General features: G+C 38.3%; 22 protein-coding genes and 3 long non-coding RNA genes across 31 annotated transcripts; 13 read left to right on the top strand and 12 right to left on the bottom strand.

Moving 5' to 3' along the window:
* Positions 1-17,883: 17,883 nt before the first annotated feature.
* Positions 17,884-34,453, bottom strand: LOC134672607 (zinc finger CCHC domain-containing protein 24-like). The gene is made up of 4 exons (XM_063530561.1): positions 34,065-34,453; positions 24,271-24,462; positions 20,244-20,408; positions 17,884-18,851 (listed from the first exon to the last, which is right to left on the bottom strand). Exons 1-4 carry the CDS (start codon positions 34,182-34,184, stop codon positions 18,738-18,740), a joined length of 591 nt encoding a protein of 196 aa, XP_063386631.1. The 5' UTR covers positions 34,185-34,453; the 3' UTR covers positions 17,884-18,737.
* Positions 34,454-44,962: 10,509 nt separating this feature from the next.
* On the top strand, positions 44,963-94,877 carry LOC134672589 (cyclin-dependent kinase-like 1). 3 transcript variants are annotated; one of them, XM_063530539.1, is made up of 16 exons: positions 44,963-45,088; positions 74,614-74,722; positions 75,418-75,558; positions 77,001-77,195; positions 81,244-81,413; positions 82,273-82,394; positions 82,990-83,164; positions 84,011-84,083; positions 84,574-84,642; positions 85,592-85,658; positions 86,055-86,125; positions 87,123-87,209; positions 88,525-88,574; positions 91,484-91,590; positions 92,129-92,202; positions 92,682-94,877. In XM_063530539.1, the coding sequence occupies exons 2-16, from the start codon at positions 74,645-74,647 to the stop codon at positions 92,736-92,738; spliced, it is 1,536 nt and encodes a 511-aa protein (XP_063386609.1). In that variant the 5' UTR covers positions 44,963-45,088; positions 74,614-74,644; the 3' UTR covers positions 92,739-94,877. The 3 variants fall into 3 exon arrangements, with proteins under 3 accessions (XP_063386609.1, XP_063386608.1, XP_063386610.1); XM_063530538.1 differs by lacking the exon at positions 44,963-45,088 and adding an exon at positions 55,991-56,106; XM_063530540.1 differs by lacking the exons at positions 44,963-45,088; positions 74,614-74,722 and adding an exon at positions 75,030-75,096.
* A 2,672-nt stretch (positions 94,878-97,549) lies between these two features.
* On the bottom strand, positions 97,550-151,409 carry LOC134672592 (SH2 domain-containing protein 4B-like). Its single transcript, XM_063530545.1, has 11 exons — positions 151,221-151,409; positions 142,346-142,392; positions 112,878-112,992; positions 108,378-108,494; positions 105,386-105,559; positions 104,420-104,638; positions 103,757-103,931; positions 102,556-102,669; positions 102,021-102,128; positions 98,601-98,801; positions 97,550-97,679 (listed from the first exon to the last, which is right to left on the bottom strand). Exons 3-11 carry the CDS (start codon positions 112,980-112,982, stop codon positions 97,570-97,572), a joined length of 1,323 nt encoding a protein of 440 aa, XP_063386615.1. The 5' UTR covers positions 112,983-112,992; positions 142,346-142,392; positions 151,221-151,409; the 3' UTR covers positions 97,550-97,569.
* Positions 151,410-192,870: 41,461 nt separating this feature from the next.
* On the top strand, positions 192,871-195,731 carry LOC134672573 (glyoxylate reductase/hydroxypyruvate reductase). The gene is made up of 3 exons (XM_063530517.1): positions 192,871-193,336; positions 194,376-194,637; positions 194,927-195,731. Exons 1-3 carry the CDS (start codon positions 193,191-193,193, stop codon positions 195,569-195,571), a joined length of 1,053 nt encoding a protein of 350 aa, XP_063386587.1. The 5' UTR covers positions 192,871-193,190; the 3' UTR covers positions 195,572-195,731.
* A 362-nt stretch (positions 195,732-196,093) lies between these two features.
* Positions 196,094-197,343, bottom strand: LOC134672574 (thioredoxin domain-containing protein 15). The gene is made up of 2 exons (XM_063530518.1): positions 197,212-197,343; positions 196,094-197,129 (listed from the first exon to the last, which is right to left on the bottom strand). The coding sequence occupies exons 1-2, from the start codon at positions 197,261-197,263 to the stop codon at positions 196,282-196,284; spliced, it is 900 nt and encodes a 299-aa protein (XP_063386588.1). The 5' UTR covers positions 197,264-197,343; the 3' UTR covers positions 196,094-196,281.
* A 14,280-nt stretch (positions 197,344-211,623) lies between these two features.
* Positions 211,624-230,045, top strand: LOC134672608 (sarcoplasmic calcium-binding protein, alpha chain). Of its 2 annotated transcripts, none has more exons than XM_063530563.1 (4): positions 211,624-211,775; positions 218,301-218,467; positions 221,004-221,237; positions 229,029-230,045. In XM_063530563.1, exons 1-4 carry the CDS (start codon positions 211,724-211,726, stop codon positions 229,149-229,151), a joined length of 576 nt encoding a protein of 191 aa, XP_063386633.1. In that variant the 5' UTR covers positions 211,624-211,723; the 3' UTR covers positions 229,152-230,045. The 2 variants fall into 2 exon arrangements, with proteins under 2 accessions (XP_063386633.1, XP_063386632.1); XM_063530562.1 differs by having other exon boundaries at positions 218,301-218,479.
* Positions 230,046-242,723: 12,678 nt separating this feature from the next.
* Positions 242,724-325,045, bottom strand: LOC134672614 (NPC intracellular cholesterol transporter 1). The gene is made up of 24 exons (XM_063530569.1): positions 324,810-325,045; positions 301,348-301,455; positions 274,951-275,170; positions 273,830-273,909; positions 272,434-272,643; positions 271,718-271,910; positions 268,513-268,578; positions 266,328-266,510; positions 265,795-265,957; positions 263,836-263,954; positions 262,137-262,317; positions 261,455-261,626; positions 260,398-260,659; positions 258,925-259,126; positions 258,355-258,555; positions 257,783-257,951; positions 256,842-257,073; positions 254,099-254,236; positions 253,162-253,655; positions 252,381-252,476; positions 250,669-250,863; positions 249,659-249,746; positions 247,028-247,107; positions 242,724-243,048 (listed from the first exon to the last, which is right to left on the bottom strand). The coding sequence occupies exons 1-24, from the start codon at positions 324,891-324,893 to the stop codon at positions 243,037-243,039; spliced, it is 3,948 nt and encodes a 1,315-aa protein (XP_063386639.1). The 5' UTR covers positions 324,894-325,045; the 3' UTR covers positions 242,724-243,036.
* Positions 275,341-277,393, top strand: LOC134672757 (uncharacterized). The gene is made up of 3 exons (XR_010099384.1): positions 275,341-275,826; positions 276,212-276,339; positions 277,279-277,393. It is a non-coding gene; the product is annotated as an uncharacterized LOC134672757 (long non-coding RNA).
* On the bottom strand, positions 277,208-278,935 carry LOC134672755 (uncharacterized). The gene is made up of 3 exons (XR_010099383.1): positions 278,592-278,935; positions 278,270-278,494; positions 277,208-277,430 (listed from the first exon to the last, which is right to left on the bottom strand). It is a non-coding gene; the product is annotated as an uncharacterized LOC134672755 (long non-coding RNA).
* Positions 325,046-325,482: 437 nt separating the features above from the next.
* Positions 325,483-326,517, top strand: LOC134672605 (uncharacterized). Its single transcript, XM_063530559.1, has 2 exons — positions 325,483-325,850; positions 325,925-326,517. The coding sequence occupies exons 1-2, from the start codon at positions 325,644-325,646 to the stop codon at positions 326,423-326,425; spliced, it is 708 nt and encodes a 235-aa protein (XP_063386629.1). The 5' UTR covers positions 325,483-325,643; the 3' UTR covers positions 326,426-326,517.
* Positions 326,518-327,085: 568 nt separating this feature from the next.
* Positions 327,086-328,236, top strand: LOC134672571 (G patch domain and ankyrin repeat-containing protein 1 homolog). Its single transcript, XM_063530514.1, has one exon. The coding sequence runs from the start codon at positions 327,241-327,243 to the stop codon at positions 328,168-328,170; it is 930 nt and encodes a 309-aa protein (XP_063386584.1). The 5' UTR covers positions 327,086-327,240; the 3' UTR covers positions 328,171-328,236.
* A 3,531-nt stretch (positions 328,237-331,767) lies between these two features.
* Positions 331,768-333,398, bottom strand: LOC134672572 (congested-like trachea protein). Its single transcript, XM_063530515.1, has one exon. It carries the CDS (start codon positions 333,210-333,212, stop codon positions 332,316-332,318), a length of 897 nt encoding a protein of 298 aa, XP_063386585.1. The 5' UTR covers positions 333,213-333,398; the 3' UTR covers positions 331,768-332,315.
* A 170-nt stretch (positions 333,399-333,568) lies between these two features.
* Positions 333,569-382,600, top strand: LOC134672898 (SWI/SNF-related matrix-associated actin-dependent regulator of chromatin subfamily A-like protein 1). Its single transcript, XM_063530848.1, has 22 exons — positions 333,569-334,086; positions 334,711-334,927; positions 336,302-336,436; positions 336,967-337,072; positions 338,581-338,664; positions 342,381-342,561; positions 343,487-343,637; positions 344,088-344,252; positions 345,971-346,124; positions 346,172-346,285; positions 346,333-346,446; positions 348,087-348,233; positions 348,281-348,394; positions 348,442-348,555; positions 348,603-348,716; positions 348,764-348,877; positions 348,925-349,038; positions 349,205-349,360; positions 369,419-369,550; positions 370,905-371,030; positions 380,283-380,342; positions 381,950-382,600. Exons 1-22 carry the CDS (start codon positions 333,732-333,734, stop codon positions 382,295-382,297), a joined length of 3,315 nt encoding a protein of 1,104 aa, XP_063386918.1. The 5' UTR covers positions 333,569-333,731; the 3' UTR covers positions 382,298-382,600.
* A 9,630-nt stretch (positions 382,601-392,230) lies between these two features.
* On the bottom strand, positions 392,231-401,183 carry LOC134672570 (serine protease inhibitor dipetalogastin-like). Its single transcript, XM_063530513.1, has 2 exons — positions 401,105-401,183; positions 392,231-393,875 (listed from the first exon to the last, which is right to left on the bottom strand). The coding sequence occupies exons 1-2, from the start codon at positions 401,115-401,117 to the stop codon at positions 393,223-393,225; spliced, it is 666 nt and encodes a 221-aa protein (XP_063386583.1). The 5' UTR covers positions 401,118-401,183; the 3' UTR covers positions 392,231-393,222.
* Positions 401,184-410,400: 9,217 nt separating this feature from the next.
* On the bottom strand, positions 410,401-413,224 carry LOC134672602 (mitochondrial coenzyme A diphosphatase NUDT8-like). The gene has a single exon (XM_063530555.1). The coding sequence runs from the start codon at positions 413,192-413,194 to the stop codon at positions 412,457-412,459; it is 738 nt and encodes a 245-aa protein (XP_063386625.1). The 5' UTR covers positions 413,195-413,224; the 3' UTR covers positions 410,401-412,456.
* Positions 413,225-413,734: 510 nt separating this feature from the next.
* LOC134672606 (mitochondrial coenzyme A diphosphatase NUDT8) lies at positions 413,735-415,168 on the top strand. The gene has a single exon (XM_063530560.1). It carries the CDS (start codon positions 413,802-413,804, stop codon positions 414,450-414,452), a length of 651 nt encoding a protein of 216 aa, XP_063386630.1. The 5' UTR covers positions 413,735-413,801; the 3' UTR covers positions 414,453-415,168.
* On the bottom strand, positions 414,708-497,572 carry LOC134672599 (chloride intracellular channel Clic). 2 transcript variants are annotated; one of them, XM_063530551.1, is made up of 8 exons: positions 497,408-497,572; positions 423,024-423,125; positions 422,348-422,512; positions 421,838-421,977; positions 420,906-421,008; positions 420,511-420,621; positions 417,627-417,692; positions 414,708-416,297 (listed from the first exon to the last, which is right to left on the bottom strand). In XM_063530551.1, the coding sequence occupies exons 1-8, from the start codon at positions 497,474-497,476 to the stop codon at positions 416,205-416,207; spliced, it is 849 nt and encodes a 282-aa protein (XP_063386621.1). In that variant the 5' UTR covers positions 497,477-497,572; the 3' UTR covers positions 414,708-416,204. The 2 variants fall into 2 exon arrangements, with proteins under 2 accessions (XP_063386621.1, XP_063386622.1); XM_063530552.1 differs by lacking the exon at positions 417,627-417,692 and having other exon boundaries at positions 497,408-497,569.
* On the top strand, positions 474,813-536,210 carry LOC134672622 (uncharacterized). Its single transcript, XR_010099357.1, has 2 exons — positions 474,813-475,009; positions 536,019-536,210. It is a non-coding gene; the product is annotated as an uncharacterized LOC134672622 (long non-coding RNA).
* Positions 497,880-498,935, top strand: LOC134672604 (pre-mRNA-splicing factor Syf2). Its single transcript, XM_063530558.1, has one exon. It carries the CDS (start codon positions 497,972-497,974, stop codon positions 498,680-498,682), a length of 711 nt encoding a protein of 236 aa, XP_063386628.1. The 5' UTR covers positions 497,880-497,971; the 3' UTR covers positions 498,683-498,935.
* Positions 503,993-513,708, bottom strand: LOC134672568 (proteoglycan 4). 3 transcript variants are annotated; one of them, XM_063530512.1, is made up of 5 exons: positions 511,883-513,708; positions 510,630-510,857; positions 509,619-509,762; positions 505,031-505,078; positions 503,993-504,075 (listed from the first exon to the last, which is right to left on the bottom strand). In XM_063530512.1, the coding sequence occupies exons 1-5, from the start codon at positions 513,186-513,188 to the stop codon at positions 504,050-504,052; spliced, it is 1,752 nt and encodes a 583-aa protein (XP_063386582.1). In that variant the 5' UTR covers positions 513,189-513,708; the 3' UTR covers positions 503,993-504,049. The 3 variants fall into 3 exon arrangements, 2 of the variants coding, with proteins under 2 accessions (XP_063386582.1, XP_063386581.1); XR_010099353.1 differs by lacking the exons at positions 503,993-504,075; positions 505,031-505,078 and adding an exon at positions 505,729-507,682 and having other exon boundaries at positions 507,819-509,762; XM_063530511.1 differs by lacking the exons at positions 503,993-504,075; positions 505,031-505,078 and having other exon boundaries at positions 505,729-509,762.
* On the top strand, positions 514,200-515,887 carry LOC134672612 (ragulator complex protein LAMTOR3 homolog). The gene is made up of 3 exons (XM_063530567.1): positions 514,200-514,322; positions 514,402-514,594; positions 515,399-515,887. Exons 1-3 carry the CDS (start codon positions 514,279-514,281, stop codon positions 515,537-515,539), a joined length of 378 nt encoding a protein of 125 aa, XP_063386637.1. The 5' UTR covers positions 514,200-514,278; the 3' UTR covers positions 515,540-515,887.
* Positions 517,070-524,670, bottom strand: LOC134672596 (glyoxylate reductase/hydroxypyruvate reductase-like). Its single transcript, XM_063530547.1, has 8 exons — positions 524,581-524,670; positions 524,234-524,331; positions 523,620-523,768; positions 522,742-522,931; positions 518,824-518,987; positions 518,165-518,329; positions 517,550-517,675; positions 517,070-517,206 (listed from the first exon to the last, which is right to left on the bottom strand). Exons 1-8 carry the CDS (start codon positions 524,653-524,655, stop codon positions 517,085-517,087), a joined length of 1,089 nt encoding a protein of 362 aa, XP_063386617.1. The 5' UTR covers positions 524,656-524,670; the 3' UTR covers positions 517,070-517,084.
* Positions 520,935-522,660, top strand: LOC134672597 (uncharacterized). The gene has a single exon (XM_063530548.1). It carries the CDS (start codon positions 521,157-521,159, stop codon positions 522,207-522,209), a length of 1,053 nt encoding a protein of 350 aa, XP_063386618.1. The 5' UTR covers positions 520,935-521,156; the 3' UTR covers positions 522,210-522,660.
* Positions 531,073-534,774, top strand: LOC134672598 (very long chain fatty acid elongase 7-like). The gene is made up of 5 exons (XM_063530550.1): positions 531,073-531,179; positions 531,752-531,942; positions 532,766-532,840; positions 533,541-533,837; positions 534,478-534,774. The coding sequence occupies exons 1-5, from the start codon at positions 531,158-531,160 to the stop codon at positions 534,745-534,747; spliced, it is 855 nt and encodes a 284-aa protein (XP_063386620.1). The 5' UTR covers positions 531,073-531,157; the 3' UTR covers positions 534,748-534,774.
* Positions 536,033-545,107, bottom strand: LOC134672617 (glyoxylate reductase/hydroxypyruvate reductase-like). The gene is made up of 7 exons (XM_063530572.1): positions 544,783-545,107; positions 543,538-543,680; positions 543,130-543,319; positions 541,648-541,811; positions 540,843-541,007; positions 538,522-538,647; positions 536,033-536,202 (listed from the first exon to the last, which is right to left on the bottom strand). The coding sequence occupies exons 1-7, from the start codon at positions 544,851-544,853 to the stop codon at positions 536,084-536,086; spliced, it is 978 nt and encodes a 325-aa protein (XP_063386642.1). The 5' UTR covers positions 544,854-545,107; the 3' UTR covers positions 536,033-536,083.
* Between the last annotated feature and the right edge of the window lie 1,410 nt (positions 545,108-546,517).

The raw sequence follows: 546,517 nt of genomic DNA, 5'->3' as shown, positions 1-546,517 counted from the left end.
AATCGACGTCAATATCTTAGTACCAAAGAAAAGTAACCAGTACTTATGTTAGACTATCAATCTCATACAAAGTATCGTTCTCTTTTCCTTAGTCATTGTAGAAGTTGGAAACATTACGCGTCTTTTATCGTGGTACCAGATCCATACATTAGACTACAATTTAAGGAATTCTTATTAATATAATACATGGTCTTGTAGCCCGTTTTCCTCAGTCAAAAGTACTACTACTGAGACATTTGTCTACACATACATATAGGTACATTATGTTCCATTATATTAAGATATTCCGTCACTGGGAAAGTAATGTGTCATTCTATGGAACTTTTTAACTATGTAAACAAACTGCCATACTTAAATCATCGTTCAGTGAAAATTTCAATATGGCGGTTTGTAGATAGCAAGTTCTATAGAATGACACTTTAGCTTTGTATGGACATTGACAGTAAATATTATAGAGTTATCTTTGGTATCTATTATTATAGTGTGTCATACGTCAGTGACCTTGGCCTTCTTCAAATGCCACCTTCAAGATTCTCCTTAAATTGTAATAAATTTTGTTCTAAACAAGTTTTAAAAATTTGGGTTTTTAGTGCTTACTCACACTGTATTTGAGCCAGTTTTATACGATTCACAATAAGAACGTCAGGATGGTGGGTCGACCTCAGCAAATTTCAACGAAATATTTAAAAATATTATTGTACTACCTTCTGTGTACCTCAGGGAAAACCAGATATTAAAAAAGGTCTACTCGCCATCCTGACGTCAGTGTCGGGATGGCGGGTGGACCAATTAAATCTTGCATTATACTTACGGCACTGAAAGTATGAAGGTAAGACATTTTTAGGTGTACAGAGACACACCCATATTTTTACACTTTACTGTACCTTCAGTGTATCTCTGGTCACCTTTAACAGAAACTGTACCTATCCTATAATCGGATGGACCTTTTTTTGAATACCTTGTTTTACGGAGGTACAGTGGTTTCTAGTAAAGGTATAATTATGTTTATAAATATTTCTTTAAAATTCGCTGAGATTGACCCGCCATCCTGACGCTCACGTTTCATTAATTGCGTCATATGATATGACTCTTGTTTGTCAGGAAAGTCACACTAGATGACTAGAGCCAATAAAAAGTATAAAAGTAGAAGAGTCATCGTGCATTGAGAAAATGTAAGTTATGGTGGTACCTACCTCATAAGTACTAGCCCGCTTTTTTCGCAAAAATACGGTTTCTACATAAAAATAAAAGTATGTATGAAAGGCTAACAGTTTTTCCTACTGCACCTATTATGATCATACTCGTTATTAATAGTATTTTTGTAGAAAGAATTTGTAAGATGTCGTCAAACCCACTAACCCAAGAGCGTTAATTTTCACATTGTCCGAACCGATATCGATTTTTTAGTAATAATGATGTAAGTATTCAATGCATAAATAAATACAGAGAAACACATATATATATCTCACATTTTACTTCCTTCCGACATCCGGTATTGGATCGGACAATGTGTAAACGCTCTAAAGTTACCTGATTTTACGGTAGTAGATACATTTGGCACGTTGTTTTAGCCACTATTAGTGATGCTGAGTGTACTGTACTTTAAACATATAAATCGTCGGGTGACAAGCAAAAGTCACTAACTAACATCATTGAAATTATTGTACAATAAACCGTGTTACAAAATTAGTGTAATAAAGTGCATTGTTACTTAAATTTTTTGATAGTACTGAGTGAGTTTTGCTTGTCACCCAACGATATTAGGTATTTTACTTAAGTATGTCGTTGCACGTGTTATAAGAGATTTTGCTTTCATTGGAATCATTAAAATCAATTAAATATCTCCTTGGCGTTTAACTCTATATAGTGCAAAACTAAACTCTATGTTAAAGTGTTATGGTTGAAATTGTAACTAACTAGCTCGTACTTTAATGCGATTCACTTATGAATTGTCTCATAATGTCTTTGAAGTTCGTTGTCATTTTGTTGTCATACAAGTTTTACAAGTCTTTGAGATGATAACACATAACACATTACAAATAGTTGAGAGATTTTAATAATAATCGTTAGGCAATATTTAATAGTACTACTTGGTACTGTAGAGACATCCTTCTAATGATTTTATAATTATTTCCAATTAGGTATGACTCATTAACAGTTAAATCATAACGGTATTTTATTTTATAGCAAATACCTATCATATGCCTAATTAACTTTTTAGTACTTATTTAGAATTTTATAAACCTACCTTTTGTAGTATTCGAATCCGGTTAAGGACTAAAACACAAACACGTGACAAATCTACTTTGAACCAAAATGTTGCTAATCGGCACAATAAAAATTTGGAAAGTAAAAGGTCCCAGGGTGGGAAATGCATTACCGTCTACTTATCTGCGAATGAATATTGATCTTTCCAATAGGATAGATGAGAAAAGTTACCTATGTGAAAAATTTGGAGAGCACACACTTTCACACTAATTGTTTTATGATTGTCGCTACATTTAGGCAGGGATTTATTTTCACTATTGACTGTTTCTTCAAATATTTATATTAAATAACAAAAACACATGATAGCACGTTGACACACAACAAAACCGCGGGCGACCCAACCGGTCCCTGTTGAAGATCTGATCGTGTTCCTAATTAAGATGTGATTGAGGACAAAAAGAAACTAGTAACAAGTACTATTAGGCAGTTCTGTAATCGACCAATGTCCAGGGTCGGAGCTATAGAACACTAGCGACCCGCCCCGGATTCGCACGGGTTACACAAAACCGAAACAAATTTTACACCTAAACCGTCCACAAGAATCACCCTATTGATTGGCGAAAACCTGCATTGGCATGAAAATACGTACGAACATATATACACACAAACAGACAGACACGGCGGGGGACTTCCATTTCTAAGGTGTTAGTGATTGTATTTAAATAGGTAGGTATTCCCGTTAAGGTTGTAACTACCCAACATTTATGGGAGAGTGTAAGATCTAATAGGTTACATAAGAATGCTTATAAAAGGCTCGTCAAGTCGTCAGAACAGAGGGGCTACCGCGAAAACCGAAATTCGTAAATTGCGGGGATCTTTCTCTTTTACTCCAATGAAGGCGTAATTAGAGTGACAGAGGAAATTGCCCGCAATTTGCGAACTTCGATTTTCGCGGTTATAGCCCAGGTCACTTTGACGGGGTAGGAGGGGCATCTATGTGTCCTAATGTTGAATACTTCGTTCAAAAACCTAAATCGAGGAACATCCAAAGAGCTTAGAGTTTGAGTAGGTAGGTAAGACTTAATCCGTGACCATCGGAGCATTCCACGTGGTAAGTTGTAAGTAAATCGTCATCTACCTTTTTCTAACTCTCATAATCTCAAAAGGCTTTATTTGGCGTAGAACTAACACTAACTCACAAGTTGAGAGCTGAAAATGAAATAAATTAAAAAATATTTATTCAGTAAAAAGTTATTACATAGTTGATAAACCTTGGTAACCGCACTAGGCACGCCTGTATCGCGGCGACCAATAACGTATTATATTATACCTAAAGTATGTTTCAGTCGGTTGACAGATTTAATCGGTTGGTTTTGCTGTGGGTAATTATAAGATTGTATCCGGTTATTTATTTTATCAATTATTATCCTTGAAACCTAAAAGTACGTACTTACATAACAAAAATTAAAAGATGGTAAATGTATCAGTGGCTAGTTACACTTAGAATACCAATTTTGTGTCAAATAATACCTAATCTCATTATCGTCTGTATACAGGGTGATTCATGAGACGTGAGCAGGACTAATCCTGCACACTCAGTAACTGATAATTGATCGATCACCATCGTATTTAGGTGAAACAACCACACTTTTTCCTATTTTTTAACTTTTTGGTGAGGTCAAATTTAACTCTCTACAATCATGGTCACCCTACAAGGCCTAATGAATAAACTTAAAACCTCTTTAATCGTAATGACAGCATTTTGATTACGAAGAAAATAAACTGTCAAACTTGAGTGAGATACGAGTTTTCAAAAGTAACCAGACCGTGATGACAGTGATGACATTCAATTTGACACAGAATATCGGTAGTTTAGTATTCTGATTCTAGGGTGACCATGCATGTCGTAAATAAATTAATAACTTTTTTTTTTCAACTAGACTATAAAATTTACGTTAACCTCACTGATACTGGTACAAAACAGTTGCTTATAATTTACGAAATGTGCAGTGTTAGTCCTGCTCACGTCTCCTGAATCACCCTGTATAATAGGGTAGGTAGGTACAGTACCTAGACGTCAAAGATATGTTTACATTTTTCGCCTTATTACAAAGGGGTAAGGTGCAAAAGTGGAAACATATTTTTGACGTCGACTGTACCTTGCACTTACCTTTCTCCCAGCTTTACGGCACACAGTTTAGCTAGCTTTAATCTACTTATAACTAAAGTTAGCTTTAAATCAAACTATATTTCCTAATCGTTATATAACTTATATTTTATAAAATAACGACCAGCACAAATTACAAAATATTTCTGCACCTACATATTATAAAGTGCCAAAATGAACCATGAAATAAAGATTTTAATAAAATTAACCCCCGCTATCAAACCTAGCGACTACATGTTGAAACATATACTAGTGAATCGACGGAAAGTACCAACGAGGTGAATCTTATATCTTATCAACAATTTACATCTAATTATATTTGACTAAGAATAGAAAAGTAGGTAAGTACTTGATTATTTCATTATCTGCGAGAATCAGACTAAAGCCTAAAATAAATATAGTCTGTAAAAAATCATCATCATTATCATCATCATCGGTATCGTCTTGGGTCGTCCCATTCGTGTTTCGTCAAGCTCTTAAATTAGTCCTATTCTGCTTTCGTCACCCATTCTACATTGAAAGCCACCGACGATTGTGACAAATGTAGAATGGGTGACGAAAGCAGAATAGGACTAATTTAAGAACATGACGAAAAACGAATGGGACGACCCAAGACGATACCTCATCATCTCAGCCATAAGACGTCCACTGCTGAACATAGGCCTCCCCCTTTGTGTGTTACTTAGCAATGCCGCTAATGCCCTGACCGCTACCATAGCCAGAGCACCGAGGTCGCCGGAACCTCGGGGCCATGGTTTTATTGTGCTCTGCATGATGGGGGGGTGGATGCCATAATCGCCACGCTTGGCAGGCGGGTTGGCAATCGCAGTCGAGTACACCGAATTTGAGGGACGCTGCTGCCCGTTCACTGGTGGTCATGGACGTAGTTTAAGGACATACCCGGGTTCGGGTCCTGTAAAAAATAATATATATAAAACCAATTTCGACCATCGTGCATCTTGTGACTACTACAATTATAGTAGAGGCAAACGTAACTCATGACCGGAGTATTATAAAGTCATATTACTAACTCTCTCACTCTACCTACGAACACGCGAGTGTGACTGAGAAGTTTCACGAACCCGGTAGCCAGTTTTGTTTGCGTCTACTACAGCCCAAAGGGGGCTGAGATATAGTCAGGGCTATAACCGCGAAAATCGAAGTTCGCAAATTGCGGGATCTTTCTCTTTTACTCCAATGAAAGCGTAATTAGAGTGACAGAGAAAAATCTCCGCAATTTGCGAACTTCGATTTTCGCGGTTATAGCCCAGTACGGAAAGAGAAGAGTTGTCAAATGTACGGGATAAAATACATTCTACGACTCTTCTTTTTCCACACAGACTCTACTTCTTTGCATTTATATTTAGGTAAATACATTAACATATACCTAAAGATGGGCCTTAACTGGCACTAAGAATAGTTAGTTAGTAGTTTAGCGTAGTTTCACTATACTATATTGTATACTTTCCCCAAAAATAAAAACCGTCCACTGGGACATATTTCATGGTTATTAAAGCTTGGACGGAAATGGCTTGACAGACTATAGTTAGTGTAGTTACGTGTCAAAGTTAAGAGTATGTATGTATATAACACCTAGTGAAAGAACTAATTAAGGCGGTATCGTCTTGGGTCGTCCCATTCGTTTTTCGTCAAGTTCTTTAATTAGTCCTATTCTGCTTTCGTCACTCATTCTACATTCGTCACAATCGTCGGTGGCTTTCAATGTAGAATGAGTGACGGAAGCAGAATAGGACTAATTTAAGAACTTGACGAAAAACGAATGGGACGACCCAAGACGATACCATTAAGGCAACCCAAACAAAGTTAAATCTTATGTCAACATTACGAAGGCATATGACACCTGTCAATAACAATACTATCTTAATGATGTAGGTAGTTATTAAATCATTAGGTTATTTTATTTTAATGTAATTTTATTATACGTTGCGTTTGTTTATGATTTATGTATGTAATCTAAAACCGTAAAGGACAGTATGCCTATTTTAATATAATTCTTCACTAGTGTAAAGACATAATATTGATTTTCATACTGTCTAAATACACTAATAGATAGCTTATGTTATGTAGTTTTAGGAACTACTTCCTAATAACTCCATAACCGCAAAGTGGGATGTTTTGTTACCCAAATTCACAGCCGTATTCGAACAATAAGATACGTCAAATACTAGATATTGAAAAGATATGGAATAGATATGTCAGTGTCAAACAAGTGTCAAAAGTGACGTTTTTGTTTGAAAAAATGTGACATATCTGTTCCATATCGTTTCAATATCTAGTATTTGATGTATCTCATTGTTCGAATACGTATTGGGATTATATGGGGCATTCCATCGGAGAAGGGTCCTTATGTACCTACATGATGCATCCTTATGCATCATGTAGGTACATAAGGACCCTTCTCCGTTCTAACCCTTCTCTGATGGAAAGCCACATATTACTGATACTGAAATTATGAGTGCAGGCTTTAAATCGTGACCTTACAATTGTTTGTTGCGGCCATGATAATTCTTTGAACAAATTGTTTTATCCATGCGTTGGGAATCAATAATATGTGGGTAAATACTTAGTGGAAATATTTGCGTAAGTGAATATCACAGGTGTAGTTTTCGCATACAATAATTAGATAAGTAATAGTAGATAATATGAATTATTCCACATACGAAAAAAAAGATATAAGATATGTGTATGTTTATAAAAACAGAACTTATATTTATATTATCTATTTATGTATTATATCTTGGAATATATCATATGATATATCCCTATCAAATATGATAACACCCAGGGAATACCCAGATATAATCCCAGACAGTTTGATTGGGTATCTGCCCTATTCATCAGAACAAGTAATTTATATTTTAACACATAACCTAACAGATTTGGCCTATCGACTGTATCATCTGTATCGACTGAAAGGGTCCCTAGCTAGGAAATTAAAACACTGTTTAAATAGGTAATCGAAATAAGGTGTAGGGAAGGCTGAAAATACAATAAATATAAACATATTTATAATGCCTATAGGCAATAGAATATTTATAAAAATAGAAATATTTTTATTCGTGAGCACAAACACAAGAAGGAAAATTATAGAAGCAGAGAAACATAAAAAAAGAGGAGAAAGTGCCACGAAATGATCTCGCCTCAGCATGTTGCTGGCGACTTCCAGCGCTGATCTTCCGATGAGACCATCCGGTGAAACAATCACGACAGGTAACATGAATATAACAACAAAATTAATATATAAATACAAAAGACAAAGATAGACATTATTTAAAAATACATGACAATAAAATATGTATGGTAGTTATTTAGTGTAAGGTTGATACCTACTTGGCCGCATGGCAAGAAAGCCACGCGTTGGGCGGACAGAATAACGCCAGAGACAAACGCCACATTGCAGGCTAGCATGCACTGGACCCGAGACAGAGCGGCTTGGAGAGCACTGGTGAAGAGTGTCCACATTCGTCACGTCCCTCAGCCATGAGGTTACTACAAGAAATACGATACGGACGATACCTACTTACTTTTTAAAAGATCCAAGTACATTATAGTTAAGCAAGAAAACTTCATTAATAGATTATTATCTTCCATGCATGTTTGTTTGTAGACAAAAACAAGTAGGTATGTGATGTGTGAATTTTAAGTTGTTTATGTGGAAATCGCATAATATTTTTGTGTTTTTGCACAGAACTATCGAGGCAAGCTAACATCCTGCATATAAATCATATTAGAGCGTTGTTAATCAAAACATTTCGATCATGTGTCAATTTATGTAACGACTAGAAAAGGAAGTCGGTTATTGAAAACTAAAACAAAACACGGTATAAATAGGAACCTACAACAATACTGAAGACAGAATCTATTTGAATTCAGAAGCGTCAAGACAAAATACAAAATGGCCGTTATTGTGAAACTGACTGTTTTTCTTCTGGTGGTGTTCATCGCGTTAGTAGACCTCGGTGGAGCTCAAGAACCAAATAGGTTGCAGAACCACGATCATGAGAACCCCGCAGATCCCAATGCCCAAGGACTAAAGGCAATACCCCGTCATTTTGTGAAACGCTCAGTTGATCATAATGGCGAGCATCATGAGGCTAACAGCGAGAATTCACAGCCGGCCTATGAAAGCTCTTTGATAGCAGGCAGGATTCGAATGATGCCAGCGCATATTCAAGGAAGGCGATAAATGGTATATAGATCTAAGCTGGTCTAAGAGCACGCATCCGATAAGAGTACGCTACACTAAAATCTTTGAAGCTGTTTAGGATACGTGCTTAAAAAATACGGCATAATTTTGAAGTGAACGGAGGTTAGAAGTGCTGTGCGGAAAATATTAAATAAAATCGATGAAAGTACAAAAGTTATAAGTAAAATCAGTGATTTTAGTGCTCAATCATGATGTGCAAATTGCGGGAGGTTTCCAAAATTTTTTCAAAAATCTAGGCGAATCCATAAAAAAAATAAGGAAGTTTTCTGATTAGAGAGACCTTTTCCTAAGTTTTGTTATGGTAACATCTGCATCATTGACCTATGGTCTGTTAAGTTTTTTGTGATCAGTGAACCTTGGTCAGGTTAAGATTTCTGTAATCAGAATTATCGGTGACATCCAGTCTTACGTAAAGAGCATAAAATAATTCAAAATATTAGTCTATTTCGGGGTTTTTTAAAAATACCGGTTCCGAGCCCTGCACTTAAGAAAAAAAACTTTGTATTGTAATGGTAAATTGACTGTTATGATAAAATCTGTCAAAATTATTTGTTGTTATATATTTTCTCATGTTTCTATTACTTTCGTTTGGTTAAATTTTACTTTTCAATCTTGATTTAAGTTAAGATTAGACATTTGTTTATAACTCTGTATAACTTTATATTCTTGCATGAAATTGTCTTGGTGTATATATGTATATAGGTTGGTGATCCTTAAATAAAATAATAAGATATAAAACTAAGCTTTTTATTTATTTATTATTAGAGTTTATTTTTATACAGTCTAAGTTAGTTAAGTCAGGTCCTGCAAAACGGTTACAGCTTAGATCTCGTGATTATGTAATAAATAATTAAATAGGAGGTCAAAGTCTTGGTACATGAAATTTCATATAACACCTGCTGTTACTTAAACGTACGGCGCGATTCGGGAAATGAATTAGAGATTAACTAGATACGATATAGTAAAGATATGTGACGTCCCACGCAATATTATTGCGGCGCTAGGCAACGTAAGCGCCGGCCGCTATTAGGTACCTTTTTTCGTGGAACGTCATATATCTTTACTATATTTAATATCTAGTGGATCTCTAATTCGTTTCCCGAATCGCGGCGCCAGCCACCATAAGGTACATTTTGTAGTGGAACGTCACATATCTTTACTATTTCATATTAAGTAAGTCTCTAATTCATTTCCCGAATCTAGCCGATTATAAAACAAACCTACAAGAATATAGTTGAATACTTACTTACATAAAATATAAACTAACAAAGTACAGTCAGCTGCATTAATCCCGAATACAATACCGCTCCAAAAGTAGTAGTAGTAGGTATGTAAAGATTTGAAATAGACATAAGACTCTAATTTTATAATAGTTTTGTTGTTTGATACTGAATAAAAAAGTAAGGACGTTAAGCACGAATTACTTCGTACATTGACCCGTCTGTATCTATCTCTATCGCAACGCGTAATTATATTGCTGTCCCACTCGCACAGTGTCACTGACCTAACTGGCGTGACCGCCGGCATCATAGGCGGGGCAGCAATCTAATGATGCGCGTGCGATAGAGATAGAAACATACGGGTATTGCACACAATGTTTCGTGCTTAGCGTCTTTAGTTTAGTAAGAAGGAAGCCACATAGGTTTTCATTTTTTCACACGAGTACATATTACTTTGTAAATTGGAAAATAAGTACGTAATGACTAAGTTGTTTATGGTAACCATGATACTTTTGTTTGCATAGAATTCTCAAGGCAAGCCAACGTCCTTCACAATATCATGAATAAATTAGAGCAATGTTAATAACACAAATCAATATGTTTTGGTAAAATACGATGCAACTCATCATTATGTACGTACCTACCGACTACTTGAGTACTTGCCGGTTATTGAAAACCTCAACAATACACCGTATAAAAGGTGCCCGAGAAAAATATTGAAAACAGAATCGAACTCAATCCAAAAGCGTCAAGAGAAAAATCAAAATGGCCGTTATTACAAAACTGACAAATTTCCTTCTGGTGGTGTTCATCGCTTTAGATCTCGGTGCAGCTCAAGAGCAAAATACGCCGCAGAACCACGATCATGAGAACCCCGCGGGTGATGCGCTTAAACAATGTGCGTACGTAGACCCCAATGACCAAGAACCAGAGGCTTTTGTGATACGCTCGGTTGATCATGAAGATGGCGACAGCAACGAAAATTTAGAGCCGGCAAACGGAGATTCTTTTACATCAGGAAGGATTCGTCTTGTGCCTGGAAGTGGATATATTCATGGAAAGCGTTAAATCATATATTTGTCCAATCCAAATATGCAAGTTGCGGAAAGTTTACAAAAAGCTGGAAAATTCCTAAAAAATTCTCGAATTTTGTCATATTGATCAAACGCCTTCCGACTTTTTGCTTGCACTTGCACATCTGTACCAAAGGCCGATATTCTGTTAAGTTTTTTGTGATCAGTGAACCTAAGTTAAGATTTCTGTGTTATCAGTGAACTTTAGTTAGGAAAGAGTTTTCTTTGTACTGTGTGTTGTATTGTATATTTGTATCAATGCACGTGTTATTATGTATTTTGTTCCAATAAATTTAATTTTATATTACTTATATGTTCTCATGTTTCAATTTATCATCATTATCATATTAGCCAGAGGACGTCCACTGCTATAGTTGAAAGATAGTTGGAATAAACAGAAATTCGCAAATTGCGGGATCTTTCTCTTTTACTCCAACGAAGGCGTAATTAGAGTGACAGAGAAAAATCCCCGCAATTTGCGGACTTCGATTTTCGCGGTTATAGCCCAGCTTCCGATAACTCCTACAGAAACACAGGCAGATTTATTTTTGCGCAGCATTCTGAAGCCCAGATTGAACCTCATCCTAATAAATTAAATTAAATAGAGCGCAGTTAAGTCTGAAAAACAAAAACATCCTTTAAAATGACTCATTGTTTTGACCAAAAAAGTGTCACCTCGTGTACCGATGTCGTTGTAACCATTATTAAAACAAAACACGGTATATAAAGAGCACGAGAAAACAACTGAAGACAGAATCGATTTGAATTCAGAAGAGTTAAGAGAAAAATCAAAATGGCTGTTATTCCAAAAGCGACAGTTATCATTCTTGTGTGCTTCTTGGCGCTGGTGGACTATGGTTCAGCTCAAGGATATTGGCCTCCTTTGTATCGGCCCTGGTATCGTGGATACTCGCGTGATTTTGTGCCTGACTCCGAAAACTATAGAAGAACTAGCAGGATTCGTGTGTTACCGGTATTTCGTGGATAAGGATAATGATTAGAAATGCATACAAACCAAGTGCCAAAAAATACTGGCATAAGTTCTCTGGGATCAGTGAACCTTAATGCTTTAATGATATTTAAGATTTCTGTGATTGGACTTATTAAGTGAACTTTAGTTAGATCTTTAGTTAGACCTTAGTTGTTTAAGATTTTTGTACTAGTTTAGACTTATGCGATGGTTACGCTATTTACTGTATAGTTTATGCCAAATATTATTTAAAAAAAAACGTTTATATCATTTTAATACTTATTTCTTATACTTATCTAGTTTTTGTACAAAAAAAAATTGGTTTAAAATATCTTATAAGGATTACTTAGTGACTATTTCTAGACATAAATAACATTACGAAGCGTGTAAAAATATCTGACAATCTTATTTATGGAGCCATATCTGTATTGTAATTTATTATGGAGGGTTTTGTATTGCAAGACACCAAATTATTGTGGTTGACTGTATCACGAACATTTAAAATAAAATTTTCAATACTTCCAGTTACAAAATGTTTATCTTTCCAATAGCAAAGTGTTAACCGGTGGATAATCCCAGCACAATAAGTAATTGGAAACAAAAACAAAACGACCTATAAATACGTTACAACAAACCATTGACGGCAGAATTGATTTGAATTTAGAATTGAATTTATTTTCAAAATGGCCGTTAGTAAAGTGACAGTTATTTTGTTGGTGGCATTAGCTGTATTTGCTTTCGCGGCAGCGCAAGGACCTCGGGGTGGGTCTAAGTCTAAAGGATCTGGGCATGTAGACTCCCAAGGTCAAGGTATTTTAAATGGGAGCCCAAAGAATCAAGGTCATTCAGATCATGGTCGCGTGAAGCGTTCGATTGGAGGTAAAGACGGCGATGGTAACGCGTTCTTCGAGCCAGCATACGAGAGTGCATTCTCAGGACCTCACAGACTAAGAGTGCCGGGATTCTTACATCAGTAAAAGTGTATGTATCGATTGGCTTCGAGCCGTAATTTTATTGCACATGTTATCTATTTTATGTAACTTGGTTTTGAGGCTTACAATAAAAATATATTCATTAAAGTGTGTTTTTGTCTACCAATGAGACAATCTTAGTTATAAATAACGTTTGTTTGTTTGGTTCTTGACAGTCTTGATTACGTTAAGTCCTTTTTTTTTATTCGGTAGACTAAAATGATATTTTATATTATGAAATGTTATTTTATGTTCATACTATACTTCGTTTTTTTAGCATTAGAAAAAAGGTAAACAATCTTGAGGTGTCTTTTAATTGAAAAACACATTTAAACGTGAAGTGGTATTATGGCCCTGTAGAATAAGGCTTGGACAAACAATACTTCGACCACACACCTCAGAGCCACTTCCTCACGGACAGAGCCTGAACCACTATAATTCGTGTTCGTCTGGGACGAAAGTAATTAATTCTCCACCGGCGTAAGTTACGGCAAATATGTAACAATTATGAATCTAATACGATTATTTATATTCTTCTGCTTTCATAAGTAATTGTTTTTGGTTTTTCGCGTTTTTCAATTAAAAGACATGTCTAGATCGCTTACCTTCTTGCAAGTTCTTTCTAATGCTAAAAAAACGAACTATATTTTCTATTTTTAACCGACTTCAACTTTATAGAAGGAAGAGGTTCTGTATTCGGTTGTGGCTATGTTTTTTTTTTAACTAAGTACATAATATAATCGAATAAATGATTATGATTATGATTATGATTATGATTAATTTATAATTTTATAATTACGCTGAATAATTAAATCAAAGGTTCAAAATTAAACAAAAAAATATTTAAATTCTTTTATTTTAATAGAAAGTAATAAATCATCGTAAAATTATAACTACTTAAGTAACGAGTTACAATAATATGTCCATCAATAATAAGAAATACAATATCGGTAATACTCATAACTGTAACACATTCAGCACCATATAGTTCGAGACAGCAAAAATAGCCAAATACATATATCTTAACACGCCGGCTTACTAACGAATGGGCCAAAAACGTTTCCCAGTGTCACATCCCAAACTATTATACCCAGATTATCATTTCCCAAAAAAATATTTGGCGATCTGCTAAATATTTTCCATTGTTCTTTTTTTTTGTTTCATTAATATGGCTTTCTGCAAAATAACGCCTGGTTCTATTTAGGGGTCCTCCATTAATAACATTTTAATGTTATAAGTACCTACACAAACGTTCAATTTTTTTGACCCCCCCTCCCCGTGGCACACTTTTTCATAGGAAAGAGATAGGTCTTTAAGATATAGTGTCACACTTGCCATGACCCCCCCTGCTGTGACGTAATATTTATGTGGACGAGACCCTTACTGTTATTACCATAGAAATAAAAATATATTTAACCACTTTGCCGTTACTTACGTTTTTTTATGCTGACTGTACTAAGCCTTAATAAAACTTAATCTATTTTTAACATGTAATAATAAGTAATAAACATAGGTCTATCTTCAAGCTTTTAATGTTCCTTGGTACCCTTCAGACCTCAAAATTATCAATAATAACTAATAATAAAGGACGACTTACGAGGACGAGAGGACGAAGGACGCTAGACCGGACCAGGGCCGGGCTGGAGCTTCCAGCGTTTCGTTTTCTATCGAAAGCAGCACGTGACGACCGATCAGACGTCATAGAAAATTACATGTCGGACTCGACCCGGTCAAGCGTGAGTCATCCTTAAAGAGGCCCACTGATCAACAGTCCGCCGGACGGTACCGGCCTGTCAGTTGTTCGGAACTGTCAAAATTTTGTTCTAACTGACAGGCCGATATAGTCGCACCAATAAAAGTCTGCAGCGGATTTGATAGCCCACGCAGTGGAAGTGTTATTTATACGTCATAATTTCATAGAAGTTTGACGTTTAAAATTACACTTGCAATGGGCTATCAAAATCGCTGCAGACTTTTTACGGTCTAACTCTACCGTCCGGCGGACTGTTAATCATCAGTGGGCCCCTTAAGTCGTATAAAACTTTACAATTGTAATAATTTGCAGTAAATTTAGAGACTAAAATATTACATCTATGCTCAACATCTGAAAATGTTAAAAAATATAAGTACTTCGGTACTAAGTTGGTACAGTCATTTTTCTGATAATACCTCCACGAATTCTAAGTTCCAATAATCATTTAGAGAAAATTTGAACATTTCAATTTTTTTTATTACTTCTGCTAAGTTACATTTGCGTGAAACGTCCAGAAATAATCAATGTTACACTAAATATATTCATCTTATTCTAATTTTTACAAGCACCGTTGATTCAGCGATTACTTATAAATATAAATGAATTATATGTATGAATAAACAAAACGGTGCAAATCTCAAAAGTATTAAAACAGTGGAACTCAATACAATAAATCTAGAACTTTACAAAGAGATTGGCAAAAAGAATCTATAAACAAGAAATAGATAAATAAACAAATAAAAAATAGATAAGTAAATAGAGAAATAGATAAGCAAGAAATAGATAAGGTAGTAGAAATAGATAGGTAAGTTTTTATAAATATATAAAAGGAAATTATAATTAGTTATAACTCGCGGAAATTTTACAAGAATAAAAAGCAAATACAAATCTACATTTATATATTTCACAAAACTATTTCTCGTTTTTGTTAGAAATAGTTCTAGGTCTAGTTATGGCACATACTAGCTTATTCTATATATCGCTTTGGTTAAAATCCAATAATTAACATCTATGATATTTTCATATTCAGATAAAAAAGGAGAACTAATGAAACAATAAAATATAATCTGCTTAAAATAAAATTGTACTCCTGATCAAATGAATTCTTAGTATTATTTTGATTTTACATTGGAGTGTTTTTCAATAAATCGTTGTGTTTAAATATGTGTTTCCTGAAAAGTTTATACACACACGTTGTGTTTAAGTTTACAGGGTGAAATCTTGAATCAGAGGGGTCAAAGGTCGAGTCCTAACTAACACTACTGATGACCTATAATCATACGGAACAACTTTTATTATGGGACCAATGTCGAAATCTCGAAAATAAAAATTGTCTGTATCATACATTCCGGCTGATGTGATGCCGCTGCCACAGACAAAACATCCTCCAGACTTAGCATAGTCGCGATACCCCCTCTGCCACGCATACGGTAATTTTACTCCATGTTCGAGTCGAAAGTGACGTCCGTGTCTTTGAACGGACCAATCACGGCATGGGACTTCGCTCACCTCGTCCCGCGCACTCCCGCAATTTTGGCATCGGGTGCATGAAATAATTGCTCTAAACTCGGTCTAGAGGATTCCTAGTCTATGTGCCGCTGCTTTCTATGGGACAGTCAAATTTTTTCTTCGCGATTTCGGTATTTTTCCCGTAATAAAAGTTGTTAGGTATGACCTATAAAGTCCCTACGCAGAGTATGGCTGGTGGTTAAAATTTCACCCCGTATAATATAATGACATTATTAATGACTGCATGTATGCGATTTTCGGCAAGTATAATTTCTTATTTTGTTATAAATATTTACACTCCAGGGTAAAATCGTAAGGTATCATTGTACATAATAATTATTACAGATGTAGTGCATAATTGTTTTCCATCGTATTTTCTCGGAAACGTTCGTATTTGTCATGCTGCTTCAGTCAACCTCAGTACTTTTTGTTCCGAGACTGACTGAAATAGCAAGACACGGTACGTTCGTACGTTCCCGTGAAAATACAATGGAATATAATTATTATGCACTACATATATATTGTGTATTGACAATAGTTTTGAAAAAAAAAAAAACAAATAACTAACCTATATGATCAATGGCACATTTACAACAGACATAATTAAAAGGTAGGTATAATGATAGGTAATTAAACATTTAAATAAATCTAATAGTAATAATGTAATGAAATCTTAACTATAATAAATTTTGGCACGATGAAGAATTCACAGATTCTTTGGAGTTGACTATGACCCGGGACTATTTAAAATATGAATCCCATGAAAATATAAGTATTATAAATTATTCCTTATATGTTCTATACCTATCTATGATTCTCGCAAAAACAATGAAGGCCCAATGTTACACAAAAAATAATAAGGCCATCTCTCTTATAACATCTCTCTTAATTGGTAAAATGAATATATGTATAAACGTCGTACATAATTATGTAAGTCATTTTACATAGGGGTCATCCATTAATCACACCACACAAAATTTCGATTTTTTAGATCCCTCTCCCAACCCCCCTTGTCACACTTTTTCATAGGAAAGCGGTAGGTATTTAATACGTACTGTCACACTTGGCATGACCCCCCCCCCCTCTCCTGGCACTCTAGCATAAGTTGCGTTCTCGTGCGCGAGTCCATACTTGAAGTCGCGCTAGATGTATGGAGTCGCGCGCGAGAACGCAACTCATGGTAGACCGACTGGTGCTGTGAAGTAATATGTGGGTGAACCCATATGACTTTGATGAATGGAGGTAATAGAACGAATTTACTAAGCATATGAGTTATCATTTTCGATTACCTATATCATATAATATAAATGTTACTCGAAATGAAAATGATGATAAAATCGATAAATGAATATAAACTTTATATCATTATATACATAATAGCTGCCTTTATATCAATGATATTAGTAAAACGGTTAAAAATGTACAATCAGATGCAATATTCTCCTTCTGGATGCAAAGTCCAGCTATAGTTTTTGCAGCTGACTGTACGTTTAATTTAAACATTTAACATTTTTTATAACAATTTTAAAACCGTCTAAATATACAAATAAATCCATAAGTAACTGTAATGCCGTTTGGAGAAAACGCTTATCAATTACTTAATTAAAAAGGTCCATTAAAAACAATATTTATGGTATAAAAAAAGCACTCAAATTAAAATGAATAAATCTCAAATGCTCACTGATTTTAATAATACATACCTAGGGAAAAAGCCGGGCACGGTTATTATCATGCCGCGATCAGAAAGGGATTAGAAATAACAGATTTCCATACACTTACGTCAAAATCAATATGAATTGACAGCTATCTCAATCCCTTTCTAATCGCGATTCAGTAATGTTTCATTTAGAAACAAAAGTATTTAATGTCTAACGAATTTTCAAGAATATTTATGATATAAGTAAATTGATAAAATAAATCTTTATCAAAATCTATAAAATAATATTACCATGTAAAATTAAGCTCTAAGCTAGTAATCGTACACCCATAACAAGCAATATACGAAATATACAATTAAATGTTTCAAAACCATTATAAAATATTCCTAAATATAATAACGGTCGATCGTTTCGTTTGGTATCTCATCTGTGCAAATCTATTGGTATTAGGTAAGAACCATAATTCTTTGGAGCAACACAGTCATTGGTTGGTTAAACGATATAACCAAACAAACTTATTAGCCATTAACAGGAGTTTCCCTCTGTTGAAAATAGGCGGCCAATGGTCATACACATTGTATGGACAGACGTTTATCTGATTTAGCTATTTTTACGTTACGTATACATTTGACGTGCCCCTCCCCCGCAAATTTCGGCAGACTATTTTGTAGCGAAAATTACAGACATTGCTTCTCCGTTTGGTGTATATCTTCTAAAGCCGACCACTGACTAACAGTCCACTGGACGATATCGGCCGGTTCGGAACTGTCAAATTTTTGTTCTAACTGACAGGCCGATAATGTCCGGCGCCCTGTTAGTCAGTGGTCAGCTTAAGTTGGTTAAAGTCAAGTTTGTCATAGGTAAGTACAGGCACACCTCGTCAAGCAATTCGTTTAATTATTTATTCTGTGATTTATAGCAAAAATGTAGACGATTTTGTTTTAATATACTCCAGCACATTAGTATGGTGCATCTTCGAATTAATATTCGCGGCGGCAATAGTAACCGAGCGAGCGACATTTTTGGCAGAGATGCTGTGGATGGATCTTGGACTGGTCACTCACGTCCAGACCGTCTGGCTTCTCAAGTGGTCTCTGAAATTAGAAAAAAATATTCATTAGGAAATTCCATAGTCACATAAAGGATGACTCACGCTAGACCGGGCCGTGGCACTGTAACTGTACTAAGATGTACAATTTACCTGGATATGAACCGATCTTTATATCGACCGGGATATGAACCGTGATTACCTTTTGGTACATAATGGTAACATTCCATTTCTATAGTTCGTTTTTTTTAGCATTAGAAAGAACTCCACAGAAGCAAGCGTGCAGTTTTTATCAGGTTCTTTAATTGTTAATAATTATTGATTTATCTAATGTAGCATGGTCAATACATATAATTTACTTCAAATTATTACCGCTAAAAGTGCCGGATTTGGAACCACAAGCTTACTTCTGCGAAGTTCTTTCTAATGCTAAAAAAAACGGACTATAACCGCAGCTGCACTACCGGTACTGAACGCGTCGCTGTCATTGTCAATTTCCATAGTAAAATTGACAGTAGTGCAGCTGTCGTTGGAAATGGAATGTTACCCTTACTGATGATAACTGATGACACAACTTTAACCCACCCGCTGTCATCAGTTACCCGTTAACAAGATGCATATATGTAACTGCGTCGAAATATCGGGAGCTCCAAAACAATACAAAAGGTAATCACGGTTCATATCCCGGTCGATATAAGTCTAGTGTAACTAACCGTGAATCATTCAAAACTGTTACAATTAACCTGCTTATGTGGAAACACGTTGATCCTGCACTTGATGCACTCCTGCCCATTATTGGATCAGGAGTTTCCTGACATCCACTTGCACTTGGGGCACTTGTACTCGCAACAGTACCTGGGACGTTCTTCCATCGTGCTGAAGACCAAAACCTCAACAACACTGCTACTATGTAGCGTTGTGTTACTACTGCTGAGTAAGGTTTTCTAGAGGCCCCAAAGATGTACTGACCTTGGCTGTGAGAGACTTTCATCATGCTTATTCTCCACTGAGTTTCAAGAGACAGCTGGCCAGCCGACATATATATCAGAGAGGTGGTACCATCAGCCGATTCGTACACTTGTTTAACCCCACTTACAAAGAAAAGACATTAACTGAATGTAGATGTAGTGACAAAAATTGAGAAAGGTATGTTGAGATGATTTGGACATGTGGAAAGAATGAGTGAAAGAAGGCTGACAAAGAGAGTGTATGAGGGAGAAGTGGAAGTGGGAGTTGGAAGGGGTAGACCTCGGCGGACTTTCTCTGATCAGATCGGGGAAATCCTGAAGAAAGGCGCAAGAGCACCCTAAACCGGCGAGCGTGTATGAGGAATGTTATGAATGTGAAGGAAGTGAAAGAGGTATGTAGCAAGTGGAAATCTGTGGTCTCTGCCTACCCCTCCGGGAAATAGGCGTGATTATATGTATTATATATTAACCTGCTTATGTGGAAACACGTTGATCCTACACTTGATGCACTCCTGTCCATTATTGGCCCAGGAGTTCCCAGACATCCACTTGCGCTTGCACTTGGGACACTTGTACTCGCCGAAGCACCGTTTCTTGCCCTGATACGGCGTCAGACCCTCGCCTTTGGGACGGGCCTGGAATTGAAAGAAAATATGGATTAGATGGGGCGAATAAAATATATACAGTGTGGAAAGATAAGTCGGGCCCTGGAGGGAAACTACCTTAAATCCTTAAGCTGGCTCATTTTACTTACCTACAGGAGACATTCCTTTATTTTCAAAAAGAAACAAAACTGCATTTAAGGATTTTTATTTATTTCTTCAATTTGGCTTGTTTAAAAAAATCTTGAGTACTAAATATTAGATTTTATGGATATTTTATACGACAGACGAGTGTAAGACCTGGAAATGTTTCTTGGAGAAATGTTATCATTAACATTAACTGTATCGACTAGTAGAATAAAATTGCGAGCATACTAAAAAAAAACATTCAACTTACAACCTATATAATCTTCTATGAAATGGGGTTCAAAATCATGTGTGCATAAGTGTAACAAATAAAAGTCTTTGTTTTTACAATCTGTGGCTCTGCAACTTCACTTACATTGTTTAACTACTCATATATTCAGTCGTTAAAGTGCTTACACCACCGATATAAAGTCGACTATTGCTTGTTCAAAGATCACTTAAGTTGGTAAAAGTATAATTGCAAAGTGTCATAGTGGACCCATTTTAAACGACCTACTTAACCTACTTCAGAATTTTATACATCAAGAGATTCAACAGTATTTTTTTTACTATAGCTCATTAATGGTGGCAAACAAGCACATAAGCAGCTTTATAGACTTCACAAAGCTCATGGCATGACACAAGGAAGGGGCCTATTCAACACGTTACAATAACACTTCATGACCCGACCTCCACACAACTTAAATTATAACATGGTGGCACGTCACGCCCTATCGCTATCACGAGTCGAATAGGACCCCAGCCCTATTCGAGTGGGTAGACGATCGAATTACACCGAATCAGCTAATGCTTGAGAATTGAATGTAGCCTCGTTGACTTTCCTAGAAGGTAAGGCTAGATGGGATGTTATGGTTAAGTGGGGCCTTTAAAGCATAACAAGTGGTGTTTTATATATAAACAGAATGGCCACTATGGTGATATGCTACAAAGTGTAACTGGCATGAGGAAGGTATTTCTTTTATTAGATCTGAGTTGGTAATTGAAACAATTTATACCTTGTATTGTATTGTATTGTAATCTTTGACATCGTTTAGTAAATTGTTAACTAGATTTTAAGATTGACATTGAATGTACCTACCAATAATTTTTACTAGATTAAGTACAAGTAGGTATTTTTAGGAAGGATGGAGTCACGCTCTATATTAAATTTTAATTGAAACTGTAAGATTTATACCTATTGATTTATCTATTAGTTAGTTACGGTCTCCTTACTTGGTAAATAAATAGTGACTGCCTACTAAGCAGGAGGTCCCGGGTTTGAATCCTGGTAATAAAAGCATTTATTTGTGTATTTATCGCAAATTTGTGTTCCTGAATTATGGACGTTATCATTATTTAATTATTATCTATATACTATGTGTACTGTCACATCTCCTACATAGTACTAGCTTTGCTTAGTGTGAGGCTAGGTCGATCTGTGTAAGATTGTCCCAAAATATAAAAAACCGGCGAAGTGCGAGTCAGGCTCGCGCACGAAGGGTTCCATACCATTTCGCAAAAAAGTAATAAAAAAACACTTTTGTTGTATGGGAGTCCCATTTCAATATTTATTTTATTTTGTTTTTAGTAATTTTGTTGTTACTCGTATAGCGGCAACAGAAATATATCATCTGTGAAAATTTCAACTAGACGTTTGCTATCATGGTTCCTGAAAACTGCCTGTTGGGAACAGACAGACGGACGGACAGATGGACAGACGGACAAACGAACAGACGGGACAGACGGAGAGACGGACAGACGGACAGTCGGACAGACGGACAGCGGAGTCTTAGTAATAGCAAAAAGAATAGTTGGTATAGAGGGGTCCTGTCATAGTAAATGTTGTAGTCACTGGAAATTTACTGCCATCTATCGACACACGACTATAACTCGAAATAAACACGTATACAATTAATATATATGGATAAATGATCTTATTATTTTTATATCATTTTGACCCATGTTCATTCACACATGTGTTAAAATTGTTAAATATGAAACGGTGTCGTCACACCATCTACCCGGGCATAGGCTAAAGGTGTGTGCGCCATCTATCCGAGAATGACTTTTTCTTGATTTCCGAGGCACGTTTTTTTCTTAGACTTTATTCATCTTATACGAAGTGACATATGTCTTTGGTAATAGGGTCCCGTTTTTACCCTTTGGGTACGGAACCCTAAAAAGATAACCACGGAGATTGTACGTGGCAGTCACGGGGCCAGAATCGTACCCACTGGCACTACGGCGCACAAAGCAGGCATTGTAACGCGGATACGATGGCACAACGGACACAAACAATCTTTGTTCCTGAACTATGACCTAGGGCTGCCCCGATTTGAGATGCTCTTTCAATATTGTTGACAACTTGGGCCTTGTTCCAAACCTGGCGATTGCTCTGGTAAGGCTTGGAAACTTGAACGATTATTGCAAAAGCTTCGAAGAATATAATTTAAGACACGTCGGCTGAGTCTTGCGACGTGTCCTAATTGCTGCCTTTATATACAAAACATCTAGCTAAATCTTGGAAATGAGTTTCTGTTTTGGTTCGCTTTCGTTTCGTGCCAATCTCCGAATGTCATTTGGGTATAATATCACCTTAATTCGACTATTCGAACGAAACAACTTAATAAATAAGATTATCAAACATTTTAACTCCGTACTCAAAGATTCTGTACTCAAATTAACACTTTTGATGCCAAGCGCCACATTTCCAATACAAAATGAACACACCTGTCATGTTCATGGCAGTGTAATGTGTTAAACAACAAATATTAAAAAGTCAACTCCTTGAGAGCTATCAAAAGACTAAAAATGTCGGAATGTATTTAATTAAAATAATTATAGGCGATATCGCGGCAATGGAAGAAACCATTAACATTATAAACAAACTAGAATCTTACAAATAAGAAAACGTTAAATAAACTTTTAAAACAATTCAGCTCCAAAAGACGCATCTGGGGTCAAAACGCACATGTGCTAGCCCTGTTGTGTCTTAAGATTTAATTTACGGCCCCACGCCAGCTATTTGTCTTAGTTTTTGCTCACTCCGGCTCTAAAATTATGGTTTAAAAGCTTCTTTTGTTTCTGGAGCCACTTACTGGTGAAGTGTGTGAACTGTGATCCCACTTAGCTTTGCTTAAGTTATTTGTGATATGAAAATACTGATAAGCGAAGCACTAAATGTCTGAGAAAATTGGCAACTTTATTCATCAATTTTGCGTCTAAAAATATAGGCAGGTATTAATTACAGTCAACATTAATACAGTAGCAGAGCTTATTACACGTCAGTACTTAATCCAAAGTTTGCTAATACAATAAAATATTGTATTAAGTAATTCCTTATCTTCTACAGCTAAAATGTCAAATAATTGGCACCCCGCCCGCTGGTCAAAGAAGCATTTGTTGACGGATTACAAATTTTGACATTCTGACATCAAGGTCACTCTGATACTACCATACATCTGTTTTTATTTTGCAATAGGTACCTACTTAATGCGTGGTTGGGCATTATTTCAAAAGAAATTGTGAACTCATTCATTCAGTGATTGCTGTTGCATTTTGATTTTTTTATCGCATCCATCGTATCCAGAGCTATGAAAATAAACAATGACTTAAGCACTCAAAATGCTTGTTTTTTTGTGTTCTTAAAAAAAGTTTCTCGATATCGTTGCAGATTTCTCAAATTGTCGAAGTCAAAGTCGCGTCTTAGTTAAGAGAGATTAGGTCTATATCTTATAATATAAATATAATTAATTAAAGTTGGTCTTACCTGAGGACAGTCTCCGATGTAATGTCCCTTATTAAAGCAAAGGTGACACATATAAGCAGGCGGTGGCGGGCGCGGCGGACGCCGTAGCGACAGTGCTGCTAGCTGCTCTGCCAAAGAACTGGTGTCGTCTGAAGGCGCTTGGGTGGACGTCGCCGCAGTGGGTAGAGGGCCCCATACTGAACCCGGGAGCCACTGAAAGGAGAAATATGGTGGGTTAACTTTTGAAATTCTGAGATCAAGAATGTCGTCTAGCACATCAAGCTTTGCTTAGTTTGGGGCTAGGTTGATCGGTGTAAGACATCCCCAAATATTTATTTATTTATTTATTTCGCATGCACCAATCAACGTGAGCCATCTTAAAGGTCGTATCAAAACAAGATCTTTAACAAATTGTTAAATCAAAACAGACAGAAGACATTCGAATTTCGAATAGTGTGGGCCCGATTCGGATTATGAAATATACATTTATTAGACATCTTTTAGACATCACCAAGATACGATAACGATATGTTTAAGATCTGACCTGTCAATTTTGACATTTGCGCGATTCTGGAAATACTCTAGAACGATTTCCACAGGATATGACTTAGAGATCTAATTCACATCTAATAGATATCTTACTCTATCTAACGTAAAAGTGACATTGGTTGCCCGAATTGCGCTGCAAAAGAGAACTAGTTGATATCTAAATTATAACGTATCTAGAATGGATCTAGTACGTGTCGTCTCTTGTAAATATCTTGAAGTTTGAATACGGCAGTACGTCGAGAAACAAATGAAATCGCGGCGTGTGCTCGCATCTGCTACGCGCATTACGGTCCACCGCGCATGCGCGTCATACTCTTCAGACTATTAAGATTAATCATTTCGATTAATATGACTAAGGATTTATTCTCAAATAGATTTAGGTCACTAGTAGCTATCACACAATTATAATCGGTACTCTTCTTGACTTAAATTTTACGTAAAGCAGCCATCTCCAATCAAACCAATCAAGAGTCAAGGGTATTTTAGAACCTAAAAGAAAGGTTTAGATAAAACTTACCTACTTAGGTAATCCATATATACCTAAGATGGACTAATTACCTACCTAACCATTATATTATACCTAAGAACTGATGTAAAAAGTAATGAAATAAATGCATTTGTAGATATTTGTATTTGTAAAAGAACCAAAAAAATATACTTATCGACTAGAGTTAGACCAAGAAAAGTCTGCAGCGATTTTGATAAATGGGCGTTTTCTAAAATAAATATTGAAAACCCGATTCTCACATATCCTGGTGTTTTTGGGTTCTTTCAACTCAGAATCACTAGCATATTCAATCCTGATGATAAAAAAACTTGTCCCAAAAATATGTATGAAAATTGTACATTCCACTATGTCACGTCCATACAAGTGAAAAATTTTGGATGGAGAATGCTGTTGATTCTGAGCAGAATGAGCCCAAGAAATGCCCAAGAATGTCCAGATTTGATAGAATCAGGTTTTCGATATTTATTTTAGAAAACGCCCAAATAGTGTCTCCCGAGCGTCGGCGTCTAGTTAACTCATATGGAAAATGGCGTCACTGCGCAGTCGCCAACTTTGCGTCCAGCAGCAGCCATAGAGTTGTTTAGACGCCGACGCTCATCAGGAGACGCTAGTGTGGGATGGTTTCACTATTAACAATAAATAAATAAATAAAAATAATTTTGCCTAAAATATACGTCTCACTGCTACTCCTCTTAAGAATGAAAGGGTTTGAACTATAGTCACCACGCTGGCCCAATGCGCGTTGGGGACTTCACATACACCTTTGAATTTCTCCGCAGATGTATGCAGGTTTCCGCACGATGTCTTCCTACACCGAAAAGTTAGTGGTAAATATGAAATGATATTCCGTACATAAGCCGAAAAACTCATTGGTATATAATACGAGCCAGGATTTGAGCATTTTGGACGCGACCTCCGGATTGAAAGTCGGACGTCAGTTCTACTTGTCCACCACCGCTTTTAAGACCCCTGGGCCATAACCGCGAACATCGAAGTTCGAAAATTGCGGGCATCTTTCTCTGTCACTCTTATTACGCCTTCATTGGAGTAAAAGAGAAAGATCCCCGCAATTTGCGAATATCGGTTTTTGCGGTAGCCCCTCTGTATACAATGGGCCAGCGCCGGCCAGTCCAAGGGACGCAGCCATGCGGTAGGATGAGATAGCAATGTCATTTGCTCCCTCCAACCACAGAATAAATAATAGTACTGCCGTACAGAAAGGAAACTTCCTACAAAACCGATGTTTGACAGCGGTTTAGGGTCGAATAATGTTATCCCCTTCTAATATATGGCACCATCCCTTTCGGCTACTTAGGGTTGTCAAAATTCAAGTGATTATTTTATCTGTGGTCCTGCATGCAAAAGGGAGTCAAGTGGTGCCAACCCTAATAATTGCTCGGAGCAATGCTGAGCCGAGCGGAGCCGAGTTTAGCCGAAGTCAAGAGTTTCGCACCCCTGCTCCAACGAATAAATGCGTCCCCCAGACTGGCCCACGCTGGCCCATTGTGGGCCCCCTGTATTATACATAATTATTATGACTTTAAAACATACGAAACTACGCACGGAATTCTAATCAAAGCTTAATTAACCAATCATCATCGTTTATGGGTTACGAGTATAAATACCTAGAGTGGTGGTCCCGATATTAATAGAGTACCTACTCGTCGACATTTAACTGATTATCAACTTTATTGCAACAACTTAAGGTCTACAAATGGTTAGTAGTGTGGCTGTTAGTCAGAACTGGTGTCGGAAGCTCTCGAGTGCTGTGATGATTCGTCATCAACTTTTTGGATACTGCAAGGGGTTTATGGAAAGGAGTATGGGCTCGATTCGGATTATGAAGTAAACATCTTTTAGACATATTTTAGACATCACCAAGATACGATAACGATATGTTTAAGATCTAACCTGTCAAATTTGACATTTGCGCGATTCTGGAGATATACTCTTGAACGAATTCCACAGGATATGACTTAGAGATCTAATTCACATCTAATAGATATCTTACTCTATCTAACGTAAAAGTGACATTGATGGTTGCCCGAATTGCGCTGCAAAAGAGAACTAGTTGATATCTAAACTTTAGCGTATCTAGAATGGATCTAGTACATGTCGTCTCTTGTAAATTTCTTGAAGTTCGAATACGGCAGTATTTTTCTGTTCAATCTTCTTCATTATTTTTGGTCAAGGTACTTATTTGGTCACGTAAGGTATATTTAGAGAAATAAATAAAATAAATTCTTAAAATTGTCGGGTAATTTCAAAAAGGGACTCTAATAGGGATGATGACACATGTTGAGTTTTATAACAAAATCTTGTAAATAAAATAGATAGCAAATGATCAATTTATCACAATAATGTGGATACCTATTTAAAGAATGTAGGTATGGCAATAATACAAAATTTAGGTGTTTTTCTTCTTCCTCGCGTTATCCCGGCATTTCGCCACGGCTCTTAAGAGCCTGGGGTCCGCTTGACAACCAATCCCATGATTTGACGTAGGCACTAGTTTTTACAAAAGCGACTGCCATCTGACCTTCCAACCCAGAGGGTAAACTAGGCCTTATTGGGATTAGTCCGGTTTCCTCACGATGTTTTCCTTCACCGAAAAGCGACTGGTAAATATCAAATGATATTTCGTACATAAGTTCCGAAAAACTCATTGGTACGAACCGGGGTTTAAACCCGCGACCTCCAGATTGCAAGACGCACGCTCTCACCGCTAGGCCACCAGCGCTTCTTTAGGTTTTTAGGTTTTTTTTTTAATAAATTCCAAAAAGGAAATAAGTAGGTACTTTTTAAGGATACCATTCCCACACCCCCTTTTTACGACATCCAAGGGGTGGGTCCCCAATTTAACAGCTTTTGTTAGGTGGGTCGGAGCCCAGTCAACTGTGGGAACCACTGTCCTATTTTGTCTACATCTAAACTATAGTTACGTGGCAGCTCTGTGATGTTTACATTGCGAATGAGTGGCAAGTTACCTATGAACGCGTCCGGTCCTTTGACACCTGAGCCTGTCTCATTAGGGACGTTGGCTGTAGGTACCTTTGTCCAACCTGACACTGCCGGATCAAATTTACGACTGTTTGTAGCGGATTTTTGTTAAGGATTACTCACGTTAGAACGGGCCGTGTCCGGGCCGGAGCTTCCGGAGCTTCGGATCGTTTTCTATTTTCTATATCAGCTGTTATAGAAAATTAAGCGCCGGAATCTACGGCCGTACACGGCCCAGTCGGCCCGTGGGCCAAATCCGGCCCGCGACGCGTTCCAAATGTTCCAATCCGGCCCGCCGACACCCAAAGCGAGTGCCCACTGTTCGGCCCGCGGGAACCAGGCTCCAGGGGTTCAGCATTCATTGAGAGTGGAACTGTTCCTAACAGCAGCAACCAGGCTCCTCGGCCCAAAAACGCCCGCGCGAAAGTTTCTAAGGCGGATCATGGCCCTCATGCAAAAAAGTAAAAATCTTTATGGTAAAAATCCTAGTTTGCGAGACCTTCATTCCTGCCTAGTCTGTATCTAGGAATTGAAATTGAAAGTGGTAACCATTGGGATAGTGTCCAGCACTGGAGCATTAACGTTATGCAAATAATTTAAGACTGTATATAGAAGATTGTAAGAATAAATCGTGGCTCTGAGATTGACAGCTTAAGGTATTATACGGCGCTACATTTTTATGGTAACTGGATTGTCAAAATTGTTAAAAGTCAACTTCAGAGTTTAGATGAAAGTTGAGGAACCGCGCGAAATTGCCTTTTCATACAAACATAGTCCTCATTTTCCTCTCTGGATAGTAACATAATTGAAAATATCTTGATACAATTTGTTGTATATCAACCACAGCTATGTTTGATATTTTCGAATGTTTAATTATTATAAATGTTCGCTCCAAATTTTTAGAATACTAAGAAAATCGGATAATGTTAAACGTTTCCGATTTTTTTTTAAATTACGCAAACAGGTCTACAACGATATCATTTCATTGTTTTTACCTTGTATTCCGACGTTTCAACTGGATTGCACCAGCTGTGGTCACCTAAATGAAATTATATCGCGGTAGACCTATTCGTGTAATTAAATATACGTGGTAGGATCAGTTCAGGATTAAACGTAGCATGTATGAAGATACACGTGGCCAGGTAAATACTAATATTAGATCGCTATTTTAATCCCGCGGTCAGCGTTGAGCGTATACCGTTAAACAAATGAGCATCAAAGGAATGGATTAAGTACTTTTGAATCTTTGATTGATATCATACAAATGGGATTTTAATTTAATTGAAGATAAATATTGTAGTATATCAAAGATGTTTTCTCTCAAAGTCACGGAGTGCTTCTAACATAGGAAAAAAAATGCCATTATGTGAATTGGCAGTCGACAATTTCGTAAGTAAAAAAAAATGCCATTAGAAGTTAAGCGCCATTTGCAACATGCCCACTAACTTAACCCAGTGTCAAATTGTACTGGTAACCATGGTAAATCCAGGTTTAACCGGTTAACCCCGGGTTAGTGAATAGTGCAAAAGTACCTAATGAATGGAACGAGTCCTGAATTAATGAAATACCACACCACACACATGGGTAAAACTATACCACTCGCATCGAATGATGGCCATTATGACAGTTCATTTTTATATGAAGCAGCTGTTACTTAAAATGTTTGTTTAAATTTTTGGAAAAGCACACAAAATTTGTATGAAATACTAGGGACACTTTTTTCCTTAGTCTCATTCAATAGTAGGTACTTGTGATTCTGAGTCTAAATAACCCAAAAGTTGACGGTTTTATCGAAAACCCCCATTCTTTAAAACTCATTCAAATGAACACCGTTTATACGGAGCGTGCTATTTAATAAAAGACGATCAATTGATTGATACAGAACTATCTAAACTGTTTAAACGCTATCGCCCCCATCGAGGATCGTTCTGCTTGTTAAGGATCCTCATAAAATTATATCAGGGACTCTATTCGATATGCACTTAAGACATATGATGAATAGGAACATTAGGAACCGATTGTGGTAGACGTTGTTTTAAAAATTGCAGAGCATGTCAATTTGACTAACAATAAGACTATTATAAGTTCAAAGTAAATATGGTAAACTAACCTGGTGGTAATTTTGATGAACCTTTTTGAATATCACGGAATCAATACGGTTGCCATAAATGTAATTAGTAATCTTTGAGGCCTTTCTCTAGGGACTTCAGCGAATCGAATCATCAATTTTTGAAAAATTAGGTCAATAATGCACTTTAAAAAATTATAATAAATTTTGCACAAGCTAAACATGTGAAAATTATTTGTAAAAACTGGACAAGTGCGATCGGATTCGCCCACCGAGGGTTCCGTACTTTTTAGTACATATTTTTTGTTATAGCGGCAACAGAAAGAAATACATCATCTGTGAAAATTTCAACTGTCTAGGTGACACTATTACGGTTCATGAAATACAGCCTGGTGACAGACAGACGGACAGTGGAGTCTTAATAATAGAGTCCCGTTTTAAAAATGAGCAATATTAAGCTTGATTATTTAATTGTTTCTCTTCCTAACGAGATCTAATGCCTGAGACATTGATTTCTGAATGTCTCAAACTCCAGATTTGACCAATAGCAGCACAACAGAGGCCATTGAACCACGGCTGCGTGCGCGCATAAACAGTGGTGGATACACAAACATACCGGCGTCAGCTGGAGGCGAAGGGATGTATTTTTACATGTGCACAGCTAGAGGTACAGTCACCTGCAATAATATACCGGGCGTAGCCTGTAACATGGGCAAATAATTAAAACATAGATTGTATTCCTCAAACGGTGACACTTTTGTTCAACAACTTTTATAAATTATCAAGTATTTAGACTCCCTATTTTTCATAAAAAATAAATATTGTCTTCAATGGACGCCATCGCCACGCCATATCATTGTGATTGACGTTGCTTGTCACGTCTTAAACATAACAAAATTCGCAATACATTGCGTCTTAGAATAAATTTTAACGTGTATTAAAAACCAAACCACAAGTTATTTTTAAAAGTCGCTGAACAAATGTTGGTCAGTATGAAGAGTACAGCCTACACTTAAATTTTTTGCTCATATTACAGGCCACACCCGGTATTACGAGTACTCTTCGGAGGCCGCAAAAATATAACTTATCTAAATTAACGAAAACATTTACTCAAGCCCGTTAATGAATGGGTCACACTGAGCAACTTTGACTATGGCACCAACCCCGAAATAGTGAAAAAAAAAAATTGACTCTCTCCCATAGAAAATTTCAATGCTAGACCAGCAAAATGTATGAAACAACCAAATTTCTTTTCGCGATTTCTGGGTTGGTGCCATAGTAAAAGTTGCTCAATGTGACCTACACATTAACGGGTTTGAGTAGGTAAATGTTTTTCGTTAGTTTACATACTTTATGCGACACGCTCTTATGGCTCTACAAATATCGTGTCAGATATTTTTGCGGCCTTCGTTGCGTAACATATTATTACAGATGAAAGTACAGTCGGCATCAATAGTAACAGATGAAATAATGCGTCAAAAGTCCCTGCTATCCTGGAATTATATTAACACCTTATAAAATTAAGTCCCCGCCGTGTCTGGGCCCGATTCGGATTTTGAAATAGATATCTATTAGATATCTTTTAGACATCACCAGGATACGATAACGATATGTTTAAGATCTAACCTGTCAAATTTGACATTTGCGCGATTCTGGAGATACTCTTGAACGATTTACACAGGATATGACTTAGAGATCCAATTCACTTCTAATAGATATCTTACTCTATCTAACGTAAAAGTGACATTGGTTGCCCGAATTGCGCTGCAAAAGAGAACTAGTTGATATCTAAACTATAACGTATACGTATTCACAAAAGACGACACCTACTAGATCCATGCTAGATGGATCTAGTAGGTGTCGTCTTTTGTGAATATCTTGAAGTTCAAATACGGCAGTCTGTCTGTTTGTATGTTTGTTTGTTCGCGATAAACAAATCTATGTTTTAATTACTTGCCAGTGTAACAGGAAACACCCGGTATACAGGGACTTTTATATTTTTGATAAACTATCAGGGAATAGTAGATCTACAGGCCGTTGCAAATATACACCGTGAAATTTTAGTGGTTGTTTTCCCGCAACGAAATGATTCTGCTATCGATATACAGTCGATGTGTAATCTTTTTTTTAAATAATGTTAAGAAATGCCAGATTTATAAATGTGTCGATCGAAACTCGAAAGTGACCTAACACCAGTAGTAGCACTGCAGTAGTACCTACCTCATTCTTTTGAGTGAATGAAACAAAATAACCTAAAAAGTAGTTCCATTTATTTTTCCTTCACACATTTTACGTGCAGTTAGTTTGCAGATCCTTAAAAGTAAACATAACAAGTTAAGACCAAGCTTTTAATGATCAAAAACTTAAACAAACACTTAAACTTCCCGATACCGCAATAATTATTCGAACTGCAATCCGCCACGTTCAATACACAATCACCTCTGCCCTGTGCATGTGCTGGCGTTTGAAACTGCCCGTGGTTAAGCAGCCGCTGTGTTGCGGCGACAATTGTTCGTCCGTGTGGAACTTGGGGGTTTAAAATCCCCCGAAGACGCAGCGACTGTAAATGGTTCGGTTCCGCGTAAAGTCGCCGGTCGGCGTGGGAGTCGTAGTTAGCCCTAGCGTAATACAGCTGCACCATCGCGACGTACTCTAAATTAGAATATTCGTAATGTCGATCCATTTTACTAGAAATAGCAGTGATGACATTGACAGGATCTGTTATCACATTAGTTTAATAAGCGAAGAGGATGTAATTATTCGATTTACCAAAGTTGACACAACGTAATGGCAATCATCAAACTAATAAAAAGGTTTTATTTCAACTGAGTTAATCGTGAAGGAACAGTCTGAACAGTCTAAGTAAATTTTAATTTCAGTTGTCAAACAGTAAAGCACTCTAGCCTGTTACACAATTTAAAAAAGTAACATGTGCTTGTTTATTTGTTTACAATATCGGGAACTGTCGTCGACTTGCAGTTTTAGTGTGTTACTATTGTTTTTCGCTTGTTCGAGTTTAGGTTATTTTTCTGTAATTTTTTTTTTGGAAAATAGTTAATTTAAAAGTTTGTCTATCATAATTCGAAAGTACTACCGATAGCAAATCGCCCTGCCGCGGGAAAACAACCACTAAAATTTCACGGTGTATAAATACATCGATATCAGAATTATTTCATTCAATTGTCGTGTTGGTAATTTCGTATAAAAAATAGGAATTAAAAATATTTAATTAACAAACGACGGTTTTTAGGAAAAGTTTTAAAGTGGTAAGTACTAAAATTTAGAGAAAACTGAAAACATCGACAATAACGGAAGTGGATCGTGAAATACAGGAAGTTTTAGTTAATGGTGTAGAATTTGTTTGTAACAAACATAATCCCCACAGTAAGTAAAAAGGCCAAAATAATGATTTAACAAACTCACATGCAAACTACAAAATGTTTATTTGAAATGGCAGAATATATGTTGCGGACCTACGGATGTCTCAGTTTATTTTAAAAAGTTCAAAATGTAATTAAATCCGTAATAACAATACTGCTTATCTTGTACTAAAACAGCAGATGAATCCATAATAATCCGTATTTATTCTGACACCATTTACACACGAGCAATAAACGTGAAATTCCCGAACCAAAATACTTTATGGAACACAGTGACGTTGGCATTAAATACGTTCTAAATCCGTCTTACCTGATCATTCTGGTCGTGTGTCAAATACAGCCATCCGAGGAGGGCTTGGGGGCAATTTTCAGCCTTACCACACCACTGGGGCAAATCGGCCCCCAAGGCAGTCGGAGACATGCCCCTCATGAGACCACTGGCACAACACTTTGAAGTTCAAAAAAAGAACTAGTTTTAAATCAGCAAAAGACGAGCGTGATGTTCGAATTTGGAATAAAAACAGTTGGTTGGTCGAATTGTTTTGTTTTTAAAAGGGTTGCGCTCAGGGCACGCCGCGTGTCGGGATGGCCGGGTGGTATTTTTGGATCGTGCGCGAGCGCCGGCCTCGGCTACACTGTGGACGCTCCTTAAGACGGGGCGCGGTGGTGATGTTGGGATTGTCGATTAATTGTGTCGATATGATCGGCGCTTTCAGGGATATAATCAAAATTTCGTGGTAGGCCCTCGTTGTCTACCTGACACCGAATATCAATATTCTTAACAGTCGAAAAGTTCGGAAACAGAAATAACAAATTAGAACTATAATTCTGTTTTTGACCTATTTTATCACTATTTTTTTATTCATTCATAACTCTATCCTTTCCAAACTACCTAACCACCACTAACAATTTTTATCCCAAATTTTCATTAAAATATGCTCAATAATAGTTTTGGAAATAAAAATCCCATTAAAGAAATACATATAGATGTCGCGATTCGGGGAAGGAAAACACCGTGAGGAAACCTGCATACATCCGCTAAGAGATTCAAAATCGAACCATCATTGAGGCTATTGCCCGATTTTTTTCGTGTGTAGGTACCTACATGCAGCAATGAGTCGCATATACTTATGTAGTCTGAATAATCGAGTGATTCTTATTAAGCCCTCATAATTCAACAAACCAAGAGCCGAAGAAACATATATACCCGCGTCCGATCTCTCTTTTTAAAAGCTTGGGAACTTTTAAACTATCGATATATTTATCGACCGATATCATGTGTGTCCCGTCCTTATAGCGAACATGTGGGCGCTCCCGACCGCCGGGGACTCAGAGCAATATTTTTGTTCAGCCCCCGTACCACGACACGGTCGCTTACCTATCGCTATGGTAGAACGGTGTCGTGGTGCAGGGGTTTCTGTTGTTCTATTTAATGGGTTATACGTGCTATATATTATTATACTCTTTATTAGTGTTACATATTTATCTATTATACATTCACTTTTATGATCTGATTATGATTATGTAATTACATGCATTTCTGAATCACTTAAATGTTTTTAAATTATTATTAAAGAGATCATTATTTATTTTCTTCAGCCAAGCTAGAAAACAGAAATATGTAGGACACATTCATTATTTAAATTTTAAATTTTAAAATTTCAGCATTTTCATTTGAACGTTAATTGCTCTAGATGCTGATTCAATAAATTTTCTTTAACGAATTACATAGTATATTTTTCTATTGAAATTCTAGTTTAATAAATAAAATGAAGTAGTTACCTATTTACCCAATAATTTTAAGAACTGTACCCAAAAGTGACTTAGGCCCACTTACACCATTCCACTAACCTGGGGTTAACCGGTTAAACCTGGCGTTACCATGGTTACCAGTACAATTTGACACTAGCTTAACGGTTTAACCGGTTAACCCCGGGTTAGTGGGATGGTGCAAGTGGGCCTTAGTGTTTAAGTGTAGAACGTTTAAAAAGTAAAAAGTTTTAAAGTGGCAACTTAAAAATAATCGATTCTTCAAGTGTAATGTCAAGTATCTAAGTCACCGTATCCAAAAATAGTTAGACCAAGAAAAATCTGCAGCGACTTTGATAGCCCACGCAGTGCGAGTGTTATTTTAAACGTGAAACGTCTATGAAATTATGTCGTATAAGTAACACTTGCATTGCGCGGGCTGTCAAGATCGCTGCAGACTTTTCTTGGTCTAACTCTAGTAACCAAAATACAAAGTTGAATGTAAAGAGAAGTGTAATAAGAACTATTGAGAACAATAGTTCATTGCGTGCACTGGCGCGTCCCATAACTCCCAAACACACGTTGAACTAAAAAACCGGGCAAGTGCGAGTCGGACTCGCGCACGAAGGGTTCCGTACCATAATACAAAAAAAGGAAAAAAAAAGCAAAAAAAAACGGTCACCCATCCAAGTACTGACCACGCCTGACGTTGCTTAACTTTAGTCAAAAATCACGTTTGTTGTATGGGAGCCCCATTTAAATCTTTATTTTATTCTGTTTTTAGTATTTGTTGTTATAGCGGCAACAGAAATACATCTTCTGTGAAAATTTCAACTGTCTAGCTATCACGGTTCGTGAGATACAGCCTGGTGACAGACGGACGGACGGACGGACGGACGGACGGACAGCGAAGTCTAAGTAATAGGGTCCCGTTTTACCCTTTGGGTACGGAACCCTAAAAAGACGTATTGTTGTGTTGAGTTATTGACCACAAAAACAAAGATCTATTGATATGTTAGCTTAAAAGTTAAAGGAACTAATATACAATTACTATTATGAAAGCAGTAGTTTTTAAATTTTGTATTGTACAAAAGCTTGTTTGACAATAAGTAGGTACTACGTTAGTACGTAGTTCACTTATTTATATATCAATGCCAACTGTGGATATTCCTGTAAATTATTAAATAGGTATACAATTTACGTCACAAGCCATAAAATCACTAGAGTTAAACCAAAAAAGTCTGCAGAGATTTTGACAGCACACGCAGTGCCAGTGTTATTTAGTGAGCGTTTTTTTTTACTTTTTGCCATTTTTATATATTGTGACCTTTTTGCCACTTTTGTGTTATTTCTACTCAGAATCACGAGCTCTTTGGATCCTAATGGGATATAAAATGTCCTAGAGTTTTTTCCTATTGTGTTACTATTTCCCCATATACTTTGTATCGCGGTAACAAAAAGGAAAGTTTGAAAAATGTATGGAAATTTTAGGACTCTTTTTTTTCTTCTGACTAGAAATAACACAAAAGTGGCAAAAAAAGGTCACAATATATAAAAATTGCAAAAAAAAAGAAACGCTCTTCTCATAATTTCATAAAAGTTTGACGTTTTAAATAACACCTGCACTACGTGTACTTTCAAAATCTCAAAATAAAAAAGACTTTTCTTGATAACTCTATCTTATAAACCGACCAAATCAAAATATCATGATACATAGAAAGATGTAAGTCATATCAAATCAACAACAGTAAAATGTGGATGCCGTTCCTGCATATTATACCGGGTAGGATAGTGTCCCTCATTGGAGTCAATTAAATGGCATCAGCCAACCAATTGCGTTTATTACGAGTGTGGCAACAATTTATAACGATGACAGGATAAAATGGTTGTACTGATATGAGTGGCTTTTAAAGCCCTTTCTGTTTGGTTTGAAGTGTGAATACTTACACCAGTCAACACTTTTTAAATTGAGCATAATCAAGTAAAAAAAACCGGCTAAGTGCAAGTCGGATTCGCGCACGAAGGGTTCCGTACCAATACGCAAAAAACGGCAAAAAAATTACGTTTGTGTATGGGAGCCCCTATTAAATATAAATTATATCGTATTCTGATTTTAGTACTTATTTTGTTGTTATAGCAGCACTAAAAATATATCTGTGAAAACAATCTGTGAAAATTTCTACTGCCTAGCTATCACGGTTAATGAGATGGTGACAGACAGACAGACGAACGAATAGCGAAGTCTTAGTAATAGGGTTCCGTTTTTACCCTTTGGGTACGGAACCCTAATAAATATATATGTGTCACAGTCATGAGCATTCTCATTCTTGCCAATATGTAGTATTTTATGTACACATAGCTTGGGTACCTACAGTGACAGGCATCATCTTAACTTTTTTTAATTTTAAGGTTACACATTGTATGAAGACCATAGATATTTTTGTAGCTGTCCAAACTATGTATGTGAAAAATACTAAAGTTGTGCCTCAGCACCAGGATGAATTTCTAAGAAAATTAGAATTTTGTAATTCTTTGATTTACGATTTATAACACCCGAATTTCGATTGAAAAAAATCGTTTCATAACACTTTAAAATGCTTGTATAATAGTACATTTCGATGCTAGTGCGGAAGGTATGTCATTACCTCACGAGTACCGAGATATCTCGGGACGAGTGAAGAATGACATTTCCGCACGTGTATCGAACGACGTTTTTTAATACAGTTGCGAAAAAATAAGAAAAACATTGTTAATCGTACACTAAACAAAAGTGGTAACAGTGACAGCTCGGTTAGACGTCGTCTTTAAGTATATTATATCTATGGGCGTTTGGCAGCTATTCCGTTCCATTCAGTCAACTTATTAAGGTGGTTCGCCTAGGTTACTCAAAACTTAACTCTCGCTAGATGGCACCACTTTTGCAAAATTTCAGATTTTATTTTTTTGTGAAATGGTCTTGGTGTTTGTATACTTAAAAGTATGTTTCGCGCACTCTTTAAGTAAATATTGAACTATTCAAATAAACATTGAATACTTCATTGTGCAAAAACCACCTTTTTAATTCGACGGAGTGTTGCTGTCACGCTTTTTCCTACTATTACTCACACATGCAAACAGTGTTTCCGTGATCCTTGTAGTAGACAATTTCACACAACGTAAGTATGTTGCAATAGCGTAACGGTATGTTCGTGGAAATACGTGCAAGAGGATTGGGGTTCAAGACTGGTGCGAGTAGGTAATTTCTTTTTGTTTCTCCTTTGTGTTATCTTACCTTTAAACGAGCAATTATTAGATACATAATTATTTATTTATATATTTGGATGGTATCAGAAACGGCTCTAACGATTTCGATGAAATTTGCTATAAGGGGTTTGATCTCTTAGCTAGGTCTATGAGAAAACGCGCATTTTTGAGTTTTTATGTTTTGTAAGCTTTGGTCGGTCTCCCAGATATTCAATCTCCGCTTGGCGACTAATCACAGAATTGGCATGCGCACTAGTTTTTACGAAAGCGACTGCCCTGACCTTCCAACCCAGAGAGTAAACTTATTTGGATTAGTCCGGTTTCCTCACATTGTTTTCTTTCACCGAAAAATAGGTATCGGTGTATAAATAGGTAGATATCAAATGCTATTTCGTACAAAAGTTCGAAAAATCATTGGTACGAGCCGGGGTTAGAACCCGCGACCTCCGAATTGCTTTCCGCTAGGCCAGCAGCGCTTCCCCCACAACTCAGTGTTATCAGGTTTTTTAAAAATCAAAAACGATTACTTATGAAAGCAGACGAATATAAATGATCGTATTAGATTTATAATTGTTACATATTTGCCGTAACTTATTATTAAAATGTGTTTTTCAATTAAAAGACACGTCAAGATTGTTTACCTTATTTCTAATGCTAAAAAAAACAAACTATAGTAATAATTGTGTTTTTCATTCATAGACAAAATCCATTATTTTTAACCACACGAAAAATTTTATACACTTATTTTTAGGGTTCCGTACCCAAAGGGTAAAACGGGACCCTATTACTAAGACTTCGCTGTCCGTCCGTCCGTCCGTCCGTCTGTCACCAGGCTGTATCTCACGAACCGTAATAGACAGTTGAAATTTTCACAGATGATGTATTTCTGTTGCCGCTATAACAACAAATACTAAAAACAGAATAAAATAAAGATTTGAACGGGGCTCCCATACAACAAACGAGATTTTTGACCAAAGTTAAGCAACGTCGGGAGTGGTCAGTACTTGGATGGGTGACCGTTTTTTTTTTGCTTTTTTTTGTTTTTTTTTTGCATTATGGCACGGAACCCTTCGTGCGCGAGTCCGACTCGCACTTGCCCGGTTTTTATTGCAGTGAGGATGTCCTGATTGTAAAAATCAGAGAGATTAGGAAGAGTATAATTTCTAATTATCTTTGTAAAAATAAAAGAATACGTGTAGCCCATACTTAATAATCGATTTATGATAATAAGAAAAATTAAAGAAAAATAAAAAAACAATACGAAATTTAGGTGTAACAAAAATACAAAAAGTTATGTTCCAGCATACAATGACTGGGGATCGAACCGGGAATCTTCCGTTTGCAAGCAAAAAAGCGACTGTTTGCATAACACGCCATGATAGTTCTTAGCTAAGCTGACGAACTTCTCGCTTAGGTCAATTAACTACCTGTCAAATATCAGTGTCAACAAAATTGCACTAAACATGACGGCACTCCAAATTCGAGCCGTGGTCAGCCCGGCAACGTCGGAAATGGTATGGCAACGTCGCAAATGTATCTGTACACGACATTTGTGACACACACATACGTAAAATTGATGAAAAGTTAACTATGATTTTTGCATGATTTCTGTATGAAACATTGTTTTCCTGTTAATTTCGCGCAAACGAATATTCGAAAGAAGATAAATGCGGAAATATTTATGTACTAATAGTGTGTAGTTACTTAATGAGATTTGATTGAATTTTGTATGAAAAGCGAACCACCTTAAGAACGGAATTTTCAATATTGAATATTAAAAAATAAACGTGTTATAATGATGAAGAGGTAAGTAATTAAATATGAAATATGTAATATTTTTCGTATTCTTACATTAACGGTAGGTTTTTATGATTACGACGTTTAAAGGAAACTAATATTAACACTCATCAATAAGTAGTCGTGAATTGGAACAAGTATAAATTTAAAAAAATTGGAAAAGTAAAAAGCACTAGTTCGAGATAACCAACTTTCCGCACGCTAAACAGCTACGTAAAGTAGCACTTTTTGAGCAACTGTATTAAAAAAATATTTAGATTTCAAGTGAATTTCATGATTCCAAACAACCCCTATGGCTTCCAAATAACTTCGCTCGGCATGAAGTTACCTAAACTATTAATAAAAAAAAAACTCACACACACGAACAACACGTCGTTTTAACATTTTTCCACTAAACGTTCGACATTGTAAATGTCTTTCAACGCCTCTTCAACGCTGATAACGGTATCGATCGACCATAAATTTCCAAAAACAGAAAACCGGAAACGACGCACTACAGAAAAACAATCCATCTTAGCTATTTCCGCTATAGCAGACTTAATTGTTTTTATTAAAGAATAGAACAGATGCGTCAAACAATAAATATTGATGGCACAATTTGCCTTACTTAAAAAAAAAATCGTGTTAAAACATTAGTACTCAAAATGCTTGTTTAAAAAGTACATCACTTATCTAATCATATTAAAATAATAGTAGGCAGAACAAAGTATTAGTTCTAAATTAATACAATATTCATCATGATTTCATGAACAATATTGGGCCCAAAGTAGTATATGAAAGTTAAATTGAAATTAGTTATTTCACGCAAACATAATAAATTTGCTTTAGTTTTGCATTAAGGTGACAGTCCATTTCCAATGACAGCATTGGAAAACCTAACTTTCATATACTACTCGTAGTTACTTTGGGCTCTTCACCCAATATTGTGCACTACTTTTGCGACGTTACTGTCATTAATTGTTCTGTCATTCATTTTACTATGGAAATTGACAATAACATCGACGTGTCGGAGCAGTAGTGCAGCTGCGGTCAGAAATGGAATGTTACCTTTACTTAGTAACAAAGTATATTGCAACTTAACAATGTTGTTAATGTAGCAATGGGACGCTTGCGCAATTCGGTGCTGAAAAGTCACGATGATCTTTATGTTCAATAGAGTTCAAAATTGTACAAAAAATAGTAGAGAATGGGAAGTATAATATGAACAATAGTTCATTGCGTGCGCTGAAGCGTCCCAAACACATGTTGAACTAGAAGAAAGCTATTGTGTTATAATATAAGTATTGTTGTCTTAAGGTCCATTCGAAGAATTTATTACCTAAGTAAGTAGTTATAGATTTATGGGATGAAAGTATTTAGAGTCTGTGCGGAAAGAGAAGAGTCGTGGGATTTGAGGGCGCGCCAGTGCTATTTTATGGTTTTTGCTATGCTGACAACACTGGTCACGTGATTATAGTACGACACTAAAGGTCATGATACTTGTATCCCTTTTGTTCCGGTTTTTTACCACGGCTTACTAAACGGAGCCTGGTGGTGGTGTCGGCTCGTCAACTCAATCCTCTGATTTAGCGCAGGCACTAGTTTTCTTTTTAAAACACACTTGTTTTTATATCTCAGATACTAAAAAACTGCTAAAACTATTTAAGAATCTGCCCAATACAACTGTAATTTTAGTACCAAACAAAATACGAGTCTCATTTATGTACTGCCTAATCTGTGCAGTCCAACAGTTATTAAAACCGGGTAGATCGGGTAGAAATTGGGCAATAGAACTGTAATTTTATCTGGGATATATTTCACCCATTGTAAACTTGACTAGTAATGTATGTGTACATTATTAATAATAAATATGAATATGAATAAAAATAGTGCATAAGTAGGTAGGCCTTATTGGGATATGTCCGGTTCTCTCATCTCACGATATTTTACTTCGCCGAAAAGTCACTGCAAAATATGAAATATAATTTCGTAACTAACAGAACCTACAAATAAAGAAATATTTTATTAGAAAAAGTTTTATTCTTTGTAATGGAAGTCTGAATTAAAATATTCAATGTCACTTATGTTTGAGCTAGCTTCAAAACAACCAGGGACACTCATAGAACTATTTTCATCTGAACTGGATGTGCTTGAATCCGGCACGTACGAGGGTTGCACTGAAAATGTCGGGAATAGAGAAATCTGTCGCATCTAGACAGTCAATCTTTATTTTAATGCATACTTAAACTCAAACTGACCACGCATATAAATTTTCTTTTGAAAGTAATCATTCTGTAATGCACACGGCTCATAATCCCAAAGTCCTTTTTGTATGGCGATTTTGGGGCCTTAGTGGTTTTGTATGAAATTCGTGGAGTAGCCAACGGAATTGAAGTTTTTTTTAAATGTATATATATATAAAAGATTTTTTTACTGTTGTCATATGAATATTTAGGAATGTCGAAATCTGCCGATATGCAACTTTTTTGGCAGTCTTTTTAATTAACAGCACAAATGCGATTTTAATTTTTGACGTCGCTTTGGAATGACATGCTTCTTTAAGATCACCCATGGGATAAAATGAAAGTGACTTTCATATTTATTTTTAACTGCAAACGAGCGTACGATGAACTCTAGTTCATAAAAAAATAACAGAAGCCCATTGTAACTTTTATTTATTCGCTGAGGGTATATTGAAAACCGTTTAAAAATATGATCCGAAAAATCACTTGGCCAAAAATTCAAATAATGTTCGACATACAATTTTCAAATTGCCAGTAATTCTTAAATACAAATGACAACCAAATGGAATATACCTTAAAAGTTTTATAAAGAGTTACATTTTTATAAATTATATGCCTCTTTCTATTATGTTATTTCTAAGTGTCCCATTCCCGAATATTTCAGTGCGACCCTCGTAGATTACGAATTCTTGCATATCACCTACTTAGCGGTCTTTTATTCGAGATACCGTAGGTACTTTTACACAATCCTGAAAAGAAATTACATATTAAATATGCATAAAATGGCAAGTATCAAGACTATTTGTCAGTTATTTTAAAGATCATGAATGACCTGCATATTTATGAAAATTAATATATTTTGAATGAATATACTTACCGATTATGTACCGGAGACAAGTTACTTAGGGGGCTTATTAAATAGGTAATTATTTAATTAAATACAACATCAATACCCGCGAATAGCGGAAACACGTTCCGCGACTTTTTGTAAGTCGATAGTCGGCTTTTAGCCGTTTTCTTCCCGCTGACAAAACCGAACAATGTTAAATAAAATTTTCCTTGTGGTTTTATGTACGGTTTTATCGTGTTTTGAAAAATTTTTATACATAAAATTTGCGGTTTTTGTTAATAAAAATATACATTGACAGAAGTTTGTTTACTTTTTACAAGACAGGTGTCAAAGGTTTGATTGCCATATAAAATTTTAAATGTTAGTTCCTGTTTCTGCCACGACTCTTCTCTTTCCGCACAGACTCTAGAGTTACACCATTAAAAGTCAGCAGCGATTTGGATACCCACGCAGTGCAACTTTAATTTATACGTCATAATTCCATAGACGTTTAACGTTTAAAATAACACTTGCACTGCGTGGGCTATCAAAATCGCTGCAGAATTTTCATGGTCTAACCCTAATTTATCGTAAGTTAAGCGCCATTGAGTCAAGCCGATCTGAACTTTGGATATGAGAAATAGTAGGTACTTAATAGGCTACTTTCCTACTAGTCAAATCAGCTTCTTTTTTAGAACTGTCAAAACGATTTTATATGAAAACTTGTGTAGTGACGTCACAGTCAACTCACCTACTATTTCTACTTCCATCCGATGTATTAAATATAAATTATGTTTAAAAATAACTGCTATCTATGTTTTTCTAATAATTATCTGGTGCTTTATTTCGTGCACGGTGTGAAATAATTTATTTTAAGTACTTATAGGAAAGTACCCAATTGATTACCTAGTTTTATGCGATAACTTATTATTACCTAGTTATATGAGTAGATTTATGGGATGAAAGTGTTTAATTTATCGTAAGTTAAGTTAACCTACGCCAAGGAGTCAAGCCGATCTGAATTTTGGATCTGAAATACTTCATTAGGTACTTATTCAATTTTCGCGCAATAAGTTCCAAATTCGGCTTTTCAATGGCTGTTATGGTGTTAATGGCTTATGGCTGTTATGCATAAGAGTGACATTCCATTTCCAACTGCAGCTGCAATACTGTTCATTTTACTATGGAAATTGACAGTGACAGCGACGCGTTTCCATAGTAAAATGAACAGTATTGCAGCTGCAGTTGGAAATGGAATGTCACTTTAACGGGGCAGAAATATGTACACTTTTCCACCGGTCCTTTTTGGTCGTAAGAAAATAAATAAAAATGACACTTGGCAGCGAACGATCTAAAATTGACAGTTCCCATTGTCACGAGCTCACGTTGAAGTTGTAAAAGTATTTCGCGTGTGAAACGTGAAAGGATCCGTGTTTATATCGAAATTGTGCATCGTGTTTTAGTATTCCTGATTTTCCTGTATTGTGATACTCGGTGAGTAATTTTTGTATGAATTATATAACTTGTCACTGTGCTATGATTTAGTTGGAATGTATTTATAGGCCCTATGAAGATTATGCTCGATGGATTAGTAGAAGTAATTTAAATACCCACTTCTTTCTTTTTGTAATTTTATTATGTTTTAATGTATTTACCTACCTATAATACTAGTACGTATTGCAAGATATCCCAAGTTACAAAAGTGTCATATAAAATGATGATAATATACAAAGCACTAAGCTTCACTAATTATATAATAACATTACTTAAGGCTTAAAATCGGCTTATTGATGTTACTATAAAATGTATTCACTGAGTTCTATACTAGTGTGTTAAGTATAACTTAAAAGATCATAAGATAGACAGTGTGCACGCAGGGTCAGCAACGCGCGCAACCCTTGGACTTGTGTCCTTAGGCGTCCACAGGCTACGATGACAGCTTACCATCAGGCAGGTCGTGTGATTTGCCACAGACGTGGAATTGAAGAAAAATAAATATATAATCTTCTGGTTGATTCTTAAAGGTCTGAGTCGCTGAAAGTCGAAAAGTCGGTTCTCGTTACATTTTAACTTAGTTTATATTTAAAATACTTTGTGAGTAGGTAGCTTATCAATTCCCGGTAGCAGCACAACGAGATGGAGCATGGCTGACCGCGCTTTCGGTGAACTTAATCTGATAAATATTGCTGAGGCGGTTTCATAGTTAGAAATGGCAGAGGACATTGTCCTGTATATTTGTATGTAAAAAATGTATGAATTAAACCGGATAGGTGGGCCTGATGAAGGGTTCCGTACTTTCACAAGATACAAAAAGAGCAACATGCTATATAAAAACTATACGAGCAAACGGGCGTATCGTTACGTAAAGAATTAACTTTTTAACCTTTTAACCTTCGAGCAACACCGGGAAGGGAGACGGCATTCGTACTATTTCCCCTCTGCCGAAGCATAGGTACAACTGTGCCCACAGACAAAACATCCCCCAGACTGACCATAGTCGCGCTACCCCCTCTGCCACGCATACGGTAATTTTACTCCATGTTCGAGTCGAAAGTGTCTTTGTGTGACGTCCGTGTCTTTGAACGGACCAATCACGGCACGGGACTTCGCTCACCTTGTCCCGCGCACCCCCGCATTTTTGGCATCATCGGTTGCATGAAATAATTGTTCTAAACTCGGTCTAGAGGATTCCTAGTCTATGACTGTACCTATGGCGATGTGTGTAGTGACTCATCCGTACACAAAAAGGCGCACACAAAAATGTATGACTGAATGACATCAGTTAGATGTCATTCTGGCATCAGTGTACATTCGAATTGACCTGCTATAAAACAGTTAGTACATATCCATGGGAGTCCGGTACTCGGCCCGTGACCCGGACGTAGGTGACACTTCCTGGCCTCGTCCGGTATTCCACACACGACTTCTGTTTACCCTACATTACGGCATGTGTGGAGGTTTTGTGGGCTTTTGCTAACGTGGGTAAGTAGATACATGGCAAAAGGAATGTTTGCCATGTATCTACTACTACTTACCCGTGTACCTTTAGTAAAGTTTATAGGCATGTCTGGTTCATAACTAACTAACGAAATTTTTTAGTTTGGGACTCCGTCAAATACTTTGCTTTCCAAAAGAGTTCCGTCACCAAAAAAGTTTAAAAAGCACTGAATTATATTTAACCTATTGCCATGAATACATTTAAAATAAAAAACGGATAGATAAACAGACAGAGTGAACCTTAATAATTTAATCAAATACATCCATACAACTTATGTATTAGGTATCCATTTATAAATTAAGCGAGTGACATTGCAATCAATATTATTAGTGTGCATAAAGTCGTTTAGGCTTAGGTGTACAAAACAGCCACAGCAATAGTTGCTAAGCGGGCGACGTGTTCAAAATGATCTTGACGCGACTTTATTGTTGAGAGAATAAGAGCGCGTCACGTCAAGGTAATTTTGAACACCTCGCTCGCTTAGAAACTTCTGCCGCTGACTGTACAGTCGCCATCAGATATATCGGAGCGGCCAAGGCGCTCACAAATATCTGAGCACGCCTCTATTGTCAGATATTGTGAACACCTTGGCCGGTCGGATATATCTGAATGGTGACTGTACATACTAGGTACTTAACTTTAGGGCAGTCGGGTAATGACAAAGTTTTGCAAATGTTAGTGACCCTGTTACACCGTTCGAGGGTAGCGAGTATGATGGAGTGCTGATACCGATCTCGGCGCAACGACCCCTACTGTTACTTATTCTGTACCGCGGCTTAGCCAGACATTAGTCTGGCTAAGCGGTCTACACGCGTATTCGGGAAACGAGATAATCACAAGATCTAGAGACGATATAGGGATCAACTAGATTTACATTAGATATTGACTAGATGTGACTAGGATATCTAAGTCATAACTTGTCGAAATCGTTCAAGAGGACCTCCAGAATCGCGGAAACGTCAAATTTGACATAATAATCTATCTTACAGATATCTTTAAATTATCCATATCGTAACTTGTTGAGGTCTAGTAGAGATCTAATTCATCTCCCGAATCGAGCCGCTAGGCAGTTATTAAACTGCCTAGTTCTCGAAGGTTGTCTGTGTAATAGGTTAGCCGAAGTCACGTGACGTGTCAAAATATTTTCTATAATGTCAATATCGGAGGAAAATGGGGACTAGATTTGTGTTTAGGAGCGGTCACGTGACTTCGTCCACTGTCAGTCTCTGATCTAATACCTTTAAACAAGCAATATTTGTTTATTTATATATTTCAGAGCGGTGGTGGCCGAGTGGATATGACGCTCGACTTTCAATCCGGAGGTCGCGGGTTCAAATCCTGGCTCATACCAATGAGTTTTTCGGAACTTATGTACGAAATATCATTTGATATTTACCACTAGCTTTTCGGTGAAGGAAAACATAGTGAGGAAACCTGCATACATCTGCGAAGAAATTCAAAAGTTGTATGTGAAGTCCCCAATCCGCATTGGGCTAGCGTGGGGACTATAGCCCAAGCCCTCTCGCGCATGAGAGGAGGCCTGTGCCCAGCAGTGTATATAGGCTGAATGGTTATATATTTCGGTTATCTCGGAAACTTCTATTTCGATGAAATTTGGTATAAGGGGGTTTTTGGGGCCGATAAATCGATCTAGCTAGGTCTTATCTTTGGGGAAACGGGCATTTTTGAGTTTTTATAACTTTTCCGAGCTCAGCTCGGTCTCCCAGATATTGGCCTTAAAGCTACTCGTAGCTGTGCGCTCGGTAAGCTTTATTTATAATATAACAGCCGCCATGTCTAGTCACGAAGCTGAAATTGGCTAATTTGTAATAGGATTACTTACAGCTCGTAGCTAATAAGGCTACACGGCTACCACGAGTTGCAATTTGATACGTTAGCGACTGTGTGAACGCGATTGGATTCCCTCTCTATCGCACCTATACATCAGTGCCAGCTAGATGGACCTCAGTATTTGTACCGAATCTGACTGAAATAGCAAGACACGTTCGTACGTTTCTGTGAAATACGATGGAAAATAATTATGCACTACATCTGTACTTTTTTTTTTTATTATGAATGGGCTTACTCATGGCCACAGACTAGCCGAGGCGTAGACGTGGCCTACGATGGAGCGAGCTCGCCCAGAAGGTGCCTGTTCACTCTTGATTTGAAGGTTGCCGGGTTATAAGAACACGGAAATATAGACGCCGGCAAGGAATTCCATTCCTTGGCAGTGCGCATAAGGAAAGTTTCAAGCAAAGCGCTTCGTGCGAATTGATGGAATATCTACCAAGTAAGGATGGAAACCGGCCGTGCGTCTAAAAGTCCGATGGTAGAATGGGGACGGTGGAATAAGCTCGTGTAGCTCTTGGGCACACTCCCCGAAGTGCAACCTGTAGAATACCGACAGGCTGGCGACTTTCCGCCGATGGGCCAAAGACTGAAGCTTAGCCGTTAGTTTCTTGTCGCCAATCATCCTCCTGGCTCTGCGCTCCACTGAGTCCAAAGCGGCGAGTTGGTATTTAGCTGAGCCATCCCACAGGTGGCTGCAATACTCCATACACGACCGGACTTGAGCTTTGTAAAGTGTTAGAAGCTGTCCAGGTGTGAAGTATCGCTTCACCTTATTTAAGACGCCCAGCTTTCTGGCCGCAGTTTGTGCTTTAGACTCAATGAAGCTGCCGAAGCTGAGGACTGAACTCAGCTCCATGCCGAGGAGTTCCAGGCTGTCGGTAATAGGTACAGATGCACCCCGGAAAGAAGGAGTCAGGTCGAATGGACTCCGTTTTGCGGAAAATAGACACGTCTGCGTTTTGGAGGCATTGAACGTTCAATGCCAAGAGATATTTGGCTAGTGCAGGGGACAGCAGGGAGGATATACTTTCACAGAGAGAGGCCAGAATCTGGTCACGTGACCAGATTGTCATCACCCCACTGGGAAACGAGACTAAGGGTCAAGTTCATTCGCTCAACCATGGCCTCTCTCTGTGAAAGTATATCCTCCCTGCTGTCCCCTGCACTAGCCAAATATCTCTCAACAACCGTACTGTCATCTGCATAACCTACAATGCTGGGTTGCAGCATGTCGTTAATGTGGAGCAGGAAAAGGGTTGCGGAGAGAACAGACCCCTGAGGAACACCGGCGTCAATGGCCATGAGGTCCGAAGAGCAGCCATCAATAACTACTCTGATCGACCGTTCACTCAAGAAATCAGATAGCCAGCTACAAAAGTCAGCAGGGATGCCGTATGCAGGAAGCTTGCTAAGGAGACTTGCGTGCCAAACCCTGTCAATCATATTGACGGTCACTGAGCAGATCATTTGCTTCGAGGTATGCCAGCAGCTTGCCGTTAAGTACCCTTTCCATGACTTTACAGAGCATGGAGGTAATGGCGATTGGTCGGTAATTGCAGGGATCAGCACGACTACCCTTCTTGGGTACTGGCTGCACGTTTGCAAGCTTCCAGGATTTCGGCACCGTTTTGTTTGGAGAGAGAGGCGGTACAGGCGTGTCAGTACAGAAGACAACTCAGGCGCACACTGCTTTAGTACACACCTTGTACTTCTTTCTTCTTATAAGACTCTTAGGGCCACTCGCGCCATTCACTAGCCCGGGGTTAGCCGGTTAAACCTGGAGTTACCATGGTTACCAGTACAAGCTGACACTGGGTTAACGGTATAACCGGTTAACCCCGGCTTAGTGGGATGGTGCAAGTCGCGCTTAACTGTGTTATACATACTTATTTATATCATACTCTGCAGGTGGCTTGCCTCCCAAGACTGAAAGGCAGTTATTTAAAGGCTATTTTTAAGGATGACCTCATAAAGATATGACACAGCAAATTAAACATTCAAGCAGCTTTCTGAGCACATGTTGTTTCGGCCTAGTTTGTCCACTCATTTATATTTCATCGTTTTTGCTTTATGCCTTTTGCTTCTTCAGTCAACAGTTGGTGTAATGTTTTAGGCTGTAAAAACGTCTGTTATATTTCAGAAATTTCTATTTTGTAAAAATTAACGTCATGAAAGGGAAAACATGTTCTCCTATTACGCTAGTAAATTATAATTAAAAATTGGTATTGGATGATGATTACTACTTTTACAAGTTTTACAGAATAACACTTAATCGTGATTGATTATGTTCCTTAGGTATAACGATTTTATAGGTACTTTTCAGTATTTTACACTAGTTTATTTTCACTAAAAGTATAATCCAACGAATGTACGTACAGTCACCTGCAATAATATGTTACACAACGAAGGCAGCAAAAATATCTGACACGATTTTATTTGTAGAGCCATAAGAGCGTGTCACATATTTTTGCGGCCTTCGAAGAGTAACATATTATTGCAGGTGACTGTACAAGTACATATTACCACAGACGTGTACCCGTAGGACCCGTAGGTACTACATACCGCATATACCCGTAGGTACATACCAGAAAAACTTATCCTGCTATTTCAAACCTTTCATTTATCTACGTTCTTATAATTCCCGGAAATTCCCCAGAGGCATTAAATGGCATAACACGCATAACAAAGCATAACCGGGAACAGCCTTCAGAGGTCGTTGAACCCTCGCGTGCCGTCGCGGTCAAGGGGTGGTCAGAGCTGACCGCCGAGATCTTGGTAAAGGGAGTAACACACTAGGTAACATTTGTACGATAGAGTTACGGCGCGATCCGGGAAATGATTTAGAGATTCATTAGATATAAAATAGTAACGATATGTGACGTTCCACGGAAAAAGGCACCTTATGGCGGCTGGCGCTTACGCTATTATTAACGCCGCTCCAATATTCAGCCGGGGCAATGGTACCTTTTGCCGTTTTCATATCTAGTGAATCTCTAATTCATTTTCCGAATCGCGCCGTTAGACCTAGCTAACTGCCGTATTCGAACTTTAAGATACGTCAATCAATAGATCTAGAAACGATATGGACTAGATGTGTCAGTGTCAAAAGTGACGTTTTTATTTGAAGAAACGTCACATTTGACACTGACATATCTAATCCATATCGTTTTTAGATCTATTAACTGACGTATCTTAAAGTTCGAATTGGGCCGTAAGTTGTCAGCGATTTTGATAGCACGAACTGCGCAATTATAATTTCTTAAAACTTTGACGTTTAAAATAACATTTGCACAGTCTGGGCTATCAAAATCGTTGCTAACTTAGCTTGGTCGAACTTAAATTTTTTGCAGGCTGGAAAGTTACTTACTGTGATTACTTATTGAATAAGTAATAACATTATTCAGAAATAAGATTATCACTACGCACTCACATAAAACAACTTTAAAACAAACGAAATAGGGAAAAACAGGGGGCCAAATTCGACACGTACAACTGTCAGATTTCGCATCCACGTCAAATCAACAGTTGATTTTATTGCATACTGAGTGTTGATTCCATCAACGGTGGATAATATCATTTGGTACAACCAAAATTCAACTCTAAACTAAGGGTGGTTCGGTTTGGTTTGCTTGTCACCCTAACTGTGGATTGTTAATGTCAAATTTTGACATTGTACGTATTCGAGAACTTATGATTTTTCCCACATCAACGGGAGATCAACACGATACGTCAAACGTCGCTTGTCGAATAGGGGTCCTGGTCTTGTACGGAAAACTTAATCATCTAAGATCTACATACATACATCACTGGCTCAGTGACCCAAAGTGGATCTTGGCCTCTGACACAAGAGAGCGCCATTCTGCCCTATTCTGCGCCACTTCACGCCAGTTGGGTATTCCGAGGGCCGACAGGTCTTTTTGGGCTTCGTCACTCCAGCGGTATCTGGGACGCCCAGACGGACATCTAAGATCTAAGTACATCAAATTGACCGCAAACGACAATTACCTAAAAAAGCATTGTCATCAATTCGTTAGCAATTTGTCCCAGTCGTAACATCGAATTCGCGGTAAATGCAATTGAATTGAATTGTGATTGTGCCACGAGAACTATGAAACTGTCAATTAAGAACATTGCAACCGTTTAAACCTAAAATGGCAGTTAGCAATTAAATGTAGGTAATTACTAGGTACAGTCGCCATCAGATATATCGGAGCGGCCAAGGTGCACACAAATATCTAAACACGCTTCTATTGTCAAGACGTTAGAATTCGTGTTCAGATATAGTGAACACCTTGGCCGCTCCGATATATCTGATGGCGACTGTACTACTTACTAGTTTGGCGCGATGACCCAAAATGAGTCTTGCCCTCCAACACAAGAGCACGCCACTTTACTCGGTCCTGGCCTATAACCGCGAAAATCGAAGTTCGCAAATTGCGGGCATTTTCCTCTGTCACTCTAATTACGCCTTCATTGGAGTAAAAGAGAAAGATCCCCGCAATTTGCGAATTTCGGTTTTGGCGGTAGCCCCTCTGCACGGATTCACGCCAGCTTTCAATGACGCCGAGCTCCCGGAGATCTGCGCTATAACCGCGAAAATCGAAGCTCGCAAATTGCGGGGATTTTTCTCTGTCACTCTAATTACGCCTTCGTTGGAGTAAAAGAGAAAGATCCCCGCAATTTGCGAATTTCGGTTTTCGCGGTAGCCGCTCTGCCTCCACTCTATCCGCCCAACGATACTTAGGATCCGATGACCTACAGGGGAATGTAGGTACATAATTATATAGTAGATAATTCCAACCTTTAGAAAAAAGGTAGAGATCATCAGATTGCGTGTCTATAAAATGTAGATACTTATTATAAGGAAAATATCAGAACTGTCAAGTTACTTCTGAAATTATACGAGGTATTGAGAGGTGATAAATATAAAGTTAGAAAATTTACTTGGGAAAGGGAAAAATTAGGTTGGTTATGTCAAGATACAGTGTTAAACTAAAATTAAATCTCTGCGAGATACGATCTAGTTCAAATGACATATGAAATTGGTTCGAACGTGGTTCAAATGACACATGGCCGGAGGCGGTCGGCACTTGCGGTCGGTGAATAGGCCTGTATCAGGCCTATTCGGATTTCGAGATAATCACAAGATGTAGAGACGATTTAGAGGTCAACTAGATCTACTTTAGATATCGTCTAGATGTGACTTGGATATCTAAGTCATAACTTGTCGAAATCGTTCAAGAAGACCTCCACAAATATCTTTAATCCGTGGAGCGCCCTAGTAAGACACGTGTGATGTTAACTCAATTTGGGTCGTAGCGACTTAGTATCAGACGTGTGTTACTACAGATCAATATGGGTCAAATTGCTTTGCATCCATTTTGTGTATGGTGGACGTTCGACGGGTCAAATTATCCATATCGTAACTTGTTGAACTCTAGTTTTTTTTTTTATGTAATAGTCAGCAAACGAGCAGAAATCTATCTCATTTTCCGAATCGAACCGATAATCGTGTTTTGTAACAATAATATAATTTGGTTGATAACTCAAATAAAATACACGTGAAGAAGTGACCTTCCTCGTGGCACCTTAAAGAGGTTTATGTTTCAGTGATTTACTCTATGTGGTTAATTGGCCCTCAAGTCGTCCGGCATTCGGCAGACATGACCAGCCCAGTCCCATTTTAACTTAGCCGCTTTCCGAGCTACGTCTATTATTTGAGTCTTAGAGCTGTGCTGTTTCTGACTCGATCCTTTAATAACAAGCTTTTATTAGGTCGACCTGTATGTAACTTTGTAATGGAATCTAAGGTAACTACTTTAACCATCTTCCAAGGATCGTAGCGTCATGAAAATTGGCAGCTGTACAATACAATATGGCACTGTCGAACTGATCTGATGATGGTGACAGGTGGCCATAGGAACTCTGTAATGAAACAACGCAACCTAATTGTGTTAGGGGTTTCTAGGATTGTCTCGATGAGTATTAGTTGTCTGTCGTAAGAAAAGTACAGTCAGCGATAAAAGCTTGTACCAAAAATGAAATTTTTGCCAAAAACTTATTTTACACCTAATATGCTGCGCTCCATATTCAACTACGTACTTATTTTTCCAAACTCGTCATTGTTTTGTTTGTGTTTGGTTCGTGGTGCAGTTTTCATTTACCGGCGGTTGATTTATTCGCGACGTCGCCGCGTATTTCTTCCGATGTCGTTGTAACCCTAAACCGTTTGCGTGGCACTAGCGGGCCTTTGACTTTGGTCTGCAACTCTGCATTTATTCTCCATACTTATACACTGAAAAATACAAACTAGCTGGGCAATAATGAAATGAATTTTGATCAATATCCTAATACCAATTTGGTTGATACCAATTGGCCGCCATAACACATGATTCGGAAGTCCCAATTTTTGTTTTCATAGTTTTGCATTTTGCTCTTTCCCACGAGTTATCCACGACGAGGATCGCTAAGAAGGCGATATCACTATGAATGGTGGCTGGGAGCAATCCAAAAGTTCTACCTTTGGATATTTAAAGATGCAATTCTGATCGTGTTCAGGTTTAGAAACTAAATTTCCATTAAATTCACTCTATTCGATTTAAATTTATTTATCACCAGGTACGCATAATTCGATTTCCTTTTTTTTATCCCCTTTCATATAATGCTATCCGAAAGCGACCGTCGTTTGACAATCAAGCCTCGCTACGACAACGCACACCATATTCATACTTGTCGTCAGTGCAGGCTGTCGCGCGCCCGTAGCCGCCCGCCCCCGTAGCACCGTAGCACCGCGACGCGTAGCACCTACGACTACATTCGTAGCCGGCACTTTAGCCTCTGTGGGTTAGGGGATGTTTTTAAGGTGTACTAAATGTATTCATTATTATTCATGAGTCATGACATTACTTACCTTGACAATCACTTAAAAAAATAAAAAAATAAAAATAAATCTTAATTCACTCGTCAAATAAAGAAATCACAATCAGAATTTGGTATGATGTGATTTTAAAATAAGTCGCAGTATCCAAATTTATTTGTAATAAAAAATATTATTTACCTACTTTTCCCCATATATTTAAATTATAAAAGCTGTGTTTTAAAGCTTGCATTTTTTTCTTGAGTGCTACATATTTTTATAAATAATAGTATTCAGTTATTAAACATTTACGCAAGAAGTAAAATTTATTTATTTACTTGATCATCAAACGACTAAGTCATCAAAATTAATTGCGTAAACCCACTGTTTTAAACTACTGCACTAAATTTGTCCCCAATATCACATTATATATCCTGTTTAAAATAATTTTTAACCTCTTGTCTATGCATGATAAGGATTTTGACCATTTTCATCGAGAACGATTTTTTGTGCTGTACAACTCACGATTTTTGACCACGCACACACACACATCTATGAAAGATTAATACGGCCAATGAAATAAATTATTACCTAAAGTGACATTAAAATAAATTATTACCTAAAGTGACATTAAAATAAATTATTACCTAAAGTGACATTAAAATAAATTATTACCTAAAGTGACATTAAAATCACAGTGTAAAGACAGACTGGAATTTACCATATAGCCTGATTGGCTGAAATTTTATTCGTCATTTAAAATGGTGACTGTTACTTTTCGCGTGGGAGTCGCAACAATGTGTGGTGAGTAGTTTTTTTTTCTTGGTTCTGGTAGTCGATCTGACAACGCTAACTTTGCATAAACTTGGCAGTAAGAAGGCATACGTAACTCGCCATACTTGACGAAGCACTTGACAAGAAAACTTAGCATAGTCCGAATCTAAAATTTTTCTGTTTGGTTAGGTACTGCAGATTTACAGAAACCTGTATTTTTAGTTTTGGTTCCATGATTTGACCCACACTAACAAAATAAAAATTGCCACAAATAGGAAATCGGACGGAGGGCAGAAGCCTACCCAAGTAGCACAGATAGCTCTATAACAACTCACTTTTAGTTCTATCTAACGCTCTGTGCGTATTAAGACACTTATAACAGCACACTCGTGGTCCTACAGCTGTATAATAGATTTCAGTGATATTTATATAGCTTAGGGCTGATTAAAAGCTGCATTACGGCTCTGAAAACTACCATTAATACGCAAAGAGTGATATAATGGTATATTTGCTACGAACCTATACAGCTTTAAGGGTTATCAAATGCTTTAACCGTTATAAGGTCTGTTTAGTGGATAAAATTACGCCATGTGCTGTATAAGGAGGTAATTGTGGACTTTTATTACGTTGACTTATTAAGGGAGCACAAGTGAAGTATTATGAAGCTAATAGACGTATAATGGAAAACATGTGGCACATTATACAGCTTTTCGCTTAACATGTTTACCGCTAAGCAGCTTTTATTACGCTGACTTTTAAGGGACCACGAGTGAACTAATATGAAGCCAATAGACGCATAATGGAACACCTGTGGCGCATAATACAGCTTATCGCTGAAGGTGTTTACCGCTAAGCAGCTTTTATTACGCTGACTTTTTAAGGAAGCACGAATGAACTATTATGAAGCCAATAGACGTATAATGGAACATACGTGGCGCATAATACAGCTTATCGCTGAACATGTTTACCGCTAAGCAGCTTTTATTACGCTGACTTTTAAGGGAGCACGAGTGAACTAATATGAAGCCAATAGACCTATAAATGAAACACATGTGGCGCATAATACTGCTTATCACTGAAGATGTTTACCGCTAAAGCAGCTTTTATTTTGCTGACTTATTATAAGGGAGAACGAGTGAACTGTTATGAAACCAATAGACGTATAATCGAACACATGTGGCGCATAATACGGCTTAGCGCTGAACATGTTTACCGCTAAGCAGCCTATTATACTACCATTGAGACTGTGTGTATAGCGGCTATTTAAACGTTCACAAGATACCTTATAACTGTTTAGAGGTTCACTAGTGTATCGAAAGAACGACTTGGACTTTATGTTGGTTCACTTAAGTATCTTAATCAGATATATAACAGTCGTATGCTGCATATTAGAATTTTAACGGTTCACGTTGCTTTTTAACATTGACCGCCATTTTATTGTATATAACCTACAAAATTTAAATTACTTTTCCAACTTTTAAGGGCAACAATAACGTTTTGTGCATGAGTTCTTAACCTAAATCACTAGTTTAGCACTTCCTATAACGTATTATTAACTTTTTATCTCATAATTCCGTCCAAACCACTAAAATAGTTTTTACACAATAGCTTATTTATATCATTAATTTAAATAAATCCTGATTATTCTCGTGGCGCATTGAAATTTTCTTAGATAATGTATATATATAATGTCAATAAACTTGCATTCCCAAACATCTTTCTCACATTAATATATAAAAGATCATGTACTAACATGTAACTAAACACTTTAACAAAATGACTTATGGTGTTGTTGCGCTAAAGGTTTTTGCTTCAATATAAATATATTTTTTAAGGCAGAGGTGTAAAAGTATGTTAATTATTATCTTTTATTCAGCCCAACGTCAATCTTTCCCGGTATTAGGGCGCACATGTGACATATTAACTGAATAAAGGGTAACTGGTGGTCTCTTACCCAGTCAATATACACCTCTTATAACTCCTGTTACCCCTTATAATTCCATTAAATTGCTGCTACAATGCTCTTAAACAGCTATGTGAACTTAAGGCTGCATAATTTGTGCCCATTTAAGAGTTATAATAGCTGAAAAGAGGCTTATACAGCTCTTATGCAGCTTTTTTATTCCAGCTTCAAGCGTATTCGTACTTCATTATGCGGCTGCTATACAGCTAATCTGTGCTACTTGGGTATTTATCGGCCTGTCAGTTAGAACAAAATTTTGACAGTTTCGAACAACTGACAGGCCGATACCGTCCGACGGACTGTTAATCAGTGGGCCCCTTTAGATAACGGCACATCTTTAATGACATTTATTAGGGTTCCGTACCCAAAGGGTAAATACGGGACCCTATTACTAAGGGTTGGTTGCACCAAACTGTTCGTATCGTTAAAGAGTTCGCAAAATTTTATTGTATGGAAACTTTCATAACATACCGCCGGGGCGCGCCGGCTGACGTTGATCAGTCTGTCAAATGTGGTTGGTGCAACTGGCCCTAAGACTCCGCTGTCCGTCTGTCTGTCTGTCACCTGGCTGTATCTCATGAACCGTGATAACTTTAACTAGGCAGTTGAAATTTTCACAGATAAAGTATTTCTGTTGCCGCTATAACAGCAAATACCAAGAATATAATAAATATTTAAGTGGGGCTCCCATACAACAAACGTGATACTTTTGCCGTTTTTAAGGTTCCGTAACTCAAAAGGAAAAAAACAGAACCCTTATAGGATCACTCATGCGTCTGTCTGTCTGTCCGTCTGTCACAGGCTATTTTCTCGGAAACTATTGGACCAATTAAGTTGAAATTTGGCACACATATGTAAATTAGTGACCCAAAGATGGACATGTTTTTCTTATAATTTTAAAATACATAGGTTCTAAGTTATTCGAACTCGCAAAACTCAACAATGCGCTTGGTCATCAGTCTCTAGTTATGTAACTTAATATCTGGGAGACCGAGATTTGCTCGGAAAACATTTAAAAACTAAAAAATACGCATTTTCCTAGAGATATGAAATAGCTAGATCGAATTTTTGCCCCCGAAAACCAAATAAATATAGCAAATTTTATCTAAATCGTAAGAGCTGATGTTCCCCAATTCCCAAAAAAAAAAGTATATAAATAAACAAGAATTTCTCGTTTAAAGGAATTAGATAGATAGATAGATATAGATGGTAGGTACTCATTTTATCACCGTCGTTAGCTTCAACCTTCACATTTTCACATTGAATACAATGTCGTTTCCTCTCATTAGTGGTGCTTGACCTCCTGCACATTTTACGGGTCATAAAACACTGCTTTACATTCAAGGGCTTCGTGCTTATCGCAAAACTGCAGCATGATTCATTATGGCTACTTTATTATATTTCAATTATGTCATGATACAGCGCTCATATCTTAGCTTATACCATTCAGAGCTATTCATACAAATCTGCAATTGCTACTATATAAATATATAGAGGCGTGTTCAGATATTTGTGAGCACCTTGGCTAGTCCGATATACCTATATACTGATGGCGACTTTGCTAATACGAGAAATAATCATGTCTACGTGACAGCGTGATAAAACGTTGCCCGTCACTTTTTATACCGCGGTGTTAAAAAGTGACAGTTATTATTTTATCACGTGGATAAAACTATCCATTATACGCCGGCAGGAGATGCTGGAGACGGTCTGGTGTCCGGCAACGGAAACGACTTTTCATTATCTAGACACGCGGCAGCGTGTCAAGCCAAGTTCAAGCAAAGGAACTGGCTAGCCAGCGCCGAGTGTAATATTACACGAACCACTTGGTGCCACTTTTGACCCTTCTATAACTCAAAACATCTTTGACGTAAACACATAAAACTACGTGTGTTTAATTATATCCATAAGGATATCTAGAAGCCCAAATTTCATGAAGCTAGCTCAAACGGTTATAAAGGTATGAAGGTAAAAATGTCGTAAATTTTAAGACTGACTTATGACTTATAGTACCTAAACCTAACCTACTTCCAGATGACCTAGAAGGATGAAATTTGGAATCCAGCTTGGTTATTGTGTGTAACCGTAGGAAAAAATCTAAAAATAAAATAAAGTTAAAAAATAGGGGGGGTCCCCATACAAAAAAAACACTTTTTATTGGGACTGACATATAAGTACCTAAACCTAACCTACTTCCAGATGACCTAGAAGGATGAAATTTGGAATCCAGCTCGGTTATTGTGTGTAACCGTAGGAAAAAATCTAAAAATAAAATAAAGTTTAAAAATAGGGGGGGTCCCCATACAAAAAAACCCATTTTTTATTGGGACTGACATATAAGTACCTAAACCTAACCTACTTCCAGATGACCTAGAAGGATGAAATTTGGAATCCAGCTCGGTTATTGTGTGTAAGCGTAGGAAAAAATCTAAAAATAAAAAAAGTTAAAAAATAGGGGGGGGGGGGAATACAAAAAAAGAATTTTTTATTGTAGCGTTGGAACCGTTACAAGCAGATATTTGAAACTACCCCAATATATGTATTATTATATTTGCTATATTAAAATAAAGTTTAGTAATAAAATAAGTGGTGTCCCCATACAAAAAACTTGTAATACGCTCTAAACAACCGGCCAACGGTGTGTCGTCGGCGGCGCGCGGCACCACATAATTATACAAAGAACAGAAGTAAAAACCATACAGCGGAAACACAAGAAAAAACATTAAATCTCAATACCTGCCTAGTTTTCTTTACAAAAAGTGTTGATATCCCACCAAAAACATAAATGTAAAAAATGAGAGCCAAGTTCAATACAAAAATTATGCTTGGCTGTGGGGCTCGCCGCAAAAGAATGGAGATCTAAATGAGTGCCACTGCCAAGTTCTATGCAAAATCCAAATATGTATTTATAGGAACAAAATAACATTATAAACAAGTATTAAACTCTATTTCTTTGCTTTATTGGATACCTATAACAATTGCTGTTATTTAAAAAAATGTGAGATCTTAAAGTAGGTTAGATTTGGCTTGGCCAGGTTTTATCAGAATTACAATATATATAAAATGATTGATATAATGAAAACTGGCCAAGTCGAGCCCCACAGCCAAGCATAATTTTTGTATTGAACTTGGCTCTCCTTTTTTACATTTATGTTTTTGGTGGGATATAAGTCACATAAACTACTGTTGTGAAGTCAGTTATATTTTAGTGGAGTTGTGTAGTTTTAATGTACCTACATTATTGATTTGATTATTAATAATTAGGTACCTACATGAAGACAAACTAATGAAACTCAATAAAAGCACATCGTAGGAGAAGCAAAGCCGAGCAGCGAGATCGCGTGTCCCCGCCGATTTGCTGCGACATCACGATCGCTAATCAATAGCGGCCGCGGTCGCTTCCACGATTTTTTCTCTCATAAATCAGTTTTGACATTGCATTGTACTGGTAATTTATAGATTCCAAATTTGGATGACGGATTATCTGTTGTTTACACAAATGATGAAAAATTATGAAAAAAACGCATTTAACCAATTTGCAAGACCAACGTGACCCCATAAGAGCACCGTGAACAAAGTTTTGTACGGTGCTCTAAAAATTAAAATAAAGGCATTCCAAAATTTGTGTTGTGCTTCTAAAGTTTCTCTTAAAAACTTAGTATATTCCCATTGGTCCCCGCCGGGCACAAACGGGAATAGGTGAATATTTCATATGAATCTTTCCCGTCTGTCCCCGCCTCATGTACGGCGGTCACGTGGGCCGGGGACAAATGGGAATACACCGAAAACTTCCCAAAATCGAAAGGTAACTACAATGGACAATCTCTCGATGAAATGCAATAACGACGTTTCCATTGCAAATTTGATTATTAATTCGGTGGCTGCGTTCTAGCAGTCTAATTTGATTCCTAGTGCATTTTATAGAATACAATTAACCTATATTCTTGGCTTCCGAACCCGAATGTCGTGCTAATCCTTTATTACCCTCCAGGCAGGCCTGGGAATGTTTATTAAGCTATTGAAGGTAGGGAATGAGGAAAAATTAATGGCTAAGCGGGAGCAGTATTAGCCTGTTGAAGTTCAGTAGGCAAAAGTTATAATTACCGAAGATTTTTTTTACCATTTCTTCAACCAAAGAACGCCGCTTGACGCATGACACTGACAGATTGGAATCGTACCGCTGTGATTTGTTAGAAACATTTTATGAATCGGGCCGCTATAACCTCTAAAAGTCAGCAAATGACCCATACAACCATTTCCAGTCGCCGTTACGACGCGGTGTAGACACATCTTGTGTCGACACCGTCTGTTTCGGTCACAATTCCAGTCGCAGAGTCGTCGCCGTGTCGACACAGTTACCAGAAATGGGGAAGGGTCGACACATGACACAAAGTGACATAAAGTGTGGTCGCCGTGTGCACACATTGTTTCGGGTTTGCGACTACTTTATGCCAAAATCATTCGTTCATTCGTTCATTTTGTTCCTGTCAAATGGAAACTGTCAGATGGAAAAATAGTTAAATAAAAATAAGTGACATTAATACGCCATCTCTAAAACGGATTACAAGACGTAATTATATATTGTTTGCATTTATATTACAATAGGACTTAAATTATTATGGGGAATTAAACTGCTCGAGTGATTTGATAAACTAAGTGTAATATAATCAACGCGCCACCACATTGTTTTAGTTTAGCCGGAAATGAAATTGTTTACTTCTCAGTGCTTGTGTTCATAAATATATTATTTGATGCATTTTAAGTACTTCGATGAGTATACTATACTTAAATAACAGAAATAACGCTTTACATACTACGAAACTTGTTAATTATGATGTATAAATATAGTTTAAGGCTGAGAAATATTGCAGTCACAAAGTAGTCGCAAATGTTTCGACTTTGTGTCGACTCTGTGTAGACACATGACACGCGCTGTCAAAAGTAATAACAAAGTTACTGGATTTGCAAAATGGCTCCTTGTGTTTATTTGTTTTCAGATATTCTCAAAGTGTAAAAATGACGTGGTCAGAGATGGGACTTAATAGATTAACTGTTTATTCGACTAATTAATGGAATAAAAAAAGTTAATCCTCAAATTTTAATTACGATTAGTTTAGTCGACCTAACATAGATTGAAATTGAATTAATCTGAACATTAATCGAATAAATTATCGATTAAATCTCGGTTGGAAGTTGACAGGGGGCCATTTTTGTACGTAAAAATAATAAAAATGTCTTGCATGCAGATGGTAGCCAAACACTTTGTCATAAAAGTCGTCATGGATGTCGTTTTATACGTTTTAGGGGGCCCCGCTTTCGAAAATGATGACCATTTTGGAATCCAGAATGGCGGCCATGCACTATGTCATGAAAGTTGTCATGGGTGTCGTTTTATAGGTTTTGGGGGGCTCAGATTTCGAAAACGATAACCATTTTCGATTCCAAAATGGCGGCCATGCACTATGTCATAAAAGTCGTCATGGATGTCGTTTTATAGGTTTTAGGGGGCCCCGATTTAGAAAATGATGACCATTTTGAAATCCAAAATGGCGGCCATGCACTGTCATAAAAGTTGTCATGGGTGTCGTTTTATAGGTTTTGGGGGGCGCAGATTTAGAAAATGATGACCATTTTGGATTCCAAGATGGCGGCCATGCACTATGTCATAAACGTCGTCATGGATGTCGTTTTGTAGGTTTTAGGGGACGCAGATTTCGAAAATGATGGCCATTTTGGAATCCAAAATGGCGGCCACGCACTATGTCATAAAAGTTGTCATGGGTGTCGTTTTATAGGTTTTAGGGGGCCCTGATTTCGAAAATGATGACCATTTTGGAATCCAAAATGGCGGCCATGCAGTATGTCATAAAAGTCGTCATGGATGTCGTTTTATAGGTTTTAGGGGGCGCAGATTTCGAAAACGATGACCATTTTGGATTCCAAGATGGCGGCCATGCACTATGTCATAAACGTCGTCATGGATGTCGTTTTGTAGGTTTTAGGGGACGCAGATTTCGAAAATGATGGCCATTTTGGAATCCAAAATGGCGGCCACGCACTATGTCATAAAAGTTGTCATGGGTGTCGTTTTATAGGTTTTAGGGGGCCCTGATTTCGAAAATGATGACCATTTTGGAATCCAAAATGGCGGCCATGCAGTATGTCATTAAAGTCGTCATGGCTGTCGTTTTATAGGTTTTAGGGAGCGCAGATTTCGAAAATAATAACTATTTTGGAATCGAAGATGGCGGCCATGCACTATGTTAAAAGTCGACATGGATGTCGTTTTGTTGGTCATGGTCATCATTTTCGAAATCTGCTCCTCCTAACACCTATAAATCAACATCTATGACAGCTTATATGACAAAGTGCACGGCAGACATCTTGGAATCCAAAATGATCATCATTTTCGAATTCTGCACTCCCTAAAACCTATAAAACGATATCCATGACGACTTTTATGACAAAGTGCACTGCACACATCTTGAATTCCAAACTGGTCATCATTTTCGAAATCGGCACTTCCTAAAACCTATGAAACGATATTCATGACGACTTTTATGACAAAATACGTAGCGGCCATCTTGGATTATAAAATGATCATCGTTTTCGAATTCTGCACTCCCTAAAACCTATAAATCGACATCCGTGACGACGCAAGTTATCTTTATTTTCAGATCTAACAAATTGCTACAGAATACAAAGGACAAAAAAAGAAGCGAGGAGGTAATGAAACAAGCAAAAATACAGATGATTCCTCGACGCAATTGGATGCTTCTTAAATTGTGTCCAGATTTTTTTGTCATAAAAGTTTTTATTTTTCACGTATTACTCTCACAAGTTCCGGAACATTTCGACCTTGTAATTTTTTAAGTAAATGTTTTTGTTTATCTGTGAGGATCTCACTAGAATAATAATCAAGGTATGTTTATATTTGATAATTGAAATAGTAACGCAAAAAAAAATTATATTTGTGTCTTATATTCCTGCCGAAGACTTTTATTTTTCCTTTTCCTTCTACACAAGTTTGGTCAAGTAATAAGAATTTAGGGCTCTCAATTTTATTTTGACTTCTACAACAGTAAAGCTACGAGGCCATGTTTGGTATCGTTTTCGTATAAATTCGCAGTACCAAATTTAGTTATGGTATCACATTGACACCATTCCAAAGTAAAAACATATAAACTTACTTTCTTTTAAACTCCTCTTCACGCTTAAACTACTGAACAGTTTTAATTTAAATTTAGTACACATATATTTTGAGTCCCGAGACAGGACATAATAAGTTATCTCAAAAATCATCCTTCAAAGGTGTGAAATGAGGTGTAGGGGGGAATTCAGAATTGACTTCTTGAAGTTAATACTGTTTAAGTTTAGGTTTGAAGTTGTTTTTTTATCATTTTTAACTAAATCAAAGATGTAGACCATCCCAAATTTAATATAAATCGGTTCAGCGGTTATTGATTTCCCGTACAAATTTCCACGCCACTTTTCACACCTTCAAAAGATGATTTTGGTTATAAGATCTATCCTATGTCCTGTTCCGGGACGCAAACTATTTCTATACCAAATTTCAACGAAATCGGTTCAGCGGTTAAGCGTCAAGAGGAGTTTAAAAAAAACCGACCAAGTGCGAGTCGGACTCGCGTATTAAGGGTTCCGTACATTAAGTCCGACTCGCGCTTAACTGCACATTTCTAATAGGTTTTCCTGTCATCTATAGGTAAAGAACTATTTTGTGTATTCAGACAGACAGACATACAGACGCACGAGTGATCCTATAAGGATTCCGTTTTTTGCTTTTGAGGTACGGAACCCTAAAAAGATTTTTTTAATTTTGTGGAATGGTTTCAATGTGATACCTTAAATGGATTCAGCAACCCAGATTTATACGAAAACGATACCATAACACGGCCCAGCACCTTCACTGATGTAGATATATCAAGATAAAATTGAGAGCCCTAAATAAACTTTCAAGAGCGGATATCTCAAAAACTATTCAACATATCGAAAAAATTGACTGAATAAACTTGTAACAAATTAAATTAACTTTCATTTTGTATGAGTGGCCATGTCGCTAAGATGCATAGTTTCCGAGATATAATCGAAAAACCGGAAAATGGGACATTCAAAGCCCCCTCTCTTCCCCCCGCTCAAGGGCTACGGCCGGGGACTTTTGATATGTTCACCTCCTAACTTGTCCAAACCAAGTTACAGAGTCAAAAATTGTGTTCCGAGCATTTCCCTCTACAACTTTTTTGAGCATTCGTTGGCTGACCTAAGTAGCTTATTGCATTTCTTTAAAAACTTTTCTGTAAAAGGTTGACGGGTGTTGGGTGTTTATATGGTTTTGGTCGATTTTTATCATTCGCATCGCCCATGATGACTTACTAGAATTACTTACGAGCACACGAGACACTAATAGTAGTTTGGCAAACCTTGGTTTTCAAGAGGTATTTTATATTGACATTTGCTGTCACAAATTTGCTGTCAGATTTAGTCGCAAACCGCACGCAAAGTGCACACAAATGTGTCGACACCTTGTTACGGAAAAGTGTACACACGGCGACGACACTTTGTTTCGAAACAATTCTAGACACATTGTGTGGACTCTGTTACGACACATCTGACATTTAGTTACCACTTTGATGATTCTGCGACTGGAATGGTTATATGGGGAGCAAATACTTTTTATTAGCTCTAAATATCCCTAAATTCTTACCTTGACGTCACAGATTTCATTGAGAATTAGATTAGATGGTTGGGTCGCTTCCAACCGGTACGAATGGAGGTCCAAGGGGGAGGCTATGTTCAGCAGTGGACGTCTTATGGCTGAGATGATGATGATAATGAATTAAATGCTTTCATCTTCTTCTTTGTCGTCACACTCTTATCGGAGTGGTCGTGGTCGTCATACCAGAACCGGTTGCAAGCTTCACAATCCCGCGCCATTCTTCCCGTACATTCGTGTACAATAAGGTTATCAAGTAGTAATAAATAAGTAGGTACACCTATATACATAAAAATATATTTGCCAAAAGGTACGTACTCATATACCACTAGCTTGGCTATGCTTTCAATTCTAAAGCCTTGAGGCGACAATTGCAATGGTGTAAACCATGGTATAATAATATACTCCGCCTGGTACTCTCTTCCCGTCTTTTTGTGGTCACGTGACTGACACAAGCCTACGTCATCATGCGACAGCGCTATATGATAATATGCGATAGCGCTATATAAAGTGGCAATGTTATTGTGACGTAGGCTTATGTCACTCTGGGAAGAGAAGACCATGTTTTATTAGACTATGGTGTAAACCATGTATTGCGGAACCCTAGACTGCACAAATTAGGAATACCGTGCTCGTGATGCGTGTCTCCTACCGGCTTTAGCATTATTGGACTGGTTATAACTCCGCAATTTTTAGGGTTCCGTATTTCAAAAGGAAGCAACGGAACCCTTATAGGATCACTCGTGCGTCTCTCTGTCTGTCCGTCTGTCACAGCCTATTTTCTCGGAAACTACTGGACCAATTAAGTTGAAATTTGGTACACATATTATGTAAATTAGTGACCCAAAGATGGATCTTTTTATAATTTTAAAATACATACGTTTGAAGTTATTTAAGAAAATTGCCAAAAAATTACCATTCCCCCTTTATCTCCGAAACTACTGGGTCTAAAATTTTGAAAAAAATACACAAAATAGTTCTCTACCTACAGGTGACAGGAAAACCTATTAGAAATGTGCAGTCAAGCGTGAGTCGGACTTATGTACGGAACCCTAGAAACGCGAGTCCGACCCGCACTTGGCCGGTTTTTATATAAGTACCTACCTACTTCCTTTCCGCTCCTGCGATAAATTACGAATGCAACGGAAAGTTTATATTTTGCTGTGCTTTTGCTATCATTGTTTTGGCAGGCGTTTTTATTGTCGTATTGGGAATGGATTTTCGTTTCACTGTGAAATCTTTACAATAGTAACAAACAAGTAGCTACATATTTTTATGTATGTAATAGGTACTATATTAATATAATCATTTTTTGTCGTTGCTGATCATTTCGATAGGTACAGTCGAAAGTATTAATTTATGACACATTCACCTGCAATAATATGTTACACGATCTTATTTGTACAGCCATAACAGCGTGTCACATATTTTTGCGGCCTCCGCAGAGTAACATATTACTGCAGGTGACTGTACCTTGTCACTGTGACAATCACAATGAAAGTCGCTAGAGATCTCATACTATTGTCACTGTGGCAAGGTACAAAATAAAATAGGTCATGAATTACTTAAAAATTGTACCTACATGGGCTAAGACTGCCCTTATAGTTCGCTTTTTTTAGCATTAGAAAGAACTTGAAAGAAGGTAAGCGATCTTGACATGTCTTATAATTAAAAAACGCTTTTTAAAAATCAGTAACTATTACTTATGAAAGCAGAAGAATATAAATGATCGTATTACCTACATCCATAATTGTTACATATTTGCCGTACCTAACTTATTTTTAAAATGTGTTTTTCAATTTAAAGACACATCACGATTGTTTACCTTGTTTTTAATGCTAAAAAAACGAAATATAGGTAGTTCTACAAATGCTTGAATTATTCAAGCAATTTGACTATCATGTCAAAACGCTTAACTTACAATGACCGTATCAATAAACTATGGCATAACCTATGACATGTCCGTTTGGCATTGACCGTTCCCCATTAGCGTCACGAAACGTGTAAGTAGCTAAAAAATGTACCATTTTGAGCCTAATATCCTCGGCATTAGTTTCAAACCGTGTAGATATTATTGGTCTGTCCAATGTCACGTAAATATAATCGAAGGACAGACCGATTTGGCAATTTGTTATGTATGGAGACATTAAACATTGAGTTTCGCGTGCTGCCCCCGATCGATTTGATTGCTTTGTCAACTTTGAGTAGGTTTCATGTCAAATTGCAAGACCTGACAATTATGACTTGTTTTTAGAGGCACTAGAATAATAATAGACTTTGCATCAATTTAAAGTTAAAGGACTAAGCACTATAAGCGCCACTTGCACCATCCCACTAGCCGGGGTTAACCGGTTAAACCGTTAACCCAGTGTCAAATTGTATTGGCAACCATGGTAACTCCAGATTTAACCGGTTAACCCCGGGTTAGAGGGATAGTGCAAGTGGCCCTAGAGGTGCATTAATTTGTTTTCACCACACCAGCTCGTAATCTCTTTATTGTTTAAAAATTGTTGAGAAAAGTGCATTTTGTCCATAAAAGTGGCAAAGTCATTTGATGATGTTGAGTTGTTTGCTCATGTTGGCTGATAGAATGAACTTTTAAGTGATAATTAAGAATGATAAGTGTTGTTAGTGTTTTCCTCGCGTTGGTTTAACCCTCGTGCCTTGAACACTCGCAACGCTCTAGATTCCACTTTTCGACGTACTCGCTACGCTCGTGGTTCAATTTTGGGATCTATCGCTTGCTCGGGTATCAATATTAGCACGAGGGTGTTATGTGTAAGTTTGTTTTGTGGCTCCTCATTATTTATCTTTTAATTCTTTGCCACGAATAAACTATTTTTTTTCTATCCTAAATAACGCGCGTCCCAATCCGAATAAACCCACTTGACTTGATAAATTACAGCAAATTTTGTTCTTAATTGTTATCTTATTACTTAGGTTCAATCCAACGGCACCAATATTTAGAAAAAAATAATTATCTGTCATATAAATTTTTTCAAACAAACTAATTTAAATTACACCTCTTCAAAGTTCAAATCACAAAGCGTTTCATGCCTGAAATGAAACTAAATGACAGAGTTCTGCCTCTGAATAATTGAGAACTGTGGCAAATGCAGCCTGGATTGCGGGTGTGTAATTACATTTAGTCGATGAATCACAGTGAACAGGGCCCCAGTAAAGGCACAGACCGTTCCATTCACATCAACTGCCATTATTGGCGGATTGGTCTTTGCCGCCCTAGGCTCCAGGCCCTGTAGCCGCCCCTTTCTCAGTACCCATCATATTGACTACATTTTTAGTTATTTCCTATTATCATCAGCGAATTTTTTGCCACAATTTGCCGCCCCCAAAAAACTTGTCGCCCTAGGCCCGGGCCTACTTGGCCTTAGGGTAAAATCCGCCACTGCATCATCAGCCGCCATAATATGTTGTTATCATTATGGCAGTTGGCCGCGTAGCTAACTTGCCAATCGTAGCAAACGAAACGGAACTGTTATTGTTGCACTTATGGAAGAGTGATAGAGACACAAAGCGTAGCGCAAGTAAGGATGCTAAGCACGAAGAGTTTTTTTTCTCTATCGCACAGCTGCATTGACCGCCGGTATGATGGTCAAGACAGCAGTGGAAATACGCGCGTGCAATAGAGATAGGAAATAGCAGGTGAATGTACGACTTTCTTCGCGCCCCACCTTTCCTTTATTTAGCCAAAGATACATTGATTGAGTAAGATGCGTAAAATCTGAGACAAATTCGTGCTTCGAATTTGACAGGTAAACTAAACGAGATGGCGCTGTATAGCTCCATATATTTTGCGGTAACTCTAAAGTACTAAAAGATAACGTTTTGACAGTTCAGTGACCGCAAAACATATGGCGCAGTACTTACAACGCCATCTGTTTTGGATGTCAAACTAAGGGACACGTTTTATTCTTAGACTTTACCCCTCTATTACTATCAATTCTCCTTACTTTAGCCGACCGATCTACTCTACTGCTTCTCGCGTTCTGTGTCAAACTGTCAGCATACCAACCCACCTCGCACCTGCTTCTGCCGCGATTCATCCCACATTAATATTCTATGTAACAGAACGAGTCAGTCCGAGGATATCATGAACGTATACCGTATGACATCGGTTACACGCTAATTCTGGCGTCAGTTCAGTCCATAAATCTGGTCAGAATGACGGGAGAATTATCGTGTAACACGCGGACTGATGGACTGATGGTCTGGACTGAAGAAAAAAATTTTTTTTTGATAATATTCGTCAGTCCGTTTTGAATGACAGGAAACTGATAGGAGACGATCGTGTAACCTCTTTGTGTCATTCTCGCGTCAGTCACCGTCCATGCAACAATGGAATGATGGACTGAACTGACGCCAGAATTAGCGTGTAACCGATGTCTATATTTATTGGGACTGTATATTATATACCCTCAAGTCCCTCAAGTCTCTAGAAAGGTTGTAACTGTTGTAAGACAAAACAAAATGTATTTTTCAGGAATATTCACTGTTATCGTCCACTTTACAATATTTTATACGTAGCAACTTACCTAAAGCCCCTCTTAGTATTATGTAGATATGGAGAACTTACAAAAGGAGCATTCCACGGGCTGTCCCGTACAAACGCATTATATTCCCTGTGTTGCGACTTTTTTCTCGGTATTTAAAGCAGGCGATTATTTTGCTGTGTATTTTTTTTTGACCATTTGTCATAGAAAAGGAAACTCTTATACCTGCAATTCTTCAGAAAATTCGCGTTTGTACGGGACAAACGGTAGACAATTTCATGGAATGCTCCAAAAACGCATTAAATAAATTACCTACTTAGCGTTGACAATTGTTGTTGTTTAATCTTCATCAAAAATAAATTATAAGTTGTCACGCCGATTAAACAAACATACTCGTCGCTCGTCGGGTGACAAGCAAAAGTCACTAAGTACCACCACAAGTTTATAGCCATAGTGAACAATATTAGTACTAAAAGAAGGTCGATTTTTGTTTAAATTTATTTAGTAATTAGTGACTTTTGCTTGTCACCTGACGATCTATTCTTAGCTAAGTAAAAAATGAGTCTACTAAACTTAGAGGTACCTATAGTTGCGACATAAAATAGTAGAAATGAAATGAAATGGAACTAAAAAATTCCCATACTAAATTGTTGCCATGTTTAAGCATTTTACGTCAAAAATGTGACAAATACGTAGGAAGTGGCGCCCTCATTTATTTTCTACAATTTCTTGTTATAGTCTGACAAGTCCTATACCTATGTCCGGTACCTATGTCGTAAGGTACCGTGCCACTGCCAAGAGAGCAAGTTAAGTTCATTTGTTTGCTTAATGTAATGTAGGTACAAACAAAACCATTTGGAGTACCTATCTAGATAGGTACGTTAACTAATATACAAGTCAAAAACTCATTTTCTCACCCAAATAGATCAAATACCCTAACTGTCATAGGCCTTGGTCATCAAGGACAGTTAAACATACCTAGACTTAAACGTGACTGCCGCCTTGATATTGATAAATGGTCGAACTATTTTTATAATCCTTGACGTAAATTAAGGTGTGAATATTTCAAGCACAGTCAACATCATGCTACATATAGCTAGTGACGCCTAAAAAGTTGCCAAGTATATCTTTAAAGCCATAACAGACGGGCCATAGCAGCCATAACAGACATCACACGACTTCGACCATGATACGGGCAAAATATATTTTTCTTGCTCTTACTTACCTATAGCTACAGTAGCGGCAAATAATATGTCACTTTTTTCAGATCCATTTACAGGATATTATTTATTTACAGGAATAAACAAACATAATAAAACTTACAAAACTATTTACATAATTTATTTGATAGTTTCTCAAAAACGGCTGTAGCGATTTCGATGAATTTACAATATAGTGACGTACGAAAACGACAATTCGATCAAACTAGATTCCATTTTACAATATTAGTTCCATTAGTCCATTTTACAATATTAGTAATAGAGCGCTGGTGGCCTAGCGGTAAGAGCGTGCGACTTGCAATCCGGAGGTCGCGGGTTCAAACCCCGGCTCGTACCAATGAGTTTTTCGGAACTTATGTACGAAATATCATTTGATATTTACCAGTCGCTTTTCGGTGAAGGAAAACATCGTGAGGAAACCTGCATACATCTGCGAAGAAATTCAAAGGTGTATGTGAAGTCCCCAATCCGCATTGGGCTAGCGTGGGGACTATAGCCCAAGCCCTCTCGCGCTCGAGAGGAGGCCTGTGCCCAGCAGTGGGACGTATATATGCTGAGATGATGATGATGAATATTAGTTCGGCCGATCCTCAACTTCTTTGGACACGTGTCTCGGTGAGATGAAACATCCATAGAACGCCTAGTTGTGCAAGGAAGAGTGGGAGGAGACAGGGCTAGAGGATGATCGCCAATGAGATGGACTGACCAAATCAAAGCCAGTCGGTCACAGTAAGCGAATGCTCACGGAAAGCAGCTCTACGGGAGGAATAGCGACGTGTCGTTAAACAAGTCGCTCAAAAGTCTACATAATGGCCACGACCACTCTGGGCCCGATTCGGATTTTGAAATAGATATCTATAAGATATCTTTTAGACATCACCAAGATACGATAACGATATGTTTAAGTCTAACCTGTCAAATTTGACATTTGCGCGATTCTGGAGATACTCTTGAACGATTTCCACAGGATATGACTTAGAGATCCAATTCACATCTAATAGATATCTTACTCTATCTAACGTAAAAGTGACATTGGTTGCCCGAATCGCGCTGCAAAAGAGAACTAGTTGATATCTAAACTATAACGTATCTAGAATGGATCTAGTACGTGTCGTCTCTTGTGAATATCTTGAAGTTCGAATAGGTACAGCAGTCTGTCAAGAGTGTAACGAAGAAGAAGTTTGGCCGAGTCTTATAGGTACTTTTACTTTTAAAAAAAATACATACATAGTTATTCAAAGTAGAGATACCAAATGCTATTTACGGGACTCGGAATCAATTACCATTTGCTATCCTTGAGCGACAATGTTGAACAATTGTCGGGTTTCAATGAACGCTTTCAAGAATTGCGGAAAAGTCTCAAGGTTGGGTCGAAATGAATACAAAGAATTTATTTAGAAGGTCGTATATGGGGTCAATGGTCTAGTGACCTACTTCTCTACATTTCTAGAGATTGAGCTGAAAGGATAGCGTTACGCTAAGTGACCTACAATCGAGTTATTTTAATCGTAAAGCTGGATTAAGAAGTAAAAGAAAATCATTAAAATGAAATGGGATCCTATCTCATCGCATAACAATTGACTGTCATAATGTAATGTTACGCATAAATCTCTTTTCGCATATTTTTTCTCCAGCTGAAACAGAAAGTATTTTCGAAAATATTTTGCATAGGTTGTGTAGAATAGGGTTAGGTTTGTGTTATAATTTTTCAGAAATGTTAATATTTCCAGCACAATAACAATTATGCGAAATGAGTTTTATGCGTAACATTACATTAGGACAATCAATTATTATGCGACCCAAATTGACCCAATATGGACCCAAATGAAATATTTATATATCAGTGGCAACCCTAGAAAGTTATTTACCATCATGTCATGTTATTAATAGGATCTTCTTGCTAGGGTTGAAACCATGAAACATACAGATTTTTGCACTAATGTTTAACAAAATGTAGGTATCTCAAAAACGGTTAGAAATATGAACGTGATTAATAAGTGAAAAATAAAGTACATAGCCTAAACAATGCCCCGTTTGCATAAAAGTCCCTCGTTCTGTTCCACCCGATATAAATAAATAGGTAATGATTTTGACAGATAAAACCGTTTTCAGATTCATCAAGTAGCAGCTAAAATGGCCGGCCATGAGGAGCAAGATGCACCGTTTGTCCCCCTCCACCCCTAGCAGCCGGGCCATGGACAAGTATGAGCAGCTAGCTGTCGTGAGTACTATTCGTCAAGTAGCAGCTAAAATAGTCTGCCATGAACAGCATGCGCTGTTGTCTCCCTCCACCCCTAGCAGCCGGGCCATGGGTATGAGCAGCTAGCTGTCGTGAGTACTGGCCGCCTAGCCAAGGTTACAATCGCTATAGCTTCGACAGCGAAAAGCATTATGTATCTCTATCACTCTTTCACATTAGTATGACTGTGATAGTTGCGTTTCGATCGCTACGGAGCGTTAGCGATTGGCATCTTGGCTACGCGGCCTGTTCATCAAGTATAGCAGCTGAAATAGTTGGCCATGAGCAGCATGCGCCATTTGTCTTCCTCCAGCCCTAGCAGCCGGGCCATGGACAAGTATGAGCAGCTAGCTGTCGTGAGTACTAGTAGCAGCTAAAATAGTCGGCCATGAGCACTTGAGCAGCATGCGCTGTTTCTCTCCCTCCACCTCTACCCTCTCTCCCTCTACCTCTGACAAGTATGAGCAGCTAGCAATCGTGAGTAATCAAAAATATCTTGCCACTTACCTTAGACATATATGTATGTACACCCAACCGAAAAAAATGGTTATTTTATGAATAATTCATTTATAATGCAATTTTGCCGCTACTTAAAGAATTTGCTATGCACCTGAGGTGAAATTGTATATCTGCGATACAATACAGCTTAGTACAATTTAAAATCATGTGATCCGCAGGTCGGCGAAGGCTCGTACGGCGTGGTGCTGAAGTGCCGCCGCCGCGACACGGGGCAGCTCGTCGCTATCAAGAAGTTTCTGGAAACGGAGGATGACGCCGCCGTTCGCAAGATGGCGCTGCGAGAGATACGGATGCTCAAGGTGATTACCAAAGTGAAATGTATTGCATAGTGATAAGGGTTATTACGGCGTGCTAAAGTGCCGTCGCCTCGACACAGGACGGCTCGTGGCAAAATACGGATGCACAAGGTAATATTCTGCTTGGAGCGTCTCTCTCTCAAGCTCATTACCGAATGGTCTTGGAGCTAATTCAGGAGCTGGAAAAATTGAAAGACAATTCAAACTTACACTTTGACGTCATTTAGTTATCATCTGCCCGTGCGTCTCTCTCGCACCAATACGTGGTTGCAACGAATAAATGATATGATATCGGATAAATACGAGCAATATGCATGCGCGAATTAAAACTAAATGTCATCATTGAGACATCATAAATGCATGATTGAATTAGCCTCTTATTTATCAGTAGATCAGTACTCAAGGCATTCTCGATTGGGGTAAGTTTCACAAAAAAATCTAATATCCGTAACTTTTACACTAGAAATATTACCGTTTATTAAAAATGGTCCTAAACAATGGAACAAAAATAATAAAATAAAATATCCACGCTAACTTTCTAGTTTCTACTACGATTAGCTCAGAAACAACGAGTCATCGCCTTAGTCCCCATTAGGTTATTACGTCAACCATACTATAAGACCACCTAAGTATATTTTCTAGGGCACAGAAATGAGCAAACTTCAAATAATATCAAACACTAAATTACCCCTGAAAGTAGTATAGTGCCTATGGTTATTTTCGATGCGATTTCGTCGCAAGGCATTGATGTAGGTACTTTAATACAATAGAATGTTCAAGGTTCTAGGTCTTAGAAATGAGTAAAGTTTTCCAATACTAAAGTCATAATATCAGTGACTCAGCAATACGTTCAAAATCACTATAGGTATTCCATTTTGTATTTGTTTGCGAACTTATTTTCCATTGATTGGTGTGTTTTATGTTAAAAGGGAGGGTTGCGTCAGGGGGAAGGGATGGTGTGCGTAAAGCACCATACCCAAAGGTATCATACTACATTCATTTCAAGCACGGAAGAAAGAATGAGCGCGCCGCACTCTGATGTTTATTTCAAGCTTCTATAATTTGTTTTTCAAAAAACACAATTTGAACAAATCATACGTCCAATTGGCGGTCTTTTACGGTAAGACAGGAGCGGAAAAGGGTGAATTAACTTTTTCTTGTCACTAGTTGCCATGGTTACGGTCTCCTGGGTCACTCTTAAAATACTAATTATTTCGTATTTAAATGAACCAAACCTGAATTTTTTGCTAATGGGACATCTACTAAGCACGTTTGTAGAACATGGTACAGCAGCTCTTCTAAGAAAGTATGCTACTAATATTGCCTCCTGGCTGATGGGACAGAATAACAACAAGAAATAGTTGATCGACCCAAAAAACAAGAAATAGTTGATCGACCCAAAAAACTATAATCAGGTGTTCAAACACTGTATTTGTTTATTCCAGAAACTTCGCCACGAGCACCTAGTGAACATGATTGAGGTGTTCCGTCGCAAGCGGCGGTTCTACCTCGTCTTCGAATACCTGGACCACACCCTCCTGGACGAGCTGGAGGCATCCCCTGGAGGCTTAGGAGAAGATACCGCTAAGAGGCACCTCTACCAGTTGTTGAAGGGAATCGACTTTTGCCATCAGAATTCTGTAAGTACTTCTTCTTAGAATAGAATAGAATAGAGAGCGTTTATTCGTGACAAAAAAAACAAATATAACAACTAGTAATTAACACGGTCACGAAATGGTCCCTGTCCCGACTCAGCAGGTGCTAGCCTTCCGTCTAAAAAAGAACACATTATGACTACAATAATGTTATACAATAAAAAATAAAATTAAAGTGAGTGGCGGTTGTGGAAGAGACGAAAGGCAGTAAGTACCTACTTAGGAACGCGTCAGGAGTAGGTACTTAATAGTACATTATTGTCGAGGCTCGGAAGTAGCTACTTGCAGGCTGAGGATTCGTTTTAAACGGACGACCTTGGGAGTCCGTTTAATTGAATCCGAAGCCAGCAAGTAGCCTTCCAGCCGAGTCATATATAGTGCTTTTCTCAAAAATGGTGCAAGAAATATAAATATCATAGAAATATTTTACAAAAGCAACGTTCTTACGTATATATTTTCACAGAAAAAAGCACTTGCCGCCTTTTTATTTTTTTTAATAAAAAAATAGAAGTGTATTTTTCTGCCGAAAATACGCCAACCTATTTGAGACACCTAAATAGTCGCGGTACTAATCATCTGTTTGGCTGTTTAATGGGCCTGTGCCTTCATTTGATATGGCCATTTCAACTTTTAAAAAGTTTGGAACTCGACAAATAATGGAATTTGTATGCAACATTGCAGTCCCAAAATCGAGACTGCAATGTTTTTAACTTTTTAATTTTTGACTGACCATAAACTACGCGCTTCGCGACCTATTTTTTAGACGGCAAGGTCGACTTTGCCGTCCATTTTTGAGAAAATATACTTGTCTTCATCGTTCCCTCATTACTGAGGATCGTGACCAACAACTATGTCCCTCCATTTATCGCGAACAAGGGCTATGTGGGCTGCCCTCAGCATGGAACCACAATGCTTGTCTAATGAAATCCGACCGTCCTGCAGGGGCTCTTCCTCTAGCGCGATTGCCTTCAACTTGCCCCAGTCACAGAATAAATAATAGAACTAGGTACAGAAGACTCACTCTCTAACAAAACGCGTCTGTCACGATCAGCACAGATATGGCCGCTAGGTGGCGACAGCGCCACGCGCGGCTTATGGCAAACCCCAAAATTGGGGTCGAACGGATGTACTTTTAGCTACCTGTAGCAAAGATTTTAGAGCCACGCCTGCCCCAGTATGATGTCACATTCGAGGCTATGGTGTGTCGACCGCTGTAAGTACAGTCAAATGTAAAAATGTGGGTGTATATAACTGACTCAAAAATATGTCCCAAGTTCTTAATTCGCTGACACAAGAGCTATGGGACATGTTTTTGAGTATGATGTGTGCACCAGAGTTGGGCGTAATCAATTCCTTTTGGAATCAAATTACACATTACATTACAGTAATCATGATTCCTTAGTAATCGATTCCTTTGGTAATCGAAATTACTGGAATCAAATCCGCTGATTACTTGCGTAATTGATTCCTTTGGAATTGAATATATCTAAGTACAAGTGTAATCGTGATTCCTTCGTAATCAATTACTCCAGTAATCTGATTACGTAATATTGTTCAGACTAAATTACATTACTCGGTGTCAAAATACCTTTGATCGTTCTTCTCCCAGCCATAAATACACTTTTTGTGTGAAACTGTATCATATATGTTTTCGGGGGAGCAGATTTCGGAACTGATGACAGTTTTGGAATCCTCCGACATGTCTGCCGTGCACTTTGACATAAAAGTCTTCATGGGTGCCGTTTTATAGGTTTCAGGGAGTGCAGAATTCGAAAATGATGTCAGTTATGGAATCCGACATGTCTGCCGTGCACTTTGACATAAAAGTCGTCATGGGTGTCGTTTTATAGGTTTCAGGGAGTGCCGGTTTCGAAAATGATGACAGTTATGGAATCCGACATGTCTGCCATGCACTTTGACATAAAAGTCGTCATGGGTGTCGTTTTATAGGTTTCAGGGAGTGCCGGTTTCGTAAATGATGACAGTTTTGGAATCCGACATGTCTGCCGTGCACTTTGACATAAAAGTCGTCATGGGTGTCGTTTTATAGGTTTCAGGGAGTGCCGGTTTCGTAAATGATGACAGTTTTGGAATCCGACATGTCTGCCGTGCACTTTGACATAAAAGTCGTCATGGGTGTCGTTTTATAGGTTTTAGGGAGTGCAGAATTCGAAAATGATGACAGTTTTGGAATCCGACATGTCTGCCGTGCACTTTGACATAAAAGTCGTCATGGGTGTCGTTTTATAGGTTTCAAGGAGTGCCAAATTGGAAAATGATGTCAGTTATGGAATCTGACATGTCTGCCATGCACTTTGACATAAATGTCGTCATGGGTGTCGTTTTATAGGTTTCAGGGAGTGCCGGTTTCGAAAATGATGACAGTTTTGGAATCCGACATGTCTGCCGTGCACTTTGACATAAAAGTCGTAATGGGTGTCGTTTTATAGGTTTCAGGGAGTGCCGGTTTCGAAAATGATGACAGTTTTGGAATCCGACATGTCTGCCGTGCACTTTGACATAAAAGTCGTCATGGGTGTCGTTTTATAGGTTTCAGGAGTGCCGGTTTCGAAAATGATGACAGTTATGGAATCCGACATGTCTGCCATGCACTTTGACATAAAAGTCGTCATGGGTGTCGTTTTATAGGTTTCAGGTAGTGCAGAATTCGAAAATGATGACAGTTTTGGAATCCGACATGTCTGCCGTGCACTTTGACATAAAAGTCGTCATGGGTGTCGTTTTATAGGTTTCAGGGAGTGCCGGTTTCGTAAATGATGACAGTTTTGGAATCCGACATGTCTGCCATGCACTTTGACATAAAAGTCGTCATGGGTGTCGTTTTATAGGTTTCAGGAAGTGCAGAATTCGAAAATGATGACAGTTTTGGAATCCGACATGTCTGCCGTGCACTTTGACATAAAAGTCGTCATGGGTGTCGTTTTATAGGTTTCAGGGAGTGCCGGTTTCGTAAATGATGACAGTTTTGGAATCCGACATGTCTGCCATGCACTTTGACATAAAAGTCGTCATGGGTGTCGTTTTATAGGTTTCAGGAAGTGCAGAATTCGAAAATGATGACAGTTTTGGAATTTTCCATGTCTGTCGTGCACTTTGACATAAAAGTCGTCATGGGTGTCGTTTTATAGGTTTCAGGGAGTGCAGAATTCGAAAATGATGTCAGTTATGGAATCCGACATGTCTGCCGTGCACTTTGACATAAAAGTCGTCATGGGTGTCGTTTTATAGGTTTCAGGGAGTGCAGAATTCGAAAATGATGACAGTTTTGGAATCCAACATGTCTGCCGTGCACTTTGACATAAAACAGTCGAACGGATGTACTTTTAGCTACCTGTAGCAAAGATTTTAGAGCCACGCCTGCCCCAGTATGATGTCACATTCGAGGCTATGGTGTGTCGACCGCTGTAAGTACAGTCAAATGTAAAAATGTGGGTGTATATAACTGACTCAAAAATATGTCCCAAGTTCTTAATTCGCTGACACAAGAGCTATGGGACATGTTTTTGAGTATGATGTGTGCACCCATATTTTTACACTTGACTGTACCTACTTCTACCATACTCGTAATACGTATATGTTGCTTTTATTAGACAGATACCTACTTTCACTTGTGTTCTTAGTTATACGCTTTGAAATAACGGCCCCTGGGTTTTATTTTCTTGATTGGAAATTAATAAGTATCTACTTCGTAATAAGAAGAAAGACTTCACTTATGAGTTGTAATTTAATTGTGTACTTAACAAAGCGGGTTTTGGCTGCTTCGATCACACGAATCATTCATTATCTCATTAATAGAATTAATCTAGTGACAAACTTTTTGAGTTGGTGGTGGTTCAAGAGGTGAAAATAACTTTTGTACTTGCACATCTAAAATTTCACTTTCCTTTCGAGCTTCTAAGCTTGTAAATGTACAACTACCCTAAAATAAGACATAAGGAAAGGAGAATAGTAATAATTTCCTTTAAAATATTATTCCAAGGTTCTTTTCAAATAAATATTATTCTTATTCTAGATCATCCATCGTGACGTGAAGCCTGAGAACGTCCTAGTGTCCAAAACGGGCATCGTGAAGCTGTGCGATTTGGGCTTCGCCAGGGCTCTAGCGGCGCCTGGCGAGCCCTACACCGAGTACGTGGCCACACGGTGGTATAGGGCGCCGGAGTTACTGGTAGCAGAGCACAGGTAGGTTATATTAGGCCATCCATTGAGACATTATCCACTATCATCATTATCGAAATTCCGCAAGGACAGTCGCCATCAGATATATCGGAGTGGCCAAGGCGCTCACAGATATCTGAACACGCCTCTATTGTCAAGGCTTTAGAGTGCGTGTTCAGATTTTTGAGCACCTTGGCCGCTCCGATATATCTGATGGCAACAGGACTTCAATCCTTGCGATCTGGATCGGTGGAACTTGTTAAGCGACTTCTCTTGCTGAAGATTTTTTCTGAACTTCGTTACAAGCCATCGCGGCCATCGACCACCATGTGTCCCGCCTGACTTCAAGTGATGTAGCTCTTTTGCCAACAATCTTGTTTTTTCTACTCCTCATTCATAACAAAGTAAACACAAAATTTCTGTCTTCAATCATCGTGAAACTGTGCAAATTTGGGTTTCGCCAGGGCTCCGACGGGGGCCAGGCAAGCCCTATACGTGGCGACATGGTAGTATAGGGCGCCGGAGTTACGTGGGCCATACTAAAAGTTTCTGGATTCTGATATATGAGACGACTTATTTCTTCTAAGTGGCCAGTTCCAGGAATTTTCAGTATGCCCTAAGTACCTACTCGTATAACTGTAACAGGTAACAGGACACGGGTGCCCTTACGTCGCTTAGACGCTAACTATTCAAAAGACTCCCGTGAGATATACATATCACTTATAAATAGGTTTAAGGTCTCTCGGGTGTAATAGCTAGGAATACCCAGCTCCAATAGCTAGGAATAGCTAGGACTACCCAGGAGTACCTGGGCCCAGCAGTGGGATGAATGTAGACTAAGGATGAATAGGTATTCGATTTTAATACTGTGCCATGTTGCCAGGTACGGCCCCGAAGTGGATATCTGGGCAATCGGCTGCATGTTTGCTGAAATGTTGACCGGCGATCCGCTGTTCCCTGGCGATTCCGACATCGACCAGCTCGCACTTATCATCAAGACTGTCGGTGAGTTTCAATATTAGGAACCTGCACATCAGCTTTTTTTTCACGTAGGGGTTAATGCATTTTCGCATCTCACCCCCGGGCTGGGGAAGCCCAATGAGGGGTAGTATGTGGGACTCGCTCCTCCCATATCCTCCTCTGCTAGCCAGGAACGCGAAGAGAATACCCACTAACATCCTGCGGCGTCACCCGCTTTGCCGTTAGGGGAGCGTCATGGGATCGCTTGCGGTATTCTATCTGCGACGCCCTCCGAAACCTTCACATCAGCTAGACCAGAAAGTCTGGCTCCGGTATAATCTGCCTAAAGGGAAGTTAATAATTTCAATATTATTATATTTATTTCAGACTGCATAGGTCCATACAATTGTTAGTTCAGAACACATACAACAGAATAATGCAGGTATTAATATAACCGTATTTGAATTAGGTACTTTTGTACGAAAGATTAACAGAGTCCAAACACCACTTTGAGGGATATTTGAACTTAGGACTCCAAGATACGAGCTTGCTGCTTTACCAACATAGCAACGAGTATCTAGTCTGTAGAGAAAGATCATCAAAAATAGCCCAGTAATACTTAACGTCACATTATTTCCAGGCAAGCTACCCCCGCGCCACCAGCAAGTAGTAGCTCGTCTGTCCGGCGGCGCCGCGCTGGCGGCCGGCCCTCGGGGCTCTCTGCCCGGGACTGGGCACGCCAAGGACTTACTAGCGGCCTGTTTGAGGACGGAGCCCCGCGCAAGACCTTCTGCCGGCGCGCTGCTTAGGCATAAGTGAGTCGTCTTGGTGAACTAGGCACCCTGTCCGGGACGGAACACGCCAAACCCTTCTAGTTCTAGCGGCTTGCCTGAGGATGGAGACATGAGCGAGGCACACTACCGGCGCGCTGCTTAGGCATAAGTGAGTCATCTTGGTGAACTAGGCTCTCTGTCCGGGACGGAACACGCCAAACTCGTCTAGTTCTAGCGGCTTGTCTGAGGATGGAGACATGAGCGAGGCACACTACCGGCGCGCTGCTTAGGCATAAGTGAGTCGTCTGGGTGAATTATGTTCTCTGTCCGGGACGGAACATGCCAAGGCCTTCTAGCGGATACGTCTGAGGAGCCATGAGGCCCATGAGTGAGGCCGTCTACCAGCGCGCTTCTTAGGTATAAGTGGAGCTTGTCTGATGCTGCTCTGTGAGGTTCTGATCGAGACCAGGCGTGCCAAGAGTCCTCTAGTAGGTTATTTAACAGAATGAAGTGAGGCCCTCTACCAGCTCGCCGCAGAGGCATAATTGAGTAGCTATTATGTTAATACTGGCCTGTGAGGCTTTATCCGACACGAGGCATGTCAAGGAACTTTAAGCGGCACGTCGAAGACGGATCCACACGCGAGGCCCTCTGCTAGTATTTTGCTGAGACATACTTGAGTTATCTTCTGTGTTAAAGTACATAGTCTAATTAATAGACCCAATGTACGGTTGTTTTATAAGGATAATGGATATAGGCGGGGCTGGGTAACCTCATGATCTACGTTAGACTTAAAATTCTTACCACATTTATACATATAACACCAGTTATAACACTATTCAATTTTGTTTCTAAACATTGTGATTTATTTTATAAGTATCATTTCAGATACTTCACTCATGATGGCTTCGCGGATGTCTTCAACGCAGAACTAAGGAGTAAACTAGGAAAGGAACTACAGGTAATGTGTATATTACATCTGGCTACATAAAATATCGCAGAGTAACGATAATAAGTTATTTATGTAACTTTAAATTTAGTTACCTATTGTAGCCTTGATTTCAATAATCGAAATTGAAATTTATTGATTTAAACCTTCACAATTTGCACACATTATTTGATTTGATTTGATTTGCCGGTTCTGCGGCCGGCTCCCTGACACTGCGGGGTTGCGAACTGCAGCCATAATTTTATTTTTAGTTTTAAGATATATTTTGTAATAATATGTATGCTAGTTTTAAGGTATTTATCTATGGGCCAATAGTTGCCTGAAAGTTAATGTTTTCTTTCATTCATTAGTATTTACTTTAATGGGATTTAATCGCGTATCCCTCGTCATTCTCCGAGATCACGGGGACAATGGCGTCCTCGAAACGTCGGAGTAGGTTAATTTTAAAGATTAAGTGCCGACAAATTGAATAATACAATTGAAATAATTATAATGTCAACAGACACCTTCTCAGCAGAGCACGGCGCGCGTTGGGAAACCGCGACAACAATGGACGCTGAACATAATCCCTGTAAGTTACATACATACTTACGCCTCGAATCTCGATTCGGGAAATGAATTAGAGACACACTAGATATGAAATAGTAAAGATATGTGACGTTCCACTGCAAAAGGTACCTTATGGCGGCTGGCACCGCGATTCGGGAAATGGATTAGAGATTCACTACATATGAAATAGTGTAGATATAGATATGTGACGTTCCACGGAAAAAGGTACCTTATGGCGGCCAGCGCTTACGTTGCATAGCGCCGCAATTATAGCGTAATAATAGCGTAAGCGCCAACCGCTATAAGGTACCTTTATCCGTGGGACGTCACATATCTTTACTATATCGTATCTAGTTAATCTCTAATTCATTTCCCGAATCGCGCCGTTAGAATATTTCCCGGAGGGGTAGGCAGAGACCACGGATTTTCACTTGCTACGATCTTGACATACCTACCTTTTTCGCTTCCTTCACTTTCATAACATTCCTCATATACGCTCGCCGGTTTGGCTAGGGTGCTCTTGACCTGGCTTTTCTTCAGGATTTGGCATTTGGATGGCAAGTTACACTTTACCTCTTTATAACGTTTCAATATAGTAATAATAATGTCAATGATGTAACTAAAAGAAAACCTCTCACTTAGCTAATAATCTATTATAGTGTAGATTAGGTTAAGTCAGTCCATAAATATTGTAAATTTTATTTATAATAAACAGTTTAATTTTTTTTAACTATAGCAAGACAATAAGCCTTTTAAAGATTGCACATAATTCCGGCCGGGTGGCCTAATATGAGCTGGTTCAAACACAGCTTCCGTCCCCGGTTGGCAAAAAAGCCGGGTAAGAAGGCAATGATGACGATATATATTATCATTATTATCATTTCACAAATGCATTTTTACTCGACACGGTACAATATAGTCGTAGAAACATTTTGGTAAATGAGCGAGAACCATTGATTTTTTCATTTTAGGACCACAGCAGGTCTTGTACGGAGAGCGCCGCCGGAGAATCTTTGTTGGACTACAATTACACTCCAGGTGAGTCTGAAGCTTTACAATCATAGCCTCCTTGAACCACTTTGAATAAACTTAAATCCTGTGTGAATACAAGGAATACGTTTGCATACTTTACCTACACAGTTATTTTGGGGTCGGGGAAAAATAAATTCAGCATGTAATCATGAATCGAGTTTGAACTGGCGGCCAGTACCTACCTTTTTTTTAATATTCGTCTAGCCCTGCCTCTAACGTCTGCCAAGAATCAGCCGGCCCGGGTTACAATTGCTATCGCTTCGACAACTAAAAGCATTATGTCTCTCTATCACTCTTCCATATTAGTGTGACAGTGATAGTTGCGTTTCGATCGCTACGGAGTGTAAGCGATTAGTATCTTGGCTACGCGGCCAGCACTCAACTCATCTGTTTCTTTTTCAGAGGCTCAAATGGAGACAGTGGCGGAGAAAAAGGCATCCCACCCCGCAGTGGCTTCTCACGAGGCCGCTGAGGTGATTATCAATAATTTTTAACTCCTGGGGCATTAAAAAGAGAAAGTAACTAATGATACACATATTGCTGATGAGTTTACTTACTACTAAATAGAACTGTCAGCGAAACATTGATAGAAACTTATGAATTTTTCATTCCTTTACCACAAAATTGTAGACACTAATATAAAGCGCCATATACATTCTTATCTAGCGTATATATTGACTATTACTTCGATAGCTTGTACATATTTTGCAGGCAAGATTAAGGGTCAGTACGAAGACACCGCGCTCTAGGCGAGGCAGCGCTAATACCTCAGTGGCCTCAATAGCTAGGCCTATTTTCAAGGGACACGCGCCGCGCGTTGCAAGGAATACAGGCGTTGCTTAGTGTATTGTTTTTGTTTTGCCAACCCTATTTTTATTCAATACTTACTTTTATTCAATATACTATATGATGTATGAATGTACCACTATCTGCGATCTGCTTCTTATACTTACTTAGGTATACTTTATTTCTAAGACACAATAAAGGATCGATGATTCGTAGTTGATCATAAGTAAATAATAAAATGTAACTTTAGCAAGGATGCGGCGATCGTTTGAAAATAGGCCTAACTGAAGAGACGACTAGCAAGAACTGAAATTAATTAATAAACTGGTAGGTAATGATAACATCGCCCTGTAGACCGGGCGGGGCGTAAGAATACGGCTACGGATCCCCTGCCTTCGTAAAAGGCGACTAAAAGGGGTTCTCAGGGTTAGAGACGATCGCAACTAGGGACTGCGGCTGAAAAAAGAGGGGACCCACAAAGGGGCATAGCGCTAGGACGGCACTGGCGCGTTCATTAGAGATCCCAGAGCCGTCCGAAATGCGCCGAGGAGGACAACTGGGAGGTTTTTAGTAGGTGAAAGTCCCACATAACCTCCGCGTTGTCCCTGCGGTGCGGATGTATCTATAACGGATTTTCAAACCAATAAAAAAAAAGTAATGACAACATGTAAACATCGTTTTCAGAACACAGCGCAGTCTCGCAAGGCGTATGTGGCGGCCACGCGCGCGCCGGCCCGCCCGCTTGCCCCCGCCTTGAACGACGCTTTCCAAGTAAATTATTAATAAAATGTAGAATAGAATATACCGAATATAAATAGTTTATGTATAAGCACAAATACAGAAGAGAAATAGTTATTTGTTTTACAAGGGGCAAAGTAGTTGATTGGTCTCTCGTGCTAATATTGATACCCGAGCAAGCGAAAGATTCCGAAATTGAATCTTGGTTCGAAAAAGGAATCTCGAGCGTTGCGAGGGTTTCGAAGCACGAGAGTTAAACAAAAAAAGCCCCCGAGTGAAACACAAAATTTTTCACCACACCAACCCGAAGCAAATATTAAATGTAAAATATCAAACAAAATCAAATCCAAATGAATGTTATTAAATATTTATCATTCAAATGATTCGGTCAAATTGTGTTTTTTGAAAAACTAATTATAGCCAGCATTCTATGAATGTAGTATGATACCTTTGGGTATGGTGCTTTAAGCACACTGGCGTCCCTCCCCCTCCCCCTGACGCAACCCCCCCTTTTAGCTTGAAATATGTCCCGGTTGAGAGTGTTTTTTTGTTTTTTGGGGAAAGTATACAATATAGGAAAAAAGTGTCAATGAAAGAAATGTTCCCTATTAAATTCTTAACAAAAAAGGTTATATTCATTTTTTTGATACGACGCACCATATTGATGTTTTAGCTAGATGAACTTCGACAAAATTTTACCGTTGAAAAACTTGTTGAAGTTCAATATAACATAGTACGTGACAGTACTGAAAGAAATCTTCACGAAGAATAAGCTTGCAAGCTTATTCTCCGTATTGGTTTTATTTCAGTACTATCACGTACTAACTTATATTGAACTTCAACAAGTTAATACATGAATATGGTGAGTCTTACCAAAAAGTTGTATATAACCTTTTTTGTTTAAAATTTATTAAAGATTATTTCTTACCTTGACACTTTTTTCCTAACTCTAATACTTTTCTCAAAAATAAAAAAAAACCGTAAACCGGGACATATTTCAAGCTAAAAGGGGGGGTTGCGTCAGGGGGAGGGGGAGGGACGCGAGTGTGCGTTAAGCACCATACCCAAAGGTATCATACTACATTCATTGATTGCTGGCTATAATTTGTTTTTCTTGCCCATACATTAGAACATAATTTAACCGAATCAAAAATCATCATTTAAAAGTCAATTCTACCAGCAATGTGCCAGCAATTGCATTTTGATTACTTTGCCTCACATGTGAATAAAATGCAACTTCGCTATCAGTTTTTGAAGTGCAAAGTAAGCCTTTTCGAGCTGGTGTGGTGAAAAGTAAATTAAAAAATATCTGTGACCAATTAACAATTTATTGTTACATATTTTCCAGAGCTTCAACGTGCCCGTAAATTCCTACCCACGGACGCCTTACATCAAGAAGTGAGTGAAATTGTAGTACATATAAGCAGTAAAATATTGTTACCTATAGTTCGTTTTTTTTAGCATTAGAAAGAACTTGCAAGAAGGTAAGCGATCTTGACGTCTTTTAATTGAAAAACGATTTTTAAAAATCAAAAACATTACTTATGAAAGCAAAAGAATATAAATGATCGTATTAGATTCATAATTGATACATATTTGCCGTAACTTATTTTTAAAATGTGTTTTTCAATTAAATGACACATCAAGATTGTTTACCTTATTTCTAATGCTTAAAAAACAAACTATAGGTACGTCAATTTAAAAGAAATATATAAAGATCGATAAACCTTTTACGTATAAACGCTTTTGTAGAAAAATCTATTATTTCTAATCCAGTCATGATTTTACATGTATATTAACATTGTAGTTACCTACAGCATTATTTACCTGTAATCCCCTGAAGCAAACTTAGAATCTACTAGCGACCCGCCCCGGCTTGGCACGGGTATTAAACCTTAACAAATTATGCATCTACTAATCCTTCCTCGAGAATCTTCTATTGATTGGTGAAAACCGCTTGAAATTCCGTTTAGTAGTTTTTGAGTTATCGCGAATATACAAAGAGACAGACGCGGCGGGGGACTTTGTTTTATAATATCGTCGCTGTGCCTACAAAAGTCGCTATGTGATTTTTGACGATTTTTAGGTTTTAATGCCATTTTGAACCTTATTTCCATACGCATATGCTCCAAAAACAGCGTTGAGCTTATTTCACTATTTAAGGATTTAACAAATGTAGGTATGTGATGCCCATACAATGAATGCTCTTCCTATAATCGCTAACTGGAATAAATCACATAACTACATTAGCTTACTTCAACAGCAATTACAGACGTGCGCTCGCTATGTCATTCTTGACACATAGCGATATTTTCTACAAGTTTATTGAAAAATGATTAGATGCGCTTGCGCCCGATATGTAGTTCCTTGCACATAGCGATAATTTTTGTACAAGTTGGAGTCGATGCTATGTTCCCAGACCGTGCCTGTTACGACACATGGCGGAATTTTCTTATAACAATCCAGTATCCAGTCTACCGTATGTTATTACGTGTGTGTACAAATAATTGAGTTTTGTGAGTTTTCGTTACAAGTTGTTGGCAGTTTTAAAGGTAACAAGTGAATGAAAAATTACATAAAAAATAGAAATATGTTTTGCCTATTGTATATTTACTTATTTAAGTACTGCGGAATGGAGTATCGAGACAAACCATTCTGGTTTACCGATGCTTTTGGATCAAAAAATTATGTAATTTTGATTTATCTCTGATAAAAAAATTGTAATAAAGTTAGCGCAATGTACTTTATAACATGAACATGTAGTGCATTTATGCATTACTTAAAGAAAAAAAAAATCATGTTATTTTATAGGACATTCTTACACAGATTGACTAAGTCCAACAGTAAGCCCAAGAAGGCTTGTGTTGTGAGTACTCAGACAACGATATTATAATATATAAATATTTACATACATAGAAAACAACCATGACCAAGCCATGACTCAGAAACAAATATTTGTGTCATCACACAAATAAATGCCCTTACTGGGATTCGAACGGGGTCCTAAGGTCTCATCGCATAATAATTGATTGTCATAATGTAATGTTACGCATAAATCTCTTTTCGCATATTTTTTCTCCAACTGAAACAGAAAGTATTTTCGAAAATATTTTGCATTGCAAATGGTTTGTGTTATAATTTTTCAGAAATATTAATATTTCAGCACAATAACAATAATGCGAAATGAGTTTTATGCGTAACATTACATTAGGACAATCAATTATTATGCGACCCAATATGGACCCGATTCGAACCCAGGGCCATCGCCTTCACAGGCAGGGTTAATATCTTAAATACAAATGGTTTATTTTCAACTCAGCTAGGCAATATCGTGTCGTGTTTAATATTGTAACACAAACTTAGATAATAAATGTAAAAAAAGCAGTAAACATCAGACAAATACATAATTAATTATTCATGTCTTTTCAAAGGAAAATAATAAGTACCAGAATATATGTAAAAGAGTCGATTGAATTATTTTTTCGTATGCCGTGTTGGGAGAAAGAAGTTTAAAGAAATATTACAAGACAACAAAATTTCAATTTACAAGCCACGCAAATACCGCAGTGACCCTTGTGTTGCCTACAAACAAGGAAATATTAATATGTAGTAATATCTAGTTATAATAAAAAAGTACGTAGACTATTCAATCATAATTAAATTTCCATTATATCGACTTAAAAGTTTTTTTTTTCTGTTTTATTGAACACCCCCATCATTTTATTTAAATCTACCTATGAACTGGTTAAGACACTTAGCGGTTTTTACGACTAAAACAAAAATCGCTATGTAACATATTTATAAAAAAATATTTTTTTCACACTATTGAAACTAAAATATCATTTCAGGTAATTCCGTAATATATGTTAAAGTGCAAATACTTTTATCATAAAAATTATGATTTGAATATGTTCAATAGTTATCGAAATAAACAGTTTTTTGTGTCTCCTGTAAAGTAGGTTAAAAACACATGGCGACTTTTGTAGGCACAGCGACGATATGTAGTGGAGTACCTACTCCTCTACCTACCTAGTCTACCTACCTACCTAGCTAGTACCTACCTAGGTACATCCAGGCGTGGCTCACTCCGCGATTTCGTCGCTTTGCTACAGGTAGCTAAAAGTACATTCGTTCGACCCCAATTTTGGGGTTTGCCATAAGCCGCGCGTGGCTCTATCGCCACCTAGCGGCCATATCTGTGTTGATAGTGACAGACGCGTTTTGTTAGAGAGTGAGTCTTCTGTACCTAGTAGGTACTATTATTTATTCTGTGGTACATCTCTAATAAGGTGTCTATTTTCGTGCAGGGTGAACCATAAGCTGGTGATGGACGAAGACCTGGTGCGAGGGCGTGCGGCCACTAAGAAAGCCTTCAAGAATCAGCCAGAGTTCTCCCTGCCCTACGTTCCAGGAGGTAACTTCTTCTTCCTCGTTCCCTCAATGCTGAGGATCGCGACCACATGCAACATCTCTCCATTGATTGCGGTCATAAGCCAAGTGGACTCCACGGTGCAGGCTTGCGCCACTCGTCTTCTTCATGGCGTCAGACGATGGTCTGAGCTTCATCTTATGAGCCCCACCTTAGGAGGTAACTTAGTTAGCTTATCATTTTGTAAACCTTTTTGCAAGGAAAAGTTTAATAATGCTGTTTTATTCAGAAAACCCAAAGAGTTCCACGGATGCGATCGAATGTAAACTGAAAATTTCTACCTCTAAGTTCAATGGACGCGATTTTGCACACACGATGTCATACAAAATGTAGGTATGATAATTCTAAAATTTCTAGGACGTGCATTGTCTACATATATGCTTGGGACTCGAGGGGTTAACCACCATCACCCCGCCATCAACCATACTTGATCCTATCTTTGAGTCTGCCACTGATACCAGTCTATTACAGTCTACCTTCATATCATAACAAGTTTCTATAAGTCTAATCTCTGGTTTTTCAGCCAGCAATAGCCCAGTGAAGATAGCAAAGAATCATTTGCCAGTTGGTGCCAACAAATCCTGCGATAATTGGGAGGTAATTTTATTGTGTGTGATTCATCGTCCTATTGTTAGTCCAACCTGACTAAATTGTCCGATCAAATCAGGCAAACGCCAATTTGACTCGTCGAATTCGACCGCTGATTATGACCGATATTAGGTACCCATAAAATAGGGTGCGGACGCAAGAATAGAATATCAATTTGTGACGCTAGTATTCGCGTTTGGGGCATTTTGTTTAATTGAGACCGCTCATAATATATATAACAATAAATGTAAAATTGATAAAAGTGGCCAAATTGACGTTTGCGTCCGCACCACATGATTTGATCAGACAATTTAATCAGATTGGCGAGAAATTGTCCCCGTCTAATTCTAGACGCCTATTCGGGCTACAGACTACGCTGAATATTGGAGATACTGCCAGTCTCCTTATTTTATTTGTCCATGATTAGATACACCTTATTTTAAAGAAAATTTAAGCTAAAGAAAATATAAGACTCCGTTTGATCGCAGCGGAACGCGGAACTGGCGTCCAGCGCGAGAACGCCCACCAACCTGCCGTACATGTGACAACACGGCCACGGGTTGCTCCGGGCCCTCTTCTACTAACCACTTCGATACCACAACGCATTTGTCTTTTATAGTCGTTCGATTTATAGCTGGCCCTGAACGGCTAATCCTTTCTCTATTGTTAAGTAAATTTATTTAGAAATTTAATTCAGGCAACAAGGCCCATATTACGAATACCTTACAGACGTATTTTATAAACTTAAAACTAAATACCATTTATAGTACGGTCATTATATCCAAAAAACCGACCCTACCCGTGAATAATTAGTTCTTGGATTTTTTTTTCGTAGGTCCCTCGGGAGAATCACTGGGAGTGTAAATTCAAAAAGTAGACTGAATCAGGGTCCTGTGTATATTCGAAAAACGGTTTTTCTTGAATAACTCGGTCATTTTTGATTTTACAGTAAAACCGTGAGGACAAAAATTTTAGAAAATATGATTTTCTACAAGTTTAGTCCTCACAATTTTTCTTCTAGGATCGATAGTTTGGAAATAAAATTTAAAAAAAGCGACAAATTCAAAATATTTTCAACATCTCGTTTATTTTCAACTTTACGACATAAATGAAGAGGACTAAACTTGTAGAGAATCAAATTCTGAACAATTTTGGTTCCTACCTTTTTTCCCCCAAAATCGATATTTTAGAAATTAACCCTAAAAAACGCGACAAATTCAAAATATTATCATTATCTCCTATGTTCCACGCTTTACGGCATAAATGAAGGGGAAACAAAGTTGTAGAGAATCAAATTCTGAACAATTTTTGTCCTCACGGTTTTACTGTAAAATCAAAAATGACCGAGTTATTCAAGAAAAACCGTTTCGAATATACACAGGACCCTGATTCAGTCTACTTTTTGAATTTACACTCCCAGTGATTCCCCCGAGGGACGTATTCACGGGAAGGGTCGGTTTTTTGGATATAATGACTGGACTAACTTGTAGAGAATCAAATTTTTTACAATTTTTGTCCTTACGGTTTTACTGTAAAATCAAAAATGGCCGAGTTATTGAAGAAAAACCGTTTTTTTGGAAAAAAACCATTTTTCGAATATACGCAGGAGCCTGATTCAGCCTACTTTTTGAATTTACACTCCCAGTGACCCCCCCGAGGGACCTACGAAAAAAAATCCAAGAACTAATTATTCACGGGTCAAAATCTATAATGACTGTACTATTAGTCGGTAAAACCGCCCGTGCCACTATCTGCAAAAAAGGGTCGTATAATTCTAATTGGCACCTGAGCACGGGCTAGTGCAACGCTCAAAAAACCAGTGTAGCTGCGCTCTCCGATAACGCGCCATCTCGATGACACATTTTAATTTAAACGAGTTCTGTAGCGTTCGACTCTCCGGCACTCAGTAACTGTAGAGAGTGTAGAGGGACCACACAAGAAAAGGCAATTTTTTTTTCCACCAATGTTCATTTTGGATATTATTGCAATTTCCTTAAGAGTTGTAAATCAATTACCGGTTACAATGACCAAATCATTTTTTTATGCAGTAGCACGCTAGCACGTGACTTTTTACTTAGCAATATACAGGATTAGCCGTTCGGGGCCAGCTACAAATCGAACGACTATACTACCAGACCTACAGCATGGGTTGCGTTCTCGCGCGCGACTCACATCTAGCACGCCTTCAAGTATGAGACCGCAACTCATGCTGGTCGATCATATTTACAGGTATCGTCTTGGGTCGTCCCACTCGTCCCATTCGTTTTTCGTCAAGTTCCTAAATTAATCCTAGTCTGCTTTCGTCACCCATTCTACAATCGTCACAATCGTCGGTGGCTTTCAATGTAGAATGTGTGACGAAAGCAGAATAGGACTAATTTAAGAACTTGGCGAAAAACGAATGGGATGACCCAAGACGATACCTATTTACAAAATACCAGATATATTGCCAAATTAAAAATGAAAAATTTCTAAATACAACTGTAGCCTTTCTATAGCTATAACTTTTGCTCCGTAGATACATTTAAAATCTGGTAATTTTGTAAAATATGGTATAGTTGATATTTTATAAATTGACCGTTTAGCACTTGAGAGATTATATAATATTAAAGATCAATGTCATTGTTCACAAGATAAGCTCTGATATGTGATAAGTGATAAACGGTAAATGTATAAAATTTCAACTATAAAAATAGAAATTAAATTTAATGTTCATCCCAACATGAGGTTTTTCCAGGTCTTGTAACATAATTATTTATCTTTCATTTTTCTGAATTTGTATTTAGTGTCTAAACAATAGTCCAGCTGTTGGTAACTAGTTTGTATTGTACTTGATTTACTATTTTTGTATTTTGTATACATTCCTATGTTTATTTTAGACTATAATAATATAAATGCTTAATTTATTTTATGAAAATAACTGCGAAAGTTCTAGATGTATAGAAGACACTGCCAAAAAGTATTTAGAATGTCGAATTTATCTGATATTTGGAAAAGTTTTGTAAACGAAATGCACAACTACTGTATAGTTTTAAAAATCGACTAATGTAATGGATTTTGATGTGAATGGATAAGTTTCGGTATTGCCTACAAGATACAAAGAATTGGCCATTAAATAACTTATTATTATATTACTATTATTTAATATCATTTATGTCTTGTAAAGAAACCAAATTTAAATGGTCCGTAAAAAGGGTGTCTGTAAAATAATGTATAGTGTTACATTTTAATACTTGCTTAGTTAATAAAGTTAAAATACACTTACCAAATAAAGGTATTTTTTTTCTAAATAAAACGACACATTTAATTGACATATTTTTTAATCTAGTTGGCAGTTTAGAGTAGGTACAATATCATAGATCTATGGTCTATCTACAAACGACAATGGCATATAGATCGTTTAAAAATATTTATATAGATCTTATTTCGTAGAAGCTGAGAACTCCGTATCTAATTTGAATTTCACTTTGGCTTGTTAGAATCCGGGTTTCGCTTAGTGAAAGCAATTTAAATAATACTGAAGCAGATGTGGTAATTATCACAATAAATATTACATTAATTCTAACATTTGTTCATTAGCGCGGGAAACTGCTGGCAACATCCAAGCTGTAGCGTATGGAAGTCCGTGCGACAAACACAACTTTTTTATTTCAAAATCATAGAGCTAATGTGCTTATTTATCCAATAGTTTTTTAGCACCATAAGTACGCTATTTTATATTGCAATCAAAGGCCTCTCAACAATGAACATAAAGTAATATAATAAAACAATTCATACAAGTAAATGCTAGGTTGATACCTGAGTATAAACAATATTTATTCGAGACTAACTTCTTATTAGGACTTTTTATGGCTTTCTTCTAACGATTGTTACCAGAAGTTGAAAAGTAGACAATATTTCGTAACTAAAAAAAATACAATTAATATTTTTATTTTTCAAAAATTAAACAAATGAATAGGATACAAAAGCCTTTTCTTCGCTACCTATAGGTATCACGTCCTTAAGAATACATACTTAGCGGTCAAATCTCATAATAATACAGACATAACTTACTTCTAAATATACATGACTCGTAGAAATGGTCCCAGTTTGATCTACAAAATGTGACTCAATATTTGAGATGTCTTTCTAACAGCTTAATCCTTAACTTCTAAATTACATAGAACAGTAACACGAAGTTAGCGCTTTTGAAAAAGACTCCAACATACACAGTATCCAGAAACCATCAGTGAAGAAGACGTTTCTAACGTAAACTGGCGTCACATCTAAAGCATAAATGGTTCAGTTTAAGGGTTCTTTTAATATTTCTGAGAATGCTAGGAAGCCAATTTTAGTGGGTCGCAAACTTAAGTCGAGCCGTGAAATAGGGACCCTACAATAGACCATAAGACCAAAGATTGGTCTTCTAGCTTTACCAGAACTATTGAAAGAGTAGCAACGCTCTAGTCCAATAATAATGGTGTTGACAAAGAATCATACATTTTGGGTGAGATAGTCCGGAACAGATTCTCAAATTTCATAGATTTTTGTGAGGATAATAAAAAGTTATCGTCGAAAAACAGAAAATCGAGGAGTGAACAATCAAACCCGATTAGTCGAGATATTTTTTTATTCAAATAAGAACTCCATGCACGTCACATTATAGGTACAAGAGCTGGTGGCCTAGCGTGCGACTTTCAATCCGGAGGTCGCGAGTTCAAACCCCGGCTCGTACCTACCAATGAGTTTTTCGGAACTTATGTACGAAATATCCTTTGATATTTACCAGTTACTTTTCGGTGAAGGAAAACATCGTGAGGAAACCGTACTAATACCAATAAGGTCTAGTTTCCCCTCTGGGTTGGAAGGTCAGATGGCCGCTTTCGTAAAAACGAATGCCTACATTAGTTCTTGGGATTAGCTCTCAAGCGGACCCCAGGCTCCCATGAGCCGTGGCAAAATGCCGGGATAACGCGAGGAGGAAGATGCACGATTGCACGTCACATTATAGTTGTGAATGAAAAAATATCTCGACTTATTGGGTTTGACCGTCCACCCCTCAAATTTGTCATGTCCAACAAGCAGGGTGTTGATTCACTGTGTTACGCTTGTGACTTGAGTGGTCAAGGGTGGCTAGAGCGCCTCCAGGATGGCGGGAGGCTGCTGGTGGGGACAGACTGTGGTGAGCAGCTCGCCACCGTTGGCCGTGATGGCCACCGTCTTGTGGTGCGCTATGAGAGTTGTGACTTGTGTGGTCAAGGGTGGCTAGAAAGCCTCCAGGATGGCGGGTGGCTGCTGGTGGGGACAAACTGTGGTGAGCAGTTCGCCGCCGTTCTCCGTGATGGCCACCGTCTTGTGGTGCGCTATGAGAGTTATGACTTGTGTGGTCAAGGGTGGCTAGAGCGCCTCCAGGATGGCGGGCGGCTGCTGGTGGGGACAGACTGTGGTGAGCAGTTCGCCGCCGTTCTCCGTGATGGCCACCGTCTTGTGGTGCGCTATGAGATCAGCTGGAACAGAGAGACGAGGAAGGTTATGGTTTTTTTTTAGGTTTTTATACGAGCGATAATTTAGCTAGAAATTAGAGTTAGAAAATACTAGAGTTCTAACTCTAGTTTAGGTAAGTAGTTTTAAAAATCATTTTGACCTAATACGCGTAACTGGCCCCGAATGTGAACGGCCAGTAGCCGCTGGGCACGAACCCGCGGCGTGCGAGAGGGCAACGGCTTCACACACCCGACATGCTCCAGGAAGTACAAGATAATAGTACAATGAACTCTTCTGATCTAAGTTTCCTCCCAACGCACTTAATTGTCCATTTTCTTTCACTTGTCCTAAAGTTAAGGTCAACCGACGGAAGTCAACCGGTCGGTATCGTCTCGGGTCGTCCCATTTGTTTTTCGTCAAGTTCTTAAATTGGTCCTATTCTGCTTTCGCCACGCATTCTACATTGAAAGCCAGCGACGATCGTGACGAATGTAGAATGGGTGACGAAAGCAGAATTGCTAATTTAAGAACTTGACGAAAAACGAACGGGACGACCCAAGACGATACCGACCAGTTGGCTTCCGTCGGTTGTCCTTAGCTTTAGGACAAGAGAAAGAAAATGGACAATTAAGTGGGATACCAACTGGTTTCAGTTGACAAAGAATCATATGAAAATTTTGAGTCCTAAAGTCAACTTATAAACAATATAAATATTTAGGGAAGTGGGACGTCGAATGATCCCTCACGCCCGACCTGGTGCAAAGGTTGTCCATCGCCATTCAACGCGGTAACGCTGCTAGTGTGATGGGTACCTTCGCGCCAGGGGCAACTCGGGGGGGATTGTTTGACTAGACTTAAGCTAGTCTTAAGTTTTTGTTGATTTTTTTTATATATTGTTGTATTGACGTTTATTGAATAATAAATTGAACAACTTATAAACGGACCTAACGTATCGTGCGTGGCCTGGCTGTCCCCCAGCAGCCGGTACCCTTGCGGCACGCGCTCCACCAGGTAGTGCTTGCAGCGCGCGTGGGGCGCGCGGTAGGAGAGCGCGTAGCCCCACACGCGCTCCGACACGCGCACCAGGAACGCGCCCGGCAGGCAGCGCGACAGCAGCTGCTCCGCCTCCGTCCGCGTGATGAGACCTGGGACAGTCATCATCATCAACGAAAATGTTTTCTTCAATATTTGTATTAAGTACCTATATTATTACTAAATGAAATGTAAATATTATAGATACAGAAATTTACAAACTTATAACTACGTAAATATAAAAATTAAGGGTATTAAGTATTGTATGCTATTAGGCCATAGGTACCCGGCTAAATGTACCTAGCACGCTGCTGGCGTTTCCTCTTTGCACGGCTACGGCTTTCTTCAATACAAGGAATATATTTTGCAAGAGTGGGACATATGTACCGATTTTCCCTAATGTAAGTAATTGTTGCTGCGTATTCTTCTGATCCAATCTGGGAGGCTATGACCAAATGGAGACGTCATGTCTCTATTTTTCTATACAAAAGAGTCTACCGATATTTGCGGGGGAAGGGCCCGTCAAATGTATAAGTACGTAACGTATTAGGTAATCACGATCCGTATCCCGGTCCATATCAGGCATATCGTGAAATTCCTAGGCATATCGTGAAACGTGAAAATCTTTGACTCGTTCCCTGAGTCGACGGAGCCCCACTACGCGGGACTCCTATTTCTGGGCAGTTTGCTCTTTGGGCATCTGAAACAACCTAACGAACCTATCTTACCTAAATCTATATATATAAACGTGAAAGACCTGACTGACTGACTGACTGACTGACTGACTTAAATCAACGCACAGCCCAAACCGCTGGGACTAGAAAGTCCAAATTTAGCAACTAAATCTAGTTGCTAAATTTGGACTTTCTAGTCCCCTAGACCTTATAAGGGATTCCTTATAAGGTCTAAGGGGCCACTAAGAAAGGATTTTTCAAAATTCATACCCTAAGGGGGTTAAAAAGGGGATGAAAGTTTGTATGGGGTTAAAGTTTTCTTTTGACCTAGGAATTTGAATCTTCGTAAAAAGATATATTATTAAAATATAAGAAAACTAATTTCAGCGTTTTTGAAAATTCATCCCCTGTGATGGTGAAAAAGGAGTTGAAAGTTTGTACGGATATCATACATTTTTCGAGCGCGGGATTTGAATCTTTGTATTTGGGGATATTATTAGAAAACAATAAAAGTGATTTCAGCGATTTGTAAAATTCATCCCCTAACAGGGTTAAAAAGGGGTTGAAAATTTTAATCCATTACAAATGCTTTGAAACTTCTTAGAAAGGCATAATAGCCGATTACAAAAAAGTGATTGCAACGTTTTTGGAAATTCAACCCCTAAGGGGGTTAAAGAGGGGATGAAAGTTCGTCTTCGGGTGCAAATTTTATTTTAAGCTAGGAACTTGAAACTTTGTAAAACAGTATCAAATTCAAATACAAGAAAACTTATTTCAGCGTTCTGGAAAATTCATCCCCCAAGGTGGTAAAAAAGGGGTTGAAAGTTTGTATGGATATCAAAAATTTTTTCGAGCGCGGGACCTGAATCTTTGTATTTGGGGATATTATTAGAAGACAATAAAAGTAATTTCAGTGTTTTGTAAAATTCATCCCCTAACAGGGTTAAAAAGGGGATGAAAGTTTGTATGTGGTTTAAGTTTTCTTTTGAGCTAGGAATTTGAAACTTCGTTAAAAGATATATCATTAAAATACAAGAAAACTAATTTCAGCGTTTTTGAAAATTCATCCCCAAAGATGGTGAAAAAGGGGTTGAAAATTTGTATGGATATCAAACATTTTTTCGAGTGTGGGACTTGAATCTTTGTATTTAGGGATATTATTAGAAGACAGGAAAAGTAATTTCAGCGTTTTGTAAAATTCATCCCCTAACAAGGTTAAAAAGGGGTTGAAAGTTTGATTCCAATACAAATGGTTTTGAAACTTCTTAGAAAGACATAATAGCCGATTACAAAAAAAAGTAATTGCAACGTTTTTGGAAATTCAACCCCTAAGGGGGTTAAAAAGGGGATGAAAGTTCGTCTCAGGGTGCAAATTTTATTTTAAGCAAGGAACTTGAAACTTTGTAAAAACTTTTTAAATTAAAATACAAGAAAACTAATTTAAGCGTTTTTGAAAATTCATCCCCTACGGTGGTGAAAAAGGGGTTGAAAGTTTGTATAGATATCAAACATTTTTTCGAGCGCGGGACTTGAATCTTTGTATTTGGGGATACAATTAAAAGACAATAAAAGTAATTTAAGCGTTTTGTAAAATTTATCCAACAGGGTTAAAATGGGTTTCAAAATTTGAATCGATTACTAATGCTTTGAAAATTCTTAGAAAGGCATAATAACCGATTACAAAAAAAAAATGCAACGTTCTTGGAAATTCAACCCCTAAGGGGGTTAAAAAGGGGATGAAAGTTCGTCTTCAGGTGCAAATATTATTTGAAGCTAGGAACTTGAAACTTTGTGACAAGGTATTAAATTAAAATACAAGAAAACTAATTTCAGCGTTTTTGAAAATTCATCCCCTATGATGGTGAAAAAGGAGTTGAAAGTTTGTACGGATATCATACATTTTTCGAGCGCGGGATTTGACTCTTTGTATTTGGGGATATTATTAGAAGACAATAAAAGTGATTTCAGCGATTTGTAAAATTCATCCCCTAACAGGGTTAAAATGGGGTTCAAAGTTTGAATCCATTACAAATGCTTTGAAACTTCTTAGAAAGACATAATAGCCGATTACAAAAAAAAATAAGTGCAACGTTTTTGGAAAAGGGGATGAAAGTTCGTCTTGGGGTGTAAATTTAATTTTAAGCTAGGAACTTGAACTATTTGCAAAAAAGGTATTAAATTAAAAAAACATAAAAACTAATTCAAGCATTTTTGAAAATCATCCCCCAAGGTGGTGAGAAAGGGGTTGAAAGTTTGTATGAAGATCAGATATTTTGTGAGTGCGGAACTTGAATCTTTTTATAAGGGCATAGGCACCTATTATGAGAATACAAGAAAAGTAATTTCAGCAACCAACATCAAAATTCACTTGACTTAAAACTTCATACAACTTGCTAAAAAGAAAGTACTTAATTTCAACATTGCTTGGATATGAAAATTATAGTACTAAAGATGTAAAATGTTGAAAATAATATTCCACGCGGACGAGGTCGCGGGTAACAGCTAGTACCTATATATTGGTTTAATGTGACTATCCTCAAAACAATACACAGGAACATTACGATCTGCCTGATCTTACGATCGGCCGCCGACAGATATAAATTATCGAGTTAGGTATTTTGAAAGGAAAGTTAAATGCAAGAATGTCTGAATTCGTACCATGGAACCAGTTGACGGGTTTGTTGTTCTCGTCGAGCCCCACGCCTTGAGGCAGCTCTTGACTGCGGAACCACTCCACCACCGCTTCTCGGCTTGGAGGCTTTCCAGCTGAAAGTAATCAGTAGCAAATTGAGTAGAAATATACAGATAGAAACAAAGCAAAAACATTTTCCTGGAGATTTCTACTTTTTAAGAACAATTAGAATCTTTTTATATAGGATTAGAGGTACATACACAAAATGAATGATATAAGCTCATTTATTACTTTTGAATAAATTATTGACTATACCCATTACAACATTTTGAAACAGCAATTTTACACCATTTCACTTGGTCTTTTTGTTCATAAGTAGGTAGCTACCTATCCTACCACTTCTTCATCGTATGACATACCGAGCTCCTTAGGTGGGGCATAAAAAATTGTAAAATACATAACGAATTAAGATTCATAGATAAACTCCCAAGCGTCCAAGAGTCACATTCGGTTCTTTCTTCAAAACGTGAAAAATGATATAAAACCGGTGTGTAGTATTACCTTGGCTGGGGCAGGGCGGCGGCGGCGGCGCGGGCTCGGCGGAGCGCCGGTGCGCCTCGCGCGCCGCGCGCGCTATCTCCCGCATCGCGGCTTCCGCTTCCTTGGCTTTACGCTCTGTAATAGCAGAGATATATATAACTCCGTATAAGATAAATAAAGTTTAAGAAAAAAACGTGCCTCGGACGGCCAAGGAAAAGTCATTCTCGAATAGATGGCGCCATTACCTTTGGCCTATTCTCGGCTAGATGGCGTTAACGACACCGTTGGGTATTTAACAATTTTAACACATATCAGTGAAAGAACATGGGTCAGTATGGAACAATAAAAATTAAGAATCATTTATCCGTAAACATATTTTGATTATTTTATACATTTTCAATTTTATTTTAAGTTTTAATCGTGTGTCGATAGATGGCAGTAAATGTACCGTGACTACAAAATTGACAATGACAGGACCCCTCTATACTATCTATTCTTTTTGGTAATAGTAAACTCGGTGTGACTCAAACGTTGTTAACCTCTAGCCGCCCAGAGACCTATAAAAAGATCTCCTGTTCCATTCTAATTTGAATTTTGTGTTGACTAAATCAAAGTTTCATTTTGCTTGGCAAGGTTTGACGTATGGGCGGCCTAAGGATACAGAATATGCTTTTTTATTGACACCACCTAAAGTAAGTTGCTCTAAGTTAATGAAGAATTTTTTGGAAGAGATGCAAGGAATAATGTAAAATATTCACACCATTAACAACCGTAATGCATGCTTAGCGAGGTACAAACATGCAACACTCTTAACTGTCCATCGGTGGACCTTATGCCTTTTGTAATAGGGTTTACCAACGGACAGTTAACAGTGTGGACGATGGTACATGAACTCTAGTACCATATACCATCGCATGGATCGTATACCCTACTGGACTTGATGCCACACCATAGTGCACCAGCTCTCGCACCTACCACATGCATGCGTTTCCATACAAGCACTCACTACAAGCCAGTGGAGCGGTTTAAGGGTAGACAACATACCTTGCTCCCGCCAGGCGGCGTCATCCTGCGCATTAAGCGTAGCCTCTCGCATAGAGCATGCTCTTCTAGCTTTGATTCCACGCAGTAATTCACCAGCTCTCGCACCCACCACGTGCATGAATTTCCATACAAGCACTCACTACAAGCCAGTGGGGCTGTTTAAGGGTAGACAACATACCTTGCTCCCGCCAGGCTGCGTCATCCTGCGCATTAAGCGTAGCGTCTCGCATAGAGCGTGCTCTTCTAGCTTTGATTCCACGCAATAATTCACCAGCTCTCGCACCCGCCACGCGCCGCTCCCATGCGAGCACGCGTGAACTGACACCGTCAGTGGCGCTGTTTGGAGACAAGTCCTGAAAACAGCAAGTAAAATGTTATTAAATGTACGCTAACTTACTGTTTCGTGAGAAATGATCAAATGGTTTAGAATCTGACCTGCTAAATAGCGCAATAGGCACTATCCGATTGTAGGCAGAGTCTGTGCGGAAAGAGATGAGTCGTGAAATGTATGGGCTCCCCTACTTTCCACGACTCTTCTCTTTTCGCACAGACTCTACGATCAAGGTACGTCCAACTACAGAAGTGCAAGACATTGCAAAAGGTTGGAAAATTTCTTGGGAATAAAAAAATGCTACAAATAAAGGAGTTTTGACCTGAGCGATACAAAACGATGTTTAGGTTCCGAAAATTTTCCACGTGTTTGTTGAAACTTTTGCAAGCACCTTTTGTAAAGAAGAAGGAAGAGAAGAACGACCTCCAGTAACATTAGAGGTCATCCTTCTCTTTCTTCGTTTCTCTTCCTTCTTCTTTGCAAAAAGCAATAAAAATAGAATTTACTGACCTGTAACCCATCTCTCTTCCCCTCGATAAAGTTGAAATGCAAAGTATTTTTATTAAGGTCCAGCTTCATGTCGTCGCTGTAGTCCTTCTCTTTTCCCCCGGACTTCTCTTTCACCTCGGGCTCCAGCGCTGCGATCCGCTGCCGCAAATCGTCCACTGTGCAGTAGATTTCCAAGGCGTCTTCTATAGATTCGACATTTTTGGGGGATAGGTCGAATTTCTGTAATTTAAAAGGAAGAACCGTTACTCAATTTGACCAACTAGTAGAGTTAGGTAAGAAAGAAATCTTTAAAAACTTGTGGTATGAAGTAAAATCTTAAAGCAAAAGGATATCGGAGATCACAATTGTCGTTATGTCATGTTAGATAATGATGACGAAAGAAACATCATCTTACCTGCTCCAGACTATCCAGAGGCCGGTAGTCGATGAGTTGTGTGAGCTCCTTCTCAACGGACTTGCGTAGCTGGTGCGCTTCCTGCCGCGCCTGCGCGTCTGCCATAATGATCTCTATGGCAATAAGAATAAAGCCGACTTTACCTGCTCCAGACTATCCAGAGGCCGGTAGTCGATGAGTTGTGTGAGCTCCTTCTCAACGGACTTGCGTAGCTGGTGCGCCTCCTGCCGCGCCTGCGCGTCTTCCATAATTATCTCTATGGCAATAAGAATAAGGCCGACTTTACCTGCTCCAGACTATCCAAATGCCGGTAGTCGATGAGTTGTGTGCGCTCCTTCTCAACGGACTTGCGTAGCTGGTGCGCTTCCTGCCGCGCCTGCGCGTTTTCCATAATGATCTCTATGGCAATAAGAATAAAGCTGACTCTACCTGCTCCAGACTATCCAGAGGCCGGTAGTCGATGAGTTGTGTGAGCTCCTTCTCAACGGACTTGCGTAGCTGGTGCGCTTCCTGCCGCGCCTGCGCGTCTGCCATAATGATCTCTATGGCAATAAGAATAAAGCCCACTTTACCTGCTCCAGACTATCCAGAGGCCGGTAGTCAATGAGTTGTGTGAGCTCCTTCTCAACGGACTTGCGTAGCTGATGCGCCTCCTGCCGCGCCTGCGCGAGCGCACGCGCACGTGTCTCTTCTTCCAGGATGCTCTCTATGGACTTGTCGTTGACGTGCTCGCCCATCACCCAGACCTGAAGAAATATTGTGCTTAGAAAATATTCAGCAACTTAGGAAATATTGTACTTCAAAGATATATGGGAAGTCAAAGATGAGAATTATATTAGGTATTACAATGACTGCTACTGGGATACTGTATATTTGGCGCGTTACACATTTTATGGTTCAGTAGCTCTAACAGTTTCCACGCGATACTCTCATAATGAAGCGTTCACATTGATAGTGCCTATTACAAGAAAAAAGTAAGTTTTCTATAGTAGTAACATCCTTCATCCCAATTATTTCATAAATAGTCCAAAACTTTTGGCAACCGCATCCGTGTTCCTAATGGTCGTGAGTTCGAAACTCGATCAAAGCGATAACTTAGGTATTTCACGTTTGCTTTAATTTAATAACTTATAATTTTCCAGTTGTCTCACACAAAATGAACGATATAGAAAGATAACCACCAGGAAATATCCCCACGATTTCACCCTGTATTTAGTTAGGTATCGGTTAAAAGTATTTACATTCCCCATCATTAGTTAAATAATTTAAAAATACCCAGAGTCCAGTCCGGATAACACAATCAGCATTTCCGTTTGCGCATACGCATGAGTTGACTGTCGAGTCACCGCGCACTGCAATTTGAAATGATTGGGCGCTATTTGAGACATTTCAGTTTGTAAACAATTTTGATGATGTCATTGCTAAAAGTTTGGGAACTGTTTGTTACTACTGAATAGCATATTTTTAAGCATGTAAGCCTTTCAATTTTACTTCGTAATTTCATCATCATCATCATCAGTAGGTAACTAGTAAGAACGAGACGCCTAGCTAATCTTCTGGTGACTTCAGTTCTCCGCCAGACATCTGGTGATTTTGATGATTTTGTTCGGCGCTGTCATAATGTAATTGAAAATTCTCATTTACCTATACCAATTGAATTTTCTATAATTCAGCTTAAGTTGGAATGGTAAAAGAATAATTAGGTAGCTGGTGTTTTAATATAGAATTTTACCGTAAACATTAAATCATTGATCAAACACCATATAAATACTAGGTAGCACTGTTAAGGCAGGCAGGCAATAACTAAATCGGTAGGTAGCTACCTACATTTTCTATTTAGAATCATTAAGTCAAAATAAATATTTATGAATCAGATCAGATATATCGGAGCGACTAAGGCGCTCACAAATACATATCTGAACGTATTCAGATGTTGTGAACACCTTGGCCGCTCTGATATATCTGATGGCGACAGTACTTGTTCCGTCTTCCCACTAATAAAATATGAGTAGGATGTATAATACTTGTAAATCCACAACAAAATAAATGTTCAAGCATTAAGTAAACCTCTTTGACATTGAGCTAACAAAAGGACCAGATGTTACCAAAGGCCGCTTGTGTTACGATGGAAGAAGCGACCTTAATCCTATTGAAATAAGTGCTAATGTATCTGATGATAATCATGAAGCCTGGCATTGCCAGATGTTTGGAATTCCAATTTGTACTCATATTTAGGTCAAATGTAAATTGAAAGCATTTGACATACCTAACCAACTAGACATTTACGATATTCTCATGTATTGGTTAAGTTTCCTACATTTTAAGGACCTGTTTCAGGCGCGGCTCACTCGGTGATTTCATCGCGTCGCTATAAGTACAATAAGTACATGCGGCCCGCACCAATTTTGGTGTCTAGCAGTTGTAGTTGCCGCGAACGCTATGGAACGGATGCCTGCTCGCGAGAGAGTGAACCTGTACTTAGTACTATTATTTATTCTGTGCCTGTATACACAATTAGGGTTTAGCTAGAGTTTATACATTTACTTTTAATTTAATTTTAGTTTATAATTGTTTTTTTTTTGTTTATATTACTTGTATTTCTTGTTTGAATAAATAAATACATTTACTACTTACCTTTAATAGCAAATGTATGAACTCACCTTAAGCACTAATCAGTGTAAACAGGGTCTAAATGTGTGAAGAAATCCACCTCCCAATCTATTTAGTTTATTTTCAATTGAAGTAAGTAAGCTATTCTTCGTCATATTCAGTTACACAAACGGGTCTACCGCGATATAATTTCATTGTTTTTACCTTTAATTCCGACGTTTCAGCTGAGTTGCACCAGCTGTGGTCACGGAAAGACTGACGTCCCAACCCCAACAAATGTCAACGGAGATATTAATAAAACAACACTAAACTACCCGAAATTAGCTGGTGCAACTCAGCTGAAACGTCGGAATTAAAGGTAAAAACAATGAAATTATATCGCGGTAGACCCGTTTGTGTAATTGAATATGTCTGTTCTTCGTCGTTAATCAAAGCTTTAACTTTTACATTAGGTAGGTACGCTTTTCGTGGTCACAATGTAATATTTCTCGAGAGAAATATTACAAACTTATCCAGATCGCAAAATGGTTATCTCATCTTTTATGGCATTAAGTATATATTCATAACGTACACTTTCCCTGTGGGAACTTTTATACGATATATAGTAAGACATCATTGTTCTATTCTTCAAGTATAATAGTGTATTTAAATATAAGTTGTATAAACATTTAAAAAGCAAGCCCGATACTACAATCAAGAAAATGTTCTAAAGGTTTCTTGTATAGTGTAGCATGATCCGTGTAGAGTCCGGTCTCCCGATGTTTCCCTTCACCGAAAAGCGACTGGTTAATATCGAATGATATTTCGTACATATTAATAAATTCCGCAAAACTCGTTGGTACGAGCCGCGGTTTGAACCCGCGACCTCCAGATTGAAAGTCGCACGCTCTTACCGCTAGACCACCAGCGCTCTTTCAGCCAAGCTAAGATGCTAAGTTAATATTAACTTCTTACCCATGGTTCTCCATCTTCTCCGTGCAAGAACTTGACCTGCTTCTTCCCATTCTTCTTCGGCCTGTCCGTCGTTTCTTCTTTGCACAGCTTTTGGTCCCAGATCTGCCACCGCCGTACCTGGAATTCGGTTTAAACTCTTTATTATACTTTTGCATGAATTCATGGGTCCATGAAGCGCCACTTGCAACATCCCACTAACACGGGGTTAAGCGGCTAAACCGTTAACCCCCTGTCAAAATGTACTGGTAGCCATAGTAGCTCAAGGTTTAACCGGTTAACCCCGGCGCTAAGAATTTTAATCACTAATCGATAATTAAGTATTTTTAACCGACTTCCAAATCTCAAAGAAGGAGGTTATCAATTCAGTTGTATGTTTTTTTTTATTTTTTTTATTTTTTTTTATGTTTGTTACTCCATAACTCCGTCATTACTGCACCGATTTTGAAAATTCTTTTTTTGATTGAATGTATATGCATACAGTCCAGTGTCCATGAGGAATCGAGGGAACTCCTCAAATCTTAAAGGCATACACATAGTGATTTTTGGTTTTTTATCAACGAATCAAGCATATACATCCAAAAAAGTGACATTTGATGAAGTGGAACTGCTGATGATGATCAGAACGGAACTCTTCAACGACGCATAGTTCACGGTTGGCGATTTGTCCTCGTCGTTATGTTTGTTAAGCAAGTTAAGTTTTTAAGCCACATTTTTGTCAAGCTTGAGTTCTGATGATGGGATCCATGAGGAATCAAGGGAACTCCTCAAATCTTAAAGGCATGCGTATAGAGATTTTTGTATTTACATCAGAAAATCAAGCATTTTCATTAAAAACTGTTGCATTTGATGAAGTGGAACTGCTGATGATGATCAGAACAGAACTCTTAAACGACGCATAGTTCACGTTTGGCGATTTTTCCTTTTCGTTATGTTCGTTAAGCAAGTTAAGTTTTTAAGCCACATTTTTGTCAAGCTCGAGTTCTGATGATGGGATCCATAAGGAATCGAGGGAACTCCTCAAATATTAAAGGCATACGTATAGATTTTTTTGTATTTTCATCATAAAATCAAGCCTTTACATTAAAAACTGTCGCATTTGATGAAGTGGAACTGCTGATGATGACCAGAACAGAACTCTTCAATGGCGCATGGTACACGTTTGGTGATTACGAATTTCGATTTTGACTTGGACTGGGACCCGGACTCGGACTCATACCCGGATCCGGTTCGGACCCGGATTCGGTTCGGACCCGGACCTGGACTCGGATCCGGATTCGGACCCGGACTCGGAACCGGACTCGGACCCGGACTCGGATCCGGACTCGGACCCGGTCTCGGACCCGGACACGGACCCGGACTCGGACCCGGACTCGGACCCGGACTCGGACCCGGACCTTGACCCAGAAAACCACTATGATACCTTAACTAAATAAACAACTATGATTACCTACCATAAAATTAATGTAGGTATAAAGTACGATGATGCCAATCTTACTAGCCCCTCCCGCTTAAACCCCCGTACACCGCACGGCATGCGCCATTAAGTGGGTTAGGTTAGGTTTGAACTGCGATCCTCACAGAACCGATCAAGGATTAGGTTAGGTTAGAACTGCGAGCCTTACAGAAACGAAATGCTACTTGAAAAGTGGGTTTGATTAGGTTCGAACTGCGATCCGCACAGAACTGAACTGCTATCTGAGGAGTGGGTTAGGTTAGGCTAGAACTACGACCCTCATGGCTCCTCTTCACGATGGGCCAACGCCGGCCACTCCAAGGGACGCATTTATGCGTTAGAGGGAGCAAGTGATATTGCTATCTCATTCTACCGCATGGCTGCGTCCCTTGGAGTGGCCGGCGTTGGCCCATCCTGTAGAGAAGCCATTATACAGAAGCGAAATGCTAGTAGAAAAGTGGGTGGTTTTACCTCCTTTTCTACATAGTGTACCATCTATAATAATCTTTCATCGGCCCGCATGGAAGTCGGTTTTTTTTTCTTAAAAATTATTATCTGTAAGTAAATACCTATTTGGTCCGGTTCGAAGGACCAACACAATTCTCTTCATGAGTGAATGAACTCATTTATCACTGACTGACTAATTAAGTAATTAGTATATATATATATATATATATATATATATATATATATATACATAGATGTATGTTATCTATTAAGAAAATATCAATCGAAGACATATAAATGTAATATTTTAACCTTATCACACTCTTCAGACGACCTGTTACAACAATAGTCTATTGTAAGTTCTTCGATACCATTAGCTCGAGGTCAGTGTTGTCACGACCCGCTATCGAATTTGAAAGCAATAATCTACCGATGGATTTATAATTAATACAATTATTTTAATATTGAGTATTACGACACAGTAAATGTTCCGCTCACTTCCAGTTTCTACATATGTTTAGTATTCCAATAAAACATGAAATCTGGATACTTATCATATTACTAAATACTATGGCTGATTCTCTCGCGCATGAGAGGAGACCTGTGCCCAGCAGTGGGACGTATATAGGCTGAAATGATGATGATGATGATGATGGCTGATTTAATAAGTTTATGATTTGTATACCTAGTTAGATGCGTAGGGAGGTTCATGTGATATTCAAACAACCCAAAACTGATCGTATCGTTCTAGTCCTAAAAGAACTTCCCAAGACGGCCTATAAAAATAACCAATGAAATTAATGATTCGTTGGTTTTATTACATATATCGTTGAGTCTATCGGTAAATCTATAGGCATCAACAATTTATTAAGTTATTGAAATACATTTTAAAAGTTTGCCCACAATGAACATGATTCGTCAATAAGAACAAATACCATAATATTGATAAGTAAATTACTCTTTACATTTACAAGCAACCGAACATAAACAATACCTAATTCAAATCAAATTTACATTTACATGTTCAAAATGTTCAATAAACAGTGTTCTGGCGAAATACAAGACCGCATTGTAAGACCACAAACTTTAAGGCTCCTCTTCACGTTGGGCCAACACCAACGCCAACGAGGGACGCATTTATGCGTTAGAGGGAGCAAGTGATATTGCTATCTCATTCTACCGCATGGTTGCGTCCCTCGTTGGCGTTGGCGTTGGCCCAACGTGAAGAGGAGCCTTTAAACCCAATCACGACCTCATCATTGCGTAGGTACCATTTACTTAGGTACTTACTGATCTATTTATTTACTAAGATCAAATCAACAAAGCAATGCAAAGCAATGTAAAGCAATATTAACCTTCTAACATCAATAACATTATTCAAGACAGCAAAAGAAAGAATGTAAGATGTATGCATTTAATTCTTTAGAAACTGTTTTATGATGGTTATTGCAAAGAAAAGGTCAGGCACTGAGAATATATAAAATAGATAGGTATCATTAATACATACTTAATTGGTTAGGTACTACAAGAATTCATACAAAGGCAAACCTCGCAAAGGTTTTGTATATGTTTTATATCGATTTCTAATCGACATTAGATCATTTTATAGATATCAAAGACCTTTACATTTTACAAGCTTCAAATACGAACGTTGCAAATTGATCTATTTTATCGTCCTTGCCATTCAATTACCAGTCATTAGTTTAAAATCAGACTGAGCACTGACCTTGCTGTGTCGAAAGTACAATTTCGTACAAAAAACGGTATCGAATTATGTAAGTAAATCTATTTCGGTTGACCCATAGATTGTCGATGTCCGCTAATTGTCACAACATCCGTTTGGCTTTTTCAATTCGAGGCTTGGCTAATTGAAATGTTTTGAAGGCCAGACCATCTCTGTTTGTTTTTGTAATGAGCCGACTTGCAAAGGGTCTTTTGTAAGATTTTGTTTGGTAGGTAGTTTGAGTAAGTAGCAATTAGGAGCATCGACCGAGGAGAGAAAAAGAGAAGGTTTATGGTTTGTAATGTTTACGTTTTGAGCACTTCTTAGGCAAGCCCTTTAGCCCTTGGTTTTACGCATTTTTTCTGCTCTGATTTGGTAACTCTAGCAATAAGTCAAGGCGGGATTCCATCAGTGTGCGGCACTATGCGGCACCAGCATTGTTGTACTGAATCATCATCATCATTTCAGCCTATTTACGTCCCACTGCTGAGCACAAGCCTCCTCTCATGCGCGAGACTGTACTGAGTATGCTGGTTGAATCCCGTATTTATGCGTCTCAATTATGCAACATTAACTTATCAAATGTGTCGATATTTTAAATCTCTAAACTTCGAATGAGGTATTGTATATCTAATTTCTAAGGAGATTATATGAAGAGATAGCATGAAGCTCTTACAAGTTTAGTTCGCCAAAAAGTTTTACTGTTACCTTCACCGTTACGTGGCTGCGTCCTTGCACCAGCCAGCCTGCTGCAAGGACTGACATGAGTTGGTCACACAAGAGAGTGAGACACACAGACGGTGAAGCTCATTGAGCTTCCTTGCATTGAGCTTAGTTTACCAAAAAGATGTGATTGTGTGTTATCGGGAGTACACACCTGTTCCTCCCGCATCTTGCAGAACAGCGTCTGTTTCTGGGCCTCGTCCAGCTCGGCCAGGATCTCCGGGTCCACCCACATGTCCCGCAGGATCTGTTGCAGCATGGTGCCGGCCCTGGAACAACACAGGACGGGTTTAGAAAAGGTAGTTTTTGAAATAAAAATTATAAACTATAGGCCTCTGAAACCACACCAAAAATTGATCAAATATGTGAAAAGAACCAAAATGTGAAAAGATAAGTAACATGTCATTGGTATGAAATTCTATCGAAATACCTAAATAGAGATTTATTTCAAATTTCAAATAAGGACGTCCCAAGGCTCTCCTTGGGACGTCCTTATTTGAAATTACCGGGACTATAAAGGACTTTTTAGCAGAGTTACCAGGGTCAATATTTCCTAAGCCTATTATCGTTATACATACAAACAGTCTGACACTCTTAACTGACCATCGGTCAGGGTGGACCTTATGCCTTTTGTAATAAGGTTTACGAACTGTCAATTAACAATGTGGATCGTTATGTCGATGTAGTACCGATCGACATAACGAAAAGGAAATCAACATGTGTATGTGCTCTATTACTTGTACACACGCATTAACCTAATGCGTACGAATCAGGTAATTTACTTACTCCAGTTATAATCACGAATATCCAGGAAACAAACCAGTGAAAGTAAATGATGGTCTTGGATAACCTTTGGTCTATTATTAGTGCTTCCTTGTATCTGTGGCCTTTGCGTATCAATGCTCGTTGATTAATGTAGCTTTTAATGGAATATTACGGACGAGTTTTCCTAGTGCCATAAATAGTAAATAGCTTGATATACGTAATTACGCACAAGTGCATTACTTATGTAGTGCGTATGCATATATGTATATTTAAAAGCGTGTGTGTTTACTTTTACCAACTTTTACTAATCTTAAATTTTAGAACAGGTAGGTACAATGGGTTAAAGAATCCCATTAGATTTAAAATACAGTTTTAAAATAGACTGGAAATCTTTTATTTAAATAATTAAATATACAGAGGTACTAGAATACAAATACTGAAATAAATTATTAAGTACCTAGCTTAAATCTAAAATAGGCCCTTGAGGTACCAAGGAAGCAGACGGCACTTTCTCGTTGTATCGCAACGCAATGCTGATACGTTGTTCCTAATTTAATTTATTTTTGAAAGCGGTTTTGTCAGTCCCGTCACATTTCATTATTTTCGAATAAATTACATATATCTTAATATTTATGTAACTTATGGATTATATACTAGTTTAGAACAACATGGTTGCCACCGAGCCACGCTTGCATTTGCATTATTCCGATATGTCATGCACCTTGTCACAGTTGGTCAGTCACGCTCAGCGCTCACATACAGGGCGGTAAATGATACTTCCTCAAAACGGAAAGAAATGATATCTCGGTTGCTATTTCAGCTCCATCCTTTGTAGGTAGCTACGTTATTGCATTCTCTATACAAAATTGAATCTACACTTAAGAGTCAAAAGCAATAAAAACTTTCATATCGTTTTATGTCAATAATTTAAAAAATTGTGAATAAAATATTTATAAACAGTTATTTATATGTATGTATAGGTACTCGTATGTATTGGAGTGAGAGATAGACAATATTTTCTGAGTGTGTGTAGGTAGAGTTACACCAAGATAAGCACATAGCACATAGCACACGCAGTGAAAGTGTTATTAAGTCATAATTTCATAGAAGTTTAAAATAACACTTGCACTGCGTGTGCTATCAAAATCGTTGTAGACTTATCTTGTCAGAGTTGATAGAATTAGACTATCAACTTCTGATTCCTAATATTGAATTTCCAAATAACAGGTTAAAGTTCTAAATGGACGATATTACACTCAACTGTTATATAAATAGATTATGGAATTTAAATTTAGTATCAAATTGAATCTTTTATATTTTATGAATATACTAGTCGCATATGTTATATAATTCTATATTTTAAATACAACAAAATGGAATGTGCAAGTTAAAATGATAATTATGCATGCAAAGGAAATGTAAAAATCTAATTATGGTGGAATAAAGGGTATTTTTATTTTATTTATACTCGTTTCACCCTGTATACGTTCTAGCAGGATGTTTACAATACATCGGTGCTGGCTAATGCTGTGTAATGTTATTGTTTTATCTGTCAGTTTGTTCTTTCGTCGTGACTAAAAGTGTTGATGGTCAGTGCTAAGAATGGTATTTGTAAACTTACCTTAGGTATGCTATAGATATTTAAGATCGGTTCAAAACCAAAACAATCACTAACTGTGTGATTTTCAAACCGAGATTTTCAGGTATTTCAGAATAATAATGGTTAAAATACAGGGTGTATTTCAACCCTTAGGCTAGGTTCACACGGGGTAAATTTTTCCCGTATACCGTATACGGGATTTTATCGAATAGCGTAGTGACAGCAAAATTTGTATAGAGACGTTCAAAATCCTTCAGACGGCTAGACGGCTTTCCCGCATAGACGCCGTGTGAACGACTTTGATCGTTTCCTTACAAATTTGGCTGTCACTACGGTATTCGATAAAATCCCGTATACGGTATACGGGAAAAAATTACGCCGTGTGAATCTAGCCTCAGCCATACAGTGCGATATCGAGAATAAAAAAACTAACAAGAAAAGAATAACTATTTCAGTCGATCTGCAGCGGTATCATGGTCGCATTTTTATCACTTGTCGTGCCATGCGTCACTTTCGCACTTACATATTTGTTCGAGCGTGACAGGCATGGCGACAAATGATAAAGAGCCGACCATATTAGCCCTACAAATCTTATCTATGGGACAGTATTTTTCACATTAATTTTTTTAAGGTATGATAAAGGTCTGTTACGATCAGGACAGATATGGCCGCTAGGTGGCGACAGCGCCACGCGCGGCTTATGGCAAACCCCAAAATTGGGGTCGAGCGGATGTACTTTTAGCTACCTATAGCAAAGCGACAAAATCGCGGAGTGAGACTCGCCTGCCTAGGGTCAGCTATATCTGTAGTTTCGTCTAATTAGCAATATCTCCTTTTCTTACATTTTATATGGTGTTGCAGCATTAAGACTGTAGGACATGTATTTTTATTTCCTAAAATTATCGTTATTTTTGGTATTTCAGCCACAAAAGTGTCTCTTATTGTTAGCCGTACGAAACGGCCTACGCTGTGACCACAGATCGCTTTCCAAACTGCAATTTCAAAGTTTATGCTTGTTGCAAAAGCTCGACTGATAGGTATTGCACGTCCTCAGTCCTATTGTGTGAGATTTGCACAAGTGTCATGTGAAAGAAATGCAGCCTAATGTTCCTATTCATGAGTGACACTTTGTGGGTATCCAATAGGGGTGTTGACACATTAAATATTATAAAAAATCTAGTTAAATAGATGTAATAACAGCAATCTATCATAATATATACTTATCTATGTGCCTTCAGTCCCCAGCAGAAGTTGTTAAGCTCTCAACTATAAAATATAAACAAGTGCGAGACGGACTCCCGCACGAAGCGCAAAAAACGGAAAAAAAATCACGTTTGTTGTATGGGAGCCCCACTTAAATTATTATGTTCTGTTTTTAATATTTGTTGTTATAGCGGCAACAGGAATACATTATCTGTGAAAATTACAACTACCTAGCTATCACGGTTCATGAGATACAGCCTGGTGTTAGACAGACGGACGGACAAACGGACAGACGGACAGCGGAGTCTTAGTAATAATAGGGTCCCGTTTTTACGGGTACAGAACCCTAAAAAGATCTTTCATCAGCAGCGTCAGCCAGTGTTTGACTTGCTTAAGCTACTTTTTCTGTAGAATGTACGTGATAGTTAATGTCATACCTACTTATATTAAAGTCAATATTTAATGCTCACACAATTTGTTTATTTTCCATACCTATTACCTATTTCACTTATGTGTTTCCATTCACTCATCATTAATTCCATTCGCCTCACTCAAAATTGCAAGAACTACATCGTTCAACAATCCTTGCTCAAGTAGGCTTGTACCGAACTGACAAAGCAGTCGTGACTGTGGTTGCGACACAATCAAACCAGTTCTGTGGCGCAGTACAGCCTATACAGCACAGCCCTGGAGCATTCGAACTTTACTGATTGTATTTTGATCTGGTACAAGTACGAGATTGGCAAAAAAATAATTTTTGGTACAAGCTTTACAACTGTACCTTTCTTTCTACAAGCAACTAATACTCATCGAGACAATTCTAAAAACCCCAAACACAATTAGGTTGCGTTATTTTATCACAGAGTTCCTATGGCTACGACTTGTCTGAAGCCGTTATGCCGCTCTTGGTGCAACCCAAAAGTTCCTACGTATTGAAACATTTTGTAACTAAGTCTGGTTCTAATTCGTTGGGACACAATATACTCAGGTCAAACAATCAGGCCAAAGACTGATATTAAAATTTATTGTAGATTGGTATTGTAGGTAATGAGTTAATGCAAATGTATTTCAAAGTAGGTACTTATTGCATTAATAGCATTTACTTAAAGCTGTCATATTAAGTACGTTTCATAGTTCCATATTCATACCTATCAGCCGGTGTATTATGGATGGCTTTATCCATCTTTATCCACGTGATAAAATAACTGTCACTTTTTAATACCGTGGGGTAGAAAGTGACGGACACCGTTTTATCACGCTGTCACGTAGACAAGGACGACCATCATATCCGTACAGAATCCAAATTAAACTGTTTTTATCTCGTAACGACCTAACCACAAAACTTCACAGAAATCCATTTCCAAAAAGACATAATATATGAACCTCCACTTTGAGACACGTACGCCATTTTGAAATTGGCTGGACTGTGGGTGGCAATAGTTTAAAAGTGAAGGTGACTGAAATGTCGTGACTTGAGATCTAGGCGGGTTCACTTCAAGACTTGCCTTGCCTTGATTACCATGGCTGATACTTATGCCAACAAATACAGAAGTTAATATTATGAATTCTTAGAAAGAATAGAAACAAGTAAATTATGCACCAAAGCGGCAATGTTTAATCACTCGTACGCAAGGAGACAAATATTTATAAATATAGGTAGGTGAATGTGGAGCATGTGTTAAGGATGACTCACGTTAGACCGGGCCGTGTCCGGGCCGGAGGTTCCGGAGGATCGTTTTCTATGGAAACCATCACGTGATCACCTGTCATGTCATAGTAAAGTAAGCCCCGGAAGCTCCGGCCCGGACACGGCCCGGTCTATCGTGAGTCATCCTTTATATAGGTGGCATAATGAGAAATATACTTAGATTAGTTAGATTGAAAGTGAAATAGGTGTAGGTATTTTGAGGACTTTTCCAGCGACATCATAGGTACTATTATCTACAAATTGAGTTCTATATAAAGAATTTAGCTAAATTACAAATAACGCTGTAATACTCGTAAACATGAAACCGTCAGCGATATTTCAAATTAAGAATTTCTACCACCTCACTACACTAGGGTTTTACACCTGTGTGAGTGATTTCATTCATTTATCATTCCTCCCAGACGCCTATCTAAATTGCAAGACCTTACCAACATAGGCAACATACAAACGCCATTATCTGCTAAGTACTGAACAATTTGTCAAACTCACGCCTAAACAAATGACTGTCGACCTTTCGCAAAACGAAGCGTACATCATTAAACAAATGCATGACGTGACGTCATCCACTCCCGCGCATTGCATTGTGCAAGCAAGTGTTATTCTGATTGCTTAGACGTTTGGGGATGAACCAGATGCAGATGGTGAACCAGAAATAAAAAGGAGCTGTTAGCCTTTTAGCATCCTCGGTACTATGTAGAAGATCGTCTATATCTGAGTATCGTAAAAGCCGCGAATTTGGATGGTCGAAGTTCCCGGTGGGCCACCATTTTCCCAATCCAGTATTTTTAGGTTTAGTTGTATTTATAGTTAAGGTAACTGCTAGTTTATTTCTTAGTTCATAAGTATTTATTTAGGGATCGAGTCTTAAGTGTTCATTTTCAATTAGTGGTCTAATTCAACACAATAGCAACACATCACATGACAGTTGAAATGGAGTAATTATGGAAGACTTACGCTCCAAAAAGTCTGAAAAGATTCAAACAAGGACACGGTTGACAAGATTCTTATAGCTTTTAAAACGTAGTCTTATAAATATGAGTTTAGTTGACCCAACCTGCCCAAGACCCAAGAAAGTGGAAGAGTACATGTTGGATAAGCTCTAAGCCCCAACGTTACAGAGGGTAGAACATGGAACATAGAACTTTATTGTATGAAATCTCTGAGCAACTATCAGCACTATCTCTGAGCAACAAATTAAGAGTATATTGCTCAATCATCAAACCAATCTGGACATATGGGATCCAGATATGGTCTTCTGCTAGCAAATCAAACATCCTCTGCCTTCAAAGAGCCCAAAATAATATTTTAAGGGTTTTGTGCGCTGCACCTTGGTTCACTCGTAACAGTGAAATCCACGAATACCTAGAAATGCCGACTGTTCTTGAAGAGGCAAAACGCTATAATGATATCTACAAGGATCACCTGATCATGCATCCAAATCCACTGACCATCCCATTACTTAAACCGGACTATGTCAGGCGACTTAAAAGAGCTGATGTGCTGGATATTTAATGGAGGGTAGGGCAATGGCCCTATCATTCTGGAAACGTCATATATATTTCCCTGATCCAATCTGATTATAGTCTTGCGACTGATTGCAGATATTATATAAGAGGAAAAAAAAATGTATGAAATAACCTCCTAAGGCCATACAAATGAAAAACCCATAATTCGCCACAGGAATTTGAACCTTTAGTGCAGGGAATAGAGTTGATTTTGGTTTTGTTTGAGAATTGAATGAAACAAAACAAATGCGACTCTGTTCCAATTGAATATGATTTAAATTTCAGCGAACTGAATAAGTACTTTATGTAGGACCTTGGGCCTTACGAGGATAACGGGAAGAACAGAAAAGCTCTGAATTGGGTGGAGTCTGATTAGTGCTGCGACACCCTGAGCCTAAAGCGACCCTTTTCCATCCCTCTTGATTGAATCTACTTATGCTTCAAAGATCATGCTTAAATGTTTTGCTTGAGACTGCCATTGTGAATAGCAGCGCGTCGAAGAAAGCGTCCGACGCGCAGGCGCAGTCAAGGGCACCTCGCCATTCACTGTCAATCTCCAACGCCGATGCCGAGGCTATGGACTACTGCTTAAAGATTTATTGTAGATTTGTTCTTTAAAAAAGGAGGGTTTCTAAATAGTCTGCAACATACCTACATGGTACATTTGGAGTTTCAAGCGTCTACTTGTTGATATAAAAAAACATCCAAAGACTTGTGCCTGTGCGTATCCTCAGTCCGCGAAAAATATGGCCTGTTTCGTCGAGGAAAATCATCAGGGCCTGATTAGAATAAGCCAGCTAACTCCATGTTTCTCTACACAATGATTTTAATTACTAAAGAATTAGTGGTAAATATCAAAATAAATTCAAATAACAGCTTAGTCACATCTGCTATAAGGTTAAAATACATTGTCATAAAACTATACTTGACTAACTCGCATTAGTGTTTCATAACAATATGTCACCAGCTTATGACACTGCAATATAACCTGTTCATAGCTCCAATTCTTTGTAACAATGAAAGAGGCATATCGTAAAGATGGCAGCGTTTGATTATGAAACCTGTTTGCTTTGTCAACAATGAAAACATTATGATGTCTTTTGATAACGGATAACCGGCCTTTTCATGCAAATATATACCACGTATTAATCCTAATTTCGTAATAATAGCTTTTACAATGACAACACTTCCACCTCACAGAAGACCACATGGACGCCTGTGCAACTCTAAGCGCCATTTGCACCATCCCACTAAACCGGAGTTAACCGGTTAAACCATTAACACTGTGTCAAATTGTACTGGTAACCATGGTAACTCCAGGTTTAACGGGTTAACCCCGGGTTGGTGAATGATGCAAGGTGGCTCCAAGGAGCAATCGCGTTGCCCTGATCGTATCAAAACAAGACGAAACTGAATCCAATTGTGATAACAGAATCGGCCGTGTTTACTGTCTCCAAACACGTCCCATTACATCCTTACTCTGAAATCTCGATTTTATTTTTATTTATAACTTTTTAACTATGCAGACCACGAGCAGATCGAGTTTCCGTTTATATACACTTGATATTCCAACAAGCATAAGTCACGATATACTAAGTACCTTGTCGCATTAAAAGAACGTTATATTATTAAAAAGAAACACACTTAAGTTACATCGACATGGTACTTAATTCAATGCGATCTGATATGGTGATATTCGAAGTCACGCACGACCATGAAGAGTTTTTACATTATTAACTCTATAAATATACCGTGTCTCTCTAAAAAATATTTATGTCCGTGTAATGCTCTTAACTCATCTAAAGTACATCACAAAAAATAAAGGTCAAGCAACCAAAGCATAACCTACTAACAATAAAGTATGCCAATTATCGCTTGGAGGCGCTAAAAACGCCACACGACGCAAAAATGTCGTATGCGTCATAAATTCTTGTACAGTATTGTTTTTTTTTTTCACGGTGAAAAAGTCGGTCACACGGTCTAAAGGTTGGCATACATTATCGCCCAGTCCCGACCGGTTCTCCGGATGCAAAAGTTATGCCGCATATGGGATTAAATTGGATGATTATGGACTGGATGTTGAAATGTCAGCGTATCGATTAGGACTCGCGATGCGAATACAAAAATGTACTTAGTTAGCTCAGTTATTATTTATGTTTTGTGCCCTTGGGCGCCACTTATGAACAGAATGATTATTTTCTGAACATTAAACATTTCTCTATTTGTACCGTTCGTGAGACCTAATGTTCTTTTAAAAGAACAATGTCAGTTTACCACCAGTTTAACCGGCCACCGGCCCTTCTCCAAAAATGTAAGTTACCAAAAATAATTTAAGTAAACAAATTGTTTTGAACTCATTAAAATAAAAATGTTATGTATTAAGAACGGCAGAATTCGGAAATTCTTTTAATATTCTTGCACAAGACGTGGGTCTGCGCGTTACGTTATCTTATGAAACTATGATGTCTATCTAACTTAATAATTATTATAAAAGTAAAATCCCAAACAATAAAATCGCTCCGACAACCATCTTCGTGGACTTAAGGTCGCGCCTTTGTCCCGCAGACCCGCAATTTTAAAAACAAAGAAATGTCACAATGACAGATGTCAGATTGCTGACGCGGGAAACAAAACGTTCGAAAGTGGGTTACACAAACAAATTAGAGGTTACAGATGTTACGAGGTTTGCGGCGAATATTCTATTGTTTTGCGAATTTTACTTTCGAAGGATTCACTTATGTTTTTAACACGTCATTTGTAAGACGGTTTCTTTTCTAAATATAGGTTTTGGGAAAGTGTTTAAATTAGGTGTAAGTACATTGTCTAGTTATGGTAATTTTAAGTGTGTACAGTCGACGTCATAAATATGGATACTTTTTCGAGTTAGGTATTACAATTTACATTGGAATAGGGAACTTACTGTATACTGTATAGTATAGTATAGGCTGGTCACTTGGTCAGTTGTAGGTACGAGTACGTTACGCACATATATTTACCCCCAAGAGCTCTGTGAACCGCGCGGTCTCTTGGTATGAAACTATGAACATTTCCATGAACCTATAATGCCTGATTTTTTTTTAATTTGATTTATATAATTATATTGTATTTTGTGCCTATTAAAAGGCTCCTTTATTTCATTTCATTTCATTAATTTTTGACTTCAATCAATTAGCACTTACAGATAAACCTTACGTGCTAATTGGCATTGCATTACTTAATATCTAACATGCATTAACTGCAATAAATACAATAAAATAAAATTGGACTAAATCAAAACTAAAATTATATGTACCTACAATGCCGAATGATTATGGAATTTATGGAATTAGAAACGTCAATATTTGTCAATGTCACAATTTTCTAAATAAAATCCTAATAAAATTTAAATGAAATCGATTTCTAAAGTCTATTCCAATAGAACTTGCTAACTTTGTAAACAAACAACGTAATTTTGTTTTATCACTGTTTCTCTTTGAATATTCACACCACCTCATCAAATACCATTAAAACCATACACATACACACTATTGAAACAGTCCGTTCCGTAAAATACATAAATATGTAACTGTATCTTGGATATTTCATTAAAAGTTTAAAATGGTTCCATAAGTTAGGTTATTAGGACCTGATGGAATGGCGATTTTGTTTCTTTTTTGTTTCTTTTAAATTCTACAATTGTCTATGATGGGTAGTGTTGTGATTAAAATTTGTAATATAAACCCGCTACACACTACCCAACCCAGGCTCTGTATCTACCGTCACGGTTATAAAATACATCAATACATCATTCTTAAGTACTAATTTGTCTTCTGATCATGATTAAACAAATTAAAAATAAGTAAATACTTGTTTTTTACTTTTGGTATTTTATTATTCGATATGGTTTGACATTAGTAAAGTAGTAAGTAGGAGTCTTGCCCATCACTAGTAAATTGATCATTCAGAGACAATTTCAATATGGCGGTTAGTTTACATAGTTAGCAAGTTCTATTGAAATAGACTTTACAGGCTAAATTAGAATATAAGAGTATTTGTATAAAATGATGAAATAAAATAAATAAATATTACTATTTGCAATTTGAATAACATGTCACATTTATGTTTTTCCGGCAGTTCATCAACATCACAGCATAGGTACTCTAGACTCTAGTGTAAGGCACTGGTCCCACCGCGAGCTAGTAAGCTATCGGCTATAAACACGAACAAAAGATAAGCGACACGGCGATATTTATAGTGAGCTATAAATATCGCCGTGTCTCTTTTATTTACACGGGAGTGCTTATCTTTTGTTCGTGTTTATAGCCGATAATAGCTCATAGCTTACTAGCTCGCGGTGGGACCAGTGCCTAATTATAATTGTATTAATTATCATACAAGTATAGCGGCCATTTTTTAGGGTTCCGTACCCAAAGGGTAAAACGGGACCCTATTACTAAGACTTCGCTGTCCGTCCATCCGTCCGTCTGTCACCAGGCTGTATCTCACGAACCGTGATAGCTAGACAGTTGAAATTTTAACAGATGATGTATTTCTGTTGCCGCTATAACAACAAATACTAAAAACAGAATAAAGTAAAGATTTAAATGGGGCTCCCATACAACAAACGTGATTTTTGACCAAAGTTAAGCAACGTCGGGAGTGGTCAGTACTTGGATGGGTGACCGATTGTTTTTGCTTTTTTTTTGTTTTTTTTTTTTGCATTATGGTACGGAACCCTTCGTGCGCGAGTCCGACTCGCACTTGCCCAGTTTTTAGGGTTCCGTACCCAAAGGGTAAAACGGGACCCTATTACTAAGACTTCGCTGTCCGTCCGTCCGTCCGTCCGTCCGTCCGTCTGTCCGTCTGTCCGTCTGTCACCAGGCTGTATCTCACGAATCACGAACAGTTGAAATTTTCACAGATGATGTATTTCTGTTGCCGCTATAACAACAAATACTAAAAACAGAATAAAATAAAGATTTAAATGGGGCTCCCATACAACAAACGTGATTTTTGACCAAAGTTAAGCAACGTCGGGAGTGGTCAGTACTTGGATGGGTGACCGTTTTTTTTGCTTTTTTTTTGTTTTTTTTTTGCATTATGGTCAGGGTTGGGCAGTATTTCAATTACATGTATTTGAAATACGTATTTGAAATACATTGTAGTATTTTGTATTTGTATTTCAAATACTACCTGGAAAAGTATTTTGTATTTGGTATTTCAAATACTGCACTCACATGTATTTTGTATTTTGTATTTCAAATACTTCAAGCTTCAAAATACATTTCTAGAAAATACATTTTATTAAATACTATGATCCTAAAATGGAACGTTTTTTTTTTAAATATAATGTACGACTTGTACGAGGGCAAATATGTACCATGCGCGAGTTATTCTGCGCGGAACTTTTCGTCAACAGCCGGGGGATAGAGTCATTACAGTAGTTTCCGCCCATGCTCTAGTTTTCGACCACTTGACAGATAGGCAAATAAATATTTCATTTTTAATTTACTATCTGCAGCAATGTAGGTTTATATTCAAATTTCGTCAAGTGGACGAAAACTAGAGCTGGACGAAAACAAGCGCAATGGCCCTATACGTTTTTAGGAAAGGATATTCGTTAAAAAAACTAAACGTATAGACAAAAAAAAAGTATTTTGTATTTTGTATTTGAAATACATTATTTTAAACACTGTAATTTGTATTTTGTATTTCAAATACCAGTCACCAAAGTAGTTTGTATTTGGTATTTCAAATACTTTTAAAAATGTATTTTGTAATTTGTATTTGAAATACGTGGAAGCCAGTATTTTGCCCAACCCTGATTATGGTACGGAACCCTTCGTGCGCGAGTCCGACTCGCACTTGCCCGGTTTTTACTACATACCATCAAACAAAGGATCACGTTACCGGCCAGACACACATATACTTTATGTAGGCATGTACTTGTACTACTTATAATACAGATAAATGTACCCTTAATATTCTCGACGCGTGAAGTCGGCGCAAAAAACAAAACACGTGTGCTACATAAATATCACATGTCGGCTGTTACTATCGCAATATCGCATCTAACTTTATATTATACTTACAAAAAATACTTTAACTCGAGTTACATAGAGTTTAATTTAGCTAACATGTGAATTTGTGATACTGTGTTATGAAAGTGATTCGTACAGCGTAACTTGAGTCAATGAACTTTTGAAATTGTACATGTTCAATTTGCTTACTTGAAATCCATCAATTGGTAACTTATTAGCGGGTGAACTTATAGTTTTTGTGAAACCAGGCCAATGAAAAATCGTTGTTTATGTTATTTCACATTTTTTGTCGCGATCAAAGATTTTGAATGCCATAAAACAGTAAGTATTTATGAGGGATATGCATTTCTTATCAAAACTTGAGTGCAGTATGATTAACTAAATATTTATGCATGACCAATCAAAAACACAATATTTTTAAAGTAATTAAAAAAAAATTATGAAATACCTATGTAGGTGCGACTATTAAATTATTTTTTCACCACACCAGCTCGGAAAGAATTACTATGCACTTCAAAAACGAATAGCAAAGTTGCATTTTATCCACATGTGAGGCAAAGTAATCAAATGCAAATTTTGAGTTGTTTTCTTATGTTTGCTGGTAGAATTGACTTTTAAATGATGATTTTGGATGATAAATATTTAATAACATTCATTTGGATTTGATTTGGTTTGATTTTGTTTGATATTTTACATTTAATATTTGCTTCGGGTTGGTGTGGTGAAAAATTTTGTGTTTCACTCGGGGGCAAATTTTGTTTAACCCTCGTGCTTTGAAACCCCCGCAACGCTCAAGATTCCATTTTTCGAACCACTCGCTACGCTCGTGGTTCAATTTTGGAATCTTTCGCTTGCTCGGGTATCAATATTAGCACGAGCGGTTAATCAACAACTTTGCCCCCTTGTAAAACAAATAACTAGTGATGTACCGACTATTGATTTGGCCGACTAGCCGACTAGCCGACTAATCGGCGCTCGAATGGCCGATTAGTCGGCCGACTAGTCGGCTAGTCGGCCAGATCATTAGTTTCGTATAAGTTCAGCTGAAAAACAATAGTTTTGCTCTTTTGGTTGCGCTATTCATATATTAGCTTGGCTAAAAGGTGTTCTCTACCGGTTCAAAGACCTATCACAAGAATCCTCGTTCAATGTCTGTCTTCCTTTTATTTTGCGATCCTGAGCAGACCGTCAGTAGGTACAACTTGTAGGAGGTATATATCCAAGGCCCTATTTCTCGTGCGTAGTCGCCAGTTAAGAACCTATCCCCTGTGGTCAGCGTCTTTACGAGCAACGTGCCCTGTTGATAAGTCTCTAAATTTGGCAATAACATTAATAGTTCCCCATGGCTCCACCATTAAAAAAATAACAAAAACTGAATTATAATAAAATCCTTTAAGAATAGAACTTTGCCATGAAATTACACGAGAATCAGTTGAGATCGACCTGTAGAGGAAAACACCAGCCCACCACCATACGATAACGATCAAACGGTCAATTATATGAACAAAAGTTTCCAGACCCTGAATAGGTATTTTGGTAAAATAGACATAAAACATATGGTAAATATTGACTGTTGGTTTCTTTTTTTCTGTTTTTCTTTCACTAATACAGTGCCGACTAATCGGCCATTTTTGCCGACTAGTCGCCGACTAATCGCCAACTACAAATGTGGCCGGATAGTCGGCTTTCCCGACTAGTCGGCGACTAGTCGGTACATCCCTACAAATAACTATTGTTCTGTTGACATCGCCACAATTTTAAAACTATCTGTTACTTTTTACCTCTCTTTTCATAGTAGTTTACCCATTTATTTTAATAATCTAGTGACACTCCGTATACGATATAATGACGGCTCAGCACACTAATAATTAAGGATGATGGCTAAGCCCCCGCAAGGCGACACCGATCCACTTTTAAACTAGGCCTAATTATAAACACGTTATTTTCTTCTTCATGTAGGTACAGTCACCTGCAATAATATGTCACACAACGAAGGCCGCAAAAATATCTATATATGTAGGGCCATAAGAGCCTCATATTTTTGCGGCCTTCGAAGAGTAACATATTATTGCAGGTGACTATACAAGGTGCCTACTATAGTGGTAGCTTAGAGCCATAGATGATAAGATGATGGTAGGATGGTAGGATGTAGGATCCTAATGATAGATGTGCTATACGTGAGTTTTCCCACCACCCCTCATGCCTGATCCAGCTAAATAAATATGTACTATATTCATGCTTAGAGCTATGACAGAAATTGCCATTTCTGGCAGCATGTAATCGTTATTTTATTCGTACTTTCAAGAAAAATGTCCATGGAATTCCTACCATTTTCAACCCACTAGGCAGTAGGCACCATAAATACTGGCCCCTTATAAGGTTTAATCCCGCTGTGCCGCACTATGGGAATCGTTGGTTCCCATTGCTTCTGTTGGAAATTGTGAAGAAAAACAGCGATTTTTTTATGCCTTATATGGCCTTATTCGTATATACACGTTGGCGCATGGCAGTTTTCCTACCTTCTCGAGCCACTGAACTGCTATAATTGTGATTTCTGAATGCGTATCCTCGAAAGGAATCTAGATAAATCATATTTGCTGTATTTTGAATATCGGTCGTGTAAGCAACTAAGCATTCTCTTTGGTAATATTGTAAAAGTGCATCCAGATCTGGCGATTGGGCGAATGCACTTTCAGCGCTATTTGTGCAAGACTCGCTAACTGCTCGCTTGCATTTCATAGTAAGGTTGACGAAATATACAGGGGACGATCGCTCGAACATGTTTGAACAAGATCGGCTCACTTTATTATTTATTCAACTTTACCTACAGCGATTTACTTTGCAGTTTCATGCAATGCGTCCAGAAGCGGTATCATGGTCGCATTTTAACACGTGTCATGCCATGCGTCACTTTCGCACTTACATATTTGTTAGAACGTAACAGGTTTGGTGACAAATGATAAAGAGCCGACCATGTTAGCCCTACAGATCTGGCGAACATCATTAGCGCGCCATTCGACAGATATGGACGCACCTTTAGTGCAAGACCGTGTGGGTAACCACACACGACGGGGTTAGGTTACGTTGCGTATAGAATTACTGTCTATTTATGCAGTGCTTTTACGCTTCGTTTGATCCACGTTTAAACCATATTTAGGCTTATTTAAGGCTGCCAAACGTCAGGATTTCACGGGCATGGCAGGATTTTTAGTCTTTTGTCAGGATTGCGGGGGTTATTGACGAGTGTCAATAAAAACCCTTTTTAACGGCCTCAACTATTTTTATTTTGCGTTATGTCTATTTACGTTTTGGAAACTCTAAATTCTATACAAAAAGACACTAATCGAAAACGCGTACGTCACGTCACGCTAACGAATAAAATTTACACTAGGGGTACTGTTCTTTGGCTTAATGATGCAAGTTAAGTTTTCACATAGCCATGTTCTCAAGAAAAAAGGCGAAATCTATTAAGTATCGGTCAATACAACTTCCAAGTTTCTAGTGCCCTCTTTAGCTAGCTAGATTTCTAGGTCTAGAACAGACACGAGAATTCTAAAGACTACAAACGTTCAAGTTGAGAGAGTTATCAGAAACAGTTGGAAATATTCACAAGAAAATTGATGTTTTAATTTTGGAAATGAAAGATTTAATTCTCCATACAAAAATATAAATCGTTCCAACTGGAAAATGCGCAGTTTTGGAAATTGTGCTAGCTATCAGTATTTCTTCTACTTCCTTGCGATATCCCGGTATTTTGCCACGGCTCATGGGAATCTGGGGTCCGCTTGACAACGATACTACTGACGTTACTACTATTTGACAGTAAATATTGATGATATTTTGACTCTCTTAGGGACCTGACTACGAGTATTTAGCGTCGCTTTTTATCTAATTATAGGACTAGTCCTCAGGCCTCAGTGACACTAGGTATCTATGACATGACAAGGATGTGATGAGACCACGATCTACAGAGAACATTGACAGTATTGGCCGTTTACCTGTCTCTAGTCTAGAATGTTGATGGTCCAATTTGCAGTGTACCAATATGTGCCAATACGGGCCAATGGCCAATGTTGCGGCGAATGGCTATCATTAGAGAAAGCCGTAACTGTTCCTGGTACGCAGTAAAAGTGGATTGTTTGCTCCATTATAAATAATAACGTATGTGATGTGTGCAGGTACGGTAGGTACCTACCTACAGTATCTATTTATGTACCTACAAGTATATGATGATACTGATAGACTAAAAAAAATGTGCCTTAGGGCTGATAGACGGCGCGCGAACTCGTATGCGATTTTGGTTATATTGAGGACTATTGGTTACATCCACTTCAGCCGACCAATCAAATACCGCAATGTAATGATACTCGCATGCGAGTTCGCGCACCGTCTGAATGAGCCTTTACCGCCTAACTTTTGAATGATGGGGTCCAAAAAATCATGAAAGTAAAGCTCCTCAGACCTCCAGAGGACTTTTAATGAAAACCCGTTAAATGAAAATCGGTTCAGCCGTTTATCACTTAAGTAATTATAGCAAAAAGTTATCCCTTATTAAAAAGACGTACAAAGTGCTCCTTTTGCTTGTAAATAGTGTACATGATACAGTCGCCACGCCATCAGTTACATCGGACCGGCTAAGGTGCTCACAAATATCTGAACACGCCTCTATTGGCAAGGCGTTAGAGTGCGTGTTCAGTTATTTTAAGGATCTCGGCCGCTCTGATATATCTGATGGCGACTTTACATATCATGTTATTAAAACTATTTCACACACTTTTTGTGTAATATATATTTTCTGTGAACATTTTCCTCACATTCTTATTAAATCAAACCATAATCCAGCAAGCCTATTATGGATCGCTTTATCCACGTGATAAAACAACTGTCACTTTTTAACTCTGCGGGATAGAAAGAAACGGACACCGTTTTATCACGCTGTCACGTAGACAAGAACCACCATCATATCCGTACAGTACCTACACGTTAGGCCAATAAAACGCGAACACTTCCTTCCGCATGCATAATGCCAAAGTCGGAACTAGTTAGAGTTGTTAGCTCCACTGGCATTGAAGCGTTCTATACCTATGATGAACTGTACTATGTTCTGCGACATATACGTGTATAATTAGGGCAAGTTGTTTGTAGCTACTGTTTGTAATTAAAAGATCTAATAAGATCTAAGAACAGAGGAGAAGTACCTCTACAGGTGTAGGTAGGTAGGTAGGGGTAATAGGTAGTGCCCAATAATAAATAATAAATAAATATTATAGGACATTCTTACACAGATTGACTAAGTCCCACAGTAAGCTCATGAAGGCTTGTGTTGTGGGTACTCAGACAACGATATATATAATATACAAATACTTAAATACATAGAAAACACCCATGACTCAGGAACAAATATCTGTATCATCATACAAATAAATGCCCTTACTGGGATTCGAACCCAGGACCATCGGCTTCGCAGGCAGGGTCACTACCCACTAGGCCAGACCGGTCGTCAAATCCCTTGCCATTGTATTCTCTTTGATAAATCAACATTGCATTTATCTTGTCATGCTTTCATTTGTGGGTGATGATCTGATGACTAAATTTAATAACCTATAACTAAGGATTCAGTTCATCATTTTGGCTACGGTAAGCTAAAAACGTGAGACATTATGAATATTATGATACCTAAATTAAACGTACAAGTTAGTTTGGCAGGCGGCGTAATTACGCAACACAATCATTTATGCACTAGCGACGTATTTAGCCTTAACGAATTGCGATCGGCATGATAAGCCAGCCATATATAACTGGTTATGTTGAACTAGTATTGATGCACGATATTATGTAGATATTATTCATTTTGATTGAGACGTGGCATCCTATTTTTAAGTTATAAGCTTTCCCCCTGTGCCGGATTATTGGATTTGGATAGAAATTAAAAGCTATTACTTATATGGAAAATAAATTATACATATCAAATGCAACCGCTCCATAATCTGGCTGCCGGCTGTGTAAACTGCCAGATTATAATATAAAGTCATTTACTGTCCATCGGATGTCAAAAACCTTGAGAAATTGAGGAGAAAACGCCGCCTGCCGCCTGCCTGCAACGGTCCCATCTCAAAATTTATGATATTGGAGATTCAATCTTAATTAAAAATAATAAAGTTAAATTTGCTTTAAAAAATTGTGCCCAAGTGGCCGTATTGCAGACACAAAACGAAAAAGTCGGAAAGGGAACGCTGGGCTAAGATAAGAGAGAAAGTGGTCACGTGGTCCTATTTTAATTGTCTCTGACTGTATCTAATCAAATTAACTGTTAGTAAACCGTTTCTTCATGTATTCCTATTGTTATTGCAAATGTTTTGCACCATTCACAGAACAATGAGAAAACTAATTGTTAATAGAGTAGAGAAACATTACAAAGTGCCGTGCCGTCACTAAATTTAGCAAAACTTCGGAAACATGAATTAAACAAACACTATTGTCTGCATTTCCGTGCTAGATACCCAGATAACGAAATGACACTGAAACTGAAACCAAAATAGAAAATTGTTCGAATGAATGAAAAGTGTGATACCTAGAAACCTACCGGAATAAAATAGGTAGCATGTGTAGTATATGTAGGTAAGGTTAAGGTACTGGTGCACGATGCGGTCCCAGTACATGTCATCTTGAAACTTAAGTCATTATCAATAGAGGTGACAGCGTGTCATCTATTGGGCATTAGCATGTCGAGCACTAGTACCGTAAGACGGGGTGAGTAGGTTTCGCGGAGAGAGTTGGGTTATGAATGGGAGAAGGTTTGAGAGGGGGGTGAGAAGGGATTTTAAGGCTACTGCTACAAAAATAATGTATATCAATTTAAAATGATAATAAAAAAAACTCGATCCAACAATCTTCCAAAATCACCTTTGTATTAAAAACCCTCTCACCCCAAATACGAGGCACTACGGGGGGAGATGGGTTTTCCTCTTTATCGTCAAAGTTATGAAATGGAACTACCCAAAATAAAATACAAACCTCCGAACCACTTATTATATAGGTACATCATTCAGTTTTTACATGTAAAAATAAAATTTTATCGAGGTTTGAAAGTCAAATTTCACCCAACTTACCCCATTTTACGGTACGTCTACCTTACTCCGCCTACCCTTTCAATCAATGAAGTATAACTTCCCCTGTCAATCTGATACCGAAACAAAACAATGTTTTGCAATACTTCGGCGTGGCAGGTGAAAATATTATTATTAAATTAACAAGGTTTGATTTATAGCAAAAACAATTAGTGTTGTGAAAAGGACAGTGGCCGCAGCGAATTTAATACGATTCGCTCCCTACGTGTACTAGGTCAACATTCAACAGTTTTAAATGTAGATGGATCCTGACACTGCTTATATTTTTATTCATATTTTTAGGGTTAGAAAATAGCCGAAAAAATTACCTCGCGCCCCCCCTCCCCCCCTTGTCTCCGAATCTACTGGGTCTAAAATTTTGAACAAAATATACAGAATAGTTCTTTACCTATATAGATGAGTGATTCGGACTATATTTACCAGTTTCGAAATTACCCCGCCTTCGCATTTACCCCAATGCACCCTACATTGTTAAAAATTGGGTAGGTAATGTACGAAACCCTTCGTGCGCGAGTCTGACTCGCACTTGGCCGGTTTTTTTAGGTCGATATTTAATAATTCAAGTTCTCTTCGTACTATTAGCGGAAGCAGTTATAAAGTTGACCCAAATTTTTTTTATTAAGCTATGAGCTTCATCACATATGTTTCTTGAGTAATTCTAAGCATTTCAAGCCTGGGAGGCAATAAGAAATGTGTGTCTACTCGGATTTGTAATGGATTCAAACTTCCAACCCCTTTTTAACCCTGTTAGGGGATGAATTTTACAAAACGCTGAAATTACTTTTCCTGTCTTTTAATAATATCCCCGAATACAAAGATTCAAGTCCCGCGTTCGAAAAATTTTTTGATATCCATACAAACTTTCAACCCCTTTTTCACCACCTTAGGGGATGAATTTTCAAAAACGCTGAAATTAGTTTTCTTGTATTTTAATAATATATCGTTTTACGAAGTTTCAAATTCCTAGCTTAAAATAAAACTTGAACCCCATACAAACTTTCATCCCCTTTTTAACCCCCTTAGGGGTTGAATTTCTCAAAATCGCTTCTTATCTCTTGTACACTTTATAAATGTAATCTAGTGTGCAAATTTCAACTTTCTATCTTTTGTAGTTTCGGCTCCGCGTAGCAAAAGTCTCCAACCAAATTTTTCACCTTTTTACGTTTTTCTTGTAAAATTACTATGAAACTGAAAAAAACAAATATCAGCAATGAATTCTACGTCTTTGGTTTATACGAAAATGATACCAAACTTGCCCTAGTACCCACCAGGATCAGAATAGATTTTTTTTAAAGATGACGGGTGGCGGCCGTCTTTGTACCCCACCCTCCCCCTCACTTCAGGCTAGAAATGCTTAGAATTACTCAAATATCAGATGTGATGAAGCTCATAGCTTAATAAAAAAAATTTGGGTCATGTATGGCAGCGTTACATAACTGATTCCAGTATATGGTGAATTTATGTTTTAGACAATTAAATACTTATTTGACTCAGTGCCACTTGTACGTTCCAGGGTTAGCCAACTAACTCGGAGTTAATCGTTTAACCCTACAGTTACCCGTACAGTTTAACCCTGTTTTAACGGGTTAAATAGTTGGCTAACCCTGGAAGTGCAAGTGGCCCTCTTAATAAGTAATGACTTAAGTCTATTTGCGCTATCCAGGGTTAGCCACTACCTCGGGGTTAGCAGGTTAAATTCGGAGTTACCTGTAAATTTAACCCTGTTAGAACAGTTAACTCCGAGTTAGTGGTCAACCCTGGACACAGCACTACAGGACTGCAGGTGACCCTTACCCAGGTACGTACTTTAATTATAATAGTTTACATCTAACTTGAAAATAAAGCACGGTAATATATAAAACAATTTATCAATGCCAAATGTGATTAAAATTACCATCAGTCAATAATTTAGTCTTCATTGCCAATACTTAATTCCGACATTTCTTCCGACACACTATCGCTAATTCGTCGTGATTTTGTCAATAGCAAATGTCACGTCTACTTATCGATCCGACATGTTGACAGCTTTCTTGACTTCTTGCAAGTCATGTCACTCTCGCTTCTGCTACTACTCGTACTTAGTTTTTCAAGTCACTATTTGTCCAGTGCCTAATATACACACAAAACATTTCTCTTCACATTTTACGAGTATAAGTTGAAAACAATTACCTAATATAAAATTTTGACCGTCTGATTGAAGTTTCAGTTTTGTCATAAAAATCATGTTTCGGCCAAAGGTTCGGTTTCGGCCAAAAAACTGCCAGATCTTTCGGCCGCGCTGAAACTGTAGGTGTTTTCGACAAGTGTCTGACCGAAGTTACGGTTTCGGCATAAAAATAATGTTTCGCCCGAAGATTCGGTTTCGAGGGAATAAAAACAAGGTTTCGGCATAAAGTCGTATTTCGGGGGGAATAATAAACAAAGCTAATAAGGCCAATTCAAATGAAATGAAATGAATGAAATGAAATTTTTTTTTTTTTGTTAGCCTGATTAAGTGTCCCACTGCTGGGCAAAGGCCTCCCCTCGCTTCCTCCACTCAACCCTGTCTTTTGTAGTCTCCCGCCATTCCGGAGAAAATACGTCCAAGTCGTCCCGCCATCTCCTTTTCGGTCTGCCTGCACTCCGGCTAGCACCATCTATGGTGTTCCGTGGGTCCCACTCCGTAACCATTTTGGCCCACCTTTCAGGGTGCATACGACAGACATGTCCAGCCCAATCCCACTTAAGCTTAGCGGTCTTGACACCTACATCTACAACTCTAGTTCTGGAGCGCAGTTCCGTGTTTCTGATTCTATCAGTCCTGCGAACACCCAGTATACTGCGCTCCATCGCTCGCTGGCAAACCTTGAGTTTGGACTTCAAAGCCTCAGTCAATGACCATGTCTGAGCACCATAGGTAAGGATAGGCAGGATACACATGTCGATGAGTTTGCGCTTGAGACACAGGGGAAGGTCACCCTTCAATAGCGCCTTCATGGACCAGAAGCTCTTCCAGGCGTTATCGATACGTCTATTGACTTCTATGGTTTGCCTGTTTTCGAAGGAAGCTATCTGGCCCAAGTAAATGTACTCATCAACATATTGTATATCCTGCCCATCTACCGTGACCCTATGTTTTGCTCTGTTGGTCATCAACTTGGTCTTCGCTCTGTTCATTGTGAGTCCAACTTCAAGGCTCGCAGTGCTCAGGTCTTGTAGCAGGAGTTGCAGTTGAGATGCAGTGTGGGAGAAAAGGACAATGTCGTCGGCAAACCGCAGGTTAGTTAACCGTTTATTACCGACGACAATGCCCAACCCCTCCCACGAGACCGCCAGCTTTTTGAATATCTCCTCTAGGCAACTGGTGAACAGTTTAGGAGACAGCGGATCGCCCTGTTTAACGCCTTTCTCTATTTTGAATACAGGACCAGGTGCGTGTAATTTAATGTTGGCTGTGCTGTTATTATAGATTGTTCCAATGAGTTCAACATACGTCGGATCTATACCTTGGCTTTGCATGGCGGAAAATATAGCGGAGTGTTTAATGCTGTCAAATGCTTTGCTATAGTCTACAAAAGCAAGGTATAGAGGCACGTTGAACTCGTTGGACTTTTCTATCAATTGATTTAAAGTATGAAGGTGGTCTGTTGTGGAGAAACTAGGGCGAAAACCAGCTTGCTCGGGTGGTTGATGTTTATCCAGCAGTGGGGCAATTCTATTATCTATTACCTTTATGAACAATTTGTAAATATGAGAGATTAAACTAATGGACCTGTAATTATTTATATCTGACTTATCGCCTTTTTTGTGCAGAAGTACTATATTTGAGTGGCATAATTTAGGAGGGATTTTACCGCTGTATAAAATTGAATTGAAAAAGTTCGTTAAATATGGTAACAATGTAATCTTTCCTGTTTGAAGTGCTTCGGTTGTGACACCGTCATCCCCAGGGCTTTTCTGGTACTTCATGCTCTTGAGGGCGGCGTTGACTTCACAACCGGTTATAGGAGGGATATTATCTGGACAAGAGTGGCTATTATTGAGTGTCGATTGCAAAGTGTCGGAAGAATAAAGGTTTTTGTAATATTTAGTGCAAAGATCTGTAATTTGGTCCCTACTGCTGCATTTTATCCCGTTTCGAAATGAAATGAATAAAGATTTTCATTTCATTTCATTTCATTCATTTTCAAATGACAGCTAACAGATAATACATATATGATTCCAATATAATTCTAATATCGGTTTGATGATTGATGCACGTTCGAATTAACCTGTTATGTCATTTTAAATGTGAGTAGCCATTAAATACCAGATCAGATCTAATTTGCTTGTTTTGAATGTTGATTGATATGAACTTGATCTGAACTTGAATTCAGTTACTGTTGACGATGTTGACCATTAACCGCAAGCGTGACGCAATGTAGAGATTAGCGATATGGCTACTTGCGTTAAACTTTACCTCATAATTTATTTACATTACACGCCTAAGAATATTATGTCTATTAGATCACTCTTCGCAGTCTTTGCATTCAGTCTTGAGCTAAAAAATCTAAAAATACATATTTTTAACTGAAGATTACAATGTATTTTTTAGACAGGTGCCTAAAGGTTAAAACGTGTCAATGACAAGTACAGTTGACATATGGTATGTACAGCTGGTCATTGTAAAAAACCACCACATTAGAATACCACCTCAATATTTTTCAAGGTATAAAACCACAAACAATATGTGTACAGACAGCCAGACGTCTGGAACTATTTAATTACGCAAGTGATTTTTTACTCCAATGCCCTTACCTATTACTTTAAATTACCAAATTTCTCAGCCTTCACACATTGAATTTTTGCCTTTTCTGAAAATGTAGCGTTCACCCTGTACTTACGCTCTAACCGACTAGCAATAAATAGCACAATTGCACTTGCATTTCACTTGATACGATCATTGAAACGAGATTTAAGCGTACATTTACATCAAGTACGGTGATGTGAAACGCGTACAGGTAAATTAAAGTAAAAGCAGATCTTAAACCAGAGCAATTACAATGAAATGTGCACGTATTTAAAATGCCTGATGCGTACTACGTTTTTAAAAGCAATGTGGTAAGGTGGTGGTACTAGTGCTCGACATGCTAATGCCCAATAGATGACACCCTGCCGTCACCTCTATTGACAATGACTTAAGTTTCAAGATGACATGTATTGAGACCGCGACGAGCACCAGTACCACCACCTTATGAAATGAACTGTAAATACGTTCGCATTTCATGCTTCTCAAATCTCAACCGAGACTGAGAAACCGGTCACTAAATAGATATTTTGAATAATTTCTTCGGAATTACTTGTTAGAGTTAAACCAAGAAAAGTCTGCAGCGATTTTGATAGCCCACGCCGTGCAAGTGTTTTTTTATTATAGGTAGGTACTTCATAATTTCATAAAAGTTTAACGTTTGAAATAACACTTGCACTCTACCGTCGTCGTCCCGTTCCCGTATACTTAAATGTGATGTTCTGCAGAAAGTATTAAGAGTTTTTCTGACAAAAAGAAAAACAGGTCAAAAATAATCATTGACTTATTAATTTCGTAAGACTTTAAGGCAGTTTTTACGCTTCTGAATTTAAACCTTCATTTTATTTATATAAAACTATATTCGAATTGAATTTGTACTTACACAAGTACCTACGCGGGAACTTACGAAGGTTAAACCGATAAAAAAAAATGTAATACACAAATAAAATGCATTCGTGGAATGCTCCTAACAAACGCAGTCGAGTAATAATTGTGAATCTGTCATCTGTGCTTACCATTACTAAGCAACTTTCTATTTTCCCGAGACAAACTATCGACTACCATAAATGCTCTTAGTCTGGCAAACAAATTTTGTCAGTAACAGAAGAATAAAAAAATCTATACACATCTCTCTTTTTGGAGTTATAATTCTAGCATAAGAAAAAGACAATATGATTCTCCCCTGCCTATGTTTCACGAACAAACGAATCTTGTCAAACATTATTTAGGTACAGTCGCCATCAGATATATCGGAGCGGCCAAGGTGCTCACAAATATCTGAACACGCCTCTATTGTCAGGGAGTTAGAGCGCGTGCTCAGATATTGTGAACACCTTGGCCGCTCCGATATATCTGATGGCGAGAGTACCAATTCAAAATAGCGCTTAGTAAGAGTAAAATCTATTGCAAAGCAAAATGTATTAAATATCAGTTTAGGTCCAGAATTATGTGATTTACGTAATAAATACTAAATTAAACTGATTTAAAACTAATTGCGGCTAAACTTTCGTTTTTCGCTCATTACAAAAATCATTACTTTTACGTTCAGCTACGAGCGTACATTAATTATAGTTGAAAATTAATTTTAATTAAATGTGATGTAATTAAATGTAATATGTTGCATCGAAATTGGTAATTAGTGAATTTTGTGGATTATTTTAATGCTCTCTTGAGTTTAATGCCGTTATTATCATATGCTTGTAATAATTAGATTAATTAATAGGATTACCAACAAAATTAACGTATTGTCTGTCATTAAGTAACTTAAGTAATGTAGCTATGTACATAATTTGTAAAGTGACTACGCTGATGGCTACCTTCAGTTTCCATCATATCATATCGAAACTAGATCTTATTATAACATTGCATTGTCACCAGTTTTATATTAGAATGCCCAATTTGAGCTCAATCGAAACTGAAGAAACGTTTCTAATTCAACTTCCAGGAGTTTACCAACACGACAAAGCTTCTGGGCTAAGTCGTCATATATATGTTTTTTTTTAATTAATAGTGGGTCTTCCATACATTCACGGTACAGAGTTAGCTTAGACTTTCTCTAGGTACCTTGGAAAAAGATCTCCAATGCTGAACATAGGTACCTGAAATATTTTTCTCCTTCTAAATGGCAACCTTCTTGTTCCTACCCTTATCCCACGGTTGGCATCGGCACAACATGTTTTTCTCTTCCATTCTCCTCTATCTTTCGTCACCTCAGCACTCACTCTTTTCTTTCTCATATCCTCTTTCACACAATCCGTCCATCGTTTTTTGGGTCTACCATCCGCTCTTCGTCCATCAAATTCATCCCTAACATTCTTTTACCTACATGGCATTTATCCCTCCTCATTACATGCCCATACGACGCTTCTTCTAAATGGCAACCCTTGACGTAAAATCCAATAATGTAGATATCAACCGGCTTACTACTTAGCGCACTTGAAAGGCTTTGTTGCACTCGCACGTGCCGTGTTGCAATATTTCTTTGTCCGTCATATGCTGTAATGGATCTTCGTAACACTGGCACTGTGACTAATGTCTATGGGTACGTCAAGTCAACAAAGGAAGTCAAAGATGAAATAAGTAAGCATACAGATATAGTGCTTAATTATTTTCCATCGTATTTTGACGGAAACGTACGAACAAGTCTTGCTATTTCAGTCAGTCTCGGTACAAAAAGTATTGAGGTTGACTGAAGTAGCATGACAAATACGAACGTTTCCGAGAAAATACGATGGAAAACAAATATGCACTACATCTGTACGAATTTTGAAGCTGAAGTGCGAAGGCCGTTAGCGGTGTCATAAAACAGTTATAGCACTGTTATGCGGCTTATGCGGATACAATTTTTGCACTACTTTACGGGTTTTAATATCACTTTATCTATCCTCAAACCAAAACAACAAACTCATTATAGACACAAACTTACTTTAATTTCAACAATTGTAGAATATTGTTCACAATTTTAGGGTCCTAGCTTCAAAGATTTAGGGTGTTTGTAGGGTTTTGTAGTGTTTCTGTTTTCTTTTGTACCTGTTGTTTTCTTTTATTGAGGTCTGCAATAACGAGTATTTGTATTGTATTGTGTTTGCTGTTTGTCAGTATTTTTATAACGGAACTTTTTATACATTTCTTTAGATGACCTCGGTTTTTAAACCTCTACTTAATGTCCGGTTAGTATTTCGCCAACATTCCGAAAAGCATCACAATATTCGTAATTTTTTGCGTCCATTATAATCGCATCTAGCTTATGGATGTAACCGAGCTAACATTCGATGGCTATGTTTAAAGTCAAATAGGAACACTACTGGCCCCAAAACGTTACCTAGATCAGCCGAAACTAGTTTAGAAGGCTTATTTTGCATATTATAAAACTATTACTCAACATAAACAGCATTGTGTAATAATATCGTGCTAACTGAACATTATAGGCTTTACCAATAAATATACCGTTATTTCATGATGTACATGAATTTTTTGTAAATTGACGGTTTTCACGCTAAAGCGATATTACAGTTAACGCAAAAATTGTAAATTAATTATCTAAGATAATTAAATAAGAGAAATGGATGAAATATTTCTTGCTATAGTTCTGTCAAGTCAGCCAGGATACAATGGTAGGTAAAATTATTAACATTACTACAAAGAAACGAAAAGTAAAAAAGTAGGTACCTTATTATATATTTTTTACAATTAATTAGTGTCAGTTGTTCAAAAGAAAGCGTTTATGCAAAAATAAAAGGACTTGACCCTATAGTGTATTTCCTAGCAGCTGTTTTTCTCCAAATTCCATCCGACCTCCGACATCGGATCGGACCATATCGGACAGTGTGAAAACGCTCGTATTATAATTGTTTTTCGAATTCATTCGATTGGACGACTTTCAACCAAACATGGGCTTCAGTTTCATAAAAACAAATAACTGTAAACCGAAACCATAAAGCTCCTACGTGACACTGGGCCGTTTCCTCTGCTCCAGTTGCCATATACAATGGCTTATCACCCGTTCCGAGCGTCGCCTACAATAATACTAAAGGTGACATTCGGATGGCGACTGCGGACAGCACGCAGCGCTGCTTCGGCACTGACGCGGTTAACGCCATTTTCAATTTCCTTGATAAATTGCGTTGATGTCGTTGCGGTATTACTCAAATAGAACGTTCAGTTCAGTTTATCACAATACTGAGGCCTAGTCCTTCATTGGGGAAGTGGGCAGGAGTCTGAGAGAGGGTAGTCTCGACCTTCGCTCCGGGTCATTCCTTATGCAAAGGTTGGCCATCGCAGGCGTGATGAGCTCCTTTTGTCTGGAGGGGCGCGGGGCGAATTTTGTTAGTTTAGGTTAAATAATTGTAATTTTGTAAGTAGATTGTAAGATTTTTTAAATGTATAAGCAAAAAAAAAAATTACAGATCTAGAATGTTAAGCGTAAGAGTCATTTTAGATCAATGTATTTCATTGATCAATTTAACAATAAAATCGACAGTGACATTGCCCGTATCAACACTTCAGCATTTACGCAGCAATTTTTTTTTCCCTAATTCAGTCTGCACCAGCATTACTGCAGCAGTATTGCAACGCGACATTACTACCGACTGCATTGGCGCAACAAATGTCAAAAATCTGAGCAGCAACATCGATCGTGCTGTAGTCTGAATCCGAACGGTACCTTAATGGCCATTATTATACTAAAACATGCACAACCAGGTCATGGAGTATTAATTGTGACTTCTTATTTTATTGTGCGAAATATGAATGAGATGTCAAGGAAGAATTATGAGAGTGAGCCATCATGATGAAACTATATATGCCAGCAAAGGAAGAAAAAATGCAATTATAAGGGAAGGAGGAAATTACAATTATAGTAGTTGTTTTTTAAAGGAATTTTTGACTATTATTTATTAATTTCCAACTTGGATTTAAACTGAGACTCACCTTTGTCAGTCACCGGGCTATAACTGAACGTGGAAACTCATTCAAACCTGAAACAAACAAGTTTGATTAATCCAAAAATGAATTAATATTGAATCGAGATCTATCAGAAAGAGTCGAATGAATGATTAAATGTCTTGCTGATTGCATATCGAAATGAAAATACGAGATTTAATTTTTTTTTTACAGTACATATGGTCCTATTTTCCCGCACTAGTGCGTAAAATTGCACTTTTCGCGCGATGTCAAAAGTTTAAAGGGCTATAAAACGCTGTACGATACACGTGCCAATAGGTAATTCGCAACTCGTGTCGATTTAAAACACTCCTTTCGGTCGTGTTTTCATTTATCGGCACTCGTTTCGAATTTCCTCTTTTCCGCACTTGTATCTTAAATAACTATTATGTATACCTACGATAGTGTCTCTGCTCTGCAAACGTGTAATTTCCTAATTTCTAATTCCTACTTCCATTTATCAAAAGTCAAAGCAAAATTAATGATTTACAAAGCATTTTCATTCGACGCAGCGGCACGCATGTGCGTCAGTTTACTAACAGCACAGAATAAATAATAGTACTCGGTACAGAAGACTCACTCTCACAAAACGCGTCTGTTACGATCAGCACAGATATGGCCGCTAGGTGGCGACAGCGCCACACGCGGCTTATGGCTTTCCCCAGAATTGGGGCGGGAAATCTGTAGCAAAGCGACGCGACGAAATCGCGGAGTGAGCCACGCCTGCTAACAGAGACAATAGAGCATTTTACATTCACCAAAAATAAAAACCACTCCGCGATTTCGTCGCTTTGCTACAGGTAGCTACAATGGCTACAAGTACATCCGTTCCACACCAATTTTGGTGACTAGCCATAAGCCGCGCGTGGCGCTGTCGCCACCTAGCGGCAGACGCGTTTTGTTCGAGAGTGAGTCTTTTGTACCTAGTACTATTATTTATTCTGTGTTCTCGCTTACAACTGAAAGTTACGAAACGCGAAATGTGAAAACGTTTTCCTTGTGCCTAATACATGAAAGGATTAGCAAATGGGCATATATTACTAAAAACCGCCACTAATTAGTCATTTGTACTGCGTTAGGCAATCCTATTATTTAGGAAACTCACTCGTTGCATAAAAGCCTAAGTTTTTCCTTCCCTCACTTACCCATTTAGGTTAAAATATAAAAATGCAATGTGACATTTACCTATATTGTATAATTTGATTTAAGTTTTAGGAGTACCTACCGATTCATTGGGTTGAAATTCTATTGTCTTGAAATCGAATGAAAAGAAATGATGTTTAAAATACAGAAGTAAAATAGTAGATAGTAATAGAAGTAAAATTAGTACTATGGAAAGGACCATGGAACTTACCGTCGACGATTAAAACAACTTCAAGGTGAGAACAAAGAAAATATCTTAAGTTAAGCAATCAAATTTAGACAGGGTAAATAAAGAGAGAGTACCTAATACGTGCTAATACTTTGAAACGATAAATTACGGCTTCTATTAGGGCGTTAACCAGAAAAGGTTAGTTTAGAGAACACAATAATACAAAAGTTAGAGGACAATCAAGTACCCACTTAAGTGTAAAGGCTTGATTCCACCAGTGTGTGGCACTATGCGGCACAAGCATTTTCAGTACAAAAATGTTTTCACCACACCAGCTCGGAAAGGCTTATTTTGCACTTCATAAACGAATAGCAAAGTTGCATTTTATTCACATGTGAGGCAAAGTAATCAAATGCAATTTTTGAGTTGTTTTCTTAAGTGTGCTGGTAGAATTGACTTTTAAATGGTGAATTTGGATGATAAATATTTAATAACATTCATTTGTATTTGATTTGGTTTGATTTTGTTTGATATTTTACATTTAATATTTGCTTCGGTTGGTGTGGTGAAAAATTTTGTGTTTCACTCGGGGGCAAATTTTGTTTAACCCTCGTGCTTTGAAACCCTCACAATGCTCAAGATTCCATTATTAGAACCACTCGCTACGCTCGTGGTTCAATTTTGGAATCTTTCGCTTGCTCGGGTATCAATATTAGCACGAGTGGTTAAACAACATCTTTGCCCCCTTGTAAAACAAATAACTATTGTATGGTGCCACACTGGGGAATTCTGCCTTAACCCTCGAAGCTGGCCCCCATTTTGTTACAGTTGATTCGCCAAAAGCGGATGTCAGTGTTGCATCATAACGGCCAGGAACTTGACAAGATAAGAAATTACCCTCATAGTATACACATGAATGGTTTTGTACGGGTGATTCGAATGTTAATGCCATCTCGGTTGCATAAGAGATGTCGTAACGTATTTAGGATCGTATACATACAATACACAATTTAGAGATGCATACCTACATACACAAAAAAAAAATTGTTCATTCAGCACATTTATTGCCAATCCTTCAATTTTATTACTAGTTTCGATTTTTATGACTCTTAAGAAGGAAGTATAGCACGTGATCGTCCATACAAAAAGAGAAAACGTTTTCCACTTCTAAATATTTTCCATTTTCCATGATTTTTAGTATGCTACTGACACAATGAAAAACTAGGTTTATAGGTTTTCCTAACTTCACAATTTGCAATACAAAAAAATTTAAGCTATTCCTATAAACCTAGAATAGCATTAATATCTGAAACGATCGACATCTAAATCAAAGTGGCATATATGTTAAGATTTAGTTAGTGGAAGACATTTTCTCCCGTAATGGAACTTGTATGACAAAAGTACCTTTTGTCAGTAGCAATAGATAGGTACCTCGCTCTTAAATTAAAATAGACGCCAATGAGTGACGTAAATGTTAAATGAGAATGTTTCCAGAAACTTTAAAAAATTGTGTGGCTTATGCTGAAGGCTTATTTAGAAGGGTAGGTATGTATTTTGACTAACATCCGTTATCGACCTAGGTTTGGTATTTTCAGCAATAGGCAGGACAAGTTAGAAGCTAAATCTGTGTTTATTATGATTGCATCCACGATTGCATCAGATCGCTAAGGTCGATTATTTAGAGACTTATTTTCGGCCGTGACATTTTGTGCGTCGTGTTTTCGGAAGTAGAAATTCTTCCGTTCGAATTAACACTCACAAATCAATTCTACGTATCATTCTATGTAGGCCATTTTATAAAATGAAAAGCATTTTGTTTTATTTTATTATATGACTATTTATTCTTAGCTAAGTGCCTATAATCCTAACATACTCGTAGGTAGGAATATTAAATTTAATATGTATATGATCGTTTATTTCATAACTAAAAACTAAAATCTCCTATATCCCAGAGTCATTTTTGCAGTTTTATTTTCGAAACCATGTTTTATTCCATTAACTACATAAAATATAAAAAATATAATTCTAATTAAATTTGTCCTTTTAAAAGTACATCGGGACTTACGAAAGTATTATTACATTGTATACCCCAGAAGTGTCCCATATTGTCACTTCACATGCCATTATTATAATAGGGGTTTGTTTTTGTCCCTAATCTTATTTTAGAACAGTACCTCGAATGATGCGGGTGGCTCATGTTTGGAGAGAGTTAAAATAAAAATACGTTTACTACGGTTACATCTTCTTCTCCAGATGTACCTACGAGTAAGTTATACTTATACATATTACAAAAATTAAGGATTATAGTATTTTAATCATGTCATCATGAGGACAAACTATCTGGTAAGTACGAGTACATTATGCGTTATAAATAACGATGAAAATGTCCAAGAAGCTTGGTTATTAATTATTTCAACATTGTACCCCATATAGCTTCCTTGAGGTTTCAAACATTTCTTGAACATAGCTAGGTACAACAGTAGGACTTCAATAATTGCATATCACTATGCTTCGCCATATAGCATCCTACACATAATTACCTAGTTACAGAAAAACTGTGGAAATGGCATTTTTAGAAAATAATGTTGCTTTAAACATTTACTTTCATATGTAGATCATGAATCTAGGCTACAACAAATGAAGTTGAGCCAGCAGTTAAACTAGAAACCGCGATCATTGGTAAAATATCGCCGTTTACCCACTAACGTTTATTCAGCACAACGGTAACAGACATTAAAATAACTGACGACGCACAAAGACAGTTACTACTTACCCATTTTACAAGTAAGCATGCTGTAGTTACAAAAACGAGTAATAGATACTGTTAATCTTTAAATACACGTGAGTTATTTAGGTTTCAGACAGAAATAAAAAGCAACGCCGTCAAATGAGGTATATCTTAAATAGATTGACTGCAGAAGTGCAGAATAGGACTACAAAAAGGCCTACAAGCAGATGAGACCACACGGAGAAAAAAATAGACTCTCGGCTCGATTCGGGAAATGAATAAGAGATGCACTAGATATGAAATAGTAAAGATATGTGACGTTCCACGGCAAAAGGTACCTTATGGCGGCTGGCGCTGCGATTCGGGAAATTAATTCTTAGAGATTCACTAGATATGAAATAGTAAAGTTATGTAACGTTCCACGACAAAAGGTACCTTATGGCGGCTGGCGCTTACGTCGCATAGCGCCGCAATAATATTGGAGCGACGTTAATAATCGTAAGCGCCAACCGCCATAAGGTACCTTTATCCGTGGGACGTCACATATCTTTACTATATCGTATCTAGTTAATCTCTAATTCACTTTCCGAATCGTGCCGTCTGGTAAATCAATGATATCTGGCCCGTTGGAGATTTGTAAACAGGTAATAAATACAATTATCGATATAATGCCGCACTTAAAGAACAATAGCGATATTATCGACGTTTATATCCAACGTAATGATTTATTATTCCATAACTATTTAACCTAAAAGGAAACGATGTTAATAGGTAACATGTCTGGCAAAACAAAGACTTGTTGTTGTTATTATTTATACCTTTATCTATTTAGACTTAATCTAATTGTGTCAAGAGATTAATGAATAATTGCACCTTATCAATGTTTTATTATCATAATCTTTTATGAAACAATGCAATGTGTAATATTTTGACTGACAACCATTTTCTAAAATTGCATAACCGCGCGTCCTTCTTAAAGAACAAACTGGTGATATAACTATCAAGTTAAAAAAAAAGATGTAACGTTCTAAAACTTCTAAAGTATTCAGGGTGCGTTCGAATCCAGAGACCGTTGGTTCGTTGTTACATAAATGGAATTTTAATTTACTATTAGAATTCAACGTCTTTGGTGCCAAAAGAACTTCGTGCAAATACATACATAGTTTGACTAGCAAATGATAAAGAAAAGGTATACACAGACAAATTTATAGTTTTGAGGCCAATACAACCTTTATTTGTTATACCTATTTTATTCCCACAGTTAGTGACACCAATGGCGAACCCGATTATGTTTGCTTAATACTTTTAATCGTCTTTAAAGAAAAGAAGTTTTTTGATTTCATTATCAGTATTAGTATCGCCATACAGCGGGGAAACATGGCCACCTTGCCCGTTGACGGCGATCTGGGCCAAATATTTATCTGTAGGTTATTTAAAAAAAAGTTTTATGATGGTAATTTGGTTCTTTTTTGTTTTTATCAATATATAATTTAAACAAAATTAAACTATGTAATTATAATTGGATCAAGTAATATCATACAACTAATGGACTGTTATATGATGTACATTATCGTTCAACAAAGTCGGGTCACTTTTTAAATAGAGTGTCGCGTTTTCATTGCTCTTAAGAAATTTCTACTACGTACCTTACCATTTATTCAATAAGGAAAGGAACTACGACGTTTCCGTCGAGTATCGCTAAAAGTTTGTAAAATATGTAATAATTTATTTTCTCGGTATCGCGCAAAAATACCTTTAGCAATAATTTGAATTAATTTAACTCTAACTTTACAATTAGTCAAATGTTGCAAAGCCGTGATTCACTGTTGTTGTGAAATTTAATTAGAGCCTAAACTTGGTTAGCTGAGCTATAATTATCCTTGAACCCAAAAGAGTGGAAAATTAACTAAAATGAAAGTAAATAAACATCTGCCTTTATTTAAACAACGATATTGTTATCGTTACCACAGTGCGGAAACATATGTAGTGAATAAGATAGCTTATTCGAATACGATTTTTTTCAGTATTTAGTCATTTTAGTGAATACTTTTTTTCTGTTTTTAGATAGGTATATTTTCCACTAATTAATAATGCATGTATATTGTACAGTCGCGACGCGAGACTGTTATGCCATTTAGGGTTTTTGTTCATTGGAAATTCTATAGCGTAAGTTATTAAAACAACCCATTTAGCTAGGACCCTAAATCGCGCAACAATCGCTGAACGTGATCGTACATCGTTTAATCTACCGATAGTCTTGTAAGTACAATTAAAACCTAATTGGTATACTGAGTTATTACTGATGAATATGATTGTTTTAATGCATTTAGGGCGGTATAGTATATAAAACCGCGTTTAGAATTAGGAGATAAAGATTTCTAAAAGTATACATACATACATACATCACTGGCTCAGTGACCCAAAGAGGATTTTGGCCTCTGACACAAGAGAGCGCCATTCTGCCCTATTCTGCGCCACTTCACACCAGTCGGGTATTCCGAGGGCGGACAGGTCTAAAAGTATATATGTGTTTTTATGAATAACTCAATATAACTCAATATTAAACACATCCATACTCGGCCCTTTCCTTTCTCTCTTATCTCATCTTGTTTACTCTGATAGGCTATCTTGAACTTTATCAAATGCTCACTTTGTTTGTTCCTCGAATTTCGTATGAATGTATTAAGGAATTATGCGTCTTAAAATTTTAAGTCAAGTGTTTTCGACCATGGCATACTTGATGTCACTATAAAAGCATATAGCATGCTGTTTATAAATATGTACGCAATTTAGAACTAGATATTCTTTTTTTGTATTGTTTGCTTATACAGCGCCTCTTGCAGCACAGATAAAATATTAAAAGGTATGGTACGAGTATAGTATAGTACACAACCTTTATCTTGTATTTTTAAACATTCATATTAACGAAGTCGTGCGAGAAAAGATTTATTATTATGATGATTAAATTAACAATAACAGTCATGTATTCATTCCTCACAAAATCGCTATATTAAATTTTTTATTGTTTGATCGGCACTAATAATAGTAATTATTAAGTAAACAAACATCAACCTTGATTCACGAACAAGGTGACCCAATAAGTATTCAGTATTCACACATTCTTCGAATACACAAAGGTACAAAACAGACAAAGATCCTCAGTTGCCTAAAGCCCTACCCTGGACCTTGAAACTCCGTTATCCATGACTCACTCATCAGCAAATTGTCGATTCTCACTGACCGATTCTAAACCTTATTTCAAAGAAATAAGGCCTAAAGTTTGTCAGTTTAGTTGCTGTTAGTAAATACAAAGAGGCCATTGGAGCCGATAGTTACATTCCATACATGTCGGTGTTTTAAATGGAAGTGTTTTCGAAAGAGGTATTCAATCTCGCTGAGTAAATTGAAAGTGTCAAGTTTACTTAAATATGTGAAATGCATTGGGCTTCTGAAGTTCCGTAGAAAAGGTTTTTGGATTTATTTTGTAATATATTATCGTTAGAAAATTTATGGCGTAACAGGTTTTGTTTACTTCATATTTATACGTATGTGACTTGTTTAAATGCTCAAAATAATATCAACTTTCTACTTATACCACTTGCCACTTGCTATAGTCCGTTTTTTTAGCATTAGAAAGAACTTCGCAGAAGTTCGCTTGTGGTTCTAAATCTGGCACTTTTAGCGGTAACAATTTGAAGTAAATTATATGTATTGAGCATGCTACATTAGATAATTCAATAATTATTAACAATTAACGAGCCTGATAGAAACTGCACGCTTGCTTCTGCGGAGTTCTTTCTAATGCTAAAAAAAACGAACTATAGTAAGCCCTTAGTGAGTGCTGTTGCAAACTTTGAGTATTTAGTAACTGGAGACGCCATGGCTGTCATTTTCTGTACAAAACTGTCTACCGATTTTAGCGGGGTAGGGGCACGTCAAATGTATGTACCTACGTGACGTACAAATAGCTATGTCAGATAAACGTCAGCCCATATAGAAGTTTGCAGAGTTGAGCAAGGTTTTCGGAAGAGGGGTAAGTTCTTAAAGGCAACTCCGGTTATTAAATGCTCTAAGATTGCAACATACCAATCAAATTAAGTATGGTACTCCAATACTGACGTCAGTCATAAAAAACAAGCGTCAAAAACCATCAAGTTAGTCATACTGCCCATTGTCACCCATTGTCCTATATACAGTACGTTACTTTTGAGAAGATACATTTCGTCATAAAACAATATACATATAAGAAACGTTAATAGTATTATGAAACTTATAATATGATTTAATTTCTTCTATGTAGGTATACATCACGTTATTAAAAGTTAATTAAGATTATGAAATACATGATATTCGAGTGATTTAATTTAGAATGGTGTGTTGTATAATTAAAATTGCTGACTTGCGTAAAACACGAATACGAGTTCACTCGTTAACTAAGCTAATGTAGTAATTAGTTAAGTACTAGGGCATTACGTAGGTATTATGGAATCAAAATTAGAGAACACTTTAAAAACTTCGTATGACCTAAATAATTGTTGTAAGAAAATGGTTGGATAGAAAAAAATCAAAATAAATAAATTATTATAACACATACATAGAACTCTATTACAATTGAAAATAATTAATGACCTTAATATTTTTTATAAATATGTACATACATATATTATTAATACATATAAATAATAAAAATGTTACTCAACAACTGTTATGTTATACATATGTATAGGTATATAATACATAATTATAAAATGTGTACAACAAACTCAAGTTGCTCTACATATTTCCTTAATTAACAGTAGTTATTATTCCATTACTTACGAGACGAAACAGGAAAAAAAACCGTCCTGTAAGTATAGCTTTTCACAAACCACGAAAACACAACACTAGATCCACAGAACAAACTCAAAGTAAGAAACTTTTTAATTTATCAGCGGGAACTTTTTTTAAATTCGGAACGCGCGCGCGTCTGTCCTCGAAGCGCGCTCTGGGCCGACTGGTGCGTTCAGAAACAAGAGAATGTGGCTTTACAAACGGTATGCTGCCGGTACCATTCTGCACCCAATGCACTTTATTTTCTCTTTATAGATAGTAAGATAGGTATTTATTATGTCTTCTCTTTATAGATAGGAATTTATTATGTCTTTAAATGTTTATGTATTTTACTACACGCACAGCAAATAAAATAAATGTAACAAATTACATTTGCATAGGTATTTGAAGAAGAAAGTCTTATTACTATTAGCTTTTAATTTCACCACCAAGCACGATTTTGAAATTAAAAGCTAATATGAGTTTCTTTTTCAGCAAAAACGTTACTAATTTATGATATTGTTTTTATAAAATTAAAAATATTATCATATACCTACCTAAATAAAAAAAAACATAATGAAATAATTTAGGCATGCTTTTTTAACCAATCCAAGAATGTAACGTCATGCCCTGAAATTTCGACTCTTATACTGATTAATTATAATAGAAACATTTTGCAAAACAATAATAATTACCTAAATTATTAACCTACGAATATATACGATAATATAAATTTCAGGATAGTATAAATTTGTTACTCATAAACTAAAATTACAACTCCAACCAATAACTTTCAGAATGCCCCATCAAATTTCGCTCGGCGGCCTATCACGAACTGTTTATCACAACACGACACGCTGTTCGGCGCAGGCGCAGCCGGAAACACCGGCAAGGGTTTTGTTCTACACAAACTACATATTACTTAATAGCTTGTAGTTTTAAGTGTATATTACTTAATCTTAAACGGTAGCAATGAAGAGGTGAACCGTTATGTTCTTGGTTAGAAATATTCTTACAGAAAATCGGACAGAATACTGTTCGAGAAGAGAGAGAGAGAGACAATGTTTGACTGTGCTTAATATGTTTGACTGTGCTTAATATATTTTTGAGGTCTAGGGGGGAGGCCTTTGCCCAGCAGTGGGACACCTTATAAGTTATAGACTTTATAAAAAAATAAAAAAATAAATTAAAGACAACTTCTATTATTGTCTTTAAAATATATTAAGCACACTCTCTAATATTGTAATATAAAAAATTTGAAGTAATTTCATGTCATACTTTTTGTGTTCCACTTCCAAGGTTTTTTCTCCATTAAAATTACTTAACCTTATTTAATCGAGGTGAACTCTACTACAGTGTGCCGACAGTATTAGATAAGCTGACAATGTTTACTAGGTATATCATTAACTATGCACTTTCTCCACAGTTCGAAGTATGTACTTGTAACGTCGACTCGTGTTATGAACTTTGACACAGTTGCTATAGATGCCTCTATTTGCGGCTCGTCTAAATCATATGTCATGCATGCAACGTTTTAGCGCCCTATTTTATCTCTATCTCTATACATATTTATAGTTAGAGACAGATAAAAAAAAATCTGCAGCGATTTTGATAGCCCACGCAGTGCAAGTGTCATTTTCAACGTCAAATTTCTATGAAATTATATCGTGTAAATAACACTTGCACTGCGTAGGGTATCAAAATCGCTGCAGACTTTTCTTGGTATAACTATAGTACCAAGATTGGTGTCTAATATTAATATAGTATGCGCAAATATTATTATAACGTGCATGGATACCGAAGTGTACCTGGTTGAAAATTCTTCCAAAATTATTTTAAATTCATTCATTAAAAAAAATAAAAATTGCCAAAAGTATCAAAACATAAAAATGATTGACTAGTGCAATCAAGTGAATTAACCATACATACCAAAATGTCATATTACACACCCACCCATTCAAATATATCCATTACAGATTGGAACAGCTGATAGACAATATCATTAAATAAACACTTTCTCTATGAACTATGACACACTATCGGTGTGAGATACTCCATAGTATTATGGCATCAGGCCCTAAAACAAGCGTATTGAGTGCAAAGATTAACGTTTCCCTCTTGATATTGCCTCCCTCATTGCCTAGTCAGTATTTTAGGTGTGACCTATTTATTATACAACTGTTGACAACAAATTATGAGCCTTGTAGCTTGAAATATATATATTTTTTTCCAAAAAACCATAATGTAAAACCGATCTATTATATATACGAATTTAATTATGCTGAGGTTACAAAAGCCACAGCGCCCGAATTAAAGACTAGTGTTATTTGTAACATAATTACGTTTCTAATGAATACGAAGCTAACTGAACATTTTTTACCCACTTTTTACCTCAATGATACTCTGTCTGCGTGCAATTTAACAACTGTTAGGTTTAAGATATCGGGTAGATGAGATTTTCACGCCAGCCGGTTGCACCCGGCAACAGCCTTGTCAGTGGGAATATAGCTATACGATAAACGGCCGTGTCTCATTTCTTGGCACCCTTTTCCCTCCAAAATAACAGTGGCGACGACTTAACGGACTTTACGCGTGTGTTGGTTTTATTCGGTGTAATCATGGCTAAAATGTCAGTTGGATTTTTGAGTGTGTTCAATCACGAAGAACAGGAGTGGTTATTATATAAGGGCCGCCTTGAACAATGGTTTATAGCAAATGACATTAGTGAGGACACGGACAAATCGGGCGCAAAACGTCGGGCTATTTTATTAAGTAGCTTAGCAGAGCCGACGTACCGACTCGTAAAAAATCTCGCGCTCCCTGCCGAGGTGGGATCGCTCGAGTTAGTAAAGTTAACGGGACTTCTCGACGGCCATTTTAAAACTGGAAAGTGCGGGTTCGCGGAACGTTTCAAATTTTATAGTGCCGTGCAATCATCGGGCGAGTCGTTAGCGGATTGGGCGGCGCGAGTTCGTGGTTTATCATTGCATTGCAATTTCGTGGCGGTGAGTTTAGAAGACACGCTGCGAGATCGGTTCGTGCTGGGCATGACTGGAGGCCCGGAGCGGGACCGGCTATTCAGAGAACCTCTGGAAGACTTCACACTAGCGAAGGCACTGCAGTTAGCGGAGAGCATCCGCTGCGCGAGAGAAGGTGCGCAGCAGGCGAAGGTGCGCGACACAGCGGACGTGCACAAGGTGACAGCGCGGGCGGCCGGCCCGCAGCAGCAAGCCAACGCGACTCGGCAGAACGGGGTTCCGCAGGCGAGCACCTCGCGGGATCAAAAGGGTTCTGTACAGTGTTCAGTGTGTGGATACTTTAACCATGAGGGCAAGAAGTGTAGATTTAGGAATGCGTCGTGCAAGTTGTGCGGTGTTAAAGGGCATTTAATGCGCGTTTGTAACGCGAAGAATGTTCCATCTAATCACCATTTCCTGCAATGTTGCACGGATGAAGCCGATGAGGGTGAGCATTTAATTTATAATATTCGTACTAATCGAGGAGAACCAATGTTGGTGTCGGTAACGGTGGATAATGTTCAGTTAACATTTGAATTAGACACTGGGTCTGCAGTGACAGCAGTTAATGAATCCGTGTATTTTAAACATTTTTCGAATCATCCTTTACGTAAAAGTCATAAAATACTTCGTAGTTATAATGACGGTATTATCGGGTTGGCTGGAGTGATAACGCTGTCTTTTGTTTACAATAATCAAACCGAGTTTTTAGAAGTCCATGTAGTAACAGATGGCGGACCTCCGTTGCTAGGGAGGGACTTCATCTCAAAGTTCCACTTAGAGGTAACTTCGAGGGTAAATGCGTGTAACTGGGATGAGTGTGATAAAATTTTGACAAATTATTCGCATTTATTTTCCGAAAAATTAGGTTGCTGCAAAGACGTGGAAGTAAAATTACATTTAAAACCGGATGCGATTCCGGTTTTTAAAAAGGCTAGATCGGTGCCGTTTGCAATTCGACCAAAACTCGAGCTAGAATTAAATCGCTTATTGGAGTTAGGTATAATTGAACCCGCCACCTCTTCAGATTTCGCGAGCCCCATTGTCCCCGTGTTAAAACAGGACGGTAGCATTCGGTTGTGTGCGGATTACTCTGCTACTCTTAACAAACAGCTGATTATAGAAAAATATCCCTTGCCACGTATTGACGAGTTATTTTCGAAACTTCACGGCGGACTGCAATTCACAAAGTTAGATTTATCGGGAGCGTATAACCAGATTAAATTGCACCCCGACTCACAACCTCTGACCTGCATCAATACACACAAAGGCTTATACATGTATAAGCGATTAATTTTTGGATTAGCCAGTGCTCCGTCTATTTTTCAGCGCACCTTAGAGAAAATTCTATCGGGAATAGATGGTGTACTCCAATTTCTGGACGATATTCTGATTACGGGAAAAACTAAGGATGAGCACATTGCTAGACTACGGGAAGTATTTAAGCGACTTGAGAACGCGGGATTAGTTCTTAAAAAGGAAAAATGTAGTTTCTTTCAAGATTCCGTATCTTACTTAGGTTATATAATCGACAGGCACGGATTACATAAGTCACCTGAAAAAGTAAAAGCAATCTTAAATGCGAAACAACCAAGAAATGTTACTGAATTGAAATCATTTTTAGGGTTGGTGAACTACTATAGGGGATTCATAAAAAACGCATCTACTATCTTATATCCGTTACATGAACTGCTACAAAAAAATGTTAAATGGCAGTGGCTTCAGGAGCAGGAGGACGCGTTTGTTGCTATAAAAAATGCACTGGCAGCTGATAACACGCTTGCGCATTTTAACCCGGAGGCACGAATAATTTTGACAGTGGATGCGTCACCCTTTGGTCTTGGGTCCATCTTATCGCAAGTGGGGGATGATGGAGTTGAGCAACCCATATCCTTCATGTCTAGAAGTTTAAATGCTGCGGAAAAACGTTATAGTCAAATTGAAAAAGAGGCAACGGCAATCGTTTTCGGTATCACGAAATACCACCAGTACTTATATGGCAGAGCAACACCATTTATTTTACGAACGGACCATAAGCCCCTTTTATCAATTTTTAATCCCGAAAAAGGGATACCGGAAGTGACCGCAAATAGACTTCAGCGGTATGCCCTATTTTTGGCCGCATATAATTACACTATCGAGTACGTTAGCAGTGCGCACAACACGGCAGATTTTCTTAGTCGCTCCATGGCGGTGACGTCATCATTGCAATCTGAGCGAAGCGGCGAGGCGGTCGCGCCAGCGGCGGCCGAAACTGATCGCGCATCCTATATTCATTTCGTAGCAGGAACCGGTTCGCCGCCCGCTTCCGTTTGTGACGTACGCCGCGCTACAGAAACAGACTCGGTTTTATCACGAGTAGTAGGTTATGTTTTAAACGGATGGCCAAATAAAATAACAGATAAAGCGATTAAACCATATTTTGACTGTAGGATCGAACTCTCAGTGGAAAACGGTTGTGTAATGAGGGGTGCTAGATTAATAGTTCCACAATCCCTAAGAACCCAAGTTATAACGGAATTGCATCGAGGCCATTTAGGTGTCGCTAAAATGAAGGCAGCAGCGCGTGATCGGTTCTGGTGGCCCGGGCAGAGCGCGTGCATAGAACGCGCGGCCGCCGCGTGCGCAGTATGCACCCAGCTACGCCCCGCACCCAGCCGCGCCCCGCTTACGCCCTGGGAGTTTCCACCTGATTTTTTTTTTAGAGTACACCTCGATTTTGCAGGCCCTATTAATAATAATATGTTTTTGATAGCTGTCGATGCTTATTCAAAATGGGTTGAGGTTTTCGATGTTAGCAACGGGTTCGGTTCGGGAGTTGTCATAAATTGTTTATGTGAATTGATGTCTAGGTTCGGGTTAATAAACACAATTTGTACAGATAACGGCACATCGTTCACGTCAACAGAATTCGCAGCGTTTTGTAATACGAATGGTATTTCTCATGTCACAATTCCTCCATACAACCCGGCAAGTAACGGTCAGGCGGAAAGTTATGTGAAGATTTTTAAAAAAGCTTTGAAAGCCATTCTTCTGAGCGGTGTTCAAAAAAAGGAATTAAAAATGAAAATACACGAATTTTTGTTTCAGTATCGAAATTCCAAACATTCATCCACTAACCGATCACCGGCGGAGGTTCTGTTCGGTAGGAACCTACGATGTAGATTGGACTTAATGAATCCAGTACCGCGGGTTTCATCCGATGCAGCATTGTATGAAACCGTTCGGAAAAATCAGTGTTCTCAGATGCAGCAGTACCGTGGCAGTAGGAACATTAATTTTAAGCCGAATGACGTTGTTATAGTGAAAGTGTACCAGGGACAAAGAGCGTTTTGGTCTAAAGCGTTGGTGAAGAAACAATTAGGGAGATCGACGTATTTAGTTCAATGTGAACAATCGGACCGCTTAATAAAAAGACATAAAAATCAAATGTACAAGTATATGGGGAAGGAAGATGCCATAGGGCAATCTGAACCGGAAAACCAAGATGTTGCCCGCCCGGGGCAAAAACACTTCGTCCCCGATAACATGCCAGCTATAGTTATAGACGCTGCTCCATCACATACTCCTCAAGTGACAGCGGTACCATCAGATGTGGCGGCCCCAACGGCGCTCGGTAACCTGCCCGCTCCAGCTGCGACACCATCAGCGTCATCGACCACGACAGAGTTAGAGGAATGGACCGATTGTCCAGAACAACAGGAACCTTGTATAAGCGATTCTGTCAAGGTCCCAACGCCGCCACTACCGGCATCGGAGACGGCGCTTGATGAATCCGCGGGACAAAACGTGGCCGCAGGAAAGACCAAACGCGCACGGAACCTGGTGGATTATAGACAATTTTTCTAATTTAAGTTCTTTTGGTTGTAAAAACTATTGGTGGAGGGATGTTAGGTTTAAGATATCGGGTAGATGAGATTTTCACGCCAGCCGGTTGCACCCGGCAACAGCCTTGTCAGTGGGAATATAGCTATACGATAAACGGCCGTGTCTCATTTCTTGGCACCCTTTTCCCTCCAAAATAACAACAACCTAGTGCATTAAATGACAGTTTGATGAATTTAAGGTCACACGTCATATTTAATAGGTTATCATTATCAGTGATGGATGACGCTGACGGTGTGGCCTCAAACCATAATAATACGTCTCACAGCGAAAACAAAAGTGTAATACTTTCATTGAAAGCTCATTCCATAGTCAACTCTATCTTGTACATAATAAAGAACAAATTAAAAATGGCAAATTGTGTTACTTATTCCTTTTTTGTTTAAAAACATACGATCGATGCGCAGGGGCAACGATCGCGGTAACTTTCTGTAATAAGATTATTATAATTCTAGTATAAAGCAAAAAAATATTATGTAACGTTATCTTTTTTGCAAAGTCGCTGACACCTGTAGAGCAATACGAGTAAATAGAGAGATTATATTCTGCGATGAAACCAGTGTGTGCGTAGTTTAGGAAAAGTTACTATTTTCAAAATATTCTTAAATACATAGGTATATTGTATATCTAATATCTGTTACAAATTATTTGGTATTTCATAATTTCATTAACATTATTTACTTAATCACTTCCTACCATTTATCAATATCATTAAAATTAAACTGGTTTTTAAAGAACTTTAAAGTTTAAATGTCCTTTAAAAAAGGACAACTGGCATTTTTCATAATTTTGTACAATTTATCTAACAAGACAAAATTCGTGAAGTCAATCCGCTATTTGGCTTGATTTTTATTTTGCTGTCAATTTTTTTTTTCGAAAGAGTTAAATAAAAGTTTGTTAATTTTGAAATTTGAATAGTTCTTCACTCTGGGCGAAATAAACACGAAATCCCAATTTGGGACATACAAAATGTATGTAAATTTCCAGTGATTTATGAAGATTCCATACGTTTTTGTAACTCAGGGGTAGATTATTTACAACATTCGGTGAAATTGCGCTTATATTGTACAGAACATGGAATTTTTATCTATTCACCAAATTTATCGAAAACGAACGGAAAAAAAAACGACAACTGAATAAAAATCGGCCCTATGTTTTTAATTGCATGTGCCTGATGTGCCTAATGTCGTAAAAACCGTAAGTGCCGTGTTTTATTAGAGCATTTCAACTAATTACAGTAATTACTATAGTCGTAATCTTAATGTCGTTGTTAAATACACGTAGGTAGGTAAGTGCATTCACTTTGAGACACTAAACTTTTTTTTAATTGCAAGTCAAGTAAACCAGTTCACTTTTGAAATTTAGTATCTATAACGTATAGAAAAACGACTCATTTTGGACATTTATCGGCATTAGTTGCAGATTGTAGAGAAAACGGAATAATAAATTGAGACTATTATAAAGGTATATAATGGTAAATATATTGTGTAAACTCTATATAACGACACTGAAGGGACTGCGCATTTTTCTACGTTATAGAGAGTGGTTGTTAAATGGAGGGAAATATAAAGGACATCTTACTATTCTAAATATTCTAATATATCTGTTTATAATATACTTAGGACACATTTTGCACAAGAAGAACATTCATTTCATACTTGTCAAAAGTTTAGTGACCGAGGTAAACATGTGCAATTGTGCAAGTTGATCATACAAAACAAAAGAAAAATTTTCTTAGAATCTCCGGTACGTCAGTCGAAGTAAACACGTGCTAGATAATAAAACAACAAAACAGCAAACAAAAAAACGTACACAGCTGCAGTTTTTATCAATTTCGGCAACTTAGAAAGTACTTCTTAATGATGTATTATGCCGTATTGTTGTCGTTAAATTGAGTGAGGTTGACGCTATATAGAGTGTATTACTGTATAGAAATCAAGGTAAACCAACCAAAGTCAAGCAAATTCGTCGTTTTAAGGAGTTTGTCGTTAAATCGAGAGACGTTATAAAGAGTTTACACTGTACTTGGATTTTTTATTGAAACTGCCGTAATAAAAATAAAAATTTCAATTGTCCAGAAGAAAAAACTTTGAGTCGTCCGTGCGTTTAAGTTTAAAACCATGTAAATGAAATAAACTGTTGTTTAAAATATTTTTTCATTTTTTCAACCCAAAATATATATTGAAAATACTACTTCAAAACTTAATTTAAATTTTTACCTTTATTTATGTATGTAAGTACGTAAGCATCGAGATAATTTTTTTCTTAAATGTTTCACCGCGAATGTCCCCGATAGTAGTACACATAGCTACGCTAATGCTACCAACAATTCAGGATAGCGACACAATATATAGGTACTTACGCATATATTGTGACGCACGCTAAATAAGACTTCTCTAAGTAAATGTAACCAGACAGCAAAGAATCTGTAACAATTGGCCATTTCCGACGTTTCCGTTGAAGCAATTGGCACTACACTCTGCTTGGTGAACCTATTAAGCCCCCTCCAGACTATGCGCGTGAATCGCGGGCGAAGCCGCGAACGCGAGTGTGGAATCGATCTCGCTGTCTGCGAAAATCGACGCCACACTCGCGTTCGCGGCTTCGCGCCGCGATTCGCGCACGAGTGTGGAGGAGGCTTTACGTTAAGGCCGTAATATGTTATAATTTACGGATGTTTACAAAGCCCTTCATGTTTTCCACGTAACTTTATTTTTGAATTTTATTTTTGTCGGCTTAATTTAAAAAATAATTATAGTGTTATGCCAAGTTTGCATGCTTTAAAAATAATAATACAAACTATCTATAAATAAAGTTAAAATAAGGCACTGGTCCCACCGCGAGCTAGTAAGCTATGAGCTATCGGCTATAAACACGAACAAAAGATAAGCACTCCCGTGTAAATAAAAGAGACACGGCGATATTTATAGCTCACCGCTGGGCGAGTAACTATAAATATCGCCGTGTCTCTTTTATTTACACGGGAGTGCTTATCTTTTGTCCGTGTTTATAGCCGATAGCTCATAGCTTACTAGCTCGCGGTGGGACCAGTGCCTAAAGGCCCTATAAATTTGAATTATTTGTGTACATTTTGTAGCAGTGGCTTGAACTCTTGATTATTTTTATTTGCCAAGAAAATACGTACTCGTAAGTCGTAATTACCTACCTACCTACTATATAGTTAATCAATAACAACAAGTCAAGCGCGTGTAGGTATGACTCACAACTAGAAATGTACTTCGTCACATCATCGTCGTTTGGGTGTGTGTACCCATGTGGTGCGTAGCAGGCCCTACTACCTACACCCATGAGGGCCATAAGTCACGTTGTAAAATAAGTCATTTAAAATGTCTAAGTGCCACTTGTACCATTCTACTAAGCTGGGGTTAACCGGTTAAACCTGCAGTTATTATGGTTACCAGTACAATTGAAATCAAGGGGAGAGGCCTTTGCCCAGCCGTGGGACACTATAACGGGCTAATTAAATATTATAAATAAATATATCCACACTCGTACATGGCATACATATCATGACCTCAGCCCGATTTGACTCAACGAATCAAATAGACTCAATTGAGACAAAGGCGACAAAACATGTTGTTTAGTTCACGGATTTTATTGATACTAGGATGATGATATGAATTATGATGTTGATGTGATGAGGCGTCTTCCTCATACGCAATACAGGACAGGTCAGGTAATTGAATCAATGAATGGAGTAGGAAGGGATTGGTCGTATTATTGCCTGCTATTATATATGTCGGCGGCTGATCGTAAGATCAGGCATATCGTGAAATTCCTAGGCATATCGTGAAACGTGAAAATGTTTGACTCGTTCCCTGAGTCGACGGAGCCCCGCTACGCGGGGCTCCTATTTCTGGGCAGTTTATCCTTCGGGCATCTGAAGCAACCTAATGAACCTATCCTACCTATATATTGGTTTAGTGTGACTATGGTCAAAAGTCAAAACATTACACAGGAACATTACGATCTGCCTGATCTTACGATCGGCCGCCGACATATACATATACTGATTACACTGTTTACATAGTGTATTGAAATTTATATTTCGAGCCAGGAAAATATGCTAGACTTCGCAATGTTGCACTTTCAACTTGTTTTTTTTTTCTTTTTTTTTCTTGATGAACGAAAGAAGAAATTGTCATGTTACTCGTGTTCCACCTGTTATTGTAAACTTTTTTCATAATCCACATTTTGTCGCATAGATAAACCGTTTTGATTAGTTTTAAACCCTATAGTGATCAGATTTTTTAAGTACCTAAAGTAAAGTGAAAACGCTGTCAAAAAAATTGTTTTGTACAGAAATTGGTTCGAGACTGGTATTGGAGACCTCAGTAACTTTTTTTTTTTTAATTATGAATGGGCTTACTCATGGCCACAGACTAGCCGAGGCGAAGACGTGGCCTACGATGGAGCGAGCTCGCCCAGAAGGTGCCTGTTCACTCTTGATTTGAAGGTTGCCGGGTTATAAGAACACGGAAGTAAAGACGCCGGCACGGAATTCCATTCCTTGGCAGTGCGCATAAGGAAAGTAGAACTTTGTCTATATATCTAGTTTCAGTCATGCTTATTGCTGACCTAAGACTGTCAATCTGTCTCTGTGCAGTATATGCGTTAAATTAAAATACAAACAGTCTCCGTCGTTCAATAAGCATTCAATTGTTTTCCATGACAATGGTCACAATCGAATGCAAGGTACAAAATAACAAACAATAATCAAACACTCTCGATGCATACTAAGCGTATACGTCCGCTAACAAAATTAGAAAATAATAAGTAAAAAGGAATGGGTGAAGAGATTCAAACTCAGTCGTGACCTTAGAGCATTTAATAACCGGACCTCTGCCGAAAACCTTGCATAATGTGCAAACTTTTGTATGGACGGACGTTTATCTGACATGGCTATTTGTACGTTACATACATTTGACGTGCCCCTCCCCCGCATAAATCGGCAAATTGCTTTGTAGAGAAAATGAGAACTAAATGCTCTAAGTTCGTGACCGTCTGGAAGTCGGTTCCACTAAGTGTTGTCAGTTCTGTTGTCCAGCTATCTATCCTTGGTGGATCTTATTCCCAACATCAAGTAATACAGAACTCTCAAGCTAGGAGTACCTAAAAGAAAGAATCAGTCTATAGATGCGATTTATTAAGGAACTACAATCTACAATACATTTCCTAAAAAAATGTAACTTTACTTACAACAATGTATCTATTCCGTACCAAGATTGATCATAATTATAGGTCTCAACTCACTTCACTACTAAAACGCTATAACTCAACTAATGCCCTTTTTGCGTGATAAGGTAGACGTTGAAAGGAATTCCTATAAAACCTGATGTAATTAATTGACAATTCATAATTGCATCGTTTGTATGGGTGTGTGGGCGCAAAGTGCTTCCTAACGTTGGTATTGTATGCAGATATCCTGCAGCGATTTAAATACTAGCTAATTTGAACCTTAACTAGCTAATCCTACAGCAAGATTTCGTATGACACGTTGGAATCCTTTGATTTGACAAAGTATTGCGAAAGATATTAATAAACAATAAGTTAGATCAAACGTTCAATAACCATAGTACAGAACTTTAGTTTGTGATTTAACGCAAAAACATTAAAAATCATCTTTTTTTTTTTTTTTTTAATTATGCATGGGTTTACTCATGGCCACAGACTAGCCGAGGCGTAGACGTGGCCTACGATGGAGCGAGCTCGCCCAGAAGGTGCCTGTTCACTCTTGATTTGAAGGTTGCCGGGTTATAAGAGCACGGAAATATAGACGCCGGCAAGGAATTCCACTCCTTGGCAGTGCGCATAAGGAAAGTAGAGGCAAAGCGCTTCGTGCGAATTGGCGGAATATCTACCAAGTAAGGATGGAAACCGGCCGTGCGTCTAAAAGTCCGATGGTAAAATGGGGACGGTGGAATGAGCTCGTGTAGCTCTTGGGCACACTCCCCGAAGTGCAACCTGTAGAATACCGACAGGCTGGCGACTTTCCGCCGATGGGCCAAAGTCTGAAGCTTAGCCGTTAGCTTCTTGTCGCCAATCATCCTCCTGGCTCTGCGCTCCACTGAGTCCAAAGCGGCGAGTTGGTATTTAGCTGAGCCATCCCACAGGTGGCTGCAATACTCCATACACGACCGGACTTGAGCTTTGTAAAGTGTTAGAAGCTGTCCAGGTGTGAAGTATCGCTTCACCTTATTTAGGACGCCCAGCTTTCTGGCCGCAGTTTGTGCTTTAGACTCAATGAAGCTGCCGAAGCCGAGGACTGAACTCAGCTCCATGCCGAGGAGTTCCAGGCTGTCGGTAATAGGTACAGATGCACCCCGGAAAGAAGGAGTCAGGTCGAATGGACTCCGTTTTGCGGAAAATAGACACGCCTGCGTTTTGGAGGCATTGAACGTGACCAGATTGTCATCACCCCACTGGGAAACGAGACTAAGGGTCAAGTTCATTCGCTCAACCATGGCCTCTCTCTGTGAACGTATATCCTCCCTGCTGTCCCCTGCACTAGCCAAATATCTCTCAACAACCGTACTGTCATTTGCATAACCTACAATGCTGGGTTGCAGCATGTCGTTAATGTGGAGCAGGAAAAGGGTTGCGGAGAGAACAGACCCCTGAGGAACACCGGCGTCAATGGCCATGAGGTCCGAAGAGCAGCCATCAATAACTACTCTGATCGACCGTTCACTCAAGAAATCAGATAGCCAGCTACAAAAATCAGCAGGGATGCCGTAAGCAGGAAGCTTGCTAAGGAGACTTGCGTGCCAAACCCTGTCAAAGGCCTTCGAGATGTCCAGTGAAACAGCAAGCGCTTCACCGTTCCTCTCGATGGCCTCGCCGCAGCAGTGCGTGACATACGCTAAAAGATCCCCAGTAGACCGACCTCGGCGAAAGCCATATTGACGGTCACTGAGCAGATCATTTGCTTCGAGGTATGCCAGCAGTTTGCCGTTAAGTACCCTTTCCATGACTTTACAGAGCATGGAGGTAATGGCGATTGGTCGGTAATTGCAGGGATCAGCACGACTACCCTTCTTGGGTACTGGCTGCACGTTTGCAAGCTTCCAGGATTTCGGCACCGTTCTTGTTTGGAGAGAGAGGCGGTACAGGCGTGTCAGTACAGGAGACAACTCAGGCGCACACTGCTTTAGTACACGTGCAGGTATACCGTCTGGTCCATTGGCCTTATTCACGTCAAGATTCAGCAGAGCTCTGCGTACCTCTTTTTGATGTATAGCAATTCTCTGCATAGAGGAACTGCAATGAGGTAGCGTAGGTGGAAGTTTTGAGCCTGCATCTAGACGTGAATTGCTCGCAAACAGAGAAGCAAACAAGTTAGCTTTCTCTGTCGCGGAGTGGGCCAGTGTCCCATCAGGTTTCTGCAGAGGTGGCAATGTGGGTCGGCAGAAGTTGGATTCGACCGCTTTCGACAGGGACCAGAACCGCTTGCTACCAGGAGGGTAGGAGGCGAGTTTGGCCCCTATTCGACTGACGTGGTCGAATCGAGCCTTTCGAAGCACCCGTTTGCAGGACTTGGCAGCTGAGTTAAAGGCTTTTTTCTTCGCGCGAACCCTCTGTGCTCCAGCTTTGGTATCGCGGGCTAGTACCCAAGCCTGGTATGCAGACTGCTTAAGAGCCTCGGCTCGAGCACAGTCCGAATTGTACCATGCTCGGGTCTTGTGATCGAGCGATAGGTCGGAGAACGGAATGAAATATTCCATTCCCTGCCGAATCACATCCGCAACAGCCTCAGCAGAACAGGAGGGGTCACCCGAAGAAAAACAGACCTGCTGCCAGGGGAAAGACGCAAAGAAATGCCGCATCTCATCCCAGTCCGCTGACTCGTATCGCCATACTCTCCTCGTGCCCCTAGGGCAGAGATCAGGAGGAGAGTGGATCGACACGGATTTCACCAGACAGTGATCGGACGATCCTAGCGGAGCTGAGACCGAAACCGAGTGCCTGTCTGGATCAGTTGTCAGCAGAAGGTCAAGGCAATTGGGTGTATGGTCAGTAACATCCGGTATCCGCGTCGCAACATTTACCAGCTGGGTAAGGTTTAGGGATACAGCAAATTTGCGCGCTTCCCTCCCAGCGTGGCAAGTATTCTTGTACGGGAACAGCCACTCCTCGTGGTGGGCGTTAAAGTCCCCAAGGAATACGAGTTGAGCCGCGGGGTACCGCTGTTGGGCTTTATCTGCCATCTCAGTAAGGTGGTCAAAGAGCCTAGTTGTCTCCTGGTTTCCGCTGTGCGATCGGTAGACACAGGCATACAGAGTTTTCTCTGAGCCCGAGTCGACCATAATCCACAAAGTGGAAAACCCGGCAGCCTCAAAGCAACGGAGACGCTTGCAGCAAATGTCGTCGCGGACGTACACACAGACCCCAGCACGTGCTCTGAACTTATGTTCCAGTGAGTAGCCTGGGTAGTTGAGGTACGATGCGTCCGCTGGGGTTTTGATTTGCGTCTCCGTCAAAAAGAATAGGTGCGGTTTTTCGGTTTCAAGATGGTGGTGGACCGGATCGATATTTGAGTGCAACCCCCTGATGTTGGTGAGGTGCACTTTCAATGGGAGGAAGTGCAGCCGGTGTTTAACCCTATTCTTTTTTCTTTTTGTTTTCATATTTGTGGAGTGTGGGATGGGTGAAAAAATGCCTGTCGAGGTGTTGCGTTTACCAATTGGATCACTTGAGCTAATCCGGACAATGAGGAGCTCACTTGGAGACTGCGGGGACGCCCGAGCCCCCCTGAAATAACCCACCGGGTCCTCCCGTCCAGTCGCCAACTGGCACGGTGGAGCTATTCCAGGATTTTTCGCTAGGTGGCGGGGCAGCCTCTCGCACGTGGCTGTCGTACAATTGGGCCCCCAACTTCCTGCGGTCGGCCACCGGCAAGACCGTGCCTCGGATCCCGCTACCCTCCAGCGAGAGCTGCTCGGCCCGACGTCACTCAAGGATCCAAAAACCGGCATTATGCAACACAACTGACAGCAAATCATCCCCCAAAGGCACTGGTACTCCCGCTCATAGACGAAACGCAGCAAGGCTGCTTGGCGCCTGACTCCGGCGGGAGGGTGGTAGCAAACCAGGCGGCCCCTTGCGGGACCTACCACCGCTGGTTTGGACGTAGTTTAAGGACATACCCGGGTCCAATCTTATTGAAGAAATCTCTATTTATCTTGCCACCTAGTGATCCAGAAGACTCGAGCCCTGTTAGCTCTTTTTAGGGTTCCGTACCCAAAAGGTAAAACGGGATCCTATTACTATGACTTCGCTGTCCGTCCGTCCGTCTGTCTGTCACCAGCCTGTATCTCACGAACCGTGATAGCTAGACAGTTGAAATTTCCACAGATGATGTATTTCTGTTGCCGCTATAACAACAAATAATAAAAACAGAATAAAATAAAGATTTGAATGGGGCTCCCATACAACAAACGTGGCAACGTCGGGCGTGGTCAGTACTTGGATGGGTGACCGTTTTTTTTTGCATTTTTTTCCGTTTTTTTTTTCATTATGGTACGGAACCCTTCATGCGCGAGTCCGACCTGCACTTGCCCGGTTTTTTTAGGGCTCACCTCATCTCTTGACGCCTAAACCGCTAGAAGACTTTTCTGTTTAATTAGTAAAATAGGCTTCTATTAGCCTTTTAGGCGTCAAGAGATGAGGTGAGCCATAAAAAAAGAGCTAACAGGGCTCCAGTCTTTTGGATCACTATAATGCCATCACTTTATCACTCAGAGATTTGACATTTCTCGACATACAAAAAAAAATTATTTTCGATATTTTAACGCTTACCTAGTTCTTATTGGTTCCAGGGCCAGTGTCCAGTACCCTCTTTACCATAAGGGCACACGGGGCCCGTGCAAGGGCCCCCATCCTCAGGGAGCCCCGAAGAACAGACAGTAACAATATATTTGACTACCCATAATAAATAGAAGATCATAGTAGAAAAATGATAGTTTAATTCGCTTTCTTTACTTTCCATAAGGACCCCAAATTCTTATGTGCCCAAGGGCCCCAGCATCCATACAAATCTGCCCATCCTCCTTTACTTTAACCACCAGCTTTCAGGCCTATACTTTTATTTAATGTTTTCCCTCTCTTCCTATTCTATTCGCATATAAAACCATAATCAAAACCTTGCATTGTCAAAATCCGGGTCATCCGGAAGAACGGCAAAACCACGACAACAATGCAGACACCATGAGCCTTATTGTGTTCACGGAGAGTGTATTATTGTTTGACCCAATGGGATGTAAACGGTATACTCTGTAACATAATGGTCGACCAATTAGAGTGGTGCATGGCTGACTGCGTGTGCAATTAATTATAGGGTTACCAAAAACATTTCCATTATTTCGTGTTTGAAGCCAGAGGGCCCACCGCGAACCACGTTCGACATGTTGCCTCTCTGTCGCACTTGTAAATTAGTACGTAAGTGTGATAGGGATAAAATGTGGCAATGTCATCATTAATGTCAAATTTCCAAGAAATATGACATTTATAATGACACTCCCTCACTTTAATCTACGGACTAGCGAAAACACCCCAGTAATCGACATGTTACGACCCAATATTCGACACGTTGCTGTCAACTTTATTGCTATGGCATTATGATCGAAAATGTCGATTATTGGAGCTGTGTCGGGCACTGGAGCCTCTAGTTAGAGTTGGACCGTAAAAAGTCTGCAGCGATTTTGATAGCCCACGCCACGCAGTGCAAGTGTCATTTTAAACGTCAAATTTCTATGAAATTATGACGTATAAATAACACTTGGGCTATCAAATCCGCTGCAGACTTTTATTGGTGCGACTATTAGCAATATAGATTTCGAAACGTGTCAAAATTTATTTGATACTGACATTGACGACTAATAACCCTTTATTAATAAAATCGGTACAGTAATTGCATGTGCTGTTAACATTTGGGCAACCCTGCAGAGCTGCAGATGGTCGTGATCTGCGATTCATGACCACGTTACATCATGGTCGCTCCACATCCGACATTAGCGGGTCGCCACTCGCCAGTACAGCGGGATATGTGTTAAAATTATAATCATATTCAGCCTAGCGCTGGGTTTTAAGGTCAGACCCATTGAAGAAAAACTCGCTGAAACCCGTCTTAGGTGGTATGGACACGTAATGAGGAGGCCCGAGGATCACATGACCAAAAAAGTTCTCAATATAAACACCGGTTCGAGGAAACGCGGAAGACCCCTACAAACTTGGATGTCCGTCATCATCAATGACCTAAAGAAAGCCCAAATTAATGACACGACGACCCAGAACCGAAGATTATGGCGAAGATTGACGAGGAGAGCCGACCCCAAATGAAATGGGATGTGGTTAGGCAAAGAGAGACTCAGCCTAGCGCTGGGCACAGAGGGCACCGAAATTCTCAAATTGCTCCAATGATGGCGTAATTAAGTATTCACTAATATGGCTATAAACTTGTGGCGGTAATTAGTGAGTTCTGGTTGTCACCTGACGAAATAGGAATCAGGCACAGCCCGCAATTAGGCAGGTTAGATCACAATCCACACCGTAATGATTAAGGGTACCATCTGATCTAAAAACCATTGTAACGGATAAGAAATACAATGTCATGGTAGTTACATCATGTGAACGAGCATGCGATAGCTCCGATCAAATGATAGTGTTTTTAGTTTTCACTCGATTACGTTAGATTATTTTAGGTTAGTTGTAAAAGAATATTCGACCCGATTCGAACTTTAAGTTACGTCAAATATTACGGCTAGATACGATATGGATTAGATATGTCAGCGTCAAAAGTGACGTTTTTGTTTTCTGAAGAAAAGTACACATACCGAATCCACATACATACATACCGAATCCATATCATATCTAGCCGTATTATTTGACGTATATTAAAGTTCGTATCGAACAGATTATGTTCATTTAAGTTTGGGGCTGAAGATGAAGTCATAAGAATATCTAGTATATTTACAAATTACACCCTTATATTTATTTAGTTATATGTTAGTTTTAGTTTAATTTTAACCATATTAAAGTCAGACAAAATTATTAGGTACCTACCTAATACTGAGGAATCTTTTAAGTCACCTTGTTTGTAGAGTCTGCGCGGAAAAAGAAGAGTCGTGAAATGTATGGGGCTCATACATTCCACGACTCCTCTCTTACAGCAACTCTAAGTATATTAGTTATCATGATTTAAAATTAAACTAAACTCTTTTAAAGCAAATTTAAAAGGTGTGTTAAGTAAAAAAATGTGATTATCGTTAGCGAACGTTTTTGCTAAGTAAATAATCATTTTATGATTATAACTGGGAAAAGAAACTATGTATTACGAGTAGGAAGAACATAAACAACCTTCAACCACGATGTTTATCCGGAAACCTTTAGTAGTACAGTAAGCAACAAATCTGCCATCCTGGAATACCTACTCTTCCAAATAGAGATATTTTCCTACAGTTCGTGTTAAAAAGTATCTTCATAAGTTTTATTGTTATGCATATAGAGATTTACCTGGTTTTATAATGCTATTCTGGACCAACTGGACGCCACTGTCCTGTTGGTCATCCTAAATATCCCTGAGCAGAGAGTGGCGGCAGATCTCCGTGAGCTCGGTGTTGGCGAAAGCTAGCGGGATACCGCTCTGGACTTAATCTAGATCTATTAACTGACGTATCTTTTTTTATCTACATATTTAAAAGGAGCCTTATCAATGAGACATGTTAGCTCCTTTGGGCGTCTACATTACTCACGTAAATTATAATTAAAGTTCAAATCGGGTCGCAAGACTCATATTGGGTCATCGCGCCAGCCAAGTAGACCAGTAAGATACTTTGGATGCGTACCCTTACTTATGATGCTGAGTGTACCTAATACTTAAGCAGGATAATTTAAGCATAATGCATATGGAAATAATTATGAATATACATGAACGGGGTCGTTTCTCTCCTTGATCAACATTTCAAGATCGTATAATCTTATCGGTCGTGTCAGCTTCTATTGAGATTCATGTTGGCATATCTAATATGATCAGTCGATGAACTGATAATATCTTAATGTAGGTATATACTACTTTGCAATATGTGTGCAAGATTTAATTAGTGGTTAAGATTATGAAAACATATTGATTATTATTGATTATTAAAAGTATTGATGCTCTGAGATATTTAAGTTTTTTGAAAAAATCAAAAAAAACCGTTTGTCTGCAAACGATTTTAGGGTTCGGTACCCTATTATTATATATATGGTATTACTAAGACTTCTCTGTCCGTCTGTCTGTCTGTCCGTCTCTCTGTCACTAGGCTGTATCTGAACCGTGATAGTTAGACAGTTGAAATTTTCACAGATGATGTACCTATTTCTGTTACCGCTATAACAAATACTAAAAACAGAATACTTAATATAAATATTTAATTGGGGCACCCATACAACAAACGAGATTTTTTTTGCTGTTTTTTGCGTAATTAGACCTTTCGTGCGCGAGTCCGACTCGCACTTGGCCGGTTTTTTTCAAGAATACAGATGGAGTAAGCTTAGTAAGTTATTATATCATGGAAATAAATGTTTAAATCTCACTATTTGGAGAATTTAAACAAAATTGGCAAAGGGGTAGGACACATTTGGCATAGCGTGCTAAAACAACCTTGCTACAACCTTCCTATTGAAGGATATACGCATGGGTGCGCTGCACGTCCACATACAATATGATCTTTTTGCTATGGAGATAACAGCGGAATTTCCGTATATTTGCCCTTGTTGACGTCTAACACATCCACTTACAATATCGACTTTGTGTGATGGACATAAGATCGGAATTACCGTTATCGTTAGATTTATATCCGATCAGCTTGAAAGTCGCTGAACACGTCAGTTTACAAGAAATAGGGTTTGTCAACATTTTTTTAGTCAATTGTTATTTTCTTTTGTATCTTTTTACTGAGGTATGCCAACAAAGAGTATTCTATCATCTGTTCTTTTTATCTATACTATGTATGCATGAAATAGAGCGAGACGGAATCCCGGCGGGTTCCTCGTGATAGTTCCAGGTGGGTGCGCGCGCGCCGCTCGTCACTGTCAAGCGGGATCTCACTTTTTACGTCGATAACCGGCGCGATTCGGGAAATGAATTAGAGATTAACTAGATACGATATAGTTAAGATATATTATCTTTACTAGAGTCAGACCATGAATAGTATATACGTATAAATGCCACTTGCACTGCGTGGGCTATCAAATCCGCTGCAGACTTTTTTTGGACCAACTATATTTCATATCTAGTGAATCGCTAATTCATTTCCCGAATCTCGGCGCCAGCCGCCATAGGGTACCTTTTGCCGTGGAACGTCACATATATTTACTATATCGTATCTAGTTAATCTCTAATTCATTTCCCGAATCGAGCCGAACGTGAGCTGTCAATGTGGATTCTTTCTGTCGCTGAGCGTCGTTTTCTAATAATTATTTCGATGAATTGTGTAAAATAACGTGGCTTGGTAGACTGAGAAACAATTCCGTTATGGACGAATAACAGTTTACAGTGAAAAGACAATTAATTTTCTTTAGTTTATATTTTGTGAGTTTTCATGTCTATAAACAGCATAAATAAAACATAAAAAATTAAAAGGTAGATAGGGATACATTACGTTATGCGACAATAAATTATCTTACACAGATCGACCTACTCCTACAATAGGTAAGTACAAATAAATATTTCTTTGTGTAATATTTGTTACGTCTTATTATAATAAATTCTCCCCTCCTCTTCTATCTAATCTCCCCTTTTTCATAATATTTTTTCAAGCCTCAATTAGTTATGTTTAATCCCTTTCTTACGAATAAATATGTACCTAATTCAAAATTACAGATTAAGACCAACGATAATTATATTCATATTCATTTATTCATAAAATTACAAACTTTACATGTCAAAAGGGTTATTCATTCATTAGGTCCATTTCAGTTAAATTACAATTCATTAAAATAAAATAAAACAATATAAAAATAATCAATACAATTCAAATACATAAAATATTAAATTAAGTTACGATTAAATCATAATTATTACCTATGAGATAATTGAGGCTTATTGTAGCGCGTTTATGAATAACGCCAATAGAAAATTACCATACATCACAAACAAATATTCGATTATACATTCGCGTTTCGCTTTTACTCAGACAATTACATAACCAAAAAAGGAGGCCATATATTGTTGACATGATTTTCCTACGGTTATTCTTGGTTCCTTCCTTCTTCCTTCTTCCTGGCGTTATCCCGGCATTTTGCCACGGCTCATGGGAGCCTGGGGCTCGCTTGACAACTAATCCCATGATTTGACGTAGGCACTAGTTTTTACGAAAGCGACTGCCATCTGACCTTCCAACCCAGAGGGAAAACTAGGCCTTATTGGGATTAGTCCGGTTTTCTCACGATGTTTTCCTTCACCGAAAAGCGACCGGCAATTATCAAATGATATGTCGTACATAAGTTCAGAAAAACTCATTGGTACGAGCCGGGGTTTGAACTCGCGACCTCCGGATTGAAAGTCGCACGCTCTTACCGCTAGGCCACCAGCGCTTTTTTTACGGTTATTCTTGGTTATTAGGTAAATATAATATGGTTCCACAGACTGGTCGCAAGTGCTTGTAAATTAGTTTCGCCTGAACAAGCATCTATGTTGCAGAACTCGGAACCTAGACCTTTATGTAACGGGTACTTGCACAGTTACGACTGAATATAAATTCAAGGAAAACGCTTAATCTTTCTTAGTGTTGGGGAACAAAAATCGTGTGATCAAAAAAAATTGTTTTTCAAAAATACAAATAGTTGACTAAAAATAAAAATTCGGTCAAAATTCTCATTATACAATTATACATAGACGAGTCACGAGAGGTTAAAAAAATCTTATACCTACATCGTACTGCCGGCGTATTATGGATGGTTGTATCCATCTTTATCCACGTGATAAAACAACTGTCACTTTTTAACACCGTGGGTTAGAAAGTGACGGACACCGTTTTATCACGCTGTCACGTAGACAAGAATGACCATCATATCCGTACAGGTCAGCACTAATAGGCATATCATCCAACTAAACAAAAACCGATTAGAGAAAACAAAAGATTAGAGATGCAACGGATAGTTGTTTGGCCGATGGTCAGGCCGAATATCCGGTACACGGCCGCCGAATATTCAGCGGAACTATATAATACCTAATACATTTCGGTTTTACAGTTGCGCATTCTGCAGGTTTGACCTGTTTCCTAGTGAACGTTCGCGCAGACACATTTCTAAGTTCGAAATGAGTGCGCGTGAAAGTCAGTGGAATGATTAAATTGCTTTAAAATTGATGCTTCTCTACCTACTATAAAAACAAACCACTGTGCCTTCCCTTCCGCTAGATATTTAAGAATTAATTAGTTAATATAAAACACAGTCAATTAAACAGTCACGTTATGAAATTCTACAAGTGTACACTTAACATGCACTATTTTATTTTAATGACCTATACTCTTCAAATGTTGTAGAGCTCCACCTACATAAGATTTTTGAAATTCCATCATTAACCCTTATCTTGGCAAGGCTCAAAATATCTTAAATATAAACATTTTTTTAGTTTTTTGTCACCTATTGAGCATACTAGACTATTAAAAAATAAGAAAAAAAATCCAGGATTTTCCAGTTTCGGAAAATCATATGTATCATATTTGATACAGTGCCAATAACTCGACAAAATAGTTACCTACTTTTTAAAAGAAAAATGTAGATTTTAATAAAAATAAAACATGTAATGCAACAGAAATTAGCATTTACTGCTAATTAAACGCAATCTAAAGCATCAGATGACTATTAAACCTGTAAATATAAAATATATCTACGAATACCTGATCACATGGGCGGAAAATTTGATCCCGTAAAGTTTCAAAAAAGTCGTCAGCAAAAAGTTGAGTAAAATATGAAAAGTAAACAAATAATTAAAAGTAAAAAAAAATTTTTTTTTTTACTTTGGGGCCATTTTTTGCCATACACATATTTTTCCGTGCTACGGGCTACGGCGTAGCAATAGTGCTACAGCATACGAATATATAGTTAAATAACATCTAGTTCTTAAAAAAATCAAAGTTAAATAACTAAATAATACGACAACTAATATTCTATAATTGAAGCATGTTTTGTAACCCCACAAAAATAAAAAAATTAAAAAATCATATAAATCTATTTTGACGATAACTTGGCAATGTATTAAATGTAATACAATCCTTACGATATGTACATTTCTGAGTTCTTGGCACTGTATCAAATATAATACATAACAGTTTCATGTAAGGTTCTATGTATTAAATGTTTTTAAATTCAAAGGCATTGTAAATATGTATGCATTAAGAGCCAGTAAAGACATCAAAATGTAGATTATGGAAAAATATATACTAACATAAGAAATAAATGCAAAACTTCCTGTACGAACCGAAATCTATTGTTTCCGCGGCGCCATGTTGATTATTACTAATTAATTTACAATGACACTCGTGCCCATTATTTTTTTCTATAAGTAAGGAGGGTAGCTCGACATATTGATGGTAGAATTATTTTGTTAGGTAATAAAGTGAACTTGCTAGATTTTTTTAAGTTCCATGTATCACGGGTGTTACGATGCCAAGATAAGGGTTAAGGAATTGAAAATAGGTTGAAGGTTTTTTTTTAATTTTGTGTGGACTCTGTCGCAGATAGGTACAATCGACGTCAAAGATATGTTTACACTTTTCCACCACTCCTTTGTAATAAGGCGACAAATTTAAACATATCTTTGACGTCGACTGTACTTGTATGTATAATAAGTAAGTATTATAGGCAAAGTACCGACCCATTTGAGTACGCAGTTCAGCCTCTAAAGTAATGGAAAGCCCGTTTACATACATGTTAAAGTCCATACATGTACTGCACTGCCAGAGAAAACCACAATTCACTTTCATACCGAGAAACTGCATATATTATTGTTTTTGTCCCAGGTGAGTGCATACGCCATAAACCTATAAATAAGAAGAGAAACGTCAAAGGAAACTGCACTTGGCTGAATGGCCAACGGATCTTTGCCCTGTTGGAAAAAGTCACGTACCCATAGACAATCAAATCGGATATGAGATGCGCGCATTTACTATTATTTATTTATTATTTATTTTTAGCATTTGCTTTTAATTTTCCATGTGTGCCAAACTTATGTAAACTGAGATTTGTGACAAAATTGAAATGTAAGTAATTCGCGTTATCAACAAAAACGTGTTTTAGAATCACTGGCCAGTTTTTAATAAGTTAAACTATTTTTTAGTTAGTTAAGGTATTTTTAAACAAAAGTTCTATTTAATAGATCGGATAGAAATATAAAAAATAGGTGAGTTGACCGTGACGTCACGATGTAATGTATCATATATAAATTCCATATTAGCAATCGTTTTGACAGTTCTAAAAAACTGATCTGCCGGCCTAGCCAAGCTTACAATCGCTATCGCTTCGACATCGAAAAGCATTATGTCTCTCTATCACTCTTCCATATTAGCGCGACAGTGACAGTTGCGCTTCGATCGCTACGGAGCGTAAGCGATTGGCATCTTGGCTACGCGGCCTGACTAGTAGGAAAATACCCTATTGTCCATCTCTGCGTCGCTAAGTACAGCCTGACAAAAAAGAAATGAGTAGAAATTAAAAATGTGGCAATACTGTAGTGTCGTCTCCTTCTCTATTGATTTGAATGGGCCGACACTACAGTGTTGCCACTTTTTAATTTCTACTCTTTTTTGCCAGGCTGTAAAGCAATGTACGGCAATCATCGTTGTAAAACAACGACCGGCTGTCAACACCCGCTGTCATGGCTGATGGCCACGGGCATCCATTACGATATGAACAAACAACACGACAAGAATGCCTACCTGTTAGATATCAAAATGCAAAGAAAAGATTTCGCTTTACAAACTACCTAGTTAGCGCAAATAAAGATAGCCTGTTTTAATAAGCAAGCCTTTAATTCTGCGATATAATAACAGTCTAAACCAATATAAGCCAGACCTCCAATAACCCGAACATCTTACGTATCTCTAGGTCTCTTTACACTAGTTTAGTAACTGGACTAGCCTGGTCAACCACTGGAACAGTACAGTACTGGCTACAAAGTAACCTAAAGAAATACTTGTCGGACCGTTAGCGATCATTCGATCAAACGGAACTGTAATCGGTACGTGGGAAACGGATGGATTTACATAGAACTGTACGGTTTAGATTTAAAGTTTCTGCAGTACCTTTCTTTATTTCAAAAGAGGATTAGTAAAAGGATGGACTTACCAACAATCTGTTGATTTTCTTGGTTTTTACGTATATCAGATATAGGGGTGGCCGATTTGCCTAAAAATATCTGAACGCGAACTCTAACGCCTCGACAAATTAGAGGCACCATGGCCGCTTCGATTATGATGGCGACTGTACATACGAAAGAGTTCTCGAAGACAATTTTTGTAGGTGCCGAGGTGCCGGGGTCGAAATGACACAATCTTGTATTCAGGGTATGAACATTATTTAAGCAGTCAAAACCTTTTCAAAATTACCTACTTACTTTTACAATCTCAAGTATAGATGGTGAAACAAATCTTGTCAGTAGAAAAAGGCGCGAAATTCTAATTTTCTATGAGATAATATCCCTTCACGCCTACATTTTTCAAATTTGCCGCCTTTTTCTACTGACAAGATCTGCTCGACCAAGTATAGACAAGCATTTCCCAATATAAATAATTTGAGTGAAAAAACAAAACTTGTCTTCTCACGTGTACAATGATGCTTCAAATATTAAAGTAAGTACTTTATATAATAACCATTACTTTCCCACATTTATTTAAAAACTATTGGCCGACATAAATATTAATTATACAAGAATGTAGTCATCCCAGTTTTGATCTAACATCATGTTTAACAATGCATAACAAAACCTATCAGAACCAGTTTACAAAGCACCCAGAAAACATCAAAGAGACGTCCTTGTAAAAAAAACTTTATATTTATTATAATCACAAGTTATGTAAAAAGTAAAAAAATTAATAACGATTATAAATTTTGTTATTAACACGAACAGCGACAGGGGGGAAGGAAATGAAATTATATTTATTAGATAACATCATTTTAATTACGATACAACTTTCGTTGAAGCTTGGCCAAATATAAACCTGTTATTTTAGTGAACATTTACATAGATATGATAACCTCCTTAAAGCCCAGCCATACAAATGAAAAATGCAAAATCTGCCACAGAAATTTGAACCTACAATGTAGGTGGGAAATAGAGTTCATTTTGCGTTGTTCAATAACTGAACGAAACAAAGCAAAATCAACTCTGTTCCAATCGAATATGATTTAAATTTCATTGAACTGAATAAGTACTATACGTAGGATCTTGGGCCTTAGGAGGATAAGCTATATACGAGCATTACGTATTACAACAGGTCAATGTAATCTTATACTTGTATCATCCGTAGTGGTAGAGTCTCTAAAGTAGTTCCAAAACAATCAAAAACACTTTTCATGTTATAGTACATTGTGAAATGAGGTGGGTAAGAGAAATATTGCAAACGAGAATCTATAGATTCACGACAGCCTCAGGCTTGAAGACTCGAGTTTGCAATATTCTTACTCCCGGAGTTACACACATTTTTTTTTCAACACACTTGCGAAGAAAAACTAAATTAGCGTAATAATTCTTAAATACATTTCAGACATTGGTTTGCCATATATATTGTATTTTTACAGGTTAGACATCGACAGAGGCAAATGGGTCTGTGCCAGCATTTATCCATGTTTGAAAATTGTGTAAAAATAATTTAAAAAATAAATTTAAGCAATTTATACCATCACTTTCAACATCATCATCATTAACTTAAGAGTTATTCTCTTGTCGGTGGAGTATCTTTTCCAGCTTTCCATATCTTGCGCCACGCCAGCTCTTTGACTTTTTGATACGACACTTTCAACCATAGACCTTGGATTCGCTCGCGCTCATATAATTCTTTGCTTTCAACAAGTCCTACTATTTTAAAATTGACAGTGTGGGTGTCCAATAACTTTACGTGTCGATAATTTCACGTCGTCTGGGACTTATGTGAGAGTGACACCTTCAAGGCGGTTAACTTTCTTTGAAAGCTTGAAACGAGTAATCATCCCGAGTTACGGTTTTACTATTTATGACAGTAACGACATCTTGTGGCGGTAGAAAATGTGAAAAGGGAAAACTAGAATTGGAAAAGTTAAATAAGATTTCAGATAAACAGGCCAAGGTTTGAGACCTTAGTTTAGATTAAAAAGCCAAAAAGGCATATGAAGATCAAATAGATACGAGAAACTGGAGAAAAGCCGTGAAATTATCATCAGAACTACCATCTCTATTCTAAGGTTACTTAAATTCTTTGTTCATAACCTCGAACACTGATATTCCCAAGTGACAGAAATCGACTTGAAAAAGATTGTTAAGTACTAACTTGTTTCTGTCTCTACACATATTTCTCAGGAAAAAACATGATCGGATTGCATGCTCACTTAAATATTTATAAACACGAATCAATTCTAAGGAACGTATGAAATAGGAAGCTCTTGCAAGTAGCAACAATGTACGGAATGTGACAACAAAGCAACGACTCTGACTGGTTTGAGCGAACGAAGGATTTGGTTACGTTAAGTATTTATAACACAATGGAATCCTATCAGTCCATGGCGCGATTCGGGAAATGAATTAGAGATGAACTAGATATCAAATAGTAAAGATTTGTGACGTTCCAAAAGGTACCTTATGGCGGCTGGCGCTTACGCTATTATTAACGCCGCTTCAATATTCAGCCGGGGCAATGGTACCTTTTGTCGTGGAACGTCACATATCTTTACTATTTCATATCCAGTGACTGTCTAATTCATTATCCGAATTGCGCCGCATTAAATGTGTAGTTTTGAAGCAAAAGATGTCAGTTGTATTGTATGTAAAGATGATGCAAAAGGCACAGAATAAATAATCGTACTACACACTTTCCTCCGGAAGACGCTGGATGCGGGTGGCTTCCAACCGGTACGAATGGAGGTCCAAGGGGGAGGCCTATGTTCAGCAGTGGACGTCTTATGGCTGAGATGATGATGATGATGACACACTTTCTGTACGGTAGTACTATTATTTATTCTGTGCCTTATACGCGCAAGCTTATACACACACACCGAGTAGAGCCATCAGGAGCTTGCGTTCGACTTAAAATAAATACGTGAGTGACCAGGACCCCTATTCGACAAGCGACGTTTGACGTATCGTGTTGATCTCCCGTTGATGTGGGAAAAATCATAAGTTCTCGAATACGTACAATGTCAAAATTTGACATTAACAATCCACAGTTAGGGTGACAAGCAAACCAAACCGAACCACCCTTAGTTTAGAGTTGAGTTTTGGTTGTACCAAATGATATTATCCACCGTTGATGGAATCAACACTCAGTATGCAATAAAATCAACTGTTGATTTGACGTGGATGCGAAATCTGACACTTGTACGTGTCGAATTTGGCCCCAGTTCTTCATATATTTAATGTTTGTGTCTCACGGAAGATTTGTTATTAAAACTGGAATGTCGTTGTGGGTTAAAGCCGTTGTGGGTGTGTAAACATACGTAGTATGCTACTACGAGGCTTGGCGGTTTGGCAGACATGATCGTTAAAGAAACCGGTTAGATTAGAAGAATTTACGTTAACGTATCACTAGTTTGGATGTAGTCAACGCCAAAATTAGATTTCTATAGCTTCTAGAGGAGTTATTTTATTAGAACTTTAAACTGGTATTCGACAGGCGTATAATTCACGATGACATGGAAGCGAACCAAGCGTCATCAGAGCGACATCTGAGGGCCTACAGCGAAGCACGTTTGACGTGTTGCCTCTCTGTCGCACTTATAAATTCGTACGTTAGTGTGACATGAGGCAGCACGTCGAACGTGGTTCGCGGAACGTCCTCTGAGGGCCTACCGCGACCCACGTTCGACGACGTGTTGCCCCTCTGTCGCACTTGTAAAAGTTGTAAAATTGTACGTTAGTGTGACAGGGAGGCAACACGTCGAACGTGGTTCGCGGTACGCCCCTGTTCGCCGCGGGCACATTACACCAGCACGTATTGGCTTACACAGCCATGAAAAACGTTGTCTCCCTACTTGACACTGTTTCTATAGTCTGTAATAGACTTTAAGGCCAATGATGATGAATCCTGTGGGAACCCGAGACGATCATTCTCGTTTGACAATCGCGATTGACCGTTTACGACCCCGATTGAAACGATTGACAGATAAATGAGTTTGAGATTACGTTGGCTTCTTGTGTCGTATGAAATTAGTTTTGAAAAAAAAGGTCCATCCATTGTCGGCTGAAGATGCAACAGGTAACAAGATGAAGATAGAAGCATATACCAGTGGATAGAACCTTTACCAGTGGGGAGACACTCCTGACTTCGGGCAAACTCGCCTCGCCCGAGCAATTATTAGGGTTGGCACCACTTGACGTTCTTTTGCTTGCACGACCACAGATAAGAATAGTTATAATCACTTGAATTTTGACAACCTATAGCAGTGTACTATACTTATTCTGTGACAGTGTGGGCGATACCTAACGACGGCACTACAACGCACACGAGCATTTTATCGTCCAGTGCCTGCAGCCACACCCACATTTTTGCGGATAGACGTTGGCTGAAGAATGCTCTTTGCCTTGCGTGTACGATTAACTCATTTGGCCGTGCTCGCGCAAATATGTTTTTTTTTATAATGAAATAGTAATATTATTAGTAGATATAAATATGTAATCATGTGAGTTACCGGCCTATAGCCGTGGGTGGGGTTAAAGAGTAGGCCAGGGCAAAGAAGAAATCATTATTTACATTGGTTTACTTACACTAATACACAGGCACGGAAAATAACTCCACTCCATTTAATTAACTAACTAGTGCATGGTAGGGGGTTTTCCTGCGAAATCGACTTAGAAATAGTTAGAAATAAGGAGATTCGGAACAGAACCAAGGTTGTCGACATAGCTAAGAAAGCTGCCAGGCTTAAGTGGCAGTAAGGTATGGTATATTGCTCGAAAATCCTGATTAGCTAGTACCTATTGGTGGTCCATGGTTTTTCAATAAAGAGCATGCTTGAACTGTATTTGTCGATGTATGATTGTCAACTTGGCTAAGCCCCTAGTGGTTATAAGGATTCTTGTTTTAACTACATACTTGTTAATGATACCTAAATACGATAAGAGGGTCAATGACCTGCGCAAGTTACCGAAACGGGTTTAAATTATCCGGACGCAAAAAACGTTTCGAATTACATTGCATGAGTAATGGACTGGTTAACGTTAAATTCCACGCTAACAACTAATAGTGCTAAGGGAAACGAAAAATTCTCACAGTTTACATACGTAATTAATGATAGACAATTTAATAACTAAATAATCAGCTGTTATATAACTGTTTAATGATGATGGAATGAATATAAATTTGGATATGTATTGTCCATTCATTTCTCGTTACGTACGTCCTTTAGTAGATTGTTAACCAAGGGTGGAAAGTGAACCATTTCACCCGAGATATTTTGGCGCTCGAACGAAGAGAGAGCGCCAATAGTTCGAGGGTGAGATGGTTATATACTTTTACCCGAGTAAAACATTCTACTTTTCATTTCGACTATGAGGAACGTCAAACACTTGAAATGTAGGTTTATTATTGGTAAGTGTATTTCTTTAGAACAAATTATTAACAGATACATAGGTAAACCACATAACTATAAGTCACTCGAATCACTTGAAAATGTAACCGGCGCCAATTTCAGTCATGCGGAAGCTAATATGAGATTGAGAGCTTTTAACTGAATAATATGGCATATATGACTGTAAGTCGATGCTCGAAAAAAATTAAAAAAAAAAATTACTTTCCACCCTAGGGTGGGAAATGCAATTTTCCACCCGGTTATCAGCCTATGAAAGGTGAACTTTCCGAACAGGAGAGATGAAAATATATGTACCTACCTATCCCCCTATTCCTCCCTATAACTAAGTATATATATACACCTTTCATATTCATACCAAGGAATGACAATTTTAGTCATAGGGACCATTCTTGGTAGGAAAAACGTCCCATATTGCTCGAACTTTGAATGGATATTTTAGCATGTAGGTATACCTATTCCTCTGCGCGTGACTCACCAAGAAAGATGGATAAAATGAAACGTTCAATTCAACACCAGAAAATCTCCACCACACACTGGCAGTTTAGGTTCGCGTTCGAAAAAAAAGAAAATTAAAAAAAAACGCGTTCCGTTTGGCAAGACGGACATTAATCGCGCATTTTCCCGCTGCTTCTAAATAACTTGCTGCACTTTCGTGTGCGAATCTTCTAATTACTCGGTAGAAAGTCATTGGCAACGTTTTTTCATCAAACGCTTCCGAGCAGCGTTGATTTTTGTACGTTACTTTTATATTTTAGTTGTTTAGTCTGTGCTAACAAGATGAAAGTTAACCAACGAGTTCCGTACATACCGATGCGGGTTTGCTGAAAGTGTATATATTTCAGAACGGTAGATTTCGTGCCTAGATTTTTGTGCGCTAATTAGGTAATAACTTTTTGTTGTCATAACCGCGCGTTGCAACAGAGGAAAGTATCATAACTCTGCAAATTGCTTGACGTGCAACACTCACTCGTCTTCGCGCTTTTCTCAAGGAAATCTGAGCTTGCATTCCGTACATACTTAAAACATTTCGATGCCAAACGCCAAATCTAACAAGTACATTAAAGGCGAATGATTGTATACATACATGCACATATATGCATACATACCTACATAAAATGAGGGCTGAAAATGTGAGCGCAGATATTATGTCCTTTTTTTAGGCAGCAGAGGAGGCGCCTGATTGGAAGCGGTCACCGTCATCCATAGACAAAGGAACCACTGAACCACTTATGCGATGTGAGTTTGAGAGTTGGACGACTTTTACGATATGGACTCTTCCAAGCAGTGGCGGATTTGCCCTAAGGCACAGTAGGCCCGGGCCTAGGGCGGCAAGCTATTTAGGGGCGGCAAATTGTGAAAAAAAAAATTCGCTGATGGTAACAAGAAATAACTCGAAATGTAGTCAATATTATGGGTGCCTTGAAAGGGGCGGCTACAGGGCCTGGGGCCTAGGGCGGCAAAGACTGCATATCCGCCACTGCTTCCAAGGCTACTTGCTATAAAACAGTGGTTCTCAACCGATAGTCCACTGACTACAGTGAGAAGCACCTGAACTGGTACGCGAGTGGAAATTTGAATACTTATAAACCTTGCTGTCCTTTCCATCCTTCTTGCGAACATTTGGTATGATGTATGGTGGGCCCTCACCCTGGTTTAACCTCTGGGATAATACTATTACTTATTTTGTGCTCTGGCTCCCACACCTCAAAACTTGCCATGATGAATGAAATTTTGATTTGTCAATTAAAATTCAAAATCGAATATAATTTGAGACCTTTTTATAGGTCACTGGGCAGGAAGAGAATAAAGTATTAGCTGCAGATCGACCTAATATTTTTAACCAATTTATTATCCTTTGAAGTTTGTTGAATTAAACGAGCTATGCGTCATATAATGCCTTGTTATTACAATAGGTTATACCTAATTGCCAGAATTAATTGCGTATTATGTATATAGTTCTAAATGTTCTAATTAAGTTTCATAACTCGGCCTTGGCAGTCGGGCCATCAAAACGGCGACCGTTACTTTCACTGTGGAAACCTGTGTGCGCTGAAATCGTTCAGTTGCTTTCAGAATGCATTTCTGCAATTCAAGGAGTAATAGAGACTGAACTCGGACTGAACAGAGTAAAAACCTGGTGTAAATTGTAAACACAGAACTGCCTAACCAAGATGACAGAATTGTTTGCAGAAAACGTAGCCATGTCTTTAATCTATTCTATTTAATATATGTATCTATTCGGGGAGTCAATTTCTACACAGTAAAGCAGCAGAAGAGCTAACCTCCGGGCGTAATGATCGCAAGTGTGGATCTAATTGGCACTTTAAAGCAATGTCAAAATTCTGTAAAAATCCACATTTGTTTTTAGTGAAAGAGAATAATTTAAAGTGAGACAGAAAATTTTAAGTTCGACGAAATAAGCAACACACTACTAGACAAGTCCTTTAACATCAACATCGGCCCCAAAAGATCGGGGGCAGAGGTTGACCCCCTACGACCGGAACCCAAGTAGATGTCTCGACGACCCAGAACCCCTGGCGAAGAATGACGAGGAGAGCCGACCCCAAAATGATAGAGGAAAAGGCTAGGCGAAGACTACTGTGGATTATGCGGGCTGAAACAATGCCATTAACAGGAGCACACGCTCACATGCTACTAGCTAATACATGGTTCAGCATTCGCTAATTTATAATATTTATAATAATAATAAAAAAAAATCATACGTCGGAAAGGGACAAACGATTATTTTATATCGGCTTGTCAACTTTAGCAGACGTTTATGAATAAGGGGGTAATATGTTATCATTGGTCTCCAAGACGCGTGTTCATTTAATTATCACTATTATCAGTTACAAGAACCGAAATGAATCCAAAATAATGTCTATAAGTATAGTTCGTTTTTTTAGCATTAGAAAGAACTTGCAAGAAGGTAACCCAACAAACAATTAGGCGACACTTAGCACTTATTTTATCACCTAAAGACATATAACGGCTGTAGAATAGCTATATACTCTAAGCTTACAGGCTCTGGTGACATCAAGGTCTTTAAGAGGTCCATGTATAGCTTTAAGATCCACAGTAGCCGTTTTGGCCGCTATAATGGATCTTAAGCAGCTAGTGTTATAGCTCAAAGTGAATTCTACCACCTTAACATCTATATGAGTAATAAGCAGCTGCAATTTTCACTTAAGGTTCTAAACAGGCGATAAAAACTCTTTTATAGCTCCGTTACTCGCAATCGCTTCTTAACTCTCTTGTCTCACTTACAGTCGAAAAGAGAAGTTATGAGTCACTTTTATAGATCATGTAGTCGCAGACCGGCGTTATTCAATACCTTAGTACATCTTATAGTGTTATTAGAGTCTTACTTACAACCTAAGCCTATAGCGCCATGTTAATATGACCGATGAATCAATAAGCAAAACAAAAACTGTTAATTAGAACGTAAATACTTAATAAAAATCGATACTTTTACTCAATATAGACATAATGTTAGTATTGTTGTATTTAAAACCGGACTTCACGTATATTGTGTAATTTTGCGAAAATTAAATAAGGTGGACCACAATTTAAAAAATATTATATTCACATAAATATGCATAGGATCAGAGGCCCTTTAAAATTTTGTTAGTAATACATATAGTTATTGACAGTGTAATTAATTTCGCCATCATAAATCCGCAGATAACACCGGCATCGGTGAACTAAAATAATTATTTGCTTTTATTTATCCGCCATTACATTTCACTTCAAGCTGTCACAGTGCAAGTTTACAAATAATAATACAAAATGGAAACATCTGCAACCAAAGCAGGCAGGGCTAAGGAAAAAATGTGCAATTACCTTCTTGAATGTTACAAATATTGACTTTAAATGCTAATATACCATCTAAAGCTGAAAGTATCATCTATATAGCTCTACACTACTACTCAAACAGTTAGTAGTCGCTTATTTGGCACCCTTTTAAATCCTAAGTTGTTAATCAACGCTATTACAGCACTACTTTAGCGCTCTTCTACTACAACAGTTTGTAGTCACCTATATGCAACCCATATAGCTCCTAAAGAATTAATTAACACTATTGTAGCTCCACTATACCGCTCTTATGTCTCTTTTTTTATCCGCTAACCCTACTGTAGCACTGTTATCTAGACACGCGGCAGCGTGTCAAGCCAAGTTCAAGCAAAGGAACTGGCTAGCCAGCGCCAAGTGTAATATTACACGAACCACTTGGTGCCACTTTTGACCCTTCTATAACTCAAAACATCTTTAACGTAAACACATAAAACTACGTGTGTTTAATTATACCCATAAGGACATCTAGAAGCCCAAATTTCATGAAGCTAGCTCAAACGGTTATAAAGATATGAAGGTCAAAAAGTCGTAAATTTTAAGACTGACTGACAGACTTATAGTACCTAAACCTAACCTACTTCCAGATGACCTAGAAGGATGAAATTTGGAATCCAGCTCAGTTGTTGTGTGAAAGCGTAGGAAAAAATCTAAAAATAAAAAAAAGTTATAAAATAGGGGGGGTCCCCATACAAAAAAACCATTTTTTATTTTGACTGACATATAAGTACCTAAACCTAACCTACTTCCAGATGACCTAGAAGGATGAAATTTGGAATCCAGCTCGGTTATTGTGTGTAAGCGTAGGAAAAAATCTAAAAACAAAAAAAAGTTAATAAATAGGGGGGGTCCCCATACAAATTTCTTTTTTATTGTGACCGACATATAGTACCTAAACCTAACCTACTTCCAGATGACCTAGAAGGATGAAATTTGGAATCCAGCTCGGTAATTGTGTGTAAGCGTAGGAAAAAATCTAAAAATAAAAAAAGTTAAAAAATAGGGGGGGTCCCCATACAAAAAACCTGTAATACGCGCTAAACAACCGGCCAACGGTGTGTCGTTGGCGGCGCGCGGCACCACATAATTAATACAAAGAACAGAAGTAAAAAACATGCAGCGGAAACACAAGAAAAAACATTAAATCTCAATACCTGCCTAGTTTTCTTTACAAAAAGTATTGATATCCCATCAAAAACATAAATGTAAAAAAGGAGAGCCAAGTTCAATACAAAAATTATGCTTGGCTGTGGGGTTCGCCGCAAAAAGAATGGAGATCTAAATGAGTGCCAAGTTCTATGCAAAATCCAAATATGTACATATTTATAGGAACAAAATAACATTATAAACAAGTATTAAACTCTATTTCTTTGCTTTATTGGATACCTATAACAATTGCTGTTATTTAAAAAAAATGTGAGATCTTAAAGTAGGTTAGATTTGGCTTGGCCAGTTTTTATCAGAATTACAAAATATATATGTTGAATAACTTTATAAAATGACTGATGTAATAAAAACTGGCCAAGTCAAATCTAACCTGCTTTAAGATCTCGCATTTTTTTTAAATAACAGCAATTGTTATAGGTATCCAATAAAGCAAAGAAATAGAGTTTAATACTTGTTTATAATGTTATTTTGTTCCTATAAATATGTACATATTTGGATTTTGCATAGAACTTGGCACTCATTTAGATCTCCATTCTTTTTGCGGCGAACCCCACAGCCAAGCATAATTTTTGTATTGAACTTGGCTCTCCTTTTTTACATTTATGTTTTTGATGGGATAAATCTTACGGTGATAAAATTTGTGCCCAATCCGGGGTTAAAACGGGGTTATAGCCGGCTATAACTCCTATTTTTAGAGTACTAACAACACCTTAAGAGTAAATAGGCGCTTATATAAATCTCTTGTAACCCTTAAATTTAGCGCCTAATGTTAGTTGGGAAGCGATCTTGACATGTCTTTTAATTGAAAAACGCTTTATAAAAATATAAAACTATTACTTATGAAAGCAGAAGGATATAAATGATCGTATTAGATTCATAATTGTTACATATTTGCCGTAACTTATTTTTAAAATGTGTTTTTCAATTAAAAGATACATCAAGATTGTTTACCTAATTTCTAATGCTAAAAAAAACGAAGTATATATAGGTACTTACCTATTCTGTAATCAATATCTATGTGCAGGGTAGTAGAATTTTATTTTTAGCAATTTATGTATCACTTTACGCCATGTCGAGTTTAATCTAAGGAATGCGATAGGGCGAGCCCTTTAGAGCGGGTAAGTTATTTATTACTACAATACCCACTACAACCTTCTAACTACGATATACTTTCTATAAAGATATACATATGTAGGAAGAACCGGTACCTACCTATCTTTGCTATAAGTTTGCAACTTTTTGTGTTCCGTAAGTAGGTAGCTATATTTTACATTACTATGTTGTAGCTAGCAAATAATGCTGCTGTTAGAATATACCCTTACACCTAAATAGATTTTCTCGGAATATTTCAGCTCTAACTTACTGAAATTTCACCAATGCCGTAAGTATTCACTAATTATTTCTGAAGAGCGAACGAATTATCTAATTAGCAAAATACTGTATAAAGTGCTTTCTAACTTTATAACTTACCTAACGACACTGCATCCGAATCTTAAGCATTCAAAAACATGAAAAAAAAATCACTAAATCCTTTTTTTTTTTTCGAATCGTTCAAAAGTTGAACGTGTTCGCGCGTTCTGAGCGGCAGCGGCCTGCCGACTGACTTTATATTAAATTGACGAGCGCGTTTGGACGTGAAAGAGCAAAAAGTTTCACTATTGCGGTTTGTTTACAGCTGAGAGCATTAAACACAGTTTTACTTGTTTTGTGGCGGGCTGTTGAGACTGTTGAGAGTTTATGGTCAATGCGGCACTTTGAAGTCGTCGATAAACAGGGCAAGTACGGTTTTAGTCGGATTAGGTATTCATTAGTCATTACTGAACTGATAGATCGTGCAAACAAAAAGAAAGATTGCTTTCGCATATTTAGCTGTTAGTTGAATTACTGTTTTAGCAAGGACCGGAAAAAAACCTTTATATAGGTACTAGTTATATTCAGCTATGATGGTATATTTATATTATCACATACCATCCTATATACTACCATATTAATATTTTGTCTCATCTCGTCCACCGAACGTAGAACCCAAAACAGTTTTCCATCTTGGTGGCACTGCATGACCAACCACAATCACGGTTAAAATTCGGATGACGACTAATTTCGATAGCCTCCCGTACTTTTCACTAAATCAGAAACTTTTAACCGTGAACCTCGTGCACGGGCGCGGAAGACTGCGGCCCGCAGTATGCGCCGGTCCGTAATCGTCAACGCAAGCTCTTGCAACGCTCGACATGTTTCAACATGTCGAGCGTTTTTCGACTTAAAATATACATGAGTGACCCGTTCTTAATATTATACCTAGGGGTCATCCATTAATTACGTCACACGTTTAGGGGGAGGGAGGGGGTCAAGAAAATGTGACATATTGTGACATGGGGGAGGGGGGAGACACAAACTTTGTGACGTCACTTTAACTTCATCAGTAACCGAATTTTTTTTTTAATTATTTTATTCGCTGTACATTTAAATAACAAGTTTTTAAAACTATAATCGTTTTTATTCTTTTAATTTTCTTTCCTAAGCAGTTTTGGGTTATAATATTACTAATATTTATATCGTCAAAAATATTTTGATAAAATATTAATAATACTTAGGTACTTACTTAATTCGATTTGGCGATTTCGTAGAAAAAATGTGACGTCACACTAGGGGGGAGGGGTTTGCCAAATGTGACCAAATGTGACAAGGGGGGAGGGAGGGGTCAAAAAACCTAGAAATTCGTGTGACGTAATTAATGGATGACCCCCTATTTCCATAGAAGGTAGGATCCTATAATAGAAGTGGTATACGCGACGCGTGCCTCCGTGAGGGACAAAACATACGCAATGCGACACTATGATTGGTCGAATTTATTTGTTGCGCACCATAACCAGAGATGCGAAAAATACTTTATAAAAAGTATTTAAATACAAAATACAAATATTTCCTTGATATAACTATTTCAAATGCAAAATACAAAATAGTTTTTGAAAATGTATTTAAATACAAAATACTAAATAGGTATTTTCAAAATACTTTTTAAAAATACAAATACTTTGCGATAAAAAGTACTCTGAGTAGTGAATACCTAGTCTGAATTAAAAAGTATTACTCGGAATTTCCGAGTTGAAAAGACTCTCTTTATTCTTTGAAAGCAATCCTTGTATCTTAAGTGCAAATTTCTAGTTGTTTTCTCATATGAACCAGTAGGATGTATGGATGATGGTTTTTAACGGCCAACTTTTAAAGCATTAATTTGTAATGTTTTACAGCTAGTATAATAGCGATGTGACGAGTCCACTTTTTTTCGATTCGAATCATTCGAATCGATTCGGCCACTGATCCGAGTTGAAATTCGAACTGACTCGACTCGACGGTTTGCGTGGTTCGCGACAAGGTCACGGGCCGCGGAGCCGCAAACGAGTCAAGCGGCAGTTGTTGTAAACAGAACCTTCAGGACACCGAATTAAGGTTTATTTTTCAATGGCCATACTACCAGTGAACTCGGCTCGGGATGGCGAATCAAGTGGCAGTTGTTGTAAAAAGAACCTTCGGGCTACGGAATTAAGGTTTATTTTTGAATGGTCTTAGCGTAGCGTTGACTCGGCTCGGAGTTGGTGAATTGGCGATTCATTCGCCGAGTCAGCGGATCGGATACCAAGTTACCAGTCAGTTTAGTAGGCGAGTTGATTCGGATTGCCAATAGTCTTGATTCGAATCAACTCATCTGTAGGTTGATTCGGATTATTCGAATCAGATAACTCGACTCGCCCATCGCTATAGTATAATGCCCCTCGTTAGTGTGATGAAGATGTCTCGTTTGAGCTTCACCAGGGCAGAAAAGTTTGTTCTCCTCTTATGCCTTGAAACCCTCACAACACTCAAGATTCCACTTTTTTAACCACTTGCTACGCTTGTGGTCATGTGCGACGTTACTAAACAGATTCATTCAACAGTTCCATGTTAAAAGAATGAGAGAGTTGCCAGGATTGTAACATCAGAAGAGATTGTAACTCCTACCTACATTACCTACTAACTATAAAGTATTTTGTATTTTGAAAATAGAAAATAGGTCCCAAAAACTATTTCAAATAAAATACAAAATAGTTTTCTTCAAAAGGTATTTAAATACAAAATACAAAATAGGTATTTTGCATTTTGTATTTGCATTTTAAATACAAGTATTTCAAATAAGTCACATCTCTGACCATAACCCATACTAATTTAAGGTGTGGAATAAAAAAAAATTGAGAGTGACAAGGACAAACAATACTTAATAGCGCTTTCGCTGCTACTCATGCTGAAAGATACATAGACTATCCCGTTCGCTCATTTCCTCCACCCATCATGCCTTATCCAATTAAAATACTACATTCATGTATATTTCACATTCTACTGTGAATATACAGGTACGGTAGGTAGTGTAGGTACCTACCCTACCTACCGATAAAATCACCTCTTTTAGAATAGAATAGAATGTTTTTGTTTCGAAACATCCACCAATCATATTTATAGCTGGTCAAGCAAATCTTGTCAGTATAGAAAAAGTATTTCTATGGGACGATAACCCTACGCGCCTACATTTTTTTAAATTTGCCGCCTTTTTCTACTGACCCGGGCCGTACTTAATAAGCATCCGAGGGCAGTCACAATTCAGAAACGGAATACTTCTGACACTCATTGGTATAGTCTGTCATAAAAAATGGCAGTAGATAAAGGCGCGAAATTACAATTTTATATGGGACGATAGCCCTTCGCGCCTACATTTTTATATTTTACCGCTTTTTTCTACTAACGCAAATGGCTTGACAGACTACAATCTGAAAAATGATTTTATGAACCGGGTACTTATTATTGCTCGCCTTCAAAAAATTCATTCACTCATCGTTCACTTTCTGAACGAAAACAAAACGTCACTGTCAAGTGTCAAAGTCACATTTATATTTTTTGACGTTTTCCTTATGATTTTGCTCAAGGTCATAAAACTAAGCACTTAGAAGGACTGTTTTATTTAAGTTTTATCGTTTATCATATTCTTTTATGTAAACATAAATTATCTATAAATTAAGAACAGTAACTGATCATGAGCGCTTTGTCATTCATAAAGTCGACCAAGGGCAAAGTGATACTAGCGACCATCGTTGCTCTGCACATTACAGTTTACGTGGCGAAACCTTCGTTTTTCAAGAGCGAAACCGAGAAAAAAACAATTGCCGAACCGCCCAAGTACTTGCCGGGACAGTGAGTGGCCTTGAGGCTGTTTAACACAAAGCCTAAACGCGGAAATTAATCCGAAACCAATCGTAAATGTTTTGTAACAAATTGTCTGTCGTTAGTAGTTTAGTTCGGCACAGCGTTGTGATAACTACTAGAAACATGAGCACCGGCAGGCCCCTCGTGTATGTGACGCGGTCGGATATGCCGCAAGGCGGCTTGGATCTGCTGAGAAAAGAGTAAGCATTTTTTAATATTTCAAATTAATTTTATTTTCTAATTTGTTGCCAAATATTTCAATGTTTAGGCTGTTACAAATTTAGGTTATTTTTCGATATCCTATAATATTAATGCTTTTAGGAACACGCTTTAAAGGTACTATAATTTTATTTAACATAAATGTGTTCACTCAATTACCCCCCATAGGTATTTACTTTTAAGAAATACCAGCTTCTATTATTTCTACTTTTATTTACAAGACAGCGTATGATGTTACACCACAGGAATTTGATTTATCAACAATATCAGAATCTGTGTTTATATTCTTTATTTTTTGTTAGTTTTAAAAATAATAACAACCACTCACATGCTTAATGTAAATAAATAATGCAGAAAGTACATAAATAATAATAATAAAATGCCTTATAATTATTATTTATTCATTGTTGAATTCTTGTTTTGGTTCTGCCATCATATAGTTTTAGCTTTAGTCTTTTACCAGGCCTCACTGAAAATCAGCGTCACATTGTGTGTCCTAGGATACACAACTTGACAAGAAGCTGAGTGTCCCCACTTTTGGCACAAATATTTTTGTAATTTATTTTTAGTTTGTTGTCATTTTTAGTTTTGTGTTATTAGTTATTATTTCTGCTAATAAACATTTCTTATTCTTAATATTCAGCCTATATAGATCATACTGCTGGACACAGGCCTCCTCTCATGAGCGAGAGGGCTTGAGCTATAGTCCCCATGCTGGCCCAATGCATATAAGAATAATACAGAAATTAACACATTCAGTGCCAATGCGAGCTACGCGCGTAGCAGATTACATGGGAGAAACCGTATGTAGCGGAAAGCGCCTACGAATAGAGAACCCACCTAGCTAATCACTGACAGTGAATGTGTTAAATAGGTTGTCTCATGAGGAAATTGCAGCAGATCTGTCTGTGTAGATGAGCCTCGGCCACATTGTCTCATACACAAATTATATAATAAATAAAAGCTTGTGAAAGGAATATAAATTTAATTCTAATCTGATGCTTTACTGAACTATTTCAGGTGTGATGTAAGGATTTGGGAGAAGCCTTCACAAGTCCCCCGCAATGAGCTATTAAAAGGAGTTGTCGGTGCAAATGGCATCTTCTGTGCCCTCACCGAGAAGATTGATAAGGAGCTGCTGGATGCAGCCGGGCCTCAGCTGAAGGTGGTGGGCACCATATCGGTGGGGCATGACCACATAGACCTGGCTGAGTGCAGGAAAAGGAGCATCAGGATTGGGTATACTCCGGATGTGCTCACTGATGCCACAGCAGAATTAACTGTAAGTATCCATTGATTTTATGCACCAATGTTCTCTAAACAAGAAATTAATGGAGTTTTTAGTATAAAAAAATGAGCATATTATTTAAAAAAAATTGTTAAGCTGTTGTTTTGTCTCTGAAAAACGCATGTTAGAATAATTATTAGAACCAGCAGATTTTTCCATAATCAGGCCTAAAATAGACAGTTTAAAAACTAGGAAACTGGGCGCCCAGGCCGGTTTTTTTTTAAGAATTTTAGCCTTAGGTAGCCTTTCGCGCAAATGATAACACTTAATTATAATTTTACAGCTTGCACTACTGTTGGCAACGTCACGTCGCATCCCCGAAGCGATCCACGAGGCCCGCACCGGCGGCTGGGCGGCTTCGGGCGCGTGGGCCCCCGTGTGGCTCACGGGCCCCGGCCTCGCCAACTCCACGGTCGGCATTGTGGGCTTCGGCCGCATCGGACAGGCCGTCGCCCGCCGCGTCAAGGCCTTCGGCACCGCGCAGATACTCTATACCAGCCGCGCTGACAACCCTCAAGCGAAAGAAATCGGCGCTATAAGAGCAGATTTCGACGACATTTTAAAGAAAAGCGACTTTATTATTTGCTGTACCGCTTTAGTCCCCGAAACTAAGGAAATGTTTAACAAGGCTGCTTTTGAGAAAATGAAGCGGACTGCTGTTTTTGTAAACACAAGCAGAGGTGGCACTGTAGACCAAAATGCATTGATTGAAGCATTGCAAAACAACACTATCTGGGGAGCGGGGCTAGATGTGACGACACCAGAACCCCTCCCATTAGACAGTCTGCTGTTCAAGCTGAAGAACTGTGTGGTTTTACCGCATATTGGCAGTGCTACTATTGAGACTAGGAATGTAATGAGTGAGTTGACTGCAAGGAATATTCTAGCAGCTTTAGCGGGGGGTGAGATGCCCGCAGAAATAAAGTAATACTTGTAAAGTATTGATTATAGTGCAATTTTACTGCTTTTTGCAAGCCCAACTGCTTTTTATTTAATTTATCACACAACATGCTTTTCTGTCTTTGCAAAAGCTACATACGCTCTCATACTATAAATATGTACAGAATACAATAAAAATTGTTATTTTATGTTATTAGTTTTATTTTCATGGCCCTATCGATGCACGAAAATCGTACCATTATTGTACCAGAAAAACCACTATCTAACATAACCCATGTGTAGGTAAGTGTTTCCCATCTGGATGAGTCTAGCAAAAATGTTGAATTGGTTATTGGGTGTTTTGGTTTTGTTAGTTATTGTTACTAGTTATAGATTTAATTGATGTTTTGTTTGATGAGGTAGCAACATTTTAATATTAAAATATTGCTAAGTAGCAATAAACTTCAACTGTTGTAACTCTGCTGAATTCTTCTCTTTTTCATCACCCTCATTTTTTATATCAAGGTATTCAGTAATTTAATTGTTAACTAATTTAAATGATACAACACAATAACATAAAAAAACCAACATTTATTCCACTTAACACTTTCGCAACCGGGCAAAAAACGGCGCACTACCCCAGAAACCGGTCGTCTATATCTGCGTACAAAACAACCCGCTGGGCGGGTTGTCCGGCATCTGAGCAAACATTACGAGTGCCTACCAGGCGGGTTCTCGGTAGTCAAAGTGTTAAACAAACTAATCATTATGCTCATGTTGAGCCTCTGATTCCCGCCAATTATTTTGCACCATCTCCACAATCATGCGCCACCATTTTGACTGCATGAAGTAATACACTGAACATATTATGATAAACAACCATGATAGGACTAAGAAGTAATCAGTCTCCTTCTCAACTACACTTGAAACAGGCCCTTGGAAGTCTTTAGACGTGACCAACAGGACTTGCGGATGCTGCCCCGTTATTGCATGAACAAATTTACTGAAAGAATGAATGTTATACTCGGTCCCGTTGAATTTTCCAACTGGTCGGCCATTGTGGAACATTTTTAAAGTAGGAACACCAACAATACCATATTGCGCATTGATTCCATGATATCTTAACGCATCTAAAGCTACCATTTTCACATTAGGATATGACCGAGCTAACGCATTGAAATGTGGTGCGGCATGAGCACTAAACGGGCAAGCTCTAGCATAGAATAAGACTAGAACGCAATCCGCTTCAATATCGCGACTGGTAATATCAGGTTTGACTTGCAAAAGCTTGGATAAACTGCTGCCATTTATAATTTCAACTATTGGCTCAATTTCTGGGTTTTGCTCATCATATGTTATATCTTTGCACTTCACAAGCTTCCTCGTCTCGTTGGCTACCTGTGTTTTGTTCTCTGCGGTCACATTAGCGGATGTAACATGGTTGTAAATGTTGATTAAAGTTTTGTCCACATCAGAGACCACGTTCGACAAAAGTGATTCGGATTCGTCGACGTTCGGTACGTCTGGTTCAAATTCTTCGAAATCTGGATCTTTAGTTACCTCCGCCTCTTCCTCCACGTCAATTTGCGTTGAATAAGCCACTGAACCTGTTAAATTTAACAAAAGTTAAGTTTGTTGGCTACCGGATCCTAGATTCGATAATTAGAATTCATGCGGCGAAACACTTACCTAATATAATTAATACTGTAAAATACAGTGTCCTTTTTCTATAAAATATCATTGTTAACCAAATATTTTTTCTAATAACTGTGGAGAAAAATGATAATCATGTATTGATGTTTACCTATTACTTGACTGACATTGACAACTAGCCTAAAGCCTAAATGACATAGTTGTCATACAGCGTTTCGTTGCTGCTGGGATTATAAGATTCAAAATTTTGAAGTAATAAATAAAAAAATAAAATAAAATAAATTGTTTTAAAAATCAATTCACCTTAAACTCAATAAAAGAACTCACGATGAAATAAGAAATATAATTGGCTTCATGCATGAAGTTTAAATTTCATTCAAATATTTTTTATTCGGATGATTGTTACTATTATATCATGTTACAAATGCATTTCCATTATTAAATTATCATTGAATTGTTTAAAATAATAAATAAAAAGTACAAAAATTTGCCCGCGAAAAGCTAGTGAACGAAACGCAACGCCATTGGTCGAAACGTCACGTGACGTCACTCGTTGAGTTTAGTGTCATTTTATTTACGCATTAAGCATGTGACCCCATATCGTCGGGGATAGTGCAATACCGCGTAACTAACAAATGGAGTAAGGTCCAATTTCTTTGTTACATTGTTTGAATTTAGAACTCTATTGACTTTGTTAGTTACGCGGTATTGCACTATCCCCGTCGATATTAGCCCCTCAGCTGTGGGAGATGAATATGGCCGCTCCCCCTCATCTGTGGCAGCCTAAGGGGTCTGCTCCACAGACAGGGTTTCTAGGTCCACGTGCAAGTGGAAAATTGCGATTTATTCCATTTTTTACAATGATACAGTCTATAGTTTGTATTTTTTCTGCTCTTTATTTAATTATCTAACTGCTACTTAAAATTACGACCATTAAACTAACATAAAATAACTGTACAGTCGAATTCAAATTATAGGTACCTAAAAGTAATTTTCATTTTCTATTGTAATAAAAAAATAAACAGTTTTTAGGCGTATCTGTTACTCTAATTATGTACATAATGTAATCATACACATCAAAAAGATCAACAACAAGATTACTTCTGCTTTCTCTCAGCACATTGCCCCTAGCCAACACGGTTTTTGTCAAGGTCGTAGCGTGGATACAAATCTCCTGACCTTTACCGATTTTATTATCAATAGGATATCTTCTGGCTGTCAGGTGGACGTCGTGTATACCGATTTTTCGAAATGTTTTGACAAAATTAACCATAATAATTTAATCAAGAAACTCTTTGAGCTCGGTATACACGGCGACCTCCTTAGATGGATAAAGTCTTACCTGTCAAATCGCAGTCAGGCGGTTGCCTTGAAGGGTTATACTTCTTGCTTTCTTCCTATACCTTCCGGAGTACCCCAAGGATCACATCTTGGTCCCTTACTATTTATCTTATATGTCAATGACATGGCAACCTGTTTTCGAAACTCTGAGCACCTCGTCTATGCAGATGACACTAAAATCTACAAAGCTGTGTCATCGGAAGCAGATTGTCGTGCATTACAGCATGATTTGGATAACTTTTCCCTCTATTGTTCAGATAATCATCTTTTCTTGAATAATGAAAAATGTTTCATAATCAGCTTTAATCGTAAAAATGATCCGTTAATTTTCAATTACACCTTAGCTGGGAAAAATATAGCCCGGGTATCTTCCATTAGGGACTTAGGTGTTACTTTAGACTCACAATTAAATTTTAGTTTACATATTGATAATATATGTAAGCGGGCTTATAAGAAGTTAGGGATGATTCTCAGGATCGGACAGCCTTTTAGGCGCCCTAATACTTATAAACTATTATTCTACTCCTTTGTTAGGAGTATACTTGAATTTGGTTGTGTTGTGTGGACACCTCAGTATCAAGTTCATATTGATCGCCTGGAAAGGATCCAAAATATTTTTCTAAAATCTCTCTGTTACAGAACGGGCAATTATTTCGAACGTACTTCGTTAGCAGCGAGGCATTTTTGTGTTCCATCCCTTTATAAACGAAGACACTATTTAGATGTAATGTTCTTATTTAAAATTCTTAATGGAATAATAAAATGTCCGAATCTCTTAGAATTAGTCACTTTTAGTTGTCCGCACCTCCCCCTACGTTCCAGATCTCTATTTCATATCAGCTTTGCTCGTAAGAATTACTCTCGGCACACTTTTTTCAGACGAGTCCCTAGTTATGTTAATAGGCACTTACATGACATTGATCCTTTTCACTCTTCCTTGTCTAGTCTCAAAATTGAACTTAAGCGTAAATTGTTTTAGTTTTAAGTATTAAAAATCGTTTTAAATGACAAAATGTATAAATGTAACTTTCAGATTGTCCTACCTACCAACTAGTAAAATAAATTGATGACAACTTATCCGATAATACTAAAATAGATATTGATCTTGAACTTATTTACCAATTTTCTACTTACCTACCCTACTATAATCTAAAACAATATTGATTTTGTTTGGAAGACTGGTAAATACAGTTTAAGTAGATATGGCTCATAATTACAATTTTATTTTTTCTTTCTGCGGTTATTATGTATGTTAACATTATATACCTACTCATTAATGAACCTCCAGGTCTGTTTCTTAAGTATGTTACGTACACTACATTGTACTAAAAATCCATTTGTATTATGTGACTGTTTGTGTTCTAAAAAAAAAAAAAAAAACATATAATGTCAGGCTTATCAATTAAATACATGATATATATACTGGGTCAAGCAAATCTTGTCAGTAGCAAACGGCGGCAAATTTGAAAAATCGCGGGTTAGCAACACTGTGTTCTAATAATTCGAAAATCGCGTGTCATCTGTGCTTTATCTGTGGAATGTGGACCGCGAATGACAGCCATCATCTTGTTTGTTTACAAATGGTTTACAATGTTTACATTCTGAATCGATTCTATTTCAAGAGATATTTCTGCTGTGTCACCATTAAATACCAATATATTAAATAAATTAAATAAGACTGTGCTTAATTAAAGCTAAGGTGCCTACAATGCCTACAGTGCCAACTGAGAAATTGTTAGAATGGTCAAAAGAGGTTTGGCGCCAGAGTACTGGCCGCATTTGGTATTCTATAATTTCATATCAAATGAAAATTGTGTTTGAAAATTAGATTCTGTCAAGTGTCATGCTGTGTAACTGTCTGTGTTTGTTTTGCTTAATAAATTAAAACTAATTTATTATTTAATATCTTATTTATTCACAAGGGACTCTGCGTTACAAGTAGTGATAATATTATGTGTAATAATATCAGGTTATGGGCCGTCGCGCAACCATAACTGCGTTATGCCCATAGTGTGAATAATTTAGAAGATAGTGTTGGCAAAATGAGTGAAAATGCAACTTCGAGTTGTAGCAACAGTGGAAATGCAACTTCGAGTAGTAGCATCAGTGGTTTGCCATCTATAGAAAAACTGGATGGTAATTCCAATTACGCAACATGGAAGTTTATGATGGAACTGTATTTGGTCCACGAGGATTTGTGGGAATACACGAGTGCTACTCCTGCAGCCACCGACGTTTCAGGTACGAAACGGGACCAAAGAGCGCGTGCAAAGATTTGTCTTATGGTCCGACCCCATTGTCTAGTGCATGTCCGTAAAGCAAAATCAGCTAAGGAAGCTTGGGAAGCATTAAAGAATGCATTTGAAGACAAAGGTCTGAACAATCGCTGCCGCCTATTGTCAAAGCTAGTGAGCTTGAGGCTGGAACAATTCTCGTCGGTTCGAGATTATGTGACATCTGTCATGGCGACGTCACAAGAGCTGTTAGATTTAGGAAAGGAGATTGATGATGAGCTACTAGCAGCTTTACTTCTTCAAGGCCTTACCCCAGAGTTTCAACCGATGAGGTTGGCCATAGAGAACAGCAATATTAGTTTAACAACCGATTATGTGAAAACCAAGCTGTTTCAAATGGAAGATACCTTCGCAGCAGGCTCCAGCGAGAAGCAACCAACATCTGCGCTGCTAACAAAGAAGCATAAGGGCAAGAGTGCACCTAAATGGAAGACCAAAGGAAAGGTCAAATGCTTCATTTGTGAAGGACCTCATAAGGCACAGGAATGTCCAGAGAATCCGAAAACGAGGAAGGAGGCACTGCAAGCCTATGCGTTTGGTACAGCGATGAATCCACACGCAGATGACTGGATCATAGACTCGGGAGCGTCTTCAAATATGACTCATCGGAAATCTTGGTTCAAAAACTTAAAAGACTCTAAGAAACCCTTGAGAGTGACATGTGCAAATGGTAATGAGGTACTTGGCGAAAGTGAAGGTACGGTAGTTTGTGAATCTATAGATTTGACTATAAGCAATGTAACTTATGTCCCTGAATTAGCCTCTAATTTATTGAGTGTGAATGCTATCGCGAAAAAGGGACACGTGGTGGTATTTACTGAAAAAGGGTGTGACATCTTTAAGAGTGATGAATGCGAGATTAGAGGTAAGGCTGTAGTGAAAGGTGTGGAAGAACGAGGCATTTATAAAATAAAGTGCTGTTCACAGGGTTCTGCGCTTTCATCTGCAACTGCAAGTGACCAGCTGATGCAGTGGCATCGGAGGATGGGGCATCTTGGTATGAAAAACCTCAAATTACTCAGAGATAAGATGGCAACAGGGGTAAGTTTTCCTAACACTTTATCTAAACTTGAGTGTATACCCTGCATCATGGGAAAACAGACAAAACAACCCTTTATAAAAAAAAATAAAGCGACGCGAAGCACTGAGGTGCTAGGTCTGGTACATTCAGACGTCTGCGGACCTATGGAGGTTCCTTCAGTCAGTAAGGCCCGATATTTTTTAACGTTTATTGATGATTTCACTCGAAAAACTTTTGTATATTTTCTAAAACAAAAAAGTGAAGTGTTTGAAAAATTTATGGAGTTTAAAGAGTTTGCTGAGAATCAAAGTGGGAAGAAACTGAAGATCCTTCGCACAGATAACGGCACAGAGTTTGTCAATAAACAGATGGACAACTACTTGAAAAAGTTCGGGATACAGCATCAACTGACAGTTGACTACACGCCAGAACAAAATGGCGTCGCCGAGCGGGCAAACAGGACGATATGCGAAAAAGCAAGAAGCATGCTGCATGACTCCGGTTTGGCTAAATGTTTTTGGGCAGAAGCAGTCCGTCATGCCGTTTTTTTAAAAAACAGGTCACCAACGCTAGCGGTGAAGAATATGACACCTGAAGAAAAGTGGTCACGGCGGAAATGTGACCTCAGCAATGTGAAAATCTTCGGGTGTAAAGCATTTATGCATATCCCTAAACAAAAAAGGAGAAAGTGGGATCCCAAAAGTAAAGAATTGATCTATATAGGCTTCTGTGACAACTCCAAAGCTTATAGATTAGTGAACCCCACTACAGGCGAACTGCATAAGGCAAGAGATGTGATATTCTTAGAAAGTGAAATACATCATCAGCATTTGGAAACAGATCCAGAGGAGATACTTAATATGTCTGAAGAAAACGTCAAGGCGACACCTCATCAGAACATTTGTGATGACTGTGATGAAATAGAAATTCCACTGGCAGTGGAAAATGAGGTTCCTAGAGAAGAAGTCGTAATTCCTAGAGTGGAAGACGTCCTTCCTAGAGAGGAAAGACCGGAAAGTGGTATCAACAGTCCTAGAGTCGACCATGAGCCAAACATAGAATCTGATCTGGCCGAGTCGGACTGTGGATCATTTTTAAGTATCGATGAAGAACCTGAGGAGGAACAGGAACGGAGGTACCCCCTTCGAACAAGGAAACCAACTCAGTTTCCGGATCATGTACTGTATCAAGCCATAGAATCGGAACAGAAACCCAGAACGATTCGTGAAGCACTGTCAAGAGATGACAGCAAAGAGTGGAAAGTCGCCATTCAGGAGGAGTTGAATGCGATAAAGAAAAATAAGACATGGGTCTTAGTCAAACGACCAGAGCGATGCAACGTCGTTGATTCAAAGTGGATCTTTAAAATCAAAGACGAGGGGGAGGGAAGAAAAAGGTACAAGGCTCGGCTCGTGGCTCGCGGTTTCAGCCAGAGATATGGCATTGATTATGACGAAACCTTCTCCCCGGTCGTTAGACACAGCTCGCTAAGGACACTTTTAGCATTGGCAGCTGATTATCGCCTTCACATTGACCAGATGGATGTCAAAACGGCATTCCTAAATGGAGACTTATCTGAAACTGTGTACATGAAGCAACCAGAAGGTTTTGAAGAAGGGAGTTCGGACTACGTATGCTTACTCAAACGTTCCCTGTACGGGTTAAAACAAGCCCCTAGAGCATGGAACACGAAACTGAATAATGAGTTGCTACAATTAGGTTTTACGAGGTCTAAGAACGAACCATGCGTTTATATTAAATCTAGCAACAAAAAGATTACTATACTCGCAGTGTACGTGGATGACATCCTTATCTTGTGGAATGATAAAAAGGAGCTGAACTCTGTCAAAACCGATCTCATGAAAAAGTTTGAGATGAAGGATCTTGGTCGTGCGAAATTTATCTTGGGAATTCGGATTACTCAAACTGATACTTCGATCAAAATCGACCAAGAGAGCTATGTAGATAAAATATTGAAAACCTTTGGTATGGTTGACTGCAAGGTCGCATCAACGCCTGCAGTGCCTGGACAAAAGCTTGAGAAGCCAGGAGAAACACACAAAACTGATGAGGGCATACCATATCAGAATCTCATAGGGTCACTTATGTATCTGGCGGTCTGCACGAGGCCGGACATAGCACATACTGTGACTTATCTAAGCCAATTTAACACGTGCTATACTGACGAGCACTGGATCGCAGCGAAGCGAGTGCTTAGATACCTAAAGGGTACAAAGAGTCAAGGACTCAAGTACAAAAAGTCGGACAAGATGAAAGGACTAGTCGGTTATGCGGATGCTAGCCATGCTACATCCTACGATAGGAAATCGTTTACTGGTTTGGTCTTCCTATGGAAAGGAGGAGCTGTTTGCTGGGAGAGCAAAAAACAGAAAACGATTGCCCTTTCAACTGCGGAAGCCGAGTATGTTGCCATCTCAGAAGCAGCCAGAGAGGCAATATTTTTAAAACGATTTGTTGCTGAGATCACTGGAGAACGAGAAAAGCAGTTAACTATCTTCAGTGATAGCCAGTCAGCAGTTGCCATCGCGCAGAATCCTGTGCACCATCAACGCACAAAGCACATTGATGTGCGCCACCACTATGTGAGAGAAGCGGTTGAGAATGGGCATATCCAGTTAGTGTACTTGGAGACAGAACGAATGGTGGCGGACGTACTTACGAAAGCCTTATTGAAGGGTAAGTTTGTGTTGTGTGCAAGAGGCATGGGTCTAGACCTCTAGAGGTATGAAATTAAGGAGGAGTGTTAGAATGGTCAAAAGAGGTTTGGCGCCAGAGTACTGGCCGCATTTGGTATTCTATAATTTCATATCAAATCGTGTTTGAAAATTAGATTCTGTCAAGTGTCATGCTGTGTAACTGTCTGTGTTTGTTTTGCTTAATAAATTAAAACTAATTTATTATTTAATATCTTATTTATTCACAAGGGACTCTGCGTTACAAGTAGTGATAATATTATGTGTAATAATATCAGAAATCTAATAAAATATGAAAATCCAGTATGACATCTACCTGCTGAAGCAATGATTTTATTCATACATTCTTATTTAACGGCATAGTCCACTTACAATTTTATTTTGAGATCTTCAAATTAGTTAATCATTATTTTCAACATCACACACTGCTTTTAAATCGTCCGTCCATACGTATTAATAACAATTTCAAACATTTTCAATAGAGAATCCGCGAGTGACAATTTGAATTGACGTACGTGACAAGGCGCACTCAGCGAAAAAAAAAGTTTTGTTTTGATGTACATTGTACATTGCTGCTTTTCTTAGCGCAATACTACTCTTTGAGTGTTGCCCTACTTTAGTTTGCTTTACATTGCTACTGACAAGATTTGCTTGACGCACTATACCATTTGAAAACTTTATTGAAATTATGTCTGCCCTAGAAATGGCGCACGTAAATAAGTTTCTAATTACATGCATTGTGGAGTCCTACCACACCCTATGTAATAATTTTATACATAAATAAGAAATTTAAGTTGTAAACTATCTGTGGCCAAAGTAATAGTAATGCAGGTGCAGTAGTTATATGGTAAGAAATGTTTAAAAAATGCTTTTATTTATTCATGCACCATTGATAGCCCACAAAATGTTGAAAAATCACAGCAACCAGCAGCCTTAATCCAAAGAAATTCCGTTTCTCAGGGTATTAATGAAACAATATTTAATAATAAATAATCGGACTTGTTCTTATTAAACAAAAAATATCTAAAAACTTGATCTGAAAACAAGACAAATATAGACCAAATCACATCTATATGGTTTGATTAATATGGACATACCTAGACCGTAAGAGCAATAAAGGGATATTTCAGAATGTGTGAAGAGTAACACCTAAAATCTTAGTAGCAAACCCCACCAGCATCATTATTATTATCATCATCATCATCACTGTCGCCTAGTACCCATATTAAAACCCTTGCATAATTAATTTATATTATTTTTTTTATACTCGTCAATCTCAGTATAAAGACTTCATGGACCAAACTATAATCTTACAAATTAAATGTCCAGCCCTTGCTCTCACTCATTACAGTTGCGCTGAGCTGTGTTATTAATAGCCTATGTGGAAAGAGAAGTATCGTAGAATCTATATGAACTACGACATATTATGATTGTTTTGAGACATAGTAAAACTTATACAAATAATAAGAAACCGAGTAAGAAAATATCGGCTATGACTTGGCATGTCATTTCTTCACACCTTTAGCACTTATATTATTCTAAAAACACACCCAAACATAATATTAACAAAAGTTTACTGACATTTCCTCAGCTTTTTAACGGTTTCACCATAAAAATCCGCAATTTTACTATAAAAACACGTAACATCCTACTCGTCACAGTGGCTGTTTTTGACTGACGAAAGTTAACGACTTTTTCAACCGTTGAACATTCAAATGTTCGTTTGCTAGCTATCTTGCTTCATTCACTCCACGATTAAATATGTCAGAGCGAGTTAAACATATGTTTCACTGATATTTTACCTTAAGTTTAGGCGCAAATTATGCGAACCTGGCAGGTTGAGCCACAGATAAACCGCCAATTTTATGACCGCCTGAAAGGCGCTCCCACAGTTGAGGGGTTAGATCCAATACACTGCATGTGATATTTCTGAAAACATGAATAATAAAGATATCTTTTATTTATAATTTTTATAACCATGAAACTTTGTAAGTATCTGAACGGTTAGTGCTGTCATCTAATTTGTCATTGTCATGCGCACGGGATACTCAAAGCGCGCTATTTCAATTTTATCAATGCAAAATATCCAAACAACAAAGCGGTGGAAATTGTGAGAAAGTGAAATAGAAAATATAAGTATTTATCAAATAAAACGACGCCACCGAGACGATGACGGACAGCGGGTTTGTCAAAGCGCAATCGGACAATCTACAACACATATGTAGATGCTTTCATGATGTCTGCATATTTCGCCAACAATAAAAATTTCGTTTCCGCTGAGATGAAAGGAAAGAAAGCTGAAAGGTAAATATAATAATATAATGAATTTTACTATGTGTGTGTGTAAAGCTCAAAGTGATAGCAAATGTATAGTTACCATAATAAATAACCTATAAACTGTGTATGTATATTATACTTTGAAAACGCAAAGGACGAGTAACGTTTTATGCCCATGTATGTATCAACATTGTTGTAATTTTACAACAATGAAAAGTAGTTTTGGGGTTTAGTTTTCCTCTTTACATAAGTTTACTTTACTTAAACATGTCGTTTGCGTACTTTCGCATCTCTTGGCACGTCAAAAAATGTTTTCTCGGGTGCATTCATGGTAGTGTTTCTAGACATTGGTACTAAACAATACCTATTAGAAGTATAAAATGTTTTTTTAGGTTTTTCCATGTTATTAACAACAATACAACGAATAAACACAGAAAGAGCGGAGGTGCTTGCATAAGTTTCATAGAAGAGTAAATAATAACAAACGTCAGTTAGTTCACGATCCAACGCGTGACGTCATCGCGTCATCAAGAATTCGCGCCAAAAATTATGAGCGTTTCAACCGCTCAAAATTTTTCAACATTTTAAATATTTTTTAATAGAATAATGGGAAACTTTATAAAGTAATTTTTATATTTTCCGGTGTTCAAACGATGTAAATAATGATTTGAAAAATTAAAATAAAATCACGCATGGGGCTAATTATTTTGTTATGAAATTATCAAACACTAAACTTTTTTTAAACCACTTGGTAACTACTTGGTCCAAAACAACCCTAAAGATTTTTTTTGTATAGATTAATTGGTAGAGAAAAACGATAACATGCCGTGATGGGTCACGACTTGGTCACGACCTCCCAACCTCTACCATTGGATAACAAAAGGAGAAGGAGAAGCTTGAAATGTTCGCTTGGAACCCGGCTTCGCACGGGCTAACAAATTATAAGCCCCCGCCACACTCGTGGCGTGAAGCCGCGATTCGCGCACGGGTGTGGAGGGGGCTATACACCTAAACCTCAAGAATCACTCTATTGGTAGGTGAAAACCGCATAAAAATCTGTTCAATAGTTTTCGAGTTTATCGCCAACATACAAACACACAAACAGACAGACGCGGCGGAGGGCTTTGTTTTATAAGGTGTATAGTGATTTAAAAACCGCACGGACTCCTAAACTTTAAAACACTTTGTGTAAGTCTAAAAGTTTATGTATACTCTTGACATTTTGCAATTGGGTTTCTAGTTATTTGACTCATTTGTTCTTAGTTAATCTGCCATGCAAGTGAATCAGTGTTATTTGTAAGATATGACGACGCAATCGGAGCTTTGTATTAGCAAATGCATTACGGCCTCGCGACCAGCGAAGCGATCACGCCAGGAGTCTTATTCTGAATGACTATTGACGAGATAGACTGGCCTATAACCGCGAACATCGAAGTTCGCAAATTGCGGGCATTTTTCTCTGTCACTCTAAGTACGCCTTCATTGGAGTAAAAGAGAAAGATCCCCGCAATTTGCGAATTTCGGTTTTCGCGGTAACCCCTCTGTACCTCCACATGTCCTTACGCTACTTAATTACCTACGTTAACAATGCTAACGTAAAACACGTAAACATGTAAACGTACGCGAATATGTATGGCCATACATTTTGATGATATTTTACCTTGCTGCTATCAGGGGGTCGATTTTTTAGTTTCGATCGCTCGATTTCGCGTTCTCCCTTTAATACTATCTTCACCACTATAGGAATTTTAATTAGTGATTGCAATCCGGATTATTCGAAGTTCAAAAATCCGGATTTCGGAGCGTTTAAAAATCCGTTTTAAAATCCGGATTTTGAAAAGAAAAAACCGGTTTTTCGGATTTTTTCCCACCAGTACTAATTTGCTCAAAATTAATGCTAATGCGAAATAAAAAGCGGTGCACATGAAGCGGTAACGCGGGAGAGCAATTGCCAGACGGGCATTGCGCGTCGCGCACTCGCTCGCACCTGTATGCTTGCCCCGCGTCCGCCGCCCCTGCCGCCCGCTACCCGCCAAGTCACCGTCATCTGCACCATGGCCGCGACATCGACTCCGACTTCTCCTCTTTCCTCGGTGGCTTCCACGAGTGCAATGACAACTGTTAATGGTAAACTACAGAGACAAGACCAACGAGAGCTAAGTTTTAAAGAGCAATTAAATCAGCAGCTGTCTTTGCTCGACCAAAATAATACAGGAGTTGCCCAGATTGCCTCACCAGATGCCCCGGATTAGCTACTCTAATCCACATAGAGCACGAAGGCGATTCCATTGCAAAGAGGCGTAAGGCAGGGAGACATTATCTCTCCGAAACTGTTTACTGCCGTAATGGAAGACGCCTTCAAGCTCCTGGAATGGCAAGGACTTGGCATCAACATCAACGGCGAATACATCACTCACGTTCGGTTTGCCGACGATATAGTAGACATGGCAAAGTCGATGGAGGAACTCAGCATGATGCTCGATGACCTCAACCGAGTTTCACAACGGGTGGGCTTGAAAATGAACATGGACAAGACGAAACTTATGTCAAATGCCAATGTTATGCCCATCCCACTTTCTGTTGGGAACTCGGTACTCGAAGTTGTTGACTCGTACATCTACCTAGGACAAGTAGTCCAATTAGGTAGGTCCAACTTCGAGAAGGAGGTCAACCGCCGAATCCAATTCGGTTGGGCAGCGTTCGGGAAACTACGCAATGTCTTTTCGTCCGACATACCTCAGTGCCTCAAGAGGAAAGTCTTTAATCAATGTGTGTTACCAGTGATGACTTACGGCTCCGAAACGTGGTCTTTCACTATCAGCCTCATCTCAAAATTCAAAGTCGCTCAACGAGCTATGGAGAGGGCTATGCTATATAGTTTCTCTGCGTGATCGAATCAGAAATGAGGAGATCCGTAGACGAACTAAAGTCACCGACATAGCCTACCGGACAAGCTGAAGTGGCAATGGGCAGGCCACATTGCGCGCAGAGAAGATGGCCGATGGGGTCGAAAAGTGCTCGAGTGGAGACCACGGACTAGCAAGCGGAGCGTAGGACGTCCACCCACAAGATGGACGGACGACCTTGTTAAGGCCGCCGGAAGACGCTGGATGCGGGTCGCTTACAACCGGTACGAATGGAGGTCCAAGGGCCTATGTTCAGCAGTGGACGTCTTATGGTTGAGATGATGATGATGAATCCACATAGAAATGGCCGTCCACGAGGGCGGAGGAAAAATCGGTAGCATTTTATCCTCCGTATACAACCAGCTATTATCAATACCACCAACAAGTGTGGAGTCGGAAAGAGAATTTCGGCAGCAGGAGTGTTCTGTAACCGTATGAGGACGAGGTTAAGTGACGAATCTCTTGATGCGATGATGTTTCTTTATTGGCGTAGCAGTGTACGCATTCTGTTTTTGTTATTTTTAATAAAAACAACTTAATTTGATTGTTTGTTTCACTTTGCTTTTATGCCAAATATTCCTTTCTCAAAATCCGGATTGAATCCGAACTTCGGATTTCGGTCAAACCAAAATCCGAAAATCCGGATTTGAAAAAATGTTCACGGATTTGCAATCGCTAATTTTAATCCTTCAAAAAAATGTGTATAATGAGCAACCATATAATAAAAATACATTTTATTGTAAATCTGACCCTCTCGTCTAAAATTCCTTCAAGTTTTGGCCGCTCACGAGGAAAGTTTGCCCACCACTGATCTACGTAGTGGAGGTATTCGCCCGTAGCATCGCTACTTTCTAATAACTGGCCTATAACCGCGAAAATTGCGGGCATTTTTCTCTGTCACTCTAATTACGCTTTCATTGGAGTAAAAGAGAAAGATCCCCGCTATTTGCGAATTTCGGTTTTCGCGATAGCCCCTCTGAAACGTGCACAGAAAAATACAGTTACACTTTTCAAAGTTGTAGGAGGCACTAGGCAAGTAGGCAGTGGCGGATTTACCCTAAGGCCCAGTAGGCCTGGGCCTAGGGCGGCAAATTGTGACAAAAAATTCGCTAATGGTAACAAAACAAGAAATAACTTAAAATGTAGACAATATAAGTATTGGGTGCTGCGAAAGGGGCGGCTGGGGCCTAGGGCGGCAACTCAGAGTGGGCGGCAAAGACTGCAAATCCGCCACTGGCACTAGGGAACCCAGTCTTCATCAGAATAAACCCTCGGGTCAAGCGCACTGCCAAACGAAAGCTTTAGCCCATCGATACGTGAATATATTTTGAAATGCATGACGCGGCGATGAGATTCGCGTCGCCTCTAATTTTGGCTGGACCGGTATCGGCGTGTCTTCAAGATTCGTAAAGGGCTATATTTCAGATCCTATACAATTAGTAGCTTAATGATCAGGAAGAAAAAATCCACATAACAAACATACTGACAAAATTTCATAAAATACGAGCTGTAGAGAAGAATAGGCAAACAGCTGGAAAGACATGAAAGCATTTTTGGCCAAACTGAACCGAAGACACTCCGCTCGAGCTTTGCGCTTGCTCTGTCAATAATAACATGAGGCACAGAATTTTATTGTACTCAGAGACAGGCGTGGCTCATTCCGCGATTTCGTCGCTTTGCAACGGGTAGCTACAAGTACATCCGTTCCACACCAATTTTGGTGGCTAGCCATAAGCAGCGCGTGGCGCTGTCGCCACCTAGCGGCCATCTGTCCTGATCTTAACAGACGCTTTTTTTAAAGTGTCTTCTGTACCTAGTACTATTTTATTCTGTGTCAGAGATCACTGTTTATACTGGCAGGTCAGAGCCGCCCAGTATGGTATAAGCGATGGGAAGAACAGCCCAGCATTGGTAGTCGGTTGGTAAACGCGCAGTGCAGCGGCGCGGCCAGTTGCCTCGCGACCGCCGCGCCCGCCGCCCGTCTGTGTTGCCACAATGGCGTACTCGTGGGACAACCGGGTTACGTTTGTGGTTCGATTTCTTTATGGTGAGTGTAAAATAGATTTTTTTTTAATTCGATGTTTTGGTGTCTTAAGAAGTGATAAAAAAAGTTCGAGTTAGTTTTTGTTTTTAATTTTTTTTACTGTTTTAGTTATAGCTTGTGTAAACGGAGTCTGTTTGGACAGTAAAAAAATATACAAAATGTTATTTTTATATGTTACTTTAAGTTTTCATACTGGCAACATACAACTTGCGGGGTTAAGTTATAACCATATGCCGTTAAGTTTAAAACAATCGAGTGCGAGTAACAAAGTTGATATTAAGTATAACAATAAGATGACGTCTACTATCTTTAGTTACCTAAACAAATCTATGATTAGTGGCGGATTTGCAGTCTTTGCCGCCCTAGGCCCCAAGCCCTGCAGCTGCCCCTTTTTCAGCACCCATCATATTGATTACATTTTGAGTTATTTCTCGTTATCATCAGCTAATTTTATGTCACAATTTGCCACCCCTAAATATCTTGCCGCCCTAGGCCCGGGCCTACTGGGCCTTAGAGCAAATCCACCACTGTCTATGATCCTAACTATCATCATACAAATTTCTTAATCCTCTTTCAAATACTCCTCAAATTTAATTCTCCACACACATTGTTGCACTATTTACTTACTCAAAATTAGCTTACTTAATAGCTGTGGATGCAGCTGTAGTTGATAACCTAGTGCATTTTCATGTTCAGATATTTCAATGATACTTATCTCGTACAGACCTGGTGGTGATTGGTGAAGTTCAAAGCCAGAGCTTTGTTCCTTCCATATTTTTATTGGATGTGACCTATTTCTGAAACTCTTAGTCGGTTTCTTGCCAGCTAAGAGCTCCTTAATTTGGCCAAATACCTCCAAGAAGTTGCTTTTGCTGAAGTTGACCAGATATTTTAAAAGAGGCGATGCCTGTCGAATTGCTGCAGCCAAGACCTTGATCCCAGATACTTCAAACATCATCACTCCAAATATTAATACATTGTTACTTGTACCTATTCCCGGTACTCAAATGCCATTGTGTTTGATTGATTATCGAATTAGATGGACCATTAAGGGAATAATTGGCAGTTGTGGCTTCGTACAATGTTTACTAGCTACACGTTTGCTGCCAGGTCAGGTGACCCTGGCCTAGCGGCCAATTGTAATGTGATAGTTGACATAGTTCCTATTAAATGTTGCGAATGTGCGGGGCTTGGATGCCTTTGAAGAATTTGGTAAAAAAAACATTAGGAACAGGTAGGCTTGTCCAACTGTCTAGTGCGTCGAATAAGTCATTAATTCAAGCATAAAGTTACCCACTGTAACCTTTCCACTTAAAGAAAGGCACTCATGTGAAAGAGAACAAAGAAAGGCCTATGGTCAGCAGTGGACGACTGAAGGCTAGAATGATGATGATGATGATGACTCATGTGAAAAAGGTTTACGATTATCGATTCAGAATACCCAGTTACCCAATACCCAATAGAGCCAAGTATATATTGTCTTCATAAAATCTTGGATCAGTTCTGGAAGCGATAGCAATAGACCATATCACCCAGGAACAACATCTTATACCTACATCGACCCCACTAGATCAGGGGCCTCCAAACTCTTTGATCCACAAGCCAAGCTCAACACAACCCAAGTCAAGCATGAGCTTCCGTTTCGCGGGCTGAATCCCACCCCGCGGGCTGAGGTTTTATGACTCCTCTTGCGCTAGAGGGCAACGACCGCCTTTGAGATAAAAGTGATGCATCAGAAAGCACATATAGATAAGTCTGCACAACACAGGCGGGATCTATGAACATAGTTGTACCGGTGTCCTTGAACTGCCAGCGTATTTTTGTATTACAATACGATATATCTGTCGACGGGTGTTGGGAAGTGTTACGAAAGTAGCTCACTCCAATAATATCTAGCTCTATATCTATCTATCGATACCCTGCACTCATTGTGGTGCCAATGGACCGTAGCATCGGAGTAGTAGAGGCTATTTTTGAATGAAGATTTTGGGAACTTCGATAGTTGTTTTGATTAATTATCCTAGAATAGTTAACATGTTGAACAGACGACTGGAATTCATTAAATTTCAGCTGTTCTTTGGAATGGAGGTTTTCAATTTGTGGAAATAAGTATACCTACCTAATGTATTATTTTGTGATATATTGACCACTTAGTTAGATTATGCTTTCATGTTTCAAAATTAGGAGTTAACAGGGTAATGTCTTGTCATGTATCTCAAATTAACAAATTTCTCAAAAGTTTTTTTACACTTTCATTAACAGTTTTCATATTTTTTATACCTACTCATAAATTACTAAGTAGCAAACTATTGAGGTAGGTAGATAGTGTAGGTACATTTACTTTATTACTGGTTCTAACCTCTTTCAAAGTTCCAAACAACCCAAAATAACAAGCAATTAAAACTAGATTAAACTCAGCCAGTGGACTTCACAAATTGCTAGAAATATTATTTTAGAACGTTATTTACACGAATAGGATCAGGAATCATCCGCGATAGAATGAATACAGACTGACATAGCTTGCCAACACGTCTAGATTATTTACAGTCAGTCAGACTGCCACTTGTTAGATTATTGAACTAGGTAATGGATGACGCTGATCTACAATATGGAAAAGAAGTTCATGACTTGTGGTGTTGGACTGTTGAGGACTCCATGGACAATGAAATAACTATATCCTGGTGGACACATCATCAAGCAGCTTAACTTAACTTAAGGGACCGTCAAGAAAGAGGAACTTACATAGTGGAGTTCCTTAGCTACAGGTGCAAAGATTTGCCAGAGAATGGTTTTGGATTTGAATAAATTAAAAGGACTTGGAGTTCGACTACAATCTCCCATTTACAAGGACCATGGTTACTTTCATCCACCGCTTCATTCACCGTCTTCTAAGCAATCATCCACCTTGCTTGGAGCGTAAATAAATGCTGTGGAGTTTCAGCGAAATTTCATTCCTCCAACGCTCCGTTTCTAGGATTTTTGAAGAATACAGTATGGTATTCAAATAGTCTAAACTTCACGCATGTTGTTCCGCAGGTACAGTCAGCTGCAGAGAGAGGTGACACCTCCTGCAAACAAATTTCTATGCAGGGGGGACACCTCTCTTTGCAGCTGACTTTAGGTACATCTGTCATCTGGTACATGGTATAAGGTTCCGAGAAACTGATTGGATGAAGCCAGGATCTTGATTATCACAGTAACAGTGCAGTTGGTTGCAAGTTGCAACATATTTGCGTTAGTAGGTTACATATGTTTGTAGCTGTCTTTATCATATATTAAAAAAATGCGCTCGACCAAATCTATGAACGGCCTTGATTACATCTAGCCTGTGGCCTATCTATAGTTCGTTTTTTTTAGCATTAGAAAGAACTTGCAAGAAGGTAAGCGATCTTGACATGTCTTTTAATTGAAAAACGCTTTATAAAAATATAAAACTATTACTTATGAAAGCAGAAGAATATAAATGACCGTATTAGATTCATAATTGTTACATATTTGCAGTAACTTATTTTTAAAATGTGTTTTTCAATTAAAAGACACATCAAGATTGTTTACCTAATTTCTAATGCTAAAAAAACGAAGCATAGGCATAGATTAGGCGGAAGGACCTACAATTTAAGATTGGTTGAACCTTACATAGAGACACAGGTTGTTAATATTTACAGTTTACTTTTGTTAATACATTTTCGTGCTCTACGTTAATTTTCAGGAAATTGCAATACAGCCAAATGTAAATATCATTACGAGTAGAACAGCAATAAAATTAGTGGTAATAAATTCACTTTATGACTCTGAAATGTTAGTGGGAATTTTTATATCCGCCATGAACCTAATATCGGGCTAGCCTCAACTTCACGTGTTGAAATGCGATCTCGTTTGATGGGCTCATCAAATTTTATTGCGTTTTCTTAGACATTACTTACATATTTCTAATTGGGTGTCTAAATATAGCAACTGCGAAATTGATTATGTATAGATATTCACATAGATTGGCATCACACAACACCCCGTTTAAGTACTACCTAATTATATACCTACTATTTAAGCACAACCGTCTTCTGGGCGATTTTTTTTTAAATTAAAAGCTACTTAATTGAAAAGATACCTAATAAAGGTAAAAATGCTTCAATTTACTGTAAATGGTACAACCAACACCAACCAAGGATCAAAAACCTTTGTACCTATCTACTTTATTAGAGTAGGTACCAAGCATACCTATACAAACAAAGCAACTTTGATTTTACGTTAAATCACTTCCCTCCCTTTGTTATTGACTTAGCTTTAATTAACAACCAATTCGGTAATTATTTTGTAATATTTTGTATCAAACATTTTAAGTTTACTTAGTCGCAGTATGGTCCAGATATTGAAGCTATTTCTGATAAAATATTCATACAATAACAAATTATTTGTCCTTTCATGTTCAAAGAAATTCATGTCAAATAAAGCTCAATAGAAATTAAATACGAGTAAGTACATTAACTTTATAGGAAATAGTCCCTTGATGTTTCGTAGCATCTGACATCCTAAAGCAGGCCACTGACGAGCCTTCCAAATGGATGCCGTTACAATGGATTCATCCAAATGGAAGGCATCCTAATATTAAACATTGTACGTTTTTGACATTCACGGACCGATTTTGGATTGCAGCCACGCTATTTGGACTGTTGGAAGGCTCGTCAGTGGCCACCTTAATACATTTTTTTTATTTTCTTTTGCCGTTTGTGGATGGATATGCGATTGTCTTGACTTGCCCCTCAAATACCATTGACCAGATGACAGGAATTTTCCTGACATGTCAAGAATTTTGGCCTTTTGTCAGGAATGGGGACGGAACACGAATATGTCAGGAATTTTTTGAATTGATAGACTTTTGTATAAAGCACATACCTTTTTATTTACTTAAATTAATCCAAAAACATTGTAAAAAAATAATAAATGAGATCCACTGAACTATTAATTAACAAACCTTTACTCAAGCATACATACATACATACATACATACATGCATGCAAGCATGCATACATTTTTTATAAATCGAAAGTTGACGCGACTATCGGCTCAATCGGGTAGCCATCGCTAACGGCTCTAGCCCCCCCGTCGTCGTCGTAAAAATATTCGGAAAGCAGGAATTTCGTCAAGAAATTCTAAATCTGTATCTAGTAACCCTACCCTCAGAGGGTCTACCGCGAACCACGAAAATGCCTCTATCGCTCTTAGTGTTCGAGAGGTAGAGAGGCCTCTACTCTGCTGCATAAGAGGGCAAGGCTATATAGTCCCCTTGCTAGTGGGACATACATACACCTTTAAATTTCTTCTCGGTATTGCTGATAACAGCAGCTTTCATGTATTTTGCAGTCCACAAACGGCTCAAATCCACAACACGAGCAACTTTGACCGTTTCTATCGTCGATTGGCATAAATCTGCACATATCGCAACTGCACTCAATCTTCTGTGTCAATTATCATTTCGAGACGAAGGTTCCGTAGTCTTGGCATAGACTTACTATTAAATTAATACATCTATTGTCCACTCCGCCAAGTGGCAAGCGAGTCCGATTTACGCACCGTTGCGACACTGATCGGTACTGAGCCAAATTTAATTTAATTGTAATAAGCTGATAATTAATTTGAATTAGGTGGCGATGGTTGCAATGTAGCCGATAGAAAAAAGAGCATGCTACGATCATTGTACTTAAAAATTGCTATGTCTGCATTCTAAATTATTAAAATCTTTGCTTCATATTTTCAGAAAGAGAGAATATTTTAAAAAACAGAGTTTAGTTTTAAATAACACTGCAAATTTATCAAGTGAGACCATTGGAAACATTAACAAATCAAATATCGGCTACCATTTTCAGTGTTAAGAAGTGCTCTAATAGGTAATTATAAGAAAAGTTATACAGACTCTGACTACGCTAACTTTGCACAAACTTGGCAGTAAGAATAGGGATATCCCCTATAAGCTCCACACCTACTTGATGCAGCATTTGGCATTTGGCATGAAAATTTAGCGCGATCCGACTCTACCGTATTGTCGCGGGAAAAAAATGTATTTTACTCGTAACCGATTTTCCAAGGCGGTTATGCTACGACTGTTAATGCGCTTACCTCACTTCCGACATACTGTCATAATAATTATTTTAGGGCCACACTGGCGTCTCCCGAGCGTCTGCGTCTACTCAACTCTATGGCTGCTGACAGCGCAGCGACGCCACGCCATTTTCCATAGTCGTCAGACGCCTTAGAGGATATAACCAACGGAGACGCCGTGTCCATGTCTAAAATTTTCGGTACAAAATAGTCTGCTGTTTTTTGCGGGGGAGGGGCACATCAAATGTATAGGTACGTCATGTCAGATAAACGTCAGTCCATACATATGGTTGACATGAGGTTGACCATGGAACGCCTGTTAATGGCGGCTCCATTGTTAATTACTCCGAGTCAGACGCCGACGCTCAAAAGATGTTAGTGTGGGGTCTCTCTTAGAGCTCAACAAAACTTATAAACCAATTTCCCTTCTTCCAGACATCGACAACAACGGCTACCTCGACGCGCACGACTTCCAATGCCTAGCGCTCCGCTCGTGCGTGCTGGAAGGCAAGGGGGACTGCTCCGCCGCCCGGCTGCAGAAGTACCAGCACATAATGCTCAGCCTGTGGGAGGAGATCGCCCAGCTGGCGGACTTCGACAAGGTTCCTGACTATGTCGGTTATCCCCTCCTTTACATACGCTACGCAGACAACGCCAGCCTTTTAGGTTAAGTTCGGGGTGAAATGCTTCGGGCTAGAATTGGATAGACAATTAGACAGCAGAGATTCGCTCACTTTTTTTATTGACAAATTAATAGTGATACTTACATAAATTCGTCACTGTTTTTGTGTGAAATAAATACCTAGTCGAACATACATAAATATTAAACAGTCTTAAAGGAACTGCTAATAGACTAAATTACCTAAACTCAACTGGTGGGAAATTCCACAATAAGGTCTGCTTTTTCGAGGCCGGGACGCGTGTGGCAGCTACCTTAAAGGTTGACTCACTCTAGACCGGACCGGGGTCAGGCCGGAGCTTCAGGGACTTCGTTTTCTATGGAGAGCACCACGTGATCACCGATCAGCCGTCACGTACAGGGCTATAACCGCTAAAATCGAAGTTCGCAAATTGCGGGGATTTTTCTCTGTCACTCTATAATTACGTCTTCGTTGGAGTAAAAGAGAAAGATCCCCGCAATTTGCGAATTTCGGTTTTCGCGGTAGCCGCTCAGCTTGACATGTCGGACGCCTCGGCCCGAGCACGGCCCGGTCTAATGTGAGTCATCCTAATAAGAAATCTGTAATCTTCTGGAATGCCCCAGGAAAAACAGAAGTACAAGTAGGTATACTCTCGCAGACTTTAGAACTAACTAAAATAAATAGCTAGTTTAAACAAGTAGCCTGTTTTTCGCATATTTGCAATTTTGCGTATTTACAGCAGTCACAATTGATAAAGCAATTAACAACGACAATGTAGACTTTGCAAAGGAGTCATCATAAGATCATAGGTAATACATATCGGTTTCTTAGCGCATATTTGGCCGATAAATACTTACCAGAATTAACAACAAAATAAAAAGGGGCCGATTCGGATTTAAAATAGACATCTACATCACCAAGATATGATAACGATATTTTTAAGATCTAACCTGTCAAGTTTGACATTTGCGCGATTCTGGAGATACTCTTGAACGATATCCATAGGATATGACTTAGAGATCCAATTCACATCTAATAGATATCTTACTCTATCCAACGTAAAAGTGACATTGGTTGCCCGAATTGCGCTGCAAAAGAGAACTAGGTGATATCTAAACTAAAAACTTATAACGTAATATCTAGAATGGATCTAGTACGTGTCGTCTCTTGCGAATATCATGAAGTTTGAATACGGCAGAAAGTTCTATTTGCATCCTAGATCGGAGCATTTCTCTCCTTGTCACACTCCACACACACTACTCTACGTTTACTCTTCTTTCTTCATAGTTTGCATGAACTACTCGACTAGAGTCAAACCGTAAAAAGTCTGCAGCGATTTTGATAGCCCACGCAGTGCAGGTGTCATTTTAAACGTCAACCTTCTATGAAATTATGGCGTATAAATAACACGTTGCGTGGGCTATCAAATCCGCTGCAGACTTTTATTGGTGCGACTATACATATAGAACTCTTTCGTCTCTTTTGCCCTGAGATAAAGTAGTTAGAACTAACTGGTATTGTTTGTGTTATCGATGGTACTGACTTACTAACACATCACTTATTAGAAAGAGAAAAGCAGGTCTACCCTTAGGGGCCTAACCATGATGAGTTGATGACAACCGTAACATCGACATACGCCAAATGAAAAGTAAAAATGTATCAAGATATGACATGACATTTGACTCACATGACAAGATGCTACGAAAAGTCACGTGACTGTATTCATACATTATTTAAGTTTTCGATTGATTTCGATAAGTTTCGTTTTCTATCAACGATTGTCACTTGGCTAGGCCCCCTGAGAGATATATGTGATATTGTAAAATTTGTGAATATTTTTATGGCTTTTGAAATAGATCTATTGGAGTTTTATCGAACACGGATTTCTATTACAGACTGACAGATATCCAATCGGTTTTTTTAGATTTTTCACCGAATTCCTGCCAATTTTCTCTTTCTACCACGTCCGTAGGTCACCAACATAGTAACAAAGTAACACAACGCAATAGCTACTGCACAGCTTCCCCAATTACCGGGTGGATATTCAGCGTTTTTACAGCGTTTTTTTTCGTCATTATCCTCAGCAGAAAATATTGTTTTAAGAGGTTATGCTTATATTGATTTAAGAGGTTATGCTTATATTGATTTAAGAAGTTATATATATGCTGTATCCACTAGACACGCGCGGCTAGAGATAGAACTGACAGTCTACCTTGGCCTAAGCCGCCTAAGGTGTAGATTTTGTCTAAGTATTAAGCTCTACACCGACTTGAAAACGACAAAGTGTGGTAGCGCAGTGATAAACGTCATATTTTCATATGAATATGACATTTATGATGGCGCTTCCACACTTTGCCGTTTGCCAAGTCTGTGCAAAGTTACCTTAAACAGACTCTGTGTTAACGATACCATAATGTTGAGAACAATGACGCTAAATGCCGTTTATAACGCTGGATCATTCGCCCGACCGCCACCCGCTCACCAACTTAAATTTCAGGACGGCACCATCTCCGTCGACGAGTTCAAACAAGCCGTGAAGAACAGCTGCGTAGGCAAGCGGTACGAAGACTTCCCTCAGGCCATGAAGGCGTTCATAGAATCCAACTTCAGAATGATTGACATCAATGACGACGGAGTTATGGGGGTCGAGGAGTACAGATATGACTGCGTGCAGCGGATGGTGGTGGAAGACATTAAAGTCATCGACGATGCTTTTGACACGTTATTAAATGTAAGTATTGTCGGATAATGGTACTAATTATCAGTTGTCGTAGGCAAGCGGTACGAAGACTTCCCTCAGGCCATGAAGGCGTTCATAGAATCCAACTTCAGAATGATTGACATCAATGACGACGGAGTTATGGGGGTCGAGGAGTACAGATATGACTGCGTGCAGCGGATGGTGGTAGAAGACATTAAAGTCATCGACGATGCTTTTGACACGTTATTAAATGTAAGTATTGTCGGATAATGGTACTAATTATCAGTTGTCGTGGGCAAGAACGAAGACTTCCCTCAGGCGATGAAGGCGTTCATAGAATCCAACTTCAGAATCAATGATGACGGAGTAATGGGCGTCGAGGAATACAGATATGACTGCGTGCAGCGGATGATGGTGGAAGACATTAAAGTCATCCATGATGCTTTTGACACGTTATTAAATGTAAGTATTGTGTCATGGCTCATCTACACAATTAATGGCCCAGCGCTGGAACAGCGAGATGGCCAGGCGATGGTTGATGCGCTCTTCACACGCTGGCCTATCATTGTGGGCCAGTATGGTGGTCCATCGTGTAGGGAGCCATCAGATAATGGTGTTATTGTCAGCTGTCAATAAGACTAATAAGAAAATCTGTTTGCCCACACATACTGAAATGTAATGAGGTTGGCAACTGTCTAAGGTTTTTATAGATGGCGTCAGCGTCGGTTTCCGTTGGTTCTAGTTTTGTTCTATGGGATTAGCTTGCAGGCCATAAAATTCCAAAACAACAAGAATTATAGGTAAAATCTATGCTAGCGCCCGCCGACCCAATTGCTTTACAATACCTCATTACGAAGAATGGGCGTAACCACATATCCTTACAACATTCTGTGAAATCATACAAACAGCCCGATAATTACTAAAGGTATCATTATAGATAACCAATATATCAAGAGGGATTCCGTATACAAATTATACCTACCTAGTATCACGTTGAACCATCAAAATTGTAATTAAAAATCTACACAGTATTTTAGCTCATTCAAATGACTTATGGTAGTTATGGTAAACATAAAATTCTTATTAATGATCATAAATTCTGTAACAAAACAAACGAAGACTACACGTGTCATACGTCTTACTTGACAAATGATAGTCGAACGATAATTATACTAATTTTACTTTGTGACACAGGTGATAGGATTCCCTGTACTTTGTCAATGGCCTCCGCGTCACATTAATTTTTGATGGGTTTTCCGCTCGCAAGCTATTTATAATTTGACACTGGAAAATCAGTAACATAATATAGAGTGACGGTGTTGTCATAAGGATTATGAAGATTGACATTAAAGAATGAGTTTTTCAACGCTGCCATTTAAATGTTATTATAGTTCTCTACATTAAAATTGTACGATAATTTACGATAGTTTTTATTAAAATCGCAGCTTAACCGTAGATTGTAGAGTACTGTGATTCTATTCAAGTCGTCACAATGACAAGTTGTGACATAGCCGCGTAAAATAGGATTTCTTTAAACTACTTTTTAAAACGTATTTCCACATACCAAATTCCTGTCTTATTTCGCTTTACATTTCTTGCGCTTTACGCTTTAAATCCCTTTTAGACGTAACCTAGAAAAGTAACTGAATTGACGTTAAACAGAACCTTTTACAACACCTATCACAGTTTGATCGGAGTTAATCTTCTAAATCTCTTTGATTCTAACCAACACTGTCCACTAATCTCGTACATCTGTTATTAATGTGTTTATGTTTAATATTAAATTAACGTGAGAATATGTGGTACTTGCGGAATGTGACGAAAACACGTTAGTTCCTCGAATTCCTATTTACTGCTACACAAACTGTTTCATAATATATTAAATTAAACCATCGAATATTGCGCACAAAGTTTTCATTAGGAAGACCCACGGAAGAAGCAAAGTTATCAAACTTTGCACTACATCTTATAAAACAAAGTCCCCCGTCGTGTCTGTCTGTATGTTCGCGATAAACTCAAAAAAAACTACTGAACGGTTTTTCATGCGGTTTTTACATATCATCATCATCATCATCATATATTTAAGAGTATGACTCTTGTCGATGGAGCAATTTCCATGTTTGGCGGTCCTCCGCCTTCTCTTTGACAGCCCGATACGACACGACGTTGATCTTTTCCTTTATTTGATCCATGTACGCTCTCCTTGGTCTTCCCCTCTTCCTGTTTGCTTCAACTTTCCCTTCTATGATATTTTTGATGAATTCGTCGTGTCGTATCAGGTGCCCAAGCATCCTTCCTCTTCTATTGTCTATAGTTCTTAACAAACTCCTCCTCTCTCCTACTATGCGTAAAACCTCTTCGTTAGTTTTCTTTTCAGTCCAACTGATCTTTGCCATTCGACGATTGATCTTTTACATATCAATGGAGTGATTTTTAGGGAAAGTTTAGGTACTTATATAATTTGTTATGGTGTACCCGTGCGAAGACGGGGCGGGTCGCTAATACCTTATATTTATATATTTTCAGTTACCTTACTACCTAAATAAGTAAATACCTACTTAATCTTAAGTTTCATCTAAAATGAAGGCAAAAATAAGACTTAATAACATTCAGAATTGGATTCAAATTCAAAATACGCGTCAACTCACTACTTTTTTTTCAAATTAACTTAATTCCTAGGGAAGGTACGATACAAAACACATATCTACACTAATTGGTTTGAGCTTTACACTTGCTTGCGCTATCGGAATAACAACCCAGGAATAGGGCGTTTGGCAAGTCTCGAAGTAGATTGATGTCAATGACGACTCACGGGCGATTAACAGTCGATCGGCAGGATTGATCACTTGTGTGGGACGCACACTTTCTTACGTACAAGCTCAGGTCAGCTTTTAGCTTTAGACTGTCGTCCCTGATATGAAAATCTGACAGTTTTCAATACCGAGATTAGCAGTCGATCGGCAGGATTGATCACTTGCGTGGAAGGAACGCAAACTTTGGTAGGTAGGTAGAACGCAAACTTTGGAACGCAAACTATGTAACAGACCAGCTTTAGACTGTCGTCCTTAAAATTAAAAGCTGACAGTTTCCAATATACAAATACAAATAATTTATTGAGAAAAGTATGGTACAATGATTGTTCTTAAAGACTAAGAATTTACATAGAGACACGTGGTTTACAGATGCCTGAACTAGGATTCCCTGTGTTTCAGGCAGCGACAATATTAAATTTATTTATTATTATTTTTTTTTAGTTTCCAATATCGAGCTAACGAGCGATTAACAGTCGATCGGTAGGATTGATCGCTCGTGTGGGACGCACACTTTATTGGTATGCAGAAGCTCAGACCAGCTTTAGACTGTCGTCCCTGATATGAAAAGCTGACAGTATGCAATAATCAGGCTGGCGAGCGATCAGCAGCCGATCGGCAGGATTGATCAACCCAGAACAGCTTTAACCCTTTATAAGGCATAAGGGTATCAGGAATTATGCAAAATCGAACTCTATCACTTTGAAATAAAGTTCAAAAACAGGTGGGAAATATATTCCCTCTGCCTTAAAAAGGCTTTCGTCCCTGAACTGAAAACCTAAGTTTTAATCCTACCCGCGTCCTAAAATCTCTCGGAATCCGAAGATCACGTAAAATTATATAAAGTGATATATTTTTTTATTAGCAGGTGTACGAGTACTTATTTAGGTGTAGGTGGTTAGGTAGAATAACAAAAGAAGTGCCGAGTCGTATTTTCTCGAAAAAGGCAACGTGAATTTCTTGCATAAGAAAAGAGGGTAAATGTAATATATAAGGACTCGAAGTTTCGTATTTTGAAAGCAAATATACCCCACGTCACATCAGTAAATATTTAAATACGGTTTGTTTGTTTTGACGACTTGTTTGTATAACTTCAAACGCTTTAAGCGACCAAATTAAACGCTGGAAAGTTGGAAAACGAGATGAAATTGTTAAGTATTCAAATTGTTGTTAAATAATCAACTTGCCCATGTTTACGTACAGTCAGCAAAGTTATTAACTTAGCATCTTTGCATAGATATAAATATATGCGCTGGTGTGCTACACCAATGGTTTTGCTGATTGACAATCTTCTTCTTCCTGGCGTTATCCCGGCATCTCGCCACGGCTCATGAGAACCTGGGGTCCGCTTGACAACTAATCCCATGATTTAACGTAGGCACTAGTTTTTACGAAAGCGACTGCCATCTGACCTTCTAACCCAGAGGGGAAACTAGGCCTTATTGGGATTAGTCCGGTTTTCTCACGATGTTTTCCTTCACCGAAAAGCGACTGGTGGATCAAATGATATTTCGTACATATTAAGTTCCGAAAAACTCATTGGTACGAGCCGGGGTTTGAACCCATGATTGCAAGTCGCATCACGCTCTCACCGCTAGGCCACCAGCGCTTTGGCGCTGATTGACAATCATGACGATTAAAGGATAACTCACGTTAGACCGGACCGTGTCCGGGCCGCAGCTTCCGGCGGTTACTTTTCTATTACATGACAGGCGATCACATGATGCTTTCCATAGGAAACGATGACACACTTTACTGAATAAACTCAGCTGTAAATAAAATAACAATCCTACTTCTCTACATAAATACTGCTATCCAGAGAGCATAATTTATTAACTTTAGCGTAGCAACAGCGTTTACTCAACAACCAACAACAGTATTTATTCCACAAACATAAATTATCCAGGTGACGCTCATATTACGTAGCTTTTACGTTGATAGGGAAACAGAATGAAGAATTCTATTATAACATACGTCCCGACCGAGTTCCGAATAAAATGCAACAAAACACTCTCGTTGGCCGCCCGCCAGTTTTGTGCGATAGAATCAGCTTTCCTTAATTATGCCGTAATAGTTATAATTTATCAATCTTCCTAACTGGATTACCTTCTATAGTTATTTGTTTTACAAGGGGGCAAAGTTGTTGTTTAACCGCTCGTGCTAATATTGATACCCGAGCAAGCGAAAGATTCCAAAATTGATCCACGAGCGTAGCGAGTGGTTCGAAAAATGGAATCTTGAGCGTTGCGAGGGTTTCAAAGCACGAGGGTTAAACAAAATTTGCCCCCGAGTGAAACACAAAATTTTTCCCCACACCAACCCGAAGCAAATATTAAATGTAAAATATCAAACAAAATCAAACCAAATCATATCCAAATGAATGTTATTAAATATTTATCATCCAAAATCATCATTTAAAAGTCAATTCTACCAGCAAACATAAGAAAGCAACTCAAAATTTGCATTTGATTACTTTGCCTCATATGTGGATAAAATGCAACTTTGCTATTCGTTTTCGAAGTGCAAAGTAAGCCTTTCCGAGCTGATGTGGTGAAAAATAATATACTAGTTAGTAGTTATCATACGTATCTAACAATCAAAGCTCAAGATCCCAATAACTTCTTTAGACTCATGGAGTTATTTGGTTACTTACATGTTTTTTTAACAGCCAACGCAACGTCTACGCAAACCCCTGAATTACCATAAAAGGCAGGATATTCTTCGCCGACGTAACTGGCGATCCATTTACTAATTGCTATACATATTTACGTTGGTAACTAGCTATAAACGTAAGTACCTAGTACTTAATAGAAACATTGGAAACTCAGTACCTAATGGAAAGGATTTCTGAAGATTCCCTTTCTAAATGATTTCACAAAAACACATTTCCTAAAAAAGATTTTATTGTGATGTTTTCCATATAAATAAGTACTTATACTTTATTCAGCCAAAAACTTGTCTAGTGATTCTCGTGACAAGCTCGTGACCTTCACCAGGTCGTCAGCCCACCTTTTGAAGGCTTCCCACGTAAATATGTACTACCATTGAGTCATTCCCGCGTGTCACTGCTGACGTCAAAGAACAAATAATGGAAGAAATTTAATTTCCGACAATAGATATGTATCATCGATTGACTAGAGAACGTCATACACATATTGACGAGAATCGCCCCGCAGTTTGAGTTTGACGAACTATATAGGGCCCCCCCACCCCCCACATCTAGAGTCTTTCGAGCGTCGGCGCGGTCGGCGTCTGGTCAGCGCTATGGAAAATGACGTCGCTGCGCAGTTGCGTCGACGTTGCGTCGAGCAGCGGCCATAGAGTTGTAGACGCCGACGCTCGAAAGACGCTAGATGTGGGGGGGGGGGCATAAGTACGCTGACTAACCCTGACTGAGTAGCGGCCCAGGCCCAAAGACAAGCCTGAAGCCCCCTCCAGACTATGCGCGTGAATCGCGGGCGAAGCCGCGAACGCGAGTGTGGAGTCGATTTCGCTGTCTGCGAAAATCGACCCCACACTCGCGTTCGCGGCTTCGCGCCGCGATTCGCGCACGAGTGTGGAGGAGGCTTAAGGTTGGTATACCACCTCACCAATTTCTTGGTCCAATGTGCATTGCGTCTCACTCTCTCACTAAGCAAAATGTGAGACGCAAATGCACATCGGACAGGTGGAATAACACCCTAATACATGTCATGGCAACACTATCCTTCTAGGCTAATATGGTCGCCTTTTTGTCATTTGTCACCATGCCTGTCACGTTCTAACAAGTATGAAAGTTCGAAAGTGACGCATGACATGAAAAGTGATAAAAATGCGACCATGATATCCGTGCTTGTCCTTGCCAAATTAGCGATGTGACGAGTCCACTTTTTTTCGATTAGAATCATTCGAATCGATTCGGCCACTGATCCGAGTTGAAATTCGAACTGACTCGACTCGACGGTTTGCGTGGTTCGCGACAAGGTCACGGGCCGCGGAGCAGCAAACGAGTCAAGCGGCAGTTGTTGTAAACAGAACCTTCAGGGCACCGAATTAAGGTTTATTTTTCAATGGCCATACTAGCAGTGAACTCGACTCGGGATGGCGAATCAAGCGGCAGGTGTTGTAAAAAGAACCTTCGGGCTATCGAATTAAGGTTTATTTTTGAATGGCCTTAGCGTAGCGTTGACTCGGCTCGGAGAGTTGGTGAATTGGCGATTCATTCGCCGAGTCAGCGGATCGGATACCAAGTTACCAGTCAGTTTAGTGGCCGAGTTGATTCGGATTGCCAATAGTCTTGATTCGAATCAACTCATCTGTAGGTTGATTCGGATTATTCGAATCAGATAACTCGACTCGCCCATCGCTATGCCAAATGTCAATTCGATTGCAATCTTTTGTAAAACCCATGGCAAACACAAAAAAATGTATTGTATAAGTAAATGATAAGAATTAATGGATAATAACTGAAGCATTATGTAGGTACAAGATAACACATGCAAAATACAATCTGTGACGCAAGCCGCTTTGTAGGCGGGCGGATGCGAAGTTGCTGGAATTAAAAGAATGCTATTATTTAGTAAATTTTCATTATAGTTTTTGTTGGTCCATTGACAAAAACAAAATGAACCTGTATTATTAAATATTTACGCTATGCTATCGACAACCGATGAATTAGGTACCTCATGGCTCATGAATCCCATAATGTTGGATATGCTTCGATGACTGATGTTCATTCACCGGTGTTTCGGTTGCTGGAATGACTTCGTGTATTATAAAATAGTTTTACCAACTTTGTTTATTTAATATAGTTAGGTACCACACCATGAGGTAGTACAGGTGATAACTATTGTTCTTAGAAATCAAAAATAGGTACTTACTGTTACATTTATTTCCAAATTTTCGGCTGGCCTTAAACAGAGGTGCCCGCTTCCAAAACCCCGAGGTATTCTGATGTTCCATCAACGGCTATAAAAAGTTCAAATTTAACTCGTAGTATGTTCTATTCTCTTAAACAAACCTTTCGTTTCAGGATGACGACAGGAAGAAGGGCGGCCTCACCTTAGCCAGATACCAGGAGCTGTTCGCGCAGTTCCTTGGAGACGAGAAGGAAGACTGCCAAGCGAAGCACCTCTTCGGCCCTCTAGAGATATAACGACCCTAGCCATAGACTTACAAGTTTAGCCCTTAGGGCTTTAGCTGTGACTGCTACACCTACACCCAGTTGCACATTAGTAGCCAGGTTTCTGTCACTCGACATCAACTTTGGCGATAGTTTATATGTACTTAGATGGGCAAACTGGGCAATAAGGAATAGGAATTTTAGTTCGTCATAGAGATTTCGGGAATCCACAATTATTTCAGTACCTGGCCAGTGCGCTGGCAGACATGTTTCTATATTTACGGAATACGCAACGTCGGTAAATGACGCCAAAAATACATCATCGCTGCGTCGATACAGTCAAGCGGATTAGTAAACAAACTGGCCATAAACAATTAGGGCGCAGAACAAAATGGTTTACAAATTGTCACCAATATTTTACAAAAAAAAACGCCATTCGCGCGCGAGTTATACCTAAAAAAAATTATGTTTTGTCACTTAATGAAAGTACTAAGTTTTAATTGGTTTACAATTGGATTGATTACGCTATGTAACGAAAAATTGTCACTCATTTTTATGTTAGACTTCCGTTACATAAAGTAATTAAATCAGTGTAATTATTGTCTATTTAAATCTGTCTGCTATGACTTTTAATTCCTCGATGGCCAGTTACAACACAATTCTTAGTATTATAAACTTTAGTGTGCGTTTTAGTTTTTTGATAGTTTTAAATATAACTGAGTTCTGATTATCCCGTCCCAGCACATCACAATGTGATCTTATTTTAAGATATTATAATATAATTGTTGCAGTGAGATTTAACGTTAATTTTTGTAAGTTTGTTTTATTTTGTTTGTGAATTATGGAATGTTAGTACCCCCTTGTTTTTACTGTTCCTGTGGTATCATTATAATTATAAGAAAGGAACTACCAACTGGTTTCTTGTTATTTTCGTTTATATTTATATACAATGGCAGTACCTTCTTTAAGGGATACGTGGGAATGTACGGGCAATGTGAATGATATGCTCACTCATACAAATGAATCTAGTCACAAATATCAATACTTAATATAATTTGTAAATACTTATTGTTCAAAATATTAATTGATGTTTTAAATTATAAAATAAAAATTATCTAAAACCTCTATTTTCATCATTTATCTACACCATGTTTACTTTGAATTGGGTAACATTAAACAATGTGGCAACATCGAACTAATACTAATACAAACTATGTTTAATTGGTACAATTGTGTAACTTAATTCTTACGTAACACAACGCAATTTATTAAATAGGGGAAGAATTAGTATTTAGCATTTGTATACCTATTTTAATCAATTTATAATGTAAATCTTAGGCGGAGGGAAATGTATACCCTGTTGTCAGTCAGTACCCCAGTAATGTTTTAAAATAAAACGAATAAAACCTTATTTTCCTGCACCGACAACAGACTTTCCCTACAACAGTAGGTAAACATACATATAATCACGCCTATTTCCCGGAGGGGTAGGCAGAGACCACGGATTTCCACTTGCTACGATCCCGACATACCTCTTTCGCTTCCTTCACATTCATAACATTCCTCATACACGCTCGCCGGTTTAGGGTGCTCTTGACCTGGCCTTTCACAGACAGTAGGTAAAATGTGAAATAATTACAAACAAAGATTTAGTTTGCCATTTATTTATAAACGCTATTACATAAAATTTATAAACAACGCAATGCATTATCATAATGTATTTACACAATTCGGAAACTGTCCGTTAGCCAAAGTACAGTAATACAAAAAGTTACAATTTGCGTTACATTTGTTATTATACACTTGGTGCCTTAATCTACTTACATAGACTTTTCTATCTAAATCTCGCAACTCACCAATCTCATTCTAAAAGCTACCTTGCTGAGCACCAAATACAGTCCACAATCCAACACAACGTGAGGTGAGGTACGAGGTTAAGAATTAAGCCCTAACAATACACGTGTTACAAGTTTTCTGCGTCACATGGGAAAATTTGGATATGAGCGGTAAATATGACCACCAATACGACCATAATATCGCCGTAAGGTGGTAATATTCTTCGAAAATGGTCATTCATCGGACGTACAACTACGTATACCTCCTGAGTCCCTGAGGCCCTTATAAAGGATTTAATCCAAATCGAATTTTGAATTAAAATAGAATACAAGAAGGTTCCAAATTCAAAACTGCAATAATGACAAGGGGGACTCGGGAGGATAGGAATTTGATCTCTACGCCAGTTTGTAGGTATCTTTTCACAGCAACAATCAATATGTAAAGCCTCTACGGATCTCAAATTATTGTCACTATAAATAGCTACCAAGTGGCACATCCAATTTAAGTATTGACCACACTTTAAGATCGTTCGTGGTGTGCGAGCAACGGCAGCCGTAGGATACCTATCATAATATTACTAAATTATTATTTGTAGATTTCTTATAGCGTGGTGTTGTTCCGGCGGTTCCGGGGCAACCTACCGAATCCTACGCCAGAGAAAACGACTCAACGAAACCACACAGTTTTTCATTCAGTTACACGGATGCGGATGACAGTCTGTAAAGTTTATTCGGTGGCCATATTTAAACCTTCATGTCAAATTTTCCCAAAATAATTGATCAATTCGGTTTGGAAAGTTATTTACATGAAATAGACATCGAAAAATAGATCTGTAGATGTTCTGTTCAATAGTTCTGAGAAGTTAACAACTACGTTTTGGTTAAAATAATACTTTCTTAAACTATACATTGGTGGATAAAAAACTCTAGAATTACTTAAAACTTTACTTCGTCAAATATGATTGGCCGTTTAAAGAACCATTACCATCGTCATTGGCCCCAATATTTTCGTAGGGATGTCACCACTTAAATGAGGTGAATAAAAAGCCATTCATTGGAGAGGGGCCAACATTGGTATAATATAAGTATGATGGCTTACTTTCGTTACTTACCTAAAGGAACTTAAGGAACCAATTACTTAAATATGAGACGAAGTAAGGCCTTAAGTACAGATTTTAGGTGGTTATTTTTCTACACTATACATACAATATACCTATCAATTTGTCAGTTCTAAGATACTAGATTTGGATGTTAGTATCCAAACTCACTGTTATAGTTGCCTAGGTATTTGGTTTTGAAGACTGGTAAACTTATTCACGGGGAGTATATTTTCCATAATATAACAAAAAATTATACACATTCGAACTGTTCTTTACAGCCCGGACTGTGTAAGTGTATGTAATTGAGACCGTTGAGAAAAAAAATGCCTATCTATAGATACGTCAAGCCACGAAATTTACGGGAATCCAATTATTTCTAAAATAGGGAAGGGAATAACCTTCCTTGTTACCGGTTTCGCTATGAGAAAAACTGGGTTTTCTCCGATTATTCTAGATAAAAATATACCAATTAATGACTGTATCACGAGTAGACTCTGTTTTTAAAGGTTTTTTTTTCTACTGAAAATACCTATACAATTCGAGACAAAATGTTACGATTCTATAAATTAATATCGCGAAACAATTAAAAACAACAAAAATGCTCTAAATCACATGGGGTGTTATAAACAAACTTTCGCTTCATCAAATGATAAATGATAATAATAATGTCTCTATATATATTTGTATAGAGCTTTTTTAATAATATTTTACCCCAATTTTATTTTTACCCCATTTATAAAGATAGTAAGATACACAGCCGCTACGAATGTTCGATATACAAAGATCCTTAGCTACATTTATTTAAGTTAAATTGACATATCAAGGCACGGACATAGCACAACGTAAATTATAAAAACTTAACATAACTGACGATCATTTTGAGATTTTTTATTAAAAAAATTAACTTTTTTGCTAGGCCATTCAATTACAAAATTTTCCATTGTGTAAAGTTAGTCCATATTGTAAAAAAATTTTTCGTTACAAAATAGAAACAATAGTCTGTAGATAAGGCCTTAAATTACGTAAACTGCATGTACTTTATAATTCAAATTACTAAAATAGAAATTATAAATCATAAATAAAAAATAGTAATTTAGGTACGTCCTTATATATCTATGCCTTATTTGCCAATTGTTATGAATAAATAATGCAAACCGCTTTTTTACGCATTGCATTGTCAAAATAGAACTAGATATTTGGTACATGTAACACGCACCTAGCAGTCTATTTATGTACAGTCAAAGGATTTGATTTCCTACCCATTTTGTATTTTGTCACAGTGACAATAGTGTGAGGTCTAGCGACTTTCATATTGATTATCACTGTGACAAGGTACGAAATGGGTTCTTTGACTGTGTACATCGATTTGACGTAATTCAGAAAATATAATATTGAATACCAATTTGATACACAAAACTAAATTTGATATCAATATTAGTCAATATCAGTTTCCGAATACGTCCCCTAATCTTCTCAACTTATCAAACCTATCATAAGAACGGAGACAATTTTCATTGACTGCTATCAATGAAAATCTCATAGAATGCTCTAATGTAGTTTTCAGCATATCACTGCCTCATCACACAGAGCCTGAGAAAGCATAAGACATCTACGGATAACTGCTTTACTATCGAGTATACAATCGCCATCATAAATATTCTATACTATAAAAGTGCTCAAAAACATCTGAACACGCATTATTAAGGCAAGTCGTGTACAGATGACTATGAGTAATCTTATTCACTGTATAATGGTCACTGTACAAAAGATAGATACGTCTGTCTGTCTGTGCCTTTAAATACGGCACTTGTCACTAGGTACAGTCAAGGAATTTAAATTCCGACCCATTTCGTACTTTGTCACAGTGACAACCGTATGAGGTCTCTAGCGGCTTTCATATTGATTGTCACTGTGACAAAGTACGAAATGGGTCGGAATTTAAATTCCTTGACTGTACAACGCTGATATTTACAAATTAGCTACCTTCAAACATTTTGTGAATCAGTTCTTCTAACGAGGGCATTCCAAATAAGTTTTTGGCAAAAATTTCATTTTTGGTACAAGCTTTTATCGCTGACTGTACTTTTCTTACGACAGACAACTTATACTCATCGAGACAATTCTAAAAACCCCTAACACAATTAGGTTACGTTGTTTCATCACAGAGTTCCTATGGCCACCTCCTGTCTCCATCAACAGATCAGCTCGATGGTACCATAATATTGCATTGTCATCCGATTTATACATGCATGCAAAATTTCAGCTCAATCGGAAACCGGGAAGTGGATCAAATTTAACTTGCAAGATTTGATTACAGACAACGGTCAGGTGAAACTAAATAAAAGCTTGTAGTTAAAAAGGTCAACTTTTTTTTTTATATTATGAATGGGCTTACTCATGGCCACAGACTAGCCGAGGCGTAGACGTGGCCTACGATGGAGCGTATGAACTTGGTCAGGGACGCAACGCGTATGGCAGCTACCTTATTAACTTGTAGAAATCTGCTTAGCTTTATCAGAGTAGACATGAAACACGTATCTGGAATGCCCCGAAACCTAATTTCAGAATACTATTTAGAATAGGCTCAGAATATATTAAAAGAGGGCTTTCAAATGAAAAACAAGTTGGTCGGTTACTACCTAAGAAGACTAACATATTGTACATAGAGTTAGAACAAGAAAAGTCTGCAGCAATTTTAATTGCCCGCGCAGTGCAAGTGTTATTTTAAACGTCAAACGTCTATGAAATTAAGAGTTATAAACAATACCTGCACTGCGTGGTCTATTAAAACCGCTGCAGATTTTTCTTGGCCTAACTCTATGTTTTTACGTGTTGATAAAAGCTAAATAATCGCCTAACAATAACTTTAAGACTAGTATACACAACACTAGTTTACCAGTCGAGCCCAAATCAAACCATTTTAAAAAAAACTACGTGATTTTGAATTAGCTATTATGGGAAAATCACTGCTTTCCACAAAAAAAAGATTCCAAAATAATACATAAAATTTCAACATTATAGAATACTATTAATAATATCATAGGGATAATATCATTTATAAGTCAATACTATCATTAAATCTACATTATTGATACATTAGCCCATTTTATAGGTTGTCAAATTTACAAGGAAATTACAAAGACATATAAATACTAAATAATGAAGTATTATGTCATACTGGGTATAACAATTGGTCTTTAGAATTTTCTTGTTTCCATTAAAATACTTACAACTTTGTCTAAGTACATAAATATAATATAAGTATATAGGGAGTAAAGTGACATAAATTTAGATACCTATAGGTATGTGAAACTAAGCATCTAAGTAACTAAGCATCCTAAAAATATATAGAAATCCGGGACTGAAATAGGTAACTATAGACGGTCAAGCAAATCTAGTCAGTAGAAAAAGGCGCGAAATTAAAATTTTCTATGAGACGATAACCCTTCGCGCCTACAATTTTCAAATTTGCTGCCTTTTCTACTGACAAGATCTGCTTGACCAATTATATTTAAGTTTTTTTTTTAGTTACTTACCTAGTTAGGTACCTATATAAAATTCGTCACTCAATAAAATTCGATCTAATTTTGGAATTTTCATGTGTCATTATGATCAACATTTTTTACAAACTTTTTCCATTGTGTAACGGAATACAATACCTACATATTTAAAACGTTAGAGATTTTCGTTACACAATGGAACCAATTAAAACCTTTGGCATTGTGGCCAGTATACCGGGTGTGGCCTGTAATATGAGCAAAAATTTAACTGTAGGCTGTACTCCTCATACTGATCAACATTTTCATCAGCGACTTTTAAAAATAACTTGTAGTTTGATTTTTAATACACTTTAAATTAAAGGTTATTCAAAGACGTAATGTATTGCGAATTTTGTTATATTTAAGGCTTGACAAGCAACGTCAATCACAATGATATGGCGTGGCGATGGCGTCCATTGAAGATAATATTTATTTTGTATGAAAAATAGGGAGTCTAAATACTTCATAATTTTTAAAAGTCGTTGAACAAAAGTGTCACCGTTTGAGGAGTACAATCTATGTTTTAATTATTTGCTCGTGTTACAGGCCACACCTGGTATTTAAATAAAATCTTGTGTCACTTTACTACGAATTTTAATTAACTACTTACAGTACATTAGCAACTCTGCACTTCCTCGCCAAAAGCGATGCGTTAGGCCACTAAGTCCAACTGCCAATCCTGATATTATGTCCCTCTTTGCAATATAGGCCTGTGCACACCGGCTACGTGTGCGTGACGTTCCCGTGCGCGTGCGGCGTTGTAGTATACAGATCCTTATTAGAGATGGCACACCGCTTGCGTGACGTGTGCGTGTGCGGCTCCAACATTTTAGAGCACGCACACGCGCACGTCACGCACACGCAAGCCGGTGTGGCTCGGCCTTAAATATTAATCTTCGACTGCATCTTGCTATCAATAACCAATTGTTTATCTTACGGTATTTTAAACCCATAAAATAAAGATTTTGACGTGACTAAGCTAGTGCTCTAGCGAGTCTAGCGTATAATGTAGACTAGCCGCGTAGCCAACGCGCCTTCCGTCAACGCTCTCTCATCTCTCTCTATCACTCTTCCATATAAGTGCGACAGTGACAGTCGCGTTTCGTTCGCACGTTGGCTACGCGGTCAGTTTAAGTGCAGATTCAGATCGTAGTTAAGGTAGAACCGCCTAACATGTACAGTCGACGTCAAAGATAATATGTTTACCTACACTTTCGCAACTTCTTTAGAATAAGCCAAAAAATGTAAACATATCTTTGACGTCGACTGTACCTGGTCTTGCATAGTGCCTGAGGATCTGCACTACATCTCCAGCTATCCTTTGTAGTTTCCAATCTTGAAGTTTTACATCTGGTATGGGTTACACCGAATTAGTTAACCAAGCAGGTGCAGAGTTACCTCTCACAAACATCGAGTTATCTACATCTGTAGATCTACATCTTATTACAGAGCAGGTTTGGACTGTAGATTATCTAGGTCTCGTTGGTGAGCGTGTGTAGTAGCTACATGTCATCAATGAGCGGGTGCAGAGTATCTACACCTCATCGGGTGTAATGTATCTAGTTATCTACATCTCATTGGGTGTAGAGTAACTACACATCATTGGGTGTAGATACTCTACACCCATTGGGTGTACTAGTAGAGGATCTACACCTCATTGGGTGTAATGTATCTACACCTCATTGGGTGTAACGTATCTACATCTCATTGGTGAGCGGGTTGATGGACCCGCTGGAGTGCGCACGCGGCTCCTCGTCTAGACTGCCGTAGGTGCCGTAGCGCCGGGACACGCGCCAGCGGCCCCGCCGATTTCGGGTTATGCCTATAAACACTCGCAGTTGTAATCACGCTGAATAGCTTTAAAAATGTACATAATTGAAGACTTTCATTAGGCTGTGTAAATGCCTACAGAAAACGATCTCGATATAGCAGTTATCTTTGAAATTAAGGATTTTATATTTTTTTATATCGGTCCTTAAATAAGCAAATTAAGCAATTTAATCCAATCTTGCAACAAATATTACCCCCTTATAAACGGACTAGAAGCATCAATTAGTTAAGAATGTAATAGTACATTGTGTATTAAGGGCGGGAAATAAGAAATTACGAACGAGTGTCAATTTTAAGCCCGACGCGAAGCGAGGGCTTAAAATGTTCACGAGTTCGGAATTTCTTTACCGCCCGTGGCACACACAATGTTTTTCATCACACTTGTAAGGAAAAAAAGGAGAATTAATAAAAACAAACTTCTGTATAAAACACTTTTCCGCCCTAGGGCGAAAATTTCAATTTCCCGCCCGCAAGCCCTACGTGTAAATAAGTGTTTTTCATCACACTTGCTCGGAAAAGATTTTTTCCGCCCTAGGGCGAAAATTTCAATTTCCCGCCCGCAAGCCCTACGTGTAAATACATCTTTTCCGAGCAAGTGTGATGAAAATTATGTTTTATCCGTTTTTTACAAATGTGTAGGTAAGTCCAAATATAAAATAAGACTATTATTAGGCCTTAATCGTTCTTAATCTGGTATATCGAGATTTAGGGCTCATTTAGACGATGTGCATGCGAGTTTCATTCGCAATGTAATGGGTTTGATTGGTCGGTTGAATAGGACGTGCCCAACGTACGTACGTAACCAACCAGTCCGCAATGTACCTAACTAAAATCGCATACGAGTTCGCGCGCCGTCTAAATCAGCCCTTATTATTAATGGATAGATTCCTAAATGATACCAATCTTTGCAACTACATGACGATACTGCCATGTTTAGGTCAGAGTGGCACTTGTCAGCTTTACTTAGGTACAGTAGAGTTCGTAATGATGTATAAGCACTACGAAGCTAAGAGTCTGGGCTATAACCGCGAAAGTCGAGATTCGCAAATTGCGGGGATTTTTCTCTGTCACTCTAATTACGCCTTCGTTGGAGTAAAAGAGAAAGATTCCCGCAATTTGCGAATTTCGGTTTTCGCGGTTAGCCGCTCTGTGCGGAAAGAGGTGTGGAATAAAAGGGAACCAATACATTCTGCGACTCTTCTCTTTCCGTACAGATTCTATTAGATAGAATAGAATAAGTACAGATATTCATTTCTTATTTGAATTATAGTTAAGTACATCCCTACTCTGATATATTTACTTAAGTAAAACTTTAAAGTGTGACCTTTGTTGAATGATTATATGTATTACGAGTATACTTACCAAAATTCAGCGATGGATTAAGTACGAGTATACCAACCACACTTATCTACTAACTGACGAATCTATACATCATTACAAGTATAAGCAGTTGTTATACGGCTATTATGCTTCAGCGCCATAAAATAAGCTTTTTTTAATAGGTTATTAAAGTTGTAGGTACTCAAAATTAGACAGATCATACTAACATTTGCATAGTTCCAGCTTCAAATCCCGGCAAGTGCCAGATGACAACCAAAACTTACTAATTACAGTTACTAGCATAAGTTCAGAGCCATAGTGTAAATCGTCGGGTGACAAGCAAAAGTCACTAAGTACTATCGAAAAATTAAAGTAACAATGCACTTTATTACGCTTGTAGCACGGTTTATTGTCCGATAGTTTCAATGGTGTTAGTGACTTTTGCTTGTCACCCGACGAACTATACTAGTAACAAAATAAGGTTGATTTTTAGGGTTCCGTACCCAAAGGGTAAAACGGGACCCTATTACCAGAGATATATATAACTCCGTATAAGATAAATAAAGTCTAAGAAAAAAACGTGCCTCGGACGGCCAAGAAAAAGTCATTCTCGAATAGATGGCGCCATTACCTTTGGCCTATTCTCGGCTAGATGGCGGTAACGACACCGTTTGGTATTTAACAATTTTAACACATATCAGTGAAAGAACATGGGTCAGTATGGAACAATAAAAATTAAGAATCATTTATCCGTAAACATATTTTGATTATTTTATACATTTTCAATTTTATTTTAAGTTTTAATCGTGTGTCGATAGATGGCAGTAAATGTACCGTGACTACAAAATTGACAATGACAGGACCCCTCTATACTATCTATTCTTTTTGCTATTACTAAGACTTCGCTGTCCGTCCGTCCGTCCGTCCGTCCGTCTGTCACCAGGCTGTATCTCACGAACCGTGATAGCTAGACAGTTGAAATTTTCACAGATGATGTATTTCTGTTGCCGCTATAACAACAAATACTAAAAACAGAATAAAATAAAGATTTAAATGGGGCTCCCATACAACAAACGTGATTTTTGACCAAAGTTAAGCAACGTCGGGAGGAGTCAGTACTTGGATGGGTGACCGTTTTCTTTTTGCTTTTTTTTGTTTTTCTTTTTTGCATTATGGTACGGAACCCTTCGTGCGCGAGTCCGACTCGCACTTGCCCGGTTTTTTTTTATTAGTTAGTTTTGGTTGTCACCTGATGATTTATTTGCATGATGGGTGCAATTTTTTTTCCTGACATTGGTAATTCCTATGCATTTATACATGATGAATTTTGTATGATTATAATAAATAAATTGTCTCAGTAGGCACTTGTAAGACAAGCCTTATTGAGCTTATTGCGTGGCTTGGTCGTTTATTTATTTTATCATTACTTAGGCGTTTATATTATGGCTTAAAATATGTTTAAATAGGCAACTGCTGATGTAGGTTTATCTAATTTTGATTACCACTTGTGAATGATCTGAGGGCAGTTTACTGATGAGCAGTAGCAGAATACGTGACCAGCTATGATTGATAGCATATATGTTGCGATGTAGAGGCAATATAAAGTAAATAAGATCAGGGGCCTATTGCATAATAAAATACAAGCTATATTTTGTATGTAGAATCACTAATAGTATTATTTTGTATTTTATTATGCAATAGTCTGTGTAACAATGTCCTATAATAAAAAATAAAAAAATAGACCCCAGGAGCCCCGATTCATATTTAAATTATTTAACAACTTGAATTTGGATATGTTAATATATAATATGTTCAATATAGCAACTATCAAAATCGACTTAGTAAAACCGATGCGGTCAGATTCCCATCTGTTCCCGCCGGGGACAGATGGGAATAGATCATTACCCTAAATGATTTGCCCCGACTTTCAACATGAAATGTGAAAATAAATTCCATTTATAAAGATCATGAATGGATTGTACCAGATTTATATTTCCCGTTACTACGCTAGAAAAATGATACTAATATATCATATCAGCATGAAGCGCATTTTACTCGTAGCTTTACTATAAGCAAGCTACACTTCAAGATTTGAAAAAATATCTTTAATTTTCGATTATTCCACATTTTTATTAGCTTATTCTTCGTGCACTTTATAACATATTTGAGATAAGTGCAATCATACTTGCAAAAACGATACATATTGCATTGTAATAAAGTGCACAATTTGAGTTTTGCCCATTTGTGCCATTTGGTCCGATATTCATTTTATGCCGATTTTTTTTCGTCAGATTTCGTCAATTTTCGACAAGATTTGGTCGAGAGATAAGAGTTATCTATTCCGTACAATATAAGCGTAATTTCACCGTATGATATAATAATTATTCCACTGAGTTGCGAAATGGTACAGTCGCCATCAGATATATCGGAGCGGCCAAGGTGTTCACAAAATCTGAACACGCACTTTAACTCTTTGACAATAGAGGCGTGTTCAGATATTTGTGAGCGCCTTGGCTGCTCCGATATATGTGATGGCGACTGTACATTGTGATACAGGTGTGCTATGTTGATAGTAAATGAAAGTAATAAGTCTAAAATATGTCATGCTATGTTTTAACAATTAAAATTTCACTAATATGAAATTTTCGTTTTTTCCTCGCCAAGTATGTTGAAACCAGGGATGTCGCGAATATTCGCATCCGCATCCGCGGAACATCCGCATCCGCATAAAATCGATGCGGAGCATCCGCATGATGCGGATGTCGACCAAGTCGGTAACAGGAAAGTATTAGCGGCGGCGCTGGCGGCGTAAGTGCTAGGTAATTTCGTCATTATATAAAACGTGTCGCGTCCCTGCTGAGACGTATCGCCGGTAGCCCCAACAGTCTCCTGGAAACAGTGGCAGGACGGGAAGATAGTCCCTTCCATTACTCCTGGAACAAGATGCACATGTGGTCCACCTAGTTTTTAAGTGTAGTTTGTAAATGTATTGATGTATATAGAGTTTAAGTTTTATTTAAGTGTACTTATATGGAATAATTTAATTCTGAAATAAATGATATATTATTATTATTATATAACGAAAAAATCGTCTTGATCCCGAAAAGTCAGTCAAGTTACTGTTTATTAAATAAAAACGCACCTATATTCTTGCTCGAATACTACACGTTTCGTTTTTTTAAATAAAAAATGCTAAAAATGTAATATTTGACGTTTTTAATCTTGACATCCGCATCCGCATCTGCGGATGTGAGGCTTTAAATATCCGCATCCGCATCCGCGGATGTCAAAAAATCTGCATCCGCGACATCCCTGGTTGAAACACACATTACATACATCGGCTCTTTCAGCTCGCGCGCACAATATCGCCTCGTGTATAGTTAATGACCTACGTAGCACATTTGTATCATAATGTACTATATCATATCTCAACGAAAAAATTCATACATTTTTTCGGGACTAGTTGTGATTTCATATTTATCCCGCCCAGAATGTCAACTCTTCAAACCAGCCAAATGTTCCAAATTCAAATCTAACGAAAAAAAAATCGACAAAAAAATAAAATCTGCCCATTTTTACTATTCGTGGTCTGTCCGTGTATGCGATCTACTGTGATCTGACCTTGCCTTACAAATTTAATAACGATCTTACGTTGCTTGGCCCCGGGCTCGAAATAAGAGGTTCCTTCAAGAAAAAATCTTTCATTAATATAATACTTATATTTTGGACCTTGTTCTCCAAACTTATGATATATGAGTGACATGGTTTTGGCATTTTTGATGTGGCAATCCCATGCAACCGCTATAGGAAAGTCAAAATCATATCTGATGAAGTAAATTTTACAGAAACTCTCGCTCGCTCATTATGTAAGTCAATCTCTTGGTTTTATTAAGATTACTCCATCGGATAAATTTTGTCTCCGCCATAGTAACACTGGTGTCACATGCAGGGTGCTAAAATAAAAAATGAAACAAAACAAAATAAGAAAAAACATAATTTATTGCTATCACAATATAAACTGTGGGTCGGTACATCACTAACATTAACCATTACCTTTGGACATTGCGGAAAAAATCCCTCTAAATTAAGTACTAATTTTAAGTAGGAGATTCCAGTGTTGGGTGAAATTCTCTAAAACAGCAACATTTGCTATATTTCCTAATTATTTTAATAGGAACTTAGAGGGCGCCAACTACAAATCAAAAAACAATCTCGTATAAACTCAAAGTTGTGGATATAATACATTTAAAATGATGACTAATTAATAAAGAATTTGTTCATAATTTCCATGAGGTTAGAGACGAACCTGCAAAGAGATGCTCCACTTTAAATAACCTTACTGAACGGAGCCCGACCACCTTAAGCTTGCCGCCTATTTCACCGACAAGACTAATATCTCTTGACACCGACGATTCATATTATACTTGCTTCGTTTTTTTAGCATTAGAAAGAACTCCACAGAAGTAAGCGTGCAATTTTTATCGTTACTAGTAATGAAAAATCTGGGAGACCAAGCTTTGCTCGGAAAACATATAAAAACTCAAAAACTGTCGTTTTCCCAGAGATAAGACCTAGCTAGATCGATTTATCGCCCCCAAAACTGCTATATAGCAAATTTCATCGAAAGCCGTTTCCGAGATCCCCGAAATATATATATATAAATAAATATACAAATAAATATACAAACAAAAATTGCTCGTTTAAAGGTACATATTAGATTATCTAATGTAGCATGGTCAATACAGATGTAGTGTATAATTATTTTCCATCATATTTTTACGGAAAAGTACGAACGTGTCTTGCTATTTCAGTCGGTCTCGGTACAAAAAGTACTGATGTTGACTGAAGTAGCACGACAAATACGAACGTTTCCGAGAAAGTACGATGGAAAACAATTATGCACTACATCTGTACTTATAATTTACTTCTAAATTTTACCATTTTTACCGCAAAAAGTGCCGCAAGCTTAGTTCTGCAAAGTTGTTTCTAATGCTAAAAAACGAAGTATAGAGATAAACTGTTTATCAACTGCGCTTACATTTTCGCAGGCATTTATACATATAAAGTAATCTTACAAACATAAATACATAAAGACTTATTTTCTGTTTGTGTACATTGCATCTATAAAATTACTTTAGATATTTTGGAGCCGAGTGTATTTTCAAAAGTTACCTCTACTAAACATTTGGGTTTATTAAGTACCGGTACCCAATGATTATCGCAAGGACTTTTTATTTGCTCTAACGTGTACAAGAAATTGCCAGTGTCAAGTGACAATTGTCATGTAAGAGAAATAGGGGCTTAGTTAGTTCTACTCTCATGTACCCTTTGTTAGTTACTTAGGAAAATAATTAAAATATAAATTAATACAATGTGCACAGCGATAAAGCTTAATTATAAATTTAAACGTGCAGAGAAACTGACAATAAATTAAAACTAATATGAAAATGATGTCAACGGTCATCCGAGCGAACATGTCCTAAAAAAAGCAGGTAATATACATTAGGTATTTTATTGGGTAAAAAGTATGTATATCCAAATGGACCTAATCGCGGATTACTATTAAAAGAAAGATATAGATTTGGTTGATTACTATAGTCTGGCAAATAACCTGTCATTTATCTAAGTAAGTACCTATGTATATGTAAGAACAAAGAAAAAACTATACTCATCCCTTTCTTTTAGGTGCTATTACCTACTTATGTCCATCGATGTTTGAAATGAGACAGTCCTGGGCTAAACTAAACTATAGTAACATTTCTTTTGCAACTTGATATTTTAGAAAATGTCCGCTAAGATATAATAACGATGAATCCTCCTCCTAGCACAATAGTATTTATCGCGCACCTATCTCTTTTGCACTCGACAGAATCTATTAAGTTAGAAAAGGGCAGACTGCACACGATAAACGCTTAAGTGTTATGGTAGAATGACTTAAGGATATTGCACTACAAAAATTGGTCCTGATAATCGACATGGCCATTCTGAGACCTAATCCTACCCTCTTGTGACCTTAGGTAGTTAAAAAATTCTAAACCTGGCGACACCAATGGCCACCTCTATTAATATAATTCCTTTATAGCTAGTAAATATGTAAATTCACATATTAAAAGTGTGATAACTAAATCCAAAACTAGTAAAGTTACTCGTATCAGATTAAAAAAATCTACAATTTGGTAAACATTCATAGCAAAAAGATTATAATTTATTGAATTCTCAATTTCTCTTTCATTGGCAGTTGGGACTTCCCAATATTTACCAATACTTTCGTATACAGAAGCACATATATAACTATAGCAAGTTATGTTTCAAACATACTTTTTGCGTAATATGTTTGGGCAGCCATTTTGTAAATACATTAATGCTAAACAAAATGGCCGCTTGATAAATATTTGTATTGTGAATAAATATTACTAATCTAACTGCAGATATTCATAATGAATATCGAAAGAATGTGCACGACACTATTAACATAAAGCAAAATAAATTAATCTCGTCTGCCTGCGAGAATCATGTCTCAAACACGACATAATAATTACAATAATTGGAATATGTTTAATAAAAATTCTAATAAGCTTGAAGCCTAACATATATCATGGGGTCACCTACGTTCCTATCTACATACAGCCTTTGCGACAATTCCTAATGGACCTTTTTATAATCTCTATTTTCTTTTATATGATAAAAAATTATGAATATTTGAAGCCATATTACAGAAAAAAAAATACTACAAAAAACCAAAGACAACTTAGCATAAAATATGGATTTACAATAAAAAAAAATTGACTAGGTAGGTAAGTTATAGTTTTTATATAAAAAGGAACAAGTTTAAACGTGTTTAAGGCTGTATATCCTTTGCACGCGAAGAGTGACCGACCACCTTTATTAAAATACATATCATCTATATAAATATTCTGTTGCCCACTGCCCTACATCCACACAATCTTAAGTACCGTCCACAACGTTTAAGTACCGCAAAAGTGCAAAAAAAAATCAAGGCAGTGTCAAGCACGCACGCGACATCCAGTACATAAAAATAACTTAAATTCGAAAAACAAATAGGAATGATCGTCATCTATACACATCTAAAACGATCGGTACATGCATTACAATAAAAAAAATATTCGTGTTTTTTATACATAGTAAAAAGGAGTCCCATGAACCATTCTTTGGTTAGAAACCTTACCCGCAAGGAGTATTCACAATTTAAGTAAATTGTGAATACTACTTTACACATAAATGCTTTAGAATATAGTGTTAATGGGAAGAAAACCGCGTTCCCATCAGGCGATATACTTAGTAGAAAATAAAATATTTCACGTGTGAAATACTTTGTTTTCTTATTACATTAGGATCAGCTCCGATTGGATGGTAGAATCCATCGTTTCAAAGGCACTGATCCACTATGTTGATTGGTCTATGAGAAGCGTTACCAGGCACTGAATTAACAACAAGTATGGCGGAAGCAAGATTAATACGAAGCTTTGTTAGTTGGAAATAACTACGTTAATTTACATTTTAATTTTACGTTATATTGCACGGACAATACTGTTCAAATCTCTTTACAAATCATTCTAAATTTTACCTTCTATATCATTATAAATAAGCCAGCTTAGGTAAAAGACAGCATTCCATCTTTCGCCTCTAAGTTTACAATTATTTTCTATCAAATACTTAGTTATTTCAGTGTCCACCACACTTGTAGCAAAAAGAAAAAATATATAATATATAAGTCCGCTTACCGAACCACATCCAATATCAAGTTTAAACATAGAATTTAAAAATCTACAAAGTCAGCCTACCATTTTGTGCGCGTGTGCTAAACAAAATGGCCGCCAACTTGAACCTTAATGGCGTTATTCATAAACATCTGTCAAGTCTTATATGCCGTTGATAACCGTTTGTCTCTTTCTGTCATTTGTATTTGTTAAAAAATTACAACATTTAACAGAGGTTGGCTAAGTTTTATAAATAAAGAGCTAAGCCTTTATACGACAGAGGGAATCTCACAACGAATTTGAACTTCATTACAAAGTGAAACGGTTAAATTTTGCATAAATTCACCATTATTCTTAACTTTTTGGCTTATCAAATGCATTTTTATGCACTGTTCGGACCCAAAATAAAGTGCATTATTGAATTCAAACGTTGTAAATAGCCAATGTTTAAAAATGTTCAGGTAAACGGACCAGTGATTTTTCTTTTTGCCTCTCAGAGCCGGGCGGCGCTTACGCCAGAAGCGTGTCAAAGTTATAGAGTCTAGCGGTGGGTCCTCCCCCACTTACTCTCGTGAGCGACGTCTCGGCCACCGCCTCCTTGCCGCGCTGCATCTGGTTGGCTAGCTTCTGCTTGTTGACGGGCGATCCTGGAAATTACAGCCGGTTCAACCTGCCTGACTTTGTAAAGAGTTCTAACATACTGAAGACGATCAAGTTTTTATATGTCACGCTTAATCTAATGTAATACACGAAAACGGGCGGATTTGTTGCAGTTTGAGCGACAGTGGTAGTCGCAACTCACTGTCGCCCAGTCGCCTGAATTAACCTTTTATTTTTATTATAGTTCAAAATTCGATTTGATTTTGTCCATCGAAAAGGGACTCCGGACTAAAAACGATACGAATGAATTTAGATTTCTAAAAAATCTGGGGTCACATATATAGTAAGTTTCTCTGGGCCTTTATATTTTTATTGTAGGTAGTGTATTTATGGTTTTATTGCCTACTGTATCTAATGCTACTATACTATAAATAACAAATTATGTTTAACTAAACCTACATCTAATATAATATGATCATATACACAAACAAATAAAAACAAATATTAACTGCATTCAAATAAATTCTATACTTTACCTTTATAATGAGTTAGTATTTACACTATTAATGAGTTACACAAAAAAATGCGCATGAATAAAACAAAACGTCAAAAGTCGAAAAAAACCAAGAATTAGACTGACATAAACATGTAAACTTCTAATTTCAACTCTTTTTTGGCAACACTACTTTTGAAATGTGAAAAAAAACTATAGTACTTCTACTGTAGTACGTATCTTTAGGCATTTAAATAAAAGTAAACAAACAATTTATGCATTTTCGGGTAGACGTAACATTTATTGGTTAACCAACCGAATACAAAACTGCCTGGATCAGTCTTTGAACGACCTGACTTTAACCTACGTTATTTGATCTGGTAATGTTTTCATCTACCCTTAGCTGGCTTAAGAAGCCATTTGAGGGTAGATTTTGTTTACTTTTATTTAAATACCTAAAGATACAGAGTATAAGTTTGTTTAAATAACAAAATCGAGTGAAACGTACATTTATCTCGACGTTTTGGGATATTTGTGTCGGACGCGGTCCATGGTATCGACTGGATCCTTTGATTTAAATGATAATCAAAAAAAATCGTATAAAATAAGTTTAAACCGGTAGGAAAGTAAGACTATTTAAATAGACTCTCTTTATTATTTAGAAGTTCACCAGTTTATTGCCAGCCTATAAAATATCACTCACGAATATGAGAACAAGGTCCAATATACAAGCAGGAATTTAAAAAAACTGTGCAAAATCATAGCAAGAACGCATGCAAGGCGACCATTAAAGATAAAGTAACTTATTTATAAAAAAAAACTGTGAAAATGAGTGAAGCCAATCCGGTTGTGTAGGCCTGATTTAAATTTAAAAAATGGGCATTGAAACATAAAACTAATTTTGATTGAATACTACTCCACAGCATCAAAAAATCGGAATGAACCCCCCGCCATGTTTAAAAAACATCGAAAACGCAACACAACAAACCGTCATAAATGTCGTAAGCATTTAAACAATAATAGGATATTAAACGGCTTTTAGTTAAAAGCAACAAACTGTGTTAATGTAATATAGACATAGTACTGTCAAAGTCGTTGTTCAAATGTTCGCAAACGTAAACCTAAAATGGACAGTGCACTAAATGTCGGTTTATATCTAAAGACACCAAGCGTGCCAGACACGTGCCGCGGGAGACAAAATATTCTTCTGTAAATATTATATAATATACTCGTAAATATAAGATATCTCATTTACCCTAGTTAGGCACTGGTCTCACCGCGACCTAGTAAGCTATGAGCTATCGGCTATAAACACGAACAAAAGATAAGCACTCCCGTGTAAATAAAAGAGACACGGCGATATTTATAGTTACTCGCCCAGCGGTGAGCTATAAATATCGCCGTGTCTCTTTTATTTACACGGGAGTGTTTATCTTTTGTTCGTGTTTATAGCCGATAGCTCATAGCTTACTAGCTCGCGGTGGGACCAGTGCCTTAAGCCTTTATAAGGCAGAGAGAATATATTTCCCACATGATTTTGAACTTTGTCTCAATGTGATAGGGTTCAATATTGCGTAATTTCTGATACCCTTATGCCTTATAAAGGGTTAAGACCAACTAAGAGTGAAAGAAATGGCATTATGAGTTATGACCTGACTCGCCACTTATAGTTCGTTTTTTTAGCATTAGAAAGAACTTGCAAGAAGGGATCTTGACATGTCTTTTAATTGAAAAACGCTTTTTAATAATCAAAAACTATTACTTATGAAAGCAGAAGAATATAAATGATCGTATTAGATTCATAATTGTTACATATTTGCCGTAACTTATTTTTAAAATGTCTTTTTCAATTAAAAGACACATCAAGATTGTTTACCTTATTTCTAATGCTAAAAAAACGAACTATAGTTTTGCGGCAAGTAGTCTCCTGTGACCTATCATGGCCGGTGATATGATTCAATTTTGATTCCCGTAACATTAATGTCCGTTTTAGATATACTTTCGTGCACAGGTTCAAGAGATACGATGGAAAAGAAAGAGACAGCATTTTACCCGAACAATGACTTTAACGTGTCATAGGTTAGTGTTATATATATTGTACTCACCTATATAGCTGAGCATGACGGGCAGGAATACCAGTCCGTGCGCCGCGCCGAACAGCACGATACCCAGGTACATACGGAAGTAGAACACCTAAGGAAAGAACATACGGTATTGTAAACCTTTAAACAACTTTATTCCAAATAATTTTGAACTTTTTCTGTAAGCTGGGTGTAGTTTTCATACGTATATTTCGCTTATGTACCTTAGATTCCGAAATACGGTATTCTACTATGGGGTTACACAGTAGTACTTAGACGTTACTTAATAATCAACTATGCGACTAACCGGTTTTCGTTGAAATTTGGCACACAGTTCATAATGTGAAAAAGACTTGTTTCTTTAGGAAAAGTATCCTATGTACTCATCCCGAAATTCATCTCCTAAGGGGATAACATTTAGAACGAGAGTACCTACTAAAGGTATGGAAGAAATCTGTAGCTTTCCATTACAGAAAGGTCCTTATCCTTCATTTGCAATAAGGACCTTTTTATCAGAATTTCAGATGAAACGTCCCTATAGCATTCGAAGCATAAGGACCTTCTGTGATGGAAAGCCACATTTACCGAGTTACACGCTGTTAAAGCGGTGGAGCGGTGGCGCATCGGCAAACGTAGCGTAGGACGCCCTCAGATTAGATGGAGCGATGACCTTCGCAAGGCGGCAAGAGCTGGATCAGAGTTGCCGCAAATCGTGCTCAATGGAGTGCAATAGGAGAGGCCTATGTCCAGCAGGGCCCGGGTATGTCCTGGACCTGGGTATGTCCTTAAACCACGTCCAAAACCACCGGTGGACGGCCAGCAGCGTCCTTCAAATTCGGTGTACTCGACTGCGATCGCCAACCCGCCTGCCAAGCGTGGCGATTATGGCATTCACCCCCCATGCGGCACGTATGGAGGTCCAAGGGGGAGGCCTATGTTCAGAAGTGGACGTTTTATCGCTGAGATGATGATGATGATGTCCAGCAGTGGACGAGAGTAGGTTGATGATGATGAAAGCTGTGGAGGTGGATTACCTGGAATATCTGGCTGTTGGCGGTGGCGAGCACGATGATGCCGCCGAACTTGGTGAGCGTGATGCCGCTGAGCACGGACGAGCCCATGCGCGTGAGCGCGGCGCCGGCGCGCGCCACGCGGGACGCGCCCGCCGACACGCTGAAGCTGTGCACCAGGTGCGAGCAGAACTCCACCGCGATACCCACCGCCATCACCTGCCCGACACGATAGCACAGAATAAATAATAGTACTATAGTTCGTTTTTTTTAGCATTAGAAAGAACTTGCAAGAAGGTAAGCGATCTTGACATGTCTTTTAATTGAAAAACGCTTTTTAAAATTCAAAAACTATTACTTATGAAAGCAGAATATAAATGATCGTTTTAGATTCATAATTGTTACATATTTGCCGTAACTTATTTTTAAAATGTGTTTTTCAATTAAAAGACACTTCAAGTTTGTTTACCTCATTTCTAATGCTAAAAAAAACGAACTATAGGTTCAGAAGACTCACTCCCTAACAAAACGCGTCTGTCACGATCAGCACAGATATGGCCGCTAGGGGGCGACAGCGCCACGTGCGGCTTATGGCAAACCCCAAAATTGGGGCCGAACGGACGTAATTTTAGCTACCTGTAGCAAAGCGACGAAATCGCGGAGTGAGACACGCCTGACGATAGTAAGATTTGAAACTAGTTACATAACTTAGCGCCACTTGCACCATTCAATAACCCGGGGTTAACCGGTTAAATCTAGAGTTACCATGGTTACCAGTACAATTAGACACTGGATTAACGATGATTAATCCAGTGATGATTAACAATGATAACTCCAGGTTTAACTAGCTAACCCCGGGTTATAAATGGCGCTTAGTATGCAATGTAGCACACCATTGTTACATTTTCGATATCGTATCGTATTTGTCGATTTTCTAGTGCTCTAACTAACCCAAGTCGGTCTCTTACAAGCTAGACGCACGGCCGGTTTCCATCCTTACTTGGTAGATATTCCACCAATTCGCACGAAGCGCTTTGCTTCTACTTTCCTTATGCGCACTGCCAAGGAATGGAATTCCTTGCCGGCGTCTATATTTCCGTGTTCTTATAACCCGGCAACCTTCAAATCAAGAGTGAACAGGCACCTTCTGGGCGAGCTCGCTCCATCGTAGGCCACGTCTACGCCTCGGCTAGTCTGTGGCCATGAGTAAGCCCATTCATAATAAAAAAAAAAAGCTTTTAGCAGAAATGGAGTTGATAAGCATAAAAAATAACAAAATAGTCATTTTTGTCACTTTCCATTTTTTTCATAATCGCTTATTATAAAATCAGCTTTCTTAAAGCGATATTGGAGTATCTGCTACTCAGTAGCAGCACGGGATCTGGTAGTTGCCCTTAGTTCATAAAATTGAATCTATCCTCCTAAGGCCCAAGGTCCTACATATAGGACCTCTTCAGTTCGATGAAATTTAAATTCTATTCAATTGGAAGAGAGTCGCTTTTGCTTTGTTTCGTTCAATTTTCCAACAACGCAAAATCAACTCTATTTCCCACACTATAGGTTCAAATTTCAATGGCAAATTTTGGATTATTCATTTGTATGGCTGGGCCTTAGGAGGCTATAATATTTTAATTCTTTCACATTATTATTCCTTCTGGGATTGAAAACAAAAAACGATCTATTTTGTGTGATTTACTAATTTCACTAAATTGTAATGAATAGATAAAACGACTTACCAAATTGACTAGTGAGACTGCGTTCAAACTAATACCCCACCAGTACATAAGGCCTCCTATATTCACTACGATCATTGTGATCGTGATCACTACCACCTGAAATAAAAGAATACAAAATTACTGCATGAATTACATACATTTTAGACATAGCTTGATGTCGCTAATATGTGACGTCCCACGGGTAAAGATACCTTATGGCGGTTGGCGCTTACGCTATTATTGACGCCGCTCCAATATTATTGCGGCGCTATGCGACGTAAGCGCCAACCACCATAAAGTACCTTTTTCCGTGGAACGTTCATATTTTTTATGTATAATTAACGTGGTAACAAATACCTAAAGTTATTAGCTGTCTAAAATAACTAGGGCTGACTTGACAGCGGCACAGATTTTGAGAAAAAAATTCTCGTGTAGTTTTCAGAATAACATTCTGATAAAGAAAATAAAAAAATGCTCGCTGAATTTACTGCGCAGATTTAGCGCAGCGACGATATCAAATCCTACTTCCACAAGACAAAACCAATATTATAAAAAAAAAAAACATTTATTCCAGATTTCAAAAAATAAATAAGTTGCTACGAGCCAAATTGAGTTTATATCACACGTGTGATACTAGGGATATGGACCTATGCAAATTTTCAGCTTAATTGGAAACCGAGAAGTGTGTCAAACTTGTAAGTAATCTTGATTGAGTATCTGTAATCTAATGATTAGGCACAAACAGACAACGGGGCAAGTGAAACTAAATAAAAGCTTGTAATAAAATAATCAACCAACTCACCAACGCCGAGAAGAGATCGAATCCCATCAAAATGAACGTCACAATGAATATGGACAGCACACTAATGCCCATACTCTTCAACGTGTCCGGCCACATCGTCAAATACTGTTCGTAGAACACATAGAACACCGAATACGGGAACACATTCACTGTCGTGTTCTTCCCTTGTTCTTTTAGTTTAGAATTGATTGTGTATGTTAAGTTTGCGGCTACGTTTCTCGCTGCTTTCAAGGCTGAATAATAGTCTGAGCTTGTTTTTAGAACTGTGTGGTAGGTCTGGTAGTATGTGGCTCCGACTTCGCTTGACTCTGTTTTATTAATGATTCTTGTTTTGTAGTTGACTGCTTGGGCGTAAGCGGCGTGGCCGCCTTTAGGGCAGTCGCTGTCAGGGTTGTCGCGAAGGAAGAAGGATACGTAGCGATCGAAGTCGGTAGGGCTGGGACGTTGCTCTGGTGGTAATAGCGGTATATTGCACGCTTCGCAATTGCCCGTCTCTGAAATTAAATATTACATTCACGTTACATTACTATTAAGAGCGTGTGACTCTCAATCCGGAGGCCGCGGGTTCGTACCAATGAGTTTTTCGGAACTTGTGTACGAAATTTAATATCATTTGATATTTACTAGTCGCTTTTCTGTGAAGGAAAACATCACGAGGAAACCGGAGTAATCCCAATAAGGCCTAGTTTTTTCTGGATTGGAAGATAAGATGGCAGTCGCTTTCTTAAAAACTAGTGCCTACGCAAATTCTCGGCATTAGTTGCCAAGCGGACCCCAGGGTCCCATGAGCCGTTGCAAAAAGCCGGGATAACGGGAGGAAGATGATGATTCAGGTTAAATTACCTATGCATGTAAATAAGTCTAGTTTGTAATCGGCAGGCGGTTGTGAAATTGTATTTTCTACTTTAACACTAAGAGAATAAAGGCGATAACTCACGTATGGCGACGTCGTGAGGGCAGAAGCTGCCGTTCTTGTATTTGTAGCAGCATTTGTCGCCGTCCGACCAGTCGAACATGTCGTCTAACCAGGAATTGGCCGGCTGACCGATGTAAGACTCATTTTGTGTGCGGTACGCTGCAATAAAAACAACTTGTTTGGTAATAAGGAATATTACAAGCTAGGGGGCGCCACTAGCACAAACAGGCCTACCGCGAAATACGAAAGTAGAAAGTTCGTTATCCGACTCTCTATCACTCCTGCGTATTCGAGCGATAGAGAAGCAGATAACGAAATATCGATTTTCGCGTTTCGCGGTAGACTCTCAGTAAACAAACCGCTTTGATGCATCAAATTCATAGTGACTTGTCAAAAAACTGTTTATGGGTGGTATTCTACCTGACTAAATTCATATTAAACATATTAAGAACGGGTCACTCACGTATTTTAAGTCGAAAAACGCTCGACATGTTTCACTCCGTACCGAGGAGTGTCATCAGGAGCTTGCGTTTACGGTGACGGACCGGCGCAGACTGCGGGCCGCAGCTCTCCGCGCCCGATGACTCGGCGTAAACGCAAGCTCCTGATGACACTCCTCGGTACGGAGTGAAACATGTCGAGCGTTTTTCGACTTAAAATACGTGAGTGACCCGTTCTTAATATATTTAATATGTCTGTGTCTCACGGAAGTTTTGTTATTAAAACTGTCTAAATTATTTGTCCAATGCCATTGCGTCTCACTCTTTCATTAAGCAAAATGTGAGATGCAATGCACATTGAACAAAGATATTGGACAAATGGAATACCATCCTAAGGTATAGTATGTATAAGTTAATCTATACAATGTGTGCTACAGGTGCACTCTGGCGGCAGAACATTGCAGTAATAACTTGGGTGCTATAATATATGTAGAAGTATTTCATACTAACCTGAATATATCTGCATAGAAACACTGTCATCTTTACAGAATCTATAGTTCGTTTTTTTAGCATTAGAAAGAACTTGCAAGAAGGTAAGCGATCTTGACATGTCTTTTAATTGAAAAACGCTTTTTTAAATTCAATAACTATTACTTATGAAAGCAGAAGAATATAAATGATCGTATTAGATTCATAATTGTTACATATTTGCCGTAACTTATTTTTAAAATGTGTTTTTCAATTAAAAGACACATCAAGATTGTTTACCTAATTTCTAATGCTAAAAAAACGAACTAAAGTGCCGCATATCATATTCTGTATATCCTTGTCTGAATAATCTATGCCGTTGGTCCTTTCAGTGACCACGAAGTACACTGGCGGCCCGATGTTGAGGTATTTGTTGAGGTGTTGAGGTATTTGTTAAGGTGTTGAGGTATTTCATACTAACCTGAATATATCTCCATAGAAACACTGTCATCGTTACAGAATCTAGTGCCGCATATCATATTCTGTATATCCTTGTCTGAATGATCTATGCCGTTGGTCCCTTCAGTGACCACGAAGTACACTGGCGGCCCGATGTTGAGGTATTTTTTGAGGTGTTGGAAGTATTTCATACTAACTTGAATATATCTGCATAGAAACACTGTCGTCGTTACAGAATCTAGTGCCACATATCATATTCTGTATATCCTTGTCTGAATAATCTATGCCGTTGGTCCCTTCAGTGACCACGAAGTACACTGGCGGCCCGATGTTGAGGTATTTGTTGAGGTGTTGAGGTATTTCATACTAACCTGAATATATCTGCATAGAAACACTGTCATCGTTACAGAATCTAGTGCCGCATATTATATTCTGTATATCCTTGTCTGAATAATCTATGCCGTTGGTTCCCTCAGTGACCACGAAGTACACTGGCGGCCCGATGTTGAGGTGTTTGTTGAGGTGTTGAGGTATTTCATACTAACCTGAATATATCTGCATAGAAACACTGTCGTCGTTACAGAATCTAGTGCCGCATATCATATTCTGTATATCCTTGTCTGAATAATCTATGCCGTTGGTTCCTTCAGTGACCACGAAGTACACTGGCGGCCCGATGTTGAGGTATTTGTTGAAGTGTTGAGGTATTTCATACTAACCTGAATATATCTGCATAGAAACACTGTCGTCGTTACAGAATCTAGTGCCGCATATCATATTCTGTATATCCTTGTCTGAATAATCTATGCCGTTGGTTCCTTCAGTGACCACGAAGTATACTGGCGGCCCGATGTTGAGATATTTGTCGAGGTGTTGGAAGTATTTCATACTAACCTGAATATATCTGCATAGAAACACTGTCGTCGTTACAGAATCTAGTGCCGCATATCATATTCTGTATATCCTTGTCTGAATAATCTATGCCGTTGGTTCCTTCAGTGACCACGAAGTATACTGGCGGCCCGATGTTGAGATATTTGTTGAGGTGTTGGAAGTATTTCATACTAACCTGAATATATCTGCATAGAAACACTGTCATCGTTACAGAATCTAGTGCCGCATATCATATTCTGTATATCCTTGTCCGAATAATCTATGCCGTTGGTTCCCTCAGTGACCACGAAGTACACTGGAGGCCCGATGTTGAGGTATTTCATACTAACCTGAATATATCTGCATAGAAACACTGTCATCGTTACATAATCTAGTGCCGCATACCATATTCTGTATATCCTTGTCCGAATAATCTATGCCGTTGGTTCCCTCAGTGACCACGAAGTACACTGGAGGCCCGATGTTGAGGTATTTGTTGAGGTGTTGAGGTATTTCATACTAACCTGAATATATCTGCATAGAAACACTGTCATCGTTACAGAATCTAGTGCCGCATATCATATTCTGTATATCCTTGTCTGAATAATCTATGCCGTTGGTTCCCTCAGTGACCACGAAGTACACTGGCGGCCCGATGTTGAGGTATTTGTTGAGGTGTTGGAAGTATTTCGTTTGGAAACTGTCGTGAGGCATGGAGAGCTCTTGGTCGAGACCGATTTCTATGTGAGGCGCGACCTGAGGAGGATAAAATATGATTATGACGGATATGTTATATGTTCTTTTATGCTATATGCAGTCATGCCAGTAAACTAAATTTACAATCTCAAAGAATCGTCAATAGAGTCAGTCTAAGCTAACTTCTGCACCACTTTGGAGTAATAGGGAATATTACGCGAAACTGTGCACAGGACCCACTACCACTATCCGTCACAATCAGGGGGTATACCGCGAAACAAGAAAATCGAAATTTCGTTATCTAACCTCTCTATCACTCTTGCATATTCGAGCGATAAAGAGGCAGATAACTAAATGTCGATTTTCGCGTTTCCCGGTAGACCCTTGGTAACAAACCGCCTTGATGCATCAATATCATATTTTATTGTCTGTGAAAACTTGTCAAAAAACAGTTTAAGGCACAGTATATATAAGTTACTCTATGGTTTACTAGAGGAGCTAGTGCTGCACTCTGGCGGCAAAACATGGCAGTAATACCCCCTATTAAAGTCTTCGGGGCTGTCCATAAATTACGTCATCGATTTCTGAAAACCCCCTCCCTAAAATCATCCAAAAATCATGCTTCGAATGACCCCGTTTCCTCCTACGTCATGCTACCATTATCCGATGTCCAGACCCCCCCCCTCTAATTTGAAATGACGTAATTTATGAATAGCCCCTTCGGCGGTGAAAGGGTGGGATAAATGAAAGTACATCTACGACCACTTACAGCCACAGAAGAGCAAAGCCACGCGAAGAATATAATCATAACGGAAGCTCGGATTTCTCGCTTCATGAGGAACGGCACGTAGACATGTTTGAACAAGTTGTAGAGCAGTCCGTCGTACGCGTCTGGCATGTCCACCTTGCTGCCTTGTACGCAGCAGAACACGTCGTATCTGAAATATACAGAGGTCAGTTAGACATTATAAACTTAAAATAGATGTAATGTAAGGTTGGTATTCCAACTGACAAATTTCTTGGTCCAATGTGCATTGCGTCTCACTCTCACATTAAGCAAAATATGAGACGAAGCACCACAGAATAAATAATAGTACTAGGTACAGAAGACTCGCTCTCTAACAAAACGCGTCTATTACGATCAAGACAGATGTGGCCGCTAGGTGGCGACAGCGACACACGCGGCTTATGGCTAGCCACCAAAATTGGCGACGAAATTGCAGAGCGAGCCACGCCTGGAAGCACACCGATTCGGATATCGAAGTCAGGAACATGGAAGGACCGACTTGAGCCTTTATTCCTCATTAGTCCCTCGAGACCAAGGTTTGGTTGGGCACCGACCTGTTGGCGTTCTGCCTCTTGGTGTCGATGGCCATGAGCGCCACGAAGCAGGTGACCTGCAGCAGGAAGTCCACCAGCAGCGCCACGGCGGCGTACAGCGCAAACGCGCGTACTGCCGGCATGTCGCTCAGCGCGCCCAGGAAGAAGCACACCGATTCGGAGATGGATGTCAGGAACATGGAGGGGCCGACTTGGCCAAGTCTGTAAAAAAAAATGTATAATTCATTACACAAAGGAAAATTGTACACAAGTCCAACTCCAAATAGGGTATTCTCGTGTAGTCAAATCAGTTTCTTTTTTAGAGACTGTATGACTCGACTTCGATGCTGATGCCACACGATTGTAGACTCTATATAGCTACAACAAGGTTTATAATCTACTTACGTCCTCCCAATATGTTGAGCTGGAGTCTCGTCCTGTCTCCTCGGTTCGCGCTGCGCAATTTGCACCAGGATGAATATATTATCCACTCCGACGGCCAGCACGAGGAACGGTATGACCCGACTTCGATCCAGATGCCGCACGATTTTAGACTCTATCTACCTACAGCAAGGTTTAGAATCTACTTACGTCCTCCCAATATGTTGAGCTGGAGTCTCGTCCTGTCTCCTCGGCTCGCGTTGCGCAGTTTGCACCAATATGAATATATTGTCCACTCCCACGGCCAGTACGAGGAAGGGTATTACTTCTACGATGATGAGTGTGGCGGCGACACCGACGTAGCCGAATAGACCGATGGAACACACCACGGATGCCAAGACTATGAGGACGCCTGTCGAAAAAGGGTATGTTTATTACTCATATTTGGCTTTTAGATGGTTTAGATGTGATGCTTATCGTAAAAACTATGTGGTTTGTAGTTTCACAGTGCCTTGGTTTTATACTGTAATGCTGTGTTACTTATTTCGAAGCGCTGGTAGCCTAGCGGTAAGAGCGTGCGACTTGCAATCCGGAGGTCGGGTCGAGGGTTGAAACCCCGGCTCGTACCAATGAGTTTTTCGGAACGAAATTTCGGTACGAAATATCATTTCATATTTACCAGTCGCTTTTCGATGAAGGAAAACATCGTGAGGAAACCGGACTAATCCCAATAAGGCCTAGTTCCCCCTTTGGGTTGGAAGGTCAGATGGCAGTCGCTTTCGTAAAAACTAGTGCCTACGTCAAATCATGGGATTAGTTGTCAAGCGGACCCCAGCTCCCATGAGCCGTGGCAAAATGCCGGGATAACGCGAGGAAGAAGAAGGTGTGTTACTTATTTCATCAATAAATAAATAAATAATGGGGTTAGTTGTCAAGCGGACCCCAGTCTCCCATGAGCCGTGGCAAAAATGCCGGGATAACGCGAGGAAGAAGAAGATATGCCTTTTACATGTTCAAATTACTTAGTAATAGTTGGTAATCATTTGTCCTAACTCCACAAGGAGTTAGGGAGTTAGGGCGTGCGTGTATAGTTCGAAGCTTGAGCGGTATGGTCTCGTCTTGGCAACATTACATGAAAATGTTTTTAGTGGGATCTAACATTTTTAACCACTTTCTTTGGACACTTTTCTCGACGTGGAGATGTATCCATAGAGCGACTGGTGGTGCAGGGCAGAGTAGAAGGTACCCGAGCGTGAGGAAGGTCACCCATGAGGTGGACGGACCAAATAGAGGCAGCAATGGACGGCCCCTTGCACGAATGCGCTAAACGCACAGCCGTCAGGGAGGAGTGGAGGCGAGCCGTGAAACGTGGCACAAAGGGAGACTTCCAATGATGACCACGACCGCTCTGTCAAGAGTGCCCCGGTCAAGAAAAAGAACATTTTTAAAAGAACTCACCTCCAAGTCCAAGAGTAACTTTGATATCGATCAGCAACCTCGCACACGTAGTGAACCGTCCCAGCGATATAGCAATATACGCGAACATTATAAAGTAGGACACCAGTATAGTACACGTCCGATTGTGATTCCTAGTATAATTCATCTTCCATCGTTCCTATGTCTAGTCTGATCAAGCCAGCATTTTGTGTGCATAATAATTAATAACAAATCACAAAATCTTACCTCCGAGTCCGAGGGTAACTTTGCTATCGATCAGCAACCTCGCACACGTAGTGAATCGTCCCAGCGATATAGCAATATACGCGAACATTATAAAGTATGACACCAGTATAGTAGACACGTCCGATTGTGATTCCCTGTACAGTTCGTCCTCGATGGACCGCTCGGAGGTGTAAGCGATGTCCATGTATGACGGCATGTTGTTTTTGGTGTAGTTGGTCATAAATGTGATGAAATCTTTCTCCCATTCCAGCGCTGGGCCCAGCTGAAAAGGAAAAATAGATTAATATCTTAGAATATTCATATTTTGTAAGAGAGAACGGAAAGCATGGCATGTAATATTGTATTGGTAACACCATCAAATTAAAACAGCAGAATAGAAAAATATATGTGACGGTCCACGGCAAAAGGTACCTTATGGCGGCTGGCGCTTACGTCGCATAGCGCCGCAATAATATTGGAGCGACGTTAATAATAGCGTAAGCGCCAACCGCCATAAGGTACCTTTACCCGTGGGACGTCACATATTTCGCTTTTTATAAAGTAATGTCTAAAAAATAGCGGCGACCCCACCAGCGGTGAAAGCGACTACCAATAGGCTATTTTTTCGCGATTCCGTGTGAACAAACGAAATGTTTTTAAGAGAAAACGCTCACCCGGAAGAATCCATGTGTCGCTAGAGAACACGGTTGCTACATTGTCCCTGCCAAGGATGCCAAGTCGCTGCGAACTTAGCATAGTCGGATTATAATCGCCGTTCGGTGATTGCCTAAGGAAAGAACTCGCCCGTCGTAATGCGTAGCCTCTGTGAATAGACATACCTAGTGGTCGCATTTATTAACGACATACCTTGGCCTTGTCGTGTTTGTTGTTGACCAGGAAGGTCAGTATGAGGGCAGTGGCCTCATTGAAGCGAGACTGCGAGGTGAGCTGTTCCCCGGGAGCCAGGAAACCGCCTAGAGCAACCGCTGGTAATACAGGACCGTTGTACGTTGAGAGGCAATCGGGATCGTAAGCGTCTCTATAACAACAGTAGGTTCCCTGCGGATAGACGACATACCTTGGCCTTGTCGTGTTTGTTGTTGACCAGGAAGGTCAGAATGAGGGCAGTGGCCTCATTGAAGCGAGACTGTGAGGTGAGCTGTTCCCCGGGAGCCAAGAAACCGCCTAGAGCAACCGCCGGTAATACAGGACCGTTGTAAGTCGACAAGCAATCGGGATCGTATGCGTTTCTGTAACAAAAATGCATTTTAAATATTCCGTCGACTATATTGTCAAACTAGAACCAATATATTTTACAGCACACTCTTAACAGTATTTACAGTATGCATATAGTATGAAAAATTGCGATCGATGCCAAAATATACATCATTTTCTGAATCAGAATTGCACCCCTAAAACCTCGAAAACGAGTACCATTCCCATTTTCATCAAAATCTACTTTCTCCAATCTAGTTCTGGCAAGACACACACACACACACACACACACTTTGCACAATGATCACAGACGCGAGCAGCGTGAAGTACACGTTTACAGACAAGATTGTGTGCAGAACCTAGTTCGATTCCAGCTCAAGGGACTAGGAGCCTTGGTCACATTTTCTTTTGGATAACAAAAAGTATGGCGTCCATCTTAGAAATCGAAACAGACATCGTTTTCTGCGGCCCCGAAAACCTTGAAAACGAGTACCATGTCGATTTTCAACAAAATTAAATTTATTTTCAGTGTTTCAAGTACTTACTGTGTGCACTTCAAGATTTTCCCCAAATATGCGTTGTCGTCTTGGTCAAAGTTGTCCTCGTCATTTTGGAACCACCCCCACACGCTCTGTATGGCGCACTTGTCCGCGGTGACAGTGGGGTTGATCGCGGACGCGAGCGGCGCAAAGCATACGTCCTCGAGGCGAGATGTGTTGCCAAGGTCTGTAACAGGGTTCATGTATAAGTTTTTTTACAAATAATAAATAAATACTATAGGACAATTTTACATAGATCGACCCAGTCCCACAGCAATCTAAATAAGGCTTGTGTTGTGGGTACTAGACGACGATATATACCTATAATATACGTGTACCTATAGTACACATGTATAAAACATCCATAACTCAGGAACAAATATTTGTGAAAAACACACAAATAAATGCCCTTATCAGGATTCAAACCCGGGACCTTCTTCTTCGTAGGCAAGGTCGCTGCCGACTAGGCTAGCCGAGGCCGTTACACACGACAAATAACCTTTGATATAAGATTTTACCATCAACTTTAGCTACAGATGTAGTGCATAATTTCTTTTCCATCGTAATTTTACGGAAACGTACGAACGTGTCTTGTTATTTCAGTCAGGCTCGGTGCAATAAGTACTGAAGTTGACCGAAGTGCATGACAAATACGAACGTACCCGAGGATGAATTGGATGGAAGACAATTATGCACTACATCTGTACTTATCTTCAATCCTTCAAGAATTTGAAATGTCAAAAACCTCTAGATCACAGGGGCTTGCTAAGTATCACATCTCTGGTGCGCCGTGTGCCGCACAGTCCCAACACCATCTTGAGAATGATAGCGGAAAAACCAGACTGTCCCATAATGCTCCACTGTGAGGGACTACATTCCCCTACAAGTGTGATACAGTGGTAGCAAAAATTTAGAGTTTGGCTAGCACTGTATATCTTGTGTCAATTTTAATGTGTATATGTGTAATTCTTGTATGTTAATTGTTCATTTTTGTGTATTGCTGTGTGTACCTAAATCACATGAAATAAAGAATTTTTGAATTTTAAGTAATTATTAACCGACGGAAGCGAGGACAGATCTGATAGTAATAAGGAACGCAAATCGGTTATTTTTTGTATGGAAATAACCGCGGTTTCGGTTAAAAACCGATTATTTCCATACAAAAAATAACCGATTTGCATTCCCTATAGTAATCAATTGTCTCATTTAGGTAATGTATTGTGGTTTATTTCATGCATTTAAATACCATACCACCCAATAATAGCCTAAAAGTTCAAGGTCATAGATTAAATTGTACAAATCTGAGTCGCAAGTCATCTACCAAAGTGAATGCACTTCTAACAGTATACTATCTATCTAATATCAGACCAATTGAATTTTGTTTTTATGCAACTTTTAAGCCTGGCCATAGCCCACGGCCATAACCCAAACCATAGAGAAATATAGTAATACAAGAGTGCTCACTCCATACATTAGATTTGGTCCCAGAAATATTAGTATTTCCATAGCAAGTTTCATAGTCGACATCTAGCATCGAGTAGCGGAATTATCAGTACTTTAAGTAGTAGTAGTAGTAGTACTGTCAAGTGCTATTGTCACTTGTAGGACCGACCGGAAACTCTAATCTCAACAACATAAGACTTTGGGAGACTTGGAGTGAGCACTCTTGTCTTACTTACGCTATGCCCAAACCCATGAAACTCACCCATAATCTTCTTCTGCAACTCGAACACCTCCAGCATGAAGGTGGAATTGAATACCGCACCAAACGTCGTGGTCTCGTTGAATTCATCCGTGTACTCTATCTTCGGGAGGCCTTTAGCGCTGAGGACGAAAACAAAAATATAGTTTAGGGCCAATTGCACCAACCACATTTAGCGGGCTGATCAACGTCACGCAGTCAACTATGAAAATTCCCATACAATAAAATTTAGCGAACGCTTTAACGTTGACAGACGATTTGGAGTGTGTACTGTCTCTTCCGAAAATCGTTTTTTCCGGATTGATATTTTTGCCATTCGCAATTTTTCCCATTTTAATTTTTCTCGATAGGGGTCATCCATTAATTACGTCACAGGTTTAGGGGGAGGGAGGGGGTAAAGAAAATGTGACATATTGTGACATGGGGGAGGGGGGAGACACAAACTTTGTGACATCACTTTAACTTCATCAGTAACCGAAAATTTTTTTTAAATTATTTTATTCGCTGTACATTTAACCTCTAGCGGCCCACCATACAAGGAAAATTGGCAATCGAATTTGAATCAACGGTATTAGAAAATAGAGTTGAATTTGTTTTGTTTTAAAATCGAACGAAACTAAATAAAAGAAACTCTATTCCATTTCATTAAGATTTAAATTTCATTGGAGGTAATTTGTACTAGTATTAGGACATTGAACCCCAAGAGGTTAAATAACAAGTTTTTAAAACGATAATCGTTTTTATTCTTTTAATTTTCTTTCCTAAGCAGTTTTGGGTTATAAAATTACTAATATTTATATCGTCAAAAATATTTTGATAAAATATTAATAATACTTAGGTACTTACTTAATTCGATTTGGCGATTTCGTAGAAAAAATGTGACGTCACACTAGGGGGGAGGGGTTTGCCAAATGTGACCAAATGTGACAAGGGGGGGAGGGGTCAAAAAACCTAGAAATTCGTGTGACGTAATTAATGGATGACCCCATAGCTTCCTTTTCCGAAATCATATTTAACCATTCGCATATTTTCCCATTATTTTAATTTTCCAATAGCTTAATTTTCTAATAGGTTTTTTAACCATTCGCATATTTTCCCACTATATTTCATTTGTTTACAATCACGGAATAGATAGGTGCGACGACGAACGAAGCGAGGAGGAGTGTGTTAGGTGAACTGCGAGCAAAACAGTGCCAGCCAACGCCAGAACCGACTTATTATATTGTACGATATTGATTTACAAAAATAAGTTATGTTTTAGTTAGTGTCCCGCATATTATAATAAGAATACATATCCAAATTATGCGAAAATAAGCTACTGGGAAATAAAATTAATGGGAAATTATGCGATTGGTTAGAAAATCTATTAGGATAATAAGCTACTGGAAAATAAAGTTAATGGGAAAATATGCGAATGGTTAGAAATGCTTTCGGGAAAGGAAGCTATCGAGAAAAAATAAAATGGTAAAAATTGCGAATGGGAAAAATATAAATCTGGAAAAAACGATTTTCGGAAGAGACAGTACACACTCTTTATCTGACATGGCTTTTTGTACGTTACGTGCCCTTCCCTCGCAAAAATCGGCAGACTGTTTTGTACAGAAAATGACAGCCAAGGCGTCTCCAGTTCCTAAATACTCAATGAAAATAACAGTTCGGCTCTGTACATTAGGTTGGCATTCCACCTGTCCAATTTCTTTGTCCAATGTGCATTACGTCTCACTCTCTCACTAAGCCAAATGTGAGACACAAATACTCATTGGACAAAGAAAGCCTAGGTATAAGGGTGACGACATTTTGGCTAAAATACCAATATCTCAGTTCTGCAATGGAATTCCGCTTGGTGCCCATAGAACGAAATGAAGTACAGAGAAATACCTATCTAATGACCTAATTTTCAACTCTGTTGGTTTTGGGGCAAGGCTTCATACAAAGTTGCCCATGGTCCTTTAATGTCAATACCTGATGATAACCATCTCAGTACGGTAGAACGGCTCGAAATGAGAGTCGAAGTATTCCCTCTCGATACGAGAGCGGGAGGTCGGCGAGGCCCAGAGCTCGACGGGGTTGGTTGTGACTTGGATGTAGTGGATGCCATGGCCGAGGCCCACGACCACGCAGAGGCCTAGAGGAAATAGGTAATAATGTGTTTATTATATGCATGAATGATTATAGGTTAACGAAAAGAGGCCCTTCTTATATGTGTTCTGTTTACAAAAACGCTTGACTTTAGCAACTATTGCTGTTTAACATCATGAAATTAATTTGTAAGTGGAAGTTAATATTTCCAAATTCGGTAATCCATAATCTTTAATAAGTATATGATTTAACTGTCGCAATTTTTTTTATGACGTATGACAAAAGTTAATTAAATCTCATTTTGGTTACTCTTTCTTAAAAACCCTAAGCTTTTCAAAAAATACATCTTTCATGCCAACCATTTGGATTAATACATCGCCAATACCTGTACACCTGACATCGATGTATAAGCTTACCCGCAAACAGCACGATCCAGGGTTTAGAGGCCATATGGTAGCCCCACCACTGGAAGAAGTCCTCCAATTTGGTTTCCGTGTCCGCCCCCAGCTTCTCGAAGAAGGTGGCTTCTCGTAGACCATCAGGTTGGTCGATGGACCGAGGGTTGGTGGCCATCTCTTGCTCATTGTCTGAAGCCACACCTACGCATTGAGGAAAAGTTATTTTGGCTTAGTCTCAACTAAGGCCCAGATGCAACAATCGCTGTTGACGGACTGGTCAACGTCAATCAGCAGTGAACTAGAGTCAGACCATAAAAATTCTGCAGCGATTTTGATAGCCCACGCCAGGCGTGTCTCACTGTGCGATTTCGTCGCTTTGCTACAGGTAGCTAAAAGTACATTTCGGCCCAATTTTGGGGTTTGCCATAAGCCGCGCGTGGCGCTATCGCCACCTAGCGGCCATATCTGTGCTGATCGTAACAGACGCGTTTTGTTAGAGAGTGAGTCTTCTGTACTTAGTACTATTATTTATTCTGTGCCCACGCGTCATTTTAAAAGTCAAACTTCTACGAAATTACGGCGTATAAATAACACTTACGCTGCGTGGGCTATCAAATCCACTGCAGACTTTTATTGGTGCAACTATATGAAATTTCGTATACAATAAAATTTAGCGAACGTTTTAATTGTGAGAGTCGGTTTGGTGCAACCGATCCTGAGTATTAAGCTTTATAACTTCGTATGTTTACATTACAAAAAGCAGTGGTGGCCGAGTGGATATGACGCCCGACTTTCAATCCGGAGGTCGCGGGTTCAAATCCCGGCTCGTACCAATGAGTTTTTCGAAACTTATGTACGAAATATCATTTGATATTTACCACTAGCTTTTCGGTGAAGGAAAACATCGTGAGGAAACCTGCATACATCTGCGAAGAAATTCAAAGGTGTATGTGAAGTCCCCAATCCGCATTGGGCTAGCGTGGGGACTATAACCCAAGCCCTCTCGCGCATGAGAGGAGGCCTGTGCTCAGCAGTGGGACGTATATAGGCTGAAATGATGATGATGATGATGATGACATCACTATTTTATTCTAGTACCCAATAATTAATGCGTACAGTTGTTCGTGTATTTAAATTTATTGTTTTTGTGCAGCTTGAACTATTATACAATCAAATCAACATGATTGCTCCAAGAACTGGAATTACAAGTTTTTTTTTTCGTAATAAATGCAGGCGATTTTACTTAGCTAGTGCATTTTGTTATGGGTAAAGATAAGAGCCATGCTATTAGTGTATCTGTCCAAAACAAAGCGTTGGCCAGCGAAAGTTATGTATTCATATAAATATATTGTTTATTCTAAATCGTTCTAATTAGAAATAATGCTTTGACGTGGGTTAGACTTTCAGTTTCTTTTCATCTGCAGTCAGCAGCAGAAGTCGCTAAGCGGGCGAGGTGTTCACAATTACCTTGACACTTCTCTTAACAATAAAGTCGCGTCAAGATAATTTTGAACACCTGGCCCGCTTAGCAACTTCTGCTGCTGACTGTACAATAACATACAGATTAACTTATGGCTTTTTTGATTACTGAAACAATTGACAGCAAACTGAACGTCAAACCAACGTCATATTCCACAACCAAAAGGTAAGTAATTCGATATTTCCTCCTTCCTTTCTTTCTGAATTTAAAATGTTACTAAGTACTATAAAAAGATGGGATGACTTTCGACTAAAATAATTGTACAGTCAGTAGCTAAGTACCTTTAACCCCTTAAATAAAAAATAAACTAAATTGGCCAGCCAAAAACGACCTCGATGTTTTCAATTTAGTATTGTTATACACACTTTAGTATAGTTGTGTAATGTTGACTGTCATTGCTTAGTTTAACTTTACCAACTTTATCCTTTATCAATAAAGAATAGGGTGATTATGGGACGATATTCGCTAGGTGCCCTCATTTTGTACGTTTGTTTACGTGTTATATCTTATGAAGCAAAATTATTTCAAACGGCTGCCGCTAGCATTAATGCGCTATTCCATAAGATTACGTGTGTTCGTGATAATCAGCGCCACTTCTTCATCCACCGACTTCGCACCTTGCCAATACAATACTATTTGGAGATTCACATCGGAGCTTCGACGTAAAAAGAAAGAGGGAATATAAATATAGTGTGTACGTGTGTGTGTGTGTGTAATACGTACTAGATCTGTGGCTGTGTAGCGGGCTGGTCTCGGGGCCGCCGCCGCGCCGCTCGCCGCGCCACCCGTCTGCCCCACAAGCACCGAGTTAGCACATGCCACCTTACCACTGAGGCCCACTTGCACCATCCCACTAACCCGGGGTTAAGCGGTTAAACCGTTAACCTAGTGTCAAAATGTACAGGTAACCATGCGCATGGCAACTACAGGTTTAACCGGTTAACCCCGGGTTAGTAGAATGGTGCAAGTGGCCCTTAGGGCTCATTTACACGGCGCGCGAACTCGCATGCGATTTCAGTTACATTGCGGACTGTTGGTTACCTCCAATTCAACCGACCGATCAAAACCCGCAATGTGATGAAACTCGCATGCGAGTTCTCGCATCGTCTAAATGAGCCCTTATTGACTAGTGCATTACGTTGATGAAGCTGGTAATTATTTTTAATTAATAATTACGGTTCTCACTTTAAAACTCCTCACCTATGAAATGCAATAGTCAATAACTGTTAAATTGCTTTGCAGATTCCCACACCGTTTCAAGATAAAGGAAACGTTATGGATATATAAATAATATGATTATTCATCTTGCAAACAATTTTGAATCTTAGCGTGTTAGCTTAAGCTTCAAAATGTGTGCACGACAAAACCTTCACCCTACGAAACTTAACACAAGGTTTCATGCAAAATACAGATGTAATGCATAATTGTTTTCCATCGTATTTTCTCGGAAACGTTCGTATTTGTGACGCTACTTCAGTCAACCTCAATACTTTTTGTTCCTAGACTGACTGAAATAGGGTATCGTCTTGGGTCGTCCTATTCGTATTTCGTCAAGTTCTTAAATTAGTCCTATTCTGATTTCGTCACGCATTCTACATTGAAAGCCACCGACGATTGTGACGAATGTAGAATGGGTGACGAAAGCAGAATATGACTAATTTAAGAACATGACGAAAAACGAATGGGACGACCCAAGACGATACCTGAAATAGCAAGACACGTTCGTACGTTTCCATGAGAATACGATGGAAAATAATTATGCACTACATCTGTAGCAATAAAAAAAACTAAAAATGGCAGTAAAATGACGGAAGCGGTGACACAGAAAAAAAAAGAAACCTTGTGCGCAGTTAAGTTGAAATTACTCTGCATAATTCAAGCAAAATGAATGTGTCTAAACGCATCAGTTTGTATCGCCTCTATTTCTAGTTTCAATTGTATTTTTATCCTCTAGCCGCCCATACGTTAAACCTTGCCAATCAAAATGAAATTTTATTTTGTCAACACAAAGTTCAAATTAGAATGGAACAGGAGACCTTTTTATAGGTCTCTGGGCGGCTAGAGGTTATAGGAATAAAGGCATTAAAGACTATTTCTGTAGCTCTAGGGCTTAGAGAATAAGGGTACAAGTCTCGGGCAGCGCAGTTTTAAAAGGGTGTAAGTTCCATGTAACACTTATGCCCTTTTACACCTAAGCTGTACCCTTTTTCACTAGTTCTAGATTTATATTTTATGATTAGAACATATGCAGTGTAAAACCAATCTTCAGCAAATTTAAACATATTTATCATTCAATTATAGAAAGACACGATACTATTTGTGAAGGTACAGAGCAAAAGGGCAAAAATTGTCCATAGTGCGCATTTGTGACGTCCGACGGGTAAAGGTACCTTATGGCGGTTGGCGATTACGCTATTATCAACGTCGCTCCAATATTATTGCGGCGCTATGCGACGTAAGCGCCAGCCGCCATAAGGTACCTTTTGCCGTGGACCGTCACATTTTTTCTTAAGGATTCGATCTAAAATCGGCCAACATGCTGTTTATTTTACTCTGCACCGACACGTTAAGGCAAGGTAGACCCAGGTTAATTCGTGAGCAAGCAAATCGGCCTGAGCATACATCACCTTAATAAATAGTAAAGATATGTTTAGTGTTAATAACTCAAAGAATTTCTCCGTCACCACATAACTACATGTTTTAATGTCTATGTATAACTTGACTTTGTCATATTTTATGTTGTAATGAAAAGTGAATTGTATGTCTTATTGAATAAGATTTATTATTAAATGTGCAATTGTAGAATGCTCAATTAAGCGCGCGTGTCAAAACACGTGTTTAAAACTATATAAAAAACCCGTCACGATCGAGATTGAGCTTTGTTTGTTAGGGATTAAAGTCTATTGTAGAGTGATAAATCATCTTATCTCTGTGTGATTACTCGTGTTATTGTTTAGAAATGATTTAACTTCATCTAAACTGAAATGATATTAAGAGTATTTTCACCACACCAGCTCGGAAAGAATTACCTACTTTGCACTTCAAAAACGAATAGCAAAGTTGCATTTTATCCACATGTGAGGCAAAGTAATCAAATGCAAATTTTGAGTTGTTTTCTTATGTTTGCTGGTAGAATTGACTTTTAAATGATGATTTTGGATGATAAATATTTAATAACATTCATTTGGATTTGATTTGGTTTGATTTTGTTTGATATTTTACATTTAATATTTGCTTCGGGTTGGTGTGGTGAAAAATTTTGTGTTTCACTCGGGGGCAAATTTTGTTTAACCCTCGTGCTTTGTAACCCTCGCAACGCTCAAGATTCCATTTTTCGAACCACTCGCTACGCTCGTGGTTCAATTTTGGAATCTTTCGCTTGCTCGGGTATCAATATTAGCACGAGCGGTTAAACAACAACTTTGCCCCCTTGTAAAACAAATAACTATTTTTACTGTTTTAGTGTAACAGATATTCGGACTGGTGGTAACGTTCAGAACTTATAAAACGAAAACCAATGATAGAAGACCTTTAGATCTACAGATTGCACTGGCTTGCTGGTAGTCTAAATTCGAATAACTTCGAAAAAATTTCAAGTTTTTAAGACCTAAATCGAGTCCTTTACTGCGTCTTTTTTAAGCGCAAATCAAAAGGGCTCGAGACTAAAAAAAATTACATGTTTTATCTAAAAAGAACTCGAGTTTTAACATAATTATATGTCTGAAGAACTGAGTCAGAGGATTCAAAAAACTCGAGTCTAAACCAACACTGGGGAGAAAGAATACAAAATCGATTATTTCTCCGAAACTTCAATTTGTCGGCAACATACATAGGTGTCAAATCGGTCTCTAGGTTTATCATTGGACTTCGTTTGATCCACGACGATATGTATACCTTTAATTTAAAGCATCAATTTTTATAAACTCACCGACAGTATTCTCCTGCTGATTACAGCAATAGACTCCGCTGAGGAACAGCGACGTGAAGATAACGAACACGATAGCCATAATCACAGCGTAGCCATCAGCGCCGTGGATACTGAAGGGCTTGGGAGGTGCGGGGGTCGGGCGCGGCGCGGGGCACGCGTCGTCGCAGTCTAGGCAGGAACATCCCGGAGTATCCTAGCGAATAATATGTTTTTGTTACTTGTACTTTATGTAAGAGCGATAAAGTTCAATTTCGAATAGCAAAGGATCGAGTTGTTCAGGCGTTGGGTGACGCCAGACATTTCTAGTCGCAGTATTTCTATGGCATTGATTATTACTTGTTAAACCTTAGAGCGATAAAGTTTAACTTTAAAGAACCAAAGACACTAAAAAAGCTGTAAGATCTGGTCCCCCAATGACCTTTCCGTCAAAACTGACGCACATTCCGGTCAATTTCACCTCTCCTTCCATAATGGCGCCCTCTGCCCTAGGATCGCCCCTGAGGTCATTCGTCTCCAGCACCACATTTCGAACGCATCGCCTCAAAGACTTTTTTTTAAACAAATTTTAACTGTCATTCTGTAGTAAGCTCGACACTGCGGGGAAAGGTGTCCGGATTGAATAACTTGTACTTATCGAATTAATTCGAACCAGCTCTGCGCCGCGCAAGTTTCGCTGTGTTTTGGTTTTGTGTTACCATGCTAGAAAACTGTCTTACCTTAGTAAGCCCTACACTGCAGGGAAGGGTGGGCGGATTGAACAGTGTGTAGTTAGCATTAGGCACGGACTCGATGTAGTTTATCTGGAAGGGCACGAACGGGCCCTTGGTGCCCATGAACTCGAACCAGCGGTGCGCCGTGCAACGCTGAGCGCCGTACTTCAGGCATAGGAAGTCCATTGCCAACTTGTTCGCTGACGGCATTTGGACCTGGAAAGGAGGTTTTGTATTATGATTAAAAAGCCGGACAAGTACGAGTCGGACTCGCCCCCCGAGGATTCCGTACCTTTTAGTATTTGTTGTTATAGCGGCAAAAGTAATACTAGGGAATGCAAATCGGTTATTTTCGGTTATTTTTTGTATGGAAATAATCGGTTATTAACCGAAACCGCGGTTATTTCCATACAAAAAATAACCGATTTGCATTCCCTAAGTAATACATCATCTGTGAAAATTTCAACTGTCTAGCTATCACGGTTCATGAGTCATGAGAGAGACAGACGGACAGTGGAGTCTGAGTAATAGTTCCCATTTTTACCCTTTGGGTACGGAACCCTAAAAATTTAGATAAGCTTTCATCGCAGTCTGTTCAGTCAATGGATTTCATTTATGTGGCTTGGTATCTTCGTCACAGTGGCAATAGATATGAAAAGCAACAAGTATGTATAGGTACCATTAGTACGTTTGGCACTCTTAAGGTAAACGTGACACTCGCCTCCAGCACCATATTGTATTAATTGCAATCAAAGTATTGTACGCGAAGGCAAGAAAAAATATACGTATAGAACTGGCATACACAACCAGTATTTTGCGCCATGAGTTGTTATTTTGACAACTAACCATAGAAGTGGACAGTGAGTCTCGAGACCTAAACGCGTTAAGCACCATGTATTTTACGGTGCTTACGCCGTTTTGGTCACGTGGTACAGATTGCGACAACTTAACCCTTTATAAGGCATAAGGGTGTCAGGAATTATGCAAAATTGAACTCTATCACTTTGAAATAAAGTTCAAAATCAGATGGGAAATATATTCCCTCTGCCTTTTAACCTCGTAAGGCCCAAGCTATTTTTAGGACGTTTATCATATCTACCCAACGGCCTAATTTTAGGTACTTATACTAGCGGCCCAGACCTTCTACTTGCTATAAAATCTGAAATTGGCATATTTATATTAGCTGAAGTCTTATAAGGATCGGTACGTGTCAGAAGTGAATGACCTAATTTTAGGACTCTGGGCCGCTAATTGATAAATTAATATAGTTGCTTGGGCCGGAAGGACTACATTTCTCAGTCCTAAAAATAGGACGTTGGGCCTTACGAGGATAAAGGCTTAATTGTTTGGCTTCTCTATAGAAATGATAACTGAATGCCTTATATTAGTAACTTGTGTTTACCTGTTTGCACGAGTTATATGTGGCCTCCTTGTATGTAGCTGACAGGTAGTAGTCCAACTCCACAACATTGAGCGCAGTGCCTGATAACAAATACAAACAAATTAATGTATTATACAATGTCAAATCCATATTATATTGCATTTTCCTAGAATTTTACGTTAATCGGTACTTAACAAGGTCAAGGTAACTCGAGAGCAGAACTTGTTTTAAGATACTAAATTCTAAATGCGTCTTTATTAGACTTAAGGTTCGACCACGCTGTTGCTTAAAAATGACGTGCCGTAACCGTACCGTTTTTATCGCGTGCTCTACACACCGCTGCTCAAAACACGCTGACGGTGCGGAATTGTGAGTCGACCATCTTGATCCACGACTACTCTTCTACTCTACTCTACTTCTTGATCTTGTCGGCGGATTTATCAGTACATTTGCACCAACTTATCATTTTTCATTGGGGGAACCGTCTTAGCGACCAGGAAGTACTGGAAGTCCAGTGAAGGATGGTATGCTTCAAGAAGTTGTGGGACACCTCGACACCAGGCTCGGCGGTCTTGTGTCGGTAAAATTAATATATTTTTGTATCAATTAACTTACCATTCTTAGTGGGAGCGACGGTCTTAGCGACCATGAAGTCGCTCTGCCGCGGCAAGCACGTGATGGCGCAGATGTGTTTCAAGAAGTTGTTGAAACACGTGGGACTCCTCGACACCAACTACTCGGCTCGGTTGTATTGTGTCGGTAAAGTAAATATATCTTCGTATCAATTAGCTCACCATTATTAGTGGTAGCGACGGTCTTAGCGACCATGAACTCGCTCTGCCGCGGCGAGCACGTGATGGCGCAGATGTGTTTCAAGAAGTTGTTGAAGCCCATCACCTCGACACCAATTACTAGGCCATTCTGTGTCGGAGAAGTTATCAATCATCTTGGTATCAACATCAACTTACCATTCTTGGTGGGAGCGACGGTCTTAGCGACCATGAAGTCGCTCTGCCGCGGCGAGCACGTGATGGCGCAGATGTGTTTCAAAAAGTTGTTGAAGCCCAACACCTCGACGCCAATTACTCGGCCATCCTGTGTCGGAGAAGTTATCAATCATCTTGGTATCAACATCGACTTACCATTCTTGGCGGGAGCGACGATCTTAGCGACCATGAAGTCGCTCTGCCGCGGCGAGCACGTGATGGCGCAGATGTGTTTCAAGAAGTTGTTGAAGCATGTGGGACACCTCGACACCAACTGCTCGGCTGTTTTGATCTTGTTGGAGAAATCCTTCAGCTGTTCGTTGTTGCAACAGACGTTGCCGCCGAGGTATTCGGGGCAGTATTTCTCGAGGACCCACTGGAAAGAAAGAAAGAAAGGTTTATTAAATTGTATACCGAAATGGTCATATACGAGTATGTACTATTAAAAAAGCGATGTAGTGTAGCCTGGTAGAGGTATAGTGCTTGGGGCCAGATTTGAACCACTTTAGCTTTCGCGGCTAACGTCATACAGCCGTATTCATAAACAGTTAGAGCATTGATCATCAGTTGCTGATAACCGGATGTCACAAAACGTGATTCATAAACACTTTTTAGCGCTAAACAGTTGATCATCTCTTTATTAAATCCTCGGAAAGTTACGGAGCCGAGGACCCTTCTTTATCTGTTTATTATCTGCTATTTTACAAGATGGCGGTCACAAAACAGCTGATTTTGGCAAGAGTCACAAGAGCAAGAGGAAAGAGTACGTTTTGGTTAAAATTCCAAATGTGAATGAAAAACAACTTGAATATGTGCAATTAATTACGTATTAGATATCTGGATATAGTACGAAAATGGCGCGAAACCTAAATATCCCGTTTTTTATAAGTTGTTTATGTGATTTTGTGTATGGTGATTTTCGTTTAACCAAAATATCGATGGCAACAGAATTCTATGATCGCGTAGTCGGAAAAATGCATCATAAACGGAGCTAGTTCCTCCCTCACAGCTATTAGGCGTTTGGAGAAATAGGTAAACCCTCAGATTCACTTAAATCTATGGCGGCCAGCTTCATTGCGCGCCATACAATCGCATTTAATTTTCGAAACCAAGTTTGGCTTGGCAAGTAATATTAGAGCGTTCTATTTATTAATTTAAGATCAGGGTGTTCGCATTTCGCAAACTTAAATTCAATTGAATTTCTGGCGCACATTTATACCTACCTATATAATATTATAGACCCTGTAAGAGTACATCAATCTCGTTCATAGTTTGCTATTGAATAACTTACCATTATACCTAATGAGATCATAATATTTACTACAGTTAACTTGTTTTATAGACATATTTAAACAACTGTGTTTAATAAATATCACAGGTAAGTAGGCACTACTTAAAAGTATCAACTTATTTACAGGTAAAAGAAGTGTGCACTCTGTCAGTCTGATAAAGTAATGAAAAATCTGAAGAAGTCACCGGTATATGCAGTCATTGCATAAGCAGTTTGCTCAATATTGGCTTTGAGCATAACGATTTGGCCTCCAGGTAAAAATATTGCATTAAATTATAGTCACCATCATGTTATCAATAATTAGTTGACGTAAGCTGAACTTCATAGAATGAAAGTTTCATTTATGTCAACTAATTATTCAGTATAGTTATCCAGGTTGGATTCTATACCTACCTGTTCTTGACGCTCAGGTTTCCAGTGCTCCCAAAAATGCACTGTTGGCTATTTGTAACTCCGCTAGTTGCCTGTAGGCTGCAGTGCTTAATATCAGATGGGCAGCACTAAACTTGTCTTGTCATTGTCTGGTATTAAAAAATACCTTTTAATTTTATTCTACATAAGAACCATTAATTACCAATATTATTTTTGAACTTCTTTGAACTAGGTACATAGCATGTACCTATGAATATCTACTTTATAAAAATTGTACACTTTCATTAGAACAATATTGCAAACACATGAAAATCATAAATATGTGCAAAATAGGTTCCTACTTTCCTTTTAGTTTCCTTTTTAGAACTCTCAAAATGATTTGCTATTTATGGAATTTATATGAACATTTATTTTCTAATAATAATCTGGTGTTTTATTTTATGCATGGTATGGTGTGACATAATTTATTTTAAGTACAGGAAACATCCCTATTAGACTGCCATCTGATATGTCTAGATACATTTAAGATTTTATTGCATTGTAATAAGAAAAATGGAATTTTGAGTATTTCAATATAGATACAGTCGCCTCCAATAATATGTTACTCTTCGAAGGCAGCAAAAATGTGACATGCTCTTATGGGCCTTTGTCGTGTAACATATTATTGCAGGTGACTGTACATCATTAATAACAATTGTACAAACCTTAACAAGTCAAAAAATATATTTAAGTAGTAAAATAAAACACCAATTAAATTAGAACAATTTTATTACTTCAACCTAAATCAAGGTTTCCATTTTGATGTTTTTTTTTTCTTTTAGGTTTCTTGCTGATTTCCTGCTGGGACTTGCAGTGTACGGAGTCAGTTACACTTCTCCGACCAATATTCACAGCTGTTCGCAGGCCACAGCTTTTCTTCCAAAGCCTGGAGTTATTCAACAGTAACAGTGGCTAAAGATGGTACTTTCAGGATCTGAAAAGATGCAATAATTTGAATAAAAGTATTTTTGTATTCAACAATTTTCTTTAATTTTTAGCTTATGATGTAGTTATGGTAAACTAAGTATCATTTGAAGCTATAGACAGAGATCAATATGACTTCATTCATTACCTATTAGGTACTATAATATGATATCATTGTACATTGACCTTGCAAACTCTCTGGAATAGATGTCCAAACTGTCTGATGAGATATAGATTAGCCAACTTAATTATAACCAACTGTACGCAGAAAACATCTTATTTTTAATCAGCAGGTACACAGTTATTTAAATACTGCCTAATTTGTGAACCATCCTTCCCCGTAGTAAGTAGGTTGGCTAGGTGGCCGAGTATAATAACCATTGCATTGTTCCATGCATAAATAGCATTACAAAATTATTACTAACAAAAGTTGCACCTACAAGTAAACTCGCGACACAAAGGCTTGTTACAATAAAACATCACTTGTACATATAATTATCATTTGGTTCCATTGTATGGTTAAGAAATATAATACCTATATTAGGTAGGTATGCATAATTTTAAACAAATACACCAAGCTCCACAAAGCACGGATAGATTTACCAAATTTATAAGTTTTATAACCTTTAAATAATGTCAAAGCTGTCAATGCAAGTGTCATTGTTAACACGTTCAGATACAACATTTTATGTAGTTACCTATGTCTATAATATATTATAAATAGATGGTCATGCCCAAAATTTGAACTGTACCTAGAGTTATCATCAAAATCGCTGCAGACTTTTCTTGGTCTAACTCTAAACACTGCAGGTATGAGGTAAACAAGAAAGTATAGGACATTGTTCATACCTGATTTAGTGAGTTTGAATGGACCTTGGTTTTGTTGACCCGTTGTGAATTTCTGCCGCAACCAGAATAAATTAGTGTGAACTCATGAACCATTATTCAATGGTTCTTCTTGCGGAGGCGACTGGAGGCCTGGTACGGTATCTGGCTTCGACTTCTTCTTTTCGCTAATTATGCACTTCGGCTAGAACCCCACTTCTTTCGACTCCATTCCACATAATATTGAAACTAAAAGCAATAAGAGATAGGTATATCAACATTGCAGTGACCTCATATTATTACTTATTGCTGTATAGGATACTTGTCTGTAAACGTAGTTACTTACCAAGTTTTATAAAATTACCGGCCATGCAGCAATCTTTGTTTATTTTTGTGGCACAGAAGCTATTTTAATATGAGATAATTCCGAAAATTAGTCAAAATAGTAAATCAACTTTTTCATGATATTACGATTGGCCGCTAGTGCTGCTGTCAAACTTTTTTTTTAAATTAATGTTCAGCCATATTTTTGTCTATGATGTGCCAAGATGCCAACATAACGCGTCTAATCTGCTTATTAGTTAAGAAGCCCCTAATAAACGTTTATAAATCATGGTTCTTATCAACGGCTTATTAAGCCTAAACAGTGGATTAGCTAATAAGCTGATCATTCCTCATTTAAGGATTTTTTATGAATACGGCTGATAATCTCTAGTCCATCCGGTCAGGGCGGTATCCGTGCCTATTGATTGCACTTAAGGTATTATCAGTCAAGATAAACTCATTGACAATTGACATAATTGTTTTATACTAGGAAACAATTCTAGGGGCGGGCGTATTTTAAAAGTAACTACGTTTCCTTTATTAACATTTTAGAAATGCGTATAGTTTAGAAAGTTCACTAATCGCTCGCTAAATGCTATCTTTGTCATAAAATCCTTTATACTTCAGAGACCACGTCAATGATATCACTACTGGTTATCGGTCAAAGACAATAAATTTCCATTCCTAACAGATTGCACGAAGTAGATATCTTTTTCCATGAATATAACTAACGTTTTATTAGTATGATATTCAAGATAATTTGTGTATAGTTCGTTTTTTTAGCATTAGAAAGAAGTTGAAAGAAGGTAAGCGATCTTGACATGTCTATTAATTGAAAAACGCTTTTTAAAAATCAGTATCTATTACTTATGAAAGCAGAAGAATATAAATGATCGTATTAGATTCATAATTGTAACATATTTGCCGTAACTTATTTTATAAATGAAATCAAACGACGCATGGCTATCACCAGGTCAGCCATGGATCGGCTCAGAAAAATATGGAGAAACAGAAACATCACAAAGGCCACTAAAATACGACTTGTCAGGGCATTAGTGTTTCCCATATTTCTTTATGGTGCTGAGACGTGGACTCTAAGGGAAAGCGAGAAAAAGAAGATCGACGCTCTAGAAATATGGTGCTGGAGAAAAATGCTTGGCGTAACCTGGACACAGTTCCGAACCAACGTCTCAATTCTCCAGGAACTTGGTATTAAACAACGTCTTTCTTCCATCGTCCAGTGTCGTATTCTCACTTTCTTTGGACATATTACGCGTCGAGATGATACATCTGTGGAACGACTTGTAGTGCAGGGAAAAGTCGAAGGCACAAGGCGCGGTAGGTCACCAATGCGTTGGTCAGACCTAGTCAAAAGTGCATTCAATGAACCACTCCATGAATGTACAAGAAGGGCTACAGTACGGGAGGAATGGCGACGGATTGTGAAGCTTGCCACCGGCCCTGACATGACGACCACGACCACTCTGACAAGAGTGTGACGACAAAGAAGAAGAGATTTTATAAATGTGTTTTTCAATTAAAAGACACATCAAGATTGTTTACCTTATTTCTAATGCTAAACAAAACGAACTATAAATCCCGTATGTTTTATAGGTTTATCGTTAAATGATTCCTTTTTCGCGTCCGTCGAGTCATTCCAATGCAAAATCTCACAAAGAAGCGATTTAAACGAGCTCGGCGCAATACAGAAAACCTATAACTTTAACTTCCACAAAAATGAAAAGGGTCCTAGCAGTGGTCCTAGCAACATTTCATTATGTTTTTCTTTGCAATTGAGTTATATTAACAATTTTTCCCCGGTATATCTATATACAGTAATGAATCCCTATTTCCCTTGGTCACGGCATCACGCGTAAACGGCTGGACCAATTTCGCTGATTCTTTTTGTGTTGTGTTGTTATTGTAAGAAATTATATTTTTTTTCTTTCTTATGAAAGCGCAAATAAAAATAGATAGATATAGGTAGGAGAAACGAAGGTCGCCGGGACGTCTAGTATTAAAATATTTATTCACCCTGTTTATGTGTAATGATAATGTAAACCTTATGGGTTATAATACCTATTGTATCAACCACTTACTACTCTCATTCACTTCGTTGTCGGACCGGTAGCCAAAACATGTTATCACTCATATCACAATATTATGCCTCGTCTGTTCGTCTACAATAATAAATAAGTACGTGTTTGTTTTACATATGAGGTTATCGCCTACCGGATATTTCATAGTTTCGATAAATAACATTCGATCTGATTTATTTAGATTTCGATCAGATGTTTGTGTGACTATTTCATGCATACTAAAAGCAATTGGTTTTGGATTGGCCCCGTGTCAGATCAGATATGAAGGTTTACTACATAACTGGGTATATAAATATTCATGGTCTCTGATGAGTCATTGTTAACCCCGAGACTTACTCATGCTTGACTTGGTTGTCTGTCTCATTTAACATTATCTTAATAAACAAAGGCAGAAATGAGTTAGTGATTCACTCCTCACCTCATAATCAAAGACAACTAAACTGAGTGTTTGTACATATCGTCGCCTTAGGGTGTATTTATTATTTTATCTGTTAGCCTGTTGTGTCCCACTGCTGGGCAAAGGCCTCCCTCTATTTCTTCCACGCGTCTCGTTCTATGGCAATATTAAGCCAATCTTTCAGAAAGACATCAAGATCATGCCGCCATCTCCTTCGAGGTCTGCCGTGACGCCGCACTATGTTTGGTGTCCACTCGGTAGTTTCTTTTTAGGGTGTAAAAATACTAAATTGAACTTAATTTATTTTTAACTTTAATGTCAATGAAGTGTAGTAATTAGTGTCATAAAACTACTCATAGAAAGATAGATAGCTAATTAATGCACGAATATATATGTTGTGTTATTTGAAGCAAAGTACGCCCACAAAGCAAGTATAAGCATCGCTTTTTCTAGAATTAAAATGAGGATAATTCAAGATATTTTGACATATATATTTTGATAGATATTAAGAGAAGCCAGGCACCGCTATTGTCGTGCATAAGCACATATTGTAATGATATAAATATTATGATTCAGGGAAAAATATAATTTGCTTTATCGACCACGCCAAGGCCACTAATCACAACGATCCCTAATAGTTTGTTTTGAATGATATTTGAAAGAGATTTCAGATTATAATCATACAAATCATAATTTACCGAAAATGAGCGACGGATCATCAGCGCTGGCAGCATGGTTCCATTTTTATCGACTATGCCTGTCACTTTTGCACTTACATACTTGTTAGAAGGTGACAAGCGATAAAAATGCGACCATGTTCTCTTAACTGAGAAATTATGAACCTTACATCTCTGCAATAAGGTTTATAATTGACAGTTAACAGTGGACGATGATACATTTGGACGATATGCGAAGTCGTATAAATGCAAATGTTGTGTATCTACACTACCTACCTACGTTTAAATAGATTAGGTATGCACGGCTAATGTAATATCTATAACAGTAACCTGTAGAGGCCAAGGCTATCATGTGTCTACAGCCAAATATATTCTACTAGGTTATAAGGAAACCCTTTTCTGTTGTAGTTATACTAAATCAGCGTTCTATGTGTTTCGAGTGTTTTAAATTAAACAGGCTATAGGGTCATGCGACTTTCTTGTGGACATCATAAAAGATATTTCTGGAGAAACGCACAATTAAGGACTACCAACCATCTAATGTGTAATTTTAACGTACAGTCGCCATCAGATATATCGGATCGGCTAAGGCGCTCACAAATATCTGAACACTGCTCTATTGTCAAGGCGTTAGAGTGCGTGTTCAGATATTGTGAACACCTTGGCCACTCCGATATATCTGATGGCGACTGTACGTATCAGTTGACAGCAGCTAAAATCCACTTAGGTGTTCTTGCCATATGATATCATATCATGTATGGCCGTTAATTCTGGTTAATACAAGGCGCGGAACAGACGCCGAACCGGCCGAACCTTTAGGCAAAATACGCTTATGTACAGTCATCAGCAATAGTATCTTACACAACTAGGGCCGCAAAAATATATGACGCGCTCTTATTGCGCTCCAAATAAGAACGTGTCACATATTTTTGCGGCCCTAGTTGTGTAAAATACTATTGCTGATGACTGTACTGTCACCTGTAATGGCTTCAATATTACAGTTTGGCAAAAAAAAAGTAGAAATTAAAAAGTGGCAACACTGTAGTGTCGTACAAACCAATTTATATAAGAAAACGGGACGACACTACAATTTTGCAACTTTTTAATTTCTACTCTTTTTTGCCAAGCTGTGTACACAACAAAGGCCGCAAAAATATCTCACACGATCTTATTTGTAGAGCCATAAGAGCGTGTCACATATTTTTGCGGCCTTCGAAGAGTAACATATAATTGCAGGTGACTGTACATTACCAGTAATAATAAAGAAATCATCGATTTAATAAACACTCATGTGAGTTATGACCAAATGCAACTTTCTCTGGTACCGGCTGACCAGGCCGCGTAGCCAAGATGCCAATCGCTTACGCTCCGTAGCGATCGAAACGCAACTGTCACTGTCGCGCTAATACGGAAGAGTGATAGAGAGACATAATGGTTTTCGTTGTCGAAGCGATAGCGATTGTAACCTTGGCTAGGCCGGCAGGTGGTATCAGAGAATGGATGAATGCAGCTACTTTCACCACCCATTTGTACAGATGAATTAGAGATTGTTAGACTATTGATTTGATATTTTATTAGCAAAATTTAAACACAAGACGTATAAATGTTTATGCAAAACCTGAGTTATCGATGTCAGGGTTTTTACTCATAGTCATTATATAATAAATATGTATAAATAAAACATACAGGTGTGTCTATCATTTATGAATACCTTTCCTAAATCTATAACATAAGTGATCTTATGACTCAGTAAGTGATACTTTTTCCATGCGCTAAAAGAAAATGACATCACTACATATACACGTTCTTCGTACAAAGGTATAAAAACACATAATTATATGCACTTAACTAACCGCTTGCGTTGTTACGTTAATAGTCATCCGCTAAGGAATCCTTGCTCAAAATACTACGTAAGGTATGAAATGGCAATAAAAATTTTACAAACCACTTTCAGTCTTATACAATGTGCACATACGTCCTATTATACTTTCGGCTTGTGTAATTATAGTTTCTAAATAATTATATAAGAAGTTATCCGTTACGTATCAGCGAATCCCTTAAGAGCTAGATCAAGTATACAACGTGTGACATAACAATTGGAAATAAGACATACGGACAAATCTATAAAATCAGTTTCTGTTTATTTATTTAGTTGTCCTTATCGCACTAATCTTAGGGGTCGTTAGTCAGCGCGACGGAGATATTTACATTATTTACCTACAACTCAAATCTGAGAAAGGGTCATCTTAATATACAATATACATAAATATCCTTTTAACTTAACTATTAACTTTACATTGTTTCAATCTCTATTTTAAATTTTCATCTACTCAAAATTTATCTGGAAGAGAACGCTCTTTTGCGACAAGACTGCCTGTTCTAGACAATTCTAAAATGGCTCGAAAATTCCGGCCTCTGCAAAGTATACTATTTATTACATATATGATTCACTGGTATTTAGTAGAATTACGTATGTATCAAGGGCGGTGCGTAGATATGATAACCATGGTACCTACTATGATGCTGTTATCAAGTTCTTTGGACTTCCTGATTACAGTCACTCGGGTGTAACTAATGTAAACACTTATACTAACATTACTAACAGACCGCAAGACAAGGTCGAAAAATCTAGACTTGTAGGAAAAGCTCAGTCGTCCCGAAATGGACAATCTGGTTGAAATCGCGTTCTAGGGCCGCCCTGCGGCGGTACCACGGTCGCATTTTTATCGCTTGTCACCATACCTGTCACGTTCTAACAAGTATGTAAGTGCGAAAGGGACGCGCATAGTGACAGGCGATAAAAATGGAACCATGCTGTGTATAGACGTACCAATAAATTAATAATTAAACAGCCTTTGATTAACCATAAAAGTATTGACGTCTCGTCTAGTTTGCCAATGAACCTTACAACAGGTAAACCTTGACCATAGTCAACATTGAAACTAGGCGAGATATTATGTCACGGGCACCGGAAAAACATATCAAAGAGTCAAACTCTATTAGTTATTCTAGTTCTTGGTTTTCGCCACATAAAACGACTTTGAGTTCCCCCGCAATGCACTTCGCACATAAATAGCTAACAGCACTTACTGAACAGAACCACTAAATTCTCAGAATGTTTGCTGTTTTGCTTAAAATAGGTACACACGGATATCGGATCTTGGCACGTTTTAACCAAATCAAATAAGCTCTGCGTTATGATGGCTGACGTTATCCACGCGATAAGAGTCACTTTTTAACACCGCGCGATTGAAAGATTTGAAAGCGATAGGCACTGTCATTGTCATGATGTCACGTAGACAAGAACGACTATCATAGCCGTACTGACGTCTCTAAGCCATAGGCTTAAAGGAGTCTTTCGGAGGCAAAACTTACCTTCTATTTATCCTACAAGCTTCAACAAAGGTGCCGCACTACTTCTTTTACTCTGACAAATTCACGAATACAATTTTTATACCATCTTCTTCTTCCTCGCGTTATCCCGGCATTTGCCACGGCTCATGGGAGCTTGGGGTCCGCTTGACAACTAATCCCATGATTTGGCGTAGGCACTAGTTTTTACGAAAGCGACTGCCATCTGACCTTCCAACCCAGAAGGCAAACTAGGCCTTATTGGAATTAGTCCGGTTTCCTCACGATGTTTTCCTTCACCGAAAAGCAACTGGTAAATATCAAATGATATTTCGTACATAAATACCGAAAAAGTCATTGGTACGAGCCGAGGTTTGAACCCGCGACCTCCGGATTGAAAGTCGCACGCTCTTACCGCTAGGCCACCAGCGCTTTTTTACAATTTTTATACCATTATCAAGGTAATTTATTAATTACCTCCTTGGATTTCACGGGCCTATACATCCTGGTCTTGATATAGACCAGAATAGGCTTGCGTGGGGATATAGATCCAACACGTAGAGGCCCCTTGGAGAGCTTTAATGTCATGTAGAACGCCTGCTGGAACCCGTTCAGAGGCGCAACAACAATGATTAATAATTATTATTATTACTTACTTGAAGGTTTAAGGTTTTTATAGATATATTTTGACCTTGAACCAATGAATCTATTTTCACCACAGTCCGAAAACTCCAACATGGCAAAACGGTTATAAACAGCATTCATTTAGCCGACGTAACCATAATAATTGATGTAAAAGGGCCTAACAACGAAGGTCGAGTAAAGAGCAGATTTATTTACAAACATACCTGACCATCTGTAGGTCTTATCTCGTCGCACTACGGTTCATAAATGATCAATTGAGAGTGTTAATTGGTCAGTACCACCAAATGATTAATGGTAACCCTTATTGGAAGGACGTAAGGTGCAGGAATGTTTAGTCGAGTGTGTTAAATGGTCAGTATCACGGCGATTCGCAAATCGTTTAGACAATTAGCGTGAGGTCGGGACTCGAGGCGGCGTGGCAGTGTTGGCAAGTGAGGTTGAAGCAATTTAATAGTTCCGATTGGGGTATTGAGACCAATATACCGAGGTTTCCTGGGTGGCTCGAAATGAGACTTATTATATAACAATCTATTGTTAATGTAGAGTTTTTAGCGCAACGGAATGTACCGTTGCCATCGATCAAAAAGAATATTCACTTCTAATGCTGAGGCATTTCGGTGAGCTTAATGGTTTCAATAAAACCGGGCAAGTGCGAGTCGGACTCGCGCACGAAGGGTTCCGTACCATAATGCAAAAAAAAAGCAAAAAAAAACGGTCACCCATCCAAGTACTGACCACTCCCGACGTTGCTTAACTTTGGTCAAATATCACGTTTGTTGTATGGGAGCCCCATTTAAATCTTTATTTTATTCTGTTTTTAAAATTTGTTGTTATAGCGGCAATAGAAATACATCATCTGAGAAAATTTCAACTGTCTAGCTATCACGGTTCGTGAGATACAGCCTGGTGACAGACAGACGGACGGACAGACGGACGGACGGACGGACGGACGGACGGACGGACGGACGGACGGACGGATGGACAGCGAAGTCTTAGTAATAGGGTCCCGTTTTACCCTTTGGGTACGGAACCCTAATAAAAATCATCTGAAGATCAGCGCAGTAAGTCGCGAGCATCATGCTGAGATGAGATGAGACCTTTCGTGGCCTCTTTCCTATGCTTTTTCTGTTGTGTATAATTTTCTCCTCGGTGTTTGTGCTACAAATAAATTATTTCTATAAGCCCAGCGCTGGACAGGCTAGCACCAGCACCATGCTAGTTTGAGAATAACTCGTATTTGTCGTGGTGTCACACTAATTTCTATACTTTCTTTTCAATTAGGCTACAAGCTGATCATACACGTCATCAACTGCCTCAAAACATATATAAAACTTCTCAAAGTCTGCAGTTTGCAGAATGAAATAACAGGTTTATTTTGTAAACACAAAATCCGCTGACCTTTTTCCCCAACCTTCACTTAACCCCGTATCTTTTATGCCTTTAATTGCACGTAATATGAAAGCCGAGTTCTCTGAGCTCCATAACTACGCAAAGAGCTCCAAACTACGTAGAAACAGAAGCATAGCACCCGTGCTTGTAAACAAGATGGGTGAATATTAAAATTAGCACGTACATCAAATTCCAGCTTTGATGGAAAGGCGTTATGGTTCAGTTTTGCTTGGATGTTTTGATGTTGGCAGACCGCCGGGGCATTTGCGTGGCGAATTCAACATCAGCATAGACTAAATACATCAGGACGGACGTGACTTGTGACATGATGGGTCATGGTCCAGCGAATGTGCTAAAACATTGACATATAATGAAAAATATGGGGTAGATAAGTTTTACTGATTTCCTCCTGAATGTTGGCTATCTTGCCAAACATTGCATAGCTTGAAAAGCGGTGATTCTTATTATTGGTCGTCTTTCTCCGAGACAATGTTTGGCAAGGTAGGCAATGTTGAAGAAGTTTATGGTATCCGACTGCGTCTGTCTGTCCGACCATTCCCCCCCCCCCCCCCCGCCCCCTTTATCTCTGAAACTACTGGGCCTAAACTTAAAAAAACCACAAAATAGTACTTTACCTATAGATGACAGGAAAACCTATTAGAAATGTGCAGCCAAGCGTGAGTCGGGACTTATGTACGGAACCCTTGAAACGCGAGTCCGACTCGCACTTGACCGGTTTTTTTATTTATTTATTTAACTAATTGTTTCTTGAACAAGAATAACTGAATTGTGCGCAATACATTATGAATATTTACCAGAACCACAAAGAGTCTGAGTCAGTGTTGGAACTTAAATTTTATTGTTTTTTAATATCTTTGTTTATTGAGATAATGAATATTTTATGGTATTTTACTATATTTCGTAACATTTGACAAAATTACACCATAAAAACAGCCGGATTCCACAAATTCCTCATTATTTTTTGTAGGGCTATTACGTCGGTGACAAGTCACTGTATGGCTTGCCTAATAGTAAGCGGTCACCGTAGCCCCTGTTTTGTAACTACAGGAGTGACTAATAGGTAGGTACTTTTAGGTACCAGTTTAAGGGGTTGCTGGGCGAAAGTTACAGTAGACACGAATTTCATATGGTTCGGACAGTGAAAATTAAGGTCTCTATAAAATCTAAAGTATGACAGGTAACCTAATGAAAGTTGGTATTTTTGATAGGTTTACTAACTACATGGTATACTAAAAACTCTTGAAGAATACCCAAACTTGCTATGAATCAACATATAGTAGAAGAGCCGGCCGCAAATTTTCTAACCGACTTGATACCACGATGAAATGCACAATGGTTTCCCATAAAAGTGATGCTAAGTCCGAATTCGATAGTCTGCCACGGCGGAACTTGCCGAAAGTACGAAAAAGAAGGCCACTTCCGGTGCGAAAAAAGGGGGCTGATTTAACCCATCTGATACCGAAATAATAGTTATGGCAGCAGTTAGAAATTTACATGTAGACACATAAAAGCGAAGTCTGTCAGTATTTTTTTTGCCGGAAGTGCTTGGCAGACGCTCTCAAAGGTGGCCAGCGGGACCCCTAATTTAACCCATCTGATACCACCATGAAACCAATTCCAGTCGGTAGGTATGAACCCTCATGTCAGGAATATATAAGTCTGCCAAGGCTTTTCCTGCCGAAACACCTTGGCAGACGAGATTATGTAAGCAAGGTCGGCATCGGTTACCCTACACTAACCCATCTGATACCACCATGAAACCAATTCCAGTCGGTAGGTACGAACCCCCATTTTAGGAATATATAAGTCTGCCAAGGTTTTTCCTGCCGAAACACCTTGGCAGACGAGATTATAAACAAGATGACCATCGGTTACCGTACACTAACCCATCTGATACCGCCATGAAACCAATTCCAGTCGGTAGGTATGAACCCTCATTTCAGGAATATATAAGTCTGCCAAGGCTTTTCCTGCCGTAACACCATGGCAGACGAGATTATGTAAGCAAGGTCGGCATCGGTTACCCTACACTAACCCATCTGATACCACCATGAAACCAATTCCAGTTGGTAGGTATGAACCCCCATTTTAGAAATATATAAGTCTGCCAAGGTTTTTCCTGCCGAAACACCTTGGCAGACGAGATTATAAGCAAGATGACCATCGGTTACCGTACAGTAACCCATCTGATACCACCATGAAACCAATTCTAGTCGGTAGGTATGAACCCTCATTTCAGGAATTTATAAGTCTGCCAAGGCCTTTCCTGCCGAAACACCTTGACAGACGAGATTATGTAAGCAGTATCCACATACGAGGGATCCGTATTTTGGGATTATACAGATTACGGACATTATTAATAGCTGTAGGCTTATTTATTACTTTATGCTTATACATATTTGTATATTATTATGTTATTAATAAAATATATTTATAATTTATTAAACCTAAACTTAATACATTGGGAATTCATTACCTGCTTACGGCAGTAGTAGGGATAAGTGGGTCAGTTCTGGCTCACTGAGCCAGGCCAACAGTCCCTCCCCCTTTTTTCCCTTGTTGAGGCCCTGCAACCTTGCCTTGAACCCAAACTAATGTCATTGTAGCTCGAATCTAACCTAAACTATTTTTATTGCTTTTAGAATATTTCAATTATCTACTTTTGCAAAGTTAAAGGTTGAAATCTCTATTTCGCAAAATGGAATTTTAATGTGACTTTAACACGTTCACTGCGTTACGGGGGCTTTAAGCCCCGTACGATGTCATCATTCAGTGCGAAGTTAAATTTATTTTAGAAGTTAAAGGGGGAGGGGAGGGTGCACACATTTTACCACTTTGGAAGTGTCTCTCGCGCAAACTATTCAGTTTAGAAATAAATGATATTAGAAACCTCAATATCATAAGCGATAAGACCGCCTGTTGTTACCTCTATTGTCTTTTTAGGGTTCCGTACCCAAAGGGTAAAACGGGACCCTATTACTCAGACTTCGCTGTCCGTCCGTCCGTCCGTCCGTCTGTCACCAGGCTGTATCTCACGAACCGAGATAGCTAGAGAGTTGAAATTTTCACAGATGATGTATTTCTGTTGCCGCTATAACAACAAGTAGTAAAAACAGAATAAAATAAAGATTTAAATGGGGCTCCCATACAACAAACGTGATTTTTGACCAAAGTTAAGCAACGTCGGGAGGGGTCAGTACTTGGATGGGTGACCGTTTTTTTTTTGTTTTTTTTTTGCATTATGGTACGGAATCCTTCGTGCGCAAGTCCGACTCGCACTTGCCCGGTTTTTTTATGTTATTGTCCATTTATTGTAAACTAAGTGTATGTGAGGCGTGCAATAAAAAGTATTGTATTGTATTGTATCATTTTTGAAGACCTATCCATAGATACCCCACACGTATGGGTTTAATGAAAAAGACATTTTAAGTTTCAGTTCCAAGTATGGGGGACCCCCAAAATTTATTGTTTTTTTTTCTATTTTTGTGTTGAAATCTTAATGTGGTTCACAGAATACATCTACTTACGTTTTACTTAAGTTTCAACAGTTCTTATAGTTTTATAGTTAGTTTCGGAAAAAAGTGGCTGTGACATACGGACGGACAGACAGACAGACATGACAAATCTATAAGGGTTCCGATTTTTGCCATTTGGCTACGGAACCCTAAAAAGGAGGTATTAATTCGGCTTTTTAATGTTTGATATCTCCGTCATTTTGGGATCGATTTTGAAAATTATTTTTTTAGTTGAGTTGTAACTTGTAAGTATATACATACAGATTGGTTCCGTCTTTGTCAAAACCCAGTTCTGATGGTGAGATTTATGAGGAATCGAGGGCACTGTTCAAATCTTGTAAGGGTGGTTCACGTTTGTATGGGAAAAATTCAAACTCTAGCTAGAAGAAGCGGCACCCCCTCATTTTGTTACACTTATTATGTTGACAAAATACGCCAAGCATCTTGCAATCTTAACTACAAGGGGGTGCTCAAACACATTGAAATTTTTCAAATTGTATGAAATCAAAAAAATAAATAAGTTACTATTTTTTTTATTTTTATGTAAGTAGTAGTTTTCACATTATTTGAAAGTGTGATTTAAAAGATATTATTTTGTAAGAAAATGTTTTTCTACTTCAAAACTTATACATCACATGTGCAAATAGTGTGAAACCAGATATTTTAAATAAAATTCTGAATCATAATTACTCTTTTTGTTGGGTTTCAAACAACATACAAAATTTCAACGTGGTTAAGCACCACCTTGTATAGTAGTGTTGAGTCGCTCACTCGCGAGGCACCTCATTTGTACCACTCAACTCAAAAATGTCTTACTTCACTCCTCTATTCATTTTACTCATTTACTCGCGCGCATCACAAACACCTCTTGCCACACAAATCATTCACACACTTCAAATTTCAAAAAAACTCTTATCCTTTCAAATTCACTCGCGAACCTCAAAAACTCAACGCTCCTCACAACTTGCAAAAGAGTCCCTGGATGGCACGAGGCGCTAGGTGCTCGCCTGCTCGCTGACATACAAAACTCAAAATGTCTCAAATGAAGAAAAGTTGCTTCTCTGTTGCACTTGTAAATTCCTACGTAAGTGTGACAGGGAGGCAACATGACGAACATGGATCGCGGTACGCACTCTGTATACCAGACAGGCATTTACGAAGCTTGCTTATAAACAGTAATCCTTTAGTGACTAATATATTATTGAAATATAATACTGTAGCGTACACAATATATGATCATTTCAATAAGTTTCAAGTTTATTAAATAAAAAGTAAGTATAGACGGTCAAGCAAATCTTGTCAGTAGAAAAAGGCGCGAAATTCAAATTTTGTATAAGACGATAACCCTTCGCGCCTACATTTTTCAAATTTGCCGCCTTTTTCTACTGACAAGATCTGCTTGACCCAGTATATAATTTGCATAGGTAAAATAAACATGTAGATGTAAATTATAACGATTTGAATTTGCAATACTTTTTATTAACATTATTTGTAAACGACTTCGGACTGACAAATTATGATTGTGACATATTTTTATTTATTTTGTTCGTTCGTACGTCGTTGTAGCTAATTTTAGTTCTCTAATACCTAATACCTAGTGATAATTCTTATAATTATACCAAAATAACAAAATATGGACATCGTTTTCGCCATTAAATTTACCCGCGGATCTTCCTTGGTGCCTTTTGCATGAAAAAATGAAATGTAAATGTAGCCGACGGCGTCCGGAGCGAATGGTGCTTTGTTTAATATCATATTGATGATATTACTGTTAAATTATCTGAAGTGGTAAGTTAGTCATTTCTATATAATAATGACTTGTGAAAATATTGAATTTGTTCTCCTTAGTTTGTTAAAAATGTGGTAGTTTTATGGTTATGAAATATATCAAGCACTACATATTATGAAACAAAGTCCCCCGCCGCGTCTGTCCGTATGTGTGTTTGTTTGTATGTTCGCGATAAACTCAAAAACTACTGGACGGATTTTCATGCGGTTTTCACCTATCAATAGAGTGATTCTTCAGGAAGGTTTAGGTGTATGTATAATTTGTTAACCCGTGCGAAGCCGGAGCGGGTAGCTCTCGCTAGTGATTATTATACTAAAAACTATATCAAGTAGCAAGGAGGAGGACAAAACAATCTAACAATAAAAAAGAGCTAAATTAGAACAAGTTTCATAAAAGCAGCAAATTAAGTTACTATGTGGGATCTTTCTCCTATAAGTTCTATTCTTACCTTCTACCTCCAGAATTGCACTCCTTAATTATTATTATTTATTAATTTACAAAGGAAGTGATGAATACATAAATATGTATATTTATTTAATATTTTTGCACCGTTGGCCCGTTGGATTAATAGAATAGTCGACGCTAAAAATATGCTAGTACCTCACCTCATTTGAAGTAAGACATTGTAACACCTCATTTTAGAAAATGAGGTACTCATACAAACTCATTTAAAATTGATGTCCTACCCATCACTATTGTATAGTTCGTTTTTTTAGCATTAGAAAGAACTTGCAAGAAGGTAAGCGATCTTAGCATGTCTTTTAATTGAAAAACGCTTTTCAAAATTCAAAAACTATTACTTATGAAAGCAGACGAATATAAATGATCGTACTAGATTAATAATTGTTACATATTTGCCGTAACTTATTTTTAAAATGTGTTTTTCAATTTTATTAAAAGACACATCAAGATTGTTTACCTAATTTCTAATGCTAAAAAAAAACGAAGTATAGTTGAGATAAATTAAGAAACTTATACACCAAGTTTCTTAATTTATCTCAACTATAATCTCAATTTATCAACATAATAAGTGTAACAAAATAAGGGGGTGCCCCTTAGGAAAAAAAAATGTTTTTTGAACCACCCTAACATATAGTGATACTGGTGGATTTTAAACAAACCAAGCATTTACATTCAGAATTGTGACATTTGATGAAGTGAAACTGCTGATGATGATCAGAATGGAACTCTTCAACGACGCATAGCTCATGTTTGGGGATTTGTCCTCTTCGTTATGTTTGTTAAGCACGTTAGATTTTTAAGTCATATTTTCGTGAAGCTCAAGTTCTGATGATGGGATCCATAAGGAATCGAGGGAACTCTACAAATCTTAATGGCATTGTATAGTGACTCTTGTATTTTCATCAGGCAAACAAGGATTTACATTAAGAACAGTGGCATTTGATGAAGTGGTATTGCTGATGGTGATCAGAACGGAACTCCTCGACGACTTGTCTTTTTCTAATTGATTGTTAAGTAAGTTACCCCACTGGCAAAACAAGCAAGATTTTGAATTCGACTTCTACCTGAACCTGAACCCGGACGCGGACCCGGACTCGAGATCGCGAATTCGGACACGGACCCGTTTTCTATTTGGTTGGTGTAAATGGAGTTGGTGAATTTTTTGATTAATTCGGGCGAAAACTGGAAGGTTAGGTATCATAAAATGTTCATGAAGAGAAATTGTAAGAGATGGTATCATTACCAACAACTGTGGAAAATACTGTTTAGTTACTCTTTATTTAAAAATAGCAAAATCAAATTGCATGATTTCATTCGTTTTCTCCACTGTACACAGAATAAGTAATGATATTTATACTAGACAAAAAAATTCAAAATTGCTCTCCTTCTTGATGCGACTGGCAAATCATATTACTTTTTGGAAACCGGGTTTTTTAACCTAATTAGACCCCCGCTGAATCCGATCCGGTTGCTCGATCGAAATTTTGACCGGAAGTGAGATATTTGACATTAAAGGTCCGTTTTTTTCGTTTTTCGTAAATAACTCTTAAACGGTGGTGTATAGCAAAAAATGTTCTATTACATAAGTAATATGCATAAAATTGCCTACAAGAAAGATTCAGTACAATTTTTTGCTAGGATCAATATTAAAAGAGATTTTAACGCGGGAAATTTAATTATAATCACTTCTAAGGTCCCGTTTTTTAGGTTTTCGTAAATAACTCATAAACGGTGGCCAATATCAAAAAATGTTGTTAGACGTTAATAATCTACACAAAATTTTGAACAAAAAAGATTCAGTACACTTTTTGCAGGGATCAATATTTAAAAAGATAATAAAGAGGGAAAATTAATTATACTAAATTCTAAGGTTCCTTGTTTTTATTTTTTCGTTAATAATTTGAAAAGTAAAAAATCTTATACATAAATAATAAACGTAAAATTTCCTACAAGAAACATGCAGTACACTTTTCGCTAGGATCAATATTTAAAAAGACAAAGCAGCGGGTAAGTTAATTATACTCAATTTTAAAGTCCCTTTTTAGTTTTTTGTAAATAACTCGTAAACGGTGTCCCATAGCGAAATAGGTTTTGAAGAATAAATTATCTACATAAAATTTCCTCCAAAAAACATCTAGAACACTTTTCTCTAGGATCAATATTTCAAGCGATATTAAAGGAAGAAAGTTAATTACAATCAGTTCACAGGTCACAATTTTTTAGTTTTTCGTAAATAACTCGTAAACGGTGGCCCGTTGCAAAACAATATTCTACATAAATATTAAACATAAAAGTGTCCACAAAAAAGGTTCTGTACACTTTTTCGCTACGATCAATATTTAAAGAGGTATTAAAGGGGTAAGTTAATTATAATCAATTTCCAGGTTCCTATTTTTAGGTTTACGTCTATATAGGTAAAGAACTATTTTATTTTAATTTTATTTTCAAAATTTAGACCCAGTAGTTTCGGAGATAAAGGGGGGGGGTGGTATTTTTTTGTATTTTAATGTTTTATTTTGGGGAAGGGGGCTTTATCTCCGATACTACTGGGTCTAAAATTTTTTAAAAGATATACAGAATAGAATCTATAGATGACAGGAAAACCTATTTGAATTATGCAGTCAAGCGCGAGTCGGACATTACTTAGTTTTTGAACCGATCCCTACAGGTTTTTTAAAGGCAATTCACTGTTAAAAATTGGGTAATGTACGGAACCCTTGCAACGCGAGTCCGACTGGCGCTTGGCCGGTTTTTATTCATTTTGAGGTACGGAACCCTAAAAAGAGAAAAGTGTTCCATATGTCTTTCGTAGAAAATTTTATATCGATTATTTATTTACAAGAACATTAAGAACTTATTTTGCTATGAGCCTTATTTTACGAGTCATTTGCGAAATCCTAAAAATAGGGACCTGGAAATTGATTATAATTAACTTACCCCCTTTAATACCTCTTTAAATATTGATCGTAGCGAAAAAGTGTACAGAACCTGTGCAACGGACCACCGTTTACGAGTTATTTACGAAAAACTAAAAAATTGTGACCTGTGAACTGATTGTAATTAACTTTCTTCCTTTAATATCGCTTGAAATATTGATCCTAGAGAAAAGTGTTCTAGATGTTTTTTGGAGGAAATTTTATGTAGATAATTTACTCTTAAAAACCTATTTCGCTATGGGACACCGCTTACGAGTTATTTACAAAAAACTAAAAAGGGACTTTAAAATTGATTATAATTAACTGACCGGCTGCTTTGTCTTTTTAAATATTGATCCTAGCGAAAAGTGTTCTGCATGTTTCTTGTCGGAAATTTTACGTTTATTATTTATGTATAAGATTTTTTACTTTTCAAATTATTAACGAAAAAATAAAAACAAGGAACCTTAGAATTTATTATAATTAACTTTCCCTCTTTATTATCTTTTTAAATATTGATCCCTGCGAAAAGTATACTGAATCTTTTTTGTTAAAAATTTTGTGTAGATTATTAACGTCTAACAACATTTTTTAATATTGGCCACCGTTTATGAGTTATTTACGAAAACCTAAAAAACGGGACCTTAGAAGTGATTATAATTAAATTTCCCGCGTTAAAATCTCTTTGAATATAGATCCTAGCGAAAAATTGTACTGAATCTTTCTTGTAGGAAATTTTATGCAGAATACTTATGTAATAGAACATTTTTTGCTATGTGCCACCGTTTAAGAGTTATTTACGAAAAACGAAAAAAAGGGACCTTTAATGTCAAATATCTCACTTCCGGTCAAGATTTCGATCGAGCAACCGGCAAATTCGGATTCAGCGGGGTCTAATTAGGTTAAAAAATCCGGTTGCCAAAAAGTTATATGCTTTGCCAGTCGAAATCGATTTTATGAAAAATATGACCAGTCTAATTACTATATATGTTCAGAATATTATTTGAATAAACTTAGGATAGGATACTTAGGATAGGAAATAAAATGTGTGTTTTTATATCTTTAAACCCAATTACTAAGTAGACTGCACATACATTAAAGTCACATTAAAATTCCATTTTGCGAAATAGAGATTTCAACCTTTAACTTTGCAAAAGTAGATAATTGAAATATTCTAAAAGCAATAAAAATAGTTTAGGTTAGATTCGAGCTACAATGACATTAGCTTGGGTTCAAGGCAAGGTTGCAGGGCCTCAACAAGGGAAAAAAGGGGGAGGGACTGTTGGCCTGGCTCAGTGAGCCAGAACTGACCCACTTATCCCTACTACTGCCGTAAGCAGGTAATGAATTCCCAATGTATTAAGTTTAGGTTTAATAAATTATAAATATATTTTATTAATAACATAATAATATACAAATATGTATAAGCATAAAGTAATAAATAAGCCTACAGCTATTAATAATGTCCGTAATCTGTATAATCCCAAAATACGGATCCTCGTATGTGGATACTGCTTACATAATCTCGTCTGTCAAGGTGTTTCGGCAGGAAAGGCCTTGGCAGACTTATAAATTCCTGAAATGAGGGTTCATACCTACCGACTAGAATTGGTTTCATGGTGGTATCAGATGGGTTACTGTACGGTAACCGATGGTCATCTTGCTTATAATCTCGTCTGCCAAGGTGTTTCGGCAGGAAAAACCTTGGCAGACTTATATATTTCTAAAATGGGGGTTCATACCTACCAACTGGAATTGGTTTCATGGTGGTATCAGATGGGTTAGTGTAGGGTAACCGATGCCGACCTTGCTTACATAATCTCGTCTGCCATGGTGTTACGGCAGGAAAAGCCTTGGCAGACTTATATATTCCTGAAATGAGGGTTCATACCTACCGACTGGAATTGGTTTCATGGCGGTATCAGATGGGTTAGTGTACGGTAACCGATGGTCATCTTGTTTATAATCTCGTCTGCCAAGGTGTTTCGGCAGGAAAAACCTTGGCAGACTTATATATTCCTAAAATGGGGGTTCGTACCTACCGACTGGAATTGGTTTCATGGTGGTATCAGATGGGTTAGTGTAGGGTAACCGATGCCGACCTTGCTTACATAATCTCGTCTGCCAAGGTGTTTCGGCAGGAAAAGCCTTGGCAGACTTATATATTCCTGACATGAGGGTTCATACCTACCGACTGGAATTGGTTTCATGGTGGTATCAGATGGGTTAAATTAGGGGTCCCGCTGGCCACCTTTGAGAGCGTCTGCCAAGCACTTCCGGCAAAAAAAATACTGGCAGACTTCGCTTTTATGTGTCTACATGTAAATTTCTAACTGCTGCCATAACTATTATTTCGGTATCAGATGGGTTAAATCAGCCCCCTTTTTTCGCACCGGAAGTGGCCTTCTTTTTCGTACTTTCGGCAAGTTCCGCCGTGGCAGACTATCGAATTCGGACTTAGCATCACTTTTATGGGAAACCATTGTGCATTTCATCGTGGTATCAAGTCGGTTAGAAAATTTGCGGCCGGCTCTTCTACTAATAATAATATATAAATGGAGTAACACCGGCCACTTATTACCTATACATTCGGTTTGACCATTATTAATTTGGTAGACGATTCCAGACGTTCATGTTCAGGGGGCGATGAACTTGAATATGTAACAAAGGCATATCTATAAATTTGTATAATACAGAACATATAAAGAAATAATCAATTCTGGAAGGTAGCGACCTTAAGCCCTAATATAGGCTAGCCTAGAACCTACACTTAAATATTAAATATCTTTCGTAATCTTAGGACCATGCAGAGAACCTAGATGTCTAGATTGATAACCACTGAGAATTCGCACTGATATAAATAACCAAACCTGTCGTCCTGTGCATAAAATGTGGAGTTAGTTACACTTAATAGTTCGTTTACAGCAATTAAGGAGTCGGTATTTTCTATAATAGCGTATAATTGTAGTATGGTAATTAATATAAATGCCCAGTATTCAGGTAAGGGAATCAAGGTAGACAGGAGAAATATGTTATGTATACCTAGCATTTTCTGAGTGTAAAGGGGCCCACAGATCAGTTCGCCGGACGATATCAGCCTGTTAGTTGTTCGAAACTGTCACCTTTTGCGTCTGACGGGCTGATATCGTCCGGCGAACTGGTAATCTATGGGCCCCTTAACGTCTCGGGCAAGCCACTATAAGTTAATTAAGTTATATTATCATCATTGTTATACATTCAGCCTACATTCAGCCACTACCGGCTCTGGAGGTTTAAAGCGAATTATCTTGTCTCTTGCGGAATTTGAGCGAAAGAGCAGACTGGCGGACTTCTAGGCGCCACAGCGCATTCCAGAGAATCACGTATTTTACCTATATACAGTCACGGATAATAGACAATTGCAACGTATTGAATGGTAACTGTATATCCTGTGATTTATAATTACACACGGTTTGGAAACCAGCAGGGGTGTGGGTTTTATGCCGAAGCAGAAGCAGAGCCAAATGCCATACATGGTCGAAGTCGGTGGCAACCGCAACATAAAAGAGTTTGCTGTGCCGCGTCCAACGAGTATGAAATGAGGGCCTACCGCGTACCACGTTCGACGTGTTGCCTCTCTATCGCACTTGTAAATTCGTACGTAAGTGTGACAGGGAGGCAACACGTCGAACGTGGTTCGCAATAGGCCCTCTGAAACGCATGGCAACAGCTGCAATGCCCCGTGCCTCCTAAAAGCCGAACGTGCCGATCGTTAGTGATAGCCTCCAGCCTCCTGGTTACAGCTTGTCCGTATATTTGACCTTAGAGAGCTTGTTGAGATAGCAACGTTATGTCCTAAGTTTAGATAACATTGATGACTGTTTAATCGGCTTATTTTTGTCGTGATACGTTGATAACTTTAGTTGAAGTATTATATTTAAGCTATACATTGTTGTTGAATGGGGCGATAAGGTTGTGATTTTCTTAATTGAATGAATCTTTATTTTATGTCAATACCTATAAATAAATATTGCATGAAGATCGATATTGATATTTCAGAGTTTTTCGTAATGAATTTGAGTACTTTGTGGTTCGTTTTGGCTTTCAAATGTCGAAACAAGAGGACTATAAGCGCAAGACGATAATGTCGATAACAAACCACGGAAAAACGCCGTTAAAATCATCTTCACAAGTTTTCGACAAAAATTATCAATAATCTTATTTGCAATTCAATTCAACTGCATGAGGTTGGTATGTTTTATTACAGTTCCTATGATCATCTTCTCCGATATCCGACGATTCTATATCGCTGAAATTACACGGGGGTGCGGATCAAATCGGTAGCTTATAAAATACTATTTTTTTAGCCTTCGTTGGTCCATACTCAACACGAAAACCCGTATAATCGCTCTAACCTCACGGAGCTCCAATAATGAGACAAGGCCTAGTTCAATGCAGTCTAAACTAGGACTCTGTGACGTCACGAGCACGTGCTAAATATAGCCACTAAGTACGGGTGACCCAGTTCACTTGGTTGGTTACCCTTGATGGAAAACTCAATGCTTAATCCAGCTTGGATGTATGCCAGGTCCTTGAAGGGTGGAATTCGAATATGCCTGATTGTCTGAAAACATGCATGATTATTGTGCTAACATGTAGGCATGCAGACAGTTTACTAATTTAGGTTTTTGGTCCGATTTTTATTTCTTTGTAACTACAAACTACGTGTACTCGTAATATTGAGGTTTTTTCCTCTATTTTCCGTAAAACAGGTCCCGAAACATGATCACCTTCGCCGCTGAACTTGGAACTACAAACTGTATATGCCCAGACGGCTTTAACGACTTATGACGTGGCAAAATAACCCAGATGGTACGATAAATTAAAATATATGCACATTGAAATACCAACTCGTACCATCGGCCACTGTTAACTGACAGTTCGTAAACCTTATTACATAAGGCATAAGGTCCACCGATTGGCAGTGAAGAGTGTTGCTGTTTGTACGAATAAAGCTAATTTAGACGCGACTTTCGATACATTGCCGTATTTCATCGATCGCTAGAATTTGTGCTAGAATTGGTAAACCTCGGCAAGTTAACTAAATTCTCATGTGAATTCTCGTATCGCCTAACTATATGACCTTTTAGAATTTAATAAAAACCGACTTCCAGATCATAAAGGTACAGGGCCAAGGTTACATGGACCATGCAACTCTGGACTGGACAAAGAAAAGAAAAAATGGGTTAACTTTTCGGTTCGAGCTAGTATAGAGTGAAAAAAAAATCACCTCCTATTAATTGGACAGGTGGAATACCACCTTACCATAGGCATTGGAAAAGGTATCACGCTTTTTGCCGCTAGCAGAGGCCGCCCCTTATCTTCAGACTGTGTTCCAAGGGCCTACGTTAGACGTGTTGCCTGCTCTGTCACATACTTACAAATTTACAAGAGCGACAGAGAGGCAACTCATAGAACGTGGTTCGCGGTAGGCCCTCTAGTTTAAAACCTCCCTCTAAGCTCTTAACTGTAGACTTACCTTGGTCTCTTCCTGTATAGGTTTAGCCGTGCCATTGTAAGCGCAGTTGTACGGCGCGTCACACACGCCGTACCATGTGCAGTGACCTTCGGCGGACGCCAAGGGTACCTGGAAGGACGAATACATTTACAATGCGGATTTTTAGGATGTTTTAGATCACGGAGGTTGCTAAAAAGTGAACCTTGTTATGGGTGAATAAGGTTGAATTCATCACGACACAGTGTCTACTTAGCAGTCAACTTGGGATTTCAGGTTAGAGTAAGAAGTACAGGACTGTTCAAGGAGAAAGAATTTATATTACTTATAAAGTTTGGATTTTATAGTAAGTAGTAGAAATAGAGGTCTACTTTTATTTTGATGTTTACGATCGTGTCAGCCTCATGGCTCCTCTACACCATTGGCCATGATGGGCAATTGCAGGTGATCCCGATCGTGAAGGGCTTATGGCTCCTCTACACTATGGGCCAACGCCGGCCACTCCAAGGGACGCATTTATGCGTTAGAGGGAGCAAGTGATATTGCTATCTCATTCTACCGCATGGCTGCGTCCCTTGTAGTGGCCGGCGTTGGTACATCGTGTAGAGGAGCCATTACATTGGCTTACAGTGGCCCATGATCGGCGATGTTGGCCGTAATCGCGAATCCGTCGGTTTTTTCAAACATCAAAGGAAGTGACGACCGTGATTATGCGCCTGCCCACACGATGGAATCGTCGCCCATTCTGTAATGGGCCGGTGTAGAAGAGCCATCACAGGTTCAGTAGATTCAAATGCGTCGAAGAAAAGGCCTGAATATGAATACCTATCTGTATCTAATGTACAGTATCTATGTACAGTATGTAATACATATATCCTGCCTAAAGACAGTCCAATTTAATCCTTACCAAATTTCATCGCATTAATTTTCTAGACAGACTTATAGGCTACCCAGAAAGCCGAGCTTAATTTAATTTAGACTTCAGCCGAAGTTAAATTGCGTGATTTACAGAAATTACGCTGTTTCCGAACAATTACGCATTTGGTTACGTCAGCCGGTCTGATCAGTAAACTAAAGTAAACCTATTTACAAATACAGAAGACTTGCTTTTAGCTTTTGACGCGCTTGGGAGGTTTGAATGAGAACATACTCAGAATTTACCTTTATTGATCTAAACTTACCTATACAACGGTCTAAACTAAATTATAGTTCGTTTTTTTAGCATTAGAAAGAAGCACAAAGAATGTAAGCGATCTTGACATGTCTTATAATTGAAAAACGCTTTTTAAAAATCAGTAGCTATTACTTATGAAAGCAGAAGAATATAAATGATTGTATTAAATTCATAATTGTTACGTGACTTATTTTTAAAACGTGTTTTTTGATTAAAATACACATCATGATTGTTTACCTTTTTTCAAATGCTAAAAAAACGAACTTTGAACTCTTTTTAGTCAGAACTGCTTGAGGTTAGGAGGCATGAGGCTCTCTCTCTTCTATACTGATTTTAATTAGTAGGAGTAACGATTTTCCTCCTTTGTGTCACCAATATAGGTTAAAATAGACAATATTTTTTGACCATGAACAGACCTAATTTCGTTGTAATAAGGTTGACAATAGGTGAGTTAACTGTGTCCATAATGGTAATGTTTTGCCAAAAAAAGTTCCATACATGCCATGATTTCTACAGGGACATGTTATTATAGGAAATCCATCTAGAATTTCAAAGGTATTATGTATAAATACATAAACATGTGCATTAAAATAAACAAAACCCCAACTTAATGCGCATACAAAATATCTGTTAGAAAACCAAAATCGACCACTGACGTCAAACCAAATGCGATTTTCAACCGCACATACATAATAAACATATATTATTGTAAAATAGAGAAGTTAATAAAGCTTAAATATTGAAATGTATTGTAAATGTATGCCGTGTCTATTTTAAAGTTTAAAACTGCATTTCCATGTTTAAGGTCATGCCGAACTACATTCCATGCATCTGAACTGGGCTCCTGGAATCTCTCTTCCTCGCGTTATCCCGGCATTTTCCCACGGCTCATGGGAGCTTGGGGTCCGCTTGACAACTAATCCCAAGAATTGACGTCGTAGGCACTAGTTTTTATAAAAGCGACTGCCATCTGACCTTCCAACTCAGAGGAGAAACTAGGTCTTATTGGAATTAGTCCAGTTTCCTCACGATGTTTTCGTTCACCGAAAAGCAACGGGCTTGAACCTGCGTTGCGACCTCGGGATTGAAAGTCGCACGCTCTTACCGCTAGGCCGCCAGCGCCTCTCCCGGTTCCTTGAATAGGTACAATTGAGAATGTATAAGAAATACGGGCGATATTACTTAGTCAAACGGGCGAAAATAGGCCACGATACGGGCCCGTTATGTCCCAATATTAAATAGATGAGGGTCGGGACAAACAAACGGATATGGGAATCTGGGAAAATACGGTTAGGGAATTAGATTAACTTTCAGATTTGTTACAATAAATTGATTGTTAATATTGTCTGTTATACGATGATACTGGCTGATTTTGGGGTATTGATTTTGAATACCAACAATGCGTTAAGATTGTCAGACTATTAAACAAATTTCCCCATCCATACAACAACAAAATAACGGAAAAAAGTTAATTGTATGCTGATTAGAGGTCCATAAACTGTAAATAATCCATAGTAGAACAATATCTCCAAAGAGTATATCTAGGGGTGGTATTCCATCTGTCCAATATCTAAGTTTAATGTCATTTCGTCTCATTCTCTCATTAAGCAAAATGTGAGACATAATAATACACATTGGACACAGAAATTGGATTGGACTGGTGGTATCTCACCCATTAAACATTTTAAACGATTTTTAAACCTAACTAGTCTCAATTAATCCTTTTTCATCCGTCAAAAGAACCTCTCATTTCATTTAAGCGTACATTTACGTTAAAAAGGTTATTTTCCTGTAAAAATAACGTTACTTTTTCATTTTCACCCTCAGTGGCCTCAGTTCGTCGACCGGTCTATTCTAAATACAGTTGACTACCCTTTGCTAGTTATTCAATAACTTGAACTATGGAAAGAACTACTGAAAGGTTCTTTCAAAGGATTTCATTACGCTTTCAGTTCTTTCACCTTGGTTATTGATGATCGAATGAAGAGTCCGCAAGTTTTCTGAATGGCTGTGAGTGAGATGTTAATTTCCAAATTTTCCAATGGAGGTTCAAAGGACTACAGGAATCTATACCTAGCAAAAGTTAGCTTGTAAGAACTATATGGGGTGTGTTTCTGAACAATCACTCTCGTGGCACTTTAATCTTATTTTGTGTTTTCTTTTATACTATGTACTGTTCCGATTGTTTGTGCTTACGAATAAATCTATTCTATTCTATTCTATCAATTTAGGTAAGTACCTATTATGACAATATTAGGAAATTTTCACTTAATGTAACTGTACACCTTTAACGGCCGGTTAGCAATCGTTACAAAACTGACGGTCAATATCAAATCCCATACATTTTGTCAGGAATGTAACGGTTAGACGCTACTGAAACACGACTTAAGTCGCGCTTTAGAGTAGGTACAAGTTAAATGAAAATTCCCATTAGGACAAATTCAATTTTGAATTGTCAGATTCAAAATACAATGGAATGTGAAGCCTTTTTATAGGTCTCAGGGCGGCTAAAGGATATAACAATACTTAACGCAATAAATTGGCATTGCTCAAGATAAAGATTACTTGAAAACCCACTTGAAATATGATACAATTCTAGTGAATACTGGTGGACGACTCATTGTGATTATCCGATATTAGATAAAGCAAATCTAATCAATTTCACAAACAGGTGTGAGGGGATAACGTAATAATGTGTCAACTCAATATGTTTTATAGGTCTCTAATAAATAACGCTAATTATTGTCGATAACTTCGATTATTTTACATACCCGACTGCGGAAAGCAATACCTCATCTAAAACTACGAAGGTTTACCCATCATATATCTAACATAATAGAAGCAAGGCGTAGGAGAAAAATCCAATACATAGATGTCTTATCAAAGGTTGCACTGACATATTAGAAAATCACGGGCTTACTTTGTGCTTATAACACACAACAAATATATTTATTATTTCTTGGTACGCTCTACATCACTGTATGCATAAAATAACCATTTTGATTTTACATTTTATTCGTCAGTCATGACAAAACAAAGTCCTGTCGGTTCCCAAAAGTCGTAGACATTTAAACATAATCTCCCGCATAATGGCTCCTCTACACGATGGGCCAGCGCCGGCCACTCCAAGGGTAGCGCCGGCCACTCCAACTCCATGCGGTAGAATGAGATAGCAATATCACTTGCTCCCTCTAACGCATAAATGCGTCCCTTGGAATGGCCGGCGCTGGGCCATTGTGTAGAGAAGCCATAAGATATAGCTACTTATAAACCTTTACACAATTTAATTCGGTGAAAAATTCAACAGACGACATTGACCGAAGCGTCGTGGTGCCACGGATCGATATGAGCTCGTGGCTGTGGATATTACTATTACTGCCCCATTCATTTGTGGCCGGCCATGGTCATTTGGGTGACAAGACTTTACAATACTACTTAATCTGCATATAGGTTACATATTAGCCATGTAGCTAATACGAAAGGTCATGACGTCATGGATGACGACTGCAGCGTTGAGGCGGGCGTTGATAATGTCAAATCCTTGATAAATTAGGGTTTCCCCACATATGTCGACGCAGAATCATCAAAATCCGATAGGAAAAAGGTTTATGTCCGCGCAATAAGAGCGAAAAAGCCGTCGACGAGTCGGCAGGCGCTGACCGATGCAACCTAAGCCGAACGACGACATTTCGCTTTGACGGCTTTTGACGAATGTACGTTGATATATCTGGGGAGACCCTTACGATGCTGTCTTTGCCGTATTGCTATCCCGATTAGAACGTTCAATCTGTTACTCATTGTATCAAGAGGACAGTAACAGCGCCCGCGTTAAAGTTAAAGCTGCATCAGTAATACTGTTGCAGTCGCCATCCGAATGACACCTTATTTATCATTCACCTTTTTATATATATTTTTTTCAGTAACTACGCAGCTAGTAACAAGAGTCATCAACTCAATCTCAATTCGTGGTTGACATTGACCGAAGCCCTGAGCCAGGCACGGATCGATACGGGTGGAAAAACATTACTGCCCTGTTCATTATTTGACCGAAGTCGGGCCTATGCGTGACCAGACTTTGGAAAACCATGTACGAGCATCAGATTCGTAGGTAGTGAAACGTAGTTTACAATTCAGCGGTTTTAGTGACGATAAATCGATAAATATGTTCTATGCTCGCTGTGCTATAATTTTTCTCTAAAATATCACAAACTATGTTCCTGGCAGAGGCTAATAAACATATGTATAATTATTAGTTACTACACTGGTTATACACAGACAATGGCATACTTAAAGTAAAGTATATATCTGTCTTAGGTCCGCAAACCGCAACTACGTGAGTATGTTGCGTGACGCGAGTAAGACCGGACAGGGTGAATCATGTCAATCATCTTGTGTCCTGTTTTTATTAACTTTATAAGCCTGTTAACAATAAATAATGTTATGATTTAACTACAGTGTGTATTATAGTCACAAATAACCTAGCTAGTTATAAACCTTAAGGAAAAAGTTGTTGTTCAGTCACCTGCAATAATATCTTGGATAACGAAGGGCATAAAAATATGGGACTCAAGACTCAACCTTATTAAGAGCAATAGTAATTTGTGTTACAAGGGATCGAAATGATATATTTCCGTCAAGGGCGTACATTAAATCCTGAATGAAACGATGGATTCTACTTTAGAATCCCTCACTGTTCGAATTTTAACCCTTTGACCGCCGTTGTCCGGTATAGAAGACAACGATAGAACGATACGCTGGCGCCGTCGTCTTGTATACAAGACACAAATTCAACCACTGAGTTAATGTGAAAATAATAACAATTGCAATTTCATTTACACTCGTGTTCATATTTAAGGTCTTAGTTTTTTCATTTATTTGCTTTTTAAGCCGCTATATAAATCCCTTCTTTTATAATAAGGCATTTAAAAAAATTGCTCCATTTTTCAACATTTTTCATGTTCCTCGTCGCCGTTGTCTTGTATAAAAGACAGCTAGGGATGGGAATGTTAACTCGATATGGGAATTTTTAAAGTAATTATAAAGTCAGAAATATGTTTTTATCTAAGTATTTGAACACTTGTTTATTAATCGCCAATTTTTTTCAACGAATAGTAGGTAACTACTTACTAGAATATGTAGAACGAGAGTCATATAGGCATAACTATATTTAAAGTTCAGGCAGCTTCTTAAGCTCTATAAAGTAGAGTCAGACAAGTAAATTTGCCCTTGTAGATTGTGGACTATTTAATTGCAGAAGAGATAAATAAAAAAATAATTGATGTTATTTTATAGCTTAGTGGGAACGGATACACCGCAGCGACCGCTTCGCACAAGAGTGGTACAGGGACATACCTGTTTATCAGACTTTAGTTTTTTGTTATAACATTGAAGTTAATGTGTAATTTTTTTATAACAAGTCGTTGAACGTTTTTTTGATAAGAGTTTATAGATTAATGTAAACCAAACTGAAATTATAATCATCATCATCATCATCATTTCAGCCTATATACGTCCCACTGCTGAGCACAGGCCTCCTCTCATGCGCGAGAGGGCTTGGGCTATAGTCCCCACGCTAGCCCAATGCGGATTGGGGACTTCACATACACCTTTGAATTTCTACGCAGATGTATGCAGGTTTCCTCACGATGTTTTCCTTCACCGAAAAGCTAGTGGTAAATATCAAATGATATTTCGTACATAAGTTCCGAATAACTCATTGATACGAGCCAGGATTTGAACCCGCGACCTCCGGATTGAAAGTCAGACGTCATATCCACTCGGCCACCACTGCTTCAAATTAAAATGATAAATTGAAATAAAAATTGAAATTATAATGATAGATTCTAATTCCGGAATAATATCTTCACTCATTAAAAATTCAACCCACGTGTAATTTTCGCTAAAACAGTTCCGGTATATTGACTTTATCGACACATGATGCGCAGCTTTAACGTTACGCCAATAAAGTTTACGTACCGACAAGCGCTTACGCCGTTGACCTAGAGACTATTATTACTTGATCCGCGCGGAAACAGTCCTTGTTGGTCTGCACTGCGGGCAGTCCATGCGCGCCGTTGTCTTGTATAAAAGACTTCTCGTACAGCCTAGTGCGGCGATATCACGTCTTGAATCGACATTGTTTAGTGGTTGTTTTTTATGTTAAATCCCAATATTTTAAACATTTTCGGGTGTAAAACATATGTTTAATTTTGGCAATTTGGAATGAAATTAAAACAGGATAAGAACAAAGCTAAATTAAAAAGATTTTTACCATAAATTGTAAATATCGATATCACTATTTGCAATCCCTAAACTTTTTATTAGTTGTTTACTTAAAATTTGCTCTGGCGTGTGAGTGAGCGTCTTTGCAGACTAGGTCCGGCGGCCAAAAGGTTAAAGATGTCCAATTATGGTAGGAAGCTCTAATAACATTCAGACACCTTAAAAAGTTCCATCTATTACCTACCGCTCCAAAAATCGCCGGAATATACCTTTCTTAGTTAGTTAGTTTTACTGGGCATTTTTCCGCATATCGACATCCACTGTGCCCGTTTTGCATGAATGTACCTGTGGCGTCTCCTCTAGCTGTCACTGCCAACGTCGTGCCATAATAATCTAACAGATGGCGTTAGGGAGCTAGAACGCACAAACTGCTAAGATACTACGTCTAGAACGCAATTAGTATGAGAGACCTACATCGCGCTTACGGAGTTATAATGTCACTTGCTATGCTATGTATACATATAACTTCCGAACAACTCTCAATGAGCTTCGGTCCCCAGGCATAACACCCGCCTGGAGAGAGTACTCTCTATTGCTCCTCTACCTTCTACAGTGGAATTTGTAAATTGATGTAAATAATATTGTAAATATATTTGTAAATACTCTCCGCGTCTCCCCCACATATTCTAACATACCCTTCTTACGCACGTGTAAGTTTACGCACGAGGTTGTACAAGTGACTAAGCTACTGGAATAAGGTGACTCACCGAGTTTAGTAGCGAGTTCAATAACTGTACCGTATTTGTTTGTCTCCGCGGAGAACGTCAACAGTGACCCAGTTCTGCTGTTTAGTTTGGATGCATTCTATTAAGAAGTTATTTCCTGAGCTGGAAATCGAGCCATCGCGGTTAGGTTACCAATTTTATGGCTCCTCTATACGATGGCCCACCGCTGGACCAGCGAGATGGCCATGGGATGGTTATCTCTCATCTACGCGATGGCCTAGCACTGGACCAACGAGAGGGCCATGCTTTGGTGGGGCGCACTATGGAATGCACTGTAGATGTTCCTTTGATGTGCGGACGAAAAACCGATATCGTGGCCCTCCCGTCGCCATCCCGCCGCGCCATAAGCCGTCCGACACCACTACCCTCTCTACACGCTGGCCCATCTGGCCCAGTATGACGGTCCATTGTGTAGAGGAGCCATTAGCGGTCAGGCGAATCTTTAAACTTCTTAGCATCATCATTTCAGTCTTACCACTATTATTTTATTAGTTATTACCACAATGACTGAAGCTGTTATCCATGTGATAATACAAATGTCCCTTTTTAACATCACGCAACTGAAAGAGACAGACACTATCATTATCAGCTGTCACGTAGACAAGTGATCACATCGTATACGTAGTGATCAGCAGTAGAAATAGTTACACGATTGATGTGCATAATGTCTACATAACAATGCTCTATTGTCATAGCTTCAGAAAAATTTGCACAAATTATTTTGAGAACTTTGCACGTATGTATTTTGAGACTGCGAGAGACGAAAAGGATTAACTATTAATATTAACCGCACTACAAATACCCGTGACGATAGTGACGATGACAAGCGGATACATTTAATTTTAATCGTAAAATCAATCAATCGTTTGTATAAGTTTTGTTATTGAATAAATTATCTACCCATCAATCGTGTGTATGTGTGTATGGTTGACGAAATATAGTTTGTGCCGAAACAACTTGTATGTCGAACCGGAAATCTTCATGAATGTATATTTTTTTTATTCAAAAATTAGAAGAGGTGAATGCTGAGATATAGTATAGGCTACTGACGTGCCAAATTATCAGAAAAAAAATCAGGCCGAAAATCTCTTAAGGCAGAAGATGGTCCCTTTTCCTGCCATGGCCTTTTAGAGTTAAGGTGACAGTCCATTTCCAACGACAGCAGCACTACCATTCATTTTACTATGGAAATTGACAATAACACCGACGCGTTTGTACTAGTAGTGCAGCTGCGGTCAGAAATGGAATGTTACCCTTATAGAGGAAGAACGTCAAAACCCGCGCGATCGTCAAATTTTCCGTCGCAAGGTTCGCACGACGCGCCGAATTTTTTATTCCTTTCTAATTTGATTTACGCGTCCTCTTAAAGAGTAATTGCATCTTCTTTTAAATATTCACGTATCGCATGACGTTTTTGCTGCAAAGATGCGTTTTAAATTACATGGCAAGTTAACAAGTCTGCTAATTAAAGGATGTTGAACAATAGACCATTGTATTGTATCTAATTGTTTCCAATGTCAGGATTGTCAGGTAATGACGATGCTAAGTCAAGATGTGTTTATGGAAATAAAAAATATCGATAGTCACTAAATAATTTAAGACTCAACTAACTAATTGATATTGATATTGATTACAGTAATTAAAATGTATGTCAACTTTGTCGATTGAGGCCTGTTTCAATGATATAGACACGCAGATTTGACTCTGTATAATAGTTATTTGTTTTACAAGGGGGCAAAGTTGTTGTTTAACCGCTCGTGCTAATATTGAAAACCGAGCATGCGAAAGATTCCAAAATTGAACCACGAGCGTAGCGAGTGGTTCAAAAAATGGAATCTTGAGCGTTGCGAGGGTTTCAAGGCACGAGGGTTAAACAAAATTTGCCCCCGAGTGAAATACAAAATTTTTCACCACACCAACCCGAAGCAAATAATAAATGTAAAAAATCAAACAAAATCAAACCAAATCAAATCCAAATGAATGTTATTAAATATTTATCATCCAAAATCATCAATTAAAAGTCAATTCTACCAGCAAACATAAGAAAAGAACTCAAAATTTGCATTTGATTACTTTGCCTCACATGTGGATAAAATGCAACTTTGCTATTCGTTTTTGAAGTGCAAAGTAATTCTTTCCGAGCTGGTGTGATGAAAAATATTTAATTTAATTTATGTTTTTCATGGCCAAGTACTTTTATTTTTAAAGTTAATTAAGCAATAAGACTTATTATTCGTGTTTACATAATTATATCTTTGACATACATCACATGTTAAAATTGACAACTAACGTAAAATTGTTGTACACATGGAAATAATTGACAGCTAAAATATTTACATATTTGAATTTATTTTGACTATTTCTGTTTATTTTACTGTGCGTCATAATTACTAATATATTTGTGACGTTCCACTGCAAAAGGTACCTTATGGCGGCTGGCGCTTAGTCGCATGGCGCCGCAATAATATTGGAGCGGCGTTAATAATAGCGTAAGCGCCAACCCCCATAAGGTACCTTTACCCGTGGGACGTCACATTTAAATATTAGTACCAGGGCTCCATTTCTCGAACGATATTAGTCTAATATTATTAGTGTGTTGCCATGGTAACCCCATACGATGTGACAGTTCGTGGACTAATAATATTAGTCTAACACCGTTCAAGAAATAGGCCCCAGAAGAACCCATCAAATATGTAGTGACTGCCAACAGTATCAACCATGTAGTTATGTACAAGAGTATGAAAATGTAATACTTTGCACAACATATATGTACATGCACATTTGTTGTTCACTCTTGTGGCATTTGTAAGATTATGTCAGATATTTTGCGCGCTTTGTTGTGCAACATTTTATTGCAGTTGACTTTACATATTACACACGCTTTGCTGCTAAATAAATATAAGGGTGAATCAACTTTTTCTTGTCACTAGTTGCCAAGGTTACGGTCTCCTGGGTCACTCTTAAAATACTAGTTATTTCGCATTTAAATGAACCAAACTTGAATTTTTTGATATTTATAAGGCCTTTCCATAATGGGACATCTACTAAGCACGTTTGTAGAACATGGTACAGCAGCTCTTCTAAGAAACTATGCTACTATTGTCTCCTGGCTGATGGGACAGAATAACAACAAGAAATAGCTCGGTAGGTGTAAGTTTTTTTTTAATAAATTCGGCATTGCAACTGAGGGAAATACCAAACACAACAAGCATGATAAAAACGCAAACACATATCAATAAATCAAAATAATCAGTAATCCGTGTAACAATCTATTGCTCCATTTTCACAGTCTAGACGGAGTTATACCTATTTTAGGTAAACGACTTGGAACTAAAACGAACTTTAAACAAAAATCCGCTTTAACATCACGTGTTAAGGTACAAATTCCACCGTCTGTACATCACTGCAGTTATTTCCTTGGCAATGACAAAGGCAAATTAGACTTTAATTTAATTGTTATTAAGTTCAATTTTGTTATCAAGGGTCAGGAGGGAGGGATTGAATGAGAGTTTTCCGGTTGTCACTGTGAGTCACCTTTTATCGTTTGAAACAAAACAATAGGTAGGGAGCTCTCCTGCTTTAAATTTCACATTCATATTTACATTTTCCTGGTATATAGGTTCAAAACCGTTACAAAACAAAAACAAAAATGCGAGGTATCATCAAGCAGTACTTAAAACTGTTAGCTACCTACTAATTGACCAATGATGAACACAAAATGTAGTCGAACCTGGTTGAAGTGATCACGGTAGTGACTAGTGATTTATGTATTTGCAGCCAGGGCCGCGACCTTCCGACCCGCCAACATTGACTGAACGGCGCCGGGGTGGTTCTGTCTGATAGGCAGGCATGTATTTATTTTTATAATTATTTATTGCAGGTGAATATACCTCTTACTTAAATGTATTCACTGAGCTTCTAGGTCATTTCCAGACAGTTAAAAAAATTGCAAAAGCCTGTAACTGCAGGGGTTAATAAAAATATAAAATTAAAGTGTGTAAAACAATTGTTGACTAAGAAACCTAAAACAGTTTTCTATACGAGTGGTAGTAAACTAAATCAAGAGTTATGTCATCAGTGTTTACCCCGGTATATTTAAAGCCGAGCCGTGAAATCATGGCGGTCAACGTATTTGCAACGAGACTCATCAAAACAGGGCAGGAAGTGAATAAATCATTCGCACGCTTTAATACGGGTTCGGTAATAAGGGTTCCGTTTGGCCACCTATAGAACCTTCTTCCTTCTTTTGTCAGTCGGTTAAAAGATGCCAATGTTGTAAGAAAGGACATAGTTTTTCTGGAGCCGCGACTGCTCATGCTAGACGTCTAGGCACAGAATAAATAATAGTACTAGGTACAGAAGACTCACTCTCTACTACTAAGTGGCGACAGCGCCACGCGCGGCTTATGGCAAACCCCAAAATTGGGGTCGAACGGATGTACTTTTAGCTACCTGTAGCAAAGCGACGAAATCGCGGAGTGAGCCACGCCTGGTCTAGGTCCTGATGATTGATTAGGGTACGGTAAACAGTGAGACAGTGATTGGAGGTTTGGGGAATTGGACATTGGGGGATTTGGACATTCGAGGAATTAGATCTAGACACGCGGCAGCGTGTCAAGCCAAGTTCAAGCAAAGGAACTGGCTAGCCAGCGCCGAGTGTAATATTACACGAACCACTTGGTGCCACTTTTGACCCTTCTATAACTCAAAACATCTTTGACGTAAACACATAAAACTACGTGTGTTTAATTATATCCATAAGGATACCTAGAAGCCCAAATTTCATGAAGCTAGCTCAAACGGTTATAAAGGTATGAAGGTCAAAAAGTCGTAAATTTTAAGACTGACTTATGACTTATAGTACCTAAACCTAACCTACTTCCAGATGACCTAGAAGGATGAAATTTGGAATCCAGCTTGGTTATTGTGTGTAACCGTAGGAAAAAATCTAAAAATAAAATAAAGTTAAAAAATAGGGGGGGTCCCCATACAAAAAAACCACTTTTTATTGGGACTGACATATAAGTACCTAAACCTAACCTACTTCCAGATGACCTAGAAGGATGAAATTTGGAATCCAGCTCGGTTATTGTGTGTAACCGTAGGAAAAAATCTAAAAATAAAATAAAGTTTAAAAATAGGGGGGGTCCCCATACAAAAAAAACATTTTTTATTGGGACTGATATAAGTACCTAAACCTAACCTACTTCCAGATGACCTAGAAGGATGAAATTTGGAATCCAGCTCGGTTATTGTGTGTAACCGTAGGAAAAAATCTAAAAATAAAATAAAGTTTAAAAATAGGGGGGGTCCCCATACAAAAAAACCATTTTTTATTGGGACTGATATAAGTACCTAAACCTAACCTACTTCCAGATGACCTAGAAGGATGAAATTTGGAATCCAGCTCGGTTATTGTGTGTAAGCGTAGGAAAAAATCTAAAAATAAAAAAAAGTTAAAAAATAGGGGGGGTCCCCATACAAAAAAATATTTTTTTATTGTAGCGTTGGAACCGTTACAAGCAGATATTTGAAACTACCCCAATATATGTATTATTATATTTGCTATATTAAAATAAAGTTTAGTCAAAAAATAAGTGGTGTCCCCATACAAAAAACTTTTAATACGCTCTAAACAACCGGCCAACGGTGTGTCGTCGGCGGCGCGCGGTACCACATAATTATACAAAGAACAGAAGTAAAGGTGGCCACTGACGAGCCTTCCAACAGTCCAAATAGCGTGGCTGCAATCCAAAATCGGTCCGTGAATGTCAAAAACGTACAATGTTTAATATTAGGATGCCTTCCATTTGGATGAATCCATTGTAACGGTATCCATTTGGAAGGCTCGTCAGTGGCCTGCTTAAAAACCATACAGCGGAAACACAAGAAAAAACATTAAATCTCAATACCTGCCTAGTTTTCTTTACAAAAAGTATTGATATCCCACCAAAAACATAAATGTGAAAAAGGAGAGCCAAGTTCAATACAAAAATTATGCTTGGCTGTGGGGCTCGCCGCAAAAAGAATGGAGATCTAAATGAGTGCCTCTGCCAAGTTCTATGCAAAATCCAAATATGTATTTATAGGAACAAAATAACTTTATAAACAAGTATTAAACTCTATTTCTTTGCTTTATTGGATACCTATAACAATTGCTGTTATTTAAAAAAATGTGAGATCTTAAAGTAGGTTAGATTTGGCTTGGCCAGGTTTTATCAGAATTACAATATATATAAAATGATTGATATAATGAAAACTGGCCAAGTCAAATCTAACCTACTTTAAGATCTCACATTTTTTTAAATAACAGCAATTGTTATAGGTATCCAATAAAGCAAAGAAATAGAGTTTAATACTTGTTTATAAAGTTATTTTGTTCCTATAAATACATATTTGGATTTTGCATAGAACTTGGCAGAGGCACTCATTTAGATCTCCATTCTTTTTGCGGCGAGCCCCACAGCCAAGCATAATTTTTGTATTGAACTTGGCTCTCCTTTTTCACATTTATGTTTTTGGTGGGATATAATTAAACAAAAACTGCTCAGTAGTTAAGACACTATGGTAGAAGTGGCACAGACGACCAAAAGATAGGCACAGTCTCACCCATATTGACCTTACAAGCGAAAACACATTAAAAGTGGCCATTTAACTTCAACACCCATAAGATCCACAAATGGACAGTTAATCGGCGATATTTATAGACTGCTATTACGGCTAAATTCAAAACCTTTCTGAGATTTAGGATAAAAACAATGGCAAGAACTTTCTATACAATTTTTTAACGCTCGCGACCGGTGGGATGAGCTTCGTAACTTTCGAATGTCTTAAAACATTTGAAGTATACATTTATTTTGCTCGCACATGATAGACTCACGCTGCTAACATGTATGTCACGCAACATAGGCCGCAAAAGTGTTTGACACGAGATTATTTGTAGAGCTATAGGTTATAGAGTTATAGGTTCTCGCGGGCTTGGTTTCCGCAACTCAACGTCATATTATGGCGCCTATTTTGCGTGGTGGGTTAGCGGCACTATTCTTGCCAACCCAAGTCTACCAAGAAGCCTAGCCGACCCTTGACTTTGCCGATGACTTCTGGGAGAGACCCCGGTGAGCCGAGGTGTTGTGCCCGGTATTCTACCACCCCTGGGCATTCGAGAATGACGTGGTGACGTTAAGAAGAGCGTGTCACATATTTTTGCGGCCTTCGAAGAGTAACATATTATTGCAAGTGACTGTAACACTATAACGTCTTTCTCAACTCGCCTTGATACGATAAAGGAAAACCAAAATAATTTATATTCCGGTCATGAGCTCTCAATGACGTATCGTGCCAACCTTGGTGGTAATGCAACTGTTTATAACTATAATAAGCATACCTTTATGATACGTATACGTTTCCGTGTTGACTCTCTAGAAATCTCCAAGTAAAGGTGTGATGGCTATTAGTTTCTTGCTACAAACATTGGCATGTTTTGCGTCATAGCCTGTGGCAGTTGTTAATAATAAATCTTGTTGCGCCTGTGAACGGGTTCCAGCAGGCGTTCTACATGACATTAAAACTCTCCAAAGGGCCTCTACGTGTTGGATCTATATCCCCACGCAAGCCTATCAAAAGACCGGGATTTATAGGCCCGTGAAATCCAAAAAGGAGATACAATAATCTATCGGCTAGGTTAGCCAATAGGGTATTGATATATTCTTATTCTACTGGTTAGGGAGGCGAATAGGGGAATTTTCGGCAATACTCGAGCGTGGCAGTTTAAGATATGAGAGATACCTTAGACCTAATAGAACAACCTTGTAAAGTATTTAGCTCTATATGTAGTGACGCGCGCCTAGGATAGACGATCAGATTAGTAAAAAAAATGGATAGTCTGAAATACTCGAGCGCGTCAGATTAAGATATTGGGGGTTGATTTTAGTGTTTAAAGACTAAATTTAACTAATCTGACGATAAGTCCTTGACGCCGCCGAGTTATAGCGACGCGAACTTGTAAAAAAAAAACGTTAATCCGGCATTCTCGAGCGCGATTTTTTTATTTTTTATCTTGAAGAATATAATCTAAAACTTACTAAAAATACAAAATCTGCCGGTTTCCGCATGACCGGAAGTGTGCAGGAGCCATTTCGTCTTCCTAAGAACGCGTTGCGGCATATAAGTCGCAAACGATACATTTTACAACAAAAAAAGTTTAAATAAACAAAAAAGGTAATTTTATTTTACACAAAAAAGGTCTCTTTACATTTTTGTCCAAAGTTAAAACTTTTTGACTTGAAGCATCATAAAAACTCAAACTCCCGGTTTTTTTGAGTATATCTCGAAAACTGAGGGTGTTAAAAAAAATTGATATGAAATAACGATGATTAAATTATGTGACTTTTATTATATCTCAAAAATTTTTTTTTTCTAAAGCTTCTCGACAATTTTCGTGGACTCGGAAAAAGTTACGCGTATCTGTATACAAAAGTATTATTAACATGTACAGTTTCATGTATGTATATTATTCAATAGCCTGTTGATCCTCAAATTGTTTTTTGGACGTACCGTAAGCAAAACGAAGTGAAGAATTGAAGCAAAAAAGAGGAATTTGCCATAAACATGTAATACAGACTGAGCGCTTCGCGGAAATATGCCGTCCTACCAGTATTTTTCCTTTATTTCGCAACATTGATGGTGGGGAAAGAAGCGGTAGTAGGGAATTAATTTTCGGTACACCCTAATATATATACATATGTTTATGGTCCCCTAACGTAGACCTATGTGCCCTCAGTATGACGCCGATTGAAGAGAGAGAAAAGACCCGACGGTATATTTCTCGAATGTACAATTATAATCCAATTTTTATATCATTTCATTTTTTTATACAATAAATAATACACTTCGTACTACATTTCATCTACATTTACGTTGGTTGTATCTATCGCTTTATTGTCATTCTTAAATTCCCCGTTTTATCAAGGAGAAAGAAAGGAAAAAAAAGAAACCAAAAAACCTTTTTCGGTCAGATTAAGAGAACCCACCAACATTTTTGTCAGATTAAAAAAATATGCTTTCAGGATACCGAGATAAACCTCCCCTATGAAAATCTGACGCGCTCGAGTATTTCAAAAAAACTTTTTTTTTTTGCATTTTCAAAAATTCATCGTAACTTATCGTCACGCCGAAATCGTCAGTTTTTTTAAAGGAAGCTTCCTTGGGGCCTACTTAACACCCCTTCCGAAAATCTGACGCGCTCGAGTAAATTTTTTTTTTTTTGCATTTTTGACTACTTTATATGCCTACCCCCACCACGCAAACCGGCAGATTAGTATACCGTTGTTATCAGAGGCACTCGGGGCATACGTAGTATGAATATCTGACGCGCTCGAGAATGCCCAAGTAACTGTTTTTTTTTACATTTTTGAAACACCGTACACGCCAAACCCACCGCTAAAATGGTTTTTGCCATACGAGCTTTTCTTTTCGAAATTATTTTATCTTTCGATTTTGATAGGTCTCGACGGCGCCGTTGAATTACGCCATTTAGCTACCTCGCCTCCCTAACTATACGGGTTTATTAAAGCCGAGCAACAAATGTCAATCTGTAAGTCCCTACGTCCCTAGACATCGTTGGCAAACGAGCATACGGCCCGCCCGATGGTAAAATTTAATGGTTACCATTTGTGAAGAATTCCAAGCGTTTGTGAAGAATTATACTTAATGTATTTGGCGCCGTGCCACCGTATTCTTAATCTACTGGACGCAAATGCATTAACATTTCATATCGCTAATGTCCTTCTAACGTCTCATTAGAATAATCAGTGTCAACTTCTGTTTAAGCTGTCTTTAGACGTGCAAGTGTGCGGCACTGTACGACACAAGCATATTCAGTACACACACTGACTTTTGCGGCACAGTGCCGCACACTGGTGGAATCCCGCCTTTACAGTTACAAAACGAAGCGCACAAAAATAAACAACACAATCAAAATCATATTTGTAGAGCCATAATAGCGAATCATATCTTGAAACTTTCAACCCTTTCTCTCCTGTGTTTCGTTGCCAATTCAAGGGCTAAAGCATATCTGAGTCATCAGATATTCCCAATACAAAGAATTCCCCAATGGACCTTTAAGTAAGATGACTGTTGCCAACATAGATATATAATTTCGATGCATGTACCTCATCTTAAGTTTATGGTCGAACTATACCGAATGCGCGGCGTAGAGAAGCGCATTCAGATGTCTGTAGTAATGTATGAAGTTATATTTTATACGTCACATCGCTAGCGTTGCGTGCTCTAGTGCTGCATATGGTTGTGATTCCACCTTAACGACAATAAACTAGAACTTTCTAAAACAGTTTAGCGACAATTATAAGCAAACATCTGCTCGAGATAAATTAATCTTAATTGTCTGTTTGATTGTTAGTCATTGGGAATGATTGACGTACATGCAACTCCATACTGGCAAGTTCAAAATGATTATATAAGGTTATGGGCCCATATAAGACAACCAGCATTGATTAGTGATGAAATGGATTCCTGTTGACCAACAAACCATTATAAGTATGAACTCGGCATCCGCATAATCGCTATGTATTTAGAGGTTAGATTATATTGGGCATAAAATGCTTTAAATAGTTGTCAATACAGAAGTCTTTGTTCGATGGCACATGTGATTGGTCATTAAGATGACTATTTGTCATGATTATGAATGAGTCAATGATTACATTGATTACATATGGTGATGTGAACAAATTTTATCCTACTAACAATGGAGGGTAATCTTTTAGAGTATTATTATGAAGTATACTACAGTTGCCTCCAGAAACTCGCGAACTAAATTGACATGAATTTGACAAATAAAATGATACCAGGAATAGCAAACAAAAAATAGTCAGGGGTATATGTCGATAAAATGATATCGATAAGTAAGACGCACTTACTTATCGATATGTGATAATTATAAAGGGGAAACAAACGATTTCGATTTGTATGAATGTGACGAGAAAAGGGTTGATTCGATTGTAAGATTGTGACGTTACCAATCAAATCAGGAGGTGGGGATGTGAAACTGACAAATTTCAATGTTAAGACGAAACAGGAGCTGAGTTTTAAATATTTTAGGTAAATATACCGATCTCGCTAACGGAAGCGGCTCCTAAAACTAGTGCGATAAGGACAAGGCGAAAAATCCTGCGTAAAAATTTCAAAAATCGAGGTTACGTACTCGACCGTTTCCTCCTCCAAAGCTTAACCAATCGTAAGCAAATTTGGAAATCTAAATTATTATTTTTATTTTTATTTTATTTTATGAAATTATCTGTGCCAGACCGTTTTGCTTTTTTGGCTAATTGATATCAGTTTTGAATACTACGCCTCTCATTGCGGCATAGTCAATGACGCCATTTTGGCCATTTTTGAAAGGCTCTAGCGCCTTAAAAAACAAAAATATCAAAAACAGCAAAACGGTCCGACACAGATATTGACAATATTAATCTGTGTTGAAAAAATCATTGCTCTAGCATCAAACCGACGAAGGAAACAGTCGAGTACGTGTGTATGGAGAAATGACCACTCCTGTTGGCTCTTAATATGCAGGTTTGGGGGCAAGTTGTTTATATCAAGAGGTCGCGGTTGTCGCCATAAATCTAAAATTGGTGATTTAATTTTACACAACGTAATTGGTAGATGAGATTGATCGATAATTAAAGTTAGACCAAGAAAAGTCTGCAGCGATTTTGATAGCCCACGCAGTGCAACTGTTATTTAATACGTCATAATTTCATAGAATTTTGACGTTTAAAATAATACTTGCACTGCGTGGACTATTAAAATCGCTGCTGACTTTTTTTGTCTAACTGTATTTAAATTCTGACCTAATTGTCAACTTGAATGTCCAGTTTAGGGACTGGTCTTCTTTACAATCGAAGCAATAGGGATCACCGAGACGATTTAATTTTTACGTCCACACCACACAAAATAAATGAGATATTTTATCTTATTCCCCGTCTGGGTCGGCCTTATTTGTATTTTGAGCCAAAATCACTATTTCTATGTTATCCTTTTTTTTATTTACCTACAATTATTAATCTACAACTTGTTACTCTAGCTGTAAGTTTTCCTAACAAATAAAATAAAATAAATATAATAAAATATTTATTTAATTACCTACAATATGTTTATCCAATATCCTTGTATCTATTACTATAAAAAAGCACAATTTTCGAAATACCAAGTAAGATTTGTAAAATAATTTAAATTACTTAAAGATACATTTTAACTGACCGCGCAACAGTAGCGCCGCTAGCGGTGAATTTTCGCGATATTCTCTAATTGAAACTTTTTTGAAAATATCGATATGAACAGCACTGGCCAAACTGTGGTATCATTTGTGCACATTGACCTGTCAATTTAGTTCGCGAGATTCTGGAGGCAACCTTAGCTGTGCCCGTGGCTCCGAGAGGGATTTCTTGAGTTTTTCATTTCAACAGAATTTGGACTAGCAACAGAAATAGCTTATATCTGATACCCTAAGATTATGAACCCGTTAGTTAACAATCTAACCTATCTATTATATGTATAACTCTTAGTTGATATTCATAAAGTCCTGTAAAGGAGCCTAATGCGTACTCGTGACCTAATCTTGGGCGGACACATATTACGCCCGGAGGAGGTAAAGTCTCTCGAGACCAAAAGGATCCTGCAGCTGTTTGAAGTTGCAGGGTAGGATCGAGAGTTGTAGTAGGTGGCGATCACAATAGATCAGGAATGGTTGCAGTGATACATAGGCTCTGGAGCCTTATATAGCCCCTAATAAAGAAGAAGAAGAAGAAGAAAGGAGCTCTATACCATTTGAAATATATGTTTCAAATGTATGTAACGGGTTCTTGTAACTGTTAATCACAAATCATAAAATCAGTTATTTCTACAAGTGCCCCTTTGACCAGAGTATGTATTGGCTAACAATGTTATCACTGTTATCAGTCCCATACAAGCTTATGGCAGTATGCATCACTTGCTTATCACAAAACGTAAGTAATTTGCTAAGACTGTAGATAAGTAAATAAATATAAATGTATATAGGACAATATATAATATGTATATGTGTGCTATAGGACAATTTTACACAGATCGGCCTAGTCCCACAGTAAGCTCAATAAGGCTTGTGTTGTGGGTACTAGACGACGATATATTTAATATACACATGTATGTATATACAAATACTTATATACATAGAAAACACTCATAACTCAGGAGCAAATATTTGTAATGAACACACATATAAATGCTCTTACCAGGATTCAAACCCAAGACCTGCTTCATAGGCAGGGTCACTACCGACAAGGCTAGGAGGCTGTTAATGTTAAGATAACAGTGCTATTATATTTTTATTTGTAGTATAAAAGCTGTCAATAGGATGCTTAATAAAGAAAATCAGCCATTTTTAAGGTTTCATAGTCAATTTTTAACCCTTTAGCAGGCTAAGACAAATTCCCACATAAGGCACTTCAAACATTAGATTGTCATTTTTGAAATGTCAACATGGTAAAGGGTTAATGCCATTAGGCGCCTTGAGCCACATAATTCGAGTATCATTGCTACCTACTTGCTACTTCTTAATTACGAGGACTGATACATATTTTGAATAACATTGTCACAACTATATGCATTGTCATGACTCTGTTTCAATTAGAATTAAGATTCATAAGAATCAAAACAAATAGTAATGTAAAATATAATTAATCAAATCCATTAAGTAAATAAAACTTTACTGAACTTTACTTTACTGAACGAGCTCGGTGCCGTCGATTGGACAGAAACGGCGCTAGACAGAGAAGCATGGCGTTCCTTAGTGTCAGAGGCCAAGATCCACTTCGGGTTGCTGCGCCACGGCAGTAAGTAAGTAAGTAAATAAAACTTTCATATCATTAGATAGGAGAAAGATAAACTAATTTAGTCCAAACACTCAAATCATTTGGTGTAATCATAAAACAAATGTTCACATTAAATATATTTTCACATTACAAAAATTTTCCATTACAATATCATTCACTTTCTTAAAGAACAAAGAAATAAAGTGAAGAATAAGGTTTTTCTAAGCTCTTTCTTTTTTTTAAGGTTCTAAGGAACCAGGAGGGATGACGGACTGACCAGTGCAAAACTAACATCTAAAACCACCAACAAATGCCAACTTCACCTTCTGAATTGATTAAGAACAGTGTATTTCAAACTTTTTCATGACTCAACCCCCTTAATAGGAACATCTTTCACTTGTGTATTGATTTAAGGCTGGCAGAGGCAGGGGGGTCAGGGGGGGGGGCAATGTAATATGAAGTCTACCTAAAAACACAACTGAGTACTACATTATGTAGTATAAAATTATTTGAAATATATGGTTCGAAGTTTTTGGAAAAAACTGGTTCCGATCCTTGCTGCAAATAGTATGAATCCCACCATAAACATAAATGTAAAAAAGGAGAGCCAAGTTCAATACAAAAATTTTGCTTGGCTGTGGGCTTCACCACAAAAAGAATGGAGATCTAAATGAGTGCCAAGTTCTATGCAAAATCCAAATATGTATCTATAGGAAGAAAATAACATTATGAACAAGTATTAAACTCTATTTCTTTGCTTTATTGGATACCTATAACTACAAATAGTATGAATTGTAATCTTTGTTATTGTACCTTGTTATGCAATCTTTATGTTGATGCAAAACACAATAACAAAATTATTTTTAGCAAAACATGTCTGTGACAATACTGACAATAATAGGATCATAGGTGGAGAAAGTATTGTTAATATAAATAATTGTCAAGTGATTAATTCTTGGAAAAAATTCTTGGAAAAAAGTGTGTCAGTGTATGAGAATATTATCAAACAGGAACTACAGAATATTATCAAACAGGAACTACAGCAAGTTATACAATGAATAATATAAGCAAATACAATGACGATAGTAGAGAAGGTATAGGTATACGTATCAAAAATTATTTCCTTCATTTTATTTACTTTTAGGTACATGTGATTATATGATTCATCATATTTAAAAAGTAGAACATTCCTAATAACTAATTCCAACCAAGTAGTCACGTGCCCAACAATTATAACTACGATTAGGAAAATGTCTACTCGTTTCGCGAATGTAGAACTGTTTTGCAAACAAAGATGTAGGTAGGTTTTACGTAGTAAGTCATGGCCACAATCTACCTGAGATTACAAGTAATTAACGTCCAAAAGTTCCAGAATAGCTCTCCAGCAAGATATTCAGTGCGGAAAAACATTATTATAATGAAACCATCATAACTACTTACGTATTGCGCTAGTTGTGCCACAAGCAGAAATCCCAAGGAGGCACGGAGAAAACTGTGCAAACATTTTGCACTATAATCAGCCATTACTTATAACTGTCACTCTTGTCCGTTTATCACCAGATTTGTCATATCATAATTAGACACCTAAATAACGTTTTATTCGTAAATTACACGAGTTGCGTAGTTTCCTTCCTATTCCATTGAATTTTATTGAGTGACTGATTTCGATTCGCTCGGATGACAGGCAACACGCAAATCAAAATGGATGGGTTTATTGTTGCCATATGAAAACGTAAAAACTTCTAAAACCACATAAACTACAATAATATACGTTTAATTAAATTCTTTGTTTTATAATTTAGCCTACTATTCCTTTGACAAATGGAACCATTTTTTATTTTGTATCTAAGACTAGATTTTTATTATTTTTTACTGGCAATCGCTACATTGTATTGTCAAATGGCTGTCGTTCAGAAGATAGACATTACATAATATGTTACATTCATATTAATTGCAAGAACCCTTTTTTAATTGTTTATTACTTAATGGAAGCTCCTATAATAGTTTTCATAATAAAATTTAAATATTGAATACCATGATCATGTATCATTTTAAACCAGTCAGCACATTGATTGACAGATTTATACATTCTTTATCTATTACAGCTGAAGAACGGTCCTTGAATGGTCCTTCATTATTGCGGTTGAATACCTATTTATGTTATTAAAATAATATAGGTAAACTGTGTGGTTTTGAAAATTAACTGTGCCAGTTTGTTAGTTCTAATCGACAAGAACTCACCGGATATGGGGTGACCGCATCCGTGTTAAAGTAATGGAAAGACAGAGGCAAAGATGCGTTTACGTTACAGCGCGCCAAAAGAAGAAGCTTCTTGAGCTAATAGGGAAAAACCCAGAGTTATTATCCACTAATATTCGGCAAGGGATTTCATACAAGAATTGCCAGAAAACATGGCAGAATATAGCAACGGAGTGTAATTCCATAGCCGGCGCCAAGAAGACGTGGAGACAGTGGAGAAAAGTATTACTTTTGAATTATCTTCTTTAAAACAAAATACACACCTATAACTTATAAATTGTATTGTCGATTTTCAGACTTGGCAAGATCTTCGGTCAAAGACAAAAAAGCGAAGTTTGGATGCTTACAAACAGTTACCTGCAACAACCAACAATCACATGTCACCTGAACAGGAAGCCCTAAGAATAAAAAATTCTCCTACAAAGAGTGAGAGCCCGCCGCGAGAAGAGACTCCGGAATTTATCCCCTTAGATCAAGACCTATTACAGGACCATAGCTTTAATAACGATATGGAATACACACACACAGGATCAATTAGTGAGCCCGAATCTCCCCCAGAAACAAAAGTTTTCACCTCGGAACGGAGAAAAATTAAAGTTAAGAACAATAAATACAAAACTTCAAAGCATTCTAATTGCTACTTCAACTGTGATGCCTTAACCAACATGGAGGAGCGGAAGCTACAGGTGAAAGAGGACTATCTTAAATTTAAAAAGGATTATTTGAAGCAAAAATTAAAATTAATCAAGGAGCAGACGGAGGCTTTGAAGAGCATAGCCAGAGAACTTTCTAAGTGATAATTTGATAATGTGTTGTAAATCTAGGTTTTTTTTTTGTACAATGCTGAGTATCCAAAAAATTATAATAAATAATAAAAAAATATAAATAATAGATTTATTTATGTTACCAGAGGGGGCAGAGGGCCTAAAGCGAATACCGAAATATCGATATCTGCTTTTCTTATTGCAAGAATTGTTTTCACTATACCAGAGAGGGCAGAGGGCCTAAAGCGGCTATAGCGAATACCGAAATTTCGCTATCTGCTTCTCTTATTGTGAGAGCTATTTTCACTATAGGTCCTCAGGTCAGATGGTTTTAAAATGTTCCTCTATTCGCGTGGTGAATCGGCTAGCCTGCGCTGCGGACCGGTGTTTGGAAACCCTTGAGTTATTGCTGCTTGGAGGTAAAACAACACATTTATATTGCACACGGCGCATATAACAGAAGCAAGTAAAATTACGGGCTTCAGCTGTCACTGGACCATGTATAAAAGATACATATAAATGCCTAAAGGCAATAAGTCCGCATTCAATATTTTTTTCTTATATTCTATAAAGTAATAAATAATTCTGTTTGCGAGCACGCTTTATTGAATCAAGTATTCGCAGTTGATTGCATTCTCTATAAACGCAATGTGCTGTCATTTCACTTTGACGTCAATGACGTCACTTATTGTCATTGTAAATTCTTATGATCTCCAGATTTTTTCTCCGTATTTTTAATAATAATGGTGTAAAGTTAATTTATTTCGGTTTTGAGCAATGTAAGAATAATGTACCTAATAATATTAAAGTAACGTCAAGCTTAAAAATTATACGTTTAAAGAAGATAAATGTCTAACAAGAAATACAGTAACTTTGTTCGGCCCACTTCGCCAACCGAAGAACTAGTATCCAAAAAGAAGTTCCAAATTAACACATCGATAAGTGGAGAAGAAGCAAGAAGAATATATTTAGAAGAAGTAAGTAAAACGAATAATATTCAGCCGTCATCAAGTAAAAACAATCCTATATCAAATTCAAAGAAACGTGCATTTAAACGTAAATGTGATGATCCAATATCAAATAAAGACCTGTTTATAGCAGTACAAAATAATGATATTGATACTACTAAAGAAGCGTTGGACTTATCTCCAGATAAAATAAATATCATTGATGATTACGGTTGGAGCTTACTCATGATAGCTTGTCAGGCTAACTCCGTAGATACTGTGAAAGAGCTATTGAAGAGAGGAATTGACACCACGATTCGGGATAAAGCTGGTAACTCGGCCCAGAGTCTTGTTATTCAGAATAAAAATCTAGCATTAGCCGATATACTGATAAGTCATAAGCGTAAAAAAGAAGAGGAAAACAAAATAAAAGTTCAATCAAAAACCAAAGTAAAATTAAAAGAATTTCATTGTTCCATCTGCAACCAAGTATATCCCGATGAGCAGGAGCACTTGTCGTCTACTATACATAATATAAATGCTAGTAAAGGAAAGAAAATACCAACAAATTATGCCATTCCGCAAACTAATAGAGGATACCAAATTATGCTAAAGGCCGGTTGGGATAGAGATTCCGGACTAGGTCCTGAGGGAGCAGGTAAGAAATATCCCATCAAGACTGTGCAAAAAAAGGACAGGAAAGGTCTAGGAAATGTGAAAAAAGAAGAGCCAAAGGAAGATACAGTCAAACATAAAACAAGGAAGTCATTGGTTAGAGAATATGAGAGTAATAAAAAGATGGAAATCAATTTCAGAAGAGAGTTTTACTAAAATAGTCAAGTTATCATGAAGTAATAAATGACTGATGATTGATGAATAAATATTTGCAAGTATTGACATGTTGTTTGTTGTATTTTTAGAAGTTTTGTTTTAAGTAGTTTGTGCAATTTACTGAGACTGACCACCATCTAACTACAAGATAATATATAGAATATAATATACAATACACAAAAATTAGTTAACCCTTTGACCGCCGTTGTCCGGTATAGAAGACAACGATAGAACGATACGCTGGCGCCGTCGTCTTGTATACAAGACACAAATTCAACCACTGAGTTAATGTGAAAATAATAAAAATTGCAATTTCATTTACACTCGTGTTCATATTTAAGGTCTTTGTTTTTTCATTTATTTGCTTTTTAAGCCGCTATATAAATCCCTTCTTTTATAATAAGGCATTTAAAAAAATTGCTCCAATTTTCAACATTTTTCATGTTCCTCGTCGCCGTTGTCTTGTATAAAAGACAGCTAGGGATGGGAATGTTAACTCGATATGGGAATTTTTAAAGTAAATATAAAGTCAGAAATATGATTTTATCTAAGTATTTGAACACTTGTTAATCGCCAATTTTTTTCAACGAATAGTAAGTAACTACTTACTAGAATACGTAGAACGAAAGTCAAATAGGCATAACTATATTTAAAGTTCAGGTAGCTTCTTTAGCTCTATAAAGTAGAGTCAGACAAGTAAATTTGCCATTGTAGATTGTGGACTATTTAATTGCAGAAGAGATAAATAAAAAAAATAATTGATGTTATTTTATAGCTTAGTGGGAAGGGATACACCGCAGCGACCGCTTCGCACAAGTGTGGTACAGGGACATACCTGTTTATCAGACTTTACTTTTATTGTTGTAGCGATGCTACGTATTTGCCTAGGATAAATACATGTTTTTCCATACAAGATAACCGGTACAACATGACTGTCGCATTTCCAACAAAATAACATACACCAGAGTATGACACTTAGGTAAAACTATAATGTACCTTCTCAGCTGTAGGTTGGTTGGCATATCCTGCCTCCTGGTTAGCTGGTTTCGAAGAAACAAGTCTAAAGAGTATGCCACTTGAACGGAACTTGTCACCCAGATTGCGCGGAGATTGTTGAACCAAACCTGGCTTCATGCATATCAAAATGATCCCCCTGGTCTACCCCAACTGCTCAAATAGGTCACTTCCTAATTTAATTAGTATTTTAGAATCATTTTCGGAATTTTTATGAAACATAAATAGTGAATATGAAGGTGTGAAAAGGTTGAAATCTTGACAGGAGAACTGTCAGAGAGTAGACTACGCGTTTAGTTACCGCATCGGAAAGAAGGTATTCTGAATGAAACAAGGTAGGAAACGTACGATAGAAATATAATTATTAGTAATTATTATTAACCACTTAAAATATTACAAGTATTAATGAGCATTGATATTTTTTCGAGAGTCATATGATTTGGAAAAGGTTTAAGTTGGTTTGACGTTTGATGCGTCGATATGGATCGAAACGGAGGGCTGGGGATTTTGCTAGAATCGACAATGGATGGGAGTTGGTACTGGGGCACGCTAGCATTTATACAGCTCCTAATTGAATATCGAAATAAACCGCCTCGCCCCCTTCCGCCGCCTGCCCTGGCCGGTGGAAGATTGGGATATATGTAAAGTGCGCCGTGTGTGTGTGTGTTGTGCGCGAAAAGGGCGTAGCCCACCGAGTGCTTTCCGTGCCGCCGGCGAGCGCAAGCATGGCCGACGGTCGTGTTGCTCCGAGCGCCGTTGCGCGCTCCCTGATGTGCTGAGCGTCGTGGGGACGCTGGTTTTCACCGCAGGGCGCAGTTTCCAAGGCCTGTGGACTGCGTGCCGCCTGGCGATCCCGAGGTGCTTCACACAGGCCTCCCCTTCACTTGCGTGGCCTATCGGCTCCGAGGCGCATCACGTTGGCGCCACCATCAAGCCGTAGGGCACGGCCTTGACCCGCGAGCCGTGTGTCGGACAGCCTTGCCGCGGTCCGACGACCCCAAGGTCTCATCGCGCGGGTTCTTCTTGTGGAACTCCTGAGCGCCGCGGGTTGTTCTCGCCCGGGCTTGCCAAAGCCGGAGCTTGAGGAACGCCCGTCGCCCACCGTCAGCGATCCGCCTGCTGCGTTAAATACCAGCGGGCCTGTGGATGATAGCTACGTTCGGTACCCGTGAGTGCACTAGACTTTTATCCCAGGTTTTGGCCAAGACTCCGCGTCTCGTTCATCTCGCGATCGTAGATTAAGGTTTACTATAGTGTCATCCCATAACCGCCGACAGTTTAGAGAAACCGATTGTATTCTGAGCAGCGCCCGCCCTAAAGCGGAGTGCATTGTAGTAGTTAGCGAATTGTATTAAATTGCATGTCATATATTTGGTTTTATCTTTTCAATATCCTATCAAGTTCCCATTAACCAGGTTAGAGTGGCAAGAGGACCCTTGCACTCCAATAGTCCAATGTTTCACTGCGGATCTTGTCCGAGGCACTATTTCCATTAATTATTTAAACATTTTAAAAACCTTATTATTTCTTAACAACAACAACATTATTTTTTATATACGACATTGTTATAACATTGAAGTTAATGTGTAATTTTTTTGTAACAAGTCGTTGAACGTTTTTTTGATAAGAGTTTACCTATAGATTAATGTAAACCAAACTGAAATTATAATGATAGATTCTAATTCCGGAATAATATCTTCACTCATTAAAAATTCAACCCACGTGTAATTTTCACTAAAACAGTTCCGGTATATTGACTTTATCGACACATGATGCGCAGCTTTAACGTTACGCCAATAAAGTTTACGTACCGACAAGCGCTTACGCCGTTGACCTAGAGACTATTATTACTTGATCCGCGCGGAAACAGTCCTTGTCGGTCTGCATTGCGGGCAGTCCATGGGCGCCGTTGTCTTGTATAAAAGACTTCTCGTACAGCCTAGTGCGGCGATATCACGTCTTGAATCGACATTGTTTAGTGGTTGTTTTTTATGTTAAATCCCTATATTTTAAACATTTTCGGGTGTAAAACATATGTTTAATTTTGGCAATTTGGAATGAAATTAAAACAGGATAAGAACAAAGCTAAATTAAAAAGATTTTTACCATAATATTGTAAATATCGATATCACTATTTGCAATCCCTAAACTTTTTATTAGTTGTTTACTTAAAATTTGCTCTGGCGTGTGAGTGAGCGTCTTTGCGGACTAGGTCCGGCGGCCAAAAGGTTAATTAACCTCGTCTGTATAAAAAGGATCCTGACCTAATTTTTAGACATCTTTTTGTATTTATTCGAGATTATTTTTTCTGCTCTATACATATAGTTGGTCAAGCAGATCTTGTCAGTAGAAAAAGGTGGCAAATTTGAAAAATGTAGGTGCAAAGGGATATTGTCTCATAGAAAATTTTAATTTCGCGCCCTTTTCTACTGACAAGATTTGCTTGACCGTCTATAACAACTGAGGTTTGAACCCACGATTTTTGACAAAGGTTAATATTGATAACTGTCTTTATCTACAATTCTACACAATTGGTATCTGTAATCTGCAGTCCAAAGTATAAGGAGTTAAAGATACACAATATCATGGTAAATATGTGTAATACAAGGCACTTAAACCATATCTGTCATATAATCTGTTATATTATATTGTCTGTAATAACATTAAAAATATCAATGCTAAATAAAACAACTACATAATTAAAAATATATCACTATTTATGGCTTAGGTCGAGACCTTTATAATGCTAAACAGTTTCGTTCTTCAAGCACTTAGGTTATATACTTTAGTATACAATAGAATCCTAGCACTGAGGATATTTATCAAAACTGATAAGCTTTATAAGGGAGGAATCAAGTAATTATATACGTTTTATTTTAAATATCTCCTAATAACATTAGGCAGTGATGTAAACAATTAGTAGTAAAAAATAAACATGATCTCTTACAAATACTACCTGCCAAATAAAGCTTGTTTATTTTGGCATCAAGTGCAACTAGCACTGTCATGAATCGAGCCAAAAAATATATCTGATTTACATTTTTCTAGTACATTGTATTTAAAACTTAGAGGAATCTTATACTAGTATACTGTACAAATAATTCTTGTTGATCTAGTTTCTTATAACACTATCAAAGCTTTGGTGCCACCCAGTCCAAGAAGTTAATGGCTAGCTCAAAGCCAACAAAGCATGCTGCATTTGCCGGGAACGCTCGGAGCATAACGGGAGTTACACCTTTGTACAGGGCTGTCGGGCCTTCTCGTTCCATGAGCTGCTTGAACACATCTCGCATACCATTAGGATATGTTCCCTCAGGTGCCGTCTGCAGCCTACTCTTCAACACATCAGCTGGCATGCCTACAAGCCAGTTAGCTATCCCAGCGCAACCACCAGCAACTATAGTGGCCAGCATTTTCATTTTAGAGCTCGCATCGGCCGGCACCAACACTTCTTTCACCCATTCATAGGTCATGAAGTACATACCACTGGCTGGCACATCTCTTAAAATAGTTGCTACACTGCCCTTGTAGATGCTCCTTATGCCGCCCTCCCGGTATAACTGTCTGGCGCAGTCAACCATGCCAGCGTACTTCTGCGGCGCGTTGCCACCCTGCTGGATCTGCAGCAGGCACTTGATCCGCTCACCGGGCGCCATGATAGACGTCGTAAAGATCCCCGAGAAGGCACCCGCGGCGAACAGCTCTGGCTTAGAAAGCACCTGGTCCTCAGAACGAGCTATCAGCCTCTTACCGAGCCCGAATCCGAAGAAACTGATCGCGAAAATGGGCGCTACCCCGGTCAAGGGCGCCGACATGCCCTTGTACAAACCACGAAAACCTTCCTTGTTGATAGTCTTCTTGAAGCAGTCGAAAGTACCGCTGTACAAAGGCGTTTCGCCCGGCTTCGGCAGTGGCATAGTTTGCAATCTTACTTTCACTGTATCCATGGGATGACCAGCTAACACTGTGCATACACCACCGAATCCACCACTTAAAAAGTATTTAATTGGGCTGCTTTTTTCAGACATTTTTAGATTTGTATCGTTTTGTTCGAAGGGAGAGTAGGAACTACAAGTCTACGTTGGTTCAGGGTCAACAGCTATAAAGCTGTTCTTGTCCTGATTGTCTCAATTTCCTACTCGATTACAGTTTAAAATCTAGTTGATTGAAATGTCAAAGTCCAAGTCCGCTTTCGTGTAATGCTTTCCAATTTACGTATGTATTGTTCAAAATTGTCAGAAAAATATGGTCATAGTGGATACTTTCGACTAGAATGGAACGTTTTGCTATTTAAGACAGCGCTTTAACTGTTTTAAGACACATTACTTAAATGATTTGTTTAATAAATAAGCGTTTTCCTACTTTTCTTAAATAATGAAGACATCTGGTATTTGACAGTGACAATGACAGCGTCAAGAAATCAAATTAGTTGAAAAAAAATCAGTGCGCGGTTTTGCTGTTTTTCTTTTGTGTTTAGAAGTTAAAAGGGAACTACTATTCCAAAACACCGTAGAAAGTTTATATTCAAGCTGAGCTGGCCATGTAATATGGCTTGCACAAAGGAGGAAATAGAAAGAAAACGCCTCGCTGCGTTACAAAAGCGGCAAAACAAGGCACAGGATCAAAACAAATCTATCGTGTCTTCCCCATCTCCAATCAGCACACCGTCCCCTCGGACCCCTTTAAGGCAATCTTGGGCTGGTCCCGTACGAAATTCTGGTAACTTTGGTAACGGGAATAGAACTTTCCATCCTTACGCAAAGCCTGAAAGCAGTGTGCCGGTCACTAAAGTTGTGAGTGGTACTGTGTACCTCATTTCGGAAGAGAGGTTCGAGGTTAATCCGTCGGAATTCTGCCCTCCTCTCATTAATGTCTTTAAATCTATACCTTCTAAGAGCTATGGTAAGATTTTTTAACATAACACTAGAAGGTAAAGTAATATAATTAAATCCGTTGACTACCAAAGACGTCGACAGACGCGCGGCTACAACCCAATATCAACCTTCATGCACTCCAACCAGGTTACTCGTTGACACACCGCACACATTCAAAGGGTTAAGCGTCCTTTATTGTCTACCGTGCTTGTCTCATTTTGTCAAATTTGTATGATATCTTAACCTCTTGGGGTTCAATGTCCTAATACTAGTACAAATTACCTCCAATGAAATTTAAATCTTAATAAATAAATAAAACTCTATTTTCTAATACCATTGATTCAAATTGGATTGCCAATTTTCCTTGTATGGTGGGCCGCTAGAGGCTAGAGGATATCATACAAATTTTTATAGATAAAAATATTGATTTTTCACATCACCTAAAAATAAATCTTGCTATCCAACAAGATACTTGGTCTTTTCCTTAAGTTGTAACTTCTACTAAGGTGTGCCAATAAAGGTATTCTATCTATATACCTGCTTGAACATGGCCTCGGTGATATCTCTCTTCAAACCTCTACTTTCAAGCCTTATGATCTATTTTTGTTTTGTTTTACTAAGATGTACAATTTATTTTTAAATGTATTTCTAGATCCCTCATCTAAACTGTGGAATTTCTCCATAAATGACTACCAAGAGTTGATGTCAAAGGTGGCTCCGCTAGCCCCTCACATAGTGCTTGGAGCCCTACCACAGTTTGTGCTGAAGATCCTGCGGACGCAGATCACAGACCCAAGGACCCTGGATTTGTCTCCCATTGAGGCTACACTTAGAAATAAGTTGATGCCATTCCAAGAAGATGGAGTTAGGTAATTTGTAGCTAGTATTGTTGCGATTTGGTTTTCAACGAGGTTATTTTTCTAATGAGATTTTATTAAAGGGGCCCACTGTCAAAATTTTGTTCTAACTGAAAGGCTGATACCGTCCGGCAGACTGTTAATCAGTGGACCCCTTTAGACACACAGGACAGTGTAATACTGTTTAATTACTAATGAGTACATAATATTAAACTATCAGGATGACAGTACACTCGTAACTAATTTAGGAATAGTGAACATGATTTATCTATGTATAGCCATTCATTTCCCAAGGATCAGAAATATGGTTATTAAATTAATATTATAATTTTTTTTGTAAACTACAAAATGTCCCACAGTTCAGTGTGCCTTTTGGCACAGGCCTCCTCCAACCTTCTCCACTGTACCTACTGTCTTCTGCAACTCTAAACCAGTAAAGCATAATGTATACCGTGATTTAATAATTACCTATTTTGTATCTTTTGAGGTTAGATCTACCGGAGAGATTATCTGGCCGAAATAGATATCTGGCTCTCCGGTAGATCTAACCTCAAAAGAAATAGATAGACGTATTGGAAATGCTTGGAAGACATATTGGAGCCTAAAGGAAATAATGAAAAATAAAGATATCAATGTAACTATCAAGCGGAAACTCTTTGATACCAGCATACTTCCTATACTTACCTACGGCTGCCAAACCTGGGCTCTCACTAAAACACACATTAGAAAGCTAGAAACTTGCCAAAACTCCATGGAAAGAAGTATGCTGGGGAAAAGACTATCGGATAAAATAAGAATAAAATCCATAAAGAAGATCACCAAAACAAAAGATGTCACAAAAACAATAAAAAAGTTAAAATGGAAATGGTCAGGACATACAATTAGAGGCAAAGAAAAATGGTCGAAATCGATAATGAACTGGTTCACAGGCCATAAGAAAAGGAAAAGAGGTAGACCATTTAGAAGATGGGTGGACGACATCAAAGCCACAGCAGGAACCACATGGACGAGAGTTGCCAAGGATAGAGAGGAATGGAGAAGGTTGGAGGAGGCCTTTTGCCAATAAATGGCACACAGACAGAAAAAAACGCAAGAACTGTAGAAAAATAATGCAATCTACTGTCTGAAATAAAGGATTATTACATTACATTACATATTTTGTATCTAAATCAGATGTACTTGGTACAGCTGATTGGTACTTGTAGATTGTACTATATGCCAAAATTAATTGCCTACGAGCTGAATTATAACATACTAGAATTTGTTTGGAAAGAGAAGAGTTGTGGAATTTATTGAGCTCCATACATTCCACGACTCCTATCTCCGCACAAACACTAAAAAACAAAAAATGAACAGTCACACTGAAAGTCTGTCTTTAATTTCTAGATTTGGCATAGCACACCGCGGTCGCTGCATGATAGCAGACGACATGGGGCTCGGGAAGACCTTCCAAGCTTTAGCTATTGCCAGCTATTACAAGCATAACTTCCCGTTGCTCGTTGTTACTACTTCTTCTATGAGGTAAGTCATTTGGCATAGACAATGAACTAGAATAACTATAGTCTGACTAGAGCTCAATAATAAAACCGGCCAAGCGCGAGTCGGACTCGCGCACGAAGAGTTCCGTACCATTTAAGCAAAAAACGGCAAATAAATCACGTCCGTCTGTCTGTCACCAGGCTGTAACTCATGAACCGAGATAGCTAGACACTAGAAATTTTCACAGATGATGTATTTCTGTTGCCGCTATAACAACAAATACTAAAACAAAATAAAGTAAATATTTATGTGGGGCTCCCATACAACAAACCGTCAGCCTAAGTCGCAAACCTCGGAAGTCCTCCGGGGGAGTTACGAGGTTTACCACTTCAAGTATTGTTTTCCAAGGTAGTAATTATGTAGGTACTTTTAATTTCCTTGAAATGGAGTTACGAGGTGTGCGACTTAAGCCGACGCAAAAGTTTTTTTGCCGTCTTTTGCGTACGGAAACCTTCCTGCGCAAGTCCGACTCGCACGACCGGATTTTCCACAATTTTTTTAAATAATTTCAGAGAAACTTGGCAGAGCAAGATCCATGAGCTGCTGCCCACTATCCCGATGATGAATATCATCACACTGAGTAGCAACAAGGATGCTCAGCTTGTTGCTGACAGACAGGTATTAAAAGTAGCCACACAAATAAAAATATATAAATTATACATGACATCATACATATGGCCGCTTAAATGAGTCCTCGCCTGCGCGGTGTGGGGGCGCCGGGGAGGGACGGCGTGCGGGGCGAGGGCGGCGCGGGCGCCGTAGGCCAAGAAAGAAGTAGTTAGAGTTCGGCCAAGAAAGAAGTAGTTAGAATTAGGCCAAGAAAGAAGTAGTTAGAGTTAGGCCAAGAAAGAAGTAGTTAGAATTAAGCCAAGAAAGAAGTAGTTAGAGTTAGGCCAAGAAAGAAGTAGTTAGAGTTAGGCCAAGAAAGTAGTTAGAGTTAGGCCAAGAAAGAAGTAGTTAGAGTTAGGCCAAGAAAGAAGTAGTTAGAGTTTGGCCAAGAAAGAAGTAGTTAGAGTTAGGCCAAGAAAGGCGATAAGATAGGCGTACTCGTAGTCACGCCTATTTTCCGGCGCCCCTGGAGGAGTAGGCAGAGACCACGGATTTCCACTTGCCACGATCCTGAGGGCCTACCGGAAACTCCGAAGTTCGCAAATTGCGGGCATTTTTTTCTCTGCTACTTTTCTGTGTCTTATTAGAGTAAAAGAGAAAGATGCCCGCAATTTGCGATTCGATTCGATGTTCGCGCTAGGATCAGACATACTCGTACCTCTTTCGCTACATTCACTAGGCCTTTCTTCAGGATTTCCCCGATTTGATCAAAGAAAGTCCGCCGAAGTCTACCCCTTCCATTTCCCACTTCCACTTCTCTCTTTGTAAGTTGTAAAACCAAAGAAAAAGAGAAGAGACCATAAGCCCTCCAGTGGCGGCATTGGTCGAGGCCTGAATCGAACGAGCATCCTCAGACCTGGACCTCTAGCCAAGTAGCCACCCCACGACGGCGCCTATCCCAAATTCTGGAGTATATACAATCTTTAAAAGGCTAGGCGTGGCTAACCAGCTCTTTCTCTCACCGCCAATCCCGGCGAAGACCAGGCCCCTATTTCACCACCGTGACAGGTCCGACAATTGTCGACATCACTGTTACTGACGTCACAGACCTCCATAGGCTACGGTAACCGCTTACCATCAGACGGGCGGTGTGGTCGTTTGCCACCAACATGTTAATTAAAAAAAAAAACCACTATATCGCCAGTTAATAAGTACTTATTTTGCGAAGCTAAGACAATTGTCACAAGAAATACGACATTTGCACGAAATTCCGACACAGAACTCATTTGCTGTCAAGAATCACCGAAAGTTCTTTGAAACCTTGTGACAATTGTCATCATTATCAACATAAACATCGCAAGAGAAATACCTGTTTTTTGCCGATATAATAAAGTACTAGACACATCACATATACAATAGCTTCTATCCGGCAAAGAGCAACCGGCCGCGGCCGCCCGTATTTCTAGCGAGAACCGATTGACTCACACAAATGATACAACTGAAAAAAAAACTCTGACTTAAAATGCATATAGTAAATTTACCCTCTGCTTAGTTTGTATGTTTGTATATACTTTCAGACGCAAGTTGTGATAGTAAGCTACAAGATGGTTACAATCCACAAGGATCTACTCAGGGACAAGAAGTTCGGCGTCGTTATTATAGTAAGTACCTGAGAAACTAATTAATAGGCTTTTATTTTAAATTAAGTGGCCCATTAGTAGGTATTGTTGTGAAATTAACAAGAGAAGCTAAGCTAAGAATAACTTTCAATTAAAACACGTGCAATATAGTATTTTAACTTATTTTTGGTATAGTGTTTATCACTATACCTTATAAAACAAAGTCCCCCGCCGCGTCTGTCTGTTTGTTTGTGTGTATGTTCGCGATAAACTCAAAAACTACTGAACGGATTTTTACGCGGTTTTCACCTATCAATGGGGTGATTCTTGAGGAAGGCAGGCGTGGGTCATTCCGCGATTTCGTCGTTTTGCTACAGGTACACCCGTTCCGCCCCAATTTTAGGGAAAGCCATAAGCCACGCGTGGCGCTGTCGCCACCTAGCGGCCATATCTGTGCTGATCGTGACAGACGCGTTTTGTTAGAGAGTGAGTCTTCTGTACCTAGTAAGTACTATTATTTATTCTGTGAGGAAGGTTAGGTTAGGTTTTGTGTAACCCATGCGAAGCCGGGGCGGGTTGCTAGTTCATTCCCTAATAGCATTTTCTTGTAGGGATTTTGTTGGGCCTTTGTTTACGTATTAGTTGGGCAACCGTTATATTTGGCCGTACGATTTGCTGGAGGGCCCTCGACAAAGGCCCTCCCGAAGATTCCCAACAGAGGGCCATTAGAGTAATTTTTTCGTTGGGCCTATTTAAATAAATCATACAATTATTCAACGGTGGTGGTCTTGGTTGGGCCGTGGTTGGGCCTATACACATTTGTTTGATGGTTGGTTAATTGTTACATTTGGCCGTACGATTTGCTAGAGGGCCCTCGACAAAGGCCCTCCCGAAGATTCCCAACAGAGGGCCATTAGTGTAATTTTTTCGTTGGGCCTATTTAAATAAATCATACAATTATTCAACGGTGGTGGTTTTGGTTGGGCCGTGGTTGGGCCTATACTCATTTGTTTGATGGTTGGTTAATTGTTACATTTGGCCGTATGGCTTGCTGTAGGGCCAACTGCAAAAAAATAAAAAAGGGCAATTTTTTCGTTGTGCTTCTGTTTGCAAATTCAACAATTACCCAACGGCAAGTCAGGTAGGTCGGTAGGTAGTCGTGCACCAGATTGAAGGCCCAACACAGCTTGTCCCACAAAGGGCCTACATTGTAACTTTGACGTTGGGCCTTGTGTAGGATTCTTACAATACTACCGTAGGTAAATAGTTGTGTAATTTATAGTGTGCCTACAGTCTAATTATGTAATGGGCTTTTGTTTACGAGTCCTACAGTTACCCTACGTTAAGTAAGTGGTTGTGTAATACGACGTTGGGCCTTTGCTGATAAATATGTATTACAATTACACTACGGTAGGCATTGGTTGTATCCACATGAAGGCCCTAGGCAGCAGTTGTTGTTAATCTTCTCTGTATCGTTCCAATTTTCGAAGCAAGTACACTTACTATACACTCTAATTTGTATATATACTAACCGCACTTCGAAACTTCGTAAGCGAGATTTATGTTTTTTGAGATTTAAATTGAGAAAATGTTGGTAAAATACAATTTTTTAAATTTATGTATAAATTTTATAGTTATAGCTATTAGATTTATAAGTTACTTTAAAAAGAATATTATGATTATATCCGGAATAATCGAGAAAATAACTATAACTTCGATGTTTGGAGACAGTAACGCCATCTAGTGACGCCACAAGCAAACTCAACTGGTATTGTTGGGCATCAGTACCACAGCCAATGTTGGTAAATGCGATATTTGTGCTCACTGGGCCAACGAATGTTATCGTTGTTTAGCCACCGGTAACAAAATACACGAAGGCCCATTGTTAGGCGTCAGTGCCACAGCCAATGTTGGTACATACGATATTTGTCATCATTGGGCCATCGGATGATATCTTTGACTAGCCAACGTTACCAAAATACACAAAGGCCCATTGTTGGGCATCCGTGCCACAGCCAATGTTGGTAAATGCGGTATTCGTCACCATTGGGCCAACGAATGTTATCGTTGTTTAGCGAACGGTAGCAAAATACACAAAGGCCCATTTTTGGGCCTCAATGCTACAGCCAATGTTGGTAAATGCGATATTTGTCGTCATTGAGCCATCGTATGATATCGTTGATTAGGCAACGTTACCAAAATAAACAAAGGCCCATTGTTGGGCATCAGTGCCACAGCCAATGTTGGTAAATGCGATATTTGTCATCATTGGGCCATCGGATGATATCGTTGATTAGCCAACGTTACCAAAATACACAAAGGCCCATTGTTGGGCATCAATGCTACAGTCAATGTTGGTAAATGCGATATTTGTCGTCATTGGGCCATCGGATGATATCGTTGATTAGGCAACGTTGCCAAATAAACAAAGGCACGTTGTTGGGCATCAATGCTACAGCCAATGTTGGTAAATGCGATATTTGTCGTCATTGGGCCATCGGATGATATCGTTGATTAGCCAACGTTACCAATATAAACAAAGGCCCGTTGTTGGGCATCAATGCTACAGCCAATGTTGGTAAATGCGATATTTGTCGTCATTGGGCCATCGGATGATATCGTTGATTAGCCAACGTTACCAAAATAAACAAAGGCCCATTGTTGGGCATCCGTGCCACAGCCAATGTTGGTAAATGCGATTTTTGTCATCATTGGGCCATCGGATGATATCGTTGATTAGCCAACGTTACCAAAATACACAAAGGCCCATTGTTGGGCAGCAATGCTACAGCCAATGTTGGTAAATGCGATATTTGTCGTCATTGGGCCATCGGATGATATCGTCGATTAGCCAACGTTACCAAAATAAACAAAGGCCCATTGTTGGGCATCAGTGCCACGGCCAATGTTGGTAAATGCGATATTTGTCATCATTGGGCCATCGGATGATATCGTTGACTAGCCAACGTTACCAAAATACACAAAGGCCCATTGTTGGGCATCCGTGCCACAGCCAATGTTGGTAAATGCGGTATTCGTCACCATTGGGCCAACGAATGTTATCGTTGTTTAGCGAACGGTAGCAAAATACACAAAGGCCCATTGTTGGGCATCACTGCCACTGCCAATGTTGGTAAATGCGATATATGTCATCATTGGGCCAACGAATATTATCGTTTTTTAGCCAACCGTACCAAAATACACAAAGGCCCATTGTTGGGCATCTGTGCCACAGCGAATGTTGGTAAATGCGATGGTGGGCCAACAAAAAATTTACGTTGGCTACGGAACGAACCTCATCCCAACGTTTTCCCTACCGTTGGCCCCGTGGGCCCAAACGAAAATGCTACTAGGGTTATATTTCAATGTCTCTTTTTGTCTTCGTGTACAACTGTACAGTCGACTCGCCCTATTACAAAGGAGTAAGGTGCAAAAGTAAATAAATAAATATTATAGGACAATTTTACACAGATCGACCTAGTCCCACAGTAAGCTCAATAAGGCTTGTGTCGTGGGCACTAGACGACGATATATATAATATATAATTATATATAAATACTTAAATACATAGAAAACATCCATATCTCAGGAACAAATATTTGCGATGAACACACAAATAAATACCCTTACCAGGATTCGAACCCGGGACCTCCAGCTTCGTAGGCAGGGTCACTACCGACTAGGCTAGGAGGCCGTAGGAGGCAGTGTAAACATATCTTTGACGTCGACTGTACATGTATAATTGTTTTATTTCTCAGGACGAATCTCATCAAGTGAAGACCCCAAACGCCAAATGCACTCTAGCGCTCAAGAGTATTTCAAAATTGAGTGCTAGAATGATATTGTTGAGCGGCACACCGGCTCTGAGTCGACCTATTGAACTTTACACTCAGCTTGAGCTTATTGAGCCTAAGCTCTTCAACTCCTACAATGAATATGGTAAATAGTTGGTTGTAATAAGCTAGCGCTCAAGATTAGAGATGCAATTAACCGATAGTTGTTTGGCCGGATGCCGGATGTTCGGCCTGACCTAGCGGCAGGCGTGGCTCACTCCGCAATTTCGTCGCTTTGCTACAGGTAGCTAAAAGTACATCCGTTCCACCCCAATTTTGGGGAAAGCCATAAGCCGCGCGTGGCACTGTCGCCACCTAGCGGCCATATCTGTGCTGATCGTAACAGACGCGTTTTGTTAGAGAGTGAGTCTTCTGTACCTAGTACTATTATTTATTCTGTGCTAGCGGTCATATCTGTCGTAATAGACGCGTTTCGTTAGAGAGTGAACCTTCTGTACCTAGTACTATTATATATTATGTATTATTACTCCCTATTGAATGATCAAGTAAGTAGAAACTGTTCTCCGTATTAACTCACATTTCGTCGAGTGACAAGCAAAAAGTCACTTAGTACCACCACAAGTTCATAGCTATAGTGAACCATATTAGTACTAAAAGAAGGTCGAGTTTTGTTTATTTTTTTTAGTTATTAGTGACTTTTGCTTGTCACCCGACGATTTATAGACGGGTCTAACGCTATTCAATTACCTTTATTTACCGACGTTTCGACACAGGTTTCACTGGTCAATGTGAATGTGTTTGATCTAGTAAATGTGAGTTAGTATGTGTTCAAAACACGGACACGGACTAGCAAGCGCAGCGTAGGATGTCCACCCACAAGATGGACAGACGACCTTGTTAAGGCCGCCGGAAGACGCTGGATGCGGGTCGCTTCCAACCGGTACGAATGGAGGTCCAAGGGGGAGGCCTATGTTCAGCAGTGGACGTCTTATGGCTAAGATGATGAATGATGATGATGATGATGTGTTCAAAACGCGGAAGTTTTAAATATTATACTGTTCTCTGTGTAGGTAAAAGGTACTGCGCAGCCAAGCAAACCAATTTCGGCTGGGACATGACCGGGCAGTCCAACCTAGCTGAACTCCAGGTTATACTGCAGAAGCGGTTCCTTATCAGGCGCACCAAGGAGGAGGTCCTTACTGAACTGGAACAGAAGACCAGGTAAATGCACCAAAACAGCCTTCTTCTAGTAGTCTTTGGTGTTATTAATAAATATTTGTATTTGTACCGTCAACTGGGGTGAATAGGGACAAAACTTAAAATATTATTTATTCGCTCTAGTTGACGGTATGTAATTCAAGTATGTATATTGTCGCTTAGGCTCATAAATACTAAGTCCAAGCAGAGCTTAGTTTCTGACTAGATCGATATGTGAAAGACTATTCCGGAATACCTTTTTAAATCATGTCATTTATGCCTGCATAACAATAAGGAATTCGGTAGGAAGTTTCCTGATAGTTTTCAAAGTTTCACTAAACTTTTCCTACAGAATGATCAAATATTTTCATGCGCTTCGATTTTAAAATCGGCGAAAACTCATTTCTATTGAACAGCATTTTAGGGACGACTATTTGTTGTGTCGTTTTGGTAATCTTAGTCATTCGTTTCCAGAGAATCAGTGCTCCTTGACGAGACGCTCCTAGAATTCACAAAGGAAGACAAAACAGGTCTCACGCAGATGGCGGAATCCTACCGGTCCTCCAGGGCCTCGGAACGCCATACTGCGCTGTTGAATTTTTTCAGCGAGTCGGCCCGTGTGAAGATACCCGCTATATGGTTAGTATTAGTACATAGACTTTTTTTTTTAGATTTTTAGTGCTGTAATATTGCCATGACCTCACAGGGCCCATGTGAATTTATTTAGAATGTATAGGCATCATGTAATACCATGGATGCAATAAATAAATATGAATATTGTCACTAAAGCAGAGACGCTTTGCAGATAGATTTTCGGACATTCACCCGATTGTTGCTATTTCTATTGCACGCGCGTAATTATATTGATGTCCCGCCCATGATGCCGAGTTTGACAGCAATATAATTATGTGCGTGCACAATAGCGTCAAAAAGTCGGAACTATGCATTTGTTCAGTTTCAAGCTATGCACAGACAAACTGTAGCGAGGCCTACAGCTCAGAGAGCCACTATACTCTGTATCTTTAGGTGTTTAAATAAAAGTAAACACATTCTACTCTCAAACGGCTCCTTATGCCAGTTAAAGGTAGATGAAAAAACCGGGCAAGTGCGAGTCGGACTCGCGCACGAAGGGTTCCGTGCCATAATGCAAAAAAAAAAAGCAAAAAAAAAACGGTCACCCATCCAAGTACTGACCACTCCCGACGTTGCTTAACTTTGGTCAAAAATCACGTTTGTTGTATGGGAGCCCCATTCAAATCTCTATTTTATTCTGTTTTTAGTATTTGTTGTTATAGCGGCAACAGAAATACATCATCTGTGAAAATTTCAACTGTCTAGCTATTACGGTTCGTGAGATACAGCCTGGTGACAGACGGACGGACGGACGGACGGACAGCGAAGTCTTAGTAATAGGGTCCCGTTTTACCCTTTGGATACGGAACCCTAAAAATTACACGATCAAATAATGTAGGGTAAAGTCTGGTCGTTCAGTGACTGTTCCAGGAGGTTTTATATTTGGTCGGTTAACCAATAAATGTTATAACGAAGATGTACAAATTGTTTGTTTACTTTTATTTAAATACCTAAAGAAACTCTTCTTCTTCTCCGTCGGTATCACTCTTGACAGAGTGGTCGTGGTCATCACTTCGGGTGTTGGTGGCAAGCTTCACAACACGTCGCCACTCTTCTCTGATAGCCGCCTTCCTCGTGCATTCATGTAGTGATGATGAGCCATTTACTGCCGCCTTTATCTGGTCAGTCCACCTCATAGGCGTTCTTCCTCGTGGCCTGGTACCCTCGACCTTTCCCTGGACCACAAGTCGCTCAATAGCCACCTCCCCTCGGCGGCATACGTGACCAAAAAAGGTGAGGATACGAGACTGCACCAAAGATGATAAACGCTGCTTGATGTCGAGTTCTCGAAGTATAGACTCGTTGGTACGGAATTCAGTCCACGATACTCCGAGCATTCTTCTCCAGCACCACATCTCTAGGGCGTCTATCTTCTTCTTCTCTTCTTCCCGCAGGGTCCACGTTTCCGAGGCATACAAGAATAAGGGGAATACAAGTGCCCGAACTAGTCGGATTTTTGTGGCTCTATATATGTTGCGATTCCTCCATATTTTCCTCAACTTGTCCATTGCAGACCTAGAAATAGCCATACGCCTCTTCACTTCGTCGATATATCCACCCTTGTTCGTAATTAAGGCTCCCAGATACAGACTATAGTATTAGAATTAGACTTGAGTACGTAGGGATGCACTTCTTTCCGCAGTACTTTTTGGTCCCTTATTGCGCTATATTCCCACAACCAATTGTTTTATTTATGCACTTTTTTTTTCATTTTCCACTTCCAGTAAATACATCCGTCAACTACTGAGTTGTTCCACGGACAAGTTCCTAGTGTTCGCTCACCACCGCGCCGTGATCGACGCGATATGCTCCACGCTCGACGAGGAGGAGGCTCATTACATCTGCATCACCGGCTCCACGCCCACTAACGCCCGGGCGGTCAGTATAAATACATCCGGCAACTACTGAGTTGTTCCACGGACAAGTTCCTAGTGTTCGCTCACCACCGCGCCGTGATCGACGCGATATGCTCCACGCTCGACGAGGAGGAGGCTCATTACATCTGCATCACCGGCTCCACGCCCACTAACGCCCGGGCGGTCAGTATAAATACATCCGGCAACTACTGAGTTGTTCCACGGACAAGTTCCTAGTGTTCGCTCACCACCGCGCCGTGATCGACGCGATATGCTCCACGCTCGACGAGGAGGAGGCTCATTACATCTGCATCACCGGCTCCACGCCCACTAACGCCCGGGCGGTCAGTATAAATACAACCCATCAAAAACATAAATGTAAAAAAGGAGAGCCAAGTTCAATACAAAAATTATGCTTGGCTGTGGGGTTCGCCGCAAAAAGAATGGAGATTTAAATGAGTGCCAAGTTCTATGCAAAATCCAAATATGTATTTATAGGAACAAAATAACATTATAAACAAGTATTAAACTCTATTTCTTTGCTTTATTGGATACCTATAACAATTGCTGTTATTTAAAAAAAATGTGAGATCTTAAAGTAGGTTAGATTTGGCTTGGCCAGTTTTAATCAGAATTACAAAATATATATGTTGAATAACTTTATAAAATGATTGATGTAATGAAAACTGGCCAAGTCAAATCTAACCTGCTTTAAGATCTCGCATTTTTTTTAAATAACAGCAATTGTTATAGGTATCCAATAAAGCAAAGAAATAGAGTTTAATACTTGTTTATAATGTTATTTTGTTCCTATAAATACATATTTGGATTTTGCATAGAACTTGGCACTCATTTAAATCTCCATTCTTTTTGCGGCGAACCCCACAGCCAAGCATAATTTTTGTATTGAACTTGGCTCTCCTTTTTTACATTTATGTTTTTGATGGGTTTTGTTCCTATAAATACATATTTGGATTTTGCATAGAACTGGCACTCATTTAAATCTCCATTCTTTTTGCGGCGAACCCCACAGCCAAGCATAATTTTTGTATTGAACTTGGCTCTCCTTTTTTACATTTATGTTTTTGATGGGATATCAATACTTTTTGTAAAGAAAACTAGGCAGGTATTGAGATTTAATGTTTTTTCTTGTGTTTCCGCTGCATGTTTTTTACTTCTGTTCTTTGTAATAATTATGTGGTGCCACGCGCCGCCAACGACACACCGTGGGCCGGTTGTTTAGCGCGTAATACAGGTTTTTTGTATGGGGACCCCCCTATTTTTTAACTTTTTTTATTTTTAGATTTTTTTCCTACGCTTACACACAATTACCGAGCTGGATTCCAAATTTCATCCTTCTAGGTCATCTGGACGTAGGTTAGGTTTAGGTACTATATGTCAGTCACAATAAAAAAGAAATTTGTATGGGAACCCCCCCTATTTATTAACTTTTTTTTGTTTTTAGATTTTTTCCTACGCTTACACACAATAACTGAGCTGGATTCCAAATTTCATCCTTCTAGGTCATCTGGAAGTAGGTTAGGTTTAGGTACTTATATGTCAGTCACAATAAAAAATGGTTTTTTTGTATGGGGACCCCCCCTATTTTATAACTTTTTTTAATTTTTAGATTTTTTCCTACGCTTTCACACAATAACTGAGCTGGATTCCAAATTTCATCCTTCTAGGTCATCTGGAAGTAGGTTAGGTTTAGGTACTATAGGTATGTCAGTCAGTCTTAAAATTTACGACTTTTTGACCTTCATATCTTTATAACCGTTTGAGCTAGCTTCATGAAATTTGGGCTTCTAGATGTCCTTATGGATATAATTAAACACACGTAGTTTTATGTGTTTACGTTAAAGATGTTTTGAGTTATAGAAGGGTCAAAAGTGGCACCAAGTGGTTCGTGTAATATTACACTTGGCGCTGGCTAGCCAGTTCCTTTGCTTGAACTTGGCTTGACACGCTGCCGCGTGTCTAGATCCGTCAACTACTGAGTTGTTCCACGGACAAGTTCCTAGTGTTCGCTCACCACCGCGCCGTGATCGACGCGATATGCTCCACGCTCGACGAGGAGGAGGCTCATTACATCTGCATCACCGGCTCCACGCCCACTAACGCCCGGGCGGTCAGTATAAATACATCCGTCAACTACTGAGTTGTTCCACGGACAAGTTCCTAGTGTTCGCTCACCACCGCGCCGTGATCGACGCGATATGCTCCACGCTCGACGAGGAGGAGGCTCATTACATCTGCATCACCGGCTCCACGCCCACTAACGCCCGGGCGGTCAGTATAAATACATCCGGCAACTACTGAGTTGTTCCACGGACAAGTTCCTAGTGTTCGCTCACCACCGCGCCGTGATCGACGCGATATGCTCCACGCTCGACGAGGACGAGGCTCATTACATCTGCATCACCGGCTCCACGCCCACTAACGCCAGGGCGGTCAGTATAAATACATCCGGCAACTACTGAGTTGTTCCACGGACAAGTTCCTAGTGTTCGCTCACCACCGCGCCGTGATCGACGCGATATGCTCCACGCTCGACGAGGAGGAGGCTCATTACATCTGCATCACCGGCTCCACGCCCACTAACGCCCGGGCGGTCAGTATAAATACATCCGGCAACTACTGAGTTGTTCCACGGACAAGTTCCTAGTGTTCGCTCACCACCGCGCCGTGATCGACGCGATATGCTCCACGCTCGACGAGGAGGAGGCTCATTACATCTGCATCACCGGCGCCACGCCCACTAACGCCCGGGCGGTCAGTATAAATACATCCGGCAACTACTGAGTTGTTCCACGGACAAGTTCCTAGTGTTCGCTCACCACCGCGCCGTGATCGACGCGATATGCTCCACGCTCGACGAGGAGGAGGCTCATTACATCTGCATCACCGGCTCCACGCCCACTAACGCCCGGGCGGTCAGTATAAATACATCCGGCAACTACTGAGTTGTTCCACGGACAAGTTCCTAGTGTTCGCTCACCACCGCGCCGTGATCGACGCGATATGCTCCACGCTCGACGAGGAGGAGGCTCATTACATCTGCATCACCGGCGCCACGCCCACTAACGCCCGGGCGGTCAGTATAAATACATCCGGCAACTACTGAGTTGTTCCACGGACAAGTTCCTAGTGTTCGCTCACCACCGCGCCGTGATCGACGCGATATGCTCCACGCTCGACGAGGAGGAGGCTCATTACATCTGCATCACCGGCGCCACGCCCACTAACGCCCGGGCGGTCAGTATAAATACATCCGGCAACTACTGAGTTGTTCCACCAAGTTCCTAGTGTTTAATCTTTACAGTATATATGGTCCTATTTTCCTGCACTAGTGCGTAAAATAGCACTTGTGCGTATGTCAAATGTTTAATGAAGCTTTAAATATTCTGCGTCCCGCTGTTGGAACAACATTCCGCCCCCAGTGAGAAACCTGCAAAATATATATAGTTTTAAAACAAAGCTCAAACAGTATATGCTCAATCACCAGCTTAACCAGGAAACCTGCAGATTAGAAACCAGCTGCCTGTAGTCAAGACTCTTGCTGTTGTTGTATTGTATTGTAAATTTTGTTACTTACCACAATGTTCTTGTTCCTTCCGCATAGGAGTCGACACCATTCCCGACACGCCATCCTTTTTATCTGTGTCATTTTCATTATGTTTCTATTTGTTTAACTTTGGTGTTGTTTTTGTTTATATATTTTAGCCAACTTTGTAACATTGTTTTCATGACTAAAAAGTTAAAACTGATTGAGATTTTACATAATATTATATTAGATTCACTCACTTTATTGTTTGTCAAATCAGTAGTGTATTTATAGGGGTTCTGGCGCACTTTAGGTAAATATCTTTTGGGGCCATTTCCGGGGTTGTTTTGCATCGATAGATGTTCTGTATCACATGCGATGTACCTCACCTCATGGGCAATTGAAAGAGCTCACTTTGAATATATGTTTCCATACAAGATTGTTTGTTTATTAAGGTAAATGTAAGACGACTACCTCAATTATAGGTATTTACTCATATGTTTGGTAGGTATGTATTTCTGCACTTGTTTTGTTATCAGTACATGTTCCGTGTTATGATATCTTTGTGGTTTTCCTGTACTCGCGGGCAATTATAAAATAATTAACTTCGAATACTTATTTCCATATCAGTTGGTCCGTTTTTGTTGCGTTCAAGTGTACCTTTGTTTTAATCAAATATAGCGTGGGAGTGATTTGACCTATTCTGTTATCAGTTACTACAGCATATTTTATTCGCTATTATCTAATTGCGTAATTAGGTCACTTATTCCTCTATTTGCATCGGATGTGTGTTTTAACAATTTATTGTCTTCATTATTTTATAGACCAGCAAACACTGCGAACGTTTAAATTAAAATAAATAGTAAAAATGGATTACGCTATTAAATTATGTGTTAGATTATGGTTCAACAACGATGGCATTACCTACAACTCTAAACGTGCAGGGGATGGAACAGAAAATAACATCCTCTTCATTTCGAGCGTCGAGGCGCTCGCCCCTGACATGGACATTAACAAATGGTGTGCGGCGCGGAAGGAGCTGAAAAAGATTCTGGAGGAGCAGCTAGCTGAGCATCCGGCAGTGACGTTGCACTCGGATTACCACGCGGAGGGGATCCTGCAGGAGATATTAGTTAAATATCAAATTAGGACATTTCTTGCAGTCCCGTGCAAACAAACAACAACCATATGGAAAGAAGGGGCCATATGTTTCATGGAAGTGAAAAATCCCCTAATAACGAAGAAACTCTTATGTGTTTGTAGACTGTTAGTGGGTGTGTTGTGTATAATTAAAATAAAAGCGTAAGAGTTTTTTTAGCATTTATTTATTTTATAATGTCCCCATGCTAAGGTTTTGATACTGTCATCTAAGATGAATCTCTTTTCATCTCTACCACAGAGAATTTTTTTCTTTTAATTTGAGTAAACACGTTATGCTTATCACTAATCAAGTTATACAAGTCATCATACAGCGGTTTTTGGCTTAAATCTAAACATTTGTAATATTTATTAAAATTTAATCGCCTGACAGCAGCAGCGCTAACACCTTTATTCTTTTTAATACACTTTCTTTTATTGTCTTTGGTGTATTCGTCTAATACATAAGCATACATTTTCGATCTTAATGCTACAAATTCTCTCACAATTATGCCTTTGTTTTCATCTTTCATTACGCCTACGACTTTTTTATTTACCTGTGGTAACCCATATACATTATTTTCCGGAAGGTCTGAAGTGTCAAATCTACTTTGTAAGTCTGGCTTAATGTCTTCATAAAAGTTCTTTGTTTTTATATCATAAACAAAAGAATCGGTGTCTGTGTATAACAGCCTCACATTTTCACCATACTTAGGTAGGATATAATCATAATGAAAATTGTACATTAAAGTTTTACTTAATTCTAGCACGGTAAAACCAACATAAATGGGTTTGTTATAGACAATTCTAGATTTCTTTAACTGCACTGCCACTAGCTCTTCGGAGAAAATAGAAGCGCTGTGGAAGTTTGGTTTTGAAATATAACGTTCAAGGCCATATTTACATTTTCTTTCTGTTTTTACACTGTTCCAACGGGTACACAACTTAACATCGACCCTTTTTTCAACATTTTCAATTGTTTTTCCAAATATAGAGTTATTCATCAGTTTGAAAAAATCCTTTTCAAAAGTGTTTTTCGCCTCTGTTCTCATTTGGGAATTCAAATCAATGTATGATCTTAACCAGGGTGATTGATTGAAAGTGAGTACTCTGTGAATTTTCTTACATATCAAACCTTTTTCAATACACTGTTTGAGGTTAGCGCAGTGTATGACGTAGTTGAATTTGTTATCTAAAGTAAGTAATAACTTTTTAACTTTGCCCTCAAATGGTATTTTTGTTTCGGCACAGAAAGGATAATCATTGTGATAATCATGTAATATGGATGGATACTCTAAGTCAACTTCTAATATATATCCAATATCAGAATCTATCTCATGTGACAATACATCAAATTGCTTAATCTCTTCTTCACTCATCCACCTGAAGTTATTGATTGGGAGTGGGCGTCGCATAGCATCGCCGTAAAGATTGTTTATATCTAAATATATGATAAAACTGCTATCCTGGTTGACGTCATAGTCTTCCATAAATTTATTATTAGCTTTAGCGTAACGATTAGACGCCTGGCTAAGACCACCTCTAATACCTTTCTTTATAAATTGAATAATTTCGTAGTCGGTAAGCAATTCAAGACATACATTAGTATGCTTTAACATTGCATCCCAACTCAAACCTGGAGCTGTGACATATTGGCAAGGATCTAGTTGGTAAGTATCTATACACACCTGACGAAAGTTTTCAAAGACTTCTGCTAACAGCAAAACATCTGTTTTGAGGTATAGATCAGCGTACTCTCCGAGAGACTTTATGTTGAATTCGCGCCATACATTCTGCGCGTGTTGATAATCTTCAGTGGAGACGCGCGAGTCGGTGAGTTTATTATAGAATGCGGAAGGCTTGGGTAATGAAGTTTCTTCTAACTTGCCCCAGTCGCTCACATACTCATAAGGGAAAACCCCTTTGCGTGTTAACAGTTTCATATGTTTGTCTTGTTCGCTTTGATCGTGAGACGGCAAGAAATTCGGTAGTATCTTGAACTGTTCGCGTGAAAGGTTTTTGACTAATTTATCCAAGCTACTCGACATAAATTTATACGAGTCTATAAATCTTAACGCGTAATCACCAATTCGCTTATCGATTGAAATGTATTTTTCCTTGTTGATGGGGATGCAACCCAAGTTTCCATCGGCCTTGGCCAATTCTTTAATGAACAAATGGCAATCGTAGCCACTCAGATTATGGAAAATGACCGGTATAAACTTTGCTATTTTAAAATTTAGATTACACGCGTTATGTGCTTTTCCCCTAACTTCACCTGTCAAGTGACAATGATCAGTCACGTGAACCTCATCTTTTTCTATTGTTTTACTGCAAATGTGGCAAATGTTGGGGGCAACACCCCCATCATCCGGGCTATTATTCTTTATAGGTATGACTTTTTGCAAAACTTCTATAATCCTCCCCGCGTCTTCATAAATGCATTGTATGAATCTCTCGACACAGTCTTCACCGCGATAAATAACAAATTTTGATTGGTTCTTATCAAAATCGCAGTGAAGATAATAAGAAAAACTACACGGCACGTGTTTGTGGGTGTTATAAGTAGTAGCGGTAGTATCACTGTTTCTATCTAAGGGAACTAAAATTGACTCAAAGTCAGCATAAATTACGAATGGTACTTTCATCATATTTTTAAAGTTTTGAAAGCGCAAGATCTTGTCACCTTCCTTAGGTAGCTCTATTAGCGAATGTCCACAACCAATCGTCTTGTGAAGTTCAAGTTTGTTTTCACTCGGGAAGTGTTGTAGACATCCGCGGCACAGCCAAATTTTATTTTCAGATCGAGTTATTTGCGAGCGCACTAAGCGAGATAAGTTCTTGATCCAACAATAATGCGACAATGTCCCCTTCTCATAATACAATAAATCCACATAACGTTCATAAGATACTTCCGAAATTCTTAAAGGTACAATTATCAAATCTCCGCCGTCCTTCTTAGAATTCTTTTTCTTAGAGTCAATACCGTACACATTCACACTGATCTTGTTTAATTTTTCAAACTTTTTGATACCTAAATGGCAAACCGGGAGTTCTATACCGTTAGTTTGTAAAACGTCCTCATGGCGCGGGTAGGAGGAGGGTCGATCACAACTTTTTTCCACGGGATATAGGGCGCTAACAACAGCCCAAAAAAAGCACTTATTGTCACTATTTTTCACATTAACACACGCTTTTTTCACTTGCACTGCTTTCGGGAGGGGTATGTATGATGATCCTTTGAGCGGTTGGTATTTGTTGATGTTGACTTCGATAAACTCAATTTTTTTCAAGCGACCACCCGCTGTCACGCTCTTGAAAATCTTCGCACTTTTTTAAAATGCATAAAGTGATATGTTCATAGAACGATGGGAAATCTACAGCATCCATATGTAGAGACACATTTTGAGTATTAAATGACTTCAAATCACGTATTATTTCCCCTTCAGGGTTGGTCTTCATAAAAGTACAAAATAGTTCCACGTTCACTTTTACATGTTTGTGGATTTTTAATTCGATATCAATCACTTTCTTTATCGTATCTTTAATATGTAACAAGTACATTTTAGGATCCAATATTTGTGAGCTCCCATTAATTCGGTAACTCACAATTCTACATCTGAAGGCACTATTCACAATGTATACGGCGCAATCCTTAGATTTTTCTTGAGTACACAGTAACTTGTGACGTTTAGTTCTCGAATGAGCTATGAGACGGTTTGATAAAACATCTTCATTACAAAAGTCACAATGATATGAGGATGACATGGTGCGCGATGTGTGCGTATGGTTCAAACAAAGGTTGGTTTGTATATAAGTATGAGCGCGCACATCATCTCACTTTTATAACCTATTTTTTTTTTTTTTTTTTAAAGGTACCTAACCATTTTGTGGTTAGAGCTGATAAGGGTTTCTATGCTAAAATAAATAGGTCATATTTTTTTTTCTTAATCAATAATTTATTTTAATAAACCGCTAACATTTACCATTGGGTTGGCGCTGCTGCTGCCCAAGTGTTCTCCAAACTTGTTAAGAGGCATTGTGAAAGTGAATAATGGAGGATACCCTCAGCCATATTTATATAGATCAGATAGAGTACCTAGCCTACATGAACAGATAACTGATCTACTTAAAACAGGTAACCGATCGGATGAACAGGTTTCCTAACGGGAGAACTGGGTCTGTTTCCTCGGATCCTGTTTCTTACTTTAAAATTATACCACCCTCAGTCAGTTCCTCAACTATCGCGTTTATCTCGTTAGCATGGGAGGTGTTACCGGCACTCTGCGATGTGACCAAAAGCTGTAAACGGCTAACCAGTTCGTTTGGATCATCCCAATAGATATAATCAGTTTTCGGATAAAACGTTTTAGTAGTCAATATATCGCTTCTACGAGGGTTCAAACATCCACCTTCTTTATGTCGCTTAGATTCTTGCGAATGCTTAATGAAAAGTTTATACTTTAAACTTTTGTCACCGCTCAGTTGACCGTTTGGTGTGAATCCTCTACGGTGAGCGTTTGTAATGTCTAAAATCGTATTATAATCCTTTACATCGTCTTTCGAAATTATATCCTTGTTTGGTATTTTTTGAAAGATAAGTTCACCTAGCCCAGGTGTCATTATGAAGGTTGAATCTTTGATATGTATCAAATCATCGATTATTTTAATTTGACTATCTCCAATATACATTTTATTTTCTTTGAGATAAACACCGAATGGTATTTTCAGTGTTTTAGAAAAGTGTTTGAGATATTTTTGATAATCGCTTTGATCTAATACACTGCTATGATTATTCCCATCATCATCATTATCATCACTCTCGAGAGCTGACTTCATAGTTTCTTCGTCATCATCATCATCATCATCATCATCATCATCATAATCCAACTGTTGTACTTTTGTTTGAAGATTATCGTTCCACTTAATCGCTTTACTATGGGGTTCTTCTTCTTCTTCGCTTTCTATCAGATATTTCCTTTTACGTGATTGTGGTGTTGGTAATGGTGTGGAGGTTTTTTTTATTAACATGGGAGGATGACGATGAGGGGTGTTATTCATTAATAGCGCTGGTGCTGCTTCACCACTTTCATTGTCATTATTACCCTTAGATTCTAACGCTTTAGTCATTAAAACGTTCAGTGGTTTTGTAATCGGTTCAAAGGTTTGAGCCAGAGATGTGTCAAGAGATGACTTATCTGCCCGCAATGCCTTTACTTTTTTCTTTACACTCTCAATGGAATCTACCAGTTTCCGTTTCAACTTTTTATTACCAAACATATTTCCTTTTTGATGTATGTGCTGTTGTTGTTGTTGTTGATAAACAAATTAAAAAAAGAGGTTGTTCCTCAGTAGCTGACAACATAAAACTGATAATAAACCGGAGATGACACTCAACTTTATACAATAATAAAAACGTCAAATCCTTTACGATATCGACCCTTATTAATTTGTCTCTCCTTGTCGATTGTTAAAAAAGTGTACTTTTTCTCCCAACACTCACGGCAAACTTCCTTAAACTTTTCCCATCTCAAATCGGTGTTCACGTGATCATCATAGGCATGTTTTAAATTCAACTCGTCCTGTTTAAATAGCAATATGAGATTGGCATTATCACGTACCAATTGTTTAGGTATCCTACTGTATGTCTGACACAAGTAGAAACAATCTAACCAACGATGACGTCCCATTGCAAAATACTGACGAATGGCATCTTGATCTTCCAACGCTACATCATCAAACACGATGACGCTGTCTTCCGAGGCTTCCGCCGGTGGGACAACTTGACTCTTATCATTGTATGTGTGAAACGGTATGTCACCCGCCCGCTCTAAAACTTTACTCAGAAACTCGTATTTCGGTTGGTTTAATGATTTCGAATAAAGATAAACATTATGAAACTTTATACCGTTCGAATCTAAAAGTAGAGACAACAGGACATTAATCTTGCCACAGTTGGAGGGTCCACAGATGAGACATCTAATATTGTTTGCCAACAGCGATCCATGTTTGAAGACACGGGTTACAGCTGCCGCCGTTGCTGCTTTTGTAGATTGATAACTACATAGTTCCACATAATCATCTGACGTAGTCCAATCTTTTACCGTAATCGACGTGTTTTGTTTTTTAAGTTTCATTTTATTGTGATCTATTAAATCTTAAAGACGTGTATATATATATATACACGGACACACATACACGCATACATATATATATGTACTTGCAAACATGTCATCATCATCATCATTATCATCATCTACATCATTACAAGAATTAAATGAAGAACAGCAACAGCAGCAGCAGCGGCAACAACAACAGCGGCCGGAGACGGAGTCGAAGCGGGAGACGGAGCTCGAGATTGAGCTAGATCTAGATACGGAGACGGTTCTAGAGCTAGATATGGAGACGGAGACGGAGACGGAGCTTGAGATGGAGACGGAAACGGAGCTGGAGGTGGAGTTTGAGGATATCCGTCTCCGTCTCCATATCTAGCTCTAGAACCGTCTCCGTATCTAGATCTAGCTCAATCTCGAGCTCCGTCTCCCGCTTCGACTCCGTCTCCGGCCGCTGTTGTTGTTGCCGCTGCTGCTGCTGTTGCTGTTCTTCATTTAATTCTTGTAATGATGTAGATGATGATAATGATGATGATGATGACATGTTTGCAAGTACATATATATATGTATGCGTGTATGTGTGTCCGTGTATATATATATATACACGTCTTTAAGATTTAATAGATCACAATAAAATGAAACTTAAAAAACAAAACACGTCGATTACGGTAAAAGATTGGACTACGTCAGATGATTATGTGGAACTATGTAGTTATCAATCTACAAAAGCAGCAACGGCGGCAGCTGTAACCCGTGTCTTCAAACATGGATCGCTGTTGGCAAACAATATTAGATGTCTCATCTGTGGACCCTCCAACTGTGGCAAGATTAATGTCCTGTTGTCTCTACTTTTAGATTCGAACGGTATAAAGTTTCATAATGTTTATCTTTATTCGAAATCATTAAACCAACCGAAATACGAGTTTCTGAGTAAAGTTTTAGAGCGGGCGGGTGACATACCGTTTCACACATACAATGATAAGAGTCAAGTTGTCCCACCGGCGGAAGCCTCGGAAGACAGCGTCATCGTGTTTGATGATGTAGCGTTGGAAGATCAAGATGCCATTCGTCAGTATTTTGCAATGGGACGTCATCGTTGGTTAGATTGTTTCTACTTGTGTCAGACATACAGTAGGATACCTAAACAATTGGTACGTGATAATGCCAATCTCATATTGCTATTTAAACAGGACGAGTTGAATTTAAAACATGCCTATGATGATCACGTGAACACCGATTTGAGATGGGAAAAGTTTAAGGAAGTTTGCCGTGAGTGTTGGGAGAAAAAGTACACTTTTTTAACAATCGACAAGGAGAGACAAATTAATAAGGGTCGATATCGTAAAGGATTTGACGTTTTTATTATTGTATAAAGTTGAGTGTCATCTCCGGTTTATTATCAGTTTTATGTTGTCAGCTACTGAGGAACAACCTCTTTTTAGAGCACCGTACAAAACTTTGTTCACGGTGCTCTTATGGGATCACTTCGGTCTTGCAAATTGGTTAAATGCGTTTTTCTCAAAGACCGTTTGATGTAGGTACCTGAAATTTGGAATAGTTATGGCAAGTACCATCACTAACACTGTGAATAAGTCGAAACTGCTTATTTCTGATGTTAGGGGGAAATTTAGGGGTTAAGAGGGGTAGGCTGAATTTTATTTTCAATTGTAAGAATCGTGTGAGGTACCATTAGAAAGCTTGCAAAAAATTGAGTCGATGGACTGATTTTGACTTCATTTTAGAATGCAATAGTTTCGATAAAAAATGCATTTAAAGTTGCAAGTTTTCATACAAAAATTTTCACCTCTGTCCTGGCGATTTTCGGGAAAACTATAGCTAACAGGCAGCTGACCAGTCAATATCCAACTAAAACGAGTATGGAGACGGCGGGAAAATTATCAGGTTAACTCTAACTTTATTAGTTTTTGAACTGCAGCCTGATCTTTGGTTGCTTAGGGCTAGCTAACTGATGCTTACACTGGTCATTCATATTAAGAATTAGTTTTAGTAAGAAAGATCCTTACTTAAAACTTTGACATTGAAATTTATGACTTATGTCTTTGATACAAAGTTTAATTCTACTTACTTACTTTTGTGAGATATTTCATTTTTTTTCTGAATAGCCTACTATAAGTATGAGAGAGTAAAAGATCTGCAAAATGCAACCTTATTATAAAGCAAATAAGTTTAAATTTCGAACGGGCTTTCCAACCAATGGACTATCGCAGTGTGCTCAGTAAGAATCATATTTATTATTGGAGTTTATCAGTTTAAATTTAAATTAAGAATTCCGTTCTTCACTGTCGTTGTGTTTTTTTTTCACATTAGAGCACATAGAGTTAGTAAAGCGAATAGAGATAATAAAGTCATTCAATATTTATTAACAGCTATGGCGTCATCTACCTATAGATTTTACTGAGAGTATCTGATTCGTCGAAACAGTACCTATTCCTTTTCATTAAGTACCATTACATTTATGTATTAAAATTGTATAAAGTATGTATATTTTTGAACCGATCGGTGAGAGCAGCAACTAGATACTGTTCTGTTACGAAAAAAAAAATTAAATTCACAATTCACAGTTTTTGGAAACAAAGGTAAAGTTGACGAAATATAAAGTAAGCCGATCTTGATCAAACTTGTTTGAGTGACAAAAATGTCAGTTAAGATTTGGTACTCATGAATTCCAGTTCTACTAAAATATTTTTGCTTTTAAAAACTGATGTACAATAAGTCCAAAATTGTCCGGTAAGTTAGGTTTATATTCAAATTATACGCAATTCTTTGTAGCAACTCCGCCAAGTGGACGGAAACAGGTACTGGACGGCAACCTGACGCAGTTACTTAATTGTAATATTATTCCTTTTTGAGTCGTGCCTGCCCAGTCTACAAGTTTAAAATACAACAATTGCGATGCGACTATATCAAAGATTATGAGGTTGTATGTATACCCAGTATTTTTGACGGATTTAGTTTTTCATGCTTGAAGTTGCCTGTCAACTCACGTATATTAAATTGTCAACTATTTTATGACTATTTTGGTATTTGAAAGAATCAATAATTGGCAAAGTGCCGTGGCAGAAAAAGCCATTCTCACATAAAAAGAATCAATAATAATGAAAATGTTCAGACAAGTGGAAGAATATCATACTTCAATGTGTTATGGATGCTATAGTCTGGCTACTGAAATTTTACACAAATGTTAGGCGGGAAATTCAAAAAATCTTGGGCTGGTCACACTTTGTGTAGTAGGAATAATAGTTTTGATACTAGACAATATTTTTGATTTTCTGTGCACAAGTAAGGTACCTAAGGAAATAAGTTAAATAAATGTTTACGTGCACTCAAAGTCAGCTCACATAAATTCTACCACTATTTAAAGTACAGTCAACGACAAACACATATGTTTACGTTCCAATATTTAGATTTTATGGATATTTTTCAGAACTTTTAATTTATCCCTTTCTTTATACACTTGTCCTGTTTATGAGATTCAGGTATTAATAAATTCACGTACTTAATCAAAGTAATAGGCAAATGTTAGAACTCGTACTTAAAGTATCAAAATATTTATAGAGCACCAACCTCCTAATTTGTTTACATTTGGTTACGAATTGTAAACATTGCAGTTTTTCGTTATATAACGCTACACGTCGACATCGCACATTGTCGTAATTATTTACGAGCTTAAATACTAGTTTGCAAACCTCACTCAATATAGAAATTATTAATAAACCCCTTATAAACCGCAAACAATTTGAATGAATGACATAAATTGACAACTGACTTTTAGCTTTTTTTTAAATCATAGACAATTGGTGATACAACAACGAAATATCTGTCAACAATTTTTGGCTAGCCAGACTCTAGTAAGATGTAAAAACAACAGTTTAGCGGAATGTCAGTTTACGAAATGGTTTGTACAAATTACAGAGAAATTCATAATAATTTGTTTCTACTAGAAATGTGCCATCACCAAACGTTTTAGATAAACGGTATTAGGCCTATATTATATAAACGTTTGATTTCGGTTGGCCGAAATGGGACTTACGATTTTTCCTCTTTTCACCTCCAAGATGAGGTTGATTGTTAGTGTTAGAAAGCTGTAATTTGGTATGGACATACAATCAACCCGACAAGGTGGTAAATAAAATCTTTAATCTCTAAAAAATATATCTAAGGTAGAAGCTTTGTAACTTCTACATTACCTATACTAGCCCAGAGGACTTTAATAAAAGTCCAAACTCCAAGGTCCCAGAGCTCCCAGACATTACCTTCTTATTTCCTAGTCAATAAAATGTACTTATGGGATAAATTAGTATTAGTATCCAAACTTAAAACCATCTAGGGATGTGTCGTACGGTGCTCTGAACACCGTAGTCTTGACTGCGTGCTTGGCCAATTATTTTAATTTGTTTATCAACAACAACAACAACAGCACATACATCAAAAAGGAAATATGTTTGGTAATAAAAAGTTGAAACGGAAACTGGTAGATTCCATTGAGAGTGTAAAGAAAAAAGTAAAGGCATTGCGGGCAGATAAGTCATCTCTTGACACATCTCTGGCTCAAACCTTTGAACCGATTACAAAACCACTGAACGTTTTAATGACTAAAGCGTTAGAATCTAAGGGTAATAATGACAATGAAAATGGTGAAGCAGCACCAGCGCTATTAATGAATAACACCCCTCATCGTCATCCTCCCATGTTAATAAAAAAAACCTCCACACCATTACCAACACCACAATCACGTAAAAGGAAATATCTGATAGAAAGCGAAGAAGAAGAAGAACCCCATAGTAAAGCGATTAAGTGGAACGATAATCTTCAAACAAAAGTACAACAGTTGGATTATGATGATGATGATGATGATGATGATGATGATGACGAAGAAACTATGAAGTCAGCTCTCGAGAGTGATGATAATGATGATGATGGGAATAATCATAGCAGTGTATTAGATCAAAGCGATTATCAAAAATATCTCAAACACTTTTCTAAAACACTGAAAATACCATTCGGTGTTTATCTCAAAGAAAATAAAATGTATATTGGAGATAGTCAAATTAAAATAATCGATGATTTGATACATATCAAAGATTCAACCTTCATAATGACACCTGGGCTAGGTGAACTTATCTTTCAAAAAATACCAAACAAGGATATAATTTCGAAAGACGATGTAAAGGATTATAATACGATTTTAGACATTACAAACGCTCACCGTAGAGGATTCACACCAAACGGTCAACTGAGCGGTGACAAAAGTTTAAAGTATAAACTTTTCATTAAGCATTCGCAAGAATCTAAGCGACATAAAGAAGGTGGATGTTTGAACCCTCGTAGAAGCGATATATTGACTACTAAAACGTTTTATCCGAAAACTGATTATATCTATTGGGATGATCCAAACGAACTGGTTAGCCGTTTACAGCTTTTGGTCACATCGCAGAGTGCCGGTAACACCTCCCATGCTAACGAGATAAACGCGATAGTTGAGGAACTGACTGAGGGTGGTATAATTTTAAAGTAAGAAACAGGATCCGAGGAAACAGACCCAGTTCTCCCGTTAGGAAACCTGTTCATCCGATCGGTTACCTGTTTTAAGTAGATCAGTTATCTGTTCATGTAGGCTAGGTACTCTATCTGATCTATATAAATATGGCTGAGGGTATCCTCCATTATTCACTTTCACAATGCCTCTTAACAAGTTTGGAGAACACTTGGGCAGCAGCAGCGCCAACCCAATGGTAAATGTTAGCGGTTTATTAAAATAAATTATTGATTAAGAAAAAAAAATATGACCTATTTATTTTAGCATAGAAACCCTTATCAGCTCTAACCACAAAATGGTTAGGTACCTTTAAAAAAAAAAAAAAATAGGTTATAAAAGTGAGATGATGTGCGCGCTCATACTTATATACAAACCAACCTTTGTTTGAACCATACGCACACATCGCGCACCATGTCATCCTCATATCATTGTGACTTTTGTAATGAAGATGTTTTATCAAACCGTCTCATAGCTCATTCGAGAACTAAACGTCACAAGTTACTGTGTACTCAAGAAAAATCTAAGGATTGCGCCGCATACATTGTGAATAGTGCCTTCAGATGTAGAATTGTGAGTTACCGAATTAATGGGAGCTCACAAATATTGGATCCTAAAATGTACTTGTTACATATTAAAGATACGATAAAGAAAGTGATTGATATCGAATTAAAAATCCACAAACATGTAAAAGTGAACGTGGAACTATTTTGTACTTTTATGAAGACCAACCCTGAAGGGGAAATAATACGTGATTTGAAGTCATTTAATACTCAAAATGTGTCTCTACATATGGATGCTGTAGATTTCCCATCGTTCTATGAACATATCACTTTATGCATTTTAAAAAAGTGCGAAGATTTTCAAGAGCGTGACAGCGGGTGGTCGCTTGAAAAAATTGAGTTTATCGAAGTCAACATCAACAAATACCAACCGCTCAAAGGATCATCATACATACCCCTCCCGAAAGCAGTGCAAGTGAAAAAAGCGTGTGTTAATGTGAAAAATAGTGACAATAAGTGCTTTTTTTGGGCTGTTGTTAGCGCCCTATATCCCGTGGAAAAAAGTTGTGATCGACCCTCCTCCTACCCGCGCCATGAGGACGTTTTACAAACTAACGGTATAGAACTCCCGGTTTGCCATTTAGGTATCAAAAAGTTTGAAAAATTAAACAAGATCAGTGTGAATGTGTACGGTATTGACTCTAAGAAAAAGAATTCTAAGAAGGACGGCGGAGATTTGATAATTGTACCTTTAAGAATTTCGGAAGTATCTTATGAACGTTATGTGGATTTATTGTATTATGAGAAGGGGACATTGTCGCATTATTGTTGGATCAAGAACTTATCTCGCTTAGTGCGCTCGCAAATAACTCGATCTGAAAATAAAATTTGGCTGTGCCGCGGATGTCTACAACACTTCCCGAGTGAAAACAAACTTGAACTTCACAAGACGATTGGTTGTGGACATTCGCTAATAGAGCTACCTAAGGAAGGTGACAAGATCTTGCGCTTTCAAAACTTTAAAAATATGATGAAAGTACCATTCGTAATTTATGCTGACTTTGAGTCAATTTTAGTTCCCTTAGATAGAAACAGTGATACTACCGCTACTACTTATAACACCCACAAACACGTGCCGTGTAGTTTTTCTTATTATCTTCACTGCGATTTTGATAAGAACCAATCAAAATTTGTTATTTATCGCGGTGAAGACTGTGTCGAGAGATTCATACAATGCATTTATGAAGACGCGGGGACTTCGAGCAACACCGGCTTCCGACACGTCGGAAGGGAGGGGCCCAAGCGATATCTCACCGTACAAATCATTCTGCCATTTTTCGCGGGGGGAAGGTGCACACAGTCGCACTTCTCACACACTTACATACAAAATCCAATCAAAGGCCCTACCGCGAACCACTTTCGACGTGTTGCCTCTCTATGGCACTTGTCAATTCATACGTAAGTGTGATAGGGAGGCAACACGTCAAACGTGGTTCGCGGTAGGCCCTCTGTAATGACGACACAAATACATAGAAAATGACACACGTCAAAGACAAATCTTGCAAACCTCGATCTCTTTTTGTGTACGGACGAGTGACTAGTGTCACAACACGCACACTAACACATTTTCGTTGAAGTATGTCATTGTATTCTGAGAGATGAGAAGTCGGATTTGTCGCTCGACCGATCCGCAATTTGTACTGAGCGAGCAAAATCGATAAATCCAACAATTACTTGAGACTAAAATATAATAATTGTATTTAAATGTAATTAAACGTATGATATGTAAAAAAAAATATTACATGTGAAATGTAACACTTTCATTTTGTAAATTTGATGTCCCCGACCTCTTTTTATAACAAAAAACCGAGCAAACAGTCATGTTTGTGCAGCAGTGTTCACGCGCGCGTCTGGACTCGGTCTAGTGAAAAATCCAAGTGCAACTAGTTTTATTACCCGCGCTAGATTAGATTGACGTGCTAATCTTGTACCTCGGCAGAGGGGAAATAGTGGGAATGCCGCCTCCCTTCCGTGTTGCTCGAAGCGCGGGGAGGATTATAGAAGTTTTGCAAAAAGTCATACCTATAAAGAATAATAGCCCGGATGATGGGGGTGTTGCCCCCAACATTTGCCACATTTGCAGTAAAACAATAGAAAAAGATGAGGTTCACGTGACTGATCATTGTCACTTGACAGGTGAAGTTAGGGGAAAAGCACATAACGCGTGTAATCTAAATTTTAAAATAGCAAAGTTTATACCGGTCATTTTCCATAATCTGAGTGGCTACGATTGCCATTTGTTCATTAAAGAATTGGCCAAGGCCGATGGAAACTTGGGTTGCATCCCCATCAACAAGGAAAAATACATTTCAATCGATAAGCGAATTGGTGATTACGCGTTAAGATTTATAGACTCGTATAAATTTATGTCGAGTAGCTTGGATAAATTAGTCAAAAACCTTTCACGCGAACAGTTCAAGATACTACCGAATTTCTTGCCGTCTCACGATCAAAGCGAACAAGACAAACATATGAAACTGTTAACACGCAAAGGGGTTTTCCCTTATGAGTATGTGAGCGACTGGGGCAAGTTAGAAGAAACTTCATTACCCAAGCCTTCCGCATTCTATAATAAACTCACCGACTCGCGCGTCTCCACTGAAGATTATCAACACGCGCAGAATGTATGGCGCGAATTCAACATAAAGTCTCTCGGAGAGTACGCTGATCTATACCTCAAAACAGATGTTTTGCTGTTAGCAGAAGTCTTTGAAAACTTTCGTCAGGTGTGTATAGATACTTACCAACTAGATCCTTGCCAATATGTCACAGCTCCAGGTTTGAGTTGGGATGCAATGTTAAAGCATACTAATGTATGTCTTGAATTGCTTACCGACTACGAAATTATTCAATTTATAAAGAAAGGTATTAGAGGTGGTCTTAGCCAGGCGTCTAATCGTTACGCTAAAGCTAATAATAAATTTATGGAAGACTATGACGTCAACCAGGATAGCAGTTTTATCATATATTTAGATATAAACAATCTTTACGGCGATGCTATGCGACGCCCACTCCCAATCAATAACTTCAGGTGGATGAGTGAAGAAGAGATTAAGCAATTTGATGTATTGTCACATGAGATAGATTCTGATATTGGATATATATTAGAAGTTGACTTAGAGTATCCATCCATATTACATGATTATCACAATGATTATCCTTTCTGTGCCGAAACAAAAATACCATTTGAGGGCAAAGTTAAAAAGTTATTACTTACTTTAGATAACAAATTCAACTACGTCATACACTGCGCTAACCTCAAACAGTGTATTGAAAAAGGTTTGATATGTAAGAAAATTCACAGAGTACTCACTTTCAATCAATCACCCTGGTTAAGATCATACATTGATTTGAATTCCCAAATGAGAACAGAGGCGAAAAACACTTTTGAAAAGGATTTTTTCAAACTGATGAATAACTCTATATTTGGAAAAACAATTGAAAATGTTGAAAAAAGGGTCGATGTTAAGTTGTGTACCCGTTGGAACAGTGTAAAAACAGAAAGAAAATGTAAATATGGCCTTGAACGTTATATTTCAAAACCAAACTTCCACAGCGCTTCTATTTTCTCCGAAGAGCTAGTGGCAGTGCAGTTAAAGAAATCTAGAATTGTCTATAACAAACCCATTTATGTTGGTTTTACCGTGCTAGAATTAAGTAAAACTTTAATGTACAATTTTCATTATGATTATATCCTACCTAAGTATGGTGAAAATGTGAGGCTGTTATACACAGACACCGATTCTTTTGTTTATGATATAAAAACAAAGAACTTTTATGAAGACATTAAGCCAGACTTACAAAGTAGATTTGACACTTCAGACCTTCCGGAAAATAATGTATATGGGTTACCACAGGTAAATAAAAAAGTCGTAGGCGTAATGAAAGATGAAAACAAAGGCATAATTGTGAGAGAATTTGTAGCATTAAGATCGAAAATGTATTCTTATGTATTAGACGAATACACCAAAGACAATAAAAGAAAGTGTATTAAAAAGAATAAAGGTGTTAGCGCTGCTGCTGTCAGGCGATTAAATTTTAATAAATATTACAAATGTTTAGATTTAAGCCAAAAACCGCTGTATGATGACTTGTATAACTTGATTAGTGATAAGCATAACGTGTTTACTCAAATTAAAAGAAAAAAAATTCTCTGTGGTAGAGATGAAAAGAGATTCATCTTAGATGACAGTATCAAAACCTTAGCATGGGGACATTATAAAATAAATAAATGCTAAAAAAACTCTTACGCTTTTATTTTAATTATACACAACACACCCACTAACAGTCTACAAACACATAAGAGTTTCTTCGTTATTAGGGGATTTTTCACTTCCATGAAACATATGGCCCCTTCTTTCCATATGGTTGTTGTTTGTTTGCACGGGACTGCAAGAAATGTCCTAATTTGATATTTAACTAATATCTCCTGCAGGATCCCCTCCGCGTGGTAATCCGAGTGCAACGTCACTGCCGGATGCTCAGCTAGCTGCTCCTCCAGAATCTTTTTCAGCTCCTTCCGCGCCGCACACCATTTGTTAATGTCCATGTCAGGGGCGAGCGCCTCGACGCTCGAAATGAAGAGGATGTTATTTTCTGTTCCATCCCCTGCACGTTTATAGTTGTAGGTAATGCCATCGTTGTTGAACCATAATCTAACACATAATTTAATAGCGTAATCCATTTTTACTATTTATTTTAATTTAAACGTTCGCAGTGTTTGCTGGTCTATAAAATAATGAAGACAATAAATTGTTAAAACACACATCCGATGCAAATAGAGGAATAAGTGACCTAATTACGCAATTAGATAATAGCGAATAAAATATGCTGTAGTAACTGATAACAGAATAGGTCAAATCACTCCCACGCTATATTTGATTAAAACAAAGGTACACTTGAACGCAACAAAAACGGACCAACTGATATGGAAATAAGTATTCGAAGTTAATTATTTTATAATTGCCCGCGAGTACAGGAAAACCACAAAGATATCATAACACGGAACATGTACTGATAACAAAACAAGTGCAGAAATACATACCTACCAAACATATGAGTAAATACCTATAATTGAGGTAGTCGTCTTACATTTACCTTAATAAACAAACAATCTTGTATGGAAACATATATTCAAAGTGAGCTCTTTCAATTGCCCATGAGGTGAGGTACATCGCATGTGATACAGAACATCTATCGATGCAAAACAACCCCGGAAATGGCCCCAAAAGATATTTACCTAAAGTGCGCCAGAACCCCTATAAATACACTACTCAAATCTGTCATCGAATTTAATTTCGTGTAGCTACCGCTGGCGCTAGTTATGCGCGCTTAATGCCGCGCTACGATGTGACCCGACCGGATTGTACAAGTTCGATCGGTTAATCCGTGTACTTAATTCATCTCTTTTTGTATTAGCTGTGTAAAATGTGTGTAATCTATTTTTCGGTTTATTTTATGTTTCTTTACTAATTTTTTTTGTCTGTTACCTTCCGTGATTATTTCTCACTTGATGGTCTAATCGGAAGATCAGCGCTGGAAGTCGCCAGCAACATGCTGAGATGGGACCATTTCGTGACACTTTATTTTTCACTATGTTTTTTCTATGTATGTCTGTTGTCTGTGTGTTTACGAATAAAAAACTATTCTATTCTATTCTATTCTATTCTAATGGGCCATATGTACTGTAAAATGTTGTACGATACACGTGCGAATAGGTAATTCGCATTTCGAATTTTCTCTTTTCCGCACTTGTATAGTAAATAACTATTACAGTACATATGGTGCTACTTTACCACACTAGTGCGATAATTAGTACATTACGTGACCGTCGAAAATTTATAGGGCCATATGTACTGTAAAATATGTATCGTATATGTGCGAATAGGTAATTCGCAACTGTTACATGTGCGAATTCAACTCGTACTATGCCTTTCGTGTGTGGCGCGTCATTTTGAACCTTATCGGAATGTTTGAAGGTTGATATTGAGCCGCCATATTGAAACTGACTCACTCAATGATGATTTCAGTATGGCGGTTTGTTTACTTAGTTAGCAAGTTCCATAGAATAACACTTTAGCCTCACGCGACATTTGGTGGCTTAGGGTGGTATCCCACCTGTCGAATTTCTTTGTCCATTGTCAGTGCGTCTCATTCTCTCACTAAGCAAAATATGAGACGTAATACACATTGAACAAAGATATTGGACGGAATACCACCCTTAGGGTCGGTTGAACCAAACTGTTCGTATCGTTAAAGAATTCGCTAAATTTTTATGCATGGAAAGTTTCATAGCAAAACGCCGGGGCGCGCCGGCTGACGTTGATCAGTCTATCAAATGTGGTTGGTGCAACTGGCCCTTAGACTTTCAAAGAGGTAACCAATGGTTTTCTGTTTTACCAGGATTTAGTGGACAAATTCCAGTACGTGGAGTCCTGTCGGTGTGGGGTGCTGTCAATTACTGCTGCCAATAGCGGTCTCACACTCACGGCCGCCAAGTTGGTGCTGTTCGCCGAGCTGCACTGGAACCCTGGGGTATGGACCATTAATAGTATTAATACCATTATCACGTCAGCCCGTAGAGTTATAGTAACAGTACTATTACTACTTACAAAACACAAATCAAAATGTTTAATAAAATACGGCCTCCTAGCCTATACCTCGTTTTTTTAGCATTAGAAAAAAGGTAAACAATCTTGATGTGTCTTTTAATTGAAAAACACATTTTAAAAATAAGTTACGGCAAATATGTAACAATTATGAATCTAATACGATCATTTATATTCTTCTGCTTTCATAAGTAATACTTTTTTGTTTTTAAAAAGCGTTTTTCAATTAAAAGACATGTCAAAATCGCTTACCTTCTTGCAAGTTCTTTCTAATGCTAAAAAAAACGAACTATAGTCGGTAGTGATGACCCTGCCTACGAAGCAGAAGGTCCCGGGTTCGAATCCTGGTAAGGGCATTTATTTGTGTGTTCATCACAAATATTTGTTCCTGAGTTATGGATGTTTTCTATGTATATAAGTATTTATATATATGTGTATATTATATATATCGTGGTCTAGTACCCACAACACAAGCCTTATTGAGCTAGTGGGACTAGGTCGATATGTGTAAAATTGTCCCATAATATTTATTTATATATTTTACAGTACATTAAATTAAAAACTAAACTAATCTAAATTAGAATAAATCTAAAAAAGGCCCCCGCGACATTGTGCCAAAGATGCTGGCAGCATTCCCTCGCTGAATGGCAATACTAATGCGTTGCGAGAGAAAGCTGCCAGCTCTCTGGTCACCGGTAGTATCACAGTACATTAGCATACATATGGTCCTATTTTCCCGCACTAGTGCGTAAAACAGCACTTCGTGCATATGTCAAAGTGTAAAGGGCCATATGTGCTGTAAAACGTTGTACGATACACGTGCGAATAGGTAATTCGTAACACGTGTCGATTTAAAACGCTCCCTTCGGTCGTTTAATTTATCGCCACTCGTTTCGAATTTCCTCTTTTCCGCACTTGTATCGTAAATTACTACTTTTGTCATTTGACAATGCGGTTGCGAAGATTTTTTTTGTTGACTTGGCCGGATCCGGGTGCAAACCTTCTGTATCGAATATAATGCCTTTCCTACTTTTACCTTTTACTTTTTTTTAACTTTTTTTTGTACTTTTTATACTTAAGAGATTAAGGTCTGAACCGAAATAGTGTTTTACATGTTTAAAAGTGATATAATAGAGAGCTTTTCAGTCGAGTACCGTATTTAGGCCACGAAGCTTGCTGAACCCCGAATTTTTACAGAGTACAATGGCGATGGAAAGTGGATAAAAGTACTAAAACGGAAGGAAGGCAGAAGCTAACTATAAATGTGTGTGTGTTCCTAGATCTTGACGCAAGCGGAGTCGCGCGCGCATCGCATAGGGCAGCAGGGCGGCGTGTGCGCGCGGTATCTGCTAGCGAGAGGGACCTGCGACGACTACATGTGGCCCATGCTGCAAGGAAAACTCAATGTAGGTACAATATACAGCTCGAACTCATAACCCGGACTATTGTACTAGTACAGTTACCTGCAATAATATGTTACACAATGAAGGCCGCAAAAATATCTGACACGATCCTATTTGCGACATTATCTATGAAAAGGGACCTTATTGTCGATGGCGCTTATGCCGCATAGTGTCGCGCGGTATCTTATTTATATCGGGTCATCGTTAATAATGGCGTAAGCGCCATCGGCAATAAGGTCCCTTTTCATAGATAACGTCACATTTGTGGAGACATAAGAGCATGTCACATATTTTTGCGGCCTTCGCAGAGTAACATATTATTGTGGGTGACTGTACCTCTTGTCTTTGCAAACATAAAAACTGAATAAATGTCATAAACAGATAAACTAACGCAACAAAAAAATCCATATAATTATCGAACGCCTACATGTGGCCCATGCTGCAAAGAAAACTCAATGTGAGTACAATATACAGCTCGAACTCATAACCCGGACTATTGTACTAGTACAGTTACCTGCAATAATATGTTACACAATGAAGGCCGCAAAAATATCTGACACGATCCTATTTGCATGTCACAGAGTAACATATTAGAGCCGTTGGAGCGTTTCTTTTATTTTTTGCCATTTATTGTGACCTTTTTTGTCACTTTTGTGTTATTTATAGTCAGGATCACGAGCCCTTTTCATCCTTATAGGAAAAAAAAAGTGTCCTAAAATTTCCATACATTTTTCAAACTCTCCTTTTTGTTACCGCCATACCAAGTGTATGCGAAAATGGTAACACAATAGGAAAAAACTCTGGGACATTTTTTTATCCCATTAGGATCGAAAGAGGTCGTGATTCTGAGTAGAAATAACACAAAAGTGGCAAAAAAGTCACAAAAAATAAAAATGGCAAAAAATAAAAGAAACGCTCATTATTGTAGGTGACTGTACCTCTTGCCTTTGCATAGATAAAAACTGAATAAATGTCGTAAACCCATCGTCGGGTGACAAGCAAAAGTCACTAACTAACACCATTGAAATTATTGGACAATAAACCGTGTTACAAGTGTAATAAATTGCATTGTTACTTAAATTTTTTGATAGTACTGACTAGTACTACCCGACGACATAAACTAGACAAAAAAATCCATATAATTATCGAACGCCCAAGCGTAAACCGAGACGCTACGCGTTCGCTCGGTCAGTAAATCTTGACGCAAGAGCCGTGTTCATAGAATAGGGCAGCAAGGTGGCGTGTGTGTGCAAATTTGTTAGGAGAGGGACATAAATTTACCAAAATTGCTAAGAAATGTACATACTGTTCAAGATTCCATTGTGTTACAAAAAAAATTACTTAATTTAGACACATATAAGTTTATACCATACGCTAACACATTTTCGCTAGCAGATTTACGAGATTTCGGGATTGGGTCCATAGTAAAGTTGTTCAGTATGCCCAAAATATTCACCCACAGACAAGACATCCTCCAGACTGAGCATACTAGCTCTACCCCTGCCACAATATATGGTGGTTTTACTCCATTTTCGAGTCGAAAGTGTCTTTATGTAACGTCCCGTGTCTTTCAACGGACCAATCACGGCACGGGACCCGCTCACCTCGTCCCCCGCACCCCTGTATTTTTGGCAGCACCGGTTTCATGAAATAATTGCTCTAAACTCCGTCTAGAAGATTCCTAGTCTATGTATTCACCCCCCAGATTATGGTTACCCATAACAAAATCACTCTAGGACTATGATGGCTAGTAGTTCTAAACGGTCAGCTTAATAAAACCAACTATACACGGTGTAACATGCGGAAACCGAATAATTTTAACAGCGTATTCCTGATCATATTTAGAGAAAAAAATGTCCTATTAACTTTTTTGAAATTCGCCTAGTTTCAGAGATATTATTCTCTTTATTTATTTTTCTTCTTAAGTTAGGTTAATTATAATATGAATATAAAAGTAAAATATAAAAATTTTACCTTCCAATAAAATTATTATTATGTTTCCTATCCACATCGGATATCTTCATTGAGAGAGTAACGCGATCGTTGACCAATGATGCCGCTAGCGTCTATGTAGTCGCTCCGCCCCACGCCGTGACGTAGTTCCGCTTCCACTTCTTGCGAACCGTTGCTCGCTTCCCGCTACTCGCCACCGCCATGTCATTGTTGAGGAGAAGTACCGTCGGCATAAAAGTAGCCTAGTAGCCTGCCAGGAAGGCATTACTCAGATATCCGATGTGGATAGGAAACATGATAATAATTTTATTGGAAGGTAAAATTTTTATATTATGTGTTCCGTACTCCACATCGGATATCTTCATTGAGACCTGTTTATTATCTCCTGGTGGCGAGTTAGCGGGCGCGCAAGCGATAGGGCTACACCTACTGTCATAGAACTCAGAGAAAGAATAAATATGTATACACCATATTGCAACCCATGAAATCACAGTGACTCGTTATAATGTGAATTACAGGAAATTGAGAATTGAAATTGTAATCTCAGGTTCGAATCTGACGTTAAACTGGTTTAAGAGAATTCTCATTCGAAATCGCATCCGATCCGCAGAATCTCGGCGAGTCATGTTCCCAATTAACATAAGCGAAAATATCGCTAAGTGAATAGCTTTCCAGCCAATTTAGTTATTAAGTACATCGTGGATCAAAAGCAATCGTAGGCGAGGCCGGCTTGGATGAGACTGTGGCTGAAAGAAATAAGCGAAGTGTCCCCTAACATTTTGTGTAATTCTCGCAAGGTGACGTACCCAGACTACCTACTGATACTTTATTCCGGAGCTTCTAAGAGTTCAGTCGGTAAGACACGTTATCTGGTTTAGAGCCGAATTTCGGACACAAAATAATAGCGTTAAAGTTATCTATGTAATTGCCCGGGCTACAGTGTAGTAGAGTAAGGTCATTGACCCTGCGGCCTGATGCTAACAGCAAAAGTGCGGCAGCTATTCTATCGTACTTCTTCTAACGTACCTAACGTTGTAGGGCTATTTAAATTAGGGCAAGTAGATGTCTCGCGTCCCAAGCTGGTGCTTTGGGAGGCGCTGGTCTCGCTATTAATGGCGTTGGAAGAAGGCATAGTGTCCGATAGTGGTTCATACACAGCACTTGTGAGAGGCTTATGAACGAGTATCGTTCTGAAAGCTAACATGGATAATAGAAATAGACGTCTGAGATAGCTCGCTACTTCACTGGATAGAGGTACCTGGCAGTTGATCTTATTTTTGATGCACCATAAAGACCGTTTCTACATTGTGGCCGTACATGCAGCCTAGACAAGGGGACGATCTAGGGGCTCCCGTTACTGTTTTCTATACAAACACAGTACCGGAATCGGGAATATCCGGTTCTTCCATATTAGTGAGACAGTGACAGTTGCGTTTCGTTCGCTACGTAGCGTTAGACCTTGGCATGTTATATGCATGCGCCAGTCACGCCAGTAGCGGATGTCACTCCTGATCTCGCCAGCTCGGTGTTGGAGCGTCCTATCTGACAGGAGCTACGCCTCATTCTTAAGGTCGTTGACTCGTAAGGGAGGGCGGTCTGACGTTGTGTTCACTAGGACCGCCAGTAAATTGCAAGCTTACCACAGCTGCTTTAAGACTCCTTATCACGCCGTCGCAGTACACAGACTAGGCTGGGAGGTGGAGACATCCATGCCAAGTCTCACAGGCAGCTGTCAAAGGTCGTGGTAGCAGTTCAATGAGTCTGTTAAGAAATACCGTGGCACAGTGCGAGGGCTCTCGAAAGCGGAGGCCGGCCAACAAGGCGCCTGTCAGGTGAAGACAGTCTCGGCGGCTGCTGGGCGCAGCTGCCACTCGGGCGCGCAGTGACTTCTTGATAAACCGTCGCCCTCGGGGGTTGTACCGACCTGGCAAGTAGCAAGCAACCAGCGCGACCTGTAGACGATCTGCTGGCATCAGCAGTTTTTTGCGACAGCCGTAGTAACGGAAGGGATGTAGTGTCGCCGTCGTTTTATGTATACTGTACCGGTGCGGTTGTATGTTTACACTTCTGTCGTCAGCGCTGCAGATGCGGCCCGTTAACGGTTACTCTTCGCTGAAAGGGCCTTACCTCGTACATTGTCTACCAATATTGGAGATTGTAACGGACTGCTTGCATAAGATGAGGAAGAAAGTGGTGCGAGGCTTTCGGCAGCTCCGTGTTGCTGGGGACTGCGAAGGCTTCACCTTCCTCCATGAACTAAAGTTTGCGAATTTGAGACTGAACAGAAGGCATTGAGTCTCATTTCTGCGAGAAACTCTGCAGCAAGGCAGGCCTGTATGTCGTGAAAAAGAAAACTTTCAATCGGTGTGTTGTGCCGCGTGTCCCACGTGATGTCTAGGAGCGTGATGGTCTAATTCGCTTTATCCGAAGAGACACCCTATATCGAGTTAGTATAGGGCATCGAGTTAGTAGCATGCTTTTAAGGAAATCGAACTGATGAAATCAAGTCTAAAATCGATTTTGGCGCTTTGCGTAACAAAACTGTTTCGATAAAGTCGAATACAGACAGATGGAAACTGCTGGAGTCCTCCTGGCCCCTTTCTCTTAGCACCGGAAACTCAAGCTTGTTCAGGCGCAGCGGGTTTATTTGTCCCATTTTGTTTATTATGGCTTTTCGCACGAGTTCGTCTTTGTAAGACGGAACTTAAGCTGGAGAGCGCGAGCAAGCAGAGATAATTATGTGAAGTCTGCAGACCTTTTCGATGCCTTTCACCTCGGTTTCGAGCGGTCGCACAGGGCCTTGTCGCTAGCTGTTCTCCGGTTGGACCACTCCATGGCCTCGAGAAGTCGTAGGAACTTCGAAGCGACACAGCGAAGTCGATCAGCACCTTTATGAAGCCCGGGAACACGACGTATTTTCCTCTGAGTATCGACATATCTTACCGCTTTCAACTCCGGGCAGTCGAGCCGCGCTAGGACGGGGCTCTTTACGACCTTGTCTGCCGTCGCCGGAGGATTCTTTAACCGAAACCAAGACTTAGCGGTTAGGCTTAGCGGTCTGTTCGTGCTGTACCATACCATACCTATACCTGCACCATAGCTATAGGCGCCTGCGTACCTCAATGGAACCATGTGAACAGGACAAAACTGATACTGTGGCGCCCAGCGAGCAAGGGACGACATCGTCGTAGTTGCAGCATCGGTGGACAGCATCGGCGTGATTGTGGCAACCGCCGCCGCTCGGGAGGCGCCGGTGCGTGAAGCTAGGGGCGCCATCGTGGCGGCCGGCTCGGGGGGGGGGGGGGTGGGGCACCGGTGCCTGAGGCCGGGCGGCTCATGGCGGCCGCCACTGGTTCGGGAAGCGCTGGTGCGTGAGGCGAGGACCCATAGTGGCGGCCCGCTCTAGAGGCGTTGTCGCGTGAGGCGGGCGGCTCCATCGTGGCGGCCGCCGCCACCGGCTCGGGAGGCGCCGGTGCGTGAGGCGAGAGGCGCCATCGTGGCGGCCAGCTCGGGAGGCACCGGTGCATGAGGCGGTCGCCGTCTGGCTGGCTGGTCTGGGAGGCACTGCTGTGAGGCGAGAGGCGCCATCGTGGCGGCCAGCTCGAGAGGCGCCAGTGCGCAGGTGGTGGTGCCATCGTGGCGGGCGGCATCATCGTGGCGGGCAGCGCCATTGTGGCAGCCGCCGCCGCCGCGTCGATGCGTAATGCGAGAGGCGCCATCGTGGCGGCCAGCTCGGGGGGCAGGCGGCGTCATCGAGCGGGCGGCGCCATCATGGCGGCCACCGTCGCCAGGCTCAGGTGCGAGAGGCGCCGTCGTGGCGGCCAGCTCGACAGGCGCCGGTGCGCGTGACGGACGTTACCGGCACGGGAGGCGCCGATGGCTAGGCTCGTAGCTGCACACATCATCACGGCGACGCTGTTGCCCTCGGCGGTGCCATCGTGGTGGCCACCACCGGCGCGTAGGTCACCAGCGACGTCATGACGGGCGGCAACCAACGCGGCGATCGTCGCTGTACTCGTAGCATTTCCACTGCTTACACGTAACTTACCTTCCTTCCGCTAGAGCAGTCGGGACGCAGAAGCGGTCCGTCTTCACCTTGGCGCGATCCACCCGCGATGCGCCCGCAGCTGCAGGAGCGGGCGTGTGACGTCTCGCAGAGCCACGCGGATCTCTCGGAGTCCCGCTGGACTGGAAGCGTCCGCACCGCAACTGCAGCAATAGGAGCGGGCGTGTAACGTCTCGCGGAGTCCCGCGGACTGGAGGCGTCCGCACCGTGACTGCAGCAACAGGAGCGGGCCTGTGACGTCTCTCGGAGTCCCGCGGACTGGAGGCGTCCGCACCGCGACTGCAGCGACAGGAGCGGGCGTGTGACGCCTCTCGGAGTCCCGCGGACTGGAGGCGTCCGCACCGCGACTGCAGCAACAGGAGCGGGCGTGTGACGTCTCTCGGAGTCCCGCGGACTGGAGGCGTCCGCACCGCGACTGCAGCAACAGGAGCGGGCGTGTGACGTCTCTCGGAGTCCCGCGGACTGGAGGCGTCCGCACCGCGACTGCAGCAACAGGAGCGGGCGTGTGACGTCTCTCGGAGTCCCGCGGACTGGAGGCGTCCGCACCGCGACTGCAGTAACAGGAGCGGGCGTGTGACGTCTCGCCGAGTCCTGCGGACTGGAGGCGTCCACCGTGGCCCGCAGCGTCGCGGTGTCTCGGAGTCACCTTGGACGACAGCAGAAGACGCGGCGCGCGCGGGCGGGGGCGGGCGCCGGGCCCGCGCCCCCGCGCCGGGGGACGGGGCGCCCCGGTCGCGCCGCAACTAACAACACGAGGTACTCCCAGGCTACTGCCTGAGAACCCTCCGCGAGTGTCGAAGTAACTTCTAGAATATCTTAAACTGGCTCACCGGATGGTTCGAGACAATCCAAACCTCCTTATCAGCGAAGCGCGGCACCCGGCAGCGGCGCGCGCAGGCCGTCCGCCGCCGCGCCGCCCCCGCCGCCGCAGGCACGATGACCGCACGTTCCCTCTCCGATGCGGAGCGACTTGTTACCACTTGTTAACAAAAACCACTGACGCACTTCCTACTTCGATCTCGAAAATGCGAGTTATCGGTAACGATTTTAGCAGCATGGAATGTGAAAATTAATTTAGCAAGAAAAAAGTGGGTAGAATCGAAAAGCACCGTTCGATGGCTTCGATCGCGAGACCGCCAAAAGACTAATAGTGGCGATCTCTGCCATATCTCACTATTTTAATCGACCGAGCTTTGGATCGGAAATGTTAAAGCACCATGCTGCAAAAATATACGCAAAAAATATTTGCGGACCATCGTCCAAGACGGTCGACGAAACAATGACATGGCGGTGGCGAGTAGCGGGAAGCGAGCAACGGTTCGCAGGAAGTGGAAGCGGAACTACGTCACGGCGTGGGGCGGAGCGACTACATAGACGCTAGCGGCATCATTGGTCAACGATCGCGTTACTCTCTCAATGAAGATATCCGATGTGGAGTACGGAACACATAATATAAAAACACTTACAAAACAATAAAAAAAAAATTATAAACACATTATAAAAAACCTAACCTATATATATAGCGGGGCAGGGCCCAAGCGATATTATTATTATTATGTGTGTCATTTATATAATCTCGGGACCATGGGGTCCCGGACTTTTGGTAGGCGTGCGTGGGGCCGAAGCCAACACGTAGAGGCCCCTTGTAAATTGACAATTTACTCTAAGTGTGATGTGACACTAACCGACGATTACCCCTGTTTGCGCTATAGTAGTGCACCCAAGGACAAGCCGCGGTTAGTGTAGGACCATTGCAAGAAAAAGGAACAAAAAGAACTGATGGGCTATTGGGTTGAGATGCTAATGGACTGGTAACTGTGACTATGGAAGAAACTATGGCACCTGCCTTGATCATATGTTATAAAACACGAAAAATAGGCAGGTGGTGACTCGCCAACTCACAATATGGGTCCCCGAAAACGGCCGCTCGCACGGAGCGACAAGGGGACAACATCGCGTGAGCGGCTCAGGGTGTGGAGAGGTGTGCACCGCTTTCTACCCAGTGGCTGCTTGCAGCCACTGTGCCAACTCGCGTCTTAGGCATGTTTCACTTCCACCCTGCGAGCATATAGCTCTGACACCCCACTCTGGACGGCCGGTTAAGGCAAGCCAGAGGTGAGAGTCCTGCGGCCCCTGCTCAGTGTTCACTCCAGCCGGCCAATGAAGGCAAGCCGGAGAGAGGGGCCTGACCGACTCTCGGGGGTATGGGACCCAAGGGACGTCACTTCCCATTCAGCTCGCCACAAGCTGCCCTGGGGGCTTATTATTATTATTATTTGGAGCCTTACGTGTCCCACTGCTGGGCAAAGGCCTCCCCCCAATTTCTCCAGAGATCTCTTTCCTCTCCTGTGTCTGGCCACTCCTTTAAAAAGGAGTCTAGTTCATCCCGCCATCGCCGGCGGGGTCTGCCAACTCCCCGATTTGAGTTTTCGGGCTCCCACTCTGTAGCAATTTTGCCCCACAACTCATTCGGCATTCGGCAGACGTGACCAGCCCAGTCCCATTTTAGCTTGGCCGCCTTCCGAGCTACATTGACGATTTGTGTTTTGGAGCGCAGCGTGGTGTTTCGGACTCGATCCACCAATTTGACACCTAATATGCTACGCTCCATAGCTCGTTGGCAAAGCCAAAGTTTGGACTTCTGAGCTTTAGTCAAAGACCAAGTCTGTGCACCATAGGTTAGAACTGGAAGTATGCACATGTCCATGAGCTTCCGTTTTAGTGACATCGGAAGATTACCTTTCATCAGGTGTTTCATGGACCAATAGCTCCTCCAGGCGTTTTCAATCCGTCTTTCGACCTCTTTTTCCTGACGCGCCTGGAAGGAGACTAAGGAGACTTCAGAGATAATATTACTTAAAAAAAAGACAAGTTTTATTGTTACATAGTGTAAAAGACCTTTTTGACGGTGATGTTGCTGCTATGGGACGTATTCTAAATATCCTTATTGATAGATGTCAAAAAGTGACAAGTAACACTTTTCAAAAAGTAGGTTTTACGAAAAAAAAATTTAAAATCAATTTTAAGTGACAAGTTTACCAATAACATTTATTTTTTATGTTCAAATACATTTAAAAAATTAAAAAAAAAACAAAATAATGTTTTTTTGGCAAAATTTACCTAAACTCATATTACATTTTTTCCTTCTTTTGGCTTTCTTTTTAGAAATGCGTGGTTAAAATTATTCGGTTTCCTCATGTTACACCGTGTATAACTGATGTTTGTTTTACTAACAGGTACTGAACAACGTTGGCCTCAGCGGGGACTCGTTTGAAGGCACCACCACCAAACACCAAGTAAGTACCGAATTTACCGATTTCTGCCCATCATTATAATAATTACAGATATATCTCTCTTCTTCCTCGCGCTATCCCGGCATACTGCCACGGCTCATGGGAGCCTGGGGTCCGCTTGACAACTAATCCCATGATTTGACGTAGGCACTAGTTTTTACGAAAGCGACTGCCATCTGACCTTCCAACCCAGAGGGTAAACTAGGCCTTATTGGGATTAGTCCTGTTTCCTCACGATGTTTTCCTTCACCGAAAACCGACTGGTAAATATCAAATGATATTTCGTACATAAGTTCCGAAAAACTCATTGGTACGAGCCGGGGTTTGAACCCGCGACAATTACAGACGTGGTGCAGGATTATTTTCCATTGCATTTTCACGCAAACGATCGATCGTGTCTTGCTATTTCAGTCAGGCCCTGTACAAAAAGTGTTGGAACTGGCCATCAGGTACATACTTTTCTATATGACTGCTGTATTTTTCAAATGTATATTTGACAGACTTCAATAAAAATTGTAAGAGAGGAATATTTGTTTCAATAGGTTATGGGCCCAGCACGCTTCCACTGTGGTTGACTGAAGTAGCATGACAAATACGAATGTTTGCGAGAGAATACGATGGAAAACAATTATAGTTCGTTTTTTTTAGCCTTAGAAAGAAGTAGGTACAAAGAAGATGAGCGATCTTAACATGTCTTTTATTTGAAAAACGCTTTTTAAAAATCAGTAATTATTACTTATGAAACCAGAAGAATATAAATGATCGTATAAGATTCATAATTGTTACATAATTATTTGCCGTGACTTATTTTTAAAACGTGTTTTTCAATTAAAAGACACATCAAGATTGTTTACCTTTTTTCTAATGCTAAAAAACGAACCATAGCTATGCATTACATCTGTACATATTTAAATAATAGCTATTTGACCGCTAAAGACGTCAATGGATCGCGCGGCTACAACCCAATATTAACCTTCGTGTATACCGCGAAGGTCGCGCTCGTGTAGCGTTCAAAGGGTCAAGTTATTTTTCACCGCACCAGCTCGGAAAGGCTTACTTTGCACTTCAAAAACTGATAGCAAAGTTGCATTTTATTCACATGTGAGGCAAAGTAATCAAATGCAAATTTTGAGTTGTTTTCCTATGTTTGGTGGCAGAATTGACTTTTAAATGATGATTTTGGATGATAAATATTTAATAACATTCATTTGGATTTGATTTTGTTTGATATTTTACATTTCATATTTGCTTCGGGTTGGTGTGGTGAAAAATCCTGTGTTACACTCGGTGGCAAATTTTGTTTAACCCTCGTGCTTTGAAACCCTCGCGACGCTCAAGATTCCATTTTTTGAACCACGAGCGTAGCGAGTTTTTGAGTAGAGAATTTTGGAATCTTTCGCTTGCTCGGATATCAATATTAGCACGAGCGGTTAAACAACAACTTTGCCCACTTATAAAACAAATAACTATTATACAGTGATACTTTAAAGTGACTATTTTCTTCATAAGTCCTGGATGTTACTAATTCTGTTCGATATTTTATTTAGATTGTATTGACCGGAAAAATCTTGTGTAAACGACTTACATCCAATCAAAGAATATCTTTTCAGGAAGGCAGAACCAACATAACCCAGTATCTAAGCCCAAAATGTCCGAAGAACCCAAACGACTATATCCCAGGCACCAACATACGAAAGGACTCCCAAAAGACACAAACCAATAAAAATAACAACAGTTCATTTACCACATTAGGTGATTTTGTCGAGTCAAAGAACCCACAGACCAATAAAAATAACAACAGTTCATTTACCACATTAGGTGATATTGGACAAAGTTTTAGTACCACATTAGGCGATTTCGACGAGCCTTTCGATACCAGTGTGAATGACGCTGATATGACCAAGTCGTTTTTGGATGATGATGAGGGCGATGAATTGTTGGCTGCGTTGGATTTATGATAAGTACTAGATTTAGATGGTTTTATAATTCTTTTTTGGATTAGAAATAATCGGCAGGAACACTGAATGGATAATAGGAACGTACAGAATTTTTACTGTTTTATTAAAGATATTTGCACAGTGTTTTCAGTTCAAAGAAGTAGTGAATCCGATGTACTCGGATATGCTTGGGAAACTTAACGACAGAGGGCGTGAAAACCAATTTTATAAGTCTTTCAAATCTTGTATAATCTGTGATGCCGCATCCATCTTTTTCGTTATGCGCAATTAACAAAAGAAAATAAATAACATAATAATTTAGTTTTACTTATTGCTTGCTTGTTAAAATATTTTTGGTTCATATATCTAATAATAAAATATTAATTGAATGTTTTTTCTTTAAATTAGTCCATTTTAAAATCATTATTTGCACAAATTTTAAGATACAATTTAGATAAATATGAAAGGAACGGAACGTTATTGACAGACCCGCCATAACGTTTTTATTTCAATATTTTACTTTCTTGTTATCCTCGATGCTTGAAAGTGCTCTGAAACGATTCTCTTGTGATTTTATACGACTACGCTTGCCCTGGACTCTGATAAATCTGTTTTTATGTGAATATACCTGGTGTGCTCAACGGACTCTGATTTGCTGCTTGGATTGGTTATTTGCGACAATGGTTCGAAACAGTGCGATGTGTTGTGTACCTAATTGCGGTAAAACGCGTAAGTATTCATATGAATATTTTTCATTTTCAAGTGTGGGGCAATAATATTTAACCCTGAAATATAAATATGGAACTATGACCCCAGTAAGGCCTATTTCATGTGCAATATAACTTGGCGTTTTCGAATATAACTTTGACAAAATTGTCATGATTTATTAGCACTGCATGGTATTTTATTGACATGTAATAATACTTAGATTATATTTCTTTAATACATATAACACTATCAGTATATACGCAGTCTGGGTATTTTTCCAAATAAGTGTTATAAGTTATATAGAGTAGAGGTATTTTCCTATTAAGGACCGGGTCCTTCAAAGGCTTTTCTTTAGCATTGTTAAAGAACACAATATCCACACTAGGTTTTTATCATTTCTTACCTTGACTTAAGTGCAGTTTCATATGTGATATTTTTTTTACTTATTTAAGTTAATATAGGTATTCATTGAACATCTAAAGATCATTCTGATAGTGTACCTACCTACTTAAGTCTGTACTAGTGTTACTGTAATTATTATACATATACATTTCTTTTTTTTTTTTTTTTCAGGATTAGATAATGTGATTCTTCACAAATTTCCCTGCCCAATTAATGAGGCTGATCGGTTTCGTACTTGGATTTACTCTGTTGGTGGAGATGTGTTATCTTTGGATAACCAATTTATTCATAAGTACCGAAAAGTGTGTCATATTCACTTTGAGGAAAAATTTATTACTCGAAGCGGAAGACTCAGCGCTATTGCAGTTCCAACACTGCATTTAAAAGGTAAGATACACAATTTTAGCCGCATTGCACACTTGTACGATTTAATTGTTGTGACATTAGGGTTCATATTACATTGGACATATCATAGTGTTAATATTAGCCCCCAATGACAAAAAAGGTCTGTCATAAGTTCAATGTGTATGTGTATGTAGTAGTTATATATCTCTGTGTATGTAGTTGTATGTCTGCCTGCGGCAATGTATGTAGCACTCGAACGGGTGAACTAATTTGAGTGCAGGTTTTTTATCAAAAGCCTTGTTTATTGGAATCTTCACTTACATTACAGATCACTTACTATTCTAAAATATGGCTTAAGTTTCATGTACTACCTATTATTTTAAGGTGTTTTAGAAAAAAACCGGGCAAGTGCGAGTCGAACTCGCGCACGAAGGGTTCCGTACCATAAAGCAAAAAAAAAACGGAAAAAATGCAAAAAGAAAACGGTCACCCATCCAAGTACTGACCCCGCCCGACGTTGCTTAACTTTGGTCTAAAATCACGTTTGTTGTATGGGAGCCCCACTTAAATCTTTATTTTATTCTGTTTTTAGTATTTGTTGTTATAGCGGCAACAGAAATACGTCATCTGTGAAAATTTCAACTGTCTAGCTATCACGGTTCGTGAGATACAGCCTGGTGACAGACGGACGGACGGACAGCGAAGTCTTAGTAATAGGGTCCCGTTTTACCCTTTGGGTACGGAACCCTAAAAAAGACCCGTTGCCCTCTAACTTAACTTTTGGTCTTTCATTGTTATGACTTATGACAACACTTTTTAAGAATAAATATTTCTGTAATAAATTTGTTAAATTTTCAGGAATGGCTACGCAAACCGCATCGGTGCAAATTGCAAGCAATTTCCAACAACCATTGCAAGATGATCATGGACCCCGAGCCCCACTGATCAACATCACGAATCAGTACAATGCGGGTGGTGATGACACTTCTCGGCCCTCAACTTCAGGTCAGTTTGAAAACCTATTAATTTTCTTACAATAATATGTGACGTCCCACGGATAAAGGTACCTTACGGTGGTTGGCGCTTACGCTATTATTAACGCCGCCCCAATATTGTTGCGGCGCTATGCGACGTAACCGCCAGCCGCTATAAGGTACCTTTTGCCGTGGAACGTCACATATATCAATTTTTAGGGTTCCGTACCTCCAAAGGAAAAATACGGAACCCTTATAGGATCACTCGTGCGTCTGTCTGTCCGTCTGTCACAGCCCATTTTCTCTAAAAGTAGTGGACCAATAGGGAGTATTACTGCAATGTTCTGCCGCCAGTGTGCAGCACTAATTTGTTTAGTAAATCATAAAGTAACTTATACATACTAGGCCTTAAACAGTTGTTTGACAAGTTTTCACTATGACATTGATGCACCAAGGCGGTTTGTTTACAGGTGGCATACCGCGAAACGCGAAAATCGTAATTTCTTTATCTGCCTCTCTATCGATCGAATAAGCAAGAGTGATAGAGAGGCAGAAACCGAACTTTCGATTGTCGTGTTTCGATTTCGATTGTAGGCCCAGTACCGTCTTTACCATAAGGGCACACGGGGCCCGTGTCCAGGGCCCCCATTCTCAGGGGGCCCCGAAAGACAGACAGTAACAGTATATTTGACTATCCCATAATAAATAGAAGGTCATAGTAGAAAAATGTTAGTTCAATTTTGCTTTCTTTACTTTCCAAAAGGGCTCCAAATTATTATGTGTTTGACTGTTTTCGATTTTTTGATTAAGTATTGTAAAAATTTGGTGAGAAAAATAGATTTCATAGAAATTTTTAAATGCTCCTAACTCTTATACGTAAGAATTGAAATATTCGTGAAAAATCAAATGGAGGAGAGGCATAGCCTTGGTTGATGTGTAACAAATTATGTCAAAATGTTTTCAATTATGTTAATATCCAGAGAGGAAAATGAGGACTACGTTTGTATGAAAAGGCGATTTCACACGGTTCCTCCGCTTTCGTCTTAACTTTACAAAAAAACAAATATTCTTTAGGTATTAAATTGGTTAAATATATGATTTTCAGGAATGGCTACGCAAACGGCATCGCTGAAAATTGCAAGTATTTTACAAGAACCATTGCAAGATGATCATGTACCCCGAGCCCCATTGACCAACATCACAAATGCGGCTGCTCACGACGCTTCTCGGCCCTCAACTTCAGGTCAGTTTGATAATAAACCTGTAAAGTTTCTTACAAATAATATATGCATTTTATTATACTACGTCGGACCGTGGGTGTCAAACAAGCATACGGCCCGCCCGATTGTAAGCAGTCTCCGTAGCCTATGGGCGCCTGCAACTCCAGCGATGTTACATGTGCGTTGCCGACCTTAACACCATAGATAGAGTAATATGTATAAGTAAAGATTATATCAGTTACTGCTAGTCGACAATAAATGTCGCGGCGAACAAATACTCTAATGCTCAACAATTTTCAGCTAATATTATGACCGCATTACTCGAAATTCTATTTTCAACTCCTTCTGCTTCTAATATTAGTTGTAAATTGTTTTAGCAGTACATTTTTTCGTCAGTAGCGACACTCGTGCCATCTGGTGTCAAATACCGGTAGTGATAGTTCCACTACTATGACGTTACATGTCGACTGTGAAATAAAGCGCGTTTTTGTAAGAAAATTGATGTATGGATTTACCACACTTTCTTTATTTATATTACCCTATGCTTAACCCTCAGCACTTTTTCGCTTACCATAAAGACGAAATTTGCTTGTATCTTTATACGAATAACCTGACACAGCGTCCTTATGGCAAGTGGCAATGTGGTACCTTTTGATTGAGAACGTCACACCTTATGAATAAGTGCTAAGACTGCTAAGTATTTCTTCCTATACTTCTAAGTATTTACTTATATTATAAAATTTATTTCAGATCATAAGCAACCCTACACGCCACAATTTTGCTCTGAAGCTAGTAGTTTGGCCAAACATATAAAAAAACTTACCGAGACGAAGGACAAATATGCCGTCAGACTAAAAAAAGCTATGTCTCTCTCAACCAACACAGCTTTTCAGAAAGCCATCGGTAAATTTACCACAATGGCTTTGCTATTTGTCATGATGCAATTTAGAGAGATAAATAAAAAGAAAATGGGAAGGAGATTCACAAAACAAGAAAAAATAATGGCATTATCTCTTTATAAGCAAGGACCTAAGGCGTATAGATGGCTGAGGCACATTTTTGTACTACCATCGCCTCTCACATTATCAAGGATGATATCCGCTGCAGCCTTAAAAGCCGGTATAAACGATAAAATTTTCGAAAATCTTAAAAAAAAGGCCAGAAAAATGTCGATATCTGAAAGGCTGTGTATTTTATTATTCGACGAGATGGCAATTAAACCTCATTTTGAGTACAATTCAAAAAAAGACATGATCGTCGGATTCGTTGACAACGGAAAAAGGAGGGTCAAAAAAATCGCTGACCACGTGCTAGTATTTATGATAAGAGGCATCACAAAAAATTATAAACAGCCTATTAGTTACAGCTTTTGTTGTGGAGCCACCGAGAAACACGAATTAGCGCAGGCCATAAAGGACCACATAAGAAAATTAAAATCCAGTGGATTTCACGTGATCGCAACTGTCTGTGACCAAGGCTCATCAAATATGAGTGCCATCAATGCACTCATTGCAGAAACGAAACATGAAAATAAAAATTCGACAGGTTACGTGTTTGACGTGGATGGTGATGAAGTAATACCTCTGTATGACCCTCCTCACCTTATAAAAAATATAAGGAACAATTTAATCACAAAAGATTTGACTTGTTCCATTGATAACGAAAAAAAAACTGCCAAGTGGGAACACATCGTTAAATTATACGAGGAAAATCCAGCTTATAAAGGCATAAGGTTAATGCCCAAGTTAACAGAACTGCATGTAGATCCAAAGAAAATGCCAAAAATGAAAGTCAAATATGCAACACAATTACTTAGCAGTTCAGTTGCTGTCAATATGGGATATTTAGCAGGTAAATATGAACAATATTCAATTTATTTATCACATCACAGCTACACTAGGTAACACTGTTTTTTATTCAGTTCCTACGCATCAAACTGACAATTCGTAAGCTTTAGTGCAAGATGACGTAAGGGCTAAGGTTAAGCGTTGCTGACAATCCACCTACGCTGTCACGATTTAGCACTGCAGCTTATATTAAGAAAATGAGACATCTTTTATATACTCCCGATATCACACATTGCATCCTATTAAAATTAGTTCTTAGACGTACACTTTTAAAGAATATTATTTTCCAGTTAAACTTTTCTTACTTAGGTATGCTACATCTCGATAGTCGATACTTTATCTTTATTTTACGTTATTTTTTAACGCTGACACTATAAGTCTTATCACTATTTTTCAGAGAAAGGAATACTAGATCCGTCAAGCAAAGAAACAGCCGACGTTATTCTTTTTTTTGACGAATTATTCGACTCTGTCAACGGAGGATTCATGAATGAAAAGAAAAGACCTGGCAAAGACTTACTGGGTCCACTCACACCCAAATCAAGCCATCAGAGTGTTTGGACGAAAAGTAAAGAGGTTTTAAAAACAATGACATTTGTAACACCCCAAGGACGCAGAAAAAGTCATGTTTCGACCGTGCCTAACTGGCTACGCACCTTAGAAAATTTGGAAAATTTAAAAAATCTGCTGTTTCAAAAGCATGAGATAAAGTCCATATGGTTACGCCACTTTAACCAGGATCCACTTGAAAACTTTTTTGGCTGTGTGAGGAGCCATGGTGCAAGAAGCAACAACCCGACGTGTGTACATTTTGAGGTTGCCTTCGCGGCATTGTTAATCAACAATTTAAATTCGTTGCATTCTCCAGGATATAATTGTGAGAAAGACCAGGGACGTGGATTTAAGTCTTTAAGTAAGATCTTTTTTGACAAACCTGCACTTTATCGCGCTCCGGAGAAAAATGACATTAATTTTGATCATGTCAGTGACCATGTCTTGGTGGGAATAAATAATAAGAAAGCTAACGTAAAAATTTTGGCTCAAATTGAGTATGTTACAGGATATATATTAAGGAAAATTAAAATTATATTCAAAGATTGTAAGACATGCAACGGCTGCCTTTACGATTGTGACAAAAGCAGCCGATACATAAAATTAAAAGAATTTAACAAAGGAAAACCATATTTATCATATCCTTCAGATGCTTTAGCTGAATGTTTCTCTAATATTCAAGACGTGGTCACGAACATATTAAAAACGGACTGTGACATGGTCAATATAAAAAAATATTTAGAAGATGCTGTAAACACAGTAGTAAATTTTAATTGTATACAATGTGCTAACCATAAAAGTGCCCTTACCAAGAAAATCATAGACTTGTAGGTTTTTCCTCCATAACTGGTGTAAAGACACAAATAAAATATTAAAAGGAACGCGATCCGACTTCGATACAGAAGACAGAATGCGAGAAATGACGAGGAACTATTATTTAAAACGAAGGAAATGCTCCAATCGATGAACAGTGAGCTAAATAAGTTTTTCCATAAGAGTGTAGTTTAATTAATTGATAGAAGTTTTTACTTATTTCTATACTTTTAATAGATAGCTTGTCTTAAAAGCGATGATTATGAATGAATATTGTCAATTAGCATTGATTTTGTAATGTGAAAATAAAACTGTAATCACATTTATTGTTTTTCAATTACTGGTCTGGGCAAACTGAACGAGGTCACATCATTGTGTGATCTTCGTTAGCGGTTTCCTGGCGAGGACTACAATGAAGGTTCACACTTGATGTGATCTGGTTCCGTTTGCACGGACTCAGAACGCAAACGTCAAACCTTAGCTATTTAAAAAGCCCGCCACTGCTTGTATAGCTGTATTAATAGGTATGGATATATACACATTTGAAAAGTTGCAGTGAACTATCAATAGATGGCGCTGCATTCGAAAACCTTGACTGATAACTCTATACCCTAATATTCAATATACTCTATGGATATTTGAAATCCTGGTGGAGTATTCCCATTTGTCTTTGTCAAAAATTTAAACATCGCTTCTACTTATGACTTGTTTACATATTTGCACTTTTTCCTCAGTTGCAATGTAAAAACTATAAAAGCTCTCAAGAAATTGTTATTTATGGTCCTTTGAGCCGGATAAAATCTTTGTAAATGGATAAGACTGAATACAATATTTATCGGATGAATATCAATTACCGAGCGTGATTGTGAAGTTTTCCTCCAAATCGATGTTCCTCTCTATGATGTCCTGATTTAAACAATTATTTTTTGTATTTATTTTTCATAGAACTAATTTAATACTTTGTACTCGATACTCATAATACAAAAATCTTCTTAAATAACAAATGAGGTTTTTTTGTACCCTCGTAAGACCCAAGACAATTTTTTCGCTTTTCAATTTTGAACTTTCTTTTATTTCTACAGGGCCCCCAAAAAATAAGCGCATTCCCTTTGACAGGTAGGTTTTGCGATTATACTGAGCAACTTTTACTATGGGACTAACCCCGTATTCGCGAAAAAAAATTTTGCTGCTTCATAGATTTTGGCTGGTCTGTTTTCTATGGGAGGGTAATTTTTTTTTCGCGATTTCGGGGTTGGTCCCATTGTAAAAGTGGCTCAGTATAATCCCAAAACCTCCCTGGCAACGGGAATGCGCTTATTTTTTGGCCACCTTGTATAAGAGTTCATAACAAGAATTTAATTTGTACTTGTTACAAGTACGCGGGGACTTACGAGGGTACAGTTGAATGTAGCAGGGGGCCTACCGTGAACACCGAGTTTCGCTAATTGCAAACTAAGGCGTAATTAGAATAACAGAGAACTCGCGGTAGGCCCTCTGCGTCAATAACTATTTATAATTTCGATTTCCTTTACAATCTACACCTACATGTACCTACAGTCAAGGTTTAAGATTATCGAAACTACTAATTCAGCGTAAAATTACTAAATGCAGTCACCATTTAAATTTAGTAGCTAAGCGGGCAAGGTATTCAAAATTATGTGCACACATTTGTTCTCAGTAGAGGTGTGTTTAATTAGTACATTATGATATAACTGTGCTACGTTGGACATTACACAACGAGGCGATATTGTGCGCTGGAAGCGAGCGCGTCATAAGAAAGCCGAAGTGTGTAATGACCAAAGCACAGGTGTTTCATACTATACGAGTATACGTTATTCAACAAATTTGCGAGGAATAAATCAAAACTTATATTATAACAAATATTAAAATATAATTTTAATTGACTGAACAGTTAGTAGGTAAATGTATAATAAAAAAGTGTCAATTGGATTAGGTACCATAAATTACTGCACAAGTTTGATAATTATAATGAAATAAACACACGGGACTATATAGAAGCCTTATAGCGGTTCAACATAAGATCCACACGTTACAAGCGTGTTGAAGTGTGTTGAAATAGTATATTACGTACCTAGGGCAGTAAAGTAAGAAATGTCTAAGATCGCACGTAATTGTTGGCCGAGGCGAAGCCGAGGTAGACAAACATGTGATCTAGGCTTTCTTATTTAGGTACTGCCCGAGGTTTGTATACAATTTTTCTGTTCGACGGAGCCGGGAAGCGGCAACTTCGTTTATCGTAGCGTGCCGAAAGTTGACGCTTTCCGCACGGAGAACGGAAAAACATTTTGAAAACTAGGTCTGCTTAGCTATTTCTGCAGTGCACACTGTAAGCTGCAAATTTATTGCCATAATATTAAGGTCGTGTACACATTTTTTTGGTGCATGGGTCGCATCGACATCTGAGACCTGGACTTTACCTGTGTTACTTCGTTATCTACAATATACTTAGGTTATTTATAAAATTGTAAATATTCTAGAATAAAGTATTGACTTAACTACATATTTGTTTATTTATCTTTCTAATAAGTAATATAAATAAGCCTCCATAAATATTATTACTTGAACCTAGGTACTGTTTCAAAACAATTATGAGAAAACAAGATAAGTTATTAAGCATGTTTGTTCGGAATCGGAATTCGGAAATATGCTTGTTCGGACTCGGACTACGTTAGTAATTTAGTCGAGTAGCGAGTATTTTCTACAACAGATCTTGTTGATCGATACTCGATTGTTTTTTTATTTATTTATTTATATTTAAATGTTATTGCACATAATACAAATAATATGTACAAATGGCGGACTTAATGCCTAAAGGCATATATTGTCCACCAGTCAACCATGGGGATAAATAGAGATGTAATAAAAATGGATGTGAATGGAATGGATGTACCTACTTACTTAATTTTTTTTGTGTCATCACGCACCACACTAGTTGTGTGCATGCTCAGTTGGGCATATGCTTCGGCAGAGGGGAAATAGTGCGAATTACGACTCCCTTCTTAGTTGTTGCCCGAAGGTGTAAGACTTTAATGTTATCTTTAGAGGTTATCAATTTCTTGAGAAAACCACAAATTTATTATCACATGTTTATTTATAACAATATATAAAACTACGCACTTATACAATTACGTATCAGACATAACAATACGATGACACAACCCATTCATTGGGACTTAAAAATATTCGTTCTTTGGAAGACATTTTAGGAATCGATCTATACTATCATATATATGTATTTTTATTATGATAGTCGTATTATCTTTCAATAAATAAGTATTACAAATAAATGGCACTATATCAAAAAATTTCATATGCGAACAAATATTAATTGGGCCAGACTGTATAGACCAAACAATATTCAGACTAATTAGTAAACGATACATCACATACAATACTGTTTTCGGGACGATTGGCCAGAGGGGCTACCACGTTCGACGTGTTGCATCCCCGTCACACTCACGGACAAATTTACAAGTGTGATACACACAACACACGCAACACGTCGAACGTGATTCGCGGTAGGCCCTCGGGAAGGTATTAACCACTGGCAAAACTATATCCAACTTAACTAACTACAAGAACTCAAGAAGCAAAAACTTAAGCTTAACTTACTATCGGAGGCATACCCCCTGTTATGCAAAAACTTAAGCTTAACTTACTATCGGAAGCATACCCCCTGTTATGCAAAAATTTAAGCTTATCTTACTATCGGAGGCATGCCCCCTGTTATGCAAAAACTTAAGCTTAACTTACTGTCGGAGGCATACCCCCTGTTATGCAAAAATTTAAGCTTATCTTACTATCGGAGGCATACCCCCTGTTATGCAAAAACTTAAGCTTAACTTACTGTCGGAGGCATACCCCCTGTTATGCAAAAACTTAAGCTTAACTTACTATCGGAGGCATACCCCCTGTTATGCTTAAATTTTACATGTCTCAATTAGGTAATTTATGTTTTATAAATAAAATACATGTCATAATGACAGATTAAGACAATTAAACAGGTAATTGAGTCATTGTAGCGCGTTTATGAATAACGCCATTTTTAAGCCTTAAGCCTTTATTTAGCAGGGACCATTGTGAGCTACGCTCAATCCGGGATTCCTGTTACTTGAGCATCCCAGTACACAATGGTTAGCATACGTTTTTCCATCAGACCCGCACACAGGCATATAATTCCTGAAGCATACACAGCTTTTCTTAGGCGGCTCTTGTAAATCTTCCACTACTTTAACCGTGAAATCCTCGCAGGGGCCGTCTGCTTTTTTATCCAAAGGCTTGCTCTGCGCCGCGCATTTCAATAAACACATATTGCTGTATGTGACTCCATCGGTTCCACAGACTGGCTCGAAGTTCCTAGTGCAAGTGCAAGTGGGTTTACCTTGTTCGGCTTTAGTTTCACAAGGGCCGTCGTGTAGCTTAATCAACACTGGGTTTCTAGCTCTTTCGCAGCCGAGAGCGCATTTGTTAGGGTAGGTTGTCCCGTCGATGCCGCAGACGGGTTTGTACTCGAATGTGCAGATGCAGGTGGGTTCTGCTTGGCAGGGGCCTCCGTGGGTGAGCTTGAGGTCCTGTTTGGTCTGGGCTGTGCACTCGAGCATGCAACTGTTGGGGTAGGTCTCGCCATCGGAGCCGCAGACGGGTGTGTAGTCGCGCGTGCAGACGCAGGGCGGGAGAGCTGCGGAGCTGCAGATGTAGGAGGCGATGAGGAGGATTCCTGGTGACAAGTAGAGATAGGTTAGTTGTGGTAAATATTTCGAGTTCGTTTGAATGGTCATTTTCAGTACGTATCTAACAAATTACTTTATATTCTAGACGCTGCTGCAATGCTTGTGTGATGGGGTGAAGACAAGTGATCTCGACTCCTTCAAACAAGATTTATAAATCAATAATTTTATTGTATTTTCAACCCTAACTGTCCTAACTGACTATTAATTAATTATTAATATTTTTTCCGAAATCCAAATGGTTAACGAAGTTGACTTTTTTGACAGTGTTACCAAGATACAGTAGTGTAAGTAGGGTGATGTAGGCATTTAATATTTATTCCCAGAACAAAGTTATCGGTTTCCGAAGTCGCCGTAGTTAAAGGACATTATAGGTAATTAAAGTGAGTGACAGGTACTCAGTCAGTCAGATTGTTATTGCAGCAATTAAGTTCATTAAACGATAAGGATGCCTTCAGATTTTCCTGTCCATTACCCATCTACAGTAATGGCAAATAATGGTGCAGATAGGGATTGCAATCCAGCAGTGTTTTGAATCCAGCTGGATTTTTGCTGGATCGGTATCAATCCAGCTGGATCCAGCGCGGATCCAGCAGATTACCGATTTTACAAAAAAAAACACATGGTGCAATTTTACATGTTTTTTTTTTATTAAATTGAAATAAACCAAACAAAGGGAGGATAATAGGGCGTAATTTAAACTTAAAACTCTTTTCTTAAGGTAATTTCTTGCGAAAGTTTATTTCTTTTGAGATCTCTGAAAGTGAGAGCTCGTAATTTATTTGTAACTGTTGCTGGTGCTGCCGGACAGCAGCACTCCAGCCCTCATATATTTTTTTAAAGTAGGTAATTCCATAGTTTTTAATCACCATCCTCGTCCATTTTAACGTTTATATTAAATGTTTTTTTGTATACGTACACAAAACTTATACCTTAAGGTGGTTCGCTTTTCATACAAAATTCAATCAAATCTCATTAAGTAACTACACAGTATTAGTACACAAATATTTCCGCATTTATCTTCTTTCGAATATTCGTTTGCGCGAAATTAACAGGAAAACAATGTTTCATACAGAAATCATGCAAAAATCATAGTTAACTTTTCATCAATTTTACGTATGTGTGTGTCACAAATGTCGTGTACAGATACATTTGCGACGTTGCCATACCATTTCCGACGTTGCCGGGCTGACCACGGCTCGAATTTGGAGTGCCGTCATGTTTAGTGCAATTTTGTTGACACTGATATTTGACAGGTAGTTAATTGACCTAAGCGAGAAGTTCGTCAGCTTAGCTAAGAACTATCATGGCGTGTTATGCAAACAGTCGCTTTTTTGCTTGCAAACGGAAGATTCCCGGTTCGATCCCCAGTCATTGTATGCTGGAACATAACTTTTTGTATTTTTGTTACACCTACATTTCGTATTGTTCTTTTATTTTTATTTAATTTTTCTTATTATCATAAATCGATTATTAAGTATAGGCTACACGTATTCTTTAATTTTTACAAAGATAATTAGAAATTATACTCTTCCTAATCTCTCTGATTTTTACAATCAGGACATCCTCACTGCAATAAAAACCGGGCAAGTGCGAGTCGGACTCGCGCACGAAGGGTTCCGTGCCATAATGCAAAAAAAATACAAAAAAAAGCAAAAAAAAACGGTCACCCATCCAAGTACTGACCACTCCCGACGTTGCTTAACTTTGGTCAAAAATCACGTTTGTTGTATCACGGGAGCCCCATTCAAATCTTTATTTTATTCTGTTTTTAGTATTTGTTGTTATAGCGGCAACAGAAATACATCATCTGTGAAAATTTCAACTGTCTAGCTATTACGGTTCGTGAGATACAGCCTGGTGACAGACAGACGGACGGACGGACGGCCGGACAGCGAAGTCTTAGTAATAGGGTCCCGTTTTACCCTTTGGGTACGAAACCCTAAAAAGAAGTGTATAAAATTTCCTGTGGCCTTTTGGCCGCCGGACCTAGTCCGCAAAGACGCTCACTCACACGCCAGAGTAAATTTTAAGTAAACAACTAATAAAAAGTTTAGGGATTGCAAATTGTGATATCGATATTTACAATTTATGGTAAAAATCTTCTCAATTTGGCTTTGTTCTTAACCAACTTTAATTTATTTCGAGAATGCCAAAAATTAACATATTTTTTACACACGACAATGTTAAAAATAAAGGTCTTTATCATTAAAAACAACCACTAAACAATATCGATTCATGACGTAATATCACCGCACTAGGCTCTACGAGAAGTCTTGTATACATGACAACGGCGCGCATGGACTGCCCGCAGTGCAGACCGACAAGGACCGTTTCCGCGCGGATTAAGTAATAATAGGCTCTAGGTCAACGGCGTAAGCGCTTGTCGTTACGTAAACTTTATAAGCGTTAGGTTAGAGCCGCGCATCGTGTGTCGATAATATTTGGCATTGGGGAAAATGACACGTGGGTTGAATTGTCAATGAGTGAAGAACAATAATATTGGAAAAGGGTGGGGATCAGAAATGTTCGGGAATGCATGTTTCACATTTGACATGTTCCTTAGAAGAGCTTGTCAGTTCCCGTATTCCACCCTCCCTACCATAATAATTTTTCGTCCATTTCAAATACATAGGTAACATTCTCATAGTTAGGCGACACTGACTAGTCCGAGCGTCCGCCTGTAGGTACCATTCTTGTGCGAAACGGTCACTGCAGGGTATCACTCCCCACTATACTGCAAAACGTAATTCAAGACCAAAAAAAGTACGACAATGTTACCATTGCAATAATTTGTTTGTAAAATAGTAAATTCCTTTTGATAAATAATCACGCTCAGATAATTTATTCCTTAGTAATTTTACTCCTACTATTAAAGTACTTTTATTTATTTATTTGTACATAAATACAAGACGCGCTAGTAAAAAGTGGCAACATTTCTTACTTTTTTTGGTCTTGAATTACGTTTTGCAGTACACACTATCATCTCAAAATGAATCATTTGTTCTGCAAATAGACCACAAGGACAGATTTACTTGTCTGACTCTACTATGGACAGCCGAACAAGTTCCCTGAACTCCGGAGTTATGCCTGTCTCTCTCTCGTTTAACGTATTCTAGTTACTAGTAATCACCAATTGGCATTTAACAGGTGTTCAAATGCTTAAATAAAACCAGATTGGCCACTTAATATTTAATTTGAATATTCTCTAGAGGCACCGGATATTCGGTTACTATCCGGTATCCGGCCTATCCAGCCAGTATTTTAATATCCGGCCGGATACCGGATAGTGCCCTATTATCCGGCCGGATACCGGATAGTACCATTGCTTGATTTCGGAGTAAACAAATTGGATTTAAGAAACAGTCACGGTCATAATCGTACTTGTTTATTATTTTAAAACAATTTAGAGATTCCACTGACTTCGAACTCATTTCGAACCTAGAAATGTGTCCGCGCGAACGTTCACTTAGAAACAGGTCAAAACTGCAGAATGCGCACCTAAAAAACCGAAATGTAGGTGCAGCTCCGCTGGCTGAATATTCGGCGGCCGGATACCAGATATTCGGCCGATGGTCAGGCCGAATATCCGGTATCCGGCCAAACAACTATCCGTTGCACCTCGAATATTCTCATATCGAGTTAACATTCCCATCCCTAGCTGTCTTGTATACAAGACAACGGCGACGAGGAACATGAAAAACGTTGAAAACTGGAGCAAATTTTTTTGATTGCCTTATTATAAAAGAATGGATTTATTTATCTGCTTTGAATGCAATTATTTTAAAAATCAAAGACCTAAAACATTAACACGAGTGTAAAAAATACTACAATTGATGTTTTTTCACATTTACCGAGCGGTTGAATTTGTGTCTTGTATACAAGACAGCGGCGCCAGTGTATCGTTCTATCGTTGTCTTGTATACATGCCAACGGCGGTCAAAGGGTTAAAAATAATGGATTTTGTCTATAAATGAAAAACACAATTATTACTATAGTTTGTTTTTTTTAGCATTAGAAATAAGGTAAACAATCTTGACGTGTCTTTTAATTGAAAAACACATTTTAAAAATAAGTTACGGCAAATATGTAACAATTATAAATCTAATACGATCATTTATATTCTTCTGCTTTCATAAGTAATCGTTTTTGATTTTGAAAAACCTGATAACACTGAATATGTGGGGGAAGCGCTGCTGGCCTAGCGGAAAGCAATTCGGAGGTCGCGGGTTCTAACCCCGGCTGGTACCAATGATTTTTCGAACTTTTGTACGAAATAGCATTTGATACCTACCTATTTATACACCGATACCTATTTTTCGGTGAAAGAAAACAATGTGAGGAAACCGGACTAATCCAAATAAGTTTACTCTCTGGGTTGGAAGGTCAGGGCAGTCGCTTTCGTAAAAACTAGTGCGCATGCCAATTCTGGGATTAGTTGCCAAGCGGAGATTGAATATCTGGGAGACCGACCAAAGCTTACAAAACATAAAAACTCAAAAATGCGCGTTTTCTCATAGACCTAGCTAAGAGATCAAACCCCTTATAGCAAATTTCATCGAAATCGTTAGAGCCGTTTCTGATACCATCCAAATATATAAATAAATAATTATATATCTAATAATTGCTCGTTTAAAGGTAAGATGAGACACAAAGGAGAAACAAAAAGAAATTACCTACTCGCACCAGTCTTGAACCCCAATCCTCTTGCACGTATTTCCACGAACATACCGTTACGCTATTGCAACATACTTACGTTGTGTGAAATTGTCTACTACAAGGATCACGGAAACACTGTTTGCATGTGTGAGTAATAGTAGGAAAAAGCGTGACAGCAACACTCCGTCAAATTAAAAAGGTGGTTTTTGCACAATGAAGTATTCAATGTTTTATTTAATAGTTCAATATTTACTTAAAGAGTGCGCGAAACATACTTTTAAGTATACAAATACCAAGACCATTTCACAAAAAAATAAAATCTGAAATTTTGCAGAAGTGGTGCCATCTAGCGAGAGTTAAGTTTTGAGTAACCTAGGCGAACCACCTTAAACGAAAGTTCACATGCGGTTGAATAATCTAGAAACACTAACGATAGCTAGAATAGATAGGAGAAAGAAAGTAACTGACTGCAAAAAAACCTGGGAGCGATAGCTTGCACTCCGTGGTCCATAACGGTCAAGCAGATGGCATAACATTCTCACGCCGATAAGGACCCGACCAAAATATTATATTAGACAAAACAAAAAAATAAAATAAATAGGTAATAAACACATTAAAAATTTTTTGGCTAGCGGCGTATTGCATAACAATACGAAGGTAATGTCAATAACACAAAGTGTAGATGGCGCGTAACTGTAAACTATAAGAAAACATCTACGAGTATATACCCGGGACGAGTATATTTATCTATAAGCAAATTTACCTACACTAGTAGATTTGGGATGGGCTAAGCGTTGGAACGCTTAAACCAACGGTTTTTATATGTTTTTGTAAAGTTAAGTGTGTAGTTTTTTGATGTTTTTTTATCGCGGATCCGCGGCGCTGGATCCAGCGCTGCCTGCTGGATCCAGCGGACCGAAAAAAGCGCTGGATCCAGCTGGATTGCTGGATGCTGGATCCAGCAATTGCAATCCCTAGGTGCAGACAACGCAAGGATAATCGGCAGGATGTTCCGATTTTTAGTGTTCCGTACAAAACTTTGTTCACGGAACACTTACGGGATCACTTCGGTCGTTTTAAATAAATAGTTACACAACTATGCCTTGACTGTTAAATATTGACTGACTTTAAGAATCATTATGATATTGCTATTTCCTCGAATGCTATTTTCTACACAATGCCGACAGCCCGACAAAGATAAGGGTTCAATCGATCGGCAAATGAAGTGCCGTTTTGTACCGAAAATCGCATGCGATTTATTTCAAGGCTATATAGTCCGTTTTTTTTAGCATTAGAAAGAAATCCACAGAAGTAAGCGTACAGTTTTTATCAAGCTCTTTAATTGTTAATAATTATTGAATTATCTAATGTAGCACGGTCAATACATATAATTTACTTCAAATTATTACCGCTAAAAGTGCCTTATTTGGAACCACAAGCTTACTTCTGCGAAGTTCTTTCTATTGCTAAAAAAAACGAACTATAGAGCCCTTTAGTGTGTATTTTTATTTTTAATCCCCGACGCAAAAAAGCAGTGTTATAATATACCTAAGTTTGACCGCGTGTGCGATTTGGATGAGGTTTTTTTTTATTTGAATGCAGTAGGTTTTTTAACGGTGGTTCTTAATAAAAATCGAATTATCTGGTGCGTTGGTGTTTTTATTTTTTTATTTTATCATAAAGTTATAGGTGAGGGTTGAGTATTAAGTATCAAACATTTTAATATGGGTCAACACGATTAAGTAAAAATCAGGCAAAAATTTATTTGTGTATTATACAGTAGGTAGGTCAAGACGGACTTGATTTCTCGTCACATGTCGTAAATTTCTCCATAATTTTGCAATACACGGAATATACGCGCAAAAAACAAGCAAGCATGCAGTAATGAAACTCTGCTATCGGTTGGTTACCAGTTGGTTACCCTTGACATTATATGTTGATATCTGCAATGTCTGCATGTCTGATCTGGGAGATAAATCTATCTACATATTATGTTATTGTACCCCGCTTTTTAAACCTACGTGCGTGCGTACTACTTACATATTTTAAAATTCTAAGCGCCACTTAGGCCCACTTGCACCATCCCACTAACCCGGGGTTATGCAGTTAAACCGTTTACTCAGTGTCAAATTGTACAGGTAACCATGGTAACTCCAGGTTTAACTGGTTAATCCCGGGTTAGTGGAATGGTGCAATTGGGCCTTACACCATCATACTAACCCGAGGTTAACCAATTAAACCTGGAGCTACAATGGTTACCAGTACAATTTGGCACTGAGTTAACGGTTTAACGGGTTAACCCGGGGTTAGTTAGATGGTGCAAGTGGCGCTATGCGACAGACTTTAATGCAGCTAAAATCGATCAAAAGATATAAGTACCTGTATAACCTATGAAAGTAATAAATACACTGATTACCTATAACTTGCATAATTTTATGATACGCGACTTGTATATTTTTAATATACAAAATAAACTTTTAAAAGTCTTATGTACCCTAATCTACCTTTTAAAACGGCAATGAATTATCGCGAAGTTATAACAGTTTTTTAACTAACTTACCAAACTTATACATCTTGCTGTCGATATTAACAGTTTCAACCCAATCAAACTATGATCGCACTATGACGGTCTGTTGTGGAATGACGCCCGCCGCCAGCGCAGACCATATATATCACAATCAGTTTCGCGCGTGGTTCCCCGGTGCGTCATCAGTCAACATGACATTCTGTGAAGCTGTTTTTGACCTAAAGCTCTGAAATGTCTGGGAAACACTGTTGTGCTCTTGTTTACATCACGTTTGCACTGTTACTTTTAAAGCTGTTACATCATTTTGTGACGACGCTCAATGCGAAAACACATGCCATGTGACATGAGTATTTACCTTTCTAGCTTTCTAGGCTGTGTATCTACATCTTTAAAGACTTCAAAGCATTTCACCTAGCCTAGGCAAACCATTATACCTAGGACAATAAAGTGTTTAATCTTCATAGCAATCGGACATTTATGAGTTTTATGACGTTAGGGTGCAGTATTGGTGCAGTAGCCTTACCACGACTGCCTTAGCAGTGTCAAACTGACATATTAGCTAACGTCTGCTTAACTTTCTATACATCTAGCTCGCACTAAATGCTAATGCAAAAGATAGTTTGTACACACAAACCCGAAACTATCTTGGCAACTCCCTTTGCTAGTGACTTTCGCCTGTAGGTACTACAGAAAGCTCTGCAGCTGATTGTACATATTTAGGCGACATTAGCATAGGTTTCGGTTGTCGAATCGTTTATTATAAAACGGCCCCGAGCCCTGATCTGTTTGCTTAGTTACTTAGGGCCAGTTGCACCAACCACATTTGACAGACTGGTCAGCCGGCGCGCCCCGGCACTTTACTATGAAACTTTCCATACATCAAAATTTAGCGAACTCTTTAACGATACGAATAGTTTGGTGCAACCGACCCTTATTCATGACACTGAAAATAATGTTAAGTATTTGTTGTGATTTTCCTTTAAGTAACCGAACGTGACGTAACTGATATATTTTGAGTTCACTGGAAAGGCCTGAAACGGCGATCATGAGTGGCACCGCAAGTTTATATAATTAGGTCAAAGTCTACGTCTTACTAGACTTGTTATTTATGTACGATTACGCTCTACAGGCGTCACCGATTATTTCACGCCATTTTCGTACATAGGTAATTATTGCAGGACAGAGCCTAGCCAAGATGACAATCCTACATCGACAAACGCCATACGAAAAGTAAATAAGATGACAATCGTTGATAGAATAGGTACCTACGCCAAACGCCAATATCGAAACTTGAATAATGTCAGGGGTGTGAAACTCCTGACTTCGGTCAAACTCGGCTTCGCTCGGCTCAGCATTGCTCCGAGCAATTATTAGGGTTGGCACCACTTGACTTCCTTTTGCGTGCACGACCACAGATAAGATAATCACTTGATTTTTGACAACCCTAAATAGCCGAAAGGGATAGTGCCATATATTAGAAAGGGACAGCATGATTCGACCCTGAACCGCTGTCAAACTTCGGTTTTGTAGGAAGTTTCCTTTCTGTACGGTAGTACTATTAATTATTCTGTGATAATGTATGGAAATAGTCATGTGACCTTTCGTAGCATTTCATCCCGATACGTTGTTTTCTGTTCGTTTGTCGTTGTACGATGACAATTGTCGTCTTGGCTAGGCTCTACGGGTTGTCTGTTGACTGACTGACTGCTTGACTGAATTTCAAGGAAAAATCAAAATACATTTATCACTTGATCAATTATAATGTGCATATATGCATACCATACCTAATACAACCTTTTATAGATAGGTAGGTAAATATCTGGCAGATATTCTGAATCTGGCAATGCACACCGTGGGGAAACGTGATATAGGGCGGTGCAGACTCTGCATGGAGGCAGAGGAGACGCCCTTGCACATGCATCCTCACAGAGTGCCCTTGCCTAATGCGTACTCGTGACCTAATCTTGGGCGGACACATATTGCGCCCGGAGGAGGTAAAGTCTCTCGAGACCAAAAGGATCCTGCATCTGTTTGAAGTTGCAGGGTTGGATTGAGAGTTGTAGTAGGTGGCGATCACAATAGATCAGGAATGGTGATACATGTTAAGCTTTGGAGCCTTATATAGCCCCTAATAAAGAAGAAGAAGAAGAAATATCTGTGAGACCGAGCTTTGCACGGAAAGACATATAAAAACTCAAAAATGCGCGTTTTCCCAGAGATAATTTGAGATAAAACCTACTGTACCATTAGTAACTACTCGTATTCAACATAATTGTACGCGTACAGCTGGCACAGCGTTAAGCTGTTCACACAATTTATTAAAATTGTGGTGGGTTTTTTAAACAATTTCAGACTATTTTATAAGAATGGGTACGTAAATTGCGACAATTACGATGGTCAAATTTTAAAATTGCTTTATACCTACTTGAATTATGGCGGCTATTATAAAATTGTTTCTACATCTATGTGTGTGTTCCTGAATCTAATTATGTATGATTTAAGGAACCTGAATTGTTTTATTTAAAAAAAAACACATTTAACCGATTTGCAAGACCGGAGTGATCCTATAAGTGTTCCGAGAACAAAAGTTTTGTGCGTAACACTAAAAAAGCAACAAGAGAGAATTACTTATTACAATATTACCTAAGCTTTATTTTGAGGTAGGTAAACAATGTTCAGCTGCCCACTTCAGAACCTCTCTCTCTCTGCACATAAGGAAAATAATTAAGTGACTAGTCCTGCTAAGGTATTGATATTGACAGACATGCTTACATCGAACTGATAAGGCGTGGTTGTCACGATTATTGCGTAACTCCGCATTGTCAAGGGTCTGAGGACCTATTACCACGTACGGCGAAGCTCGCAAATTGCGGGAATCTTTCTCTGTCACTCTAATTACGCCTTAATTGGAGTAAGTATAAGAGATGGATGCCCTCAATTTCCGAACTTCGATTTTCGCGGTTATAGCCGTGCCTGACTATTAACCCTTTAACCCGCCAGTGGCGTCCAACGTCACGCCTATCGTGCGTGGCGCGCATTGGAGCCATGGAGGTGACTTAGATTGTTGTATTAAACGGCGGTCAAAGGATTAAAGAAGCTTCACAGGGATCCCTTTGCTTGACATAGTTATTGAAAGTCATAATGTAATGATTGTCAGATTCAGATTATCATTAGTCATAATTCTGAAACCGTTAACTTTTCAGGAATTTCGTAGGATTATCCTATCCTATGGATAGGTTAGGTTAGGTTTGATTTATGGCAATCCTGAAAACAATGAAATCATATCGCGATAGACTCGGTCAGAACCTTATGAAACTACCTTATAGGTACAGAATATAAATGAGGAAAAAATGAAAACAAATATCGAGGAGTAAACCGTTGAGCAATAAACTAAAGAAAAACACACTTAAATTAAGTACCTATTTGTATTTGTCTTGTTGTAGTGATACAATAAGTAAGTTTTTTTTATTTGTGTCGAGTAGGTAGGTCGAGTAGGTACCTCGACACAAAAAAAAATTTACCTACTGGACCATAGATCACATCAGTTTTGGGTCGGTTAATTTTCAAGCTTATAATAAAGTCCAATTAAACGATCATCCTAAGTAGGTACATGATTTCATATTTGGCCCTCACGGCCTAAAACATTAAAAAAGTGTAAACTGAAAACCCATTATTCAATCCCGACACGCAGACACGACGATTGACATCGCCAAACGATGCAACACGACACCTCACCGGAACCGGCCACTTATTTTAATTATTTGTGAAAAGGGACATTTAAAATCGCGTATTTTACCTGTTGCTTTTATTTTTGTCTTTACATAAATATTTATAAAACAAGTCTACCTTCAGGAATGACTCATGATTCCGACGTAAAGTAAATTTTCCTTTTTGTGTGCCCTTCTAGGGATTCTTCAACTGACGCGCGATGACGTTCAAGTTAACCTTATGACGTTTTTTTTTTTCTGGCACTTTTTAGCTTATTATTTATAATATTTGGGAGACCGAGCCATCCAAAACATAATAACTGCGCGTTTTGCCAGAGATAAGACCTAGTTAGATCGATTTATCGCCCCCGAAAACCCCCATATAGCAAATTTCATCGAAATCGTTAGAGCTGTTTCCGAGATCCTCGAAATATATACATAAATAAACAAGAATTGCTCATTTAAAGGTATTAGATTAAAAATGCGTAAGAAGGAGGCCATTACTCGGAATGAAATGTACCGCTGACAGAGATGGCGCTGATTTTGCAGTAGAATCGACGCATTTGGAGCAAAAATTGTAATCGGTGTTTTAATTACATCGAGGTAGAGCAACAGAGAAACAACTTAATTCATTGAATTTACCTGTAATATAATGTACATACCTACCTAAGTAGGTACCTACAGTAATTGTAATCTAAAGAAGTACAACAGTGTTAACTTAACCATTATCTCATTTGTTATATCTGCATTATTCCAGTAAAACCGGTCCTTGCTAACCACTACGGCAAGCACACAGTTTGTTATTTTATTTTACAGCAAATATAAGTTCTATAAATATTTGTTTTCAAAGATAAGTATACTCATTGGTTATTAGTTTAGGTCGCTCGAGATACTATGAAGTATGGACTTTGATTTAACATGATCGTGTTAACTATAGCACATTACCTAGAAATAGGTGTCCCTGATAGATCAAGGGACCAAAAGTTTCTGCCTCCCTATACTTTGTCTTGACAGCTAAAACTTAAGTAATTGATTTAAACTAAGTAATTAAATCGATCAGTATAGTTTCCGAGATTCATAACAACGAATATTTACGTACCTACTCGATCTCGAAGGTCGATTTATTAGTTCAACAACCGAGCATGACAAACCTACTTCCTCGTTCCTAACCCATCACCCGTCATCAACACATAGGTTATTTCCCGGTTTCCTCGCCAGTACCAGGTAGTACCACCATGGGTACTCCCCTGACTTATAACTATATTAGTCTACTATTCACAATTATATTGCATTTTGATTTATAATATAAAATCCGCTCCATACAGCTAAGCCTTCAATCAGTCCGTAGCTGGTCATAATGTCGGTATCGTCTTGGGTCGTCCCATTCGTTTTTCGTCAAGTTCTTAAATTAGTCCTATTCTGCTTTCGTCATTCATTCTACATTAGTTCCAATCGTCGGTGGCTTTCAATGTAGAATGAGTGACGAAAGCAGAATAGGACTAATTTAAGAACTTGACGAAAAACGAATGGGACGACCCAAGACGATACCATAATGTCATCAATAAGTTAAACTCCAGCCCCAGTTAAACTGTAGACCTATAGTAGTTAAGCTTAGGCCTAAGACCTTGTAAGTTTTACTTACGTAAGTAGGGACAGAGCTATTTTGTTAAAATGAGATACCTAATGATGGGCAACTATTCAATATTCATTTCTCATCCTGTAGGATAGCTGTGTCCCTACTTACGTACCTAAGTAAAACTTAGGTACAAGGGTAGATATGAGTATTTAGCTAGGCCTTACATACGATACGAGTATAGGCGCATCCATGCGCGATGGTTATGCCACAAAAACAATAGTTAATGTATGCGAATCGTAACGGAAGAGCCGAACAGAACATTGTTGTTTTATCAATTAATACGACGTATTCGTACCATTGTTAAGAAACCGATTACATTTGAGGTGTATAAAGGTAGTGCAAGTTTGAGGGAGGCCAGACTTGGTAATTGTAAAATGAAGTTAATATTGGGTAAGTGAAAATTTTAATTCAGTGTCTGAAGTCTTGCTTGCAATTGAGTGCGCTTTTAATCTTGTATAAAATAATGAAATGTCTAACAAAAATCTAACAAGCTCGCGAGGTTCCTAAATAATAATTATATGTAACAGTCGGCTGAGGCCGCCTGAACGTAGGCAACAGCTTTGCCTTACCAGACCCAAACAGGAGGGGCAAACCAAGGTAGCGGTGGCGTAATGCAATCGCCAAAGATTTAAGCGCCTGTGGGTTGGCAGAAACCGATGTCCAGGATTGAGCGAAGTCGAAGGAGAAAAGCTACGCTATAGCGTTTGTCCTTTGACGGGGCCCGCTTTCCTGCTTTTCTCCTTCCATTTCGCTTTATCCTGGACATCGGTTTCCGCTAACCCACAGGCCTATAGGAGGATGATGATGATGATGGAACCGTTAGCCAAAGGTCGAAATAAAATAATCGAAAATATTTTCTGAACAAAGGTAAAGGGCCCCTGTTTCGGCAGGTTAAGGCTCTTGAGAGTGAGTTGAGAGTTTGTATCTTTTTTTTTAATATTACTAAGCATATTAATACCTTGAAAGCTTTGAATAAGTTATATTAGATCTTTGTTAATAATTTAATGTTTAAATTGTAGGGTTTTAGTTGAAACTTTTTTTTTATATGAATTTTTCGTGAACCTCTTATTTGGCTCCCATTTCGTGCTACAAATTTAGGTCAGCTCCTAAGTTCGTGAATTCGTGTCCCCTGTTTCGGTATAAAGTTTTCTTAGAGTCTTCTTCTTCCTCGCGTTATCCCGGCATTTCGCCACGGCTTATGAGAGCCTGGGGTCCGCTTGACAACTAATCCCATGATTTGACGTAGGCCCTAGTTTTTACGAAAGCGACTGCCATCTGACCTTCCAACCCAGAGGGTAAACTAGGCTTTATTGGGATTAGTCCGGTTTCATCACGATGTTTTCCTTCACCGAAAAGCGACTGGTAAATATCAAATGATATTTCGTACATAAGTTCCGAAAAAACTCATTGGTACGGGCCGGGGTTAGAACCCGCGACCTCCAGATTGGAAGTCGCACGCTCTCACCGCTAGGCCACCAGCGCTTCCATAAAGTTTTCTTAGAGTAATTGGTGATAATTTGCTGATAATCATTTTAAATTTTTAACGGTTTTACCTACTTACGAATAATTGTAAGGTCAAATTAAAAATAATATTTAAAAAAATTAAATTGAGAGCTAGCTTAAAGTTTTTTGTACTCGTCGACTTTAATGGTTGAATTAAGACTTTGGAAACCATATGGGTACCTACTTTAATACTTGATTTAAAGCCAAACTATACAAATAAAAAATATTTTTTTTTATAAAAAATATATATATATATATATATATATATACATATATATATATTTCCAAAAAATAATTTATTATCTTACGTTAAATATTACACAAATTAAATCAAATAAATTGAATAATAAATAAAACTGTGCTAGTAGCTAATATGAGAATATACGTGGAATATACCTTAAAATTTTTAACTCGGGGTCACATTCAAACTCGTTTTATGAGAATTCTAGTGAAAAAAACATATACCGAATTTCGCTCATACGAAACTTCATGAAATACATTAATTATTTCCTAATTATTTTTTTTTATTATAATCGTTGTTATATTTAAAAACAAGCACTCAAAATGTAACTAGACAATCCTTGATTCGTTAGTGGCACGAAATAGGAGACACACGACAAATAAAATGACCGCTATTTCGTGAGTCGATTTAATGCAATTTTAAGTTATTTCTATGCATATATTCAATCTTTTATCTTATCAAATCAATTACTAAGGAACCCACGGAAACACTCCCAAAAACTTTTATTCGAATGGGTTTAGCATTTCCTTCCTATAAGCTTAACAAGTGAGAGCGCGCACCTTACGCTTAAAAAAAGTGCACTCATACAACACAGCTGTTCGCGGCCGTCTGACGGTTTCGACCGTCGTGTTACTCTCAGTTTAATCACTAAAATATTGGTTATTATTTTATTGAAGAGATTAAATAATACAGATTTTTTTCATATGTATAATTTGAATAAAAAGTATTTGAATTCCTTATTATTTGCGCCAGAAACTAAACTAACGAAATAACGTACTATCACGAACTTGGGGCCGTTTACCTAACTTCTTCGTCCCTTTATGTACAGTCACATGCAATGTTTTGTTTGGTTCCACAGTGTTCTCGCTTCTCACGGTGTTGGTATCAGCATACGAAGACATCCCTCCCCCCTCCACCCCCTCCTGCCCCTGCGGCAGGATCTACATGCCCCTCTGCGCCTCCAACGGAGTGACGTACAATAATATGTGCGAGTTTGAGTGCGCGCAGCGGAATTTGGCAAATACTGGGGTGCAAATTGGAGTGATAAGGCAGGGACGATGCGAAGAGCCAAGTGGTTATTATGATGTGTAGACCCTGTTATAAATAGGTAAGGGCTTTTAGTAACAATTAACGCACCAGCGAAGGTTTTGGTTTGAGGACAGCACGGACGATTTGAAATCATTGTGAGGGTTCACATATGTATTCCATGTATGAAACACTTCTTCTCCGACGTTTCTAAGACGTCTTTGTCTTCATGGGCCAAGAGAAAAACTGGCTAAAGTTGAACTTGATTATATTTTTTTCGAGATGCTTTCACATTAGGGCCCCCCACATCTGGCGTCTTTCGAGCGTCGGCGTCTGTCGACGTCGGTCCAGCGCTATGGGAAATGACGTCGCTGCGCAGTTGCGTCGACGCTGCGTCGACGTTGCGACGACGTCGGCCATAGAATTGTAGACGCCGACGCTCGAAAGACGCCAGATGTGGGGAAGCCCTTAATAGTAGGTTGGATTTTGCCGTAAGTGCATTATTCAGCCCCATGGTCCCATCTGACTTTAATTGCACCTGATTCTTTATTTATTGCCTTAGACCAGCGGTCGGAAACCTGCGGCCCGCGGGCCGCATGCAGCTCGTGAACCTGTCACTTGCGGCCCGAGTGCCACCTTGGCTATTTTGTATGTAGTAGTGACAAACGACAATGTCTTATAAAGTCATAAATATTAACAAAGTACGGCCCGCGTCACCTCCGTTAACTACTGCGTGGCCCTTGGCTGCTAAAAGGTTGCCGACCGCTGCCTTAGACCCTTAGGCTTTGGAATGGACGCAAGCGCCGCCGGTCGGTCTCGTTCGTCAAGTCCGCGGCCTTATGGTGTGTCCTGTGTCTAGATTTGCCGAACGTACCTAGTCTGCGATAGGCCTGCTCGCGAGTATAGGCATTCATGTAGGCCCTAGTGCAGCACGGGTGCTATTACACCTTTAAAATACCTTACCAACTAACCATTTCTTTTCCAGTACTCCTCTGCCTGTCACTGAAAACGTGCCTCTGCCAATGGACGGGCTTCGCCGAGAACGAATGTCTATGCACAACGCAGTACGACCCCGTCTGCGGCTCGGACATGCGCCGATATTACAACATATGCACGTACGAGTGCCGGCTCGAGTACATTAGGCGGCACGGGCAGCCGATGATCGACAAGATTGATTGCAAATGGCTGCCGCCACCTTCTCCCATACATTAACACATTCACTGCCCCCAACGCACATGTGCGTTCACTGTCATACAAGTTTGTTCCTAGGCCACGCCCCCTGGCAGTGAATGCGTTAACCCTTTAGTCCGTAGCGGCAACTTACTTACCATCATCCTACTTATAACAAAAACGCATCTCCACTGTAAGAATTACGGTTCGAAATCGAATGACTCGAAAGGAATGTAAAATGGTTATAGTTGAGTCAAGAGGCGTATTGACAAATTAAGTTTTGTCACTAAAATAGTTCGAAAAGATGGCATACCTTCGGCCTATACTCGAGTAGATGGCGACCCTTGTTGATATTTAGCAAATTTAACACATATCAGTGAAAGAATTAAGGATCAAAGTCCAATGGCGCTCTAAAAGTTTTAATCATCTGTCGAAAGATGGCAGTAAAACTCGTGTGACTAGATAATTTACTATGACACTCTATATATACTTACACTATATTCTCTCATCCAGCAAATCAAGTTTTTTTAAGTTTTACCCAATAAAGATTGTTAATCAAAGTTGTGGGTCTCATCGTTGTTCAATTCAATTGCCATTTTGAATAGATTTATTTTACTTTACTATATTATTTCTTTTATTTTACTTTTTCATTGACGATAGTATTTTTCATACAAAATCGGTACATATGGTAACACATGTCATCTGAATACAATTTTGCGTGATTTTGCGTTTTAAGGTTATAAACTGTATGGAGATTTGTCACCATACCCATGTTGTTTGAAAAGTACTATAATATTAGAATTTGTCAATTACCTAGTTATTTGACATTATAAAATTAGGCAAATAGACTTGATGTACATTAATACACTTTAGGAAGAAGAAATTTATTGTTTGTAATCTAAAAGTATAAATTGAAACATAAAGATTGTAAATTAACATTTATTTGTATAAAAATAAATAATATTTCATTTATTATGCCATTATGGAAAATAAAATAAATAATTTTCTAATATCTGTTAACACTCTCACTGATGGAAATACATTTCACCATACCTACACTATTTGCTGCAGCAAATGTGTTAAAAGTACCTACCTATATAATCCATATACCTAACCAAAGATCAGTATGATTATGACTACTGGTTAGTGGTAAACTAATAAATAAGTTAGTAAAATAGCAACTATTCACAACATGTGAGTAAAACTTTTCATTTTGTCTTTTTAAATACCCTACCTACCCTTATTTTTAATTGAATGAAGTCTAATTATTATATCCTCCTAAAGCCCAATGTCCTACCTATAGTTATTAAGTGCAATGAAATTTAAATCATATTCAATTGGAACAGAGTCGCATTTGTTTTGTTTCGTTCATTTTTTCAAACAACACCAAAATCAACTCTATTCCCTGCACTAAAGGTTCAAATTTCAGTGGCAAATTATGGATTTTTGATTTGTATGACTGGGCCTTAGGAGGATAGAATTAACCATACTAAGGGTTACTTGCATCATTCTACTTACCTGGGGCTAACCTGTTAAAACTGGAGTTACCATGGTTGCCAGTACAATTTGACACTGGGTTAAAGGTTTAACCGGTTAACCTCGGGTTAATGGGATGGTGCAAGTGGCCCTAATAGTCCACATAACCATTGCTAACACAAAACATGAGCATTTCTTGTATTTTATAGTATAGAATATTATACAGATGTAGTGCTAGTGCATAATTGTTTTCCATCATAGTTTCTTGGAAATATTCATATTTCTCATGCTTGTTGAGTCAATGTCAGTAGTTTTTGTACCAATACTTGTTGAGACTAACTGAAATAGCAAGACATGTTAGTAGGTTTCTGTGAAAATACGATGGAAAATATTTATGCACTACATCTGTAAACAAAGTTTTTGTTACTGGCTATTCATTAGTCATTAACTATCTATATCCTGTACTTAGACCCCAAAAAACATTGAAAACTATTCTCTGACCTCAAAACACTGTAGATTCCTGGCGGTTCTGAATCTGACGCCATAATTATTTCAGGATACTAATTTAAATACTAGGCCAAAATGATGCTCATAACACTTGTTGAGTTTGTCTGTATGGCAGTAAATTATAGTTTAGAATTCATAAGCTCCTCCAGTTCAAACTTCTTCCTAGAAAAGCCTCCTTTAAACTCATTTTCAGGCAATAAACAGTTCAGGAACATGTGTGTTATGGCCCCGGTGATGCCCCATATCTTGTGCCGCCCGTACAGGAACATAGGCAGCTGCATTCCCTTCCACACCCAGTGAGCATGGTTGCTCGAATCACAAAACGCCTGCATGGGCACTAAGAAAACCTCTTCCACTTCATCTGGGTTTTCACGCAATTTATTTATGTCGAAATTTCTTATCTCTCCTACTATTGGATTAATGGCTAAGTTCTTATTTCGACCTTGAACTCGTGGCATTGAGCCCCAAATGTACACACTGTCGCGAGGAATACCGATTTCTTCTTCAGTTTCTCTTAAAGCTGTATCAATATTAGTCTCGTTCGCGTCCGCCTTGCCTCCTGGGAAGGACACTTGTCCGCTGTGATTTTTTAAGTTTGAGGATCGAAGCGTGTACAGTAGGCATACCTGGCCCTCGTGCACGCATAAGGGCACCAGCACCGACGCACTTTCACTAGCTTTTTCATCATTCACGACTAGCGAAGGCAGTTCTTTTAACTTCGATACACAGCGTTGACGAGTCGCGGCTGATAATAAGGTTTGAGGTGAAAGCGACATGATCAACGACTTGAGCATTACTTGTACAACACATAATATTGTTATTATGAACTCATATTTCGCAGTCCAAAGTCTAAACATACAAAATTGAGCAGATTTAATATATCAAGAAACTGGATTGCAATGGAAACTGTCAATGTCAGTGTCACTAATGTCAAAATATTCGCTCAAAGCTATTTAAGTTTTCCAATCTGACGCTAGAAACAATATTTTATTGCAATAAAAACGCTGAGTTTGCAGTCTGTAGAGTAGTAGCACAGAATAAATAATAGTACTACCGTACAGAAAGGAAGCTTCCTACAAAACCGAAGTTTGACAGCGGTTCAGGGTCGAATCATACTATCCCCTTCTAATATATGGCACTATCCCTTTCGGCTATTTAGGGTTGTCAAAATTTAAGTGATTATCTTATCTGTGGTCGTGCACGCAAAAGGAAGTAAAGTGGTGCCAACCCTAAAAATTGCTCGGAGCAATGCTGAGCCGAGCGGAGCCGAGTTAGGCCGAAGTCAGGAGCTTCGCACCCCTGGTAGTAGTCAGCTGATATCTGTCAAACAGACATATGTTATCAGCTTCTGACTTCAAGTTGATTGATATCATAATCTATTCCGAATTCAATTTACCAAATTTTTGTGGCCTTTAATTTAATTTTCTGGGAATAAGTGAATCAATACATAATAATTTACAAAACATGTCTGCTAAGGCGGCTTTTTCTATACAGACTTTATTTTCGACAGCATCTCGCGATAGATGTATAGCGAATATGATGAAATTTCCCATTCCTCGAAGACAGGGCAAAGAGCCTACTGCGTCAGCGGCCGTTCTTATGCTTCTGTGCGACGTTGACAACACTCCGTCATTGTTGTACACTGTGCGGGCGGACAACCTGAGGAGCCATAGCGGACAAGTTTCGTTTCCTGGTGGAAAAAAGGATAAAAACGAGACGCCGGTACAAACTGCCTTCCGTGAGACTGAAGAAGAAATAGGCCTGTCACGGACAAAGATAGAACTGTGGGGACAGGGACCGTCCGTGCCGGGGCGCAACAACCAGATCATGATAACCCCTGTGGTCGGGACTGTAAAGCGCTTAGAAGAAAAAGATCTAGACATTAACAGGGAGGAGGTTGCCGAGATCTTTACATTACCAATAGAATCCCTTTGTAAGAAACAGAATCAACTCTACACTCAGTTCAATAATGGCTTCATATTGCCTGTGTTTACTGTAGATCATTATAGAATATGGGGAGTCACAGCCGTCCTCACCCATATGTTCCTTAGCTCTCTATTTACTAAAGATGTTTATAAAAATGAGTGGATGAAACAGAAAGTAGAGTTAAAGTGAATCTGAGTTTTCTAGGAGAAACAATAAATTAATTAAATACTCACATATACTGAAATATTTATTAAAGTATGAAAGCTACTACATATCACATGGCATTGCAGCACTTAGTTGTATAACTTACAATTTTATGCTAACACTGAGCAAGGCACAAGAAGCATTGAAGATTATCACAATAATTGGAATTGATAAAAATATCAAATGATTACAAAAGGGAACAGAAAAGGAAAATATAAAATAAAATGAAACGCAAATGAAAAAAATAATATTTATCCAGATTTATTCCTTAACACTTAAATTATAATCTAGAATTAATATTTTATACATTGTCCAGACATGGTGATGGTCTCTCGCCCTTGTGTCACTGTGTACTATGTTTATATGTATTTTATTATCTGCAATCTACTTTTTCTACGGTCCTTTTTTATTAAAACTATTATAACAATTTGATTTGAAGAATGTTTAGTTGAATGAATGTCTTATTAAATAATACAGTTGTTATCATATTGACCATATTATCTCAAAATTATGAGAATGAAATTGCAAATTAACTTGCCAAAGGTAACATCAATTGCAGGCAAGAGTGTTCACATATTTATTTATACATAAAATGAAAATTTTTAAAGAATAAACAGGCAGAGGTATTGAAACGAAATGTTATTGTTTCTCTCTAACCTAACTACACTACTAGTCCAAAAAAGAACCAACAAAATACTGTATAACCAATCTTACATAAATAATGAATATAATACAAAAATTATGTCAGAATGCTTATTCGTTGTGTTTGAACACTATGAATGCTAATAAACTAGATAGTTGGGTATAAATGTAGGAGCTAGTCCTGTATCAGCCATGACTTGCTCACACATTTATATTAACCGAAAACACTGATTGAAATTTGGGTACTTTCGGCACCTCTGCCGATTAATCTACCAATCATGTTTGATACACAATACTGGGCGTTCCCAACAAGTTAAACCAAGTACTAATGGCCACAATTGCTTAACATCGAACCGATCAACTAGAGAAGCTAGCTCCTCATAAGCCGCGTAACAACCCAAACGGCAACACATATCCAAAACTATGTTTTGATTGCACCATTATCATAAAAATTCACATACTCAATTATTACCAACATAGCAACACTAAAAATTAAAAATGCTCTAATTCCAAATTTGTATAAAAATATATTACGTTTCTGACGGGCGTAGGCGGGCGGTGGAGCTCGGGGCTCCTTGTACACGCGTACATACATATGGAGTAGGCTACTTACCGTGCTGGCAGTCTACAACAAGCACGGCTGGTTAGACAAGTACGGTATGACGAGCACGCATGTCTCTTAGATAAATATAAAATTGTAACCTTTATTTGGTATTTAAGTACGTTTAAAAAACAACTCTCGTAAGACGAATATATTAACCGGGTCACTCACGTTTTTAACTCGAGTCATTTTCGACTTAAACCCGTGAGTGACCCAACATCATAACATAATTCCTGCCTCATCCCATTTACTTGGGGGTCGGCACTTATTATCCTTGCCTTATTTCTTAAAACGTGAGTGACTCGGTTGAATTTATCTATTACGCGAAGACATGTTTTTGTCGCAAATGTTGTTGACAAATGAAAAGGAGAGATGTATCATTTTATGTTGATGTCATACCGTACACGTAAACTCTTGCTGGGTGTGCGCGGCTACCGGCCAGCGTTCCTTACGATTTACTAATAACGGTGGAGTGGTGGGGCGTGTGGCGCGCGCTACTGCTCGTGGTGGGCGGAGTTCACGTCCACGGGGATGGACGTCGTGAATGTGGGCGTCTCGAGTTCTTCGTGTTTCTTCATTTTCAGCGCCTGGAGGGAAATTATATTTGAATATACTTAGCTCATATTTCTTATGTGTGAATCAGGGTGCAGCTTAGGTTACTAGACTAATACGGGTGCTATTCTTACAATATTTATCAATGGAAACTAGTACATACTTGGGCTTAACTATCCAGATATAGTGATTCAATTGAAATGAAAATAACTGTTTCTGTCTCTCATCCAAGGAATGTTTTCTAAAGTATTTTTAATAACATCGGAGTAACGATGTTGTATGAGTAATAACGTGACACTACGTAACGTGATAATTTGCTTTTAATTATAATATGGTATGTGAAACAAAAACAATGTATGTATATCTAATATTTAAAAAATAATACTTTATCAATAACAATAAATATCATCACGATAAAATAAATAGATAATCAGATATATAACATGGGTATGACATATCATATAATCTACATATAAACTTTATCTCTTGGGGATTTTTTTAGCCAGTATGTATCAAATTATAATTAATTACCAACTATTACTTAAGTTACTAGACATAGGCGTTAAGTAAATAGACAAATAAACCACATAAACCCAAATAATAAAAATGTTAATATATTATAGTTTGTGTAATCAAATGGTTTGATGATATGATTATACCCAATTAGGCAATTAATAATGAGCAAACAACTCGGATGGAAAGCAAAAGGCAATACAGATATAGAGATGATTTTTATGATGTATTTATTTCAATTGGCCACAGAACAATGCGTTCAATTTGTAGGTGGGTAAATTGCCTAACATTGTAAGAATTTTGACCAAAATAAGAGATCATGTTTTTTATAAAACCTTTATAATTTTTTATATGGATTTACTCAATAGGCATACAACCAAAAAAAAAATCTAATCATAGACCCTAAAATCCACGCAAAAACATTTGTATAAACAACATTCTGAATATATTCCGTAACCATAGATTCTGATTTTAATTTCGGGTGGTGTGGGTCATATTGTATAAGCATGGTCAAGGAAATCTGCCAGAAACGATATTCTGGCAAATTAATATGTAAGAATTCAGATGTGTCTACAATAGAAGGCCCTAAGAGGCCTCCAGTTGCAACATTATTATTTCATGTATCTGCTAGGCCGTCTAAGCTAACTCTGCACCCACTTTGATAGAACAAAGTGTAGGAATGTCATAATAAATGCCACATTTTCATAGAAATTTCACATTTATATTGACACTTTCACACTGTTTTTGCAAAGGCTGTGTAGAGTTAAGAATTGTCCGACTGGATTCTTTTTTTGGATTTTTTTGGATGTGAGGTGTGTGAGATGGCAATGGCTGACGACACACAAGCTCACCACGTGGGGGTCGTCCCGCGGCCGACTGCGCGGCAGCGTGGGAGACAGCAGACCTTTAGTTGCTTGCTGCGACAACACGGATATTGTAAGCGGAAGAACCCTCGTTTTATAGAATCCCGTAGATAATGTTTCATTTCGCATAAGTTTGGTATTTTCCTATTTGTCCCCGCCCCTATCGACCGCCGCCATACATAAGGCGGGGACAAATGGGAACGATTTACTGAATATTGATTTGATTTGATGAATATTGAGCTAGATATGAATGCACCTATTCCCATGTATGCCCGGCGTGGGAATAAGTACTTACACCATAAATTTCATTTTACAAAAAATACGCTAACGTAGTAGACATGCGCGAAACAGTGCTTCGAAAAGTGATGTTATATCACATCACTTTTCCGAACACGTAATGGTACACTGAGATATCACATCACTCATCACTCGAAACATGACCCGAACGTGAAACAGCGCTCGGGCGCGCGCGAGACGGCCACATTACAGCTATCTCTTACAGCGCATACAGCACTCTAGTGATTCTAGGGCGTCTCGTATCCGTATCGGCGATCGATCTATTTATTACGGGTTGCGTTTTGTCACCTTTATGTGAAAGATTTTTTGTTAGTTCTTTTAAATTATAAAATAATGTAATTATGTAATATGTTTGTAAGTTTCGGAGGTAGATAATTGCCTATGGAGCTTCCCGATATGGCGAGTATTCTATAACAATGCGTACATTTTGCTCGCTTTGGTTCTGTCTCCGTAAAAAAGCGATTACTCACCAGCACTAATACATTATCAGAATATTGCCAAACGAAACATTATTTACACTTTTCACAATTTAATTTAACTATACTCGTATTTGCAATTTAGTTCAATCAGTCTTTATAAACAACTCGAATTTCTACAGTCAGTCTCGATATGCACTAATTCACAATTAAATTAAAGGATAAACAAGTATTAACTCGTACTTAGTTTGCCGCGAACCGCGAAAGTCAAGCAAACTATCAAACATTTCACAACAATAATAATAAACGGTTTTCGTCGAATTCAAAATCGCAAATAAATTACTCTATTTGACCGCGTCCTTCTTGTATTATAAGAAAACATTTTAAGCTCTACGCGGACGCATTAGAGTTTTAAATCTATTGCAGAAAATCATATTCGTAAAAATATTAGTGAGTGACAACTTAAACCGCGGCGATCGGCCGAGCGGACCTATCCGAATGGTTCCGAAGATAGCCGAAAGCATCGCAGAGCGAGAGCGAGCGAGCACTGAGTGCGTGTGCGAGCGAGATAACAAAGCAATGATGGCATGGCATGGCGAACAAACATGACACTATCACAAGTGACATTACACATTACGCGCTCCGTGCGTAGACTTGAACTGACCGTTCATATCGGCGAGTCAATGTATTTGGAATTGAATCCATATCGCGCGCTTCGGCCGGTCGTTGGCGCTCGCGCGCCTGGTGCGGCTCGCGTGATGCGTGATGTTTGAAGTACTGGTTGATTTCGCTGAGAGATACGTAATGCCATATTACGTGTTCGAGAGATATCTCATTTGTGATATTACGAGCATTACTTACACATGTCTATAACGTAGCATGTAACAAAAAAAGTGAATGCAGAGGGAGTTTTCTGCGTAATGAAACATTCTTCTAAGGTATGGGAGAACGCCAAGCGAGTTCAATATGCCCTGATATGACGATATGAGAAACTAATATTAACGTAAACTATTAACCCTCTGATACCCAGCGAGTAAGACATACTTCAACTGGATAAATAAAATCCAATATACATAAATAAATATATAAGAGAAAAATAGTAAATAATACTACTATACACACACTACACTATACTGAATACGTTGTAGAAAAAAACTTTTGTGAAACTCGAAAAATTTAAAATATCTAACGAGTCACTCACGTAATAATTAATAATAAAATAACTCAGTCATAATAATGTACCTAAACGACGTGAGTGACACGTAGTTAAATATTTTAATGTCTTTAGGCTACTTTTTACAGCAGAAATAGGCACAGAACAAAGTGTATAGAGAGACCTACTAAATTCCCATTTACTAAACGGAAAAAGATTAGTAAGATTGAAAATCGTCAACATTTGATTATACATCATCATCTAATTGTCTTAGTAAATTATACTATTACCAACATTCACTATCGAGTAAGAAGACCCATAGCGCACACATAATATGACCAGGAGGGCTATTGTGGACGCGATTATCGATTTGATAACTACAGGATAAAGCGTCCGTCTCTTCAATTGCGTATCAGAAACTGAAGACTGATGATACGATCTACGTTGATATCGAGTCGTATGCGCAGTGACCATCAGGGTGTATTCCCATTTGTCCCCGCCGGGCACAGATGGGAAAGAGAGTTCAACATAGAAACTATCTAAACTGCAAAACGTAATTCAAGACCAAAAAAAGTAAGAAATATTGCCACTTTTTTACTAACGCGTCTTGTATTTATGTTAAAATAAGTAAATAAAAGTACTTTTTTAAATCGTAGGAGTAAAGTTATTAATAAATAAATTGCCTTAGCGTGATTATTTATCAAAAGGAATTTACTATTTTACAAACAAATTATTGCAGTGGTAACATTGCCTTACTTTTTTTGGTCTTGAATTACGTTTTACAGTATAGATCGAAATGATGCACGTTAAAATAAATAGCACGAAACTGAGCGCTAATATATAGGAAATATTAATTCCCATTTGTCCCCAGCAGGAACAAATTAAGAATACACCGTGTTCGCGAATCGCGACTGTCTCTTGGAACTTTTAGACGTCGCTCATTAACCTGCCTGCAGGTGATAAAAGTAGTTCTGCTAACAAAATACTCAGTAAGTGGCAGGGTTACCTGCTGGAGCTTGTAGTGGTTGATGATGTCCTGGTCGGCTGGGCAGCTCTGCGTGAACGCGTCCAGCTGGTACATGTGGTACATGTAGCGCCACAGCGATACCAGGCTCGTCTGTAATCGTTTCAATACATGTTAAATCATTGCTTTGCTTGCAACTTTTATACATCTCTGAAAGGTGTACTAGGTAGTACAAAGTTAACAGTTTTTTTATCATTAGCCAAATTTTATACATTTGCGTCGAGGTACACAAATACCAATAGTATTAATTTGAAGGCTGACATTTTCAATTTTACCAAAAAATTAGGCCAAACAAGGCCGTAAAACATGGCAACCCTCAACAGAAACAAATGTCGCCTAAGCTGGTTGCTAAAATATGTGTTAAATTGTGTACTGACCGGGATCTCGAAGTCCACGAAGTACTTGCCGGCGACGCGGATATGCTGCAGGCGCGGCATCAGCTCGCAGTCGAAGCAGCACATCGTGTCTCCCGTCAGGAACCTGCATCACAACAACGTTGTCAACGTATACCTTAATGACGATAATAAAAAACTGAAATACTTGAATGCTAACCCATTGTGAAACCTTTTTATATTTACTACGACATTTTTTTATTTATCCATAAACTATGAAATACTAATGAAAACAGCGTGCGAAAACCGCGTATGGGTTATCTGCTGCCATTGTCGCTCGTTTACATTAGCACTATTGCATTGATTTTAAAAGTAATATTATTACTACGCCTACTGCAAAAAAACGTTATTTAGTGGGTCACAAATCAATTTGTTTGATTGAACCATTTGATGAGCGAAGACAGATTATAGGGTAATATGTTGTATGATTTCCGTCTGTGTTAAAAATATTCTTGTTGATAACCGGCAATGACAGATGGGAATTATTCCTTCCCATTCGTCACCGATCATAAACTGGCATTAAAGTTTATATTTAATGTATACCAAACATAAATAGTCAGCAACAACTCGGTTGCAAAGGTGCAAGAATATTGAAAATGGCAGTCAGTGTTTATTTCATCCTTTAAATACAGAAATCGGTAACGGAATAAAACGGCATGTCAAAGAAAAGTTATAGGTACTGCAGCGAAATATGGAATTCATCATTTTAAATAGTCGAATGCATCTCGATAAAACAAAAAACGTACCGGGTCACTAACGTTTCAAGTCAAACGTATTTCGCTAAATACGTGAGTGACTCGATCATTTTTGTTTACCTACTAACGAAAAACGTTATTGACCCGCATGAATACGTTTAAATAAATCACTTTTGGTATTAAATTTATAAACAAGAATAAAAGGGGGAATATGCGACTTGCCTCGTGCCCCGGCGTTCCAGCAGCGCGTCGATGCGGGCGAGGTGCGCGCGCAGCGACGCCGACTTCTGCTCGTCCTTGCGCACCAGCACCAGCTTCAGCTTCGAATACAGGTTCTCGATCAGTGACGCCACTTCTTTGTCCTGGAATCATTACATTTGCCAATTAGTCGCAGTTCCTCTACGGGACAATGTCGACGCCATTCAAAGATAATTGGCTGGCAGATTTAAAAACTATATAGAATTTAGTTTGACTAGACAAAGAAAAAAAAAATCGTTGCATTTGTAATATGGTGCTTATAATGTGTTTGCGTGCATCAATCGCCTCCGCTTCCACCACCTCCTCTTTTATATTAGACAGGAAGATAGCCGCTTCAAGTTGCTCATGTCAAATGTGGACGTTGAAAGACCACGGGACAGATTTATTATATCAGGTTGACTGATCAGATCAAAGAGAGAAAGCGAAAGGATAGCGAGGCCGTTGTTTGGGGAAGGGGTGTCGCCTCGTAGTTACCTGTACGAATAGGTTGTGACCGCCGGGCACGGACTTCATGATGTGGCGCTCGATCTTCTCGTTCTCGAGGATGGCGAGGCCGTTGTCGATGAGGATGGGTGGGTGTGTGGCCTCGAAGTTCGTGCGGAAGTCGGGCGGCGGCTTCTGCATATCCACTGTCGTCACCTGGAATACCGTGATTCCATGATTAATGTTGGGGTACTAGGATGGAAAGCTATGGCATATCTTGTTGTACAGTCAACAACAGAGCTATGAATACAGGCAAAGTGTCAAAAATATGTATACAGTACTTTATTGCCTGTACATTAAGGTCGTGTATACATATTTTTGGCACTTTGCTGTATTTATAGCTCTGTTGTTGACTGTCTAGTACAGTCAACAACAGAGCTATGAATACCGCAACATAGAACATCTTTTCACTACATTACATGCCATGCCATTAACAATTGAACAATAACTTACGAGACATCTTGCATTTTCACTGAATACACTAAAAGTATTAAAAGACGAATTAGATCTTTAGCTGCTGTTGTTTAAGAGTTGTTGAGAAAGAGTTATGCAGTCTTTAAGAAGGTCTGTTCAACATCTTGAATGTAGTACGCCACATTACGTTGATCAAATTTAGACTTAAAAAAATAATGTAAAAATAGACGCAACATTGTATCAAAATGATTACCTTTAAGCTGATGGTCTTAAGCTCTGCGAGGAGGTACAGGTCCATGAAGTACTCCTGGCAGAACAGACACGCGCCCTTCCGCCGCCCGTCTATCGTCGATGCCTGCAAATAACAACAACACAGTTAAGATTTTAATTATAAAATTGTCTCTAGGATATTAAAATACATATCCAGGTGACAGTGACAGCCTATACTAATTGCAAAAAAAAAAACAATTAAACAAAAATCAACCTTGTTTTATGACTAGTATAGAGGTTTATTATGGCCCTAAACTTGTGGTAGTAATTAGTGTGTTTTGGATTGTCACCTGACGATACGATATAGGAATTTATTATAACGGGTCACTCGTGAGTGACTCGCGAATGAATAACGTGTAGTATAGTTTGAATTTTCTCGATCTTTCAATCCGGTACGAAGCGCACATCACTCGCAGCAAACGTGAGTGACCCGTAATTAGTAAATAGATTTTTTTAACGTCTATATTTAGCAATACATGTATGTAGTCCGGGTTTTCTCGGTGGGGTGTTTAATTAACCACCTCAGGAAAGGCAGTGGAATCTATGTCGCAAAAAAAAAACGTCGCAATAAGAACTCCTGTGGCTTTATTTCAGGTCCTGGAGCATACGAGGCGTGAGATGGCAGCCACCCAAGTTGGTAAGAATCCAACACCATCAATGTACTTATTAAATGTAAAAAAGGATATTGCCCAAGTAGCACAGATTAGCTGTATAGTAGCCGCATAATGAAGTACGAATACGCTTGAAGCTGAAATAAAAAAGCTGCATAAGAGCTGTATAAGCCTCTTTTCAGCTTTTATAACTCTTAAATGGGCACAAATTATGCAGCCTTAAATTCACATAGCTGTTTAAGAGCATTGTAGCAGCAATTTAATGGAATTATAAGGGGTAACAGGAGTTATAAGAGGTGTATATTGACTGGGTAAGAGACCACCAGTTACCCTTTATTCAGTTAATATGTCACATGTGCGCCCTAATACCGGGAAAGATTGACGTTGGGCTGAATAAAAGATAATTATTAACATACTTTTACACCTCTGCCTTAAAAAACATATTTATATTGAAGCAAAAACCTTTAGCGCAACAACACCATAAGTCATTTTGTTAAAGTGTTTAGTTAAATGTTAGTACATGATCTTTTATATATTAATGTGAGAAAGATGTTTGGGAATGCAAGTTTATTGACATTATATATATACATTATCTAAGAAAATTTCAATGCGCCACGAGAATAATCAGGATTTATTTAAATTAATGATATAAATAAGCTATTGTGTAAAAACTACTTTAGTGGTTCGGACGGAATTATGAGATAAAAAGTTAATAATACGTTATAGGAAGTGCTAAACTAGTGATTAAGGTTAAGAACTCATGCACAAAACGTTATTGTTGCCCTTAAAAGTTGGAAAAGTAATTTAAATTTTGTAGGTTATATACAATAAAATGGCGGTCAATGTTAAAAAGCAACGTGAACCGTTAAAATTCTAATATGCAGCATACGACTGTTATATATCTGATTAAGATACTTAAGTGAACCACTATAAAGTCCAAGTCGTTCTTTCGATACACTAGTGAACCTCTAAACAGTTATAAGGCATCTTGTGAACGTTTAAATAGCCGCTATACACACAGTCTCAATGGTAGTATAATAGGCTGCTTAGCGGTAAACATGTTCAGCGCTAAGCCGTATTATGCGCCAAATGTGTTCGATTATACGTCTATTGGTTTCATAACAGTTCACTCGTTCTCCCTTATAATAAGTCAGCAAAATAAAAGCTGCTTTAGCGGTAAACATCTTCAGTGATAAGCAGTATTATGCGCCACATGTGTTTCATTTATAGGTCTATTGGCTTCATATTAGTTCACTCGTGCTCCTTTAAAAGTCAGCGTAATAAAAGCTGCTTAGCGGTAAACATGTTCAGCGATAAGCTGTATTATGCGCCACGTATGTTCCATTATACGTCTATTGGCTTCATAATAGTTCATTCGTGCTTCCTTAAAAAGTCAGCGTAATAAAAGCTGCTTAGCGGTAAACACGTTCAGCGATAAGCTGTATTATGCGCCACAGGTGTTCCATTATGCGTCTATTGGCTTCATATTAGTTCACTCGTGGTCCCTTAAAAGTCAGCGTAATAAAAGCTGCTTAGCGGTAAACATGTTAAGCGAAAAGCTGTATAATGTGCCACATGTTTTCCATTATACATCTATTAGCTTCATAATAGTTCACTTGTGCTCCCTTAATAAGTCAACGTAATAAAAGTCCACAATTACCTCCTTATACAGCACATGGCGTAATTTTATCCACTAAACAGACCTTATAACGGTTAAAGCATTTGATAACCCTTAAAGCTGTATAGGTTCGTAGCAAATATACCTTTATATCACTCTTTGCGTATTAATGGTAGTTTTCAGAGCCGTAATGCAGCTTTTAATCAGCCCTAAGCTATATAAATATCACTGAAATCTATTATACAGCTGTAGGACCACGAGTGTGCTGTAGGACCACGAGTGTCTTAATACGCACAGAGCGTTAGATAGAACTAAAAGTGAGTAGTTATAGAGCTATCTGTGCTACTTGGGTGTACCTAACTGTTTAACATAAAATTCAGTGGGTAGTTAATTGAATTCAATTCAACTAGGTAGTTTTAAAATTTACTCGTAACACTCATAAATTTAAATTTTCAATCAAAAGTCCACTTTGGACATAAATTACAAATTCGCCAAGCTCCAAAAGAGTTCAAGCGCGAAACAAATTCCGCGAATTATAAAATTCAGTTGCAAAACTCATTTGCAATGTTAATTAAAAGTTAGCAAAACTGTACAAAATTTTAAGAATAAGAATCGCAGAATCCGTTTAACGCTCTGTCACACTACAGAGCACGGAATTTACGGCATAACTGGTCTATTATTTCCTCATTGTGTTCTATCGTTTGGAAAATTGTGTTTAGAAGAATGGTTTGACGTAACGCCTACGGTTGTTTTCTAGCTGCGTGTTGGTCGGCACTCGGCAGAAATCGTCATCGATCATCCATCAAAATCCAATCATGATCACGTGCGTTACGATTTTAGAGATTATCGGCAAAAGTTGAACGTTTTGGATGTGGGATGACATCCTAAGTTTTCCGAAGGACATAATAGCTATTTAAGAAAGCTACATATTTTTTTAGATTTTTAAGAGGTCATCTAAAAAGCAGTTATGATTAACAACGATTGAGTCGTATTCGTAAAAACGCTCGAGCGTTTTTCGACTTAAAATACGTGAGTGACCCGTTTTTAATATATTTAATATGTCTGTGTCTCACGGAAGTTTTGTTATTAAGATTGAGTCGTAGATACATATGTATAAAGATTTGCGTCTTTCTAACTCAAAAGACTCCATATTGCGTTAGGCGTTATGCTACCTATAAGAACATCGAAATCTGTTACATTATGGTCTGATTTCTCTAAGATGTACAGTCGCCATCAGATATATCGGATCGGCTAAGCCGCTCACAACTATCTGAACACGCCTCTATTGTCAGGGCGTTAGAGTGCGTGTTTAGATGTTGTAAACACCTTGGCCGCTCCGATGTATCTGATTCTTTCTTGTTTCTTGTAGTCTAAATTTGTACGGTTGTAATTTAGATGATAACGGTTAATGGGATGGCGGTTGGCGACAATTCTAAGAAAGAAAGGAAAAATCCACATCTAACTGTTAGTGTTATTAGAGCAAGCTATTAACGAGGTAATTATCGTAATTGTAATTATACTTCACAAAGATTCGTTCGCAAAATGTATAACAAAATATACATTAACATATGAGCTTCCTTGTTACGTAATCCCAGTCGCTCAGCGTAAGTAATCCCAGAAGACACATTATATCACAACGCTGTCTGAATGGGAAACCGTAATGTCACCAGCATGCAGACAAGGTGAAAATATCCATGCATATTCATGAGGTATTATAATCGTGGTCGTGTCGAATCGAGTGTATTTGCTATTTGTACAACTCTTGTTAGCAAGGACGTGTCATTGTGTATGCTATCGTCATGTTTCAAAACATGCTCCTGCGTCTGATCTGTGTTAGAAGCTGCAATAACGTGCCTTGTTATTGCTTTATGATACTTGCAAGTTATTTTCTCCTAATAATTTCATTCCAGTTCATCAAAGACTGTATTACCAACTATTACCAAGTCTATTATAGTCTATTAGGATGCTTATATACCTTCTTATGGACTTGCGAATGCTCACGGAAAGCAGCTCTACGGGAGGAGTGGCGACGTGTCGTTAACCAAGTCGCTCAAAAGTCTACATAATGGCCACGACCAGACGATCACTCTGTCAAGAGTGTAACGAAGAAGAAGAAGATGGACTTGCGAAGGCTACACGGGATAGGTTAAATATTTAAAAGTGAAGATAATCTTCAATTAACGAGGATTAGTGACCAATTATTGGGTGTCACCTCAGATTATTCAAATCCTTTATGAATGCTGTTTTATTTATGCTATGTCCAGTTGAGACGAACTCACAGTACCTAACTCTAGAATTACGGTACATATTTTTTTAACCTTTATCTATAAGCTCTTGCCAAATCTACGTTCGAAAGCTCACAACAAATACTAAGTCTAAATCTATTCAAGCTAACCTTCCACGTTTACCACACAAATCATTGTTTGGCGTGAAGTCTAACGGCTTGCACCATCCGAAGTAAAATTTAAAATTTCCAACACTCCCAAACTATTGTTGCATTGAGCCCAAATGTTGCAACGCGCGCGCATGTACATAAAGCTCTTTGTTAAACAGTCATGACTCATTGCACCAACGGGGTCACAGAGCTTTCCACGTCTATCTATTACGACTTTCTACGATACACGATAGTTAACAGCTAGAATGATGTATTGAGACAGTCGTGTAATTAAAATTATGATCGGTTTTACGCTCGAGAGACGGACGATTTTTGTGGAGTTACTGCGTGAGCAGGCTGGACGTTTAATGATGAATTAGTATTTTTTCTAGCTGTTGCAATTAGGCAAAATGATTTACAATTGGTAATTGTAATTTGGCTCGTTATTTACTCCAGCTCAGTACGAGTAACATTGCCTTGCCGCTACAGCTTATCGCCAGTCTTTAAAAAGTGTATAGAAGCCTATAGCCTAGCCTAGCCTAAGCCTATTAAAATCATAGAAGATTGGACAGGAATTTCTTTTCATTTCAACAAACTCTACAACAATATTATTGGCTACGAGCTACAACATAGTTAGTAATAAAACAATGGCAATAACAGACATTAAAAGCTATAAATTGCCTGTACCACCTCAGTCCACCGCCCAGCATAATCATGTAGTGTTTGCTACCTTCGCGCTCCAGGCATATAAAAATTTCCATTAGATAAGTAATGGTTTTCCGATCCACCGGCCGTTCCGGCAGGCGCGCTGGACACGCTGCAAGACGAATAACATGTCCGGTCGCCGTGACATCCTATTGATATACGGCTGTTATATTAATACTATTTGCATTTGCATGTATGGAAGCCATAGTGTAACGTAGACATTTTCTTGGATTTTAAATTAATATTTTTGGGTTGAATTCTTTTTCTTCTTTCAACGTTTTTAACAATATCCCAAACTAACTCGATTGATTGCACTTCTTTGCATAATCTGTTGCATTCAGATGCACCGTTTGATGCTTATCTGTTGTCGGGGTTGTCATATGAGTAAAAATAATTAAAACTTGAGATATTTATGTTGTCACTCCAGGAAAACTTTGTATGATTTAGGTATGATTTTTATAGATAGAAAATAAGTTTGATGTAAAACAAAACATATAAATTACAGACTTACAAAGTGGCTCTGAAATGAAACCTTATTAGATTTAATGATAAAAATATATTTCTTAGGCTCATGAGTGAATTTGTCTAAATAATCAGTTCAGAATTTTCGAAGAATTTGTGTCTTCAGGGGATTGGCACCCTACTTTTGTTTTTTTGCCTTTTGTTCTCAACATATGAGAAGGTCATTCTGTGGTGACATGCACTTTTGATGTGTGGACCCCTCCGGGGACGCACGCTCGCATGAGCCCTATTTTGTGATAAGACCACACATTCCACATGGTGGTCAAAATGGTGGAAGCAGTTCGAGTCCTTCGGTGTGTTCCACTGAGTAAGTATAAATGGAATTTAGTTGTGATCAATTCCACAATGGCGCGAAACATTGTGGGTTTGTTCTTAACCAAGTTTTGGTTCTTTACAGAGTTGACTCCTGCTCGAGGGAAGGGAGCGCTCCGCCAGAAGTCCTAACAGCTTCCAGTGCGGTGAGCTAAATTTCCAATTGTTTCATTTTTTCTCTAGCGGCCATAAAGGGCATCGGCTAATATTTCCTTTTCTCGCTCTGCAGGAGCCGGGATGTTTCTAGATGTTTCTAGAAGCTTTTGATGTTTCTAGAAGCTTTTGATGTTTCTAGAAGTTTCAAGATGTTTCGAATTTGAAGTTTTAAAATGATGCTGTGGGATCTGCCCCACGTCATCTGCACTGGCCGGCTCCAACCAGGTTAGCAGTCAGCTTCCCGGGGATAGGCGAGGTCACTCCCCGCTGCTCCAGGTCCGGTAGCAGTTTTTGAGGTCGGTCCGATGCATCTTTAATTCTTAAATTGCGTCTGCGCTCGGCTACAAATTTAAAATGTGATTTAGAGCAATAGTTATTTTAATTTAAAGTTTTGAAAGTTCTGGTGCATAAAACTTAGGTATTTCGAAATTTAGTCTTTAGTAATTAATTAATTGGTGTAAACCTTATGACATGAACCTGTGAAGCGACCCAGCTATACCACTGAGCTTTTACACTATAACTTTAGGTTAATAAAGTTTGTTAGATTTAAATTTGTTTAATTGTTTCTCCTCCTGGCTTTCCTACAGCAAGGTTTCCATTTAGTTTATTTTATTTTATTTTGTTAACATGGCTGTTTTTATTTTTGACAAGCCGGAGCTTTCCATTCATTTATTTTACCCCCTTTCAAAACAGCCGTGTTACAATGGCGCCCAAGGATTTCAGGTTTTTAAATAATTACTTGCTGCAGGAAAAGTCTAGATTTATTTTTATGCACCAGAAAATAATTTTGTTTAACTCACCTTTTGTAGAGTATTTTGTTACATTTCAAAGATTTTTTGGGTATTGCATACCATAATTTGGGCATTTGCTCACATTTATGATGTTTTCTGCACATTTACATGTAATTATTTTCGAAAATCATAGAATTTTGTATGATACATTTTGAGGTTAGAAAATTTTGCTGACTTGATAGATGTCAATAACACGTGTTGCATTTTTAGTAAATTTGGATACTATTTTGAAGTTTTGACACTAGTTTTCATTTGCTTTCACATTTAATATTTAATTTAAATTAAAAAATAAGAATTTTTTATTTTGTAACATAAGAGTACACAATTTTGCCACTTGGGATCACTTGTAGTAAATTATATTTTAGTCCGAGATTTCATATTCTAGGAGAAAAATGTGTGGATTTTAGTAGAATGTTGTTTTGTGATTTTTATAGATTTGATGGAACTGCACTTTCATAAGTGTTTTATAGTGAATTTTGTAAATTTTTGTTTTAACAGTTAAGCCGGAAGGCATAGTAATTTAACCACATAACAAGTATTGTTAAGGAAAACAATAGTTATATTAACATAATTTAATTTCATTTTCTTACACAGCACTGTTTTTGTAAACATGAAGCACCAGAAATTTCAATGCAGTAGCATGTAGTAAATAAAAGTTGAAACACAACACTTAATTTCACAGCTTATTGATAAATAAATTGATTGAGGAAGGTCAAGCCAATTAGGAGCACATCCTAGGTCCAAGGAGCTGTGGAAGCAGTGTCAGCATTTTATTTTTCAGAACTCTCCGCATAGCCGCAGGGGAAACAGTTTAGTATGGAAGTCTGGTCTGGCAGTAGTGTCCGGCGAGATCCTTGTGGTGTTTCATGATCATTTAACTTCTTAAAGGAAGATATTCTTCTTCGGCGTGTTAGCGCTTATAGTTCCAGAACAATAGACATGATTTCATTTTCAAATTTAGAAATTCCTGTGATCCGGCTGTCCAGTTGTAGAAATGGCTGGATGCTTTTTGTTTTTGTAGTGGTAATATCCAAATTCAGCACGGTTTTGATGTAATCTGTAACAAGTTCACTTCAATTTTGAGGTATGCAATACAAATTTTTGGTTAGTTTAGTTTATTTGACTTTGAAATGAAATTTAGCGTTGATTTTGAAGGGAGAGGGATAATCGTGTGAAATAAGATGATTCCTGATCTCATGATTTAGTGTTTTACCTGTATTTTTGATAGTTTTCGGTTAACTCTGTGTAGTTTTGAGTCGCTGATTTAGCGTATTTAATATTTACCGTAATTCGAGTTTTTAACGGTACTTCACACAACGTAAGACTTGTGTTTCATATTAGATGGTAGTTTTCCAAATTAAAATGGTATTTGCAACCAAAGTTTTGTTCTTTGTAGATTAGTTTAAAGTGCAAAGTAAGGTTAAGCCATGAAATTGTTTTTTTTTGACACAGAGTAAGGGTGCGTTCGGAAACGCGTAAACTTTAGTAGTGTTTTCTTTAATTCATAACGAGTTCAGCGTTTATAAAAACGCTCGTTTTTGGAAAATGATTTTGTAATTTGTTTAAATATTGATATTTATTTAGTTAAATACAATATATGTAGTTGTTTTGGTTTAAAACGTTGCGTATTTGTTTTTAGTACTCAAATTTAAAGAGGTAAATTGTTTTAAAATAGTTTTTTTTATTCTAGACCTTATTTGGCCAAAAATTGATTTGTAATCTCGGTTTGAGAATTGGCGGGAATTTCGAATAAGGCTGGCATATAGCTGGCATGTTTAGGATTTTGACACAAGTTTTGGTAGGTTTTCAAGAAGGTGGTATTTTCCAAGGCCTCGCCTACACGAGAACGTTTCGCTTCACGGTTGTCTCGTATGGAGTGTTGGGTATTATGGTAAAATATCCAATCACGACTTTATGCACGGTACGTGGTGAACAGCACTGACTGTATTCACTACTAATTTTGTTGCGGGGATGGAAGAACGGGATTTGTAATGCGTGAAGTATGGTAGGGGCGACAGATGAGATATGAACGGTATGGTAAAGTGCGTGATGTATAAATGGGGCGAAACAACTTGCTCACTTTTTAAGGTCAGAGCGAATCCTTAACATAGCCAAGGGTTTGTATTTCGGTAGTAGGTTTCGAGTGCTTACCACACTCGAGCACGGTTTTGTGCAATTTTGCGTATTTGTGGCTACGCATTTGGTCGGTATGGGGTTCATACCCAGCAGTTACCATTTTTGAGGGGCTGTTTTAAATTGGGTTCTTGCTTTTTTGGACATATCGACCGCGGTACCCCTTTTGGTTTGGTACCTTTTGTTTATCGTGTTGACGATCCAGTGAGCCATTTTTGAAGGCATTGGAACGGCACTCGGTGTCTCCGCCACCTCTTTTCATGCCTGCTACCGCAATGCAACTCAGTCAAATGGTTGTAGTTTTTTCAGTTTAGTATGGTTTTAGAGTTTAGGGGAGTTATCCTTGGACGCACGACCCCTCGTCTTGTACCAGTCGTCGTGCCGCCAAGGACGACAAACCACTCACCTGCTATATACCTCGTTTTGTTTAGGTATATATATTTTTTGGTTTGGTTTTTGATTCCGGAGAGTTGGGGGGACAGGTGTACCTCACCAACTCAAAGAGCCGTTTTGGGATTTTTTTAGGTTTGTTTGATGATTGTTGTCTACCTGAAGGGCTGGGACAGGCCTTAGTGCCCTCAACCGGTAGGGTTACGACAAAGGTTTTCGTTGGAGGCTTATAGTTGGTGGACTATAGGTCTGATTTTCGCCCGGTCTAGCTGAGTTTTTTTTGAGGAATGCTAAACATCGGTCCTGGCGGTTGGTTTTGACTTTCTCAGAACAACAAGCTTTTGTCGCGTTGTACTGAGAAGGCCAACGGTTTGTTTACGGGTTGGAAGGATAGACGGAGGTTTTTTAGGGTTCCGTATTTCTATGTGCAGCGCAGTTGGCCGCATAGTTTTTTTTCACCTTCCGTGGTACTGACGTGGGTTCGAGATTATTATTTAGATTTTTTTGTTCGGTCAGAACAGCAGTTATTTTAAATTGTTTAATGTTAGTATGATTTTACTTTAAGATTTTTTGGGGGTTCGTTTGAGCATTTTTGGTATGTTTTAAATCTCGAAGTTGCGTCAGACTTTTTGTTTACATTCTAGGTTTTCTAGGTCAGTTTGAGTAGGTTAGTTTTCTTGCCTTCACTTTGTTTTAAATTTTGTTTTAGGATGAAAGTCGCTGAGGACAGCGAGCGGTTCACCTACGTTGAACCTTAAAATCGGGGAGGGGGGTATTGTAACGTAGACATTTTCTTGGATTTTAAATTAATATTTTTGGGTTGAATTCTTTTTCTTCTTTCAACGTTTTTAACAATATCCCAAACTAACTCGATTGATTGCACTTCTTTGCATAATCTGTTGCATTCAGATGCACCGTTTGATGCTTATCTGTTGTCGGGGTTGTCATATGAGTAAAAATAATTAAAACTTGAGATATTTATGTTGTCACTCCAGGAAAACTTTGTATGATTTAGGTATGATTTTTATAGATAGAAAATAAGTTTGATGTAAAACAAAACATATAAATTACAGACTTACAAAGTGGCTCTGAAATGAAACCTTATTAGATTTAATGATAAAAATATATTTCTTAGGCTCATGAGTGAATTTGTCTAAATAATCAGTTCAGAATTTTCGAAGAATTTGTGTCTTCAGGGGATTGGCACCCTACTTTTGTTTTTTTGCCTTTTGTTCTCAACATATGAGAAGGTCATTCTGTGGTGACATGCACTTTTGATGTGTGGACCCCTCCGGGGACGCACGCTCGCATGAGCCCTATTTTGTGATAAGACCACACATTCCACATGGTGGTCAAAATGGTGGAAGCAGTTCGAGTCCTTCGGTGTGTTCCACTGAGTAAGTATAAATGGAATTTAGTTGTGATCAATTCCACAATGGCGCGAAACATTGTGGGTTTGTTCTTAACCAAGTTTTGGTTCTTTACAGAGTTGACTCCTGCTCGAGGGAAGGGAGCGCTCCGCCAGAAGTCCTAACAGCTTCCAGTGCGGTGAGCTAAATTTCCAATTGTTTCATTTTTTCTCTAGCGGCCATAAAGGGCATCGGCTAATATTTCCTTTTCTCGCTTTGCAGGAGCCGGGATGTTTCTAGATGTTTCTAGAAGCTTTTGATGTTTCTAGAAGCTTTTGATGTTTCTAGAAGTTTCAAGATGTTTCGAATTTGAAGTTTTAAAATGATGCTGTGGGATCTGCCCCACGTCATCTGCACTGGCCGGCTCCAACCAGGTTAGCAGTCAGCTTCCCGGGGATAGGCGAGGTCACTCCCCGCTGCTCCAGGTCCGGTAGCAGTTTTTGAGGTCGGTCCGATGCATCTTTAATTCTTAAATTGCGTCTGCGCTCGGCTACAAATTTAAAATGTGATTTAGAGCAATAGTTATTTTAATTTAAAGTTTTGAAAGTTCTGGTGCATAAAACTTAGGTATTTCGAAATTTAGTCTTTAGTAATTAATTAATTGGTGTAAACCTTATGACATGAACCTGTGAAGCGACCCAGCTATACCACTGAGCTTTTACACTATAACTTTAGGTTAATAAAGTTTGTTAGATTTAAATTTGTTTAATTGTTTCTCCTCCTGGCTTTCCTACAGCAAGGTTTCCATTTAGTTTATTTTATTTTATTTTGTTAACATGGCTGTTTTTATTTTTGACAAGCCGGAGCTTTCCATTCATTTATTTTACCCCCTTTCAAAACAGCCGTGTTACAATAGGACCGTTACATTGTAATGAATAATTGTTTTTGATTTGAGGAAGAAGATTCAGCAGCTGACGTAGTTTGGAGTGCCCGTTAGGATTCATGTAAAGTTGGTTAGCTTTTAGTTGGAGCGGCATGCTCCTTTCCTTCTGTTCCTGATCATTTTTTCCGTAAATCGATCGGTGGGTCTGGCCAGTTCTAAAATTCACATATTCAGGTTCTGGTCTACTCCATTAAGATTGATCCCTAAAACAATGCCTGGCTTGTGTGATATTCCAGCTATACCTTCGGATCCACCTATACCAAAGGATGCTAATTCCTTTAGTCCTACGAGTATTTTATATTAAATATATAGTTTACTTGTATTATTTAAACTGTCACCAGTGAGAACGTCGGGTGGAATAGAAACCCAGTGCGGTGGTGCGTGGCACCAACACAGACTTAGGTCGTGTAGCTGACCCACTTGCGATTCACTGTTTGTTGGTCATTTCTGGTCTAGAACTCTTTCTATAAATTAACTGTAGTTCAGATTAGATGGGTATAGGAACAGAGGGGTCTAGATGTTTTTTGCTGTTAGACGTTTTATTTTAATGTAATAAGAGTTTTCTTAATAAAATACCCATTAGTCCCATTAATGGTGGTACCACACTGGCTGTTATTGTTATATAACAGCTAACATAATTCTTCATAATCCCAACTCGAGTAACTATTTATAGCTGAGAATGGCGAGCTATACGTAAGCGTAAGTACTAGATTTTTTTGCAAGTTTCATTTTCTACATGCATTCATAGTTGAAGAGAAACTAACCCTACATTTAACGAAGCAATTACCATTAAAAGGCGCCGACGTCAATATCTAGAGGCGCACTAGACGCTTTAACAACCTGCCTTAAATACATTTTCCATTGCATTCGAAGGAGTTTGTTTACGTTTTCATTAATTCAAAACAGGTTTAAAACATAAGGCAGTATCTGATGATGACATGATTGTATCTAAATGTAAGTAGGTACAAGCGCTAGGCGTTAATTAAAATTAATATGAATAAAACATTAGACTGCTCATAAAGTTATGATATTAAACATCCGTTACATAATAGTGACCTAGTTGTGCTTAAACAAGGCTATTATGTAATAGCCCTAATAGTCAATTTGTAATCATCTTTACTTTTATGGTCACACTTACTATTTTATTAAATGTTTTGATACCCAAAACACTATATTACCTACTTAATGACACATAAGTGACATTTTAACACACACATAAGTTCTTCACTATTGGTAATTGGCTCTGCATATAAACTTAATTCAATACATAAATATCAATAACGTTCCAAGTCAGTAATCAAGACAAGCCAAAGTATAAAATCATCCTATACACTATAGCACACAGGAAGTCTGTGTGTTATTTCTCTCATAATGACATACTATTACGTGGCATATGCGTTTACCTCCCTTTATTATGATGCACCTTTATTAAATGTAATGTAATAATACTGTAGTAACTATATATATAGTAATAGTTATATTATTATTCATATTCTGCATATTATACACATAAGCCATATTTTTCAAGAATGAGGTAAAAGCATGTTAAACTAGGATGTAAGTTACAACCCCCCGCGGGTTGCTCACCTTGTCGTGGTGGAGGGGCTTAGTAATCGTGGCTTGGTCACCCACGGTGAAGCGAAGCGGCAACCAGGGCCGGCCTGTTTGACGGTCGGGCTGGCCCGAGGAGGACGCTCCAAGTGGGCTTGTTAAGCCCGCTTGTGACGCGTTGGAGGTGGACCGTCGAGGAAGAGGAGTGTCGGTATTGCGGTGAGCCGTTCTCCCTATCCTCGGCGGCCGAGGTGGGATCGCAGGGGAAGAGGCGTGATGGTGTTACGATCGCCACTCGCCCTATCCCCTGCGAACTTGGCGGTGCCGTTCCGCTGTAGCGGCGTTGGTGGGGCTGCAGAGGAAGAGGAGTGTCGGTGTTACGATGTGCCGTTCTCCCTGTCCTCTGCAGCCGAATTGTGGTTTTGCGACAGACCCATAGACCTGATCTGTCGCCGGGCACCGGAGAACTTTCTGGCGCCCGTAGCTTCCTTGTGGCGGGCTCGGGGGGGTCCGCTACAGTGCAGAACGGAGGCGGAGGAGGAAGGCGCGTCGAACCATCTGGCGCGCCTAGCGTGAAGGGCCTTCGGGCATTTGCGAAGGAGCCGCTCGTGGGCGGCTGCCGCCGGTGGGGTCGCGGATGAGTACGCAAGCGTCCCCGTAACCCCACCAATAGGGCGGCGAGGCGGTATATGGGGGGTTTTTAGTGGGTATACCGTGGGCCTCATTAGCCTAGACGGGAGTCCCACATAACCACTCGGGTCACCCCCCGCACCCGGGTGGTATGCGGAATGCATTTTCCCCCCTACAAAAAAAAAAAAAAAAAAAAAAAAAAAAAAAAAAAAAAAAAAAAAAAAAAAAAAAAAAAAAAAAAAAAAAAAAAAAAAAAAAAAAAAAAAAAATAACAACAGGTTAATAACGGCAATAGGTATAACTATTAATAACTATGGGCTTAATTTTTGACTCACTCTAAAATTTAGAGCTTCTACGTCTATGCAAAAAAAATGTTAAAGACCTTTCTAACTTTTTACCCGTTATCATAAGAACATGCCTTGGGAGCTTGGAGAATTACATATAACAGTTTATATGACAATGCGGTGCGATTATCGACTTGAAGTTGCAGGCAAAAGCCACACAAACCACAAACACACCAAGACCATTCAGATGTATCTCGAAACAGCTGAGAAAAACTACCGACCAGTAATAGTGCGCGCAGCGGACCGCGTCCGCGTAATGAAGACAGGCTGAAAACAAATAAATTGCGATGCCAACTTGGGCATTTCGCTTCAGCACGATAAGTCAAGTGCATTACAGCGCCAACCAGGCGTGGCAAACAAACATCGGAGTCAAGCACCTCCCGAACATACTGGCACTTTCGGTTTAGCGAAATCGAAAGTGCATCTCCTGTGAGCGATTTTAGCCAAGATGGCGGTTTGAGTCCGTCACGCGGTGCGCGTTGCAATTTGTCAATCGTTCCGCTGGAATTGGACGCGATTGAAATACGCCAATTAGCAGCAGTGAGCAATTAATCTTCATTTTAAATTGCAGGGAGGAATGGGGTTAAAAACTAAGCAGAAACACGAAAGAAGACTTCTGTAACAAAATAACACTGCAACAGGCTGAAAACAAGCGCTGAAATCATGCTGGCGAGGAGAGCAAAGGCGAGGCTTCCAGCACATAGCCGAGACTGTCATGTAGCCACGTTTTATGCTTTATGTACTTAAATTACAAACAATTGTTCATATTATTAAGGTTAAGTTTAGGTAACGTCCAGCTCTGAAACCACGCTGCAAAGGCGAAGCTTCCAGCACATAGCAGAGACTGTCACGTAGTCACGTTTTATGCTTTATGTACTTAAATTACAAACAATTGCTCATATTATAAAGGTTATGTTTAGGTAACGTTCAGCTCTGAAACCACGCTGCAAAGGCGAAGCTTCCAGCACATAGCAGAGACTGTCATGTAGTCACGTTTTATGCTTATACACGGTAGTATTATTAGTTATTCTGCATGTGCTTATAGGTAAGCACCTAAATTATACCCATTAAAAAATAAATACCTATTATCAAGGTTAAGTTTAGGTAACGTATGTGTTTAAAACCTGAATGTCATATTTTTAGTTGCGGCAATAAATGTTTCTTTCGTTTTGTTCTTCTAGTTTTGTGTTCTTTGTGTTTGTTGCCGGAGCTTCGTCGATATAATCGCGTACAGTATTTACTAATTGTTCGAGTTGTTCACCCCATACTACATTACTACATGCATGAAACCTCACTGGCGACCGCATAAGCTTCCCCGCGAATGTATATCCTTGTCCGGCAATCATCCGCAAACACTGTAGTGCAGTGACCCGCAGTGAAATGCAACCCGGCGGACCGGCCTTCTAGCGACCGTGAAAGTGTGTCCCCTCTCTAATTACACCACCTGTCATTCCTACAGCCACCCAAGAACAGATTCGCAAACCAGTAGAAAAGTGCTCTTTAGTTACTATAGTTGTTCTGCTACTTAAGGTGTCCGATACGCTGGTTTCCCTTAAACGGTTGATTAGTTAGGTATAGTAATAGTGCCAGTCTCGCCTTACAAGGCCCGTTTCTATGAAAAGTGATGAAAAGCGAAACGCCGGCGAAGCGGAAAGGAAACTAACAGGTTCTAGGTTAGGTTTTTGTAGGCAGCTAAAAATACATGGTCTTCCGTGGTGCGTTGACAGCAGACAGGTCTAAACAGACGCCCCATGTTTACGGCCTAGCCAAGAGGACAATTGTACACCGACAAACGAGAAACGAAAAGAAAATAATGTATTGGGATTACAGATACTACGACTACGATTATAGAAGTCACATAGCTATTTTCATTAATTACCAACTAAGTAAATAAATAAAGGAAGTATAAAATTAAGTAATAACAAGTGAATTCACAAACATAACTAACAATAAAGAAAACGCGCTGCTATGCTATCTTGCAGACTTATCGTTTTTTCGCGAGACAATAGTCTAAAAATAAATGAGTCGTTAATGAGATCACTAGACACTTCGATAGAAAGAATTGCACATTCTGAATTCATATGATTCTAAATCTTTAAACATTATCTAAGCATTTATTTTCAATTGTAATGGCATTTGAATGCATAGTTTGAAAAGCCGACAGCGCTAATCGAGAATTTAATGGTCGAGATTATTTTGCAAATGTGCATACTATGACGATCACCGACTTAATTTAATTTAACCGACTGATTTTAGTTCAACGAAAAATCTTGAATACAAGGAAAAAGTTACAACCTACTTATAACGGGTATCGTCTTGGGTCGTCCCATTCGTTTTTCGTCAAGTTCTTAAATTAGTCCTATTCTGCTTTCGCCACTCATTCTACATTGAAAGCCACCGACGATTGTGACGAATGTAGAATGAGTGACGAAAGCAGAATAGGACTAATTTAAGAACTTGACGAAAAACGAATGGGACGACCCAAGACGATACCTTATAACGTCATCTTTTTGTACATTTTGGTAAGCATACATTTTAGGAGGAGGCAAGGTGGCAATGAAGCTTGAATTGAGTTTGTTTTTAATAAACTGAACCGTTAAAGGGTTAGTTGCTACATCTTGCAGTTGAGTTAATCTGATTCAGAATTCGAATTCTGTAAAAAAGGCAAGGCAAGTACCTAATGAGGGCAACATGTCCGTTCCGGACACTAGAGGGCGCGGCCGTGTGGTTGCACAATCTGCCATCCGGTGCACTCCATGCAAACAATGCGTCGTGCGCGTGCGCATAATGAGATGTAGAACGTTGGATAAGTCTACAATTGTATGTTATTATTATAACACAAGTAGGTACGACTACAAAGTTTAAAGGAATCTTAAATGCATGTCACAATTGTCACATCGCTTGGAATTGAAAAAAATGTTATAGTCACATTACTTATCTTAATGCACCTAGAGTCGAATCAAGCTAATTCTAATGCATTTGCAATGATAAAGCGAAAATGTCATCATTGATGTCAAAGTTCTACGAGTATATCTCGTTTACAAAAATACTTATTGCACTGTAATCTTATAATTATAACCAATACCCCCATACTAAACTGAAATTGATACAAAGTTTTATCACAGACCTTTAATCCAAAACAAGAATCAGGGCTGAATTAGACGGCGCGCGAAATTGCATGCGATTTTAGTTACATTGCGAACTGTTGGCTACGTCCAATTCCACCGACCGATCAAAAACCGCAATGAAACTCGCATGCGACTTGGCGCAGCGTCTAAATGAGTAAGATCGTCATCTCGCTATTCGTATCGCTAGCCCGTGTTCAACTATGTGCATACCAAAGGCAGTAGGGAATCTCTGTTAAGACTTTAAGAGCCACGATGATTCCCAGAAGGAATCTTTAATAGCTTTATCCAAGAACCTTTCGTGGCAGAAGTACGGCCGTATCGATGTTTTAACGTTGTCCCGGCCTTTTAAGGGCATGTTGAGTTCCTAGACGTAATGATACAGGACTGGAGACTATTGAATCTTAGTAGAGTTCGCAATGCGATTGGTAATGAACTTTTTAATGTTTTTTTGTTGATTCAAGCGTATTATTTCATTTCATACGAACTTACATCGTCGTCTGACTAAACGTCGTTTGTTATACGGCCCCGACACTATCATGGGTACTGACATTACTTTGACGGAATGACGTTTTTAGTGATAGTGTAGGGAGTGTCATGAAGGAATGACGGCAAGTAATGAAGTTTATTTTAATAATTTCCGTCAGTATTGGAATTATGTCAAAGTAATGATACTAGAAATGACATTATACTGACAGTGAATTGGTTAGAATGATGGAATGAGAAATGACAGAAAGAATGATGGACGATGATGAAGTTATTAAACATTTCTAATATTTTTGAAGAAATGTCAAAATAATGACATTATACTGATAGCGAGTGGAGCGCATCACTCTAATCCCTCATTCCGTCATTTAAAGTACTTTAGAAGAAGGTTTTATACTAACAAGAGTCATTACTGGCATTTAAATCAATAAGTGAAGTATACCTACTCTATTATCAGTGCTCTAAAGTTTATTGACTTGACTCTTAAGAAAAAAGGAAAACATGCAGAATACGATGCACAAAGAAAATCTCTGTCCCTTCCTAAAAGTTTCCATACATGAAATAAAAATTAAAAACCTTTTATTTTATGTTGTTTACAACAATTTAATTATATTTTTACCGGGAAACCCGAAAATCTAAATTTAGTTATCTGCCTCTTTATCGTTCGAATATGCAAAAGTGAGGATGATGATGATGAAAAGTGATAGAGAGGTTAGAAAACGAAATTTCGTGTTTCGCGGTAGACCCCCAGATTGTGATGGATTATGGTAGTGGCGCCCCGCAGAGTTTCGAGTAATATTCCCTATTTAGGGAAATAGAATAATATTACGCAATACTCTGCGTAGGGGGCGCCTCTAGCACATACTGAGGGCTTACCGCGTAATTTCGTTTTCTGCCTCTTTAACACTCTTGCGTATTCGAGCGTTAGAGACTGATAACGAAATTTAGATTTTCGCATTTCGAAGTAGACCCTCTGAATTTGCTAGTGGACCCTACGCCGACTTTTGCGTAATATTCCCTTTTGCGTTTTATTTCGTGCATGGAGTTCAATATATTTTTTAAAATATGGTCAACATCCCTATTTTGGATATTCTGTATATGGCCTTAATGGCCTTATACATGTTGTAAATATGCATCTATACCATAAGTAAACTCTCTGGTTCATGGCATTATTTATAAACGCGTTACTGGCCTGAATTAGCTATGAATAGTTTTGATCTTCTCGTTTTGGTCTTTATCTTTCATTTTGACTTATGTATTTGTAAGAAGGATAAAACATATTAACTAAATCAGGCCTGTAAAGCTTAAAAAGTTTTATGACTAATTGAGAATGAATAGTTAGTGTTTATGGTTGAATTTTCCATATAAGACTATCCCGTTCGAACTTGCTTTATGACGGACTCTTTTTTTATACCTCTTTACTTCGAACCTCCACAGATATTGTTTTTACTAAACGTCAGGTCAACCGCAGAAACCCCGACTAGTTTTAATCAGCAAAATCCTAACCACTTTTTTAATAATTAATATACTTAGAGTCTGGCTACTGAAATTTTACACAAATGTTTGGCGGGAAATTCAAAAAATCTTGGGCTGGTCACACTTTGTGTAGTAGGAATTATAGTTTTGATACTAGACAATATTATTGATTTTCTGTGCACAAGTAAGGTACCTAAGCAAATAAGTTAAATAAACGTTTACGTGCACTCAAAGTCAGCTCACATAATTTGTACCACTATTTAAAGTACAGTCAACGACAAACACATATGTTTACGTTCCAATATTTAGATTTTATGGATATTTTTTAGAACTTTTAGTTTATCCGTTTCTTTATACACTTATACTGTTTATGAGATTCAGGCATTAATAAATTCACGTACTTAATCAAAGTAATAGACAAATGTTAGAACTAGTACTTAAAGTATCAAAATATTTATAGAGCACCAACCTTCTAATTTGTTTACATTTGGTTAGGACTTGTAAACATTGCAGTTTTTCGTTATACAAAGCTACACGTCGACATCGCACATTGTCGTAATTATTTACGAGCTTAAATAATAGTTTGCAAACCTCACTCAGTATAGAAATTATTAATATTATTTAAAATAAACCCCTTATAAACCGCAAACAATTTGAATGAATGACATAAATTGACAACTGACTTTTAGCTTTTTTTTTAAATCATAGACAATTGGTGATACAACAACGAAATATCTGTCAACAATTTTTGGCTAGCCAGACTCTATGTACAAGTATTAGTATTTCGGATACCCCAAAAACCTGTGTCTTAAAGTGGGCTATAATGGTTTGTACAAAATAAAACGAAAGAACATGTACATTAAATTACAATGAAACAACACAATAAATTGAATATAAACCAATCCAGTACTTACGGTGCACGGAAATCTCAACGCTACGACTAGGTACACATATTTCGTCGGCTAGAAGACTGGCGTCAACTAACAAACAAGTTGTTGTGTTGCTGTTTGCGAGCGAGAAAATTCGAATATTGGCGAGAACTTTTAAATTTTAGCAGTGTTTTAAGCTGTTATTTTATATTTTAGCGCTTTGATTCACTTTACCGGATCCTAGACCGGCTCCGGTAAATTTTGCCGGATCCGGTATCTTGAAAAATGTGCCGGATCCGGCCGGATTACCGGATCCGCCGGACCGGATTGCAATCCCTACCTTTACCTTACCTTTACCGTACCTTTTTTCTTAACCAAATACGTATACATTCTTACATAACAGAAGAATCCAGTAGGTACAGTCAGCGTCGTATAGTAGGTAGCATCCAAAGTATTCAAATAGTTCGGTACACCATATAATAGGTATGTATGGCGTACCGAACTATTTGAATAGGTACTTTGGATGCTACCTACTATATGATGCTGATTGTACTTTAAGAATAGTTTGATTCCCGGTTCGTGGTAAGAATAAAAAAAATATTTGGATACATTTTTTAACTACCAATCTTTCACACAGTCATGGCGCACGCACGCACAAAAAGGTTGAAACAAATAAATATTCTTTTCTCAAAAATGGACGGCAAAGTCGACTTTGCCGTCTAAAAAATAGGTCGCGAAGCGCGTAGTTTATGGTCAGTCAAAAATTAATAAGTTAAAAACATTGCAGTCTCGATTTTGGGACTGCAATGTTGCATACAAATTTCATTATTTGTCGAGTTCCAAACTTTTTAAAAGTTGAAATGACCATATCAAATGAAGGCACAGGCCCATTAAACAGCCAAACAGATGATTAGTACTGCGACTATTTAGATGTCTCAAATAGGTTGGCGTATATTTGGCAGAAAAATACACTTCCAGTTTTTTATTAAAAAAATAAAAAGGCGGCAAGGGCCTTTTTCTGTCAAAATATATATGCAAGAACGTTGCTTTTGTAAAATATTTCTATGATATTTATATTTCTTGCACCATTTTTGAGAAAAGCACTATATATGACTCGGCTGGAAGGCTACTTGCTGGCTTCGGATTCAATTAACCCTTCGAGTGGCATTGTCCTCCTCGAGGTCTCTACGGTAAGTGGCGGTGGCCGCGAGGAGGACAAACATAACAAGCCCGTTGAGTGGCGCAGCCATTTTGGAAAAATATACGTCAAGTGGCGGGGCCTCAATGGGTGATCATCGCGAATTTGGCGCGTGACTTTGTTTTACGCGGGAATTCGACCGTTAGGAAATACTATCCTTGTTTATTGACGAATGCATCTTGCAAGAGTGAGCAAGCAAGGCATAGTTTTAACGGTTTTATTTTAGGCGCGAAATGCAGCGTCGCACAGATGCCGCGAGACGGTCTCTGCCAATTACGGGCTTGTTATGACCGAACCTTCTCGCGGCCTCTGCCACGCAAAGGCATATTTAAAAAAATGGCCGCGCCATTTCTCCTGCCGTTCAACCAGAGGTGCTGCCACCCGAAGGGTTAAACGGACTCCCAAGGTCGTCCGTTTAAAACGAATCCTCAGCCTGCAAGTAGCTACTTCCGAGCCTCGACAATAATGTACTATTTTAATTAAATATTTCTTTTTCTGCATTTTTCTGGCTCATCGGGCATAGAGTTGCCACAGTACATAGTATAATTACGACAGGTTAGAAATATTTGAATCGATGATTGAATAATATCTTGGTTTTGTGTTCTTCAAAACGTACACTACAACATAACTAAGAACGGTTAGGAAAATAATAACTTAAAATTCCCCGTGAAAGGTAATGATGAAAATACTGATAGAAATACTGATAAGTGTGTGGGGAGATTTAGGAATGTCATGACCTGACTGGACCAAACGCTGGAGCGTGATGAAATTTTATGTCATTGCTAATGATAGTGTCGGGGCCGTATTAGGTCGTTGTTTAGGTAAAACAAATGATTAGAGGATTAACTTTACTAATTTCCTAAGCCTAAATGTCGGATAAAGGAATTTCGTAATGTCTTCGGATGGCGAAATGACGGTGAAGGAAGGTACCAAATCCGTAGAGTAGCGACATTGTGTCTCGGCCACAACATCTCTAAAAGAAAGTAATTTCAATTGACCTCAATTCTAAAATCAGTCGAGAAGTTTTATTCTAAATAAAATGTCAATTGTAAATGAAATGCAAGCAGCAATCAATGCCGCAATGGTGATCGTAACAAGAGGTTCCTAAACAGTAAACACATCATATAGGTAGAGCTTATTATATGAGTCGTGTACATAAAGTTGTAGTATATATGTAACTGTACATAACTAGGCATGAAAACACTCGTGTAATGTTATTAACACTCATATTTTAATGTCTTTCATTATGTAACAATCACAAAAACTTGATAAACTGCTAAAGTACATGACAAAATTGTAGATAAATATCATTTGTCGTCAGTGTCTTAAACTTAAACTTAAATTGGATAATAGCACTGGACTATCAACGAACAATTATCGTTTCATCGAAAGGCGTAACCTATTAATTACTTATTAATGATCGGTCTGAACTGATAATTATTAAGACCCCTACGGCCATCTTTTTATTAAGTACTGTTCTGTCTTCACCTGCCTAGTATGTTCTGTAAAGATAATATCATAAGACATGTCTGCTTAGAGAAGATTAGGGGGTATAACCGTGAACAGCGAAGTTCGCAAATTGCGGGCATCTTTCACTGTCACTCTACGCCTCCTGCGAACTTCGGTGTTCGATATGCCCTCAGGAGATGATGTGAGATCATAGAATAGCACCGTGCAAGGAATTTTGGCTTCTCTGCAAGTCTGTTCTGTTTAAGGACATAGTAGTAGTGACCGACGCAAGTTTCGGTTTCGGTATAAAACTCATGTTTGTCGACCAAACATGAGATTTTTGGTCGGCCAAAAAAGTCGGCTACACTTTAGGCTGCGCCCAAACTGTACTTTCGGTAGAGTCCGGTCCAAGTTTCTGTTTCGACAGATTTCGCATACAAATCATATTTCGACCGAAACTAGTCAAAACCATCAAACGCTCGGTTTGAGAAAAAATCTCGTTTTCGTCGGATACTATGTTGTCCGGTTTGGTATCGTCTTGGGTCGTCCCATTCGTTTTTCGTCAAGTTCTTAAATTAGTCCTATTTTGCTTTCGTCACTCATTCTACATTCGTCACAATCGTCGGTGGCTTTCAATGTCCTCCGGTTTGGCACTCACCAAAAATACCATTTCCAGAATTATTTCTGGAATTCCTGTATTGAGGGCCAATATCGGCTTTCAATATCAGTATCCAGAATAGGCCGATATTGGACAACCCAGCACCAGCAGGTTCCAATCGCGTTCAAACGATTTTATCTCTACTTCAAAAATATTGTAGGTAAGAATTAGAATAGAATAGAATAAAAATACTTTATTTGGTGTAAAACATAAAACTTAACCTATAATACATCTTATTCTAATATATTCTAACACCAAAATGGATGCCACTCAGCATATATGCCGATGACTAAGATACTTAGTCATGGCGCTGGTTTTCAGGGCAACCAGGAAACACACAATAAAAATTAAAACAATAAAACAGGATAAAACCAATGTAACATGTGGGAGAAAGTGAGTTTAAACTATTAATAGACAAAAACAGTATCTGTGCTTAAACAATTAGAGAGCAGGTGAACATATTTGTTTGTAAACTTGAAGCAATTAAACATGAAAAAATTATAATAACAACATCTGGCATCGTACGTCAGCTCATGTGTTGGAATTTTGAAGAATTGAGTGTAAGTTTAGCATTAAATCATCGTGATATTGCCGATGAAGTATTAAATCGTGATCTCAGCTCCATGTGGATATAGTCATGCATTAGCGATGACAATGACATCATGGTCATGTCTTACGCTCTCCGTTACCTTCGGCTGAGGTTTCTTAATATTTATATTGTCTCACGGTAATGAGTATGTAATATTACTTTGTGTTTCTGCTCAATAATGTTGAGATTTTACTTCCAGGTGCTAAAAATGCATTAACCCCGCGTATGATTAAACACGGATCCGTGCGTGGTAAATTAAATCTATTGTTGTAAATGTCAAGGTCACTGTTTCAATGATCAAATCTGACAGGCCCCATGCGAGGGGGTACCAAAATTTTTCAAATTAAAAATTAGTCTAAAAATGAGGATATAACCTTACATTTTCTAAATAGAAATAGGCTTTTGAGGCCAAATAAGATAAAAAGTCAAAGAATTTAATTTCCGACTCAATTCGTACCCTGTCACAGTGACAATCAATATAATGGCTCCTCTACACGATGGGCCAACGCCGGCCACTCCAAGGGACGCATTTATGCGTTAGAGGGAGCAAGTGATATTGCTATCTCATTCTACCGAATGGCTGCGTCTAGGGCTTGCAATATCGGATGGTCTCCAATTCCGGAACTGATTTTCGATATTGGATTCGAATTCCGGAATTCCGGAACTGGTTCCGGAATTAGGGGTTATCGTATTTTACTTCATTTTTTTTGTAAAATCCAACAAAAAATGTGAAATTCTGATACTTTACGTTTATTAAAGTTAATATTGTTCAAGAGAAATTTAATTTGAAGTACTACAGATAATTTCATCTCTTTTTACCACCTTATTAAAATGGTTACTTTTATTCAATTCTATGATACGCGGTATTTATTCGGGGAAAATTTAGTTGCTAGCAAACCATTCAATGGATAATTTTATAAAATAGTTAAATATAACAGCTCTATAATCACTATAATCAGCCTACTCTTCGTAACATAGTACGTAGTGGTGTTGTTTAAGAAGTTGAAGGTCGAAATTTGGCTTTTTCCTTCCTAGATCCTAATTATGATTCAGAATATCATATATTATATGCTTCTACAGGATCCGAAATCGTTGATAGAGAAAACCTTCTATCTAAATCGAAGATTCGCTCATGTAGGATTGAGACTATTCTGACTATTCTAAGCAAGTAAATCACTTTGCTTTTTTTTATGAGCCCATATTGTCCCACTGCTTTATCAAACCGAAAAGTAAAATATACCCATACTATAGGTCACTGAATGACTAAGAGGCACTTATTAACAACAAAAAACATCAGTATAGTGTAGTTTCTTAACAATTTTGAATAATAAACGTATTAAAACCTGAAAAAAGTACTTAAATCCAATTCCGGAATTTTCGATATTCAGTTGTATCAATTCCGGAATTGTAATATCGGAAAATTTGTCCGAGATTCCGGAATTTCGAGATTCCGGAATTCCGGAATGCAAGCCCTAGCTGCGTCTCTTGGAGTGGCCGGCGTTGGCCCCTCGTGTAGAGGAGCCATAAAAGTCGCTAGAGACCCCATACTATTGTCACTGTGACAAGATACAAAGTGGGTAGGAAATTAAATTCTTTCACTGTATACTTAATAAACAAATTACAAAAGTTCTAGATTTAGACCAAGAAAAGTCTGCAACGATTTTGATACCACACGCAGTGCAAGTGTTATAATTTCATAGAAGTTTGACGATTAAAATAACACTTGCACTGTTCGTGCTATCAAAATCGCTGCAGACTAGTCTTAGTGTGACTCTAGCTTCCGTCGGTAGTTGATCTCGGTAGTGATTCGGTTTAGAAAGGGCAGCCGCGTGACCTCACGTAATATAACGGCCAGCTGATCCAACGGGCCTCGAGATTGTCTGCAGTGCCGCGGCAGCCCGTCCTATTGTTGCATTTGTTGAGTTTTGCATTTAATAATTTGGCCAAGCCCGAGATAGCTCGAGGCATTTAGTGTTCCGTACGGCTACCATCAGTTTGGCATTGACATAAACGATATCGTGAACGTAATTTACTTCCTATAGGTATATCTCTTTCGCACTAATATGTCAGTACGAGCGAGATGCATAGAAAGTAAATTACGTTCACGCCCACGGTAGCGTTTATCATCTCATCATCATCTCAGATATAAGACGTCCACTGCTGAACATAGGCCTCCCCCTTTTGGGGGGTGTATGCCATAATCGCCAGGCTTGGCAGGCGGGTTGGCGATCGCAGTCGAGTACACCGAATTTGACGGACGCTGCTGCCCGTCCACCGGTGGTCTTGGACGTAGTTTAAGGACATGCCCGGGTCCGGGTCCGGCTTACTTTAAATATTTCGTCAATTTCACCTTTGTTTCCAAAAACTGTGATATTTAACTGTCATATACTATTAATGTCTTCCATAATTATTTTCTCGTAACAGGACTGAGGGGCTACCGCGAAATCGAAATTCGCAATTTGCGGGGATATTTCTCTTTTACTCCAATGAAGGCGTAATTAGAGTGACAGAGAAAAATGCCCGCAATTTGCGAACTTCTATTTTCGTGGTTATAGCCCTGAATCTTGTTGCTCACCGATCCATTCAAAAATATACATGAGTACTAAATATAATTAATACATATTATAATTATACAATTAAAACATAAATGTAATGGTACTTAATGAAAAGGAATATTGTGTATATATATTGTTTCGACGAATCAGATACTCTCAATAAAATCTATAGATGAGGCCATAGCTGTTAATAAATATTAAATGACTTTATTATCTCTATACGCCTTACTAACTCTATGTGTCCTAATGTGAAAAAAAAAAACACAACGACAGTGAAGAATGGAATTCTTAATTTGAATTTTTCATATTTTTGAGATACATAGTCCATTGGTTGGAAACCCCGTTCGAAATTTAAACTTATTTGCAATATAATAAGGTCGTATTTTGTAGATCTCTCTCATACTTATAGTAGGCTATTCAGATAAAATTAAATATCCCACTAAAATAAGCAAGCAGAATTAAACTTTGTGTCAAAGACATAAGTCATAAATTTCAATGCCAAAGTTTTAACTAAGGATGTTTCTCGTTAAAACTACTGCTTAATATGAAATGACCAGTGTAAGCATCAGTTAGCTAGCCCTAAGCAACCAAAGATCAGGCTGCAGTTTAAAAACTAATGAAGATAGAGTTAACCTGATAATTTTCCCGCCGTCTCCATGCTTGTTTTAGTTGGATATTGACTGGTCAGCTGCCTGTTAGCTATAGTTTTCGCGAAAATCGCCAGGACAGAGGTGAAAATTTTTGTATGAAAACTTGCAACTTTAAATGCATTTTTTGACGAAACTATTGCAGTCTAAAATGAAGTCAAAATCAGTCCATCGACTCAATTTTTTGCAAGCTTTCTAATGGTACCCCACACGATTCTTACAAATGAAAAAAGTTTCAGCCTACCCCTCTCAACCCCCTAAATTTCCCCCTTTAATAAGAAATAAACAGTTTTGACTTATATACAATATGAGTGGTGGTAATTGCTATAACTGTTCCAAATTTTAGGTATCTATGTCAAACGGTCTCTGAGAAAAACGTATTTAACTGATTTGCAAGACCGAAGTGATCCCATAAGTGTTCCGTGAACAAAGTTTTGTACGGAACACTAACACCGCTTTGGGATTTTAATTGAGTTTTTCTATTTGCAAATGCGCTACTTGGGAGATATGTACAGTAAATAAAGGCCTGAAACCTCTGTACGAAATACTTGGTATATTTGTCATTTGGATCCATTTTGTCTGAATTTGCCGCAATTGTAGTCTGTAGATCAATTCTATAGGCATGGCCGGTTGATTTGCTAATAGCACACCTCAAAAAGAAAAACCCAATTGAATTGACTAATAAAGACAGAGACAGTCTGCCTTATTGCTAAAAAGCGATTTCTTCCTGAGCTTATTTATATGATTGTCTGATTTACATAATTCCTGAGAGGTATTTTAACTGGTTCTTTTTATAACTAGGTAAATTAAATGTCGTAAAATAGGAACAAGTAATGCTGGTACACATATTTTTGTAACTATCCTCTTCTGGATCTCCTAGCTTAGGTAAAAAATAATTAATTTCCCACCAGTCTTTCTTTGTAGGTACCTACTTGTCACCGGATACCCGTAAAAACGCATTTTGAAAACAATTGCTCCACAAAAACTTATCCAATGATAATTAATGAGGTTTCATAATAAGTCAACTGAATAAGCCGGCGTTCAAACAATACGATAAACACTTTATTAGTACACATTAAGAGCGATTATCGAATGATAGGTTAATGGAGTTTTAAAGGGGGGTTATGATGCGCAGTTTAATTGACGTATACAAGCAGCTGGCGTTAAGTTTAACACTATAGTGACTGTTATAACAGTCAGTATGAATTCGATGTAAGGACCGATATGCAGTTAGGCACCATAAAGATGACTTGCCTTAGATGGCGCACTGCATAATTATTGACAATTATCGTCAAGCACTAGTTGCTTTCAGAATTTCATTATATCTATCAGCGGCTGTTTTCATTTGCGGGGTCTCGTCGTGTAATCATTTCGTCATTATAAGATGTATTGGTTTTCAAACCTGTATCTTAGAGAAACTAGTTATGGTACGGAAATTGATACTACGTCACAGAATAAATAATAGTACTGGGTACAGAAGACTCACTCTCTAACAAAACGCGTCTGTCACGAGCAGCACAGACATGGACGCTGGTGGCGACAGCGCCACGCGCGGCTTATGGCAAACCCCAAAATTTGGGTCGAACGGATGTACTTTTAGCTACCTGTAGCAAAGCGACGAAATCGCGGAGTGAGCCACGCCTGACTACGTAGACTGAAATAATAAGCAAGAAAAAGCGCGTAAAAAAAGTACCACTCTTGTAGCCTACAAGTGTTACATTTTTTGCTACAAGTTGTAGGTAGGTATGATAAAATCAAGATTATGATTCATATAAAATTTTAATAGGTACCTATAACGAGTATATATGGGGGTTTTCGGGGCGAAAATCGATCTAGAACTTATGTCTGGGAAAACGCGCATTTTTGAGTTATTATCTTTTCCGAGCAAAGCTCGGTCTCCCAGATATTCATTATAAATACCGACGTATTTAATCTAAGTATAAAAACACATAAAATTTACTATCTACAGGCAACAAAAGCAACACATAACTATCAGTAGACTTTATCACGTTGTCACAAGGTCCAAATTACATTGAATTCCTAGAGTTTGTCTTTTTATTTCCTAGGAATTACAAAAAGGGTCCAGTTTATAGCGACATTAATTATTGTTATTATTTTTATAACGAGGCAACTGCCCTTCATTGTATTACAAAATATACAAGTAATTTCTTAGAAATAGAACTGTACAGTTCAATGCTCACATACAGGCCAATTAGAACGTATGATATCAGAATTACATTCAATTGATGTCATTCAGTTATCGTGTATTTCTCTCGTTCTTGCCCGTACATGTATTGACGCGAACGAGACACACGATAATTAAATAACATGATTCAAATATCATTATAATGTCAGTGTACGTTCGAATTGGCCTGATATAGACTCGATTTACGCTACGTCTTACGTAGGCGAACAACGCGCGAACGCGGCGCGGCGCGGCGCGGCGAAAGCGGCCGCCGCCGCGCCGCGCCGCGCCGCGCCGCCTGATAGTTAGGGAGGCGAATAGGGGAATTTTCGGCAATACTCGAGCGTGGCAGTTTAAGATATGAGAGATACCTTAGACCTAATAGAACAACCTTGTAAAGTATTAAGCTCTATATGTAGTGACGCGCGCCTAGGATAGACGATCAGATTAGTAAAAAAAAATGGATAGTCTGAAATACTCGAGCGCGTCAGATTAAGATATTGGGGGTTGATTTTAGTGTTTAAAGACTAAATTTAACTAATCTGACGATAAGTCCTTGACGCCGCCGAGTTATAGGGTCGCGAACTTGTAAAAAAAAAACGTTAATCCGGCATTCTCGAGCGCGATTTTTTATTTTGAAGAATATAATCTAAAACTTACTAAAAATACAAAATCTGCCGGTTTCCGCATGACCGGAAGTGTGGAGGAGCCATTTCGTCTTCCTAAGAACGCGTTGCGGCATATAAGTCGCGAACGATACATTTACAAAAAAAAAGTTTAAATAAACAAAAAACGTAATTTTATTTTACACAAAAAAGGTCTCTTTACATTTTTGTCCAAAGTTAAAACTTTTTGACTTGAAGCATCATAAAATCGGTCAGATTAAGAGCACCAACATTTTTGTCAGATTAAAAAAATATGCTTTCAGGATACCGAGATAAACCTCCCCTATGAAAATCTGACGCGCTCGAGTATTTCAAAAAAACTTTTTTTTTTTTGCATTTTCAAAAATTCATCGTAACTTATCGTCACGCCGAAATCGTCAGTTTTTTTAAAGGAAGCTTCCTTGGGGCCTACTTAACACCCCTTCCGAAAATCTGACGCGCTCGAGTAAATTTTTTTTTTTTGCATTTTTGACTACTTTATATGCCTACCCCCACCACGCAAACCGGCAGATTAGTATACCGTTGTTATCAGAGGCACTCGGGGCATGCGTAGTATGAATATCTGACGCGCTCGAGAATGCCCAAGTAACTGTTTTTTTTAACATTTTTGAAAAACCGTACACGCCAAACCCACCGCTAAAATGGTTTTTGCCATACGAGCTTTTCTTTTCGAAATTATTTTATCTTTCGATTTTGATAGGTCTCGACGGCGCCGTTGAATTACGCCATTTAGCTAACTCGCCTCCCTAACCATGACATTCGCGTGCAAATCGCGCCGCACCGCGTTCGCAACGAGATCGCTTACGTAGGACACTTCTATGGGCATCAAAGGATTGATTTCGCCGCGCCGCGCCGCGCCGCGTTCGCGCGTTGTTCGCCTACGTAAGACGTAGCGTTAAAGATTCTCTGAGGGCCTACCGCGAACCACGTTCAAAGTGTTGCCTCATTGTCACACTTACGTACGATTTCACAAGTGCGACAGAGAGGCAAGACGTCGAAAGTGGTTCGCGGTAGCCCCCTGTTTCTAAATGCGCGCAAACAGGTTTATGCAAGACAACCTTAGTAAATAAATGTCAATTTAATTTATTTATTGAACCGTGACTGGGGACTTAGATGGTTAGTGGCTATCCGGCTAAGAAGTGCGCATATGTACCTAGTTGATTCATGATTGTTGTTAAATATTATTATCACTCTTTCTTAGAAAAGTTGATTACTAAGTTTCACCGCACTCGGTTTTATTTATAAGTAATGTATCATACCTTAAAAAGTTGAATCACTCCTCTGAGTGTAATGTATGTAGTAATCAACTTTTCTAAGAAACCAGTTAATAAGTGCTTGTGTATCCAGTAATTAGGTAATTATTAGATATTTTATGGTAGTTTCAGCCGAAACTTGTATCAGTCAATAAGTAATTATTAAGTTGTAATTAAAAAATCAAACATAAAACAATCAAACTTTAATCAAAGTGAATGGCTGAACTATTCCGTTCTGTCTTCAATTACATTTAAAGTGTTATATTCCGTTCTGATTATCGAAGGATTTTTGTTAAATTATTAGGTTCAGAAAAGAAAAAAAACCGGGCAAGTGCGAGTCGGACTCGCGCACGAAGGGTTCCGTACCATAATGCAAAAAAAAAACAAAAAAAAGCAAAAAAAGAAACGGTCACCCATCCAAGTACTGACCAGTCCCGACGTTGCTTAACTTTGGTCAAAAATCACGTTTGTTGTATGGGAGCCCCATTTAAATCTTTATTTTATTCTGTTTTTAGTATTTGTTGTTATAGCGGCAACAGAAATACATCATCTGTGAAAATTTCAACTATCTAGCTATCACGGTTCGTGAGATACAGCCTGGTGACAGACAGACGGACAGACGGACGGACGGACGGACGGACAGCGAAGTCTTAGTAATAGGGTCCCGTTTTACCCTTTGGGTACGGAACCCTAAAAAGTATAATATCAGATACTCAAATATTTCTAGCATATCTGTAAGTACATGAAATGCAGTCACAACTCTCTAAGAGAAATTAATAAATTGCAACGTATTCCGAGAATAAAAGAGCAATTTGTCGCCGGCGGGGTAATTGCAACAATCATTGTTGTACTTATCTGTCTACAAACACATGACAGACATGATTGTTAGACATGACGTATGTATAACAGTTATACATACGTCATGAGACATGCAACGTTTTATAATAGAAATCTTGATGGTGCGCTCACGTTGCATGCCATCCGTGATCGATTCCCTAATATAAATGTAAAGGGCGTCATTGCTAATGTTAAATGGAGTCGTTTAAATAATTAGGTGATAGAGTTTGAAGGATGGTTTTATGCATTAGATCACGATCGTTGATGAAGATAAATTAGTCGGGTCTGAATGCCTATGGCTTTGGCTGCTTGGTTATGTTTGCGACACCGCATTAATTATTGCTTAATGATATTCTAGTTTTTCACTTCTCCTTTTAAGGTTTGTTGAGAAGATAGCTTATCGCATTATGTCTGACTAAATATAGAAATGCATATTTTTCTCACACCTTACTCTATACGTGTGTAAATTTCACAAGACTTAAATTATACCTAAGAATCTCATATAAACATACTTTTCTGATATGAAATGAAAAATGCAATAAGCCACTGCGTTCTGCTCACTGAGCAGAATGACGCATGACCCACCAGGAAATGACAGGATTTTTAGGGCGATGTCAGGATATTCCCTTTTATTTATATGGCAACCCTAAATATAATTATGAAATTAGAGGCTTCTTCGTTAAGTAAGGTATTATAGACAAAGAAGGCCATTTGGTTAAAGGTCTAGTGCCATCAAGCATTTACTTTTAATAGCTTGAAGGTTAGTACGACATTAGTATACTACTATTTTTACTTTGGCTGACTTTAATGTTAATGCTCATATTAAGTATACTATAACTTTATAGTTAAATAAAATTGTTCGAGCTTTAATAGTGCATTTAATGTCTGATGCATATTTATGTTAGTCGGCTCATAAAGGAAGGCTAGATTTAGTACGCAGGTGTAAAATATCAAGGTATTGGGTGCATCATACGATTTCTTGTTTAATCATCGATGTCATCATCATCATCATTATATCAACCGAAATACGTCCACTGCTGGACATAGGCCTTGTTTGATAATGATATAAATTCTAATTTTACCGTTTAATGGTTTATCGCTTTTCCATACAAACGTAATCCCCATTTCCTTTCCAGGATATTAACTTTACAGAAAACATCTACCTATACAGTGTGGAAAGATAAGTCGGGCCCTGGAGGGAAACTACCTTCAATCCTTAAGCGGGCTCATTTTACTTGAAGGAGACATTCCTTTATTTTTAAAAAGAAACAAAACTGCATTAAAAAAATTTTCTTTTTTTTTTTCTTCAATTTTGCTTGTCTTAAAAAATCTTGAGTACTAAATATTAGATTTTATGGACATTTTGTACGAGTAAGACCTTATGTTTCCTGGAGAAATGTTATCATTAACATTAACTGTATCGACTAGTGTAATAAAATTGCGAGTGTTTATTTTTTGCAATTTTTAGGCGGTTCGAGTCCCGGGCGAGGCAAGCGAGTTTTAGGAAATCTTTGAATGCAGTTTTGTTTCTTATTAAAAATAAAGGAATGTCTCCTTTAAGTAAAATCAGCCAGCTTAAGGATTTAAGGTAGTTTCCCTCGAGGGCCCGACTTATCTTTCCGCACACTGTATATGCAATGTATATTAGAACATTACCCAAAGCTATCCTTTCGTTCGTTTTTTTTTTCGACTTTTCACTTTGATTATACTCTCCACGACATTGTTAACTTACTGCCTTTACAAGTTTTCTCTGGGCATAGATGGGTTTTCGACATTTTTACCTGTAACAAATAAAAACAATTAGCTCTGTGTCAACAAGGCTAACATATATACACTCTTCTTCTTCTTCCTGGCGTTATCCCGGCATTTTGCCACGGCTCATGGGAGCCTGGGGTCCGCTTGACAACTTATCCCATGATTTGACGTAGGCACTAGTTTTTACGAAAGCGACTGCCATCTGACCTTCCAACCCAGAGGGGAAACTAAACTAGGCCTTATTGGGATTAGTCCGGTTTCCTCACGATGTTTTCCTTCACCGAAAAGCGACTGGCAAATATCAAATGATAATTCGTACATAAGTTCCGAAAAACTCATTGGTACGAGCCGGGGTTTGAACCCGCGACCTCCGGATTGAAAGTCGCATGCTCGTACCGCTAGGCCACCAGCGCTTATATATACACTAATGTAAGTAATGTACAGTCATTTAACGAACTCAAATTAGGTGGTTGATAATGATAAACAATAAATAGTAAGCAATGACTTAAGAAATCTAAGAATAAAATCAACTTTCGTCACGAGTTTATGACATTCTGTATTTATTATATTCTGTATTATTTTCATTGTGTAGTAGAAACAATTATTAATATAACACAATTATTTGCACCCCGTATACAACATGCAACGGCCATGATTGGCCAAAAAGAGCGTTGATGGAAAAATGTGATGGCAGAAAAGGAACATTTTGGCCATAGACAAAATTAAAATGCAATTTAACTTTTTGTTCTTGAACACATTGTTTAGTAAAGGAATACGCCGTTTGTCTGTTGACTGTACCGAGCCCTGCAATAATTCGCGGGCATGACTAATTTGCTGACACTACTTTCTACGCGGTCGAGCGGCACGATTGCCCAACTTTAATACTTTCCCCGATTTGTGAGTTTCAGTTCTTCTAGTCCTAGAGCATTTAGTAACTGGACACGACATCATGGCTGTCATTTTCTGTACGAACCAGTCTGCCGATTTTTGCGGGGGAGAGGACGTCACATGATTTCTACGTAACGTACAAATAGCCATGTTTCCATACAAAAGTTTGCACAATTGTGCAAGTTTTTCGGCAGAGAGGTAAGCTCTTAAAGGCGACTCCAGTTATTAAACGCCCTAAGCTTCTAGTACATATATGAATCTACAGTTTATTGTAAACGTCAAAATAATTGCTATGATTTTCCGTAATTTATTGAAATCAGAGAAAAACCGAACGTGAATGATTTGTCCGTTATCAAACGATTAGGGAATCCCACCAAAAACATTCTGTAAAAAACTAGCCAAGTCTCGATGGAGCTGCTTGTTTATCTCTAAAAAGTAATGAAATCTAGACAAAGTCGTGCCAAGTCTAAGGTTCCTTACTGCGATTTCTTTATTATTATAGTTAATGTTGTGTGACTTGGCCGTTGAAGGGTACACAAGGGTACAAAACCAGGTGCTCCATGACACCATTGCACCAATCTGTCGCCAGAACCGCTACCCATTGACGTTGATTCAATAACCAGTCAATTGTAGGCTTGATAAAGCTGCGTATTTCAATAATACTTATGTATGGGCGAGCCTGAAACAAACACTTCTTTTTGGTGCAATGGCAGATTGGTGCAATGGTGTCATGGAGCACCTGGTTTTGTACCCTTGTGTACCCTTCAACGGCCAAGTCAGACAACATTAACTATAATAATAAAGAAATCGCAGTAAGGAACCTTAGACTTGGCACGACTTTGTCTAGATTTCATTACTTTTTAGAGATAAACAAGCAGCTCCATCGAGACTTGGCTAGTTTTTTACAGAATGTTTTTGGTGGGATTTCACTTCTTTTTGTAGTAAAAGCGTTGCGAGACTTGCACCTTTTTACATGTAATGTTTTTGATGGGATCTCATCTCTTTTTGTAGGCAGTCCTTCTTTTCGGGTACTCATACCCATACTATGTATACACATATCATAACTAAACATATCTTCATTCATACTCACATCGTACATCGTAGTGTACCTTTACTTTACTTTACCTACTATTTGTAGGAACTGCAACAGTAACTTTGTAATATCATATATTTATATGGGATTACAAACTTACTTATGCAGTTCTTAGATCTTTAAAACGTGACTGATATTGCAATATTTTTAGGTTTTCCCTTTATGTGGCCATTAAACCCTAACTCTGTACCAAATTTCAGCTCTCTGAGTTTATGGGAAGTACTAGTTCTATTCTGATGATCATGAGTGAGTTTCATAAATGCGAAACTTTGCTTTCGCTTAACTTCGGAACTAAATGACCTACAGACTTGAAATTTTGGATTTTAAGTATGTGATTATAGCTTACTGGATGACCAAAATTTCTGCGTTCTGGTCTTATCCAGAGGTTCTCAAATAGGGGCCTGAAAATGCGGCGAAATGGTTCCAGTAAAGGATGGTACGGCAGTGCTTGCTTCGCGCTCGACTTGGCGGGGGCACTGCCGTGCCCCCCGATAACGGTCAGCTGGTCACGAACTTAATTACAAATTAATGATTTCATAAAAAAAAAACAATAACCCGGTTGATTAATAGCAATAACGGGGTAAATGCATCATTACCAAGACCTTGCATTAATTAAAAACCCTTTACAATGTAAAAAGGGAGATCAAATTACACTTTCCCTGATAAAAAGTAATTAAACTCTGGTAATCTATGTTTGATCTTTAGCATGCAATATCCATAAAATAGAACTCATAAACTCGTAATTACTACACATATTTAACAACCTTAGGTGTTCGAAAACTCATTCAATTGTTAACCGTATTTTCACGCAACGCAACAAATTGTGAGTTACACAAGGGGACAAAGTTGCTGTTTAACCCCTCGTGCTATTTGATACCTACCGAAACTAGCGATAGAAACTTAAATGTAATTCTGAAAGTGGAGTTTGCGCGTGGCAAGGGTTTCAAGGCACGAGGGTTTTGCTACCGCGTGTAACCGCACTAGCTAACGTGAGGGAAATATGAACTGCCAAACATTACAAATCAAATGAACGCTATTTAATATTTACAATTCAAAATATATAGGTTTCGTGAACACACGATTGAATCGCGGCATATTTAGGGTTGCCAGATCGAAAGGCGCCATTATCGGGAAACAATATCAATTTTTCGGGATTTTGGTACTTAAGTCGGGAAAAAAAATACATTCGAATTAAAGTAATTGTATTAAAAAAAACAACGATATTTTACATTATTGGCACTACGTCAGCTCGCTCGCTCGACGACAGTTCGGAACTTGAAATTATTGTTTTATAACGTGAAGCTGTTTTTCGGGACAGTTTACACTTTGTCGGGAATCGGGAACATATGCTAAAAATCGGGAGAATCCCGCCAAATCCCGACCATCTGGCAACCCTAGGCATATTGCCCCTAACCGTAACCGCATTTGCAACGTGTGACAGAAGTGATGCAGTAGCGAATGTAATACTGGAGTCAGTTATGTAACGCTGCCATACATGACCCAAAAAATTTTTATTAAGCTATGAGCTTCATCACATCTGATATTTGAGTAATTCTAAGCATTTCTAGCCTGAAGTGGGGGGAGGGTGGGGTACAAAGACGGCCGCCATCCGTCATCTTTAAAAAAAATCTACTCTGATCCTGGTGGGTACTAGGGCAAGTTTGGTATCATTTTCGTATAAACCAAAGACGTAGAATTCATTGCTGATATTTGTTTTTTCAATTTCATAGTAATTTTACAAGAAAAACGTAAAAAGGTGAAAAATTTGGTTGGAGATTTTTGCTACGCGGAGCCGAAACTACAAAAGATAGAAAGTTGAAATTTGCACACTAGATTACATTTATAAAGTGTACAAGAGATAAGAAGTGATTTTGAGAAATTCAACCCCTAAGGGGGTTAAAAAGGGGATGATAGTTTGTATGGGGTTCAAGTTTTATTTTAAGCTAGGAATTTGAAACTTCGTACAACGATATATTATTAAAATACAAGAAAACTAATTTCAGCGTTTTTGAAAATTCATCCCCTAAGGTGGTGAAAAAGGAGTTGAAAGTTTGTATGGATATCAAAAAAAATTTCGAACGCGGGACTTGAATCTTTGTATTTGGGGATATTATTAAAAGACAGGAAAAGTAATTTCAGCGTTTTGTAAAATTCATCCCCTAACAGGGTTAAAAAGGGGTTGAAAGTTTGAATCCATTACAAATCCGAGTAGACACACATTTCTTATTGCCTCCCAGGCTTGAAATGCTTAGAATTACTCAAGGAACATATGTGATGAAGCTCATAGCTTAATAAAAAATTTTTGGGTCAACTTTATAACTGCTTCCGCTATAACGAATGTAACGATACAAACGCGAGACGCGCTGTAGTCGCGCTGTTTTAATTCTGTATTGCGGCCTTTTTGCGACATCATCGATCGATAGTTCGATACTGAGGGTCTACCGCGAACCACGTTCGACGTGTTGCCTCTCTGTCGCAATTGTTAATTCGTACGTAAGTGTGACAGGGAGACAACACGTCGAACGTGGTTCGCGGTAGGCCCTCTGAGTCACCGCAAAAAGTCGCCTCCCTAAATTCGCGCTATCTGCGCCCGCGGCAGAGGTGACGTCACCAACCTACTATACTACCGATAAGGCGGCGGCGGCTACAAACGCAACTACTTAGTACATGTTGAAACTCGTACTAAATACTAATCAAGTTAGGAAAAGAAAACAAATGAAATCCGTTAAGTTTTGACAATGTATATTCGCGCTATCGCGGCCTCGACCGAGAGTCCGCAACGCGGCCGGTGACGTCACCAACCGACAGCCGCTGATAAGACGGTTTAAATTTGGAACATGTACGTTTGCAAATTAAACCGTTACGAATTTCCTTGGGTGAGGCCATGTGCTGCGTACAAGATACATGAAAAGGACCGTCGTAATATACGAATCCTTGAAAATATGACTCATTCGACTAAAATCATGAAACTCGACAGGCGATCGAGTAGCTAGCTTGTTTAGGTCTATGAACCTTCCAAAATGTTTGCACCTATTTATTTTATACACACACATACCATACGTTTACAACTTACGCTAACACTACATGTAATGTACTTATTTAGTTGCAGTAGTTATCACTTGAAGCAAATCTGCCAAAAATCTGTCCAATCGGGTTAAATACATATGAGTAGGCCAAAACGAAATATAATATTGCGTTAATCATGTAAATTATGTAAATATGTAATCTACATATTAATATGTTTACAAATAAAGGTCGGCCTTGACATTTAGCATTAGTGAAATCACGAAAGATTTAATACAGTCCAATATGAACGTTACGGGAAATCTCCGATGAAATCGTACAATGTAGAGTCAGGTGAAAGACATCTTCCTTGCATATATGTAATGTAGGAACCTAATTTGACTGTATATTTATGTCCCACGGCCATGTCCAATTCCATACAAAAAATTATCTCTCGTTGTCGAGAGCTCAGCCTACAATTGGCTTTGACCGACTGTCAAATTCCATTTCATATTTTCCAAGCGCAATCTACGTTTAGTTTTTACCGGCCATCCCTATTAAGGGGCGCACTGATTACCTACCAGTTCGCCGGACGATATCAGCCAGATCAGCCTGTCAGTAAAGTTAAACGCAGAATTTAACAGCTCCGAACAACTTTAGTTAGACCCCTTTAGACATTTGGGAAAATTTTATTGACCCCGGGCGAATGCGACGGTTTCCCTTTCTGCTTGGGCAAAATGGTTTCATATGTCCGGCTGTCCGGATATTGTCTACTCGTACAGGTCGCATTTCTATTATTATCATACCTATACCATCATACCTATAATTATATAGATATTTTTGTCAGAATAGTTTTATTTGTCTCATGGGCGAGCCTTGGGGATTCACAAGACCTATAAGCTCTCAGTAGGATGAGGCCCTCTCTAATAAATATATGTAGTTAGAAAAAGACGGGTATTACTGCCAGGGCGCTCCTGTGCTAAGTCGGCTGATCCACTAAGTAGTTATATAATTGTTAGCAACGCCATCTAACGTCGCTCGTGTAATCATGTTCACAAGTTTAACACTTGGCCTCTCGGCGGAGTGCTAATTGAGACAGCCTTGATGACCTGCACCATTCTAGAATACTATTACTTAATAGCAGTATGGATGATCCGCGTTCTTCGATGGAGGTATTGCATAGTTTAGAAATGATGCGGAGGATACCTACTGCATAATGTTAATAACACTACATTCACAGTAAACGTCCATATAAGGTATAGCTTTGATAATGAGATTGAGCCAGTGTCGAGCACGGGGACGTATACTTTATGCTCAGAATGATGTTAGAGTAAATACCTATTAAAGTGTTAAGTGTAGGTATGTAATATTGTAGTAATTAAATCTTGAGAAAAGTGATGCGAGATTATCAACGTCATTGGATAACATGATACGCTTTGCGAAATATTGGCAATAAGTATCTCATTTGTTTCCCCGACCATGTCAGGAGTTTAAGACCTTTGTCAAGATTGCGGGGTTGCTTGGCACACCTATCTAGGTTTTTATAGAAACCTCAAGTAGGATAGTCTAGGTACTTACGTGTCAAAGGTTTTGATAAATAATTTTTGGAGAAATCACCGTCCAGGAAATGTCACGAATTTCAGGGATTTTTATCAGGATATTACATTTTTTTTTTAATATTAGAACGTTGCCTGGTTCGACAGGGCGAAGTCACGGAAAATGCACACATGTAAAGCCCTCAGCTTACATTTCATATGCGTTAACATATTATACTGTCACGTTATCCATAAACCTTAGTTTGGGATTCATTCGTTAGTAATTAAGGCAAGGCTCATACATAACTTCCCCAGTTACCCGATGGGCAAACCGGATCTAATTTACCTACTTAGTCTTTTCTTTAAGATCTAAAAGTGCTCAACCGTCTCAAACTAGGAAAACCAATTAAAATCAATTTCGACGACCGCCCCGTCCAATCAGATAAGGCTTTGTGTAACCAAGAATTGAGACAAAGGACAGAAAAGATAGTAGCCAAATTAATGGAGCGCTAAGAGAAATCTGTATCTGCAGCGAATGCAGAGCGGACCGCAGATGTCAAAGCAATTTGCAGTCACGTCGGCTCGTCAGTTTTGACAATCAGCTAAGGAAAAACAAGCGGAACAGAAGAAACTGTACAATGTACATCAACTTAATGCGCTCTGGAAATGGCTTTGTTTCTGTAATAATATTTATTTATCAGCTGAGCGATTTTTATAATATAAATGTAATCCGGAGACCTCTGCAATCCGTCAACGGCATGTTTTTTGCCCGTTTATATTATGGAGAGTATTGTATTATAAGTATACATATACCTATTAAATAAAAAGTAACGCAGTACCAGCAACACACTTAACTTAACTGACCGCGTTAGTAAAGCTTTCGCAATGACAAAGTTATTTAATAGTCAAATAAGTCAATGCCTGTTAGTACTGGTAGGAGCGGTAAGTAGCTGGCTAGAGTTGTGCTCGTAACGCTGGATTAACAGCAGTTAATTAGTGGATTAGCAGCTCGGGTTGTCCATGCAGTCTTGGTCACATCGTGAATCACAAAATCTCCTAGACTGACTTGTCTACTTACCACGCGTCAGTCGGACTTCACACTTGCTCTATTATCGTAACTGACTTCACTACATAGCTATGTGCCATTATAGTTGTTTAAGATACAGTAATACCATTAAGTATTAACTCAATATCGCCCGCATGAGAAGCACTCAATCATGTAATGTCGCCATCGTTGCGAGCTTATTGTCTGGCTCAGTCGTTCACAGGGTCACAGTGTGCGTTCGTTTTTGCCGAGCTTACTTCACTGCTTGTGCAACATCTACTGTCATATACCACTCTGCTAACCAGATCAGAGTAACAGCTTCATTCAAGTGTTGTAAGACTTGTGAACTTTGGGAAATATCATAAGCGCGCATTGACGATTTGTTTTTTTAGCAGCAACACGAGCACTCTTAGGGACATTTGCACCATCCGCTAACCCGGGGTTAACTGTTTAACCGGTTAATCCCGGGTTAGTGGAATGGTGCAAGTGGCGCTTATTCAGGGAAGAAATTTCAATATCTCTTATCTATCAAAGTCGTTTTCTTCAGCCCCAGGCCGTTCAGATTACAGCGATCACGGGATTAACGAGGCTCCACTGTAACTAAAGCACAAATGGAGTTTAAACTAATTAATCGAAATACTACTACTACGAGCAGGGTTGGGCAAAATACTGGCTTCCACGTATTTCAAATACAAATTACAAAATACATTTTTAAAAGTATTTGAAATACCAAATACAAACTACTTTGGTGACTGGTATTTGAAATACAAAATACAAATTACAGTGTTTAAAATAATGTATTTCAAATACAAAATACAAAATACTTTTTTTTGTCTATACGTTTAGTTTTTTTAACGAATATCCTTTCCTAAAAACGTATAGGGCCATTGCGCTTGTTTTCGTCCAGCTCTAGTTTTCGTCCACTTGACGAAATTTGAATATAAACCTACATTGCTGCAGATAGTAAATTAAAAATGAAATATTTATTTGCCTATCTGTCAAGTGTCAAGTGGTCGAAAACTAGAGCATGGGCGGAAACTACTGTAATGACTCTATCCCCCGGCTGTTGACGAAAAGTTCCGCGCAGAATAACTCGCGCATGGTACATATTTGCCCTCGTACAAGTCGTACATTATATTTAAAAAAAAACGTTCCATTTTAGGATCATAGTATTTAATAAAATGTATTTTCTAGAAATGTATTTTGAAGCTTGAAGTATTTGAAATACAAAATACATGTGAGTGCAGTATTTGAAATACCAAATACAAAATACTTTTCCAGGTAGTATTTGAAATACAAATACAAAATACTACAATGTATTTCAAATACGTATTTCAAATACATGTAATTGAAATACTGCCCAACCCTGACTACGAGTATACTTACGTTGTTCATAGGGTACTTCCCCAGTCGGGCTGCTACAAACTTGACCGAAATAACATTCTGCTCTGCAATGCGTCATATAATTATTATGTTGTTGTTGGTAAATTATACATAAATATACTTATAAGTAATACCTTTGAGTGCATGTCTACAAAAGGAAGTATACTTTCGCTATCTTACACAAGTGCTATCGATATGCGATAATGAAGATAGCCGGGCTTATCGTTTTAGAAATTATTATGTTGCCGATTCTCAAACAATTTCACGCAAATGCATCGATATTTTAATTAAGGGGAATTATGTACATCGCGCTCGGTTTAACGAGCTTATCCTCGCTTCGTTGGTAAATTCCAACAGGTAAGGTGCAATGGAAAAAAAGGTTAAATTTAAAATGGTAAATATTTACTAAATATAAACCACCTTCTAAGTTTCTACTGTAGCAAGAGCTACGAGTATATACGAGTAGCAAGATGCCTTGGTAAGGGCACAGAATAAATAATAGTACAGTCAGCAGCAGATATACCTGAGCGGGCAAGGTGTCCAAGAAAACATATACACTTCAATCGTCACAAAAATAAGGACATCTAAGATGTCATTTTCACGTAGGCTTTCAGTTCGTCACAAATACCTTAACTTCTGAGTTTTTCTTTAACACATACATCCTTATTTAATCACAATGACAATAACGGTTAAAAAGTCAGTGGTAACTAAGCAATCAAATTCAAGCTGCTGTCATTAATACCTATACGCACTGCCAATCACGTACGTCAGCAGCCAGGGTGCCACCAGTTGCTAAGCAGTTGTTATTTTAATGGTAACTAAGCATCAACATTTTATCTGTTTAACTTTAAAATAAATACTGTAGCACTACGACTTGACACCTCCTTTCTTATAGAAGTATTATTCTACTAGAATGATCGGTTTTTTTATTTTAACTGTCATATGCGGCTGTTCTTCCAAACTGTTGATCATATTATATACCTATGTTAATATATTTATTTAGCCCACTTAGGGCCACTTGCACCATTCACTAACCCCGGGTTAACAGGTTAAACCTGATGTGTCACCATGGTTACCAGTACAATTTGACACTAGCTTAACGGTTTAACCGGTTAACCCCGGGTTAGTGGGATGGTGCAAGTGGGCCTTATTGTAGTAAAATATACTATACAGGGTGGCCCATTTAGATCGGCCAGTATGGGAAAATCTGATACTATAAGATATACACCGATCTCTTCTTAGGAATCATGTCATCGATTTTAGTAACACGAAAAACTGCATTCATACATTAAAAAAAATGTGTACTCAGCTCGGGAATCGAACCCCGAACGTTTTGAAAAATAAAACTAAGACTATTTCTATTTAGATATCGATTTTGTAGGTCTCAATTTAGTCAGTTTTCGAAGAGACCAGCATTTTTAGGGTTCCGTACCCAAAGGGTAAAACGGGACCCTATTACTAAGACTCTGCTGTCCGTCCGTCTGTCCATCCATCCGTCCGTCCGTCCGTATGTCACCAGGCTGTATCTCAGGAACCGTGATAGTTAGACAGTTGAAATTTTCACAAATGATGTATTTCTGTTGCCGCTATTATAAGTAACAAGAAATACTAAAAACAGAATAAAATAAAGATTTAAGTGGGGCTCCCATACAACAAACGTGATTTTTGAGTAGTAAATATCAAATGGCATTCCGCACAGGAGTAATCTAAGTAACGCCCACTGCGGGTTCAAACCTACAACGTCCTGATAGAAAGTCGTACATACGCTACATGTGACATTATCTTCAAAAATTATATAAACTAATGCGAAATTAACATAAAACCAGAAGACACAAATTAATAAAAGAAATGAAACCCAAAAAAAAAAAAGCTGTAATCTCTAGGTGCGTACGACTGAGATTTGAACCCGCAGTATCTGCTTTGAAAAGCAAACGCCTGTTACTGAGACCACGACGTGCCTTGACAACTGGCTCTAAATTCGGCTTCAGTTAGCTTTTGCTATGTGTCATTCGTCTTGACCATTCTGTTAAAAGAAATGGTTTGCAGTAAGTTGACCGAAAGGCTCCTGTCAAATGGTTGAAGGGCAAAATGTGAGATAGATGTATGTGATGACAAGACTGTACTGCTTTCGATGATTGTCAAAACGCTTTACCTGAAATTACCATGGCTATCTTTTATTCAATATTCGACCATACTTGTATGCTTTAAAGTCTACTTTTCCATATTGTTCAGATATATTTGATACGTTGACCGCTTAGATACCATTGGTTTTTTGACAGCTAAGGTATCAATGACTTGTTGTAAGTGTAGAAATTAATGAATAGCGACTGTTAACATATTTGTGACACGTTGAGCGCTCACAAGTAAATACTACCATGACAGTCAACAACTTTTTGACAGTTTAAACGTTTACCTCTCTTTGAGCACCTGGAGTGCATAGCGACTTCTGCTGCTGACTGTACCTACTACCGTACAGAAAGGGATAGTGTCATACATCAGATAGTGGCATAAAGGGACAGCATAATTATTCTTCCCTGAACTGAAAAAAGTGAAGTGTTTCCTACAAAACCGAAATTTGACAGCACTATCTGATGTATGACACTATCCCTTTCGGCTATTTAGGATTGTCAAAATTCAAATTATTATCTTATCTGTGGTCGTGCACGCAAAGGGACGTCAGCACATTGTGCCAACCCTTATAATTGCTCAGAGCAATGCTGAGCCGAACGGAGCCGAGAATACCCGAAAGGAGGAGTGTCTCCCCACTGGCAAGGTACTGCCAAAGTATTAAATTAAATGCTTCCGATTTAGCAGATATTAGCGACTTTGAAAACTATCCCGCTTTAGAAATTACCAAATTACTTAGAACAATTTTTAAGCTCCCAAAACCTTCCTAAAATGTATACATCTATGTAATAAAGATCCAAAGTAACATATTTCCCTACAGAGTATGCAAACAGATGTTATCTAATCGGGCAAGCTGCTTATCTCGCGGAGGTTCAAATATGGCGAAACATTGTGGTGCAACCTTCACACCTAATGTTGTTATGTTGCCAATACTTGCCATATGTCAGGTTTTTCCCATGACATGTCAGGATTTTCCCATGATATGTCAGGATTTTTAGTCTTTTGTCATGCAGGATTGCGGGGAACCTAGGGTATTTAGAAATCTCACCTAACGACTACGAGTACAAGCTAATAGCTAAAAATTAGTTGGGCAGAGGGAAAGGAAGATTATGCTTTACTACTTTGCTTTGCTTTATGGAAGACTTACCTGCAACCGATGATGCCAAAAATGCGGGGGTGCGCGGGGCGAGGTGAGCGACGTCCCGTGCCGTGATTGGTCCGTTCAATGACACGGACGTCACACAAAGACACTTTCGACTCGAACATGGAGTAAAATTACCGTAGGTATGGGTGGCAGAGGGGGTAGCGCGACTATGCTCAGTCTGGAGGATATTTTGTCTGTCCCTGCAGCATATATGGTGGCGGGTAAAAGCGCTAGTGGTCCACGACAGGTTTTGGAATAAGGGATTTAATATGGGCGTATTTATACTTATCGTGATAATGGTAACGAGATTTTTTTTGGAGAAATGGGCATGTAGGAAAACTTCAGGATTTATAGAGTGATGTCCGGACTTTTGTCAGGATACCTACTGCATTTTTTCACATGGTAACCCTATTCACACCCACAAAGAATCGATTCCTAAACGTATCACTAGAGTAATTGTATAAGTATATAACTGTTATCGCGCGGAAAGTAGTATATGTAATACTTTAAGGCGATGTAATGCTATAATCGATACGGCAGGACAGCAGGAAGCCAAATGCTTTATCCTCGTAAGGCCCAGTGTGCATTGCAATGTACACTATGTTTCAATCTAATTCGAACCTTTGAAAAACTATATAAGGTAGCATTTCTTTTGTTTCATTGTTTTCTAAAACAAACTAAAGTCATAATCTACTATACAACAAGGTTTAAATTAAAAATAGGGAGACTTTGTATGGTGCGCCTTACGAAGCTATATACCAGTGGTGGGCAGTTTCTTCGCGGGGGGCCAGAAAGTTTAGGAAATGTATGTGGAGGGCCGGAATTGTAGCCAAAATTTATTTTGATTTGCGATCATCGTGGGCCAAAGCCATATACTAATTATTTCATAGCACCGGCGGCGGGCCGGAGATGGCCCGCGGGCCGTACTTTGCCCACCACTGCTATAGACATTGATGTCACCCGACTTCCACGTTGCAAATAATAACACACTTAGGCCCACTTGCACCAGCCCACTAGCCCGGAGTTAAATGGTTAAACCGTTAACCCAGTGTCAAATTGTACTGGTAATCATGGTAACTCCAGGTTTAACCGGTTAACCCCGGGTTACTGAATGATGCAAGTGGCCCTTAGGTATTCATAAAACTTTATACTGGCCTATATTACATTATCATCTTCCTAGTGTTATCCCGGCTTTTTGCCACGGCTAACGCTACGTCTTACGTAGGCGAACAACGCGCGAACGCGGCGCGGCGCGGCGCGGCGAAAGCGGCCGCCGCCGCGCCGCGCCGCCTGACATTCGCGTGCAAATCGCGCCGCACCGCGTTCGCAACGAGATCGCTTACGTAGGACACTTCTATGGGCATCAAAGGATTGATTTCGCCGCGCCGCGCCGCGCCGCGTTCGCGCGTTGTTCGCCTACGTAAGACGTAGCGTTACGGGGTAACCTGGGATCCGCTTGACGACTAATCCCAAAAAGGCTCTGGGGACTGCCATCTGACCTTCCAACCCAGAGGGTAAACTAGGCCTTATTGGGATTAGTCCGGTTTCCTCCAAAAATCGACTGGTGAATATCAAATGATAAATCGTACATAAGTTCCGAAAAACTCATTGGTACGAGCAGGGATTTGAACTCGCAACCTTTGGATTGAAGGTCTCACGCTTTTACCGCTAGGTTACCAGTTTAGTACAGTCATTATATCCAAAAAAACCGACCCTACCCGTGAATAATTAGTTCTTGGATTTTTTTTTCGTAGGTCCCTCGGGGGGGTCACTGGGGGTGTAAATTCAAAAAGTAGGCTGAATCAGGCTCCTGCGTATATTCGAAAAATGGTTTTTTTCCAAAAAAACGGTTTTTCTTCAATAACTCGGCCATTTTTGATTTTACAGTAAAACCGTAAGGACAAAAATTGTAGGAAATTCTCTTCAAGTTAGTCCAGTCATTATATCCAAAAAACCGTCCCTTCCCGTGAATAATCAGTTCTTGGAATTTTTTTTCGTACGTATAAGTCAAAATAAGATAGATAAGGACAAACGATTAATTGTTAAGTAATGGAAGCTTGTAGCGTATAGAAATATATCAAATATATATTTGTACATACATTCTAAGATGGGTCAGGAAATTCGTGCCATCATCAGTCAAACAGATCCTTAATAGGTTACCTGAAACAAATTCAAAAAATAATTAAATATTCTGCTATTAAAGACGAACATTACCATTTTACTCGATGATAATAACAGCGAAAGAGATGAAAATCGGCGTTAACGGGGTAATTGTTTACAAAGAAAATAAAGGCGAGTAATACTCGTAGTTTGGTATGTAAAATTTTTACTTGCTCTATTTTCCCTATAAGCAACAAAACTTTTGCATAGACTGACGTTTATCTGACATGGTTATTTGTATGTTACGTACAAATCATGTACAAATAACCATACATTTGACGTGCCCCTCCCCCGCAAAAATCGGCAGACTGTTTTGTACAGAAAATGACAGTCATGGCGTCTCCAATTACTAAATACTCAAAGCTGCTACCTACAGTCGCCATCAAATATATCGGAACGGCCAAGGTGCTCACAAATATCTGAACACGCCTCTTTTCTCAGGGCGTTGGAGTGCGTGTTCAGGTATTGTGAACACCTTGGCCGCTCCGATATATCTGATGGCGACTGTAGGTAGCAGCTTTGTATTTAGTAAGTGGAGACGCCACGGAGACGCCATGACTGTCATTTTCTGTACAAAACAGTCTGCCGATTTTTGCGGGGGAGGGGCACGTCAAATGTATGGTTATTTGTACATGATTTGTACGTAACATACAAATAACCATGTCAGATAAACGTCAGTCTATACAAAAGTTTGCACAGTTGTGCAAGGTTTTCGGCAGAGGGGTAAGCTCTTAAAGGCGACTCCGGTTATTAAATGCTCTAAGCCACCATAATCAAAACATATGCAGCATACCAGGCATACATATGTTTAGAATGTTCATATCTAATTTCATGTTATTTCTATAAGTAACTTCATTGTACGGCGGCGGCTTACTTTCGTGTGGCTCTTACAATATAATATCAGACACTCCCGTTCATTTTATCACATTTGGCGCCAACGTTTGGCGTACAAACAGCAACACTCCCAACTACATCGGTGGACCTTATTACAAAAGGCATAAGGTCCACCGATATACAGTTAACAGTGTGGGCGATGGCACAGTCAGCAGCAGAAGTTGCTAAACGGGTGAGGTGTTCAAAATTACCTTGACACGCTCTTATTCTCTTAACAATAAAGTCACGTCAAGATCATTTTGAATACCTGGCCCGCTTAGCAACTTCTGCTGCTGACTGTACAGTAACTAAACAGCAAAACAGCCAACATTCGAGCATCGCGAATCCGGTTCTCGGATGAGTCACGGCCGACCTCACGACGACCTCTACTTCAGCAGTCCTGCGCGTATTTGATCCCAAGTATCCCAACTTATTATGTCATGCTTGTATACCAAATGTGTTTACCTACAGTTAATAAATAATCCATACTAATATTTTATATGCGAAAATGTGTCTGTCTATCTGTTACCTCTTCACACTTAGACTGCTGAACCGAAATTAGAAATTTGGTATAGAGATAACTAGTTTCAGTCTCGGGAATATAAGACAAATTAATATCAACAATTGTAGTCGTGTGTCGAAGAATGTGTTGATTGATTGATCCAATTCGAGTTTTACTTATTCGATCTGTTTCCAATATGATACTGATCTGAGTGTCAAAAGTGACATTATTTCAACCAACGACACTTTTGACACTGAAATATCAGTATCATATTGGAAACAACTAAAACCACCATAGGTGGAATAAGTAAAACTCGAATATGCCTGCACATTTCTAAGCGCCACTTGCGCCATCCCACTAACCCAGGGTTAACCGGTTAAACCGTCAACCCAGTGTCTAATTCTACCGGTAACCATGTGGTAACTCCAGGTTTAACCGGTTGGGGGAGCATCGTGGTAGAATACTCGTTACCTCATGATGCCCAATAACAGCAGAGAGGTAACGCCGCAGGGGAAGTTAGTGGGTATTCTCCTCCCCTCCCTCTGAGTACCAGAGGAAGTACGGGAGGAGCGAGTCCCACATCCCCAACGGGCCCTCGTAGCCCGGGGGTGAGATACGTAAATGTATTTACCCCTGCGAGGGAAAAAAAAGGTTTAACCGGTTAACCCCGGGTTAGTGAATGGCGCAAGTGGCCCTAAGTATGGTCAGGAGCACACCGTTACAATCTCGGACTCACGCTGTATAATTGATCCATTACATTCCGAAAACCGTTTCAAGTGATGCGTGATCAGAATAATCAGTTTAGAAACATAATCGCCACTCTCTGTTACATGGGAAACAGTTCTCAGTACTGACAGTAACTTCATTGACCATCTGTAGACCGTATTCCTTTATAATAAGGTGTACGGAAAGTCAGTCAGGTGTGTGGACACAGTGGACAATGGTAATGGAGTTTCGAATAATTGGAAATGGAACGCGACAGCGACATCTTTATGTCGCATTTGCTTTTGTGTTATTGTGGCATCATAATAAAAGCTTAGAAGAGTTTCGACCAACACGTGTCTCTCCAGGTGTCTGGATTTAGGTTTAGAGGGCCTACCGCGATCTGCGTTCGACGTGTTGCCTCCCTGTCACACTTACGTACTAATTTAAAAGTACGACAGAGAGGCAACACGTCGAACGTGGTTCGCGGTAGGCCCTCAGACCTCAGATGCAGAGAAGCCGGTAATCTTCGATACGGTGCGTACATATCTACTTATAGTACGTCGGTTGCTCTATCTATGGGGTCCTGACCACAGCCAACTTGGGTTTTTATAATGTGTTTATATGTATTTTGTGTTTTTTTTTGTATTTGCTTTCATATTCAAAAAGTGTAAACGACAAATAATATGCTTACAAATCTAATGAAGTTTATGTCTTCACTTTTTAACAGATTACCTAACTTAATCGAGTAAAACAGTCCAATGTATGAATATTACATCAGAATGGCATTTCCTAACATTATTATTATTCCATGGTCTCAACCGTTTCTGATGTTAGCAAAACACCAAATAAGTAAACGCATTAGGTATAATAGTTTTCGAACAATCGCCGTTACAAATTCAACTCTATTACTTATACTACAGAGTACAAAATCGAACGGGGATGAAGATTACCTACTTGTAGAATTTGTCGAGAAGTGGATTGAGTAGTTAGACAGAGCAGCTGACATAATATTGAGTCAAGTGAACACTGCTGATGATCTAATCTGCTGGCTTGTTGCTTTACAATTTGATAAACACACTAAACATTAGCTCCTAGTATTTCCTTTTGATTGAAAAAAAGGAAATACTAGGAGCTTAGAGGATATAACCAACGGAGACGCCATGTCTATAATTTTCGGTACAAAATAGTCTGCCGTTTTTTGCGGGGGAGGGGCACATCAAATGTATACGTAACGTAAACATAGCCATGTCAGATAAACGTCAGTCCATACATGTGGTTGACCATTGGCCGCCTATTTTCGACAGAGGGGAACGCCTGTTAATGACCACTCCGTTGGTTATATGATCTAAGACTAGGAGTATATTGTATCATTGGAAGTATTATGTATCAATAGTACAGTCACCTGCCATAATATGTTACTCTTCAAAGGCCTCTAAAATATGTGACACGCTCTTATGGCTCTACAAATAAGATCGTGTCAGATATTTTTGCAGCCTTCGTTGCGTAACATATTATTGCAGATGACTGTACAGTCACTGTTTAGACGACAACGGTTTCACTCATTTGAATTTTTAGTCGCTATTGGCGACATGTTTCGCGCACGAAGTGCAGCCGCCGTGAGCACTCGAGCCTGAGGAAGGACCCCCGACGGGCCCGAAATATGTCGCCAATAGCGACTTAAAATTCAAATGATTGAAACCATTGTTGGCCAAGCAGTTTAAAATATGTCCCGCGAAAGTTTAATTTCGAGTTACAGTCACCATATAAATTAGAGCAGCCAAGGTGCTCAAAAATATCTGACTGTTTTTGATAATAGAGGCTTTGTTTAGATATTTTTAACACCTTGGCCACTCTGGTATATCTGATGGCGACTGTACCTATTCAATAGCCCAGTTTACTAAAAATACATTATTTTTTTATAAATGGTTTTATAAATTGAACGCAGTTTTACGATAAGAATACACGGAGAAAAGAAAATATGGCAAAAGCTTCTGGGGGATTCATCACAATTTAAAATGATGTCACACGACACGATTTTCGTCTCTTATTTTAGGTCAATAAATGCAATTTAATATCATAGAAACCTATACTTAATTCTAATATTATTGTCTTCAGACTACTGTCTACAATTTAACGGATTATACACCATCAGTATGTGACCACGAGCAGTGGCGGATTTGCAGTCTTTGCCGCCCTAGGCCCCAGGCCTTGTAGCCGCCCCTTTCTCAGCACCCATCATATTGACTACATTTTGAGTTATTTCTTCTTATCATCAGCGAATTTTTTGTCACAATTTGCCGCCCCCAAAAATCCTGCCGCCCTAGGCCCGGGCCTACTTTGCCTTAAGGCAAATCCGCCACTGACCACGAGAGCTGGTAAAAGGCATCGAAATGTATTTTAAATTATACGCGATTTAAATAAAAGAAATGTGTAATCGTTTTGACGTTTTATAAAAAGTAGCTGATTTGACTTGATAGTCAGACCGCGCTAACTAAGTAATGAATGCACCTGCATTTCGTTTATGTAAGTGGCGCATCTGTAGAAAAAACCGGGCAAGTGCGAGTCGGACTCGCGCACGAAGGGTTCCGTACCATAATGCACGAAAAAAACGAAAAAAAAAGCCAAAAAAAACGGTCACCCATCCAAGTACTGACCACTCCCGACGTTGCTTAACTTTGGTCAAAAATCACGTTTTTTGTATGGGAGCCCCATTTAAATCTTTATTTTATTCTGTTTTTAGTATTTGTTGTTATAGCGGCAACAGAAATACATCATCTGTGAAAATTTCAACTGTCTAGCTATCACGGTTCGTGAGATACAGCCTGGTGACAGACGGACGGACGGACGGACAGCGAGGTCTTAGTAATAGGGTCCCGTTTTACCCTTTGGGAACGGAACCCTGAAAATCGTACCTGTTTATAGGTTTATCGGCACATTATCATACTATAATTCACATCCGATATCTGTGGTAGTGATCTTGAAATTACTTCAAACGGAGCGGAAATTTATTCATGATTATTACTTTATGAAGGCGAGCCGAATGCGTATTAGAATCAGTGTAAAATTGTAATTTTAATAAGAGATTTTTAAGCTGCGAAATTGTGCTGAAATATTTTCTATTCTTAATGTCAGTACGAGGGAAGCGGCCACGCGACGATATCAGCCTGTCATGTGTCAGTTACTCGTAAAAGGCAACATAAAATAACAGTGGCGAATAATTGACAGTCTGATACCGTCCGGCGAACAGGTGATCTGTGGGCCCCTTAATGGGAAAAAAGTGTCCCAAAATTTCCATAGATTTTCAATTCGAAAAATGGAAACAATACAAATAAAAATCTATCTTGGGACATTAATTTGTCCTATTATAGGATTGAAAGTGCTCGTGATTTTGAATAGTAATAATATATAAAAAGGTCCAAATGAAAAAAAAAAGTAGTGTACAGTCTCCATCGTATATATCGGAGCGGCTAAGGTTCTCACAAATATCTGAACACGCCTCTATTATCAAGCCGGTAGAGTGAGATATTTTGATCACCTCGCATCGCACGTACATCTTTAAAATTTAAATAAAATGGATAGGCAGATGAAGGGGTATTGGGCGGGGCGATAGCACGCAAGCCATGTACCTATAGTGAGAAAGTTACACCGAAGAGGAGGGTCTAACATAGTGTATTAAATGAGTAATCATGTAATCAACGATTGGTACGGATAAGAAATGCCGGCTGAGCTGTAACCATCGCCCACGCTGTTAACTGACCGTTCGTAAACCTTATTACAAAAGGCATAAGGTCCACCGATGGACAGTTAAGAGTGTTGCTGTTTGGAACTAATCTAAGTTGTGTAGCATTTACCTTGGAATTACCTCCTTCCTTTTTTCTGTTCCTTTATTAGAATTCCAGCATTTAGCTTTCCAAGTCCGATCATTCTGACTTGCTTATTATGGCTCCGATCACATTATGATACTTCTTGAATTGTATCTGAAATTTACAGACTCTAATAAGACTCTTAAAGTCCTTTTCAACCCTCAGGATGCATGGATCCTTCCTTCCTTCCTTCGTTCTTAGGAGTGTGCGTCATAGAATGTGAACCACATCCCCTTCCTTTGACAGGGATTTTTGAATGTGTGATTATGATAGGTGATGTATGAGTGCAGAGAAGTTCCTCGGTCTTTTCATCTTCTTCTTCCATTCTATCACTCATTCTCTCACCTCACTTCTCATACTAACTACGAGCTTGCTTTTCCAAAACTGTCGCGTTACGTGCTCTGCCAATGAATTGGTAGAGCACGCAACTGAGCAGCTGGAAGGATGAAGGGTGAAGAAATGAAAAGTAAAGACTCAGGGGTAGGTAACGTTTATTTTCCAGGTATAAGTGGTGGGTCAATATGGCACTTACCTTAACATCTAATCTAAATAACTTAGGCGAGACTCTCTTTTTTTTTTTTTTTTTTATAACTTGTATTTTTTATAGTTCTTTACTTTTCATTTCTTCACCCTTCATCCTTCCAGCTGCTCAGTTGCGTGCTCTACCAATTCATTGGCAGAGCACGTAACGCGACAGTTGTTACGCATCGCATAACGAATAGAGTCTTCTTCAGCCTGATTTTGTATACCTACAGTACTCTATAGGTGACCATAACATTTGGATTACCCAACAAACAAATGGAATGACGTCATCGACAAAATAATTAAGGTGAGGTGAGGATTAGGAATGGACGGGGATTGATGCTATCGGAACATATGGACTAAAGAACGAAACTTTACTATACTAGGTCGAGGAATCGTTTTCCCCATATCTGTGCCAACTGGGTAATTAGTTGGGATAGAATAATGTTTCATCTAAAAACTCAACGCAACAGTTTTGAATAAAAACATCTAGTTGTTAGGCATGATCATTTCTTAAAATGGATGTAGGTTCTACTCTACAGTCTACAACTATACACTACACGTATTGTCATTCAGCCAAGAAAATTGTTTTAAAACGTGATTTCGGTAGGTAATAGAGCACCATTGAGTATGTAAGTATATAACTGGCTCATCAAACTAACACATATTTTAAAACAAAGAGACCGAATACATTGTCGTATAAGCCTGATCCAAATTCTACTTTATGACCAACAAAATAAAGATTAAAACTGGATTGATTCTTTAAACGATTCCCTTTTGTTTCGAACGTTACGTCAAATTTGAATGTGGAATTATAACGGCCGCATGGCAGCTGCTAATGCCGGCAGGCATGCCATATGCGGTCTCTTCATTCACGAAGCAATATTCCTCGGCTGTAGGCTTAATTCTAGTTTAACTTGAACCTGGAATCCTTTAGGAATGGAGCAAGACTGGTTTACAGGAGTCATTTCGAAGGGGTTGTTGTGAACATTTTCGTTGTATCTAGTATCTACCAGTCTATCGGCAAGGGAGTTGTAATTTACTATTTCAAAGTACCGCTTGAGGCTATAGTCTATTGTGGCTTCGCTTAGACTTCAGGACTTCGGACAGGCGGTCTAGAAGAAAGAGTTGACGATTGCATAATTATATAACGTCTTCTAAAGGTCGCTGTGAAATTTAAAAGTCAAATGCTCAAGGCAATACTGATAAAAGTTGTTAGAAAATAAGTTGGAAAAAACTAACCAGCTGCCATCACGTACATTAGATATAGAGCCAATTTGGAAACTATTAATTAGGCTTTGGAAATATTATAACAGTAGGCTATCAATACATATACCTATATGTGTTTGTTTAGCTTAGTTTATTACACTTCATATTTCCAATTTGTTAAATATTAATATGAAATGTGACGGTTTCGTTTACTTAAGACGACCACTGACTAACAGGCCGCCGGACGGTATCGGCCTGTCAGTTAGAACAAAAATTTGACAGCTCCGAACAACTGACAGGCCGATATCGTCCGGCGGACTGTTAGTTAATGGGCCCCTTTATTAGGTAATAGCAAGTCAATCTCAAGTTGCAATAAATTGCAACTTATTCGGTCACTATAATGTTGAATACCTTCTAAGGTCGATATGTCAGCGATATTTGTCTAAAGAAGGTCACTTTATGACGTTCGACATTTCGACCTGTCATTTCAATCTCAAATATATTACGTTGTTACAACAGTCCTCTAATAGAACCGTGCAATAGGTCTAGGTCAAGTCTACGGTCGTCATCGTTAACACCAATCTTAGCACAGTTACGAGGCAACATATTTATGTTACAAGATCAAAATATTCATTCGTTTTTTTACTCGTTTTCTGTATTTTTCGTAGAACATTGTTTTTGCTCTATTAAGTTTAGACTACGACACTATACATAATATACGGTACACTCAATGTATACACCTAGTGTGCCGTGTATACATAGTGTCGTGGTCTAAACTTACCTCGGCACAAGCGAGTCTTGCACTCACGATTTACTTTAATTTGCTAAAAAAAGGTAATTCATTCCGAATACAAATACATTGTAAAGTATCATCATACAATTATGATCCAGAATTAGTATCCACGCCCAGCTGAGGATCTGGATGCCCTGACACCCGAGGTAGTTGTCTGGCTTAACAACCTCAAAGCTGTACTCTGATTGCCTATTCATCCTTGATTCCTTGCCAATGCCATACGATTAAATAAATACAATTATATAGGATACCAACTTATAAATCTACGAGAATTTAAATCTATCAATGTGCATGTAGAATGTACAGATAGCTTGTAAGATGCGCGCGCCCTTGTAAGTATGATAGAACGTTTTAATGCAATAAATGACGTTGACGTTGAAACCCCGCCGCTCCTATAAAACGTGCAAACAGCAACACACACATCAGTGGACCTTATTACAAAAGGCATAAGGTCCACGTACAGGTAACAGTGTGGGCGGTGGCACATGTTCTAACGTCAGTTAACTGCAACGTAGCTCTTATTGCGAAGACATAGGGTGTACCATTGGTCAGTCGAGTGTTGACGTTGGTTCACCTGCCTATTATAAGGCTGTACACGAGTTGAAATGTTTTGTGGGTGCTTTTTGGCGTTTTTTTAGGCTCACTTTTTATTTGAGTTCTAATAAGGATTGTGACTAGTCGTGCACAGCCATCTAAGAGCAGCAGTCTTTGGTCATTATATTACAACATTTACAGTACATCTAGTGCTACATTACGACACCGGTGCTATAATAAGCACATTACGTAACTACGTTTATATGTATATTTATTTCCATGAATAATACTGACAACGGTTCAAAACCGTATTATTTTCGCATTTCGAAACAAATGCTTACGTTAAATTGCCGACACGATAACGAAAGAATGCGACAAATATTTTGATAAAAATTCATTGCCAATTGATAATTCACTAACGATAAAACTCGCAGAGTTAAAAAAAAACTAATGAGGCGAAAAAAAGAGGGCACGTGCTTGGTTCCCCTCAGCCACGAGTCCACGACCGCCACCTGTCATTAAAAAAAAAGTAAAAAGCTGTCATTTCAAAGAATAAGTACTACTTATCGCAAAGTATGAGCAAGACTGATAATAATGCTTGATCTTACGTGATGTTCACAGAGAAAAGGGGTAGGTATATTATGAATAACTTAATAAGGATACTTTTCAATGTCAGTGGCGGTTTTTTATAAAGTGGTACCTTTTGGTCGGCACATAAATAGTGGCTTTGCGTAAATAAATGTTAGTAATTATTTGTAAGAATCAACTCTAGCGCCTTTAAAAACACTAGTTGTAAGAAAATAAGTGTGAAATAATTATTAGCCGGACTTCACTTGGCACCTTTGATGAAGTTTAACATTTATAGAAATAGAAATAACATTTGAAATAATGTATTTACAATTTACCTGTAAGTGAGTAAAGGTAATTTACTACCCATGATGTGTTTACAACTTTGTATCTTTTCAAAGATCTTAAAATGCCTGATAATACAGGCAGTGTTTGGACTTCAGATAAATTACCTAAAATTCTTCTTCTTCTTCTTAGTCGGTACACTCTTGCCAGAGTGGTCGTGGTCATCATTGTAAATCTTGATGAGTGATAATCTTGCTAATACCTAAAATTACGGCACAATAAATGGAATACTTTGTTTAATTGGGAAATATACGTTCTAGACGGAAGTTATTTTTCATCAACCCTCATATAGTGTTTTCCGCAAATTATAGAACATTACAGGGTATTTATGAAAGTATAGAATTGTCAACCAGATTGCTTGTTCCATAGTTTGCACTTTCAAATTGGGTATGTATAAATTATCTTTTAAATTGTAAAAGAGAAATTACGTTAATTTTACGCTAGGAAAGATTCCTTGAATTCATTGAAGGTCAATAAAAACACTTTGTGTTAGGCCTTATATAGTATTTACCGTAAATTACAGAACATTACAAGGTATTTACTATTTAACAGCTAAGCGACGTGGGGAATCCTGAATTAGCCAGTCAATTAAAAGGCTAATTAAGTTGACTCCTGTGACAGTTTACATTCTCCCATGCCCGCCATCTTTGCCGCGGCATTTTAAGTATTTTCACTTTTTTTTTTCAATTTATAATGTGAAAGAAACGTAATTTTATAGGAATTCTGACAACACAGATACGATCAGTCGGTCAGCAATTGCGAAGCCAACGCAAATGAATGTAGTTCGTTACTAATGAAACCATCATCAGGAGTACTTTGCTCTTCGACACGAGAACGACTTTGTTTTGTCATGTATTTAGATGACATTAAAATTTGTGTTAGCATAATAAATAGTGTTATGCTATTTCTGTGTAATGAAAATGACACGTAGGTACCTATGCGACCTCTCTGCGTACACTTCTACTATTAACCATTCAGTAAAATCCGGATTTCAGCAACCAATTGCAGTAATATATAAATGGCGGCTCCTATTCAACGCTATTGCACTTTATACCCAATTCGGTTTCGAGATCGGTTCGAATTTCGAAATGCTCGAATTCGCGCCAATCCGACTCGTCTCGATCGTCCGAGAATCGATTCGACATTCTTCGGAAATAATAGAGTGTCCCTCTCGATTCGTTTAATGGGTAATTTTAGAAATAGAAAAGGTCAGTACACTCGGTGGATTTCTTAATAACCTAAATTAACAAGTTGTTTGGACCGGGACGATCGTTAGCGAGTACGATTACTTAGATAATTCAATTCAAACAGTATAAACGTAGATATATGTCAAAAACATAGAAATTAATTATAATAAAACACACACACCTAAAGCTAATCGTGTTTATTACTTGTAATGCTTCAGCACAATAGCCAGATTCGAGTTGAAAAGTTTATAGTAAAGTTCGGACCGGAAATCAAAGCTTATACCTTTAGCACAATATAGCAGAACACTACGTTAAATAATACATAAATACGTGGTTTGTGAGCTTTAGGTACGGCAACTGATCATGTGCCAAACATATGTTACTATAAGCCAACATGAGTAAATAGGAGATGATATCACTTGGCAACGACTCTGGAAACGGAAGAAATTGTGATTCGCGGAAACACCATCCAAACTAAAACGTTTGTGTGAATTGTGTGTGGTTGGGAACTTGACACATTTTGGAAATCTTATACCTTTAAACAAGCAATTCTTGTATATTTATTTATTTAAATATATTTCGGGGATCTCGGAAACTGGTCTAACGATTTCGATGAAATTTGCTATATGGGGGTTTTCGGGGGCGATCGATCTAGCTAGCTTATCCCTGGGAAAACGCCCATTTTTGAGTTTTTACACGTTTTCCGAGCAAAGCTCAGTCCCAGATCCAGCTCCCAGATGGATACTTATGGTAAACTAGTACATATATACCCTTACTCAGCTTTACCCACGCATAGTTTTCATGTACAGTCAATACGGGTGCACAAATCATACTCAAAAATATGTCCCATATCTCGTATGTCAGTGAACTATAGGACAAATTTTTGTGAGTTGTCTACACCCATATTTTTACACCTGACTGTACAAGAAAGTTTAAAACGAATACACTAGAAACTACGGCGTTCCTCGAGCCTTTAGACATGTTGAACTCGGTCAGCTATCAAAATCCCGGAAGCTTAAATATTTAGAAACATCGTTAACCTTTACAAATTATAATAAGTAATAACCATAGTGAACATCAATAGCAATAAACCACAAATTTCATTATTTTTTATATCCAAAACATGTATTAAATCGTTTTTAAAGCCAGTAATAAAGCTTTTTTCTCCACAACGTATGTTTACTGGTAATTCATTCGGTAGTGTTTGTGTTCTGTTGACGTAACAACCGGTTGGAAGTGTGACAGCCAAAAATAATTCTGTTATTCGTCCCACAAATCGTGTGAATCGCGAAGGTTACGCTCATATTGATGCCTAAGAAGGTTATCAATTAATTATATCTTGTAGCTTGTGTTGTATCATTGATAAGTTAACTAACATTCAATTAAATTACAACATTAACCTCGGCCTCCATGCAATCAATTCAAATTTAATTAACGTATGATAGCGTCTCTCGCTGGCACTGTTTTTTGTGCATACGGAAAACATGTCCAAATAATATAGGTACAAGATGAACCAAAAATAAAATAACATGGAATGAGAAAATTACAATGAAAAAAAAAATACAATGCAAACCAATTCTATTGATTTTCTAACAATTGAGAACTAAATCCAGATAAAAAGTTACTGTGTTCGACGTTGACGACTGCAATTTGGAAAGAGATACGCAATATCTTAGTAAGGTTAAAATTACAGGCTTTGGAACAATGCAGACAATAACTAGCAGGCTCGGTTCCAATCACTGTAATCTGCATTTACTTGTAACAATAGCTTGGGACTGCATAGACGTCACACCAGAGCCTTGAATGATCAGGCCCCGAAGACAACATGCCAATCGCTAACGGTACGTAGCGAACGAAACGTAACTGTCACTGTCTAATATGAAAGAGTGACAAAGAGACACAAAGCGATTCGATGGCGATGGGGAAGCGAAAGCGATCGTCACCTTGGCTAGGCCGCCAATCTTTCTACTATTGTCCAAATCAGTCAGTGCCTTGATCATGCACAGATAATGCATAGATATTGTACTTCCTAATGCATTATACTCAAACACGAGCGCTTAAAATTAGCTTTAGAAAAAATTGCAATGGAATTAAACTTGGAGGCTCTCTGCAAGATCGAAATAGAAATGAGATCTGCATGAGAACCAAAGTCAACATAGATCCAAGTCTATTAGCGACATGACAAGATCTAAAAACGTAAATACCACCGTTTAAGAAGATATCAACCCGTGATTCTAAGCGCATTTTTATAATTGGCTGCCGTCACGTTAGCCCAAATCGCGTAAGTGAACGCAATTACTAAAACATTTACAAAATACACGGTAATTGGCTTGTGGAGGAAAAAAATGTAACGTTCACGTTGAAATGTTTACGAACGGTTGGAGGTGAGTTACGTCCATCGACGCGTGTGTATGGGCGATACGTAACTGGCGTAGGCGGTGGTGTAATGGAGTACGTCATTATGTAGAAATCGAATAGATCGGCAGACTTGGGTGAGGTTGCTTGAGTGCTAAGGCGGCGGTCTCCGGTGTAATGGAGACACAAATTAGCAAGTCCCAATTTTTGTGTAGGTAGTAACAAAATATTTTAGGAAAACGTCGAGAACCTCGATTTCTGAGATTATTACGCAGGATTTTTCGCCTAAGCTGCAGTTGTCCTTATCACACTAATTTTAGGAACCGTCCCCGTCAGCGTGACGGACATATTTACCTAAAATTCTCAAATCGGAGAAGAGGCTCTGCTAATATCTAATACCTTTAAACGAGGAATTCTTGTTTATTTATATATTTTTTTGGGGAACTCGGAAACATACTCGGATCTCGGATCTCAGTGATAAATCTAGCTAAGTCTATCTTTGGGAAAACGCGCATTTTTGAGTTTTTATATGTTTTCCGAGCAAAGCTCGGTCTTCCAGATATATCTTTTTAAAACGCACTTGCGTCAGTAGCACTATTAATATAGCAGTCAATTTTGAACGCGAATTACATGTACTGTGAACTTTCATGTTCTTTCGAGATAAACAAACAATTATCGCTGCACCAGCTGCTCTAGTTACTGGATGCAATTTAGCAGTTTTTTTAATTATAGTGCAAGGGCAAAAAGTGGACTGGAAATAAAAAGATGACCTATTTTGATTGCATAGCATATTCTAGTTACATATATTTTTTCTAAGTACTTAACATTCTAAAACAGCGGTCGGCCACCTTTTAGCAGCCAAGGGCCACATAGTAGTTAACGGAGGTGACGCGGGCCGTACTTTGTTAATATTTATGACTTTATGAGACATTGTCGTTTGTCACTATTACATACAAAATAGCCAAGGCGGCACTCGGGCCGCAAGTCACAGGTTCACGAGCCGCATGCGGCCCGCGGGCCGCAGGTTGCCGACCGCTGTTCTAAAGTATCAACCATCTAGATGTTTTCTAATTAATTTATTTTTGTACCTACGGGACAATCTAATCAAATCGAAAACTTTCTTCCGACGTGAAAAAGTTGCCTATCTAACTTTTTTGACCAGTTTGTTTTTCTTTGAAGTAAAATGACGTACATTTTGAGTGTAGTTAATTTTAGTCTAAACACGTCTAAGTGCTTTAAAAGTTTTAAAACACACACGCAACGTACAAACAGCAACAATCCTAACTGTACATCGGTGGACCTTATTACAAAAGGCATAAGGTCCACCGATGTACAGTTGTGTGGGCGATGGTCCGATGGTAGTACACGTAGGTTGCGACACGCGCTGCGCACGACACGTCCAGTGAAGTGTCCTTCTCGAGTGCTCGACTATTTGCTATGTCTGTTGTCTCAGTGTCATTCCTGTACAGTCGCCATCAGATATATCAGAGCGGCCGAGGTGCTCAAAGATATCTGAACACGTACTCTAACGCTTTGATATAGAGGCAAGTTTAGATATTTGTGAGCACCATGGCCGCTTGTATATCTGAGGGCGACTGTACCATCGTCCACGGTGTTAACTGTCAATTTGTAGTTTTGTCCACCCTATTTCAAAGACATAATAAACTAGTAATCAGTTAAGAGTCTTGAAGAAAGCATTACCTACTGCCTGTAGTTGCCGATAAACCGTTAAATTCAGTCTTCAAATACTCTAGAGTATTCTCCGTTCGTTTGTAATTCATAAAAGAGATGAATTGTATGTTAAAACCGTCTCTGATGCAACCACTGTAATGTCTAGTTTGGTATGAGACATGAGTCAGGTTTAGTCATATAGTTCGTTTTTTTTAGCATTAGAAAGAATTCCGCAGAAGCAAGCGTGCAGTTTTTATCAGACTCGTTAATTGTTAATAATTATTGAATTATCTAATGTAGCATGGTCAATACATATAATTTACTCCAAATTGTTACCGCTAAAAGTGCCAGATTTAGAACCACAAGCGAACTTCTGCGAAGTTCTTTCTAATGCTAAAAAAAACGGACTATAGACTTCCTCACATAGACCGCATATTGTCAAGTTTCCTAATGCCTAATGCCCATCTTGTACCTGCTTGTAAATCACTGCCGCGAGCACCACTCTAGATTGCAAGTATTGCAACATAAACTAAAACACTCCATAATTACCCCTAAGATATAATCCCCTAGCCTAGCCGCCCAGAAGTCTATAAAAAGGCCATTTATTTCATTCTATTTCGAATCAAATTTGCAATTAACACGCGTACAGGTCGTAAAAGTTGACGGAATTAAAAAAACAGCTTGCGCTCTCTTTATAAATTAGTGTAGGAGCACCAATGCGTGATGACTGATGACCTTCATCGTCATAATGGTGCCTGCATTACGATCATATCTCAAAATGTATGAATTTGAGATTAGAGCCTTCATTTAAAAATAAAAATGAAAAGTATCCTTCAAAGAGCTTTTTACAGTCACCTGCAATAATATGTTACACAAAGAAGAACGTGAATTATTTGACATGATCTTATTTGTAGAGCCATAACAGCGTGTCACATATTTTTGCGGGGTTCGAAAAGTAGCATATTATTGCAGATGACTGTACCCATGTGGCCGCATATATAAAGGTGACGTTCCATTTCCAACGATAGCTCCAACTACCGTCGCGACGTTACTGTCATTTGGGATTGTCATTCATTTTACTATGCAAATTGACAGTAACCCCAACGAGTCGCCACGGCAGTGAAGAACCGCTACCACCAGTTTTGACATTGACAGATATGCTCGCGTCTACGTAAATTATTTTCTATACATCTCGCTTGCACTAATATGCGAGTACGAGCTAGATGCATAGAAAGTAAGTTACATAGACGCGAGCGTATCTGTCAATGTCAAAACTGGTGGTAACCGTACAGATGTCGTTGGAAACGGAACGTCACCATAACGATATGCTCTGTCTACTAGACAAGTGATCAGTAGGATTGGTGCAAAAAGCCTGCACGTGGGCGGACGAGTCGTGACAAAGGGTTCCGAGGCACTTTTTGTAGCGGTACGACCAGTGAGAAAATACCAATAGACACGGATTATCAATATCTTCAAGGTTAGAAAAATCAACGGAGCGAAACTGGACTGCGAATAAAACTCGTGAGATGGCAACCATGTGAAAAACTAGCTTTTTGTGACTTCGTTCGCATTGACTTAGTACTTCCATTATGCCACTTTCATATAGTAAATAAATCCACACCCTTAAATTAAAAGAATGATTTCCGTAAATAAAATATAAACTATCATAAAATATGTCCTTTTCTGGGACTCCATGCTTAAGAGGGATGACCAGTCAAACCGAAACACGTCACATATGATTCTAATGTGAATGAAAAATACGTCGATTTATCGGGTTTGACTGCTCACTCCATTCCTCTTAATCCGTACGGTACATTAGTTTAAGCGTGAAGAGGTAACAGGAAGAGAGAGCTACATTTGCATTATTTTATAATATTATAGTAGAGATAGTAAGGCCGTATGGCCCTAAACGCACATCTGTTGAAATTAATTAAATACAAAAGCATAACAGAGACAACGTCTACCTAAAATTCAAAATAGCCAACCACAAAAATTATAAAGCGAATCATGAATTATCAAAAACAATCAATTTCGATCATGATACATGTCCATAAACACAGCATCGGCTTACTGTAAAAAGTAAAACTAAAAGCTAACTACCAGTTAGCGTGTCCATTGAGGAGAGAACAACGTATGATTGAAATTGAATATTTTAAAGCATTTAATTATCGGTTGTCCGTCACAGGCGGATTTCTCTGTCCGACAAACGTGAATGTGGAATTCGCTGTGAAACCAGGACAAATGCATATCAGGGAACTAGAAATTTGACTGGCTCTGAATAAAAGAGACGAGAAAGGTATTAACTTTTCGTATGTGATCAAGAACTGAGGATTCAAACTTTGGTTGTGCCGTATAGAGCAGAAAAATTCGTTCTCGAAATGCAAAACAATGACATAAAATTCTCTGAGGATCCTTATCAAGTTACACAAGTGGTAATAAATGTGGAGGGATGTAAGAGGAATGGCGTTGCAAGGAAAAGGTGGAGGGACCATTTGAGAAATTATATGAATGGAAGTAGATCATCGCCAACAAACTGTTTTACAGTTTGGCGAAACTTTAATTATAGGTAACACTGTACTTTGTGTTCTGTTAAATAAATTAAAAAAAAAAAAAGATAAAAAAGGAAAAGAATTTTGACCCATATTCTCAGAATGAGATGACGGGCGACAGAGAGATGAGAGAACTGAAGTAAAAGACATCCTGTGCCGACCACAAGTTAAAGGGCAAACGAACGATAGTCATCCTTGTCTTGAATATGTTCAAGATATAGTGTAAAGTAGCATCAACAAGTTTTGATGTATTTATGCAGGTCCCTTTTAACAAAGTTTCACTGTAATTAGTTCTACGAGTCAGGCGATTTATAAATGACACCCGATAAGATAAGGCATTGGTGTGGGTTGGATAAGCAGGTGAATATTGAAATCACGAATATTGTACACTAGAGCGTTTAAAGCTATATGAAACTCCAATGATGCCGCTAATAAAACTTGTCTGTGTATGATAAAGATCCTGAATTCCTGAATGAATTTTTAGTCATATTTTTTGCATTTTTTCTAGTGAATGATTTTTTTTCTGCTCTATACAACAAAGTCGAGGACAGGACAAAATGGAAACGACTGGTGACAGAAGTCACCAAAAGAATGAAAGGTATTAACTTGAGGAATGAAGACCTTCTGGAATGAAAACAACTACTTAAGATCATGAATGAATTGGCTGATACTTCTAGGAATTTGATAATTTAGCTTTGTCCAGAGGCCATCGACGTTGTGTAATTTTCACTCAAGTGTTCATAGATCTTCCAATATGTAAATTTGGTTAATTGTAATTTTTCACGTTAATTTTTCTTCGACCATGCATCGTCTATTACGATTTTCTCTATCCAAAGGTTGTAAGTTTTTTGTCCTTGTTGTTTTTCTTTTCAATTGAACAATAAATAAAATTAGCAAGTTAATCGTGAAAACGAAAGCATTTGACATTTTCAAATCAATCGATAGGCATCTAGAAACCCCGTTCCCCACGACTGAGCATAACAGATCTTCTTAGCATAATCATAATTAACAATGGACATATTGGACATGCTAATGGGCCTGCCCTAGCACGAGCCGTCGCGTGCAGCGTCACTTTCCAACGGCGGTTTCTGTTTCGCGCGCGTGCTAGAGAGCGCATTCCCGCCCCACCGGGGGAGGCGTCAAGGAAGATTGGAGGTTATTCCTAGTGGAGGAAGATTGATATTCCTATGATAAATATGGCGGAGTTAAGGGTGATGAGAGCACGATTTGTGAAGGAAAATTCTGGAATAGTTGGAAGGTGGTGGTTCATGAAGAAACTGGAGTATTCCTAGTGCAAGACGGTTGACATTAATGTGATAAATAAGGTGTTTAAGGGTGATGAGAGCAAGATTTGTGAAGGGAAATTCTGAATTAGTCAGTAAGTGGTGGTTCATGAAGAAACTGGAGTATTCCTAGTGCAAGACGGTTGATATTCATGTGATAAATAAGGTGTTTAAGGGTGATGAGAGCACGAATTGTGAAGAAAAATTCTGGAGTAGTCATTAAGTGGTGAACTGGTGGTTCATGGAGGAACTCGAGCATTCTTGGTGGTGATATTCCTGTGACGAATAAAGCGTAGTTAAAGATGATGAGAGCATGAGTATGGAAAATTCTGAAAAAGTCTCAAGTAAGTGATGATGAATGATTTATAAAAGAGCTGGGTTGTTCCTATTGCAATAGGTACCTATGATTGATATTCCTGTGGGTTTGAGGTGTAGACAAGGGTGATTTAAGAAGGAAAATTCTTAAATAGGCTATATTTCCCAAATGACTCATGAAGGGACTGGAAAATTACTAATGATTGCGTATCACATGACTAACACGACTTTCATTTGTCTGTTCAACGTTTAGTTCAGACATAGAAGCAGATTATTTCCCTCATAGATCAACCGCGTTCCGAGGCGTATCGTCGCAATTTGCAGAATGCCAATTAAAATTATATAATTCAGCGCAGCACACGATTGACGACCAAAACAATGTTTAACGGGCGCCGAGCACGAAATACTGAAGACCGGCTATTAGATTTAACGTCTTGGAAAATCTTTCAGGGTTTGCTGTAGAGTCACCTGCAATAGTACGATACTCTTCGAAGGTCGCAAAAATATCTGACACGATCATATTTGTAGAGCCCTACGAGCGTGTCACATATTTTTGCGGCCTTAGTTACACTTGTTGCCATAGTTACACGTTACACTTGATTATAGATAAGGCGTTTAAATTCACAAAATATACTTTTTTCGGTACTTATAGTCTCACAAGAAATAGTAAAAAATTATTGAGGGCGCTTCTTTACGCAACTGGCACATTTTTGAAGTAAAATGCATAGCAACAATTTAGTATGGAAATTGTTTAGTTTCATTTTATTAAATTTTTACTAACACGCACTTTCTATAGAGGGCCATCTGCCAAGCGTGTCAAGTAAATAAGCGTGTCAAGTAAGTGGACGTGGTGGCGTACTAAGAACGCCACGTTAGAAGAACAAACTCTGACAGAATAATAAAAATAGTTGGTCAAAACTTCTCATTCACACTCGCGTGGTCGTAGGTATGGTGAGAGAGATAGTGATATAACCCCGGTCATCAATTTTGCGTCTACTATAGTATACACGGCCAAGAATGCTCAGGTGCTGCAGGTGGTCAGGAAGGGCTAATTGGACCCTAATTAGGATCCTGGCTTTCGGCTGACAAATCGCAAGTCCCGGGTGAGTAATGGCCCGCTTTACTGGACAGTTTAGTGATGACATTTTAGCACGATAATGCGGGATAAGTGATAAATATGTAGCTTATTGCTATGAGATAAGAGTTATTAATGGACGATTATGTGCTTCGGTTTTGCAATATAAATTATATTTCATCGTTTTATAATGTCTTAGATATAGTCAGTCTCGTAGCGTGGTATAATAAAATCAAAAATAAATAATTAATTAAAATTTGTATGTTTGCTTGCATGCTGAAGAATACAAGGATTTTTTAAGGCCTGATTCGTAACGGATTTGAAAAATTAAAAAATCTGTTTCTGTCAGCTTAGTGGTTTAATTGACAAAAATATATGATTTTATATTAAAAAAACAGTATAAAATTATCATCTCGTGACTATTATGGAAATTCTACTTTTTCTCCCACTCCTGCCGCAATTTTTGCCGAATGCCCTCCATCAGCCGTGCGACAGTGTCATTAGCCACTTTCCTGCTCGCTGCGTTCCACTTTCTCAGGAAGTCTTGCTGATTGCTGGCAGTCTTACCTGTCTTCCGTAAGATTCTTTTGACCAGAGCCCAATACCTTTCGATAGGGCGACACTGTGGAATATTTGGCGGATTCAGTGCTTTAGGCACGATCTGGACATCATGTCGTTTGAGAAAGTTTAGGGTATCCGTTGCATAGTGGGCTGTAGCTAGATCTGGCCAAAATAAGGCCGAGGAATCGTGTTTTTGAATGAATGGTATTAACCGTTTCTTCAAGCATTCATTGATGTAAATGTCTTTATTGATTGTGCCAGTTGTAACATATGCACTGCTGCGATCGCCGCATGGGCAAATTGCCTGCCAAACCAGATACTTGGAGCCAAACTTCTCCATTCTTACGGTAGTTTCCGAATCTGGAAGATTTTCTCCATCAGCTATAACATAAAACTGATTGCCAGGAAGTGTTGAAAAGTCCGCCTTCACATAGGTTTCGTCATCCAAAATCAAATGAAAATTGTCTGTACCCAGAAAATCGTACAGCTTTCGAGACCTGGTTTTGATTGTTAGTTTTTGCTTTTCCGATGTTTTCGGCACTTTTCGCTTCTTTTTAGACTTCATACCAGCCCGTTCCTTGGCACGTCTCACCATTGACTGATTGGTAGAGATTTTTTTAGCTACATCCCGTTCAGACATACTGCGGTTGTTGCGAATCGTCTTAATGATTTTCCTGTCTAGCCTAGGATCACGAGCACCACCATGTTCTACGGTTCGAGGCTTCTGAGCGGTAGACAAGGTCTCAAAGTATCGGTTTAGAACCGTATCAACGGTATTTCTTGGGATTTTTAATTGTTTTGCGATGAAGTGGTTCGGTCGCTGTGTATTTTCCATCCATTTGGCGACAATCTGATCACGGCGTTCACGTTGATTCATCTTTTTTTTAGTTTTTCAGCTCTTACGTAATGAAAAACGATGCCTACATATTTTGAAGACATTAGTAATGTCAATATTAAAAACAAAAGAGGGATATTTGTCTTTAGAGCTATGTGCCAGCATTTTGAATTTTTCAAATCCGTTACGAATCAGGCCTTATAATAGTTTAAGACTGTTACTGTATTCTGACAAATAAAGAATTACCTATGATTATGATTATAAATTTGGGAAAAAGAGGACAGCTGAGTGTATAAATAATAAATCTACAATATACATTATAGAATATTAGAAGATTTCCCAAAAATATCCTAAACAAATTATTCTAACTGTAGGTTTATTATACCTACTTAAATACATTACTTACTATGCCAACTTGCCAACCAAACCATAAAAACGAATCGTTTAACACATTAACAGACCGTTTATAAAAAATGTCTTAATTTTGACACTACACACGTAAACATTAATTAAATAAGTACCATTCATGAGCCCGTAAATAAATCATTAAACGGACATCAAAAACAGGCAAAATAATTACACCGTGTTAACAGTGTCAAGAGCATGAATTATGAACGGCCGCGCGAAGCATGCAACATCTGATAAAAAACAAAGTACATACCTACTTCATTAATGATATGTCGATTGTTGGGACATATGGTAGAGGCCATATTATTGTCAATACTTCAAAAATGTCTTTGCGACAGATAGGCAACGGGGTGGTCCTGTTACTGTCCCCTTCTGGCAGTTTTTAATGCAATTAAAAGCGTTTTTTTTTGTTTTTCAACCGTCAGCTTACAGAGCTTATGCTTTTGACAGCTAAACTAAATGCAATGTAACTGACAATATTGTACCTACTGTTATTTACTGTTGTATTAAATACGCGTTTGTGTCCGGAATTATCCGCAGACGGATTTGGCCCACCTTACTTTTGAAACAAAATGATTAGATTTTCGATGTGATTAAATTAAAATTAGGTATCTTAAATGATATTAATTCCATTTGAATCCGGTTGCGTCACAATTCGTAGTAACACTTTATACTTCAGTGATAATGATAAAATAAGTATAATTGTGATAATAATACCTATCCATTAGTTGTAATCATTGTTAAAGGTACAGCCGATAAGTAGGGCAAGTGTGCTTATCTTTGAAGAATAATATCTGATATATATATGATTATATTGATTATGTTACTAGCAAGCATATTAAGTTACTTTACATGTACCCAATAAATACTTTAAGCTGTATAGTTGCCATAAGAAATATTTGAAATAGAATAAAATAGATGGGATCTAATAGCTACTGTCATGTCATTAATATTATAATATTTATAATGCACATTGTAACTCTATGTGTCTGTTACCTCTACACACATAAACCGCTGAACCAATTTAGATGAAATTTGGTATGGAGATAGTTTGAGGCCGAAGCTGCGGGCTGAGGCAGATGCTAGTTATTTATAAAACTGCAGAAAATCTATCTGTCAATTGTCAAAAAATTAAATTATTGTTCGAAATTCATTAACATCTCTAATACAAAGAATTTGAATTGGTACAACCACTTGTACAATATATTTAATGACTTTACATAACCTAAAAATAGGACACCATTTACATAACATAATACTTCTGCTGACATTTTAGTAACTAGTATTATGCAAATATGTTCTTCGTACCAATAACAAATAAACTATGATGAAATATTTAAAGACTGCTAACTTCTAGTTAAAACTCTTTTTTAAATTTGAACCTTCTATTTACCCTAATAGAGTTAAAATTTCATTGCATTTCTGAAGTATCTATGGTGTTCCATGTCAATAAAACATTTCTTTTACTCAAGGATCAAGAAAAAAAAAGAATGTTCAAGAAACAATATCTCTCAAATGTGCAAATGGAATTCTCTACAAATAAAAGAAATTATTAATTACCTTCAGCCAATTGTTAACACACACCATATTAATATTATAAGTGCTAACAATGCCAATTACTATGGTAATTGTGAAAATATTGCATAACGGCATTTGCATACAAGGAAGGCCGCATGACTTGAATATAAATTCAATTGGTTATGGCCCTTTAAGGCTCTTGATTCATGAGCAGCTTTTAAATTTATTAGGAACATGTCCTGTGGCAATATAGTGGACACTTAGTTTATAGTAGGGAGTTGTAAATTCATAAAATGTAGTTGTCCGCAACTTTTATTGATGGTAATTGGTATGGAAGTTGTATGCTGATATTGCTGATGTTTGGTTTTATAATTAAACTTTCTTATTCTTTTTACAGTAGGTTATTTTTTAATGTTCGGTAGTTTTTATCTTAGCAGGGTGGCTAGCCATGTCAAATAATGTGCCGTTATATAGATAAACAGAATAACATGTTCCTATCTATGTTCCTGTCTTTTCCTATGAAAAGGGACCTTATTATCTACTTGAACATGTTATTCTTTTTACAGTAGGGTATATTTTAATGTAATATTAGTTCTTATCTTGGGCGTAGCAGGGTGGCTAGCCGTGTCAAATAACGTGACATTATCTAAGAAAGGGCACCTTATTGTCGATGGCGCTTACGCCATTTTTAACGATGCTTAGATATAAATACAATGTCGCGCGACGCTGTGCGACGTAAGCGCCATGGACAATAAGGTCCCTTTTCATAGGTAATGCTCCATATTTATATTAGGATTTAGTGCAGCAGAAAAATGATTACACCAGATTTTAAAAAATGGTCTGATGGGCAATAAAAACAAACTAGAGACAGGTGATACAAGCATAAGCAAGAAATTTGACTAACACTACCACAATTGCAGATGTAACATTAGCGCACACTCTGTTTTCTTAATAATGTGTGTTCAGATCCTTGTTCTGCTTACTGTCATGTGGAAGCAAGTAAATGCTATTTCATTAATAAAATATCACTTCTCGTACCTCATAAGTTATTTCGTTGAAACATGAATGCAAATGTGTAACCTTGAAGTTATCTTGAAATATCTAGATAATTCTATACAATTAACTGTCTACTTGACAAGCAAAAGTCACTAACTAACACCATTGAAATTATTGGACAATAAACCGTGTTACAAGTGTTTAAAGTGCACTGTTACTTTAATTTATTGATAGTACTTAGTGACTTTTGCTTGTCACCCGACGTTATGAAAGAAAGAACTAGTTTAAGTAGGCATTTGTATTGGCAGTTTTGTTTAGAACTAACCTTATGAATTTTTAAGATAAGAGTCTGTGCAGAAAAAGAAGAGTCGGGAATATACAGGACCCAATACATTCTACGTCTTCTCTTTCCGCACATACTCTAATAGAGACAATGAGGTTTGACCCCAATAAATTAATAAGTATGAACTAATAAAATAATCTATGGCAGAAATATATTGTGAAACGCTCGTGTTCATATGTATGTGAATCTTAGTGTAACATTTATGTCACATGTTGAGTCATAATGTTATAAAACAATGTTCTAAGTAGGTAATGTCATACTATGTCATTGGTTATAAATTTATACTTTTATCCTTCTCTTATGCAGGACAGGAAAATAGTATGAGTCATGATGAATTGATGACCAATGCCTAAACATAGCCACATATAGACATAAGCATAGTTTTATATCTAAAACCAGCCAGTTAGGTATGTAAATATTGAATTAACTTCCAAGAATACTGCATGAGTAATGTTACAATCAAAGATTACGGCAAAATCACAACAAGTGCATCAGAGCTCGCCAGATGGCCGGGAAACAAAACAAAGTCGCGTTGACCTACATTGCGCGCATTATAAGTGCACTAAGTGCAGTAATAATATACTTTCATGCACTAGAGCCGTGCGCGCTGCACCGCACACAACTCACGAGCGCTCCTACGCCGACAAACAGACACACAGCCTTGCGACACCATGGTAACCGACTAATCCCACTTAAGATGTTTTATGTTTCTCACGTTTCGTTTGCCAACTCTTCGCGTTCGTAAGCGCGTGCCGCGTTTACGCCGACCCGGTAATCTTAACATAACACGTGCATAGTTAATACCTTTATGATCAGCTCGATCTCCGGAACGTCGCCGTTCGCTGTTCCATTCTCTGCGATTTCATCCGACATCGTGAACTTAGAAGAAACACTTCGGTTTTAGAGAATGTACGCTTTAACACACTTTTTCACACAACCGTCACCGTATCAAAACACCGATTGACTGACTCACTTCACTTCGTTCATGTTCGTTCGGCAAATTATTGACGATGAGCGGCTAACTTCATGTGACTTAACAAAAAATATGTACAAATATTATACATAATATTCATATTTTTATTATATCGACGATATAATTTTGATTTCAGTATTAATTTGGAGCCAAATTTAAACAGTTTATAAAGTTGTTACAGTAATAATATGTTCATTGTTCAGTTTCTGAACGTCATTCAATGGGTACACGCGAAAAAATATTATTCTCCGCTGGCAATAGGGTTTTTGACGTATGAGTTATGACGTCATCGCTGTCAAGTGTCAAACTTCTTGTCGAGCTTGGCTTGTTTATTTGCGTGGTTTTTTAAAGATTTCTACAAATTTAAATCTATTTTGCGAGATATATAATCAGAAATGAGTGAAAAAGAATCTGCGGGACCTTCTGCATCAGGCAAGGAAATGACATTCGCAGAGAAACAAGCAGAACGCATGAAAAGACTGCGCACTCTGCACTCCGCCAGAAATGAGGCTAGAACACATAATCACCAGGAAGTCGTGGCAGAAGAGACTAGAAACAAGCTGCCCGCGAATTATGAGGCCAAGCGACGCCAGGCGGAGTGGCTCGTCGACGACCAGAAGAAACGGGACGAAGCGGTGTCAGAAGGCAAAGATTACGACAGAGTGAAATTGCTGAATATCTCCGCAGTTGAAGCGGAGCGTTTAGAGCGTAAAAAGAAAAAGAAAAATCCAGACCAAGGGTTCTCTACATATGAGCAAGCGACAGTTAGGCAGTACAACAGATTAGTTAAAAACATGCCAACAGCAGATATGGAGCAATACGAGAAACAGAAACAAAAGTACGGCGATGCGTTCTACGGCGGTCCTAACGTGATCATCCACGGCATGCACCAGGACCGGAAGGAAGCTGTCGACAAGATGGTGAACGACTTGGAAGGCCAGATCGCCAAGCGCGCGAAATATTCGCGCAGACGTATTCATAACGACGACGCGGACATTGACTACATTAACGAGAGAAACGCCAAGTTCAATAAGAAGCTCGAGAGGTTCTATGGAGAGCACACGGCTGAGATTAAACAGAATTTGGAGCGTGGTACTGCCATTTAAGTTAGTTGGATTATCATTCGCCCCTTGTCCCATTAACTTGGGGTCGGCACAGCATTTCTTTTTCTTCCACACCTCTCTGTCGCCCGTTATCTCATCATCACTCACGTTCGTTTAATATCATCTCTCACACAGTCCATCTACCTTTTCCTCGGTTTTCCTTTCCTCGTACTTCCCTCCACATTTATTTGTAATTAAGTTAGATAAGATTTGTAAATAGTCAATAAATATATTGTATCTAAATGTTCTTATAAAACTTTGATTTAATTTCTCCTTGTTGAAATGCTATCCTGGTTGCAAGGTTCCAGGATCTACATAAACTGTTATAGGTATTTAATGATTTTGTTATGAAAGTGGACCAAAATCTGCACTTTGCAAGGCTACTTAGAGTACCTGCCCTACACCTAAATCCATAGACCTAGGATTCGCTTGCGCTTGTCATATAATTCTTTGCCTAAATCAGTACCTATGTTAGAACACACAATGGTACTGTGTACAGAATTCTCATTGTTAACCTTTTCGACGCCGTGTCAAACAAAAGCTGTCACTCTGACGCCACGTCACTGAAGTGTCAAAACTGAAATTGAACTTTATGCATACGCACGTAGGTCTATGTTAATCTGCGGTCCGTGACCGATTAATCCGTCTTTGTCGTTGGACCTGCGGTGCAGATATATCGGTCATTGGCGTCCAAAAGAGAAAAGGCGGCGTTTAACAACAAGAACCGTTTTGCCAGTCACATTTCTTGCATACAGACAGAGAGCAGTTGTGAGCCGAGTTTGCCCATACGACTGAATAAAATGATGATGCTCTGACCGATTTCGGCCACAGCGACTGTGTGTTCTGGAGTAGGCAATTTTTTACACGTGTTTTTAGAGTGTAGCTGATCCACTCTCGGTGGCTCATGTACCCTACCTTCTTGCTAAATACTCGAGCGCATTTTGAATGAAATACTTACCACTACTTGTTTTGACTGGAAAACCTAAAATGTTTCCCTTTTGTCGTGTGCCAGTGTGACAATGAAAACAAATAAATTAAACAAATTTCAGTAACAAGTTTATTCTGATAAATGTGCAGATTAAATTATAATAGTAAGTACATAATATAAATAAAATACATACAAGTTTATAATCTATGAACTAAAAGCTTCTGCTCAGTGACAATGTATGTAAATAAATCCATAGGTGATTACTAATTTTCAAAGCTTTTTATTACTTACACTATCATTATTAACATCCCAAAGATGAATGTATTTCTGATTAAGGGAATACGAGCACATTATAAACACAGTGACTCATTTTCATTGCACTCAAGTGTAATTTTTTTCCGTAATATATGATGACATTATTATACAACACAATTAACAACAATGGATTTATATCCGACATAAAATTATTTTATTTATTTAATTATTATTAACCTTTTGACCGCCACAGTCGGCTTTGGCCGTCATTGGAAAGTGTTGCCAAGGACGCCAACGACGGCTACAGCCGACAACTTCGCCAATGCAATAGGGACTCACGCGGGACTCGGTAAAGTTCAATTTCGCGATCGCCTGGCGTCCGGGGCGCGGCATATTCCTTCGCCGTCTGGCATCAAAAGGTTAAATTAGTTAACCTTTTTGGGCCCCAAAGGTTACGGTATAAGTACCTACTTAAAATGAACTTTAACACACAAGTAAACTTTATAAGGATGTGTTAAAGTTGCATTGTGTTACAAAGGTAATATTTTTATTAATTATTTTTTATTGATTAGTTTTGCTTGTCACCTTACAAAATATTTGCCCTGTGTAAACAAAGCGTCTAATCATAATATAGTCGTGGTTTACAATTTTTTTAAACTGTAATCACCGCTGTAATATTTACATTAAAATCACTGAACCCATGTAATGCCGGCTACATACGTAACGATAAATCGTTACGGTTCGATTTATCGTTGTCGATTATCGTAACGATTTGTCATATACACGGTTCGATTTATCTGCACAGTCTGACTGCACAGTTTTATCGCAACGATTTATCGTTACGTATGTAGCCGGCATAATACTAGCAGTAGACGTGGAGTATTACAAAATAAACTTAACACAATACTTTTAAAGACGAAATAAAACATTTGTCCCTCTCACACTTACACAGTTCGGTAGAAAGAGACTAAAATACGAATGCTCTACATCGGCAATAAAGGCATCGTGCTAGCTGAGCGCAAAATAACTATGCGTAAATCATAATAGGTACTTACAATGTTATAAAGCATTTTAATTTACACTATTTCTGGAGCCCTATGTGTTGGACTAGGAGTACCCTGTCTCTTCCTAAGTCCATATCCACCTTAAGTTTGTTTACACTACCCTATCCGAGAAATAATGTAATTTAAACGCGCGAATATCCTTTATTTTGTGCTCGACAGATAGTTTATCTACATTTAATTTTCTACCTTATCGTCATAATTATAAAGATAATATTACAGGCATCGTACGATTTCGGCAGTGTGTTTTAAATATACGCTTTACGAGTATTTGTGCTAAGGCAGAAAATGGACTGGAATAAAACCAACTCGTCGGGTAACAAGCAAAAGTCACTAAGTACCACCACAAGTTCATAGCCATAGTGAACCATATTAGTACTAGATGAAGGTAGAGTTTTGTTTAAATGTGACGTTCCACGGGAAAAGGTACCTTATGGCGGTTGGCGCTTACGCTATTATTAACGCCGCTCCAATATTATTGTGGTGCTATGCGACGTAAGAGCCAGCCACCATAAGGTACCTTTTGCCGTGGAACGTCACAAATTATGTTTAGTAATTAGTGACTTTTGCTTGTCACCTGACGAACTGTTAAGCACAAAATAAATTTGAAATACCATCCAAGGAGGTTACCGCGACGACCGAAATTCAAAAAACATCTGCCACCAACTTTATGAATATTAAGTTTATCGAGAATGGAGTGGCATAAAGACGAAAATTTCGAAATCGAGATAGTCCCCCTTACCTACCGCTTTGCCGAGACAAGTACCTAAATATAAAGACACCTTTCAAAATGTGACTTATCCAAGTCCTTCGGCGAAAAGTCAGATGGCTATGTTAAAGTGAACCAGCATCACTACGGCAAGTTTCATTGTATAGATGTCGTCCTTAAATTGCGAAACAATCAGGTATTTTGTGCGTTTCGGAAAAGTTATGTGTCTACCAGAATTCTATATCCGTTAAGCGTTTTGAAAAACAACGGCGACTGAGGTGTAGTGTAGGTATTGTAATATATTGTAATACGTTCGTCAGGCAAATGACTAATCAGAAATAAATATGTACTTTGAAACATGTTAACTATGGTGTGTTATTATATAACAGCTCAGTTTTCATGATCATTAATATTAAACAAAAAGATTTTTTGAGAGGAAAGTTTTTCAGTATAAAAACTTTTGTAAAACACCCCAAGTAAACATAATACTAATACATTTTATAGTAAAGAAATTCGGAGAGTCGACTAGAAATCACAGTGACTTGTTCAAAAGACAATAATATTTTTTGTTTTAACTTAAACTCAGGAGTACCCAACGTAATGTGACGCAGAATTGGGCTGAGTGAGTGGCATTCTCTTGTTTCAGAGATCCTTTTTGGGTCACGAAGCTAGTGAAGTAATCTTAAACCTTAATAAAATTTAAGTAATCTTAAACTTAAATATTGCTTCATGAAATTTAGAATTTTTGTTTTAATTAGGTATATATTACCACAATGAAATAACAAACGTTAAAATATCGAGATTATAAAATGTAATTATTGATCCTTAACCTGTCTTAACTATAAAGACAGCTGTTGTGTTACTCTAAATTGGAGATTATTCGTTAAGCCATAACTTTCACTGTCGTCTATGATACAGGCAATTTTACAGTCAAACCTATTCAAGTTCAAAGAACGTAGGTATTTCAGTGCATAGTTCCAAATATGGTTCCATTTATTAGGGTATAACTAGAAATGTACCTACCTAAAATATGTTTCTGTGAATTATAAAATGACTGAAATAATTGATAATTTAAGGAATCATTCGTATTTAAAAAAAATCTCCTAATCAACCATGAGTTTCATATTAAAAATATTAAACATTTCTGCTCGGCTCATTAAAAATATTAAAAACCTACGTGTGGGTTTCTCGCTAAGATACACAAATTATGACTTCATTATTTTGTGGTAAATCACTCAGTCACCATTAACGATTTAACGTGTCTATCATTCAGGCTGGTCTAACTAGAAAAAGTTGGCAAATACATTAGGTACAAATCGTTAGGTGACAACCAAAACTCACCACAAGTTCATAGCCATAGTGAACCATATTATTATTAAAATAAGGTTGATTTTTGTTTAATTATTTTTTATTGATTAGTGAGTTTTGCTTGTCACCTTACAAAATATTCGCCCTGTGTAAACAAAGCGTCTAATCATATTGAAGTAAGACGGTAAAATACTGGTTTCATGTAAGGCGTTCGAGGAAGTATCGTAGCTTACGTAGATTATAATGAACCAGTTCATCCGTACCTTATTAAGAATACCTTTAAGTCTAAAATCATCTGGCAGTGTCAGCCAGGTCTTGTCGTACATAATTCCCTATTCACCTTAAGTGCAGCAGTTAACGAAAATAACAACAGTTATTCGCATTTGGTAACAGCACTCATTGAGAATAGGAAAATACAACGATATTACAAAATTTGGAATGTGAACTCAAAACTGTCGATGAAAATAATAATAAGTATATCAGACTTTGTAATAACTAACCAAATGCGAATATCACAGATCCGTTTCGACTTATGTACACACCAGTGGCGGCGCGTCAAACATATCCATAGGCAAGCCGGGGCTAATTTGGCTTACATATTTCCTTTACAACTTTGCTCAAACGTCGAAAAACAGACAAGCCGGTAGGAATCGGCTTTTATGGACGCGCCGCCACTGGTACACACAAAGACGCACTAAGTAACCAGTTTGTAGCCCTAGCCATTTTGTAGTTTCAATAAGGTACATAATGGCCGTTTAGGCCCGCTTGCACCATCCCACTAACCCGGGGTTAACCGGGTAACTCTTTTCGTCCTGGTGGTCATCTATACCAACCACCTATTTACATACTTCCCCTTCAAAATTGACAATTTTTTTTTCCCTTATTTTAGTCATACATTACTGTACGCTTGTCATACTAAAAATTGTATTATTAATAAAAATTTGTGACACAAAGGGGTAAACCGTTAACCCAGTGTCAAATAGTACTGGTAACCATGGCAACTCCAGGTTTAACCGGTTAACCCCGGGTTAGTGGAATGGTGCAAGTGGGCCTTAGTGTGTCTACGTTGGTACTACTGCACTTAAGAGAATTCATGTCTGGAGCGTCGTTCATAACACCCACGAACGAACAATTTCTGAAATTTAAACAGTCAATTTCAATAAAATGCCAATATGTTAGTGAAGTTGTTCCTTTCTCGATTAAAAACAACTGATATAACGGTTTATTTCCAATTACACTTTATTAAATAAGGTTAAATTTTAACCTTATGAACGCCACTGTCATCTGTAGGTACATGACACAGAAGGTGTACGTAGGATCTTTGATCGCAACGATTTGTACGGACTTAACACTCAATAACCGGTATTTTAATACCTAATTTTTATCGAGGTTAGTCCAACAATTCAATACTTTCTGCTGTATGGGGGAAATAAATATTTAAAAAAGAGGAGTCCAATTTCTAACTATTCAGTAGCGTTCTAAGGCTTTAAACATAATGTCATAAATCAACAAACAAGTTTCTAGCTACATCTACAATGTTATTGTTATGATAACTAAACAAGGTTACAACCAAAATACAATAAGCGACACAAGAAATCATTTCTACGTCATACACGATAGACACCACTCATATGATTTACTTCATACTCTCACCATACATTTATTAATTCAATTACAATGGCTACAAAATGACAAATAATGTATGAATATGTGTATCATTACAATGACAAATAATGTATGGATATGATTAATGATCAAAACCTTAATGAGGAACAGAACACAGTAATATGTCACTGTCGCGTCTCAACAAACTTAGCTGATTTAAGTACATTTAGCCAGGCATTCTTGTTTGCAAGATTGTCCAACTAATACCTACTACAATAAGCAATGTTAACACTGAGCTTGAACTATGTGCATGAGTACAGTTTAAGGTCAAATGGCGTAAAAAGAATTCATACTGTTTCTTCTCACCCTGGGTAAAATAGATAGTTTATCTTACCCCACCGGACCTTTTGCAATTTTAGCCGACATGTTCGTGGTTTACAACTTAGCTAATGTAGATTAGTTTTAGCTAATGTGTATGTACTTACTCCGGCGTCCTGGCACCAGGCGCACTGTGATCCCCTCGTGAGCTCGAACTGCAGGAGAGCACACTATTAATCATACTTTAAACTGATTAACTACCTTTGACCGCCACAGTCGGTCTGAGCCGAGCCGACAAAGGTTACAATATAAAAAAATAAACCTTAATATCTAATAAAGTTTACTATTGCCTATTATAACTTATATTAAATAGTCTTAACACTCGTGGCGGTCAAAAGGTAAAAAAAAAATCACGAATACTTATAGCAAAACATTCCACTGACAACACTCGTTAAGGGGTGTTAAAAGCAAAACAAAATCAAGACTTACCTGAGGAATTGTTATATTTTTTAGTTTTATTCAGTAATATTTTTTATTATTTTAATCACAATAACATACCTATAATTTTTATGGAATCTTTGTCCTTAATAAAATGTAATCAATACGGACAAGCATGTTTTTTTTAACATTTACTGTTAGAGTTTATCGTTTTGTGTGTTTGTGTATAATGCTTGCAATAAAATGCTTACAATACTTCCTATTCCTCCCACTATTCCGCTTAAATTTCCTTTTCGTCTCAAAATGACGTTTTAAACATTCAGTAGTTCGATAATACTAATATTAATGAGAGAATAATGAAAAATATATATCCTAACTAAAATTATGCCCTAATTTTAGTAGCTTAAGGTGTCTTAAAAATAACTCATTTTAAAAGTAATCATTTATTCTCAATATACATAAATTCATTGATCACATAATTAAATTTATTCCAGACTAAACATGACAATAATTAATATATAACACATTTGAACCTACGAAATAATAACAAATCAACAATTTAGCCTACAATATTATATGCTTATTTTATTATTAATTGTGTAAAAAAATATTGCATAGAAAAGCTACTACAATAACATTACACACTTTTCTTAAATTATTGTGATATTAAGTGTTGAAGATTAATTCTAGAGCAAACTGCCAATCTCTTATGAAATCTCTAATTGTAAATATTTATTTGTAAAAGTTCAATAAAAGTGCTGATGCATACTAAATGGTGTTGGTATGTTGATATTATTGTAAACATTACACAAGCTTGCAATAAAGTTAAATAGTACCTTTTTTCACAGACAAGACTGACAACTTTACACCCAAGGCCAAAAGTATGAAAACAAGCTTATACTTTGATAGAAAAGTTTGATTTTATATTATTCATTGACGAATTGAAAACAATATGGTAAAATTAATAATAGAACATTTGAATAGTAAATTACTCAAATGCTGGCTATGATGGAGAGGAGGATTTTTGTATGGTGTCCAGAGAGAAATAAGCCCTTTTGAAAAGACTGTCTCAACTATCATCTTTGTCTTAACTTTTTTTTTCTTTTCGACAATATTTTAGGATATTTTGATATGTAGCGGGAATTTTTAATATTTTGGGGTTGCCCAATGCAAATTTTAGGATACAAATATACAACAAAGATAGATACATGAGACATTAAAGAAAACAACGTTGTTTCCATACTTTTGGCCTTGGGTGTATGTCTATTATACCTAGGTCTTCAATGTCATTATATCACGTCTATAGCGATGATAGGGTTGACAAGTTATTGTAAATAGGTCCGGCGGACCAACGTACTTTATCTATCACCGTCTTCATAGCCTAATTGTGATTCAAGTAGCTTTCGTCTTTTGTGATAGGGCTTTTTCGAGCAGTCATCTTTATGACTCAGTCGTCACGGTACTATTGGATGACTTTTAATTTAAGATGAGATGAACCCCGAAATTACTATGGAAATTGGTTTTACATAAACTTCTATATTTTATCAACCGAACATATTCAGCCCGCAAAGTATGGCATCATGTCACCTTTAAAAAATATTATAGTTATCTTCTATGTTGTTTTGTCCAAGGCGATTAAATGCTTATAAGTCAAGTTCCTTGAATTGATATCAGTGGAGTTATATTAACGATATGTTACAAATCTATGCTAAATCTAGACTAGTAAGGCAAAGTTGGATATATTTAATAACTTACTAAATATTATCTGATGTCTGATTTAAAAAATCATAATTTAATTTTTAACAAGCACAAACCCCTGCGAACGATGCTATTAAGCTTAGAATAAATTTAAAAGTGGAAAAAGTAGTAAAAAATAAAGTTATAATGTCACCAAACCTGTATGGTATGCCAATAGATATCACCTATGGTGGTTAGAATTCCTACAACAAAATATAACCGCAATAAGTACTTAAAATCTCAAAACTTTGCAATACGTATTGCATAGAAATACATCGATTATTATCATCACGATTCTAAAGCTCGGCATATGTTATCAGTCACCACCTTATGTATTCACACGGCATAAAAAATGTGTTCAAACTTCAAACATAGATGCCTAGATTATACATACCTATTGAAACCCTAAGTTTTATTTCATTTCAACGTCATACTGTTTCCAAACTGAATCACTTTAATACGTGACAACTCGATATTGCACACACAATTCTCCGAATTATTGTCTTTATCTTATTAAGTACCTTTTTGTCACGTATAGGCGACGATAAAGCGTTGTCGCGATAAACCGCTCCCTTACGACATAAAGTCCTACTTCTATCACAGTTAAATATAAGAAACAATATATTTTTGACATTTAATAAAAACTATTTCTGTGTCCTTAGTGAAAAAAGGTATAAGTCTCGGGCAACGCGGTTGTAAATGGGTATAAGTTCCAAGTAACACCTATGCCCTTTTACTCCTAAGCTGCGTGAGACTTGTACCCTTTTTCACTAGGGCCACAGATTCTGAATGTCAGGAAGTAAGCTACATTTTAAGCTTCACATTAAAAAGTAAAAATTAATTAAAATCTTAGTAGCTAAATGGAAAAATCGTCACTACGTTAGTCCATCTTTAAAATCTGATTTAGGAGCGCTCAAAAAAATTATCCATAGTAAAAAAAATAATTTGGAAAATTGTAAATATATTTTAAAACGTTACTTTTACTGGCTTAGTAAACAGTATGTCCTTATATCCTTAAAACAGGTTAAGAACGGAATTTCATAGTTGCATAATGCGCAATATCAAACTTTCTTTTTAATTTTTGCCTTTTCCTACACGTTTTCTAACATAAGTGTTTTTTGTAGAATTAACTAGTTTTGCAATAAAGATTTTTGTGCGTGAACCACTCCATTTAGATAAAGTTGCGTTACTTTAAGTTTTAAATTTGTGCAAACTGAGCAATATAAATTTGAGCAATAATAACTCTTCTGACAAATAAATAATTTAGGAGACTTTTTGGCAAGGCGCAGATAGTCTAAGTGAGATCTCGTGATGTCTCAGTGACAAGTTAAGAAGTGATGTCTCAGTCAACTTATACACGAAAACAATAAATATATCGTCGATACCAAACTAACAATTCTAATAATCTTTGTATAATTTCATATATTAACCATAATATACAATTAAAGCGACCCTAACAGACAGTGCATTTAACTAAGAACTTTTTGAAATAGACATCATCCGTTTTCAACAATAAGTTTAAGTAGGAAGGCCTCTGTATTCGCGTTACCTGTGTATTTAAATTATGCCTACATAAATTTGTTATTTTATTTATTTTTAATAACATACAAAGAGATCTAAACATATTAAAGATGATATTTTAATCTTCAGATAAGCTGCTGTTTCATAATCCTAAAACGATCGATATCACGGGCATTTCGAACGTCAATTTCTTTGGACACATTTTTGACGAATTCATTACGATTTGATGGCATTTCTGGTTATTTGGCAGTAGTCGGGAACATCTACCAGACAGCCAAAAATATCATCAAGTGTTGAAACACTTCGTCAAAATTGTGTGTAAAATATTTGGGGAGCAAAAAATACTCTGACTCTAACAATATTTAGTATGAAACAAAAGCCTATCCATTGATCAAAAAGTAAAGGTGACAGTCCATTTTCACAGCTGCACTACCGTTCATTTTACTATGGAAATTGACATTAACACCGATGCGTTCAGTACCAGTAGTACAGCTGCGGTCAGAAATGGAATGTTACCATAAGTCTTCATTCTTATTTTTTTTCAAAGGCCACTATTATCCCAATATTTAATTTTGGTAACAACCCTTTATAAACAATACTTTCAATACTTTAACCATCACTAGGAAAACGAATTCTTTTCCTGTCTTCAGCTGCTAAAACTGCCCATAATAAATCTTAGCAATATATACACATAAAAAAGGAATTAAATGTTAATCCAGTCAAAACATTAAAGTCATGCAAAAAGTCCACTCGTAGAAAACTTCACTTCACTGTAACAACACAAACTGGGAAAGAAAATACCAACTCACTTTAGTCACTATTTGTTCTTTAGTTGGTATCTTCAATGTTAATGCAGGTCACAAGCACATGCTAGTTAATCTAACACTTTAAAAATTCTCAAGAAAACATGACACATTTGGCTTAAAGGACTCGCATCCGGGCCACAATTGTTTTTTTTTTAACAGCCCACATTGTCCGTAGCGTCAGTTAACTGTCTGTTCCTAGTTTTGTCCCGGAAGGATCCGAAGCCTGAGTCGAGGGTGTGCGCGGGCGACGTACCTATGACGATGCGCGGCATGTCGCACTCCTCGCACTTGTCGAGCAGCGGGTGGTTGAGGAACGTGCACATGTGGCACTTCCACGAGGCCGGCGGCCGCTGCCCCGTGTAGATGTTGTTGTAGAAGTTATCGGACTCTTCTTGCTCTGAAATGTGCAACCGTCCGCTTTAGGGTGGTATTCCACCTGTCCAATTTCTTTTTCTATGCCATTGCGTTTCACTTTCTCATTAAGCAAGATTGTGATGCGCTATACACATTGGACAAAAATGTTGGACAGATCGAATACCACCCATAGTTATATTACATGATTGTATGATAGTTATAAACTTATAAATGCCAATAACTTCCACTGACGCAGATAAAGAATTTTACGAGGGTGACTGCCATCTGACCTTCCATCCTAGAAGTCTTACTGGGGTTGATCCGGTTTCCTACCAAAGTTTTTGACAATTACTGGTAAAAGATCATATTGTTTATATCTTATATCCTCCCAAGTCAACTGCAAAGGTCAAGTACTTTAAAGCCTTACCTAAACTCGGCGCAGACAACTCTACACGCTTGGTTAGATGATCGCACTGTTCCCTCAAGCGTTGTACATCATCGTTGTCGTTGCGCTGGTGATGGTAAAAGTGCCGCTAGTACGCGAGCTTCCCAAGTCAACTGCAAAGGTCAAGTACTGTAAAGCCTTACCTAAACTCGGCGCAGACAACTCTACAGGCTTGGTTAGATGATCGCACTGTGCCCTCAAGCGTTGTACATCATCGTTGTCGTTGCGCTGGTGATGGTAAAGGTGCCGCTAGTACGCGAGCTTCCCAAGTCAACTGCAAAGGTCAAGTACTGTAAAGCCTTACCTAAACTCGGCGCAGACAACTCTACAGGCTTGGTTAGATGATCGCACTGTGCCCTCAAGCGTTGTACATCATCGTTGTCGTTGCGCTGGTGATGGTAAAGGTGCCGCTAGTACGCGAGCTTCCCAAGTCAACTGCAAAGGTCAAGTACTGTAAAGCCTTACCTAAACTCGGCGCAGACAACTCTACACGCTTGGTTAGATGATCGCACTGTGCCCTCAAGCGTTGTACATCATCTCTCAATTGTTGTCGTTGCGCTGGTGATGGTAAAGGTGCCGCTAGTACGCGAGCTTCTCGAGTCAACTGCGCGAGGCGGGTGCGCTCCTGTGCTAGCGCCCGCGCGAGGCGCCCGAGGCGTTCTTTCTGACGCTCGATGAGGGAACGGTCTGAAACTGTTTAGGATAATTTTATGTATGAATTATAAATTCTGGCTAGCAACTAGCTTGGCTAACAACTAGGACTTCAGTCTCATCAAGTTAAAACAAAGTCTGAAGGTATAGTGATCAGGACAGATCATTTCAGGTTATAGGTCGTATGATACGAAAACTGATTAAACATCTAAAAACTCAAAAATGCGCGTTTTGCCAAAGATAAAACCAAGCTAGATTGATTTATCGCCCCCAAAAATATCTTAGTAAATTTAATCGAAATCGTTAGAGCCGTTTCCGAGATCATTTATATATACATACATATAAATAAAAGAACTAGATAAAATAAAATCAACATGCATGTAATGAACAGTAACAAGAAAAGTTTACCCGTCCGTTACCTATTCAATGATGTAAAAGTAGTCACCAACCCACTCATTTTTTATGCATATTCAATGAGACAAGACAAAGCCAATACCAACGTATAATATAGAAAGGGAAGATATCAATATTTATGAGTAAAACCAAGGATAAAATTGATCTTCTATGTACTTTAATGAATTGGGTAAAGTGTCATTCTATAAAACTTGCTAACTATGTAAACCAACAGCCATATTGAAACTGTCACTGAATGATGATTTCAGTATTATTATTATTGTGGTGTTGTGGGTCTTTGAGTGTCGCATCGACCAGCATTGATCTATTGTGACGGCCCTTTAAAGTTCATTACTAATGATTTCAGTAAGGCGGTTTGTTAACATAGTTAGCAAGTTCCATAAAATGACACTTTAGTGGATTGGGCAATAAAACAGACATTTTAGTAAGTATGTTGGATTTGAAAATGGAGCTTAAGTTAATCACAAGTATCACAACATAGTGCTGCCTTTATCTTATAAAAATCAATTTAGGGAGCTGGCCACAACATGTATAGTAAATAGTTAATTCAGTCATCTTTTACAAACAGAACTCACTGTGCGGAAACATGGTCGCCCTAAATCTACTTGGCTAACCCCCAGCAGGGGGTAACAGGACGGAAAGAAGAGACTCACTATGTGAAGATTCTGGTGGTGCAGGCGCTGCGCGCATCGGCCTCGGTTCCAGGCGCTCCTGCGCGGCTGCTGGCGCGGGCGGGGGCGGCGCCCGACGCCGCGGGGGCGCCCGCGCTGTACTAGGGCTCACCGTCACTAACACATGCCCTTCAAAATCATCCTCCCTATCTCTCACTGGACTAGCCATGTTCGATGTTGGTGTACAAACTGTTAAATTAACCGATGTTATTGGTCTCGGACTGTGATAATCTTCTAACCATGGATCGTAGCCATAATCCATATGACAGTTAACATTGACTGAAACATTGACAGGAAAACGATCCGGTCTCTCTGAGAACCCTCTTTCAGGTCTGTAAGTCCCAGGAGTTGGCTCTTTAGGGGGTTCCTGGGGTTCTTTTGGGGGTTTTGGAGGGGCTGGTGAGACAGATCTACACGGCTCACTCTCTGCGTGGGGCTTAAATGCAATATCTGGATTTGGTTTGATAAAATCAAGTGTGTTCGGCCGTTTTGGTTTCTCCTGTACTGGTTCTTTTGGTGGTGGTGAATCAGTTTCCAAGGTTTCCTCCTTTACTTTAGGCTCTTCTTTGTTACTAGTCACTTTCGGTTCCTCTTTGTTAATAGTTTTCTTGCCTTTACCTTTCTCTAATTTCTCATGTAAATTGCATCTTACTTTGTTACTTTTAAGTATCCTATAGTTTGTGCTCTCTGGCTCAGGTGGGTTAGACTGAGGTGTACTAACTTGTTCTTTAGGTGTTACGTTTGTCAACTCCAAGTCACTTGGTGATTCAGCACTGTACTTTGCATAACAGTTGTCAATGTTTATGACGGTGACTGGAGAGGAATTGTTGACAATTTCCTCTTTGATAAAGGTTTTAGGTTCAACAACATTTTGATTAGCGTCGGTGTTTACCTTATTGTTTTCATTCTCATCTGTAATGCATGTGCTTAGTACAGCTGTTTGAGGTGCTTGGCAAGGGACAGCGTTAATGGCAGTTAGTTTAGGGGCCTCATGCTTAAATATAGGCTGGTTCCGGCACTTGGCCGGGGTGCTGAGCTTGTGTTCGTGGTGGCGCGCGGCGGCGGACGACGACGCGTGGTACGCGTGCGTTAGGGAGGCCTTGACTTCGCTGTGCAGTTGCGTCTCACAGGCTTGCTTGTCGTGGCAGTACAGCTCGATGGTGCTAGACACAACATGGTCGGGTACGCTCGGGAACTTCTGCTTGAGCTCGTGGAACAATTGCATAAGCGATATGTTAGTGCAAGCACACGGAGAGAGGCTGGCGGCGCTCTCGGTCGGGGCAGACATCGCCGCCCATCCTCGCGGAGCTTCACGCCGCGAATTGTGCCCTGCCCAGGACACCGGAGAGCGCGCGCGAGCCGCCGCGCATCCGGACGACACTTATTTACACACCAAACAGCGTATTTTCGAGTACGTGACGTCACAATCACTGAAACCACTTTTGCACCAGTTACGTATGCTTTCTCGCACTTTCGCGGCCGCCAATAATCATGACTCGTTAATCTCTACGTTACACATGTGACGAAAACGAACTCGTAGCGATACAAGGTTGATTTTTTTACATCTTTTGTTATCATTATGCCAAAGTTATTTTTCTTTCAAAGAATTGCAACATACTGCGTCATGTTTAGCTTAGTATTACTTAATTTATACGCACGGTTAATAAATGTAATGCTTTATAAAGTAACACATTAGCACTCCAAAAAAGTACAAAGGCAGTAATTATTGTACCCAAAAATAAACTACGAAAATCGCAGACATGTCAATCGGTTTCTGCCATTTTCATTTTTGATAATAGACTAAAAAAATATTCTTTTTTGCATTACTTTTTCTCGATAAACTGATTCCAGTTTTCTTCTTCAGTAATTAAAGAAAATAATTAAGGATATTATTCATTGGAAGTCTTAATATTATTATTTTATAGACTTTATTGTCACATTAGTATGATTATGAAATCGTTTAAGGAAGGCAAACACCCTGAAACACCTTGAATTTGAAAAGAAAACAAAACAAAAAAGTCAAAAGTCACTTGTCTATGAAAATATCAGTCGGTTTCAGTTAATTTTATTAACGCCTGATAAAACAACTTTTTTTTAAATGCTATTAACCTTTAAAATGTATTATAAAACAATGCAATATAATTGTTTTACTAATAAAATGGAAATGAAATCTAGCTCATATTTGTCTCTATAATGTAAAATAATCTTAGTTTGTTTGAGTTAAAATCTAAAGATTTTATATCAATGTCTTGAACAATATCACATTCAATCAAATGTCACCGATGTCACTGTCAATCTTACCAACAATCTCAACGCGATACGAGACGATTTTGTTTTTTATTCCGTAAATTAATAAAATTAATCGTTAACGCCCCATAATGGTTGATGATTTGCGTAAATATTTGAACCATTTACTGGAAAAGTATGTTCACAGTTCAAGTTGCACGTAAAGTGAGCGGAAAGCATGTTAACAGTTTTAACTTTGTTTATTCACGTTACAGAGTAAATGGCTTACATAGCATAATAATAACGGACAGAGATGGAGTCCCTCTGGTGCGGGCGGTGACTGAAAGGGCGCCGCAGCTCGCCCTGAGGCCTAATTTCATATCAACGTTCGGTATGGCGACTGATCAGGCCAGTAAACTTGGCTTAGGAAGGAACAAGACTATTATATCTATGTATTCCAGCTATCAGGTAAGATACAAAGAAATTAAAGTGTTATAGTCATTCTCTATCGTTTAGGAACCATTCAATCGTAAGAAACTGGTATATTTTAGTGACCTGACAATTAGCTTTTTACATTTAAAATTTGTTTGGCACAATACTAGAGATCTTGATGGGTTTTGGCCTATAAAAAAAAAGGACTAAGTAATTTGTAGCTTTTATTGTATTATTTATTGTTTTATTTATTCAAATTTTAATAGTTTATATTCAATTTTAATTTTAATTTTTTGTTTACATTTATGTGATTCATATTAATAGGAATTTTTAAATTATTATTTTTGACATTTGTTGACAACCAATTATGAGCCTTGTAGCTTGAAATAAATGAATTTTTTTTTATTTTTATTTTATTTTATTTATACCTAAGATGCTTTCACTACTAAGCATGCAGTCAGTAAAATAAATAAATAAAAGATATTCATTCCAAAAGTTTGAACATATGTAGGTACCTACATAAAGAAGACCTACTGCTAACTTCTTTTTTAACACAACATAATATGCCCTACATTAGGGGTCCGGTTCTTCAAATAAAATTACCATCGCGGTCCGTTTCTGCTTGAGTTTATTAAATAAGCAATAAAATAAAATAAGTCGGTGGTTCAGACCGCCTAAGGTGACCCCTGTCCTACCTTGTTGGGCACCACTTTATATTGGTTAGGTACATTTGACATATAAAGTCACGTGCGTCAAAACAAGATGCGATAGACATGCTGCTGATTTATTTGTGTTTATTAATATGTACAATAATTCCATTTAAAGCTTTTAAATTTCCAGGTGATACAAATGAACAAGCTGCCTCTAGTGATAACTTTCATCGGCAGCGACAACTGCAACACCGGCCACATCCTGTCTCTAGAGAGTCAGATAGAACCGTTCCTAAAAGACCTGGCTGCTGTCGTCCAGGATGCACCTTGAGAGTGACTAAACTAGTTAACACAAACCAAGTCAGATCAAGCTATAGTCGGATGGTTTTAAAATCCGGGGATTGAGAGATTGCTATTGCATTTTATTTTGCACACGTAATTACTGGTTTAGCATAAACAGGTAATCTCTCAAGTGGATTTCGACATTTTAAAACCATACGACTGTAATTCTGTACAGACTTTGCAGTGACAGAGTGTGGCATTTCCACCAAAAAGAGGAGTGGAAGGAGCAATTTCACACTTTGTCATTGTCATTTCAATGTTAATGCAGTGATAGCTTATAATATTTTCCAAACTGAATGGTAAAATCAGTGGCAGTCCTAGAATCAGTCAGTCTCAAAAAAATAGCATATTTATAACAGCATTTTAACTATTCAATAAGTTAAAATATCTTTAAAAAAACAATTATTTTTGAGAATGACGATTTTCTATGATTTTATTATAAAAATGTTTTTTTAAAATTTACTACTTGCTTTATTTATAACCATAAACATAATACTTACATTGGATACAATATTAAAACTAAAGTTAAACTAGAAATAAAATAAAAATACAAACTATAAAATATACTTACCTAAAAATGTTTGTAAATAATTGATGTTAAGATACTGTATTCTAAAATGTCTACTTATTTGTAATTTAATGCTTATTTTTTACTTGGTGCCAAGCTGTGGCTAAGTAGGGTAATTCAACAATAACTGGCCACCCTAGACTAAAAATGAATTCTGTTTATAGGTGAATAGATTTCATTTTTAGCTTAGGGTGGCCAGTTATATTATTATTGTTTCCAAACTTACTTATTGTGTGTTAAGAAAACAATTGTTATGTAATAAACAATTTCATTTATTCAATTATAATAGATAAGGTAAAACACCTTCAAAGTAATTTAACATTTTGTACAGCAATTTTATCAACAAATAAATAATATTTGGTATTTAAAAAACTTTTTCTAAATACTAAATTATGCATAGATAAAATCATATGAAAATTTTTCTATGCGGTAATTTCGCATTTTTGGAAACCTTCCAATGGCACGTCAATTAGGTAACCACTGTCCCACCGGCTGCCCTCCTAAGCTAAAAAGCAGCATTTGCATTAAAGGACCATGGGTAACTTTGTATGGAGCCTGGACCCAACGCCAACAGAAGGAGAGTAAGGTCATTAGATAGGTATTTCTATGTACTTAATTTTTTGCTATGGACACCAATCGGAATTCCATTGCAGAACTGAGATATTGGTATTTTAGCCAAAATGTCGTCACCCTTATTACCTAGGCAATACAGTCCAAGGAAGTAAATTAATTGCTGTAGATGTTCGCGCACCGCCGGGCGAGAACACCGAATAATCACCAAATTCTCAGTTCTGCAATGGAATTCCGCTTGGTGCCCATAGAACGAAATGAAGTATAGACAAATACCTATCTAATGACCTAACTTTCAACTCTGTTGGTTTTGGGGTAATTTTGACAAATAGTATTTTCATTGAAAATACGTCCTTTTAGCTTAGGAGGGCAGCACGATCGCTCGCCACACCGCACTCAGGAAAGCACAGGCGTGAGCAGGGGTTTCCCGCTCAGTGCGTTGACGACATTGCGCGCCGCCAGGGTCGCCATGTCGTTGCGCGTACGCACAGTGGCGCTGCCGATGTGGGGAAGTACGACTGAAACGAAAAATGGGATTATTTCCAATACCCACAATAAATAAGTTTATTTTACTGAAAACAAAGCAAAAAAAAATCAAGCAAGTCTGCGCTGTCAATTATTATGAAATAAAGTAAATAAATACAATTTTGGCTGACAAGGCAGTGGTGGTGTACGTCCTGCTCTAATTACCTACCCATTTAATTATATATAGTTTATTTTAAGCACACTAATGTGCAATAGCCAATATAAAACGTGGTGTCGTAAGGCGTCGGCCGAGCAGAGCCCAGCGACGTCATCAAAGAGTAAAATAATCATAATAGGGACACGGAGTCGAAAAGGTTAAGAAAATTTGGCACTTACAGAGGTTGCGCAGGGTCAGTAATTTATGATCCTTGGGAAGCGGCTCAGGGGTGGTAACGTCTAGTCCGGCGGCGTAGATCTGTTTGTTCTTCAACGCGTCATATAGGGCGTCTTGGTCTACGAGATCTGTTGAAACAGAACAGGTCAAAGAAATTAAGTAGTAGGAGATAATAATTAGGTACAGTCGCTATCTGATTTATCAGACCGGCCGAGGTGCTCAAAAAACCTGAACACGCACGCTAACGCCTTGACAGTAGAGGCGTGTTCAGATATTTGTGGGTACCTTGGCCGCTCCGATATATCTGATAGCAAAAATACCTACTGATTTAGAAAGCTTAGAGAAGATCCTTTTAGTCAAACTTGGAGCGTTCTAAGGAAATAGTCCATAAATATTGGTTTTATTTTTGCTTTGCTAAGTTTTGTTGGCCAGTCAGTCAACAATTCTGTAGCCCTAGTGAAAAAGGGTACAAGTCTCATGCAGCTTAGGAGTAAAAGGGCATAGGTGTTACTTATTGGAACTTATACCCATTTACAACTGCGCTGCCCGAGACTTATACCTTTTTTTCACTAGGGACACAGAATTAGAACATTTGGTTTCGCAATATAGGAACTTACCTCCCCTGCCAACATTGATGAGTATGGCGTTCTTCTTCATCTTCCCCAGGAGTTCCTTGTTCACCATCAACTTAGTCTCATTATTCAAGGGCACCGCGAGGATCACGAAATCGCTTTGAGCCAGGAGCTCATCTTTGGACACGAAGTGGGCGCCGAGTGCCTTCGCTGAAACATTTTTGTGAGTTTTAGTAAGATACCTACGCAAATAATCAAAAGGACACTCGTACCTACATAGTCGTTTGGCACGTAATACCTACGATGTCAGGGTCCTGTCTCCAAGAGCAGAGGAGTGTATTAAAAAACAAGGCTAGGGTCCTTGAAAATGGCGGTCCAGTAGAATCATTTCCACAGAGTTACAGGTATTCTTTCTACACGAGATTCAGGGTCTTTATTACATAAGGGCGCGCGCTCGGGCCGCCTCTCGCGCTCGAGAGAAGGCCTGTGCCCAGCAGTGGGACGTATATAGGCTGAGATGATGATGATGATGAAATTACATTTAAGTGCGCTACGCGTTTGAAGTAGGTAACGAAGTTCATAAATATCTAATGAACTCCGCGCCGTCGATTGTACAAAAATAGCCTTGGTGTCGCTGATTGGCGAAGGAGACTGGTAGTAAACATTAAAATTGTGTCACTAAACTCACCAATGAAAATAATTACCTTGTGGCTTCTCCCTATGTCCAGTGTAAAGGAACTTCTCAACTTCGAACCCGGCCAGTCTCTTCACGATGGCCTGCCCAATGCCTCCGAGTCCGAACACACCGACTGTGCTGCCGCGGATCTCCTGGCCCAAAACTTTCTGGAAACCGATCTCCCATTGCCCACTGCAAAGAGGAATTATTGATGAATAAACAAACCTTCTTACGATCTTTTGTGGTAAGTATTATATCTTAAAGATAAATAGATAACCCTTATCTAGGTATTTACGATAATGATGACGCGGAGGTAGACACGAAATATCCGCACGTTGCCTTCAATGTTTAAAGGAACATCCAACGGACAGTGGAGTTTATAACGAAATAGTGCGACAATATCCAAACAACGCATTTGTTATGGGTATTTTTTGTCAAATAAGTTTGTGTAAACCAGCGGATGATGGCGGGAGACACACATACCAACCTGGAAGCTTCGTATCCGGAGGAATAAGATACGCCATCGATGAGGAATACAACTTTAGATCGATAACTGTATCCTTAAAGGGTCGTGGACATCTCTTCCTAGAAGATTTAACGAAGAAGAGAAGAAGACGCATGTATACATACACCAACGATGAAATATACGTTCATTTAGACGAAGTTTTATACACTTTCGAGACGGACTCTCATCCAGTAGGACAATTCAATACTCAGTTCAGTTTTCAACTCCCTCCTAATATTCCGGCATCAATAGAATACTATAAGGCAGCGGTGAAGTACCTTGTGAAATGCTATGTCAAGTACGTTGTTTCTATTAAATTTGAGATGCTGAATTTTTTCAGACCGGACAAACAGTACGAAAAAGAGATACACGTGATTTCCGTTCAGACACCACGTCTTACCATGGATCCTTTAGTGTACGGTGACCAGAAAAGCTTACTCCAAATCAACCCTCGATGCCTAGGTAAAAAACACATTGTCAAACTGAAGGCCCGTATGACGACTTCGGTGCTTAGACCCGGTGAGTGTGTGAAAGTGGAATATGAGATCACCAACGATACGAATAAAACAATCAAAGGTATTCAAGTGAAAATATCAGAAGTCGACCAATACACTTCAATGGGAGGCAGCGTTTTCAAGAATTATACCGATGTAGAGGGTGCTGAGTATAGTTATGAAACTATACCAGGTGGAGAAATAGTGAAATTTACTGCAGAAATCACAATTCCTGGACATTGTGCTTCGATCGAGCATTGTAAGTTTTTATCCCGAGATTATGCTGTAATGACTGTTGTTAGATTACCGGGCTTACATATAGATATACCTCTTGAAATACCATTTCAAGTAATAAAAACTCTATCATGCAGCGATGAGGAATACCATTGCGTTTCTGGCTGTGCTCGTTGTACCTTTGCGAATGAAGAAATAAACTCGCCCAGGGATGATCCACCGACCTATTGGGAAGTGATGGCCGAGGGCATCAATGTTTCTCCGAAAAGAAAAGGATCTAAATTGGATGCAATACTTTTGAAAAGGAAAGGTATTTGAAATACAAATCTAGACCTATCCTATGCCAATAATTATGCCGTCTAAACTTAGTTATTGAAGCAGTGGTTCCCAAAGTTGACTGAGCTCCGACCACCTAACAAAAACTGCCGAATTCGTGACCCACCTCTTGGCCGTCTTAAAAAGGGAGCATAAAATGTTATTTGTAACGCTCAGATGCCCTAGTAGTTTTAGGGCCCACTCATGACTCAATATTCACTCGCGACTCGCGACCCACCAATTATGCGACCCATAGTTTGGGAACAGGGGCTATTCATGGACAGCCCCATAGCTGGATTGAAGAGAGTTTATAGGTCAAATGAAATTCACTAGGAATTAAACACGCAAGCGTGCAGTGCCATGTGCTACTGACGACATGGCCAAATATCAAGCATTTATTTTAAAAGTCATTAATTTAATAACCGAACGCAGCCTATAAAATTGTTATCATTGAACGCGCTCTCTGTTAACTGTCAAAGCTAAGTTCATTTCATAAATAGCATTTTAGACTCTATTTCCCAGTAAATAGGGTTTAATTAAATTAGTATATTAGTGTAAATAACTATGCATCATGCAATTGCATTGAATTCTTAATTTTGTTTGGTTTTTCCTAAGTCAAACAACGCCCAAAATTCCAAACAAAAGATGACACATTCCATTAGTTGAGCTAGTTTATTTACTTTTAAGTGGTTCTAGTGTATTAAAACTGAGATAGCATTATCAGATAAAACAAACAATTGATTAACATGAATGATCAAAAACATTTGAAATAGAACGTGTTTGTTGTGAAATCGTGATCATAATATTTCCATCATGGGAGTGTACTGCGAAATCAACTTGTGTAAGCCAGTGGACGGGGTGTACACCCCAGGAAGCACAGTTTCAGGCAAGATCAAGTATTGTTTGGACAAAGAAACTGTTTTTAGTAAGATAATAGTGTCTCTGAAAGGGCATGGATGGCTAGTCCTCGACGATGACTTCCAGAAGTCAAACGATCAACTGTGTACATACAGGAATTCGGAAAACTATGTGGATGTAGAAAACATTATTTACGAGAATGTAAAAGGAGAACCGTTGCCTGCAGGAAGTTACGAGACTGAATTTAACTATCAGCTACCTCAAAACATACCAGGTTCACTGAAATACATGAACAAGAGCCCACAATACACAGTTTGGTGTAATATAAAATACTATGTCCGCATCAAATTTGAAAAGCCTGAATTATTGAGCTTTAACAAACATTACAAGAAGAAAATAACTGTTGTTTCTGGAGTGACTCCAAGATTGCCAACCGAACCAACCGTTTATGGAGAACAGACAAGTTTGTTTCAATTAGCCTCTTTATTTTCAAGTAAGAAGAGCATTGTCAACATTAAAGCTACCATGGCCAACTCCGTAGTGAAACCTGGTGACAGTGTCAAAGTTGACTATGAAGTTGAGAACAACACCAATCTTACTTTAAAGGCGGTCGAGATAAAATTAGTTCAAGTTGATTCCTTTACAGTAAAAGGAAAGAAAGATGCGAGAATTGTTGAAGATGTAAAAGAAACCGATATTAAATATGGGGCCATGCAGAGTGGTGAAACCAAAACATTCTCGGATGAAATTACTATTCCAGTGGGTCTTGCATCAATAGATTACTCTAAGATTATAGCCAGAGATTATGCCGTAGCTATCACCGCTGTTATACCGATGCCACACCGTAACTTAGTGCTGGAGATACCCGTACAAGTGATAGATCGACTTGAAAATTCTTTGGAAGCTAGTGGGTCTGCACCACCTTCTTATTGGGAGGCTATGGGTGAAGAAAAAAAGGAACCACTGGGAAAGGATGACAGTTCTGATGAGGAGAAGGAAAAATCTTGAATGTACGAGGCTTGCCGAAGTTAAATCTAATTTTATACTATCTAATTTGTTTTTGCAGCTAACAGTTGTACAGTTCTGGTATTTTTGCTATTCATTATGGCACAACTTTTACAGGTAGTTTTATAAAAATATACATAATGGTACAAATAAATCCAAACTATGTAATATAATTATAATATAATATTTTCATACAATAATAATATAAATCCAACTACTAAGTATAATTAAATGTTATGTTGCCTTGCAGAAAGAATTAAGATATTAATGAGATAGTTTTCAGAAAATACCTAAAAGACATTTTGGTACATACATAGATTATTATTGTTTTGTATTCTATTTTAGCAGATACATTTAAGGATAATTTTGTAATAATACATAATATAAGTACCTATATAATTAGGTACATGCAAAGGTATTTTTTTAATTATTTGCAAGTAAAGATGACTGAAACCAAAAATATTACATAACCATTTTAGATATAATTTGGTTGTTTTATTGACATACTTTTACAACAAACATAACAGCAACTTACCTGTGAACCTGCTCCAAATTCTCAGTAAAGCGTCTGCCAGTGCCGAGCATCAGAGCAATAGCAATCTCAGCAACCGCAGGACTGAGCACATCTGGGGTGTTTGACAACTTGATGCCCCGCGACTTCAGCTCGTCTACATTACAGTGGTTGTAGCCGGCAGATGCAGTTGCCACCACTTTGAGAGAAGGACCTGGAATGGAACGGTAAAGGCTAGTAATTACTAATCTTAGATGGATCGAAGGGCATCGCCAAGGAGGTAGCACTTGAATTAAAATTTGATATCATTGTGAGAGTCCGGATGGCAAGTTGTACTTAAATGAAAATAAACAAAAAGCATAATACCATATATTTTTGTACAATTTATTTAAGTTATTACCAAAAAAAAGTACACCCGTTAGAATGGCGGGAATATTTTAATATACATGTATCAGTGTAGGTTAAATTGATAACCTTTACATAATACTTGCAGAGATAATAAGATAAAAATTACTTAACATTTAATAAATTTATACATTGATTGTAGGTTGACTAGGTACTTTTGTAAAACAAAAATTATTTAGGTATGTAATAAAATGCATAAATGCTAATATTATAAATGCAAAAGTAAATCTGATTAGTCTGATAGCAAATGAAACGGAAAGTGAATAAGAAATACATAAAAAATAATATGTCAAGCAGTTTGGCGAAACCTTGTACCATTCTAATTTTGTATTAATACTTTCGTTAAAAACAAAATTCAACTGGAAGAGGCCTATACCTCTTATGAGGATTTTGGAGAAACTTTATTAGTAATTAATATTTATCTTAGATTAAGTACCTACAAATACTATATAGAGTATGTTTACACAGATATATGTTTTTTTTTTAATTTAACCTACCAGCTTTGTCAAGCAGTTCCTTAGTGATAGGGTGGTGTGACACCCAGACCAAGGCAGAGATACCAGGAGCTAGTCGGAGCAGTTCCTCCTTGTTCTGTGTGATGCCTTCTTCACCAAAGTTGATGTACCGACTCTGGAGAACTGTGAAACTGTCAAATTTTATTTTATTTGAATTGCCCTCACAATGTTTTTAAAAAAAAATGTATAATATAATTTAGTGGTCATTATAATAAGTGGGTACAATTAGCAAATGATATTTCTAAAAAAAAAATTATGGTTATGGGTGGGTAAACAAGTGATTTTAAAATGAACTTTATTGTTTAGAGAATAAGAGGAAATTTTTAACACCTTACTGTTCTGATGCTTACTGTACCTACACAATACTTAATAAATAAAGATAATTAATAAATAGAAAAAAACATTTGATTCATTAAACTTAGTCTAAATAACTATTTTAACTTATTAATAATTCAATTCAATTATTATTTTTATTTATTATTTATTTAAACTTTATTGCACAAACACAAGAAAAATGTACAAATGGCGGACTTAATGCCTAAAGGCATTCTCTACCAGTCAACCATTGGGTCAAGCGGAGACAAATTAATACTCACTGCTCCTGTAGAATCTTTAACGCCGGTTCAGGATAATCATTTGAAGAAACCAACACTTTTAAATCCTTCGTCATCGTTGCAATCTCGGCGCTTCCAGTCTGCGAAACAAGCGCACACAGACCGAGTAACGTAACCGAGCATATACCCATTGTTATCAGTTTAACAATTGATAACAAACTTTTATAGATAAATCTCCACAATTACACACTCGCAGAGCGTGACCGCGAGCTGCGCGCAGCCAACGTATGTCATAAACTAAGTATAATAACTTGCGGACTATTAAACATGATTGCTTGTATAAACTTATCAGTTAATTAATTACTCTTGGAAATTAAAAGTTAACTTACTTTGTGATTGAAGGTTATGTTATTGTTTTTACTTGTTTGACAGATGGAGGAATAGTATGTATAATGCACACCCATTTAAAGCTCGACCAATCCTGCCCGGTCCGATAAATGACGTCCATAAGGCCTCAATAGACCTTGCAGCCAAGTGAGCCAAGGCCCCAACGTTTTCTGTTCACTTTGACGGCGCAGCAACTAGTATCACTTCCCTCTCCTCGCTCTTTTAAAAATGCCATTTGTCAAAAAAGGACAACCATACTGTTGACAAGGTGAACTTCAAATAAAGTGTTGCCTTTTATGATGCATCCAGGCTGTGTATGTGTGCGTAAAAACGTGTATGTGTGCTCTTTTAGGGATGTGAAAAGTCGATTTTAATCGTGTTATATATCGATAAACGCTACACAGCGGAACGAAATAGCTATTAATTGAAGCTTCAATATCTTCGTTAAACGTAAACATAATTGAAATACTAATGAATAATAAATACATATATTAGAATATAATAAAATAATTCAATTATTGCGGAACACATATTTTAGTAGGTATTTATGTATTTTAATTAAATATCTGAACTTTCCCTTGGTTCCCTGCTGGGACATGACGATAAAATTGTGATCTGATAACCACAATAAAGAATAAAAGCGTTTTTGTTCATTTTAGGTCTCGTTAAACCTTTGAAGTAAAATTAAAATTGCAAGAAATGTCGATAGTTTATCGATATGACTTTATCGACATGGCCACAGCAAGGTGGTGTTAAATTGTTAATCGTACACTAAACAAAAGTGGCAACAGTGACAGCTCGCTGAGAAGGTATCTCTATATATTATAAATCTATGATGCTACACACCCAAAATGCCAGTACAAAAAGGCGCGAAATTCAAATTTTCTATGGCAGATCAATTCTCCGCGCCTACATTTTGTAAACTTGCCACCTTTTTCTACTGCCAAAGTGACTGTGCCAGAGTATATTTTATAATAGGAGAATATTAATTTTTCGAATGATATCTTTGAATGATGAGAAATATTCAAATAATGTAAATTCAGGCGGAAAGGTCTCGAGATCACTGATAGGGACCAGTGGTGAGGCGTTTTAAAACACCGGTGGGGATTTTTATGTTTCAGCTCTCTTGTTCGCTAACTCTGAGAACTGATCAAAGAGAAGTATACTAGTAGTTCGCCCCGAACTGTGAACTCGCGGTTCGCCAAAAAGATCAATTGAATGCAGTGCTACTTAGTCCGAGATGGGCATTTCGTAATTGATTCCTGATTCCACGATTACTTAAAATTACTTTGTAATCTGATTACAGATTCCCAGATTACTTTGTAATCTAACAATACCGAATTACTAAGAACCTACAATTCCATTTGAGGAATCAGGAATCAATTTTTCGAATATTACAATTACTAGTAATTGGAATCAATGTCGATTCCTCATTACAGGAATATATTACTTGATTCCTTTCAGATTACATTTCGTACTACTACTATCAAAAGTACATTTCCATAGTAGATATAGATGTTGTTGACTTACTAGGATACCTTATTTGTAACAGGTGTGAAGATTTCGAAAATGATGACCATGACCAATAAAACGACACCCACCCTTTTATGACATAGTGCATGGCTGCCATTTTGGAATCCAAAATGGTCATCATTTTCGAAATCTGCGCCCCCTAAAACCTATAAAACGACATCCATGACGACTTTTATGACACAGTGCATGGCCGCCATTTTGGAATCCAAAATGGTCATAATTTTCGAAATCTGCGCCCCTAAAACCTATAAAACGACACCCATGACGACTTTTATGACATAGTGCATGGCCGCCATTTTAGAATCCAAAATGGTCATCATTTTCGAAATCTGCGCCTCCAAAAACCTATAAAATGACACCCATGACGACTTTTACGACATAGTGCATGGCCGCCATTTCGGAATCCAAAATGGTCATCATTTTCGAAATCTGCGCCCCCCCAAAACCTATAAAACGACATCCATGACGACTTTTATGACACAGTGCATGGCCGCCATTTTGGAATCCAAAATGGTCATCATTTTCGAAATCTGCGCCCCCTAAAACCTATAAAACGACATCCATGTCGACTTTTATGACACAGTGCATGGCCGCCATTTTGGAATCCAAAATGGACATCATTTTCGAAATCTGCGCCCCCTAAAACCTATAAAACGACACCCATGACGACTTTTATGACATAGTGCATGGACGCCATTTTGGAATCCAAAATGGTCATCATTTTCGAAATCTGCGCCACCTAAAATCTATGAAACGACACCCATGACGACTTTTATGACATAGTGCATGGCCGCCATTTTGGAATCCAAAATGGTCATCATTTTCGAAATCTGCGCCCCCTAAAATCTATGAAACGACACCCATGACGACTTTTATGACACAGTGCATGGCCGCCATTTTGGAATCCAAAATGGACATCATTTTCGAAATCTGCGCCCCCTAAAACCTATAAAACGACACCCATGACGACTTTTATGACATAGTGCATGGACGCCATTTTGGAATCCAAAATGGTCATCATTTTCGAAATCTGCGCCCCCTAAAATCTATGAAACGACACCCATGACGACTTTTATGACATAGTGCATGGCCGCCATTTTGGAATCCAAAATGGTCATCATTTTCGAAATCTGCGTCCCCTAAAACCTATAAAACGACACCCATGATGACTTTAATGACATAGTGCAGGGCCGCCATTTTGGAATCCAAAATGGTCATCATTTTCGAAATCTGCGTCCCCTAAAACCTATAAAACGACACCCATGATGACTTTAATGACATAGTGCAGGGCCGCCATTTTGGAATCCAAAATGGTCATCATTTTCGAAATCTGCGCCCCCGAAAACCTATAAAACGACACCCAGGACGATTTTTATTTTATGACATAGTGCATGGCCGCCATTTTGGAATCCAAAATGGTCATCATTTTCGAAATCTGCGCCCCCTAAAACCTATAAAACGACACCCATGACAACTTTTATGACATAGTGCATGGCCGCCATCTTGGATTCCAAAATTGTCATCATTTTTGAAAAAACTTAAATAAAAAAAAAACAATATTATAAATGTGTAACAAACCGAGCACTTTCATTTGATACCAAACTCGACCATACTTTCTTGCAATTAAATGACCAGAATAGCAAGACCCCTCACAAATGGCTTTTTAGCATTTTAAGGTCTTCTAGCTCAATAACCTCTTGTTCGAGCCTGCTCAAAAATTAATGACTATAATATAATGCCCTCAACTACACGTTTACCCAATTTCATTTAAATTCAAGCAAATCTTGTCAGTAGAAAAAGGCGGCAAATTTAAAAAATGTAGGAGGGATTATCGTCTCATAGAAAATTTGAAATTCGCGCCTTTTTCTACTGACAAGATTTGCTTGACCAAGTATATATGAACTGATCAAGTGATCCAATCAATGGGGTTGGCAACTGTCAAAGGTTTACATAGGCGGCGCCATCATAGCTGGCCCCTTTTTCTATGATCCAGGGCATAAAATTGCATTGAAAAAAATTGAGACAATGCTAGAGATCGACAGGGCAAGCTATGCTGGCGCCATCTGCTAAATACTTCGACCGGCCAACCCCATGTGAATGCGTACCCCGTACGCGTTTTTTCGCGTTTTCAAAACGCGTTCCACCAACTTTCCACAACAATGTCTTAGACGTGTGCGCCGATTAAAAATTGATCGGCGGCGGCGTTTGTCAAAAAATCGGTGGCAGCGGCGTGTTTTTGGCGTGAAATCGGCGTGACCTTGACTTTCAAGTTTCTTAAGAAACATCATTAATTAGTTGTTTTTCTTGAAAATTTGATCAATGCAGGTTGCTGGTCAATGAACTACGTATAGTTTGAATATGCTATGAGTAAAATAGGGTTTGTAAATGAATATAGGATAGGTATAATAACTTGATTTCCCTAGTAACTGGCTTTCATTAAGAGGTTTCCTGCTCCCAATGACCTTCGATCCAATCTGTAACTCTCCGTTTTCTCAAGCTTTCCATGGTTTAACCTATTAAAAATGACGTACTTTTTACTTTAACAAAAGATAACTTCATATATCCTTGGCATTTGCTAGACATAGTATACTACTATGGCTTCTTTTTAATGGTTTTCTTGTCGTACAGTCAACAACAGAGCTATGAATACAGGCAAAGTGCCAAAAATATGTATACACGACCTTAATGTACAGGCAATAAAGTACTGTATACATATTTTTGACACTTTGCCTGTATTCATAGCTCTGTTGTTGACTGTACAAGTACCAGGCTCACTGAAACGTATCTTCTATCTCGTGTTCTCATTGCTGAGGCTCGCGACCACATGTAATTTGTCTCCATTTCGTGCGGTCATGCCGCCGTATGGACTGCATGGTGCAGACTGCTGCAAGCCGACCTCTTCATAGCGTTCGACCATCTCACACATGCTTCAACTCGAGCACGTTTGCCATTCATTTCTCCACATCATGCGTTGGATAATATATCCGAAGAAGCTAAGGGTTCACCCATGGCATGTTTGGAATAGATGAGTGGCGATATAGAGCTCTTTCAGAATGGAGAAGTTTGTTCTTCTAGCTGTCCAAGGTATAAGCAGCACTAGCAGAAGTCTTATATTTCGTTCGTTAACAGTTGACGGTGAATACTTAGGGTTACTCAGTTACTTTAATTGGTGTGTCTATTAGTTTCTGCAACAGGCTATTCAGGTTCATTTAATTAATGATTGATGTATATTTGACAACTGTAACATAAATAATACAAAAAATCTATATTGTAATCCAAAAACCAACTTAGAATAGCTAATTAACAACACTCAAGGTCACGCCGATTTCACGCCGATCATTTATCGACGGCGGTGGCGTGGTCAAAAAGCCCGGCGGCGGCGGCGCGCCGGCGAGGCGCACAAGTCTACAATGTCTTAGTTTATTCCAGCCTGTAGGCAGGCGTGGCTCACTCCGCGATTTCGTCGCTTTGCTACAGGTAGCTAAGGGCCCCCCCATATCTGGCGTCTTTCGAGCGTCGGCGTCTACAATTCTATAGCCGACGTCGACGCAACGTCGACGCAGCGTCGACGCAACTGCGCAGCGACGTCATTTTCCATAGCGCTGGACCGACGCCGACAGACGCCGACGCTCGAAAGACGCCAGATGTGGGGGGGCCCTAAAAGTACATCCGTTCGGCCCCAATTTTGGGGTTTGCCATAAGCCGCGCGTGGCGCTGTCGCCACCTAGCGGCCATATCTGTGCTGATCGTAACAGACGCGTTTTGTTAGGGAGTAAGTCTTCTGTACCTAGTACTATTATTTATTCTGTGCTGTAGGTAACCCTCCGAATTCCAGTCCCACTCGCGCTCTTTTGATCGGTTTTTTATGTTGTTACATAAGAAAAACACTTATTTACTTTGCAAATTACGATGCCAAAGTTCATGAAAGACTTACCTAATCTAATTAATACGCGGCGCAAAAGAATTTCAGTTAAAGTCATCGTTTGCGTAGAAGATTTAATTAAAAAGGCATCTATTGTACTTATAGACGTGGCAGTGTATCAGGCCAAGTTTGAAGGAAAATGCCGTCCGGTTTTGTCTTTCGTATAGTATAAATATTTATAGTATATAAATCAGGGACAGGGAGTTTATTTATTTAGGTATTTAAACTTTATTGCACAAATTTACAAAAAAAGAGTACAATTGGCAGACTTAATAACGAGTATAGTTGCAATAGTACGAGTAAGTATATAGGTAAGGCTAATGATTGAGCAGATTAGCTTATTTAACGTATACATAAAAAATCGTGATACCAAAGTAGAATACCGGTTAATTTGTATGAAAAATATACCGGTATTTGGTCCCTGATTTTAATACGTACACATCCTATTCTTTTTTCGATCCCCTTGTTACCTACTTTTTTCCGAGTATACAGCTAACGACCTGTTTTTTACTGAATTCTCTGCCCTACAGCTGTGTTTTGTATGATATAGGAGGCATACGAGCAGACGAATAAAGCTGATGGTAAAGCGATTACCCTCGCTCATGGGCACCCGTAAAACAAGAGGGGTAACTTACTTAGATTTCAAAATGTTATATTTTGACCAGGTTTCTGACTGACTGGGTACCTATGTACTTGTAAGTACCTAGGTAATATCGAGTCTTGACTCAAATCATGCGAGATTAAAATTTGATTTTAGGATTCATACCGGTAAACTTGACATCAGTAGGTATTAGCAGAGATTTTTCAGTGACTGTTAGTAAAATTGTTTTAGTAATAAGCAATATTGTACTTAAGTTACATTTATTTTCTTCTTCTTCTTTAATTACAATACATGTAAAAATGGTTCGACTTGCTAACAAAATGAGTGTCAAACTTTCTGGCTTTCTGCGGCTGAAGGAACTTGGCCTATTTTTTACGTTTACATATTAATGACGAATTAAATAATATCCCAATTTAATTCGGCATTTGCGTAACAAACGTAGGCGGGTGGTGGTAGTGTCCAATCAAGATCAGGATACTTTTAATTTGATTTGTGGTAAATAAGCACTGAAAATTGTGCTACCATGTCTTGGTTTAAGGGTGCCGGTGAGTGTATAATTTGTTAATGCATTTTATGAGATTTAATATTTTTTATGACAATAGAAGAAATTGAATTGAATGATAGTAGAAGTAAAAAAAATAAATCCAATTTTCACCCCGTTGGGTTTGAATAAAAAAAAATCCTTTCCTAGTGGAGCTCCTTTCCCTGAAGAATTAAATGTTTCAAAGTTCAAAATTCTACATCAACGAATTAGGCTGTGCGTTGTCTGTCTGTATAGATACGTTTGGTACGTTAGATGTGCAAGTTGAGAAAGTTTACAGAAAGTTGAAAAAGTTTTTAAATTTTATTTCTTATTGGCTTATGGACTAGTCCGATTTTTATGTGGGCTTACTTAATATTTGTTGCATAAACAATATTTTAATATAAGTACATATTAATAATTCAGCCTATATACGTCCCACTGCTGGGCACAGGCCTCCTCTCATGCGCGAGAGGGCTTGATGGGATGGGATTATAGTCCTCACGCTAGCCGAATGCGGATTGGGAACTTCAAATACACCTTTAAATTTCTTCGCAGATGTAGGCAGATATTTTAATAAAAAATCTATTTTTTCAGTGGATTACGTAGATGATTGGTTCCTGATGTCCACACCTTGGCTACTCTTCGCAATATGGTTCGCGTACATCACTTTCGTGTTGAAATGGGGTCCCGCCTACATGTCCAAAAGGCCGGCTTACAAACTCACTAATGTTTTAGCCATATACAATTTATTTCAAGTATTGCTATCCTGTTACATAGTTTACATGGTAAGTTAAATACAGTCAGCTATTACCTAACCCCAAAATACCCCGTATATAAAATTAGTCAGACCAGAATAAATAAAAGCCCTTCCCTACTCCAACTTTACTTTCTATACTTTCCTGTACTACTCGTATACTCCTCCTGGCAGTAAATAGGTACCATGGGCAAGCGGAAATTCTTTTGACAGTATGTACTTCCTAATCAAGGCTCCGAACCGGTTTGTTCTTCATACAAAAAATACCGGTATTACGTTCATTTTCGTTTTTTGGTTAATTATTTCATTTTTAATTGGACAATCTAATAATACGAAGTTGTTACCTAAAGACAAAAAGCATACAATAATTAAAAATATTGGGCTATTTCGGATTTATCTTAAAAACCGGTTCCGAGCCCTGTTCCTAATACCCGTAGGTTCACTTACTAACTTACTTACTTTGTTGGCGCGGTGACCCAAAATGAGTCTTGGCCTCCAACACAAGAGCACGCCACTTTGATCGGTCCAGAGCGGTATCCCGCCAGCTTTCGCCGACGCCGAGCTCACGGAGATCTGCCTCCACTATATCTAGGTTCACTAGCAAACAGAAAGAAGATCAATACCAATACATATAAAACAGGCCTTTTCATCTGTGTCAGATGTTTTAAGTAGCATTCCGGTAACGATACTTACGTTCGTGGTTGTATAGCCCTCAAATACCAATAAATGTATTGCATCTACATAAGTATAAATAATATATTAAGTAGCTGATGAATTGCCACGAGCGTATCGGTAGAAAACTTCACGTCGTTGCGATGTATTCAAGGATCTTTATGTTTAATATTTATTCGCAGGGTGTGTGGCACATGAACACGCAAGGAGTGGTGAGCTCGCACTGTGCAATTGAAGCAAAAGAGACCCAACCTTACGTAAGTCCTTCAATGTTTTCTTGAAGATAAATAATTTCTTTAGATACCTTAACACTGAGCGCTTGCACCATCCCATTAAGCCGGGGTTAACCGTTAACCCGGTGTCAAATTGTACCGGTAACCATGGTAACTCCACCGGTTCCAAGGAGAGGACAGCCTCGGCTGTCGGCAGCAGGCGGTGTTCGCGGTAGAATGCTCTGCGATCCCGTGTTCACCGTCACCATTAGCTGCGAGACGGGCATACCGTGGGGGGTTTACTCGGTATTTGGCCCCTTGGCCACGAGTCCGACATATCCGTCCGAGTTCCCCGTCTAGGCGGAATGCCTGAATGCATTACTCCACGTTAAAAAAAAGTTTTAACGGGTTAACCCCGGGTTAGTGAATGGTGCAAGTGGCACTAAGGCCCAAGAAACAACATAGGTATACCTTTCTTTATCTTCCTCAGCAGACATCTTCCTCAAAAAGGACAAGTAGGTAGACGTAATAACTTCTTATCCTACCGAACAAAACTACATAAAAACGAAGGGCTTCAGCAACATATACCTACCTACATACAACATAATAGCAGTATTGATAATTCCGCTACCTGACGCTAGATGTCGACCACGAAAGTAATGTTCGTTTTTGGTAACCAAACTGATGTCTGGAGTGAGCACTGCTTTCTTATTTCTCTATGCTTTAAATTATGATCGAATTTCAGATGATGCGTGGCGTTTGGATATACTTCTTCGCAAAGATTACTGAACTGCTCGACACGGTATTCTTCGTACTGCGGAAGAAGATGAACCAAGTTTCTTTCCTCCATGTGTACCACCATTCTCTCATGGTGATCGCCACGTGGTTTGCCCTTAAGTACAATCCTACGGATGTGCTTATATTCTTAGGGACGCTCAACTCTTTTGTACATATTATTATGTATGGTTACTATGGGTTGTCGGCGTATCCTAGTATGGCGAAGTATTTGTGGTGGAAGAAGTATATAACGTCGTTTCAGCTGGTAAGGACTAAATTTGTTAAATTAATGATAATTTGTAGGCGTCGGAGGAAAAGTGATCTTAATTGGTCACATATGTTCTAGTCTAGGGCAGTGGTTATTAACCTTTTAGTGATAAGTAGGTAATTAACATAAACTCATAAACCACTTCGGGTACCCAGGGGCTACCAACCGTTCGGGAATCACCACTGTTCTAGGGTCATAGGGTCGGTTGTATAGCTTACATAAAAGAACGAGACGATAACAAAAAAATATAGTTTAGTTTTATTTTTAATTATTTTAGTTTTATTTTTATTTAGTTTACTGTACTATATTCATTTAATATCTAATTTTTTTGAGGTACCTGCACCAAAGAAGGCCGATTATTTTTATTATTTGTGTGAGGTTTTGACAGTAGTCTATTCTAACTTAAAAACCGGACCGTCTTTGGTGCAGGTACCTTAGGTGTGTTGTTATTGTATTATTACACAAATTAAATTACTATTGACCGTTTGAAATCATTCCTGAACTTTGGAACTAGTATACTTATCCTTCTTTATGATTTCACCGCGCCCAGGTCACGGTGCGGTGCGGTAGTGTGTGACGGCTTTAAAATTGAATTTAAGGAAGTCCATGCAATTAATGTTTTGTATTCTTATTTCAGATACAATTTGGACTCATCACATTACACGCATTCACCAGCGCCTTCGTGTCGAAATGCAACACTTCTTTCGTTCTGCTATTTACTATTTTCTTCAATCTGGGCGTCATGATATACCTTTTCAGTGACTTTTACGTTAAATCGTATGGAAAAAAAGATGCGAAAAGCAAAAAAACTAAAACAGTTTTAGAAAATCAACCTTCTGCCATTAGTTTAGTTGATGCTATGTATGCTACGAATTGTAGATCTGATGAAAGTGAAAAAATTAAATAAAAAATGAGAGAAATCCTAGCCTAGTTTATGATTGTACAAAACATACAATTATTTTAATTGAGTACTCAGTGAGTATAGTCTGTACCGTTAGGTGATAAAAGTAAGCAAACAATTTATACATTTTCGGGTGGTTCTAACATTTATTGGTTAACCAACCAAATACAAAAACGCCTGTATCTGTCACTGAACGACCTGACTTTAACCTACATTATTTGATCATGTAATATTTTCATCTACCCTCAACTGGCTTAAGGAGCCATTTGAGGGTAGATTTTGTTTACTTTTTTTTAAATACCTAATAAAGATACAGAGTATAGGGTAAATCGTCAATTACTGTTGTTCTCGTTTTCTTAAAATTTCTTGTAGAACTGTATTAAACACAATTAAACTATACAATTCTCTCTACAACTTCTTGTAAGCCTGTACCTATATGTATTTAATTCAAAACAGAAGTTAGAATACGAACCATTTTTTATTTACTAAACCGACCTAGTTGCGATTTTCTGTGGTACAGTCACCTGCATTAGTATGTTACTCTTCGAAGGCCGCAAAAATATGTGACACGCTCTTATGGCTCTACAAATAAAATCGTGGCAGATATTTAAGCAGCCCTACTAGCCCTAGTTGTATAACATATTTTTGCAGGTGACTGTACTTAAAGATTTTGTATACACCAGGGATTTTTGAGAAGATTTTTAACGAGCATCTATTTATTTATTTTTTGCTATATAAAACTATCCAAAAGCCCAAAAGTTTTATTTAATGATACTCCCTGTCCTACGCAATTTTTTTCAGAAACGTTTTTTTTAATAATCATGACTCACATTGTTTGGCCGCTCCTGGGGCCAAACAGTTTGAGTCTGCAAGCGTAGGCTCTACCGACTGCGCCACGTTGCCAGAGAAATCTGAACATTACAGCGTAGGCAAAAGAGTTGAATTTTCTTTGTTTGCAACTTTATTAAATAAAAGAAATGTCCGTTCCATTCGAAAATGATTCACTTAGATTTCATCAAACTTAATTAGTAGGTACTATATAGAGTATACAGAATAAGCGATAGATGGCGCTAAACACATTTTGTCATTGTCATGTCATTTGTTACCTATTGATACATCTTGTTCCTGATTTTAGTTTTAGTTTGATATTGTTTCTGTTTTTTCAATCAATGTGTGTATTGTGGCAAGCTAATAAATGGTTATCTATCTATCTATCTATCTATCTATCATACAGAGGACCTGCCATCTCTCGGATAGTTAAAAGTAAGTTAAGTAAGTTTTTTGCTTTCTATTTAACACAATTGGCACAAGAAGGTTGTCGAGTTAAACTTATTTAATTTAATTAAACAACAGGATTAACCATAGGCTTCCCTTCTAAAGCTAACAATATGTTGTTTGCTGAAATTCTGGACATCATGTTTCTGGTCTCGTTTGTAGCGCTGCCCAAATGAGGTACAATAACTGTAAAATGAGAAAAAGAAACATTCTAAAGGGGTATCCAGACGGGACTGACGAAATCAGTCGATTTGTTCAGGAAAATAATTGGTCAATCTCATCTAGCGTCCACACGTATACAAATTAAATCACCAATTTGCATTCTATGTACTATGAAATTTGGCATTTTTGTGTCCGCACCTGCTGATGTGATCGGGGAATCAAATTGGTATTTGCGTCCGCACGGCCCTGGGGGCCGATTTTTGAAATTCGACCGCCCGATTTCGTGTATTTCGTTCAATAATATCTCCACTACTAGGCATTAAAATTCTACCAATAGAATTTAAAACGAGTGGTCAATACCAATCAATTCCAAATTTCTGTCGCTCGTATTTCAAAAAGGCTGCTATTTAACTGATCACCAGATTTAATAAAATTTAATACCAAAAAAATCTACTTTACCACCCTAAAATAATGAATGATCACCAAAATTATAACACCATTTTAATGTGAAATGATTACCAATTTTAATACATTTTACTATCCTATTAAAGGAAATGACACCAAATTAATCATTATTAACCCAAAATTTTTAAATAATTACCAAATTTCAAACCCCAATTTAATGTCAATTGATAACCAAATTTTTACATCGTGCTATCCTATTAAATAAAATGACACCAAAATAATCATTGTAAACCCAAAAATAGTAAATGACCACCAAAATTAGAACTCCATTTTAATGTAAAATTATAACCAAATTTTTAAATCTTGCTATCCTATTAAAGCAAAGCAAAATTTTCTAGTAGCATTTCGTTTCTGTATGGGTTGCAGTTCAAACCTAACCTAACCCACTTTTCTAGTAACATTTCGTTTCTGTAAGGTTCGCAGTTCAAACCTAACCTAACCCACTTTTCTAGTAACATTTCGTTTCTGTAAGGTTCGCGGTTCAAACCTAACCTAACCCACTTTTCTAGTAGCATTTCTTATCTGGAAGGGTCGCAGTTCAAACCTAACCTAACCCACTTTTCTAGTAGAATTTCGTTTCTGTGTGGGTCGGAGTTCAAACCTAACCTAACCCACTTTTCTAGTAGCGTTTTGTTTCTGTAAGGGTCACAGTTCAAGCCTAACCTAACCCACTTTTCTAGTAGCATTTCGTTTCTGTAAGGGTCGCAGTTCAAACCTAACCTAACCCACTTTTCTAGTAGCATTTCTTTTCTGTAAGGGTCGCAGTTCAAACCTAACCTAACCCACTTTTCTAGTAGCAATTCGTTTCTGTAAGGGTCGCAGTGTTAACCTAGCCCACTTAACTGATAGCAGTACAAACCTAACCTAACATACTTTTCTAGTAGCATTTCAGTATGCCTACCTAAGTTATGCGGTGCGAGGTACGGGGGTTGAGCGGGAGGGGCTAGTAATTTTGGCATCATTTTACTTTATTTGGTAATATGTATAAATTTTTTGGAATCATAGTGGTTTATTTAGGTGAAAATATCGCATTTATTTGGTCTTCAAGATTTGGTGATCATTAATGATTTTTGGTAATCATTCAATATATTTGGTATTCGAATACAATTTGAAGTGCAGTCGTAATTAAAATGGTGGTACATTTGTAATTTTAGGCCTTATTTTTTTGGTGTTCAGTAATTTTTTTTGGTAAGCATGATTTTTTTATTTAGGGTACCAAAGTATTTTTTGGTGGTCATTATATTTGTAGCCTTTCAAAAATCTGTTTTCACCGTTTTCCACCTATTTTCGAGTGACGAAATCAAGCGATCGAATTTTAAAAATCGCCCCCCTGTTCGATAGGAGAATTTCATCAGATTGGCGAAAAATTGTCTCGTCTGGATACATCTTAAGTGTATTCAGGAACCATAGAGATTTCAATTATGAGTCTATATAAGAATTTCAACTTTAAACGATTGTTGTTAGTTAAATGCCAGTTCCCGTAAATAAGTACACGACGTTTTGTTGTATAGGAGACTTTTTCTTTCTGCGCGATAACTAAGGTACCTGCGCCAAAGAAGCTCATCGTTTTTTTTATTTTTTATTTTTCTTATGTTTAATAGGAACTTGCAGTTTTGTCTATGGTACTAGCGAAAATGTAGTTTGTCAAGCAAGCCATTTCCGTCAGTAGAAAAATTTTGGTGAGAACCCTTCGTTCCATAGAAAATTGGAATTTCATGCCTTTTCCTACTGACAAAGTTGTCTGACCGGCTATAGAGGCAAAATTTTAACCCAATCACACTCATAAAAGTATGAAATTTTTAAAGTAGGCATGATTAAGAACCTTCTTTGGCGCACCTTATATAAATGTACAAAAATATGTATGAAATGGGCACTCACAACAATTGGGCAATGAGATTAGGGGGTCGTCCTTCGGAAGAGGTTCTGGACTTGTAACGTCAAGTCCTGCCGCGAAAATACGCTTTTCTTTCAAAGCCCTATACAACACTTCCTGGTCTATGACACCTGTGAAAAAAAAAATTACAAAAAAAGGAAGTTGAGCGATAATTTGGGCTCAAAATGTTAAGGCAAAAAATGCAGGGTTTTTTCGATCCGATTAACGCTTACAGAAGATATCTTAACGATTCTTTCAATCTCTTTCTTAAAAGCCCCGTCGAGACGGGATAATCGAATTGACAATTTGGTCAGAAAATCTAGCGTGCACACATGTACCTACACAATTTAATCAGATTGGGCGTAAAATTGTCCCGTCTGGGCTGGCCTTTAAGCCAGCACACTTATCCCAAATTTACAGTTAAAACGTTACCTAACTCATATTACCTCCCTACCTATACTCTGGCAAGCAAGCTTGGTCAGAAGAAAAGAAGATAAATTTGAAAAATTAAGGCGCGTAAAATCTGTAACTCTTACAAATTTAGAATTTTGCATCCTTTTCTAACTGGAAAAACATAGATCTCACTCTACCGGCCCGGCCTAGACCAGCCATACAAATGAAAAATGCTACCACAGAAATTTGAACCTACAACGTATAGTTCGTTTTTTTTAGCATTAGAAAGAACTTGCAAGAAGGTAAGCGATCTTGACATGTCTTTTAATTGAAAAACTCTTACTAAAAATCAAAAACGATTACTTATGAAAGCAGAAGAATATAAATGAAATGAATGAATGAATGAAATGAAAATAATTTATTTGAAACAACACTAATACAGTTAGTATATGACAAGCATGTGATATAGTTATGCAATTGGTTGTCCCAAAGAGGATACCACTCAGCATATGTCGGAGCACTTAGTGCAACGACGCTGATTTTCAGTGGACCCTTAAACTTATAAAATAAGAAATAAAACATTACTAACGTAAACGTACTAAAACATATAAAGAACAATGCGAAGCAGGGAGTATTTAAAAATTACAATGGCCGGCATAAAAACAGAATTAGAATTCTTTGAAAAACAAGTACTTATTGTTAGTATGTAAACAGAGATGAATGAGGAATGTAGAATGTAGGTATGCAACTTAAAAAAATTAAATGATAAATAAAGAGACACAGGCGACTAGGAGAGAGAAATTTGTTGTGTGATAAGATGATGTTTTAACTTGTTTTTAAATGAATAAAGTGATGCTGCGCTTCTTATTGGTGGAGGAATATTATTCCAGCATCGCGTGGCAGCATACCGGAAGCTACCACGAAAGCTAGCCGAACTGTGTCTCGGGCAGATAAGACGGGAGGCATGTCTTTCGAGCATTTGAGAAAAAGTAAGTTTGTCAAAAAGATACGAGGGTGTTTTGCTATCTATTATTCCAAATAATAAGGTAGCAAGGTGTAGCGTTCTACGTGCCTCCATTTTAAGCAGTCTACCGTGGTTTATGAATGGTGTAACATGGGCGCGCTTTGGTATAGGAAAGCAAAATCTGACACAGGCATTTTGTAGTCTTTGTATTTGCATTTTTGTACGCGATAATAGGCACTCTCCAATTACTGTATCAGCATAATTTAGTTTTGATAGGATAAGTGAATCACAAAGCTTAATACGCATGTCTATGTTAAGGTGATCACGGATCTTATATAAAACTGTAAGTCGATAAAAACAATTTCGAGTATGCTCTAGGACGTGTTTTTCGAATTGTAGCCTTTCGTCTATCAGTACCCCCAGATTCCTAGCTTCAGCTACGCGAGCTATGCTCTCGTTTAAAATATGGACCTGCGGATTACGAGATGTGGTGTTTACTATCTGAAATTTTGAACCGATTACCATGAACTTTGATTTTAGAGGATTTAAAACTAAACTATTTTGTTCAGACCAGACTGCTATCTGACTAAGATCTTGATTAATTTTTTCTACAGCTGAGTGAGTGTCTTCAGGCTTGAAAGAGGTGTATATTTGTAGGTCATCTGCGTATAGGTGATATTTGATATTTGATTGTATTAGATTCATAATCGTTACATATTTGCCGTAACTGATTTTTAAAATGTGTTTTTCAATTAAAAAACACATCAAGATTGTTTACCTTTTTTCTAATGCTAAAAAAAACGAACTATAGGAAATAGAGTCGATTTTGCGTTGTTCAAAAACTGAACGAAACAAAGCAAAAGCAACTCTGTTCCAATCAAATATAATCTAAATTTCATTGAACTGAACAAGTACTATATGTAGGACCTTGGGCCTTAGGAGGTTATGGAAATTGGGAAAATATCTTACCTCCTCGAGCTATATTGACGAGAACTGCGTTCTTCTTCATAATACGGAGCCTTTCGTCGTTGATCAAATTCTTGGTTTCACTCGTGAGAGGGCAGCACAGGACTACGTAGTCGCTTTCCTTTAGGAGTTGTTCTATGGGTACTCGTTCAGCTCCCAATGCTTTTCCTGATGAAACAAAATCGTTAGGTAAGATACATTTTAAAAGGTATTCTGTATCTTTAGGTACTTAAATAAAAGTAAACAAACAATTTGTAAATTTTCGGGTAATTATAACATTTATTGGTTAACCAACCAGATACATAAGCTCCTGGATCAGTCACTGAACGACCTGACTTTAACCTACATTATTTGATCATGTAATGTTTTCATCTACCCTCAGCTAGTTGGCTTAAGAAGCAATTTGAGGGTACATTTTATTTACTTTTATTACAAGCTTTTATTTAGTTTCACCTGACCGTTATTGTCTGTCTGTCTGTGTGTAATCAAATCTTGCAAGTTAAATTTGATCCACTTCCCGGTTTCCGATTGAGTTGAAATTTTGCATAAATACGTAAGTCGGGTGATAGTACAATATTATGGTGTCCTCGAGCTGATCTGATGATGGAGACCGGAGCTGGCCCTAGGAACTATGTGATAAAACAACGAAACCTAATTGTGTTTGGGGTTTTTAGAATTGTCTCGATGAGCATTAGTTGCCTGTGGAAAGAAAAGTACAGTCAGGGATAAAAGCTTGTACCAAAAATGAAATTTTTGCCAAAAACTTATTTAAATACCTAAAGATACAGAGTAGGTATATATATAGTACCTTCAGGTTTTTCGCTTCTCCCGCTATAAACGAACCGCTTCACATCGAACCCCTTCAGCCTCCTGACGATGGCTTGCCCAATGCCCCCGAGCCCCACGATGCCCACTGTGCTGCTCTCGATGTCTTGTCCCACCATCCACTGCAGTCCTTCCTTCCAAGCGCCACTGTTGGAAACGATTTGCTATAAGTTATTCCAGTGCCCTGTTTATCAAGGGACTTCCACTTGTATTACAAGTTACAAGTTATAGTATGAATAATCTCAGGTGATTTTTTCGGGCTCGGACCCTAATCTGTTAAACAAAAGATATTGTTTCCTTTATGCAGTGGTTAGGTACAATGTTTACTGCTAATAGCCCTGACGTCAGTAACGGGAACAAACCCATTTAAAAAGCAAATTTACCATTCTAATTATATGGTTCAAATTCTTGAATCAGCCCATTCGGAGATAACACGTTTTTGTTATCTCAAAAAACAAGACCACCCTAATTGTTCTCTGAACATAGCTGTCATATGAATTTGAACCTTAATACTATCACAATAGATGCTTTTTAAACGACATGGTTGCTTTGGCACGAGCTGTAGCCCACTCTTAAAAGAAACAAAGGCTTTTGTTTAACGGATTAGCACCCAAACTCGAAAAAATCTTCTGAGATAATTCATACTATACAAGCTTTTGATAAACTGCACAGCATATTACAAGTTACAAGCTTTTGATAAACTGCACAGCACTATATTTTGTTTTAACCTTAAATAAGTCGGTTACCAAAGAGGGTTCAACCATACAGAGCAAAACATGCAATAGTACAGTCACGCTTTGTGATTGTTACGCCATTTAGGGTTCTAGCTAAATTGGACATTCCATGGCGTAAATATGGAACTACCAATTTAGCTAGGACTCTAAATGGCGTAACAATCCCGTGTGGTGACTGTACCTAAGTAGGTATTCTCGACAAGTTTTCAGCCAATTGACGATGATGATTTATAACGCAAATGATAACTTTTATAGGCTAGGCACAGTTCTCTCCAATTATTGTTTTTTTAAGCAGTTCTTTCACCTTTTGGTTAGATCCAACTTTCGCTAGCTTCTTTGATTTGGTTTATATTTTAAGTTTCCTTAGCTTTCCCCGTTTTTCCTTGACTTCGGTGCAAAATCCAACACAGATGCCGTACCCTCGCGAGTGTCTAATCTACAGGGTCCGTTAGCCATACTGTGCGAGGTGATTAGGTAGGCCATATTGAACAACTTTTTCTATAGGACCAACCCCACAATCCCAAAAATGTTTTGGCCGTTTCATACATTTTGGTCGAGTGTATGTCGACGTTTTCTATGAAGGCCAAATTTTTTTTTGGGATCGCGGGTTTGGTCCCGTAGAAAAAGTTGTTCAGTATGACCTACCTACTCGCAATCACCTTGCAAAATATGGCTAACGGTCCAAAAATGACCCTGTATAGTCCATAAAACATGTAAAACAGGGTACTTGCCTCTCCAATTCTTCTACCGCCTCCTTGAACCTCCTAGCCGCTCCTATAAGCAGTCCAACGGCGATGTCTGCCACTGCATTGTCGAGAACCTTAACTGTATTGCCCAGGCGCAGACCGCGCTTTTTTATCTCCTCTATATCGATCTGGTCCAAGCCAGATGACATTGTTGACACACATTTTAGTTTTGGTCCTTAAAAAAATATAAGAATAAGAGTATGAATCGACACAGATACGTCTTGGTAGGCGTGTGCAAAGAGAGACAGAGAAATGAAATATTAATATACCTTTCTCTGTCCTACTCAGCAGAAAGTGTTCGGCGACAGGATAGATCTAATAAAACCCTTTTAATGGAACATGTTGGGACGTAGTTTTGCTTATAACAATAAATGTCTAAAATTAAATACTAACCAGCCAAATCCAAACGAGGTCCAGTCAGTCTGTGCTTCGTATTCCAAATTATTCCATCATATTTTTGTTCTTTCAACTCATTTTCTATTGCAGGGACAATTTCGGGCTCATGATCTATGTGGGGCACAACGGTCACCTCAACTCTGAAATGGGAAAGAAAACGTTTTATTTTTAATTTCAAAATGTCTTGACGACATAAGGAAAGTTTAAGGATGAAAATGAGGGGGTTGATTGTGCCACTCAACACTTGTACTTATTTCTAAGGGTGCTACCACACCATCACCAATAGATCGATAATCTAGGTAGAAACTATTGACACAGAATAAATAATAGTACTACCGTACAGAAAGGAAACTTCCTACAAAACCGAAGTTTGACAGCGGTTCAGGGTTGAATCATGCTGTCCCTTTCTAATATATGGCACTATCCCTTTCGGCTATTTAGGGTTGTCAAAATTCAAGCCATTATCTTATTTGTGGTTGTGCACGCAATGGGACGTCAAGTTGTGTGAACCCTAATAATTGCTCGGAGCAATGCTGAGCCGAGTTTGGACGAAGTCAGGAGTTTCGTCCCCCTGCTATTGATCGACGTCCACTGTTCGATTCTACCATCGATTGATTGATGTGGTAACACCCTTACAGGGGTGTCCAGTTGATGGGCAAGGGGTGGGAGGCAGTTGATATCGCCGATGGCCAAGGGGAGGGGGAGGGGCATACATTTAGTTACCTACAATTTTATTATTTTTCTATAGGGGGAGGGGGGCGCAGCTACCCAAAAATGTGTGTCAACTGTATAATTTACTTAACCCTTTTTGACTTTAAATAATAATTATTCGTTCAATCACTTAACCGGCATAAATTACATATACGATTCACAATATATGCCTATCTAATACATTATTTACATATGTGTACGTCAATGTTTTTGTTCTTCAAATTATAATAATGATAATGAATGTGACAATCCATTTATTACATCGAAATGATAATTACGTAACAGTTGGTAACAGTAACGGAAGCCTACACAATAGTCAACTCAAAACAAACAAATGTTTTAAAACATCTAGGTAAGTGTAGGCACAACAATAAAAGTAGGTACTTAAGGTAAAATCAATAAGGCGCTATTGCTATGAAGATTGAATAAGAAATCAACCTTATTAACAACCATATGACACAAATGTCAAACATAAACATTATCTAACCTAACTTACTAGAATACATAGGTGGTAAAAATAATATAACTTACCGCTTTTTCAACAACTCCAAACCGGCAGCGGGGAATGTTTTATTAACCACCAATACTTTTCTCAGAGCCATCTTTTCAGAAACACTCACAAATATAAAATAAAAATGTGAGATAACTATTGTCGTTATCGCTAACTTCTTTAGGTTGTGTATGTGTATGCTACTTATTTAATTTATAACTGTGTATTATCTGTATCTACTATATAAATAAGTAGATCCTACTGACGCAAAATTATATAAGTTCTAATTTGTGAGATCTGAAATTAAAATTGTGACTATCGTTTGAATAGGTATAGAGATAAACGTGGCGAAGTGTCCTTGGCAGACATGACATCTTGTATTGATACGTCACACAATGAAATTGAGATAGCCATTTTAAATAGTTATGAATGAGCTGAATGAGGCAGAGCACGTGTTCCGCTACTGCTGCGATGAAGGTCATACCTATATAATATCCCATTTTAAGTACCTAATTATCCACAGGAACTCACCAATTCAAATAAATGATGTTTAGATGATTACGCCCTCTAGCGGCGAGTAGTGAAACAATCATGACCGGTTGCAGTTATTCCTACGTCATAGTTTGACACCATATTTCAAAAGATGTCGCTACTAGTTGTTAATTGTAACAATTTGTAATGCAAAGTTTCTGAGCGCCAATTGCATCATCCCACTAACCCGGGGTTAACCCATTAAACCGTTTATCCAGTGTCAAATTGTACTTACTGGTAGCCATGGTAACCATGGTAAGTTTAACCGGGTTAGTGGGTTGGTGTAGCGCTTACTATAATACCTAAGTAAATAAATATATGGGAAAAAACAAAAGAGATATTGAAACTTTCAATATCGCACCTTGATTTCTCCGAGCAATATCCAATCAAAAGTTGAAATTTTCAAAGTTAGAGAAGGATAGACACTTTTGAAGGCGAACTGGCGACCTAGCCAAGGTGACAATCGCTTGCGCTTCGCCATCGAACCGCTTTGTGTCTCTCTCACTCTTCCATATTAGTGTGACAGTGACAGTTGCGTTTCGTTCGCTACGTAGCGTTAGCGATTGGCGTTTTGTCTACGGGGCCTGTAAAGAAATAGGCATCTCTATTTGGAAAATTGGTGGCAACTGAATCATCTGATGCGTTGTTTCTGAATATAGGTACCTACCTAAGCAGTGGCGTAGCGTGAACTAATGTTAATCTAGCCGTGGGCGAAGTCACATGTGCGAGGCCCTTTTCTTTCACTGTGCCCGAAGGGGCCTCGCGCGAGGCCTCCCTTGGGGCGCGAGGCCGTGGGCGACGGCCCACTTCGCTCACGCCTAGCTACGCCATAAATAAGGACTTGAAATAACTATACTTTACTTGGTACTATATCTAGCTAATAGTTGACATGTGGCTGCAAATTGCCTCGGTACGCAGATGTGTCGTTTTATCGCTAATGTCCGTTAGATTAGCTAATAACAATGCACGTGCGTCTGTCTGTGCGCGGGGGTCTGCACGTTCCTGCCACATGTAGTTTTTACAGTGGTTGCAAACGAGCGTACAGTCTGAGAACAGTTACTACGCCCTATGTGTACCTACGATTTTTTCAGAACTGAGACAGGCAGGCAGGTAGGTGAATGAGTGTGAGGCAAGTGAAGTGTGGTAAAATAGAAATGCCTTTGGCATTTAGTCCGCTATTTTTAGGGTTCTGTACCCAAAGGGTAAAAACGGGACCTAAGACCCCGCTGTCCGTCTGTCTGTCAC

Source organism: Cydia fagiglandana, chromosome 17 (genome assembly GCF_963556715.1).
Source record: "Cydia fagiglandana chromosome 17, ilCydFagi1.1, whole genome shotgun sequence".
NCBI lineage: Eukaryota > Metazoa > Arthropoda > Insecta > Lepidoptera > Tortricidae > Cydia > Cydia fagiglandana.
This window is presented reverse-complemented; position numbering and strand designations above follow the sequence as displayed.

Coding starts and splice junctions, on each gene's coding strand:
- LOC134672607 (XM_063530561.1), bottom strand. CDS start 34,184: ATGAGGGGCATGTCTCCGACTGCCTTGGGGGCCGATTTGCCCCAGTGG. Junction 24,463..34,064: donor CACACGACCAGAATGATCAG/GTAAGACGGATT, acceptor TTCTCCTTTCAG/TGGCTCCCGGGTTCAGTATG. Junction 20,409..24,270: donor ACATCGGAGACTGTCCTCAG/GTAAGACCAACT, acceptor TTTCAATTCCAG/GCCCGTCCCAAAGGCGAGGG.
- LOC134672589 (XM_063530539.1), top strand. CDS start 74,645: ATGAGGAGCAAGATGCACCGTTTGTCCCCCTCCACCCCTAGCAGCCGG. Junction 81,414..82,272: donor TTACTGGTAGCAGAGCACAG/GTAGGTTATATT, acceptor CCATGTTGCCAG/GTACGGCCCCGAAGTGGATA. Junction 82,395..82,989: donor ACTTATCATCAAGACTGTCG/GTGAGTTTCAAT, acceptor CATTATTTCCAG/GCAAGCTACCCCCGCGCCAC.
- LOC134672592 (XM_063530545.1), bottom strand. CDS start 112,982: ATGCTGCAACAGATCCTGCGGGACATGTGGGTGGACCCGGAGATCCTG. Junction 102,129..102,555: donor GCCGCCCTGCCCCAGCCAAG/GTAATACTACAC, acceptor GATTACTTTCAG/CTGGAAAGCCTCCAAGCCGA. Junction 97,680..98,600: donor GGCCACGCACGATACGTTAG/GTCCGTTTATAA, acceptor TCTCTGTTCCAG/CTGATCTCATAGCGCACCAC.
- LOC134672573 (XM_063530517.1), top strand. CDS start 193,191: ATGTTTTGTAACAAATTGTCTGTCGTTAGTAGTTTAGTTCGGCACAGC. Junction 193,337..194,375: donor TTGGATCTGCTGAGAAAAGA/GTAAGCATTTTT, acceptor GAACTATTTCAG/GTGTGATGTAAGGATTTGGG. Junction 194,638..194,926: donor ATGCCACAGCAGAATTAACT/GTAAGTATCCAT, acceptor ATAATTTTACAG/CTTGCACTACTGTTGGCAAC.
- LOC134672574 (XM_063530518.1), bottom strand. CDS start 197,263: ATGATATTTTATAGAAAAAGGACACTGTATTTTACAGTATTAATTATA. Junction 197,130..197,211: donor TACAGTATTAATTATATTAG/GTAAGTGTTTCG, acceptor TAAATTTAACAG/GTTCAGTGGCTTATTCAACG.
- LOC134672608 (XM_063530562.1), top strand. CDS start 211,724: ATGGCGTACTCGTGGGACAACCGGGTTACGTTTGTGGTTCGATTTCTT. Junction 211,776..218,300: donor TGTGGTTCGATTTCTTTATG/GTGAGTGTAAAA, acceptor CCCTTCTTCCAG/ACATCGACAACAACGGCTAC. Junction 221,238..229,028: donor CTTTTGACACGTTATTAAAT/GTAAGTATTGTC, acceptor CTTTCGTTTCAG/GATGACGACAGGAAGAAGGG.
- LOC134672614 (XM_063530569.1), bottom strand. CDS start 324,893: ATGGCTGATTATAGTGCAAAATGTTTGCACAGTTTTCTCCGTGCCTCC. Junction 253,656..254,098: donor CCCTCACGACGTCGCCATAC/GTGAGTTATCGC, acceptor ATTTAATTTCAG/AGACGGGCAATTGCGAAGCG. Junction 252,477..253,161: donor TCGATCTCTTCTCGGCGTTG/GTGAGTTGGTTG, acceptor CTTTTATTTCAG/GTGGTAGTGATCACGATCAC.
- LOC134672605 (XM_063530559.1), top strand. CDS start 325,644: ATGGAAAGACAGAGGCAAAGATGCGTTTACGTTACAGCGCGCCAAAAG. Junction 325,851..325,924: donor CGTGGAGACAGTGGAGAAAA/GTATTACTTTTG, acceptor GTCGATTTTCAG/ACTTGGCAAGATCTTCGGTC.
- LOC134672571 (XM_063530514.1), top strand. CDS start 327,241: ATGTCTAACAAGAAATACAGTAACTTTGTTCGGCCCACTTCGCCAACC.
- LOC134672572 (XM_063530515.1), bottom strand. CDS start 333,212: ATGTCTGAAAAAAGCAGCCCAATTAAATACTTTTTAAGTGGTGGATTC.
- LOC134672898 (XM_063530848.1), top strand. CDS start 333,732: ATGGCTTGCACAAAGGAGGAAATAGAAAGAAAACGCCTCGCTGCGTTA. Junction 334,087..334,710: donor TATACCTTCTAAGAGCTATG/GTAAGATTTTTT, acceptor ATGTATTTCTAG/ATCCCTCATCTAAACTGTGG. Junction 338,665..342,380: donor AGTTCGGCGTCGTTATTATA/GTAAGTACCTGA, acceptor TTTATTTCTCAG/GACGAATCTCATCAAGTGAA.
- LOC134672602 (XM_063530555.1), bottom strand. CDS start 413,194: ATGTTTAGACTTTGGACTGCGAAATATGAGTTCATAATAACAATATTA.
- LOC134672606 (XM_063530560.1), top strand. CDS start 413,802: ATGTCTGCTAAGGCGGCTTTTTCTATACAGACTTTATTTTCGACAGCA.
- LOC134672599 (XM_063530551.1), bottom strand. CDS start 497,476: ATGTCGGATGAAATCGCAGAGAATGGAACAGCGAACGGCGACGTTCCG. Junction 422,513..423,023: donor TTAAGACCATCAGCTTAAAG/GTAATCATTTTG, acceptor ACGGTATTCCAG/GTGACGACAGTGGATATGCA. Junction 417,693..420,510: donor ACCACTACAAGCTCCAGCAG/GTAACCCTGCCA, acceptor GTGTTGTCGCAG/CAAGCAACTAAAGGTCTGCT.
- LOC134672604 (XM_063530558.1), top strand. CDS start 497,972: ATGAGTGAAAAAGAATCTGCGGGACCTTCTGCATCAGGCAAGGAAATG.
- LOC134672568 (XM_063530511.1), bottom strand. CDS start 513,188: ATGTCTGCCCCGACCGAGAGCGCCGCCAGCCTCTCTCCGTGTGCTTGC. Junction 510,858..511,882: donor ACCACCAGAATCTTCACATA/GTGAGTCTCTTC, acceptor TATCCTAAACAG/TTTCAGACCGTTCCCTCATC. Junction 509,763..510,629: donor GTTGTCTGCGCCGAGTTTAG/GTAAGGCTTTAC, acceptor TGCACATTTCAG/AGCAAGAAGAGTCCGATAAC.
- LOC134672612 (XM_063530567.1), top strand. CDS start 514,279: ATGGTTGATGATTTGCGTAAATATTTGAACCATTTACTGGAAAA. Junction 514,323..514,401: donor TTGAACCATTTACTGGAAAA/GTATGTTCACAG, acceptor TTCACGTTACAG/AGTAAATGGCTTACATAGCA. Junction 514,595..515,398: donor CTATGTATTCCAGCTATCAG/GTAAGATACAAA, acceptor TTAAATTTCCAG/GTGATACAAATGAACAAGCT.
- LOC134672597 (XM_063530548.1), top strand. CDS start 521,157: ATGGGAGTGTACTGCGAAATCAACTTGTGTAAGCCAGTGGACGGGGTG.
- LOC134672596 (XM_063530547.1), bottom strand. CDS start 524,655: ATGGGTGTGCATTATACATACTATTCCTCCATCTGTCAAACAAGTAAA. Junction 522,932..523,619: donor GGAACTGCTTGACAAAGCTG/GTAGGTTAAATT, acceptor GTTCCATTCCAG/GTCCTTCTCTCAAAGTGGTG. Junction 517,207..517,549: donor ACTGACCCTGCGCAACCTCT/GTAAGTGCCAAA, acceptor TTTTCGTTTCAG/TCGTACTTCCCCACATCGGC.
- LOC134672598 (XM_063530550.1), top strand. CDS start 531,158: ATGTCTTGGTTTAAGGGTGCCG. Junction 531,943..532,765: donor CCTGTTACATAGTTTACATG/GTAAGTTAAATA, acceptor ATTTATTCGCAG/GGTGTGTGGCACATGAACAC. Junction 532,841..533,540: donor CAAAAGAGACCCAACCTTAC/GTAAGTCCTTCA, acceptor ATCGAATTTCAG/ATGATGCGTGGCGTTTGGAT.
- LOC134672617 (XM_063530572.1), bottom strand. CDS start 544,853: ATGGCTCTGAGAAAAGTATTGGTGGTTAATAAAACATTCCCCGCTGCC. Junction 543,681..544,782: donor TTGGAGTTGTTGAAAAAGCG/GTAAGTTATATT, acceptor TTCCCATTTCAG/AGTTGAGGTGACCGTTGTGC. Junction 541,008..541,647: donor GAGAAGCGAAAAACCTGAAG/GTACTATATATA, acceptor TTGTTTCATCAG/GAAAAGCATTGGGAGCTGAA.